We start from the raw sequence: 514,997 nt of genomic DNA, 5'->3' as shown, positions 1-514,997 counted from the left end.
AATTTAATCTAAACAGCCCATATGTGCAGTCAGAAAAAGAGCTTTTGTGAGGAAGAACGCTAAACAGAATTATTTGCAACCACATATGAAGACGAGAGGAATCTGATAGAAATAAGCCAGCTTTAATTGCAGTTTCTTTACTCTTCTTAACCTCCTTTGGCATTAACAATGGTCCTAATTTATGTTCTGCATTCAGTGATTTAAGGAATGTGCTCTGTAAAGGTCCTTGGCCAGAATATGTTAAATCCAGGCTTCCAGCTATTATTAGCGGTTCACAAAAAAAAAATAAAGCTATTTGAAAAGAAAGGAAGGGTTAAAGCCATTCATCACATAGCTGAGTTGGGTGATTCTCGCGAAATTAGACTTAAGAGGTGTCATGAAACATTTTGATGATGAAAGTAAATGCTATCAAAATAAGATGAATACAGTTATAAACATCTCTTCATGTACTATTTTGCACATGATTTCAAATGACATTAAAAATACCAATTTTGTTGTTTTTTCCACATTTAAGGGGGAAATTTTCATTACCGCAACAGTTTATCACACATGGTGCCGTTACATTTAAATGTTTCTCATGACCACATGGTGGTATGTTACACTGAAAAAGTTCTCATGAACACACTGATTGTATGTTATACTAAAATGATTAGATTTATACTAATGATTGTATATTTGTTAGTACTACAGTGTAGGCTACATGATTCTTTTGGAGCATAAGATTGTAACTTGTATACACAACACTGAAAATGAAACACTGTTTATGAAATAAATATTCTTTTAAAAATTATATGCGTTTTAAATATGTAAAATAGGGTTAGGCATCAAACCCCTTTGTCAACAGTGAATGTGTGAGCTAAATCTCATTTCCGAAACATTGATCCTCATTACCGAAATGGCATTTTCATTACCGCAACATGCATCTTTTTTACAAATTAAGTAATAAATAGATAATCATATTTTGTTTTAAAATGTATATACATATTGTACAACACTACTTATTTAAGGTCTGCTACATAAAAAATGCATATATTATCTTTTAGTGAAACAGTAAAATAAAATAAATTGTAAAATGTCACATATGTTTCGGTAATGAGAGAAAACAAAGAAATTACAAAAAATAATAAATATGAAAAAGTAATCTCTTCATAGTTTTACATAGCTTTGAGCATGAGTAAAAAGAGTCCACTTTAACATTAGCCAAAAATACAAATATTTAACCATATATTTAATGTAATGTCATGTTGCGGTAATGATCATTTTTTATGGACTGTATATAAAAATGTAAATAATTATATAGGAAATCGTTTTTAAAATATTCTAAAAATAATGGTTATAGTAAGTTCAGACCTTAATCTTATATGTACAAAAATAAAATTGGCTTCAAGGCAGTGTTGTAGTCAAGACCACCTCACTCGAGTCCGAGTCGAGACCGAGACCAGAGAGAGTCGAGTCCGAGTCAAGACCGAGTCCATAGAGAGTCGAGTCCGAGACCAGAGTTTAAAAAATATGATCAGTTTAGGGTAAAAAGGCCACATAGTAGATGGTGTTAAAAGTAATTTTATTACAATTTGTCATGCGCAGATGTGCACTAGAAAATCACCAATCACTGGGCATGTCAATCAATTTAAAGAAATATTTTATTAACGTACATTAATAATCATGAAAAATATTTTTAATTGAACTCGAGTGGACTCGGGAATAAGTCCGAGTCCTAAAAAAAAAAAATGTTCGAGTACGAGTCAATTCCGAGTCCAAATGCACACGAGTCCATGACAAGACCAAGACCATTAAAATATGGTCTCGAGACCGAGTCCGAGACGAGTCCGAGTCTCGAGTACTACAACACTGCTTCAAGGGCATTTTTTAAATTCTGATGCTGGACTCCTCCTAAATCTGGATTTCGTGAGAATCACCCTATACATAGAAGTTGTTCATGCTGCATGTTTTTCCCCATTCACATGTCACTACAGAGCCATAAAAACAGATAAATAAATTATATAAAATGGGTGGGAATGGTGATTTTCACAAATTAAGACATTAGTATGCATTTTGCATCATTTACATGCAATCTGCCTTCTTGTTCTATTGGTTGAACATTCACTGTTGGATGAAACATGGAACTCAGAATCAGATGCAGATGATATGAAAGGATGTCAAGACCCAATTATGTCTAGCAAATTAAAACTGTGTAAAAGATCAGAGTTGATTTATTTACATAGTGAATGAAGGCAACCATTATTGATGGTTTCAGGTAAAGCCATTAATATATCGGACCAAATGTTCTCCATGTCAACAGCCATTTCAATTTGGTCTGAGAGATATTGTATAAATGAAACCTATTCAGTGACTGCCAGGGTTATGGGTATAAACTCGTCTGACCTATTTTTTCTCACTTTGTTTGATGTAAGTACACAAATTGTTCACCATTCTGAATGGTGTTTTACATTATAATAATAACTTTTTAATGACATAAATAGGATGTATTTATGCTTGTTTGTTAAAATATGGTGGCTGTCATAAAAACATGACAGAATTATTTGCTTCAACATTAAATATAAAAGAACAAGATAAGTATAAATACAATGAATATGCACCATAGTGAAAACTGAGTTAATGGACACTGAACAGCTTTACTGAGGAAGCTAAATATTATGTTATGTGACATATAGGCCTATAGGCCATTTTCACATTTCCAGGTTTCTCAGAAGCGGAAGTCGTCATAGTTGGGTAAACTTTTATAGCGGTGAATGAGGGAATATACATTAAAAATTGTTGTTGCGTTCCCATTCGCTTAAAGGGATAGTTCACTTTGAAATTAATTTTTGATATGTTTTAGCTTACCTCAAGGGTATCCAAGATGTAGGTGTCTTTGTTTCCACAGCATTTTCAATTTTGATATTTTTCGGTCAAACCGTTGTTGTCTGTCAGTCATATAATGCAGGTTTAGGGGGTCCACCCTCGGTTCACCTTAAAGAGCATGCACAGAGAAGTACAAATTAAATATGATTTAATGACTCGTAAATGTAAGTACACATTGATGGCCTAAGACACGAAACGAGCGGTTTGTGTGAGAAAACGAACAGTATTTATATCGTTTTTACCTCGTGTAACCAGGTACAACTAATCTGAAGGCACGGGCGCTTCGGTCTGCACGTCGCTGTGTAGCTTACGAAAACTTCCGAAATTTCTGAGTAAACAATGAGTGACATGTCACAGTGTCTGGTGTTCCTGGGTAACCACTAGAGGTCCTCTTCCTGCATGGCCTCTACTGGTTGTGAGTACAGATTACCCTAATAAATATATAGTGCTCTTGGATCTATAGTTTCCTGTGTGTATCATGACAGTCACATAATGTAAATAGCGCTTTATGAATTATGTACCCCTATATTTTAATTATAATTAATTTCATTGTTTATTTTTACAGGGTAAAAATGCACAGTAAAAAAGTAATTGCACCAGAGTTAGCATATTTACATCTGCTGTCCCTGGGCAGGTAAACAATTAAAATAACATACAATATTACACACCACATAAAACATCACAATACATAGGCTATATCCAGGAATGTAAGATTTACAAAATCAGTATATAAAACAGATTTACAACACAGTCATTAATGGTTGCAGATTTGTTCTGATGGTCTCCAGTACTTAAGCTTGTTTTTTTTTTTTTTTTTTTTTTTTTTTAAATGAGAAGCTATCATTGCTTATGATGTTTATGGGTAAGAAATTCCATATCCCCACCACTCTAGCCGAAAAAGCTTTTTGACCAAAGGCTGTTTTTCTATACTGCGGTATCAAATCTCCCCTGACAGATGCTCTATTCCTACTGGCACTTCCGTTATGGGCCAGGAGGGGGAGCAAGATTATGAATGATTTTGTACATCAGGCACACATCAGTTTAAAATACAAAATTATTAAAATTTAAACAACTGAACTTTTTTAAAATAGTACAATGATGATAGTCCCTTGGAGGTTTTGTTTAGCGCTTTCATAATTTGTTTATGAAGGGAGTACACAGGCTTAAGTGTAATGTTACCTGCATGCCAGTGACCAATTTGTTATACAAAATGACAAGTGAGCGACAATCAGAGTGTGCACAAAACGAAGTGCAGCTGATTGAGAAAGCTGTTGCCTGATGTTTCTACAATTATTTAAATTAAATTCACTGAGTTCTGTTCTCTTACAGTGAAATACATGCAAACTGTTTTGCTTAAATTAATAGAAAACAAGACTTTCACTATTGCAGGCAGATGACAGTTTGCTTGTAGCTAGTTCTTTAGTTCTTGTATGAGTAAAAAGCACAGTATCATCTGCATACATTATAACATTAACACCTGGACATGCTTGAGGAAGATCATTAAAATAAATACTAAATAAAATAGGTCCTAAAGTTTACCCTTGAGGAACCCCTATTGGACACACACACACACACACACATTACAAAATATCCTCATTCACATGCAAGGTAATATTTTCCGATTGGCACCTTGCCACAATTCAGTTCAAACAGAATTATTTGCCTGGAATGGTTAGAAAAAAACTATAAAAAGTTTACATTTTGAAATGGGTGACCATGGCGTGCATGATTTTTTTTTTACTGCACAAGTGTCCAGCAGGGGGCGCTATTACGCCGAATGAAATTTTTCGCAGAGTTACAAGAACATTTTGCATGAAATTAGGTGCAAATGGATAGCTGTCTGTCTCTCAATGAATACTGAATTGTCTGGTCTGATTCCGCCTGTCACTTCATAGAATAGTTGAATAGAATGGTGTAGAATAGTTTTTGATCATTTGTTCTTTTATAATAAAATTATGTAGGCTACTTAGTTTAATCAGTTTATTGTCCTGAAAGAAATTCATATTAAAACAATACACAAACAAGCCTGTTCGAACCATGGCCACTTTTTTCAGGACATGCGCAGAAGAAAACTCTGTCCCTCTGAGGGAAGGAAAAGTTCTGGGCAAAAAGTGCGAAGGGGAACCTGATTTTATGATAGCCCTATATAAAAATGTTTTTGGAGTCACTGCTTATTTAAAGTTTCATTATTAATCATTATGATATGAGGCTGGGGCACGTGTCATACGTACCTGACCATTAGTTGGACGACTTTTCAATCTCTAAAATGTAATTAACCAGTAAATAGTTTTGAAACAAATAATTGGTTTGGTACCACTACCAAGTGGGCTTTAATCCCAAACGGAAAGGTATAAGAACAGTGGGTATAACGATTCAGGAATTTTAATGAATCTAATAATCTTTTTACCAGCTGTTGCTGATTAGTATAGGGTCTTTTTATAACCACTGACTGGCACCCAGATAAATGCAGCTTCTCCTAGTAATAATAATTACCCAACAAGTTGTTACTTGGGTAATTATTGGGTAATTGGCAACAACACTAACAATTCAGCAGCATTCAGATATTGCTACTCGCACATCTGTACAAATATGCGGATAACAGAACTCTGATGCCATCATGTGGGCATCTAGCAATGATACATCTCGAGTCTTATTCAGACTTTCTCATTTAACATCAAACCTGAATAGTTTAGTTTTAAAATAAAATCTATAGTCTCCCATCAAAATCGACAGTCAATAAATGAATTAACAATGTCACGCAAGTTCTTAATTTTTTTTAATTATTTTTCTTAGTTTAGAACATAAAACAGTATCGTGGATCTTACCACATACACTATGTATTCACATAATACACCATACAGCTACAAGGAGAGAGACCAAACAAAAGATAACACTTTTTACATACTGCATACTCAACATGAAAAATAGAACTAAGAACAATCTTTAACTCATAAAGGAATGTAGCTGCCAGTTTTTTTTTTTCTTTCTTTTTTTTTCCTTTTTAGACATTTTGTCCTTTTGATGTTTAAAACTGGGCATGATTTATACTCATAACATTGAGTGCTGATAAAGGGGGCAGGGTAGTGTGTGTGTGTATGTGAGAGTGTTGTGTTTGTGTGTATTCGTGTGACAATGTGGCCAAATGTGAGTAAAGAAAAAGTGAGAATATTCAATTTAATGACAAAATGTATAAAAATTTCAGAATGGGTGAAAACATTTCTGGGCAGTTTAGGTAGCACCAGAATATTAAATTAACAGTCTATTCACATCAAAAGCATGAGTACCTATTCCTCTACCTGCCATCATGCTCTTCAAGTACCATTTCAATTATTTAGGGTGATTGCTAAAAAGGGGAAATGGATCATTTGGAGTGCTTTTTTTATTTGTTTAGTTATAAAAAAAAAAAAAACTGTGACCATCAGAAGTGTTTCAGAAATAACTATGTAAAAATATTTTAAAATGATCAGCACCATATAGGTTTTCATCTCAAATACTCTCAAAACGAGTTCACATCAATTTAAGAGCCCAAGTACTTTAGCAACAGTGTTTGCCAAGAGTCATTTCCACAATAAACTCTAGAGGGTAGCACCATGGTTCAAAAGACATTTAGGGTGAATGAAATCGCACCGAGCTGTCTTGAAACTCAGCTTTTTCCTCAAATTCAGGGGCAAGTCTCACGTCTCAGAGGACAATGACAATCTAGAGAATATAATGTCAGTGCAGACTCAGAGTTCTGTAAAACCCCACACAATATTTAATTCAACACAATTCAGCATTACATGATCTACCTGGAGAGTTGAACTGAAAGCTGCGAGTTTAAACCTGATTATTTTCGGTTCTATGGGCAATTTTCATGTAAAAGAGATGCACTTCCGAGTCCTGAACCCTTGCGAAACTGTATTAGTCAACATGCTCACATTTGTTTCTTTGTTCTCCATTACTTTACGGTTTATAGAAGTGGATCAGATGCAGGGGAAGGAAGCCGGTGACAATGCTAGTACAGAGGTATTGGTGTAAGTACAGTACTCACGAAAGGAAGGACAGCAGTATCTTGAGTACACTGACAAAGCATCCCGCTTTGTGGTCTGTTGTTGACGGCTTGACACACAGACAACTGAAGACTAAAAATTCAGGAATCATTCATGATTAGGCCATCATCCCTCACCAGTTAAATAATCTTACCTAAATATTCAACTATTTACATTTCTATCTCTCCCAATAAAATTCCTTTAAAACAAAAACTAGGTTTCAAGTTGTCAATAATCCGTTCTTATTTTTTTTTCTCATTAAAATCAAGATTAAAAGTGCTTATATAAAATCCTCTCTTCAATATTTACAATTTCTCTAAAATGAACAAACCCAAAAAATAAAATGACAGCAATCACAATAACAATAATCATCATCATTATCATATAATAAATAATAATAATAAAAAAGTAGGTACGAATGTGGATGTAGGCAGCAAGCCTGCAGTCTGTAGCGCCCGTGTGTGTATAGCATGTTGTGACTGGGACCAGTGTCTGTACAACATGAGGTAAAGAGCATTAGGACCACTTAATGAGCACCAGGATTTCTCCTCTGTGAGTGTCAAGCATCTTAAAGCCCTGTGTAAACCAGCGGCAGCCCTGCATTGCTCCCTATATGAAGCTCACAGACAGGCATTCACACTGGCACACATACATTCTAACCAGCGTGCATGTTTAGGAATCCACACACACACACACACACACACGCACACACACACACACATCTGAGCTGAAACTATGCATTGACATTCAGCACCATGAATTCCAGGTGTAGGTGATCTCTCAGGTTAAATAGAGAGAAGAGGGCTGCTTACAACGAGAGGGGGCATCTTTACAGGAGCATAGTAGCACCAACTCCAAGAAATGTGCTCTGCCTATCACAAATGGGTAACTACAGATAAATCTGGACATGGAAGACACAGGGCCAGTTGTATTGGGAATCCCATGCATAAAACCAAATATTGGGAACCTGTTAGGCAAGTCCACCTTTAGCTTTAACCCTGTGTAGATCTTTTTTTGGACAGTCTGCTGACTGAACCAACCAGATCCACTATTGTTTAAAATCTACTTTGTTTTTTAAATACTCTGGGTTATCTGCAGCTCATAAGGGCGGTTTTTATGGAGGTGGATTTTTGCTAGCACTAACAGCACCTTAGAGAACTTAGTCTAAAAATGTCACATGGGTAGTGAAGGATGGCCAGTGAAACTGCAGGCAAATGAGTCAGCACCAATCAGATGACATGATTTAAGGTTGAACCAATTACCAGGACTGGGAGGTCCCCGTCACTGAACATGACTGACATCTGCCGCTAAAGAGCACCCAGGTCCAGCACCTGCCTCGATATTGTGAGGGCAAAATTAGAGACACTTACGAAGCACCATTTGAAGGGATGAGAGACTTCACAGATTTCATTAGACAGAAAGGCCCAAGCTGGTGTCTGGTCCTCTCTTTCTTGTGCAAGAGTTCAGTGACTAGCGCAATATAGAGCAGATCCTCTATAGTTGCCTTAATGCAGTCACATAAACATGACTTGCAATGATGTGAAGGCGCTTCATTAATATAGAGATCGGTGGGGTTGGGAGAGGTGAAAAGCGCGACAAAAAATGCTGAATGAAGAAAGGAAGTCCCTCTTAGTCTGGGGGAGGGGGGGAAATCATATGAATAGAAATTATGAAAAAAAAAAACATTAACATTAACATAAAAAATAGTCATCTTCATAATATAATAACAATACCTGTAATATCAACGTTGACAGTAACAATAGCAATTGTAATAATATTGATAATAGAGCAATAATAATTAGGATCAAATTCACTTAAGGAGGGGTAGCTATGGAAATCCCTCCCACGTTGGAGAGAGCAAGAGCACCATAGACAGCGTGTCCGTTTGGGGAGTTCCCAAACTGCTGCCAAAATTTGAGGTAAAAGAAAAAAAAAAAGTGAAAAAAGTGCCCCTTCTGAAAATCCCTCCCTTGTGGTGGCCTGAGAGGTGTTAGAGCTAGAAGAGGGGAAAGCAAATGGTAAAGGTGTAAGATTCATGATCCTTTTCATTTCTATTCCCATCTCTGGCTCTAGGGGGCAACAGTTTACAAGAGTTCACACGAATCGGCTGTAAGGACCAGTGAGGTGTGTGGACGGGTGAGGTGAAACTGTGACTACGGTGGTGGTATGCTGTGTGGGCGCCATTCGTGTCATCACACCCTCTCGTTTGTCCTTGGTTTGTCCAGGGGATGGGCTCGCCGATCCAGCCGACCACTTGCGCTTTTTCCCGTAGGCCTTAATTTCTTCCTGCGAGAGACCCAAAAGAGCTGCTTCTTGTTGCCGCTGGCGTGCTCGCTCGGCCAGGAGTTTCATCTTGGATTCCCACAAAGCCAGACCGTGGCAGGGCTGGTTCAGGTTCTTGTGCTGGTAGAATACCAGGGATATGCGGCTCGGGTGAGATCGGTCAGGCTTTTTGAGTGGCGTGGTGGCATGGAGCTCCCGACGGGCGCACTCAATCAAGATAGAGCCATGAGCGGGGGCAACTGCAACTCCTCCAATATTGGGATCCATGAAGTTGTGTTCACTGTCCGACCACACCTCATCTTCTTCAGGGTCGCGTTCACTCTGGGTCTCTGCCTCACTGTCCCAACACGCCTGACCATTCGACCTTTGCAGTGAGTCAGGAAACAAGCGTCCCTCGGGAGCTGGAGATGGTGTGCTGCTTGCTGCTGATCCCCCACCAGATTTCCAGGCTTTCTCCTGGAGTCCCAGAGGTGCAGAGCCACAATTCTCGCCTGCTTGGGAAAGTATTTTATCTGGGAAAGCACCAGCAGGGTTGCCTTGCCTGATCCCACCAGTGCCGTAGCCCATGGGACCGTAAGGACCCCATGCTTTAGGCTGTGGACTAGGGGCAGGGCTACCCCACTGTCTTGGGGTGGAAGGGTGTGGAGAGGGAGCAGGTGATGGGGATGGAGATTGGGCAGGGGATGACATTAGAGTGTTATGGCAGGGATTCCACTGTTGCTGCTGAGGATACTGAAGATGTTCATGTTTGTGTGGGTGTTGCTGGTGGAGCCTCTGCTTATCTGGAGTGAATGTTCTGATGTTTCCATCCCAGCCTTTAGAGACTATGCTGCCATTTGGTTTGTGCTCAGGCCAGCCTTCAGGTTTTGGCGTGGTACTGGGAGTGCTAGGGCAGCTCTGAGCTTTCCCATCTGATCTGCCATCATATAGTGGCACATCCATGGGCTCCTGCTTGATGATTGGTGTTGAGCGGTGGTTCTGATCAAGTGACGCCGATGGAGTACGACTAGGTGGAACAGGAGACTGCGAAATCTCAGAAGGGTGTGGGTAGCCTTGAATAGATGCGTCAGCCATTTGTTGCTGTGACTGCCCAGGACGGCTGTGATAGGCCTGTGCCAACGTGGCTTGGAGACACCGAACATCTGGCTTTTGGTCAAATGATGTGGCAGAGGGTTCTCCAGCTTTGGGCCAGGCTCCGTTATCATATCCCAAGAGCTCAGGAGGAAAAAGTGCACTAGGAGGGTAGTTGTAATATCGGTAGCGTATATCTTGGAGGTTAGGGTGAAAGCCATTGATGGGGCTCTGTGCAGGAGGCTGGCTGTTGGTAGGGATGTGACCTCTTGCATAGTTACCAGGGTAGGGAAATGAACTGCTTATGTTGTGGGGATCAGGGGTTGTCTTGCCGTTCCTTAGTGCTGGGTAGCCATGTATGGCTCCATTGAAGGGCTGGAAGCGGTCGACAGGCTCTTTTTTGATGGTTGGTTTCACCTCTTGTTTTGGAATAGCTAGATAACAGATGAACGAGAAAAAAAGTATATATTAAATGGATACTTTATAGTGATTGAGTGCCAAACCTTCAATTGAAATGGAAAATTTAATTCAAATAATAACATCTAAACTCCACATCTTTAAAATATTTCCACTTCAGCTAAATTAAGATTTTGCCAGCCAACATGCTAACACACATCATCCAGAATAACCGGAGCTAGGCAGAAAAACACTACAGGAGTGCAAAAACCAATCTCTGCAGTTTTACTTTTTATTTTTCATTATTCTACTTATATTGTACTTTTGTAACACAAGAGATGCATTTGAGGACCCCCTCGAAAACAAGATGTTAAGATAAGATAGTACTTTATTGTCCGTGTACACGGAAATTTGTCTTGCAATACAAGCTCCAACAATTAAAACACACACAAACTAAAAACAAAAACATACAGTCATCATTAAAAAGTATACAAAAGTACTTAAATAATATTATGGGTTAATATAATAGAGGGGGCTGTACTGTACCAACTAGGGGACTAAATGCCGCTAGGTGGAACAAACTGTAATTTGCACTGGTGTCTGTTCAAAATAAATGAAAAGATGCCTAGCTTTGGTGATCTGTTGTCTTTATCCTGTTGTACCGAACTCGTATCGAACCGTGACCCCAAAACCTACCATAACTTCTGTGTACCATTACATGCCTAATATAGAGTTAAACTGATCTTATCCACTGACCTTTATTGCCTTGCTGAGGGTTGGGTGACTCCATGTGGTGCATCTCCATCTTGACAGTCTTCTCTGGGGTTTCTGCAAGCTGCAATTTTCTGTTCTTCTTCTCTGATGCTGCCTTTTTTGCCTCCAACCGACGCTGCCGGCAGGATTTAGCAGGTTCCGGAAGTTTTCGAACCTCTCGACGAAAGTTAGAGAGCACCTGGATGGCTCCTGTTTGCATTTTGAGACGCTGGTTCTCCTCACTACCAAATTCATCAGTTGTAGACATCTTGTAGAGTGGAAGCACATGCAGCTGCTCATCTTCTGGAATGGTGCCCACTGTGCGATTGTCCTCTCTCGTAAGAGTGCACACCTGAAAGTAACAAAATTAGGAAGTGTAAAGCTAACTACTTCCACCATAGGGTGCATCTAACTACTAAAAATGTTCACACAAAACAACTCTAAACTCTACAAGTGAATCATTTTTATTCATGCATTGTGAAATATTCATGTACAAATAAATGAGCATGTATTGTAACAGTAGTATTCCATTAATAACGTACCACAGTGCAGCCATTGTGAAGGTTATGCTGGTCTTTGTGAGCATGGGCACAGAAATCCATGCATGCAGTGACTCCCGAAAATGGCCGACCTTCCTTCAAACCCAACCGACAGTCTGAAGCAATGTTCTCATTTACACACTGAGCAACACACACACACACAAAAAAAAAATCAATTTGTTTTCTATTTATTTCTTTAACATTTCCTGATTCCGTAATTTATCTATATAAATTTAAAGTTCTGAAACATTAAAATAAATTTTTCATCACATAAACCACACCAAACCAATTACAAGAAAACATGTCTGGTTTAATGTGCTTAAATAGTATGAATTGTGAACCATTCAGGTGTAGTGTGACTACACTGACTATTTTTAATTGTCAAACAAATTCAACAAACCTGGTTACTGTAGGCCTGGGGAGCCAGCCGCTGATATAGAGGGGCCACATGCGTGGCCAAGTTTTGGAAGTTATCCCTGAGATCATCCTCCTATACACAAAAATAGAAAATAAATTACTCTTGGCTATTTTTATCGGGCTTATAAAAATAACCACTCATTACATTAAAGAATTCTTCTCCCTTTCTTTATGAGCAACTAACCTCTTTGGGGTGGTCTCCCTGCAGTCTGAACTTGCGAGGGGTTTTGCTTCGAGCATACTTGCATCCATTGAAGTACATGCTCCAGGAGCAGCCAAAAGAGAAGGAAGCTCCACAGGTCTCCGAGTCCTTTCCTTGGCACGCACATGTTCGACTGCAAAAGGCACCCACCATGAATTCAATCAGGTGAAACTATAAACTCTTACAATAGGTGATATAATTAGTAGTCAATGTAAAATAGTCTAGAAAAATCTACCTAATATAATCAAAGGAATGATTCAGAAATTGTATTTAGGTCAACAAATTTTGACGGTAAATTATACAATATAACTTTGACTGATGCACTTTCAACTTTACTTTAACAAATTAGTCAATCCGAAATATAATTTTCTTGTGACCTCTTTGCTACATCTCTTGAAGACACAAAAGGCCAAAAATAAAAATAAAAACATCAGTTGTTTTCAAAACTCACTCATCATTGAGTCCACAACGGCGGCTGGTGGGGTTGCCGTATTTAATGATGGTTTCTGTGAGCTCTTTGTACAGTTTATCTCCTAGAGCACGGGGCACACCTTCCCAGGCCAAGATAACAACAACAATAACAGAATTGGCACAGTGGTGCCCAGGCCGTTGCTTCACAATGCATAACAATTTCTCCTTCTCGCTGCTGCGACGAATCACCTACGGAGAGAAAGACAGTCAGTAACGATGAAGGCATTTGGTAGATGCTAATCTGTAGGTGTGTTTACAGCAGTAAATTATTTTCCCACTTGGGCAGGATCACAATGTAAAGAAATGATTCGGAGGGACGTCTTTAAATTATGTCTTGTTACATTTGAAGTTTAAAATAGTCCCACAGTGCATACTGACAAGCTATTTTTGAGTGCCTAAGAAACATGCTTGTTTGGCTTATGTGAACTCCACACCATCCGAATTATACAGGATTTTCTTAAGCCCAATTAGTTGTCCGATCATTCAGGTAACCAAATGACAAATTGATTTAAGAAATATGTAGTTTTTCACACTTACCCACTTAGCGATAGGACATCCCTGAGAGCTCTTTCCTTCTCGTCCTGTGTAAATCACCCTCTCAAGACGAACGGCTTCACCTTTCTCCCCATACCTGGAATAATAGAGAGAGAGAAGGGGACATATGTAACTCAAATAACACAGTTTGATACTACAACATGAAAACAACTGCCCTCCTCAATCTTAATGAAGAATAAACCACGTTGTGTACTTAAATAAGATTTTTGGCAGTCAGAGCCAGTGTGGAGGGTTTGGTATAGCTTCAGCAATGCAATTATGATATTGTGATATGTTGAAATGTATTGAACAATGTATTGAAAAAGTGAAGTAGTTGATGATACTCAAGTCTTGATGTTTACACACATTTGTGACCCCGGACTTTAAAATATCTGAAAGCTGAATAAATAAGCTTTCCATTGATGTATGGTGTGTTAGGATAGGATAATATTTGGTCGAGATACAACTATTAGAAAACCTGGAATCTAAAGCGCAAAAAAAAAAATCGAAACATTGAGAAAATCGCCTTGAAAGTTGTCCATTTATGTTTGCGATTGTGCTGCATTCACTTACAAAAATAAATGTTTTATATATTTACAGTAAGAAAATTTACAAAATATCTTCATGGAACATCATCTTTACTTAATATCCTAATGATTTTTGGCAAAAAAGAAAATTCGATCATTTTGACCCATTCAATATATTGTTGGCTATTGCCTCAGTTCTACATTTGTGTGTGATGGCTCATGTTCGCAGTCAACAATTACTTGTCTCCTCAAATGAAACTCTCGGTGCATGAGCATGACAGCAGCATGAGGGAAGTATAAATACCGTTCGGTTAAAACTACACAGTCTGAGGGAGAAGCTTCCAAGATCCACGGGGGTGGGCTATAAGGTCAAAGGCCACAAAAGGGTCAGGCTTAGGCTTAAGATGGCTATAGTCACTGTCTGACAGACAAACAAAGGGGAGGTTCTTCTACCCACCACCTCCCCCTCTATCTCAGAGGAGATGGCTCAAGCTATAGAAATTACAGCCACTATGCCCTCAATCAGCACTCAAATAAAGCAATGAGAGTGGACAAGTGTACCAAAGGTCAGCAAAGGTGGAGATACTCTATCCAAATGGGTCAAGGAAGTCTTAGCTACTGTATGCTTACAGGAGAAAGGGGGCAACACCCTGTGGAGCTGTTCATTTGCCTCTTCACTTCTGAATGATCACAGGATCTTTAAGTATTAGTGAAAGTTTTCAGACATCAGGGAATCTATAAAGTAATCTCATATATAGCAAATTAACTTGATTTTCCGTGTAAATAGAGTGAACATTTTGCACATATGGGCACCACATGACAGCGCTGCTGAAAAGGAAATGTTATTTCCTTTTGCCATTTGTATCTGGACAAAACAACAAGAGGATACTCATTGCTTCAAGTTTTAATATATACCCCACCATTTTCATCAATTCTCCACCTCCTTTGATTTCCTCTAAATTCTTTCTCTCTTCCCCTGCTATTCATTGTCTGTCTTTCTCCCTGTCTCTCCCCTGTGTCGATCTGCTGATGCCAATATTTCCTGTTACTCCTGTTGGATTCTGGGTCAGGAATTCCCTGGGGACAAGATCATAGAGAAGGAAGGTGGGAGGAGGGGAAGGGGAGAGCGAACGGCAGAAAAGGGAGATGCTTATCCTCGGCTGGTTAAGAATCTGTTGCCGGGATCCAACTGCCAGAGCTTCCAAACAACTCTCACAGAACAATGAAAGGGTCACTAGGGAACTCTTAAAGCAAATGACGTAGGATCAGCAGTATTCCTCTGTGGTTTCAGAAGTTTAATAACTTCTGGTTGATAAAATATATTGTAATCTATAAATGGATTTGGTTTTTCTGAATGTTACTCATTGTATTTTTCCTCTATTTTGGTTAACATGTTACTAAAAAAAGGACAAGGCAGAAAGGCAAGTAAAAGCAAGCAGGCTGACCTTTAAATTCAACATTCAAACTAGTTTCTTCAGCTAATTCCATTGTTTTAATAGTAGCTCAAGAAAGTAAAAAAAAAACCTTGATTTTAAGGCGAGACACTACAGGTGAATAGGGTATTTTTTTTAACTAGCTGATATCACCATGAAACGTACACAGTTGATTACCTACATTAAGATGAGGGGGAAAAATGTATTACAAGTCTTCTGCAATTTAATGATTAAATATGCAAATTAGGCATAATCTAATTAAATATGAGCTAATTTGCATACATTTAAAAAAAATGAAATCTGAGTATTGGATAAAGCCAGGATCAAAATTCCTTCACGTTTGTCATTGTGTTTACATATTAGATGGGGAAAAAAATACAGAGAGATTTATGGCAATCTAGTTTTGTTATTCTGTAAATCAGAATATACTGTCAATAGCCTTAAAAGAAGATTTTCGCCATGTTTTTTGTAATAAAAACAAATTTTAAATTTGTTATATAAATCAGGCTAGGAATAATATATTTACAAATCCCTAAATGTCTTAATATAACTAGGTACTACAAGACAGGAAAGTTTTGTGTATATAGGTGCTACTGAAGTAGAGATTTCGGACTTGGAGTATGAGAGAAAAGTCATTTTGAGAAAACGGGCTTTAAAGATTTAGCATCAGGGCGAGTTAAATCCCCCCTTTTACTTTCACAATTGGTTGCTGATTAAAAAAATAAATGACCACATTTGGATCCGACAGCGTTGTACAGGAGAGAGAGCTTTCTAACGGTGTGTGTGATGACCGGGTGCAGACAGGGATTGCAGAGCAGCGGGACAATTTAGAACGCCAACTTTTAATGAATTAGAAATCTACAGAGGCAAACAGACAAAGTGTAATAAAATAAAGACCAACATGTGTATTCCTGACTTTTTTTCACCACGAGTCTGAAATACACGTTATTAAAGACAAATGTCCCAAAACCTCAAAACTGACCCGTGAAAAAAAAAACCCAATGTGTTTGCTTGCTGTGTCTCGCCTTAAAGTAAGATTCCACGTGGCCCTTACATGTCCTGCAGGTTGTGTTAGCAAACAAACATGCCCACAAATAAAATCTGTGGAGGAGACATTATGGTATGCAATAATGATTCAGAAATCTGTGCATCTCACCGATCTTCCATTAGTTTTCTGACTGAAGGCATGTCTGGCCCAGACCCCAAATGGTTGTAGTATGGGCCCTCGTCCTTTTCTAGGATTTGGTCTAAGGGACACCGAGAGAATGCAGGTTAAAGCATGGACACACTCTTATACAATGATAGTTACTGTAATTTAGATGTGTAATTGTAATGTGTAATTTCATTAGAACAATAGTATGAGTCAGTCATGTGTGTGGGTGAGCAAAAAAAGAGAAAGTCTTATGAAAAAAGTGTTTGTGAGAAAAGAGAAACATCTTGTGGATGCATACTATCTGCTTACTCAGCAGTGTAAAATACTGTACCAACTATACTTGTAAGAATAGCTAACAAAATAGGAAGAGTTTAGTGCTTTTGAGAAGTCAAAAATATAGTTGACTAAATATAAATTCTCCCATGTTAAAATCAGAACTGCTGAATGTACAACATATGCAACGTGTTTGGTGTGTTTGTACGCATCAAATAGCACTGGGTGTTCCCTGTGGTGTTGACAGAGTGCTATAAGGATTCACTATGGAAACCTCCCTTCTATTGTCCTTTGCTTTTTCTAACAGTCAAGCTCCAACAAGTGTTCAGGCACAGCTTACTACCCTTGAATGAATACTTTCTTCATTTGGAAAATCATTTTGACAATTACATATTACAGATATAATATGGTATATATAATGAGGACAGCTTTTTGGAATATCTTCAGTCGAAATTTGCAAATAATTCTTAGCTACTGTTGCAATGCAATCAAACATTGTAATAGGAAAAATTTCACACAGTTCACCAAAACCTCTGAAATGACAAAATAAGAGATACAAGGGCTGAGCTAAGAGGTTGCAGACCATCTCTTCTCACCCTGTCCTCCCTAGTCCCTCCCTTCTTTGATGTCTAGCCACAGTATATCATATGATATATGAGCAGACTCTCCCTTTGGAAAACTAGCTGAACTCACTGTACCAATAGCCTGAACATAGACAGAAGGCACTGCACTGCACTGGCCCAAAGAATTACAATGGGCTCCTTTCTTCAAAACTATTGTTCCTCTGCAAGAGGCAAACACAACAGATTGCAGAGCAATGCACGGCCCCTGATAGAGACATGGCCCAACACTACCCTGAGAAATGTGCTGATACAGAAATTATGTGATGAAAAGAAACATTTTGAGCTTCCTGAAGGGAATTTTGATGATCAAATTAGTCTGTTATAGTCTATTGGAATAACCTTAATCCCAACATATACTGGTAATAAAGCGAACTGCAATAAAGCAAAAAGATACTGTACGTTCACACCGCCGCCGACTTGAGCTTCCAAAGCGGCCGGAAGTCATTCATTTTCAATGGAAGCTGGCTTTTCTCATGCTGCAAGGAGCGTCAAATCCATCGGCGTCGTGTTTAGGGCGTTTTGAGCGTCAATAAGAAAGTTGAAAGAAGCTCAACTTTATGGTAATGAGCTGTGACGCGGTTCACCGGTAAGCAGCGGCAAAACGCCAGCAACCAATCGAAATATAGTCCTTCACGCTTGCTGATTCCGGAGAAACATTCAATGTAAACTTTCGTTCCTACCAAAACGTTAGTTCCGAGAAAATGGAAGAGAAGCTAATCATCGCCGTTGCTGTGTTTTCTACTGGTTTCGTATCATTTATGACATGATGTTGTTTTCTTATATGGACCGCATGAGCACAACTTTTATTTGAAATATTTACGAACGCTCGTTTTAAAGCAGGAATGCAATTAATTTGCACGCGGTGACACCGATTTGACCGCAATAATAATAATAATAATAATAATAATAATAGCTAACTATTTTTTCCCGACCAAATGTGACCAAAACGGTTATAAAAATGCTGTCATTAAAAAAAGTTTCTTCAATGTATTGCTTGTTTTTTTCTGTTTATTACATTTCATGTTGTAACACTTCTATTCTCCCTGCAACGTCAGAGCGTTCAAAGCCTCCAAAGCGTCAACAAGCTTCCCCATACTTTTTGACAAGCGTCCTTGACAGGGCTTCTTTGACGCTCAAGTCCGCGGCGGTGTTAACGTACAGTTAGGTGGGTTAGCTAAGCGAGTCTCAAAGCCGAGTCTCTGATGTGCTATGATGTCACAAAATCTCAATGTCTGTTTATCTGCCTTTTTTATTCTGTTTGAGAATATGAGTGTTCTTTCCCAGTTTGGTCAGATATTTTTTACTGGACCAGACTTTTTTGCTGAATTTTCTCACACTTACCTACGCAGTCACATGTGGGAAAATCAGGTTGGGAATTTTTCCCAGGTGTGTCCAGTAGGCTCTTGGTGGGAGTGTCCAGGTAGCGCAATGGTGACTCAAGAAAACCTTTAAGTGAAGGGGAGGAGGGAAAGCTATCCTTGGTGGGAGTATTCAAATCATCCCCCTCTCCGTCTGCAGCAGAGAAACATGCAGTTGTGGAAAGCACAGTCACGCCACCAGATGACTCAATCTTTATACGTTTAGTTGGAGGGGAGAAAGGTGTGATGAAGGGGTGCTGTCGATCCAGAAATGCATCCTGAGCTACAGACAGGAGCTGCCCAGAGGGTTTCACATCCACCTCACATTCCTCACTTTCCTGTTTGACAGTATAGAGCTCAGATGGCAATGATGTTTTTTCTTTCATGTCCTTTTGACCTTCATCCATGGGCTCAGACTCATTTGTGGGAACAGGAGGGCAATTAACAGGCTGCTTTGGGGATGGTGACTCGGGTCTGGTTTGTCCTGAGTTTGGTTGTGACTCTGTCACCACTGGCGGAGCAGGGCCATTCTCTGGGGTCTCTGCTGCAGAAGTTGAGGAAATGGTGTCCCCAAACTCCTCCTCAAACTGGCGAATAAGTTCCTCAAATTTTGGATCTAGGTTACTGAGGCCAGCCAGAGAAGAAATTGGCTGTGTTGTAGAGGTTTGAGGCGTGATACTGGTTGTTGAGATGCTGTCATTTGACCCAGCTGGGCCTGAGCAAGCTATCACCTTCTGGGTGGATGGTGCTAGAACTGACACAGGGGTAGAAGAAAAATGAGTGTTTTCAGAGATGTGTGCACTACTGCTATTCAAAATGGATTCCTGAGATTGAGCTGGAGCTGGGTGGCTCTCAGCCACCTGAGAGGGGGGAAGCCCAGCTTCCATGCCTGGTAGAGATGGAACAAGCTGAGAGAGGGATGGTGCATATCCTGGGGAGATGAAGGGAGGTTTCGATACTGTAATCTGTTTCTGTGGGAGAAAAGTTGGCTGGGAAGCTTTCTGTTTATGCTTCTTGATAACAATCTGTTTGGGTTTTGGAAGAGGTGTGCCTAGTGGACCAAATAGCCCACCCACTGACTGCTTTAGAAGAGGAGAACTTTGAGCACCCTTTTTCTTTTTGGGTTCTTTGTGCTCCTGTTTGATGGTTACAGGACTCTCTGGAATAGACTGTGGCCACCATTTACGAAGGTTCTGACAAGCCATGGGGGCTAATGAACTAAAGGCAGGAGAATTAGAGAAGAGGTTACGTTTATGATGAAGGTGCTGCTGTAGTGCTGCCTGAGTTGAGTGCCTAATGGTGGGTGAAAACTGCTGACCCTGGAACGGCTGCTGGCCATTTACCATCCCCTCCTGTCCCATGACTGCACATCCTGAGCCCAGGTACTCCTTTGTGTCTGCCTCCTGCTTGATGTGAGGCATCCCAGCATGGCTGCCCTTGCGACCATCCTGCAAGCTGGGGTGAAGGAGTGGGAACTTGAAGGCTGAGTTGGAGTACTTTCCACCGGTGTCTCCAAGGAGTTGCTTTAGCTCGGACACTGGGTCACTGCTGCCTTGGGATGTGTTTACAAAACGAAGCTGGGACTCTGTGTTCTCCATCATCCATGGGTTCCGAGGGGAGCTTCTCTCGCAGCTTCCAGCTGTGCCCTGGTTCCACTGCTGGGGCCGTGGATTGGGGGAGGATGGGTGTATGCTTGAAAATGGGGACTTTGAGGATGGGTATGGGGAAGCATAGTGAGATGGGTTAGGTGCAGGGGCCTCACCCTGAGACTGAGGTCTCTGCTGCTCCCAAGATGATACCTCCTGGGGGTAACGTCCTGAAGGGATGGACTGTGACATAGCAGCGGAGGAAAAAAAAGGACCAGATGATGAAGAGACCACTTGTGGCATACTCTGGGGGTAGGAGGTTGGCAGATGCTGATGGTGATTTGCAGGAGAAGATTCGCTTGGAGGAACAACAGTTTGTGGGACAGTGGCAGACAACTGGGTCAGAGCCTCAATTGCAATGGCTGTTTGCAAACTAACATTCCTTTCCTTGGCTATGGACAGAACACTAGGGGAGCAGGGAATGGGTGCTGGTGGGCCAAAGGGTCTAGGAGCAGAAGGCTGGTTAACAAGGGGCTGTGGATTTGTGTCTTGCATACACAAGAGGTTACCTCCACATTGTTGTGGTTGGGGTTGAGAATAGCGATGTGGTGCATGTGGCTGTGGAGGAGCACCAGTGATCTTACAGGAACCTTTATCCTGGGAGTTAGCCACCATTTTGATTTGCTTCTCCAGCCACTCCAGGTAGTCAGGGCAGTCTGGGCCATCACAATCACAGTTAGGTGGCTTGTGGCCATGACGTGCCTTGTTCAGTGCTGCCTGAAGAGTGTTTAGGTCTTCAGGGGGGCACAACTCACCATCCACAACTTTCTTTTTGGTCTCCTCACCTCCATTAGACATTTCCTGATGGAACCTTTCATACAACTGAGCTGTAGGAGTCTGAGAAGTTTGATGGTTGGTGTAAGGTGGCAGTGAGCCAACAGTAGCAGAAAAGGCCACCAGGGTTCGTGCATCCTCCATATCCACATCATTCACTGGAGTGCTGGCATTTTGGCCACTCCACGCACCCTGTTGACTTTCAGGACTTGAAGACTTTCCAGCTTGCTCAGGGACCCAGCCCGGTGCCTGGGGAATACATCCAGCCCCCTCATGGTAGTTGTGCTGGTGTTGCTCCTTGGCCATGCCTCTGACTTCTTCATCACAAATATTTGCTTCATTTCCTGCATGTTTGCTAAGCCCGTTAGGCAGTTCATGGTTTAACATGCCTTCTTCCAGGCGGTCATGGGACCCAATTTCCATCTGGCCTCTTCCTCTGGGGCCATCCACTGAACCCACCACAGAAACAGTCTGTGGAAGAGCAAAAAGCACAAGTTACTTGACAATTTAGCAAACCGACAGTTTACTTATATGTCTCGAGTGTGTGTATCCTTTTCAAAACTATTCTCAAACCTTTTGTATCAACATGTTATGCATTAATTACACACACACAAATGTAGGGCAAATACTATTTTCATTTATCAATTGCAGACTAATTCAAACATGCATCATAACATTTTGTCCTGGAATAGTGACATAATCATTGACTTCTATTAACTAGACAACATACTATGACCTGTTTCATCTTGGTATTCTCTGTAAAGTTGCTGCCTGATTTGAGATAAGACTACATAATACTTTGTAAAAGAAATAGTTGTCTTTTGTTGTTCTTTTGCTATCTCTCTGTCTTTTTTTCTCTTTCACAAGAAAACACATTACACAAAGAGTCTATAAAATTGGTTATCACTATATTGTCTAATTTAATTTGTAATTAGGCATATGCTACTAAAATAACCTGAGCTTACCTGTACATTTTTCAAGGTCACAATAAAGACTGCTTCAACTAGATGAGCCAACTGTCTCATGCAAATACAACCCCATTTACAATTACAATACAACTGGTAATGCCCAAGTCAACATACTGAGAAACTCTTCCTGGTTCCTTGTTTTCAAATATCCTCTTTGCTGGTCTCTATTGTGCTTTTTATCTTGAAAGTGTTGTGGAAACTCCTAACTGGCTCCAGATAAGTTAAAGTGCAATATCACCATGCAACCATTTTGTGGCACTTTTAAGTGGTAATGTCTCTCTAAAACACAACATATTATCATACATTTATGTGAATGATTTTTATAATCCTTTCAGTATTCTTCTATGTGAAAGAGTGGATAAAATTAAAACCTGTTTGCTGCACAGAAGACAAACACATAGAACGTTGTCCATGGTGAAGGCATATCTTAGAAAAGAGGACCTTGTGGTTTTATCATGTTAACTAAATAAATTAATAAAACACCCATGAAAAAAACTCTACTAACATACAAAACTCTGTCTTTTCGGATGTCATAAGCAGTAATTCTGTAGTAGCATCTACAATATTTGAGTATAAGATTTTCTTTTCCATTAAATTAAGTTGTTTAGACTACAAAGACAAGACTTTGAATTCACCTTAAAGGGGCACTTGGCAACTCTAATAATTTCTTCGTTGATTTTCACTTTTGTTGTCGTATGTTCTCATCGAGCTCCCCGTACAGCTGTGCGGCGTATATTTTCATAATAAAAACTCACTCGCGGCACCTTCCTCCCTCTTTCTATCGCTGCTCACGTGCATTTGTTATTATCCGAGCCAGACAACTTAATCGGGTGGAGCTATATCTTCTGAGTGGGTAATACATGATACACAGTATCATAGAATTATGTCGAATTGCTATAAAGCAGTTTGTATTTCTCGCTCGTTCTCTCTTCTCACGAGACTTCCTATTTCCAACTTACTGGGATGTTAGTTCCCATGTTGCAAGGACGGTTTTCCACCTAGGGACACTGTGGAAAGCGGGGAAAGTCACAACTCTCTCCAAAACAGGTTAGTGAACCATTCAAATGATTTCTAAATGGTTTTATTAAGTTGAAATAGTTGTCAAGAGCCCCTTTAACTGATGGTGCCTGTTTGGACCCCCATGGGCAGTGTGCCAGCCACTGAGCAGACAGTTTGTGCGTGTGTGTGTTTCAAAGGCATGTGTCAGACTAGTACCCCATTTACCAACAATGGTCACACTTTAACTCTTCAAAAAAAGCCGAACCACACAAGTGTCACAACAGGCTATTTTTCCTCTTTTTAGTGATGCAATAAACACCCATGTGCATACCATCACGCAGAAAACTTTCGCAGTATAGTCTTCATTAGAATAGACTTCACTACACGCAAGAAAAGCACGAAATAGTTTGCATTCTAAACAGAGAGTTGATTTATTACATGTGCCATGCAAGATGTGTACCAGATTCTTTGGATCAGTGACACATATATATGCCGTACACCTGCAAATACACACCTGTCTGACAGCAGAAAGCACGTGCTTAGGCAATTATCTAAGGTGTGCCAGAGCTTTGATCGCTGCCAAAACTATCTCCCTTTTCTTACAGACAGAGAGCTGCTACTACTACTACCAAAACATTAACACGCCCAACCAGAAGAGACTGTAAAACCGGTTTTACTCAGAAGTATGAGGTGCCCTATGGTGCATCTACTATGTCTCAGAAATGACAATTAACAGAGCTGTCTCAGAGGTTGACAGCACAATGCAAAAAACAAACAAAAACAAACAAAAAACAGAGAGAGTGTGGATGTTATTTAAAGCCTAGTAGTAGACAGCTGAGCACAGTAAGACACACAACACCCCCCTTCCCGTTCCCCGTCCTCCGGTGCCTTTCACAATCGAAATACAAAGCTCGAGCGTACAGAGAGAGAGAAATGAACAGATTGGCGTCTACTCACAGTGGTCTAGCTGTCCCAATAACGTTGCTGGAGAGACAAAGGTGGGAAATGTGGACAAGAAAGTGCATGGAATACAGCTTTCGAGACAGTGCCAAATAAAAAAAAAAAGAAGCAGCAGCAGCCAGCTGGTGGAAATCCACTATGGGTACTTTCTCTCTTTCTTTATTTCTTTCTCTCCCTCTCTTCTCAGTCAGCCAGGCAGTGCGGCACACGGACGCGCACACACACACGCACGCACGCACTCTTGTCATACACACCTCCCCCACGCACGCACACACACTCACTCCGTTTCTCTTCCTATCGCCACTGTCGTTTCTCTCTTTCTCCCTCTCTCATTATGTCTTTCTGCTCCTCCCTTCCCTTTTTCTATATTCTCCTTCTTCTTTCTGCTTTTTGCATTCACCGTCTGCTTTGCCTTACAGCCCCCACCTCTCTCTCTCTCTCTCTTTCATTTGCTCGTTCACTCCCTCCCCCTCCCTCGTTTTCTCCCTCCCTTCGTTTTTCTCCTCCCCCTCCTCTTTTCTGTGTGTGCAGAGTGAGAGAGGCCATTATCTGAGCCACACTGGGCACGTACGATGGAATGGTGGATAGTGCAGGAAATACAGCAGCTACAAAGCGTAGAGAGCAAGAGAAAGCACGAGTGGCTGGCTACTGTGCTAAATAAAGGAATATATGGACACAGATCTACGGCTAATGTGAAAGCAGAGATGCATGCACAACAAAAATGAGCAGCTATATTACTGTAGAGGTGTTTTGGTCTGCATAAGATGGAGGCTGCAGTGGTTAAATGTCATCACACCACAGCTGCCATTTAGTGTTTAAGAATTATACTATCAAAAAAAATAAATAAATAAATATAAGAAAGGGAAATTACTGGCTACGATATATTTATTCCTGTCATTACCGTCCTCAATAGTTCACAAAACATCATAAGACTGGCAGAAGCTGGCAGAAGATCCTTCCGGACAAAACATGTACAAGTGCTGCAGCTTAAACCAAATCACGTGAGACTGTCAAACAGTGAAAGGAATGGCAGTCGTCTACATCATATACGAAGCATATACATGGGTGCGCTTATATAGACCACAGATATAAGAGTCAAGCAGCAGCAACCAAGTCTTGAAGCCGAGGTACAGGATGTGAGGGGAAAAGCGCAGCGACTCAGAAGCAACCACAAGGTACAGGGAGGTTAACGGGAACTGCAGAGAAATAGGAAGCTCAAAGTTTTGAGGGAAAAGACAACGAACGACACATAACACACATGCGTTTGTGCACAATTTTGCTTCTATTTAACTATTTTGACTCGTCAATGGCGTTTATTCTGCTCGGAAGCGAGACAGGGTGACGAGGTGCAATTGCAGTGATACAGAAGGTGCAATGTTCGTGTGCCGGACTCAAGGCTAGGGAAGCGCAGAAGATAGACACCACGATGGTAAGTGAGCGTTCAGTGTAAAAGATGAATTTGGTCATAATCGTGTTCTGCTTTCCCTTTTCTGAGCCACTCTTGCTCTTTCTTTCCTGTCTAAACACTTTGTTTCATGCCAACCAATCTCCTCGAACTCCGAAGCTTCTCACACTCGCTCTTTTGCTGGCATCTTTTCTATCTTTACCTCTCCCTTTTCTCCATGAGCTTATTTTTGGACTCGTTCTGTTCAGAGAAAAATATGGCAATCGTCTTTGACAGCCGCTTTTGCATTATGAGGGAGCGATCGCACACCGCGTAACACGCAATTTTGTATAAACCAGCATAACCTCGTGCTATGTCCGCGACTCTCTTGTTTTGTCGTCCTTCCTTATGATCAGTGTCTTTCTCTCCCGCTCGCCCTGCCAGTTGGATCGCCACCATCAACACAGTGAAGGCAAGGCAACCCCATGGACAAACATACACAGACCCAAAGCCCGAGCGGAGAGGTAAAGTGCACTGTCACCAGCGGAGGAGAAATGCGTGAATGAGAGGGAGGGAAAATGGAGAGTGGGAAACGTTGTGACGTTGCAGTTGCATCACCACGTTTATTCAATGCTCCCAGTCGGCGATAGAGGGCTGGGCAGATGTGTCATAACACAAAATGTAGATGTGCCTCCCCTTACACACATACACATTAGCCCGTCTAAGTGTAATCCCTCACTCCTTTCAGCGTGACACAGCAGTTCTTGTGCCCTGCAGTTACCTCACGCTTACTATTACAAGTTACGGTGCATCTATGCTGAGAGGAGCGAAACCGGAGCACTAACAAAATATTCAGCAATGCGGAGCTGACATAACACTGATTACGTGGTAACATTCCTACAAGCATTATTTTGTTAACCCACAAGATGTCTTTGGACTTTATTATCGGGTGAATGATTTCCCGCCAATTTTTTGTTAATGCTGCTAACGAACAATGAACCTTTAACACACCATAAATAGACATAAATCAGGTGAACTGACACGATTTAAGCATGTAAACAAACATACACACATTTAAAGGGATAGTTCACCCAAAAATTTAAATTCTATCATCATTTACTCATCCTCATGTCGTAACAAACCAACAGCATTGGACCCCACCGAATTTCATTGTATGAACAAAAAAACTAAAACTGAAATTTGAAAATGCATACATGTTTGGTGAGTAAATAATGACCGAATGATCATTTTGGGTGAACTGTCACTTTAACAAACTGACGTGACAAGCTGGTTGCTAATATTGAAAGACAAAAATGATACATACCTGTCCTATATGATCGGCTCTACTAAACCAAACAAAAAAATCTTGATTCTTCACAAGTATGGACCTTTGCTTCTGCATTTCAGTAAATGCCCGAGATGCCTTGTGTCTTTTAAAATATGAGAAATCTAAACCAAGCAAGCCACAAACATCCAGATTGTCACAAGGCAGCTGATCATTGATCCAAACACAAGAGACACGGGGGAAGTGAAACTACACTACAGGTCTCAGAAAGACCATGGTAATACACGGAAAGATTTGGCATTTCAAAACCATAAAAAAGGTCACCACTAAATGCTCTTTCTTGCAAGTTACTACTCATCAGTTGAGTCTCACCTGAATCTTAAACCACCATTAGAATACAAGACGTTCAAGGTCAAACTTGAGATAGGAGAGTCGTTGACCTACTACCAATAGTAGACAGGAACTGAAATTCGCAGAAATAGCTTGCTGTGGCAGTTATCCATTAAAAACTATGAACAGACATTGTGTTTGATTTAACCAACCACAACATTGACAGAGTATGCCTTGGATTAGTGATGAATTACACTGATAGATTGGCCAGGCTGATTTTGAGAATACTGAATGTAAAAGTTCTGGGTTTCAACCACCAAGTCTTAGGAAAACAACACAAATAATTCAACAATTATTTACCAGCAACATTTAAAGAATACTCATGTTTGATTAGGAACTCCGTTTCATAATGTTCATTCTCAGATTGGCAAGTTCTCTGAAAAATGATGACTGACACCTTAGTTGTTACGGTATTTGATCATTTCAGTCTTTTTGTCTTTTGGTTCATCAGTGTAGAGTGACTCATCTGTTGCGCACAATCACCCACATTCACCAAAAAGGGAGAAAAAAAAATAATCAAACCCCCACCCACACAGAACCACCTACAGAAAAACTGACAGAAACACACACCCATAGGAAACAAGCAAACACAAACACACAAGAATTCAAACATTTCTGTGAAATAACTCATGAAGCATGTGAGGTTAAACATATTATTACTGTGTAAAGTGTTTTAGGATGGAATGTATAGATTCTAAATACTGCATTTTAAGTATTCTGTAAATATCTAAATGAAACAAACTGTTTAAAAAATTAATTGGATTAGAATAAAGAAAGATAACGGCTTGATCTTGTTTGGTCTGCTTAAAGGGTTAGTTCACCCAAAAATGAAAATTAAGTCATTAATTACTCACCCCCATGCTGTACCAACCCCGTAAGACCTTCGTTCATCTTCGGAACACAAATGAAGATATTTTTGATTAAATTTGAGAGCTAGATCACTGCCACATATGCACCCTAAGGGATTGAAACTTGACTGCCCAGAAAGTCAATGAAGAAAATGTTTAAATATTCCATGTGACTACAGTGGCTTAAGTATAAGTTTATCAAGCGACGAGAATACTTTTTGTTTGAAAAAAAACAACAAAAATAACGACTTTATCCAACTATTCCTTTTCTTCCTTGTAGGCCTGAGACGAGAGTTCAAGAGATTTCCACGACGCATGCGCAAGAACTGAACTAGAAGGAGTAGAAGAAGATGCATCGTGGAAATCTCTTGAAGTCTTGTCTCAGGCCTACAAGGAAGAAAAGGAATAGTTGAAAAAAGTCGTTATTTTAGTTGTTTTTTCCGCACAAAAAGTATTCTCGTCGCTTCTTCAATGACTTTCTGGGCCGTCAAGTTTCAATCCCTTAGGGTGCCTATGTAGCAGTGATCCAGCTCTCAAATTTAATCGAAAATATCTTCATTTGTGTTCCGAAGATGAACAAAGGTCTTACGGGGTTGGTACAATGGGGGTGAGTAATTAATGACTTATTTTCATTTTTGGGTGAACTAACCCTTTAAGCACAGTTTAGCCTAGTATCCCCAAAGAAAATTGGTAACAAAGCCAACTTTCCTTTAAAACACAACTTTCCATCTCTCTCAGAAACCCTCCCTCCCTTTCATTATCTATATTTGTTTCCTAAACCTCTCCCTCCCGTCCAGAGATGAAACACTTTCACATGAACAGATAAAACATGCCTGCGCAAAACTAGGGGCCCAACGAGAGGCTAATCCATGGAAGGGTTTTTAAACATGCTTTCTAAGAAATGTATATGACCGCGTGTGAGGGCACACGTGCACACTAAAACGAATGCAGAACACTTGTGTGCTTACATGCCGATGCAAATAAGCTTAGGGTCACTGAGTGCATGAGGTCTGGGGCAGATCATGAATGGTACAGACAGTCATTGCATCAAGGCATCTACTTGTTTCTCTTAACTTACCTTTCCATTTTTGTAATTCCCATTTCTTTATTTTTATTTTTCCCATATCTTTAGTTCTTCCTATTGTTTTCAATTTCCTCCCTCCCTCCCAACCTCGTCCTCTTTCTGTTTGCGTGCACCTTATTTTTGGCATCCCCTGAAGTGATGCCTCTTTTTTGAGGGCATGGCTGGTAGGTCTGTGAGGTGTAGGATGTTGAATGTAAATGTCTGTGTGTGCGTGTCATAATTCGTCCTGCCTGACACATGGCACATGCAAGTCAGCACGCACAACTCAGCTGAGAGCCCCCTCCTCATTTTAGCCCACAAATACTCACAAAGGGAAAGAGAGAGACAGACCAAGAGAAAGAGAGAGAAAGTGAGGGGGAAGCAAAGCAGAAAAGACAGGGAAAGAGGGGGAAGGGAAGGGAGGAGCGACCCTCATCACTCAGTAAGATGGTGGGAAAGGAGGAGGTATACGAGACGGAGGAATAACACAGCCTAAAGAGTGGTCTTTGTCCAAAAAGTTTTGGAGGAGAAGGAAAAAAAACCTGGTGAAATTTGATGAGGGGGATACAAGAGAGAGGAAAGCAGAAAATAGCAGACTGGTAAAGAGATGAAGGCTTGAAAGAGAAGAAGGACAGAGAGAATTGAAAGACCATCATGCTGAAGGAGATAGATAGATGACATCATGCAGATCTCTTTCAAAAGAAAAAAAAAAGAAACTAGATCCATAACCCAGTCTAGGTTGGCTATCTACGGCTGAGAATATAATACATCAAATAATTATTTAAAAAAAGCCTCAAAACTCAATCTATGTTGGGCAAAAACCCGCCATTATTAACCCAAAAACCTTATTCTGCTCAACTTCTATGGCAAAAGCAGCAATAAAAGAGAGAGAATACTATCTCTAGACTCCAGTTCTGCAGTGGCTTGTTGCCAGCCTTGTTTCTCTCAGGAGTAAGGCTAAGATTAGCTCCCCATATGTTCAAGTCAGGCGTAGCTGCTCTTAAAGGGCCAGGGTCTCTTTGAAAATGGTACAAATTACACTGCAGCAATGGGCTGTTTTCTCTCAGCCTCTCTTTCACATACAGTTGAGCACAAATGCACATCAGCCTATATATATATATATTTATATATGATATTTTATAAACATTTATTGACTGTTTTTTGATAATAATTGATGTTTTTTAACACCTAGTATTGATTAATATTAACCAGTATTAAAGTGATAACTAAAATAGCATATGACTCTAAGACTGGTGTTAGCTTTGACATCACAGGTCTAAATAACATTTTAGAATTATATTTAAAAAAAAATAAGATTATCTAACCAACATCAATGGTATTGTCTGTATTTGTGTGTCTTTGTGTATGTGAATGTATGCATGTAGAAATTACAAAATCACCAGGGGTCAAGGATAAGATGAAAAGAGAGATAACACACCAATACTGAACAGTTCTCATCTGATGTGCCAGAGTACATCCTGTCCATTCATGTTTCATTAACTGCAGTAGGGCAATCACCCATTCCACAGGAGAGTTTCAGCCACAAGCCAATGTGAAGGGCAAACATATTAATGCATGTGTGGTTGACTTTACCCAACATAAGTTTGAGAACACCTAGGTACAAATGTCCTAGATAGAGACAGTATTTTGGTTAAAAAATGTCTTGGGACACCAAACAATGGTTTCACACCATGTCCTCCTTCCGAACATAACAAACAACAAGCTAGAAAAGTGGGTACTTTCTCTGCCACTAGAGTCCATCTATCCTCAATCTACTTTTTACGTCACTGGCCATAAAAACAGATAGCCTTTCCCAAATTCAAGCCATTGGTTGTAATGAAATAAAAAACAAACCAAGTAATGTCTCTGCAGCATTTTAACATCAACATTCAAAATTGTAACCTTTATCTATACAACTTATTTTGGTTATTGTATTATCTTAAACGCATCTGCACACACACAAATGCAATATTTCAGGCCATGCATGATGGTTCAGCACACAAGCTGACAAGGATCTGCAAGCATTTATCAGTTTCCAGCCTCCTGATATTGATCAAGCCTGGATAGTTGAAGCTGACGGTCTGAAATCATTTTAGTATGTTTAGCCTGCTTTGAGAAGAATCCTGCATATGTTTAATGTTAACACCTTTCTCTTTCTATCTTATGCATGCACACACACTTTTAATAATAATGCTAAAAATTTAGTATGTTTAACATTTTGAACTACAAGGACACTGGCATTTCCTCATAATATAGGGGCTTGGCCAGGATCCTGAATACACACCACAATATAAGGACTTTGGGTCCTCATTATGTAGGTCAAACCAGTGTATACACACACACACACACACTTGACATTTAAAAATGCAAAACAGGAAGCATGGTTTGATGAGGTGTCATTTTTTGGAAGTTAAAAAAGTGTTTGTATTCCAGATTAATTTGTAGAGACAATTAGTAGTTCAGTCATGAAAGTTTATAGGGTGCAGGCTGATTTTACATGCAATCTGCAAGCAATCACATGACTGCATAGCACAAGCTGACTGGCCTCTATTGATCCTGCAGCCAATGAGATTGCTTGTTCAAAGTTTAAATGTCATTTGTGACCCGTGCTGGCAAAATTAATCACAGTGAGCAAATTTTCAAAAATGTTCTTGTTATATTTATTCTCATTAAAAAAAAAAAAAAAAACTTAAAAATGAATATGATTTGTTGGAATCAGACAAAAAAAAATAATGGAGCTACACCTGTCTGAATCACCAGTTTTCAAGAAATGAGCTGAAAAATGTATGCACTGTAAACACATATTTTGTTTCTAATTAAACTTATTCTTTTATGTTTAGTAAAAACATGCTATCATTACTAAGCAACATTAGTTGTTTGTACTATTTAGCTGAAAAAGATTCATTGCACTAATCAGGTTTAGCAAAGATTACTTGGTATGTTTAGTTTCATAAGGAAGGGTAGGGGGGCTAATTCACGTGAAAAGACCTGCGTTTAACGTGTGTCCTACACCTGGCGGGACGAGCACAGGCCTTGGCAGCAGACGGTATTGAGAGTTAACAGAGGTTTAGATGTGAGAGGGAGGAATTATTGAATTATTGTTTCATTTCTAGTCACCACAATGGTGATAAGTAGCTGCTTTAACTGTGTGTTTAAAAGGCACAATTGTTGTAGCAAAAAAAGCCAAGAGTAAAGTGATCCAGGAATGACTGCATATTGATGGTGTCATCAATAAAGATTATGGGCCCTAACGATTTGAAACATAAGTATCAAGCGCGTAGCGCAAGTAACTTTGTGGGCGGGTCTTGGGTGCTGTTGCCATTTTACCGGCGGGATAAATGACTCTTGCGCCCGACACAAGTTTAAAAGGGGTTGGTGTGAAATAGCTTGCGTAACGTGAAATAAACCAATCAGAGCGTCATATCAATCAGAGCGTCATATCACATTCCCTTTAAGAGCAGGTCCACATGTTGCATAACGAATGTTATTATTATGACAAATGTTTGCGTGCGAGAGAGAGAGAGAGAGGCCACCTCCTCCTCCTCCTCTCCTCTTTGCCAGGCGAAGCTCACGCCTACGTCTCTTCCAATAAGCGCAGAGCCCGGGTCTCTTTAAACCGGGCCCTAGTCCACGTGCGTCTGTGGAGGGAAAAGCCCGATTTGCCCAGGTGCAAAATAGGAATGATACATGATACATGCGTCAGTGTACAAAGTCATTTGCGCCAGGGGCAAGATAGGGCCCTATAAGTCATTAGCACTTAATTTCATCTAGAGTTGAATCTCTTATTGTCTGGGCCTTCCATATGATTGATAAGAAAGTCAGCAGGTTTTTACAGCAGGAAATCATACAGAATTGTTATAAGTTGAACAATTGCAAAAACATTATGCAGAATTTTATTTAAAAAGCCATGTTATTTTGTCACACAGACATCAACAATCAGCATATGAATCCCAACAATGGTGACACCCAAATGAAAAGCTTCATGTTGCTGGATGCTGGGTAAATATTCTTAGAAAGTGAATTAATGATTTTCAGTAAAAACTACTGATGTAAACTTGATTCATCTACTGCACCCACTTAAGATTATATGTTAATACAACTCAACATGTTTAGTTTCAGCTTGTGTAAAAACTAAAGTGGTAAATTGCAATGGGTTTCCACGCGATTTGCGAATAAAGTCAACTAATTCAAGTTAAGGGTCTGGGTGGTTTTCAGGAAAGATTTAGGAAGGTACACCTCTCAGAAAACAAACAAATAAAGATAATTGTTGCATGTCTATTTATGCAGCAGCAGCATATATTACAAGCTCACAGCAGCATGTCTGTTAATCTGTTACCAGTAGTAACAACTCGCTCTGCAGCAGCAGCAATAATCAACAGCAGAAGCGTGGCAGATCTGGGTGCAGATCTTGATGCATTTGGTCACCAAGACCAAGCACATTATCATGCCATATTCAATAACATGCTAAAATTATGCATAGTTACATAACATAGTTGTCAAGTTTAAACTATAAGAAACATGCTGCGCTTATTATGGATTATTGTAGACAAAATAAAAAAAATATATGAAGGAGTGCCTCGGTCATCAGAAATTTTTTTCTCTACTGTTTCCTTGATGTCCTACCTTGGACCGAAGAGCACCCAGGTTGAACTTTTTTAAAAGGAATTGAGCACGCCACTCATCTTGAATCTAAAAAAATATATATTTTATAATATAATAGACAATATATATATATATATATTTTTTTTTTTTTTAAGTTACAGAATTAATACATATATTATTATATATATTATATATAAGTATTTCATAGCAGGAATGACCCAGTTATAAACCAAAAATATCAAAAAAATTAAAAAGGTAAGAATTTAACTGTTTTTGGAAATTGTTTAATGCAACAAAAACATTTTGCACAGCTAAGAATAGATACAACAAAACAATTCAAAAGTAAAGATGAACAAAAGGTTGTTAAGAATCAATTTAGTGAAATGAAACATGCCTAGTCCTAGTGCGTGCTACTAAGATGGTGGTATATTTAGCTAGAAAAGCCTTTTTAGGTCACTTGCTGGACTTTGGAATGTTTGGTTGGGTGAATAGACAGGGAAAAAAAACAGACCTAATGATGTTACGTAAACTAAGCTCAAACTATAGCTTGTGCATGTGGGTTTTTTTCTTCAGGAAATGGTCATGTGGTGAGAGACACCAGTGCATTAGCTAATTAAAATTGTTTACAGCCATCATTTTTAACATCCTGTTTTCTCAAAAGTGAACTTCCGTTACCGTTAACTCATTGTGGTATCTGTAGAACACAACCAGTCTATACCAGGGTGAATTACAATGTGCCCGTAATTTCAGGAGTGCGATGAAATGAAAACAAGCGGCTTCCTGCCTTTCGCATTACCTTTAAACGCTCACACGCACAAACCATTTCCCCTCACAAGCACACATTCACATATACATACACACAAATACCACATCACGTGAGCAGCCTAATGGGTGGGTCTGAACTATAATTACAGCTGTGATGTCATCTGCCACTCACTGTTGCCGCAAAAAACTAGGTCACTGTTAACCCTTTCCCGTCACACCAGGGGATTCCACACACCTCGAAATGAACCATTACTACAGACTTTCCATGGGCTCTTTTATGCGGTACTGCCTCCCATGCAACTTTCAGAGCCTATTAAACCAATATAAACTGGGGTGATGGTGTACATTTACCCGACAGATCAAACGCTTACAGTAGAATGGCGTCAGCTTTTAAAGTCAATTTTAGAGCACTTTCATGTTATGGTTATCCTCACAACCTACATTACGTCAATCGGAAACCAAGCCAAAGGAAAGAAGAAGCACTACACAGAAATGACACCTCTTCAAGCAGTCTTGGAGTAATTATATAACAATACAACTCAACATCACCGCATGCTAAGTGTCGCATCATAGCAAAATTCCTAACAAAGCTTGACAATGCCAATCCAAAGTCATCCAAATTCAAATTATTTTGAGAGCAAATAAGCATGTGATGCGAGCCATCTTCTCACGGCAAACTGGCAATTTGTGGCCGAGCGACAACAATGCACGACAGATGAAGGGCATATTGGCCAACTGGTGTAAGTGGCAAAATTTGATACTAATTTTAGGCAAGCAAGATTTAGTTGTACTTTAACTGAACGTGTCTGTGTAAGGTTATGTAATTCTTTGTGAGAGTGTGAAGGTGTACAGGATTTAGCGGCGAAGCACAAAAATAGCCAGTTGGAAATGAACTGGCATGGATTATAAGAAAAGTGAATCCTGGCCGAAGCTGTAGCTAAACCTGCCATGGTGTATTCAGAGCGCCGCTGCATGTCGAGACTGTCTGCTTGATTTTGCAGCAGTTGCACCAATCACGATTACTCCTACGTGTAATTCAGCATATTTGTTGCGAGTAATTCGCCACTAAAGCTCTCAAGCTCGCCGGGTCTCTCTACCTCTGACGCGACATGTTACTCAAGTCCATAAACACTCCGCCACGTGCTCGCTCACATGGACACACAAATACCAGCACCGTCACCGCGCATGCGTGCACGCATGTGACCCACTAACTTCTACTCCCTTTACCTCAGATGACTGGAAACTTTGGCAGTCCCGCCTGCCACTCTTTTCTCTGTTCCCAGGCTTGACACAGAGCGCAGAGAAAAAGGAAGACAGACAGACTGACAGACTGAGCGAGAAAGAGAAAGTGTGAGAGAGAGAGAGAGAGAGAGAGAGAGGCCACCTCCTCCTCCTCTCCTCTTTGCCAGGCGAAGCTCACGCCTACGTCTCTTCCAATAAGCGCAGAGCCCGGGTCTCTTTAAACCGGGCCCTAGTCCACGAGATTGTCCGCTCGCCCCATTCTCGCTCGAAGAAGACACTACAGTACACTACTGCGAAATGGACCTCGCATAAGTACTAGGATCTGAAATGGAGGCCACAAACACTGAGTCACACCTGCAGCACACAGGTGGATGCCTGAACACAGCTGTCACTGTCACGCTGCATCTGGGCACGCATTGAGCCTGTTGAGTCACGCAAAACACACAAATCATCAACTGCATCTAAATATTGTTTTACCGTTTCTCATTCATAGCCACGCGCTGAAGAAAACCTCAGGGAACTAGAGGACTATCAAATATAGTTGACATGTGCTGTAACAAGATACATGCAGAGAGACAGCTGGCCAAAGGTTATTTAGCTCACCTCTTTCGCCAGGTTTGGGATTATGGACTGGGTTTTTACGTCTTCAATATATTCCACCTTACGGGACAATCATGTAAAAAGAAAGAGAGAAAAAAATAGATTGAGATCAATCAATAACCATCAATGACAATGAAAATACCATATCATAATCCAAACATTCATAACCCATGATAATTATTGAGAAAAGAAAGGTTTTGAGACAAAAAGGTTTTACTTATGACAAGGCTCATTTACATGCATAAAACAGAACATGTTAAATAAATGATCAAATTCTGCCCTTTATATTTATACAACCCTTCCAATTATGACATAAAAAGACATGTGAGCTAGTTGTTTCTGACCCCAGCTTTACTATAAACCATTGCTGTTCAGAAGCCCCCCCCCCCCCCCATCTGCCATTACTGTCCGTCATTTTTTCCCTGTGCTAATAAATATTTACCTACTCAGCCTCGCTGCCTTTGCGTGTTGCTCTTCGGTGTCGAGAGGTATCCCCCATCAGAAGACCCGGAGCATTCTCTCTGCGTCCCCCCACCTCTCTCTCGCTCTCTTTCTGTCTGTCTTTCTTTATCTTTCTTTTCTTCTCCCTCTCTCTTCTGGTCTCTGTCCATTCAGGAAGCCATCTTGTGTTCTTAATCCTGTTTTACATTAGCTCTCGTACGCTCTTTCGTTCTCGCCCTCCCTGCCTCTCTCTCTCTCTCTCTCTCTCTCACTTCCTCCAATTCATGGCTCGACCACATATACACAGAAGAGCATTTTTTTTAAAAGGCAGTGTGATCGCTATCACTGCTGCACTATAGCCTCCTCCCTCTCTTTCTTTTACTCTACCCCCCTTCCCCCCCCCTCCAAACGAAAAAGCTAACAGAATACGTGATGTGAATACTCCCCCCGCCTCCTTTCCGACCTACACACACACTCAACAAACGCACGCAAGGCGGCGTCACGCCACCGATAGCTCACAAAGAGCGGCCGTCGGCCAATCGGAGGCGAGCATGAGCACTGCTGCTAGGGTAAAACAGACAAGGGGAGAGAGAGAATGAGCGAGAGACATAGAGAGAGAGAGAGCGAGAGCGCGAGGGCGGGATGTGCTGGATAAAGAAGAGAAGAGGGCGCGTGCTGTGAACAATGCGTGTGCATGTGCGTCTGTGCGTTTCAGACTGGGGGGAAGGGTTTCTCTCTCTTGCGCTGTGGCTGTCAATTATCTAACCCGGCTTGCCTGCCTTAAACAATGGCTCTGGAATGTGGTATCACTGAAGACCATCTGTGTCTCGGCTGCCTGCAACAACTGGACTGGACTGCACACGTGCATGTGCACGCCGTGTCTTTGGTACCATGACGCAGACGAACAATGTCACTGACAGACGAAAACACACATATTCTGGATCCTCTTGATCCAGCCAGTGACACACGGAAACATACAAACTCGTTTTCTTCCGTTCCGCCAACCAAAAAATTAGCCCATATGAGAACGTAACACCATTTTACATTTGTCTGATCTTACATTGCATCGCAAATGCTAGTCAAATCGCAGCTGTTTTAAACGCGCAGGAATGACAGACTGTGCAAAGCACGTGTGCATGCTTAAAATAGCACTACAAATGCTCCGATTTCAATATTTCAAAGTATATAAACAATACAGACTGCAACCTCTGCTGGCCAGACCTACAAAAGCCTGCTAGATGGAAATGCGCGACTAAGGTTATTTCGAGTGCAACCAAACTGACGACGAAAGGTTAGTAGCGTACGTGCTTCCATTCATTAATCAGAAAACAGCAACTGCGAATAACAAAATCAGAAATGTGAAAATTAAAGAGATCACAATTTAATTTGCTTTAATTTGACTTCATAATCCTCAGGATTTGCCTGTATTTTCCTTCAGCAGAGACGTGGAGGACGGGAGTGGAGGGAAGCATGCGCTCGGGCTTTCGAAGAACCAGCGGACGTTTGGTGACGCAGCAGTTGTGATGAGAGTGGATTACGCAGCGTGGGAGTTCCAGTAACACCGTGTTCGTGCATGTGTGCATCTGCGTGAAGGCTTGCAGTAACCACAAGACTAGGGAGGGTTGCGCTGTGGCACCAAATTTCTGTTTAACTTTTTTTCTTAACGCTTCAAGCATCATAAGAAACGACGTGAATGTAATTTTGAGGTCTTGCCCAATGGAATCGTCAAAAGGATGTTCTACTGACGGAGAGAGTTGTGGTGCAAATGCATTCAGGATGCCTGCCGTCCTCCTGATGTTATCTCTTCTGTTTGCTTTGATACAGGCTGAATCACCTGGTTCGTCATGAGAGCCAAAGTGCCTAAGTGGTCATTAATCTCCTTCCTAGCACTCTCATAACAGGCCAGGTGATTCAAGCTGTATCAAAGCAAATCCCCTTTAGGCTGTCTGAAAATTCATAATCCTACCTGTGACCCCCCTCCCCGCCCCCCAACCCAATTATACGCACACGCGAACGTAAAGTTCTCGTGGGTAGACTGCAGAAACATCATTAGGGCTTCATTGTCAATGAATTGCAAAGGTGTGTGAGCCTGAGTGACTTTAAATGAGGGTTGAGACATCGTTGTAATAACAGAAGGATTAACAATCCTAATTAACTCCCTCCTCCCACTTTTGTCAAACAATGGCACCCCAAATTCAACTAATCCACATTGAGTTTCTAAGAACCTGCTCCAATACACACAGACAGTCTTCGGGCCTAGTACTGCACATAAATTGAAAATTTAAACTGCGTTATCAAATCTCATAAAATCTGCCAAACACTTGTCAAGATCATATTTCACCCCAAACTACAGAACATATATTGGGGAATATATATATATATATATATATATATATATATATATATATATATATGAAGAGTTCAGATGCAAAAGCCTCTAAATGCCATTTGAAATTTTCTTCTTTAATGATGATTTTTATCAAACTTGTATATTTAAGTTCAGTAATTTCACTTAAATAACAATTAATAGGTAATTGCCATTGCCATTTAAGTGAAATCACTGAACTTAAATATACAAGTTTGATAAAAATCATCATTAAAGAAGAAAATTTCAAATGGCACTTAGAGGCTTTTGCATCTGAACTCTTCATATATACACTGTAAAAAAAAAAATTCATGATTTGTAATCACAACATTTTTTCTTTTATCAAATCAACTTAGACAATTCATGTAGTTCAAATAACATAATATTCTGAGTTTCTAGTGATTAAATTAATCTCCTTCATTGTATTAACTCAATTTTACCATTTCACTGAACTTAAAATTTTAAGGCAACCAGGTTACTAATTTTTTTTAAGTTAAACCAACAAAGTTTTTTTAAAGAGTATATATATATATAAAAAAAAATTTCCAATCAACATTTTAACAATAATATCTAATATTTCATTGGAATATTGATGTATAATTTATTTTCATATTCATTTGTTTTTTCTCCCAATATATATATATATATATATATATATATATATATAGACCATTTCACAAGATGTAAACAACACTGGTCCAGAAGCACTTCCTGTTTCAGTTTTTTAACACTACATAAAAGCTGGGATAACATACAACCAACAGAACATTTAAAACTGAATAAAAAAGTTAAACAAACATCTTTAAGATGTTTTCTTTACATGTGAAATAAAGAAAACAGTTACAAACTGAAACAGGAAGTGCTTCTGGACCAGTGTTGTTTACATCTTGTGAAATGGTATATATATATATATATATATATATATATATATATATATGAATACATATGAATTCATGACATTTTATTTTTTAAAGTCCTAGTGGCATAGCATAACATGTGAATAAAATATTATTTAAAAAAAATATTTATAATTATGCTCTAAACAATGTGATGATATGAAGGGAAAAAAATACATTTGAAAACTTTTTTTTCTGGATCTCATTACAGTAATGAGAGGGCAATAACTATCATCACTGGGAATAATAAATGCATAACAAAACCAAAAATCTCCTGCAAGCCAAGAGTAGCGTTGCTGTTCTGGAAGAGACACGACCAAATGACAGAGAGAAAAAATAATCATGCAAAAAAGTGCACTACTTTTAATGCATGTGATGTAATAATGCATTCTTTTTAAGATTAATTGTCCACAAAGTATCTCAGTTTCTATTAGTCTTACATGACTGATGCAGCAGCCCTGTTGACAATCTCTATACGCTGTAGCACTGACTGATCCATACTGCAGTGAACGGATCAATAAATGGGCAGTGATAGTCATTTGAGAAGAGCCCTCTTTAGTCATTCATTTTTAAATGCACCTTTTCACATCTAAATCGAATATAATGTAGATTTAGTTCTAAACTGCTTAATGTTGCTTATCTTCCAAACACACAGAAAGCTACAGTAATTATTCTCGTTCAGTTAGTGATTGGGGTTTATTAGCATTATTGAGTGCTGCTACCTGTCATGCATGCTGGGTCCGCATTCATTCGGACTCTCTGATTGGTGGAACCGGGTTTAATGTGATTTGGTTGCCAGGCAATAGTTAAGTCAGCTGATGGTATAGTGCAGAGGTCAGCTCGATAAAATATGGCCAATTTGGACACTGTAGCACAGCAAGGTTTGCTGTTCTAGCTTCTTAAAATATAATATCTTTCCACTTTTAATATCAAATTCAACAAGGCATGTGCTCAGAATAGGTTTTGTGCACACATGGCAAGTGAAAATGTTTTGTGAATCTGGATTAGTTTGCCTTAATGCTACTGGGTTTCTCAGAAATTCAGTGATTTATTAATGAATGTTTTGCTGCACATGTGAGATTTCAACGGGCAGATTTTGGAGCCGGTCTCATTCAAGTGCTCAGTGAAGTGATGAGGAGGGAAAGAGGGTGGGAGAGGAGATGAAGGGGGGGATGGGTGACCCTGACGAACACACAGACAGACATTTAAATCTAATCCACCTCATCCTTTGTCTGATCTTAGCTAGTAAACAAAAACAGCAAACTGGTCTTTTAAAAATGTCTTTGACTGCTTAAAAACAACATCTTGTTATCAGAAGCATATCTATTACTATAGCTAACTATATACTACAACTTAGTTTGAGATAACAATAGGCTACAAGGTTCATTGATAAAATGCTTTGTGAGTGCAACAGTAATAGCAATAAGTATATACAAGTTAAACATTGCCATTTTGTAAGAAACTACTTGACTTTACTGCTTCCAGCATGACTTCATACAGTTGGAAACCAACAGCTTTGTGTCTAACATGTTACACTTACAATTAATAATTTGTTAGACTGTCTGAATGAACTCAGTCACTTTGAATTAAACTGAGTGGCATCAGAAAGATTTTTGAAAAAATAAATGAATGCTTTTTATTCAGCAGGATTAAATGTGAAGGAAAGACATTACAATGTTACAAATGTTACAAGATCCACATCAAATAAACGCTGTTCCTTAAATAGAATAGTTCCCACTAAAATATTAAGAAGCACAAAGGTTTTTGGCATTGATAATAATAATAAATGTGTCTTGAGCACCAAATCAGCATATTAGAATGATTTCAGAAGGATCATGTGACACGGAAGACTGGAGTAATGATGCTGAAAATTCAGCTTTGCCATTACAGGAATAAATTGCACTTTAATAAATATTGAAATATAAAAAAGTTGTTTTGAATTAATAATGTTTTACTGTATTTTAATCAAATAAATGCATCCATGCATGGTGAGCGTAAGAGACTTCTTTCAAAAACATTTACAAAATCTTACCGATCCCGTGTATGTGTACAACACGATGAAATTGAGGAATGCACTTTCAATTTAGAAGCTTGTAGAAAAACGTAGTGCTTTGTTGTGAACTGAAGCTAGTCAGTGCCTGCCCTGGAGTAGTCAGACATCCATCTCTACACATCTACCACCACTTTTTCTTGCTAAAATGTAACCAAAGCATTCCATGCCTTGAATTGTATAGTCAATAATTAAGGAAAACGGAGGGAGATTGGGAAGGAGTATTGTGGTTTCCTGTTACAGAATCAAAGATCTAATTCTGTCTATTTCCCACACAAACACATGGATACCTTTCCTTCAATTGTCCACTTTCTGTTTATCTGCATTTCTCCTTTACACAGTTTCTCTATTTCTTTTGCTTCCTGAACTTCTTTTTGTCTCTCACTCTATCCCTCCCCCGTTCTCCTTCCTCTTCTGTTTGGCCACAGGTCAGCCCCCACGACTAATGGTCAAAGGTCAAAGAGCACAGAGTATATAAAGTAAGGAATTCTCTGCACTGAGCCTCTAAACCTGCTCAAACACATATACACACACAACTGGAACCCATGTGAGTGTGTTTACCCTCAAAATAAAGAAAAAAGATCCTAAACTCTTTGAGCAGCAGTAGAAAAAGTTTGAAAACCAAAAGTAAATTAAGAAATATCACTTGTGGTAATGATTAATAGGAAACATCTCAATTACTATTGCTTCTCAGTTTGCAGAATGGCATCTAATTATTACATTTCTGTGCGTAACTCGCACAGTTTGTGCTTCGGACATGAATGATACCTCAAATTGTGTGGTTTAGCGAGGAGAGCTGTGCTATTACTATTCAAGTAATATTTACTGAATTACACATTTTTTGTCCTTGTAAACAATTGAAATGGACATTAAAAACATACTTAAGATTAACTTTATTAAGTATGATGATAATACTTAAAGGAATACTCCACTTTTTTTGGAAATAGGCTTATTTTACAACTCCCCAAGAGTTAAACAGTTGAGTTTTACCATTTTCGAAGGTATGGGCTATATGCACGCATAAGTTCCGCATTTGACGCAAGGATGCTCGTCAGTTTCCGGTTGGGGAGATTAAAGCGGAGGAAAACAGGGGAAAACGGGATTATGGCAGAGTCTTCAATATTTACTGTCCTTCCGTCTTTGAAACGAAACTTTCATACGTTTAGATGTAATTTTATATATAGTTATGTTTATTTAATATAATTTTTAAAAGAAGCATAAACACAACGGGGGGTGTCTGTTTTATCTGTTTATGTGACTAACGTTTCTTTAGTATAACCATGGAGTATAAAATTCAATATAAATTCTCTGTATTGCATTGGACTCTACGATCGGCGGAAGTTATCGAGCATCCTTAGACCTTCACCGGAAATACCGCTGTGCATAGAGCCCATTCAGCCGATTTTCTGATCAGTAACCAGACAGTTTCTGGTCTCATTGACTTCCATAGTAGGAAAAAAATATACTATGGAAGTCAAAATATACCATGGAAGTCAAAGAGACCAGAAACTGTCTGGTTACTGATATTCTTCTAAAAATCATAAAATCGGCTGAATACATTTGAAAACGGTAAAACTCAACTGTTTAACTCTGGGGGAGTGGTAAAATGAGCCTATTTCCAAAAAAAGTGGAATATCCCTTAACAATAAGGTTTCATTTGTTAACATTATTTAATGTATTAACTAACATGAACTAATAATGAACAATATACACTCACCGGCCACTTTATTAGGTACACCTGTCCAACTGCTCGTTAACACTTAATTTCTAAGCAGCCAATCACATGGCGGCAACTCAGTGCATTTAGGCATGTAGACATGGTCAAGACAATCTCCTGCAGTTCAAACCGAGCATCAGTATGGGGAAGAAAGGTGATTTGAGTGACTTTGAACGTGGCATGATTGTTGGTGCCAGAAGGGCTGGTCTGAGTATTTCAGAAACTGCTAATCTACTGGGATTTTCACGCACAACCATCTCTAGGGTTTACAGAGAATGGTCCGAAAAAGAAAAAACATCCAGTGAGCGGCAGTTCTGTGGGCGGAAATGCCTTGTTGATGCCAGAGGTCAGAGGAGAATGGCCAGACTGGTTCGAGCTGATAGAAGGGCAACAGTGACTCAAATAACCACCCGTTACAACCAAGGTGGGCAGAAGAGCATCTCTGAACGCACAGTACGTCGAACTTTGAGGCAGATGGGCTACAGCAGCAGAAGACCACACCGGGTGCCACTCCTTTCAGCTAAGAACAGGAAACTGAGGCTACAATTTGCACAAGCTCATCGAAATTGGACAATAGAAGATTGGAAAAACGTTGCCTGGTCTGATGAGTCTCGATTTCTGCTGCGACATTCGGATGGTAGGGTCAGAATTTGGCGTCTACAACATGAAAGCATGGATCCATCCTGCCTTGTATCAACGGTTCAGGCTGGTGGTGGTGGTGTCATGGTGTGGGGAATATTTTCTTGGCACTCTTTGGGCCCCTTGGTACCAATTGAGCATCGTTGCAACGCCACAGCCTACCTGAGTATTGTTGCTGACCATGTCCATCCCTTTATGACCACAATGTACCCAACTTCTGATGGCTACTTTCAGCAGGATAATGCGCCATGTCATAAAGCTGGAATCATCTCAGACTGGTTTCTTAAACATGACAATGAGTTCGCTGTACTCAAATGGCCTCCACAGTCACCAGATCTCAATCCAATAGAGCATCTTTGGGATGTGGTGGAACGGGAGATTCGCATCATGGATGTGCAGCCGACAAATCTGCGGCAACTGTGTGATGCCATCATGTCAATATGGACCAAACTCCCTGAGGAATGCTTCCAGCAGCTTGTTGAATCTATGCCACGAAGAATTGAGGCAGTTCTCAAGGCAAAAGGAGGTCCAACCCGTTACTAGCATGGGGTACCTAATAAAGTGGCCGGTGAGTGTATGTGTTACAGCATTTATTAATCTTTGTTAAAGGATTAGTTCACTTTTGAAAAAACTTTTGCTGATAATTTACTCACCCCCATGTCATCCAAGATGTCCATGTCTTTCTTTCCTCAGTCGAAAAGAAATTTAGGTTTTTGATGAAAACATTCCAGGATTTTTCTCCATATAATGGACTTCAATGGGTACTGGATGGTTCAAGGTCCAAAAGACAGTTAATAACTGTTTCAGATGCAGCTTCAAATGTCTTTAAACGATATCAGACGATGAATAAGGGTCTTATCATGCGAAACGATCAGTTATTTCAAAGCTTATTCCAAAAATTTAACTTTTCTAAGGACAAATGCTAGCCTTGCTCTATTCTGTGAGACGCGTTTGTAACGTCACGTAATACGTAATTACGTTCAAAAGGTCACGGGCGACGTAGCCGGAAGTACAGAATCAAAATCGTCCGACATCGTTGTTTTACCTTTTAATTCCTTTTTTGTAAACGGCGTTTGAGTTAGTTTTCACGTTCAACCTATGCGTTCAACTTGTAAACACTCTGACTCTGTACTTCTGGCTACGTCGCCCGTGACCTTTTGAACGTAATTACATATTACGTGACGTTGCAAACGCGCCTCACAGAATAGAGAAAGGCTAGCATTTGTCCTTAGAAAAGTTACATTTTTGGAATAAGTTTTGAAATAACCGATCGTTTCGCGTGATAAGACCCTTATTCATCGTCTGGTGTCGTTTAAAGACATTTGAAGCTGCATCTGAAACTGTTATTAACACTATCTTTTGGACCTGAACCATCCGGTTCCCATTGAAGTCCATTATATGGAGAAAAATCCTGGAATGTTTTCGTCAAAAACCTAAATTTCTTTTCGACTGAAGAAAGAAAGACATGGACATCTTGGATGACATGGGGGTGAGTAAATTATCAGCAAAAGTTTTTTCAAAAGTGAACTAATCCTTTAATGTTAAATCCAGCTATTCATTGTTTTTTAATGTTAGTTCAGAGTGCATAAAAATTGTTATCAAATACGACATTGATTTCCATAACGTATTAGCTAAAATTAACATTAACTAGAAATAATAAATGCTGTAGAAGTATTGTTCTTAGTAAATGTTAACTGGAAGTGAACAAGCTCAAAATGATCACTTGTGATCCGATCGACCAAATCGCATCTTAACACCATGTGAAAACAGTGTCATAATGACCAGGCCACTATTCTGGAAGAGGAATGGCTCAAAATCCCTCTAGCCCCTGTGAAGGACTTCTATCTGTCATCCCAAGATGAATTTGATGCAAAATTGGCCACAAAAAGAGGCCCACCATACTAATAAATTATTGTGGGCTAAGACCAGGTGTTTCAGAAAAATCAAAGTGCAAATCATTTTGAATGATTTGAATGAACAAATTTGAATTTGGTAAAGACTCTATAATGCCAAATACACTGAGGAAAAAGTGAATTCTTGTTTGTCAGAGTAACAGACTTTTAGACAGCTGCTCTTTGGAAAAATAAAAGGTATGATTAGCCACTTATATGTGATACTTCAGGAAAAAGGACACACTACAGCAGCTGCCACTTTTAAAAAACAAAAAAACAAACAAAGAGAGGCTCATTTTGTTAAGCTGTTGAGAGGGAGCTTTGCAGTGAGCAGCTGAGCAATTCTTCAATGCTTTTCAGTCTCTGTGGGCTGATTTCCATCCCTTAGCTAACCTCCCAAAGCGAAGTGCAAATACAAACAGCCAGTTACAATACTGGAGTCAAACCATCTTAATGTCACTGATGCGTAGTGTAACAAAGTACTAACTCCCGTTAATCATAATCATATAATACGTATGTTAGGTATACATTAAAATATCATAATAAATATCATAATTAAAATATCACTGAGTGTATTGTACTAAAAGGACTACATTGATGCTCAAAATCAAGAGTTTTACATATTATATAAAATTATTCTCATTTGAGACTTTAAGAAACTTGCCATATTGTCAGGAAGCCTAATTACAATCTAGGCGAGAATGAAGGGATGGAAGCAGACATGTCAAGACAGGACGGGTAAGAAATGACTCTAGGTGGACCAATAACAGTTAACAGACAGGAAGTAGTGCCTGTAGCCCTGCCTTTGAGTGTTAAATTCTCCAAACAACATTCGCATATTACATAGATAAATATGCAAAGGGGTGGTCGTTGTGATTTGGGGACCCTGACCCTAAGCAATTCCAGGTATGATGCCCCAACACACCATCTATGCACCCTTTCACCTTTGTAACCCTTATTTTGCTGTCTCTTTCTCTGTCTATCCCCCCCACTCCACTTTTTTTTTTACATTTGTAAACTATATATCAAATCTTAATGTAATGTAATCTGTAAATGTTGCATTTTCTCATTGTGAAATAACATAATTAATAATGAATTCACCAATAAATACTAATTAAGTGTGTTGTCTGTGATTGGCTACATTGTTCAAAGCTGCAAAACACATTGTAAAAAGAAACCTTTGATGTTCTCCAGAATGCAAAAATACAAATAACGTTTGCTATAATCTGTTTCAGGCATATGCTATACACTCCTAAAAAATGCTGGGTTATTTTAACCCAATTCTAGGTCAAATATGGACAAATCCAGCTGTTGGGTTAAATTTATTTAACAATTGAGTTTGTCCATATCTGACCCAAAATTGGGTTAAAACAACACAGCATTTTTTAGAGTGTATTATTAAGGTTTCTCAAGAGAATCTCTAGAATCTTGTATAATCGGGTCTGATCTTGTCACTGTTTTTCATATTAATGAAGTAGTTGCTATATGTGTGTGCAGATGTGTGTAGAAATTATCTGTGATTTGAACTGGGCATCTCCAAACAGGCTCACGACACTCTTTTTCTGACAAGTGCAAGAAAGCAAGGTTCACCTGTGTGCTGTAATACATCTGTTGTTCATACGCTACACTTAGAGCACCACATTTTCCTGGGTCAGGAGAGAGTGGCTCATAGCAGTGCCGTTTTTGTGCAAAAAAAAACAAACAAACAAACAAACAAAAAACACATTGGGGAGTTTGCCAACATTCCTTTTTGTCTCTTCTTTTTTCCTGCTTCGGGTAAACTGTGTTTTATTATTCATTTATTCCTGACAAATTTACTGTTTTACTCGCACTTGCTCTAGCCCTTCTGACTCTGCTTTAAGGAGTAGTTGACTTAAAAAAAAACTTTTGCTGATAATTTACTCACCCCCATGTCATCCAAGATGTCCATGTCTTTCTTTCTTCAGTCGAAAAGAAATTAAAGTTTTTGATGAAAACATTCCAGGATTTTTCTCCATATAATGGACTTCATTGGGAACCAAACGGTTCGAGGTCCAAATGAGAGTTTCAGTGCAAACTGCAAACTGTTCAAAGGGTTTTAAATGATTCCAGACGATGAATAAGGGTCTTATCTAGCAAAACGATTGGTCATTTCTAACATAAATAACAAATTTAAGTTTTTATAAGCTTTAAATGCTCACCTTGCTCTGTACTATGTGACTCTCCTGTTCGAACTCGTTCATCAGAATGAACAAATCTTTTTTCGAGTCATTTGGTTCATTCAACGAACAAAATGAACGAACTGACACGGAAAAGTCACAAACTTGCATCACAGAAAAGAGCCAGGCGAGCATTTGAGCTCATAAAACTTAAACTTTGTTATTTATGTTTGAAATGACCAATCGTTTCACTAGATAAAACTCTTATTCATCGTCTCGTTTAAAGCCCTTTGAACAGTTTGCATTTTGCACTGGACCTTGAACTGTTTGGTTCCCAATAGAGTCCATTATATGGAGAAAAATCCTGGAATGTTTTCATCAAAAACCTTAATTTCTTTTCGACTGAAGAAAGAAAGACATGGACATCTTGGATGACATGGGGGTGAGTAAATTATCAGCAACATTTTTTTAAAAGTGAACTACTCCTTTAACTTTCTCTAAATATCGAGTTGCTACTCACATGCAGAACTAATGAAACGATCCATGCACGATAGGGGGTCCCCGCATTCACAATATGCAATATTAACATGAATCATTTTTTGTATATGCAACATATCACCATTAAAGTTCTATATTATTTCTATATGCTTCTGGAGGCCCAAAGTGGCTGCTTGCCTCACTTATTGGTTATGTCCGCCCCTGTACAAAAACAGAAGTGTAATATGATCAAATCTTTTACCTCCCATGGGCTCTTCCTTCTCTTCAGCTCATCACACTTTCTCAGTTTGCAGATCTGGTGTCCGATTTTTCTGTTCAGGCAGTTGCTGCAGGAACCGCAGTTCTCCTTCTGCATACAAGGCCCACATACGCCACATCTCTTCCTTTTCTTTTTTTGGGGTACCAGAGGCTCCATCAGCTCCTGGCCCTCTATATGCGGCAAGGTGAACATGCCTGCTTGCTCATGCTCAGACCTGATGTAGTCAGCTGCAGGAGAAACCACCCTTGTGCTCCTGGCCCCGAGGAACACTTTAGGGTCTTCCTCGTCCATGGAGAATTCATATATGTCCTGGACGGGAGGGCCAGCGCCACCCTTCAGCTTGTGCATACTGAGGGTCCCACTCTCCTTCCTTAAGGATAAGAGAGTGGTAAAAGTGGCCGCTAACGGTTTCAAAGTACAAATATAAGGTTATTTACAATACAGCACAGACCAGTCCATAAAGTGTGTGTGCTGTGTTAGGACCACAAGGAAGAATGTTTGCAAAGGGGTTTAAAGGGTGGCGATGGGCACAAGAGGTAGTTCTGGGCATGACGTCATTCACCTGCAGGTGCAGGAATGTTAGGAATAAGGCCGCAGGTGATGGGGAGCATCTCTCTATTACACACACTTGATGTCATTTGGATGTAGACATAAAGGCAGTCTACTCAAGGCAGTCTGGGGACTGTTTGGAGAAAGAGAGAAAGAATACATTTCAGTTTTGGTTAAATTAACTATTGTCAATAATGACTGTAAATAATAAATATTGTCAATATTGTCAAAGTTTGGATTATATGTAAACAAATAAAATAAAAAAGATCAAAATAGTAAAGTAAATATTAGAATCTATCTGTATGTTAGGCTATAAGTTGGGATATGAATATATTATCAATGTAATATAAAGTTTTTAATAAGATTCATAATAAAGGTCATATTTACAGTATCAGCCTGAAATTTCATGATCATTGTGTTCAATTATCTCCAAAGGGGAAAACCCCAAACGAGACAAAGTGAATCACTATAGGTACTACGTGTGAAATGTGAGAAAATGCTCGGTTATAATGGCGAATCCCTATGAGACAGCACAGCTCTGCATTGCTACTACCCACAGCTCTTTGTTTGTCCTCTATGAGTCTCAATGCAGGTCTTTCGCTCGACGCTCTTTGTTCAGCGCTTGGGGACCGTCAATAAACTCAAATATTTTAACAGTAACCACGGGTCACGAATGTATTATTGAGCACTGTTGTTAAGGTTAAGGAATCGTGAACAGAACGATATGAATCGCAATGACGCGTTATTTATTTGATAAAGTATGTGTGGTGGAAGGTAATAGGGTTTTAATGAGGAAATGCCTCTGTGCCTGCATGGCTTAATGTTTCGATAAAACACATCGCAAAGAAATGACTAGCTATACCCTATATTACAACAACCGTAACAATTTCTAGTAAACTCTTTTTTTTTTAAATAGCCTACTAAGATATAAGTTGTACGAGTCTAGTCTACATAGACATTATTGTGAGCAAACTATAGTTCGATAGCTATTGCAATGCTTAGTCAGCAACATTTTTTAGAGTTTTTACGCGCTCTTAAACTTTGTAACAACATTTCCATTTTTATCTGATACACATTAAAAGATAATTAAGACATATAGCCTACAATGCACCAATAAAAACATATAGAAAACATAAGTAAAAAGCATCTTGAGTCCAGCACTGGAAAGTGCCAGATTAGAAACTAGATAGGCTATTATAGCCTATCTATCGAATTAAAGAAGAGAACCTGCTAATTCGGATGAATCCGTTATTTCCTTTAACGTTAATTAATTATTAGGCCTACTTGAAATACTTACTTGTGAAAATTGTTTTGTCTTCAAATCCTTCATATTTTTACACTTATAGGCTAGGCTGTCACCTCACGATGATGGTGGTAACAGTTTCACCCATGTAGGTAATTTATAAATGACTAAATAACGGCGTTACAACTCATGTTACACAATAGGTAAGGGTGCGATCTTTTAAATGAAACTAAAGTAACTGTTAATGACATTCAAACTGAGTAGCCTACAGAGCTAGAGCAAAATAAACCCGTATGAACCCTACTAGTATGGCGAAATGAAAAGTATAGGCTAGTCTATCCTGCAATCGACAACTAAGGAATCCTGCCTAATGGTTAAATGGCCCAAATATAAAAACCAGCCAGTCAAGTGTGTCGCACGCGCTCAATGAGACTTGAGCACGTGGCTCCTCTCACTCAGCCGGGCGCTTTAACTGGCGGCAAAAATGAAGAGTTCAAGAAACTGAGGTGTAAAAACCGGCGACGATCGCTTAAACTGTGAACACATACACGCCTGTATTAGCTTTCCCGATTAAAGTTGACAAACAAGTGACAGTTTTCCTCGCAAGGGTGAGAGAAACGACACATCAGCAAGGCCCCCCCTCTGCATAAAGAAAACAACACCCCGGGGTGCGTGTTGGAGCGTTGCCGTGCCGCGCGCGAGAGTTACAAATACCCTAAATAGAGCATTTCTGAATGAACAGAATGTTATAATTATAAAGCATTCAATACATTGTAACAAAGGCAGGTCCAACGTTTTCTGGTGTTCTCGTTAAATTGGTAGCTTTCTCTCATTTCACCCCATAGCCTAATATAATCGAAAAAGTTATCTGTTAATCGATGTGTATTGCGCTAATCACCTCATTAGGAATACAAAAAACGTACACATGAGAATACACATCTTTCACTTGTGCAAAGTTGACGTTTTCTAACTTTTTCCCCCATAGGGAAAAGGTTTCCAAAATAATGTAGAGAAATGATATGCAGGAAGGACTTACCAAGCGATGGAAACGTGCTCGTGCGTCTTGTCAAAACCCATTTAGATTAAAAAGATGCTTTACTTTGAAAAAAATATATAATAATTCATACATATTCAACTCCACATGACTAAAATGACTAAAACACAAGTCGTTTTTTTATCTTAAAAAAGCAGTGCAAATGAGGGAAATGATCATTTGCTGCCCGGGTTAAAAAACACTAAACAGTCAGGACATGACATGGCGAATTTCACGATAAGAAAAAGTGTTGCTATTTCATTATGGGGCAGACCCTTTAAACTTTCCTCTAAGTCTCGTCCATGTACTCTAGAGAAGTTTTAGAGTTAAAAAAACGATGAGGAGGAGGAAGGAAAGGCGTCGAGAGACTAAAGTAAGTTGCGGAATGGAGTTCAGAGGGGAACGTTGGGGTTAAAATTACGTCATCGCGGTGACAAGATGTCTAGATTTGAAGACAACTTTTAAGGGAAGACAAATGTTAAACAACTCATGTATGTCACGTTGCCAACATCTTTACCACATGGTGACATTTAAATCTCTAGATATTAACACAATACACATTTTAAAATGTGCCTGGTTTAAGAAATGCACACTTCCAAACATAGGGCGTTTTGTGTATGTTTTATTACATAGCACTGTAAACAGTTGGATTTATCTGAAAAACGATAAGGAAAGGAAAGAAAACAACACCAATAGTAGTATACTAAAAACAAAATCCACATCTTTCCTACTAAGTTTCAAACCATGAATAATCATCATCAACTGCACTTTAAATGACTGGACCGATGCAATGCTGTGCTGAGAGTCCATTTTATCAATGCATGTCGCATTCTGGGTAAGACAAATGATAAAATCAAGCATCACATATAGCATTATTATGAATTGTTATGGTCAGTTATGCTTTAAATAGGGTGGTTATGGCCCTATATGCAATAAATAATATGAGGAACAGTTTTCAAAAAACATTCAAACAAAATAGATTTAGCCTATATACTGTCAAAATAGTACAGTAAACAAATAAAGAAAAGCTTCAGTGTTCAACCATCAGAAATATGGTTTACTTCGCACACAATCATTGAGGACGGAAGCCAAAATCAGTCTCTAATGGTAATAATATAAGACTATTGTTCTGCAATGCAGAAATTAGTCACCTATTGCCTCACTTCTCGGAGGCACGGATCAATACATGACAGTGCAGTTCAATCTCATTAAGAAATGAGACTCTGAAATTTCAGGATGGAAATACAGTGTGGAGGACAGAGTTATAAAACTGACAATAGGAAATAAACCAAGAAAGAGAATGAACACAGGTTTGAGAGCAAGCTGTAAATAATTTTTAAATAAGAAAATGAGGCTCAGAAATGTAGTTACTGTCCCTTTAACCTGGGTGGTCCGGTAATAGCACATTTGATAGTGTTAATAACAACATTGCATCTTTGGGAGTCACACGCTTCCATTAATGGCTGACAGTCTTAAACATTTTCCTGAAAAAATCCTGAAATGCATTCCAAAGGACATGTAATTACTCAAACCTGTCCCCTCTCTCTTTTCTTCATCCCCATTTTGCCATAAACCCATTGTTTTAATTATGGTACGGAAGCAGAAAGAGGTCCACTAGGTTCGGACCTGGAATTTGCCAGCCTTGGTCATGTATTTGATGCCTTTGAAAGGTTTGTACTTTTCGCCGTACATGTCCAGCCTATTTACTTTCAGACCTGCCGGGTGAGAAAGCGGAAAGCAAACATGTCAGATGCGAAGCACGTATGCATGTGGCACGATAGAGTCCTTGGGGAAAGGTTGCGAATGCTAAAAGAACTGAATCAATGATCAGTCAATGCGCTTGAAACCCTGTCTTACAGTGCCATGTTACAGGTGCAGCTGTTCCAACCATCTGTTTGAGTATCAAAACAGCGCCACCTCCTGGCCAGATAATGCAACTGTCATAAAAAGTCTCACTTGCACATTCAAATGCAGAATTGCACTTTATTACATCCCCTGTGGGAGATCTTGACTGAAGGTCAACTCTGAAAATTTCTCTGTTCACGTTTATTTTACCAGAACAAAATCTCAATCTCGGAGGTATAACAAACTAATTTTATATTTTAATGGACTAATTATATATATTTCTAATGCAATACATTTATATCCCCAGTGCCAAATTTTACTGTGCATAGTAAAATAATACAATAAATATCCACAATTAAATGTGAACTAAAAGCCTTGTGCAATCCATAACTGTTTAAATTCAATTAGTGGGCTAAAATGGTTTTAAAAATGTGTAAAACACGTACAACTTTTTGTTACTTTTCTATGAACAATCTTGGTGTTGTGTCGAGTCAACACTTGATGTCCTATATAAATTATGAAGCAAAAATAGTTCACTTTGAAATTAATTTTTGGTATGTTTTAGCTTACCTCAAGGGCATCCAAGATGTAGGTGTCTTTGTTTCCACAGTATTTTCAATTTTGATATTTTTAGGTCAAACCGTTCTTGTCTGTCAGTCATATAATGGAGGTCTATGGTCACCACCTCAAAGAGCATGCACAGAGAAGTCCAAATTAAACACGATTTAATGACTCGTAAATTTCGATTTCGATACATCAACAGACAACTTTGATTTTTTTTTTCGCAACCGAGCGAGAGATCACGCAGACTGAAGCGCCCGTGCTTATAGATCCCTTGGATGTGGCTGTGGTTGCAAGAGGTAAAAACGATATAAATACTGTTCGTTTTCTCACACAAAGCGCTCAATTCGTGTCTTAGGCCATCAATGTGTACTTACATTTACGAGTCATTAAATCATGTGTAATTTGGATTTCTCTGTGCATGCTCTTTGAGGTGGTGACCATAGACCTCCATTATATGACTGACAGACAAGAACAGTTTGACCTAAAATATCAAAATTGAAAATACTGCGGAAACAAAGACACCTACATCTTGGATGCCCTTGAGGTAAGCTAAAACACACCAAAAATTAATTTCAAAGTGAACTATCCCTTTAAGAAATCAATGATATGATACCTGAAATGGCCAGCTGCTGAATCTTGAACTGGATGTTGATTGTTGGGTTTTCATCAGGTTTGAAGGCTCCAGCCTGGAGACTCACAGATCCTTTTAGACTGGGCAGTTTCTGGGGGTTTATCTTACCCACATCCCATGACAAAAGCTGCAAATAACAACAATTCATCACAAAATTAATATGCAGATTCTGCCAGTTAAAAATTCACATGAAACTAAATAAAAAGACTGTGATGCACATAATGACAGCATTATATTTAAATAATATTTATTATATTATGAGCCCATATCTGGTAATTCATGACCTGCTATTAAAATGTGTGTGTTTATTTGTTTACCACCATTAAACTAATTGATATCTGTTGATCAGGGAGCACTTTAGCCTTTGCACGTGAAAAATACAATGCACACTGACTGATTTTTACAATGAAAATAAAAAGTTTGCTCTCAGTTAACTCATCAGCGCCACCTAAAGAACAACAAACACAGAAAACAAATGCATGTTTACCTTGGTGACAGGGTCAAAAGTGTAAGTGCCCTGTGAGGCGTTGAGGTTGGCATTGAGGACGCCACGGGGCAGCTGACTGCCCACCAGGACCGATTCCACCGCCTTACCCATGGTCTGCTTTGGGCCGAGGGTCAGCTCAAAGCGACCTTGAGAACTGCCCTCTCTGAAGCTGATGTTATGCTTTACATACACTGGGATGGCCACCAGACTGAAGAATAAGGCAATGAAGTCTTCAAATCACAGATATAACTATATTAAACTGCAAAACTAACAGCTTTTAGCTTGGCTCAAAAATGTTACATAATGTGATATATAAAATGTATTATAATAGAAAACAGTTGTTTTAAATTGTAATAATATTTCACAATATTTTACAGTGTTTTTGAATGATCAAATGAATGCAGCCTTGGTGAACATAAGAAACTTTATCCCAAAACATCATGAAATGAAATGACTGATATTAGTAAGGGATTCTTGGGATTGTCCCACTGTTCTTCACAAAAGGGGCTTTCGCACCAGGAAGTCATAGGAACGAACCACCAGGTTGTGGGTTTCGTGATAGTGGAGATGGAATGAAGTCGTACAATTTATGTGATTGAAAAAGCAAAAAAGAGATCCTACAAGTTGCTGTGCTACATTTCATCAAGGCAAAGGCGACAGGTAAATGCTAGCCATCACTGTTTTCCACATTTATGGAGTTAAAGGGTTAGTTCACCCAAAAATGAAAATTCTGTCATCATTTACTCACCCTCATGTTGTTCCAACCCTCTATGTGTTTATTTGTTCTGCTGAAGACAAAGGAAGATATTTGGAAGAATGTTTTAATCAAACAGATCTCATTCCCCATTGACTACTATAGTAGGAAAAATACATACTATGGTAGTCAATGGGGAATGAGATCTGTTTGATTAAAACATTGGGTGACATGAGGGTGAGTAAATACTGACAGAATTTTCATTTTTGGGTGAACTAACCCTTTAAATCCTGTATATGTAACCTTTGCGTTTGAATGGCTTTTTTAAAAAAGGTGGCCCAATCAAAGTACACTTATGTCACTGATAGTTCCTGTTGTGCTGGGTTAGACCCTACTATGATGTAGGAGATTATTTAGTTCCCCCAAAAGAAGTTTCTATAACTAAAACCATTCACAGTTCCTGCAGAGCGAATACCTCAAAAAGCAGGTACTTCTACCAATAGTTCCTCTGGTGTGAAAGCCCCTAAAGTGAACATATAAAGGTTTTTTTTTTGGCCATTTCCCCTCTATGAGTTACTAATCCTGCCTTTAAAGCTAATCATATGTTGGGATGTTCTCACTTCTGAGAGCTGACGTGGTAAGAGAGGAGGCGGAAGTTTCCGTCTGGTGGGATGAAGGAAAGAATTCGCTCGGCTTCCCAACGCTTGAACCGCACGCAGGGGTGGAAGCTGACATCATCCAGGAGTCGAGGGTTCTACAGAATGAAAGATGCCGAATGCAAAAGAAAGAAAAGGAATGAGGAATATGGGTTAGAGATAGTAGTATATAGTAATATAAAACATATTGCAGACTTGAACTTCAGAAGTGCATTTGGTCATTTTGTAAAAGTGAAAAATGTTCTAGAATTGAGAGTCCATAATGGATGGATACGCTTCTTGGAGCATCAAAAACTTTAGCACTATTCAATGTCATTACAAAGCTGGGAAGAGCTAGGATATTATTTAATAACTCTGATTGTGTATAAGAAGAAAGTCATATACACTTAATATGACTTGAGGGTGAGTATATTATGGGAAAATTGTAATTTTTGGGTAAACTATTCCTTTTAAAAAACTCCAAAACACTGATGTATTGGTTGTTCGGGACGTCAAAAAGTTAAAAACGTATTTTTGAAAAGATCTACCATAAATGACAAGGTGAGATCAGGCATTCCTGTAAGTTTCACACAGGCGTCTACCACTCCCTGGATCTCTGCTGTGATAGTGGAACCTTTGAGGGAAAATATAACAATTCATAAATGATTTACTGATTCATAGGTTAGTGATCAGACAGCAACGTCATCTGCAAAAATCGAGATTCGGACAAATAATAAGATCTACCTGATTTGTCAATGATAGCATCGATTTCTTCCACCACGTCAAAGTAAGCTTCGTTGTTGGTATATTTGACTCCTGTGCGCCGCCATGGTACCACTGACAGCTGACCTGTAGGAAGCTGCTCGCCAACATTAGTACTTCCTGTGCACATATAACAAACATAAGAAATGATTATTATGGATTCACGAGCTGAGAGACATTTAACACACCACAAAATCACACAGAATACCTGTGATGGTGTTCACTACTGTGCGCAGGATGGTTGGAGGTTTAATAAGCTCTTTTAGGATGTTCGATTCGGTGGCCAGAGGGAAGCCATTGTCCAACATCTCCTCCAGCAGCTCATAGACCACAACAACATTGTCTTTAATAGCTGCCTCTGTGCACACTCCAAAATAGTCCTAAAGGGGAAAATATAACACGTTAATTGAATTTTATACTGATCTACCATGTTATCGACATCTGATGCCATCACTGTACCATGGTAGCGCTATAGTACTTTGACAGTACAGACCTTTATGATACAAAAATCTTTAAAAAAAAAAGTTCAGAACTTTCTATTCATCAAAATATCCTGAAAAAAAGCATTACGGTTTCAACAAAAATATCAAGCAGCTCAACTTTTTTTAACATTGATAATAATAATAAGAAGAAGAAATGTTTCTTGAGCAGGGTTACACTGTACATTTTAGTACTGAGTAATATCAAGTACATATAGGCTTACTATAGGTTAAGATTAGAGTTTGGATTAGAGTTTAATTTATAGTGATTACTATATTTATGAGTCATGAACAATGAGTTTAAACAAGTTTCAGCTGGTTTTGACTTTGTCAGGCGGTACAACCAAATAGTTGTATGTATACTGTAGTTTTACCACCTGCCATTGAAAAAAAAGTGTAGCAACTGAGCCATACTTGAAATGAGTTTTTACCACTATTTGAGAGACATCTACAAACCTTTTCACTCTGCCACAAGGATCAGTTGGGCTCCTATGGATGATGCATATCATGTTGACCATTACCTTGTCAATTCATAATAAAAGAGCCATGTTTGCACTGCAGTTGTGCCACCAGGGCCGGATTAACCTTTAGGGCAACTGGGCACTTGCCCGCCTTTTGCCGAACTCTCTCTTCTCCCTTTTCCAAACACATATGTAAAGATGTAAAATGTATAACCTAACATTAAGGTCTCCAGCGTTATATTTTGCCAACGAACTAAAATCAAAACCATGATATAGCTTTGTGCCTTTATAAAACAGCGTAAGACTTAAAGAATATGCATCCTGTTTGTGCTGGGTGAGTGTGCACTTTGCTCACGCGATCAGCATGGTTATCTGGTGTTTTCTACTTAATAAAAGCTCAAGGGTTTATTTCTTGCAAGTGAAGAAATGTGGACAAAAGTATTTTAATGTTCCTATATTAATAGTGTAATGTTGACTAAAATATACTTTTGAAATATTCGTTTTCATTTATATAGTACACATTTATAGGCTATATGGATTTTAACGTCATAGGAATAATTATATAATCATTATTACATTATTATAATAATTGTTTGGCATCCTAAAAAACCATTGATAACGTAATGTAGACTGAGACTCTCATAACTACAAAGATGTTTGAGCCCTCTTTATTGTCGTGATACAAATCAATGCTTTTTCTTTGTTCAACAAACAGTTCATGAGTTCAAAGAGCACGAGATTGATGCATTTAACCTTAAAATGTACAAACTTTTCTTGCGGGGGAGCATGCCCCTGAACCCCGAGGCACAGAGGTCCACCCAACATAGTTTTACAAATTCCTATGGGAAAGAACGACCATTTACACCAGCAGAGTACAAAAAAGTTCCTTTTAAGTCAGTAAAACTGTAAATGCCATATTAAAATGTCCTTAGACAAAATATACATTTGGTCTGCCTAAGAGGGGGGCCTACAAGACATTGTGCCCAGGGGCCTCTGAACTCTAAATCTGGCCCTGCGTGCCACCCTGACATTTAGGAAAAAATTATTTTATATAATTTATTGTATAATTAAGACACCATTTAAAATCGTTTTCTTGGTCTAATTTGTTCGGACAGTTGCACCACCTGACATTTTGGCGGTTCAAGACAACAATAACGCAAAAGCAGGACACATGAAAAACTTGCACGTAACGTTCTGACATTGACTCATATATCAAGGCAAAATGGTATTACAATCTAACTTAACATCATGGTAATTTTTAATATTAAAATCACACAGACAAACCTGAAATGTGTCCACCACACGATGGAGGAACTCGATGACAAACAGAGGAGGCACCTCGCTCTGTATGACGGCCACGAAGTAGATGCGATGTCGGAGCACGTTAATGAGGTAGTGGTGCGGGGTCGGGATCACCGGAGGCACGTTCTCCGGTTCCGTTGCCCGTTCCAGCGCCTCGAAAAAGTAATCGCAAACGGATCGGCTGACCACACTCTTCCAGTGCTTCTCCAGAAAGATATCCCCCGATGCGTTAACCAAGAAAAGGCTGTGGATCATGGTGGCAGCTGGAAAGACAAAACAACAAATGTGAAACGCAAAATTACAAAATACTTTTGCAGATCAAATGCAGATCTGAAGCCTACATGGTCTTTAGTCGTTCAGGCATCAACAGAAGAGTAAACCTGCCAGCATCTTCATGGGTAACTGATAGGCCTCTGAGCTCATTTGTTATTCTACATCCCTATCTGGTTACCGGATAGAAGAATAGATTGTTTTTAAAAGCTCGGAAGAAGAGACAGGAACGCGTTGGTTTAACGTTAGTTGTTAATATGATCACATCACCATGCCCGTATCTTTGCGTTAATATTTTCTCCTCCCCTCTCTCGCATCACAGGACTGTCTTGTGACAAGCTACGGATTAAAAAGGTTCATTCATTCCACATTTTCACCAGCCGTTTCTTTTTCTTTTGGTGTAAATATTTATATCGTATACGTGAAATAATACTCACAATTTTTTGGATTTTATTTCTGCCCCTTTCCGTGATTTTTTTTTAAATAAAGCAAAGCCAGAAATGTCGCTTCCTTCTCTGTTATTTTGAGACTAGAAAATGTATTATTGACTGTCATTCGCTCTGACCAATGGTGGGCTGCGTATGGCACGTGTGCCCGCCCACTCTAGTTTTAATTGGTATATATTGCGGAAGCTAGTTGACAATATTACTCAAAGGTTATTGGACAGGGGCAAATCAACGTCACCGCAGAGCGTTTTTTTTATTGGCTTAAGGTATCGTGCCCTCTGACAATGGGCATAAAGGCTTAAAAAAAAAAAAAATAGGGCCGCCAACACCTCCATACACTGTAAAAAAAAAATAAAAAATTTTTGGTTCAACTTAAAAAATTAAGAAACCTGGTTGCCTTAAAATTTTAAGTTCATTAAAATGGAAAGATTGATTTAATCACCAGAAACTCAAAATATTATGTTATCTGAACTACATAATTTATTTAAATTGATTTGACAAAAGTAAAAATGTTGTGATTACAAATCAGGAAAATATTTTTTTTACAGTGTAGGATAATAAACTCTCTCTCTCTAATGCATTTATAAAAGACATATTGCTTTCTTTGCATACAAACAAAAATCATTAAAAATATTTTTTCTCCACATAGAGATGGCTGTTAATCCTGTCACCATCTCATGTTTCTATGTAGACAGATCATGTTCATATACAATAATAAAACACATTTTAGTATAAACAGACCGTTTTATTCAAGCCTTTAATTTGTGTCTCCATGGTATGGGGCAACTCTAAATCCTAAATCCTGCTTACTAAATAAATCAGTTTCAATGTAGCCTACTTTTGTAAATCAAACATCACAAATAATCAGGGGGATATGACAGGGGGATAAATAAAACTTGTGTCCGAATTAAAATACCTAGGCATCATAACAGACTCCAAACTAACATTTAAATCACATATAAAAAAAAAGTCTGCGATTGAGTCAAATTTAATATTGCAAATTTCCGGTTCATAAGATCACACTTAACAGCTAAAATGCTCATGTCTCACATCACTCACTGTCTTACAACCTGGTCACAGGCAAATAAAACGACACCGAAATTACTTTATAAACAGACAATCGAAATTGTGGATAAAAACATTAAGATATCACCATTGTGCCATTTTACAAAAGCATAAGCTTTTAAGTTGGGAAAATGTCATCAAGTATCCAAACCTCTGTCTGTTATACAAAATCATCCATGGTCTGTCATCTCCTCCACTCAGTCAGTGTGTAAACATCAGGAACACCACAGAGAGTAACACGGCCCAGGACACTGCTGTTCCTCTGCGGAAAAGTGCATTTAATCAGTCAAATTCAGTCACAGCAGCACAGTTGGATTCCTGTCCCTCAAAACATCAGATAACTCACCACATACACTCAAAAAAAGCATAAAAAACCTGGTTCAAAACGCATCAGTCATGTCAGCATTAAGAATATGTATCTTCCCTCAACCGAACCTGCTGCCACCTGCACCATACATATATATAAAATTAGAAAAATCAGCAAAAAACCCTTCGAATACATCAGTGATGAGCACAATAATAAACAAACAGTTTTTAAATGCAAATAATTTCCTAATAATTTTTTTTTAGCGACAACGCAATTTTACAAAAAGTCTTGTCTGCCAGAATGTTTAAAGTTGAGTGTAAAACGAATAAAACGGAAAAGCTCAGAAACCTTATTCTGCTATTACGGTTTCAAAATAAGAATAATTTTCAAGACTCCACTGACTACATTAGGACACTGTAAAGACTAGCCAGTTTTCAAAACCTGAACAAACTCCATCTGACCGAAGCACACTTTGCTTTTGAAACGATTGAGTAGCATGACTTTTTATTCAAAGAAATGAATAATTTGCTCCTGAGATTTTTCAAGAAATACAATAACAAGTGAAATGGCTCAACATAATTTATTTTTGTTTCATGTTAAAATGTACAGAGTTCTTTGAAAGTACTTGCTAAGAAAAAAAGAAAAGAAAGAAACAAATAAATGGAAATACATACAAGGACAAAACAGAGAGGAGTGGAAGGTGGACGCTTCCCACCATCACAGAGCGCCCCAGCTCGGCCCTCTCTTTCTCCGGCTACCAGGCTCTCTCTTAGCTTACAACTCACCATGTACAATTACAAAGTATACGAAAAGGTAAGCAATATAAACAGACAGAAATATACTGAGCTCATTTTTACATGCCTCATAGATGTAAGGAAGTTGTCCTATACACGCACAATAACCAAGAAAATAAAGAAAATAACGCTAAGTGACCTTTAGATATCTGTTTTTTCCTTTTGTTTTAAAATAGCATTAATATACTACACAAAGATAGAAAACTCTAGAGATGAGATGGAATGGAAAGGTTAAAGGCATCTTAAATTCACTAAAAGTGAGTTGTAATTTTTTTTAGTTTTGAATTTCTTAATAATTTTACCCCAAGAGTCGAGCTAAAAAATATGCATTGTTTTTTCCTGAAACAGAAGTGAAAAAAATGACAGTACCAATATCCATGTCAGAATTTCTTTTTTTATATTTTAGAAAAAACTTTTTCTCTACAATAAGTCTTCTAAAGTCAAAAAGAGTCAGCTTGTGTCATAAAAGAAAGCTGCCCAGTCTGATAAAATTCAGAAAAACAAAAGCGCACAAATAATATATGAAACGTCAGGTCATTGAGAAAGATTCCTCATATTGACAATGAATACTGGAACATTAAGAAATTCTCTGCCTGTTGCCCTAAAACAGTAACATCTCAGGACATCATGCACTTTAACCTTTATCCCGGGTATGAGTATTCGTCTGTCCATGTGTGCATTGCAGACACGGATCTAATTATTTGTACAACTCCCTCTTGTGGCTAACAGACAACATTTCCACTGCATGATCAGCTGGAGTACGAAGAGCGCTACTTACTGGTGCCACAGTAAGGCCTACTTTAGGAGGCATCGTTAACATCATTGGATGAGCACAGTTCAACGCTAACTGCTCAGCAGATGTACTCCTGTGTGGTTAAACCCTTTTGACCCACCACATTAAGTAGTATGAAATTAAAGACCTTCTCACTATTGACATCTGTGGAGTGTTCGTGAAAAGCGTGTAATAGATTTCACGAGTGTGTGCTGTGAACCAGGTAGTACCAGAATATTTACATTATTCATTTCCATGGACTTCTGTTCAGTCCAGTCTATGGACACGTGGTGGTCATTACTATTTATGTCCGTTAGGGCTCTTACCACTATTAAGTTGTGATATACACCATTCCATTATGGGAAGACACAGATTTACAGACAACTCGGACACCGTGTGCATCCCGACTAGAAGTGCCTCCACGTAAGCTTTCAAGTGGCTATAGAGCTGTGTGTGTGAGCGAATGTATTCATGAGTGTGTATGAGTGAGCGAGCATGAATCACTTTGTCCAGAACAACCACACACATAAAGCATGAGAAGGTCAAACTGAAACACAAGCATTTCAACAGTCATTGAAAAAAAAATGAGAACATTTAAAAAAATAATGTAAATAATAATAATAATAGAATATCAAAAAAAAGTCCATCTACAATTATTTCGTCTCTTTTCAGGTAAGGCTTCCTATGTCAATTGAACGATTGTGAGCATGATTCAATGTATGTTCATTAGCAACGTAAATGTATTTGCTTCTCAGTTTGAAAAGTTAGGTCCACTTCCCCTTTAGCTGCTTATATGTTTTGCCCCTTCTGTCGCATGTATGGAGTGGCGGACACTTCGGCAGACCAACCCTGTTGGTACAACCGTGGCAGACTGGTTTGAAGGACTGAAGGAGCATGACACTTGCCACAATAAAGGTCCATTAGATCATCTCGCATGATCAGCCCATCATCATTTCCCCAGCTCCATCAGCTCAGGCAATTGGGAAATGAACCTAAAAGGAACAGAGCTTGACGACAAAATATTTATAAAGGAAAAGAAATCGTCGCAGTCTCTATGTCCTCTTCCTCCACCAAGCTCACTTATTGTGTTGCCATTTCGCCCAGATTTGGAGGGTGGAAACAAATGGATCAAGTACAGAGATGCAGAGTCTGGTGGGGAATGTCTCTCAGTTCTCTCTGCTAGTTCTCCGGTGCTCATCTGCTCATGTAAGGCGACTGTTTGGGGACGCCAGCGTAGCTGTGGTGTGAGGGGCCCGTGTACATCATGTTTCCATGATGATTGGGCTGCATAGGCTGCTGTGGGTAACCCTGCCCTCCCATCATGCCCATTTGCATTTGCATGGGATACTGGGCTGGCTGGTTCATATAGGGCGGGTTACTGTGGTACCCGCTGTTCATCATGGGCTGCGGCATGCGGTAGCCAGCTGACATGGCAGCATTTAGCTGATTCATGTTCATAGAGTTGTAGGCAGCAGGTGTGGGCATAAGGTTGGTCATCATGCCACGCTGCACCGCTAGAGTGCGTGGGGAGCCTTGCATGGTCACAGCGCCAGAGCTGCGACTGTACAATTGCTGCTGGTGAGGGGAGCCTGCAGGAATTTGAGAGGCTTTGGAACGAATTGAAATGTGGCCTTTGACGGTAGCCATTTGGCCTTGCAACCGCTGCGTATGGGGAGGGGGAGGTAGTCCGATGTTAGCGCCTGTCATGTTGCACTGAATCAAGGGAGAGCCCAGATTCATGGAGCCAGAACTCAAATTGGGAGGTGGGGTCATAGTGGGCTGGGCCTGGGGCAAGGGTGGGTGTGGGGAAGAAGCAAGCTGTGCTAAGCCTGGGTTGGATAGCGAAACACTTGTGGCGTATGAGGTGACAGCAGCTGAATGCGAGTAAGACATGGCATGTGGGTCCATGATGGTGTTGGTTAGCTGCTGGAGTTTGGCTAAACTGAAAGTAGCTGAGGGTTGACCGTACCCGCCGGCTCCAAAGTCCTGGCCCATGCGGTCATACAAACTCCTGCCTCCACCACCGCTGCCTGCACTTTCAGGAATCTCCATGATCATGGGTGTTGAAGCGAACCCATTTCCCATGCTGCACTGCGAGAGTGCTTGCTGTTGAGGTGGAGGGGGTGGTGGAGCAGAGGGTGGAGGCTGAGGGTTTTGCTGCTGTTGAGGTGGTTGCGAGACTTTCTTCTGTTGCTGCTGGTTAGCACTTGGAGGCCTTTCGATGACGCAGCCTTGTGGAGACTTTATACCACAGGTTGGAGTGCTGGCAGAAGGGGGAGGAGGTGGGGGTGGAGGTTGTGGGACGCCACTACCACTGTTGGCTCCAGGTCCATTAGTTGGTCCAGGACCTGCTTGCTGGATAAGGCTACAGCTCCCCATGGTGATCTGAGAGCCAACACCCGTGCTAGAGGATGTTAGCCCAGGAGTTGAGACGAAGGAGCAGCTGTTGCCTTGCGAAGATGATGACGATGGTGTGGTTGAACTTGAGGATGAGGATGACGAAGAGGAAGCAGCCACTGCTGCTGCAGCAGCTGCAGACATGCCACCTCCATTACTTCCATTTCCTCCTCCGTTACCTCCACCACCCATGGTTGAGTCATAGCTGCTCGGATTGTCATAGTTTTCGGTGGTGCTTTCAATGCTGCCAAGGTCACTGAAGCCACTGTCCACCACTTGCTGTGAATGATCAGAAACTGATGGCACATCCATCATGGGGGAGGTTTCCATGTTTTGCAGTGAGGGAGCAGATAGAGAGCTGGGATGTTCTGGTGTTATTTGGGTATACCCTCCGCCTGTTCCCCCTCCAGTTCCTGTGGGACCAGGCACCCCTGGTCCAGGGTCCATAGGACCAGGAGTCATTCCAGGGCTGTTGACTGAACGGACAGACTGGTTTGGTAACGTGGGCATTGGTGGGTTGGGCATGGGACTGTGCTGGGAGGCTCCACACTCCTCCACCAGGGCTAGTGTTTCCTCCTCTCCCTCACCGTGACTATAGCTCTGGAGGGTTCGACAGGCAGCTAGCGTCTCCTCACAGTCCTGGTAGGCTCCATGGGGCTCTGCATCCTCCTCCTGAGCCTCACCTTGCGTAAGTGACTGGACAGCTTGCACTGTTTCTAGATCCAGCTCACTGCTGTGGTGATGCGTGTGTTGCTGGTGGCTCAGGTCGTCTTTGAAGTCAGGATGCTGGTGTGAGTGCTCGGTCCCCATCATGAGCACGGACTTATCCTCGACGTGTAAAGGCTGCATGTCCAGAGGTTCAGGGGGGACTGCAATGGTGGTTACTGTCTCTACAGCTGCCGCGGCTGCTGCAGATTCCTCCTGCTCTCGTCGTCGGCGTTCATCTGTATCAGCAGAGCTAGTCTTCACCTCTTGTACCTCCTCTGCATCCTCCTCCTCGTCCTCGCCCTCCTCCCGTTTGCTGACATAATCCCGTGTCACGTTGACCTGCATGTCTAAAAAACCCTCACTACTCTGGGGTTCTTCTTTCACAGGGGGAGAGCGAGCAGGCGACGATGGTTCCTCCTCTTCATCATCCTCTGGCTCCTCTACATCATCCTCAGAGTCTTGGCCCTTCTTCCTTTTACTGCTACTGCTGCAGTCACTTTTCTCTTCAAGACGACCGTCCCCTTCGTCATCTGCATCATGATCATCACTACGTCGGCTTCCTGAACCTGGTGTAGTTGCTGTTCTCCGCTTAACCCCATTATCGCAATCTTCATCATCCTGCTCTTCATCCTCTGCAGCTGCGTTAGCTCTTGGCTGAGAGACCCTGGCGCTGGAAGACTGTGGCATGGTACGAGACGTTGGACAGCTGATCTTCTCCACTGCCCATGGTCTGTCATCCTCTTCATCATCATCTTCTGGCTCAGACAGAGGAGAAGGTTTAGGTACAGGGGGAGGGAGGTTGGAATTTTTTGGTGGCCGACCTCGCCTTTTGGGTTTAGATGGCTCTCTAAAGCTCTGAAGAAAATCATCCTCCTCTTCAGAATCTTTCTGCTCATCAGGATTGAGGTCAGATGTTATGGCTCTGGCTGTCCTCTTACAGGTCTTGTCCTCCAATGTTGAATTATCTAGCTGCTTCTGCTGAGCTAATCGGCTTTGCTCAAATTCCTGTCTCGCTGCTTCCTCCTGGGCCCGCTGAAGGTAATAGCTGCGAGGCTTTCTGCCAGGCTTCATTTTGATCTTTGGGGGTGGTGGGTCCTCTGAGGATGGAACTGCCAGACTAGTGTCAGCTGTCTGACCGGCTCCACTACCAGGTTTCCTGCCTGGGCGTTTCTTCCAGTGGAGTGGCTTGCGACTCTTGCCCTTAGGCCAGCCTTTCTTCTTTTTTACTGGGACCTCAGGCATCTCAGTTGTTGCCCCTGTTCTTTGTGTGGCCTCTGAAGTTTCAGGTCTTCTCAGGACATCAATTGGCTTCAGCACAGGAGTGGGATCTGAAAAACAAAAAAAGGTAACCATTTTTTAATATTTGTTTTTTTTAAATCACACACTGGCAATCACAAATATTACACAAAACTTTCAAGAATGCACAAATAATAACCCCAGCAGGAGTCCTTTGTTGTACTAACCATCTTCCTCCGATTCAGTCAGATTCCCTCTGTTGATACTTTTAAGGGATGGTCCCATGTGTTTGCGGGCTGCTGTGTAGCGTCGGAGAGGGTTGCCAAATGGAGTTTCCTCTTCTAGTCTGGGCATGGGCCTTTCAGAATCTGAATCCACAAATGGCTCATCCAGAACTTCAGTAGTTTCCGAGATGGTTTCTGTAACTACACTGCTGTGGGGATGGCTGCGCTGACGTGCACGTCGCTTTCGAAAGGACTTCTGAGACTACAGGAGCAAAAAAAAAGAAAAAGAAATTCTTTATTATCCACAGCATCTTATGTTCAAAATAATAAAACAAGTTTTATAGACTGACGTGCTTATTTTTAAGGTCTATGTTAAAGGGACACTCCACCCATTTGCATTAAGATTTCCATTGTTCGAAAAATAGTCATACTATTGAATGGTCGTGCAACACTATCTCATTTTCCCCTGAGACAAGAAATAAATGGAGGTTGGAGCAGGCTTCACTCAAAGTTTATATCTCAAATTGTTTTAAGAGTGCTGGCCTAATAATGACAATGCATGTATGGAAGAGAGAGGCCGCACTTTGCATATACAGTTTTATTATACACAAACGCGTTTGTGTATAATAAAACTGTATATGCAAAGTGCGGCCTCTCTCTTCCACCCCTGAGACAAGAGAAATCCGCTATTTACCTTTTTCACTTCCTCCTACAATGCCGCAAAAAACGTCATTTTACGTCATTGTAGAAGGAAGTGTAAGGGCGGGGGTTTCTGTAAAGACTACAAGCACTAGTTGCCACCCTTTCAAACTCGCCCATAGGGGGTTGGACCAAAAGCCCTAACAGACCAATCACAGATCAGTGCCAGTGCGTTTGATTTCACCGGCAGAAACTTTTTGAAAGTATGGACGAAGGTACTGAATATGTAGACAGATGCATTATGGATAGGGTTGGGTACCGAAACGCGGTGCCAATAGGGAACCGGTTCCTACAAAAACGAAGAAGAACGAAAATTCCGGTGCCTGAGTCTCTGTGTCATGAGGCGCACACACAAGCACTATGCGGTTTGGAGCAGTCTGATCTGTCTCGCATGTGCGCCCTTGCTCACTCGCTCTAGATTCCGGGAGATTTTAACTAATTTGCAGGCATCCACATGCCAATACCATTATCAATATGCGGGAAATCAATTATCTGATTGTTGTCTACAATCCACAAGCAGTAAAAAGTAATTTTCTGCCTATTATTGGCCAAGAAGGACCCAAATTAGAAATTTATGATACTTTTCTACTACATGACCCACTTTCAATACATATTCATGTCTCCACCGGTGGAATTAGCCTTTAAATAAACATGCCATGCAAAAGAAAATACATTCATGGACCTATACTGCACATACCTTGCATTTAAGCCCTAATGTGGGCTTAGTGAGGAGAGGTGGTGAACGAGCCCTTAACTCATCCTCATCCTCATCATCCTCATCATCTTCATCCTCATCATCGTCTTCATCCTCATCATCACTGCTCTCACTGATAAAGGCCGGACAGACTGGTGTGGGTTCACTCAGTCTTGTGGAATGGGGCAACAATGGCAGGTCATCTTCAGGCCCCTCACTGAGCCTGCGTTTTGGGCCACGCTTTTTCCGTGGAGGTCGCCCTCTGCTGCGTGGGGGTGGAACTGCAGGGTGCCTGGAAGCCTCCAAGGGACAGGCTGATGTAGAGTCAGGCTCATTTTCTAAGCCCAGGAGCATTGACGATGTTGTTGTCACTTTATTAATGGCAGTTCTTTCATCATCCTCATCTTCATCATCATCCTCATCATCATCATCCTCCTCCTCCTCATCATCATCATCATCCTCTGGGGGCCTTAGTTTACGGGGTCGACCAGGCCCTGGACGTGGTGCATCCTTCACCTTGCCCCATAACCAGTTTTTGGGAGGGCGCCCAGGTCCCCTGCGTTCCCCATTAGCCGTAAGAAAAAGGGAAGACCGTTCAGGACTGAGAACATTGTTGCAAACAGAAGAGGACTGTGGAGGGCTTTGGTTTTTGGGCAATGCTGTGAAGCACTTTTTATCATCCTCCTTGTCTTGTTCTCCTTTCATATGCCAGGTGAGTGGGGAACTCTTGTGGCTGGGTTTGATCTATACAAGAGATAAGGTGCACATAACATAAGTTCAGCTTCAGAATGTACTGGTACACATCACAAATATTGCATACTTCATTTAATGAACCTTAAATACAAGTTAGGATGCTTACCTCTTTAAATCCCTCTCCTTCTTCCTCCTCCTCCTCCTCCTCATCTCCTTCTCCTTCAGATGCTACTGTGTTGGTGACGATAACAGGTGTCCAGCGCAAGCAGTCTGGATCAACTTCCAGGAGTCGAGGTTTGGCCTTCAGTCGGGCCATGTGAGTGGCCACCAGCTTCTCTCGCCGCAGAATAATCACCCTATAATAGGAAAGGAAATCAAAATGAGGAGACTATAAAGAGAGCTAAAAATGTAACATACACCACTGCTCAATTTTTGGGCCAATAAGCGTTCAAGAAGAACATCAAAGGTGCATTTATTTAATTTAAAAAAATTAAATATTATGGTAAAATATTACCACTTAAATAACATTTTTTACTTTAATTATTTTAAAATGTAATTTATTCCTCCAAATGTTAAGCAATCATTACTCCAGTCTTTGGTATCAAATGACCTACCAGTAATCACTCTAAAATGCTGATTCTGGAAACATTAATTATTAATACTAAAAACAGCTGTGTAGCTTAATATTTTGATGGAAAACATGATGCTTTAAGGATTCTTTGAAACTCATTTACTTAAAATAAAAATATTCTGTAACAAATGTCTTTACCGTCACTTTTGACCAATTTAGTGCATTTTTGCTGAATTAAACTATTACTTTGTTTTCCTTGTTAGCACAAAATCACGTTAATCATGTATGCTGAAGACGAAGCACTGTGCACATTTTGGAATGCAAATGTTTTAGGCTGAAACATGAGAATTAATCTGCGACAGCTAAGAAACAGATCTTGCATTATAGTTCTCTGCTTCAGCTTGCAAAGAAAAGGTAAGACATTAAATCAGACATTATAGTGTGCGAACGTCTCTCTCACCGATCCCCTCTCTGTTCCAGCATATTAAGACTAAGCAGGGTGGCTGTGATATCCTGAGGACAAATGCCAGTGACTTTGCTGAGTTTGCGGATGTTGAGCTGTCGGTCTCTGATCTCGTGTAGGCACTCCAGCACCACACTACGCCAATATGCCATGTAGGATAGACGGCCAAGGTCTGACAACGGCTTCTCTGGTGATCCTGGCTGGCCTTCCCTCTTGGACAGAAGGTAACCTGCAGAGAGAGCCATAACGGTTTATCCTTTGCATCTAATGATACCATCTAAAGGAGTATAATTGTCAAATATTTTCTTTACTTAAATAACAAAAAAATACAACCACAGACTGAGGGAAGAGAAGAAAGATAATGCAGAGGACTTACTGAAGTCAATGAGGAATCGCCCATATCCCCTGCGCTGATATTGTGGAAGAATCATTATGCAGGAAACATTATATTTTTGTTGACAATGCTTCTCCTAGGGATAAAAAAAAAAGACATTTAAAATAAGTATAAAATGAAAGAAAATTTAACAAACATACCACACAAAATATTTGTTAGGCAAGATCTTACTAACGATTACACCTTGCATTATGAGCCATATACTGTTGTGTTTTAAAACCTGTATATTAAATAAACTCACTGTAAACATCTTTTCCAGGAGCATAACCCACAAGTAAACAGACTATTTTCTATAATAAAGCCAATAATGTGCAAAAAACATGCTGAATAATGAAGCCAAATTGCTCAACATCATTATCTGACTTTAGAGAATGTAAAAGTAACTGAATTAATGTGAGTGAAATGATTTGCTCACCTTTGAAAAGTATCCTACGAGATGGCAGCCTTTACTGTCATTCTGTGTGAGTACATAGAAGAGGAAGGGCTCCACGTCATAGTACAGCGTCTTATGGTCCAGGAAGAGTTTGGCCAGCAGGCACAGATTCTGACAGTATATTGTGCTGACATTTCCATCCACCTGGAGTGGAGAAAAGTTTTTCAGACTTTGGTCAACTTACTGTGTCCTAACTAAATATGATGCTATAAACTAACAATGTGCAGACACGGTTACACTAACAATTAGCGCCCAATCATAAGAGCATAATTCCAGTAAGATTCTCAATTTCTAAATACTAAATGAACATTTTGAAACAAGTCAGACTGGCACAAAACGTGTTCCAAATTAACAGAGGCTATGACAAATTGCACAGCTCCTGTTTTTCCTATCGGCTGAATAACAACCATTTTAGCTTTTTGCAGTGCTGCCACCACAGGTATGCAGCTGAGTCAGGACCAGACCAGGAGCAGCTCTGAAACCTGAGCCTCTAAAACCAACTGACCAAACAAGAAGGCAAGCAGTAACACACCCAACACCAAGTGTTGATTAATGTGGAACATACAGGCAGGGCAGACAGCAGCAGAATAAAGTTGCCAGTCCAGTTTAAGTGCACTAAACATGATTACATTCACACATACTTTAGTTATTAACAAAAAACAACTGCATTGTATAACCATATAACACACTCCTGAAATATTCAGGTTCCCACGTTTGCTGTGAATGGAATAGCAATAAAGGACTAGTTATGAAACATCATACAATATAGCAGCCACTCACTTTGGTTACAGGGGTAATTGACCGCTATCATTAGAATGATACGGATATCGGCAGAGTTTTTAAACTCTGTTCATGTTACAACGTAACCATGTAAGCGCTGTTAATTCTGGCCAGACAGCACTGCTTTAGACAACACCGATACAGATCTGTATGTCTTGTATACACCTAAATGTTCTTTTATAGAAACACAATGGCTGTGGTAAATCACCATAGTGATTCTGAAACAATGAGCGCTTACCACTCTTCATTTATTACCCTGCTGTGCGGCACCATTGCAACACCTCGTAAGGGCAGGAAGTGGGCGGATGTTGTTGCCTGCGCCAGTGTGGGAGTGTGCGTTTCTATCAGTGTAAATGAGATTTCCTTTGTTGGCTCAGCACGTTAAAAAAAAAAAAAAAAAAAAAAAAAACACGTGCAGGTGCATGACTAGTATTGAAAAGCATATGTCTGTGCTGCCCAGGTGTGCATAAACAAAGAGTTGTATGTGCGAGTGTCTGTGTGCATTTGTGGTTTATATCCGGAGTGGAGATTTCTTTTCCTCACCTCAAAAACGGAGACGTCGTCTTTCCTGTAGATCTCGTTGGCAGGCGGGTGGAACCAGCTGCACTTTCGCATGTGCTGGTAGAGAATGCTGCGGCTCTTCATGTAGCGTAGACAGAACTCACAGAGGTAAAGCTTAGGGAGCCTGTCAAATCGAAACAATCACACATCAGATACAGCCCTCGTGCAAGCATTTAAATAAAATCAAAACAGCAAGAGGTTAAGAAGTTTGACACTTTCGTGAGTCACTGTAATAGAGTCAAAATATACATATACGCACACATTAAACCACACTATTATACTATTTATTCATATAAATGTACTTTTTATATTTTCATTTTAGTTTAAGTAATTTTGTTATGTGACTTTTGTTTTATTAATTCTAGTACTTTATACTTTGTATTTCAGCTTTATTTTTTAATAGTTTTAGTTAACAATAACAACACAGCTAAATTGCCATGTTAAATTGACCAATATTAAAATAATATTGGAAATAAGAAAATGTGATCATCCAAGGTTGCTTGTCGGTTTGGATCATGACAAGAAAATACCAATCCATAAAAAGTATGTCAACCAGCAGAGTCTATTGGTGTTGATAGCGATAAATAGCCACATATATTTCAATAAATCAAAATAAATATAATTCTAAATATGCATTTTAAACAAAAAAAGATTAACATGTTGAAGCTGCATTAAACATCATAATGGGATAATTATTTTTTCATGATGATTATGGCACATGTTGTTGGTTACCTGCTGTACTCCTGTGGGTATGGAGAGGAGTACCACGTCTGTATTTCATACTTCCCAAACTCAATAACTGATGGGCATCGCATCTGGGGGTCCGGTGGACCAGTCACTCCGACTTTCTATAACAGTTCAAGAACAAGAAAGTTAAGAAAAAGATACCAGTGGGCACAAACAATTTAGAGACTACTAGGCCACTATGGCATTGGCACCCAGAGCGTCCTGCCACACACAGAAGAGAACAAAGTCACTCTTTTACACAAGAAATGCGTCAAGGCTCTGACTTTTATTCTAATAATCAAGAACAGTTTTTCACAAGCATACCGCTCCCAACTAAAGCCAACAAGGTTATTATTATTATTATCAGCTCTTATCCGCAGACCAACTGGAAATTGAGAGCATCTGCCACTCACCAACCTGCTGACACTCAGTAGTGATCACACACTTTTCTGCTCTGCATCTCAAGAACATATGCAATCCATTTATTCCATATACAAATAAGGGGTAAATCAGCTTGTTGAACCACCGTTCAGATCATGTCATGTTGGTTTTGAAAAAATGTGTATGAATTGTATCGTTTCCATGTTAAAGCAAGTTAGTACTTTAAAGAAACTAACAAAACACAAATGCAAACAATCAAAAGTAAATACAAATATGACCAGGTCTATACTTTATGTATAACAAGTTCTACTAGCAATCAAGTTGCACACGAATCAATGCAAATCTTCATGGTCACATTTAGATTCACTGAATAAAAGAGTTGACCCATGTATCCTTGTTTTGTAATAAATAAGGTTGTGACACCCAATATTTTATATTCCAGTGAAATTGAACAATTCCATTTTCGATACCACAGCTAAAACGCCAAACTAATATACATTTCAATGATTACTAAATACAGGTTAACAGTCATTAATTAAAAAAAGAAGAAATAATTAAACTACAAGCAATTGCACAAATAAATCAAGAACAGAACAAAGATGAAATAATCAGTGCTTTTAAAGTTTTTCAGGTAGGTCCATCATCAGTAGTTTTCAGGTCCAGAAATGTAATAAAGTTAGCAAAATGTTATATTCAAAAAATTATATTCAGTGAAGAGCAGGGAGTAATTTTCGTTTGATTAATTTCCTGTTGTTTGATTGACAGAAATATTAGGCTGCTGTCACTTTAAGATTAATGCAGAGATCTAATAATGACACACATGCGTTCATTCTCGACTGCTTAAGCCAAAATCAAACTCCTTTTACTTGGATACTCGCAAAGGAGGGCATTTTGAGATAAATTTGCGTGAACTTGTCCATTTAGGGTGCAAGCAGACGCGAAAGAATTCATTTCATTATTTGCACACTGTCTTGAGACGCGCAGCTGTGCGCTTCGGGTGAGTGCACACAATTCCAATTTATTTATAAAGCACATAATAACAAAGTTCACCGTAGTGCTACACAAACAAAATATGTATAATATATAAATAATATATTGTTATTAAAACATACATTATTATATATGTATAATATATAAAAATCAATATCAAATTGACCAAATTAAAAAAAAAAAACATTAATTGAAAATAAAAAATTGTGAAGACCACATAAAAAATAAATAAAAATGAAAAACACTATTAATTGCAAATTTTTTTTTCCATACCCAGCCCTAGTTTTTAATAGATAATAAATATTTGCATATGGTGCATATGGTCTAAATGTTATAAAGCAAACAAATTCAGTTTTATCGTCAAACTACAGCATGGTATTCTTTCTTTCTGTCTGCTCAACACAAGCGTGCTGGTTCTTTCTGATGCAGTGTGTGCAAATATGATTGTCTCTTTCTGGGTTAGTGTGTGTTTTCTTCGACTGATGGCCTCAGGCAATCAGAGTGGCTGCTTCTGCTGGGAGCTTCAAATCTCTCACACACACACAAATCAGCCAATCAGTCTACACATGTGCATTTGTGTTTGTGTGTGTATCATTGAAAGAGGCACCAGCTGTCAAGATAATGGAAACTCCAAATCCCCCACATTACATTCTGCAGAGATAAAGGCCTTGACAGCTTCCAAGTCTGCACTAATATAGCAAAAGAATATTCAGTGTCTGCAAACAAGCAGTGGGCACCCCAACCATCAAACATACGATTTGTAGACAAGATCCGGTTTGATTTTTATTGAGGGCTGTCAAAGTTTACACATATATGGATTTAATTAAAAGATGTTGTTGTTTTAAAACGTCATGAATGCATTTTTTTTTTTTTTTGCAACAGTTTCATTCTGTTCTGTGTGATTTCATAAAACTGAGCTGCAGAGCAAGCGTGTCTCTCTCTCTCTCACACACACAGTACCTAGAGGAGCACATTTCTCAGTAAACGGAGAAAGACATTCTTTACAAATTATTTATTAAATTCAGATGGGAGAGTAATTTGCATTTATAAGACTAAATTGTATGATTTTTCCCCCCTCCCTTTCGTACCTGTAGTGCCAGTTCCTGAATGTGCCTGAAGAGCTCCACGTCATTCTCAGTTAGATTTTCATGTCCTGGCAGCTTGTCTTCATCCTCCCGCCAGTTGTCTCCACACTCCTGATTGTCTGTGATCCAAACAGATACCAAGACAGTTGAGATTGAGTGTGCCAAACATTCAGTGTAAGAGTAAAAAAAAAATGACATAACATTATTTATAATAAGTAGGGCTGGGCAACGATTAATCGTGATTAATCGCATCCAAAATAAAAGTTTGTGTTTACATAATATATGTGTGTGTAGTGTGTATAATTATTTTGTATATATAAATACACACACACACATGCATGTATTTATTTAAGAAAAATGTGTTATTAATATATCAAATATTTATATTTATACACACTATTAATTTTGTATAAAAATATATATTAAATTTATACATGCATGTGTGTGTATTTATATATACAAAATAATTATACACACTTCACACACACGTCATATGTTATTATATCAAACTGAATTAATCTTTTTCCGAATCAATTCGTTCATTTCGTTCGTTGAAAGAACCAAATGACACGAAAAAAGATTCATTCATTTTGATAAACGAGTTCGAACAGGAGAGTCACGAACACGCATCACAGAACAGAGCAGCTAATAAAACTTAAACTTTTTTTCTTTTTTTTTAAATGAGCGATCATTTCGCTTGAAAAGACCCCTATTCATCATCTGAAATCATTTAAAGCCCTTTGAACAATTTGCACTGAAACTGTCTTTTGGACCTTGACCCATTTGGTTACCAGTAAAGTCCATTATATGGAGAAAAATCCTGGAATGTTTTCATCAAAAACCTTAATTTCTTTTCGACTGAAGAAAGAAAGACATGGATATCTTGGATTACATGGGGGTGAGTAAATTATCAGTAAAAGCTTTTTTAAAAGTGAACTACTCCTTTAAGTATAAAAAGTGCAAAACTTTGACAAGTGATTTCTTGAAGATTTGATATTTTATAAAAGTGACTATTGTGTGTAAATATAATTTCAAAAGCACAATGTGTGGAAAAAAAAATTGTATTGTAGCATTTCATGTAAAAGCGTCCCACTTTTGATTTTCATCTGCCGTTTGATGTTTCTCATATGCAACAAAAATGGCAGCTCTTATCAGTTGGACAACACCAGTGCAACCTCTAAAAAAACTTAGGGCCAATCCCAATTCTACCCCTTACCCCTTCACTTTCCCCTAGCCCTACCCCTTCGCCTTCCCCTTGACCCTTGAAACAGAGTGGCAATGTGTAGGGGTGAAAATATTCCCCTAAGAAATGGGACACCACTACGCCTCCGTTAAACGTCATTATAAGTCGTCGCTAGCGCCTACGTCACAGGAGATGCGCCGATGTTTATCACAACTTCCAAGATGCCGTCGACAGCTGCAGTTATCTCAGTCGCGTGGGTTACAGCTATTTTCTTGCATTTATCTTGTGAAGTTCGCAGGAAACAACCGAGACGACGAAAATATGTTGCGGGACTATCGTTAGCAAACTATAGTAATTTTAGCGATTTTTTTTTTTTTTAACAAACGTTTCTGTGAAGAAACTGACCGTAAATATGAACACAATATTGAATGTAACATAAAGCAAATCATTGTTTGTCGTTACAATACTTATTAAAGCCACAAATACTTAAATTTATGGGTCTCCTTTGTTGCTTGGGCAGCCAGCCTGGGTTAGCAGTGACACTTCTCATACCCCTTCGTTTGAAGTGTGCTCCCGAAAAATCTTCGTTTGAAGGGCTATCTGGCCCTTCTCCCTAGCCCTCCCCCTCCAACCAAAAGAGAATTGGGACAACCCTACCCCTTCACGTGGACGCGCAAAACGGAGGGGAAGGGGAAAGTGAAGGGGTAAGGGGTAGAATTGGGATTGGCCCTTAGTCACACAGGCAATACAAAATGTTGCAAAATGTGACCCTTTGGTTGCAGTCTAGAGCCCTGCATTGTGCAACTGTTTTCAACATTGATGATAATAATATGCACCAAATCAGCATATCAGAACGATTTCTGAAGAATCATGTGAAGGCTGGCGTGATGGCTACTGAAAATTCAGCTTTGCCATCACATTATGGATATTTAAAAAATAAAAAACTGACCTATCTCACCTGTCCTGTCATCATGCTCGCCCTTGCGATTACTCTTCTTGCGTATTCGATATTGCTGGGAATAGTCCACCACTTCAGCACGAGCTTTCCTCCCATCCGGGGATGGCGTGAAGAACTTGCTGAGAGCGTCAATCAGACCCTTTGTTTTCTTGTTAAAACGCAGGCCACCATGCCCAGAATCTTCTTCTCTGAGAGAGAACAGCATGCGATCGTCACCAGGGTAACCTTCGCATGAGGAGCTCGAGGAAGAGTGTGGGGAGGAGGAGCCTTGTGAACACCGATCAACCCCTCCGGTGCCCCGCCTTCTCCTGCCACGCCCACCACCTCGAAGCTTCTTAAAAGGTCGGCCCGGTCTAAGCACAAGAGAGCTTGTAGTAGTCTTATGAAAACTTCTGCAAATAATTTCAACATAGTTCTGCAATAATGGTCATAAAGAGAATCAAACAGTTTAATATACCTGCCCTTTGGTCGCCCCAGTGGTGCATTGTATCGCCGTTTGATTTGTGCTGCTTTTTCATGTAAGAGCTTTCTTCCCTTTTTTCTTGGCCGACAGATCTGACAGATCCACATGCCTGCGGAGCAGCAATCAAGAATCATTACTTGGAAGTATAATTAGAAAGAAAACTAATTTTTGTGTGAAGGAATTCATCAACACGATATGCCGTTAATAGAGGGATTGTTAAATTAAACATATGAGCCTTAGACACAAATCCACTGATTACACTGTAGTAGAAACAGCCTGCATTTGAGTGTGTGGGCACTCACCTTTTGGCATTCGCATCAGTGGGGGGTCACAACACTCCATGTGGAAACCTCGGTCACAGGAGTCACAGAACAACATGTTATCCTGTAGAATACAAATGCACACAGACAACGACCCCAATTATGAATTTTTGCCATTTTGAATGCTAGGAGTTTGTGACTTTGTGACTTTTCTTTTGAGATCTTCAGTTAAAGAGATGTGATAAGGAATGCAAAACCATGATTAAGTAATAAAAAAAGTAAATTTAAATTTAAACCAAGGCAAGCTTCATGTCAACATTACACAAGAAATTACACCAGAAATCTGTGGTATCAGGACACAATTTTGACAGTGTAGTGCGTCCCAATACTGACTCACTGTTGTACTACACTAGGAATGCACGGTATGACGATATGCATCTTAGTGTATAAAAGGGCTATAATTGAAGATTTTGCTATAATGTGTATTGACACTTTAGAGCGATTAAACGTATAAATGAGCCAAAGAGCAGGACTTTCTTGATGTTAAAAGTGCAATATACCGTGATAAAGAACTCAATGCAGCGCTTGCGCTGACTGACACACATTTAAGCATTGGAATGCAATTTCAGTTCTTTTTCAGGTCTTATTGCACTTGAAAGGTCGAATACACACACAATTGTCAAAATGCTCATCGTAAGGAGTGTTCATGTAAACACAATCAGTTATTTCTCAAATGAAAGGAAACAGTTGGATACAAGTTAAATATGTATCAGTATATAGATATGTGCGTTCTGTCTTAAAGTGACAGCAGCATAATATACCTGCTGCCCTCCGTCATTAATGTTAATCAAACACAGAGAAAATAACTTCCAGAAGTATAAATCAGCCTTTAAGATTTCAAAAGCTGTTCCATTTGAACATTCTATTCTGCTAAAGAATACTGAAAAAGCCCAGTTTCTATACAAATATTCAATATAATAATAAAAAAATTCAGCTCAAAATCATTATTAGATCAAATAAATGCGTTTAATCTTTTTAACCTTTTGAACAGAAGCGTAAATGAGGAGGATGCAGCCTAAACATGCTCTGGCAGCAACAATGAGAAAGACCCTAGAAAAAACCTACTGCATTTTTTCCTTGGTCCTGGCAGCTGCTGCAGGTCTTGCACTCAATACATTGCCACCACAGAGCTTTGACCCGCGCTGTGAGCTCCGGAGAGAACTTCAGACAGGATGGGTGCCCTGAGAAGATAGATTGAAACAACATTAAATAACCTGGAATTAGCCTCATCCCCATAAAAAGACAGACAGTGCCATTCATGCTTTCTACTCTTATCTTGAACCATAATTATTTTTACCTACTTTAAAGGGTTAGTTCACCCAAAAATGAAAATTCTGTCAGTATTTACTCACCCTCATGTTGTTTCAACCCCGTAAGACCTTCGTTCATCTTCGGAACACAAATTAAGATATTTAAGATATTAAGATCGCTCCTGCATACAGTCCATAGGCTTCTTGAGGGACTGGCTCTTGCTGTCCTCGAAAAGTCATTAAAGACATCGTTAAAATAGTCCAAGTGACTACAGGGGCTCAATCTTAAGTTTATCAAACGACGAGAACACTTTCGTGCGCAAAAAAACAACAAAAATAACGGCTTTATTTCAACTATTCACTTCCTTCTCCATGAGCCTGTAAGTCAGTTAACGTAGTGTGATTGCGTAGAGCTACGTCACACGTAGGCTCACTATTGGCCGACGCTGGTCATGTGTGTGTGATGCGTGTGACGTACAATAACAGAAGCTTACGCTATTAAACTAGTAACCTGACTCGCGCAGAGGGAGAAATAAACGAATAGTTGAAATAAAGTCGTTATTTTTGTTGTTTTTTTGCGCACAAAAGTGTTCTCGTCGTTTGATAAACTTAAGATTGTGTCCCTGTAGTCACTTGGACTATTTTAACGATGTCTTTAATGACTTTTCGAGGACAGCAAGAGCCAGTCCCTCAAGAAGCCTATGGACTGTATGCAGGAGCGATCTTAATATCTTAAATATCTTAATTTGTGTTCCGAAGATGAACGAAGGTCTTACGGGGTTGGAACAACATGAGGGTGAGTAAATACTGACAGAATTTTCATTTTTGGGTGAACTAACCCTTTAACATGTTTTATCCAATACATAGATATGTACTGAAATTGGTTAACATACTAGGGCTGTCGCGATAACCGCAATATTGCAGTACCGCGCTTCTGACAAGTAAACCGCAGAGGATTGCACGTAACCGCAGCAACCGCGATATTCATGTTTTTTATAAGGCTTGTTTTGAACTTCATGCATGTGTATTGAATGTTAAACAAGTTCATAATGATAACAACAAGACTGTTTATCTTGGTGATGTGTAGCCTACAGAGGCTTCACACAGACAGTGAATGAGAGAGATCTGCAGAGCGCGTGCGATTACCTGCGTCTGTCTTTGAAGTCGTGAAAAGGTTGCCGTGTCAAAGGAAAGCGAAATATTTGTCGTATCATCATTTTAAGCTTCACGTCACGGTATTTTCCACAAATGCGCGTCAGCAGCAGCGCTGGTCAGCATCCCACAGCGCGAGGAAGCCGCAGAAAATAATATCACAGAGTCACGCATTGAATCAATGCCATATTGGTCTCTAATAAGTGAAGCATCAGCTTCCGCGTTACTCATGCGACGCATTGCTGATCAGCTGAGCCTTGAAAAGTGGAACTCAAAGTTAAAAATAATTAACATCTTGTTTCATTACATCTCTTTTAACGAATCAGCTTCTTTGAACGTGTTCGTTAAATGAACGGTTCAAAGTCCGTTGTCATAACAATATGCGCGCTGAGTGAAAGCCTTTCAATCATGCTTTCAATGCGCATATAGACGCTGTTTAGTTTCGGTTATTGGTTAAATGACCTCCTTTTTGTCCACATCGTAAACTTTATTTATATAGCAACAAATACTTATAAATTAAATAAATAAATAAATTGCGGTAATACCGCGCTATTGAGCCACTCAACATTAACGCAAGGGAAATTCCATAACCGCGACAGCCCTATAACATACCAACATAATATTAGAGGTCAACCGATATAGGATTTTGTTTATACGACAATATTGTGTTTAAAGAAAGGCAAAAAACAGATCATTGTGCCAATACGAATTAATGTGATATGGAATGTGAAAACATACGTTTTGCCATACCCCAAATTTAAGACCTTTTTAAACTTAAAAAAAAAACTGAATACAAGAAGAATACTCTGTATTTTAAAATATAATACAATTATATATTTTTTCGTTTTTTAGTAGATGCCTTTGTCTACTTCCAGCACACTTGGTGTTTTTAATATTTCAAAATAAAATAATATAATATAATTGTTCTAGGGATGATTCTTTGCCAAAACTGAAAGAGGAAACCAAGGCTGAAAACACTAAATGACCGAAAGAAATTATGCCAATTATTAATACCATTGCATTTATGGCTATGATATGACTGTGTACTAACTTTACTAAAATCAAGGCAGTGCAATTGCATAAATTAATACTAAAGTTTCAAAGAACAAATGGCCTACGAAAGGTTTTAAAATTAAAAGTTCTCATAAAAACAACGTGCATTTAGGTCAAGTGCATTTAAAAATTTTCTCTGTAAGACTACTACAAAAAAAGTGCATTCAGAACAAGTGCACCTGCTTAAAGATATAATATTTTCTCTGTAGGCCTTCAACATAATAAGTGTATCAAAACAAAGACTGCCATAGCCAATGTGTTATCTGTAGAACATTAACAACAACAAATGCACCAAGAATTGCAGATGTGCAATAATAAATAATAAATATTTAAACATTAGACATGTCCATTCTACTTCTTGAGGTATTCTTGATGAAGAGAAGCTTCTCTGCTTTATTACTTGAATAAGAACATTCAACTTGGGCATCAGACGTGAATTTGCGTCAAACGCGTGAATGCACGCATAACGGGCCAGACGCTCAATTCGAGTCACATGCATGACCTCTAGACATGCGTAAACGCGTCTTTACATTGACTTAACATTCAAATATTCGTTGCATCCCTAAATTGCTCAAATGAACTTTCAGCCCTTCCTTACCGCTGTTCCCACAGTCTGCACAGGAGATTAGCTCTTCAGGCTTCTTGTCGCGGTTCTGTTCCTTGGTCCCCAAACAGAAACTACAGATGGGTATGGGCTCTGCCACAGGCTGAGAGAGAAAAACAGGAAATAATTTAATAAATAATATGAATATTTAATATTAATACATAAAAGGTAGCAAAAATTAAACCGTGAAACAAAGGTCTGAATATTGTGAAAAAGAGCCCAGCTCAGGACAGCATGGATGAATTGCCCTTTATGAACCATATTAGGGTCTGCTTCATTTAGCTCTGAGCACCTCTCTACAGAGACAGATTTATTATATAGATATAAATATTACAAATTGTGTCCAAACATTTTTTACAGTGTATTTGCCCATTGCAAAACTCATTGCCATGCAGAATAGAGACAAACTGACTTTCACGTAATCTGTCAAGTCCTCCTCTACCAATAAAGATGCAATTCTACATGAATTGAATAAAACAGCCATGAATGAGTATATGTTGGAAATAAAAGCACTGAATTTAATGCTCTCTCTGTTGTCTATGCTCATCATTAGTCTTGCGAAGTCCCGTTCACTCACCAGGTTGATGCTCCAGCTTTTAACACAAGCAACTCATTTTAAACTCCTTAAATTATATCAATATTAACTATATAACTTTTATTTTTCAAAAGAAAACATCAAAATAATTACAGCCCTGTGGAAATTAATTATGTTCTCTGCAAGTGAAGTTTGTAATACAAAAACAGCACTCTGTCAGCAGGTATTTCATAATCTATACGGACAGAAGCATATTAATAATTCTGAAAATATGCCAGAACAGATGATCTCAGTAATTGCATGCATTCACTGTTTTATTTTTCAGACAATGTTTGTTTATTCCAGTGAATATGCCAGCGTGTTCCATTCTCTTAACTCTTTAGCTTAACAAACATCAAACTATTAAAATTGTAGTTTATACTTATTTATGGGGAGTTGATAGACTCCCCTGTCATTTATTCATGTTCTCCATTTGAAAACAGACTTTGTAAATTAATTTTGTTGATATGCATTTTGTTAATATTAATGCTGTTATGCAATAAAGATGCAACTGGGATTATTAAGATACACTAAAGTAGTAATGTTTTTTATTCAGGCGGTTTAGAATCTTTTATGCTTTTTATTTGTTAGGAGTATGTGTACATGCTATATTTGTTACCTGTTTGTTTACCCGATTAATGATTCTATTTAAAAGAGACACTTAGTTACCGTGCACTTTTTTGCAGTCCTTCAGACTATTTATTGATGTAAAGTGTGTTTTGCTTTGCATGCAAGGGAGTGAAATTTCAGAAATTACAGCATTAAAAATGTGTTCAGTTCAGTGCTGCAATGACTGTCAAAAACAGAAATAAACCAACAAATAAATACAGGTTCTGTATATTGGTTATCGGGCACATACACATGAAAATAATTGGTATCTGTAATAAAAATAAAAATAAATCAATATCGGTTGATCTCGAACTCTATTGGGAGTAAGGTGGCATTTGGTGCAAAGTTACTTCAAGTTAGTAAAATGTCTGTAGTGGACCATCGAAATAAAGTGTTACCGAGAGTTTTGATAATCAAAGAGGCTGCAATGGGCATGATCACAGTGATTGTGTGGGCCTAGAGGTGGGATTATTGGCAAGGGGTGGGCACAAAAGCATGTGTTGATGCTTTATTCTAAGCCACACCATCTGACATTTGCTTCTGGAGCAACATTAATCTTTCAGTGTCCAAGAGAGACCCACCCACGATGCAGTATGCATCATACACCACACAAACAGTTGTGAGTGCAAGGAGAAGTTTAAGAAGAGCTGAACGTATATTTCTTTAAAGATATTGTACAACATTATCGCCAATGGAACAGTGCAAATATGAAGATTGATATTATGGTTTTGAATGTGACTCAATCTAATAGGCTATTACGGCAGTAGCTGTAAAGAAAGACACAATGGTATTAGACTGGAAGTGTGTTCATATAGCTTTCTTGACTGGCTAGTAAGAAATGGCAGATTTAGGCTGGGGGAAAAAAAAGGTCAGTGCGCATATGAGGGTGTATCTTTGGTGTGTGTGTGTGTGTGTAGGTCCAGGCAGGGAGGAGAGAGGACCGTGTGATTTATTGGGTTCATTTTCCTCTGACTCAGGTCCACACGCATCCATACTCAAAGGGTGGGACTCTAAGAAAGAAAACCAAACCCTTACATACAGCTATCTTGTTGTATATATGCACATTTGTTTATATCTTAGTAAACTATAGAAATTATTGTGCATGTCACATTGGGCGTTTGTGCGCCGCTCTGGCGCTCATGCCGGAGTTTAAGGTGGATGAACTAAAAGGGACCAAAACTCTAAATTCACCACATAGTGCAAGAATCTGATTGGCTGGTATAAAAAAATAAAGTAAAAAAAAAACCACACACACAAACAAAATCTTGTTTAAAACCCTGGGGTTTTGTAAGATTTTTGTTTGTTTGTTTTCGAAACAAGTCTCTTATGCTCACCAAGGTGGCATTTATTTGATAAATACAATAAAAGCATATTTAAGTGCTTTATGTTTCCATTTTAATATATTTTACAAAGTAATTTATTCTTGTGAGAGCAGACATGATTTTTAGCAGACTAAGATTTAGTAGATTATTAAACCAGTTTGAAGGGTCACATGGTGTTGAAAACAGCTATCTTACTAAATGTCTTTTTACAAATGATTTTTTTTTTCGATTTCTTTGATGGAAAGAAACAGCCTTTATTTGAAATAGAAATATTTGTCAACATTATAAAAGTGTTTACTGTCACTTTTGATCAATTTAATGCATACTTACTGAATCAATTAATTTCTTACAAAAAAAACAAAACATTTTACTGACCCCAAACTTTTGAACAGTAATACTATTATTACTACTACACACACAACTTAGGACAGTGCTAGATAATAGTTTTTGTTCAGAACAAGTCAGGACAAGTAGCAAACCTAGGCAGTTCGCAGACACACCTTGAGTTCACACAACAACTCTTTCATTCTTCAAAAAGAGACCAGTAAAACAACTTAGATGAGAAGAGCAAACACAGAGCAAAATTAAAGCACAGCTGCCATGCAGCAGAGCAGACCACCACAGGAAATCTAAAAATATTTCATGTAGGAGAGAAAAATTATTCTTACAGAAGCTCATCTGACAGGACAAAAGCCGCCCCCTCACACACACGCACCAGTCTGGCAGTTTTTCCCCATTCTAATGAAGCCTTCAATTTCCTCTTAATGTACACAAAGCTGAGTGCATGTTGTACGTGGGCAATCAGACACTGGAAACCTGAATGAGTAGATGGGGATACAACAGGAATGGCAGCGGGTAAGAACAAAACCTACTGTCCTTGTCTCTGGCTCGGTCAAGGTTCTCATTAACATGTGAAACTCATTTCTGCATTCGTGCAGCCCCCTACCCATCACCCACAAACCCCTGTGCAAGAACCTCACTGATCAATGTGCAGGGGGAGACAGCTGGAAACACTCGCACACACTAAAAAACACAACCAAACACAAACAAGTGAGAGAAAGGAACTGAAAGAAAACAACAAGAGGGCAGAGACGTGCAGATGCAACAATACTGTCAAACGACAAAGCAGACGCTCACGGTCTCCGCATACAACCAAAATAACACGTCTTTTGGATGGGAATATGGGGTGTTCTCAGCCTTGACCTTAAGTTTTTTAATTGTCATACATGGTAGTAGACAACATTTTTTGTCTTAGATACTCCCATACCCGCCCGCAACAGTAAGACAGAAGTACCCCTTCTTCATCAACATCAAATCTGAAATGTTGACATAATTTGTATTATTAGTAACTTAATAAAATGATTCGAACTTCAAAACTTCAAACAATTGTAACGATACTGTGAGCGAAAAATAGACACCATTCAACAGATAGATAGTAGAATCTAGTGTTGTCACGGTACCAAAATTTCAGTATTCGGTACCAATACCAGTAAAAATTCACGGTTCTCGGTACCAATTTCGGTACCAAAGCTTAGTTTAAATTTACATATATTTAAGTGTTTATCACGGTTACAAGTATGGAAACTGTACATATGTATTATAAACACTTTAGAAAAAAATTAGATAAAATGACCTAAAATAAACAATAGTATACACGAACACATTTTTAAAGTTGTTTGTAAAGTTCTAATCCGTTAACATTTATTTAATGCACAATGAATGAAGTGAACAAACATGAACAATCAAGTGTTTCTATTAAATAACATTTACAAACATTAATCAATGTTGTAAAAATATATTGTTCACTCAATGTGTTGATGTGAAGTAGCTAATGTTGATAAATGGTATCTTATTGTAGCATTACCAAACTATAGGCTACAGGAGAAAAAACATGTTTTATTTGATTTGACTGTACTTTTATTTAATCTAAAACTGCATTCATATTTAATTTTGAAAAGGCTTTTTAAAACTGCTGAGTTATAAAGGCAAGAATACGCCTAGAACTGGCACTGACATTAAATGACATAAATAGGGATGCATCGATACTAATACCAGTACTCTGGTGTCGGTTGGATACTACTGTGCTCATGTACTCGTAAAACTACCCCGAAAGCACTTTAGAGGCCGTTCACATATCGCACGTGTTTTTTTTTTATTATATTTTTGCGCGTGCTTATTCTTTCCAAAGCGCTTGCTCTCACGCGGCGTCTGTCGTTGCTATGCAACGAGTTTTTATTATGAGCGCGCTTGCCTCGCGCCTATATTTGAAATTGCGAATTTGCATGTAATCGGCCTCTTATGGCAACGTGACATTAGCCTAATCCAAAATATTTCCATATGTGGCTCTTTCCTCCTTTCGTGTAAACAAGTGGATTCAGAGAGAGAGAGCATATCAGCAATATGAAGAGGACGCAACTGTGCACCTTTCAGACAGCGCGTCTAGAACTGGATTAACCTGGTATTCGGTACCTAGAAAAGCTGGTACCGTAAAATTTTTTTTTTTTTAGTACCGACTTGGTTCCGAAGTACCGAGTTTTTTGACAACACTAGTAGAATCACGTTTTTTCGTTTATTCAAATAGAGATTACGATTCTCCCACGATTCTAAAGCCCGGAACACACCAAGCCGACGGTCGGCCGTTGGGCAGTTCTTGTGCGTCGGCCAACTAAGTTTCCTCGGTGTGTTCCGCACTGTTCCGTGCCGTCAGCTAAAAACAGTCAGGAATAAAGAAAGCGTTTAGCGGGATTGATATTCAAAACGGTAAGCACACGCTGCTTTGTTTACGGTGTGTATCTGCAGCCGGCAGCGTCGGTTTTCCTTTTTGAATGACGAATATAGACTAATATATCTCTAGTCGGCTGTAGTTCTCTCAGTGTGTTCAAGTGCAGCTTTTTACCCCAACGAGAGCGGACGAGAGGAGACAATACGGTCGCTTTTCATTAGCGCTAGTTCGTCGGCATCGCCTTGGTGTGTTCAGGGCTTTAAGAGACTGATAAACAAATAAACAAATGCCGCTTTTCCACTGCTGATACGGCTCGGTACTGCTCAGTACATTTCGGCTCGCTTCGCTTTTCCACTGTGTGGTATGACTCTGCACGGCTTGGTTCGCTTTAGCTCGGTTGCTTTTCCACTGCAGTTAGTACCGCTTTAAAGTGGGTGGGATTAGTTTAAAAGCAGTGATTACAATGGTGGCTGTTACTGGCTATTTAAATCTAGCGGGTTTGGTTTCTCGCATCGCAAATACAATGACGTTGGTAGAGACGATTCTGTCTGACCAATCAGTGATCTGCAGTCTTTCACGTCACATTTTAGTACAGGTACAGTTTTCTGTGTTTTCAGTTTTTCTTTTCCCAGTATTTCTGTGATGATTTGAATTATTTTAACAGCAATAATGACAATGTGTGGTTGAAAAGTTGTTTGTAAAGCCGTTTCATAGGCTACATGAAAACTGCTCTCTCTTGGTTAGCAGCAGTGCCAACAGAGATCTAAATGCTCGCTGTGATCACAGGCTACTTGTCAAAGGTTTAATTCAAATGGCTGAATCGTTGTCGTTTAGTATTAAGATGGTGTGGATGTTTGAAGCGATACTGCAATCTTTTAATGATTAATCATGCAGCTCTAATAGACAGACTTTCTTTAAACAGATTTCCTCTCTTTCTAAAAGACCTTTCACAGTAACACAAACAATAAAACACCTTTCAGATTGGGTGCAACTGCCAAAATGCCTCCTGCTGACTTGAGAAGCAATGAGAAATGAAGGCCATTGGTTGATATCAAGTCAGGGTGGCTTCACAAATAGAAGAGCCAAACAAGTCATCATATTATAAACCATCCCTGATAGACCATCTAAAATAAGGGATTCAGATTTGGAGGTCATGCTAGTGACACCAATGACATGCACTGTAGTTGCATACACATCTAACAGCAGGGAGCAATGAAGCAGTGCTAAATAATGGTCAACCTTGTAAAGCTCAGGTCCATCATGGGACATAATGACCATACGAGGGGTCATGAAAGAGTCAACGTGAGGAGATGCAGTCGCACACAAAGCAAGGTGGAAATTAAGGTTTAAGTAGGTTTAAATTAAGGCTTCTGCATAGTTGTGAAATATTTAGCTCCATATTACAAATACAAAACCATCCCAGCACAATCCACACTTTCTATTTTCTTAAACCGCCACAAGAATATTTTCCAGCATTGTTGTTTCTGTCCTCACTAAAAGCAGCAACACTGTACAAAGCAAAAAAAAACAAAAACAACAACAAACAACCGGAATAATAGTTTAATACACAACATGCCTAGATGTTAAACTATTGAGAGAGCATGTGTCAGCTGATAACTGTGCATTTTGGCTGATAAAAGAGATCATCCAAAATCTACCAACAGCCTTGTCAACAACAAATTTGATTTATTTTGAATAAAGAGCAAATATTGTGCATCAAATGTGTTCATTGAATTTACTTAATTCTTTATTGCTATCCGTACACCTCCTTACCAGATAATTAATTTCCAAATGCATCAGCATTAACTTAACAATACAAAAAAAAATAAAACCAATGAAAATTCATTACATACAGAGAAACTATTAAATCAAAGCGTGTTTAGGAAACACAGTCCATAACCACTCTGATGCTCTAATGCCTCAATAACCTTTATAGAGGATGATAGTATTTAATGGTTATCACACAAGTCCTATAAACCTCTTTACATTCCAGCAACGTTTATGGTCAACTCGTGCCATGCCAGAGCAGTCAGGACAAAGGGGCCAACACTGATTATCTTCCAATCCAGACACATAATCAATCTACAGGGCAATTTTCTATGCATGTCCCTTGTATTCTCTACAACTTCACTTTGAAACAAGAAAAAGGTGGAAAAAGTACACATTTATATGTGCTGATGGGTTTGAGGGGTGCAGGTCATTACAACAATGCTGTTCAGAGTATAAAATAGGAATATGAACTCAGAAATTAAAGTTATACATATCACCTCAAATTTGTGTGTTTATTAAATATTTTGGGATACTCGGATTATGCTTTCAGCTCCTATTTAACAACACTTAAATCAATTCTGCATATTTTCCAACAAAATCACTGAATGTATTATTCAGATCTGCAAATTGCATCGTATTGTGAAGTTTAGATATTTAATATAGCATTGATTATGGTAAACCCAGAAGGTCACACATTTGAGCTGCCATGTTTATTAATAAATTGAAAATAAAACATCAAACAAAATAAAAATGTCCATTTTATGCATGGGGAAGAATACCAAATCCAAGCCTATTCAAGTCCACTGATGGCTTTGTTTGTAGTATCATCATGATATCAGTATCGTGTGTTGAACCAAATCCTGACATGAATATATACTGTTACAAACCCTTTCCTACTTACTAGACATTTACTAGTAAGAAAAAAAGTCCAGGTTTTACCAATTAGCTGCTCCTGTTCACCATTTCAGTGGTCCTTACTCACATTATGCTGCTGACTATGAACATCATCAGACTGCACATTCACATACATTTGAGCATGATCAGAATTTTCACACGTCCTCTGAATGACCGCCTGAGGAACTTTCCTTCAACCCTGGAGCTTTCATCTGTGAAAGGGCAACACGAGACTCCCATCCCTCTTACTGCTGACTCTTATACAAAACCCTCTCATCAGGACCAGCCCACTTGACGTCCTAAATACACACGCTCTCATAATAACCCTCCAAAAGCTATGAAATTTCCCATCTATTCCCATTTCCCACCTCCATGCCCCTTGTTTGACTTCAGCCCCCCTCTCTCTCCCCTCATATGCCCTGGCAATGACCCCCTATTAGAGGAAGAACGTGTGAGCGAGTCTACGATCATGTTTAAATGGAGGAGTGTGTCATTCGTGTGTTGACTACACAAATCGCTCCTTCATATCGGGGTCACAGCCAGTGCTCACCCATTTCAAGCAGAACCCTCAATGATCCTACACAGGCTGCATGGGAATAGTCAGCAATATGCGGGTATAAATGGTCAAACACCATATCAGACAAACATAAACCTGTTAATGAAAAATCAAGTGCATTCTTCTAAAATCAAGGATTAAATCAAAGTTAAAAAGAGCTGTGTTAAAACTAATTCAATGACCTCAAACGATAATTGCTGCAATATTATAAAATCTTAACTTTGAGCAAAACAGGGTCAAAGTGTTTCGTTTGCACAAGATAAGTTGATTGGTGTTTTTAGGTTCATCTGCACACAGGTTTACAAAACAAAACGGTAGAGTCAAGAATCGATGAAAAAAAAAAAGCAGCGGCAATGTTGGGATTGTCCCGCCCTCCTACGTACTTCTGCTCAATTTTTAATTTTCCTTCAGTACTACATCTGTGATTTGTGCTGTATTCTTTGGTTTCCTCCAGTCAATTTTTTACCGGGCCAATCAGCAAACAGAGGGAACAGCTGAGAACAGTGACGTTGATGTCATGCACTAGTTTGAATCGTCATACGTTACGACCAAATGTTAGCGATTGGTTATGGCCATAGACGGTAAAAAAAAATGGACACAACGACCCCATAGATTTCAATGGATAAAATTGAAGCCCATTAAGCACTCACTTCCTGATGGCTGAGCGCACCGCACAGGCTCAAACTGAGCTTGAAGACATAGATGTGACGTGAGCAACTGTCCTGACCTTCTAGTAGCTGTGCCAGACAAATCTGAATCAAATCTGTTGTTGAAATATTATGTCCCGTTGCTTTTGTGGACTATCTATGGTATGGGCTTTAATTTTAGATCAGGTACGTTAAAACTAGGGATGTGCAGTCGACTAAAGCCTTGTTCACACTACATGATTTTAAAACGTCAGGCTGAATTGTGCGGTTCACACTACATAACTTGCTCTCAGTGAAATCAGGAGTGTTCAAGTTGTTTAGCTGTTCACACCACACAACACAACGTGATTGATCCACAACAGGAGGTAACTCACTACACGAGTTGACAGCGCACTACATAGAGATACAACCACGATCGGATGATAAGAGCAAATCATTTGTGACTCAATGAGAGCTGTTTCAGTACTATGTTACGGTCTAAATCCTGAAAATAATCAAATAAATAATGAGTTGACAACTCGGTCACCCAACGATTCTAACTCTGTCAAACCACGTTTTGTCACAAAAAAACGCAATAAATAAATAAATACATAAATATTGCGCCAATACCCAGCGAAGAAGAGAACACAACACGTGAATATAGACGTCAGACAGAGAAACTAGTGCTGCACACTGTTTGCACGACGATCTGCTCTGAGAAAAACTAAGATTTACCTGGTGTCCTCAATCCATGCGTTGCTATGATTGGCTGTACTCATGACATCACTGAGATTGAGTCGCGCGATGGCTCTGGATACTAACAGGCTAGATATTTTTCTGGGCTCGGTGACGCGTCTGCGAGCGTTTTCGCTGCATTGTTGACTCTTTCATACTAACAGATTGGCAAGCGTTCATCGTCCGCTAATCCCCCGCGATAACACCCTTGACCTGTGGACGAGCTCAATGATTTGCAAATCGGGCATAAATCAGGCTTAAAATCCTGTAGTGTGAACTTCGCTTAAACAGTACAGCCGCTACTAGTCCAAACTGAAAATAATAGTCAATTACACTGAAAAAAATAGTCAAGTTTTTATTGTTCAAATTACTGTAGTTATAATGTTACTGTAAAGAGCAGGGAGCGAGATAAAGATATCTTTAATACTTCTTGTGTAACAGGCATGCAAACGAGGCAAAAAACAAGTACTTTTTGCCATTTTTGAACTGTCACCATTGGTATACATTAGGGGTGCAACGGATCAAAAAACTCACGGATCGGATCGTTTCTCGGATCAGGGTCACGGATCGGATCATTTTTCGGATCAGCAAAAAAAAAAAAAAAAATTTCCCCCAAAATAACTGTAATAGCCTACTGACAAATTCTTTAATAATAAATAGACTTAACATTATGATATTCTGTTTTATTTTAACTTCACAGGGTTCCAGACTGAAAGTTGAGGGCAGCATCACCTCAAATGAGAACTCACAGCGAGTTCTACAAAAAAAAAAAAAAAATTCTGGTAGCACTGGGGCTGACAATAAATCACTAAGCTTAATTTAGGGTGTAGATGAAATTAACTTAGTTATTATCATTTATAATGTCTTAATATCAATTAATAAAAGTAGTGAAAATATCATCGTACTTTTTTCATTTTAGGACAATCTTTAAAGGATAAACAAAAAATGTGTTGGTAATCACATAAAAAATTCAAAAAAATAAAACATTTATTTATGATATTATTGAAGTGCTGGGAAAAGATGTGTAGTAGGCTACTTGTAAGCATTTGACTATTTCTTACACATTATCATATATAGGCTGATTTGTGGACTGAAAGCCTTCTATAAGTGTTTCTCCTGGTTTCCACGTCAGCTCTGTTTGATCTGATATGGTTTATAACAGAAACCTGCGCCGAATCGGAGTGTTTCTCACTGGATCTTCTCGTGGTGTTGATGTTATTAATTCTGAGGCGAATTCAATGGATTTCTTCACTGGATCTCCTAGTAACAGTGTTGCGTGAGCGAGATCGGCCCGCGACTGTCAAGTTCGGGGCTTTATTTTGTCAATGGATCGCTGCTGCTGCTCCGACCACGGTCCTAATCATAAATGAGTAGCGTATTTTCGTTCCACTTTCATTTTGTTTGCATTCGCTGCTAGGCAACGACTAACGAGTCGATAGATCGCTGATTGCTCAGACGCACATCAGGTTGTGATATTTGTCTCCGTCTCCCTCCCACAGATGTTTACGCGCGCTATTCTTGTCACGGATTCATTGACGCACCGCTTTACCATGCGTTTAACGTGTGGCAAATTTACTGGTCGCACATGTGCGACTGGATGTAAAATTCAGTCGCACACTCTCAAATTTTGGTCGCAGTCTGGTCTGGAGCCCTGAAATGACGCGGGGCGTTCAAGCTTCTCCGTTCCTCCGCTCGCTATGACGAAGCTGTGCGTTGACTGAACAACATGCGCACGTTTTTTTGTTTTTTTTCATAATCAATCCGCGGATCACGTGTGTGTCGAACCGAAGACATTGATCCGAACGGATCACGGATCAGTGATGATCCGTTGCACCACTAGTATACATTGCAACAAATATTGCTAAAGTCAACAGTTTTTTTCTAATAGACCTGCAAATCTCTGTGTTAAAATAAAAAAATGATGCTGCCATGCCATCTTTCTAACGTAATTTTTACACCCCTATAATTTGTCTCCAAATATCAGGGGAAAATTGCCATTCCCTCTACAAAATAGTGAATTCCTCAGTAAATAACATAGGCTACATCTCTCAGTGACATTTAATATTTTGGTTTTCATCACTATTTATGTTTGTCTTTCTAAAGAAAAAATATAAACCAAATCAAAAATTTGAGCCGGGACCTGATTATATTCTAAACCTATTCTTCAACTGCAAACGTGTGGTCATGTGACATCAGGCCACTTGTGGAAGGCTTTCCAGAGCCAGACACAACACACATGGAGAAACTTGGAAGCGTGTAACAACTTCATGCTCACACAAATCAAAACACAGACCTGAACAGCAACAAACTGAGCTCAGATTTAGCATGGCATCATTCTGACAGCCAACACCCTGCAGTAAACATCATGGATGTGACCCATATCAGATGTGATAGGAAGGGTGGGTGGGTGTGAATGCGTGCGTGTTTAGCCTCTGGGGAGCATAAGGCAGAGCTGCTATTTATCAGGTTACAAAAAAGTGGGTGTGTATTGTGCTGCTCTTGTCGCCTGTATGTCTGCAGTTCAGCCTCTATCTCTCTCTCTCTTCATCCCTCGCTCTCCTTCTCGTGCGGAATGGTATGGAGTTTATCGGTCTGAGCATATGTGGATCTCTTCTGCCAACGGCACACGTTGGACAAAACCTTCAATTTCATCTGTCCCAAACAACACAATAACCCTTGTTTTATAATACATTTCTAAACAAAAACACACACACACACGCATGCTCTCATTCATTCACATGTTGTCTTTCTCTTTCTCTCCACAACAACACAAGCCCATCTTGCAGCTGGTAGCCTAGGCAGGAAGAAAAACTCACGTGACCTCTCATTCTTGACCATCTCTGTAATGTTTTCTTTCAGATTATCTCGCTTAAACGGGGCATTTTAGACTGACAACTGCCGTATTTTGAGAAACTGAACCGAACATGCAACCAAAAACTCTTGAAATCCATTAGGATGTCATCTGAAAAAGTTAAAATCTGCAAAGGGGTATAATAATGGAAAAACAGTTTTAAAAAGTAACTTTTTACCATCTTTTACAACATGTGCATTTTCATGGGTTTAAATGAAATATTTTTGTTATAAGACACAATAAAACAACTTTGCTCATTAAAACCACTCTTTTCCTGGTAGAAAATGAACTGTATTTTCAGAAGTCAATGAATCGGCAACATCTGAATGTAAAATCGTGACAGGGCTCCAAGTCTGAAATAACTTTACTAGGAGCGCTACCTGCTAATTTTTAGGAGCAAAAGAAAATTTAGAGGCACACCTTAAATAAACCTCCAACGCAATTATTCACATTTCCCCCCATTTGGACTAGGCTATTACTAACAAACGACTTGGTAGGTAATAAATAGATTTAACATACAGAAATTACAATGTGCAGTTTTATTTTAAGTTCGCAGGGCTCCAGACTATCATTTGAGTGCAGCAGTAGAGTCACTAAGTTCTACAGAGAGCATTTGGTGGATAATAAAGCCCTGAGCTTAAGTTGAGGTAGGCTATAAATCAAATTAGCTTTAATTATTACTAATCATAACATTAATTAAAAATCAAAACGGTGGAAAAAAAAACATTAGGGTGTGTAAATAGCTAATAAGCCAATAAGTGCTTGATGGTTTCTTATGGTAATTTAATGGGGGGTTGTTTTTGTTTTTTTAAATAAGTGTTAGTTTTCCTACATCTTGAAACTTAGTTTTATAAATGGGGACGATTTTTGGACAAATAATGTTTTGGTCCTCACAATAAAAATAACCTTGAAGATAATATTAGTTTTGAAGATCTAGAAAAAGAGGCCTAGTATTCGTTGACTTGTATTTCTGTCACAATACCAGTTAGTGTTACTAGATTAAATCCATGGTGAATCAATGTTGCTGATTTGTGGACTTTCTATAGTTGTGGACTTTCTACTTTCTAGATCTTGTTTCTCCTGGCTTCCACGTTAAAGCTGTTTGATCTAAAATGTAGTATAACAGAATTCTGCTGCAAATTTAAACGCTTCTAATAAGTAGCGCAGGTCCGTTCCACTTTCATTTCGTTTTCCATTTGATGTTGGGCAACGTTGTGCCAGCCGTGACCTCTAACAAAACTGGGAGGAAAAATGGTCACATGGAGCCCTGTGTCAGTCTCCGAGTAACGTAATTTAAATATGCGTAATGAACTATGCAAAAAGAATGTCTCCATGACATTTCATAATTACCCAAAAATCAAAAATAGTTCACCAGTCAGGCATGTCATCACGTCCGTCAAAAAATTAGGCTAGCTATCGGTTGTAATATTAGACGGGAAAACAACAACAGCACACTCATGGGCATCAATCACTTCACTAACTGAATACTTGCTGGTAGGGGTGTAACGGTACACAAAAATCACGGTTCGGTACGTACCTCGGTTTTAAAGTCACGGTTCGGTACGTTTTCGATACAGCAAAAAGAAAGAAATGCCAGAGAAATTTCCTATTTGTTTAAAGAAAAAATATTTTTAAATAAGTGTGAGTTTTCCTAGATCTTGAAACTTTCAGGTTTATAAATGGGGGTCATCTTTGAAGGATGAACAAATAATGTTTTGGTCATCACATTAAAAATAACATTTAAATATATATTTATTTATATAATATCTGAATTTTGAAGTGCTGGAAAAAGATGTGTGAAGTACTTGAAAGCATTTCACCATTAGCCAAACTGGTTCCAGTTAGTGTTACTATATTAAATCCATGGTGAATGTCGCTGGTCTGTGGACGTAAAGTACTAGTTCATTCACGGCACAATGTTTCTCCTGGTTTCCATGACAGCGCTGTTTGATCTAATAGAGATCTACGGTTAATAACGGAGAAATGTGAATGCTTCTTACTAGATCTCGCAGCGATGTTATTACCTCAGTGGCGAATTCAAATGTTTTCTTTACCGGATCTCTTAGCGCGGTGTGGTAACAGTGTTGCTTGATCGAGATCGGCTCGCGCTGCACAGATGTTGCTGGTCCGAACTGATAAACGATCCATGAAGCACATAACGAGGAGCGCAGTTTCGTTCTGCTTTCATTACGCTTGCCATTTGATATTGTGCAACGTTGTGTTGGCCGCGTCAGCACGAATTTTGCCGGCAGGAAAAATGGTCCACGCAAATGTTCGGTTTGTATGCGTACCGAACCGGAAGCCTCGAACCGAAACGGTTCAATACGAATACATGTACCGTTACACCCCTACTTGCTGGCTAGTAGTGTTGGGCGATATGCTCCATTTTCATATCGTCCTATCGTCAGCCTGTGAGATCGGCGATACACGATATTATCGTGAGGGGGCGGGGCTAATTTGATTATTAACTTGATTATTTAGCCTACTCATTAATTTGCTTGTTTTATTAGCCTACTTCGTTTTATATACGAGAATCTTTTTCCTATTCTGCTAGCTAAGGTGGAGTGTTTATTAATAGGATCAGGTTATTTCCTGGTATAGTGAAGTAAAAAAAAAGAGATCCTAATCCTTTTGTTTGTCAACGGGAAAATTTACGGACACATTAGCCTATTCTCATGCCATTACATGCAGCATTTTTGTCTATTTCTGCACGAGATGAAAACACGTTTTAATAATTTCTTGGGTCAGAAAGAGTCGGAGTTTGCGATATGTGTCCCCCTACCAGTGCGCTCTCTGCGCACTTCACATGCGCACTTCAGTAAGCACGAAGTACGCGGGTTAATGTGTTTATGCCGATAGAAACAAGAGCAAGGGCCAAACGTCTAGCTGAGTCGATCGGTTTATACTTATACTTATGACTTGACTCTGATAAAGGAAACGTTTACATGACCACATGCATTGTCAAGTTTATTCAACATAATCAGGTTAAGAACGTCGTCGCATGTAAACGCGCTCTATCTCTGAAAGTGAAAGTAAAAACGGACTGCTTTCGGCATCTGCATTAACGCCGCGTTCCCTCAGAGACGACGATGATAACGGTAACTATAATACTATTTTAGTGATATTATTATTAATACTATTTAGTAATTGTATTGTTTTTAGTGTTAGTGTCATTAAACGTTTTGTTAATGTGTTACAGAAACAAATACTGACGAACAACGATGCCGTTTTCATCTTGGATCTGTAGGAAATAGAATTTTGCGTCTGTTAAGACGAGCACACTTGATAATTTGTGAATGGATCACCTTGCGATTGAATTTTGATGTGGGATGTTTTTTAGTCTGTTTTAAAAACATTCTCTTAGAGGAGTCCTCATTAGTGCGTGTGTTGTTGCAATTGTTATGAGGTGATGTCGTTGTAAATTTAGGCAAGGCAAATTAATTGTAGTTCCTAATATTCATCTAATAACAATACTAGCTTTATAATAATAATAATAATAATAATAGGCCTAATAAATTTAAAACATTATGGTAAAACGAGCCAATTATCATATTGATATCGTCAAAGGCATCTGCCATCGGCGATATGTCAGACTATCGTCGATACACGATACTATCGTCTATCGGCACAACCCTACTGGCTAGTAAATAAAATTATTACTTTTCGATACATCTGTTTTCAAATCACATCATTAGAATATCAAGACATCGATGTCTGTCAAAAAATAACGTGCACACACACTGAAAGTCTGTCATGATAGATTTGAATTTTTTTTTTTTTTTGCAATATCACCCACCCTTCACGCACTAAAATTGAAAGAATGATCAGGGAACTGAGTAAAATACTTCACACTGACTACAAGCTAAAGAGAATAAACAGCAAACTAATTGAAAAACTTTGCGTTTAAATTCGGTATTGGCCAATAAATCTAAATACACCTTTTTATATCATTTTTGAGAGCCAGATTAAAAAAACTAAAGTCTCAACATTAAAAGCCATGTCCCAAACACTTCCGATTTTCCCAATTTTTCACTCTATGGCCAACTTTCTTTAACAAAAAAAAACAACAACATTACATGCGTATAAAGCATGAAAATACACGACATAAACATAATATTACAACTTATATCAGCAAAAAATGACAAAAGTACAAGTGAACTTGAACTAAAATACGTGCTAGTCAGAATGTGTAACTCCTTCTGTTGTGAATGGCTATTTCCGTGACAACGCACTGAAACACGGCAATGTCCCAATCATAGTTTGTCATCCATTGCTGTTTGAGCTGCATGCGCTAAGGCTAAAGATGATCACCGGAGCACTTTACTACCACGTTATTTCTTAGTTTGAAGTTATTTCTTCAAACACATCCTATATGAGTTAAGTCAGATATATACACAAAATAAACAATAATACAACTTACATTGCACAAAACAAAAGGCTGCGAATGCACAAGCAAAGGTACAGTCATAAAGATGTAACTACGTTTTGGATACGCTCTTCCCGTAACACATGAAACTCACCGAGTGGTCTGGACGTTCACTGATATGCTCACACAAAATCGCTGCAAAAGATGCTTTCCAACAGGTTTTATCGTAGTTTTTGTACAACTCCATTGACTTGTATTGTATGTTCTGTGATGAACGGTATTACTACGCCACCGGAAACGGAAATGGGGTTGTTTGTATTCTTTCTGTAGTCTTATGCAGTCGCGGTATCGTAGGCTACACTATACAATTGCATACGCTTGCAATTGGCAAAGGTGCATTATCGCCACCAACTGGGCTGGAGTGTCTATTATTCAAGCTCTCAACGGAAGAATGTATGGGTGTGAGGTGTTCGGAAAAATAGGTCTACTGTTTTACACCGAATGATAAAACACCTGTTGGAAAGCACCTTTTGCAGCAATTTTTGTGTTACCGAGTGGTGAGTTTCACATCTTTGTAAACTAAAGTTTTATGCGTTTTATGAAGGATTGTTCCTGTGTACCTATTCTACCATTGTGAAGATGGGGGGTGCTACCACATAAACTGAAAATTCTCGGGACTGCAGCATCTGTCTAAAAAACCATCTTAACCATTCTATTTCATCAGAAACAATCTTAAAAAAGGGCTTAAATAATAAAATACCCAACTTGTCCTTTCAGGGCTCTCATTTTTTTGTGTGATTTGCTTGCTGTGACTCTCTGATTGGTGGAATTTTCTTATAGCTTCGCGATTAATGTAGCCTAGTTTTCATAACGAATACCGCTGTTAAACTCGATTATATAACAGACCGCTTCAACAAAAGCATATAACACTGATTAACAACCTTGTTACTCACAACTGTCTGTATTTAAAGAATTATAAGTTGTTAAAAATCAGTTTTAAAACCCGAATGTTGCACTCTATGGAAAATGTCAGAAATGTAACATTCACTTTATGAGGATGCCTTTAACATGCTCAATTATTTCTGGAAATTTTATAAATTGTAAGAAATCCATTTGCCAACTCATATCATGTCACAGCTGAGAGACGGTTTTTGAAACAGAAGTGAAATATGTAAATAAAGGTCATCAGAAAAGGAAACAAAGTTTGCTTTGCTCAACACACACAGAGAAAACTTCAAAACATTCAAAAAAAAACTTCAGCTCACCCGATCTTGTTCGTGGGGCAGCAGACGCACCGGAGGCAGAGAATCCAGAGACACACAGCCCGTCCCGTCATTATGAGAACTCCTGCTTACCAACCGGAAGAGCGGACCTTGTTTTACCACCCGCCCGTGAGCCGCGGCCCGCTTCAGAGCAAGGCGGAGCTGCTGGTGGAAAATGCCTGGCCCCATAGAGCCACTGCCAGACAGATAACCTGCAACATCTGCCTGGCACTTCAGAAAGCGTTCGATGCTCTTTAGGGATGATCCACCAGGTTCATGAAGCCCCTCCAGAGAGCGCTTGATGAGTTTGTTCCAGTCCAAGCCTGGTTTTTTGCTGGAGCTGGAGGTGCTGGAACTGCCTCCACCTCCTGCCACCCTGGGTTTCGGGAGCGATAAACGTCCAGGGTTATCGGGGTCCTTGTATGAGTTGAGCCCCTTGTTGGACACCTTGAGTATGGAGCCATCTTTAACACTGAGCTCAAGGTGCTCCAGAACCGTCTTGCGGTCAAGCCCATGGGACATTGACACAGCATTGCAGATGCGTTCTTCGGACGGTCGCTGTTTTTGCTTTTTCACCTTCTTGATGGCTTCCAAGATCCAGGTGGTGTATAACGGGTTTGCCAGCTTCACCATGGCTGCTGTAATACGGCTGGGCCAAAGCCCAACACACTCTCACAACCGCTAGGGAGCACCCAGCGGCCTCGGCCCTGGCGCTGCCTCAACGTCGTTGTCCTCCTCCTCCTCTCTCTTCTTCCAGGAGGCTATCCTTTGTCCCGGGGAGGTGTAGTAATTCTCTCTGTGCCTGAGCAGGAGCTGTTAGTGAGGGAGCCGATCACCATAGCATAGGCTCCCTAAATCCCCCCCCCCCAACCTCGAAAAGATTCCCCTAACCCAGTGACCCTTCCTCCTGAAGGGCTGCCACACCAAAGCAAAGAGGTGAGGTATGCAACAGCTACTCCAGGAGAAAAAGTTGCAAGAGCCTTGGGTGTCGTCTTATTTGCCCGTCTCAAAAGCAGTCCGTAAAGTAGAATCCTCGATTCTGACGGTTATTGTTATCCGTTTAGATGGAGCATCTTTGTTAAGAATTGTCACAGCACTTTCGGTGAGTTTCGGTTTCTTACGTTGGGGAAACGCAAGTGTGAAAATACTGTCCAGCAGTTCGTTCCTTCCTTCCTTGTTGATCCTCCTAGCGCTTTTGGAACAAGCGGTCCTGAACAGAGCTCTCACTCCAGGAAGCGACGTAGGCTGACCATCTTCCTACTGGGTATTCTTCAGAAACTCCTGTAACCTGCAGACACACACAAAAAACAAAACATGAAAAGGATTAGCATCTGAAAAGCACAAAAAACACATTGCAACCAGGAAAATTATTGAACACTCATCAATATTAATCATCCTGCACATAAAAATGGCCGAAAACAGAAACAGTTTTACAGAAACACACAGCCTCACTAAAGGGGAAAATATCTAAATGCATTACATGCACAACGACAGTAAATTAACTCCACACCACACTTCAGAAATGTTTGGGTCACGCTTTATATTATGAGTACCATGAACTTGTACAATGTACTTATTGTATTTGTGTGTTATTGCAAAACACTTTTGCTTCTATTGAGGTGGGATAATGTTAAGGCTACTGAAAGGTAGTAAGGTTAATTTAGTTCTAAGGGTGGGTCCACAGTGCAATTTTGTAATTGCAGGCACTCCTACAGGTCATTTTAAATACAAGTATAACATAAAAACATCTATGTACACAATAAGTGCATTGTATCATATGGTTAATTGAAATGTTATAGCACATAGTAGTTAAAAACACATGTTTAAACCAAGTTAAGCTTTGGTTTAAACAAGTTTTAGCCAATATTATCAAAAAACAATATAGCACTTTATTTTACATCCCTGCTACACACGTGTAAATCAGGCATAATTACAAGCAGCTAACCCCAACAAAATTGAAACTCTACTACTAGTACATCAAAATATTACTTACACTGTAACAATGACACCCTAATATAAAGCGTAACCCAATAATCTGAACACAAACAAAACAACTTACAATAGAGAACTGTTAAAAATACACTATTTTCAATGACAGCAGATCAGTGACAAGGGTTATATTAAAACATATGTCTTACAACCAGAGTCCCTGAAACATCCTTTACATGACTGAAAGAAAACCACTGTTCTTTTATGAACAAAATGTAAATCGTGAAATGCAATGCCTATTATTATAACTTCAAACTGACGTTGAGCAACTTCACAACATCTAGGACAGATGGTCAGTCAGAAATCATCTGTAATGAGGTGCTAATCACATGTCAAACTGCAGCAGAAATGAAAGCACGTAATAAATGTCAACACATGGCTAATAGTAAACAAAACAGAAACGGTTCTTGAACGCTGAAAAAATGTAAACAATATTACAAACTGCAGTTTGATAGTGGCTAAACACAAGTAAATATACTTTACTAAAGACTATTAAGGCATATTTTCCCATTCCAAACGATGTAAACTTTGAAGTAAGGAAGCCAGTGCACTGAGCGGATGTTGTTAGCTCCAAAACACAAGCAACGTGCAGCTTAGAATAAGGACAATGTTTCCTCCATTCCTCTCCGCGCCTGAGATTTCACACCATAACAATCTGAAAAATGACGTTTTTATAGACCTTTCCAACCTCATATTCCGTTCAGAAACATCGCGGCCTAGCTGAAAACACAATGCCCGTAACCAGTGGCTACCGCGGTTAGCGCGCCTCAGCCGTTACAAAAAAGGGACGCCAAGATTCCTTCCTTCCTTCCCTCGCGCCAACGTTTGACACGGCCGCGCGCGGCCTCAATCTCTGCCTCGGATAAGCGCATGACAAAAAAAAAATCCTCACGCGAGATGTTCGACTGCTCCTCCGCGCTTCCTCCACCATTTTATCCGCCACTTCCTTCCCCGCTTACTGTAACCTACCCTCCCTACCCAACCGGAGAGCCTGCGGTGGCGGTGGTAGCGGAGGAGACGAGGCCCGTGAGGGAAGTAGTTAGGCCTCGGCTAGCTCCCCCCACCCTCCCCCTTCATCTCCGCGTACCCCCCGTTCCCTCTACCTTCTCCCGCTCCTTCCCTGAAAGGCAGAACCACGAGTCCAGTTCGGGCTCAAGAGCCGAGAGCATTCTGAACGGTGCGTGTAATTGTGAGCTACTTACCAGAATTCCGGCTCGAATGGCCGAGGAGAAGGTGCCAGAAAGCGCTCGAAACACAGACAACAACAAGCCCGAAAAATGCAGCCAGAGAGCAGTGGCTCCAGAGCTGACGCCATCTTTGAGTGAAACAGGAGCTTTGCGGGTGGGGGAGGGGGGAAACAGTCGGCGCTAGGGAGCGTCTGCATCGTGCGAATCCGAGTGAGAGAGGGAGAGGCATGGGATAAGAAAGGGACTGCAGCGGGAGGAGAGAGGGGGGATACGGCTGCACACATCTGAAGGGCGAATGTCCGTTGATTCTGCGTGAAATGGAAGAAAGGGACAGATGGTAGAGCGGAAAAAAGAAAAGGCGATGTGGCACGCTTAGGGAACGTCTGAATGTTGCAGTCGCGCCTTGGCAGCGACAAAAGAAATCAAAGCGATGGAGTGTGGTTTTAATGTTAGAGGGTATTTAAAGATCAAAGACGGCCCCTCGACACCTCCCATCGGGGTTCTGCGTAGCCATTCTGCTGTTTTCGTCCCCTGTTTCCAAGAGAAATCATAATGCTGTAAAATAATAAATAAATAAATAAATAAAATATAGCTGCGAGCAGCGATGGCGGGCCCAAGCCGGAGGCACCGCAACCCCGGTTCCTTTAGTTACCTAAAGGCACCCGGGTGGCGGTGCCGAAGGCTTTGGCCCTTTCATGATTAAATGTTAAAACGGCTTGCCATACTCTGTCATTTCGACTAGTCACAATTATGTTACAGATATCTTAAATGATAATACAAACTATCCAAAGTGTAACGACTAGACAGAAAGACTTTGTTGATATCTACAATGTTAATTCCGGACAGGCAAACTTAGCTTTTAAATGTTAAAAGGGCTTGCCATACAGGGACGTAGGCTCAGAGAGAGGCTCACCATATTCAGACCAAAATATCTGACTTCCTCTTGGTCTGAGCTAATGACTATGTATTAGAAAGTTGTACGGCTTGAGGAGTACAATGTATATACCGATTTTTGTAACTGTAGATAAAACTAACAACCCCACTTTTAAGTATATATATGGTGCCTTTAGTGTTATTCTGCACGACGTGCAAAAACTTAACCCCCGCTTTTTTAAGTATATATATATATATATATATATATATATATATATATATAAAGAGGGTTATTCTGCACGACGTGCAAAAACTTAACCTCCGCATTGACTGTCGAAGAGAAGTGTGCAGAAGAGCTTGCATCAGTGAGGGCTTTGCAAAATATATATACATACAAACACACACACACACACACATATAAATGAGGTTAGTGTTTTACAATATTAAGGAAAGCAAATGTATTGAAATATAGCACATTAATTTTAAATTCATTCAGCTTCAATTACCAATTTGTAGTTTACCAATTTATCTTACTTTTATTTAAAGCAAACTATACATTTAAAAGATTAGGGTTATATGCATATTTTGTCATTTAAAAAAATACAAAATTGTTATGCAAAAAGATAAGGACTTGCAGAAAAAATCTACAGTCAGCCACACACACACACACATAAACGCAGACACCAGCAACCCCCCCCCCCCCCCTCCCTCTTCCCCATACAGACACTGATAGAGACAAGATACACATCCAAACTGCAATATCTGACTTTCTTTTGGTCTGAGCTTCTTACTGTTAATTAGAAAGTTGATCGGCTTGACAAGAACAATATACGTGGCATGTTTTGTAACTGTAGGTAAAACGAGCAAAGTTAACACATTTTATGTGTCCTTTTTTAGTCATAAAATTATTTTCCTCGCCACGGCCAAACCGTTCGAGATATCAAAAATCCGTCCGGAATTGAGCATCCTCAATGTCTTGACTTCATGCACACCGAGTATGGTGGTGATTGGTAAACACATGCGTTGTAATTTGATGTATTTCTCCTAGGAGATTTATTCAAACAACACATAATTCCCAACTTCCATTTGAACTGTCTTAAAACTTAGAGCAGAGATGGGCGCAGGTCACGCAAGTCTCAAGTAAGTCTCAAGTCTTAACCGTCAAGTCTCAAGTAAGTCCCAAGTATTTTTTTGGGGGGGGGGGCAAGTCAAGTCAAGTCACAGGCTATGTCAAGTCAAGTCAAGTCTTGTAGTAGGTTAAGTCAAGTGCAAGTCAAGTCACCTTATTATTTTAATTTTACATGCAGAATCTGATCTTAATAAAATGAAAAGACAAGATAAGTATTTGTCAGTAAATTACAATAATTTGCATTGTAAATACTCATGTTCAGTAAAATACACCATGGAATCAAACTAAATTGTAACTTCATAAAATTATTTATTTTTCACTTCTGCCAACAGTGTGTTTGAAATGTTTTAAATTTTCAACATTGAGTCCATAAAACAAATAACAGCTTAACATCCTACAGACTCTCTGAACACCTTCCTCTCTCTCAAACACAGTTTACAAACAATATTAAACTTTGTTACATTTCTCCTCTCTCTCTCTCTCTCTCTCTCTCTCTCTCTCTCTCTCACACACACACACACAGTGGCGGTTCTAGACCATTTCAACTGGGGGGGCCAAGCTGGGGCCAGTTGTACTGTTAGAGGGGCCAGTTACATTTAGACCTTATCATTTTCTGCACTGCACTGAATGCATAAATAAGCAAAATACCATGTTTATAATTATCCAACAATTTGCATTTGCATTATATTTTTACATTTGCATTACATATATCAGTCTGTATTTGAATTTCCATTTTATTTTTTTACATTGAATATACAGTATGTATATATATATATATATATATATATAATTTTTACAAATTAATCTACGATTTTTGTGGGTTTTTTTTTTTTTTTTTTGCAAAAAGATCAGCAAATTATCCTCTAAACTGGCCTTTTTAGGGGGCTTTCCTCTCAGGGTGAATGAGCTTTTTTATAATTGTTTTTTTCCTGACATCTTTGAAAGACAGAAGCAATAATTAATGCATCCTTGGCCAGGATATAATTATAAAATATGACATGATTTTAAAAGTGACCTATAATATCGACTATGCAATACACTTTAATTTATCTAGTGCTAATAAAATTATTAAGCCTATTTGGAGAGAGAGATGTTTATAATGTGACAATATGTCAGTCATCGTGATTCGTGTAATAAGATGACTAGGCCTAGACTACTTGTTCTGAGCAGGTGTTGTCAGTGAACAGGCTGTAAAACTGTTGTCTAAGTTACAGACTGATACTAATTAAATGGGAAACGAATCGATTACCTAACGTAACCTCGGTTCTCTCTAGATGAGGGAACGAGCATTGCGTAAGCTAGCTTACGCTACGGGAAAGATTCATCTTACATCAGTCAAGTTGTCATAGTTTTTGTCAAACAAGTTGTGAATTTGTTGTAACATTAAAACAGGAGATCATGACTTACTCCGTGCTCCAAGTGATGTTCGGAGCTCCAGTGATTAGTTTCATCTGTGGGACGGGTGAAGAAACTTTCGGAAGATGTTGTAACAGAATCATATGAACAATTCCAGGATATGCTTTTTTTCATTGGTTGTTGCGTTAAATTTTACCCAGATACAATAGTGCCCTTTTCTGATTGGCTATTAAGTAGCACTTCTCTTTTTTTGATTGGCTGATGCGTAGCAGGGTCGACTGCTGAACTCCAGGCGAGACGCGCTTGATTCTCACGTGAGAGCGGCGCGGCCAGAGAAATTGCGTATATTAAATATATTATTAAGTTTTTCCGCATGAGAAATACAATGTGTGACGGGAGTGTGAGACAAAAGACTGAAACGAGTGACTGTCATGCTCAATGCGTGACACACTATAAAAAAAATATTTCACACTGACTCCACATTTAGGGGGGCCACAAGGGGGTCCAAGCTTGTTGTCGCAGGGGCACTGGCCCCCCCAGGCCCCCGCCTAGAACCGCCACTGCTCACACACACACACTTTCTCTCTCTCTCAAGAAGCAAAAACATGACTGCTAAAGGTTGTATCAGCGATGGCGGGGTAACATCACTTAACATCACGAGTGATATTCCCTTAGGCCACGCCCCCTTGTCTCCCCAAAGTATTATAAGCAATCATGCGCATCCCGTGTGCAGAACGATGCACTTGAAGCAACACCAAGTCACAGCACGCAACGCTTCACATTGAAAAGAACATAGCGAAGGGATGGTATCTATAATCTATGCTTAGTAGGGCTGCACGATTTGGGAAAATGTCATATTGCCATTATTGAGCCAATATTGCAATTGCGATTTGCGACTCCGATATAATAAAATGGTTTCATGAGTCCAACTTGCTTGGTTCTAAAGTAAAATGCACACACAGATTAATGTTTATTTCTCAACTCAAACTAAAAACAACAACAACAATAAATGATTGATAACACCTATAATGATCAATAAACCATCAACCAAACCAACATTACAGTGATTCCATCAATTGAAAGCCATCAACTTTTTAAAAAATTATTAGGCTTAAAAAAAATATATAACAGCTTTTAAATTAAGTGAACTTCAAACAATCCCCACATAAACCCATAATAAAAAACATATTTACCTGTGCCCTTCCTGTCTTAACAGGTACAGAAATTGAATAAAGTTATCAAACAGTCTGCGCTGCCTGAATCATAAATTATATATATAATAATCCTTATTAAAGCTACAAAAGTTCTTTACTCAAGATCAGTGAGTAATTTTCTAATTTCCCTTTGTTCTTTTAACTTTACTGAAAGAACGCTTTATTCGCTGCTGGCCCTTTAAGAGCACCCGTTGCCGAGACGCGGATCTCACACGCGCCTCATAGCACAACTCACAACTCTCACATTTTGGCATAATTGTGTGTGCTATTGTTCGTTCAAGCTCGAAAGAGAACTGTTTATTCTGGGCTGGCACACGGTCAGTGCATGCGCATTATGCGAGTCTCATCTATTCTAATCTAGGGCACTCACAGGCAGCTTTTCACTTCTTGTCGTGCAAAATGCGAAAAGGCATTTGAACCAATAAGAGGGGGATCTTGTAACACTAGTCAAAGGATGACAAAAAAGAAGAGATGCTGCGCTAATAGCCCTACTTTGTTTATTTCATTTAAAATCGCGGCATTTTGCGTTATATAATTGCATAGGTTTGAGATCGCTATTACGACTGCGATATAATTAATCGTGCAGCACTAATGCTTAGTGTATTCTAAAGGGCAATAAACTCCACTCCAGCAAGATAGTCATTTTATGCAAATCATAGACCTTTATGCCTTATCTACAAAGAAAGTATAATATTGGGAACATTGATCTTGAAGAGAGTGTCGTCGTGTTACTGTCGCAACCGAACGCGACGCGCTAATGCTGATGCATGGAGAATGACTGAGGCGAGATGACTTTCCGTTAACTTTAACTTAGAGACTAAAATATTAATTTTACCACACATTAAGCTATTGAATGACTTTAGAAGTCTTGGAATATAGTGTGAAAACTTGATTGTGCTTTACAGTTTTTTATGCCTTTAGTGGGGCTTAACAAAATAACACAATATGCAGAATGTCGGACGTCACTTATAGGCTAAACTGTTTTTATAGATAAAACTATTTACATTCGGCAGTCATGAAAACAAATCTCAGATAACGGTTGACTAGGTAACAATGTGTAATTTTGCGCCGGAGTTCTCCTTTAACTTACATTAGCTAGCTAACTACGAACGAGCTAACCAGATAACATTAACAAATTGACAAGCACTTACTGGGCAGAATATGGCTCTTCAAATGACGGACGAAATTGGAGGTTGTCATCTGACTGTCGATCTTAACGTTGCATGTCTTGCAAAGCGCTGTTCTTTTGCCATCTTGTTGTAAGAAATTCTTGAATCCAAAAGCGACGACGACCCTCGTTATCCCTCCGGCTGACATGTTGATGTGATCTGATGTAAGTGGGCGTGGTGTGCGCGTAAGGTATGAGAGGGCATGACTGATGATCTCTGATCCAGTCATGACAGCGCTATTCTCAGCCTGCGCTCCAGCTGGATCAACTTTATTTTTTTTTACATAATTTATATATTTTATATTCAAACTGAAAACATGATGTGATTAACACTCAAGTCATATTATTACATGCAAGTGTGTTTGATTTATGGACCAAATTTTCAGATCAAGTTTATGGACCAAGTTAATTTAATTAATAAACTAATTATATAAAACTATTAATGCACTACAATTAAACTGGTTATATGCCTTTACTTATAAAAAAATAAAAAAACTTATTTAAAAAAATACCAGGCTTAAGGCATTTATTTTTTATGCAGGCCATACACTATTGGTGAAATGGTTAATACCCCTCCCCCTACAAACACACACACATACACAGACAGGCAAAGACAGCAGGCTCAGATTGAGCAAGACCAAGTTATAATATTTGTATAATTTAATTTAGAAACAAATGATGTATAATTACATTTTTAGAAGATATGAGGCTTTTAGTGTTTACTTTTTTTGACATTACTTTAATCTTTTGCCATAGTTGCACATGTCTATTGGCTAATAAATGTGATGTATCTGTTGAGTTTCAAGCAATTTCAAGCAAGCTAAGAGTCCCAAAAGCATCAAAAAATAATGTTAAAGTTTGTTTCGTTGCCACGGCATTTTGAAAGTGACACACTTCCTGCTGCCAGTTGGTGGCGCTATAACTTTGACTCACAATAGTCACATCCATGTGATCGGTCTCTTACAGCGAAAACACTGCTGAAGTTTCATCAAGATCAGTTAATGTATGCTGAAGTTATAACACACATCCTGTTCCATGTTTCTCGCCATAATTTCGTTTCCTCGCCACGGCCAAACCGTTCGAGATATCAAAAATCCCGTGGCACTTTTTCATCCTTAATGTCTTGACTTCACGCTGATCGAGTTTCGTCGAATTTGGTTCAGTGCTCTAGGAGCAATAATTTAAATTACATTGCATGTGTTTTAAACACAACCCTAAATAGCCAACTTCCTGTTGGGCTGGGGTAAAAAGTAAGAGTGTGAAGTATATATGAAACGATGAGATCTATATGTGTACCAAGTTTCATATTATTACATGCAAGTGTGTTTAATTTATGGACCAAATTTTCAGACCAAGTTTATTGACCAAGTTAATCTGATTAATAAACTAATTATATAAAACTATTGTCAATTCACTACAATTAAACTAGTTATATGCCTTTACTTATAAAAAATAAAAATAAAAACTTATTTAAAAAATACCAGGCTTGAGAAATGTATTTTCTTTATGCAGGTCATACACACAGCAGTGAAATGGTTAAGCCCCCTCCCCCTGCACACACACACACACACACAGACAGCCAGCCAGCCAGCCAAAGGCTCAGAGTGGCCATATTCAAACAAAAATATCTGAGTTTCTGTGGGTCCTAGCTAATAAGTGTCAATTAAAAAGTTGTCCGGCTCGAGGAGTACAATATACATACCAATTTTTGTAACTCTAGTTAAAACTAACCACCCCACTTTTGTCAAAAGGTGGCGCTACTGAGCCCTCACCACGCCCGTTTCTGCAACTTTGCACATGTCTACTGGCTAATAAATGTGATGTGTCTGTCGAGTTTCATGCAATTTGAAGCATGCTAAGGGTCTCAAAAGCATCCTAAAAGCATCCTAAAAGAAGGGTAAAGTTTGATGCGTCGCCACGGCAACAGTTTCAAAGATATCAAGAATCCATTCACAGGTCTACATCTGCCGTATGTTTACATTATACATATGAAGTTTGAAGCAAATCGGGTAAAAATAAAAGGGTGATATCAAAGCATTTTGAAAGTGACACACTTCCTGCTGCCAGTTGGTGGCGCTATAACTTTGACTCACAATAGTCACATCCATGTGATCGTCCTCTTACAGCGAACACACTGCTGAAGTTTCATCAAGATCAGTTCATGTATGCTGAAGTTATAACACACTTCCTGTTTCACGTTTCTCGCCATGATTTCGTTTCCTCGCCACGGACAAACCGTTCGAGATATAAAAAATCCCCTCGCAAACTTTCATCCTCAATGTCTTGACTTCACGCTGACCGAGTTTCGTCGAATGTGGATCAAAGCTCTAGGAGGAGTATTTGACATTCCATTGCGAGCGTTTTACAAACAAACCTCAATAGCCAAATTCCTGTTGGGCTGGGGTAAAAAGTAAGAGCGCGAGGTATAGATGAAACGATGAGATCAACGTGTGTACCGAGTTTCATATTATTACATACAAGCGTGTTTGAGTTATGGACCAAGTGTTCGGACCCCGTTCCAGGGGGCGCTGACGAGCTGCCCTGCCACGCCCGGGTACCATCTTCAGCCCGGCTCTGATGGCCGCGGGTTCTGACCCGTGTGCAAAGTTTCAAGAGTTTTCGAGCACGTTAAGGGCCCCAAAAGTGCCCAAAAGGTAGTAAAATAATAATTATTATAATAATAATAATAATAGTAAAGAAAAATAATCCCAAGGAAAACAATAGGGCCTTCGCCCTTTCAGGGCTTGGGCCCTAATAAACGCAAACGACAGCGCTTTTCACAAAGCATATGTTTTGATTTTGGGGACGGGGACGCACTATATAAACAATGCCTGTGAGAGTCACTACTAGATATGATTATGTAAATTTCCCGCAGTGCTGTATAAGCCAGTGATGACAGGTGACCTACACACACCTTTCCCTTCGGTGCTCCACGCGAGAGATGTTTCAATTTAACACCCACTCGGGAAATGTGAATCTGTTGCTTTAGTGCCATCCCTAGTCATTAATAGAATATTTATGATGTGATGTAGTTGCGTTGTAATTGCAGTAATGTTTGAGCTGCGTGGATAGATTAATATTAGCCTACATAATTATTTAGAGCATGCTCTAGATCATTTTTAAAATTCAAAAGAGGAAAGTTAGGAAACATTATAGTTAAGACTATCATAATTGTTTCAGAATAATTATGTAATACATGGGACCAGGTCTTTCTTATATAAGAAAGAATATAAAACTGATATCTCTGCTTATTTCAATTTTCTTAATGTGTAGCCTAAGTACAATTAGATGACTGTTGACATACTTTGATACATCATAGTAGATCACCTGTTGTGTGAATATGGCCTTTTATATGGCTAACTATAGAAACTGCTATATGGTTAATCAAAGTATAAGCCTATAAGCTAATATGGATCAAATATATTATAAATCAATGCACATATTCGCACAATATGTATTTTTGCATGGATTGTTTCCTGAACAGCACCCAATAGTGACTCACTGCTGTCAAGGACTCCAAACAACCCATTTTAAATGTATAGGCCTATACTTTATACACTGCAAAAAAAAAAAAAAAAAAAAATATATATATATATATATATATATATTCAAGATTTGTAATCACAACATTATTTCTTTTGTCAAAACAACTTAAAGATCACATAATATTTTAAATTTCTGATGATTAAATCAATCACCTTCATTGAATTAACTCAATTATTCAATTTCAATGAACTTAAATTTTTAAGGCAGCCAGGTTACTTCATTTTTTAAGTTAAACCAACAATATTTACAGCAGAATGTCGAAGTCGTTCTTGTCTTTTCGACAGCTGATACCGAGCTAGCTGGCAGGTGTTTTAAAAACAGGAACTACTATATAAGGGAAATGAATTCAGAATTTTCAAACATGGATTTAATCAGGCTTTGTGTACAAAATACAAATCAATCTTTTTTTTGTTTAGTAATGGATCGCCTGTTGGACTAAGCTTGATTTAAAAAAAATGTGGTTACATTTAAACCATTTGTGGTCATTTTCTAAAGCTGCGGTCTTTCGAAAGAATTAAACTCAGGCATCTAATTGCCAACTGTTCATATTAAAGAGTTGCCTTGCACCTTAAAAGTAAAGTAAAAAATCAGATATTCCTTTTGCATAATGAATGTCAAATTAAATGAATCCTCTGTTTGTGAAGTCCTCCTAATAATTGAATTTATGCTGCTGAAAGTGTGAAAACAGCATCATGTCAACCTCTCAATGCATGAGGGGGTTCTCCTGTTTTTGAGTGCTACCGGCACTGTCACTATAGAAACACACACATATAAAAATAAATAAAGCCGTACTATGAGTAGGTAGCGATGGCATCTGATAGACTTTCATAACACTATGTGGGCGAGCTGTAGTTCCCCTCAAGCACAGACTTCATCAAATAAAGATCATCTCAGTTTAATTAAAACATTCAGTTTAACCGTTGGGTCATTCCCTCTTTGGTAAACACAAAGTGTTAACAAGGATCAAAGCAGGTTTAATTAGTAAAGAAGAACAATACAATTTGTAGTGAAATAAAAGAACTAACCTTGTATGCGAGTGATACAGTAGCAATTCCTATATACTTTTAGAGAAGATCTTCATTTTGTGGTCATCTGATTCTTAGGCTCCAGACCATTCACAGACCAGCAAGCATAATTCAGGTCAGAAAAGCTTCCTCTGACCTATGCCAGTGTTTACTTGAGCTTTTAAAAGGCCCATACTCTTTTGTCAAACATTGGTTTCTCTAATGTGTCGCTGATGTGGATAAAGATCAGGACTGGTGAATGTATGTTGTAAAGGCAATCTTTGTACTATCATCATTGTGCTTTTGAGCAAGACTACAGGGGGAATATCCCTGTAACTTAAAGGAGTAGTTCATTTAAAAAAAAAAGGTTACACTGTATTTCGATAGTCCACTTTAGACATTAACTATAAGTAACTTTTCAACTACGTCAACTACTGTCATTAGTGTATTAGTAGACTGTCAGCTTAATATCTGCTAACACTTTTTGTTTTGTTGGTCCCCCAAAAGACATTCAACTGACTGAGTAACTTGGCGACTACAAGTAAACTTATTCTCCTAACCCAAACCCTAACCCATAACCTAACAGTCTACTGACTGTCTACTATAATATACTAATACTCTAATGAGAGTTAGTTGACACGTAGTTGAAAAGTTACTTATAATTGTATAATTGTAGAACGTCTAAAGTGACTATCGAAATAAAGTGTAACCAAAAAACTTTTGCTGATAATTTACTCACCCCCATGTCATCCAAGATGTCCATGTCTTTCTTTCTTCATTCGAAAAGAAATTAAGGTGTTTGATGAAAACATTCCAGGATTTTTTCAATGAAGTGAACAAATGAACAAATATATTCTCGAGTCATTTTGTTCATGATCAAAATGACTCGGAAAAAAGATTTGTTCATTTTGATGAACGAGTTTGAACAGGAGAGTCACGAACGCGCATCACAGAACAGAGCAAGGCGAGCATTTGTGCTTATAAAATTAAAAAATGTGTATTTATTTTTTAAATGACCAATCGTTTCGCTAGATAAGACCCTTATTCATCGTCTGGTGTCGTTTAAAGCCCTTTAAAGCTGCACTGAAACTCTCATTTGGAACTTGAACCGTTTGGTTCCCATTGAAGTCCATTATATGGAGAAAAATCCTGGAATGTTTTCAACAGAAACTTTAATTTCTTATCGACTGAAGAAAGAAAGACGTGGACATCTTGGATGACATGGGGGTGAGTAAATTATCAGCATTTTTGTTTTTAAAGTGAACTACTCCTTTAAGATGAGATGCAGAGCACATGTGCCATTGTAAGTTGTGGAAAAAAATTCCCCCAGAAACTATTCTATTCTATTCTATTCTATTCTATTCTATTGGTATTAGTTTACCAAAAAAATGAGAATTCTGCCATAATTTACTCACCCACATGTTATTCCAAACCAATGACTTTCTTTCATACGAAACACAAAATGACATATTTTGGAGAATGTTGGGGTCCGAATAACATTTATATTCCATTGACTTTCATTATATGGACAACAACACTGAAACTTTTTAAGTATAAGAACACAGTGATCCTACAAATGCATCCCCAAAGAACATTTCAGTGAAAAGTTATTCAAATAACTAATGGTTTCTTGGTGTGAAGAACATGTTAAGGATCTAAAAGTTCAATGGAAAGGTTCCATTGATGCTAAAGTTTCTTCATGGAACCAAAACCAAGAACATTTACATATTTAGACACTTGCAAAACGTATTTAGACACTTACATTTAATGCAATGCAGAAAGTAACAAAAAACACATTAAGTGCTGTGAACTTGAACTAGAACCTCAGAATCAACTTCATCATTCACCTTTTTTTGCAATTACTTTTAACTTTTTTGTATGAAGTCAGAGTAAGAGGTGTAGTTCATCACATTAACTATGAACATGTTCCACCAACATTTGACATAGCTACTGTTGTATAATTTAAAACTCTGCCAACCTCTTTTTTCCTTGAGAAATATCCTTTTTGCCTTTTTCAAAAAACAAACAAAAAAAAAACAACAAAATTACTTTCTTTGATGATTTAATAACATTTAGTTTCCATACTTCATAAAGCCACCAGAACTAACAATTCTGGGTATTTCGAGTGTTTTCTCACAAGTCACAAACTTAAGTCACGTATACAGTGGGCCAGATATTGACTTTGAAGAAAAAGAGACACTTTTGAAGGGGGTTGGGATGGATGATGACAGTCATGTCCACCGCAGACATCCTTGGAACTAGTCATTACTGCTTTTGTCCGTGTGAACCAGCAGGCTTCCTGCTGAGGCTGGCTCATGGCCAACTCTCAAAACCCAACTTCAGTCCCAAACCACTGCTCTTTATTTCTCCATAACACACGCAAACCCCTCCCATCCTGGAGCAGATTGAGGCCTACACAACGGAAATTTCCAGGCATATGTAACTGAGAGACCAGTTCCCCACCCACTTTAATCTATCTGTTGGTTCTCACTTTAAAGTCAAGAGGAATTCAAAACTGACCACATTTTCTTCCTTTATATGCTGGGGTATGATTCATGATTCATCATGTATTTGATTCCAATGTAATCTTTTGGCTGACATCACTGACAAAATTATTTTACCTAACAGCCAAATAGCTTCCAAATCTTCCATGGTTAAACATAATTTTAACATGATTTAAATGACATTATTACAACAATAATGATAAATAATGTATTTACCACTGAATGTTGAGATGCTGAAGTTGAACTTGCATCCATGTCTCAGACATCAATGTCTTGGCTCCCAAAAAGGCAGAAGCTAACATAAATATGACCTGATGACTGAGACAGAAAATTGAAAACCAAAAAAAAAAATAATGTCAGAATTTGAAAATATCAAGTTGCTCACTGTTTATTTTTTTTATTCAATATTCCATTTCAGCAAAAAAAATAAAAAATATGTTACATTACGAAGGTTAAATGTGGACATTTACCTCCAATCTGTCCATTTAAACCTATAGTGCTCTTGAAACTGAAGTCAGGCCTGTTTAAGAGACCCAATCCTCCTCCATCTCACTTTCAACTCAATTGAAACACCTCATCCAATCCACTATAGATGTTTTTTATCCCAAAGCCTCTAAGCAGAGAGCAACTTCAGCAAGATCTCTCTGACACTATACTTTAGTTCTGTTTTTCCTTCTCGATCCCTCAAGTGCACAGAAGTGCCCTCCTCATTCAAGTATGAGTGTACTTCTGCCGGTCTGTAGGACCGGGGTTTGTGTCTGCTTGAAAATCTGAATGTGAAATAGTGATTTTTTAATAGATAGTTCACCCAAAAATCATTTACTCACCCTCAAGTTGTTCCAAACTTGTAGTTTCTTTCATATGTTGAACACAAAAGAAGATATTTTAAAGAATGATGATTATCCAAGACACTTATTTTGGAACTCCAAAATGGTTCTATATAGACCATTTCACAAGATGTAAACAACACTGGTCCAGAAGCACTTCCTGTTTCAGTTTTTTAACACTACATAAAAGCTGGGATAAAACACAACCAACAGAACATTTAAAACTGAATCAAAAAGTTAAACAAACATCTTTAAGATGTTTTCTTTACATGTGTAATAAAGAAAACAGTTACAAACTGAAACAGGAAGTGCTTCTGGACCAGTGTTGTTTACATCTTGTGAAATGGTCTATAGAACCATTTTTTTTGGTAAAAGGTTCTATTGGCCAAGTATGGTTCTATATAGAACCCAGAGGAACCCTTTTTTAAAGAGAGTATAGAACCTTTAGGGGTAGCGCTGATAGAACCTTTTAAGGTTCTATATAGAACCTTTTCTTCTAAGAGTGAACAGCTGAGGGTAATTGGCTTAGGAGGAAAAATAATACTATGGAAGTTAAGGGCTACCTACCATCAACTGTTTTGTTACCATCATTCTTTAAAATATCTTATTTTGTATTCAACAGAAGAAAGAAACTTCTACAAGGAACAACTTGAGTGTGAGTAAAAGATGATGAAACTTGTAATTTTTTGGGGAACTATCCCTTTCTAAAAAATGTTGGGTTGTTTTAACCCAATTTTGGGTAAAATATGGACAAACCCAGCCATTGGGTTACATTTTTAAATTACATTTTTAACCCAATGGCTGGGTTTGTCCATATTTTACCCAAAATTGAGTTAAAATAACCCAGCATTTTTTAGAGTGTAATATGCTACAGTGTTGTGTTTTAAATTCAACATGAAATTGTGTTCACAGCTTTTATATTTTGCTTTTGTAATGTCACATATTTCAAAGTAAGTCTTTAATGAAAAAAATTATGATGGTGATTTTTTTTCCATATAGGGAATTAAGACTTGAATGCCTCCCCTTCTGAAACACTGCCAGGATATGTTATCACTTAAGCATTCGGGCGATATTGGTGATTTCAACTGAAAATGAAAGTTATGGCTAACTGTGTCATATTTGATAAGAAAATTTCCAAGGCCTCTAAATTGCCAGCATGATAAACATATATATAAAAACATTGCTGAAAAACCAAAACCACAATCTTCAGACCTTCTGTCATTTGTTTGATAGTTTATGCTTTTTTAAGAAAAAGGCATTAGGCCTTCTAACAATGTCCATCTTTAGCTTGTATGAAGGAGTAGTTACTTTAAAAAAAAACTTTTGCTGATAATTTACTCACCCCCATGTAACCCAAGATATCCATGTCTTTCTTTCTTCAGTCGAAACGAAGTGAAGGTTTTTGATGAAAACATTCCAGGATTTTCTCCATATAATGGACTTCAATGGGAACCAAATGGTTCAAGGTCCAAAAGACAGTTTCAGTTCAAAGTGCAAACTGTTCAAAGGGCTTTAAACGATTCCAGAGGATGAATAAGGGTCTTATCAAGTGAAACGATCGCTCATTTAAAAAATACATAACAAAGTTTAAGTTTTATAAGCTCAAATGCTCGCCTTGCTCTGTTCTGTGATGCGAGTGACTTTCGTGACTCTCCTGTTCGAACTCGTTCATCAAAATGAACAAATCTTTTTTCGAGTCATTTGGTTCATTCAAGGAACGAAATAAACAAATTGACTCGGAAAAAGATTTGTTCATTTTGATGAACGAGTTCGAACAGGAGAGTCACCAGAATCTGTCTGTCTGTCTGTCCGTCCGTCTATGTATCCATCTTTGTATATATGTATCTATGTATCTATCTATCTATCCGTCCGTCCGTCTATGTATGCATCTTTGTATATATGTATCTATGTGTCTATCTATCTATGTATCTATCTATCTACCTACCTGTCCGTCCGTCCATCTATCTATCTACCTACCTTTCCGTCCGCCCGCCCATCCATCCATCCATCCATCTATCCATCTTCTTTCCTACATTCAGTTTCACATTGCAGTTATTCTTCATCCTGTTTTCAACTGGATTTCAAATTTAGGAACTGGGATCTCAAAAGCATTCCCAATTCAACCCAGAAATCATAGGCGAAATCATAAAAACGAGTTTATCATAAAAGCGAGTCTTTTTTTCTTTCCAGTCATTGTGGAGTAGCCTATTCGCAAAGGGGCAATATCTCAATATCAAGGAAACAAAGTCACGGAGCGTTTGGTCCCCTGGCAGCGCAGTGTCTGAAAAGAAAAGTTCTTTACTCAAGGTCTGTTAGTTTGCATTATAATTACAATAGGAGGATGGAAACAGAGACATAAACGACATGCTCTTCACATGGTCATGTGACACAGGCCATAGCTGGAGCGTCGTGTGTATTTACAGGGCAGGATACAATGCAGACAACAATGCAACCTAAGACCTTCCTGAATTCCTGCAGGGGCTGTTGGAGGGTGTTTCTTCTTTTGAGCCTAGCAGACAATCTATGCCTCTCTCATTCTCACTCTTCCTCCTCCCTCGCTCCTGTTTTGGCAGTGAGTGGAGGACGCCCTCTCCTACTCTCAGCCCAGCAGCGCACACCCCTTAATGCCTCCAAATTTGGAGCTCTTACTATACGTTTCCCTTAAGAGCTCATCAGCGCGCATCTCTCTTTTGTTTTACAGTAAAAATTGACTTCTGAGGTCACGAAATGCCAGACTATATCCTCAAAACTTTATTGATTTAGTGTGTAATTTCAAAGCCATGTATGTCGACTCGAGATTTGATCGAGATCAACTAACCTTTCATGCTATTTTGTTGAAAGTCAAAATTAAAAACAGAATAGATATTAATTTCTTTAACAGAAGCGTGAATGATTCAACAGCGCAAAGACGTTATAAATTACAAAAAAGAAGGAAAATTTCACACTTTATTTTTAAACCCCCTCTTATTTTTTTTTAATCAAATGTCACCCGAATTGAAAATATAAATAGGCTAATATAATATTAAAATACTATATGTTTAAATATATTTTATAAATTGCACTTTACAACACAGTTCCAATTGTTAGTCAACATTAATTAATAAATATAGCAAGCATTCAACTAGCCACACCCAAGAACACCCAACAGCATAGCAACACCCTGGAAACCATCCACAAACTAATATCATGTCTGTGACTTTTACAAGGGTACGCATTAATCACATTTATTTATTTAAAACCCTGATTTTATGATTTGTGTTTTGGATCTATTTTGATTTTATGTAGTTTAAGTGTAGCAGTCAGATTCATGTTACTCCCAATACTGCATTGTACTTCTCATTATATCAGCTCTGGCACTCTGATATAAGAGCCTGTCAGTCTAATGAGACTAATCGTTATGAAATTGAAGTTAAGAGTCAGTGAAAAGTGTCTTTAATTCAATAGTACAAATCCAAATATGATTAGATCCTGACAGAAATAGCTGAAATGCATTACTACGGCTGGCTGATTGTAGTTATTTATCATTCATGCTCTGTGAGTAAACAAAAAAGCTGTAAAATACAAGGGCAATGTCTCAAATGAAATAAAATCAGCTTCGACAGTACATGGAAAATGAATTACTGTTATTGGATTATGTCCGGTTTCCAGGACACACAGAGACAGCTTTCCTGCTCTCTGAACTGTCTTTATAAATTGTCATTTAACGTTGCATTTTTTTTATTCATACACAGATATTTAATTTACACAACAATGTCTCCCTCTAATAATGCCGTCATTCTTGTCACAATGGAATATTTTCATTGTCATAATTGACGTGGAGTCTGTGGGCGGCTGCTCTGGCTTTTGTTTTGATATCTTCAGATCTCATCACAGGACAGACCCTCTGGCCTGGGACAGCGTGACCCCTGACCTCTGACAATCACTAATCCAATACATCAGTCTACCTCTGCCCATCGCAAGCTGGTCAACAACTCATGACATCACTGCTTAACCCTGGATAATTTACTCAGTGTGTGCTCAACTAATTCTTCTGTAATCAGATACACTTTTAAAGTTCTGTCGAAACCAAAAAAAAACAAAAAAAAACACAAATACTTTTAAATGACCTCATTCCAACCAGGCTTCAAAATATAATCTTTCCTAAATCAATAAACTAGATACATAAGGTTTCTTAAAAGGAATCTATTCTAAGTTAATCTAAATTAACAACATTTGCGTTGATTTCCACAAAAATAATTCTGACTCATCCCTTGTTTGTTTTCTTAACAAAAAACGGTAAAAGAAAGTAGCAAAAATCAAGGTTACAGGGAGGAACTTACGTAAACCGGGATATTTTTGGAAGATTTAAAAACAATTACTAATGTATACAATTAATAACTAATGTATATTTTGTCCCATTTTGTCTTGTCCTTTGGTCATCACGCTCAATCATCGAAATTTCCGATTCAATCACACATTTAAATACGGTTGTCAATACAGAAACTTTGTAAAACACCAGGTGAACAGGGCAACTGACAAGCACCTTTGATTGGCTGTAAATAGAAACCTTTAACGCACAGTAACCAGCATCTATCAGCTGCTACCGGTACTGCAGAAATGCTACAGTCAACTTGTTTTTGTATACCAACTAGTATGCTTGACAACCCTAGTGGCCATAGTAAGAACGTTAAAAAAAAAAAAAAAAATTTACTAATTGGCACTCAATGTAAATCAGGTTTTTATTTTTTATTTTTAAAGAATGGACAGGTGGAACTCTATTTTTGAGGTAATCAATATTATACCAGAGCCCGTCTAACGGAGAGCCTTGGCACTTCCTATTAGCCCCGTTGTGTATCATCCTGGTTGCAGTTCCATTAGAATACCACTGGAGGTGATCGCGGGCGAGAGCAGAATGAATGGGAGTCTATGGGGCTAAACGGCTAAAAGTGTTTGTCGTTAAATTAACATAGATTTTATTGTTGATTCCGCAAGTTCAATATAGATTATAGGCCAAAAGTCGAATGAACGAGTACTTATGTCCTTTTGATTTCTTACAGGTTAGGCCGTTGTTGGCCGGAACACGCTAGCATTCTGCTATTGTGTGACGTCATCACATTTTTGAACGAATTTTTAGAACAGATAAGTGAACTTAAAAATGCAATTTTCAGCTGAGTGTATTATCTTAGCCCTCCCTTTTGAATGCAACTTTCAAATTACTTGACAAAAAAATTACATCCTGAGAAAAGTGGATTTATGGGGGTGAAACCCCATTGACTCCCATTCATTCAGCACTCGACCGCGAGCGCCCCCGCATGGACAGAGCCGTGTTACTGCAGCCAGTCCAGAACCCGGAAGTAACCAGCCAATGCCAATTCTCTTTAATTAGACATTCTCTGATTATACCATGCTATCAGTTGAACTTAAAGGAGCCGTATGCAAGATTGTGGCCAAACACTACTGACTCCCGTGATTGTTAGATCGGTGGAGGGTGGCGCATCAGAACAAAACACAACATGACAAAATCAACATCAGTTAGGGCTGCAACTTCACTTTTTAAATGACAATATCCTGGCCGGACTACTGTTGTAAGTATTTGAAATGAACATGATTTCTAAATGTCTAGTGACATATCAGGGAAAATTTATGATTGATTGAAATAAATGTCTTGCATACAGCTCCTTTAAAAGGATGATTCAACCAAAAATGAAAATGTAACTTTTTAAAAGAACGGAATCTGCTCATGGAATGCAAACCCGCAATGCAAAATCAACTACAACATTTCCACATCTCTCCCTAGCAATTTCTTGTCTGCTGTCTACCATGTCAAATTCCCTCCCAAAAACCATGAAGTATAGGCAACAGGCACTGGCACTGTATCAGCAAACAAAACTACTCATACGGAGACATCGTTTGCAGCAGCTGTAGAGCTCGCACAGTTCTTACATTGTCATCTTTCCGCAGCAGACAGAGTGCGCTGAGGACTCAACAGTTCATTAATAATGGAGTAGGCATGGGTTCCACATCGCTCTACTGAAGTCCGTCCCAATGGAGAAGCGCCGAGCACATCCTCCTCGTGTCTCAGGTTCTCGCTCACAGGCCAAGGAATATGACTTGACGTAAAGAGAACACATTTCAAAGAGATAGACTGGCAGCCCTGCTGTTTGGAAACTAATGATCCGTGATCTGGGCTGCAAACACTAACTTTGTATAGGTTCCTTTCCAAAGTAGGGGTGGTCTATCACCTAGTTGCTCAGATGTTTGTCTCATGTACAACCACTGTGGCTTCTAGGATGACATTTGACCCCAACTGAGGAGTTTCGGTACCAGAGCTCTATATGTACTAGAGCAAAAACTTGAAATTTAACAAAATGTATCCCGTTTTGTCTTGTCCGTTGGTTATCACTGTCAATCATCGCAACATCTGATGTTTAAACTTGTAAACGTGAATGTGTTTATCTTGTTGTGACCCTAACTCTGATAGGTTATTCCGTTCACATGCTCAACAGATATAATAGGCTTTATGCACAACTTACTTCCGCATTCTCTGTAAAACAGGTCGCATTTCTTCCGGTCCAGGTCTTTTGTATGTGCTTCATGATTTTTTTTGCGGTTTTACTCAAGATAACTTAAAAGGAGCGAGCAAAGATTAGCATAAACAATATCCCTCACATGTGCAGATTAATATTTAAACGTTTTATATTTTTTTATTCTTCACAGTAACGTTTAGATATTTAAATGGAATAAAACGCCAATAACAAAGTGAACTAGTTAGGTTAGCTGATTACCTTAAATTTCCATAGATATCGTTGTCAGTTCTTACGGCCGTTAACACTTTCTCTGACAAGCGGATGCGATGAGACCCGTTTTCCGGTTTGGTCACGTGACGCACGGCATAAAAGCCTATTGTGAAAAAAGAAAAAGAAAGCGGAGAGGAGTGGACCTGAAAACAGTACAAAGGTTAAAAAAAACGGATCAAAGGCAAGAAATACTCTTTACTAGTACACAAACATTAATATTTAGCTAATGCATCACAAGTGGTACATATTTAATAAGCATGTATTCTTGCTTTACTGTGGCAATAGACTCAAATGACAGTCTGTGCACTAACCGTTATCAAAAAACAATATATCAAAAGAGATGCATATTTCTATAAGTAAGAGCACACAGGTGTTTTCTTATCAGTCCATCTCCAAACAAAGGGTAAGAGTTAATAATACAGGGAGAACTTTGAGAATTGAGGTAATATATGAAGAGTTCAGATGCAAAAGCCTCTAAATGCCATTTTAAATTTTCTTCTAAAATGACCATTTTTATCAAGCTTGTATATTTAAGTTCAGTAATTTCACTTAAATGACAATTAATAGGTAATCTTCATTGCCATTTAAGTGAAATTACTGAACTTAAACATACAAGCTTGATAAAAATGATCATTTTAGAAGAAAATTTCAAATGGCACTTAGAGGCTTTTGCATCTGAACTCTTCATATATTTGAGTTTGGCAGGTTAGAGACATAAAATCTAAAAAATATTTTACTTCAGCCAACTAATTCGTTAATCAGAGTTTCTTGTTCGTTAACAATGTCAGCATAGTGCGCTACTCATTGTTACTGTGTTGATAAAGTGTTAAAGCTGCTCAACCACGACAGCAGCAGAACTGAAAGAGAAAATGTTAAAATCCCTGAAGTGTGACAGCACTGAGAAATATGAACGCTGAATGGAAAGCATAGATGGAGAGTGACAGTTATGTGCAACGGAACAGACTTTACAGATTGTGAATAATTCAGTGACGCAGCAGACGACACTTGGAAAACGTAAACACTCAGCCCACCAGCTCAAACGTTTGACCTCAGACCACTTTAATCTAATCGTGGTATGAGACACTCATAATCAATTTTGCATGAGTCTTTCTGTTAAGGATCTAGTTAAAGTATCACTCGGGATGGAATAGATGATAGGCGATAAGGGATCTGAAATATATGCATTATTAACAAATAAAGGAAGACAGGCGCTCGACGCTTAGCGCGGGCGTAGGCGAGAAAATAATGGGGCAGAGCAAAGTGGAGAGTCCTGAAGCTCAACGAGATGAACTCTCTCTAGTCTCTCTCTCCAGCTGTCGGCTAATACGTTGTCTCGGGGGGTTGCCACGGTGACAAGAGGCCACATGTCTTAAAGGGCCTCAATTTGGTCAAAGGACCCCATTGTTCTGGTCCTAAGCTGCCTTCCCTGGGCCTGCATGATGGGGGAGAGGGGTTTCCCCTCCTTCACACGCCACGAAAAAAAAACACTTAGCACAATAATTTTAACCCCAACACTGGCACACACACACGCAAACAAACACACCACCACCACTACCGCGAGTCCTTACCGTCAGACGTTCAACTTAAGGGAACATGTTAACACTGAAGTTCAAAAAGAGCACATAATAAATACAATAACCCTAGTGTCCTAATTAAACTAAGGCCTAATCCCGGTTTAATTTAAGCCCTGTCTGTGAAACCAGGCCGAAATGTCCAATCACTGTCAATTAGCTGATTTGTTGTCGCAACGCAGGTCACGGAGAAAAATAATGAATCAAACTCATGGAGATTGTAAACCAATGTAAAGTGAATATAGTTACTTTAAAATTGCAGAAATGTAACACTAAAAAAAAAAGTTTTTATCCTGTTGTAGACAAATTTGTGTTGGCCTGTGCGAATTTTGTGATAGCCTTACTTATTGCCTCCACTAGATGGCAGTGTTCTATTACTACAACAAAACTGCCTGGCCAGACCCAATATCAATTGCCATTTTAAGACCTTCACTAAATAATAAAACAATTCTTAAGCTGCATTGGAAGCAAGATTTGTGATAAGATATTGATCACGTACAGCAAAGGTGTAAGTCCATGTTAAAATAATGCCTCTGGACCACTGAAACTGGAGACTGACTACAGGACATAAATATTTAAACGCTGTTGCAGTGTTATTTCGACTACAGAAGCACTGCTGAGGATTGATTCCCATAAAACATAATGAGAGTCTAAACAAACACCGCTGAATCAAGGCTATGAATCAATGGCTAGAATAATTATTTCCAAGTTGTACTCGGTTTTAACAGAAAAAAACCCCCCGTAAATAACTGTTGTAAATAAATAATTATATTAAAGCCCTATTTTAAATGGTCCTTTCGAATTTCCCATTAGATTTTAATATTGGTACTGGAATTGATTATTGCTACTGGAAAATAAAACACAAAGCCATTTTTTTTAAAATATATAGGTATGCCAATTAAATATAAACTACAATATACACACAAAGTTATGCATTTGACAATTGTTTTTAAATTTTTTTTTTTTTTTAAATGATTGTATAACTACTGTATATTAGCAATTAGAATAAGGAAATGCATTACGGTAATGATAAATGTGCTGAACACTGTTATAAAAAAATAAAATAAAAAATCTCTTGATTTTGGATTGAAATATAATCCAGACATGTTTTCATAACATTCATCCATGTAAAATTTAAAGCAGGCCCCATAACTTGTTTCAAAAGTGATGCTAATTACAAATAGTGCCAATGGATTGTACATATTGTATTGGTTTGTACAACTGAATTGTGAAGCAGGCAAATATACAGTAAAAGAAAACAAAAAATGTTGTCCTGGGAAAGCCATTTATGTGAAACAAAATGATTGCCATGGGAAAATCCCGTTCAAACAGGATCCTTCATCTAAATGAAGATTTAATGAGCAGAAGTAATCTAACAATTATACAATATTCTTAAGAAGAGGTGGTTTTCATCCATAAAAACATGTCATTTAATATGAGAAAAGACTAAACTTTTCATTAAAAGTTTATTCGACAGTAACTGACACGAACGGTTGAGGTCAGTTATTCTCCCAAGTTTGGTGTTGGGTCCTCGCAGGCCTGAATGAAGAGTGGTTCAGACACTCCGCTGAGTCTTCCACGCGTCCTTCTCCGAGCCACTTGACTCAGCTCCGGGGACGTGTGGTCCACCCAGGCCAGGCCCACAGCCTGCAGGTCCACGCTCCTCCGGTTCCTCAGGCTGCGTCGCACTGAACCTCGACTCTTCGCCACAGGTTTCAAGATGTCGTCGATATTGAAGTCATCCTGCTGCCAGGGGGCCAAACTAGGCTTTTTAGGTTCAGCGTTGCTTTCTGACATGCCAACAGTAATTCGCTCCGACTGACCACTCTCATCGACCTTTACACAAGGACTTTCCAGCACCGTTTGGACACGTCCACGTCTTGGTGTCTTTTGCTCTAAACTCTCAGTGGTTATGGAGTTTTCATTTGGTGCCGCATAGCCGTTCAAAGCCTCAATTTCCTTGTTCTTAGAGCACTCGGCTTCAAAACTGTCTTGGTGCATTGGGCTCAAACCTGCAGATTGATTTGGCTTCTGGCTCTCAGCATCTCGTTCCCCAAATTCATAATCTGCTTCAGTAGTGGAGTTAATAGCTGTATTGCTGAGCTTCTTTCTCTTGGCTGCGCCTGAGCTCCGACGTTGGCGCTTAGGTCTCCCCGAGTCGCGTTTGGTCTTGGATGTCTTAGACCTTGAGTTTACTCTTCCTGTGGGACTCTGAGCGCCGACTGAGGGTTCAAAATAAGCCACGTTCAAATCTGGTTGGTTGTCAGTGGTGTCTGTCACAGAGGAGCTCAACGTTTGCTCTTTCTCATTGGTCTGTGAACAGTGAGTACCCAGAATAACCATGGGGCAAACTGTCTTGCTATGGGGAAGGTTGGGTGTCTGAATGCAGTTTTGCTCTCCATCTGTGTGTGAAGAGTGTAATACTTTAACATTAGTTGTGTTAACAAAGCTGCGGTGTCTTAAAGGAGAACTCCGGCGAACAATGAACCTTTGGTCTAATAAAACATCGGTACACAGTCGACCGTTCTCTGAGATTTGTTTTCATGATAATCGAATGTAAAGAGTTTTATCTCTAAAAACTGTTTAGCGTATAATGCTAGCCATGGGGACATTGACTTAGTAAAGAGAAATAGCTAGTTTAACAAAGTCTAACAAAGCTCAAAATAGCCCCACACTAACACAGTAACATAATGAGGGTCCATACATGCAAAACGAAGCATTGAGAACTTTGTAAGTGTACAGGCCGTTTAATAAGAAGATACTTTATGAAGACAGTTCACTTCGCGTATACAGACAGGAGCCATCTTTAAAAATAGTCTCGATAAGTCAAACCACGAACGCCGTGCTGATTGATCTGAACTGTATGAAGTTCAGCGAACTTCTGAACTGTATGAGCGGCGTTCGGGGATCGACTTATCGAGACTATTTTTAAAGATGGCTCCTGTCTGTATACGCGAAGTGAACTGTCTTCATAAAGTATCTTCTTATTAAACGGTCTGTACACTTACAAAGTTCTCAATGCTTTGTTTTGCATGTATGGAGCCTCATATTATGTTACTGCGTTAGTGTGGGGCTATTTTGAGCCTTGTTAGTGGTATAAACTAGCGGTTTCTTTTTACTTAGTCAATGCCCCCATTACTAGCATTATACGCTAAACAGTTTTTAGAGATAAAACTCTTTACATTCGATTATCATGAAAACAAAGCTCAGAGAACGATTGACTAGGTACCGTTGTTTTATTAGACCAAAGGTTCATTGTTCGCCGGAGTTCTCCTTTAAAGTTAATTCCGAATATCTGTTTGAGAGGGCTAGCACCATTATGGTTTTCTGAACATTCCCTTTCGTTTATGAACGTAAACATTCGACAAAGTTGTAAAGTTGGTGCACCCAAAACAAAGAATCGCAATTAAACGCATCCTTGCTGAATAAAAGTACCATTCTATATAAGAATAGGTGAAGATGAATAGAGCAGAACATATTTTTGTGCAATGAACGCATCAGTCTTACTCTGCAGAAGATTCATCTAATAATCAGTCCATTCAGACTAAGCATGGGTGACAAAATGGCTGAATCAGAAATGAACAACTTGGACACGAGTACCTGTTAGCTTTCCTGATTGGGTCTGTGTTGGTGTGTTGCTGAGACTGGTAGACATCGTCTCAATTATGGGGCTGAGCAGAGGGTTTTTTGAAGCATAGTCTCTTTTCCCGTATAGAGAACGATCCACCTTATTGCCAAATCGTTTATTTACTCCTGACGTCTTCTGAAAAAAAGCAGTGAGGAACATGGACAGAGTTCACACAAATGTGCTCAAAGGCTCTAGACGTATGAAATCACACATCATGCTATTTATATACCAAATGCTAAGTCCAAGTCACATTAGTGTTATTATTTCAGGCTCAATGTCAGTTTGATGCCAGTGTTAATAATCAGAGCTTAAAAAGCCCCCGTTCACCAAGACTCATCACATGTCAGATTATAAATCCACTTTTTAAGCTTCATACCTTCATCTTTCCTGAAGCAGACGCTGCTGCTGAACGCAAGCTTCTCCTTGTCTCAGGCTCAGGCTCCCCTGATTGCTGAAACAAAGGAACACAACAGAGCTGGATGATCGAAATTATTTTTCTTTCAGCCTCCTGAGGTTCTTCAATATACTGTAAAGCCTGAAAGCACATTGAAAATCTTGGATTTTATAACTTGGAAATAAAGTTTTGGGATGATTTTTAAAATGAAAAAAATTAAAAATAATCAAATATTGTGGTGATAATACCATTTGGGAAGAATTTTTTTAGTGTTGAAAAAATGCAACATTGAAATGGCAACAGTGGCTGTTTCAAATTGTGATTTCAGTTTGAAAGAAGTGATTTGCAGATACGAGTCCTCACCTTTCTTTTTCTATTGCGAGAGCGAGTTGGTTCAGTGCTGGAGTTGAATGAATGTGTCTTTTCAGAGATTGCAGAAGACTCTGACTCCCTGTCAACCTCTACTGCTGACAGGAAACATGAGTGTCAAATATTATAAACTAAATACATATTGATGCACATTTCTGTTCTTAAATACATTTAATAAGTACATACGAGTCTAACAGCTGAAGTTAAGAAGTATTTAAACAATGCATTTCTGCTCTTAAAGGAGTAGTTCACTTAAAAAAAATAAATAAAAAAAAACATTTGCTGATAATTTACTCACCCCCCATGTCATCCAAGATGTCCATGTCTTTCTTTCTTCAGTCAAAAAGATGAAAACATTCTGATGAAAACATTCCAGGTTTTTCTCCATATAATGGACATCAATGGAAACCAAACGGTTCAAGGGCCAAATTAGTTTCAGTGCAGCTTCAAAGGGCTTTAAACGACACCAGACAATGAATAAGGGTCTTATCTAGGACCCTTCGAGTCATGACTTGAAAAAAGATTTGTTCATTTTGATGAACGAGTTTGAACAGGAGAGTTACGAATGCACATCACAGAAAAGAGCAAGGCGAGCATTTGTGCTTTTAAAACTTAAACTTTTTTATTTTTTAAATGACGATCGTTTCGCTTGATAAGACCCTTATTCATCGTCTGGTGTCGTATAAAGGCCTTTGAAGCTGCACTGAAACTGTCTTTTGGACCTTAAACTGTTTGGTTCCCATTGAAGTCCATTATATGGAGAAAAATCCTGGAATGTTTTCATAAAAAAACCTTAATTTCTTTTCGACTGAAGAAAGAAAGACATGGACATCTTGGATGACATGTGGGTGAGTAAATTATCAGCAAAAGTTTTTTTTAAAAGTGAAGTTAAGTTTACATTCTCCTTGCAGAATCTGTAAGAAATTTATAATGACTGAAAATTAAAACTAACACAAAAACGGGAGGAAAAATAGACAAACAGATAAAAACAGATGTGTTGTGAATGTTTTAGAAGAACAGCAGACTTATAATTCTGCACTGAGTTCTCATAATCTTTATCCTATTTTGCTAAAAAAAAAAAAAATAGCAAAGAGTAATAAAAAATGGTATGAATTTATTAAGGGCAAGAAAGAGAGCATGCTAAAAAAAATGGAAGAAAGTTTAACTCACTGGAGATGGAGAGAGCCAGTGGCTGGTCACTAGTGGGACCTGGCAGTTTTTCCTCTGTCTGTGAATTTGATGGTTCATCATCTTCCTCTTGAAAAGCAGCGTTCATAACTTCAGAGTCTTCCGCCTGAGGCTGCCGTGGGTCCTCAGCAGAGAGTACATCTACAGTTTTACATACACAATTAGAACAGGCCGCAGAGAAACTTTCCTTCTGTTCAAAACCATTTCATAACTCACCCTTGCAGTTCTTTGAAGGCTTGTATGAGGGAGACTCGTCCTCCATACTGGGAAAACTTATCTGTGGAGATTAATTGGAGAAAGTCACAAAAACTCACCATCAATACATAACTTTATAGAGGAAGGAGCCTGTGGGCAATGACAGAATAAACTCATAAGCCACTCAATCTACAATCAGGTAAGTTAGTTTGGAGAAGCTGGAAAGTGTCAAACCTTTTCGATCTCTTCAAATACTTCATCACTGTACAACAGTCCAGCACTGCGTCTGTTAATAACAAGGTCAGGAGAGGCTCCATTGAACTGAGGACTGTTGAAGTCAGGTTGGGGAAGAGGGGCATCACATCGTTGAGGGGTCTTCAGTAGAGAGCGTTTAGGTTCCGTAGATGATGGAGGACACATTGGGGTGCCTCCTTTTTGCAGTGGGGTACTGGGAGGGAGGGTTTTGTCAAAGAACTCTGGAGAGAGCGGTGCCCCAAAACGAACCTGCTTCTTCTTGCGCATAGAGGAGCCCATGTTATCATCTATAAAGAAAAAAAGGCTCTAGTATTGAAAAAAAAATTAACCTGAACCATAAATAAAGAAATGGATTAAAGGGTCATATAATGGATTTTTATCATCAAACATTCATTGACCTTTTAAATAAAGAGATCGATGGAATATGAAAACATGACATTCTCGTGTTGACGTTCTTAACCCTCTGGGCTTCTTCGGTCAAAAATGACCGAAAACTGTTACGTTTTAAAATGTTTCATTTTTTTGCTTGATCGCATCGGGCTGAAACTTGGTGACTTTTGTTGTATTACCTATATGAACACACAAAAAAATCAAGGAGATGATTCTGATTTGTTAAAGGGTCGTAAAAAAAAAAGTCACACTTAGCTTCCTCCCGGTCAAAAATGACCGACATAGGAAATGAATGGGAAATACGAAAAAATAGGAAAACTCAGAGAAACTTTTGGTGGTACAAGCTACAGATCAGCAACTGTGCAGAAAAAAAGTGTACAGCAATGAAGGGGTGACACTCTCTAGAACATCAAGAGTGCAAATAAGACCACCCCCCCCCACACACACACACAAACACATACACAGATAAACTGGCAAGACTGCACCAGCAAATTTGTAGAATATGAAAAATAAAATCAATAAATGAGAAAAAAATCTTGCTCAAATGCACACTCACACACACACGCACACAGACATGAGAAATCATGTCTAAACCAACAAAAAGAATCAAAAAGCCTTTCTATGTATTTGAATAGGAAGCTATAGGCAGCCTACAGGCTGTACAGGACATTGCACACATGTAACTATTTTTTAAAGCCACTAGGTGGCGCTCTTCTACTTGAATTATTATTTTTTTATTAGCTGACACTCTATTTTGATGTGAAATGTTGTATTTATTGAAAAAAAAACAAAAAACAATATAAAATAAAAATATGTATATTAATTCTAATGGAAAAAATAGCTCATAAAAATTATATAATTAATGCAAAGTATCATAAAAAATTCTAAAAATTCTAAATAATAATCATAAAATATTATAGAACAAAAATATATTTGAATGGTTATCCTGGGAAGAAGTAAAGTAAAATTTTAAGGCTTCGCCCGTTTTTGACCGGGAGGAAGCTAAGTGTAACCCATTTACGAAGAAGCCCAGAGGGTTAAATATGATAAATCACTCTAGATCCTCAGTTCAAGCAGCAGTCATCTCTTCCACTTTTAGTTACAGCACGTAAAAACATGTATGAACATCAGAAAGTATGATGAAAGTAAGATGTTCATGAGCTGAACTAAAAGATCCAAGGCTTTTTCTATATACACAAAAAACTATTTCTTTCCAATATTGTTCACATATCTATCTAAATCTGTTAGTGAGCCTCACAGGTATGGCATATCAAAATTCAGCTTTGCATCACAGGATTGCATTACATTTAAAAATATATGAAAATAGATGAAATTGTATTTATTTTTCACAAGATTACAGTTTTTCCTGTATTTCTGATCAAATAAACACTGCCATGGTGAAGTTCCCTTACCTGCTGGTTTAACATCTGGTTTTGACAGCATGGGTAAAGACAAAAGCTCATTCTTTGCATCTGAATCCACATCAGATAGAGACCTCTGGTTTTGAGACTCGGAGCATTTCACCTACAATCATAGAAAAACAGAAGACCACAACGCTGACTACAGGAACACCACCAGACTAATAATAGTGACCGCAAACTCTGTTCGAGTTAGAGCAGCATCCATTGGTTGCATTGTAAGCACTTTACCTCTGCCACTTTATCCGCTAATGGCAATTTAACAGATGATAAACTGTATATCGAATATCAAACATGGTGCCGTTAAATGCTGATATGTTTACCCCTTGCTCCTGTTGTATTATGAAAGTGGGGTAGGGGAGTGGCGTCTCAGTAATCTTGTCCTCACACTCCACTGGTGGGGCCCAGCAGCGTTTCTTAGAGGGGGGCGGCGTCATCGAAGCGAACTGACTTTGCTTAGTCAGCGGGTTCTCCTTTCCTACAGGACAGACAGTAGCAGAAAGAGACGTCCTCATCGAGATAATGGCCCAAGATTACATTTAGGAAAAACAGGTCATGCTACATAAGAACATAATTAATCTGTGCTGGTTTTAAAACTACAGTGAATCAGCAATTGCTAATCTCAATAGTAACTGACCAAAAATGTATGAGAGCCACACAGAGAACTAAGAACTGATTCTTATGATTTGAATCCTATTACTGATTCCAGTTAATGCAAATGTAAATTAAAAGAAAAACAGCTGCTTATGAACTTTAATATAAACATATGTTCATATTTTAGAGTGGTTTTAGTGTTATTATAACATTAAATAGCATTCAACTTTCCAGGTTGATAGAATTTTAAAAATGAGAGTATTGAAAGGAAAGCACTGATATTCCTCAAATGTCTTGTTTATGTTTGAATAAAACTTACAATTTCATAGTGTCAAAACATGAAATGATCACAGATTATTCAAACTGGAAGACTACTGTAGATATGCTTTTACAATTCTTTTCAATCTGAAAGCCCTCTGAAATGTAAACAGATTTATTTTAAGGATTATAAGCTTCAGTTGATTTATACTGCACATCATCCTTCTGCGCTCTAACTGGGATCAATGGAGGAAATCAAATTGTGCTAAATTTATTATGTTGCCTGCTTTTTCTGAATAAGTTCTATTAGCTGGAAATAGCAAACAATGACATTCTCTTAATAACTTCACAACAGTTTGAGGAGAGACTGACCGTTCATAGAATATTCAGCCAAAGTATTTTTCGCACTCCCATTCTCCTCATTTTTCTTCTGTTCGTCCTCTTCGTCGTCGTCCTCCTCCATCAGACACTGGAAAGCAGCCATCTTCTTCTTCAGAGAGTCGCAGCGTAAAAGAAACGGACTCCCCTGCAAAAGCTTCATGAGGAGAGGGCACAAAGTTACAGCAGATAAAGAAAAATCCCAACAACCTTCATCATCATCATCATGACGTTAAACAATGTGGCTCACTCTATGAAACACATTCATGTTGTATTACACCAGATGATCTTAACGGGTGGGTCATGTCTTATAAATGGATCGCAAGTCTGTCCAGATAAGTTTGTAGACATTGCAAATAATCATATAATTCTGCATTTTGAATAGAAAATTGAAAAAGAGTTTGTCTCTAATCAAACTGTATGGTATTCTGTCATACATTTATGTCACTAATAATTTGTCTTACTATAATTGTACAGTTCTTGCTCAGTGTTTATTCAATGTGTTAGGGTGGAAATCACTTTTGCATTTACAAAATTCAATGAAATCAAAATGGTCAAATCTTATTTTTATGGAATATTGCAGTATTTATTATAAAGGACTTATTTATGTACATCTTTTTGTTTTATTCAGGTGCCCTCGTAATCTTTAATCAAAATAACTTCCCCTCCATCTAGCAATAACATTAATGATGGACACAATCATGTCCCTACATTTTTTGGTTTTGTTTAAGAAGCCATTTTACTTGGAATAGGGAAGAATATACATATACATAATATATAATATACATAAACACTTTGCTATTGTGTTAGGTCACCACTTGATGATTAATGTAAAATCTGGTTCCTAAAGCAAAAATAGCTGTGTTAGACCATGCATCTACCTGTGGTGTTCGAGGAGGTGTTTTTGCAGCTTGTCTGGCTCTGTAGCAGATAAGAGAGTTCGTTTCTGGAGATCCCCGGACCCCAATCGTGGATCTCCTCCTAGACTTCAGTTGAGCCACTCTGGACTTATCTGAGGAGATTACGCAGTATGAAAAGTGTGATTTCAGTTACATTTAAAATTAATTTAGTGTGCTTCAGTGACAAAACAGAATTGCGTAGGGTAAAATTGTGCAAAATAAAATAATATTGTACTGAAAATTATCATAAATAATAAAAATGTAACAATAAAAAGGCATTAACTAAACAAAAAGTGCATAAGGCACATAAACAAGGCAGGGATAATTCACCCAAGAATGAAAATTCTGTCATTATTACTCACACTCATGCCATTCCAAACCGCTAAGACTTTCGCTCATCTTCAGAACACAAAGATCTTTTTATAAAATTATGTCTGTTCATCATAAAGTGATCAAGTCTCTACAGTTACTTTTATGAACTATCAATCTCTTAAAGCGATCTCTATGAACTTTTCAAAGCATGAAATGGTAGTTGCGTATCTGTCAATGGAGGAACAGAAAGCTCTCAGATTTCATTAAAACGATCTTCATTTGTGTTAAGAAGATGAACAGGCTTGGAACAACATGGGGGAGAGTAATTACTGACAGAATTGGCATTTTTTGGGTGAACTAACCCATTTAAATCCAGTTTATTTTTGCTAACCTTTAATCTTGGATGACGGTAAGAAGCTGTCTGTTGATATGCCAAACTGTGAAGGAGTAAGTTTGGAGAAATCCACATCTCCAGCACCTTCAGTGTTCTGCCGAGAAGGAGACAGGGCTGCCAGTGGTGTTCTGCTGTCCATGGCTTCAGTATCCTCCATGCTTGAGTCCAGTACATAAGAAATTAGATCTGAGTAAATAAATGAACTGAAGATAAGAGACTGTCATACTAAAACTTCAGAGAGTAAGATGACAAGATCGCCCACTCTTCATAACTTTTTAGAGTCTGTTACATAAAAGGTAGATTGTTCTAATTTGAATCTGAAAAGACTGATTAGCCCCCGCTAATTGCTAACTGTTAGTGGGTCAGACTAACGATAGATCTTAACGTTACACAACAGATGTTAATATACAATACTTCAAACTCACAGCATCTAAGTTCAATTATCCTAACCACACGCGATTATATGGTTAGTTGAATATTATTGTTTACATTTAGCTGCTAGGCTAGTATGTTTATGGAACTGGTCTCTGGACAGTAGAAGTTTTAACGTATCATGCATGTCTGTTAACATCTCAAAACATCAGGCACTTTTATAAACATTAACGTTATTGTATTACCCTACTGTGTAACATAACCACAACCAGTTTAAATATAGAAATGTGGCATCTAATATGTAAAAACAAACATTTGTTTCTATTGTAAGGTTACTGAAATGTTCAAACTTCGCTCCTTACCGCACGTTAAAACGACGCAAATATTCTTCCGCTGTGAAGGAACCTGAAATCACCTGAATGGACCTTAAAATAAACGTCTTTTTACAGTCAATAATCTACGACTACGATACATCTGAATATAACTATTACTGAATTTTAAATGTGTATTTGTATGTGCACTTTCTGGACATGAGAGACTGCTAGTTCTAACGCATCTGGCTGTCCTTGTTCCATCTGGCAACAACGTCCTGTTCATATGAATTAGCCAATCAGGTTTAAGAAAATGCGTCATGTGCTTCAAAACGGCCAATCACATTCAGGCGTACCCAACGTGCCTGTTGCACATTTTCACGTTATGTGTAGTTCTAATAAAAATTACTTCTGTCATCGTTTACTCACCCCTAAGTTATTTCAAACCTGTATGAATTTCTCATACAGTGTGTTTCTCGTGTGTGTGTGTGTGTGTGTGTGTGTGTGTGTGTGTGTGTGTGTGTGTGTGTGTATTTATATATACATACTTGCCCTTAAGTTGTTCCAAACATGTGTAAATTTATCTTCTCTTGTATACAAAGGAAGATATTTGACTCTATATTGAAGAATATGAAGAATTGTGCCCCACAACAGTTTGGTTACTGACATTCTTCAAAATATCTTCCTTTGTGTTCAGGAGAAGATTGAAATTCACACAAGTTTGGAACAACTTAAGGGCAAGTACTTGGATGAACTATCTTTTTAAGCTGGAATGCCATAGTCTTACATCATTATGCAGGCAAAAAGCCTGCTTTTTTTTCTCTATAGCTCGACATTCAAAAGCAGCCGAATGTTCTGAAAATATTACATTTATTACTAGCAACATTATTAATAAAAAATAAAAATAAATTCAATTTAAAAAATGCATAGAGATCAAGTAAGAACACCACTATTCATATATTTTGGGGTCAGTAGGCCTATGATTTTTTTTTTTTGGAAGGCTACTTTTATTAAGCAAGGGTTAAGCTTCCTCCGTTGAAATCTATAGGGTCGCTGTGTCCATTTCTTTTACTGTCTATGGGTTAAACTGATCAAAAGTAAAGCCAAAGACATTTATTATAAATTCTACTCTTTTAAATTGTCTATTCATCAATGAATCCTGCAAAATCAGATCATGCGACACTGAAGACTATAGAGTAATGGCTCTGCTGCTGAAAATTCAGATTTGCATCACGGGAATAAATTTACATTGTAATATATCACAACATTGCTGTTTTATGTATGCAGCAGCATATATGAGACTAATAAAAAAATGACTGAGCACTAACTTTTGACCTGTAGATGATAAGACCAGAAGTTTGTTGATGAATACAACATTAATAGCGACGATGCCACTGTCTTTGAGTGATGTGATCTGCATATTTAAGCAGTTGCCCGAGGGTCTATTCAGATGTGCAGTATTTAGTGATCAGGGGGTAGAGAACCCTGAGGTCTGACAGGAGTCTCACAGATATGAGGTTTGACAGGTAGACATTTGTGCGTCACAAAGACTTTGTTTTGTTTACCGTAAAGCCTGATCTGCATGTTTGTCTCGAGTGTGTTGGTGAGGAGATGCTCTGGTCTGATTATGTTGAATGGAGAGCTAAAATCCACGAACAGGATCTAGACGGATGTGGCAGGGGAGCCCAGGTGTTTCACAGACACAGATGAGGCTGCTTCAGGCTCTGGTACTCATACTGATGGGTTTTTGTATGGTAATACCATTAATGATGAATATAATGTCTTATTTGTTTGACCTTGACTTAAACAGCAGCATTCCCCAACATCATTCATTATAACCAAAGCTATAATTTAAGGCTAAAAATAAGTGGCGTAAACAAATCAAAGGTCAATTGAGACATAAAAGTAGAGCACAGATTAAACGTTCATAGACAAAATCAAGAGCACTATTTTATTACCTAATATTCATTTATACTTTTTGGATGTGGTACTGTCGTAATACCATGTTTTACATTGAGTAATACCATATATATCATGCGAAACGCCTTTCTTGTCAGGGTACAGGTTCATCAGAGGTAAAACTTGGCTTTGTGATTTTCATTTTTGAATTAATAAATAAATTACATTTTGAGTGGCGCTCCTAGTCTTCCAGAACTGGAATAAAATAAATTTCATTTATTTATAGTTATTGATTCAGAAATGAAAATTGTCATAAAATTCCTTTTAAAATAGACACATAATCAGATATTCAAAATAATATTTCATTAAATTGCATTAAGAATGAAAATATAAGTATTTCTTTTCAAATACACTCTAAAAATGCTGGGTTGTTTTAACCCATCTTTGGGTCAAATATGGACAAACTCAGTCAATGAGTTAAATGTTTATATTTTACATATATTACATACTAACCCAACATTTGGGTTTGTCCATATTTGACCCAAATTTGGGTTAAAAGAACCCAGCATTTTTTTTGACCATTTTTTATTTAATTCAATTGCATTTTAAAAATAATATATAAATACATTTTTTAATACAAATAATCCGATTTACAAAATAATATTTACTTTAATTAAAAACTGAAAATATGTGTAAATGATATTTTAACAAATATGTATATATTTTTATTTATTTAATTATTTAATTAAATTTCATTTAAAATAAATAAATATATAGCTTACTTTTTAAATAGACAAATGAATAGCCATGTAAATAATTTCACTTTAATAAATTGCATTTTAAACATAGGGTCAGTTTGTAAATTAATTTGAAAAAAAAATGTAATTAATACAATGATATTTGACAGCTTTATTTCATTGTCTGTTGGTATTTGTTGCACTCTAATATGACAACCGAGTTGATAAAATAATGACAGCTTATAATTTTAAAACAAAGTACCAATAGAACATGTGTCTATAAGATAGTGATGTGAAAGTGAGCAGGAGAACTTGACACAAGTTAGAGAATTGGTTTAGCATTGACTTTCACCATAAGCACAGCTAATATCCACAAATTTGGATCCAGTGACAGTTATGGCTGAGTCATTGTCTCTTTGACGCGCTCTTGCAGCGCACCCCAATTCTGTCAGATATTGTTGAGTACTTGAAGTGTTTTTTTTTTTTTTTAATTCTTTGATGCCTGTGGTAGGATTGAGCTGGGCTGCAGAACACCACTTTGATTTCTTATTAGCAGTTTGCCTCTAACTTTAGCACACACACACACACACACACACACACACACACACACACACACACACACACACACACACACACACACACACAGCTATATTTCGTCTGGTTAGGGTTTTAAAGCTTAGCTGATAATCACATTACATCCCCCTTCTGTTTGTAATTATAGTTTTCTATGTTGGTCTAAAAACCTACCAAACATTAAATTTGCATGCGTATCTGTTTAAGTGGAAGAGAATGACACAGTTTATAGGTTGCAGAGTGAAAGATCAAAAGCTTCTTTAAACGAAACTGATCAGTCATAATTTATTCCTTAAGATATTCAGTCAGGCACTGCAAACAGCCGCCATCTCGAAGGAAATAACCCGTGTGATCATGAAATATCTCGCTCTGTTTGACTGGAGGTGCCTCTTTGTGAGAGATTGAGCTAAGCGTGGATGTCAGAAGAATCTGTCTGCTGTCTTCTTTGAACACACGTTTGCTGCCTATATACTGCAACCGTTCCTTGCTTTGAGAAATTTGAATACGGTAATTGACTGTACAGTACTTTTTGCAGGTATAGGCTGGCAGGCTCAGAGGTTTAAACATTGCAAAGAGACTCCAGCTCAGTTAACAATATCAAGGTCACAATTTCATACTGATTAATAAGTATAGCTCTAATGCACTGCAAGTAGCTTGGGACAAAAGCATAAATGCACAGGAAAGTTTCATGATGGTAGGGCTTCTACTGCCGATGAGAAATCATGGAAGGTGCATAATGAATATTAAAAACTGCTGGATGTGTTATACACAACAACGTTTTTTCCCCCTGCCACATGATAGCAGGAAATGTGCTAAAATAGACAGAAAGGACTCCTTCATGAGTCATTGCCCCAACAGATTCAAAACAGTGACACCTTTGGAAAACACATCACTGTAAAAAAAAGTGTTCACTCAACTTACATTTTTTAGTTATCTTTTTTCTTTGACTCAGTTAAGTTTTATTTACTCAAGTATTTTCAACTTTCAAAGTTGACATAGTTAAAATAGTTGACCCAACAACTTATTTCAAGTAACATAGACTTGAAAAGTTTAGTTAAAAAAGACAATAACTTACATTTTCAAGCTATCTGTACTAAAATGTATGTTCATTAAACTTAACTTGGTATTCTCTCTCACGTGATATGATCTCGCGATAAATAATGAGACTAATGTTACTGGTTCAGCATATGATTTTAAGTTGAGGCGACACATATTCCAGTTAAGTCAACTTATATACTAGTTGAGATAGTTAAAACTTAACATGGTAAGTTGAATGAACAAATTTAGAAACCATAAGTTGTATCAATTTATTTGAAATAACTAAAATGCAGAATAATTTTTTACAGTGCAACCATTAAAGTCACCACTGTAAAAAAAATATTTTCATGATTTGTAATCACACAATTTTTTCTTTTGTCAAATCAATTAAAAAATATGTAGTTCAGATAACATAATATTTTGAGTTTCTGATGGTTAAATCAATCTCCTTCAATGTATTTACTCATTTTTTCCAGTTCAATGAACTAAATTTTAATGCAACCAGGTTACTTAATTTTTTAAGTTAAACCAACAATATTGTTTTACAGTGCATGTAATAGAAGTTTCTTTCATGGAATAGAGCAGTGTTTATTAGAAATAATTATCCATGCACTTTTGCCTTTGTAATCTTTAATCAAATTAACTTGTGATATCTCTTCTCAGACATCTCTTCTTACTGACATGAGGGCGGGGCAACCTATCACTCAAATGAGATCGACCAATAGCAAACCACAGCCATCAAAACATCAAAACATTATTTTTCTTGTTCAAGAAGCGGTTTCATTCTGATAAACGTCACAATAGGGAAGACAAGACGATCACGGCGTCCGTTTCATGCTGACTTTAAACTCTTTGACTTCTGTGGTTGCATGCTTTAAGTAATTTTTGTGAAATTTGCACAAAAATGTACAGTTTAAAGAAAACAAGGACGCATAAAGGTCCGCCTCTAACCCCACCTCCGTCAGGGCGGCATAAGCACATCACACAAAACGTACTAACCATACAAATTCATGTTTTGAATTTCCCAAAACATAAAATAGTTACAATTTTCCATGAGACTGCGTTTTTGCTCTCATTTTGCCTTGGGATTTGGAAACACGAGGGACAGCATTTTCATTTTCGGATGAATTATTTTTCTATAATTAATGCCAGTTCTTGAGAAGCCTTTTCTGGTTAAATAAATGAACAGAGTATTCTTTCATTTAACAGAAAATGATTCAGTAAATATTCTTGATGCCAGCAGAAGGACACTCAGAAATAAAGTCTTGACACCCAGGGGGCCTTGAAGTAGAAAAACAAAGAGTGGAAATGTGAGTGTTTTGTAATCATTCCAAGTCATTTAAAAATGAGGTTTTCATATGCACATTAAAATGTTTGAAATGTTCCCATACTGTGATTGATCCTTCGACTGGATGCATGAAAGAAAGAAATCCATTGTTTTTGCAGGCTAATGCAATTCATTTTAGCCCAGAGACAGTAAGCGCTGTTTATTTTTAAAATGCCATGCATTTCATCCAAGTGACAGTCCTTGAAAACAGGGAAGTGGCTGGATTCTGACTCTGCTGCTTTGTTTCAAGCACTAATAAAAGTAGTTCAGGTGAATCTGAAACATAATAGTTTTTTTCTCTTCAGAATTCTTTGATGAATAGAAAATTCAAAAGCATTTACTTAAAAATCATTTGTAACATTATAATTGTCTTTACTGGACATCAAACGGCATTTAAGGTGTCCTTGCCGAATAAAAGTATTAAAGGGTTAGTTCACCCAAAAATGAAAATTCTGTCAGTATTTACTCACCCTCATGTTGTTCCAACCCCGTAAGACCTTCGTTCATCTTCGGAACACAAATTAAGATATTTAAGATATTAAGATCGCTCCTGTATACTAGTCCATAGGCTTCTTGAGGGAATGACACTTGCTGGCATCTAAAAGTCATTAAAGACATCGTTAAAATAGTCCAAGTGACTACAGGGGCTCAATCTTAACTTTATCAAACGACGAGAATACTTTTTGTGCGCAAAAACAAACAAAAATAATGACTTTATTTCAACTATTCACTTCCTTCTCTATGGGCCTGTAGTCAGTTAACGTAGTGTGATTGCGTAGAGCTACGTCACACGCTCACTATTGGCCGACGCTGGTCATGTGTGTTATGCGTGTGACGTACAATAACAGAAGCTTACGCTATTAAACTGGTAACCTGACTCGAGGCAGAGAGAGAAATAAACTAATAGTTGAAATAAAGTCGTTATTTTTGTTTGTTTTTTGCGCACAAAAAGTGTTCTCGTCGTTTGATAAAGTTAAGATTGAGCCCCTGTAGTCACTTGGACTATTTTAACGATGTCTTTAATGACTTTTCGATGCCAGCAAGAGTCATTCCCTCAAGGACTAGTATGCAGGAGCGATCTTAATATCTTAAATATCTTAATTTGTGTTCCGAAGATGAACGAAGGTCTTACGGGGTTGGAACAACATGAGGGTGAGTAAATACTAACAGAATTTTCATTTTTGGGTGAACTAACCCTTTAATTTATTTTTAAAAACGTTTGAACGAAAATGTATTTCTCTTACAAGGCTATAGTGGTGGAAAAGTATAGTGTCAACCAGATACTCCAGATAAGATTATACACATATATGAATGTACTATTTCTATTTTACAGAGCAATGGGCATCTGATCTTGGCAAACAGCCTTGGCTTGAGATCAGTCTGCTGGAGCCAGAAGTGCTTCACTGAACTTTCTGCAGACACACCTTGGGAATCTATCAATGACTGAAGGTAATAGGGCCAGCAGACCATTCCTGCAGAGGTTGTCTGAGGATTTTACACCCAACGCAGTTTTTGTCTTGATGAGCTTTATACATTTATGGCTGAATTTGCCATGAAACTTTCAAAGTGGGGTAATCGAGAAGTCAGTGATGGTTAAATAATATGCTGTCTCTGGGTTTCTCTCTTCCTCTCCTCGTTTTACAGTCAGCTGTGACTGTCACCGTGACTGTCTTGACATATGTTTAGCAGAAGCAATATGAAAACCACTATAGCCATTTTGCATTACCAACAACTGTTGCACATGACATTTCAATGGCATTTCAAAGAGGACCTACTATGCCCTTTTATTTTTGTTTTTGGGGTCTATTGGTTTTCCTGCTTGAATGTTAAAAAAAACACATTATTTTTCACATATTTTACATTATTGCGGCACCTCTGTTACAGGTCTGTCAGTAACGCTCTGTTTAGCTCCAGTCTCTATGAAGCCCCGCCTTCCGAAAAGCGCAATGTGCTCTGATTGGTCAGCTGGACCATGGTGTTGCAATTGGTCAACCACTTCCAAGGTGCTTCGGAAATGTCAAGCCGAGTTTAAACACACTTCTGACGCAACTAAAACAGGCCTCGCTCATTTATTTTGCATATGCATTTAGTAGGAATTATTTAAATGAAGAATATTGAGACAAGAAAACTCAAGACTACAATTGAGGCATTGGAGAGTTCAGAAAAAACAGTTCTTACTGATATAGAGATTAACTCCCTTTGGAGTGACTTTTCTAGACATTTTTCATACTCAAACAGCAACATTACACAGTAAAGTGTAAAAAATCTTTAAAACAAAACCATAATAGGTCCTCTTTTAAAGGAGTAGTTCACTTTTGAAAAAAACTTTTGCTGATAATTTACTCACCCCCATGTCATCCAAGATGTCCACGTCATTGTTTCTTCAGTTGAAAAGAAATTAAGGTTTTTGATGAAAACATTCCAGGATTTTTCTCTATAATGGACTTCAATGGGAACCAAACGGTTGAAGGTCCAAAAGACGCTTTCAGTGCAAACTGTTCAAAGGGCTTTAAACGATTCCAGACGATGAATAAGGGTATCATCTAGCGAAACGATCTACATAAACAATTAAACACATTTACTCATATAAGCATAAACGACCTACTCACTGTGAACTGATCTCTACTTTTATTTTCTGAAGATATATACATATATAAAAAATAAGGGCATATGTACAATGGTAATAAATATCAACTTTTTGTACAAGCAAAATAAGTTACTTAACATAATTACCTAAAAAAAAAAAAATAACAGCAACATTTTTAAAGATATCTTGAAATGCAAGAAAAGAGACATTTTGTAATACAAAAACTCACAAAGAAACAGCAGATTTAAAGCCATGGGAGATGAACTGAATGAACTGAGATGACCGCCTTTTTTCTGTCTTTCTTTTTTTATCAAGCAGGGAATACTGTTCAGTACAAAAAAAAAAAAAAGCCATGCATGATGCAAACTAGCATATGCAACACTTCGGGTCGCCCAGTGAAATTATGTCAGACTGAAGTCAGGCTTGTCAAAGCAATTAGTGAAGTTTCACAATTTCAAGAGAGCCCTGAGAAGGCCTGGCAGAAAGTATTCGGTCCTTGTTAATCTGACATTTCTCAGCGTACTTTTTAGTACAAAGATCTCATCTAACAAGTGTAGACTAGAAAAGAGCAAATGACAGGATGGAAAGCCGCTTGCAAAATCGTAAAGCTCTCATGCCACAAAGAATAGCATTCCACCAAAACAAGAGTAGTAGTAACAAAGATTTCAGACAATACTTGAGATCTGTGCAATGGACCAATTCCAGAACATAAAGCAGAGAATTGAACAAAAAAAAGAAAGGAGAAGAGTAAACGGAGAAGAAAAACATGTCTGCAGTCTGCTTTGGCTTCACCCATGGTGAAGAGGCACAGGTACGAAAAGTCTTTTTCATTTTTTTTCTAAAACATATCAGTTTTATTGTTGAAACTTATGTAATATATTTTGCAGAACATCATGCAACAAAGTATGGACCAGTGATGAGCATCATAGTGCCTCTCCACCCACAGGGTCACGGATAATCGAAATCTCCTTCATTTGTCTTCACAATCAAAGTCAATGGAATGAAATGTCCTCTGCTTTCAGTTTTCAACCTGTTTTTATATTTAGTCTCTGTTTAAGAGTTGCAAAGCCCACACTGAAAGAGATAAGAAAGATAGAGTCAGTTAGTTTTTATACGTTACGACAAAATCAAGTTAAAATATGGTAATCTTTTATAGAATTATTGGTAACACTTTACAATAAGGTTCATTAGTTAACATTAGTTAATGTATTAACTAACATGAACTAATAATGAGTAATACATTTGTTACTATATTTGTTCATCTTTGTTAACGTTAGTTCATAAAAATACAGCTGTTCATTGTTTGTTCCTGTTAGTTCACAGTGCATTAACTAATGTTAACAAGATTTAAATAAAATACTAGTAAATGTTGAAATGATCTTTAACAAAGATCAATAAATGCTGTATATGTGCAGTTCATATTAACTAATGTAGTTAACTAACGAACCTTATTGTAAAGTTACCAAATTCTTTAATACATGAAAAAACTAAATAAACATTCATATATTATATAAATGCTTATTACACACAGGATATATTTTTATTGTCATAATCTTTTCGCCCGTCTCATATATCAACCTTTTAAGAATCTTATACATTACAGTTTTTATTTTTATGAATACTTAAAGTGAGTATTTTTATGAATATATTTCTACAAACATATTAAGCAGTACAACTGTTTTCAAAATTTGTTAAGACGAAATATTTATTGAGTGTCAAATCAGCAAATTAGAATGATTTCTAATAAAAGCTATTTTAACTTTGCACAGACCGAAGCGTCCGCGGCCCTCAGATCACTTGGACGTGGCCGTGGTTACACGAGGTAAAAACGATATAAATACTGTTCGTTTTCTCACACAAACCACCCGTTTCATGTCTTAGGCCATCAATGTGTACTTACATTTACGAGTCATTAAATCATGTTTAATTTGGACTTCTCTGTGCATGCTCTTTAAGGGTGGTGACCATAGACCTCCATTATATGACTGACAGACAAGAACGGTTTGACCTAAAAATATCAAAATTGAAACTACTGCGGAAACAAAGACACCTACATCTTGGATGCCCTTGAGGTAAGCTAAAACATACCACAAATTTATTTCAAAGTGAACTATCCCTTTAATATTTCATAAAATTACAACTTTTTGATCAAATAAATGCAGCATTGGTGAGCATTAGAGAAGTCTTAGACTCCAAACTTTTGAATGATAATGAATAGGTCTCAAATCCTCATGTTAGCAGCCCAAATAAAATGTGTGTGATTTGCTGTAGTCTTACCTGTGTTCTGATCAGCCGTAGCCTCTACTTCGCATCCTGGACCTTTATCAAGGATCCCTTTCATGTAGAACAATCCGGCTTCAGAACGTGGGCGGAGTCTTCTATCCCATGCCAGAAGTAAAGTTTCATTCCATCATGTAGGCAAACACTGGGGTTGTACTTCATTTGGCAGTTCAAGCCAAATATATACAATAATGCACTTGTTGTCACATCCAACACAGTCTTAGTACACATTCTGTTCACACTTTCCTCATGCTACCACCACTGCTAATCCTTTCACATTTCAGATGAAACTATCAATCGTAACAAAAAGAAAAGAAAAGAAGAAAACCTTCTTCAACAGTTGACATGAAAAAACCCTCACAATATATTAGTGCTGCAAGTCTCAAATACACATTCTCAGAAAAAGACAAAATTTGAAAAAAAGTTCTTGAGCCGTAGAGAAAGAAAGGCAAAGCATTTGTTCATGATTCAAGTCCTGCTTTCGTTTTTTCCCCCCTAGACAATTTCTCCTCTGCTTCACTCTTGAGAGAAGAGCGTGATTGTCATCTTGCGATTTAAGTTTATGCATGTCCTTTTCGCCTCCTCTCTCATGTGTTCAACCCATAAAAAGGGGCAAGCAACCTCTGGACGTCAAAAATAAGCTCTGTATCCTCCGTCATGCCAAATGATTGGGTTGCCAGACATCTGTCCGACGCAGATCAGACTGACGGCTACATTTGGCTGGTCGGGTTCCTCTCAGAGATGTACCTGTGTTCGCCTGTTAGCCCCGTCGGTCTGGTCCGTTAAATATAGACATTTACAAAAAGCTTTGCGAGATGTGTTCGGTCTCGGTTGAGTGTACTTATGAGAACCACAATAATCCAAGGGAATGTCGGTGGCCTTATGGCACGGGAGATTGACAGAGAAGAAGTAGGTTGCGAGTAAGATGAAGAGAGTTCCCCAAGCAGGAGGGAGGTAGATGAGGTTTTCTGTGGTTCCTGTGAGGTCTACACAGAAGACTCCTCGGGATTGGCATCGGGAAGCACGCTCCTCTGCTGCAGAGTTCTCCGGAGCTCCTCTTTGAAAGGACTGGTGTAGTCGTTCTCCCGGCTGCCCAGTCCGAGTCCGCTTCCCATGCCCATTCCCGGTCCCGCGCTCGCTCTCTCCTCTCCGGCCGTGCTCAGATTCAGGCGGATGTATCCATTGGTGCCCGAGTTTCGGATGTTGGTGAGGCTCAACCTGCTCGGCGAGTGAATGGGCTGACCGGGAATAGCGCTCGGAGACGCCGTGCCGCCGGCGGAGCACATCGCATGCCCTGGGACGATTTTAAGGGAGCCGTCCGAGTAGTAGTAATTAGCTCCCGTTTCCCAGAAGCGATCCTCGTCGTTCGCCATCTTGCTCGGCACGAACGACGGCCGGCTGGGAGGCTCTTTGGGTAAAGTAATGGGGTACACCAAAGTGCTCTCCAGCGGCTTCATTTCCGCCCCTTTTCCCAGCGCCAACTTTAGTCTTCGACGGAGGTACAAAGACGCGATTAGCAGCAACAGACAGGCGGCGCCCAATGTGATCACCAGCACCCAGAATAAACCCATGCTGCCGTCAGGAGCGCGGGCCTCCATGAAGACGGGCGCGCTGGCTACCACCGCGACCTGGTATCTCTCCGTCTGGAACTTCACGCCTTGCTCCTCCGAGTAGCAGATGTAGCGGCCCGCTTGGAGGGAACCGGCTTGGGGGATGACGAGGGAGCGGAGGGCTCGGTCGAATCGCGGCCCGATGGCCTCACCTTCCACGAGGGCCAGCTCGCGTTCGTTGAGCTCCCAGAAGGGCTGGGCCAAGTTGGAAACCAGATTACAGGGCAATACCAGGTCCGACCCAACGACCACAGTTACATTTCTCAATCTAGAATGATCTGGGAAAGGAAGAAAAGATTTATTTCACTATTTTTTTACATTGACTGTTCCCTGACATTGTTGAATGTGAACGGATTATTTGAAACGAATCATATTCTGTCTAGATTTCTCTTCTTTAGAAAACATGGTTAGTACATTTACATTATTATTTATTATGTTATGTCAAGTAATTTTCTAATTTATACATTGACCAGATATACACTCCTTTTAGGGGTTAGTTCACCCAAAAATTAAAAATTCTTTCATCATTTACTCACTCTCTCGTCATTCCAACCCCCTCAGACTTCTATTCATCTTGGGAACACAAATTAAGATCTTTTTGATTAAATCTGAGAGCTTTCTGTTCTGCCCCTCCATTGACAGATACGGAACTGAAACTTTGATGTTTCAAAAGTTCATAAAGAGATTGTAAAATCAATCCATATGAATTGAGCTGTTTAGTTTTTTTCTGAAACGAGTCATTTGCTTTATATGATGGAAAGTTTGAATTTAGGCTTTTATTCGCATTTAAACATTGCAGCTCAACTGAACATGCTCGAGATCGAGAACAAACCTTATTGTTTCTTGAGGAAGCTCATACAGTACGTGCTGCTTGAACCTGATTGGAGCGAACGTGCTTGAGCTTCCGTTTATGACAACTGATGTGTGAGTTGATGAATGTTTATATGTGAATAAATACCTATATTCAATCTGTTCATCATATAAAGTGATTGTGCCTCTTCAGAAAATTTTGAACTAAACCGTTTAATTCATATAAATCACTTTTACAATCTCTTAGTGAACTTTTTGAAGCATCAAAGTGTCAATGGAGGGACAGAAAGCCCTCAAATTTCATCAAAAAGATCTTCATTTGTGTTCCGAAGACCTTACAAGTGGGTGTGTTTTCGTTTTTGGAATAAAGGGATAGTTCACGGATAGTATGTTTTAGCTTGCCTCAAGGGCATCCAAGATGTAGGTGTCTTTGTTTCCACAGTATTTTCAATTTTGATAATTTTAGGTCAAACCGTTCTTGTCTGTCAGTCATATAATGGAGATCTATGGTCACCACCTCAAAGAGCATGAACAGAGAAGTCCAAATTAAACATGATTTAATGACTCGTAACTTTGATTTTTTTTTCGCAACCGAGCGAGAGATCACGCAGACTGAAGCGCCCGTGCCTATAGATCACTTAGACGTGGCTGTGGTTGCAAGAGGTAAAAACGATATAAATACTGTTCGTTTTCTAACACAAACCTCTCATTTCGTGTCTTAGGCCATTAATGTGTTCTTACATTTACGAGTCATTAAATCATGTTTAATTTGGACTTCTCTGTGCATGCTCTTTGAGGTGGTGACCATAGACCTCCATTATATGACTGATAGACAAGAACGGTTGACCTAAAATCTCAAAATTGAAAATACTGTGCCCTTGAGGTAAGCTAAAACACATCAAAAATTCATTTCAAAGTGAACTATCCCTTTAACTTTTCCTTTATAAGTGTGCGTGTCCCCTAATGGAAACCGCTCACTGTAGGGGGCAGCGTAAATCTGACGTACCAGGGCTGGGGATGGAGAAAGGCTTATCAAACTTGGCTTTTCCTCGGTTGAACCTCTCCAGCATGAGGTCTTGCGAGAGTGTGGATGTGGAGCTGTGGGGGGCAGAACAAATATTGACGATATGTCAGAAGGCTGTTCGACACACTGCTATGGGGATGCAGCTTAAAAACATAAAAAGGGACCCGTGGAGGAGAACAGAGGGCCTGGGAAAGCAAGTGGCGGAGGAGAGCAAGAGGAGAATCACAGAGAAAAAAATCAAGAGGAGAGCGCAAAAGACAGAAATGGAGCAGATGGAGGATGGTGCAAGGATGCTAGCAGTAGAACCAAAAGATTGATGAATTTACCCGCGGTGGAGGTCGATGCGGACACAAGCGCGTCCCTCGCTGTCCCAGGCACAGTACGGGTCTCTGGACAGCAGGCAGTCTGGCTGTGAATGGTACCGGCTGCAGTTTGCCAAGGGCAGCTGAAGAACCTCAGAGCGTGAGCCAATGTACAAATACTTCTGTCGAGATAGAATGGGAGGATTTGCTATTAACTGAAGGAAAACAATAGCAAATAAATGATTTTCGGTTATCGGTGCATTCTGTTTTCCTACTCAGTTTGAACAAAACCCATTAATGCTAGTCCGGCGGGAGGGCTGGCATCAAAGAGATTGGCTCAGCAAGAAAACAGATCAGAAATTACTTTGCTGTGCGAGATGGTGAGGCTGTCCACCGGTTGCTGCCGATCAAACAGCTGGATCTCTTCTATCACATGGGCCTCTGAACCCAAAATCACGACACGCTGGAGCCATCCGTGCGCTGAACCACAAACAATGGGGACAGAGAGGGGGAAAGGAGAGACAAATAGTCCATTAATGCATCATCAACATGTGGCATATTTTTCCGTCATTGGATTTTAGGAACAAGGTTACGCGGATTAACGGGAGGAAAATTGAATACACCCCAGCTGGTGCCGTGACCTATCATAACTCCGTGTGTGTACTTTATCCCGTCCTCTCACACAGTGCTTGTCACAGATAATGTGCTGCTGACCTCTCACTCAGTCTGGGAGGAAAAGGGAACGTGCGGAAAAGGGATAATGGAGGAGAGTTGAAGAGCTACAGGGTGTGCTTTACAAATCCACCCTGGTACTCTTGCTCATGTCAGAGTGTCTATGTTGACTTTTAATCCTCAATCCAAGATTCACACACTCACACACTGCCTCAGATGCTGACTGCACTCAAAAAGGGTTACACTATACCCTGAACGTATATTTTAGGCTATTTTACCTTTTGCCTTGATTAATCATTTTAAATAGTCCTGCGGTGTGAGATGTTTAAGTTAAAAAATATACATATTTTATTGTAAAAATGTATTTTAGAATAATAGTTTCACAAATAATGTCCTGTGGTATGACAAATACATTTTAAAAGTATATTGCATAATAATATTCATGTCGTTTTCCAAATAATATGTCATTAATTTTAAATAGTCCTGAGGTATGAAAAATGCATTTTTTTAAAATAAACCTGTATTTTATAATAATATTCATTTGTTTATCAATGAATCTTATGCCATAAAAACATTTTTTTGTGCACTAGTCATTTTAAATAGTCCTGTGGTATGATAAATACTTTTTTAAAAGGATAAAAATACATTTAGGAATATATATTGTATTATAAAATATATTTAAAAATAATACTAACGTAGTCTCTTTTTGCCTTCACAGGTAATTTTTTTAAAGCATATATTTTATTATAAATATATTCCATTCTTTCCAAGTCTTTCAATTAATATGATATAATTATAAAATAATAATTATAAAAGAAAATTGTTGGAAATGCCACTACAGGATGTCACGTTTCTGAAAATATTTAACGCCAACTAGTTAGGTTTTTCTAGATGTATTTGTCTTTTGTGAGGGATTGGTGAAATACTGAACTCATTGTGAGTGAGTTTATATGAGAGTGCCAAGGCCAAATACATCTTTTCAATTTATATTTCAAGGACTAACCTTCCTGCATGACAGGAATTCATTGGCAGAGGTGACATGTCCACTTAGATACAACATTATGGTTAATAAAATGGTTTCTTTGGCTGCTCTATTTATATTTACACAGAAAAGGACAAAAGAACAAGAAGGACAATGCAGGAGACTTTAAAAAAAAACCCTCTTGACAAAGAAACACTTCTCTTATTAGCTGTGTAATGTTCCGTACCATGATCCATGCCTGCGTTTGACCCTCTATAACACACCTGTGCCTATGAAGAGCATGTTGTAGGATCTCTGGTCCAGTGAGCTCACTCTGTCCACAGCTATTCGGGTGAAGTTGATCCCTTTAGTAAGCAGCAGGGGGCGAGCTTCCGCCCTGAGCTCCATTAGCGGATGCTTCTTGGCAAAGTTTAGCGTAGCGTCAGGCAGCTGAAGAGAACTGTTGTAGCCGTTTTCCCGGTCAAAGTTTGTGATGCACTGTAGAAATAAACAAAAGTCATTGGGCATTTTTACTTAATAATACCTTTATACTAGGACATGTCATAATGTGTATTTTTTTAAACAACATCATACAAATTTAAAATACAACCAGTATAGTATTTTCGGTTTGTTTAATGCTTTTACAAAACTTCAAACTCGTGTTACATCCGAAATCACGTACTTCCCTGCTACAGTAGGCGGAAAACAGTATTTGACAAAAGAAGTCCGAATTCATCAATTGACCCATTACTTCTATCAAAAATCTGAAGTGTGCAAACACTGAACACTTTACTATCCCATAAGGCCACGGGAGAGGATTTGTGAACGGCAGTGTGGCGCAACTGACTCTGGTAGGTCACGTGATAATGATAGCATGGCGAATGTAGTCCAGATTACATTCATACTACACAGTCATACAATATAGAAGTAATTACTTGCAAAGTAATTACTTATTCAAAATAAGTACCTACTCAAGAGAGTATGCGATTTCAGACGCAGAATCAAACTAGCCACACCTCACAGGAACTTGCATTGGAATAACAGGAAAAAGAATGAGCTGTAATTCGAAGAATTATGGGAAATGAAGTATTCTTATATCCTGGTTCACAAAAGTGAATTAATAAATGTGATGAGATATATCAAAATATTTTAATTTCTTTCTTTCAGTTTGAATTCATTTTAAATCTGCTACCGCGTATGTCATTTTATGTTTATGTTTGTGGTCGGTAAGATTTTTTTTATGTTCTTGAATGTCACCATGCTCACCATGGGTGCATTTAATAATTATTAATAATTATTATAATAATTATTAATTATTATTATTATTTATTTGATCAAGAATACAGTAAAAACAGTAATATTTAATACGCAAGCTGAATTTTCAGCATCATTGTCTTGGTCATTCATAAATCATTCCAATATGCTGATTTCCTGCTCAAGGAACATTTCTTATTAGTATCAATGATCAAAACTGTACATTTTTGTAGGAGCCGTGATACTTTTTTTCAGGATTTTGATGAACAAAGTTCAAAAGAATATTTGAAATAGAAAATATTTTTATAACAACACAACTTTTCAATTTAATGCGTCCTTGTTGAATAAAAGTATTAATTTCATTAAGCATTTGAACGGTCCTGTAAATGGTATTTTTCAATTTACTTCTGAATGGCCCACAGTCAAGGTCACTGTATACTTTTGCATTACTTGAAATTACATAATAAAAGTTTTCCAAACAATGTTTTTTCTGACATAATTGGACTCAAAATCTTTGTTAAGATGTTTATAAAATCTTATAATCAAACAGGAATAATATTAAGTTCTTATTTTGGGATGAAAAATGGGAGCTCTCAGCTCACCGCTCCAGGTCGAGGACTGGGCACAGTGCCGGTGTATCGGACCCATCGCTGAGACGACTCCCTGTACTCTTTATACGGCCCGTCGAACACATTTTTCACCTCTCCGATCTGGTACTGACACACAGCAGACACATCCACATCCCCCCTGAGAGAGAACAAAGGATAAAGAACGAGAAGAAGAGAAAGAGAGAGAGAGAAAAAAGTAGTCAGTCAGTCTGAAGTAAATGACTGCGCTACATTGGCTGGATTATTACAGTAATAGTCTTACTGTCAACATAATGACAGTGCAGCATTTTCTACGTTAGAGGATCACGGCTGGGTGTTTGGCACGGTGACACTTTTATATAAGGAGAGGACAGAGTGACTTTCACAACTCCGTCAGGAAGAGGAAGAGAGAGAAATATTTATGAGTGTGACACGGACTGGCATGGCAGGAGGGTTCGCTCACCACTGCGCATGGAAGATGCCATAGAAACTAGTGCTCCTCCAGTCCGCCCCAGGCAGGGTGAAGACGGCCCGCAGGTTATTAAAGGTGATGTGGCGCTCGGGGAAAGAACACATCAGCCGGGCCTTCTGGAAGGTGGTCCACTTCTTCTGCAGGGTCCGTGTGCCACCCAGGTCTCCCTGAAAAGTGAAGCAAGTGGCCATTTAACAGACGTTTTGGTTCAAAATGATTTTATTTTTACAGGTACAATTGCCCTAGGGCAGCCCTGCTGAAAAATACAGCATGACTATGCTAGACCACCAGCTAGACCTCAGGGAGGGGTTCCTTAACTTTTTTTTTACCCATTAGACTTTTAAAAACACATTAGTATGTTTTCAGTAAGTCTATTATTTCAATTGCTTTTATTAAATATATATAAAGCTTGAAGACTGCCTGCGCCCTCAGTATATATCCATACAATATAGTACAGTACATATACCGTATAGCCAATATATATATATACACAGTATATACATACACACACACACACATTTGTATAAAAATTTGAATATCGTGAAAAAATTCTTTCTGTAATTCAACTTAAAAGGTGAAACTAATATATTATATAGACCCATAACATGCAAAGTGAGATATTTAAAGCCTTAATTTTTTTTTTATATAATTTTGATGATTATGGCTTACAGCTTATGAAAACATTTGCACAATATCCAAATTTTGACTTTGGGGTTTTCATAAGCCACAATAAGCAACAAAATTATAACAAATAAAGGCTTGACATATCTCACTTTGCATGTAATGAGTCTATATAAGATATTAGTTTCAACCTTTCAAGTTGAATTACAGAAATAAATGAACTTTTGCGCGATATTCAAATTTTTCGAGTTTCACCTCTACATACATGTATATACAGCTCTGGAAAACCATCTTTTAACTTGGGAAAAGTTCAGAAATCAATATTTGGTGGAATAACCCTGATTTTCAATCACAGCTTTCATGCGTCTTTTATATATATAAAAATTTTAATATCGTGAAAAAAATTATTTCTGTAATTCAACTTAAAAGGTGAAACTAATATATTATATAGACCCATAACATGCAAAGTGAGATATTTAAAGCCTTAATTTTTTTTTAATATAATTTTGATGATTATGGCTTACAGCTTATGAAAACTATTATTTGTTATTATACTGTTATTTGCACAATATCCAAATTTGGACTTCGGGGTTTTCATAAGCCACAATAAGCAACAAAATTATAACAAATAAAGGCTTGACATATCTCACTTTGCATGTAATGAGTCTATATAAGATATTAGTTTCAACCTTTCAAGTTGAATTAAAGAAATAAATAAACTTTTGCGCGATATTCAAATTTTTCTAGTTTCACCTCTACATACATGTATATACAGCTCTGGAAAACCATCTTTTAACTTGGGAAAAGTTCAGAAATCAATATTTGGTGGAATATCCCTGATTTTCAATCACAGCTTTCATGCGTCTTTTATATATATATATATAAATTTGAATATCGTGAAAAAAATTATTTCTGTAATTCAACTTAAAAGGTGAAACTAATATATTATATAGACCCATAACATGCAAAGTGAGATATTTAAAGCCTTAATTTTTTTTTAAATATAATTTTGATGATTATGGCTTACAGCTTATGAAAACCTTTGCACAATATCCAAATTTTGACTTTGGGGTTTTCATAGCTGTAAGCCATAATCATCAAAATTATAACAAATAAAGGCTTGAAATATCTTACTTTGCATGTAATGAGTCTTTATAAGATATTAGTTTCACCGTTCAAGTTGAATTACAGAAATAAATGAACTTTTGCGCGATATTCAATTTTTTCGAGTTTCACCTGTACATACATGTATATACAGCTCTGGAAAACCATGTTTTAACATGGGAAGAGTTCAGAAATCAATCTTTGGTGGAATAACTCTGATTTTCAATCACAGCTTTCATGTGTCTTGGCATGCTCTCCACCATGTCATCCTACGGTTGTTGAGTGACATTCGAATGAGTTGGCGGTAATCCCGGTCAGTGGAGAGTGGTTTTCGCCCTCTGCCGGTTTGCAGCTTTGTTGTCTTCAACGTCTGCTGCTTGACCTTGTTCTTATGAACCACTGTCTTTGAAATTTTAAAGATGGAAGCAACCCGACACTCACTGCATCCCTCTGCCAGTAAAGCCAGAATTGAACCCGTCTTTTCCTTTTCAACTCCTTTGGCATGGTCAATAGTGATTCCAATTAATTTGAGGTACTACTAGTGCTGTTTTTGCCATCCAGCTGGTCCTATTGCAAGAGGACAGTGGTGACCACAGCAGTGGTTTTTCTACTTTTCCTCATTAAATAAGATTTGGTTCTGGCGATGAACTAACCAGTTCCTCATTCAGTAGAATGACATTTGCAGTGGTCTCTTATTTTTTTCCAGAGCTGTATATATATATATATATATAAAATAGGCTGCTTGACCTGCAGTGATATTTAATTTCATATGAAAATGTCTCATGACAAGACGCACATTCTGCACACATAATTGTTCAAAATTATGCGAGTGTGAATGTAAATAAAGTTAACCTAGTGCACATTACATTCCTAACTAAAAAAGTAAAACCATTAAAAAGTTGTTACTTAAGATAAAACCCTGAAATAGATTATATATATATATATATATTTGAGCAACCTGACAAAGAAATGGCATTTTTATTTCAGCTTGATGTACAAAACTAACTAAAACTGAAATAGAATTAAACTATACAGACATATATAACAAAATAAAAAAAATGAAATAAAAAAATAAATAAACTAAAAACCAAAATTAAAATTAAGACAAAAATTAAATAAAAAATATATGAATGAAAACTAATTCAAACTATTAATACAAACTATAATATACCTCAAGGATTCTAAATTAGAAATGCACATTAAACGTTAGCAGAGAAGCAGAATATTTACTGTGAACCGAGCTGATAACACTGCATTTTACCACAGTGCCACTCTACACGCAACGCAACCTTATTTACGTTTTATTCAGATTAACTGTGCTGCTCAATTTGTTTGATTGATCTGATTTAAGTCATTATTTATCGACTGCAGTTCCCTCATGAACCCCCGTTTGAGAAACCCTGCCCTAGAGCAAGCGAGCCGAAACCTTCTGGTCGAAAACTTCTGGTGTGTGTGAGTCCTGAGTTTACATTCTCACCTTACACACACGTGCCACCCGTGCCACGGTCAGATCGCTGTCGCAGTCCAGCTCCAACGCTCTCTCGCTGAAGAAGAAGTAGATCTTATCGTCGTCTCCATCTTTACTGTTACGGCACTCCCGGACCAGCGCCGAACCCACAAAGTTTGGCTCTGTACCAGACCAAAGGGGAAGATATGCAAGAACGTGTAGTAGACACAGCACTTAATAGATAAGGGGCTGGTGGTTACTTGATGAAACAGATAAAAGATCTTAAATATCCACCGTGGGACATTGTTCATTGAGCTGATTTCGGATTAACCCTGCTGGAAAGATCAGGGCCCTGTTCCCTGTAGTACATCGCTTAATACTGAGATAATATATCAATTGCTATAAGACCAGATCTTTTAATTTGTGATAATCCCTTTTCTGGCTGATTAAGTTTATCAAGCACATGGTTGGATTTGATTAGCATGAGTGGAATGAGTTTTTGAGATCATAAACTTTATTTATTTGTAAAAGTCATAACAGTCACTTCTATTCATGCCGGATAGAAGCATTCATTTCTTTCTGAATTGTTATATTATATTATATTATATTATATTATATTATATTATATTATATTATATTATATTATATTATATTATATTATAAGCATCTTTCTTGGGACTTTTTCACATGCAAGCCAAACAAAAAGTAAGTCTACCAGGAATTTCTAGACCTTAAAAGAGCAACGAAACACTGCCAAGGAAACTACAAGCAGAAAGAACTGAGTGAAAGCTGGGGAAGAATTAAACGTGTAAATATTTAACCATCGCATTATATTTCCATTTCCACTTCCCTTGCATTTCTACAGGTTTCATGTGTCAGATGTTAATGTATTCAGATGAACTTAACATTTAATTTAACAGGTCCTGCTATGCCACTGCATCAGGGCATAAAAGCTCTCTGTAAAAGCCTGCTTTCTTACAGTATGTGACTGGGAGACAACAAAAATCTGAAATGTTTTCTTATTACATAGGAGGGCCAGGTCCTCTTCTCTAATGGCACGACAGACAGCATCTCCTGAGCTGTAGAAAACACAATGTCTGCATTGCAGTTAAAGCACAGACCAGACAAACTGTGCATCTAATGTGAGGTAAATTATCCCCGCACACCTAAAGCAGTCCATCACAACGTCTGTGCCTATTATCATCCACACAATGATTATTTTCTTTTAAATTAGGCTATTGTTAAAATAATTATAATAATACTAAATTCTTACTTCCCCTGGGTGCGTTGAGAATGGTGCAGAGTCTGGGACAGACTTTAACATCCGAAATCTAATCCTGTTTACGTTAAACAAAAAAGATTTGAGCTTACGGACCTGTTGCTATGACAACGACGCAGAGATGAGCTTTGGAGAATGAAACAATACAGGATTGTGTCAAGTCGGCTACAATTGAATCCAGATAACTCCGTAATCCATGTCCAAAGAAGCAACATGGTTTATTCTCCACTAATAAATGTTGTAAAAAATTTTAATTGTTAAATTATATCTGTTTACCTCCAACCACTGGCAGTTTTCATTTCATTTCAAATATTATCCATATTTCCATATTAATAAAAAAAAAACAAGTAGTTCACCCAAAAAGGAAAATTCGGTCATCATTTAGTCACCCTCATGGCTGTTGAAGACTAAAAGTTTATATTATATGTAATAAATTCAATGTTGAATCAAATATTTTTTTTCTAAAGCTTCTTTTTTTATAATGTCTATTTGATGCTATTCTCATTTTACATAATAATGACATATTTGCCAAATTTGATGTGCAATTAATTAGATGAATTAATTGCCACATCATATTATAAATTCAATTAAAAATTGTATTCGCTTACATTTATATATATATATATATATATATATTATATTTCCATTTATATATATATATATATATATATATAAATATAATATATATTTATATAAATATTTATATAAATATAATATATATTTATTTATATAAATATATATTATATATATATATAAATATAATATAATATTATATATTATATATATATATATATATTAGTGCAGTCAAACGATTAAAATACATAATCGCGATTAATCGCATTAATGTCACAGTTAACTCGCGATTAATCGGACATTTTTGTCTATTCTAAATGTCTCTTGATTTCTTTTTGTCACATTATTTTTTCCCATTTAAATGCTCTTATCTACATGGAAAAGTGGATCAGCTTGCTTTGTGCAAAAGTTTTTTATTGAAAACAACATTGTCATATACCGTGTTCAATTTCACACTAACGTTCTCACTTGGAGCAAATAATCTTTCACACAATGTAACACTGCCCATCAATAAAAGGGTGAAAGAAATACTGACGAGGTCCTGATATTGACGAGGGGGCGGAGAATTCGCATCAGCTGTGTGTGTGTGTGTATGTGTGCTTGGCCATCATCAAGTGGTGTTTCAGACTGGACGTGCTCCAATGATGATCGCTCAGTTCACAACGGCAAAACACACAGATCACTTTGGTCTCATCAATGGAACTATTTGGCAACTGTTTTAAAGTAAACTTTCAATTCAGAATCTTTTTGGTGTCCATTTCAGCTTCTCGCGATCGTCATCCACTCAAAACGTAACGTTAACCAACTACGTATTTGGTGTGCGGCGTCGTGCCTGTTGTTTTGTTTCCGGTCTAGATCCGCTTGCGCTTTGTTCGACAAAGCAACAAAATGTCATCACGCGACACAAACCATTGAAATGAATGGGCAGCACCACGTCCTGTTGCAAAAGCATGTGAAAAAAATGACAAAGTTTGCAAGACCAAAAAGACCGTTAATCGCGCGATAAAAAAATAACGCCGTAAAAATGGTTCAGCGTTAAAGGGTTAGTTCACCCAAAAATGAAAATTAAGTCATTAATTACTCACCCCCATGCTGTACCAACCCCGTAAGACCTTCGTTCATCTTCGGAACACAAATAAAGATATTTTTGATTGAATCTGAGAGCTGGATCAGTCCTATATAGACTGCCTAAGGGACTGGCTCTTGACGGCCCATAAAGTCATTAAAGAAAAGGTTTAAATATTCCATGTGCCTACAGCAGCTCAATTATAAGTTTATCAAGCGACGAGAATACTTTTTGTGCGAAAAAAACATAAATAACGACTTTATTCCACTATTCCATTACTTCCTTATGGGCGCATGCGCGAGAACTGAGACGAGGATGTTCTCATTCGTCTACTTCTTGTTACCGGCTGCTCACCGCTTAGGAGTTTTACCGCCACCTACCGTATAAGATGATGTGCTGATATAGCTGGAAGTGCAAAACTTTCTGTTTACAAGCAGAGGAAGATGCGCGCTGTACATACGCTTTTCAATTTGCGTATTTTCCGCACTATAAGGTGCACTTAAAAGCCTTTAATCTTCTCAAAAAACGACAGTGTTCCTTATAATCCGGAGCGCCTTATATATGGATCATCAATTTATACGGTAGGTGGCGGTAAAACTCCTAAGCGGTGAGCAGCCGGTAACAAGAAGTAGACGAATGAGAACGTCCTCGTCTCAGTTCTCGCGCATGCGCCCATAAGGAAGTAATAGAATAGTGGAATAAAGTCGTTATTTATGTTTTTTTTCGCACAAAAAGTAGTCCCGTCGCTTGATAAACTTATAATTGAGCTGCTGTAGGCACATGGAATATTTAAACCTTTTCTTTAATGACTTTATGGGCCAGTCCCTTAGGCAGTCTATATAGGACTGATCCAGCTCTCAGATTCAATCAAAAATATCTTTATTTGTGTTCCGAAGATGAACGAAGGTCTTACGGGGTTGGAACAGCATGGGGGTGAGTAATTAATGACTTAATTTTTATTTTTGGGTGAACTAACCCTTTAACGCTGTTAATAATGCATTTAACTGACAGCCCTAATATATATATATATATATATATATAATTTTTATTTATAATTCTAAATACCTAAATACAACTGGACATGTACAACACATAAAAGCCTAGAAGCATTAAATCTACATAACTATGTGCTATGTGTAATATCTATGTTTAATATAATAATTGCAGGATTGTTTCAAGTTGCCAAGTGCCAACAACTGAATCCAGAACTCAGTAATCCATGTCTGAAGGAGCAGCCTGGTTAACTCTCTGTCCTGGTGCTGGTACAGCTGGTCAACCATCGGCACCAGCAAAACATAAGATAGTGTTTTCAGCAGGAGAATGAAATATATGTTGTGTTTGTTTTCAGATTTACCGTTGAGCCAAGCCGGCAGGTATTCACTCTTCATGCTGTAATGTTGTTGTCCCAGGTTCCTCAGGATTACGGGCTCTGTGCCCAGGAAGTTATTGAGGGTGGCGGAGTACAACTCTTTGTCTAGAAAAGGAGAAGAACGCTTAGAGCGGGAACAAGCACACATGCACACACTCCTGTCTACAGCCTCATGGTTATGAGATATTAAAGAGGGACTCCGATCTCTCCCAAGTGTGGGAAGAGAGGAGGCATAAAGGCATCCACAGGCGGCGCCGAGCACAAATGGACACCCACACACAAGGCACAAGAATAATAATGCAGGTTTTTACATGTCAGAAACGTGTGCATACAGCTGACTCACCCACAATGAGGCCTGTATGACCCTTGGCGGGGTCGTAGGGGCACTTTCCCTTACCGTCCTCCGGGGCGGCGCTATCCAGAGTGAAATGATCTGCATTCTATTGGAGAAAGACAGAAACGGTTCCATATGGATCAAGCAAACACACACACATGAATTGACACACACACACTGAGCCACCGGCTGTTTGCCAACTGAAGTTTAAGCAGCAGCTGAGCCCTCTTGCATCGTCCTCCTGCCCACACACAAATAAGAGCACACACACACATACACACACACATCATGCCCTCTTATCACATTTTATACAAAAATATTAAGCAGCAAAAACGGTTTTCAATATTGCTAATAATAAGAGCCATTATTTATAATTGAGCACCAAATCAGCATATTAGAATGATTTCTGAAGGATCATGTGACACTGAAAATTCAGGTTTGCATCACAGGAACAAATAACATTTCAAAATATATTATAATAATAATAATATTTAATAGAAAGAAATTATATATTAAAATAGAAAAAAACGTTACTTTAAATTATAATAATATATCAAAAATGTTCATTTTTTTTCTGTATTTTGATCAAATAAATGCAGCCTTGGTGAGCAGAAGAGGCTTCATAAAAACATTGGTTTAATTAAAGCCTTTATGTGTAATACATTATAAAGGTATTCATTTCTGACATTGATATCTTTTAATAAATAACTGTAACCAAAATTAAAATGCATAATAATATTTGCAGATTTGTGAAATTGCATTATATTTTAATGCATTATACTTTCTAAAGATGTGTATGAATAGATTAAAGTATGAATAGATTATATTAAAATTAATAGATTATAATAATATAATGTATTATAACTGAGGTTACAATTATTCAGGAAATCATACAATGCATTAGGTATAATTAATACATTAAAATATTTCTATAATGCAGTATATATAAAGGCTGCTTTTAAATGCTGTAAAAATGTAAATAGTTAAAAAATACATAACCCTCTCTCTCTATATATATATATATATTATTAATAAATTAATAATGAATCAATTAATGCACACACAACAAGCCACGTCATGCCCGTCTTATCCCATCGTCCTCACAGCATGAGAACACAACCTCATTTACATTTAATATATTTCACTTTGACACACTAGAAGCCACTCGCTGACACACACACACACACACACACACACACACAGTTTCTCCATCATATTGCAGCCCGCTCCACTTGATCATGTGGGTCGGACAGATTTCTCAAAGATAAAAGCGCACACTTACAATGTACGTGCATTTGGGCTGGAAGGCGTATGTCCCGCATGTGTACAGGTGTGTGTGATTGTAGCTCTGCAGAAAACGAATGTAGTTGAAGCACTCAGTCTGAAACGACAGGAGGAAAGAGAGAAAGAGACACAAAGAGAAAAGCGTGAGAGAGACGGAGAGTAAATGTATTTCAGCGGGGCCAGACAAAGTAAAGCTGTTCAAACATAAAGGATGCAACATTAGGCAGTACCTGGTTATTCTTCCCCTTCGCTGCACACTCTCTTTTCTTTTCCACAGGAGCCGACCACTCAATCTAAGAGAGAAAGAGACATGACTTTTACAAGCAAATAGCACTCTGCATTTAAAATGTGCGCTCACTATTGACAGCCGCAACTGGCAATTTACTACAAATGGCTGTGGCATTGAAAGAGTGAGTCATTTTTAAATGCTGATATTTTTGAATGATAAAATGCTAATGCCCTTTTTGCTTGATGACTTGTGGATTCGTATTTATTGGGTGCATTTGGAGTTTTTTGAATGAAATAAATCGAAAAAAAAAAAAGCCTTTTCTCTGCAGAACGTACCTGTGGTCGGAGTTGTCTGCTGATGTCATTGGGATCCAGGGCGAAGATGTGCTCTCTGGCGCCCACGTATAAAACCCTCTCATGTTCTGCCAGGGTCAACATGGTGTAGTTCCACACCCCAACAGCGCGAAACCTCGCCATACTGTCCTGCACATCTGAAAAGAGAGGAAAAAAGGTTTTTAGGGGTATTAGATGTGATCCAAATGTCACTGATCCAATATGACTCTTGGGCTTTAAAAAAATCTCTCACATTTATCATTTTCACCAACGTCCCAGTCCAGCTGAAAATGCCAACTTAGGCAAGCATGAATTTCCATGGATACTCATAACCTTTGCTTAAACTGGTTGGCAATGTGTTAAAAAGATTCATTTGGGCTAAATGGAATTTGTATGATCCATGCTGGTTTATGCTGGTTGATGTTGGTCTTAACATTTCAAGGTGTAGAAATTAGCATAAAGATGAATAAAACAAATGAAACGATCATATATAAATTGATCAATCAATTATAATTTACATGCAATCTGCAAGAAATCGCATCATTACCGCATCATTACTTCTGCTGATCCTGCAGCCAATGAGATTGCTTGCTCCACATTTAAATATTTTGGTTCGTTGCTTGCTGTAACCTCTGATATCCTCCACCTCCCCCAGCTCCACCTGCCTAGATCTGCTATGATCAACACTCCCGTTTTTCGCGGGTTTCTCCCGTTTTTTTAGCCCTATCTCCCGGACCCCTCCCGGTTTGATATTTCTCCCGGGAAACTCCCGTAATTTGCATGGCATAAACTCCTTTATAAATAATCGGACCAATATATTTGTCTAATGTTGACCAGTTGCCAGATCTTGTATTAAATGAATTATATTCACACAATCAACACACCACATACAATTTCAACCCGTTTGTCATCTCAGCCTGTCTATTTATGAAGCAGCAACATATCTTACATGCTTATAGCAGATCTCTGTCAAGACCAAATACATTAAAATTTCTAATTTCAATAATATGCTAAAATTAGTCTGAGAGTTGTAATAATTGATATATATATATATATATATATATATATTCTAACTAAATATATAACAGACAGACAGACAGACAGATAGATAGATAGATAGATAGATAGATAGATAGATAGATAGATAGATAGATAGATAGATAGATAGATAGATAGACAGTCAGACAGACAGACAGGCAGATAGATAGATAAACAAACAGAAAGATAGACAGACAGATGGATAGATCGATAGACAGACAGACAGGCAGATAGACAGACAGACAGACAGACAGACAGACGGACAGACGGACGGACAGACAGACAGACAGACAGACAGACAGACAGACAGACAGACAGACAAACAGAAAGATAGACAGACAGATGGATAGATCGATAGACAGACAGGCAGGTAGATAGATAGACAGACAGATAGATAGATAGATAGATAGATAGATAGATAGATAGACAGACAGACAGACAGACAAATAGATAGACAGACAGATAGACAGACAGATAGACAGACAGATAGACAGACAGACAGATAGATAGATAGATAGATAGATAGATAGATAGATAGATAGATAGATAGATAGATATCATCTTCAATTTCCTGACACTACCAGTCACTACTATCTGTGGCTATTTTTCGCAGAATTAAAACAGAAGGTGATATCATCCATCTTGGCTTAAGCCAGTGAAGAAGCCACAAGAGGACACTAGTATTCCATGCACCCTTGAACACACAAGAACATTGTGCCTCATCAGATTTACCATTACCGTGGCAGATGGGTGCAGAGTGGAGAGAGGGTTATGATGAGCAAGTACTCCAGGAGGGGAGAAAAGACACCACGAGTGGTGATGAAGATTCTGCCAGGATGGAAGTCAGGAGTGTGTGTGGTTATTAGTTGGAGAGCGGCAGCTTGTTAACATATAAGAGGGCTGGATGATCCAAGAGAAGAGGAGAAACAGACTTCCCCCAGGGAGGACAGAGAACATCTGCTAGGATGCAAACTGGGAGATGTGACAGAGCGCACACACACACACACTTCTAAATACCTGCATAATTACTCAAATGCCTCTTAGCCAGTCACAGAGCAAGTTTTTTGAGCTTTGTGCTGAGCCGAGCAGAGAGTGTCATTTCTAATCATCATTCACAGAACATGGCAATTATACAGGATGCACTTACAGATCCCCGCCAGAAAGTGGCAACGTTGAGCAAACTGTCCACTGAGGGGGTTCTTTGTCTGATTTCTAGAAGGTGTTCTGGCTGGTGGTATCACAAACAAAACATCCTACATAGTGTTAAAACCATTCACTAGTAAGTATCCTGAGTTGTGATGTGAACGACAGCCGAGAGGGAAAATTAAGGGCGTGTCAATGTTAAAATTCGAGATGATACGCAGATAATCACATTTTATGACTGAAAATGATAAAAAAATCTCTACTATTTAGCCAAAATATTAATTAAAAATAAAACGAAATATAAAATCAATCATTTTGTATGTTACATTTGAATTTAGGCATTACAACATTGTAATGTACACTCTAAATATTACATCATATAATTATTAAAATATTAAATATTACATAAGACGACGTACTAAAATTAGTTAAAAAATGAAGTTAAATAAATATTTAAACAAATTTATACAAAACTCATGTCTTATATTCATAATAAGCATACAATAAATATTGTGCACCCCATGGAAAAGGCATCATAACATTATAATGTACATTTATGATATTACAAAAATGCATTAAATTATTTTTAAGATTTCATGTAATAAATATTGTGCATACCATGGAAAATATGACAAACAAATTGCATTACATATTTTGCTTTGATTTGTGTGTGTCTGTGTATCTATCTATCTATTACAGGAAGGTCTCTGTGTGTGTGTGCGTGTGTTTGTGTGTGTGTGTGTGTCTGTCTGTTAATCGCATATCTTGAACCGTTAGTCCGATGGGTCTCAAACTTGACAAGTGTCTTGCTACGGGCACGAGTAAGTGCAGTGCCGAGTTTGACGTTGTTTGGATTAGAAATGCAAAAGATATCGCTAAATACGGGCATTTTGCACTGGTATACTGTATATAAAAAGTGGATGTATATTTTTGAATGGCAGTCAAAGAAGAAAGATGCCATATGGTGTAGTTACAGCATCCACCAGTAGGGGCTGATTGCTGATGCTAAACTTGGTTTTGTATGGTTAGCAGTGTTTAATTAAAAAAGTCAAACCAATCAAACTGACCAAGCTGAGGTAAACATGGAAAACACAAAGAACAAGTTGACCAACAGCACCATATCTAATGGGAAGAGAGTGAGTCTCTATCTTCAAGTGAACAGACTAAAAAAGGAACAAACTAAAAATAGAAATCACTTTGAATGGAATCCAGATGTGAGCAACATAAAGGGGACAGAGGTGAACTCTGCGTGTGTGTGTGTGTGTGTGTGTCTTTGTCCTTCGTAAGTTCTGAGCTGGGCCGAATGAGAGAGCAGTGAGCTCTGGTTGAGGGACCAGAGCCGCAGAAGTTGAAGGCTGCAGTTTTCTTCTGATGTTCCTCCACGGCTCCTTACAAAGCAGCTTTGCTATAAATACAGTCCTGCCCTGCTTATAGCTCATAACCGCAGCACTCCAAACACACACTCTGCTATTAAAGACCTATTTTAAGCCCTTTGAAGCTTTGACATGGATACAAAAAAATGACTTGGAAACACAGAAAATGGACACACACACACACTAATTAGGAAGAGAAAAGAGCGTACACTCATATAAAGGCTATAAAAACACACCCACGTTCTCTAAGACAAAGACGAGAGGAGCCACTGTCTGATGCTGACACGTAACAGTACAATTAAAAAGAGAAGAAAGGGAAGAGAGACACATTAAGAAAGACACAGGTGGCGTGTTTACGCTGACACGCAAACACAAACGGTGAGCTTGCGAGCGTGAGAGAGTGGGCGTTTGGGGGGACGAGGGGAAGTGCTGTAATTGCAGTAGATTAGATGAAGGAGTGGTGGGGCTGTCGCTGCTTTGGGAAGGGAAGAAAGGGAGAGCACGACTCGGCAACAGGAAATGGTCAGAACGGATTACCACAACAATAGCCTGAAAAACTCACAAACGCCACTAAAGAGCAGAGAGCGAGCGAGGGAACGTCGGCAGAAAACGACACAAACAGTATATGGGAATATATATATATGCCTAATTCTGTCTCCATAGGGAAGAAAAAACATCTTTAGAATAGCTGGTTTTCCTGCTAGTGGTTAGCAATGAAATGCTTAGCATACAGAGATTTGTTGCTGTTTGAGCGTTAAAGCTACACTGTGTAACTCTTAGCTAAAAACACGTAGTTCTTTCAAAAATACATGTGCTCATTAATGTATATTTACTTCGTTCAAGTAATAAAGTATTCTCGTGAGTGTATAATATGCCATTGAAAATACATACGGGTAAGGGGTTCTAGTGTCGGTCGCCATGTTGCCCCTCCATCTTGAAAGTACATTAGCCAAAGACTGAGGGACAGACCCGTTAATTCAAGCTTCGCCTTTCGCGTTTACGTTTGAGTTAACACTCGTGGACGATTTCGAACTGGAAGCCATGTTAATCTTGGACTACATTGGCCACCGTAGGAGTTAAAACGAAATCGGAATTGAGAGGAACAGAAAGTAATATTCACTGGATGGTCATATACCTTTTCACCGGGTGAAAATGGGGGTAAAAATCACACAGTGTAGCTTTAAAAAAAGTCTTAAAAGTCTTTCTGAACTCCCTGAAACACCTCAATTGTAGTCTGAGGCCCCGTCCACACTACTACGTTTTCATTTAAAAACGGAGACCTTTTGCTACGTTTGCACCTCTCGTCCAGACTAAAACGGGAAAAACGAAGACCTAAAACGGAGAAGTTTAGAAACGCTGCAGCTCCGTTTTTCGTTTTGAATCTCCGGAGGGTGTTTTAGTGAAGACGAGACAAAACGGTCGAGTTTAGAAACGCTGACGCAGAGGCTGACGCTCGGCTCTATGATTGGGTGTTATCAGTCATGACGTATCCTTCCCTGATTCGCCAACCACTGTTTACACCGGCACGCGCATGCCCAGTGTTGGTGAATGGTCACGTGATCCGCGTTTTCAGTCGTTTTAATGTGGACGGAGATCATTTCTAATACGCAGATAAAACGCTGGTGTGGACGGAGATCGTATTCGTTTTAATTTTCCGTTTTTAAACGAAAACACAGTAGTGTGGACGGGGCCTTAAGGTAACGTACACGTCACAATAGACCTCATTTAAATAATTCCCACCCAGGCATACTCAAAAAATAAGGAATAGACCTGATTGTGTTGGGTTAGTAGTGCTTTGAAACCATAGACCGTAAAAAAAGATGGATGACGCCCCTTCGCTCTTTTTCATCATAGAGAACTGAAGCCGCCAACGTCCTGATATGGCGCTGACATCTTGGAACTTGAGTCTACGCACTTGCGTTTTCAGGACAAGTGAGCAGGAAGTAAAGCTGCGAAATCAAGGCCCCGCCCTCACTCTCGCTGAATCAAACGCAAGCACACGCACTTTCATTAAGTGGCCTCTGTCTGCTCCGTTCTTCTCCAATGATGTCTGCTGATTGCAGTACCTCGTTAAAATAAGGTAAATACAACTACTAACCACATAGTCAACATTATAAGTCTGTTGGTGCTTCAGTGACCACTTCGCACAGAGAACCTGTCAATCACAGCTGTCAATCATGATGTCACAGCACCGTTTTTATAGCATCACATAACTAACTAAAAACAAACTAATTTTAAAAACAAATCAACGTGATAGAAACTACCATAAATGACAGAAACTATCTTTGCATAAAGGATATGTGAAGTGTAATTTAATTGTTTAGTTGGTCTCACGTCCCGTTGAATAACATGGGGAGGCGGGGTTTATGACCTATACTAGGACCGGTCACTGGGGGGCGATAGAGACGTTTTGGCTTCACTTTTGAGGGCTTGTGTGGCACGCTTGATTGAAACTCGCAGTTTTGGTAAGGGGCGTGACATTTCCGAAACACGCTTGAAGCAGTTGACCAATCACAACAAACTGGTCCAGTCGACCAATCAGAGCACATTATGCTTTTCCTAAGGAGGGGCTTCATAGAGACCGGAACTAAACAGAGTGTTACTGACAGACTAGGAAGAGAAGCGTAGCAATAATTTAAAATATATGAAAAATAATGTGTTTTTACAGTCCATCATCAGTGAAGAGAGAGGGGAAGTGGTTTTGATTTAAGAATATAAGGGCACATGAATTTAAAAATATGATGTACACAGATAAATCATTTATAATACTGCAGTATTAAAAAAAAAAAAAGGTATCATGATGACTGACATCCCAACTTCCTGACAGATGTTACTAGAATATGTGTCTCGATGACTGACAGCGCTATAGTGTAAACAGCAAAAAAGAGACAGGGGAGCGGCCCACGCCTGAAGACTAGTTAGTCTATCAGAAACGCTCTCTACATGTGAACCATTTTGCATGTTCATGATTGCTGACATCTGCTTTGCTAACATGTTTTAGATGGGATTTGAAAGGAGGACATGTGGTTGAATTTAACAAAATGGTGGGAGTAAGCAAAATAGCAAGCTGAAAGCACTTTTGAGTCAATTATGTTTTTCATCTGAAAAAAAAAAAAAAAACCTTAGTATTCTCTGTAAAATCTTTTGTTTTGGAAAGTTGTTAGTCAACAGCTGGTCATTAGCTGGTTTAACCTTACTTTAAGTTGGAAAGATCAACGTGTAGCTGTTTAAAGTTTGACAGTGTTGTTAAAATAAAACTGAAATAAAATATAACAACACTGTAAAAAAATATTGTTGGTTTAACTTAAAAAAGGAAGTAACCTGGTTGCCTTAAAATTTTAAGTTCATTTAACTGGAAAAATTGAGTTAATACAATGAAGGAGATTGATTTAATCATCAGAAACTCAAAATATTATGTTATCTGAACTACAAAAATTATTTAAGTTGATTTGACAAAAGAAAAAATGTTGTGATTACAAATCATGAAAATGTTTTTTTTTACAGTGAATTTGATGCAAGACTTTTACGTTGATGTACTAAAACTGAGTTATAAAAATAATAAAAAATGACAAAAGCACAAAAAAAAATGACTAAAACAAACAAAACATAAATAAAAAGCTAATTCACTACTGAATAAATACTATTAGAGTGTATAAATAATGCTAAACGAACACTTGCACCAGCTAACGGCCATCTTGGACTAACTAATGACTATCTGAGATGACTATTCCAAAACAACAGGAACGTTTCATTAGAGATCTCAACAATATCACAAGTTACCAAAGTCCGCAATAAATTCCATATGGAAACAACAACAAAAAGTAGCACAGGACTTATAATAAGATATTGGATGGTAAATTAAAAAGCAGTCATTTTATAGACAGAGCAACACTGTAAAAAATATTGTTGGTTTAACTTAAAAAAGTAAGTAACCTGGTTGCCTTAAAATTTTAAGTTCATTGAACTGGAAAAAGTGAGTTAATACAATGAAGGGGAATGATTTAATCATCAGAAACTCAAAATGATATGTTATCTGAACTAAATAAATTATTTAAGTTGATTTGACAAAAGAAAAAATGTTGTGATTACTAAACTGTAAAAAAATATTGTTGGTTTAACTTAAAAAAGTAAGTAACCTGGGTTGCCTTAAAATTTTAAGTTGATTGAACTGGAAAAAGTGAGTTAATACAATCATGGAGATTAATTTAATCATCAGAAACTCAAAATAATAAGTTATCTCAACTAAATAAATTATTATAAAGTTGATTTGACAAAAGAAAATATGTTGTGATAACAAATCTTGAAAATATTTTTTGGGCAAAACTGCCAAAACATGCACAATAAGTCCAGGAAAGTGTATTAGGATCGTCAATAAGGCCAGTTCTAATTTCATGGTGACTTTAAGTCTCCCGAGTTATGAAAAAGCAACATCAGAGCAATGAAACTGTCCTCAGGGCCAAACACGCAGGAACGGCAGAGAGAGCAAAAAAAGGTGTGGGCGCTGAAAAATTACAGCATGGGAGTAAAAGAGCAAAGTAGAAATCGAGGTGGGGGGGAATGAAGGGGCAAGACTGAAAGAAAATGAAAGAGTGAGTGGAAGAGACTATATGACGGTAAAAGAGAGAGATGTGTGAAAGGTTGTTGAAAATAGGCCGTCGTTTGACAGACCGGGGGGGGGGGGGGATTGCAGTCGAGAATTGAGCTCACAGCTTGTACCGAGTTTGACCTTTTCGTGAAAGTGGCAAGCGCACACAAAAAAATAGAAAGACTTTCTTTTTTTCTGTCCCCTTTAACAAACACACTCTGAAGCGAACAGTCCTACAAAGGTTACGGGAGACAGATTTATTGAATGAAAAACGAAACACTTTTACAGACAATGAGAAGTAGAAGCAGAAGAGAGGATAAATCACAGACGTCTGTGTATATCTGTGTGTGGGGAGGAGTTCGGCACGGATAGACGGAAACACGCACACATACACTCGCAGTGGGCCTGTCCGTTTCAGCCCAGGCCGTCATTATAGTAATTGGAGGGTAGAGAGATGTGCTAAGCAGGCAGTGCCTTTCTCTCTCTCTCTCTCTGTAGCTTTGCCATCCTCAGCATGTTGGACGTTCATATACTATTCCTCTATAAGTCAGCGGGAGTTTCCTTTGGCTTCCGTTGAAATTCGTCTTTAATTTTCTGTTTGACCTGCTCTCGGTCTCTGTTGTACCAGTTGTGGAGCTCTGCTGTGGAAAGTTATGGGTGGGGAGTGGAAGTCTGACGGGGCGGGGCATCTGACTTCCCTTTGAACTCTCAGAGCTGTTTTTCAGCATGAAGACAGTTTAACGGCTGCCCCTATGAAATTAGCTTTATTTTTTATCAAATTGTGTTTTTTTGCTTGTTCTCGAATTACTTTTTCTTTTTCAGTTTAAAATTTTCTGGATTCCACTGGATCCACAGTGGGCAAGTGCTCCGATGTATGTTGTGTTTACATTTCCGGGCGACCCGAGTTCGAGTCCTGGCTTGAGGTTTTTTCCCCAGTCCAATTTCACTCCTCTCCTGTGATTTCATGTCTGTCCTCTTACTATCTAAAAATGTGTCATTATTTTAAATAATACTTATACAAAATGTATTAAATTTGAACAGAAAAAATTTAGGCCCCATTGAAATTTATTTTTCCATTTTAATACTGTATTTCTCGGCATCCATTAAGTGGACATTACATTTAGTGGTCATTACATTTGAATAATCAAAATGCATGTGTAAAATCTTGTCGTGAAGACTTGATGACTGGTGATGTGAACTCTCAAAGTGCGTTCACGCCAGGTTTAAATTACCGTAATTACGAGTTACTTTTAAAAAGCGCTCACGCCCAAATACAGCATGTAATTACAGCTTGTAAGGATTACTTGTACCATGTGACTGATACAGATTAATTTAGGTGTTGATAATGGTGCCACAGAAACGCATTATTCTCAGTCCAAGGATGTGAACAGCTCTGAATAGAACGTCACGTGTTTTAATTTTGGGCCCTATCATAAACCTGGCGCAATGCAGTGTCTTTTGCTAGTTTCAGCCCGACGCACTTATCATTTTCACGTCCTACACCACCTTGTGTAAATAGCATATGCACCCATCTGTTCGCCCATGGGCGTGCTGGTCTGAAAAGGAGGGTGTTCAGGCGCACTGTTGGCGTGTTGCTATTTTGAGGCAAATGAAATAGACTGCGCCATTGACCAACAAAAACCTGGTCTAAAGTCAAGTCAATGGCGCAGTATTTTTTATTTATTTAAAGGCTGCATTAGTAATATGCGCCTATAATAGGCGGGTCCACAACGCACGTACACTCTGTTTATACACACAAACATGCCAAATATGAAAAAAAAAAGGATTACAATGTAAAAGATTGTTATTGTGTACATAAAGATATGATGGAATCCAGTTTGTCCCATAGATGGTGTGCTTGACCACTTTAACTACCACTTTCTACCGCTGCTCATGTGCATTTGTTATTATCGGAGCCGGACAATTTTATCGCGTGGAGCTATGTCTACCGAGTGGGTAATACGTCATACACAGTATCATAAAATTATGTCGAATTGCCATAAAGAAACACAGTGTGTTTCTCGCTCGTTCTCGCTTCTCACGAGACTTCAATTTCCAACTTACCGGGACGTCATTCCCCATGTTGCAAAGTTGGTTTTCCGCCTGGGGATGCTGGGGGGAGCGGGGAAAGTCACAATTCTTTCCAGAACAGGTCATTGAACCGTTCGAAACTGTTTTATTGAAATAGTTGAAATAGTTTAGCCTGGCTGCGCCCGCCTACGCACTTCCGCTCAATTTCATTTTCCTTCAGTACTGCGTCTGGGACCGCTCCATATCCTTAGGTTTCCAGAAATCAATTTTTTGTAGGACCAATCAGCGAATAGAGGGAGTGGCTGAGAACGATGACGTTGCTGTAGTGCGTCAGTTTGAGTGCAGTAATGGCAGCGGAGAAAGACGTGAGAAAAGCTATTCGGCCCGTTGTTGGAAAAGAAACTGCCGAATATACAGAATTTAAAGCCGGATTGTTATCGTCTCACCTCTTGTTGCACAACGGAGGACCAAGTGAAGGAGGCAGAAAGTTTGGAAGTTTGTGCTGGGCAGCTCGTGCACGATGACCGTGACATTTTGGACTTTAGCCTGGTGTTCGCGGTGTTCGGAAGCCCCGAGTCCTGGCTTCTAAACTATTGTTGAAGATCCGCTCAGGAGTCGTGTCAGTCGCTCAGATTCCCAACAGTAAATTTACTGATTCTTGTGATGAATAGAACATTTTGAGCCCCTTTGTGCACTCGTGCAGGAGGTTGGTGTGTCAGTTTTACATGTTGTAAATCATACAAATTGGTTGTGATTTAAAAAAAAAAATTGTCATAAATAAAAATTTGAAAACCCATACTTTGGAGACTATATTTGATTTTCAGTTTTAGATGTCAATGGTTAATTTGTTTAAAAAAAAACAACAACTAAATGCCATATAAAAATGTACAAACACATACTTTGAAGACCATAATTAAGGTAATTAAGAAACAAAAATACGTAATATGAAAAATTGTTGTTTATTACACATCTGCAGACAGACTGATCATTCACTGTAACTTACAGCATTGACTGAATAATCACTGTCCTTCATGTCAAATATACATTTCGAATTAATAATTGTTCCTAGATTAACAAAACCTGCAGCTCTCGTTGACTGAAATCCTATTGTAAATTTAATCCTCTGATCATTCGGAGTTCGGACTTGTTGTTTCTTTTACTGTCTATGGTTGTTTCCAGCCGTTTCGGCGCACGACATACGTCACTCACGACCACACATTAGCGATTGGCTATGGCAGATCGTGAGTGACTCTGGGCAGATCCAATAGATTTGAACTTTAATAGTGAACCCGCCTACAAGGAAGGAAACGTTTCTCAATTGAGGGAGGCCAGACTCTCTGTACAAATGAAATGTATGTACGAGAGTCTGGTAGAACCAGGCTAGAAATAGTTGTCCCTTTAAGAGAATATGGACCCTATTCGCTTTTAGACCATGCCTGGGCGTACCAACCATTTCTCCCGCTGTTAAACTAGCATAAGTGGATTCGAACAAGCCCTAAGTCCACTTGTGTTTTAGACTATGTGCTTAGATTGTTAAAGGCATACTCCACTTTTTTTTTTGGAAATAGGCTCATTTTACAACTCCCTCAGAGTTAAACAATTGGGTTTTACCGTTTTCGAATCCATTCAACCGATTTTCTGATATTTAGAAGAATATCAGTAACCAGACAGTTTCTGGTGTCATTGACTTCCATTGTAGGAAAAAATATACACTATGGTAGTCAATGAGACTAGAAACTGCCTGGTTACTGATATTCCTCTAAATATCAGAAAATCGGCTGAATGGATTCGAAAACGGTAAAACTCGACAGTTTAACTCTGGGGAGTTGTAAAATGAGCCTATTTCCAAAAAAAGTGGAGTATCCCTTTAAAATAGGGTCCTACGAGACTACAGTAATTAGGGCATAGTGTGAACGCAGCTCTGGAGACAAAGTTCATGTGTTCACGTCCTCATAAAGTGAGACGGCAGATCCTGGAAACACCACGAGCCTCACAGATGCTTCATTATGTGTGGTTGATGAAACCTCATCACACATTCACACAGAGACATGTACAGTGCTTTGATGATCAACAAAGGGGAAAAATGGGAATGAAAAGACGTTTAGTTGCAGACAAGTGTTTGCAATGCTTGCGAATCCTCTGTGTTTTTAAGATGGGGATAATTGTGGAGGAGGGGTCTTTAGGGTGTGTGGAAAGTACTGGGTAAATATTATCTCTGCAGCGATCCAGCTCTCCACCTCCAACCACACACACACACACACACACACACACACACGCTACTGCAGCTCTAAATCCCTCAGACTGCCAGTCTAAGCACTCTGCGCGCTCACACACACAAACATTAAAGTGCACTCCGATGCTTTGCCTGGCTTTTATCCTCCCCGAAAAGCGCATGTGTGCTGCGCAGGCCTACTGTTTATGTGGTTTAGGGCCCAAATGAAGTCACACATGACCTGAAACAGTAGTTAAACACACACTGTAGACACACTGTGTACTTTTCTGCTCTTTCTGGACTTTCGTTGACGTCCCACTCACTTTCTGTAGCTCAGCTAAATCCATTTCCTGTCCATTTAAGGCTGTGTTCCCGGCCGCCACGATCTCTACCGAGGGCTTAAAAGGAGATGCTATCAATTTATGGGTGTACATAAAACCATGAGTACTGCTTAATGTTTATTGTAGCTGTTTTAGATTAAAACAAGAAAAGATTGAGGGGCAAATTAACTAAACGCTGTGCCACTTTTGCACACAGCATTTCAGCAATCTAGTTGAAAGTCGCTTAGCTAAGATTGCGGTGCCAAGAATATTTGATTTAAGCCCAATCATTCATGTCACACACGCCTCCTTCTATACTCCTTCTACACTACGCTATTTTTTTTTTGCTCAAAAGTAACAGTAAAACATTTGTAATGTTTAGATTTGAATTTCAAATAAATGCTGTTCTTTTCAACTTTCTATTCTTTAAATAATCCTGATTAATCCTTGTCATCCCAGGAATAAATAGCATTTTGAATACATTTAAATAAAAAACATTCCCCTGTTGTTCCCTGACAGCATTTTTGCCAGCCAGCAGCAGCATTTTTGATAATTTTTTTTACAAAACTTTCATGGCCACCAGAATATTTTGTTGTATGAACATCTGAACATGCAATATACTGTATCAAAAGAAGGACCCTCTGCTTTTGAACAAAAGTGTACAAAAAACGTTTTATTTTAGCTTCATGCATTCTTTTTTGAACAAATGCCTCCTTCAGATTCCCAGAACCCGATTGAAAAACAGGGGAAATAGAGCGTTCGAAGTAGCGGGCCCCACATTGTGGAACAAACTCCCAACTCAAATTAAAACGGCTTCTTCCTTATCTGAGTTTAAATCTGCTCTGAAAACTCATCTATTTGATGCAGCTTTTAATGTAATTGACTTGTACTCACTGATCCTAAGTGATCACTGTTCGTTTTACTGTGTTTTATTGTAATATTTGTACAGCACTTTGGTCGGTTGCCAGCCGGTAGTAAATGTGCTCTATAAATAAACGGAACTTGAACTTTTTTATCAACACTTGAATTTGGGTTTCATAAAAAAAGGCAACATTTTGAGCAAAAAGAGGACAAAGTCCATCAACGCTTCACAGTCCTACATATACCTCGTCCTGGCTCTGCATTTCATTCGGTAACAATAGGCAGTTTCAATTTATATGCTGTTTAACATTGACGATTGCATTATTTTACATATGCTATTGCTTGTTTCTGCTTTTTTTGCCGGTGTTTTGATCAGGATATTCTGTACTCTTACAAAAAAAAAAAAAATAGCGCCCCCTACCATATAACAGCGAAAACACGGTAAGACGGAAAATTCCGTCAATGGCGGGGAAAGAGTTAAAAAAAAAATCTTTCTTTTTTCCTGTATTTCTTTACTCAAATAAATATAGCATTGATAAGCATTAGACACTTCCTTCAAAATATTTGTTTGAAAATTGTCCGACGAAAATAAAGAGCTACCTGGCACAACTGACTGTGATGCAATGTTAAATTGTCATGTTTTATTTTTGAGTACATTTTATATTGATATTTATAGAAGTAATTAATCAAATGATGGAGAAGAGGCGAGCATTATGACAGGGCATCCATCCAGACACGCGGTGTAGACTAGTGCACCTTCTGCATTTTAAACAGCCGATTCAGGTGCCTGGACTACAGTAATGAAGGGAAGTTTTACAGTCTCAGCATAGTATGCCACATCACGCGAGTCTGTTGCGTCCTCCACCACCTTTTAATCAGGACTGGCATGCAAAAAGCATACAAATTGAAATTTTTATACCATGGTTTTTATACCATATTGCTGTAAAAAGATCTACAAATGACTAAAACAGGACAGATTTACTTGAGAAAATTGTGAAAATAAGCTTCCAGAGCATTTTCAGTCTGACAGCCAAAATTATTTTTTATCACCACACTGGCAAATAGATTTTCTCCAACTTTAAGCATAGACTTCATTAAATGTTGTCAGATGTATGCTTATTTTTTTATATTTTGCCAAAGAGATAAGAAAAATACCCATAATTCAAATAATATTATCTGAGAACAAATCTTGAAAACAAAATATGCAATTTTGCTTTAGAAGTAAATGCATTTTTAAGAATGCTTACAAGTTTTTCCAGGAATAGACAAAAATACTGCTAAAGAAAAAAACGTTTTTTTTCTAATAAGCGCTCTCACCAGGCACAATTCATTCTCATTGAATTCCCTCCAGAGAAAGCATAAGAGAAAAAGAGAAGTAGAGAGCAGCGAAATAGAAAATAGGGTGAGAAAGGGAGAACAGGCACAAATGAAGCTAGTGCAAATGAATAGGGATGTAAGCCCTTTACAATAAAAAGCCTATAAAACCGGGCAGTAATGTGATATCTCGGTAATTTCAAAGCAGAGATCACTCCGCTTATCTCAAATCTGCATAGAGAATGAAGGGAGGGGTCGACTGAAGAAAAGAAGAAAGAGACGGGCAAATAAAGAAAGTGCCATAAAAACACTGTGAGAAAAAAAAAAAACACTCATTTACTGGGCAGTCACCAGTTTTGTTTGGTCATTAGATACTCACCATTATATTTAACTGTCTTGCGTGGGACGGGGTTCCAGTTGACGCAAATCCCCTTTTCAAACCCGATCACGAACATCACGAAAAGAACTTTCGCACACCCCATTTCTCCGCTCCCACTCCTTTTATTCCGCTCCACGGAGTGCAGGTTCAGATTCCGAAGCGAGGGTTCTGATTGGACGACGAGGTGTGGAGGCTCCAGATGCGCACAATGGCTCCTGTCAGGGGAGATAAAAAAAAACAAACCAAAAAAAAAAAACATTAACAAAAGTGATTACGAGACGAACGCCAACATCCCTAGAGCCTTCTTGTCGCTATCCCAATAGAGCTGGAACTGTTTATGGAGTGCGAAAACACAGTCAGGACAATTTTAATGACAGATTTTACACTCTTTCAGAAGGTACAACGATAAATGCATCTTGGCAGACCACCAGCCAAATCGAGGATGCTTGTCAGAGCAAGGCTGCATCAACACAACTCACAATCGTGTCCCGAAGAACGTGTCGCACATTTAAGAAGGCCTGTTTTTGACAGCCACGGACAAACGAGACGTGCGCTTTTAATTATAATTTGAGTCAGCGTTCTCCTGAATGCATTATGATGATGCCCGAAGCAAGGTTTCAAAAAAAAAAAAAAAGGCCTGAGCGGTCCAGTCTGTTCAGCAATAGCCGTTTTCACACGTTTGCTCTAATCATCAACTCACACCTGTTTCTCTCCATTAAAAAGGGAAATTAGGGCCTTGATAATATTTGCTGATTTGAGAGCAAACCCATTGACTTTTAAATGTGCGTCAAATGTCAAATACTGTTTAGCGGTGAAGATAACAACGTAAAGCCCTCCCTCTCTCTCTCTCTCTCTGCCTGTACCGTGTTTTATCATTCAGTCTGAAAAGGTTGTGTGAATTTAAATCGCGCAACGATAAGACAGTGTGGATGGGTGGCCTCTTGCCATCATTGGATTGAGATGTGGACCTATGCGGTAGCAATCTCACGGCCATTGATTTCTGTTTTTCTTTTTTCATTAGCATGAAAGAGAGAGAGAGCCAGATAAGAGAAGTCAGAGATGCTGGCGATTCACTCCAAATGAGTTGTCCGTTAAAGAGGGGTTGCAATATAGCAATTCGATGACTCACATCTCCACTTGCACGCCATTTTTTTATTGGATCGATGCGCAATTGCTTATATCTGTGTTGTATATCTGGAATGCGTCAGACTGTTGTGACAGGTGGTGTCTAGTTCTACTTGACTTTTAAAAACAGGTGATTGTGTTCTCTCTGCACTTTTTTCTTGCACGGCAGTTCCAAATTAAATATGCTATGTTGCTTTTTCCCTGCATATATAATAAATAATAATAAAAACAATTATTTAAGACTTATAAAATCTGTATGTTTTTAAAATGACTACTCATTTAAAAAAAAATAATATATATATATATATATATATATATATATAAACTGTAAAAATGAGTATGCTTTATCTAATCAAAAAAATTGTGGCAACAGATTAAAAGCAATATTATTAATTAAATTTAACAAATTAGAATTGAGTAATAATTAATCAAATTAATTAATTAACAGTTAACCATTTAAAATGAGCAAAACTTACAACAACTAAAAAAACTAGGGCTGTGCAAAAATTAATTGCGATTAATCGCATCCAAAAGAAAAGTCTGTGTGTACATAATATATTTGTGTGTGCTGTATATAATTATTTTGTATATATAAATATATATATATACAAAAATGTGTTATTCATATATAAAATATTTATATTTATATAATATAGATTATGCATTTATATATATATACAGAATTTAAGCGCAAATAATTCTTAACTATATACATGCATGCATAGGTATTTATATATACAAAATAATTACATACAGCACACACAAATATATTATGTACACACAGACTTTTATTTTGGATGCGATTAATCGCAATTAATTTTTGCACAGCCCTAAAAAAAACAAATTGAAGTCATCGTTATGGTGATCGGTGTTTGATTTAGGTTTGTTTTAAAATTACGGTTTTCTCCTTCAGTAATTCTGCTTGTAAACATCATTCAATGTTGGCAATATAAAATAAAGAGTTAGTCTGTTAGTGAGATATTTTTGATATGATGATTTTTTTGATGCAAACTTTACTCATTTGAAATGGTTAACTGTTAATGAATTAATTTGATTAATTATTACTCAATTCTAATTTGATCAATTTAATTAATAATATTGCTTGTAATCTGTTGCCACAATTCTATTGATAAGATAAAGCATATTCATTTTTACAGTGTAGCTGTTTATTATTTTATATACATAAATATGAATATCTCTCTATATATTATTTAGTACAATATACACTTATAAATTATTTAAACTATAAATTCTACACTTTATATCTTTGAAAAATATAACTGCATTATCTAAAAGAGATCATAAAACGATTAAATTAGACCTTTAAAATTAAATAAAGCTTGTGCTAAATCTCTGGGATATATGTCAAGAACAAGGAATTTCAAAACAATTACAGTTTACAGTTACGCAAATTCCAAAAGAATAAAGTATTAATTCAATATTATAAAACATGTCATGCAATAAGCATTGTCTTTCTGTTAAAGGATGTCATCTGTGTGAAGATGGACGTATATTCAAAGAGCGTGTTTTGAAGCGAACTCCTCCCTAAAGAAAACAAACGTCTGCCGTTTTTTCGTACACGTCCGGAAAAAGGTCAAAGGTTGAGTGGTGACCAGCTTTGTGGGTCTAAAGCGTTTCCCATCTCCTTCCAATCTGCTCTTGTCTTCCTGTCAATAATAAGCTCTTCTCTGGAACCAACAGCCAATCCCCATGTTCATCATCTAAACTAAAATAAGACCCTTTGAACTATGACCTACTGACCCCTAAGAGACAGCAGATGTCAAGGCAACAGCATGTTGGTGGACTGTGACCATACGGATGCACGAGAGGAAACAACTCCACCCCTCAAAATAAACACATCTTTCCAGTGTCTCACTCAAGAGCTTTCCTCCTTCCTTCCATCCCTCGTTCGCCAATCATCCCTCCTGTAATGAAACTTAAACAAAAGCCCTTCGCATGTCAGAGGCCGGTAATTTCCCCAACATCCTGCCACTATCTCTACACCATGTCAACGATTGCAGAAACGGACCACTCAACACCAGCTGCTCAACAAATCCTCAAAAAAAGCACCTACGTCAAACGCAAACTCTCTTGAAATGTACACCGCATAAACAGAATGATCAGAATAAAAGAAATCTCCCTTCAGCATATGATCTATTTATTTCGGTTTAAGATCAGATGGCACTAGTCAAAACAGGCGGCATGCTTTCATCCCCTAGAGTAACAGGCTGGGTTCTTTTATAGCCACAGATGCAGGGCAGTAGGTGGGTAGAGGAGCCACCAACCCTCTCAAGGTCTCCGTACTGGCCCTTGAGTCTTGTTTACGCTTGACGCACTCAGTCTGGCGTGAACCACCGCAGACACGTACATCTCAATGGCACTGAGAGCTGTTTACTCTATATATTTTCCATTGGATTATTTTCCAAAACGACAGGCAACCATGAAGTGGAAATATCAGGTAAAGCAGCAGTAAGTGTCAGAAAGCAGAAGTAGTTTACAGTATATTTATCCTACTCAAGTAAAGGTAGTTGGTCACAAGTAGCAGACAAAACAAAACAACAACACAACTAAGTTTAGATTTTAGTCTTAAGATGTCGCCTTCTAGATTTAAAATCATTTTATGAAATCAATTTACTTTTAAAGGCATGTTACTGCATTGAGAAAAATGGGGTAGGATTTAATTTGAAACAATTTTCACTCAAAAAATAAAAAAACATCCATCCAAAAAACATCCATCATCCATCCATCAATGCATCAATCCATTCATCCATCCATCCATCAATGCATCAATCCATCCATCCATCCATCAATGCATTAATCCATCCATCCATCCATCCATCAATGCATTAATCCATCCATCCATCCATCCATCCATCAATGCATTAATCCATCAATCCATCCATCCATCCATCAATGCATTAATCCATCAATCCATCCATCCATCCATCAATGCATCAATCCATTCATCATCCATCCATCCATCCATCCATCAATGCATTAATCCATCAATCCATCATCCATCCGTCATCCATCCATCCATACATCCATCCAAGCATCAATCCATTCATCATCCATCCATCCATCCATCCATCAATGCATTAATCCATCAATCCATCAATGCATCAATCCATCCATCCATCCATCAATGCATCAATCCATCCATCCATCCATCAATGCATTAATCCATCAATCAATCCATCCATCCATCCATCAATCAATGCATCAATCCATTCATCATCCATCCATCCATCAATCCATCATCCATCCATCATCCATCCATCCATGCATCAATCCATTCATCATCCATACATCAATCCACCCATCCATCAATCCATCATCCTTCCATCCATGCATCAATCCATCCATCCATCCATCCATCAATGCATTAATCCATCAATCCATCCATCTAACCATCCATCCATCCATCCATCCATCCATCCATCAATCAATCCATCAATCCATCCATCCGTCAATGCATTAATCCATCCATCCATACATCCATCAATCCATCCATCATCCATCCATCCATCCATCAATGCATCAATCCAATCATCATTCATCATCCATCCATCCATCCTTCAATCAATCAATCCATACATCCTCCATCCATCCATCAATGCATCAATCAATCCATCAATCAAACCACCCATCCATCCACCCATCTATCCAACCATCCATCCATCCATCCATGTTTTTAAACCATTAAGGCTTTTTTTCTTTGCTTTTTAGTTGAAATTATGAACACAAATTTATTCACAATTTTCTTCCTTACATTCAGAATTTAAATTTAAATGTATTCTCCATTCAATTCTGAATGGCACACAACTCTGAAACAAAAACACCTCTATAAAATGAACTTCCATTTACTGCCTGCTTTCCGCAGGTGATAATAGCACAATGTTAATTGCGCCAAGCAGAAAGAGATTTAGGAATTAGGCACAATCTATAATAAGCTTGATTTACATAGAAAGGAGGTGTGTTTAGCACTGAAAAGAACGACAATGATTTAATTTGAATAACACGGCACAGCAGCTGCATTCTGCCTGGTTAAACTGTTTCGCGTTTGTGAAATAAATTAGGCATTTTGCAGCGAAATAATGCCGACAAAAGTAGCGTGAGGGTTTAGTGAACTCAGCCCTCAGAGTTTCAGAAAGAGTCTCAGGACTTCAGAGTGACTCTGTCTTGTGCTGATGAAAGAGTTGAGCTGAAGGTTTAATGCTGTTTGCTCTTTGTTTATGCCTTTGTGACAGCGCCTGCAGCTGGCATGCATGTATTATGTATTTTTTTGGTAGAAGAAAGTGTGAATGTTGTTGTGGTCGGACTGCATGTGTGCTGTAAGTGTGAATGATGATGTTAGAAGTGGGAGTGCGTGAAAGAGTGGGAGGCTGACAGCTTGTGTGTGTGTTGAATGATTGTGTGTGTGTCTGTTCTATGACATCAACAGGCAGTGTGATGTTTCATTAGGGGATGAGAATAGATGAAAGTCTTAATAATCAAATGGAGTTTGATCAGCTGCAGGCGCGTCCCACTTCCTATTCCACAGGAAAACCTTCCTGTCACCGGGATCCCCCCGCCCAGTGGCCCTCGGCCCTTTAGAGCAACGATCACTTTCAATCTGGAAAAAACAGCTAAACTACAGTTTAATAGTTCAAAACTACAGTTTAAGAGTTCAAAGGAAAAACAGAAAGAAAGAGTGGATCATCTGTTCCCTCTTTTTTTTCTCACTTTGTGTCTACTGTTATGTAGATCTAAACATTTGTTTTCATTTATGGGTGTTACTTTATGTCCCAAGGGTTAATTTTCTTTTGTTAGATAAAAGTCCTAAAGAAATCTCAGCTATGTATAACATAGTACAGTTCAGGCTAACACTTGTCTCAGACCCAGGCTTTCAAATTATTTATGTCATTTTTTTTTTCTCACATGTTATGACAGTAAGATCACAGTTATAATAATGAAGTGAAATCTAATTTCCATAACCACTATTTCCAGCACAAGCTAATAAACACAATAGATGTAATCTGTGGTGGAAATGAGAATGAAACGATGATAAAAATGGCATAATTCTTATGTATATGTATACTTCCTAGGACATTGTTAGTATATAAAATAATTCAAGTATAAAAGAGAGAGAGTGTCTATTCAAAAGTGCCTATAGTTGAAGAAACACTAATTTCCTACCAAGCCAGATGTAAGTTATTTTCAAAAGATAGAGAATACCTTTTTTTAGTGCCACTCACTGGATCTTTCACTTCGAAAGTCTTGTGAAATGTGTGGTGCAAGATGCAATGTAATGTCATTTTGCAGAAAAGCCGCCACAGGCAATTTTTTCCAATGAGCCTGGGTTGGTAAAACCACATCTCTTCCCCGCTCTCCCTCTTTCATCGTCTCTCTATAAAGCTTTCTCTCTGAATGCAGTCCATCTCTCTCTGACCTTGCTCTGTCAGTTACTCTACTGATGAGTTTTAAGCACAAACTGATGAGTGAGTGTGTGTTTGGTTGGTCATGTGGTTGGTCACACCATGCCTCCCCTGCTATGCCCCATGCCCTCAGGAGCAGGGGATGCTGGGATACCCTCTGTGACCTGTCATTACTGCTGCATGTGTTGCCAATTCAATCAGCTTCATTAACGACAACTGCGACAACCTCATTACCCAGCTGCTTTCACACGTGTGGCACATCCATAGGTTGATCCCCCACCCCACATGAATGCTGAGTTAGTGCAGGCTAGCAGATCAACAGAACAACAGCAATTAGCAGACAATGCAACGGTAACCACATAGTGTGCATTCGGTCCCACGGGGGCCTTTAGAAGAGAGACATATAGGCTGCTGTGTTTCTGTTAAAGATACCAGCGATCAGCGAAAGGAAATAGCTGTGCGATAGGATCGGCTTTAACATTATGCAATAACGATTACGGTTATGTTCTACTTTTATGATTTCAGCAATGACTGCTGGAGCGCATAATCATTTCAGCAGAGAACTGTAGCATGTTTGGAGAGCTGGCTAGGAGCCTGGGAGCAAAATTCAGTGTTTTGTGTACAATATCTTCCAGGGACACGGTTGCATTAGTTCCTGTTATTGTGCAGGGGTATAATATTACACATATTGAAATACGCACAAATATTTACTATTCTAATTTATTTTATGGTATAGGTACATAAGCAAGCGGACGGATGGACAGACGGACGGACGGACAGACAGACAGGCAGATAGATGAACAGACAGACAGATAGATAGATAGATTAGATAGATAGATAGATAAACAGATATAGATAGATAAACAGATATAGATAGATAGACAGGCAGACATGGATGGATGCATGGATGGATGGATGGATGGATGGATGGATGGATGGATGGATGGATCGATAGATCGATAGAAAGATAGATAGATTCCCTTTGTCATGATTTAAGACATCTTTACATAAACTAAGCATTAGATGGATGGATGGATGGACGGATAGACAGACAGATAGACAGACATATAGACAGACAGACAGGCAGACATAGATAGATAGATAGATAGATAGATAGATAGATAGACATACAAAAGGTAAGACGGATGGATAGACAGACAGACAGATGAACACACAGACAGATAGATAGATAGATAGATAGATAGATAGATAGATAGATAGATAGATAGATAGATAGATAGATAGATAAACAGATATAGATAGATAGACAGACAGGCAGACATAGATAGATAGATAGATAGATAGATAGATAGATAGATAGATAAACAGATATAGATAGATAGATAGATAGACAGATAAATAGAGAGATATAGACAGAAAGACAAACAGATATACGTAGATAGATAGATAGATAGATAGATAGATAGATAGATAGATAGATAGACAGGCAGACATACAGACATAGATAGATAGATAGATAGATAGATAGATAGATAGATAGATAGATAGATAGATAGATAGATAGATAGATAGACAAAAGGTAAGACATATATATATATATATGTATATTAGATAGATAGATAGATAGATAGATAGATAGACAGGCAGACATAGATAGATAGATAGATAGATAGATAGATAGATAGATAGATAGATAGATAGATAGATAGACAAAAGGTAAGACATATATATATATATATATATGTATATTAGATAGATAGATAGATAGATAGATAGACCATACTCTCAATTCAATTCAATTCAATTCAAATTGCTTTATTGGCATGACTGTACAAATTACAATATTGCCAAAGCTTGTAACACATAGCATAGTGAAGACATCAATAAAAACAAAGTATTATAACAACTTAAATTGAAATGTACAAATTAAATTAATTGCAAAAAAATAACAGTGTAACAGATTATAAATTCTATGAACGTTTGATACCACAGTGTTTTAACATATATATACAAACATACACACATTACTGAGGGTCACTGTGGTGGACATTAGGGAGACACACTGAGGTCACACATTCACATACTCTCTCTCTCTCTCTCTCTCTGTGTGTGTGTAAAACCCCCCTCAGGCCATCTGTATGGCGGTGTCTTACTCAGGTTGAGTACTTTAGTATGTTAATAGGCTGGAAGTGCAGGAAGCCCACTGTGCTCCCTCGGGGGTTAATTGTCCTGTAGGCCGTACATTTTTCCTCACTGTTCTCCCTCCGCCCTGCAGTTCCTGACAGCCAGAGGTACTGGGGCCAGAGGTGGAGAGGCTATTTGTGTCCTCTCTCATTGACATCTATGTCTTCCCACTGAAATAAGTGAAAGTAGAGCGAGAAGGGGTGCAGGGAAGGCCATGATGCACCTCTGCATCTCTCCAGTGTTTCCTGTTAGCGGAGTTAATGTGGAGTCACGCGGCGGGCGCTGCTCTAGCGATGCTGTGCGATACGAAACTGACACCTCATTCCACACGACTCACATCCCACTGTTCAATACGGAGAGAGAGAGAGCAAGAGCATTTAAGCAGACGATAAGATGAGAGATCAATGATGAAATCTGCTGGGATGTAAACAGGAAGGATCTCAGTGACGGAAGGAGGACAGATCGAGTTTAATCAACATCCAGTGCACATCTGTAGGAACACTGGCTTGTATTTATGCTGATTCTCAAGTATCTCGCATGACATGTTGGGACAAATTTGGCTTTTCGTATCACTGGTGTTGTTTTTCTTTTCTTTTGCTGAGAAGGCAGAGCGGCGTCTATTCCGAAACACGAATCCATCGGTCTCATCTGCACTCATCTCCGGATAGTGTTTGTGTGTTCGAAATGCACGTCTTTACTGTCATGATATGTAGTTTTGCTTCTTTTCAAATCCCTCCCAGCTCACTTCACCTCAGACTTCCCTCTTTATCTTCCCGTTTCCTTTCTTCTCTCCTCCCCGCACCCTGCTTTTATCATCTTCCTTCCCCCGGCCTCCTCCTTCCCAGCATGCGAGAGGGGGATTTAGGCGGCGTAAAGCTATTTACGATCATCAACCAATGGCCAATCCAGATTCAATCCAATCGCTTCCTCTACGCAAATGAGAGATAAAGGAAGATAAGCAGAAACAGAGAGATTGAAAGAAGGGTTATTTTTACTCTTTCTCTTGATTGAGTGAGAGTCCCTCTCTTTTGTGTGCAAGTTCGGCGACGGCGGGAATACAAACGACTTGCCTTGTTTTCGCCACACTGTTATCTCAGGCAATTTGCAAAAGTCTGAGGTCTTCAATTTAACTGAATGCTGCTTATTCTATCGCAACAATTGCCTCACACAACAATAATTTGTCTCTGATTTCTCCCGCACGCCCCACTACCCCAATCTCACCCAAACTATCCCTCCATCTCTCATTCGCCATCTCCATCTCTCTGTTTTGTTCCTTGCCCTACGGACCTATTTGTTTCACCGCCGTGCTGCGGTCAGGGGAGAAAGATCTATCTGTGGAATAAATCACTTCTTCTCTTTGACTAGTTTCTCAAATACCTGTAATTTTCATCTCATTTCATCTCCCTCTCTGTTTTGCTCAGATGCTTTGCTTTTTTTTTAAGACTACATTTGTAGGTAGAATAAAATTTAGAATAAATTCTTATTTCAAGGCAAGGCAAGGCAGGTCTTTCTTTCTTCAGTCGAAAAGAAATTAAGGTTTTTGATGAAAACATTCCAGGATTTTCTCCATATAATGGACTTCAATGGGAACCAAACGGTTCAAGGTCCAAGTGCAGCCTCAAAGGTCTTTAAACGACACCAGACGATGAATAAGGGTCTTATCAAGCGAAAAAAAAATCAATCATTTAAAAAATAAATAAAAAAGTTTAAGTTTTATAAGCACAAATGCTCGCCTTGTTCTGTTCTGTGATGAGCGTTCGTGACTCTCCTGTTCGAACTCGTTCATTAAAATGAACAAATCTTTTTTGAGTCATGACTCGAAGGGTCCTATAAGACCCTTATTCATCGTCTGGAATCGTTTAAAGCCCTTTGAAGCTGCACTGAAACTCTCATTTGGACCTTGGACCGTTTGGTTCCCATTGAAGTCCATTATATGGAGACAATCCTGGAATGTTTTCATCAAAAGCCTTAATTTCTTTTCGACTGAAGAAAGAATGACATGGACATCTTGGATAACATGGGGGTGAGTAAATTATCAGCAAAAGTTTTTTTTTAAAGTGAACTACACTTTTAATAATGTCCACTGCATATTACAGTGGGCATTTTAAAAACATAAAAACTAAACAAAAAAAAAACTATTCATGCTGATTTGATTTACAAGAACATGGAGGGAAGATTGCTTAAATTGTATTCTTAATGAGCTGCTTTGAATCCTCAAAAGTGACTGATTTGGAACGCTCTTCATAGACAGCAGCTCAACAGACTTGAGAAATGCACAAGAGACTTACGATTTCAATGGATTGTGATGTAAGCAGTTTGCTAAGCTAACGAGACGCTACCCTCTAAACAATTTGGTCCAAATATTGGACAAACTTAACCGTTGGTTTAATTTTTTAGAGTGTACTCTAATATGTAAAAAATGCACAGCACACATTGATATTAAAGGGGTAGTTCAATCAAAAATGACATTTCTAGCCTAACTGCCCTACTCTGAGGTTACTCTAAACCTGTATGACTTTCTAGCGCGGAACACAAAAGACGATATCGTGAAGAGTGTTGGTATTTTAATGCACTAAGTTGCATCTGCATCATAAACACTTTCTACACTGGATGTGAGTGATTAGGCTAGCATTTCTGTAGCTCAAACAGTAGAGCTTGATGCTAGCAACAGCAAAATCCTGAGTGCGATGCATGAGCTGATGGAAAATATATACCTTAAATGCAATGCCACACACTTAAGATAAAAGCATCTGCCAAATCCATAAAAGACTAGACGCATCAAACGCATCAAATCCAAACCACTCCCTTCATAATCAACAAAGCTGTTTGAAGCGCCCGTTCGTGAAACTACTGGCTTCAATGTATAGCCATCTTCTCTCTTGGTCTTCCTTATCTTGAGTCTTTCTTCTAAAAGTACCAGAGGACCATTTTTTCACTCAAGTTCCTGTGGGAGTGTAAGATACACACACAGACAAGTGACTGAAGGTCACGCTAGCTCGGGGGGTGAGGGGTGGGCGCTTTCAATCAGGTTAATGTCCTTCTCTAGAGAGTGATCTCTCTCTCTGAGATAGAAACGCATCCGCATGAAAGGGGACGGATAGATGAAGCCAGGGTGTCTGAAATACTCCCTCATATAACAGATTGTCAGCTGTCACACACGTTCATATAATAGATGAAAGAATCCATTGTGTATCAAGAATATAGCGCAAAAAAAGAGAAACGAGTAACGAATAAGACAGGAGGGGACGTTTAAACAGATTACGTTTCTGAAGAGTTCATCCTTTCGCCCTGTGATCGATTAGAAGATATTGTTACACATGCTATAATAAAGCACAGTCACATTTAATCACTAAGAAAAAAGGGACGCTGTCCCTTTGATTATGTTAAAGTTGCACACCCACGCACATCAAATTAAGTTCTGCGAATATCTCATATCAGATTACTTTAATCAAATGACCTGCAAACTCAATTTGGGCCATAATAAGAAGCACAACCCATCTGGGAGAACTATTGTGTGTGTGTTTCTGCTGTTAAAACGTTTAACCCCTAATAGAGAGTCCCTCTGCTTGGAGTTGGACCTTCCAAACTACAAAAAAAAAAAAAAAAAAGAAGAAAAATACCCCATGGCTTTACGATTTGTTCGGCAAAATCTAGGATGCTTTGGAAATGAATGCACACTACTTAAAGGCAAGTAAATGTTAAACTAATGGTAACTAATGGAAAATACAAAGACACACACACAACATGTCTGCCGGCACGTTTTGCCACAGAGCTCAGTGTTGATTTTCCAAAATATAGGCCATCAGAAAACCTAATTTCCACACACACACACACCAAACTGATCCAGTGGGGGGGCTGGATGTTTTTTCTGGTGGAGAATGTGGGATCTGAAAAACACCTGCACATACAAAGTTGAACTCCTGAGTTTTAAGCATTTCAGAACACAGATAATCTTCGGCATCCCGTGGCTATCTAAATGCTAGCTTTTCAAAGTTAATTACTATAACTACTACTAAAACTAACCTTACTGAATTTAATTAGCTATTGCACTAAAAGTTGATCTTTTGAGTATTTAGCTTCTCAAGACACACAAATATTTACATACTGTAGCTATCTTAATGCTAGCTTGATACAAAAGTTATATTACCAACTAGGAAATTAACCTTTATTTATTTATTCTAATCTTAGGGTACATCTTAATCAGCCCGCTAGTTGAATAGTCAGGGCCATTTTAAAAGGGATACTCCACTTATTTTGGAAATAGGCTCATTTTACCACTCCCCCAGAGTTAAACAGTCGAGTTTTACAGTTTTTGAATGTATTCAGACGATTTTTTGATATTTAGAAGAATATCAGTAACCAGACAGTTTCTGGTCTCATTGACTTCCATAGTATATTTTTTTCCTACTATGGAAGTCAATGAGACCAGAAACTGTCTGGTTATTGATATTCTTCTAAATATCAAAAAATCAGCTGAATGGATTTGAAAACGGTAAAACCCAACTGTTTAACTCTGGGAAGTTGTAAAATGAGGCTATTTCCCAAAAAAAAAGTGGAGTATCCCTTTAAGGACTGTCATAATCGCAAAATCACTGTGCGCAGAAACGTTGCCATGAAAACCAGGGATCGTCATTGCTGACAATGTTGCCTTGACATAAATTCTGAAGCATGAAATATAAATTGTGTGATCACGATCAATGCACATCAAGACTGTTAATCATATTTGAGCATAAACATAATCTAGATAACATTTATAATTTACCTACAACTGAAAATGTGGCAGATTTAATTATTTATCATAAACATTAAAAACTATTGCACTAAAAGTTTAATTGAATTTTAAGCTTTAAAAACACTGTTTATTTATGAACCAGTTTATCTCTTAAAAAAAAGAAAAAAAACCTCTCTGTTGGTCAAATTCAAACAAGTTTCAGCAAACTGTCTCTGTCTCACTCAGAAACCCTTTCAACGGCCTCATGAATTAGACATGTCTAGCCCATGCATGCTGTTTAAAACCTCTCGTTTAATAGCAAATCGACCATGGGCAACTGTAATGAGTTTCGGAAACAGTACTGTTGTAAAAGCATCGGCCATGAATAAATTCAAACCAATCTGACCACCTTTTCACCTATAGAGAAGAGCACAGAGAAGTCAGAGCTAAATTAAAACATCCCTTTATTAAACCCTGAAATCAAGCGTGACAGCGGCATAATACGGATGATTCATTAGCTGACATTGCTAACGCTAATCACAGCCGTGCAGAGCGTTTGGGAGACACTGCTGAGTCATATGCTCTCTGATGCTTATCTGAGGCCTGCTCTGGCTTGAGTACGGCGAAGACGCTGGTGCCAGCAGTGATAATTACGAGAGCATTGGCTTAGCGCTTACTGCGTGATTTTCATATCGGACGTCATTCGCTCAACTGCGGTTTTGGCTTCGACTTTGTTGGAACTTTTCAAAGTGTAAAAAGTCTTGCTCTGTATCCCAATTTGCATACTACCCATCCTAATTAGCATATTCCAAATCCTAGCATGTTGAAAATAGAGTGCCTGAAGGGTGTAATTTTTGATTTGTGCATGGTTTGATAAAATTACCCAAAATCCTTTGCAGAATAAAAAAGGGAGGTCGCACAAACGCTCAGCAAAGTGTGCACTGCATATCAACTACCAAGGGGGCGCCGTTTAGAATGATAAAATGACAACTGAAACACTCTAGAGTCAAAACTGAGAATGATGCAATGCTAAAAAAATTTTAGTAATGAATTTGGTACTGCGAGTAGTGCATACTTGATGGTAGGCGAAATGAAGTGAAACCACGTAAAAGCATACGTGGAAATTAGCATGCTTGTAAGCACTAGTATTGATCAAAGTGTCCTTTATTTTCTACCAGTGGCCATTTGCAAGGTCATCCGTGAGGCCATAAAAGTCTGTCCACACATAAAAGGGGCAGTGTGGGTCAGTGAAGCAGAAGTGTGTGCCCTCTTTGTTGAGTTACTTCACTTTTGCATTGAGCAAATTATTCATAGGGTCATGATGGCCGACCTTGGCTTTAAATTAGCCGTTGTCACGCTGACCCTCACCCTCCACTAAAAATAGAAAGAAATAAGAGAGAAGGAAGGAAGCAATGATTGTGGTGGTGACAAATATGAATATTTAGCACAGTCACACAGCTAGAGCCGCATTCATTAGAGTGGGCTTTGGCTGTGGTGTGTTCGAGCCGATAAAAGCATGTCTGAGAAAATGCCGTGGGTTGCTTTTGTTATTTCTTTAACTATGTGTGGGGAAAGAACCATGTAATGCCCTCCACCTGCTGCTGGGCCTGGCAAGAAATTAGCAACCCGCCAACAAGGCCAGCATGGAGACGCTCACACACATGCAAACACACACACTCTATGACTAGACAGTGTGTGGGAGGACGGCCTTTCGGAGACGGTTGAGAAACAGTCTAGAGAATCTTTGGTGCTGAAATAGATTCACTCACACGGCACCTTTTAAGAGGTCCGTGACCTTGAAAGAACTTGTGCAACTTTTCTGTTCAGAAATCGTGATACGTTTAATAAGTTCACTGCAGCACATAGTGTTTGATTCAAATGTGTTTTATTTGAGCTTTAAAGGCCATTGCACACCGAGTCCGAAATTCACATCCGAAATTTTCGCACGTTAAAAAAAAAATTCTACCTCACGTTATGTCAGTCACGCTTGCACACCGCCTCCGAAACTTTCGTCCGTCATAAAATTAATCGGATCGGGTTCGATTTTCTGCGTTTTTCGCATCCAGAGCCAGCATTTTGAGAGGTCTTTTGACAATTCAGGGCCGGGGGGAGCTCGTCCTCATTGCACAAATGCGCCGTGCTTTCAGTTTCGGTTTTCAATTCGATCAAGTGTTTATGTTCTCTTCTCTATATTGGATTATGAAATTAATAAACCTCCCCTTTCAATCAGATTGAAATTTAGGATCGAATAAGGTGTGATTGAGCAGCCTATTCGATAACTAATGTATTATTTGGGCACAATATACATAACAGCCTAGCTGTTCTGTCTGCCCAGCGCTTTCAACGGGCCGCGCGCGGGTGTGTGTTTGTCCGTGTGTGTGTCCATACCTGGTCCATACCAGACACACTGCCAGTCTCCGTTCAGAATCGATTGGTTCACGGAAATTGGTGGTCTTGTTTTTAATATGTGGCTCCAGAATCGCTAGCAAAGCATCAAACTGTCCCGCTGACATTCTGAGGGATATTTTGAATCGCTCAGGATAAATTCGCAACTCTTTGATAAGGAACTCTCCTCTCGGCGCAATTTCAGGATTGGATGGACGTAATAATTTCTCTTTCTTCTCTTTTCAATAAGAGAGAGGGCAAAAATCATCCTCACTGCTTGACGAATCCATTTGTTATTTTTGCGTTTTTTCCCGCAAAGGTTTAAGAAATACGCAACGGACTCGGTGTGCAAGGTTTCTATGCGTGACGAATTTTTAGGCTGACGAACACGAAAATACGCATACGAATATTTCGTGCTCAGTGTGCAATGGCCAACTGTGTGTTTCCCATTTGGCTTTTTTTTTTGTGGCCAAAATATAGTTCAAGTGCTAAAAATGTTTATATACAGTATGTTACAAGGCTTGACATCCGGGTGAATTTTGTAATCTTTTTTTTACATTTTTCAATTGTAGTCTTTTAAAAAGAAATCTGAAATAGTAAACTAAGTGCAATGTAGTGTTGTCAAAAATATTGATTTTCTGATACACTGAAACACTTCCAAAACTCATTTTCTGCAGAATAGATTCGTGATACCAGCCATGCTTTCTCGTACTCTCACCTTTTCGACAGAGAGTTGACACACAAACCAACCTCCCCTCACTTATTCATTTCATCAGGATGAATATGTTGGTGTTAATGGGCTTGAGATTTGGCATGGGATTGCGAGTATTGTACATCTTTTTACTCAGATCTTTTTACAAAGCCGCCTCTCAGTACTAAAATACGCTGTTTATTGCACTTTATTGGCCAGATTCACATATAGCGCCTAAAGAGGCGTAGAAAACGCTGCGCGCGCCTCATTCTCCTTTTTCCAAAGCGCTCAGGTTGGTTCTTGTCACATGACCTACTGTGCGCTTATGGTGCGCTTGCGGCATTGTGAAAAGTTGAGGTGTTTTTATCTCGGTGCGGCGCGGACGCACGTGGAAAAAACGAGCTTAAGCCGCTTATGAGCACGCATACTGTGCGCCGACATTTGAAATAACAAACTTGAGTGCGCAAAAGACACGATATGTGAGCAGGCCCTTATATAGCTTAAAGCTTGGCGAGTGTTTACATAAACACAGTTATGTTTTAAGTGAATGTAGACAGTTGAGAAAGAAAACGCATGTTTAATAGTATAATGAATCTGTGTGTCAGGTCTTAAAGTGACAGCAGCCTAATATACCTGCTACTAAATTACGAATTAAAATAAAAATATATATATGGCAGGTTTTTCCCATGGTATCATTTTCACAATTGTGGCCAGTGAAAATGCTGAGTGGACCACCACTAGCCACAGTGGCTGGTGAGCAATATCAGAGACTATTTATATAGAGACATGCCACTTCCTAAATCTTCAATACAACTACCATATAAGGAAAACCTGTAACACCAAAGATGGCGGTAGTATGCATATGTCCCGCTCCCGCTGGAAAGCCAATCGTCTGCTTTTTAACAGTCAAGCCGGGAAACATTTAAGCCTACAGTATCGTCTGGTCCCACTGACTGTTTGCAACAGCGGAAAATACGTTACTGTTTGAAAAGGCAGCAGATTTGATATGCAGTGTATGTGTGAGTTGTGTAAATATCAGACATCCCAACTCTCCCGGAAGTTCTGTGAGTCTCCCACAGATTGATAGCGGCTCCCTGATCCCGAAAATGCAAGAACATGCACATACTGTGCTTCAAAACGTGTAGCGCGTGCATGTCAGAGAGCGAGAGAACCCTTGCGCATGCGTAGTAAAAGTATAACCTGTGGGAAAGCCTTATTTTGGGACAAAGTCATCAAACTTTTTCAGCGATTTTTATCATATTTTATAACTGTTTGTATACAAGCAGTTTTTATGTCCCGGTGACCAGTGAAAGTGCAATTCTGACTCTCTGCCCATTCATTTAGATAGGAGCCTGGTCTTGTTAGTCCAAAATAGCCATAAAGGCTAGATATCTCGTCCGCGCTGCTGGCCAATGGAGGTCGACGTCAGCACCTGGCGGCCATCTTGTCACAGGCAGCTCGCTCACTGGTAACATTGTTTTAATGGTGCATGTACTTTTTAAATCACCGTAACTTGCTCAATTTTCTACCGATTTTCAAACGGTCTGGTTTGTTATAAATGGCAGAGATGTAGTTATGATACTGCATACTTATGAATAATAAGTGTATAAATAACCCAGATAGCAAACTGACATTGAATCAACGTGGAATCGACGTCTCTCATGACATTGAAACAACGTTGATTTTGCTAATCGAATTAACGTTGAACCAACGTCAGACGCGGCATTCTTCAAAGCTAAATGAAAATCGAAAATTGGTTTGCTTTCATAACGTTGAAACAACGCGTTGATTTTCCGTTAGTTTTGAAAGAATGACGCGTCTGACGTTGGTTCAACGTTAATTCGATGAGCAAAACAATGTCAGATCAACGTTGTTTCGATGTCATATTTCCACGTTGATTCAATGTCAGTTTGCTATCTGGGAAATAATCATCCAGAATTATAGCCACGTTAATAACGTTTGTAAGAAACCAAACCGTTTGTAAATCCGTCAAGATTTCAACGAGATAAGAGTATTTCTTACATCAGATACCACAGAGCCCGCCAGAAAGCCTGTCTGTGACAAGATGGCCGCCGGTGATGACGATAAATACTCCGCCGTGAGACATCTAGCCTTTATATAGATATCTATGGAAATAGCTGCTCGGAGGCGTTGCCAAGATGGTGGCCGAGTGGCATGACTTGCCTAAAAGGACTACTGTATATAAATATATGTATTTAAAATATCATTGTGTAAAATGTTAGCAATATATTGTTTGACATATATTAAAAAATATATCTGAAAATGTGTTTTTGCCATATTGGGTGTGTGTTTTATACACACAGATGAGTATTTTTGTAAGTCATGCTTAAGTTCATTATACAGTATGTGAGAGGATCTGTATGCTATATGAGAGGGGGTAGAGAGATTTTGGGTGCCTTCGCTTAGTGTGTGAGTGTTTTGTGTTTATATAAGTGGGAGGATAACAAAGTAATGCTCTGGCTTCATTTCAAGCCTTTTCACAACAAACCCCAGGGCTGTGTCAGATTTATCTGAAAATTTTCTCATAAAAAAAGTACAAACCAAACAAATCCCCTGTTAGGAGACGCCCACTGATATATAAACAGCCGATCTGAAGCACTGGATTCAAACCTGCCCCCACCAAAGAAACTTTCCTTCTCTTACGGGCACATAATGAAGTTTTCCTGTTTATATTGTCCTGCTGTCTGTGAGGGCGCTAATCATGCATTATTACAATTCAAAACTAGTTGTCTTGTTAGATGACATTTCATATGGGTAAACTTTATGACCCAGAATTACCACCTTATTCTCAAAGACGTTTCTCACAATGGCCGTAATTATATTTTGCTGTATACTGCAAAGAGATTGAGCGAAAGCGACAGATGGTGACTTTGTATGGTGCATGAAAAACAACATTAAGTAATTTGGTTTACTTCAATTGTTTAAAAATCAGTTTGTCTTGCTTTCCGCATTCGTTCAGCTCCGCTATAAAACAATCTGCTCTTTCATTTATCTGTTTTTGACAGTTGAATACCTAATATATTCCTAATGCCGTTTCCGTTTTCAACAGTAAGTGTTTGTGAGCCCTATAGAGGTCTACACACATACACACACGTCGACGAAGGGTGAGAAAGGAGAGCTTGTGGGTCAGTTTTCCAAAGGTGACTGATATCTCAGCTGTGTTCGATGAGACTGGAGAAAACGGAATATTTTAGGAGAGTTTTATTCATTAGGGTATAAATAATAGAAAAATGCACATCTCCATTTCAAATAAGTGCATACTGACATGCTTTATTGCCCGTTAAAAATGTGATGGCTCACCTTTGCGCACATAGACACACAGAGGTGAGGTAAGGCTGAGGTGAGCTCATATGTTTACCTCAGACTCAACCCCAAAGGAAATAGCAGAGCTGCACGCTTTAATGAGGAAATACTATGGTATCCAGATGATTACCGCAGTCTCTGATGCATCCTAATATATCATTTCACCCTGTATAAAACATCGCATCATAAAAGAAACATCATTGTCCCTAATTACGACGTGATGACATCAGGCCTTTGGGATAAGCCTCAGATGCTGGTTCTAATTGCAATAATTCACACATATGGCCGGTGCTATAAAATGAATCAATGTTTCTGTTTGAACATCAGGTAAGAAGTCTGATGGCAGTCTGTCACTGTAAATTAGCTAATGCGTTCAGAGATTGTTAAATTAAAGTAAACCAGCTGCCAGTTGTTTATCGTTAAAAAATAATTGAGCTACATGCTATCTTAAGGTTAATTGTGATGCATCTTGAACTGAAACATTCATGCAGATATGCAGCTGGAATTCTCAAAAAACAAAAAAACAAAAAACAAAAAAAAAAAAAACAGAGTGAATCATTCAAGTGCATTAAAAGATTACAAACAAAATCAATAATAAACTATATGTCCATAAAGATTTTTTTCATTGTTTTGCAATGTGATACTACTTGCACACAAAGTGTGCAGAAAGATTATAAAAATATTTTTATCAGGTACAATCTTAAATTTAACATTGCTAAAAATGTTTTAACATAAATATATACACATTTAAACACTGTAAAAAAATATTTTCAAGATTTGTTATCACAACATATTTTCTTTTGTCAAATCAACTTTATAATAATTTATTTAGTTGAGATAACTTATTATTTTGAGTTTTTGATGATTAAATTAATATCCTTCATTGTATTAACTCACTTTTTCCAGTTCAATCAACTTCTTTTTCCAGTTCAAGCAACCCAGGTTACTTACTTTTTTAAGTTAAACCAACAATATTTTTTTACAGTGTAGTTATCACAACATTTTTTCTTTTGTCAAATCAGCTTAAATAATTTATTTAGTTCAGATAATATATAATTTTGAGTTTCTGATGATTAAATCATTCTCCATTGTATTAACTCACTTTTTCCAGTTCAATGAACTTAAAATTTTAAGGCAACCAGGTTACTTACTTTTTTAAGTTAAACCATCAATATTTTTTTACAGTGAATCAATGCATTAAATAATGCATTTAACCCAGTTCAACCGTCATACCAAATGAAATAATTAGAATAACATATAGCTAATTTCTATTGCTAAAATATATTAAATATTTTTTAAATATTACAGAAATAAATATATGGAATAATGAAAATAATGAAAACATAGTGAGGAAGGGTTCTGAATTGTCATTAAAATTACCTTATAAAAGTTTAAACATGTATTTAAATATATATTTTAGGGTGAAACATACTTTTTGTTGGCATCATCCTGGTAAATACACGTGTTCTCTCTCTTTCTCTCTCTCTCTCTCTCTCTCTCTCTCTCTCTCTCTCTCTCTCTCTCTCTCTCTCACACACACACACACACACACAGAATATGAGAGTACAGCTGAGCATGTGAGAGCCAGAGAGTGACAAGGACCAGACATGAAGGGCAGAAACAGACTACTAGAAAGGGCAGAGACAGACTACTATAGTAAATAGAAACAGAGGGCGGGCAGATGGGTGATACTGGAAAAAAAAAAAAAAACAGAACAAGAACAGAGAAAAGGTGAGAGACAGAGGGCAAGAAATATTGGAGACGCAGAGAAATGTATTGCATTGAGAGAGACCAAGAGACAGAGAACAGTGCAAAGAAAGAAGAGAAAAGCTAATGAAGTACATACAGGGAGAGCTGGGAAGGGAGAGGAAGTTCTCTGAGGACACCGATGAGGTCATATTTATTAATAACACCTCTACAAATGCAACCAGGCACAGAATGAGCACAGACAAGGATCATTTTAATGGGACAATATGTACATGTATGCCTGTAAAAGTTTGTTTAGTAGTACATGTTGCCCCTGATATATCCCAGATGAGCAGATCTGTCAGAGAACACTGCATAGAGAAGAGAAAGAAGGAAAGACCAAGAAAGATAGAGGTTACACAGGGCCATGGTGGTGGTTGGGAGCTTGGACGGATTAGAAGCACATCTGTCAAAAGCGAACAGAAACAGAGAGAGAGAGAGAGAGAGAGAGAGAGAGAGAGAGAGTAACTCATATACTGCTGACTTACTGCCAACTGCACATTTTACTGCTACATAGGAATGTCAAAAGTAACGTAACTTCTGTACCACGTCGACACAAAAATAAAACAGGACACTAGTCTTTCTACTGTACCACATAATGACTTCAAACAGTCACTTGCATATATACATAAAAAATCGAGATTCATCAGGCAACATGTCTTCTATTCTCCAATTTTGGTGAGCCTGTGCAAATTACAGCCTCAGTTTTCTGTCCTTAGCAGTGTGTTTCAAGGTTCGATGTGTTGTGGGTTTAGAGATGCTCTTCTGCAAGCCTTGGGTATTTGAGTTATGTTCCCTTTCTATCAGCTCGAACCAGTCTGACCATTCTCCTCTGACCTCTGGCATTAACAAGGCATTTTCGGCCACAGAACTGCCGCTCAGTGGACATTTTCTCGTTTTGGGACCATTCTCTGTAAACCCAAGAGATCCCAATAGTTCAGGAGTTTCTGAAATACTTAGACCAGTCTATCTGGCATCAACCCACAAACCTTGCCAAAGTCTCTCAAATCACCTTTCTTTCCCATTCTGATGTCCAGTTTAAAGTTCGGCAGAGCGTCGGTCTTTACCTTGTCTACATGCATAAATGCATTGAATTGTTGCCCTGTGATCGGCTGATTAGATATTTGCATTAACGAGCAGTTAATTGAATATTTATTAGTACTAACATGGCTTAAGGAAATATACACTCTAAAAATGCTGGGTTGTTTTAACCCAATTTTGGGTAAAATACGGACAAACCCAAACGTCGGGTTAAAAATGTGATTAAAAAATTAAACCCAATGGCTGGGTTTATCCATTATTTACCCAAAATTGGGTTAAAACAACCCAGCATTTTTTAGAGTGTACTTTTTCAAACTGATGATGTTTCTGTTCAAACCTGAAATAGCAAAATGTACTAAAAATAATTTAAAAAATGTACACATATAAATATACAAATGAAACACAAATATTTCATTATATTACAACAGATGTTTTGCCAGTTCCAAATTGTTTTATTATCAATTAATTTCTAAATGGACTTAGGATTATATCTTTTACATTATAGCTTGAGAACGCAATACATTGATGCCACCAGTGGTACACAGACACAACAGTCCATGCAACGTGTTGCTCCCACGGACCCCGTTCACATCCCAAAGCGCCATATAGGACGCTTTTGCAAAAGCGTAAATATCCAACGCACATGGCACCCTTTAACGTGAAATGAGACGCAGATATATTTGGGCAGAAGGCGCCCCCTAGTGGTCTAACCCTTACCCAACACCATACCTAAACTTAACCATTAACCGAAGCGTCTCATTAGACGTTAAAGGGTGCCATGTGCGTTGGATATTTACGCTTTTGCAAAAGCGTCCTATATGGCGCTTTGGGATGAGAACGCGTTGTCCCACGATACTGATTTCTGAAATTTTGGTATCATGACAACCAAAAAGTACATCAGATTTCCAGCAAGTTCATATGAAGTCTAGCTACTCAAAGCCATCTGAATGACCACTAAATCAATCTAACCTACTTCTAAAGGCTGTGTATCACTCTCTCACTCTTTTTATTTTGAAGAGACTCTCAGTAGACATGGATTGAAATTCTATCTCTCTGCTCTATAGGGTTGCTAGTCCTGATTTCTTTCTGGTAATGGATCTGTAATAGGTAAAAAGCTAAGAAAGAGGAAGCGAGTGCCCCTTTTCTGTCCTACTCAGCGGAACCCATGCAGACGCTCTCAAACCCTCTCTGGCCTCGGCCTAAATTCATTTCGAACCACTTTCGGTCAACGTCTAGCTAATAAACTGCTGGTAAATGTTGCTAAGTTTAAAAGCTGCTATTAAAATCCGCAACGGACCCAGAGGCAATCAACAACTGTGAAATCTTTCAGTGCAGCTAGCTCACATCGCGCTTCACACGCATCTTTAAATTGATACGTTCAGGGTGGAAAGTGATTTGGTTACAGGCGATTCGGCACTTAAAAATGAGAATATATTTTCCGTTGAAAATAACATTTCAGAGAGGAAGTCACACAAAGAGAGATGAGAGAGAAGGGAAAGATGGGGGGAGGTACGCCACCGGGCTGGCCTGGGGTCAGTGGCATGAAGTGAAAAACAAAAGAAAGTGAAACACCAGCAGAGAAGAGGAGAGCACTTCAGGTCTCCTCCAGAGAGGATGCAGGCCACCTGAGCAGCATCCTTGATTACACTTGAAAAAAAAGTCAAGCCACACACACACAACACACACACCACCTTAATACTAACACTTTATCATCTATTCTATATATATTATCTTAAAAAAGGAACTTATACTGCATTAGATTAAACTGCGAGGGGGGTCATAGCACTTGCATATTGTTGTCCTATTGTTAGTTTAATGGCTTCTGTTCTCATTTGTAAGTCGCTTTGGATAAAAGCATCTGCTTAATGAATAAATGTATTTATGTACATTATAACACTTATTATTCTGGAATCACGAAATTAACCCTGTAGACAGCATGACACAGGACAAAACTCATAAGGATGCAATGTAATAAACAATTTTGAAACAAATGAATGCTTTCATTCAGCAAGGATGCAATAAAATCTAAATATTTCTATTTGAAACAAATGCTGCTCTTTTGAGTTTTCCATTAAACAAATAATTTCCACTAAAACGAAAAATATTGAGCAGCACAATTAAACACCGATATGAAAAATAACGTTTCTTGAGCCCTAAATTAGCATATTTAGAATGATTTCTGAAGGATCATGTGACACCGAAGAATGGAGTTATTATGCCGAAAATTCAGCTTTGCATATTCATTTAATTTTAATATACTATTGATATTATATACTATAATATACTATTATTTTGGATACTTTCAAAAACAAAGCTATATCTATATTTTCTATCTATATTTTCTAACATAGATAGATAGATAGATAGATAGATAGACAGACAGATAGATAGATAGATAGATAGATAGATAGATAGATAGATAGATAGATAGACAGATAGATAGATTACACAGACCGACAGACAGATAGATAGATAGATAGATAGATAGATAGATAGATAGATAGATAGATTACACAGACCGACAGACAGACAGATCTATCTATCAACATCAATAGGTTAACCATTTTATTGCATTCCTAAAAATAGCAGCATCCCTACGAAAACACCGGCACTTCCCTTCCATCAATAGTCCAGGACACATGATGCGTTCAGTCAATGCACATCACATCTGTGATATACAATCCAGCACTAATATGTAAGTCATACCTGCATCTCCAGGTACATACTACTGGAGTGAAGAGCTTCAGATTACCCATGACAGCCCTGAGCACAGCTTAACCCACGACAATAACCACACACACAATACTGCTTTGTTAACGCCGGGTGGGGAACCCCACCACCACAACAATACAAGTGCACACACAGCGTCACACGGTGATCACAAGCACAACAGCCATGAGACTCGCTCTGTCAGACACACACCTACACACACAGCGAGTGTTTTAATGGTAGGCTTGCGTTATTAATTAAATAAAAGCTCCCCGAGGGAGAGGAGGGGGTGTGTGGATTGTGTGAATTTAATCAACACACATTCAATAACAGCATCAGACGTCTGGATGGGCAGAGAGAGAGAGAGAGAGAGAGAGAGTCACGCTGTGTTGCCGTAGCACTCTCTTTCAGTTTGTGGCACGATGCGATGCAACAGAACTTGATCACATTAGTCAAATCATTATGAGTGCTTTAAATAATCAACAATGCAGTCTATCCTGCAAGCTAGCAGTGCAATCCAACCAAACTAGACAACACCTTTTATAATCAACAAAGTAGACTATATAGCAAGCAAGGGTTGGTGAAATTAAAACTAAAATCAATCCATTTAAAAGCCACAAGTTTCGACAACACAACATTTTAATGTTAGATGACAGAAAAAGTATCGAATTGTAAAAATAGAGAAAACTAGCATGCATACTTAAAGGCGGGTTAGGGGATTTGAACCAGATTTTTTTGGGTGTTATGTTGGGTGAAAGTATCTTTCCATCCTGATAGCAATCCCTGCATGTATTTATATTTATACAGTACAGTATATAGACGAATCCGGCGAAACTACCGGAAGTAAGCGGGGCGCCATTACTGAGCTGTTGCTGGGTAGCGTTGCGCCATTGCCTCCTATTGTTTTAGTTGCAACTTGCGTCCACTGGAATAAACAGCCCGCGATTTACGACTGTCAGTAACGTTACAACGTTATCCCTTGTATAATGTCGAGTGGGTAAACAGTTTCCGTTATAAATTGTTTCAATGGTGGCAGTAAAATTTCAATTTTGAAGAGAAAACAATGTGAATACCCCAGGTCGAGTGCCCCTGTCTGGTGCCGTACGGTTTACAGATTTCCTGGGCGAGTACAAGACGTGGACATTCGCGTATAATAACAATTATTTAATGACATAAGTAAAAAAAATATAATAAATATGTGATATAGTGATCAGCAAAATCTCCTCTCTTGCTATTTTTTCTATTAAATTAACATGCTATGGTCATTAAATGGCTTTCCTGAGCTAAATGTAACGTTATGTGACATAATTGTTCTCCCGCTGTTATATTGACCTCTTTCCATGGTTTAAAAACACTAATTGGTCGATATTATGTATACTTTCTAGCTGTAACGTTACCTTACCCTTGCCTGTTGCAATGTAAAAATTAGATAAATAATGGACACAAATGAAATGAAAAACATGAATTTGTTTATTTGATTTCATTCATTTATTTATTTATTGTTGCCAAATGGACAGATCTTTTTATAGTTTCCTCGTTAGCAAACGTTAGCCTAGCTAGCTTGCCAAGCTATTTTCATAAATAACGTTAATCTGTAAGATCGTTTGTACCTTCATCTGTGAATGGAGGCCACTGCAGTCACAGATCAAACCAACAAGTCATTCTGCCTGGCTGTAGCTGTCATCGAGGGTGAGTTCGCGTTATCACCGAGGTTTGTTTACATACCGGTGCATATGTCTATATGCCTGTGTAACAGCTCAGTAATGGCGTCGCCACAAGATGGCAGCCTACACAGAACGCTCGTCGGATTCGTCTATACAGTCTGTGGAAGGCATAGATTCAGATACAGTCTTAAAGGGATACTCCACTTTTTTTTGGATATAGGCTCATTTTACCACTCCCCTAGAGTCAAACAGTTGGGTTTTTCGAATGTATTCAGTCGATATTTATTTATTTATTTTTTTTTTATTCAGACGCAAAGAAATGCACATTTACATATTAGAGAACCATCCTGTGTTCAATTCGAAACCAAATCTGTTAGCATCATACAGTATACACATCCTGCCGGTATATGCCAAGTTTACGACTTGGGGGGTTACAACGGCCATTGAGAAGAATAGGAATGCTATCTCCAGAAATTAAAAATGTTCTTGACATTGCTTGTAGTGATCTGACAGGACAACTATATTGGTCCCATTCCAATTGACAAGACAGCCTATGCCACAAACCAAAAAAAAATATGGCAGTGATACAATTGTGTTGCTCTATCACAGCGTGGACGGTGTATTTGTGGGATGAAGGGGAAAGAGAAAGGGCAGAAAGGTATCCAGGGGACCCGGTCTGTTTCTCCCACCCGTCTCTCTCCATTATCCGTCAACCTCTTTTTAAGAGATGCTTTATTGATTTTCTCATGCGTGGTAGAGCCATGGCTTACCAGGGGGGGTTTCTCTCTCTCTCTTTCTCTCTCTCTACTATACAATCACAATAAAAAGAGTTTTTCTCTCCATGGCTGCCTTTTTTGTGCGAGTCTGAGAAGGAACTTTGCTTAATAGGCGCAAAAAAATAAGCTCCTAGATAAACTGTTCCATGTGTGCTGGAGAGGTGAGAGAGAGCGAGAGAGCGAGAGAGGCAAAGGAAAAGAGAGAAGGAGCAGGCAGCACGTGGAAAGGGTCTATTACAAACACACAGGAGCACTCAGCATGAGGATCCAAGGGAAAAAAGACTCACTGGAGGGAAAAGAGATGGAGAGAGGAGCAGAAAGAGAAGGAGTGACTGAGGAGATTGATGCTGTATTTGCTGTCTGCTGCATGGTTTGCCGTTATCTCTGTTTCTCAGGTCCAGAGTTTATAGGCGCTCTCATGCTTTGCTCCATCTTCCTCTCTCTTTCGCCTCGTCTGGAAAGAAATTCTCTCTCTTTCTCAGTTTACATTCCAAGTGCAAAAATAAAATGAAATTGAACTATAATTTAAATAAAATCGAAAAAAAAAGCTGTCATTATTTACTCACCCTAATGTCATTCCAAACACAACACATGACTTTATGAGGAATATCCACTCTTTTCCATATAAGTCTGACTGGGGCTGTGAAACTTCAAAATGACAAAAAGCACCATAAAAGTATCCCGTTCCATGGAAGAAATAAAGTCATACAGGTTTGGAACAACATGAGGGTGAATAAATAATGACAGATTTTGTTCATTTCTGGCTGAACTATTGCTTTAAGAATACAACATTAAATATGATGATCGCAGTGGTTTCAAATATGAATATTGCAGATGCATATCTATCCTCCCCCAGTAGTTTTTGCCTTTGATCTCTCTCTCTTTCTTGCTATTTTACATCAGCATGCAGTCTATATCTGCATTAGTCTCTCTCTCTGAGTGACAGAGCTAGTGCGACTGCGTGTGAGAGGCGCAGCAGGAGGTGTGCAGCATGTAGCGAACCAGGGTTAAAGGTCGTCCTGCAGAAGACGGGGGGAGGGTGAGGGGCTAAGCGCTCGCACACACTGCCTCACCGGGGTCTAATGGTCCAACAGCCTCACTATTGTTACTCCATCCTGTGGGTCTTGCACATCTGGGGGGAGATCTGCTTTGGGAATCAAGCTGTAGAAACCCGCCTTACACCAGGAGGCAGAGGTGTTGGGGTGGTCCGGGCCTGTGCGGGGAGATTTTTGTGGACGTACTTCCCGAGGGAAGGGGGCCGAGCCCAGCTGTGGAGCTGTTTCTGCCCCAATGGCAACACAGAGCCACTTTTATTGTGTGTGAATGCTAGTGTGCTTGACTGTTTGTTCCTCTGGTGCTTCCTGCTGCTAACAGTTCAATTTTCAAGTCACACGGGAAAGAATTATGTTAAAGGGCAATGCCAAAATGAGTTAAATTGCAACATTTTCTGAAGAACACGGCCAAAACGTTTTGTCACACTGTTGTGCATGGTTGAAAGGGCATTGCTATGCAATTGCAAAGATTGCTAGGGTGTTGCTAAGTGGTTTCTAACTGAAAAAACAAAACAAAACAAATGTAGAATCTAACTACTTAAAGGACAACTCCGGCGCAAAATGAACCTTTGGTCTAATTACACATTGTTACCTAGTCAACCGTTATCTGGGATTTTTTTTTCATGATTGCCGAATGTAAATAGTTTTATCTATAAAAACAGTTTAGCCTATAATGCTAGTATAACGCTAGTCTATAGGGCATAGAGTAATGACAAATAAAAATCGCTTTTTATTACCACTAACAAGGCTCAAAATAGCCCCACAGAAACACGGTAGCACAATAAGGATCCATACATTCAAACCGAAGCATTGAGAACTTTGTCAGCGTCCATACAGTTTAATAAGAAGATATTTTATACACACAGTCAACTTTGCGAATACAGGAAGAAGCCATCTTTGAAAAATAGTCTCTACCAGTCGATCTACGAACGCCGATCCAAGTGCGCTAGTGAGATGTGAATAAAGTGATTATGTGAGCGCGAACAGTAGGCAACACGTACATATTAAAGAGAAGAAAATGGTTCGTGTTTGTGTTTCTTCCGGAAACAATGGACCATATGAGATTCTGCACAGTTCAGCGCACTTGGATCAGCGTTCGTAGATCGACTGGTAGAGACTATATTTTAAAGATGGCTTCTTCCTGTATTCGCGAAATTTACTGTGTGTATAAAATATCTTCTTATTAAACTGTATGGACACTGACAAAGTTCTCAATGCTTCGTTTTGCATGTAGGGATCCATATTGTGCTACCGTGTTTCTGTGGGGCTATTTTGAGCCTTGTTAGTGGTAATAAAAAGCGATTTTTATTTGTCATTACTCTATGCCCTATAGACTAGCGTTATACTAGCATTATAGGCTAAACTGTTTTAATAGATAAAACTATTTAGATTCGGCAATCATGAAAAAAAATCTCAGATAACGGTTGAATAGGTAACAATGTGCAATTAGACCAAAGGTTCATTTTGCGCCGGAGTTGTCCTTTAAACGAAACAACTTTGTATCCCACTTACTTTATAGACAAAAAGCACTGATATCTAACTGAATGACACAAGGTTGAGTAAATGACGATTTACTTATAATTTTTGTACCTTTAAAAAGTAATGCACATCTCAACAACATGTCTGTTACGGCTGCACGATTCAGAGAAAAAAAAACAAACTTGTGAGAAAAAATTGTGATTGCGATTGTAGGGCTGCACAATACGTCAATCATTTTAAAATGTATTTAAAATGTATTACAATAATTACAATTTATATATCAATATGGCTATAATATAATACTAATACTAACGTTAGCATTATTATTACCCATATCATTAATACTAAATAAAAACAAAATACCATAGTAATATTTAACTGTAAATTATCTTATAATATCGTCTTATAATCAGGGTTGTCTTATATTCCGGTATATACAGTACTTTCTTTCAGACGAATACATTCGAAGTTAAAAAAAATATCATTGCTCTTCCAAGCTTTATAATGGTAGTGAATGTCCACAAAAGTGTATCCATCCATCATAAAGGTAAGACTCCAGAGTCCAAATAGACTCCAGGGGGTTAATAAAGTCCTTCTGAAGCAAAGTAATGGGTTTTTGTAAGAAAAATATCCATATTTAAAGGGGTCATGAACTGGCTTTTTAAATTTTATTATATTGTTGTCTGAGGTCAACTTATGAAGTTCGCTTGGTTTTTGCATTCACAAACATCAACATGAATAAGTAATAGGCTATTTTCTACCCTAGTTTTCAGCCTAGCTCAAAAACGCTCTGTTTTTATGGGCGTCTCGCTCTAAAGACTTGGAAGTAAACGCCCACTGCTGTGAGTGGAGAACAGTTTTGCATATTATAATGAGTTTCAACTCACTCGTCGATGCATGTGGGGGAAATTGTTTTGAAAACGTCCAATGTTGTAAAATGGCAACCGGAATGATTCGCCAATACACGTTCGACCCAGAGTCCGTGTGTTGCACCATTCCTGTCAGATCCAATATAGACGCCACAGCGCCGTTCTTTACTCTTAATCGGTCTGCAAATCCAGTCTTGTTTACAAAACAATCCTCAGTGAAATGAAGCGAACAGACGGACAATGTTTTACCTCATCAGCTGGAACGTCATTAAAAATAAAGTTTATCCATGCAGTCCTATTGGAGTCCAGAGGAAGCGTATGCAGTGACTGTCTCCTCTAGGCGTTGATCTTCTTCTGCGTGGGTGGTGTTTTATCCTCTTTGTCGTCATAGTTCCCCACTTCCCCAAACTAGTCGTTTATAAAAGCTTTTATTGGACTAACAAGGACATTTTCAGTTCTGAAACTTCCAGGATATTCTTATAATATGATGACCTCTTAGATGTCAAAAGCTCAAGGAAAATTTGATTTCTCAGTTTCATCACCCCTTTAAAACTTCTTTAACTAAAAGCTAGAGCTTCTAGTCCAGCAGCATTTACTGTGAACTGATCCGCTCTGAGACGCTGCAAACACCGGCGGATTATAAGCTTCACTCTGAAACACGCAGTGCATTTATTATGTAATTAAATCACAGTCTTTGCAATTTGATAAACGTCTCAAACATACCGCAATTTCTGATTTATCATCATTAATCGTGCATCCCTAAACACAAACGGTGTGGGACGCGTTGTGCACTTCATATTAAGGATTGTCTGAATTCTAGCACCACTAATACTGTGAATTGTAAAGGCTGAACAGCCCCCAACTGCTTATTTGTTCAGATGTGTTTAAAACACTGCAATTTTCACATTACAACCTGAACTGTACTGAGTACCAACAACTAACTGAGACCAGAGATTTCCCCGCTCCAACTCCATTGTGTGCAAAAACCCACTTAAGTAAATACATTTGGCTTTTGGGGAGAAAAAAAACAACCATTAATTCCAGGCAAAGGGGGATATGGAGCACCCAAACCAGATGTAAGCTCAGTAAACAACCTGAGCCCGAGATGCATTAGGGCAAACATCTGTTAGGAACGCACGAGTAGAAGAGAGGGAGAGACAGAAACGAGCGGCGAGGGAGGAGAAAAGCTGCACTTGCTCAAAGCGAAAGCACAGACATGTGATTGCGCCTCTAAATAACATTTCTGTAAACACAATTTCCAAAAGGACGTTTGGAACTGGCTCACACTAAAGGAAACCATTGACCGGTTGTTTAATGCAGTTCAGCTCCTACCTGTGGCTGCCAGGCTTTGAATGGCGAAAAACAAAAACACGACTATAATTTTAGGATGGATTGAAAGAAAAGCCCAGCAAACACAAAACGCATACAGTCCCTCTCATACACATACAACAAATGCACAGCTTGAAAAAATCACTAGAAGAGCCTGTGGGGAAGGACACTAAAATAGCAGATGGTCGATACTGGTCATTTGCAAGCAAACGAGAGGGCCTACGCTCTCCACCTTTCCCCTCTGCGCGGCCTCCATATGCAGCTCATAAAAGACACGCAAAACTGGCCTGATGGATCCATCTCAACACCAGGAAAACGAGCCCCTGGGCGGAACAAGGAAAAACGAGGCGAAGGAACGCTACCGAAAACGAATAATACTGTAAAAAAAGATTTGTTATCACAACATTTTTTCTTTTGTCAAATCAACGTAAGTAATTTATTCAGTTCAGATAACTTATTATTTTGAGTTTCTGATGATTAAATCAATCTCCTTCATTGTATTAAAGGGTTAGTTCACCCAAAAATGAAAATTATGTCATTAATTACTCACCCCCATGTTGTTCCAACCCCGTAAGATCTTCGTTCATCTTCGGAACACAAATAAAGATATTTTTGATTGAATCTGAGAGCTAGATCAGTCCTATATAGACTGCCTAAGGGACTGGCTCTTGACGGCCCATAAAGTCATTAAAGAAAAGGTTTAAATATTCCATGTGCCTACAGCGGCTCAATTATAAGTTTATCAAGCGACGAGACTACTTTTTGTGCGAAAAAAACATAAATAACGACTTTATTCCACTATTCCATTACTTCCTTATGGGCGCATGCGCGAGAACTGAGACGAGGACGTTCTCATTCGTCTACTTCTTGTTACCGGCTGCTCACCGCTTAGGAGTTTTACCGCCACCTACCGTATAAAATGATGATCCATATATAAGGCGCTCCGTATTATAAGGAACACTGTCGTTTTTTGAGAAGATTAAAGGCTTTTAAGTGCACAGCGCGCATCTTCCTCTGCTTGTAAACAGAAAGTTTTGCGCTTCCAGCTATATCAGCACATCATCTTATACGATAGGTGGCGGTAAAACTCCTAAGCGGTGAGCAGCCGGTAACAAGAAGTAGACGAATGAGAACGTCCTCGTCTCAGTTCTCGCGCATGCGCCCATAAGGAAGTAATGGAATAGTGGAATAAAGTCGTTATTTATGTTTTTTTCGCACAAAAAGTAGTCTCGTCGCTTGATAAACTTATAATTGAGCCGCTGTAGGCACATGGAATATTTAAACCTTTTCTTTAATGACTTTATGGGCAGTCAAGAGGCAGTCCCTTAGGCAGTCTATCTAGGACTGATCCAGCTCTCAGATTCAATCAAAAATATCTTTATTTGTGTTCCGAAGATGAACGAAGGTCTTACGGGGTTGGTACAGCATGGGGGTGAGTAATTAATGACTTAATTTTCATTTTTGGGTGAACTAACCCTTTAACTCACTTTTTCCAGTTCAATCAACTTAAAATTTTAAGGCAACCAGGTTACTTAATTTTTTAAGTTAAACCAACAATATTTTTTTTACAGTGCGGCTTGCAGAAGAAAGAAAGTTTCAGCGGTTTAGAATGACACAATGATGACAAATGTTTGTCTATCGAAACTTGTCTTTTCTAAAATAGTCAATCCTGTATCACGTATCGGCGCAGCTCAGTGCGGATGTGTTTCTCCACCTCTGGCCCACAGCTGCGCACACACACACACACACACACACACACACACACACCATTTCAATATGTGTAAACACACTGGGGGATGGTGGAAAAAAGCACCACCTTTAACACAAATGGACACAAGCGGCCCTTCCAAACACACGCAATTTCTTCTATATTTGCAGTGCTGCTCTTAAAACACTCTTCCCCATCCTCTTATCTAAACATCACCGATGTCCATCCCCAGCCCCTGCTGTTTTCACTCCCCCGTCTCACCATCCGCCTGCGTCCACTCAGGATCACGGACTTGCCTTGGCTGCATGACCTCGCTCCACTTTTCCACATCACTCCTGAGACTCCCATTGCAGGTGAAGGCCAGAAAACAGAGAGACTAACTAGAGGCAGAGAGGAAATGGCATATAGGAGCGCGCACTGATAGAGAATAACGTCGAAGGGGTCGCCGTCAATAGGCACGGCCACCACACATGACCCTTCTACGGGCTTCACATTAAGCCAGAGGACTGAAGGCGTCACGGTTGCCAATTGATTTCTATTCATTCGGCGTAGAGGTGGTTTACGGACACAGTCACGTTGGTTATGACGGTGCGCTAATTGAACGACAGTGTCCGCAAAACCACGCTATTGTAACAAGACCCAAGGCCAGAACATTTGCTGCATGATGCCACTGATGTAATCCAATAATTCATTCATGTGATACGAGTTCCTGCAGGGGCAGATAGCAAGCGCTCGAGACGACTTAGAAAAGAGGCTTTTGAATTCCATTCAGGTACTCGTGATGGCTCTGTGCAATCCGAATGTTGTTGACATTATAATGCGATTTTGATGCACTTCAACTGAGAGTTGTGACCGTGTTCGTGATGATCCAATTAATGTGGATGGTTTATTCCTGGCATTTTTACCATGAATGCATCTTTACAGTTGCATAAAAGGTCAAATTGTGGTTTAAAGAGAGTCAAGCAGCTTTTTTAGCTCAAGGATAGCACTTATTTTTTGAAAGAAAACGCCGTGTAAATGTGAACATGTAGCTAAAAAGGAAAAAAAAAAAAGACTAGAGATTTTTACCTGATCTGAGGCTTTAAAATTCTTACATGGGAGAACCCGCTATTATTCAGTCATTAGAAATAGTTTCTTTGAACTGGATCAAACCGGCTAATTTAGATGTTATTACATGAAGAACTTTTTTTACATTAACTGACCTGTCTTTAAATAGTCGGAGATCAAAGTGTGAATTGTAGAGATTCTAGACTGGATGATCCGAATACTAATAGCTTTTGCTGTCCTTGTGAATCCCTCATGTCAATGTGTGTGTGTGTGATTCAGTTTTAGGTACTATTGACTAAGGAAGGATGCGAGGCTATTGTGACACAACAATGAGAAGATCTTCCCTCCAGGAGCCCAATTTGACTCTCAATGGGTTTGAGGAACATCTGGGCTGATAGTGTATGGGCCCCCAGCAAGCTATTCCCTGCCAGTTGCATTTAATGCGGGAACACTGTCCAGGACAGGCTGGGAACAAACATGAATGGAGCACATTTATACAGTTACTGCTCTCCTCTCCTCTCCTTCCACTGTTCATTAACAGACAATGACGAGAGCGTATGACAGCCCTACGTCTCAATAATAAAGAGCTTTGTTCGAGGCTTCCAGTATCCTCTACGCTTACAGGCTTTGTATGAAGAACCATTGTAATAAACGATCAATTGTTCTAGGATGTGATGATACACACTGACCTCATTATTTCACAATTTATAAAATCCCATTGACATCCATTGCTCTCAACCTATACACTTATTGTCATTTAAATTTTTGGGAGGGTCCACCCAAAAAAATTCAAATTCGATAATTTACTCACCCTCATAACAAACTCGTATGACGTTTTGGTCAAAACTGTTTGGTTACCAACATTCTTCAAAATATCTTTTGTTTGTGTTTTGCAGGTAAAAATGTCATACAAGTTTGGTTTGGAACAACATGAGGGTGACTATCCCTTTAAAGGGTTAGTTCACCCAAAAATGAAAATTCTGTCAGTATTTACTCACCCTCATGTTGTTCCAAACCTCTGTGTGTTTATTTGTTCTGCTGTACACAAAGGAAGATATTTGGAAGAACGTTTTAATCAAACAGATCTCATTCCCCATTGACTACCATAGTAGGAATATCTTCCTTTGTGTTCAGCAGAACAAATAAACACACAGAGGTTTGGAACAACATGAGGGTGAGTAAATACTGACAGAATTTTCATTTTTGGGTGAACTAACCCTTTAAGACACGATCATTTGAACCTCATAAGATGTGCACACACACAAATACACTTCTCTCTGACAAATAAATGAAAAGGTATTGTTCACCCAACAACAATAAGAATATTCAGTAATCATTCACTCACCATCAATCCAAACCCCCATGACTGATTGATATTTTCCATGCAGAAGAAATAAATGATAAATAAGGGTAACAACAAAAGTATCATAAAAGTCATCAAAACAATAGGTTTGTGAGACAAACAGACAAAAAATGAAGTCCTCACATTCATCCTCACGCTTATTGATGAATTCAGTACACAAGGGAACGAACTGCCTACACTGTAAAAAACATTGTTGGTTTAACTTAAATTAAGTAACCTGGTTGCCTTCAAATTTTAAGTTGATTGAACTGAGTTAATACAATGAATGAGATTTATTTAATCATCAGAAACTTAAAATTATAAGTTATCGAACTAAATAAATTATTTAAGTTGATTTGACAAAAGAAAAAATGTTGTGATAACAAATCTTGAAAATATTTTTTTACAGTGCCGATTCATGAATAAATAACTGATTGCAGTCAGATCTTGTGAAAAATGTTCAATTCTATTCACAAATTTGATCTAAATGATTTGTTTACAAATCAGACTGATCTGATTCTGGAATTCAATTGATCAACTTGCTGTTAACAGCTCAATAGACTTAAATTTCTGTAAATCTTCTGAAGATTTGGGATGTGTACAACTTTTGTTGGCGGTTTTAGACTTGAAATCTTCAGTCACGTTTTATTGTCAATGCATGGAAAAACAGTGTTTCTCCAAAACGTCTCTTTTTGTGTTCCACAGTGGAAAGAAAGTCATAAGTTCTTGGAGCTACATAAAGGTGAGTAAATAATGACAGTATATCTTATTTTTAGTTGAACTGTCTCTTTGACCATTTCTTGCATGAATGAGCACACAGCCATATGAAAACACCAGTGTCCACTTCATGCTCTAATTACTGTAATCTCCAGTATGCAGTGCGCACTTATTTCATTACAGTCGACCAGTCTATATGAAACGAAGGAAAACGCACTCTGTAAGATGTGTCACAGCTGCTGGTGGTCAATATCCAACATCACTTTTAGGCTATATATAATTTCCAGAAAATACCATAATCGCTTAAACATGACACTAAATAATGATCAACCTCAGAAAGAAGCGTTTTATTGCGCTGTGAACGTGGCAGGGACGTTGTAAGTAATTGCATTAAGAAAAAAGTGCTGATGTTGGGCTTTAAATATACAATCCCATCACATATGCAATAAACAATCAGCGTTTGTTCACTCACTTAAATCTGGCACATAAAGATGTTCGTATCTTATTTGTTTTACGTTGAAATGCGTATCCAAACAAAACCGCACTGCGTTTTCGCAAAAGTGACACAAACTGACAACAAAATTTAATACAGTCATCTTTACGTGGGGTTTAAAACTTATCAAAACAATATGGCAACAGTTGGAGCTCCGCCGACTGAACGACTGGGCTGACTTAATGACGGTATCAAGTATCCTTTCCACCCCCATCGCTTTTAACAATAAACGACATTTACAGAAAGCACTTATTACGTGACGTTGTGACGTCAAATTATAACAGAACGGAACGCTGCAATAACAGAACGCTGCAACAATCCAGTTGTATTTGTATTGGAGGCGTCAAACTTACCTCTGGCGAGTCAGTGCGTAACGCTCACGGACTGTCAGCGCGTCCAAAAACGCACGAAAACGCACACAGCGCTTGGTCTCAGAGAAGCAGCAGTTCAAAACGAGCCCAACAAAATCCACATTTCCCAAAGAAAGACTCAGCTCCTTGTGTTTTCCCGCATGCTTGCTTTTTTGACGTCTAGGGGAGCGAGCGAGCGAGCGGCGCGATGGTCGGTGTCGGTTTACGCAGCGCAACTCTCTCCGTTCACTCCCTTTGTAGTAGTTCTAGAGAGGGAGGGTGTATTAAACCCGTCCAGATCCACTTCTTCAAAGCGGTTCTCCTCCGTCTCTGCAACTTCAACCCCGCGCGCCCTGCTAAAGTGAAGCTCTGTGAGAGAGACAAAGGTAGCGGACGGAAAGCGCAGCTCCAGTACGCCACACACACACTCACTCACACACACACACTGCACTGGAGGATATACTGCCTCCTGATGGGTATCGGGAAAGCGATGAGGCAGACCGGTGGCTCACAAAAGCAGTACAAACAGGTCTCCGCCCCAATCGCCCTGTCCTGTACGGGAACGGGCCCGGAATATCATCATAATCAGGCGAAGTGAAGTATTTGTCATTCTCTAATGGGCTTCTGTGCTGTAGCCTACTACATTATTTTAATGATTTTTTCTAACATTTACAGTTACCTTTCATATAAGCTAGCCTACTGTATATAGTAAATGTAAAAAAAAATACAAATTAAGCAGACTTATGCATAAGTACTTATTTATGAGCACTGCTACACATTTTTACAGGAACAAAAAAATAATGTAAAAATAATCGGTAATGCTTCCTTTTACAGTACAGTACTTATGTGTACTTACAGTGTCCTTACCTGGAAAGTACCGGCTAACTGTAAAAAATAAGACATAATTATTTTGGTAAAAAAAAAACGGCAGCTGTGGTTGCCAGAACTACCGTTAAAAATACGGTAGGAATGTTTTACTATTGTTTTGCAGACTTAACTTTATTTATTGATTTACCAACCTTTTGAAAATCTGTTTTGTACCATTGTAATACACTGACAACCAACAATCGTCACAGCAGCGATAAGTTACAAAAGCAATCAGCTCATCAAAAGTAGACTTCCATTACAAAGTTAAAACTTATATAAAAAAGCGGCACAGTGTCATTCACACAAACATTAAACAACATCATGCTAACACAAATGAAATAAAAAAAAATGCAATAAACATTAATTTAACAACATTAAATGTAATACAAAACGTTTTTTTTTCACTGTAAATTATACATTGAGTTGTTCAAAAACTGTAAATTTAACTGTATTTTACAGTAAAATTATATCACAGTTATTTACCGTATATAGTACGGAAACTTTCGGTTAACCAATTTTAACCAACCAGTCTCTTACCGTTAAAATCATGATTATTTTTTTACATGCGTTATGGGGTAGGTTCTGGGTTAGTACCTAGTTTTTACCCAGTAATTGTAATTACTATAATAATATTACATAGTATGTACATGGGTAACAGGACTGTAAAAGGAAATGTTACCGCAAAATCTTGACTTAAGTTACCTTATTAATATATATTATTATATATTACCTTAATATATATTTGATTTAACATGATAAAACATGTAATCTTACAATACAATTTTTAAAGTTTTGGACTAATTTACATTTTAAATATATATATATATATATATATGAAGAGTTCAGATGCAAAAGCCTCTAAATGCCATTTGAAATTTTCTTCTTTAATGATGATTTTTTATCAAACTTGTATATTTAAGTTCAGTAATTTCACTTAAATAACAATTAATAAGTAATTATCATTGCCATTTAAGTGAAATCACTGAACTTAAATATACAAGCTTGATAAAAATGATCATTCTAGAAGAAAATTTCAAATGGCACTTAGAGGCTTTTGCATCTGAACTCTTCATATATATAGTGTATTACATAATTTGTGCTTCACATCTGATAATATTCTATAATAATAATAATATTAAATTTGCCAATCCTTTTTATATCTGTTTAAATTGTATGGTTCAATATATGTGAAATATACGGTTTGCTGTAAATGCAGTTCAGAATTAAAATATACGGACGGACGCGATAGATATGCATGTCTGGGGTTATGTTTAAAACATTAGAGATGCAGCAACAGGAAGCAAAACAACAGCCCTGCATGGGATAATCCAGTATATTCTCATTTTAGTAGATTCAATGGATTATGGCCAGTCTCTGCATTTTAACACTTGAATAAATCAGTCTGTCTGCATCCTCAGCTTAACAATCTCCCACGTAATTTCCACTATACTTAGAGATAAGCATCTTGCCTTTGCCAAAGCAAATATCTCCAAAGGATTAACCTAAATTATGTGAATTTAAACATCGCAATGAAAGAAAAGCGTATCCAAATGTCTCTTAACACTGTCTTAAGACTCTCTTTTCTATATTTTTTTAGAAAAGCACATAACCAATTACACTTCATCTTCAACTAGTGGACACTGCACGTATAGTCAAGGGACTGCAGCAGATCTGAATGAGGAGCGGTCTTTCTAGAACATTTGGACTGGCTTCACTGGAGTAGACGAACTAAACGTGTACGACTGCAGTTGAGACACTCAATTATGGGCCGTGCTTCCTCTAGTGTAATCATAATGGAAATCTTCATTATATTTCTGAGTGACACAGGCTACTTAAATAAAAGCGTCCTGCCCCAGAGGCCCTTCAGATTCACGAATAAAAGCCTTGAGTGCAGGTTCTGGGAACGGAGGAGGCATAGATATCATTTAAAATCTGTTTGGATGAGGATTTACTCTGGGAGGCGAATCTAATGGATAATGGACAGCGGTCCACAGCGGGACCCAGGAGACCAAACAGAAAACCCTTCATATTATAACAACAACAATCTACATCAATGCAAAGTCACACGGTGAAATGTACAATGGCCACAGTACGTGGAGAACCTATAAAAGGTTAATTTGATATGAGAAAAAAAGGTTTTGATTTGTTTTTCTGCATTGTGAGACGTTTCAATAGATCATCTACTGGGAATATGGATACCAGTAACAAACACTCATGCTATGACCATAAAGTTGTTCCTCTGGACCACAATTAATGGCATTGCAAATATCCTGAATGCAAAATGCAGATGTTTGATTGCAAGTACCCTTTGCCTTAGTGCTCCAATATGCTTCTTATGGAATATCATTAAGCAATACATAGTGTAACAACCCTGTCGCTTGCATCATTGCAAAGGATTTACGTGCAAAGCTTCTACCTGGCTTTATTTTTGTGAAGGTTCTGCCCTTGATGGCAGTATTATGAGGGGTTATTCTCAATTCAGATCAAGATATAGACAAGGATGAGTCTTACTCATACACGCTGAACCTTGAGGAGATGCTGCCTTTTGAGTAAAAAATAAAAACAAACCCTTTCAGCACTCCGAAAGCGCAGAATCACTTTTTGAGTGAGAGCCGACTTTGTATCTATTCACAGTTCCTGCTTCAGCAAGGTTGTATTAGTCATGTGGAACAAGCACAGCTTGGAATATAGCACAGGAAGCAGACAAATGTGGAAACTAGGCCAGGACAAAGAGGTAAGGTGTACACTCATTAGGATGGGGTCCAGAGGTCCCATCCCCAAAGCTACAGCTAAAGATATATTACTACTGCTCATTTGTTCTAATTTAAGCCCAAACCACTGTTGTGAAAGCATGCACAGTCATGATAGTGAAAATACAGTATATGACCACACAACTTCACTAACAAGGTTAGATTTACTCATTCTATAGGTGAATGCAGTGCAAATTACCCAAAACTCCTTAATATGTTCTTTCAGAGCAGTTTCATTGTCAACCAACAGTGAGTTGAAACAGTCAGTAAAAGCACATATATATATATATATATATATATATATATATATATATATATATATATATATATATATATATAAGTTCTACAGTGAGGAGCAGTAAATGATTCTCTCTTTTTCCTTTGTTGTTTTATTAACATTAAATATAATTAAAACAGACAGCAGCAGGTTTATTAGGCTGTTGTCACTTTAAGACACAAAGGCACAGATCTACTATACTGATAAGCATTCGATTACAGAGCCACAACTAGAGAAACTGGTAACCAGGCAACAGACAAGTAACAGAGTTGTGACGTCACTACACGCATTCTGGGCCGAGGATGGCCTCCACTTGAACCTGAAACCAGGTTCAAGTGGAAACATGACTGGAATCGTTCCTTACGGTTATTAGGAACCGTTTGGCCCAACGGTGGAAAAGCAGCTTTTGCTCTAATATCGATAAATAAAAAAGAATTCTAGATACATTTAAAAGCATTTCTGTACACATTTCTTACTTTTTAGGTCAAATCAGATTAAACTCATGCACAAATTGTATCTAGCTATCATGTTGTGGGTAACTGTACCAACAATAAAAATAAATAAAAAACTGCATTTTTTACAATTAAACTTAAATTACATTATAATGAACATTATTCAATGTTCATAATCAAGGGTTTAATACATCAGCTGATCAATATAATTTAGTAAAAATATGTTTTCCCATTTCAAATAATGCCATCCCACTTCAAATTATTATTACTGACAACTAAAACAATTACACTTTTAAAAATATTTATTTTTATTTATATAGCACATTTAATGCAAGCTGTTGCCCAAAATCCACCACCCCCCCCCCAAAAAAAAATAAATAAATAAATAAGAGAAGTACAGAGAAAGAATTAAAATGCACAAATCATGCACACCAATCATGAAGATGCCCAGGTAGTTCTTTAAAATGTGATATTAAATGTCAGCATAGAAAGATAAGAAGGGGCAAAATTGTGTACACTTGTCAAAGTTCTACACCAGATTCTTGACAAAGGCTTATATATACTGTGTATATATATATATATATATATATATATATATATATATATATATATATATAAATAAATATATTTCAATTTATATTATGACACTTATATATATATATATATATATATATATATTTTTTTTTTTTTTTTTTTTTTTTCACAACCATATTGCGTATATAGACTCAACTCAATTAATTATCATCTTTTGGCATTATCCCATTTGGCTTCATTCACCATACAGTAAATGCATGCTTTTTATCAAATGCATGGGCGCACATGATCTTAAAGGGATACTGTACCTTTTTTTCACTATGTTATTCCCATCTCTCATCAGTGCGTGCACTCAATCACTCTGACGTGCAAGACACTTTGATAGCATTTAACTAGCCCAGTTCATTGATTAGGATCCAAGCAGAGAAGCGACCAAACACCTCCACGTTTTCCCTTTAAATACAGTTACACGAGTAGTGGAACTTGACCAAGAATGGTGACACAAAATAAAACGTTGCATGTAAAGTAGATAACCATAATGTATGGCAGACTACCACAGCAAGTGCTTGGAAGCACTTGGACTACATATCTATGGACTCGGCGCAGTAATATCATCACTCCGGAGAGGGTAAGGACTTTTCACAAGTGAGGATATTACTATGCCGAGTCGAAATGCTCCAAAGCACTTGCTGTGGTATTCCGCCAATGAACTGGGCTAAGCTAAGTGCTATCAAAGTGTCTCGCGCATCAAAGCAATTAAGTGCACACATTGAGACGAGAATGTATGAACTCGTCTTAGTTAAGGGAATAACATAGTTTAAAATGGAAAAACGGTGGAGTATCCCTTTAAAAGCACATATTTAACTTCAAGAGGTAACTTTGTCCCAACAGCTAAATAAATCTAGAGCGACAACAGCATTTCCATTGCAGCCTGACTCCCGGGAGTGATGTGGATAGGCTAGCCGTTCCTGTCGTCTGACTCTATTTACCTGCAGCCGAAAGAGAAACGCTGCCAGGTTCAGCTACAGTTCAGGGAGAGAGCCAACACGCTCAGTTCTGGATGACAGGCCTGGAATTGACTTCCACTAGAGCACAGCAGGAAGATGATAGCAGAGCTATTGCAATAAGCTAATCTAGAGCAATTAAACGAAAACAAGGAAGCTTGAATATATGCTTTTGGGGTGGGGGGATGCTCAGCACCGCACAATTAGACCCAAATTGGGAAGAAAACAAGAAGATCATGGACTGCGTACCACTGCAGGATATAAGGAAGCTAAATCCTATCGAGGCTTTAATATGTCGAATGGGTTTCTGCAGATTTTTGGCATCATACTGATGCAGAGACACACTTTCAAAGGGAATGAATGCTGATGAGAACTTGTTTTAGTCCTCGGGTTTAGGTAAACAGCGAGTATCTGGCACAGCGTGTACAGGCCTAATTAAGCCTTCCTTATTCACACAACTCTTTGGCCAATGCTGAAATCACCAAGCCACTCATTTCACATGCAAGGAAGAGAGTTTCGCTATCACTGATGCATCATCCGAAAGCTGGGAGGTTTCACAGGATACGGATACTTTGGACAGCTGTGGTAATTCCTTCTGTCTGGCACTGCGCTTGCTGCCAAAGCGGTGATGAATTCATTGAATGCTTGAATAAGTTCGGATATGAAAGAACCGCCTGAGATGTTCTGGCAACTTTTCATCCTGCACCAAAAACTAGCTCAGATCTTTCAGATCACACATATGGAGCCCTGCCCAACTTTTTGAAGATTCATGCACAAAGTTGCACCGGCACCACGTCGTCCATGATCTCGGAACGGAGAGTGCCGTGAGGGCTTTCCAAGAAAGTCAAATCCCATCTAAAGATACGGCCAACAAGAAGGGTCATTTAAAATTAAGCATGATAGCATCTTTGCTAAAGGCGTTGTGGTAGCGTTCACAGAACAGAGAGTTCAAATGACCTCAAACATTGACAACAGAAGGGAGAGGATGGATCCTCTTTCACAACAACAGCTTGTTCTCATTTGAGTTAACACTTTATAAACACCTGAAAAGAAACAGATGCCCTTTTCAGTGAAAGCTGAAACTAAGGACCAGTGTCCCACAATGCCGTGTCAAAACATCCGACGTGCGCTTTTCTTTGCCTCTCTTCCTCTCTTTATCTTTCCCTGTGAGTTGGTATTTGTGCACTGTGATGGTAGAAGTGCAGAAAAATAACATGATGGATTGCAAAGCATCTACAGTTGCGAGACGCCGGCCAACGGCATCTAATCATGTCAGAGCAATGAAACTCTTTAATGAGGTCCTTGGATCAAGTAAGGGCGAACTACTCAATCTTAGCTCTTAAAGGTGAAATGACTCATTTTTGGCATATGCATCAGCAAAGTGGACTGCAGAAATAGTGACTATTTTCTCACAGGTTTCCTGGGCATTTTAACATCCAAAAGCACACATCAACTTTAAGTCCGTCAGACAGCAATATGTATTTGGGACTTGCTTGAACTTACAAATTTTGAGGGTCCGTCTGAGCCATATTCTTGAGCAAAATGATGTACTGTAACAGCACTCCATCTCATGGTTCCGTCCTCATCCCATTTCCATCTCTCCTCTTCAATATTTTCATGTCTTTTCTCGAACAGTCCAATCTAAATAAAAAGAAAACCACCAAAACATGCTTTACCATTCAAAATTGGGTTTTGTTTCAGAAAAAGAGTCTCTTATACTCACCAAGGCTGATCACATTATTGCAATTTTGAATCACTTTTTGTTTTGTATTTTAATTTATTTTCAAAAAATAATTGAATAACTGAATTTTCAGCATCATTACTCCAGTCACATGATCCTTCAGAAATCATTCTAATATGCTGATTTTTTGCTCAAGAAAAAAAAAACTTATTATAATCAATGCTAAAAACCATTTATGCTGCTTAATTATTTTATGAAAAACATGATACATTTTTAAGAATTCTTTGATGAATAGAAAGTTCAAAAGAACAGCATTTATTTAAAATAGAAACAATATAAATGTATTTAAAAGAGTAGTTCACTTTAAAAAAAAATTCAGCTGATAATTTACTCACCCCCATGTCATCAATGATGTCCACGTCATTCTTTCTTCAGTTGAAAAGAAATTAAGGTTTTTGATGAAACATTCCAGGATTTTTCTCTATATAATGGACTTCAATGGGAACCAAACGGTTCAAGGTCCTCAAGACAGTTTCAGTGCAAACTGCAAACTGTTCAAAGGGCTTTAAATGATTCCAGACGATGAATAAGGGTCTAATCAAGCGAAACAATCGCTCATTTAAAAAAAAAAGCTCAAATGGTCGCGTTGCTCTGTTTTGTGATGCACGTTCGTGACTCTCCTGTTCGAACTCTTTCATCAAAATGAACAAATCTTTTTTTGAGTCATTTGGTTCATTCAACGAATGAAATGAACGAATTGACTCGGAAAAAGATTTGTTCATTCATTCAGTTTGCACTGAAACCGTCTTTTGGACCTTGAACCGTTTGGTTCCCATTGGAGTCCATTTTACGGAGAAAAATCCTGGAATGTTTTCATCAAAAACCTTTGAAGAAAGAATGACATGGACATCTTGGATGACATGGGGGTGAGTAAATTATCAGCAAAAGTTTTTTTTTTAAAGTGAACTACTCCTTTAATGTCTCTTTTGATCAATTTAATGCATCCTTGATGAATAAAAGTATTAAAAAATTATCCCAAACTTTGTAACGACATTGTACAAAATACATAATTTCAAAACAAAATGCAGTTTATAATTTCAATTTATTTCATAAAAAGAAAGCCAGTAGCATTATGTTAACAAAACTGTAAGGTCAGCACTTCATTTTTACCAAATACAAATTCATTGGAGAGATCATAGTGCTGACTTTACATTTCCATTGACATATCCAATTGGCTTTTGTTTTTCTGTGTACAAACTGCAATAAAACAGCATTCTGTCATTAATCACAACAAATCATGTCAGTCCACAAAATTAGTCAGGTTATCCCAAAAGGTTTTAGGGTCTTAGGGAAATATTGAACCCAAACCGGCTTTGTGATTGTTTCGTGTAGCAGATCTAACAGACCGAAACTCTCTCCTGTCATCTTGACATACAGCACCTGTGAATAGGTCATCTGCCACACGAGGCGAATCTTTGAAGAGATGTAACAAGGAGATAAATAAACGGTTTATTTATTTATTTTCCTTCCTTCCTGCCCTCTCTCATTAACCCCGCGAGACATCTTGATGAATGGCTCTGTTGCGTTTCACAGGTGCCCAATTTACTCTCTGTTTTTGCAGCAGCATTTTGAAGTGTCATTTTGGATTAGTTCATCACTCATTCATGCACCGAAACACCAGACTCGCACTCCATCAGCGCTCGCAATTAATAAAACACAGGAGAAATGTTCCATCTACGGTAAGTTTCGACTATACAATTAACAGTTATAGCGTCGCCGATGAACCGTATGAGAAGTTATGAGCAGTGAAATGGAATTGTGAAGTTTGAAGCTGTGTACAGATACATCTCCCCGCTCGTCTGCGAGTTTTTATCGCTACGTTGGCTGTCTGACAGAAACCCAGGTCTCCTAAAATGACGAGCTGTCACTTGGCATTACATAACCGGTTGAAGTGTGTAGTGATTTTTTTCACGCGGCTACGCAGGAAGGGGCCTGATGTATTTGAGATGTGGGTGGTATTTTTCAATATTGGCAGAAAGTACCGAAACTCATTAACATCTGAGAAAGGCATTAAAAGACGTCGGAAGGAGATGAGTTACACACTTTGTGGCTCCGGCAGGAAATTACATGCCCATGCTACACAATTTCTCCTGAGTGGCACATCCATTTTTTTTAAACGCACATTTCACTTTAAAGCCATTTTCGCAGCAGAAATCTTAAATAAACGTACAAACACGCAGCTGGGTGTCCGCTCCGGGATGATTCTGCGAGGTAAGCCTAGAATTATGAGGCTCAAAGGGGAAGATTGTGTTTAGAATTCATTTGCACAATTACAAATTGATGAGAGAATGTTAATTCCATCTGATAATGTTTAATTAGATTTGAATATGCAGAGATGCTGTTAAATATTGTACTAGGGTGCAGTCAGTCGCTCAGAGATAAAAACATAAATCCGCACCGTGCGCCATTTCTCATTCTTCGGAGCAGCTCGGGTGGAGTCGCCTGGGATGGATTATTCGCTCATCACAGAAGATGATGAGACGTATCACAGATTCGCAAGTGAGAATTCGTGTTTTCGACTACAACCAAGGCCAATGCTAATCTGAAGTCACGTTACCGCGTTGCGCTATGCAAATGTCTTGTGGGACGCAACTAGAAAAGTTCCGAGCACATTTGGACTGTGTTCGAGACTAACTGGGTTGAATCCCCTTTGGCTGCTCCATTGTGCAGCACAGTGAAAAGTGCTGAGGGAGGCATGTTGGGTGGACTTTACCAGCTCTCTGTTCCACCCTAGCCAGCCTGTCTCTGGCTGTCTGCTCACTTTAATGAGCGCACACACACACACACACACACACACACACACACACACACACACACTCGAACAGTTGCTTCACATCACAGAGCACTCTGATGATAACACAATCCATTAGAATTCAGCTAAGCCCACAAGTTCTATTAGAACTCCAATGGTAGTTCAAAGAGAAAATGTTCTAATTCCAAAACTCTCCGTGTTCTGAGATAGAGGGGACCATTGATGTCAGGCCAGATGAAATTTCACCTGCGAACCTGGGTGGTAATGTGAAAGGAAATGAAAATGCTAATTCACTTGTCATTCACTTTTTACCCTGGAACATAAAAGGACATTTTTCTGAACAATATCACAGTCAGTTATTTCAATACAAATGCACATAAATGAGGACTGGGGCTGTCGAGTTCCAAAAAACTGTATTACACTCACCTAAAGGATTATTAGGAACACCATACTAATACTGTGTTTGACCCCCTTTCTCCTTCAGAACTGCTTTAATTCTACGTGGCATTGATTCAACAAGGTGCTGAAAGCATTCTTTAGAAATGTTGGCCCACATTGATAGGATAGCATCTTGCAGTTGATGGAGATTTGTGGGATGCACATCCAGGGCACGAAGCTCCCGTTCCACCACATCCCAAAGATCTGGTGACTGTGGGGGCCATTTTAGTACAGTGAACTCAATTGTCATGTTCAAGAAACCAATTTGAAATGATTCGAGCTTTGTGACATGGTGCATTATCCTGCTGGAAGCAGCCATCAGAGGATGGGGACATGGTGGCTATAAAAGGATGGACATGGTCAGAAACAATGCTCAGGTAGGCTGTGGCATTTAAACGATGCCCAGTTGTCACTAAGAGGCCTAAAGTGTGCCAAGAAAACATCCCCCACACCATTACACAACCACCACCAGCCTGCACAGTGGTAACAAAGCATGATGGATCCATGTTCTCATTCTGTTTACGCCAAATTCTGACTCTACCATCTGAATGTCTCAACAGAAATTGAGACTCATCAGACCAGGCAACATTTTTCCAGTCTTCAACTGTCCAATTTTGGTGGGGTCTTCTGCTGTTGTAGCCCATCCGCCTCAAGGTTGTGCGTGTTGTGGCTTCACAAATGCTTTGCTGCATACCTCGGTTGTAACGAGTGGTTATTTCAGTCAAAGTTGCTCTTCTATCAGCTTGAATCAATCGGCCCATTCTCCTTTGACCACTAGCATCAACAAGGTATTTTCGCCCACAGGACTGCCGCATACTGAATATTTTTCCCTTTTCACACCATTGTAAACCCTAGAAATGGTTGTGAGTGAAAATCCCAGTAATATGGCCAATATCAGCCGTTAGAGTGCGCAATGCGCATCGATCTGCACTTCAGATTTCGACCGAAAATAGTAGACCATCCGGGTCTCTTTGGAACACTCATTTCAACATACTACGATTTGGGATGTAGAATTTACTGTACGTACAGTACATTTGATACTACATGTTAAATAACTCCCCTTAGAGTATTAGTAGACTGTCTGCTTAATATCTGCTATGCTCCTCCAACAGTCAATCTATTTACTATAATAACTAAAAAATACGTCAACTTATTCTAACCCTAAAACCAACCAATCGGTTACTCTACTAAAACTTTAATGAACGTTAACTTATTAGACATAGGTGCAATGTTACTTACAGTGAACAAGGATCATCAGAATAAAGTGAAACTGAACAAATTGTTCTTTGGAGTCAGATCTTTGCAGTGAATCAAACTGGTCTGAATGATTCATTCATGAATCAAAATTAACTCACTAATGATCCGGAAGCTCAATGGACAATAGCATGTTACATTTCAGGTTGTTTGTAGTACAAAGCTATTTTATATGTTCAGACTTGGAATATAACAAGTCATTTGGACCAATGTTATGATACTTTTTTTTTTTACTCCAGGCACCATTCAATTCCAGGGAAATGAACGACTATTGAACATTTCTGCATTTGAGCTCAATTCAGAAGGAAAGTCCCACATGTTTTGAATATAACATTTTTTGGGTAAACTGAGCTTAAACAGTCCGTGATTTTTTTTTTTTTTTTTTACTCAAACGCTGGCCTGGTCAGACATCCAAATGATTCTGAAGTTGACATTTTGCCTCTGGTCCCCACTGTGAAATGTACAGAGGTCTGGCTTCATTGCACATTGCTTAGTAACCAGGCTGATATGAACCAATTACTCGCATCTCTAAAGTTAGATCTGAGAAATACATATATTGTGTAGGTGCAAAAATCTCAAGAATCTGACATTTTTACAGAACATTTTTAGAGATGATAAAATAAACACTCTTGATCTGCAGAAACAGAGGTGCAAATTTAGAAATGGCCTTTATATATCCAAGCATTTCATTAGTTAAAGTACATTTGAGGATTATATATTTCACTAGTCGTCGGAGATCTTGTTTTCGCACAATTGCCCTGTGACAGCTGTTATCACCTTGCAACAAGCACCATAATAAACTCCAACCCCACCCAGTGTTCAGATTCAGCTAATCTGATGTTCATTCTCATAATGCATCTGCTTTAATGTGATTTAATCAATTACCCGCCTCATATCTGTTGCCCCAGACACACTTGTGGCTTTTAAGGCAACTGATATCATGTGATATCATATGCAAGCAAATGTGCTTGCAGGATGCCAGCAGATGCCAGGCGTTCATATGGCACCAGTTGTTCAAAAACAGACATGCCACTTCCTGAAAGAGCATTTTTTTGTCCACGATTGTCAATGCCCATCACTGCACTTTCATATTAATACCACACTGTTCTGCTGTACATTCAGGCTCACTGGAATCCATAGGCATGCACATAGTCCTAAAGGACAAATTATTCATTTCTGTAAAGTTCAGCCAGAATTCATCTTTGTTTGCTAAATAGCCATTGACCTGAGAGTCATTTCCAGTCTCCAAACGTCACTCAGAGAGGTAATGGTTTCGCAGCGGCCTTTTCATTTCATCTGAGAAAGGAGGCAAACATTTATTTTAATTTCATCATGTGGTGTTCTTCTTTAAGATTCATTTTCATTTTATTAATCCTCCCCCGTGTGCGTTTTAACTTCAGATTTGTGCGGTCTTTAAATGTCCACCTCGGCAGGTCAAAGGAATCTCTGTTGATCTGTTGGAATTAAAAGCGTTATTGATATTCATATGGCGGAATGGACCTCCATCTTCAAAATCAGCCAGGCTATTTGCAATAAACCTCACTGGTTAACTAGATGGATTAGAAGCTGGCTTCTCTTTGAGCATTTTGAGTGCTTGAATGATGTGATTTATGATCCTGGCTCAAAATTTTGTTCAGTTCTTCTGGAACAACATTCCTAGCAAACCAATACTAATAGCTATTAATTATTGTCAGAGGCGTAGCCATGATTTCAGAAGTGGGGGCGACAGGCGACATTTTTTCTTCTCTTGCTTTTCCCCCCCTATATTGTCATAATGTCAATTTTAGGATTAGGTTTATGTACTGCAAACAGGTGTGCATCATGGATTTTATATATATAAAAAAAGATTTTTTTTAAATCACAGAACATATTTTTAATAGCTTGTTTACTGTAATTAAGGCAATTAGAATTGCATTATTCATTTACTTTATTGTTATAAAAATACCCAGAGATGGCTTGAAAAAAAAATATTATATTGTAGAAATTCATTGTCTTCAAGTTTCATCAGTCAAAAGTTTTCTGCTTTTTATTCATCTACAACTATAGCTGGATGCCTTTGTCCATATAAGAGATTTCTTGGATTTTCCCTTTGGCTTTGAGTATGAATGAAACATACATTAGATTTATTCACTAGATTTATTCACATTAGGCCATGAAAACCTGAGGTTGAAACAATAGGTTGATACAAATGTTGCTCAAGCACTTCAATCCTTAATGCTAAAATCTAAAATCCATAAAAATGGATAATAATATAAATATTTTTATCTTGGGATCAACGACAATAAATTAACAGGTCAAACTGATGGCTCCAAAAAGGAGCAAATATGTAATATTTAAAAATAACATATAAATCAATATAAAATAAAATTATTATATTAGAATTATAAAATTATTATTGTAAATTATAAATATTATATTTAGCACAAAACACAAATATTAAATAAAGTATTGTTAGTACAAAATAAAATAACCAATAACCATGCTTAATAATAATACATTCATACAACTATTAAATGTGCTGCCTGATTGGTTTACCCCCAAAAATTTAAATATCTCATTATTGTATTATGATCAAGTACAATGAATTAAGGGGCTAAAATAAAATTATTATATTAAACGTATTATATCAATATATTAAAATTATATAAAATACAAAACAAAGAAAACAAAACATTTATTCAATAAAATATCAATTGCATAAAAGAAAATCACAATTATCTACCATTAAATTTGATTGTCCAAGTACCAACCTAATCCTAAAAGCTGATTGGTTGAGTTCATGAACTACTTGGCTAAACCACATTACGTTTTTTTTTTTTTTTTTTTATATATATATATATATATATATATATATATATATATATATTACTGTAGAAAAATCCGGACAGAAACTCCAGATCAACTGTGAATAAGTCAAACACCAGCAGGTCATAAAAGACCCCCCACTCATATATTCACATATACCGTTCTGCTGACTGAAAACACACACACTCATACGCACCCTCTCATATGCCTTGTACTGTGTACATTACACAACCACAACCACTTTTCCAGCAGCATGTGTGTCTGGCAGGCAGAAACAGACAGTACGGTATCAGCGAGTACAGTTCAGCTTTTGTGTGAACATGAATTGTGCATTTATGACTACAGAGCACCCGCCCCTCGCTACTCCCACCAATAAAAGCAGGATTATAACAAAAATCATCATGTACGACGGCAGCGCCCGTTGACTTTACAGGCTCCCCCTTGAAATACTCACATAATACAGTTTCTCGTATAGGCCTACCTCAGAGGAGCAATTTCCTAAAGCGTCAATGAGAGTCTTTCTACAGGGAGGAAAAATAAAAGAAGCCCATAGAAATATTTCCTGTTTTCAACAGTTTTTTTTTAAAGACTTTTCCAATGCCTCCGAGTCCGACTTCATATTTCATGTGCCTCGGCCGGTGTAACGGCCTCACGCAGGTTATGCCTACTGATCAAAAATTCATCACAAGCGTGAGAGAGTTGCAGTCAGATCGTTTGATCTGTGGCAAATTTAGTCTGTTACGAAGGGTAAAAAAGGAAATGCTAATGCTAATTCTCCTGATTAAGAGAGTTAGAGCAAACAGTCGGTTCTGTAACCGAACTGTAACGAGGTATATTGGGCGTTTTGTGGCGGTCCTGAGGGAAAGAGGGGGATGGGGGGTTATGTGGCACCGCTGCATCAGCATGTGTGCAGTAATGTGATAGCAGGACTCCGCCACACAAAGAAAACATGACTGCCCAAACACTCCCAAATCTGGTCCCCGGGGGGGCTGGACGAAGCTCTAGTAATTACCGCACTAAACCTGACCTAACCCCGGTCCAGACTACAGAGGTGAGGGGAGAGTGCTGGCAAAGCCCCCTTGCTGTATTCACTAAAAAGATTCAGCTTCACTCCAGATGTGTTTGAACTGGCAGCGTCCCTCATGTTTTCAGGGAACTGGGCCTCTGCTGTATACAACACTGGAGACACTTTCATACTGGGCAGGTGAAAGCTTTACCGTTTTTTTTACCGTTATAAAAACGGTACCGTTATAAAAAGTTGCAAAAAGTCAGTAAATTTGTTGTTTTATTTCCATACCATTGAATATAAGCCTACAGTCACATTAAAGGAGTAGTTCACTTTTTTAAAAAAAACTTTTGCTGATAATTTACTCACCCCCATGTCATCCTAGATGTCCACGTCTTTCTTTATTCAGTTGAAAAGAAATTAAGGTTTTTGATGAAAACAATCCAGGATTTTCTCCATATAATGGACTTCAATGGGAACCAAATGGTTCAAGGTCCAAATGAGTGTTTCAGTGCAGCTTCAAAGGGCTTTAAATGACACCAGACGATGAATAAGGGTCTAATCTAGTACCCTTCAAGTCATGACTCGAAAAAAGATCGAACAGGAGAGTCACGAACGCGCATCACAGAACAGAGCAAGGCGAGCATTTGTGTTTATAAAACTTAAACTTTGTTATTTATTTTTTAAATGACAGATTGTTTCGCTAGATAAGACCCTTAGTCATCGTCTGGTGTCGTTTAAAGCCCTTTGAAGCTGCACTGAAATTCTCATTTGGAGCTTGAACCGTTTGGTTCCCATTGAAGTCCATTATATGGAGAAAAATCCTGGAATGTTTTCATCAAAAACCTTAATTTCTTTTCGACTGAAGAAAGAAAGACATGGACATCTTGAATGATATGGGGGTGAGTAAATTATCAGCAACATTTTTTTTTTTTAAAGTGAACTACTCCATTAATGAAACAAGTAAGGATAAACTGTAGATATGTTAACAATGAACATGGCAGATGAGATGTAGTTCCGAGCTCAGGCTCCAGTAAAGGCCAAATGTCACAAACACACAACAAAACAAACTGTTTTCATCCGTCTCTGTGGAAAGAGGGGGAAAGAGGGAGGTCTATTATCTAATCTATTCCATATGGGACCGAATCAGTGTTCATGTGACACATTTTCTTTTCCTCGATGCAATATGAGAGCAAACGAGGTCCAATCAGAACAGAGGCACCCCACTTCATCGCCTTAAACCAGTTCTGTTCCTTTCCTTCAAATAGTCATGCTCTGTTTTTCACAGGGAAACAGTCTGAAGATAAATGTGTGAACAGTGTCTTTGTGTGAAGGAGTGCTCCTGTGTCAGATCTGGAGCTTTATCATAACGTTCCTCTGAGCCAGCTGTAATTAACTCTTGAAGTAAAGACAACACTGAATGATAATTCCCTAATAGTTATAACTATGGGCTTTCTAACCTTAAAGACACAGTGCACCCAAAAATGAAAAATCTGTCAGTACTACACTGTAAAAAAATATTGCTGGTTTAACTTAAAAAATTAAGTAACCTGGTTGCCTTAAAATTTTAAGTTGATTGAAATGGATAAAGTGAGTTAACACAAAGAAACTCAAAATAATAAGTTATCTGAACTAAATAAATTATTTAAGTTGATTTGACAAAAGAGAAAATGTTGTGATAACCAATCTTGAAAATATTTTTTTACAGTGTACAGGGCCCTATTAAAATCAGTTGGTTTTTTTTTTTAGGGTTTTTTTTTTTTTTTTTTTACAAAATGCCATTTAAATTTTTCTGGATTCCATTGTTTTTTCTGTAAATATTTCTGAATTCCATTTTAATAATTAAATAAAATTTGGTCATCAAAAAAAAAAACTAAAAAAAAAAAACCCAAAACATGCTAATCAATTAAATAATTAAAAAAAAAAAAAACGTTAGCAATTTAATGCTTTTTTGACATTCGTAATAATAAATGTTTAAAATATATATATATATTTTTTCAAACATTCTGTTTTATGTTTAATTTTTTCTGGATTTAAGATTTATTACACATTTTTATTGTTGATTTTTAAACATTTTAAATAAAAATAAATGTAATAAAATATTAACAAATGAATGTAATCAAATAAAACAAAATTAAACAACACAGGTTTATTGTAAAAATTCAAACATTTAATACAATATTTCAATAGCAGTATTTTTTTGGTTTAGTATTCACAAGACACGATCACACGCAATCCGATTCATTGTTCATTCATCGATTCATTCAAATTTTGTAACATACCGGATTATATTGTAGATTGTTATGACTGGTTTCTACAATTCTGTCATCATTTTACGCGAATCACGGGGCCCTAATTTATTCAGCTCATTGACTTTTAAAACAGCAAAATAAAAATAAAAATCAACCCCCAACCACCACCATGTTTTTACTTTTCACACTATTTTGTAAAACGAAGTGACAGCGATGCCCTGGAGGAAGAGCACGTTCAAAAGTGTGTTTAGAGAGATGTGTAAAAAGGTGGTTTCAGGGTACGGAGGAAAGAGTGGTGAGGAAAAGAGAGAGAGAGACTGCTGTGCTGGCTGCTGGTCTGCAGGCACTGCGGAGGCAAAAACACTGGGCTAATTGTTGCAGTCTTGCAGCAGCAGACCTGTGACTGAGGCTTAACTGTGTTTTCATTTCGACTGAGCACATCTGGGCCTGGCAACCCTCTGAAACATCACAGCACTAAAAACAAATCCAAGTGAGAAACACAGAGATAGCTTAGATGACTTCAGGGTGATTTGGGTTTTCTGCATGTACTCTGCTTTCATTTTCCCTCACATGCCCCTCTTTCTTAATAAGGTTGTTGTTGTTCGGAAGATCATGTGAAAACTCGTATGACCGATCGCTGGACGCCTGTGACGAGAGCCCGGAAAATGCGTATGTGCGTGTTTGTCTGTGTGTGAGAGAGATTTGCATCTTTTAAAATGTTTGGACTTATTTTTTAAGTGATACTGAATTACAGGAGGAAGAATTTTCAAAACCAAAAAGATCAAAATAACTTTCTATGTTGCAATTAGCAAACATCCAGTTCTATTTTAATTATGTATTAAAATGTGTATTTTAAGTATATGCGTTATGCTGTGTGCAGTATATGAATTTGCTGTATTCCAAGCTGTATGTATCACAGATAAAAGGTTTATTTATTTATTTATTTATTTATTACTAAGGCTAATTAAGGCTAATAGCTTTTATGAAAATTTAATATTACAGGGATAGCTCATCAACATTTTTAATTATTTCATCATTTACTCACACTCATGTTGTTCCAAACCCGAATGACTTTCTTTCTCCTGTGCATCATAAATGAAGATAATTTAAAGAACGTTTGACAACATTGACTTCTATTGTATGGGAAATATGTGGATGGATATATATGTATATGGACATGTATATCCATATACATATATATGTATATGGAATAATTGGATGGATGGATAAATGGGTAAACGAATGAACAGATAGTTAGATAGACAGAGAGACAGACAAATTGATGGATGAATAGATTTTAATTTATTTAAAGGATAGTAACCTTGAGATGTAACATAAGGGGGTTCTAGAATAGATAGAGAGGGGCGGATGATAGATAGATAGATAGATGGATGGATGAATAGATAGATAGATAGATAGATAGATAGATAGATAGATAGATAGATAGATAGATAGATAGATAGATAGATAGATAGATAGATAGATAGATGGATGGATGGATGGATGGATGATAGATTCCCTTTGTCATGATTTAAGACTAGAGGCTGACATTTTTTCGGGAATCCCACGGGTCCCGGGATTCCCGTGGGATTCCCGCAGGATGGGAGTCATCTTTGCAATTAATCACGGGATTTGGACGGTACAGGATAAATGGTTAACGGGAGCAGACGGGAGCGGGAATCAACGACCAAAAAAAAAAGAAAAAAGTAAATGCACCATTTTTTAGTTTCCTTTTAAAACACCTACAATGTAACGTACAGTAATTAAAAAATAACTACACGACCCAGCCGTTCCAGAAGCCATCAGTGCTTTTTGTCACGGCTTACCGCCAGAATTCAAAGAGCAGTGATGGAGGGAGTTAACAGCCGCGGAGAAGTCGATGTGGCAAAAAAAAAAAAATGATTTAAAGCGCAAAGTCAGAAGTAATGACATGTCTATTAAGTTCACAGAACTGGTCGGAAAGTCTGAAATATTAATTAAGTTTATGAGAGAATGTGACGGTGATCGCACGATGTACGTCTTGTGTAAATGGAATCGTTTTGATAAATCAGATAGCTATCCGATCTGAGAAAACGCGCATGAAGTGGCCAGGTGTAAACAGCCCCTTAGTCAAGTAAGCAAGCGATTCAGGGACGAGCGGTCTGAAGAGGCACACTTGCAAGGCAAATTTAGGAAAGAATTACGTTGCAGCCTACACAGCAACATATAACTAACATGGACTCATTATACAAGAGCATAATTGATGAAAATCGTTAACATGTAATTAAAAAAACTATAAATGTAAACTATAAATGTATTGTTTACTCAACAATAAATTAGTAAAATGCAGCTTTATGTGCTGTTTGGGTTTATTAAACTATTGTAGACATGTGAACTATAGACTACTGTTTTTCTTTTATTTGCTGTCTTCCATTTTCTGGAAAATCTAGAAACAGGAGCTCAGCAGCTGGTCTAAAACAGGATGGCTTGGAGGGGATGCAGATTAAATCAAATTCTATGTATTAACTAAACACTAATTGAAGAAAAAAATATATGGGAGCGGTACAAGAGCGGGAGTCAGTTTAAACAGGAGCGGGATGGGAGTGGGAGTCAATTTACCAGGAGTGGGATGGGATGGGAATATTTTTTAAACTTGGTCTGGGAGTGGGACGGGACAAGATTTCTTTCTATGGGAGTGGGACGGGACAGGAGTGAAAATCCACTCCCGTGTCATCCTCTATTTAAGACATCTTTACAGAAACTAAGTATTAACAATAGATGGATGGACGGGACAGACAGACAGACAGACAGACAGACAGATAGACAGATAGACAGATAGATAGATAGATAGATAGATAGATAGATAGATAGATAGATAGATAGATAGATAGATAGATAGATCTAAGAAGAAGTGCCTTTGATGCTAACAACAAAAGATATTGGATGCTTTAAAAAGCTAATAACCCTACGGTTAGTTGCACTTTATTATTTGCATTTAGCATTTTAGAATTAGCACTTTCTCCCTGCTGTCCACAACACTCAATACAGACTTGCAGACATTTTTTTTTTTATTATTATTATTTAACAATCAGACATACATACAAACAGGCCAACATAGAGCAGTAGTGGGCAATCTTGTAAATCCATAATTCCAGTAGTGACAAGAGTGATTTAAGTGTTTGATCTAAGTGTGTATGTGAGTGTGGGTATGTGTATGTGTAAACAAAGTTGCACACAATTTTGCAGAAAAATTGCAGACAATTTTTGGGTCGTGACCCGCCAGATGAGAAGCATTACACCAGTATTCCATTCCGAACACAGCCAAGCTCACGTTGTTTGCAATTTGGAGGATGTGCGCTAACCGCTAGTCCGTGACTTTGGCGTAATTAGCATCTGTAGGCACTTAAAACAATTCCTGATACACAATAGTAGTAAAAAGCCAACTAAAAGCTAACTTCTGATGAGAAAAAGAAGAGATCTGAGAGGCTGACATGAAATAGGAGCCAGGGGAAGAGGTGCTGAGATAACTTTAACAACTATTACTGTCTCCGTGCCAAGTCTGATAGGACAGCTGAACACAGATTAATTCTCAAGAGGTGTGTGTGCAAGCTTAAGTTTCTCTTAAGATGGCCAGAGGCTCACATCCTCTCCATCTCATCTCGCCTGCTCTCAGCTCCGTCTGATAGGACCTCAGCCAGCGTTCAGATTGTGATATGCCTCGCGGTTTAACAGATAAAATGCTCCACTCAGTAGGGCAGCCTGCCCAGGTTTTCTTTTCTTTTTTTTTTTAAAATAATACACCCTAACACAGGGAAAGAAAGGAAAACGGCTCAAACAATGGAACGAGAGAAAGCCAGACGACAAAGCCGACACAAAGGGATGAGGGATGTAAATATTTAATGGGCTTATTGCTGCATCAGTGTCCTACATACAGTAAAATGGGGGTAAAAGCTCTGCAGTTACTATTAAGGTTGGGTAAGCATTTTTCCTCAGATGCAAACACACACACACACATATATATATATATATATATATATATATATATATATGTGTGTGTGTGTGTGTGTTTGCATCTGAGGAAAAATGATATATATATATATACATATATATATTTGTACTGGAAAAGCAAAAAAATTATTATTGTTCATAGCAGTAATATACTTATTGGAGTTCTCTGTTATATTGAAGTATAAACTTTGTCCTCAGAAGAAATAAAAACAGGCACAAATGAGACAACTGTTGACATATCATAAGAGTATTGAGCTCATAGGCTTTGGTATTGGACACACACACACAAACAGTGTTAAGAATATTAAAATAAGTCAAATGTATTAATATATTTGTGTTTAATTATTGACTTAGCACATTGAGTTGCTATAGAAAGCAAGCGGAATAATTATGAGGCAGAACAGAACAGTGCTCTTTTTCACTTAGCTTACACTCCTCCACAACAACACCACTTTCAATTTTCACCCAATTAAGTCTAAATTATAAATTGAATAACAGATTCTACAATTTCTCAAACTAGTGCACTTAAAATTTTGAGGAAAAAATATATACTTTTATTCAGCAAGGAGACATTATCAAAACATTACAGAAATGTATACTGTTCCAAAATATTTCTGCTTCAAATAAACGCTGCTCTTTTGAACTTTGTTTATCAAGAGTAGGGATGGGCAGCGATAAAATTGCATCCAAAATAAAAGTTTGTGTTTACGTAATGTATGTGTGTGTGTGGTGTGTCTAATTATTTTGCATATATAAACACACACACATGCATGTATATATTTAAGAAATATTTGCATGTATATACTTTATATATATTTATACATAATTAATATTATGTATAAATATAAATACTTGATATATTAATAACACATTTTTCTTAAATATATACATCCATGTGGGTATTTATATATGAAGAGTTCAGATGCAAAAGCCTCTAAATGCCATTTGAAATTTTCTTCTTTAATGATGATTTTTATCAAACTTGTATATTTAAGTTTAGTAATTTCACTAAAATGGCAATGATAATTACCTATTAATTGTTATTTAAGTGAAATTACTGAACTTAAATATACAAGTTTGATAAAAATCATCATTAAAGAAGAAAATTTCAAATGGCATTTAGAGGCTTTTGCATCTGAACTCTTCATATAGAAAATAATTATACACACACATATATCATGTAAACACAAACTTTTATTTTGGATGCGATTAATCACGATTAATCGTTGCCCATCCCTAGTAAAATTTCCACAAAAAATATAAAGCAGCACAACTGTTTTCAACAGTGATAATAATAAGAATTTTTTCTTAAGCAGCAGATCATGATATTAGAATGATTTCTGAAGGGTCATGTGACACTGAAGACTGGAGTGATGTTCAGCTTTGATCACAGGAATAAATTACAATTTTGAGTCTTCAATAATGCAAGGGTATACAAAATATGACAAAAAAGTTTGAAACAGAAAAATGGCAGCCTTTTTATTAGGAGAAACATATTTGCTCTCCATTAATCTCAATGCTGTCTAAACATATTGAATAGTGCATTTTTGATATTTCTTTCCTATGGGAAAGAAGTATGAAGGGACGAGGAAAACTTTGGGATTAGATGCATGTCATGTGTAGTGAAGGAACTGAGATCTTGTTACCACCAGTTGCAGCATCATCCATCCCGTCAATCCATGTTTAAGCCATGAGCAGACCCTGGCACAATCCATCTCTCTCTCTTTTCTTTTCCCCAACCCTTGCCTGTCTTTCTCTCTCCATGTCTGTCGTTCACTGTCCAGACAAAGTCTGGTGTGGACAGACAAGGGCCAGCTGTCCACTGCACCCCCCCCCCCAACAAACCAATGAACCCCTCCACCCCGACCCCCCAGTAACATCTGCTGCGTCCACTCACAATATCACACAAATGAATGGACGGACAATTATGGAGAGAGAAGCCAACCTGATGTGGATGCAAATCTAACATGACTTCCTGTGCCCCTGCGGCCTCAGCGGTGGGACGGCGGGTGAATGAGTCTCTGTTCTGTGAAAGCTGTTGTCCAGTTCCCCCCTCCCGCTCTCTCTACCTCTGTTTCTCCCACGCCTGATGCCCACTGCTGTTCTCCAACATGCCAGTACACACACACACAGTTTAAAGGCCACTCACACCAAGCCTGCATTTCCAGCACTCATTTTTTGCTGCAACAAGCCTTTAAAATCGAAACAATGCATCACTACGAACCCCTTCATACTTCCTGTGACGAAGCGACATTTATTTTGCTGTGTATGTTGAACTTTCTGTTCACTCAGCAAAAGACGTCACTGGCCTATTTTGGGTCATTTGTCTGGAAATGGGATTCAAGATTCCTACTTCTCAGAAAAAGAAGCAAAACATTTATTTCTTAGACCTTAAAACTCATTTAAAGTTAAATGATGAAACTCTAAACCCTAAAAAAATTCAAAAACATGAACATTCAAACACGAAAACCAACCAGACAACAAAAGGCGGATAGATTATGTTATGTGTTATAGGGTCAGTGTGAATGATCCACAAAAACAAAGATTGGAGAGATAGTTACATTTGAAAGCACCATTCTGAAGGCTCATTTAACCATTTTTCACTAATTGTCCCCATTACACTGTGCATGAATGAACTTTACAAGTGTGTTTTCTGCTATGTATTCTGCTATGTGCATGTGAGCATTCTAACACGACAAAAACGACACTAATTGGCAACAATATTTGCATCAAAACTACTCACACCGAGAAAAACACTAATTCTGTCTGAGACTAACACACACATGTTTACTTACTGTAGCTATCTAAATGGGGTCAATCCATAGGCGTAATGGTTTTTATACCGTACAACCTGTATATTCTATCCCCTTACATTAACCCCTTACCCCTCACACACAACTTTCAGCATTTTTACATTATTAAAAAACTTTCATTTAAAACTTTAATTTCATTTTACTTAATTTTCAAACCTGTTTTACAAATGAGGATGCCCCTAAAGGGACTGGGAGTTTATTTGGGGTACAAATTTGTCCCCAAACTATAGATAAGTAGGCACACACACACCTATACACACCTCTAGGAGAATCAATCTAAGGCTATGTCTACACATTTGAACACGCATCATGTTTTGGCCTTCCGTCCACATTGAGACTGCGTTTTTGTCTTGCGAAAACTGACCTTTTTGCAGATTCGAAAATGAAAGTGCCGTTTTCGCATTGTAGAGTGAACAGTGAAACCGATGACGCTTGTGGAAAATGCTAGCATGGATGGAAAGCATTTTGAAACAAAAACACCCTTTTAAAATGTATCCAGACAAATGGATGTAGCCAAAGACATGCAAGAATGCAGACAATTCAAACACAATCCCACACTCTGACGTCTAGATTTTCAGCTACCTTTGCACTGGAACCTCAGCGGCTCACGCGCGCCATTCAAACACACTGCTCTGATTCACAGCTACTTGAGTTCTGTAGGAAGAGCATAACTCGTGCATCAGCATTCAAGTCCCAGCATTGTTGCCAACCCACCTCTTCTCCTTGCCCTTCCTTCATTTTCCTTCTGTGTGTGTGTGTTTAGCTTGAGTGTCATCAAGCTCAAAGTGGAACTACTTGAGGCGCTGGTGTTGTGCCATTGGGAGATCAAGCAGGGCAGTGCTTCAGTCACAAGTCCCCTGTTTTAAACACCTCACCTCTCCAGGGAGCGCCCGGTCACTCTCAGCAGCCACTCGTGCAGAGCAGAGGTACGGCCCACTGTCTAGAGCGGACCCACACACACACACACACGGGTTCGCCATCTTTGTGGGGACTCTCCATAGACGTAACTCCCCTACACAAACCCTACCCATCACACAAAACTTTCTGCATTTTAACATTTTCAAAATGTTACGTCATTGGGGACGTCATTGTAGGTCCCCATATTGATACGAGTCCACATGAGTCTGTGTGCGTTCTGGTTTAAGTCCCCACTGGGATAGAAAAACATGTACACGCACACCACAGTTGCTAATTTTCCATTCTCACTTTTATCAAAACAGTATTCCTCTGTGCAGACACTCATGCACACAATTTGCTCTCATGTCTGGCAGTCCCAGATCCAAAGACACCAGGGAAAGGCTGATGTGTGAGTGTATAAACTGCCTAAGGTGACCAACACATAGCAGTGAAGGAGAAACTAAAGAGGTCAGAATGTCAACCGGCCCACACTACAAACAGTACACAAAGCTACAAATGTCATGCAATGCAGAACTTTTTGTTGCATGTAGTTTGAGATGATCTATCCATCCACCCACCCATCCACCCACCCATCCATCCACCCATCCATCCATCCATCCATCCATCCATCTGGTATCTATCTATCTATCTATCTATCTATCTATCTATCTATCTATCTATCTATCTATCTATCTATCTATCTATCTATCTATCTATCTATCTATCTATCTATCTATCTATCTATCTATCTATCTATCTATCTATCTATCCATCCATCCCAGAAGCCCCTTATGTTACATCTCAAGGGGCTATCCTTTAAATAAATTAAAATCTATTCATCCATCAATCTCTGTCTCTCTGTCTATCTAACTATCTGTTCATTCGTTTACCCATTTATCCATGCATCCAATTATTCTTTCAAAACTTTTCCATAGAACATCAAAAGTCAATCTTAAAGGGATAGTTCACCCACAAATTTAAATTGGCCCATGACTGTAGTCACCCTCAAGTCATCCTAGGTGTATAAGACATTCTTTCAGACAAATACAATCGGAGTTATATTCAAAAATGTCCTGGCTCTTCCAAGCTTTATAATGAAAGTGAAGTGCATCCACCCATGATAAAAGTGCTCCACAAAGCTCTGGAGGTTAAAAAAGCCTTTTGAAATTAAGCGATGAGTTTGTGTGAGAAAAATATCCATATTTAAAACTTTATCTCAAATAACCAGCTTCTGGCAGATGTATGTACGCATCGATTTACAGTGGAAGAGTAACACTTGAACACTTGACCTAGAGCAAAACACCAGTCATGAATTAGGAGTCTAAAACGACAACTTTTAAAGAGAAATGTAGGAGGAGCTTGAGTTTGTTGCCCAGCCCTGTTTGTTTGAACCGAGAGAGTTGTCAAAGCTTACGCTATACTCCTATATCCCTAGTCAAACATCGTCAAGTGTTACTCTTTTGGTGTAAGTCGACTTGCGTAGAGCGTCAACCATTGACTGCCATCATAAAGCTTGGAAGAGCCAAGAAATGTTTTAATGTAACTCTGATTGTATTCGATGTCAAATCCACCTAGGATGACTTGAGGGTGAGTAAATCATGGGCTAATCTTCATTTTTGGGTGAACTATCCCTTTAAAAAAACTTTGTCACATGAATTTATTCCACTTCCATATATTAATTCAATGCAATTCTGCATTTCGTTTGCCATCTCAATTCAAATTGATAAATTGTACTGGACTTCAATTCTAAATGGCACACAAGCCATGATTTTCTCACATCCATTTTTTTAAAAATGTCCTGTGTTCTGTAAGAGTGTGTGTAATGCATACACTATCCTACATGTACTGTAAGTGTTTTTGTTGTGTGTTGAGCTTGTTTGGAACTGAGAGCTTACAGAAATTAGAAGGAAAAAGGAGGATCTCTCACATATATTAAAATTCACGAGAACGACTGACAAAACTGCTTGTGTGTCTTGTCAAACTGCAGGCGGTCACTGCAGCAGGAGAGTGAGGTGTGTTTGCGCAGAAGAAAGAAAAGACTGAAAGGTTTGAGGGAGGATCAGCATGTGTTTGCATAATTCTGTGAGGAATCCACTCTCTCGTTCCCTGTCTCACAGCACTGGAAAGCAGAGGAGATCAACAAAGAGAGAAGTTCAAGGTAAATGAGACGAGAAGAAGTAAGAAGAGAAAATCAACATATTGCACTTTTCCACTACATGGTACGGTACAGTACAGTCTGGTACGGCATGGCACGGCACGCTTTGGCGCATTTCCACTGCATGGTATGGTATATTTTGAAATATTATCACTATTTAAAATAATTTTTTTCTATTCTAATATATTTAAAAATGCCTTTTTTGTGATGGGAAAGCTACATTTTCAGCATCCATTAATTGCTTGCTGACCCCAAACTTTTGAATGGTAGTTTTGTTGTATTTGGTATAAATTTACCTGTTCAATTTTGATACTGTTACCATAATTCAGATTTATTCAAAAACTTCATTGTTTTGCAACCTCACGCAACTACAACTTTCACCTTTCAAACAGTTCAGGGAGATTGTAAACTAATCCATATGAATTGAGCGGTTTAGTCCCAATTTTCTTAAGAGACACAATCACTTTATATGATTAATAGATAGAATTTAGTATTTTATTTACATATAAACATTCATCAACACTCAATTCATATGTATAGTTTTATGATCTCTTTATGGGTGAACTAACCCTTTAAGTAACTTAATATTGGAATGGTGGATTGTAGCGTAGCTAACTGCCTTTTCAAAGCATTAGCTTAACTGTAGTTTAACTACTTCAAATTATGATTAGATTGTAGTTTAACGAGGAGGACTTTCAAAGTAGCTTCCCCAACACAAGGGAAAGATGAAGAGATCCAGCCCGTTCTCATCCCAAGACGTCATCTATCTGACGCTTTTGACCATACGTCAACATCCAACGTTTTAGGGTACCCTTTAACGTCAGTTAGATGACACTATCTAATCCTAACCCTACCCCAGACCTAGCCTGGGAAAACCCAGACAATTTCCGGCACATTTAGATTTGCTCTGAAAGTTAGTCTGGCAAAGAGCTCATTCAATCCCATTTCCAGTCCGCAGAAATTGCGGCACCAATCAGAAACGTTGGAGCGGGCTTTACACGATGACTACGGCGCTGGACGCCGCCAAAGATGGATGCTGCCGTCGAACATCACTCGCTCGAATCAGCTATTGCGTCTGTTTTAGGCGATTTGAATGTTTCCTTTTTGTTAAAAACCGAGAAGAACAACACTCGGAGATGTTTCTCCGCCGGCCGCCGCTCTGCAAACGTCCTTTCCTTCATCGTTCTGATTGGTTTTAGGTCTACCCGCGACATCCGCTGGTGACGCCCCTCTGGAAATGATTTGTCTATGACGCTTATATCTCAGATACAACTGAGAATGGTCTGGTTTTAACCAGGCTACCCCAAACCTAAACCTACCTAAGGTAGGATTAGGACCTGAAACTGACACTAAGGCCGTGTGTCCACCAAAGCGTTGTTTCACGCGCCTGGCATATGTTTTCAATTGTTTTCAATGGGAGCGCCGCGTTTTTTAAACGCCTTGAGCGTACGGAGGCGCTGAACGTTTTTTTTACGCTGAAGCGCCGAGCGCCCGGCGTTTTTACTGGTCGCTGGGAGTTGAAAAATGTTCAACTTTTGATAAAACGCAGCGCTCATCACTGTCACTTTTTACCCAGCCGTCCAATCACAGTGGAGGAGGGGCAGGACTAATACCACACCGACCAACTGTCACAACATTCAAACTGCTGCGGATATTCTGTATCATAGCAACGAAACGTCTCAACGGAAAAAACACTGCGTTCTCAAGCGCCCAAAGCACGGCGTCTTCAGCAGAGCTAAAAACGCTTTGGTGGACACACGGCCTAAAGGTAAAGCGTCAGTTGATGACGCCCTAGGATCGTCATCTAACTGACGTTAAAGGGTACCCTAAGATGTCGGATGTTGACGTATGGTCAAAAGCGTCAATTAGATGACGTCTTGGGATGAGAATGTGTTGAGAGATCAACATAGACATGAATGAAAGAAAGTCAACATATGAAGAGTTCAGATGCAAAAGCCTCTAAATGCCATTTGAAATTTTCTTCTTTAATGATGATTTTTATCAAACTTGTATATTTAAGTTCAGTAATTTCACTTAAATGGCAATGATAATTACCTATTAATTGTTATTTAAGTGAAATTACTGAACTTAAATATGCAAGTTTGACAAAAATCATCATTAAAGAAGAAAATTTCAAATGGCATTTAGAGGCTTTTGCATCTGAACTCTTCATATATAGGAGGAGATCTGGTGAGAAGAGATGTAAAGACATGATGTAAAGAGATTAAAGGGGAGGAAATCACAGCCAGCGTGATCTAGGAGATTTCCAATGAAAACATTCACTTTGATTAGCAAAATTTTTGACTAAAAAACAATTCATGAAGGTCCACCCCATCCCCATCCTAAACCTAACCCTCAATAGAGCGAAAGCAGATTGTACAAAAACACATTAATGAAAAACGGTTATAAATTGCCAAGAGAATTGCTGTTTTGGGAAATTAACAGCGGAGCAAAGAAGAGTTTAAGGCAGATAAAAAAAAGGATATCAAGATGAATAGAAAGGAGAGGAGTGGAAAGGAGAGGTGATCAAGGGAAATGAGAGGAGAGCAACACAAAGGAGATCAACATTCTGTATGAAATCAAGGGAGAGAAGTAGAGATCAACATAGAGGAGAGGAGATCAAGAGAGGATATCTGAGGAGATCAGTGGGAGGAGAGTAGAGGACCGAGAGGCCTTAAAGTGTCCTACTCATGTATCCAGTGAAGAGAGGGATTACAACACAGCAAAGTAGGTTGAAGGAAAAGGGCTGAATTAGAACAGGACCCTTGAGAAGCAGATCAAGAAGAGGATGGGGGGAGAGCGAGGGAGTGGTTTGGAGATAGAATGATAGAAAAGAAAGGGAGACAGGAAACATGTTAAGGGAAAACAGAAGAAGAAAGAGAGAGAGAGGCACAACAGTAGCCAGAAGCCAGAGAAGGAGAGCAGTGTGCCTCTATTTGCCTACACGTATCTGTGTGTGTGTACAGGCGTGCGCATGCATACAAAAGCACTTCGCTTCCCCACTTGATGGCCTAATCTTTACCAAACCATTTTTCTACATCATGTATGCCGCCCTTCGCTCCATTATCTCAGAGGTAATGACAAGGTCAGATTTCAATGCATTGCAACAAGTATGAAGAAGCACATCAACGTGTACATCAGCCAATTTGTGTGTCTTAGCGTGTGTATTCGAGTGGGATTCTCATCATGAGAGGCTACAGCCTAAATGTGCTCCAGGAATATCATTGTCGATTGACCTAGAATGAAGATTCGCACGTTTCTCATTCTCAAGATCAACTCAATGATTTGGCCCTCAAGCCATTCAAAAGATACTACAAACTCTGCATAGTAAAACTCCTAGTAAAAGTCACGGCAGATTCGATGTATTTCCCAGATACATGATTGATAGCCGAAGGCTCTTCTGAGTTCAAAAACATCTCTGCTATTTTCATGTTAATAAGATATGTGGGATTTCATCTGGAGATCTTTTTCTTTTTATGTTAATATCTCAACGTTACCAAGAAATCCGGAAATGTCTTTCATGACGATCCAGACCCTCCATTCCTGTCATCGCATGTGTGTCGTGATGACAGCTGGGAAGCGAGGCAATCTCACGGTGAAATTGAACGGATTGGCCTCTGATTGGTTCCTTTGAAGTGTCAGGATAACGTTCGGGAAAGGCAGCACTTTCGCTCTATTCATGGATTGAAGTTTTTTTTGCTTGTGCAGTCATTTGGTGCAGTCAAATGACAGAGTTGCTTTTCAAATAATCTCTCGTCTCGCTAGGAAGGGTGAGCTTGTGTTTTCAGCTTTTAAAGTGGAAATTGTGAATTAGAGCATCAGTGTGCTTTTGTGTACCTCTGTCAGTTTTACATAATGCAGACTTCTGAGAAGTACTCAAGCTCAGACGACACGCCCATGAACCATGCATACGATCTCTTCCACGCAAAAATGGAAAAAGATTTCTCTAAACAGCAAGCTCCGACCAGATTGGCTGACTTGACACAAGTTCGGGAGTCATAGTGGAAATTATTTTAACAGTAAGGGAAAATAATGTTCTGTTTACACAAGGGAATACGCAGATATTTCCCTGAGGTTTGGCCTCTCATTTCCACGAAAAACGCTGTTTTTATCATAGAAAACGTTTTCTAAACTCGTTACTCTGGCCAAAGTGGAGATTTCTGATAATGGCGGTTATATGTTTCCGCGTCAACTGGGAGAAACAGGGTTTTAGGTTCTCAAACGTCACATTATGCTCCAGAAAATGCTTAAAGGAACACTCCGACTTTTTGGGACTTTAGCCTATTCACCTTACCCCCCAGAGTTAGATAAGTCCATACATACCTTTTTCATCTCCGTGCGTGCTATAAGTCTGTTTGACGCACCCACCGCTAGCCTAGCTTAGCACAAAGACTCGATGTGACTGGTTGCAGCTTTCATACTAATCCAAATGAGTGGCAAAATAACGCAAACGTTTTCCTATTTACATGTTGTGATTTGTATAGTCACATAATGTACAAATAACAAAGTCAAATGAGACACAGACATCTTTTAACCGTATAAAACCTGGGAACTATTCTCTGAAGGCGAAGCACTGCTACTTTGACGGAGTAATAACCGCATCACCGGAGACACGCCGTGGTGAGGAGCGGAGAGTTCGCTCGGTGTTTGGGTAATAGAGTCAGCAATTTATAAATAGTAAAAGCGTAGTTTAGAGTCATGGGTTTTCGCTCTATTGTAAATAGCTGCGACTGTAAACAGGGGAGGTAATACCATGTTTCACAGAATTCCAACTAAAAACGCTGACTGGATGAAGAAATGGCTAACTTACTCTGGATATTTATCCAAACACACCTAAGATTATCAAGGGACATTATGTTTGCTCGGTACATTTCAATGAGGACGACTATTTTGAAAAAATGGAATTTGCCACACGGACCATAATGTGCTGAAGGATACGGCCATCCCATCGATAGCACAGACAGGACAAGTGGATCACCTGCGGCTGAGGTGAGTGTTCCGTTATGTTTTTAGATGACCTACTGTAACAGTGCCTTTAGCCAGATCTAATGTAACGTTAGTGACACTATTATATGATTAGGGTATGAATATGTTTTTATCTTGATGCGGTGCGGACGCGCTTGGGAAAAAAAAACGAGCGCGTTTACCGCGTTGAACTTGCACCCTGCGCGCGGCGCGCCTAGTAGCCTAAATTTGAAATAACCATGGAAATAACGAACTTGAGCGTGCAAAAGGGTACGATAGGCTGTGAGTTCATTGTGCAAAAACAATTTGTGCTATTACTTTCCCCCTATTCTATCCTATAGTAATGCAATACTGTATATTATATAGGCTACTGTTGAATACATTTGGTTCATTTGGTTAAATTGCATTTAAAATATATTGATTCCTGTAATAATAATTATTTATTCATGTGATATTTATAAATCTGGGTGCGTTTTTGGTTGGAAATCAATGAAAAATGGTACTGTATTACCTGGTCTCCCCTGTTTATTGTCACAGCTCATACAATAAAGCAAACACCCATGATAAACTATGCTTTTCTATCTAACGTTAGTAATTGCTGACTCTTTATTCCAACGCTGAGCGAAGCGAACTCTCTGCTCCTCGTCACGGTGCGTCTCAGGTGATTGTTATCACTCTGCCCAAGTAGCAGTGCTTCGCCTTCAGAAAATATAGTATTTATACGGTCAAAAGATGTCTGTGTCTCATATGGCCTTGATATTTGCACACTCTGTGACTATACAAACCACAACATGTAAATAGGAAAACGTTTGCGTTATTTTGTCACTCATTTGGATTAGTATGAAAGCTGCAACCATTCACATCCAGTCTTTGTGCTAAGCTAGGCTAGCGGTGGGTGCGTCAAACAGACTTATAGCACGCACGGAGATGAAAAAGGTATGTATGGACTTATCTAACTCTGGGGGGTAAGGTGAATAGGCTAAAGTCCCAAAAAGTCGGAGTGTTCCTTTAACGTCATGTGAGCGCCTGCTCGATGGCGTATTTATGCAGGTTGATGTACAGTAAATGACAACTTTTTTGTATACAATGTTGTGTGCGAGATTGTTATTATTGAAATATTCGTTTCTCTAAATACCCAGATATGTGTAAATGTAGCCAGGTCATCTCAGTTCCCAGAAGTAAGTCATTGGACTTCCCAGGTTTTTAATTTAAATTATTTATTAATTTATTATGTATATACAGTGACATTTGAAACTTTGGTCATGCCCGAGGTTTTGGACATTTTAGCATAAATCTGTATCAACAAAGAAAATGCATTAAAATAACTTTTTAATTATCATTAACCAGCAATAATTATTTCTTGAATTAATTTTGGCCCTAGTAATTTTTGTTTTAAGATTATTGAGCACATACTTATTTATTTTTCAATAAACTTTACTGATTGATAGTCTAATGGATACACTAACATTTAGGGTCAGATTTATTTTGTTAAAGAAATGACTTATTATAAATGCAAACTTGGAAATACATTGTACTTATAAGATTAACATTCCAATTAAATTCTGTTCTTTTGAACTTCAAATACTTGAGTGATGACGTAAACATAAGAGACTATGGGCGTTTTCATACCTGAAAGTCCGCACCAAGGTCCGAACCAAAGTTCACGTTTTGCTACATTTTATACTTTCAGAAAGTTTTGGTTTGGTTTCACACGGCAATGATGCGAGCGCTCTATAGAACTTTACGTGACATACTTTCCTGTCGTCATCATCTATGTGGGCTGCATCTTGACACTGATTGGTTCAGTAAATGGAAGCGCGCCTGACGTCAACGTGTTGTCAATTCGGCGGGTAACTTTGACAACATGAATAAACAGATGCATATCTTTGCAACTATATTGTTATTTTTATGGCATAATTACCTGCAGCACCAACTATACACAAGGCTAGTTCAAATTCGCCAAATGAACGTTCTCGTCGTGCGAACATTTTATCGTCGCCGGCAGGAAAGGAGGAAAAGACTGCAAATTGACTTCTCATTATGTCATCAGACCATGCTTCAAATAAAAACCTCGTCTCCTCATCTCCCCATGTGCTACACGGCTCATTTCTCCTGCCATCTTCTGTTTTTTCCCCCGGCTTTTTGGGAACCACCAGAACTTCCTGTAAAAGTAGTAGTAGACTAGAAACAAACCTTTTTTCAGTTTGATCCAGACCGAGACTACCTCTTTTCGTCGGACCAAATTTCATCTGTTTGGTCCGGACCGTTTCACACCTATAATTTTGATTCGAAGGATGTCCTGCATCCTCAATAAACAAGCTACAGTTAGTACAAAATGCAGCTGCTAGAGTTCTTACTAGGTCAAGAAAATACGATCATATAACACCGATTCTATCATCTCTACACTGGTTACCTATTAAGTTCCGTATCAACTACTACTACTGACCTATAAAGCCCTAAATGGTTTAGCTCCTATGTACTTAACGGACCTTCTTTCGCCCTACAATCCACCGCGTTCCTTAAGATCACTAAATTCGCGGCTTCTGGTCATTCCTAGGATATCGAAGTCCAGTAAAGGAGGGAGGGCGTTCTCGCATTTAGCTCCAAAACTCTGGAATGGCCTTCCCGATACGGTCCGAGCCTCTGACTCGCTCACACAGTTTAAAACTAGATTAAAGACGCTTCTCTTTAGTCAAGCATTCACATAATGCTTACCTTCTAGTCCTCTGTTATGCCATACGGAACCGTTTGCCACTGAAACTACTTAACGCACCAGTGGGGCTACAAACGGGTCGGCGCGTATGGTTGGGTTGCGGAGAGTTCAGGTTACGGAGAGTTTGTGAGTTATAATGGAAATCATTATGAACATCAGCTATGCTAATTATTTCCCATCTGCCTTTCTGCTGTTATCTCGGGACGCTTGTCCCGAGAAAAATGGCGTTCGTCAGGTCCAGTTTTGTGTCCAGCCTCTCACGGGGATTTCGGATGCCCTAACGCCTGTGATGAGACGACTCAACGCCTGTGAAGAGACGACTCAACGCCTGCGATATGTTATGGCGCCGTTTTATTCATAAACAATATTTATATTTAATATTTATATTTAAACAATATGAATGTAAGCCAGAGGAGAACTGGCCCCCGACTGAGCCTGGGTTCTCCCAAGGTTTTTTCTCCATCCAATCTGATGGAGTTTGGTTCCTTGCCACTGTCGCCTTGCTTTTGGCTTGCTTTGAGCTTGCTCTGTTGGGGTTATTTAGGTTTTAGCAATTTTATTGATCTGTGTTGTGCTACTTTCATGTTATCAGTGTGAAGCTGCTTTGATACAATATGTATTGTGAAAAGCGCTATATAAATAAATGTGACTTGACTTGACTTGACTCGAACCAAACTGAAAAGTCAGAAAGTCTGGACCAAACAAGGTACAGATGTGAAAGGGCCCTCAGATGACTTAGTATCATCTTACTTTTGAGCGGTACGGTAGTCTATCTACAGAGGGTTATATACCATAATGCTTGATTCTGACTGACCAATCGCACCTTTCTTTGGTCAAATCAAGTTTTCATACATTTTCAGGTAATATTTTTACTATTTCTTGCCCATTTATTTATTCAGTCTTAAGAAGGATAATCTAATATCAGACAGTCATTATCCTTTCTACCATATTTACCCGCCCCTAAACGTCACATAAAAAACTGACATGCAAACTGCAGTTTACATGTCAGTCAGACAGCTTTTTCCTGTGTAATAGGGGGTGGTTGTTGTCCAAATTAAGAAACAACATGGACAAGACGTTACGCTGACAGTCAAAAGTCTGCCTCCGTCAGAATATAGTGGGTGTTTAATGAGTGGGTGCAGATATCCAGTCCTGGATTAGCTCAATGCCAAATGGCTGTGTGCGCACATATACGCACATGAGCGTGCTGAAATTAGTGTTCATCAAGCACTGAATTAGTGTGATTTGTAAATGATTCAGTGAGACGCAGACTGCCAGTTCGAGTGGATACTCTTCATAAGGCATGGCTTCTCACGCCCACTCCCCGTTTGAGAGCAGGACCTGGTGGGCGTACGCCGCAGAGAATCGGCCTGCGTTTAAGGAAGACAAAAGGTTTATGTTCGGCGGGGGGTATTTAGCGAACCCGGGATCAGTCTGGCCGGGGAGAGACTGTGACAGCAGGAGCGTCAGGGGATGATTACACACCTCTAAGCCAATTGAGGAGCAGGACCGAGGCCAGACAGTGAGAGAGAGAGACAGAGACAGATGGGAAGAGAGATGAGATACTAATACACAAATACAGAGGGGGAGGGAACGACAGGACAGAGAAATAATCTCTCATTGTATTTCATGTTGAAAAATGTCTACAAGTATCCTCACAAAGCAGCAGTGATTACACACAATCGCACAGAAGACAGGTACTTAGCTACAGGCCGGTGGAGAGAGTGAACGCTGAAATAACTCAACCAGCGGAGCTTCAGATATGTTCTTGTTTGTTTCTCCACGGTGTGTGCGAGAACTTTATTCCTCAGCCTTTTCATTACAAGCACATACAATGTATTACAAGATACATAATCGGGTTACTTTTTCAGGTACACTCTAAAAATGCTGGGTTGTTTTAACCCAACTTTGGGTCAAATATAGACAAACCCAAATGTTGGGTCAAATTTTTAATTTACAGTTGAAAGTTGAAGTTGGGTTAAATTTTTAACCCAACATTTGAGTTTGTCCATATTTGACCCAAATTTGGGTTAAAAACAACCCCTTGTTTAGAATGTAAGACAATAATCTCATAATATTGGCAGATATAGTGAATAGTGATTTAACCCAACTTTAGGTCAAATATGGACAAACCTAAACGCTGGCTTAAAAATGTAGTAAAAACAATTTAACCCAATGGCTGGGTTTGTCCATATCTGACTCAAAGTTGGGTTAAAACAACCGAGCAATTTTTAGAGTGTAGGAAAGGAGGAATACAGATTCAGTATTCCTCAAAATAAATATAAAAACAGGAAAATGCAAACTCAGAATATTAGCCTACACTCTAAAAAATGCTGGGTTGTTTTAACCCAGTTTCCGGTAAAATATGGACTAACCCAACTATTGGGTTAAAATTGTCTATAAAAATGTAACCCAATGCCTGGGTTTGTCCATATTTGACCCAAATTTGGGTTAAAAACAACCCCTTGTTTAGAATGTAAGACAATAATCTCATAATATTGGCAGATATAGTGAATACTGATTTAGCCCAACTTTAGGTCAAATATGGACAAACCTAATCGCTGGGTTGAAAATGTAGTAAAAACAATTTAACCCAATGGCTGGGTTTGTCCATATCTGACTCAAAGTTGGGTTAAAACAACTGAGCAATTTTTAGAGTGTAGGAAAGGAGGAATACAGATTCAGTATTCCTCAAAATAAATATAAAAACAGGAAAATGCAAACTCAGAATATTAGCCTACACTCTAAAAAATGCTGGGTTGTTTTAACCCAGTTTCCCGTAAAATATGGACTAACCCAACTATTGGGTTAAAATTGTCTATAAAAATGTAACCCAATGCCTGGGTTTGTCCATATTTGACCCAAATTTGGGTTAAAAACAACCCCTTGTTTAGAATGTAAGACAATAATCTCATAATATTGGCAGATATAGTGAATACTGATTTAGCCCAACTTTAGGTCAAATATGGACAAACCTAATCGCTGGGTTGAAAATGTAGTAAAAACAATTTAACCCAATGGCTGGGTTTGTCCATATCTGACTCAAAGTTGGGTTAAAACAACTGAGCAATTTTTAGAGTGTAGGAAAGGAGGAATACAGATTCAGTATTCCTCAAAATAAATATAAAAACAGGAAAATGCAAACTCAGAATATTAGCCTACACTCTAAAAAATGCTGGGTTGTTTTAACCCAGTTTCCCGTAAAATATGGACTAACCCAACTATTGGGTTAAAATTGTCTATAAAAATGTAACCCAATGCCTGGGTTTGTCCATATTTGACCCAAATTTGGGTTAAAAACAACCCCTTGTTTAGAATGTAAGACAATAATCTCATAATATTGGCAGATATAGTGAATACTGATTTAGCCCAACTTTAGGTCAAATATGGACAAACCTAATCGCTGGGTTGAAAATGTAGTAAAAACAATTTAACCCAATGGCTGGGTTTGTCCATATCTGACTCAAAGTTGGGTTAAAACAACTGAGCAATTTTTAGAGTGTAGGAAAGGAGGAATACAGATTCAGTATTCCTCAAAATAAATATAAAAACAGGAAAATGCAAACTCAGAATATTACACTCTAAAAAATGCTGGGTTGTTTTAACCCAGTTTCCGGTAAAATATGGACTAACCCAACTATTGGGTTAAAATTGTCTATAAAATGTAACCCAATGCCTGGGTTTGTCCATATTTGACCCAAAATTGGGCATTTTTTGGAGTGTATGCAAATCTGCAATAATTAAATATGTTAAATATAAATCACTTTATAAACCAGCAACCTTCACTGCTGACCTTCGATGATTCAATTCAACCATACTATTAAAAGAAAAATGACTTTAAATAAACCACATTTGTGTTTGGTTAGTTTGAGCTGCACAGACGTGCATTTAGCATTTCCTTCAGCCTGAGGCTTATTCATTTCACCTTTGGTCTGAAAGGGATTTTACGTTTGCCAAAAAATGTATTGTTAAAAACGTGTTAAACTCATTAATTTGCATAAAAAGTGCAAGTGCTAGTCCTCCTGTGAGCAATGGACAATTTAATTTCAAGACTAGAAAGGGAGCCAAATCATCAAATCTGAATTTTGCAAAACCCTGGTTCTAAGATTTCACTGGCACATTTCACTGTTTGTATCACTCTAGTTGTATATGTTCCAGACAGGCTGTCAGTCTAGCGATGCTCTACAACACAATAGTGGATTCTGCTTTTGGAACTATTTTCTTTGCCAGAGGAAAAATAACTGCCCACACTGTTTCTAAAATGCAAGTTACTCGATTTTAACTTGCTTATTGAACTGCTGGATAAAAAGCCTGCAGCCTCATAGAGACAAATCTGATCAGTACTGATCTTCAACACAACAGATCATGTGGTATTATTTAAATACTAAAAATGACTCAAATACTTCAGGGAAATAAATAAGATGTATGGAATGTTTCATTAAGCAATTCTTCACAATTTTTCCTGACAAATCTTTTATTTCTGCTCTGTTTATAAGAAAATAAGCTGGCATCACATTCACATCAGAGTGTCCTCGAACCATGACATCCCTTAACACAGCCAGCGTGCTTTAGATACATTGTTATGTATGATTTATGTTGACTAGAGAACGTAATGTCAGCCTTTTCTATAAGAAAGAATTGTTTCTCCTCAACTGCAATGAGATTAAATAGACTCAGGTTTTCTAGATCCTCTGATGACTCAAACTAGGCTGAGATTTGTCTGCCAGAACAAGATTTCAATATGAACTCATCAAATTTAATTAATATACACTTTTGAAAATAAAGGTTCTTTATTGGAGAACCTTAACATCCATGGAAACTTGCCAAGGTTCTTTATTGGAAAAAGGTTATTTGGATTGTTGAAATATTCTTCACATTAAGAAAACTGCTCACAGAAAGGTTCTTTGGGGAACCAAAATGGGGAACTTATTCTGTTCTATTTTTTTTTCCCCAGTAAAGGATTTTAGGAAAAACATCTAAGACCAAATTGAAACTTAAATAATTCAGAACTGAGAAAACACTTTGAAGTTTCCTGAACTATGAGGAGCAATCGTTGAACAATAATTTTCTTCTTCTATTCCCCACTCAACTCTTTCAAAGGGAGAAAGAAATCCAGATTTCTAACCTATTTTCCTTCCTCTGCCTATGGCTGACAGTAACAGCTGAAGCACTTAATCAACCATTTTTAAATGCTTTAACTAAAGCTCCAGTAGGTTGCAGTCAATTGAGCTCGCAGTGAAATAGAACGCGAGTGTTGACCGAAACAAAGGCGTAAAAAGCGAGCAAGCTGGCACCGGGCGGGCGGGGGGGCTGCTTGCCAGCGACAGACAGACTGTGCCATTTCAAAAGGTTACGGCAGTCTGCGAGGCACTTACGTAGGGAGACAGACAGAAAATTGCGAAGCAACAAACACAAATGTGCATGTGCACACACACGCATTACATGTGGGAAAAGTGCAACTGGTCCCGTGTCTTTGGGGGACGGCCTACTCTGACCCTTTAGAGTCTTTTTTTTCCACGTTTTTCTCTCTCCGGCTTGGCAAGGAGGGAGGGCCCTGCGTGGTCCCTAATGGACTGATGATTGTGCTGACCTTCAGTTCAGTTTAGAGATAGACAGAGCGGCCGCATCAGGAAAGGGTGGGGGGCCTGAGAGTGATGGAACGCAATGTTGAGAAAGTCAAGCTGGGAGAGTGAGATATCAGAAGGACGACATTTAAAAACGCAGAGGGAGAGTGAGAGAGATCAAATGAGAAAAATCACAAAAGGAACATTTTAAAGTGATAGTTCAACCCAAAATTAAAATAGTCACCACAACCAAACCCATACAACTTTCTTTTTTTACGGTTTGCTTGTCACATAAAGTCACACTCTTTCAAAAGGTGTTTTCACATACTACTTTAATGTATTAAGACCTCAAATCTTGGTGAATATGCTAGTCAGATCAGATTTTGTGTGTGATGATGACAAAAAACATACATAAAAGGTTGTTTTCCATATCGGAAATGCACATCATGTTAGGATTCAAAAATGTGTTCTTTCACATAAAGAACATACCACATTAAAGGATTAGTTCACTTCGGAAGTAAATTTTATTTTACTCACCCCCACATCTTCCAAGATGTTCATGTCTTTCTTTATTCAGTTGAAAAGAAATCAAGGTTTTTGAGAAATAGTGGACTTTAATGGGGCACGAACAGTTTTGAAGTCCAAATTGCAGTTTCCAAGCAGCTTTCTTCAACTAAAGAGAGGAAGACATGAACATGGATGATGTGGGGGTGAGTAAATTCTCAGGAAATCTTTATTCTGAGGTGAACTAATCATTTAAATCAGTGGTCTCACTCAAGTAGGGTCCCCCTACTTGACATTAAAGTTTAATGTTAGTGCGGCCTGGTCGTTGCGTGGGCCGTGTTTTTTTTTTAATATCCCTTATTGGCTATATCCTACACTGTAAAATAAATATTGTTGGTTTAACTTAAAAAATTAAGTAACCTGGTTGCCTTAAAATTTTAAGTTGATTGAACTGGAAAAAGTGAGTTAATACAATGAAGGAGATTAATTTAATCATCAGAAACTCAAAATAATAAGTTATCAGAAATAAATAAATTATTTAAGTTGATTTGACAAAAGAAAAAATGTTGTGATAACAAATCTTGAAAATATTTTTTTTTACAGTTTTTACAGTCCTTATGGCTACCATAGATAGTCTCTTGACAGCTTACGGTGGGTTTGTTGTCAATAGATGTTAGACAACCGCGAAGTACAAACATACAGCGCCTGGAAAAAATTAGCGTGTCGCTTCAATTATGAGCGCACTTGCCAAGCGCCTATTTGAAAAAACAAACTTGAGTACGCAAAATATGTGAGCGCGATGTATGGACAGGCCCCAAATCCGGCCACGTGCAACTGGTAGCTTGCGACCAACGCGTCGGAGACCCCTGCTGTGAGAAAAATCATTTTGAGCTTGTAATTTGTGTCCAACAGGTTGATAAGATGGTTTGCTTTGATTCGTGCAAAGTCAGTAATTTTTTTGAGACACTATACACGTGTAGAAATAATTCAATAAGACGGGCAGATGCGGCCCAGCCTGACCCAGACTCAGAGTTTGAGACCCCTGATTTAAATCTTGTATAACATGCTTGAGAAAGAACGTGATTCATCTACTCCAATGTCCGTGTCTATTGTTATTCGTTGGCAAAACATTGAGACATTTGAGGATTAGAGTGAGTGAATCAGCCACTCACACTCACGACATTACCTCTCTGATTGCTAGACACTTCATTATTATGATCACAGTATCGAACAACTTACAGTAAGTGTATAGGCATTGAGAAAGTAATGAATTCCTGCTGTGGTGGAGAGACTGATAAAAAAAAGAGGCGTTCTGGGTGTTTCATTTACGGAGTATGCTTTCTTTGGGTTTAAATGAAGATTTTGATCTTTCAAAGTGATTTTTTGGTAATTTTTCTTTTTCTTGTTATGAATGCTTGCCTGATGTGTTATTGTTCCCTTGATTATTTTCATTTATTGTTGTTCCAGACAGAGTTAAACTGGAGTCTTGGACTGATCGCTTGATTGTGATTACCTGAAGATTGGTAGCATGCTTTTTAAATAACTATTGAGAATAGTTACACTGAAGGCAAACAGCCAAAACATTTGTACTTTTTTTTTTTATCTGCTGCTTGTGTAATGATGTGGTCGAATCATAGGAGGAAGCAGGATCCAAGTGCAGCACACTTTAATTAAATAAACTCAAAACTTCTCAAATTCAGATATAGGCTCAAGAACAAGACTCTGAAACATTCCTAATATTGGAAAAAAAGGTTTCTTCACACTAATAATAAAAAAAGTTATTTTAAAGGGATACTCCACTTTTTTTGGAAATAGGCTAATTTTACAAATCCCCCAGAAACAGTCAGTAATATCAGTAACCAGACCGTTTCTGGTCTCATTGACTTCCATAGCAGGAAAAAAATATACTATGGAAGTCAATGAGACCAGAAACGGTCTGGTTACTGATATTCTTCTAAATATCAGAAAATCGGCTGAATGGATTCGAAAACGGTAAAACTCAACAGTTTAACTCTGGGGGATTTGTAAAATGAGCCTATTTCCAAAAAAGTGGAGTATCCCTTTAAGAAATGATGACTGAAAGGTTGTTTGGCAACCCAAAATGTTTCTTCTATGGCATCACTGTGAAAACCCCATTTTGGAAGCTTTATTGGAAGGTTCTTTATGGAGCCATACAGTAGATGCAATAAATAACCATTTCAGTAGATGCCAGTAAATACCTTGCCTACTGTTTTTAAGAGTGTATGGTATGGCTTCTGAAGACTTGCAATATAGGCATGCTTTTATGATATTTTTATTAGGCTGTTTTGTCCTTTTTTGAACTTGACAGCTCCATTTCTCACTCACTATCACTATATAGAAAAGAACAGCCAAGATATTCTTTTGTGTCTGCGTTTGGAAGAACATAAAGCTGAGTAAATAACACAAATGGCATTTTTGGTTAAACTATTCCTTTAATATGCTGAAATGAGAACATATCGTGTTCCAGAGGGAAAGAAGAGCACGCCGGATGGACGGCAGAGACGCACAGTACTGCTGACATTCACTCGGCAAAGATAACGCACCAAAAATGAGACGATGTGGTACGAAAAACAATAATATCAAGCAGCCTGTAAATATAGAAGCAATCACCTGAGGCTGGAGCAGACAGAAGAGAAAACAGACGGAGAGAGAAGGAGAAAAACGCACAACTTTATTTAATGAAACATTTCACAGCAGGGAGCTTATCACAATATCTGTGGAGCATTTCACATATAACACACACACACACACACACACAAACATAAAGTGAGAGAGTAAGAGACTAAGAGATAATGATAGAGAGGGAGAAAGAGAGAACGTAAAAGCAATCAGTGTTGGAGAACCTCATCATGGAGACTGAGAGGAGAAATCAGCAGAGGAGATGCAGTCCTGAGTGGAATCGGAGCAGACATTTACCTAATGTAATTGAATTCAATTTGCAAGCATGCCTCAGGTGATCATTCATTCCAGAAGAAACTGTTTTGATCATTGCAAGCAACAAAAGAAACAGAGAAACAGATTTCATTCTTCAAACTGAAACTACAAATTGGCAAACCTCACTAATAGAAAAGTTATGGGTGAATTAAATTTAATGGGAGCTAATAAATCATTGCGTTTTGACATCCGGAATTGAATTCATTTTCAACAACTTCATGAGGTGCATGGAGGCACAACCCCTTACTAAACCAGTCCAATTTTTCTATTACATTTTTTTTTTTTTTTTGCCAGCGTCCATAAAACTATAGTAATATTTAAAAAACATTTTTTACTTGACTGATAGTCTGCATCTAATTACATTTTTTAAATAATAATACATAAATTAAACATTTACTAAAATACATAAGTAATCATTATATAAATGAATTATTCCTGATTAATACATTTGATGATTTAATATTTAATTAAATATTAACAACTGTATGATAAATCATATTAATAATTAAACAAATAAATGAATGATCGGGTCCAACCTATCCATCTTAAAAAAAGTAATAATTTTCAAAAAGGTCTCTTTTGTTAGCTTTATTGAATGCATTAACTAACATAAACTAACAATGATCAATATATATTTATGTTTTTTATTAACCTTTGTTAATGTTAGTTAATAATAATGTTCATGTATTTAACTAATGTTAACAGATACAACTTTGGATTTTATGAATGTATTATCAAACTTTGATTGACAATAATTAAATTAGTCAAATTCATTAGTAATTAGCTAGTTAACACATGCTAACAAATGAAACCTTATTGTAAAGTGTTCCCAAAATTGCATGATCAATCTTTATTTGCAAGTTCATTTCAAGCATTTAAGCACGATCGTTTAGATCAAAATCTCTATAAAATAATGAGAAACATGGTCAAGTGTGTCCAAGCCTGACTGACAGTGCATGAACCTTTTAACAATACAATCGAACATGAGTGTGTCATCACTGAAGTTCCATCATCTAGTCTCAAGTTAATAAAAGTGAAGTACTGTGGAGGGAAAAGAAAAAAGAGCAGTGAGGGGAATGGAGAGAAGCGAGACAGATAAAGCATGCTCTTTCTTGCTGAACGGAGAAGGATCACAGGCAGAGATCAGGGGGAGGTGAGGGTAAGACAGAGAGGAAAAAAAACAAGGAGAGAGGAAGAGGGGGGGGGGGGAGGAGATGTAGAAGGGAGGTCTCAGAGAGTAAAATGACTAATGGTCGACACAGCGCTTGGTTCTGCCTGTCTCCAGTCCCATCATGGAGGCTTGGATTAGAGTAAAATTGTGAAGGAAACATAGAGAGAGAAGAGGAGAGAAAGAGAACAGAAGGGTTGTTATACATTTTTCATTAAGTATCCAGGCCCAAAACCACATCAAAGAGTTTAGGAGAGAGAGAGAGAGAGAGAGAGAGAGAGAGAGAGAGAGAGAGAGAGGAAGGGGTTGAGAGCGATAGAGAATGATGGCAGAAAGTGGGTACAATATGTTCTTCTTAACCTCAAGAGTCATATGCTACCCTTGTGGATGTGTGCATGTGTTTGTCCACCATGTGTTTGCCTTGCCTACTGTCTGTACGGTCAAATCATCACCCACAACTCACTGGAGTTGAACTTTACTGCAGATCCTACTGAAACCATAGCCAAAAACAATTTTTTTACCACACCAGCCAATGGCCGGTGACTTAAGGAAATTTACCAGCTATAAATATTTTGTACAAAAATTTTGATACCAGTGAAAATTCCAAATTATCTATTCTGATTTTAACTACTAGCCTAATAACATACATTTAAACATTATTAAAGACAAATAGTCAGTAATAGCACAAACAAATACAACAGAACAAAGATAAAAATGAAATGAACTGATTTTTAGGCACAGTTCACAGGTTGATATATAATAGTACTTTTCAGGTACTGAAATTTAATAAAGTAATCAAAAGTAAAAGAACGACAGACAGCATCAGGAATATTAGGCTACTGTCACTTTAAGGCCATGTCCACACTAATACGTTTTCGTTTGAAAACATATATTTTCCTCACCGGTTTGGCCTTCCGTCCACACTGAGACTGCGTTTTAAGTCAATGAAAACGTAGCTTTTGGAAAACGCTCTCCAAAGCGGATAAATTTGAAAACGCCGTTTTCGTTTTGTGGACTGTGAAGCTGGAGGTATTTGAAAATGATGACATAAGTTTAGTCATGTCATCCATGTTATTCATGTACCAATACCTATTCAAGCCCGTTCTCATCCTTTGGCGTCGTATAGGTGACGCCATATGACATTTCGTAGAAATACTACGCATATGGCACCTTTTAGCGTCAATATGTATGTCAATATGTGTTATATTGACGCTAAAGGACGCCATGTGCGTAGTATTTCGACTAAAAGTCATATGGCATTACCTATATGACGCCAAAGGATGAGAATGTGTTGGATATTCATATACCGGTATTGTGTCTGTTAAGTGCTATTCACTTTAACGCTGTTTTTTTAAACGAAAACGCCATTTTCAAATGTATCCGGATTAATTACCCTGGTTCAACCAGACTCTAGTACATTTCATTTGTACATAGAGTCTGGCCTCTCTCCATTGAGAAACGTTTACTTCCTTGTAATTATTGCCATCACGTCGTCGTTACAGAACTCCAAAAGCTATTTAAGCAATATATAAACAATCTTTCGTACCAAGTTTTATTAAAGTCTATTTAAAGTCTATTTTTATTAAAGTTTTATTAAAGTCTTTTAAATAAAAGGAAGGAATTGTGATTGTGATTATTTTAAGCATATATGTTTATGTATTGTGTGTTGTTAATTGTTTTTTGTGATTGTAATTGCGAGACCAAAGACCAATTTTCAGCCAAGGCTGAACAATAAAGGCTTACTTACTTACTTACTTGTAGGCGGGTTCACTGTTAAAGTTAATCTAGGAACAATTATTAATACGAAATGTATATTTGACACGGAGGACAGTGATGTATTTATTCAACGGTCGAAGCTGTGTATAATCATTACAAATACGCGGACCCGCTGCCGCGCCGAAATGGCTGGAAACAACAAGTCCGAATGATCAGAGGATTATGTTTACAATAGGATTTCAGTCAACGAGCACCGCAGGTTTTGTTAATCTAGGAACAATTATTAATTCGAAATGTATATTTGACACGAAGGACAGTGATATATACATTCAACGATGGAAGCTGTCTAATCATTACAAATAGCTGCCGCAAATGCTGTAGCAGCTACAGTGAATGATCAGTCTGTCTCTATCTGCAGATGTGTAATAAACAACAATTTTTCATATTACGTCTTATTGTTTCTTAATTACCTTAATTATGGTCTTCAAAGTATGTGTTTGTACATTTTTATGTGGAATTTATTTTTTTAGTAAAACAAATCAACCATTGTCATCTAAAACTGAAAATCAAATATCTTCAAAGTATGGTTTTTCACATTTTTATTTATGACAATTATTTTTTTTTAAATCACAACCAATTTGTATGATTTACAACATGCACAACTGACACACCAACCTCCTGCACGAGTGCACAAAGGGGCTCAAAATGTTCTATTCACCACAAGAATCAGTAAATTTACTGTTGGGAATATGAGCGACTGACATGTACGGAAGCCCTGAACCGCAACCTAAAAAAAAAAAAAGTCAGTAAAAAAAAAAAAAATCTTAAAAAAAAAAAAAATCTGTAAAAAAAAAAAATCTGTAAAAAAAAAAAAAAAAAAATTGCATTTCGAGATTAAAGTCGAAATGTTTCGAGATTAAAGTCGAAATGTTTCGAGATTAAAGTCGGAATGTTTCGAGATTAAAGTCGGAATGTTTCGAGATTAAAGTCGAAATGTTTCGAGATTAAAGTCGAAATGTTTCGAGATTAAAGTCGAAACATTGTGCATTCATAACAGTGCGCGTCCACTGGCTCAGAGCGCGCGCGTGTGTGTGTGTGAAGTTGAACTGCCATGGATAAACCCAAAATAGTAGCTTTTCGGTCTCCTTTGATGAAACAAAACACACACACACACACACACACACACACACACACACACACACACACACACAGTGTGTGAAACTCGCTATTGGCCATTATGAATGCCTGTGTGTGCGGCAATGTGAGACAATGGAAAGCACACACGCGCAGCTTCTACGCGATAGCGAGTTTCACACTGTGTATGTGTGTGTGTTTTGTTTCATCAAAGGAAATTCAACAGGTGCCAATCTACCAGCATTAGGCTACCATTATAGGACGTTATAAAATATACTGCGCCGGAATAGACTTTAGCCTATAGGAAAACCAACACGGAAAACACTTTTCAGACTGGATGGAGAAATCCAGCTTTATGAATGAATGAATGAATGAATGAATGAATGAATGAATGAATGAATGAATGAATGAATGAATAGGGCATTTATAGCGCTTTCATATATGCCTACACTCAAAGTGCTTTACAATCATATCAGAGAATCTCTCCTCAACCATAAGTGGTTATTAAATCTTAGGAAATCACAGGATCCGGCCAAATGATTGGATACAGAATGATGCACTTAAAATGTATCCAGAGCGTATTTACGGGGAAGAGGAGACCGAACAGTTACTGTTGTGTTCTCGACCCAGATAGTGTTGACTAGACGAGCACGAAAACACCTCAGTAGCACGTGTGACGTGTTTAGAATTTTGTTGAAAGCCCAGATAAAAGTAAAAAGCTACTATTTTGTGTTTATCCATGGCAGTTCGACTTCACACACACACGCGCGCGCGCTCTGAGCCAGTGGACGCGCACTGCACAATGTTTCGACTTTAATCTCGAAACATTTCGACTTTAATCTCGAAACATTTCGACTTTAATCTCGAAACATTTCGACTTTAATCTCGAAACATTTCGACTTTAATCTCGAAACATTTCGACTTTAATCTCGAAACATTCCGACTTTAATCTCGAAACATTCCGACTTTAATCTCGAAACATTTCGACTTTAATCTCGAAATGCTAGATTTTTTTTTTTTACAGATTTTTTTTTTTACAGATTTTTTTTTTTTTTTTTACAGATTTTTTTTTTTTTTTTAAGATTTTTTTTTTTTTACTGACTTTTTTTTTTTTTTTAGGTTGCGGTTCAGGGCTTCCGTAGACATGACTCCTGAGCGGATCTTCAACAATAGTTTAGCAGCCAGGACTCGGGGCTTCCGAACACCGCTAACACCAGGCTAAACCGTCCGTCCAAAATGTCACGGTCATCGTGCACTCCTTCACTTGGTCCTCAGTTGTGCAACAAAAGGTGAGACGATAACAATCCGGCTTTAAATTCTGTATATTCGGCAGTTTCTTTTCCAACAACGGACCGAATAGCTTTTCTCACGTCTTTCTCCGCTGCCATTACTGAACTCAAACTGACGCGCTTACATCAACGTCATCTTTCTCAGCCACTCCCTCTATTCGCTGATTGGTCCTACAAAAAATTGGATATGGAGCGATATCCCAGACGTAGTACAGAAGTAAAATGAAATTGAGCGGAAGTGCGTAGGAGGGCGCAGCCAGGGTAGGAAAAAATAGGGAGAGGGAGGGAGAAAGATGCTGCAAAACCTCCCGGAGACAAAGTGGAGCAAGATGCTGAAAGAAAACTTTAAACAACCAGTTATTGCTCTCCCTCTCAATCTTTCTTTCCCTCTCCATGTGAGTCAACAGGAAGTGGCATTCCCTCCTCACAGTAGTGGCATAGCCGTTGGACCGAGTCATACTATCATCCTCTAACCCACTCAAATGACTTACTGTTGATCTTACACAGACTGTCTGTGTGTGTGAAACATGTCGAGCCACTGAGTCAGTGCCGTTTTTAATCTGTGTCCAGTGACCGACCCTCTGTATCGGTTAACATCCTGACATCCAAAATCTTCTCTCCACAAAGAAAACAAGCCTCAATTTATGTTCACACATTTAATTTCTGCTCGGTTTATATAATCAGTAAGCATAATGTGTGTTGACGGAGCAATGAATCATTTGGTAAGCGGTCTTGGCTCGGAGTCCGTGCTCGAGAGAGCATTAGCGAGAGCTCGTCCAAGCTCAACGAGACACCCCTCTGAATCCGGCAGAGAGAGACCAGAAGATGAAGAAATTGTGAAAAAGTGAAATATTTAGGGTAGAGGGAGGTCTCTTGAAAGAGCTGTGTACCGAGATGACCCGAAAAAGTAACTTTGTTGAGGAGTCTAACAGCGTGATATGTGAGGTTCTTCCTGGCAACTGCATTAAACGTAAAGCTCAAACTGTGAGAGTGCAGTGCTAAAGGATCAGTGGATCTCTTAAGGGCCTTTCACACAGGACGCGGTATGCGCTGCGCGGCGCGATGAAACCCATTCATTTCAATGGCTTGCGCCGCGCGAAGGCGTTTTGTTTCTGCGTCGACCTGAGCGCAAGCGCAGCGGTGCGCACCATTGACGTCCTCGTGCGCATGCCGCGGTCAAAGTTCAAAATAGTTTAACTTTTGCCGCTGCGCTCTGTGACGATTACCAGCGCGGCCAATAGAAACGGGACATTCAAACAAACACGGAAATCAAAATGGACGAACGGCTAGTACTGTGTGTCGGAATTTCCCGACCTTTATGATAGAAGTTTGAGATCGTATAGGGACATCATCAGAAAAGCTGTCATGGAGACATATCTCCATTCAAGTTGGCAAGTTTAAAATATATTTATATATATATAATTTGTTCCTTTGTGTCAGCTTTAGTGTTTGAATTAAATGTTTTATTCTAAAAAGAACTGAGCTCATGATTTGTGTGTTGATTTCGATGTTTATATATATATAAAATTCATATCAAGTCAGATCAAGTCACGCGCAAATCACGTTGTATCTGAAGGGCAACGCTGAACAGAGCGGCAAGCGCAGCGCATTCCGCGTCCTGTGTGAAAGGCCCTTTAGGGGTTTGCCCCAAAACGTTGAAGAGATGCATTTAACCTCAACCCTGCAGTTGGTCTAGAGGTCATTGCTTTGGATAAAAGTATTGCTTAAATGCAATATAAGCCTTCATGACCATGTAAGTCAGGGTATGTGATTACATACTGTAATCTCATGATATCCTTTTACATGTCTACATATGGAAATACTGCATAAAACATGATGCTGAGATTATCTCGTCACAACATTTTTAACAGGTGCCGTAACAAATTTGTAAAGTGCAAATGTTCAAAATGTATTAATTTTTAATTGAGGTTCATTCGCCGAGTGTGCGCAAACACAACAAAAATGTGGTGTGATTTCCAGGACCTCTGGCTACATACACACACACATACACATAAATGCATATATAACATAGGAGGTTAGAAAAAAACATTTAAATAAGATTAAGAAATATTAATAACAATTAAAAAAAATAAAGTAATATATTTCTACACCAGAAGGCTTATATATGTACAGATGTGAGTATTATGTACTGTATATACAAATGTATAAATAAAAAGATGTACTTATTATGTTTATTGCCCAACAAAGGTGTTATGAACGGCATAAGAGTATTGAGTTATGAATTATATCGGACGGACATAGAAAGACAGATATATAGATAGTATTATCTTTTTTTCCTGTATAAATACTTATATTCATATTTATTAATAATTACTAATAAATGGTCAATAAAAGCATGTTGGTGAGCACTCTTACCTGTGATCTGAGCCAGAAGTAACACAGCGATATCCTGAAAGCGCCACAGTTGACACTCTTCAAGAAGTCAACCAACAGATGTCTTTCTTAGCTGTCTCGGCACATTAAACTGGGTTTGGAGACATTTATTTTTTTTGACATTTAAAAAAAATACACATCAGCTTTAAAAGAATATCTATGTACAACAGTAAGTAGAAGATTGTTTTCTAAAGCGGTTAGAAAACCTTAAAAGAGTGTCACTGTTGACGAAGCAGAACACAACAGCGCACGAATCATTAAGCAGTGCTCAATTCTTAAAGGCACATGGGTTACACATGGGAAACTCGATGCGAAATGCTCAAATAAGTATTTCACACAGGAAACATTTCAATAAACACACGCTCAAGATCTCGTGTATTCTGGAAACGTTGTAGAGTTTAAATGTCACAGGCATGAGGTGGCATTCTGTGAGGCGAGCCAAAGGAAGATTCAAGCCGGGCTGGGGAATCAAAATCCACGGCGTGGTCTAAATAAAAAACCAACAACGATGCAAGGGACACATCATTTGGTCAATAAGATGTCAGGTCGCTGAGCTCAGGATGAGAAAAACAGTAGCGAACGTTCGGCTCGACTGCACTAGAGAGATCTCACAGAGACTACTTGGGCATCGGCCAGGACTTTAATTAAGTTACGCTTCCCCGGTGATTATGTGCAGCCCTTATTGTTAATGAGCCAATTCATAAGACTTCAGTTAAAAACGGCAGATCCAGCATCATGTGGTCACTGGTTTAACTTACACAAGTCTAGGTCATGAGCAGCTATACCATCTTTGGCTACTCATATGACATGCAGCAAGTTATTGCATCATCACATATAATGCACTCTAAGAAACACTGGGTTAAAAACAACCCAACTTGGGTCGTTTACAACAACAAGGGCTGGGGAAATATCCAACACATGTTGGATTCATTTTACCCAGCATATTGGCTTTTTTAAAAAATTTAACCCACAGACTGATCTCATAGAATGGCGTATTTCCATTTTTGGCGTGTTATCAACACGCATAATCGCTTTTCAGCGTGTTTTGTCAACGCCGTTGACTTAACGTTACTTTACTGTATATATAAATATATGACCTACCCCAACCCCGTCCCTAAACCTACCCGTCACTGGGGTTAATAGCATTTATGAGTCTTCCACTAAAATCCTAGAAAAAACAAAAAAAACAAACATCGCTCCCCAGATGTTGATCTACATTTTGCTGCGTTTCGCTCAGACATTTAACGGCGTGTACATACACACGGAATCACTCGGACATTTACTGTAACAGCGTAGACATACACACATACCCGCGGATAGCTCAAAATGCGTATAGATAACACGCCACATGACTTACGCAATTACAAAAAAGTCATGATGTCATGCGTAATGGGTCGATTTAACCCATCATACTGGGTTGATTCGTTTTTACTATAGTGCTAGCTTTTTATTTTTATCTTACTTCATACATGAATTACTGTTCACGGATGAACTTAAAAAAAAAATACTCCACACTGTAGGGGTGTCACGATTTCGATATTAAATCGAAATCGATCGAAATTAATTCAATGGTATCGAAATCGAAATAAAAAATGGTATCGTCGATACTGCCACGCCCCATGTCGCGTCCGTGATGGAAAGTTCAGATCGTTTTACTGACTCTATTGTTCAATCTCGTTCATCAAAATTAACTAAACTTTTTTTCTAGTCATTTCAGGGGCTTTAAATGTTATACTATTAAGTTATGTTACTTGTTTTTGTTATATTTTAAATTTGGCAATGGTGTAGTGTACATTGTGAACAAATTTATATTGCGTAATGCATAAATGTGTAGTCTAAAAATTGCATAGCAATCTGCGCTTTACATTTTTTACATTTTTTTTTTAAATCGAGAATCGAATTGAATCGTGACCTTAGAATCGATAACTTATTCGTGACACCCCTACCACACTGGTTCACATGAAAATTCCTTTATTTTTGAGCATATTTTACAGTATAGCATATTTTATATCGTTTTGAATACATATCGCATACATTTAGGTTTGTTTAACTAACACAGTCTCATCCCAAGAAGTCATATAACTGACGTCTTGGGACGTCTTTTGACCATACGTCAACATCTGCCTTTTTAGGGTACCCTTAAACGTCGGTTAGATGACGATCCTGGGCCGCCATACAACTCACGCTTTATCTTTAACGTCAGTTAGGTGACGGGGTAGGTTTAGGGGTACTGTAGGTTTAGGATCCGATAACGTCATCTAACCGACGTTTAAGGGTACCCTAAAAAGGCGGATGTTGACGTATGGTCAAAAGACGTCCGAAGACGTCAGTTATATGATGTCTTGGGATGAGACTGCGCTGGTTTAACAAATGTTAGAAGTAAAAATTAGAAATGTAATCGACCAGTCTCTGCTGACCCGTTTCCACTGTAACGGCGCTGGATCTCGTGCCGGCACTTATCACGTTTAAGACCGACGCGACACTCATTTAGGTGACTCACATTGCGCCCCTGTTTGTTGCTTTGCATAAAACTAAACGATATACAGAACAATAACGAATTTATAGATACAAAAAAATGTCCACACACACTCTATATTTACCAAAGACACGCACATTTTGACAGAGCTGACTGCTGTTTTGTCTGACCCAGGATCTGGGTAACACAAAAACTACCCAAACACTGGGTTGTTACGTCTGACCCAGGATCTAGGTTACACAAAAACTACCCAAACACTGAAAATATAATAAACAAAATTGACACGCGCACACGCACGCACGCACTCACACACCTACACAATACCTCTCCAAACCATGCCTAGTTATTAACTGTTCATCTTCCTCCATGCATGCTGTTTGCTTTCATGCTGGCTTCAATGCAAATGTACACAGAGAAGAAGAAGTGTCAACATCCATCAAAGGACAGGGACTTCACTCACTCTAATCTTGGATTTCTATTTCTGCTTGAGGACCTGCTCTCATTAGGCGCCGTGCTGCACGCTGAGGGAAGCGTGTTTTGAGTGAAAGTAGTCTGTTCTTAAAAAACTATCTTGCCTGGAAAGTAGCACAGGAGATAAAGAATCACACACTTTATATGCCAACACACACATGCACATTAAAATGTGCATATAATCAGGAGCGTATAGGAATGAGCTGAAAAGTGCTTATAAATATTTAATTCGATTGTCCAGTTGCTAAAAAGTAATTAAGTTGCCACTAGCCATACGAGGATGATCATTTGTATGTCCGGCTGGTCTACTGCACATTCAGCTGGTGGGTGGGCAAAGGCATCTGCTTAGGTATAGTCATCGTTTTATACATCTGGCTATAATCCCAATCCTATACTCTTAAAATAGGATTATTTTTCATTTCAATTCAATAATAATTTACATTAAATTAAATATAAACAATGGATATAAATGTAAAAAATATATCAAAAATTAGTAGGCTGCATAACCTACAAGGTTAGCTCAAATTAACACATAAATAGCTACATTACCGGTAATAGGTAATGGTTGCTAGGAACCAGCACATTGTACACTCTTTTTTTTTTTAATTTAAGCTCTTTTTTTATGGTAGACAAATGGTGGTAGGGAATCTTTCTGGCATACAGAATTAATTCTCTTTCTTTTTTTTCCCCAAAATAAAGACGCTATTATGCTAATGATTTCGTCTAAAATGTAATTTCACTCTTTAATGTTGACTATCCTCATTTCCCCCGTAGGTCTTTTCTATCTCTTGCGCACAAGCACTCACTCTCTTACTCACACAGACACACAACAAATGTAAAAGCCACACACTTTAAATGAATGTGATGACTCACTCTTGCGGCATTGAGTGTTAAAACTGATTTGAAACAACAAGGAATTAAAAACATTTTTTTTTTTTCAATGAGAGAGTGTAAAGACCAAGGACAGCAGTATCTACCATGTTTTCAAACCTCCCTCGACCACAACACAAAGATGTTCATAGTGGTTTTATGTTATAAGATATTTTCCACCAAAGATGTTTAGTTCTGAATCATGACAACATGACATAGCATTCGTAACCATTTTCCAGTGAAAAATGAGTGAATAAATGGAAAAACTTATGTGGTTGGAATGAAGCCAGTCCTGAATGTGAGTTTTCAGTGAACTGTGGAGGACTTCTCTAATTGAGAAACACTGAATTAAAACTAAGAGGAAGCTTTCACCCTCAAGAGTATCTCAATATAGATTGTACATGTTCTATTTCAAATCTATCATTATTTGCTATTAATGCAGCAACCTTTTAAAGTTCAGACAAAAAATACTCATTTTGTAACTTCCAACCCTATCTGACATTCTTCCGTCTATGGAACACAAAAGAAGACGTTTAGAACAAGGTCAGGGTTCAAACAGCATTGATTTTCATTGTATGGACTAAAAGACACTGATATCTTCCCAGTTCCACAGAAGAAAGGAAGTCAAACAGGGTTGGAATGATATAAGCATGAATAAATGATGATAGAGATTTCCTTTTTGGGTGAACTATCTTTGACCATCTGCCATTAACAGGCTCGGTATGCTAAATACATGGAAATGACCACTGTGTACAGTATTTGCAGTGAGATACAAAGCACGCAGATATACTAATATGCTTGATAAGTGTGTATTAGAAACATCCCTTTTCCCGAGCCCCAGTGTTTGGCTAATGGAGGGACAAATTATCAGAGTGAAAATCGACTGCGCTAGTTTATTGAAAGCGGCGGTCAATTACAAATGGTACTGAGGGTGGAATCTAGAGAGCGTGCTTTTCTAACTGCACAAAATCAATGTGATACAACGCTAATTTAACTTTTCTGTCAACACAAGCTGTTGTTGAATCGGTTTTGTACAGACTAATGTGATATTCAGTTTTCAGAATGTGGTTTATTTTGTTATTTTTTGGAAACAGAACTGTAATTCCACGAAATCACTCCCAACAGAGTTTCAGTGAAAATGTCACAATTTCTAATGCAGCAGAAAAATGAATATGCTATTGAACACCCTCCTCAGATTTTATGAAAATGAAAGAATGAAACCCAGCATAAGCATTTCCCAGTTAAATAAATATTATATACTGCATGTTCTCCAAGTAATTATTCAAATACACAATCAGTGATGATGAACAATTAAACAAATTAAGTCCAGTAAGAGAACTGTTTTTTTTTTCTGTTTTTCATGCCAATATTGTCGTTTAATTAATATTCATCATATCATAGAAAACAGCAGGCCTATCTGGCAGCATTTACAAAACATTGCCCACAGATCTACAACAAACCATCTGTGTTTAACCAGCCAAGATGCAACCTTGACTATAAAGCATGCATCCACTCTAAAAAATGCTGGGTTGTTTTAACTAGGGCTGTGCAAAAGTTAATTGCGATTAATCGCATCCAAAATAAAAGTCTGTGTTTACATAATATATTTGTGTGTGCTGTATATAATTATGTTGTATATATGAATACACACACATGCATGTATATATTTAAGAATTATTTGCGGTTAAATTCTGTATATATTTATAAATACATAATCTATATTATATAAATATAAATATTTTATATATGAATAACATATTTTCTTAAATATATACATGCATGTGTGTGTATTTATATATACAAAATAATTATATACAGCACACACAAATATATTATGTAAACAGAGACTTTTATTTTGGATGCGATTAATCGTAATTAACTTTTGCACAGCCCTAGTTTTAACCCAACTTTGGTTCAAATATGGACAATCCCAAACATTGGGTTAAAAATGTTATGTAAAAAATTAACCCAATGGCTGGGTTTATCCATAATTGACCCAAAGTTGGGTTAAAACAATCAAGCTTTTTTTAGAGTGTGCACTAGTTTTTTTATGCATTAAACTGATCAAAAGTGACCGTAAAGACATTTATAATGCTACAAATGATTTATCTTTCAAATAAATGCTGTTCTTTTTTCACTTTATATTCACCAAATAACCTTTACAAAAAGTTTCCACAAAAATATTAAGTAGCATTATCTGAAGGATCATGCCCTCTCAGAAAAAAGGTACAAAAGCCGTCACTGGGGCTGTACCTTTTCAAAGGGGAAATCTTTTGTCCATTTTAGGAACTAATATGTACATTAGGTGCTAATATGGACATTTTAGGTGCTAATATGGACATTTAAGTGCTATTATGTACATTTTAGGTGCTAATGTATACCATTAAGGTACCAATATGCACCCTTTAGGTACTTTTGAAAAGGTACGGCCCCAGTGACAGCTTTTGTACCTTTTTTTTTCTGAGAGTGTGTGATACTGATAACTGGAGTAATGATGAAAATTCAGCTTTGCTGAAAAGTTGTTTTAAATTGTAATAATATTTCACAATATTCATAAAAACAATATATTTTTTACTGTATTTTTGCAGCCTTGATGAGAATAAAACATTAAGGAAATTGGTAACACTATTTTGCAGTGTCCTTATTACATGTTACATGTACTTACCATAACAGAAACTTAAACTTTACCATTACATGCAACTAACCCTCAGCCAAATCCAACCTCCTGTCAAGCCTTCTTTAAACTTTCTTAACGTGAATACTTCAGTATTAACTTTTGACATACTGCCCACAATGATATTTGTGATTATATTCGACATTCAAAACCTTGATGCTGCACTCATGCTGGTTTAAGAAAATAATCACTTTAAGTGAGCTAAAATAAAAATCAATTTACACACTCAGGCGCGAAAATAAGTATGGAAAATGTTTCTCTCTCTCAATGTGCACTGGGACTATAACCTTCGTTCCTGTTATTCACTCTTAGCCAATGGCTTGATCCTGTGTAGGACGTCTCTATGTTGCATTTCTCTTTGTTCCTACTGCTGCGAATCCTTCGCTGTCATTTCACTTTCCTTCATTTAATATGGAGCTCTTTCTTGCCTTAGCTTGGCTCTTCTACCTTTCCCATTCTCTCTACATCCCTCATCCCTCGCTCTCCCCCCTGCCACCGTCATCAAATATCTGAAGTGGAGAAAAAGCTGTCTTACTTCAAACACAATTCTTTTTTCTTCTTCTCCCTGTCTCTGCTGCGAGGTACGCTAGGTCCATACTTTTCTTGAGGAGAGCTTTCTCTCTCTCTTTCTTTCTTTCTCCCTCCTTTCACTTGAGTCAGGGAGCATTTGATGTGATCATAGGCTGTTCTGCCTGTGACTGCACATAATCTTATTACAGAATGAAAGTGAGAACCTCTGTCTATTATGCATGACCATTTTGCTTGAACCATTTAGCTTGCAGGTACAGTGTGTCCTACGGATCTCTCAAACAAGACTAAATTACGACCGTGTCCAGCATGTAAAGAACTTGCAATCATTTCTTCTTTTTCCTTGTTTGGGAGACTTTGGTAAAATAGCAAGCTGAGTGAAATAAGCAGCTTACAGTCTTGTGCATCAGGAAATAATATCTACCAATAATGACATTTTAAAAACCTTTTCTGGAAGCCGCAGCGGAGCAAGAAAGTTAGTTCACCCAAAAATGAAAATTCTGTCATCTTTAATCACCCTCATAACGTTCTAAACCCATAAGACTTTAGTTCATTTTTTGGAACACTAACTACGATTTTTTTAATGAAACTTGAGCGCCTTCTGGCCCTCCATTGACAGCTAGGACATTGAAGCCTCAGAAAGGTAGTAAAGACATCATAAAAGTAAAAATTAAGAAAAAATCATAAAAATGAAGGTTAAAATACTGGAGTCATAATTAATGACAGAATTTTTGGGTGAACTAATCCTTTGAAAGGAAAAGTTCATCCATCGTTTATTTAACCTCATATTTTTCTAAACCCCTATGTTTTTTGTTGTATAAATTGGTCACTCTTTCATAGAATTTTTATAATGAATGGGATCTGAAGTGTTTTTCCTCACTAAAAAGTATTATATGACTACAGAAGACTTGGAATATGATGCACAATTCATTTAAGTTATTGTATGAATCTCGAACATTTGAAAAATGAGACCACTTTATGATACTTTCATGGTCATTTTAAAGCTTGAAAGCCACAGTTCTCATCCATTGTAGTTGAATGGAAAAGATTAACCAGCACACTCTTAAAAATAAAGGTTCTTTATAGGCATCGATGGTTCCGTGAAGGACATTTAAAGGGGTCATATGACGCTTTTTAATGTCAACCTTTTCCTTTAGAGTGTGATGCATTTGTTTGTGCATGTATAAGATCTGTAAAGTTACAAAGCTTTTAGTCTCCAAGATCTGCTTCAGACCTGCCTAAAACACCTCATCCAGATATTACTTCCTCAAACGCCATATTAGCATAATGTCCAAGCAAATAAAGAAGACGAGGCTTCAGTGAATTGTAGTGTTGTCGGGCATGTTGTGATGATGTGAGATGCTAAATAAATTAAATTAGAAATATGACTTCAGTGTGATATTTTTTAAAAACTGCATGCTTACTGTCACTTCAAGATAACAGATAAGATGGCAAAGATTGTTCAGATTTTTAAGAGCATGACTTGACTAAAAGGTTCTTTGGGGAACCAAAATGCTTGTCCTAAGGCATCACTGCAATATTTCCCTTCTGGAACTTTTATTTTAAGAGTACACTCAAAAAATGCTGGGTTGTTTTAACCCAATTTTGGGTAAAATATGGACAAACCCAGCCATTGGGTTAAAAATGTAATTTAAAAATGTAACCCAATGGCTGGGTTTGTCCATATTTTACCCAAAATTGGGTTAAAACAACCCAGCATTTTTTAGAGTGTAGGTTTGAAGCACACCAGTGAGGAAAACCACCCCACAGGAAGGAGACCAGGTGCTCACACTGGATCCAGGAGATGTCCACCAGATGCTGAAGAACATTGACCCATTGATATGATACCGGGCTGCTTGCTTACACTCTAAAAAAGCTGGGTTGTTTCAACCCAAATTTGGGTAAAATATGGAAAAACCCAAATGTTGGGTTAAAAATGCAATTAAAAAATTTACAGTTGAAAGTGAAAGTTGAAGTTTGAAATTACATTTTTAACCCAACATTTGAGTTTGTTTCTCTTTTACCCAAATTCGGGTTAAAACAATCCAACAGTGTAGGGAGTGTGCAGTCTGTCACTGTCTCATGTCCTCAGGACATATTCAACATCTCCCTGAGTCAAGCTGTTTTTCCTTCATGCAACAAAACCTCAGCCATCATCCCTGTTCCAAAAGAACACCCCATAAATAGTCTGAATGACTACCGGCCTGTAGCACTCACTTCCATAATAATGAAGTGCTCTGACTAGTAAAGGACCACATCTCATCTGCCTTCCCACCTTCACTAGACCCATTTCAGTTTGCCTACCGCCCAAACCGCTCTACTGGGGATGTCATACCCACCACATGGGTACCCATGGGTCTAGTAAAGGACCACATCTCATCTGCCTCCCCACCTTCACTAGACCCATTTCAGTTTGCCTACCGCCCAAACCGCTCTACTGGGGATGTCATACCCATCACACTGCACTTTAGCCTGGAACACCTGGAGAACAAGAACTCTCTTGTGTGGATGCTGTTGTTTGGTTTCAGCTCGGCATTCAACACCATATAATCCCCCAGCATCTGGTCGACAAGCTGGGCTCAAACGCACTGGGCATAAGTTCTCCTCTGTGTAACTGGATACTGGATTTTCTCACAGACAGCCTCAGTTTGTGCGGGTAGGCAACACCATCATCTCACTGAGCACTGGCTCCCCGTAGGGATGTGTTCTCTGCCCTCTTCTCTTCACACTGATGACTGATGGCTGTTGTGCAAAGTCCAGCACCAATCACTAGGGGTGTGCACTGGCACTGCCCTCACAATTCGATTCGATTACGATTCACCAGGTAATGATTCGATTCAATTCGATTCTCCAATGCATTGCGATGCATCAAAATTCTACTGCACGCAAAGACAAATTTTCATCAGCTGGGATGTGTCGACTTTTTGTGTTGTTGTTGAAGCCAACTCAGGATGCGAACGATCAACATGGTTCGTGACGTTAGTTGTATTGCCAACGTGTTTGATTTTAGTGTGGCAGGTTTTACACACCGCGTAAGTCTTATCTAGTTTCCCATGAAATGTGTCTTTCAAATCTTTATTTTTGTTGTTTTGCTCCCGGAAGTAATTTAAACTTCAAAACTTTATTGTCCAAGGCCAGAAAATAAACAGTGACATAATCGATTATGGCACTTTGCCGCATCGATGCTGAATCGTGCATTTCCCGCATTGCGATGCATTGCAGAATCGATTATTGTTGACACCACTACCAATCACATCATAAAGTAAGTGGACGACACCACAGTGGTGGGTCTTATCCAGGACGGAGATGAGAGAGCATATAGGGAGGAGGTGAGACTTTTTGCAGACTGGTGCAGGACAAACAACTTAGTCCTTAACGTCAATAAAACCAAGGAGATGGTGATTGACTGCACGCCCCGATCTACATCAATGGGACTGCTGTCGAGATTGGGGGTTCATGTGGCTGACGACGTTTCCTGGGACCTGCACACCTCCTCCGTTATCAAAAAGGCACACCAGCACTTCATGGGGCGGTTGAAGAGGGCCCACCTCAGTCCATCCATCCTGACCACTTTCTACAGGGGCACCATTGAATGTGTTCTGACCAGCAACATTTCTCTCTGGTTTGAGAACTGTAAAATGCTGAGCAGAGTGGTGAGGATAGCTGAGCAGACCATTGGGACTACTCTGTCGACCATTTAGGAGCTTGCCCAGAAAAGATGGCTATCAAGAGCAATGGGCATCATCAAGGACCCCAATCACCCTGGCCACAAACTGTTTTATAACCTCCCCTCTGGCATGAGGTACCGCAGTCTAAGAACAAGGACTGTAAGGTTCAAAAACAGCTTCTTCCCCACTGTTGTCAGACCATTGAACACAAAAACCCACTAAAAATACCAATCAATGTTAATACTACATGTACATAACTATCTGTTTCTGGTTCTCAACTGCCATCCATTTAAAATATGGATATTTATCCTCCCAACTGTATATATCTAGATACTTATATTTTACCAGTTTCTTGACGTTGTATATTTACAGTGGTGGAGGAAGTACTGAATCTCAGTACTTAAGTAAAACTACAAATACCCAGATAAATATTTACTTTAGTAAAAGTAGAAGTAACACAATGACAACCATACTTAAGTAAAAAGTAAAAAGTACTTTATTTTAAATGTACTTTAAGTATTAAAAGTAAAAGTACTTGCATAACAATTCATTATCTTAATGTCTATTTTCTAATGATTAATAAAACATTTAATTCTAACTCATTCAACCTAATAGCCTACTCCTATAATGATGTTCAATAATGATGGGAAAAAAAATGTCACCATTTCTGAAACAAGCTTGCAATTAGGCAATATCATGCTTATCCTTACTATATGTTAATAACTATGTTTGGCAGTAAACGCGATTCATTTATGGTGTAATTCTGAACCTCTTGGCTTGCCATAATCCTAACCAAACCAAACATATATTACACACGGTGTGTTTCCTATGCACGTAAAAACAAATTTTCGCGTATGAGTTGCATGATAAACACACTGCATGTGAGACGCATTTAGTGTGACCGGATTGATATACTGTATCTATGGCAACCAAACGTCACTGGTGAGACAAAGGTGCAACGGACGGACGGCCAGATTACGTTTTGGCAGGGGAAAAACTGATCAGAAAATGTAACGAAAATGTAACAGAAGTTGTAGAAATGTAGTGGAGTAGAAAGTAGAATAATTGCTGCAAAATGTAACGAAGTAAAAGTAAAAAGTAGGCACTATTTATTGTACTTAAGTAAAGTAAAGATACGTGAAAAATGTACTTAAGTAAAGTAACGAAGTATTTGTACTTCGTTACATTCCACCACTGTATATTTATCACTTTGCATACGCCCGTATAAGAATTTATTTCATTTTTTTATTCATGTACCTAACATCTTGTTCTTTTATGGTGTTTTTATATTGTTTCTGTGCTATATTTATAAGCTGTGAACTTTGCAACGTACTACGGTGTGCTGTGAAATGACAATAAAGAAATCTTAAATCTTGAAGAGTGCAGAGTATTCAGAAGAAAGTTTGATGTTGTTGATCTGGAGCCCAGTGAACTTAAAATAAAACAGCATATCATAATGTTAAGTCTATTTATTATTAAAGATTTTTTTTAAGTATTACAGTTATTTTGGGGGAAATTTGAATAATTGCATTGCAAGCTGATTTAAGGTGTGTCCCTAAATTTTCTGCTTGCGCTCCTAAAATTTTCAGTCAGGGGCAACAGCGCTCCTAGTTAAAAAAGTTAGTCTGGAGCACTGAAATAATATTCATTATATGATGGAAATCGAAGATCTATATTAATATTCGTTGCATAGGAATAGCAGATCTATCAGGCAGCATATATAATGTAATGCCAATGTCTTCAACTAGCCAAGACGCCATTTTGAACATAAAGTGCATACAATACAATTCAAACGCTTTTTCCTAAATGATTTTTTTCAGCAAGGATACATTAAATTGATCACATTTTATGATGCTTTTGTGAAAAAATATACCAGCAGATTCTTCAGTAGAAAGAATTTGTTACAGAATTAAAACAACATGAGGCAACAAAGCGGAGGCATGAGTGACAACGACCGTTGGTGATGCAACGAATTTGAAAAGAATGCTACCTAATGCACACAATTATACCCTAGCTACTGATATAGTTGGATACTTTAGTAGTGGGAATGCCTTTTGGCAAATCAATGTCGGCTTGAACAGAACTTTAGATCAAGATAGAAAGCTGTTCCACTTCACAGAGTTTTGGACTGATGCAACCTCACAAACTTTAGTGACATAGAGATGCGGTCACCTCAGAAGACCTAGAGAACGAGGCTCTGAGATCTGAGCGTCTGATGGGGTGTGAAAAAACTTTTGTGCAGAGGCCGCAAGATTATTTTAAAAAGCTGTTTGGTCCACCTCTTCAGCTGGAGGGAGAATCAGGTGGTTATGAAAGCAGCGTAAACCCTGTAATGCGAATCACCACCATGACCACGGCTACACTTCAAAAAGAGAGAGGGTGAGAGCAGCTTCCCTATCCTTGATACCAAGAAGGAATGGGCAAGGGGAAGAGTAGCCTGCAGCTTGTTTTGTGCTAGAACAGAGAGAAAGAGTGAGAGGTTTATCGCCAGAGTTGCCAGGTTTGTGTAACAAAGCTATCCCCAAAGACAGACTGTCAGACGAGGCGAGGGAGACTGAGCCTGTTCAAAAACGAGAGTGATACAATTAACTGCTACTTTAATCAATATATCATTTTGTGCAAAACTCAGATGGATTTAAAGTTAAATTATTTATATATTTTCCCTGAAGCAGTGGTACCCTAAGTGAGTATTAATTATTGCCAAAGCTGCTTGAGAGGATAAGGGCCCCTCTTATTAAACAGGCAGTCATTTTTTTTAGCTTTGTTTTTGAAAGCTATTTAAAAATTTCAGTAAAAACTGTAATATTGTGGAACATTATCTATTTTCTATTTTGACATCTGGAGTAATCTTTGCTCTCACATGATCCTTCAGAAATCTAATATGAAACCCTTTTCCTGGTTAAATAAAGGCTAATAAATAAATAAATAAAAATTCTAATAATAATGCGGATTTGCTGCTCAAGAAACATTACCTATTATCAATGGTGAAGTTTAACAAGCTTATGGAGATAGTGATATATATATATATATATATATATATATATTAGAGATGCCACAATTATTAATATAATATTGAACCATTTGGTACGCCATCCGGTTCAATACGCGCTTGTCAATTTCAGTTTTTCGGTTTTACGTTTAAATAATTTTTGTGCGTTTTATTTCTCTCCGAATTGACTGTTTGTATGTGCCTAAGTCTACGAGCTGAGATTAGTGATTGTACCGAGTAGTGGACTACCGAGTTGTCTAAGAGTGATTCGTTGGTTTTGTGTTAACCGCGCATGCGCATTGCGCAAAATATGGGTTCTGAATCTGTACTGGAAACAGAAATGATTAGCTCATCTCTGAGTCTCCGGATTCGGGGTGGGTCCAAGTCTTTCGTTCTTCCTGCCAGACCCATATGCTGTCAGTACCGGATAGAGAAATGATTATTTCATCACAACTCTCTCTCTCTCTCTCTTTCTCTCTCTCTCTCTCTCTCTCTCTCTCTCTCTCTCTCTCTCTCTCTCTCTCTCTCTCTCTCTCTCTCTAAATGCCATTTGAAATTTTCTTCTTTAATGATGATTTTTATCAAACTTGTATATTTAAGTTCAGTAATTTCACTTAAATGGCAATGACAATTACCTATTAATTGTTGTATAAGTTCAGTAATTTCACTTAAATAAGTTTGATAAAAATCATCATTAAAGAAGAAAATTTCAAATGGCATTTAGAGGCTTTTGCATCTGAACTCTTCATATATATATATATATATATATATATATATATATATATATTAGGGCTGTGCAAAAGTTAATTGCGATTAATCGCATCCAAAATAAAAGTCTGTGTTTACGTAATATATTTGTGTGTGCTGTATATAATTATTTTTTATATATACAGTAAATACCTATGCATGCTTGTATATATTTAAGAATTATTTGCTCTTAAATTCTGTATATATTTATAAATACATAATCTATATTATATAAATATAAATATTTTATATATGAATAACACATTTTCTTAAATATATACATGCATGTGTGTGTATTTATATATACAACATAATTATATACAGCACACACAAATATATTATGTAAACACAGACTTTTATTTTGGATGCGATTAATCGCAATTAATTTTTGCACAGCCCTAAAATATATATATATATATATATATATATATATATATATATAAATAATGCAAGATCCATTTATAAATTCTGCAAATATAAAATAATCTGAAAAAATTCTGCATGTATATTCCATTATCATGTGGATCCATGAACAAATAAGAGACTTGCAGTGATGTTTAAGTCTTTGGAGAATTGCAGCATCTTCAGACCTGTCTTGTTTTCAGCATATGTTCACTCACTGTGACTGTGCTCACCGTATGTGTATTCAGTATACAGGTGTTCAATGTCACAGCGTCTAGCTTTAAAGTGTTTGTGTGGGTGTCTGTGCCCAGCTGTACTTATGCATTCTAACTTTGGCTTGCTTTGAATTAGAATGATAGCGATAAACAGGGTGGACAATTCTGCAATTTTACTTCAATTTTGTTACATTTAAACTGTTACCATGGCTTGATATTGATTTTTTTCAATACAGGTCAACTGTAGCTATGATTGTAATTTACTGTCTAAGGAGACAGTCAAGGTATCATGGACACTCCTGATGCTTTTTCAAAACAGGCTTTATCATTACCTTCTTCTCATTCAATTCTAAGGCAGCATCACATGTATTCCTAAGAAGAGGGCAATCTAGGCTTTTAAAATGTGTTGATGAGAAAATATAGACCTATGTAGGTGTTATTGTGAACAATTAATCAGTGTATTTATTTTTTAAGATAAGATACAATATTTATGCAATCATAATTTAATTGTGGTTCCTTACAAACAATGCTCCTTTTCCACTGACCTGTGTTGTTACTGTAACTAAAACAAACGCCTGTTAATTAAAATAAAGCTGAAATAATATTAAATATAAATATTAGATAAACAATGTAAATTTTTTTAAAAGTTTATTAAATTGAGGGATTATTGGAAATGATTGTCTCTGTTACTTGAATTTACTACCGTTACAGCACACCATCCAAAACAATCCTCTAAGTGGTTTAACAGTGTTTGTGAATTGGTCCCCACATGTACACACACACACACACATGCTTATCTGAGTGTGTCAGTGATGGTATAGTGTGTTGTGTTTCTTAAAGCCCAAAGCTCCAGATCCATACAGCTCTTTTCAGCTAGTTGTCTGTAACCAACAGAATTATCCAGCACATTTAGACCCTTGCGCTCACTGTGGAAAATCTTATCACAAAAGCTTGTCTGCTGCCAAAACACATCTTCAGCTTTCAGAAACACACAGAGAGAGAGAGAGAGAGAGAGCACAACACTTTTGTAAATAAATTCAAATTTTTGTAAACTAAATCATGAGCAGTGATGTCATCTCTTTTTTCAGGGACAGAGAGACGTTAGAAATCTCCATTTCCATTTCTACTCGAAAAAAGCAGTGTTTACGCATGACTCCTGAGGCTACTCAGAGGTTTTTCCATGTAAATTACAAAGCATATCCATTTTTCTGTTCGCAGTGTCACGGCACAATTCTTAATGACAGCATATGGCACTGTTGCTGTCTAACGCTGTAATTTACAGGTTTGTGAAGCAAATATTTTGTCAGCGTGCAGCAAAATAAGTGAGGAGAGAGGAAAGGTTTATGAGTCAACTGCACGAGGAGAGATTCATTTGCTTTGTGTAAGGGCTTATGTGCAGAGAGCAGCTCATCTGTGCATGTACTCCAGTTATTTACACATTAGAGCATTAGAACAGGTGACCTGCTCAAGCTCAGCAAGCTACTTTGAATCTGCGGCCTGTCTAGCGACAAGATACTTGTGATAAACAGTAGTTTAAATATGGTCAAGATGCACTTGTGAAAGAGCTTCTAACAAAAAGCAGCTGACTTCATTGCAGGTAATGAGCCTCTTTAAATTGCCCCAATTGTGCTCATCTACAATGGGTTTACATGCATCCAAGGTCAAAAACACTTTCATCTTCTCATTCATATACATTGCAGCATCCACTTTTTTCGCAGTGTCTAAAATTACACGATCAAGGATCCAATCTTTATAAAACCCTAGTTTCTGACAGCCTACTCTTCTCTGATTGGTCGGATGCCCTAGTCTGGCTAACGGAAACCTCATGTTCATTTTCTCGCATTTGAGGCGTGGTTTACGAATGCCCAGAGCCATATTATTGGGTGCTACGAATGTCTATCAAATGCACCTGTACGTACTGTAACTCATAGCCAATCGGTTCAATGATACCAGGTGGCGTATGTAAAGCGACAGAAAATTAGACAAGCTAGAGGACGATGGGTCAGAGATTTAGGAGATTTATGTATACACATAGGCTGTATCAAAAGGTAACTTCGCGCACTTGTAAATAACTTCCGATTTGCGATCTAAAGTGGATTTTGATTATATAATAGGCAGACATGCATTATTTGTAGTGTTTTATAATGGACTGAACGCTACACCTGCTTAGCATTTCTCTTGTAAACATCCATTATTGTAATAAAAATACCTTGAGCCTCATGAAAAACCAGTGTTGGGTGTTACTAAGTAATTAGTTACTGTAATTTAATTACTTTTCCCTTGAAAAGGTAAAGTAAGGGATTACTCTTCATTTATCTGTAATTTAATTACAGTTCTGATGTAATTGAGGTAAATACTGTGTATAGATCAATTCGATCTCACAGCGATTCGTGCATTTAATGAGGTGTCTAAATTGTACGATCGCACTCGTACAAATTCATATGAATTATTTTAAAATATGTATGAAAAAAGTGTAAAATGTCATGAGATCAGACATAAAACAATAGTGGGTTTAACATCAAAATGTATTGTCTGATGTTAAAAAGTAGCCTATGTTTTCATAATGTAACCTTCTCCACCTTGATCAGTTTAAGGATAATTCATGCAATTTTATAGTATTTATTTGAAAGAATTAAAACAGATTCATGTCTATCCTTGTATTATTCAGCTGTTTGAGATTGATATGGGATTTTGAAAGTAAATAGTAATTAAAAGTAATTAAATACTTTTTAGAGAGAGTAAATAATACAGTAATCTAATTACACTGTTGAAGAGGTAATTAGTAACTAGTAATTAATTACTTTTTTAGAGTAACTTACCCAACACTGTGAAAAACACATACAGAACATATATCGACGTAATCCTATATCTATGTTTCAGCTGTAGAAATGTTTCTCTTCATGTACGGAACTCAGAATAAGTAGTACGTCATCCGGAAGTTCACATCGTGTATCGTATTTTGAATGGTTGTTTCGATTCAAAAGCATCATTGTGTCGTAGTAAACAAATGCCTGTAGAGAAGCGCTTCCTGGACTCAAGTAAATAAACTTGAGGTGGTCTTTGGATAGGAAAAAACATGTAGAAATCAACGGGAATATCAAAGGCACTCTCGTTAGAAAATTTAAAAAGCCTTTATATCTTAAAAGCCTTTATTTTATTTATTTGTATGCTGAAACGCGTCGGAGTGTTTTAATAGTGTTGATTATGACCAAGCCATAGAAATAAAGGCTTTTTAACTTTTCTAAAGAGATTGCCTTGGATGTTCCTGTTGATTTCTATCGTGTCGTAGTAGTTGCTTAATCCTGCTCAGTGTGAAAGGCACTTAACGGTCTATTGATCTACAACAAAATGGAATGAGGTTTGATGATTATCAAGCAACTATTTACGGTAATGCTTCCTTTTACAGTCCAGTACTTACAGTGTACTTACCTAGAAAGTACTGGCTAATATAAGGTAAGTACATGGAACAGGGGTAGGTTTAGGGTTAGTACTAGTTATTACCCAGTAATTGTAGTTACTAAAATAAGTACATAGTATTTACATGGGTAACTGGACTGTAAAGGAAGCGTTACCCTATTTACATACCACAATACTAATTTGTATGTGTTCTAATACTACTGTATCTATAGGGGTGGGCGATATGACCAAAATTGTGTTTCACGATATGACTAATTTTATTTCACGGTAACGATATATTTCACGATATAGTTATTTATATAGTTATCCTTAAAAAAAAAAAAGACAAAAAGGGCTTTGTATAATAAATAAACCCAAATACTTTAGAAATGAAAAGTATGTCACCACCTTGTTTTATTTTTATTTTATTTGGTAACTTATTTATTTGGTAAACTATTTTTATATAAAAATATAGTAAACAAAAAACACTCATAAACTTTTAGATGAACTTCCCACAACAGATTGATATTAAATACAACTCATAGGTGCATTTCAACTTTAAATCATTTTTCAATCTCATGCATTGCTTTAGCCTACTTCATCAATCAGTTTATAATATAATTATAATATATATAATATAATTATAATATTTTTTTTACCACATGTGCTTATTATACTGTGTTTTTAACGGAGAAGGGTATTCCTGCACAAACGGAGACTGCACACACTGTTGTTTTAACGGGCTTGTTTTGCTCTTTTTGTTATATCTGGCAACCCGTCAGTTCGGAAGTGACAAGAAGAAGATCAGCAATATGAAAACCAAACCGCAGCTACTGTTAGTGTTGACTAAGTAGTTTAAATTATACACACCTTATAACAGTGCGTCGAACACCGCGCGCTCCCTCTCAGTGCATGTGCACGCGCGCGTCTTTTACATCAACAAAATGCGATCGATTAATTTGAGAGTGAAGTTGTAATCACGGATCGAATCAAAGGAAGATTTTATCAACTGGTTCAGTAGGCAATTGTTTGGAGTTAAAAAATATATATATAACTCGCGCTGCATATTTAGTAATTTTGCCTCAGAAACAGGATTATACATTCGTTTTAACAAGCAAGATGTTCATTCATGCTGAATGCTATTTTCATGTTTAAAAAGTAACTATACATAAGAGAAGGAAAGATGCGGATAACTATACATTATTTAAGGTTATTTCTCGTAATGATATTGATATAGCCTATGAAATGTTGTTATCAAGTAACTTCATGCTTTCCCCGTTGCTAACGTGCACTCCTCTAAACTGTAGCCTGGGTGCTGCTGCTCTGCTCAAGTTGACGACTGCTTTCCCCCCCGAACATATCACGTTAACAACAATCCTTTAGAAAATGTAATTCCTTTGTGGATCCTCTTGATCTGCTTTCTCCATGTTTCTTTGACAAATCTCAGCATCAGTCTCACGCGCGCTGCACGGGAGTTAACCACGCCCCCTTATTTGCATTTCGCGGTATACACAGAATAAAAAAATCTGTTACGCCTGACGTTTTCTATCGCGGTAACGATATATATCGTCATATCGCCCAGCCCTATGTATCTATATAACTTTTCAGAGGCCAATTTTCTCATTGTTCCAAAGTTTAGATTGTCATTAGTGAGAGGTACTGTAGATCCAAATAGTCACTGCTCCAAATTGATTTGGACTAATCTTCCTGATAAAATATAATCTATCCAGATTTGCTCTGCTCTGACATTTTTGATTTTTTCTGTTACTTGTGACATTTTCATGGCTAAAGTATTATTACATTGTATTCAGCACAAACTCTGCTACAATAATATGTCAGCAGCATGTATGTCAAATTTTGTAGTTTTGAGAAAATTACATTTATGCGTGGTTTGTGAAAAAAAATGTGAGCTGGTATCGCCGGCGATACCATGGACCCCAGCGGGTTAAAATCTCAATTATTTAGACTGTTTTTAAAAAATAAAAATATAGTTTCCTACTCCAATTTGTATCCATTTTGTTTTTATCTCTGTACTGTTTATTGTGCTTTGATTACTGTATGAAACTGTAAAGCAAATTTGAGTGTGTGTGTTTGTGGCTGGACTGGCAGCCACAACTTTCGGGCACTATTTCTTTCCTTCAGCCTATCATAAGCAGTGAAGGATATATTTATGCAGCCTATGCAAAACAATCAGACGAAGGCATCTCAGTAGACTGGAAGTGACATGATCATTGGATTCGGATGTGCCTTGCAAGTCTCCCTACCTCCATAGCCAGCATTTTTCAGCATTTGGACGCAGCCACTGTCCTGCAGAATTTAGCTCCAATCATGATCTTCAGGATTACAAGAAAATACTAGCAGGTGAGCTTGATCAGGTTTGGAGCAAAACTCTGCAGGACCGCTGACCTCCAGGGCCAGATCTGAAGAAACCTGCTTATGAACAGTGATGCGAAAACGAAGACTACAAGGGTGCATGTCCATTTCAAGTCGAATTTGGGATAAACACAACATTGACAGTCCAAGCTTTTTCTAATCTCTCTAAAGAGATGATGAAATAGAAGGCAAAGAAACTGCAAGTGATCAGTTACTTCAAGTTGAGTATGACTAACACTACATCTAAGAGCACTAATGTTTCTAGAATGTTCTTTTACATTACTAGTGAACAACACACAAATGAATCAACCGATATATTAGGTGTATCAGTAAGGAATAATGTATATCACCCCAAAGGGTTTATTTTGGGATAATGAGCATCTGACGGTCTTATCCCACTTATAACACAGCTACGTACACAATAATTAACTGGACATGAAATATTGACTCGAGGTGAAATTATTTTGTAAGGACAAAGAGTGCGGAGACCTCTCATGGAAAATTGCAATGTAAATCAGTGGTTGCCAGTGACAACGGTCATTGTACAACATTTGACCACTTCATGTTCCAAAAAGAGTCTATTCCAGACTCACATGCATACGTTTCACTCACCAGACAAAAGGAAGTTTGAAGAAACAGCAAGTGATCAGTTTCCTTAAATTAACTGACTATTCTATACGCAAGAACATTAAAGGCACAGTGTGTATTTTTTAGCGACATCTAGCGGTTCGGTTGCGAGTTGCCCACTGCTCACCCCTCGCTTTCGAAGAAGCTACGGTGGCTAAAACGGGACAAACATATCGTCGTCTGAGAGAGCAGAGAATAGCCAGAGTTTCCAAGTTTCTGAATAGCCAAATAGCCAAGTTTCTGTACCACAGTCCATTATAAACCACATCTTGGATGAAGTTTACAAAGCCATAGTCAGGTGAGGATCAAGGGTCTTAATATATAATATAAAAGTAGTAATCAGCTGATTGTCTCACAAACGTAACCAGCACATTTCTCCCCACATAGCAAACCTATAATAAAGTGAGGGACAAGAACCACATGAAATTATGCAACTATACATTTTTTCTAACAGGGTAGTAAAAGTTTAGCAGGCTAAATATGATCTGTGACTGTGGCTAAGCTGGTTAAACCTTAAAGCCTTGTTTATACTCTATGCGTTTTGAGCGCGGCAAAAATGACATGATTGTAACAGCGCGCGCCTTCGTATCCCCTAGACACCATTTACTACACTACAAACAATAGGCTTTTTTTTTTTGATTTTGAAAACTCTTCGTGATCAACTTAAAATGCTGCCAAGATCGATTTGTCCACCGCGATCGACGGGTTGGTGATTTCCGTAACGTTACTATTTCACTGTCAATAACAAGAGTATCAGCTGTCTCACAAACGTTACCAGCACATTTATCCCCACATAGCAAATCCATAACACAGTGAGGGAGAAGTAACTAAGTTACATGAAACAGTCCAACTACTGTATTTTCCGGACTATAAGTCGCACTTTTTTTCATACCTTGGCTGGTCCTGCGACTTATAGTCAGGTGCGACTTATATATCAAAATTACCAAGATTTACTCGTCACAGGATCGCTGACGGCCCCAGATTATTATTTGCGAGTTTTTGATGTATTTGTGGTATGACGTGAATGCATCATTTGCCGAAATTGGGGGTGACATTACCGTCTACAGCCACGAGAGAGCGCTCTATGCGCTCTAGACTACAGCTACGGTAGTTTTACCGCTGAAAAAATTAACTGAAAACAACTGATATTAACTGAAATATTAGACTGAACGCAACCGAAACCGGGATGGTCGGGATTCAGAAAGGTTGGAATAACCGGAACTGATATGCCGAGTCTGACGACAGCCCCGCAGAAGAGGAGACGGCGCTTCATCTTCCTCCAGAAATAGCGGAGTTGTTCAGAAGCGACACGGAGGATGAAGAATTCAACGGGTTCAGTGATGTGGAATAAGATCGCGGGAGCTTGGTGACATTGCTTTACCGATAACTGTTGGACTCGCTGTCTTGTTATGTTATTTTATTTTATTTTATCCTATTCAGCCTCTCAGGTATGTTCTTTATGCTATTGTGTAGCTAACTGTTGATGTGTTACGTTAACAACATACCGGACACATATTCAGCCTGTTGTTCTTTGTGCTATTGTGTGTAACGTTAGCTGAATAACTTAAATGCCTTCTGTTTTAATGAATTAAAGTCTGTTTAAATAACTTTTTCTTGGTCTTGGATTTTGTTAAATAAATTTCTAAATAAATGCGACTTATAGTCCAGTGCGACTTATATATGTTTTTTTCCTCGTCATGACGCATTTTTGGGCTGATGCGACTTATACTCCGGAGCGACTTATAGTCCGGAAAATACGGTACATATTTTACACCACTGACAAGGGAAAAGTCACTACTCACGGAGTTTATGGCTAGCTTCTAGATTTCTGCGGCTTCTCTTTCAAGGTAGTGACGAAACGCGTTCTGTAGCGCTGTTTGTTCGCGTTCGGCTACGGTAGAAACATGACGTCACAATATGTCGACCTTCATAGAAGGGGGTGCCCGCGGTTATGTAGATATAAATGTCTCATTCTAAGGTAATAAAAACATTACGGTTTAAGTTCTTTATACAGCACTGAAAACATAGTTATGGATGTCATATTGCATTTCTGTTAATACTCAAAAATTTTACACATTGCACCTTTAATTCTAAGATTAAAGAAGATACGAGTGCTCTTTTTTTCAGTCAGATTTATTACTACTGAATGAACGCACAAATGATTTAACCAATAGGTGACTGACACAGACATCTGTCTGTTTTCTTGTATCTGCTCTGGATGTTAGGTGTCCTCATTCGCTTTCTGACCAAAGGCTCATTGAGGCGTGCAGCGATTTCTCTCAAACGAGCGTGTTGATCTGACAGTTCCACCAGCATTTTCCATTCCGAAGCATCCATAGTGTTCCTCTCCTTCATGTTGCAGACAGACGGCCCTCGTCTCATCTATTCCACCCTCCGCCCCCGCACGCTTTCAAGTCTAAAACTGGAGGATGTGATTGGTCCCAACAAGTAAACAGGGAACACTTGTTTACTTCCTCAACACAAGTTAATATTTTACGCATTCCTGGCTCCGTGTCAGAACTTTCTGTGTGTGCATTGCAGAGATCGTGTCAAAGCGATGTGGGTAAACAGCCTGTAAGTTGGTTGGGGAGGGGGGGGGGGGGGGATCAAAAGCAGTCATCTGTAAGCCCTTATAGAGCCTCAATAATACAGCCAGGAGCAACAAACGAACAAGTGTTAACGGCCTCTGGACTCGACCTGACTGTGTCTGTGTGCTTGTGTAGGTGTCTGCGTGCATTTGCATGTATGCAATAATGACAGCTATGCCCTGCCATGCATCTGCTTTTTAATTGGAAGCTGCACGATTGCTTTGCCGGAGGAATCTGCGTTATTTGATTCATGACACAGTACAAAATGTTCCTCTTTCTCCACTGTGCGGATACAGCACTGAAACAAATATTCATTTCTAATATGCCAAGAGCAAGTGTGTGTTGATACTGTATGTGCTTCGAATGCATTTTAATCTCTGCTGTGGTATAAACTGGGCAATCGTCTAAACTGAGATGTGTGCTAGCAAAAAATCCTACAATTTTAGAGAGTAATCTATTTATCATGCATGGCCTGATAGTGTTTTCTAAAGCTAATTTCATTATTTCTGTTGCACATTTATTATAAAATGTCTGTTTTATATAGACAAACACCTAGGGCTAGGGCCGTTCCGATCTAGTATCGGTATCGGGACCGATACCAGCGTAATTGACGTATCGTATGTATGTCAATATATATATTGACATACATACGTACATATCATCCTTGCCTGTAGAGAGGAGTTTATTTCAGCATCATATAAAATCAACAATAATGATAAATAATATTAAAGCAAACACAGCTCTGGTATCGGAAAAGTATCGGTATCGGCCGATATCCAAAGTCAGGTATCGGGATCGGATCGGAAGTGAAAAAATGTGGATCGCTGCATCCCTATACGTAACCCCTAAATAACATCCTTCACACTTGTACAACAGACATGAAGATGTGGCTTGTTTCCTAAAGGTTGGAATACACAAGAAAACTTTCGTCCAGATTTTTGTCCCACTTTGCAGTCTGGAGGAGTCAAAGCTAGTCAGAGTCATTCTCTAGATTTTGAGCAGTCAGTATAAACCAATTTCACAAAAAAACTGTGTATGATGAGCACAGACTTAGAATTTTTAGCTTCAGATTATGAATCCATTCGGTTGGAGAATATCAAATGTGTTGCACATTGTTTTCATTTGTCATGCATTTCCTGTGTATTTCCTCTGCAAGTTTGATCTTCAATCATTAATGGTGCATTTAGTTTTTCCTGTGTAATCATTTACAAAGTGTATGATGCCTAGTGTTTGAAAATCTGTTCAGATTTTAAAAGTGGTTAGTGTATTCCAGTGCCTGACAGATAATAAAATGGGCAAAAAACAAACCATAGGATTCGACTTGGAAACCAGCCAGAACCCCTTCCCAACCTGACATTTTCAGGAAACCAGCTACTGACTATCTCAAGACCTCGAGAGGCGCTCTAGCAACTGACAATAGAGACTGTGGTTTTTAGCCTCCTTGTTAGATCGCCTAGATATTTCGGATCCCGCTCGGAGCGTGTCAGGAAGAACCGAATAGACTACCAAACCTTCAGAAAAGTAAAGCTGAAAGCTATTGTTTAGAAAAAACAAGTTAATTACACAGTACATGGGAAAATACACTTTCTGCATTTAAACTACTTCGACTGTAACCGTCAGACAGCAGTTTAATGAAATACTAAATATTCAAAAAAAGGTAATAATTTCCAAGGCTACTTAATTTCCAGGGTACAATAATGTATTACGATACATACAGAAAATCACAAACTATTCAGCAAGAATACACTAAACTGATCAAAAGTGACAGTAAAGACATTAAGTAATATTACATTTCTATTTCAAATAAATGCTGTCTTTTCACCTTTCTATTCAATCAAAGAGAATCTTGAAAAAAGTAATCTTTTTAAACCTTTTTAATCTTTAAAAAACCTCAGGTAAGGGTAAGGTGCGCACTCACTGCTTTCCTGGTGCTCGTGTTCTAGTTCTAGATGTCGCTGCACAGGTTCCCGAGATCCTGTACGGTGATGAGCGCGTCGGAGCTGCTGTGCTGGACACGGGAGTGAACGACATCAGGCTGCGGCAGACGGAGGTTCTGAAGGACTACAGGAGCCTGATCGAGACCAGACATGGGCAGTATTTCAATTAAATGTATTTGAAATACGTATTTAATCATAGCTGTCAACATTGAACATTGAAAATAAGGGAGTTTTCCCGGAATCCATCCCCAAAATAAGGGATTTTTTTTTTGCACGATTCTCACCCACAAACTTTAAAAATAAAGCACAATCCTTAAAAGTCTAAGGTGTTCATAACTAGCCTATGTGTGAGAGAGAAAGAGACAGTGTCATTTAAAGGGAAAAAAATCTACATTTGGATTAGCCCTGTGTTGCTCTAGCATTTGGACAACAATTTCAACATTTAGCCTATCACACATCTTCCAAAATCCGCAAAATAGGGAAGTGGGCTGTCTGTTTATTTTAATTACATTTACACATTTTGTGTAGCTTTAAAGAGCCTATTTAGCCTGATGGTGGACCATCACTCAGAAGACACATCTTTATATCCTCCTATAGGCCCAGAACGTTTTTTTTTTTCAAGTTTTTTTCTTCTTCTTCATGTAATCACATTGTTAAGAGCTTAAGAAACAAATGGAAAAAAAGAAAATATATTTTATTCATATATTTCAAAATCTATTTATAATAATTATTATTTGTTTAAATTACATTGATATCTGATTCTGAATTTATGTAAAAACCTAGACTTTCAAACATCAAAATGTAATGTATTAATATGTATTCGAGTACAAAATTACATTCAGCTAGCCTAAACATCGTTTCCTATTTTTTATTTATTGTTTTGCCTGGAAACGCAAAGAAAGTCCAGGCAAAGAAACACGCTTGCCTGTCGCGTGAAAAATAGGCGTCAGTTCTATTTCTAGCATGCACGCGTTTTCTGGAGACACGCGTGTCACGCAGGCAGCGTGCAATAAAAACGGACACGCCACGCAGCCAGCGTGTCTCCGGCCAGCGCGCGCGGCACCGCATCCGAGGATAAACGACTTCAAGCCGAATCTGTCCGAGCCCGTACGTCTCACACAATCAGAGAGTAAAAATACGGTATATTTTACGGGAAAATACTCAAACGGGAAGACAGCGGGAAAAGAGCTAAAATACGTGAGAAACCCGGAAAAAACGGGAGGGTTGACAGCTATGATTTAATTACTTAAGTGTATTTAGTAATTTGTATTTTGCAGGTGTGGAAAAAATAAAATGTAGTAACAAAATATTTTGAGTGTATTTGAGTATTTCAAATACTTAAATACTTAAGAAAAATCACAAAAACAATGGGTTCACCAACCACTAAAACCTAAATAAACAGTGTTCCAAGTTACCAATCACCGACGCGGTGGGTGTTGTGAGGTTTTGTGCTCGTGCACGGTTGCACGCAAAGTCGTCCCTAACCTTATAGGCCCTACCTATTATGAAACGGCGCGCGTCTGTCACAACTTTACGGAAATCTCCATGATGAGCAAGCGTTCACACAATATAAATGTATTACATATAAGAAATATCGATTTTGTATAAAACTACCACACCATTGATGTGAACTTAGCTAACTTTTTTATTTTGCTACTTTGCCATTTTGAATTTACACATTTATAATATTTGTGTTATTGACCTTAGGGTAATAAAAAAAGACTATTGTGATTATTATTTATTTATTATTATTAATAAGATTATTGTGGGAGTATTTTTGCATTTTCAAAATACTAATTACTTGTATTTTATTTAAATACATTTTTCACATCAGTATTTTGTATTTTATTTAAATACATTTCATGAGCCAGTATTTGTATTTTGCAACAAAATAGTTTTTGATGTATTTGTGCCCACCTCTGATCGAGACGGTACGCAGCACAGCGCCTGAAGCAACGATCATCGTGTCTGGACCGCTTCGGGAAAGGTTCAGTAGATTATTTGCACTAAATGAATGGTTAATGAACCTACTTGATTGCTGAGATATTGTCAGGGAGTAATGACGTACATTTTGTCCGCTCTGCCCAAGAACTTAACAAATAAAATCTCTTTACTACTGAAAAGTTCATATTTAAAAACTAGCAATGTTACCCACCTCGCTACTGAAAAATGGTTAAACTAAAACTAATTGCAGCAATTGCATTGTCCAACACCACTACTAACACCCTAACGCTACATTTGTCTAATTTTACAATGCGCATCAGGAAATGCAAAAATCTAGCTTCCTGACGAGCAATGATTTGGCAAAATCACAATGTCTGAAATGGTTTTAGGAACAGGTCAAATGTCCTGCCAAAAACACCAATGCGGCAAACAATCAAAATGTTCCTCGGATCAGCTTCGAAAGGCCAACACTGTTTGAGGGCGTTTAGAAGGAAAAATCCCATTCCGGCTCTCGCGGGGCTCATTGAGACACGAGGTTGAGCTTTGCTCAAATCATTCCGGCTAACAAAATAAATGGATAACAACACTGAAAATTCAGTAATGGGTTCTGAGATCACATCAGGCTGGTCATTTATCTAGCTCAGTGATGTCGATGTTTGTGCGTGTGAAGAGTCTGGGATTTGTTGTCTCTGTTTGTGTCCTCAGAGGAAAAAGTTCATTGTGCTAGAATGAGAATGCTGTCTGGCCATAACAGAGACACATCAGTGTGTGCTACGATGAGAGCAGCGCAGAGAGGCACTAATAAATAATATACATATTTGCAATTGGCTTCAGAATTAGGCACAACAATAAATCACGTATAATGACTTTTGGGATTCGTTACGAGGATTTTAATATGGACTTTACATAACCAGGTAGTAATAAACTAAAGGAGGTTGATTGATTAGCATTCTTAATAATCTGCCTCTTTTCCGACATTATGGCATTACACAGGCCTAATTTAACACGAACAGAGAAAGTGATGAAAAATTGAAAAAGATTTAAATCGAACTCATGGCTCCTGAGGGGGCGAGCGCTCGGTGTAGCAGCCGAGCGATGATTTTTTACAGCCCTTCAGTGTGAGAAATGATGTCCATACTTCAAAGGAACTTCAATCAAGTTGCATTTCTATGCTTGTTAAATAATTGAGGAATACTCGAAATGGCCTTGAGTTACAGTATACCATTCATGAATGTGTCTGACAGATGGAGAGGAGAGAGTGAAAGAGAGAGTGTGTGTGTGTGAGAGAGATGTACATCATTGTTTCAGAGACATCTTTGTCTTTGATGGTTTTTGCGCAAATAAAACAGATTCAGCCTTTGGAATAAAACGATGCCGTCCCACATGCACGGAGTCAAAGGTGGCGTTTGGACTGGTGACTCTAACTGCACACAGGTGTACTTTGGGGAACAGATCTGAGCCCACCTGCGGAGACGGCACAGCCGGTGAATAGAAGGATACTCTCAGAGACCGCTCACTTTGATCCAGGCTCCAGAATGAACTTTAACACACCTGCCAATGAAAAAAAGAAATACTATAAATAAATGACAGGAGGTGCCCCCTCATAAGAACAATGTGGATTTATTTTTAAACTGTAACATATTTAGATATAAGTTTAGCATGTGCTGGGTGATGATGATACATTGGGCAATATCTTATTACAGAATTATTTGCTAATTTAGTTGTAACAGCACAAAATGTCAAATATTAAAAGAGGGGTTATCTTATGACACTTACAGAGTGTAGGGATGGGCAACGATTAATCGCGATTAATCACATCCAAAATAAAAGTTCGTGTTTACATAATACATGTGTGTGTAGTGTGTATAATTAATTTGTTTATATAAATACACACACATGAATGTATATATTTAAGACATATTTGCATGTATATACTTCATATATATTTATACGTAATTAATATTATATATAAATATAAATATTTGATATATTAATAAAAAAAAATTCTTAAATATATACATGCATGTGTGGGTATTTATATACAAATTAATTATACACACTACACACACATATATTATGTAAACACATACTTTTATTTTGGATGCGATTAATCGCGATTAATCGTTGCCCATCCCTAACAGAGTGTATAAATTACTTTGGACATAATTCCTATTAATATTTATATACATTTTTGAAACGTCAATCTAAAACAATCAACTATTCTATCTAAAATGTTATTTTGTCAATTTATTTGAAATAATAATTGAATAAAATAGATTCATCTGAAAGGTAAAATTATTCTATGCCTTAGGCCGGAGACACTGGCTGCGTGGAGTGTCTGTTTTTATTTTGACTCCCAAGTTAACAGATTAGGCTGCTTTTACACTGCAGGTCTTGATGCGCAAATCCAATTTTCTGACTATATCCGATTTTTTTGACGACCTGCTTACATCATCTTTTAAAAGTGACCCGTATTGAGAACTTTGTATAGACCGTTTAATAAGAAGATACTTTATGAAGACAGTTCACTTTGCGTATACAGACAGGAGCCATCTTAGGAAATAGTCTCGATAAGTCGATCCCCGAACGCCGTTCATACAGTTCAGAAGTTCGTTGAACTTCATACAGTTCAGCTCACTCACTTGACTTATCGAGACTATTTCCTAAGATGGCTCCTGTCTGTATACGCGAAGTGAACTGTCTTCATAAAGTATCTTCTTATGAAACGTTCTGTACACTTACAAAATTCTCAATGCTTCGTTTTGCATGTATGGACCCTCATTATGTTACTGTGTTAGTGTGGGGCTATTTTGAGCCTTGTTAGTGGTATAAACTAACTTAATCAATGCCCCCATTACTAGCATTATACGCTAAACAGTTTTTAGAGATAAAACTCTTTACATTCGATTATCATGAAAACAAATCTCAGAGAACGATTGACTAGGTACCGATGTTTTATTAGACCAAAGGTTCATTGTTCGCCGGAGTTCTCCTTGGAAGTGGATGGGGGGTGTCATCTTCCCCCCAATGTTACCCCGTTTCTAATCGGAATTGAGACAGACTGTATTTTGAATAATTGAAATATTTTGTAGTTATTTAACATTTTGTCCTGTATATTAATGACAAACAGCAAAGGTTGTGTCTTTCGCAGCACAATCTATCAGTCTTAGTAAAATTACACCCGACACAAACTGAAAGAAACACATTGTGATCACGTTTCCTACCGTTCACCATATGTTTCGCCACATGGAGAAAAAAAAACATTATCAGCTTCTAAAACAAGAAATGATAAGACAGATGTTTTCTTCAGTAGATGTTTGAGGTATTTGATTTGAATAACTCGCTTAACTTACATCAACCACATCAGATTGACATTCTTACAACAGATTAAACTATTAATATAACTGCAGTTCCTTTTGAAGATTCTGGACACTTTTATTTGTCAAAGTCAATTCAAACTCAAATTTGGCACTTGGCAAGTGTTAATTATAGACCCTGCTGTCACCAATTCTTGGCTATGTGAAACAGTTTGTGTTCCAATGCTTGAGCTGACACACGGTGTACTGTCTAGATAGGCAGTTATCTTCTTAAGCAGAATACCAAACAAAGTGCAACAAGCTCTACATAGATGTCTTGTACTCTGATACACGTATTCATGTTTTATGGGGACTTTCCCTTAGAAAATGTTAGTTTACTATATAGTAATGTGAAAAATTCTTAGTATTTTGACAAGCCAGTTATGTATGTATTTTGCTGTAGTGCGTCAGTGGGAAATATCAGTTTACATTTCCAAACATTCTTTTTGCCATTCATCTGAATAATCCCGTAATCTGACGACAGCCGGTATGATCCACAAGGAGATCTCTCACCATCACAGAGTCCATCTGAGATTACATTAAGAAACAGAATATAAACAAGACTAAACTATATCCAGAAGAAGAACTGTAGCATTGAGATGCTTGAAGAAATCTTGCATGGAAATGTATATATATCACAGTGACTTGTGGCTGGGCTCTTTTGGCTTTTGAGCTACACACATCAACCTAGAGTAGAAACCACTCAGACCACCATAGCAACATCATGGCAATGCACTAGCAACCACTCAAAACACTTTACTCACCAAAAACCCATTCACTGAAATTAATCAAACTTCAAAAGAGTTTGTCATTTAGCCAATGTTGATAAGCTAAAGATGCACAAAAACTACATACCACACCAAAGTATCAATATTTAATTAGATTTTTAATTAGGAATTGCCCAGTACAGAATGAAATCAGCTTCTGCCATCTCAGATCCATTTTCCCTCCACTGAGGATACATTCAAAGCTGCCTTAAAATTGAGAGTATTTTTACTGAAGGACTAACTGAGAACTCACATATTGCAAGATGTCTTAAAATGGTCCTTAGGTAGGCAGCTTTTTTTTTTTTTTTTTTGGAAAGGCATGCATATTTCAACATTTTGAGAAATAGAATAAGCGTGTCAAGCAGCAGCACAGGGTTATGAATGGTTAATCTTTTTAAAAGATTAACCATCTTTGTAAAACAGTGCATTGATGAAAGAATTTCTAAATTAATAAATATATCGTATCTTAGATTAAATTGATAACATTCCTTACAGAGTGGAGGTCAGTTTTTATTAACATTTCTTAATAACGTTCAAAATTCAAAGGAAACATTTCAACCATTGAGAGAGAGAACATTTTCACTCTGAAGAGCAATAACTGAATCCCCATCTTAAAGCATATTTCACAAGACGAAGCAACAAAAGTCTCTCTTAAAAAGATGTAATACCAGGGCTTAATTTGAGCCGGAACATGTTCCGGCACCCTTCAACGTTGGATCCGGAACCTTTTTTATTGGATCCGACACCTCCTGTGTCACTATTGAAAATTAACAATTACTGTTTGTGTAGTGTTCAATGTTGTTCTCTATCTTGTTAGTCTTCATTCCCCATTGAAGTTCCACAGAAATCTTGTGTTTGCAGTTTCGATGCGTTTTTGAGGTGAATTTTCAAGGTAAAGTGGGCCGAACACTGGACGAGAAGCGCAGCTCCACGTCTTTAAAATTCGAACACATTATTCTATATGTACACACCCCGGCAGCGCCATTCGCCGTTGTTAATGTAAATACGGTCTGACTTCACCCTGTGCTGCATGCAATATACATTTAGTTTTACATTCATTTACAGAAATCAGTTGCTTGAATGAAAATTGCTGATGTTATCGGATTTTCAGGTGAGATTCTCAATTCACCTTTGGCTAAGCCCCGCCCCCCTTAGTTACTGTTGCTACATCCGTCAAACTTCATCTGCGCTCTGCACAGCTTATGCTGTGACAGCTCTTCCTGCTGAAATGTTATCAAACTTTTATGAAGCAGCAAATAAAGTGTCCGATAGAAGTGGGCAAAAGGGGCTGCGATATGCGTTCGGAGGCTATATTCAAGACATACAGGTGAAACGCAAGAAACAACAAGGCATCCAAATAGGCTAGAGGCAAAAGCATAACGTTACCGGTCACAGTCAAAAAATTAACCACCGCAGATCCTAATGGAGACGGAGGCTGGGACTAACAATATCAGGGAGCAACACTGTTCATGCAAAGCTGGGTAAGTCTCTATTCACTTCTATAATCGTTATTACAAAGCAAACGTACTACATGATTATAACGTTGTATTTATTAGCAGCGTGTGCTAGCGTATCAACAACCAGTATGAGAACCGAAATCATAACCTAAAACATTATAAAACGGTCTAACTTGTATAACTTCACAGTAAGGTTAGAAGCAAAAAAGATGTGCTTGTTGATGCTTGTTGTGCTTTGCAGGGTTTAGCTGACTGAGGACGTCCATACTGTTTAATCCAAAGACACTTGTCAGGATTTGACTTCGGTTTTGGGAAGGGAAAAAAGGACACCCCCCTCCAACCTCTCTGGGAAACGTGTATCTGTGTTACAAATGCCCGAGGCACAACGTTTAACCATATTTTGGATAAAACTACGACGGTAATAGCCTGCCGAGATCCAAAGTATGAGACGCCTGTGTTGAAAGTCAATGGAGCGCTGTGAAAAAGTGTCCAACCTATGTGGGAGCTCGTTCTTGGCTGCGCTGTGATTGGCCAATCTATATTATAGGGCGTGGCTTAGCCAAAGGCGAATTCATTCAGTTAACGGACGTTCTGAGGTGAAGTGTTCAGAGTCTGCAGACTACCAACGATGTGAAATCATAACATAATACAGACATCATCTTAATTCCATAATGTCCTTAAACATAACAGTAGCCATGTTTCCATCGACACGTTTTTATCCGAATTAAGTGATATCGAATGAAAAAAGCCTTGTGGAAACAGTAAAATTCGATGAAATTTCATGAAAATCGACTCAAATGAAATGCGTTCGGTCTCATCGAATTTTCTCTTGATCGATATACGGCTAATGCGATAAAAGCTGATGGAAACGTTATTTGCCGAATAAATAATGAATTGCGATTAAGTTTTATGCCCTTTTATGGTTGCAACACGTCAGAAGACGAGTTCATTTCCGGCCAGTCTTTTTGCGCACACATGGCGGATGTCAACAAAGACAGATGTAAGTGGACAAAGCAAAAAGATGCTTCAACCAAAGGGTTTCCGTGAACCACGATCTCCCAGAACTGATGGAGCGCTGTCGTTCCCACACCACAGTCACCTCCGCTGTCGTCGGGCATACGTGCATCGGCATCATCATAGCAATGTTTATAGCGTCGCTGTTTTCTTAGGTTAGTTTTGCTTGTTTTTACGTGGCTTGGTTGAATTGTAATGTAGAATGTGGTCTGTTATTTCTAGTTAACAGACTGCGGCGCTGCTAGTATAACACACCGTTGCCATGGACGCAGTTCAGAGACGGGACAGACTATTTTCTTTAGCAGAAGCAATACTCGTTTTAAAATCAATAAACTCGTTTTTAAGTCAATATTTTGTGTCAAATTATTTATTTATTTATTTATTTGGTTGATTTATATGTAATAAGCAGGATGATATATAGCGAGGCGGTTGTTATAGTGAATACAACAACCGCCTCGCATACATTATCCCATTCATGTCGCTATCAGCGGGCACATAAGCATTATTAGCCTTCAACTTGTGAAATATTGATAATTTTTTGGTAGATGGCGCGATCCGTTTTGTCCAACAAAACTTTGTTCGCAAAAGTTTGCTTGAATGTTGTTTGATTCAGTGCGAAAATAAATGGAAACACCTTAAAGGGTTAGTTCACCCAAAAATGAAAATTCTGTCAGTATTTACTCACCCTCATGTTGTTCCAACCCCGTAAGACCTTCGTTCATCTTCGGAACACAAATTAAAATATTTAAGATATTAAGATCGCTCCTGCATACAGTCCATAGGCTTCTTGAGGTACTGGCTCTTGCTGTCCTCGAAAAGTCATTAAAGACATCGTTAAAATAGTCCAAGTGACTACAGGGGCTCAATCTTAAGTTTATCAAACGACGAGAACACTTTTGTGCGCAAAAAAACAACAAAAATAACGACTTTATTTCAACTATTCGTTTATTTCTCCCTCTGCGCGAGTCAGGTTACTAGTTTAATAGCGTAAGCTTCTGTTATTGTACGTCACACGCATCACACACACATGACCAGCGTCGGCCAATAGTGAGCCTACGTGTGACGTAGCTCTACGCAATCACACTACGTTAACTGACTTACAGGCTCATGGAGAAGGAAATGAATAGTTGAAATAAAGTCGTTATTTTTGTTGTTTTTTTGCGCACAAAAGTGTTCTCGTCGTTTGATAAACTTAAGATTGAGCCCCTGTAGTCACTTGGACTATTTTAACGATGTCTTTAATGACTTTTCGGGGACAGCAAGAGCCAGTACCTCAAGAAGCCTATGGACTGTATGCAGGAGCGATCTTAATATCTTAAATATCTTAATTTGTGTTCTGAAGATGAACGAAGGTCTTACGGGGTTGAAACAACATGAGGGTGAGTAAATACTGACAGAATTTTCATTTTTGGGTGAACTAACCCTTTAAAATGTCTCAAATCAATTCGATATACCAATTTGATCGCAAAACAGCATGTGACGTCATTACGTAAAGGTTTTTATTCGCTTTAAAGCCGTTGGATGGAAACACACTTTCACCAGCTTTATCCGCATGAGTTTTTTAACCGAATTTCAGATAATTCGATTGACAAGTGGATAGAAACATGGCTAGTATTGCTGGCCATAAACTGAGAAAGTGTGTGTCCCATGTGTGATACCTCGAGTTGTCCTACACTCTAAAAAAAAAGGTTCTTCAGTGGTTCTCTGGGGTGGTTAACATGCTCTATGGCACCTCTTATGGTTCTATATGACAAAGATGGCACTTAAAGTGGTTCCCCTATGATTACTAGTCAATGAACCACTTTTAGTGCTTTTTTAGAGTGTAGACGCGACGCAACGCTTCTCATCCGGTGTGCGACCCCCTTGCTGTTGTGAAAACGTTTTTGTTTTGTTTTGTTTTTTTTTTACATTTTTTACCCGTGTAGTGCATGTTCTGAAATTAAAATAAATATTGCCCTAATACACACACAGCATTGTTTAAGTTTTTTTAGTCAGAGAAGATACGCAGCTTTTTTTTTTCGTTCCATTACCTCCAACCCCCATTTTGAGTCGACTCGCCAGATCCACCCCACGGATCCACTAAATCAGAAATAGATCGATCTACAATTATGTGTCAAAAGACCCAAAGAACATTGGATACAACTGACTTTGATTGCATGTATATATTTCTGTCATGACAACTGTTTTGAGATTTTGATATATGAAAATGTTGATATGTTTGGTTTTGGTGTAATATAATGCTGCTGTTGCATACAAAGTATGGGATTTTCTACTGCCAAAGCATACACGACACGCTGCTGTTAAAAGTAACTTTCCCCAGCACTGTTTATATAACACATCGGGTATCTAAAGGCATCAAAACAGATTTTTCATAAGATCCATTGAGGAACACCTGTCAGAAACATAAATGCAAGTATATGTAAATGCAATATGTAAAAATGTGCATTTTCAAGGCCCAGTGAAAAAGATCCAACAACAAACATTGCATTAGAATCATCATTAGCCACGGAGGGTTTGCATCTATGCCTGGTATAAATGTTATGCAGAAGAATTTGAGTCCCACTTAAAAATACATTTGTGTGTTTATGCTTCTAAACTGCTAAAACTCATTTCTTATATTCATAAGCTCTCATCTAATTGTATCTCTCAGTCACTGATTGGCTCTGATGTTGCACGAATCCTTCATCTTTCCCCGCACTTTTAACCAGAGCTTTTACCAGACAGAACTGAATGAATAAATAATCTGGGTAAATCTTCAGGGTAACTTGACAGAAAGGCATGCTTTGCATCATTCAGTTTCATCAGCCAGGCTGTGAGAACACAGTGTTTCTTCAGCACTGTTTTTGCACAAATTCAAAACACAATCTTTAAAGTGACAGTTCATCCAAAAATGAAAATTCAGTCATTAATTACTCACCTTCATGTAGTTCCAAATCAAGATTTCTGTCCCTCCGTTGACAGCTACGCAACTCAAACTTTACGATCTCTTTATGAACTTTTTGAAGCGTCAAAGTGTGTAGCTTTCAACGGAGGGTCAGAAAGGTCTCAGATTTCATCGAAAAGATCTTCATTTGTGTTCCGAAGATGAGCGAAAGTCTTACGGGCTTGGAATGACATGAGGTTGAGTAATGAATGACAGAATTTTCATTTTTGGCCAAACTAACCCTTTTTAGTCCAACCCCCAAAACAACCTTTGAATGAGAAGCCTGACCAAAAGTGTTTGTGTGTACTTATGCTAAACCGAAGGAGTGCTAAGTAACACCTCTGATGCTATAGGGTCATATTAAAGGTGAGCCAGCTGTTGCGGACGTCAAGCACACCTGATGGAAAACAGTTCTGCAAAATCACCCAAGTGCCGTTTGTCAGCCTTGATGTTTCACAGCAAAGAGAAAAGCTGCCAAATGGATGTGCTGGAATCCATCTGTCTGAGCTCGCTGCATGAATGCCAATTTATCTAAGGTCGAGTACAATCTCTCACAGGGGCATAATGCAGTAATTTTGTTTAAAGTCCCCCGTTGTCAATAACTTCATCCCTTAAAACTCATCTTTGATCACCAAAATGACATTTACGTTAAAAATATGCCCTTGAAACAAAAAATCCCTTAAAAGAATGTAACTCTCCACCCTTGGCCCATTTAGTATACGCAGTTCTATGAATATGCAAATTAGCCCCGTCTCCCCTCATGCCCAATTTATACTTCTGCGTCGAACTCACGGTGTAGCTGTGACGTTTTATAAAAATATCCGAGACGGCTTGAAGAACTCAAATATACCATTGCAGCGTTTATTGTCTTTATGTTTATTTAATCAGTATATTGTGGTTTTCCCACCAAATATTGATTTCTGAACTCTTATTAGCATCATGTTATTTAAAAAAGAATAAAAACTGAAAGGTCCGAAAAACATGGCACTTTTGTTATTTTGACCAGTTGTCATTTTCTGCAAATAAATGCTCTGAAAATGACATTTTTTTTACTTTAAAATGGGAAGAAAAGTTCTCAGTAGTTTATAGAATAAAACACAAATGTTCATTTTACTCAAACACATACACACAAATAGTAAATCCATAGAAACTGCTAATTGTGTAGTGGTCTCTTAATTTTTCCACTGTAACATAATTATTTCATTTTATTTCCGGTTTTTATTAAAATTATTTATTTTGGAAGTTGCATTTACAATCTAAACAGGAACTTCTAAACTTTCATACATGTCTTGTTTTCACGTTTTACAGAACACCAGGAAATAAAGTACAGGGAATATCTGAAGAAAAATGAAAGCAAACTCCTTATAAACACAGTGGGTGGCAGGTTGAGGAAACACGTTTTATATTTTTATTAGAAATACAGTGAGTACAAGGTGTGTGTGTGTGTGTATGAATAGGTCTAGTGTGTGACTTTACACAGTCAGCAGTTCTCATTGCTGGGCCGGCTGCCCAGTCTCAGAGCGAAAAGAGGAAAGAGGAATTGCTGTGCTCACACCATGACCTTCGACCCAGGATATCCTTCCTTAGGGCACTCCCTCTTGTCCTCAACATGGGCCAGAAAGGATATCATTTATGTCCTTAACAACATCTAATCATTAATTATACGGCTTTAAATTAATGTTTCGTGACACCATGACCATTAAAGTCCTTTAATGACAAAAATCCACGGTGCAGAGTTTCAGGATAATTACTGTAGACAAACCACTAAAACTATATTGTCGCTGTCAGGCGGAAACCTTGTAAATCCATATTTCTTCATTTTTATGAAACAAATTCCCATAAATCGTTACTATTGGTCACCCTTTACATCTTCACCCTGTGGGTTTTACCAATATTTGACCAATGAAAGGTATTAAAAGTGCTAGTGATTAACTTGGATCCTCTAACTGTCGCTAAAACCTCCGCCTAAAATTCCACTTTTGAGGAGCAGAGAAGATTGTCTTAGTCTAGCATTTGCCATTGAGTCACAGCCAATACTGTTAAATAGCACTTCATTTGTTATAAAATCAGATTTTGTCCAAATGAAAGAAAAACTGATGCATGTGATACACGCTGAAAGTCGCTGCAGAAAAAAGGTTGTGTTGATGCAAAGTGCCGGACTAAAGAAAATGACAATATAACGAAGACATGTTTTGAAACCGTGGAGACGACAGCGCAGAATAAAGCCGATCATACCAGCCTCCTATGTTTATGCCTCGTAAGTCGCAGTAGTAAAGCGCGGTTGCTACACATTGTCATGTTGTAAATAAGACAATAAATCCATGCTGAAGTTGTTGTCGTTTTAGGCATATACCCACCAATGCCACATCACTGCCACAGAAACCAATGCAGATATTCTGGAAAACGAAAGAGCGACATGGGACACACAAATTGGATCTGAACAGTTGCGATACACAATGTGCACAGTCAATAATTTTAGATCAGATTCGATGTACACTGGTCGGTTCTAAAATTGATTAGGAAACACAAAATCTTTGCTGTCGGATTTCTTTAACGACTTTAAAATGGCTTTTTTGGTCACTTATAGATCTGAATATTTATAGAAAACGACACAGACATCAAAACCATATAAACTGGCTTTTTAAATTTTATTATATTGTTGTCTGAGGTCAACTTATGACGTTCGCTTGGTTTTTGCATTCAAAATGTGTAAGTAATAGGCTATTTTCTAGTCTTTATGGGCGTTTCGCACTGAAGACTTGGAAGTAAACCCCCACTGCTAATATCCAACTGCAGTTTCGCATATTATAATGAGTTTCAACTCACTCGTCGATGCATGTGGGGGAAATTGTTTTGAAAATGTCCAATGTTGTAAAATGGCAACCGGAATGATTCGCCAATACACGTTCGACTCAGAGTCCGTGTGTTGCACCATTCCTGTCGGATCCAATATAGACGCCACAGCGCCGTTCTTTACTTTTAATCGGTCTGCAAATCCAGTCTTGTTTACAAAACAATCCTCAGTGAAATGAAGCGAACAGACAGACAATGTTTTACCTCATCAGCTGGAACGTCATTAAAAATAAAGTTTATCCATGCAGTCCTATTGGAATCCACAGGAAGCTTTTGCAGCGACTGTCTTCTTTCAAAACCAGGCATGGCACAATATTCTGGATTGTTCGGTAGCTCGATCCAGTTTGTCATCACGAGGTAGGCCTATGTTATTTAGTTATGAATCGGTGGGCGGGGCTAAACCGGCCGTGTTGAAGTAGGCGTTGATCTTCTTCTGTGGGGGTGGTGTTTTATCCTCTTTGACGTCATAGTTCCCCACTTTTATTGGACTAAGCTTTTATTGGACTAACAAGGACGTTTTCAGTTCTGAAACTTACAGGATATTCTTATAATTAATCTCAAGTTAAGATATTCTCAAGGAAAATTTGATTCAAATTCATTTAATTTCCTTTTCAATTGATTTAATTCATCACCCCTTTAACGGTAGTTTAGTACAGTTGTTTGCGATCAAATATTCAATACCTCTACTCTCCTTAGTTCCATCAGAAGTACACTGTAAAAAATTTGGAGTAGGAATTACTTGAAAAAACCTTGCTAAACGATCTCACTCAGAAAATGCTAGTAAATTTACAAAAAATTGCCAAGTAAAAACCTAAACATATTGATCAGTAGCTTTAATTAGAAATCTTTAAGTTAAATTTACTTGGAATGTGGAATTAAGTAAACTTTACAAAAAATAAGTAATTTTAACTCGGCTTGTAAAAGGTTGATTAATACCGATTTCCTTTGCCTTTGTATTACACTTCACTAAAACAATTATCTTGAATTTTATTAGTCATTTATAGTATGTTCTTTACTTAGATCATCTGAGTAATTTATATGTCAGACTTTAAGCCTTATGTGAACACCTCAATACTTGGTAGACAATACACAATGGTGGTAACATTTGATGGATCGTTTTTGTGTTTGAATGTGTCGTTTTAAGCAAAAAATGTACTCGAAATGTCACAAAATGGCAATTTACTAATACTGAAAACAAAAATCAATGATAAAACAGTGTAAATACAGCTGGAAACCAGTGAAAAATGAACCTCATTAATTATTCAAGGTCCAGTGCATGATGGGAACCCCAGTATCAGAAAAGTTGAGTAATTTTTACTTAATTTTATTGAGTTGATATTACACTTTCATTTATACTCGCTTGAAATAAGTACTGATATGGAATTTACTTCGTTTTTTAAATTCTTGCCTGAACTAACTTTTTCAAGTAAATTACATTGGGTTTTTTCACTAGTATTTCCTTAACCAAAAAATAATTTTTTACAGTGTAGTAACAAATATCACATAATTTAGATCTGGTCAATGATTGGTTGATATGCCTCCTCTGCCATGTTACTTTGCTCAACACTCCTATAAACGCTGAAAGTGAAATACTTGATGGTGATTGGCAAAAAAAAAAAAAAAATTCCAACGAAGGTACAAGTCTCTGGCTATGGATTCAATTATTTACATTATAAATGTTTCATATTTTCAAGCTAGTTATCAAAAGCACAAGCACACCTGCATAAGCTAAAATATTTAACCAAGAGACTCTCACTATAATGAGGAGTGCACAGCCATTACTTTTAAAAATATAGTATAGTCATAATAGACTTCGGCCAATCATCAACTGAAACACAGGCTCTACTCTTCAGCACAACGGTGACCTAAAAAAATCAGACATACCAAAAAAAAAAATAAATAAATAAATAAATAAATAAATAAATAAATTCCCAAATAATACAATATTAAACACTAACAGATCTCCCCCTATATTAATATTGAGTAAAACACATTAAACAACACTTGATTTTAACATTTGCTCTCTTTTCAGAAGTCAGTCAGAAGCAAATCATGCTGGGAACTAGGCATCTGTTCTATTCCCTGTACTAGAAAACTCATTTCATGAATGTGTGTGTGTGAGAACATACATTTGCATTTATATGGAAACATGTATGTGCAATGTACACAATAAAGGATAAAACTTTATGAATATTACATGTAATGCTATTTTTGTCTTTATTTATATATATTTTAAATTCATTAATTTATAGCCATACATGCTCAATGCATATAATGCAGTATATTGAAAAATATAAGCACTAGTTACCCATATTTGGAAATTAACTATGTAATATATTGCATTATATTTTGCAGTATATTCCCATATATGTGTGATCTGTAAGGGCGGGCCTTTTAGTATAGCAAGAAATAACCCAACACTACTAGTAATAGGCTAGTACACTTAAAACTCGTTGGCCTCCGGGGGTGTGTCTGCTGAACTGCTAATGCCATAAAACTTGTATTACGTTATTAATAATCATTATATGTCTTCCGAACCTTTCTAAAACTGTAATTATACGGGAACAATGAAGCAATTATAAAGGGTCCAAAGTAAAAGTACAAGAAATATGAGCTGAATTGAGCTACATTCAATGTAATTTGCCACAATGGTTTTTCATTTGGACGAGTTGAAAAGGCCATTATTACTTATTTTAATATTAGGAACGGGAACATGGTTGTATGTCAATTGCCAGAGTACTTTCTAACCTTTTCACAACTAACAATATATTCGGCTAGCCACATTTCACTGATGTAGAATGAATTTCTTTGACCTCATTCTGCAAAGAGCAGCGGTTCAAACTTGAAAGCTTCACCTCGTTTATTAGGTTCATCTCAGGTTGCATGGTTATTTGTGAGCAATCCGAAAGCCTCCAATAACCCAATCAGGATTAGTTGGCCTTTTGTAAATTTACACTCCGAAAACAAGCCAGCATTCATATCCCGAGGCTCATTTCTGCTGCTGCTGGAAATGAGGGATATTGTGTCAGGGGGCATATCAAGGCATTTTATCAAAACGAGTCCCATACGCAAAGTAGTGCTAACATCTGGAAACCACTCCAAGAAAAGGAACATCTCTACAACATGTTTTTAGTCTCAAGACTGAAAGTGTTTAGGAAAAGCATTTGAACTCATCAAATTGGGGCTTTTAAATTTTCAGACTGTGATGCTAAAGATTCCGCATATAAAAATGGATTTGCACTTTGTTGGAAAAAAAACTCGTTATCTCGTTGAAATCTCGACGGATTTACGAACGGTTTGGTTTCTTACAAACGTTATTAACGTGGCTATAATTCTGAATGATTATTTATTTATACACTTATTATTCACAAGTATGCAGTATCATAACTACATCTCTGCCGTTTATAACAAACCAGACCGTTTGAAAATCGGTAGAAAATTGAGCAAGTTACGGTAATTTAAAAAGTACATGCATCATTAAAACAATGTTACCAGTGAGCGAGCTGCCTGTGACAAGATGGCCGCCAGGTGCTTACGTCGACCTCCATTGGCCAGCAGCGTGGACGAGATATCTAGCCTTTATATAGATATCTATGGTGTAGACGGCGACGCTACTTGGCATAGACCTTCTTCTCCGTTACGGATGTGTGCTCGGCAAGACCGTTTTGTGTTTGAGCGCCCCCAAGTTGTTTTACTGTAACTTCAGAAGCTCCAAACATGTGAGCAAAAGCGCCAATCTCATTGGTCGGATAATTTTGACGCGGCGCGTCAGACTAAAAAAAACAAACCTGAGGCGTTTTTTTTTTTTAGAAGCTCCAAACATGTGAGCAAAAGCGCCAATCTCATTGGTCGGATAGTTTTGACGCGGCGCGTCAAACTAAAAAAACAAACCTGAGGCGTTTTTTTTTTTTTAAATGACGCTTTTACGCATTTCGTTTTACGTATCGGTGTGTACACTCACATTGGCGCCCTTTGTTTAGTCGCAAGGCGCCAAACGTCGGCGAATATCGCGTGCGAAATTCGTCCCGGTGTGAACAGGCCTCTATACAAACTATTAAAAAGGAGCCATGGAGTAATGAGTACTAGATCTGCGCCTTCTGTCATATCCCATTCTCCCTTCACTGTCCTTTTTAAATACTGTCAAAAGGCTGCAAAGAAATAAATTAAGAGTTTAATTGAGAGTTTACAGTTTTATTAAATATAGAGACAAGAGTTTAATAACTGGCAAGAGTTTAATTGATCGACAGCTCTAAAGAAAATGCTTCAAAATAATTCAGAGGCCATAATCAGGTTATATTTAAACCTGTTTTGGTCTGCTGATTAAAATGCTTGTAACTAATTATACAATTATGCACAATAGATGATGGAACAAAACATTCAGACGATTAAACTGGAGGAAGCATCAGGATGCTGGACAGTTTGAGATGAGTGGATGTGGATGCGTGTTTAAATAAACATAAAAAGCTTTCCCTCTGGCCCGCAGAGAGCCGAGAGGGCATCTGAGGTGTTATCGGATCAGGAAGACCGTGCTTCCTCCCAGAGAATTCCTGGAAGAGAGCAAAAGCTCACACAAAGACCGGAAGAAGGAGTTTGATGGAGAGAGAGGGGAGGTGAAGGAGGGGAGGATGTCTCAGAAGCACTTTGCACTATATGGAACAGGTCAGTAAGAGCCACGGAGATGGCGTTCTCTGTTTGACTGGCATTAACACACACTCATACGCACACAGGTCAGATCTTGCTCTGGCCATGCCTATGTTCCTGTCGTTTTGCTTTTGTAGTGAGTGTTCAAAGAGCACTTGAAAGAGAGCCAGCTCACCTCTGCAGACTGCACCGTCAACTCAACATACAGATTTCCAATGCAGAACACATGACTAGTTGTGTGCTTATATAATTTACAACCGATCTGGAAAAAGTTTAAATCTTAAAATTTGATCGCAGGAGTATCGGTATCAGTTCAATATGATATCAAAATACCCAGACTGATCTCATGAAATTGATCCCAGTTCGTATTTCCACTTTTGGCGTGTTATCAACACGCATAATCGCTTTTCAGCGTGTTTATGAACGTCGTTGACTTAACGTTACAATACGGTATATATAAATATATGACCTACCCCAACCCCGTCCCTAAACCTACCCGTCACTGGGGTTAATACCAGTCTTCCCCTACCATCTTAGAAAATAAAATATCGCTCCCCAGATGTAGAGCTACATTTTGCTTCGTTTCGCTTGGACATTTAACGGTGTGTACAAACACGCGAAATCACTCGGACATTTAACGGCGTAGACATACACGCGGATAGCTCAAAATGTGTATAGATACTATAGACTTGACTTGGAAGTGGCGTGTATGTTTACGCAAAAGTCAAGATCACCACCATATTTTTTTTATTAGAGTCACTTTGTTGTAAACACAATTTACAAACAATTAGGGGTGTAACGGTACATGTATTCGTATTGAACCGTTTCGGTTCGAGGCTTCCGGTTCGGTACGCATACAAACCGAACGATTGCTTGGACCATTTTTCTTGCCGGCAAAATTCGTGCTGACGCGGCCAACACAACGTTGCGCAACATCCAAATGGCAAGGGTAATGAAAGCAGAACGAAACTGCGCTCCTCGTTATGTGCTTCACGGATCGTTTATCAGTTCGGACCAGCAACATCTGTGCAGCGCGAGCCGATCTCGATCAAGCAACACTGTTACCACACCGCGCTAAGCGATCCGGTAAAGAAAACATTTGAATTCGCCACTGAGGTAATAACATCGCTGCGAAAATCTAGTGAGAAGCATTCACATTTCTCCGTTATTAACTGTAGATCTCTATTAGATCAAACAGCGCTGTCATGGAAACCAGGAGAAACATTGTGCCGTGAATGAACTAATACTTTACGTCCACAGACCAGCAACATTCACCATGGATTTAATATAGTAACACTAACTGGAACCAGTTTGGCTGGAATGGTGAAATGCTTTCAAGTACTTCACACATCTTTTTCCAGCACTTCAAAATTCAAATATTATATAAATAAATATATATTTAAATGTTATTTTTAATGTGATGACCAAAACATTATTTGTTCATCCTTCAAAGATGACCCCTATTTATAAACCTGAAAGTTTCAAGATCTAGGAAAACTCACACTTATTTAAAAATATTTTTTCTTTAAACAAATAGGAAATTTCTCTGGCATTTCTTTCTTTTTGCTGTATCGAAAACGTACCGAACCGTGACTTTAAAACCGAGGTACGTAACGAACCATGATTTTTGTGTACCGTTACACCCCTACAAACAATTATACACAAAAGAAATACACACTTATTGCTCCCGTTTGACTAGCACACAACACAAACATTACTTTCCATTAGAGCGCTGTTCAAATGGTTCTGCTCAACGTGGAATCGCTTTGCCGTCAGACCAGAAATCTTGCAGTTTCATGAAATATTGATAGTAGATCAATATAATACATCTGTACGAGTTAGGAATGACAGCGGGAAGTCAGGCGGAAAGTCCCATTTTTCGCTCTGGCAAGAGTTCATGAGGAAATAACCGAGTTTACTGAATGAGACAATTGTTATAGGACAAAAAAAAAAAGAAAAGCATGACCAAGTGTCAAGATGGATGACACTTGTTAGATTTAAAAACATGGGCATACTTTGTTTTCTGTCCCTCAACCAGCAAGACAACAAACACGGGAAGTTGTTATTCCCACACAGGGTAGAATTAGCTCAGTGTCATACACCGTCATCCAGAAAAAGAGCTTATCGTAGCACGCCACAATGCTAATGTGTAACAGCTCGGATCAAGAGAGAGCACAAGAAGTCTTGTGATTGACTGTGTGTGTCTCTCTATGTCACGAGAGCATGTTATGATGGGAAATGACAAAAAGAGAGCGGGAGATAGATATATCCCACTATGTGGGATCATATGGTCGACTTGTTTTAAGCCTGTGCTATGCCAAAATGCCCATGTCTGAGATCACATTGACTATGACTGGACACCACAGCCTCATCAGCTCTCAGAGATTAGAACTGATGGAGATCAATCTATCCATCCAGAAAGAGAGAGCGAGGGCATATGTTTGCTACAGAAGTGTTTAGCTCCTCCCTGCTTCAACAGACTAGCCTAGAAGTTTCCAGTAATTATGAAGACCTTTTCCACATCTACATACTATCCGAAACAAGTCTACTTCCCTCATTTAGCTAAAAACAATACATCAATGGCATTACTGTACACACATAGGACAAAATTCGAAAAATACCCGGATGATGTACTACCAGGCAATTCCTATTAGCCCCAATTCCTATTTTCATCTTGGTTGCAGTTCCATTAGAATTCCACTGGAGGTGGAATGAATGGGAGTCTATGGAGCTAAACGGCTAAATGTGTCTCTTTCTCCTGCTTGTCGTTGAATCAACATAGATTTTATTCAAGTTCAATATAGATTATAGGCCAAAAGTCGAATGAACGAGTACTTATGTCCTTTCGATTTCTTACAGGTTAGGCCGTTGTTGGCCGGAACACGCTAGCATTCTGCTATTGTGTGACGTCATCACATTTTTGAACGGATTTTTAGAACAGATAAGTGAACTTAAAAATGCAATTTTAGCTGAGTGTATTATCTTAGCCCTCCCTTTTGAATGCAACTTTCAAATTACTTGACAAAAAATTACATCCTGAGAAAAGCGGATTTCTGGGGGTGAAACCCCATAGACTCCCATTCATTCTGCAATCGACCGTGAGCGCCCCCGCATGGACAGAGCCGTGTTACTGCAGCCAGTCCAGAACCCGGAAGTAACCAGCCAATGCCAATTCTCTTCAATTAGACATTCCCAATCCCTAGTACTACTACCATAGAGATTCAGAAATATGTATCCGACGGGCACTTTCCTATCCCATGAGGCCATTGAGAAGAGTCGTTGCGGCTGTTGTTGTAGGTCACACGACAGCAAATTAAACAAGTGAAAATACCTAACAAAAAAAGTGTATCTAAGTAGAAATAGAAGTATTTCTCTTTGCACCCCACTGTGTATTACATTCATAACTACAATTGCTAGAAATATTGGTAGGGATTATTCAGCAGTCTCTTAACTTCCAAATCGGCACCTATGAGGGAGAGTGAGAGAGAAAGAGAGACAGATAAATATTTAGAGGGAAAACGGAGAGGGGCTGGTTAGCAGGTATTGCCGAAGAAAAGGAAAAAACCTTTTAAAATGTATTCATCTAATCTACATCTGAATCAATTGCCCTTGCCCCTGAATAAAGGCACTTTCATCCTTCATAGCCCTCCCAAACACACACACTGAAACAAACATCTCTCTCTCTCTCCTTTTTCTTCAAATACCAAGAGCAGTCAGAGAGTGTGAGGTGAATAAAAGATATAAAACAGACTGGAACCGTTCTCTCTCTCTCTCCATCCATTTGTAGGATGGATTGTTTCCGCAGTCGTTTCCTGCTTCGTCTTATTTTAAGTTCTCGTCAGGGTCGAGGAGAGGAAATGGTGCCAGCTGTCCACTTTGTCAACTTCCCCCCTTCCACAGACCCACAATATACACACACACACACACCATATATACACTCACATATACACACAAATGTATGTAGACGTGTGCGAAGGACCACACTAGGGGCGAAGGGTGGAGGTTGCTGGATTTAATGATGGACAGTTTTCACACAGTGGAAAAAGCAGCACATCGCCTGAGGAAAAAGTCCAACTGCAAATGTTTTGCTTTCCTATTACTGGGCTGGAACAACCCTACGAGTCCACACGACAACCAGACCAACAGTTCCATCAGAGAGAAGAGAGAATATCCAGAAGTTTCTATGCGGTAAAATGTTCTCTAACTCAACACAACTACTAACTACAGATCACAACATCACTATGTGATTCACACAAAACGCACACGCACAGAGCGAGTGAGCGAGCGAGCGCAAGCTGACACAGGCATAACGGCTCTAAACAGCAAATTAGCTGACACACAGCACACAAGATCAAAGCCGAGAAGAAAGGAGCAAACAAGACTGCCTAAGCTCATTAAAAAAGCCTCTTTATTAGCGGCAAATTAAGAACTTTTTGCCTTTGCTGGGGATAAAGGGAATAAAATAGAGAAGGAGAAAGAGGGACGAGGGGAAAGAGTAAAGGAGGATCGCTAGCTGCTAATCACATTATTAAAATGACTTTGAGTCCCGAGTTTGACACAGCAATCGTTTTGTGACGAAGGGAGAAAATTAACGGGATAAAAGGAGAGCTAACGGCTCACGCGGTGTGACTGATCCTGCGAGTTTAAGCTATCAGGGATTAAACAGAGACACAGAGGTGACTGGATAAGTTAGGGTGTGATGGAGAGATAAGAAGAAAATCAGAGACAGACAAGACAAAAAAAAATTTAATAAAAAGAGGGAGAAGAGAGCATGACCTGGAAAAAGGATAGTGCTCTATCTCTTAACTTCCAGAGGATTTTTTTGAAGCCATTTCATAGTTAATTCTGTCATTAATTACTCGTGCTTGTTGTAAAAAATGTAAAGCCCGATTGCTGGTGTTTTTCAAGCAGATTTTTCAAAAAAAAATTAAATTATTATTTCTATAAAATAGGTAATAGTAACCACATCGGTCACTAAAAAAAGTAAGAGTAAATCATCATAAAAAGTATATATGCAGAATATTTACTGTATTCAGGCTTTGTTGATGAATAGACTGAAACTTAGCTATTCACTAAATGTTCACCACTAAAGAGTTAGGACACCGTTGAACTTTTATTTGCCACAATCAGATCCAAAAATGCTTTTCTCAAACCAGATTTCTCACACAAGTGCGGAAAAATTTGCAAAATTAGTACATTATTACAAATTACAAAGCTGTTTTCCGCACTTCCCACATGTACACCTTAAAGGGATACTCCAGTTTTTTTTGGAAATAGGCTCATTTTACCACTCCCCCAGAGTTAAACAGTTGAGTTTTACCGTTTTCGAATCCATTCAGCTGATTTTTTGATATTTAGAAGAATATCAGTAACCAGACAGTTTCTGGTCTCATTGACTTCCATAGTATATTTTTTTCCTACTATTGAAGTCAATGAGACCAGAAACTGTCTGGTTACTGATATTCTTCTTAATATCAAAAAATCGTCTGAATGCATCTGAAAACGGTAAAACTCAACTGTTTAACTCTGGGGGAGTGGTAAAATGAGCCTATTTCCAAAAAAACTGGAGTATCCCTTTAACACTGAGTAAACTAAGTTTTGTGAATAGATAAACGGTTGTTCATTATATCGATAAAACAATATCTTTAAAAGCGGTATTACTCTGTCATTTATTCAGTATTAAATGTTTAATCAGGAGAAAGGTGTATCTCAAAAGCTAACAAGCAGCACTAGAATTTTCAAGTAACAGCATATCAAAATTCTTATATAATAATAGTAGAATAAAAAAGAATAGAATAATAATAATTTTTAAAAAAATTACCATTCAGAAACGTTTTGTAAGAGCCATGTTTGGTGAGGTTCTGCTTGACTCTCTTCATCGCCACTTTCTGGGTCTGATTCTGGCTCAAACTCATACGGCAATATCGAAACCATTATTTACATTTGACCGGAGCACATACACTTTCGCCTGTAAAGGTAATGGGTGTGAAGTTTCCGGACAACGTGCACAACTCCGTTTAGCCAATTACAACACACCGGCCCAACTAACCAATGTGATCCCATTGCCTGTTTCTTAGGGAGTGGTTTCATATCAGGAATTCAACCGGTCGTTCAAATGACAGTGGAGAAAGTGGCTTACAATAAAGGTGAAATAATGAAAAATAAAGCTTAAACATGAAGACATGTTATATTGCACCCCATAAACACAATCACACAGAGAAAAAAAGCAGTAAACCACCCCTTTAAAAGATTGCATTGCTTCCCAACTTTGACAGGTATATAAAGAAATGTTCAAACTCCAAAAATCTGACATCAAACTGCAAACTTTATCTTGGCAAATTAGAGTTTATAATACTGCTATAGAATCTTTTTCTGGCTTGCTCACAGGGGGGTTGAAACAAAGGCATTATTTTCTTTTCCCTTTTATCTTCTTTATTTCTCAATTTCCCGTAAAGCTGCTTTGGAACAACGTTTTCTTACAATAAAATATTTAATTTAGACATTATTATAGTCTTGTTCACAGGAGAGGAAGCTGAGAATCAGAGGACTTCATATGACTCAACACACCTCTCAACAGAAGAATCATGCTTTACTTTGAACTCCACGAGAAACAGAGAACATCACAGCGGTCGCTAAAGTAGCAAGAAAGCGAGAGAGCAGGGAAAGGTATTTATTGCCTTCTGGCAGGCATCATTATTTTTTGGAATGTTATGATAATAATTATAATTGTTATTCATTGCATTCATAAAAAGCTTTTCTCTGCACTCAAAGTGCTTTACATGGAAGGGAGAATCTCCTCAACCACCACCAATGTGCATCATCCGCCTGGATGATGCGACGGCAGCCATATTGCGCCAGAACGCCTACCACACACCAGCTTATTGGTGGAGGAGAGACAGAGTGATGAACCCAATTAGTATATATATATATATATATATATATATATATATATATATAAGGCGTGTAAATCGGACAATTAATCACGATACAATACAATATTGATTTTCTCAGCCAGCGATATATTTGCCGATACCGCAAAAAAAAAAAAAATCTACGATATGATTACGATTCTATTCGATTCAGGGCTATATCGATCGATTAATCAATATTTAGATACTATGTGCCAACTGTACACAACCAGTTACATTTATTAACTCACAATACATCCAAAAATATATTACATGAAAGTTCACTAGCAATGCGCACAACATGGCAGCTAGGGTTAGAAGTGAGATTCGTAGTTTTTATTTTATTTTTAATAAATTATGTTGAGACACTAGAGCACAAAGTCAGCCAGGCATGCCACTGGAGCCTCCTCCTTAATAAAATTCCTATGTTTGCCCTTTTTTATATATTTCATTGTTTTCCTGTCTAGTCTTCTCCATCATGGTTGTAAAAGAATGATTGAGCGAAGATTTCTCACAGAGAGGACAGAGAAACAATGGGGGAAAACACAGTCAGAAATCCCCAGGTGACTCACAACCTGCCCACCTGCCCGAAGAGAAGAAAACCAAAAAAGAGGCACAAAGGAGGAGGTATTTGACAATGCTGCGCATGAGTGTGTATGTGTGTGTGTGTGTGTGTGTGTGTGTGTGTGTCAGATGAAAGACAGCTCAGTGAAACTGAAGCCACTGGTGTATGGGACACCATGCGAAATCCTGCTCACTGCATTATGGGCCAATTATATTACGGTTTACATTTCCCAATATTACACACTGTAGAAGACCCATCAGAATGAGAACGCAGTGTGTTTACACACACCTATAAATTAAAAAAATTAAATAAAATCATAACTTCAGGATAAAAAAAAAATACTAAATTAAATTTCTGCAGGCTATGGAGGCAATAAGCAGTCACAAGGCCATAAAATTAAGGCTTACAAAAACAATACGCAACAAACTTCAGTGTACTGTAAAACTTCCAGGTTCCGGTTCAGGTCGACTCTTTTTTATGTGCTTCATTAAATAGAGATCAGTTTTACTGATGAAGATGACCTCAAAGTGAGCAAATTTAAGCATAATATGTGTCCATCACATATGCAGATCGATATCTAAAAGTTTATATTTGTATTTATTTTTTTTACTTTTCTTAAACTTTTTGATATTTGTAACTAATAGAACGTCAACAATAAAAATAACTAACAGCTGATTACCTTAAATGTTCATAGATATCGTCGTCAGTTCGTAGGCTACTGCTGTTAACACTTTCTCCAACAAGAGGATGACCAAAACAAAAATCCTGACCAAAACAAAAATACTGTGTAACATTAATTGCCACTTATGAACTGAAAAACAAACAAACACACAAAAAAAACAGATGAAAATCATCTATTAGCCAATTGTAAAAAACTTTACATTGTACACTGAATCCGAAATTTTCGCACATTAAAAAAAAAAAAATTATATCGGGTTCGATTTTCTGTGTTTGTTACATCCGTAGCAAACATTTTAAATGGTGTTTCGAAGACTCAGAGCCACCGAATCACGAATACAAAAAAAATTTTAGACTCAGTGTGCAAGGTTGAAGGTTGAATTATTGGGAAACTACAGTATGTGCGAGTTGTAATATGGTTGAACTATTGGGAAACTATGTGCAACTGTACTCAACAAACAGGTACAAAAACATATTTATATAGCACAAATCAGGATCATCAGTGCATTAATTTGGAGCTAATTTAATTTATCCTAAATTATGAATAAAACATCATATAGCTTATATACCTAAAATATACTTTTTATTTTAACATATATTTGTACTAAGCAATTCTATAATGTGTCTTTGTAAAAAAAAAAAAAAAAATGTTTCATGTTTCATTTCAGTACAACACTGACCTATGCCATCACAGTGAGATCAGACAAGACATCCGGAAGGGTTGGAACTTGGACTCCATTAAAAGCCCACTAAATGAGGAAAGAGATGATTACTGCATCAAACAAATTTAAGGAGGCGTGCCACTCTGTGCATCTCTAAGAACTCGCACACACAGATATACACAGATAAAGTTACTCCATTCTCCACATGTTCTTGCTTTCCACACACACACACTTTGTGAGGAAATTAAAAATTGACAAAATACAATCTCTAACCCAACCCATCCCTCGGAAGCTCTTACCCTAAACCTAATTAACCATATCCTTTAAAAGTATTGACCCTAAAACTGGCCTTTAAAGGGGACTAAGAAAGTGAGGACCAGCCAAAATGTCCTCGGTGTCGATGGTCTAAAACTGAAACTGGTCCCCCTCACAAAGATGTGTACAAGTACACACACACATGCGTTTAGACAGAGCTCATGGAGTCACTTGAAAGCATATGCTGTGTTTACAGCTTGTCAGATTTCTTTATCATTCCTAATTTCAGAGGTTCAGGCAAAAATTGCTAACTCTATATCTATAACTGAAGAGTTCAGATGCAAAAGCCTCTAAATGCCATTTGAAATTTTCTTCTTTAATGATGATTTTTATCAAACTTGTATATTTAAGTTCAGTAATTTCACTTAAATAACAATTAATAGGTAATTATCATTGCCATTTAAGTGAAATTACTGAACTTAAATATACAAGCTTGATAAAAAAATCATCATTAAAGAAGAAAATTTCAAATGGCATTTAGAGGCTTTTGCATCTGAACTCTTCAACTATAATTACAAAACACTATGGTTTGGTTTCCTATTCTTTATTGAATATGATTGCATACATCTTTCTTTCACTGTCAATTTTCAGAAGCCTACATTTCATACTATATGGCATACTATACTTTTGTAGTATTGATAGTTTGGAACATTTCATGAACAAGATCCACGTGTAAACTATTTGTATTTTTCATACAATTTATGATTTTGATTTAGGTCTTCAGGTCTAGGTTTTTGATATTCATTAGCCCCAAAATATATTTTGTGCATTTTAAATATATGAATTTCATTGCATTAGATTAAAGAAAATCAATCATTTTCAGCAAACAAATTATGCTAGGCAGATGTCTTTTTGAGAGGTATTCCAAATATGCTATATTCCAAATAAAAAATGGTCATATATGGTGACTTTAAGGGACTTATCTGACTTAACACAGCACAGTTCATTACAGTGTTAGTCTTGAGGGATGCTTCTTCAGAGAACAAAAACTCCTCTCACTGTTCTGAGCTGGATATGAGAATATCTGCTAAAGCAGTTTATAATGAACAACAGAGTCCGCGTTTTTAAAGAAACCTCACCAGAGATAATCATTCACAACAGATGCGATATGTGAACCCGAAGCAAATACAAACAGAGACAAGGATATTTCGGAAAGCAAACAGACACAAACAGAACTGCAAGTGTTCAACAAAGTCAAGGAAGTCATGCCACACTATCAGAAACACATGACCCGCAGAGAAAATTAGGTCAGATGTTGCAGGAACTGTGATATAGGATTCAAATGGCATCTACAGTATAGCAAAGATTATTACTAGCGAGGTCCTTAGATCAATGTAGATGGACTTTATTGATCTTTACTGTAGGTCAATGTATGTGATGATTGGCTAAGGAAAAATGCACATGGATCAATAAAAATACACGGTTGAATAACCAAGTATAGCCAATTTTTTCTTTCCTCACTAAAAGTGGAAAGGCTGCACCGCTGGACACAGTCATAACCATTCAGAACATGTTTGATCTCAGTGAACATCAAATATGTAGGGGAGACTGGAGATGGTTGCAACATGGGCTGAGTTGTAACACTGTTAGTTTAACCACTTTGAAATTAGATACAGAGATGAAATGTCTATAATGCAGTCATCATTTTCTGAAGTTAAATAGAAGTTTTGTCTGCAGATAGAAAACCTCAAGTGTTTTTCATTATAAATTAATCTGGGCTCAGGTTAATGAATATTAAATGGCAAAACTGGCATTATCGGCTGATACTCTTTATTAAATCTCACATCTGCTACCGTTCAAAACAAAATCATATTAGAACAGAACAGTAATGTATATTATTTCCCTATTTATTTCTGGACCCAATAAATCACATAAATGCAGTGTATAAGCCATTTGACTGTGAACATGACTAATATGTGTTATGTATTTCAACTTCCCCACTTCAACTTGTATGCTTACTGAGAAATGTGTTATATTCTTGAAAAGAAAATGGGATGGAGATCCGAGTTTGATGGAGGTTTATTTAAAAATAATTTTGAAAAGTCAATTTTATCAACAAAATAAATGCGCAAACAAAATTGGAACACATTTTGTCTACTAGTGTTGCAATCTCATCAGCTCTTTTGTACTTGACACTAACTTAGTTAATGGTTGTAGACTGTAGATAACTCTGACGGATTGTTGAGTTAAGGTTTATATATGTCAAAACAACTTTAATTTGTAGAAAATGTTGGGATTAACAGTATGGGATTGTTGGGATGTACAAAAAACATGACTTCTTGTCCTCTTTTTAAGGGGTGGTTGATTGCAATTTCACTTTTTCATTTTAAATAGTGTGTAATGTTGCTGTTGGTGCATGAATAGTATCTGCAAAGTTGCAGCGCTGAAAGTTCAATGTAAGCAGAGATATCGTCTTTTAAACTTCAGGAAGTTTAATGCCTAAGGACTACAATGGGTTTTATACGTAACTAACCCATATATTTACATCAACCCACCCTCTGGAATATGCAAAAAAGGGCATGGCCATATTTCTGCGACTCATCCAAAGTGTGTTATGTTCACCCAGCTGTCAGGTCTACTGTGTTCGGGCTTCCCACGGACGTTGTAGTTCGTCAACAATCGATACAATTTATTTTTGATTATGGTTCTGCAAATGACAATCGTAATTTAAACGTAATTTAGCTCTCTGTGCTGCGCATTTTACGAAAGACAGCTTCCAGAATCTCCACCAATTCAATGCCGGATTCAACAAGAAACTGTTACTAAAACATGAAGCAGTTCCGACTTTAAAACCAGAGGCAGCAGCTGTTGGGACACGGCTAAGACTTAATCATTTTAAATGTATTTCAGACGTAATGTTTTAGTTATATCAAATGCCAGCGCTGGCTTTATAGCCACTAGTTATGCTATTCCATGTCTACGACAAACGCGTACAAACATTATGGACCTGAATTTGTATATGTACTAATGTTGTAAACGTATTTTGTGATGTAATTTTTCGATTTAAGAACCTAAACCAATGCCAACGCTGTTTGTGTATACAAGTAGCCAGTTAGTTCAATGCTATTGGATTAGAATGTAAACCAGTCGTTCAAATGACAGAGGAGAAAGCTGCTTACAATAAAGGTGAAATTTATGAAAAATAAGACTTTTAAAAAAAGAAAAACCATGATTATATGTTATATTGCACCCCATAAACACAATCATGCATAGAAAAAAAAAGCAGTAAACCACCCCTTTAATTTAAAGTTGCCCAAAAATAAAGTTAGTTTAAAAACAAAACAACACAGTTTTAAACACTTTCACATCCATTCGGAATATATTTTAGAGCTATTCTGTAATTTACCACAGAGGGGAGTATCGAAAATAATGAACATTTCCATTCATGTTATTCTTAGGCTGTACTCTAGGGCTGAACTAAAACAGTGCAGGCTGGCTTCCTCCGGATGGACTTCATATGAGCACACACACACACACACAAAATACCGGTTCAAAGCCTCTGAGTCACTGCTCTTTGCTGCCAAGCTTACACTACAGCTATTGTGAAGAGTAAACTCTTGGGGGCAAGATCCTTCTCTCTCTCTCTCTCACACACACACACACACACACACATAGACATGATTATCTCATTCTGCATCACATCATCATTATCCCTATAATGCATACAGTATGAGCTTTTCAACAGCCCAAGCCACCGTGAAAGCCAGAAGTTTCGGGAGCACCTGCTGACAAACACACACTCATGCAGAGACGCTGAGAGGGGGAGGGGAACTCTGGGATACTGGAAGAAAGGAAGTAAAGCACCCTGAGATTTAGTTACGAGCAACCTGAGAACTGTGGGGGATGTATGTGTGTGAGAGAGATTAAAGGAGAAAAAGGAGCGTCTGACAAATGGAGTGAATAAAGGAGGATAGGTAGGTGAGTAATAGAAAATGAAAAGAGAGCATGGAGGAAGTAATTATGTTAAAGTGGACAACGGAAATACATTTGTAAAAAAGACAGGAAGTTGTAGTGAGAAGTTCAATGTTAAAATAATAGATATTTTAATGGCTCTTTGAAGCACCTCGTCAAGGCAAGAGTCTGTTTTCTGCCATTGGCTTTTTTTTGGAAGTTCATAATTGTACAATCTCAATCTGTAAACAGAGAAAAGACGAAGCCCAGAGTTTCAGTACATACTGTGTGTGTTTTCTTTCTGTTTTCAAAACCAGATTTAAGCATGTGCCAATGAGTTGAGTTAATCAATTCAGTTAAAACGTGACTCTAATAAGTAAATGCCAACAGATCACATTAAAAAAATAGTTATTGATAACAAAGGTTAGGCAACAGTGCATGGCAAGGAACCCAAACTAGATCGGGAGAGGGAAAAAAGGGCCAGTTCTCCTATACACTGTAAAAAAATATATATTTTCAAGATTTGTTATCACAACATATTTTATTTTGTCAAATCAACTTTATAATAATTTATTTAGTTGAGATAACTTATTATTTTGAGTTTCTAATGATTAAATTAATCTCCTTTTTCCAGTTCAATCAACTTAAAATTTTAAGGCAACCCAGGTTACTTACTTTTTTAAGTTAAACCAACAATATCTTTTTACAGTGTAGTAATCACAAGATTTTTTCTTTTGTCAAATCAACTTAAATAATTGATTTAGTTCAGATAACATATCATTTTGAGTTTCTGATGATTAAATCAATCTCCTTCACTGTATTAACTCACTTTTTCCAGTTCAATCAACTAAAAATTTTAAGGCAACCAGGTTACTGACTTTTTTAAGTTAAACCAACAATATTTTTTAGATTTGAGTGCATATTCACTTCCCTGGCCATTGTTCACATGTTAACTAGTATTCAGTACACCACTCGCACTGTAGGTCTGTTGCTGGCATAGCTCTGGGATTGATAGAGGAAGTGTGCCAGCACTGGTGTGGTCACTGCGGTTACAATCCCGCTCAGCCAACCAGTCTCAGGTCCTCGAGTATACTGTATGTGTGTGTGTGTTCATAAAGCTTAGATAAAGACATGCAAAAAATAAATTACAATTGGCTTGTTCCCAAACTACTTCTTTCCTCTCCTCTTTTCCCACACATACTGTTAAAGTGATCGGTGCCAGTGAGGATTTGGAATTAGATGACTCAAATTTTCCTTTCTGAAGATCCTCTTGGGTTGATTATCTCAGCGTGTGTGCATGTGTGTAAGCCACTATAGGGCAGCAAACATGCCGATGTAATACTGTACCTCCAAACCCTGTGGTATAACTAACTTCTCTTTCACACTCACAATGTTGGGTTTCAATGTTTTATGGGGGCATTCCATAGACATACTGTAATGGTTTTATACTGTACAAACTGTACAAAATACAAACTTATTAATTAATTATATCTACGTATATCCCCTTACACAAACCCTAACCTACCCAGAACCATTTCTGCATTTTTACATTTTTAAAATGTAAAATGTACGTCACTTGGTATGATTTATAAGCTGGTTTCCTCATGGGTACCAAAAATGCCCCCACATAGACAAGGATTTCAGATATTGCTATCTTTGTGGGGACATTTTGTCGGGTTTACCAGGACACACACATATACACAAACACACACACACTTCAGAAAACACAATAGTTCTCAAAGCACCTAAATGATTCAATTTTCCTAAGGTCAGCTCTGGAGAAACTGCACTGGGCTGGTGTGAATATTCTGCTGTAAACTGGGTTGTGTTATACTTGTAATGTCTCATTTCAACAAAATCCCTGGTGACAGTAAAGGAAAAACACAATTACATGAGCTGCAAGGGATGCGAGTCGCACACAGAAAACAACAAAACTAAAAGGTCTGATTTAAAGCCAGAAAAAGAAAGATGTGTTGTTAGAAAAATGATGTGTTCTGTTTTTTTAAACCTTATCCCTTTTATTCTCCCTGTTCATTTCCTTCATTTTATTAAAATTGCTTTCTATATTTTATGTGCGTTGCCGTAATGACTCTTCTTCTTTTCGCCCTATTTTCTCTATCCGGGCTCATTAAAAATCTCAATAGAAGATGCACACATGGCAAACCAGAACCATTTGAAATAAAACACCTGGTTAAATATGCCATTAGAAATCTGTTGTTGTTGGTTAGAAAAATATAAGTACATACTCCTATAGAAGACCAACAAATTAGAGTCATTCTTCTCGAAATTGTCTGGCATCTATTTCAAAATTTCCTTTTTTTCCAATAACCAACAGCACATATTTCAGCACGCTTTACAATTCATGCCAAATCAGGAGGATTGAATGAGTGTGCTAGCGGCTTTAAAAGTGCATTATCCTCCAAAGAGAGTGTTTGATCTTCCATTTTATTGAAAACAAAGCTGGAGAACTGCACAGCGATCTGGTGGTCTGTTGATGCCAACCCTCCTCAAAGTGTGTGTATCGTGTATTCAGGTTTTCAAAATCGAAATGTGGGGAGCTTTTTAGGGATGAGAATTATGACGAATCGAGAGATTCAGTTTTTGATTCTTTTTAACTGGTTCTTTAAAGGAGTAGTTCACTTTAAAAAAAAAAACTTTTGCTGATCATTTACTTACCACCATGTCATCCAAGTAGGGCTGGGCGATATGGCCAAAAAATCATATCTCGATATTTTTTGGTCAAATGGCGATATACGATATATATCTCGGTACTTTCTACGTTTTCTATTTAGATAAAGAAAATCTTTATATTTAAAATATATATATATATATATATTCACATTCGGCCCAATGATATCCTACAAACAATGTTGATATTGAAGGATATGGAAACAATATAAATATAATATAATATAGTATATAATATAAATATAATATAGGCTATGCAATATATTATGTGCAAAAAGCTTTTGTTTTTATATTGACCAAAAGCTAAACTAAAAATGAAAATAAAAACAAAAACAAACGCACAAACTAATTATATTAGCCTGCATTTGATTACCCCATTATAATCACTTTCACTTTCATTAAAAAAATATACTTGTAGGTTTAAAATTCCACATATGGCACATTTATTTTCTCCAACAACAAATATTTTAGCAATATGTTTATTTTAGTCAGAATTATTGCGTACTACGTAGTACTATTCACGCGCATGCGCGCGCCGGCGCTCGTTCAAGGAAACATGAATTTTAGCGGAGATTCACTTGCAGAAGCTCGTCCTCTTCTGACATGGACATATTTGTTGTGAAATGGACATATTTGCTTTACTTTCTAACATTTACAGTTGGAGAATATACCTGTGAAATGTAAGTTGAGCACTGAGGAAAGCACCACATCTCAAACGCATTAAACAGCGCAAGTATATCTGTCAGTCAGCAACAGTGTCTGTCAGAGCATTTGACAGGGCGGCAAGCTGCCTTAAACTTGTTAAATATCAAAGTGATTTTGACGCAATTAATATAAGCTTGTGTCATGTTTAGGACAAATTGTACTACGTAGCCTAGCTACTTTCACTGCAGCAGCTCACACTGCAACCTCCGGTATTTTTCAGATGTGCTCATATCAAACTACTGTATCGATATAAACGGTATTGCCTCATTCCATATCGTTTCAAAAAATATAACGATACATCGTACATACTCGATATATCGCCCAGCCATACATCCAAGATGTTCATATCTTTCTTTCTTCAGTCGAAAAGAAATTAAGGTTTTTGATTCCAGGATTTTTCTCCATATACTGTAATGGACTTCACTGGGCACCAAACGGTTCAAGCTCCAAATGAGAGTTTCAGTGCAGCTTCAACGGGCTTTAAACGATACCAGACGATGAATAAGGTTCTTATCTAGCGAAACGATCGTCATTTCAAAAATAAATAAAAAACTTAAGTTTTATAAGCACAAATGCTCTCCTGTTCGAAACAGACAGTTTCTGGTCTCATTGACTTCCATTGTATATTCTTTCCTACTATGGAAGTCAATGAGACCAGAAACTGTCTGGTTACTGATATTCTTCTAAATATCAGAAAATCGGCTGAATGGATTGGAAAAAGGTAAAACTCAACTGTTTAACTCTGGGGGAGTTGTAAAATGAGCCTATTTCCAAAAAAAAAAAAAGAAAAAAAGTGGAGTATCCCTTTAAGTGTCACATGATCCTACAGAAATTACTGATTTGCTCAAGGATCACTGTTAAAAACAGCGTTGCTGCTTAATATTCTTATGGATTTCCCCTCAGGACCAGGAAAGAAATAAAGAAAGCTTGTTTTCAAGTAGGTTAGTTTTCACCTGACTGTATCAGTTTTTTGTTACATTTACTGAGAACTGAGAGTAAGTAGCAGTAGTAGACGTGGGATTATAAGGGTACACACTGGATTTATATCAAATGTCCAAAAAAAAAAACAGGTTTTTCAAGAGGTGACAATGGGGTGATGGGAGAGAATGAATGAGTGAGTGAGTGAGTGAGCAAGAGAGAGCGAGCGAGTGAGTCAGTGTGGGAGGTGTGATGGCAGTGAAGTGAAAAACACAGAAAGAGAAAGGTAAGCGCTACAGTCCAATCTCAGGAGATGACTTTGCTGGCCAACCTTCAAAGCACTTCAAAATTGAAAACGTGAATTGAGCGTGATGAGAGAAAGAGAGAGGGAGAAAAAGAAAGGAGAGTGTGAGGAGGATGATGGAGGGAGGGTAAAGTCGGCTGTGGACGAGCTCCTGCATTTGAATTTGAAATTGGACACACAGTGGGTCAGAGATGCCGTGACATACTGATATCTCGTCCACCTCTGCTCTGCTCTCGTCTCCTCTTGCCTTTACTTTTCTAATTCCCCTCACATCATCTAATCTCCTCCACGTTAACCTTATCTCATCTTCTCTAACCTCTTCTTCCTCATCTCATCTCCAGTTCCCTCATCTTTTCTCTTCTCCTCAGCAAGGTTTAGCATGCCAGATGGTTTACTGATATTAAGAATCCAGAGATTCAGCATGTGAGAGACTTCTGCTCGTCTGACATGTTCACACACAGACATGAGGAGAAATCCAGACAGGATTTGAAACGCACACACGCACACTGACCACATAGAGACTGCAAATGTGCTTAAACATTAGTCATTGAGGTTATGGTTCGAAGGGACTATATCTGCACTTCAGTAGCATTTGCTTTAAAAAAAGCTTTTTGGAGAAGTCTCTTATGCTTACCAAGGCTGCATTTATTTGAGCAAATATAAGGTATAAAGAATAATATTTTGAAATATTATTTACAATAACAGTTTTCTGTTTAAATATATTTTAAAACGTAGTTCATACCTGATGTCAAAAACAACATTTTCTGCATCATTACTACCAGTCTTCAGTGTCACATGATCCTTCAGAAATTATTACACTATTTGATGCTCAATAAACTTTTTTTTTATTATAATCAGTGTTGAAAACATATTTTTTTGGATTTTTATGTTTATGTTCCTTGAGGTTCAAATATAATGTTAATAAAGTAAATATATATATATTAAGAGTTCAGATGCAAAAGCCTCTAAATGCCATTTGAAATTTTCTTCTTTAATAATGATTTTTATCAAACTTGTATATTTAAGTTCAGTAATTTCACTTAAATAACAATTAATAGGTAATTATCATTGCCATTTAAGTGAAATCACTGAACTTAAATATACAAGCTTGATAAAAATGATCATTCTAGAAGAAAATTTCAAATGGCACTTAGAGGCTTTTGCATCTGAACTCTTCATATATATATGTGTGTATATATACATACATACATGTAATCAGATATCCTTTAAAGTGTAAGTTGCAGGTTAATTTTTTTCACTAAGATAATGCAATGTGCTTACAAAACATAGATAAGAACCGCCCACAATTGTTTTGTTTTTTTTACACCAAAATGCTGCATATAATACGAAAAGGTACGTTTTACAGTGGTTTTTAGCATGTTAATGCACTCAAGATGATGACATCATAACCGTGATATTTTCTAATTCACCCACTTTTGCACCTTATTGTTTGTTTCCATGAACTGGTCTTGGTGGAATAGGGACAGAGCTTTTTTTATTCTAAAAGAGCAAGCAAAATCCTGAAAATATGTTCCCCCGAAGAGATTTCCTCTACTTTTTTTAACATTCAAATGATGATGTCATGGAGTTTAAACATCTAAAAATATGCATCTTCCAGAATCCCAGAAGGGTTAAACAGTATGAACCCCGACACTTCAACACACACACACCTCAGCGTCACGTCACGTGTCCCCCACCACCAACCTGTAATTATGTGGCCGGCATGTCATGGACTTTCTGCTTATGGTGGAGCCGAATGTGTAAGAACCATTAACAGACGGATGGAAAGTGCCTCTCCATGCAGAATACTAATATGCTAATTTGACTTTGGCAAAACTGAATGTTTTTCTTTAGCAGCCTGCTGCCACACACACACACATGCAAAACAATTGACTCTCACTGACTAAAGAGTGGCAAGGGCGAGTGCAAACGAGAATAGAAGACAATGATTGACAATTGGATGCGTCTGGCATCCAGTAACAGAAAGAGAGAGAGAGGTCAGGAGGAAGTGATGCGCTGGTATCGGCAGAGCTCCATTGATTGGCTGATGGAGCAGAAGTCCTGCCACGTAGACCTGCAGTGCTTTATAAGTGTTTAAACAATACGTCATATAATTGTTACAAATGGGTTTATGAATGCAAACTGCCTGATATTAACAAAAAATAGTTGACAATTATGAAGCAAAAAAAGAGCTTTGTACACTAGTTAATTTTCCTCAGGTAAGGCAAGCCAGTCCTCCTGTCCCATTTAAACCCCTAAGAGATGGTGTCATATAGGTGTCATAAAGATATTAATGTCCCCGCTTAAACCTCTCAATTAAAGAGCAATACGACAAAATACTGCAATGTTCAATACAAAATTAATGAATAATTGAAATTTGGAAAAGGTTCAGGGATTTTTGTTTTATTCTGTCATCATTTAGTCACCCCCATTCCTTTACAATCTTGTATGACTTTCTGTCCTCTGTGGAATAAAAATATGATTTTTTTGAAGAATCATGAAGGTGAATGATAAAACTATCATATAAAAGTGGTACCATTCAAAATTCTGGGGTCAGTAAGTAAAAAAAAAAAAAAGAAAAAAGAAAAGAAATTAATACTTTAGTCAGCAAGGATGCGTTAAATTGATTGAAAGTAATGGTAAAACATTCTTTTTGAAAAAAAAAAAAGAATTTTTCTTTTCGTTTCCAAAAAATTATTACATAAGCAGCACAACAGTTCTCAACATTGATAATAATAATAAATGTTTCTTGAGCAGCAAATCAAAACATTAGAAGGATTCCTGAAGGATTGTGTGATACTAAAAACTGGAGCAATGACGCTAAAAATTCAGCTTAGCCATCACAAGACTATATTTTCATCAAATAAATGCAAAATAATGGTGCATATACTCAGCTATAATCCAAGTTTAATGAAGATATTGTGTGAGAAACAGGCTGACATTTGTAAAAGTATATTAATAAATATGAATAATAATCCATAATAAAAAAAAATTCTAAATCAAAATATCTGAAAAAAAAAAAAAAAAAAAAAAAAATCGAGAGACTTGATTACAGAAGCTGTGATGTTGGATTGATTAACAAAAATCAGTTGATCTTTTTCACAAAGCCAGTCTCACAACAGACCACAGGAGGAGAAGGGAAAACAAGTATATAAAAAAATGCAATAACATTAGTGTCCGAAATTTGTCCTTCTATAGCAAGTTGTGAGAATTCAAATGGAACGGTTTCCTAAGCACGAGGCACATATACATGCACAAATGCCAACTCCGAGCCGAATCATAAGATCTAGCAGCGTGAACTTTCTTGATCTGATCTCCTCCACCCCATTAACACGGATCACAGCTTGTCTCGCCGAGCTGAAGTACGGCACTCTAATCCAATCCGCGGCAATTAAATCCTAACAGCTGGATTATACAGATCACCCTGTTCAGTTTGACCTACAGGACCTGAGAGAAACCACCTAGCACACTATACACGCTCGACGAAGTGCTGACGGAGTTGCTCTCTCCATCAGAGGACTCACTGGAGAGTGGGCTAATTAACGTCATAATAAAAGTGCCTAGACCGGCACTTTGTGAGCCCTTCCAGGATGCCAAACAGAACAAATAGCGCGACTATGTGTGTGCGAACGGTATTCACATTGATTTTACAATGTCAGATTAAATAAGAGCTCAATATATGAACAGCAGGCTTATGCATCAAAGGTGCACTGTGACCCTCCTCTCATCCATGTCTTCATCAGAACAAACAGGAGACATGGGCATTAGTGCATCGGTCTGGGAACAGTTTGTCTCCCGCTCTGACTGGAAAGGCCCAAATAGGCCTGTTAAACTATTGAAGTGTACGCGACACACATGAGAGAAGCAGGGAGGACAGTCACACACCAACACACACCCGATGGCTGAGGAACATCCTGTGCCACCTGCAACATAAAGCTTTAGAGGTAGTTGACTGGAACAGGAAGTGACATTTAGCCAGGTATTTTTCTGCATCTCATTCAGTGTTTTTTTTTTTAACTCAAGTGCAATTCAGCAAAGGATGTAAATGGATCAAAAGTGAGAGTAAAAACAAATAATGTTACAAAAGATTTCTATTTCAAATAAAGGCTATCACAACAGCACAGCTGTTTTCAACATTCATTTTAATAAGAAATGTGGCTTATTCTCTCTCTCTCAATATATATATATATATATATATATATATATATATATATATACAGTATATATATATGGGGCTGTCAAACGATTAATTGCGATTAATCGCATCCAAAATAAAAGTTTGTGTTTACATACTATATGTGGGTGCACTGTGGATAATTATTTTATTTATATATATATATATATATATATATATATATATATATATATATATATATATATATATTAATACACATACATGCTTGTATATATTTAAGAAATATTTTCATGTATATATTGTATATAGATTTATATATATAATTTATATTAAATATAAATATTTTATATATAAATAATATTTTTTTCTTAAATATACATGCATGTGTATATATATATATATATATATATATTATATTTGTATTTATATATATATATATATATATGCAAAATAATTATACACAGTGCACCCAAATATATTATATAAACACAAACTTTTCTTTTGGATGCGATTAATCGCGATTAATTGTTTGACAGTCCTATATATATATACACGTCCATCTATCATCTATCTGTCTGTCTCTTCATCCATCCATCCATCCATCCGAAAGTTACATTTAACCAGGAAGTAGATTTTTTGGCTTCTCATTCAGTGTTTTTTTTTCCTTTTTAACTCAAGTGTGACAGAAGTTAAACTTCATGCTTTTAAGAGAATAAAGCCAGCGAGTGCGCTCTTAGAGGAACGCTCATGCTGTAATTAGGTGGAAGTTGAATTAGACGCGGCGTGCTGAGAAGCTGCCACTATCGCTACATTAACTAAGCGTCATGTGTTCAGACGCAGGGAGAAAGGGAGCGAGAAAGGGCGAGAGGCGGAGAATGAGAGGGAATATTCATGCCATGAAACAGAAAACTTGATCAATGGCTCCCCGAGTCACCTCGTTAATGAAGAGAGAAGCTTTTATTAGACATGAGTGAAATATTTATAAGATGAATATTTTACAGGACCACTCTTAGCCAAGGAGAGAAAGAAGGGAGACAGACAGAGAGAGAGCGAGAGAAAGAACGACTTCACAAAAGTACGGGTTAAAGAAACCAAACGCTTTCATTTCTTCTCACTTCTTTAACCGACTTTCAGTCTTCGGTGACATCAGCCAAAATCTTTCACACCTTCAAAAATCCTCTACGCCCTTTCTCTTCGCTGTAAAACACCAGCTAACCCTCATCTGCCAGGATCACTCTGAATAAATTAAATTAAAGCTACTATACGGCTAGAATACATTACATTAACAGTACAGGAGTGAGACGGAGTGCTTTTGCTTGGAGGGAAAGTGCTCCGCAAGCCATTTGATCAATCGGTTCAGAGTGGAGACTGTATTAGTATTGTTCTCGAACGATATAGCTAAAGCAGTGAGAAGTATAGATTAAGGCCAGAAGTATATATAAATGCATGGCCAACCTATCTATCTGAAAGGCTTAAACTTTTTAAAGATTTAAAGACTTACATATATATATATATATAGATATGAAGAGTTCAGATGCAAAAGCCTCTAAGTGCCATTTGAAATTTTCTTCTAGAATGACCATTTTTATCAAGCTTGTATATTTAAGTTCAGTAATTTCACTTAAATTGCAATTTAATTTCACTTAAATTGCAATTTAACAGCCGCCTCCGCCTCACAATTCCTCCTAAACTCAATCAAGAAGCTCATGCTGCTTTCACGCCATAATACTGTAATCTGAAAGAGATGGAAACCTGTGACGTGATTCTTTGTTCACGAGTTTACACTTACAAATAAGTTAGGTAGAGTAAATGGTATGGGTATTTTGCGTGCTATCCAAGGAGAGGGCTCCAGGCTGTGTATTTGGTCCAAACCCAGAGTAGTCCCCCCATATGCCTGGCTGTGATAGGAACCAGCCAAGAGTGAGGAGTTGGGGAAGTGGAGGAATGCTGGAAACTGTCGAGGAACATACAGTAGGCTACAAGTTGACTGTGTATATATGTATATACATGCTGATAGGATAGATGTAATAATTGCTGATGACATGTTGATTGGATAGATCATTTGAACATGCTGTGTTAAAGGGGTCATGAACTGGCTTTTTAAATTTGATTATATTGTTGTCTGAGGTCAACTTATGACTTTCGCTTGGTTTTTGCATTCAAAAACATTAAAATGAATAAGTAATAGGCTATTTTGTACCCTAGTTTTAAGCCTAGCTGAAAAACGCTCGGTTTTTATGGGGGTCTCGCTCTGAAGACTTGGACGTAAATGCCCACTGCTGTGAGTGGAGAACAGTTTTGCATATTATAATGAGTTTCAACTTACTCGTCGATGCATGTGGGGGAAATTGTTTTGAAAATGTCCAATGTTGTAAAATGGCAACCGGAATGATTCGCCCACACATGTTCGACTCAGAGTCCGTGTGTTGCACCATTCCTGTCAGATCCAATATAAACGGCACAGCGCCGTTCTTTACTCTTAATCGGTCTGCAAAACCAGTCTTGTTTACAAAACAATCCTCAGTGAAATGAAGCGAACAGACGGACAATGTTTTACCTCATCAGCTGGAAGTGGAACATCATTAAAAATAAAGTTTATCCATGCAGTCCTATTGGAATCCAAAGGAAGCATATTCTGTATGCAATTGAGCAATATTTTGTATTGCTCGGTAGCTCGATCCGGTTTGTCATCACAAGGTAGGCATCGATGTTATTTACCTAATAAAACCGGCTAAACCGGACATGTTGACGTAGACGTTGATCTTTGACTGCAGGGGTGGTGTTTTATCCTCTTTGACGTCATAGTTCCTCACTTTTAAAAACGAGTCGTTTGCTGAGGCTGGTGTCAATAAAAGCTTTCATTGGACTAACAAGGACATTTTCAGTTCTGAAACGTACAGGATATTCTTATAATACGATGACCTCTTAGATGTCAAAAGCTCAAAGAAAATGATTTCTCAGTTCATCACCCCTATAATGAAACAATTTCATGACTCGTACAAAGCTAGTTCGCTATTGCTAGCCTCTCCCGAAAATTGCCTACCCTACCTTTAAATGGTCAAATTCATATAACAATTTTGCAATTCCAATTTTGTTTGCGACAGTACCTCTTTTCAAATTCAAGTAAAATTCAGCAAACAAAAGCATCTACTCCAGCTTTTCCAGAACCACACATTACCTCAAATTGTGGTGCCACATATTGGGTGTGGAATATTCAACCACTTATATATGCACTTTGGACAATCACATAAATGCTCAAAATCTGTGCTTAGTTTAAGCATCAAGGGAAACAATTAGAGCAGTAAATGTGTGAAGATAGATTATGCTTCAGAAGACTTGCATGTTGTACTTAACCAATCAATGTTATTAACATCGTAAATATCTAAAGATACATTAACCAAGGGTTTACAAATGTACAGTGTACAAATCTCAAAACCTGATTAGCAGAGTATAGTATGAATAGCTTGAAACATGGGAACCAGATAATCCAGGAAAATGATTATGGTTATTTAAACCCACGAAGACACTTTTGAAAAGAAAAAAACAGGAAAAGACATGAAAATTGTTCTTTTTGGTATCTCCCTCTCTCTCACCTCACATCAATATTCAAGTCCTCTCTCACACTGGACTTTCTAACATCTCTTGGACTGCAGCTTCTGACCTGGTGTCATCACTTAAGCTGTTGAACTAACCTTATAAACCACACTCCAACACCAGCGCACACACATAGATGCAAAAAACATTTGCAGATTTACATGCACAATCCCACAGACAGCCCATCGTGACACACGCATAGATCCACAAATCACTCATGCCCACATTAAAATGCACAGAAACGCATACTTTGACACAAAAAGCCCACCGCCATACACACAAAGATGCAAAATTCACTCACACACACACATTTACAGTCACAACCCAAGAAATGGTGTGACGACATCTGTAGATACTGTGACACACTGTCTCATGTCACATTCTCCCGAGAGCATTGCTGACATTTTGCCTCTACCTGTGTGTGTGAGTGTGTGTGTGTGTGTCTCTGGGCACTGTTGCTAAAACTTTGGCAGTCTAGTGCCAGTCTTGGACGTGATGTGTGTTTGTCTGTCTGCTCTGTCAAGGTCTCACACTTTGTCATCACGGACACAGGCACAAGAATTCTGATGCTTGCCGCATGACTGTTACCGAGTTGTTTTTATTACCTTAATCTATTCCTGTGCCACAACCAGAGGCTTGTGAGAGATATAGTGCCATAATAATGAGAAACCTAAAATACACGTTTGAGATGTTGTTTTTGAGAACGTTCAGGCCGAAAGCACAGAAGATGCCTCGCTAGCAGTTTTATTCTGGAGCGTTCCACTTCACAGAATCTACAAAGACAACAAAAACGAAAGGAGAGCTAGTTAATCTGAGCTGTTACATGGCTGGATTTGACAGGCCGTTTGCTGAACGGGGCCACATAATCCCTGTAGAGGTGTTCGTCTCAGCTATGTTCAGAAAGTGTGTCATCAGGTGCTCACATAGACAACCGAACACAAACAAACACTGTGCCGTTATGCCTGGCCACGTTTTCAGACGAATATTCTTCGCAAGAGCTCATTGATTCTTTGATTCAGGAAAACAGATGAAGCAATCATCCTATATAACAGAGGTCTCAAACTCGCGGCCCACGGGATGATATTTTGTGGCCCCCTACTTGATATTAAAGTTTAATGTTAGTGCGGCCCGCCGTTGCGTTTGCCGCGTTTTTTTAAATTAATATTATTTTTATCCCTTATGGGCTACCATATATAGTCTCGTGACAGCTTACCGTGGGTTTGTTGTCAATAGTTGTCATAGACAACCACGAACTACAAATATACTGCGCCTGGAAAAAATGAGCGCATCGCTTCAATTATGAGCGCGCTCGGCGCTTGATGCGCGCCTACATTTAAAAAAGTACTTGAGCGTGCAAAATATGTGAGCGCGATATGTGAACAGGCGAGCTACCACCACCAAATCAAGCCACAGCTACTGATAGCTCGCGAGCGATGTGTTGGATACCCCTGCTCTAAAACAATGTGAGAATAATCATTTTGAGCTTGTAATATGTGTTGTGTCTGAACGCGTTCAATGAACGATAGTTAATGAACTCGTTCATATTTTGGGCGAACGTGAACTGAACGTAGCCTACTGTAGCTGCCTGATGAACGTTACAGTGAACTCGTTCATTCAAGTGGTTGTGAACCGAGGAGCCGTTGTAAGATCATTTAAAAGGCTTTTATGAGGTCGGTGAGGATGGGAAAATCTTACATGTCTGTGCAAACTTTGCCCGTCGATAAAATGATTGTTATCTGTGGTTGTATATGGGTTGTGGCAATAATAATAGCCTAATAATTAAAAAAGAAGCTCGCAGCAACATATGGGAAAAAAGAACTAGTTCATTTTAAAATTTGTGAATTGAACCTTGAACTAGTTCATGTAATGGTTGATAAGAAGGTTTGCTTTGATATGTGCAAAGTCAGTAATTTGCCTGAGACACTATACATGTGTAGAAAGAATTATTTGTTTTTCAAAAGCAGTAATTGTTTTTCTAAGTATAATAAAAGGAAATGTGCCTTTTGGAAAAGAAAAAAAATCAATATAATAGTGTTGTATAAAGAAAATAAAAATCAAATATGACTATCATCACAACAAAGATGTTGTGTATAAGAAAAAGACAAAGAAAGTTTGTAAAACTGTCAACTGTCAGAAGGACAGCTCATGAAGAACCAATCAAGTACAGAAAGGAATGTTCAAATTCAGAGGAACAGTTCAGAAGAAACGTTAATAATAAAGATTGAGAAGATTGGATCAGTTGTGCTCCATTTTTGGAATACTTAAATACATTGTTTTTATTTTTTGGAATACCTGATGCGGCCCGGCCTGACCCAGACTCTATCTCCAGCGGCCCCCAGTTAATTTGAGTTTGAGACCCCTGCTATATAAGGAAACAATTCCATATGGAGCAACATCTTAACCCATTAACAGATAATATAAGAGGAATTTGGCAGAAAATAAATTGTTTCCTGCATAGTGGCACTGAAGAAGGAGATACAATAGTCATGGGTTACAAAATTAGCAAATAAGTGCTGGGTCTGATTTTGGTCACACTTAAGATTAGGGTCCAATTCTCACTAATAACTAACTTTTGCCTCAATAAACTCCTAATTACTGCTTATTAATAGTCAGTGAGGTAATTAAGTTAAGATGAAGAATATTGTCATGCAGACTAAGGTATTAATATGTGCTTTATAAGTACTAATAAACAGTCTATATCCTAGTAATATGCATGCTAAAGCAACTAGTTAAAGGGTAACTAAACCCCTGGTCAGAGCCTGACTCCACCCATTGGCAATATTTGAAAATGCTGAAAAAGTGGGCTGACCCCAGCGGAGATAGAGGGGACGAAATAGATGCTAAAACACTCTATCCTGATCGTTTTCAATACCAACCCGATCTCACGACCAAGTCGTACGAATTCGACGAATGATTAAAAAGTGGCTAATTCGTAACAATTCATACGACCTCACTCGTACGAATTAATACGATTTTGCTAAATCGTACATATTTTACGAATTGGCCAATTCGTATGAATTCGTACGAATGACCTACCCCTGACCCCGCCCCTAAACCTAACCATCACGTGGGTTTAGACAAATCGTACGAATTAGTACGAATTAGACACTTTTTAATCATGCGTCGAATTCGTACGAATTGGTCGTGAGATAGTGTTGTCAATACTCACAATTCCAATTCCTGACTCCCTACAGTGGTTTTGACAAAACAAAGATGGTTTTTATACTGCCAAGGGCTTAGCTCGCGTGGTGAGCTGAAACCTGCGTACGTCACGAAGTGCGGAACATCCAATAGGAAAATTCAACTGCAGTAGCCACCGTTCAACCTGAAGAGGGCAGCACTAAGACGTTTTTACACCATATTGTAGAAATAAAACACTTTATAGACAAATGTCAAAAACGTTACTCGAATCAATGACTGGTATTAATAAAGATCCATTTTTACAGATCATTAACTAAAAAAAGTTGGTTAAGTGTTTAGTTACTCTTTAATAGTGAGAATTGGACCCTAAACTAAATTGTTCCAGTCACGTTTAATTTGCTTCCACAGCCTGAACACATTAGGACTTATATTTGTATGTAAACTTACACAAGCATTTTTGTATGCTTGGAAATATGTTGACATAAGGACATTTTGACAGTGTTTATATATAAACAGCTTTAGAAACAAACAAATCACTATATTAAGTAAATCACAAGTAAATATGACATTTTAAGTAAATTAAAGTAAACATTTTAAACTGTAGGCTTAGATGAAGTGATGTACTCTAATTCTTCAAAACGAGTTGAATATGGCACTAGAAATCAAACAAAACAGACTTGAACTTGTCAAATTAGTTAAATAAATGTGATAGCATTAAACATTTTTAATTATTCTTATTGATTAAATACAATAAAACCAACCTAGTAATTCAATGAATATTCTATAAATGTATTAAATATGATCAAATAAATAAATAATATATACAAAGTATATATATGAAGCAGTTCTTTCAAAAGGCCTCCAAAAAAAGGTTGTACAAATAGATTAGAATAGCATTTTATATTCCCCCACAACCTAAAGACTATAATGAACAAACAAGGGCCTGTTACTTCAAGCAAGCACAAGAAATTCAATACAGCGTTCAACCTTTAGCATCCACAGAAGCTAATTACGTTGAACAAAATTGGAGACGTTTTACACTCGCAGGCATCGTTTGCAAAAAAAAAAAACCTGTGCTACAAACAGCAAATTGTACTGTAAACTTACAAAACGACTGCAGAGGTGCTTTAATTGATTTTCTTTGCAATCGTAATGGAGGGAATTAAAGGGAAATGATAACCGCCAGCGTGTGCTATTGAGCGGAGCGATTCCAGTAGTGCTTGGGCGATGCTTTATTACAGCTCATAAGCTCAAGGTCAGATGAAGAAGATGAACTGCTCTTGCCTACCATCCAACAGCAGACTAATTCATCACGCTCATTCCCTACTCTGAACCTGCTCCCTTTGGGATGGGCTTGCAACACTCGCTCGCTCGCTCTCGCATGAGCACACACTCACATGATCACAAAGCCCTGTAACTGCATGGAACAGGTCATGGGAGGACTAGTCTACTGGGAGAAAGAGAGAGTAGTCATTGGACAGAGTTTGATTGTGTTTTGTTTGTGTGTGTGTGTGTCTGTGTATTGGAGGTGTGGAGAGGTGCTCAATCTGTGTGAAATGTAAAACCGAAGAGGCAGGGACAGTGGGACAAATGCCGGCGTTTTGAACAGAGGGAAAGTAAGGTTCACTCTCGTCGGCTTCAGTAATCACGGTGAATACTGAAGAGGTTATTATTGTCTCTTAAACTACACAGCGTAATGACTCATTTCTCATGCTCTCTACTCAGTAGTAATTAAGCAAACTAACCTCGGCATTACTGATGCGCTTTGATGTTCTCATTTCCTCTCATCACTGCTGTCTGCCACAACTGGGACTAGACCAACCAGCAATCAGTGTTGGAAGTTTGTTGCTCTCGCCAATCTACAAAAACTAGCTTACCCTTACAAAAACTAAGTATACCTTAAGGTAGGGATGTAAACGGTTAATCGATTTTGTCGACAAGAATTTACTCTATTAAATTAATTGTCGGCAAACTGAACATTGCGAACGTGACACGCTATTCTCACGGGCGGCGAGAGACCCGACACAAACTTGAGGCGACAAAAAAAAACCAAAAAAAAAAAAAAAAAACCATTAGGCTCAAAATGGAGTGGAGTGTATCGATATTGACTACCAGGTATATACAGTTGGCACTCAACTAGAATAATACTTTTACCGGCGTGGCGATAAAAATTGGGGTGTATTTGCTGCCTTTTACCATTAAGAGGCTCATTCAGAGCGATTGAAAGCTGGTAGCAGATGAATTCAAGTGAAACGTAGTTAAAATAATTCATAATAACAATACTGAAATTGAATTGAAAAAACTTATTAGGCTACATCAATGAGGCTTTGTAAGAGCATGACGTGCAAGACGTTATCTTAAAGGGATACTTGACTTTTTTTGGAAATAGGCTCATTTTACCACTCCCCCAGAGCTAAACAGTTGAGTTTTACCGTTTTCGAATGTATTCAACCGATTTTCTGATATTTAGAAGAATATCAGTAACCAGACAGTTTCTGGTCTCATTGACTTCCATAGTATATTTTTTTCCTACTATTGAAGTCAATGAGACCAGAAACTGTCTGGTTACTGATATTCTTCTAAATATCAGAAAATCGGTTGAATGGATTTGAAAACAGTAAAACCCAACTGTTTAACTCTGGGGGAGTGGTAAAATGAGCCTATTTCCAAAAAAAGTGGAGTATCCCTTTAACAGCGTACGTACTGTAGCTCTGTGGTCAACACAACAACATGTGCCTCACGGAGCTTCAAGCGAATTGAATCTCATTGTACTGTAGCATACATGCTTTTAACCGATGTTGGCCGACAGAATTAATATTTTACTGTTCTTGATTCTTAAATAGGTAGGCCTAACTCTTTATTAGCGAGTTTATTAACTGTTTATTTATTTAAAGTCGAGCATTTTGTTTAATTATCAATGGCAAATTAAAACATAAATTTGCTACAGAGCCACTGCACAAACGACAAAACTGATGACGGAAGATTGTCAGACGATTGCGTCAGAAAATGAAAATGAAGAAGTTTTTTATGTGACGAAGTTTTTAATAACTAAATTATTGTGTAACGTAAAAAAAAAAAAAAACACTAAAATTCCTTCATTTTGAAACCCAATCAAACAATTCAAAGTTTAGGCTAAATGACAGATTACGGATTACGAGGGCACAAATGAAAAAAAAAAAAGTATATAATGATGTGCATGAATAAGTCGTTTATAAAAAACAAACTACAATATTCTATAAAAAATAATAATTGTCAATTTAGCTTTAAATTAGCACAAGCCAGCATATTCTCCTTTCCCTTCCTCTTCTCTCCCTCCTCCTTTGTCCACCCCAGGCGACTCCTCCTGCAGGATGTCCTGAGCTGCCATGGGAATCATTACCCCCTCCTTTCTGGTCCATGTGAGCTCATACAGATGAATCGTTTCTAGGGCAAGCAACAGTCTCATCAGTTTCTCTAAATTAGAATTCATACTTACGGCTCTACCAGCCAACAATGCTCAAAAAGGCCCACCTATATATAGCTGGAGAAGAATGTCTAATTAATCCTCTATTTCTTCCTGAGCCAGATCACAATCCTCTCTTTCATGTTTCTCAATTACTGTGCGTGTGCCCTTTTATGTTGCCCGCGTGTGTGTTGGGATTTCAGAGTCAGAGCGCGCGTGTGTGAGGAGAATCTCAAAAACACTGTTGTGCAGATGAGCAGAGGACGCACCAGCTCAGTGCATGTTTTGTGTACAGCCTGTGTATGTGCCTTTGCTTTGTGATTCTAAATTAAGGCAAGTATAATTATTTTTTGCAGTTTTCAGTGTTTTGCAGATATATACGTGTACCACAGTTGTGCAAAATTCTAAATACAAGAGCAATCAATCAACCAACCAACCAACCAATCAACCATGTTGTATACATGGTTGATTGGTTGGTTTGTTGACTGATTGGTTGGTTGGTTGGAAAAATGATTCTGCATTTTAGTTATTTCAATGTAATTTTCTAAGTTGATAACTTGTTGTTTCAAAATTTGTTCATTCAACTTACCATGTTAAGTTTTCACTATCTCAACTAGTATAAGTTGACTTAACTGGAGTATGTGTCGCCTCAAATTAAAAACATATGCTGAACCAGTAACGTTAGTCTCATAATTTATCGCGAGATCATATCACGTGAGAGAAAATACCAAGTTAAGTTTAACAAACATACATTTTAGTACAGATGACTTGAAAATGTAAGTTATCGTCTTTCAACTAAACTTTTCAAGTGTTACTCGAAATAAGTTGTTGGGTCAACTATTTTAACTATGTCAACTTAACTTTAAGTTGAACATACTTATAAGATTGAGTAAATTAAACTTAGCTGAGTCAAAGCAAAAAGTTGAGTGAACTTTTTTTACAGTATATTTCACACGCAGCACACACATGACTAGTGTCGGCCAATAGTGAGCCTACGTGTGACGAACGTCACAGAAGCGCTGCATAGTTACACTACGTGAACTCACTCGGTTGTGCAAAAAAAATATTTTTGTCGCTTGATAAACTTAAGATTGAGCCACTGTAGTCACTTGGACTTGTCTATTTTAACAATGTCTTTAATAACTTTCTGAGCCGGCAAGTTTCAATCCCTTAGAAGCCTATGGACTAGTATGGAGGAGTGATCCAGCTCTCAGATTTAATGAAAAATATCTTAATTTGTGTTCTGAAGATGAACGAAAGTCTTACGGGGTTTGGACAACACAAGGGTGAGTAATTACTGACAGAATTTTAATTTTTGGCTGAACAATACCTTTAAAGATTTCTTTGAATGTAATTCCACATTCAAACTCAAATTTCAGTTCTACATCCCATTCAAATTTAATTGAATTGGAATTTCAAAAGGCATTTTAAATTTACTTCTGGCACACAAACCAACCATACGTTGAATCAGTGGCTGGTGCTGATGTTGCCCAAAAAAACCTTGCTTCTCAAACTACGGCTAAAAAAACTGACCGAGCTCAAAACTATATTTTTACAATATTTACAAAACCTTTGTCAAAAGAAAATCTAGAAGCATCATGCATCATCATGCTCCTACAAATATCATATAGAATCATATATAATATATATATATATACACACACACACTCTGAAACATGCTTTGTTGTTTCAAACCATTTTTAGCGTGTAGAAGACAAGCATCCAGGTGGTACAATATATATATACAAATGAGATTCCCGCTGTCCAATAAACAATCAAAAAATATTTTTCCAAAACAAATAGCAATATCCTGTAGCAATAGCCTGAGGCAGTAATGCATGCTAATTTATGTACACTACATATATAGGTTTTTCCTCACAGCCCTATGTGTGTACATGTGCACAATAAAATTCCCCTCACTAAAAAAAACATCTCTTACAAACACAAATAAGACAGGCAAATAAAGATCACATTCCCTTAGCTTTTTATCACAGTTGGTTCGAGGTAAATTAATGTTGTCCCGTGTCTTGTGGTACCAAATATTAGCCTGTTAGCAATATTCTTTCTTGGCAAATGCAGTCGCTTTTGTGGCTCCAAACAAAGACGACTAACATGATTTCATTTAAACTGAGACATAGAACAAAAGTACTGTGAGGAGTTCAAGAGCAAGAAAGGAAATTGTAATTGGCCTCCAAAACTTCTCATTGTGAAGTGTTTACTGTGTAGGTGTCTTGGAAGAAAGTCATATGTTCACACCCAAGATCACTTACTCTTTCCCATAACAATGCATGACATGGAGCAGAATGCACTAGATATTTTCTTGTATAAAAGATGCATCCATTCATGTGTAAACATTTTTACATATGAAATACATGATTGAATTTGACATACTGAATGCTCTATCCATTGCCCTTTCTACACCGCCACAACCCACGGTAGGCAACTATTGGATCATTTCCTTTGGACAAAGGTCATGTGACAAAGGGACAGAGAAATTATGTCATGGCTATTGAACAATGAGACGACAGTTTCACAAAAAGTGCTTAAAATATCCATATCCTGTTTCCCTTCCTTCTTATGTACCATGATCTGCATCTGTGCAGTACATATAAATCTATATGCATTTATAAAACAGGCTGCACGTAAACACATGGTGGTGATATTATGAATTTCAATTACGATTGTACTATTATGATTACTTTGTAGTATGTTCTATTCTATGAATGTGAAAAATGTTTAAAGGGAACTCAATTGAGACAGGGCCTAAAAGTTATCCTGAAATAAAATGACTCTATTGTGAAATAAAGATTTGAATGATACTGCCCAACCCTAAACAACAGGTTAATGAATGTGATTGATAACATAATTAGTCTTGATGTTCATGCCCTCAAATAGACATCAAACGAGTCTAATTTATTTTGTGACAAGCAAACTTTTTTCACCATCTGTGTCTGTTGAGTGCAGTAATAACCATTTAATTTGGCTTCATCCTTTTATCAATGTTGCAAACATCTCCATCTCATTATGTTTAAATGAATAAATGAAACAAAAATGTTCTGTCATCTATTATAAAATTACTTTTCCTATTATTTTAGGTTTTTGCCGTGGTATAGGTTCAGCATTGGCATTGAGATATTTTAGCCAGATATCATATCATCATAATTTAGGTACACTCATAAAAATAGGTTCTGTGAGTGCAGCAAGCTGACTCACAAGCTTAGGACTTAAAAAACGTGATTAAATAAAAGTCTTGAATCCAACATTCTTCATTTAACTGTTTAATTATGAATTTCAAAACATAAAATATAAAGACTTAAGATCTTTACTTTTCTTACAAATGAACTGTGAAGTTCCATGTAGGTCAAAAGACTGTGTTGCCCCAATGTCCAGTGTTGCTCCAATTTCATATTGCATACGAAATCTAACACCCAATCAAACTACATTATACTAGATCACTGGTCAACTGTTTAAATTCCAATGTCTATGTTCCATTTGCAACAAGGTTTTACTAAATAAACTCAAAATATTATTACTTCCACCCACAAAAATGGGGGGGGGGGAAATAGTTGTTCACAGTGATGACCTAAGCCACATTTCCACCACAATTCCCCGCAATTATTTGTTCCAGGAACTTTTTTCACAGGAACTTTTTTTCTCCCCAGACCGCTTGCTTACTGCGTTTCCACCGCATACTAAAGTACCGGTCCAGGGCGGGAAGATGACGTTGAACTGCATGCGACTGCTCTTCCTAGCCTGCGCGTTTGTTTTGAGTTTTGTATGGAGGAGATTCAAGCTTTGCTGCTTTTTTGTGTACGATTGGTTTACTAACGAGGTAATTAACAAAACGGCAGAAAAGAGACGAGCACCCAAAGCGTATTCAGAAAGCTCGTAATACTAGATATAAAAGTTGACGTTTGTTATCAGCGGACATTGACCGTGAGATGAATGGGACAAACGCGCGCCATCGGGCAGAAAGAATAGCGTGGTAAGAACCAATCAGAATGTTCAGTGCACAAGTCCCACCCCGAAAGTTCCTGAACTCTGAAAAAGTACTACCTCGCCAACAGGGACTTTCTGGGGGGGGAGGAATTTTTACCCAGAACTTCATTTAGACCCTGGTTCCTGCGGTGTAAACACACCAAGTACCACCCCAAAGTTCCTAGTTCCTGGGGAAAGTTCCTGCGGTGGAAACGTGGCTCTAGAAGTACCATGTTGGGTCCCACAAAGAACCTGTCAGTGAACAGTTATAAAAAGAACCAATATTTTCTTAGTGTGAAGAACATTTTAATAATCCAAAGAATATTTTTTTCCACTATAAAGAACATTTAGGGCAACGGAAAGATTCCATGGATGGTAAAGTTTCTTCATGGAACATCAATGCCAATAAAGAACACCACTCCACAAAAATAATGATTACTGTTTAATGCCAATTAAATCTGATCACAACCATGGTAATTCCAATCAGTATAATCATGCTACTGCAGTAGGCTACTTAAAAAAAACATATAGTGCACTACAAATTGACTCTAGACAAATCAACTAACACAACTAATAGTTATAAACAACAGCAGAGTTGTTGAAATTGGCTAGTGCAGGTACAAATGTGACAAAAAAACCCCAAAGATTTAGCATAGAACATGACCACACATATAAAACACATTCCTTCTGTCACCACGGGAGCTTTTAACATTTCTTCTCACGAGGGTGTATTGTAAACAGTGCGTGATAAAGAAATAATGAATTTGAGGGGTCTTTGGGGGCTAATGACTTTCCTGAGGAGCTGAACGGAGTCCTGCCACTGTGGTGCGATAAGAAAAGTCCTTCTCTTTCTCTCTTTCTAAGCTCGCCCGCCCTATATCCTCTTAGCTAATTTATGCAGCATCTTGCAGTATTCCCTAAGTGAGAATCACGGACATGAACGGAATCAGAATTTCGAGTTGGAACCCCCCCACCCCCCACCTAACCGCGTGAAATCGTGTCACCGTGCTCTGCTCGCTCAGATGTGGACTTTGTGCTCGAGTGGAGCTACAGTAAATACTGCGGGAGATTGAATCCCGGTGGCGCTGACACTCGTCTTCACCTCGTCGAGCGGTAATTCCTCCGGAGAACGTGGCATCTCGCAATGTCGCTCTGCTCCACTTCTTCCTCCTCAACCCCATCACCTCCTGCCAAACACCTCACGGCATCAATCTTATTTTGTTCGGTACACAACAGACAACACACATGCATGCACATATTGCCCATTTCGACGCCTATATGAACTCTTGACGCGTTTCCTTTCTTGCTTATTCAGTCTTTCTTTCTTTAGGTCTCTCTCTCTCCAAATATGAGCAAAGACGCTGGCTTAAGGGCTACAGCTGAAGTTGCCTTGATTTGCTACTTGCTGTCAAGACACAAGGAGAAGAGAGGGAGATGAGAGGGAAGGTAAAGAGAGATGGAGAGCAAGAGGGTAAAGGGGCTGAACAAAATGGCATGTTTCCAGGAACGTCAGCTCTGAGATGCACTAATTAAAGGAGCCATAATTAGAGATGCATCTGACAAACAGAGAGCAGCTTTCATCTCTATCTGGCCAGAAACCACACACACACACACGCATCTCTCCTCATCTTATTGCTCCCCAACTCTCATCCATATTCCTTCAGCGCTCTTACGTCTCACTTACACTTAGAGATGAGATGAGATACTCGTGGAAACATGCCAAACATGAATCATGGATAGACTGGGAACAGTTACCCCATTTACTCTCTTGCTCCTCCTTGTGTCTTGACCTCTTCTATTGCTTGTGTACATGTTTTTTCAGCCCATTTAATCCATAGACAGTAAAAGAAATGGACAGAGCGATCTCATTGGAACTCCATTGAGACGATCGAAGCCCGTTTTTTAGCACTTCCGTCCCTGACGCGCAGACTCAAACAGAGCTTGACTATGTAATGTGACGAGAGCAACCCGCATGTCTTCTAGTGCTGTGGCATGAGAAATCTGAATCATTCCCTTCCGAAACATACAGAGGAGGAGAGAGAATAGGAGCTGTCCATGAGCTAGGAGAGGGAGACAATTCTGCTAGGTATTCTGATTAATTATTTTGTCATTTTGCCTCCACGTTTCCCCGATTGCGCGCGAGCTTCTTCTCCTGTCCATACGGTAATCCCGCGTGGGTATGACGCAATCGTTAGCCTACTTTCACTAAAACTGCTTCTACGGGGCCATAACATAACCTACAAGGTAATGGAGCATTTTATACATTGTCGTGTTTCTTTAGAAATAAATAAAGGACAAATGGGGTCTTCAAACACCTCAGATGTAAAGTTATTCGCTGTCAAAGTGACGCCAAAATGAATGGGAGTCAATGGGAATGCTAACGCAAGTGAAGTTCTGCTACAAGATGGCAGCTCCCGCGAGGCTTCAACTTCCGGTCGATGGATCACCCCCTTGATTTAATCTGACTTATGCCTGGTTCAGATTACACGATTTTTTTTGTCTGTTACGATAGTCACGGTCAGATTACGTGATTTTGGCTCCTAAAATCTTGTCGTGTCGTGGACAAGGCACATGTCAGACTACACGTTACTTCCTGACCAGTCATTGCATTAACGGCACGCGTGATGTCATCGAGAAGGCGAAACTCGTAGCGAGTGAGTTCTTGGATTGCTCGGCATTGCCTTTTCAGCGTGAGAAATACACGGAGTGTGTGAACTGGTTGAATTGCGTGTCTCACGGCCATTGCGTGAGACTTGAGAACCTGACTGTCAATCCTCCAAAGAGAACTTGAGGTAAAAATATTGTTTTCTTATGTATTTTTACTTCTAGTTTTAGCGTTAGCACCATCGACTCTCTTTCGTTTTGTCTTTTTTGAAAGTTGTATATGGAAAAGCTTGTGCTCCTATTGGTCAACCTCACACATGTGACGGAACCATCGTGGAAAACCGTTAAAAAAATGAAACTTGCTAGTCTTTTTATCGTGATGTCGTAAAGCATCGCAGACGCGACGTAGGTTGTCGCCCACTATGACACTACACGAGATGATACGATCGAATCTTGCGTCCCGACGCCCGTTGTCGTTTACGAATCCCCACGACACCCTACGTCAAACAGATCGTGCCAAAATCGGGCTAAAATCATGTAATATGGACCAGGCATTACATAATATATGTTGTTTCATGTCATAATTTCTCACTTTTGTTTCAACACGACCTCTGTTCATCTCATCTCATCACATTCTCAACTCTACCGTCTAAAGTTTGAGGTCAGTAAGGGTCAGTTTTTAAAAAATAAAAAACCTCCATTCATTCATTATATTCAAAAGATATCCATTTCAAATGCTATCCTTTTGACTGTTAAACTTTCTATTCATCAAAGCACCGTTTCACAGTTTTGTTTTTTTTTAAATATTAAAGGGATTAATTCTCCCAAAAATGAAAATTCTGTCATTAAGTCATTTCTCACCCTCAAGTCATTTCAAACCTGTCAGACTTTTGATCATCTTCGGGACACGAATTAAGACATTTTTAATAAAATCGGAGATCTTTTAATCCCTCCTCCATTGAAGGCCTATGCAATTTTCAAGACCCAGAAAGGTAGTAAAAGTACAGGGACAGAAAGCTCTCAGATTTCGTTAAAAAAAGATCTTCATTTGTGTTTTGAAGATTAATGAAAGTCTTACAGGTTTGGAAGGACATTAGGGTGAGTAATTAATAACCGAATTTTCATTTATGGGTGAACTAACCCTTTTAAGCAGCACAACTGTCTATACTGATAATAATAAGAAATGTTTCTGATGTGGTCTCGTCTCATAGTATCAACATGTCACTTGCTCTTTCTATTTCACGTCATCTCTTCTCCTAACCACATTCTGTCCACCCTCTAATTTCTTATTTACACGTATTCAGTCTCATGTGATTTGTCTCAACTCTTCTCCACATTCACTCAGCCCTCTTACTGTATCTCATGTCATCTTGTCTCATTTGATCTCATCACCACAATATATCTTACTTATTCTCACATCATTCCAACTCATCTCATCTTGTTTCGTCTCATCTTCACATTCTATCTATTTCACACACACAAAATTTTATAGCACCTTTGTGCATACTGTAAGTCTATTGCAAAGTTTATTTAACGCCTACACTTATGCCAAACTTCTTATGTCTTCACTAAATTGAGCTGCTGTTGTAATTAAGTTAGCTTCAGCTTCTGTGTTTGCTTTATAAAAATAGTTCAATAAACAGCATGCTGTTTTCTCACTTCAGACTCAAAAGCTCACAATAAACTCATTTGTTGCCTAATTTTTGCAAGTGAAACTGTCAGAAAGTAATTTCTTCTCTATTAGAGTATCAAAAAACACAGCATAAAGAGGGAGACGTGCGCTGGAGTTTTGTTTTCATGGTCATTATTTTAGTCACCTTTATATTTTGCTTCACATCATTCATCAAAATAACCTGCACTGTCTCGAGGCTGTGCCTCAACGGTGAAGTCTAATAAGTGTAATCCTAAGGTCTCCGAGCAGCCAAACATATCCTGGAGCCAGACTGCTTTTATTACATTTCACAGTGAAATTGGATTTTGTTTCAAAAGTCAGGCTTGTGCTCGGATTGACTGGATATGTTTATGTGACGCCGTGAAGCAATGTTGCATTGCATAAAGCCGTCCTGTGTGTGCGCGTGCTTATATGTGTAACACGTCATGTGACACATTCAGAAGAACGACATGTGACATGGATCTGGAGACTGAATCAATTCAACTTAGATGAGTGAGATAGCTGAATCTATCTAAGATGCATGTGCTGGGAGTAACAAGTTACAAATAACACACTTTACATGATCAGATTTATTTAAAGGGGTGATGAAACTGAGAAATCAATTTTTCCTTGAGCTTTTAACATCTAAGAGGTCATCATATTATAAGAATATCCTGTAAGTTTCAGAACTGAAAATGTCCTTGTTAGTCCAATAAAAGCTTTTATTGACACCAGCCCCAGCAAACGACTCATTTTTCAAAGTGGGGAACTCTGGGTCGAACGTGTGGGTGAATCATACCGGTTGCCTTTTTACAACATTGGAAGTTTTCAAAACAATTTCCCCCATGTGCATCGACTGGTGAGTTGAAACTCATTATAATATGCAAAACTGTTCTCCACTCACAGCAGTGGGCGTTTACTTCCAAGTCTTCAGTGCGAGACGCCCATAAAAACAGAGTGTTTTTAAGCTAGGCTCAAAACTAGGGTACAAAATAGCCTATTACTTATTCATTTTGATGTTTTTGAATGTAAAAACAAAGCGAACGTCATAAGTTGACCTCAGACAACAATATAATAAAATTTTAAAAGCCAGTCCATGACCCCTTTAATCAAATTACATGATCAGTCCACTCTACATGTTTTAGAAACTTCAAAATACCACAAATACATAAATAAATAAATCCACATATAATATAATAATCAAAAATGTTTCATGTTTGTAAGTCTCATATGCTCAATGAATTTATTTGATCAAATAGATATATAATTTCCATGTACAACATATCAACTAATTGCAGATATTTAACATAATATGAATACTATAATGGATAATATTTCTAACGGTGGCGTTTTGACAAGGCTAAATGAATTTCGATTCAATTTAATTGTACTTCCTTACATTGAAATTATACAATTTTTCAGTTTTCTACCTCAATTCAGGTTCAATGTACTAGTAGACTATGGTAACAGACAGCTTTCCCCCAATATTAGGATGTGCACCTTTACAAAGATCCTATCTTCTTCCTAAGCAACAAGAAAACGCCAGACACACCGGTGATTCACAGACTGATGGTAATGGAAAAAGTGCTCTTTTCTTCTTTTCAAGTGAATGATGCTCGATTCTTGTTTGTGCATATGTTTTTCCATGATAACAACAGAAGCCACTTTGTTCTTATCTATTCTGCCATTTTCAGCCCCAAGCTTGTAAAGCAACAGGGAGGAGAGAGAGAGAGACATCGAAAGAACAAAGAAAAGGAGAGGAAGAAACTCCTGCTGTGCCCCAAGTCCTCCTGCACCGGGTCTCGGTTGTGATTCAGTGCCCGCGTGAGGCTTGTGGGCGCCTGCCAATGTGACTCTGCGTACGTGTGCGATTTTCTGCGTCACAACATGGAGCATCCCCGTCAGATGGACGACAATGACAAAAACACAAACCCGGGTCTTGCAAACTGCTCTGTTTGTTTATTCACAGAATTAATGTGAGTGTTTACTGTAGGTTTGAAGACAGCATAGACCGATAAGCAACTGGAGGGAACGTTTACGCTCTGACTTCCTGCTACAGATACGAGTAAATTACCCAGAGAGCTCGGGACGAACAGATCAACGCTCGTCCTTTTGTGCTCATCTGGGTCCACATCCAAGCCTTAATCACCAGCAAAACCGACTTGGCAAGGCAGCAAAGGCCAGCTCACTTTCCCCAGGTGTGGAGCCATTTGGAATGATACGAGTAATCAAAATGAAACACTGCCACCATGTGGTCAGGATGGGAATTGCACGCTCTTGTGTGCCAGCTCTATTTACATTCAAACCCTAGTGACAAACTCTGATACCGCTGGGCAACAAGCGCACACAGTAATCCAATACGCCCACAAACCACATCCATTAAAAAAAGCCCCTCCGTGGCATGATAAATAAAAGCTGAATGCATGCCTGGTCGCAAGCATTTTCGTTTTCCTTTAATCAAAGTCTACATTTGTAGGCTCAACTCACCGTGGATCACATCCAACAGCAATCACTCCCTATATATCCAAGCCGTTCAGTCAGACGAGACACCAGCATTGCAGTATTAATGCAGTGGAAATAAATTAACTACTATGGATGCAAAAGCAGCAGCTTTTAATGAAACTCATTGCAGGGGAATTATTTTAAAAAAGCACAAATGATAGACATTTCCCCGTCTCAAATCTGGGCATTTTAATAAAACTCATAAATTATTCATGCACTGCCCTTGTCATACACAAACACAACTCAAGCATGCTCACGTCGAACTGTTTGCTAAACACTAATGCTGGAAGGCATGAAAAATGTGCACTTAAATTATTTTAAAAGCACGTCAGGATCAATTTTCTTTGCGTGTTGTGCTATATTGCCTACGGTTCTCAAATTCTACTTCAACAACTAACAGCATGATTCTGTGCTGCAATAAAGCACAAGCATTATAGCAAATCATAAGATGTTAGTGTTTGGGTTCCACATTGTGACAATGATTAATCCCTGTGTTTTTATTTTATACAGGCAAACACACACTGTTTCTGTCATTGCTCCAGGCCTCTTTTCAAATCATTTCAAATCAGAAAAAACATTTGATACTTTTTGAATTTCATCTAAATGTCACTCTAAGGGGCTGTTTACACCTGGCCACTTCATGCGTTTTCTCAGATCGGATTTATCAAAACGATTGCATTTACACCTGGTCACATAAATGTGGTTTTGCAAAACGGATATAAATCCGATCTTGCTTCACGTCTCGGAAAGCAACAGATATCAATTTGAAATAGCAATTTAAAAATCAAAGACAGCAATAAGAGAGAGCGGCAACTGCCCTGCTACGATCATTTAGTTTCTTTACTTTTGATGATTGTGTATTATAGCGTCTGCGCCTTACTTTCACTTTGATTTGCGATAGTTTGCACGTTATTTGATGAATAGTGTTGCAGTAGCGTCGTCGTATCTGACTATAACGTGATAGCCTATAACACGCTCTCAAACGTTTATTTTTTAGCATTCTTGGGAGGAGTAAAATTTGCATGTGGTTTCTCATCAACCAGATGCATTTACACTTGTCCAGTTTCGTCTGGAACGCGGCCCAGACCACCTCCTGAAGTGGTTTGAGCGATCGGATTCAAATCCATCTCGAATGCGTTTTGGAGGGCATTTACACCTGGTCTTTTCACGATCGGATAGCTATCCGATCACAGAAAACGCATGAAGTGACCAGGTGTAAACAGCCCCTAAGCAGGATGGACGACGTCTGGGTGTTTGGAAAGTAGGCTCTAATGCCACAAAAATGACTTACTTTTGCTTCTAACCAAAGAACGAATCTTCGCTGTGAGTATATAGGGCCATAGAATTACGTTCAGTCTCTTGTACGTTAGACCCGTGTATGCACTTTCAGGTTCACATTTCTACATACTGTATAGCCCCTTTAAAATACACTGTAAAAAATATTGTTGGTTTAACTTAAAAAATGAAGTAACCTGGTTGCCTTAAAAATTTAAGTTCATTGAAATGGAAAAATTGAGTTAATACAGTGAAAGAGGTTAATTTAACCATCAGAAACTCAAAATATTATGTTATCTGAACTACATAAACTATTTAAGTTGATTTGACAAATGAAAAAATGTGATTACAAATCATGACAATATTTTTTTTACAGTGTATGTGCTGCGCGCTTTCCTCTCAAAAACAAAATAAACACACTACAAAAATGACAGAAAAGAGCATAGCAGTTAAGAAATCATCGGATCATAGCGATTTTTGCGAGGTCATTAAAATTACACTACGGTAGTTTGATTATAAAGTAGTGTGTATTTGAGACTATATGTGAGACTAAAGGTTGATTTTCTTTGCATCACACATTGACATTACCGCAGTTTTAGTTTAGTTTTTAATTTTTTTAGTTTTTTTTTGCTGAACATTGTATAAGCATTTATTTCATGCGTCATAGAACGGAAGATAGGCTCTCGGCAACGCAAGTAAATACGTGATTGGCAAAAACGTCCTGCATCCTTTGCTTAAAAATCCGTCTACAGGGTTTCATAGACAACATAGGAAGTCAGGGAAGGTCTCGGTTTTAAAGTTTGTTAGTCAAGTCAAGTCACCTTTATTTATAAAGCACTATACTGTACAGCAGATCTAGAAGAAAATAGTCATAGTCCAGCTTAAGTAAGTTCAGTGGTGCTTCATTTTTGTTGTAAAATTTTTTTTTTATTAATTTATTTTGTTACAAGCTGTTTACACTAAACAAATAAATAAATAAAAAAAGTGGTTAATACATGCGAATTCTAACAAATAGACCTTTTAAATATGAGGGAAGAACAAAACACTAAACTAGGCATTTAGTTGACAAAATTATTTGGCAAAAAGGGGGCAAACAAAAACTACATGGTTTATTTTACTATGCAAAAAATGCGTAGAAAAACAAAAAAGCTCACAGAAAAAAATAATATAATAACTACATCTACAATTAATATTTCGTCGGCTCTCTTGTTGTTGCATGTGTTCATAATTTCTTTGTACGACAGCCTTGGAAAAAATTATGTCGGCAAAAGTTGCGGTTTCACTGTCGAACAAAACAAAAACTGACTTATGAACTGAAATATGCTTACAAAATCTTTAATCATTTTTTTATATATATATATATATATATATATATATATATATTTAGATGAAAATTTTTCCTAATCCAGACATAACTTGATGCATTTCTATTGTATTTGCAGTCCTTGGAAAACCAAATGTGTTTATATATTAACACCAATAACTTAGTATTGAGCCCACTCCTCCACGACGTCTTTGTCAAAACATCATAAACGTCACCTTGCAGGAAAAAAATTGATGGGCTTTATTTGTTCAGTGCACCAATTATAAGCCCACGCCAGATGGGTGTCTGTTGTGCCCAAATAGACATAATTTCTTTTCCCCCATTACATCCACCCTGTTACCATGGCAACAAATCCACGGCAACAGCTCCAGCTGTACGCTCACTGGAAGAATCTATCTCACTCCAGCCCACTTTTAAGTCATTTCTCCTCATTATGTTTGCAACTACAAAGACAAGATTCCCCCAAAGATGATGTTTACTCAGTTATCTCGCCTCTTATGTCATATTCTTTTATTAACCTGTTGGACAGAGCTGCAAACCTGAGCCCAGATGCATGATTGAGTGAGACGCATCTCACGTTAAACCGATTTTCAATTTCACGTCAAAACATGGCACGGCCTAGTTGGAGGAAAGATACCAATTGCAGTCGGAATGGACAGCGGGTCGAGGCATGTCCCATAAATCACTGGACTCTGGCTCTAGGAGAAACACTCCGATTTAACATTCTAGACAACGATGCAGTGATTTATGGGTATTCAGAAGATAGTTATTCTACCCAGTGAGCAGATCTCATTCATTGAGGATGAGTGAGCCGACGACAGTGAGCGGGATCTTTTCGGGTTAAACAATTCCAGGTGTGAGATATCGGTTCTCTGGATCTGTTGAGTTATAGAATAAGAGTGAGAGAATAGCATATGTTTTGCAATTCAAAATATTCCTATAAAACAAATACTGCCAGGCAAAAAAAAAAAAGTTTATCAGATTTATATGTTTGGAAACATTTTTTCTAACCCTAATTGACGGAGTTTATAGCTTTTCATTTCTTTATCAACCATGTAGAAAGACGCATCATGGACATTTGCATAATGTTGCCCTATTGTTGATTTGACTGCTTCTATTGCTCTCTTCATAAGTCGCTTTGGACAACAGCATCTGCTAAATGATAATTTATCAAAGAATCTTGAATATTCACAAGACTATTAAGCAGCACAACTGTTTTCGACAGATAAATGTTTCTTGAGCACCAAATAAGCATATTAGATTGATTTCTGAAGGATCATGTGAAGGATCCATCCATCCATCTAATATTTCCTCAAAAATTACAAGAAATTGACAGGAGTAACAGTCAGGTAGCATGAAAATAGCATGTAATTAGATTCGGTTACACTTTATAATAAGGTTCATTATAGTTAACATTAGTTAATGTATAAACTAACATGAACTATTAGGGGCTGTTTACATCATGCGTTTTCTGTGATCGGTTAACTATCCGATCGTGAAAAGACCAGGAGTAAATGCCCTCCGAAACACATTCGAGACGGATTTGAATCCGATCGCTCAAACCACTTCGAGAGGTGGTCTGGGCCGCATTCCAGACGAAACTGGACAAGTGTAAATGCATCTGGTTGATGAAACCACATATGAAAATTTATTTTAGTCAGATATGACGATGCTATTGCGACACGCATCACCTCAGATGAGCAGCTGAGCGCCTACTCATCAATCTAACGCGCCGCAATCTATCGCAAATCAAAGTGAAAGTAAGTCGCAGACGCTTAACAGTACCATCTTCATTAAAAGTAAAGAAACGAAATGATCTTAACAGGGCTGTTAACACTCTCTCTTATTGCCGTCTTTGATTTTGAAATTAGCTGGTGATCAATAAAATGCAGCAAATTCTGTTGCTTTCGTTGACGTGCACTCCATTAAATCTGTAAATAGCGCGGGAATTGAAGATCGGATTTATATCTAGCAAAAACGCATTTATGTGACCAGGTGTAAATTAAATCGTTTTGATAAATCAGATAGCTCTCCGATCTGAGAAAACGCATGAACTGGCCATGAAAACAGCCCATGAATGAGCAATATATTTGTTAGCGTATGTTTTAATATTTGTTAATTTTAGTTAATAAAAATACAGCTGTTTGTTCATGTTAGTTCAGAGTGCATTAACTGTATCAGTAAATGTTGAAATTAATATTAACAAAGATTAATAAATGCTGAAGAACTATTGTTCATTCTTAGTTCCTGTTATCTAAGACATTAAAGGGTTAGTTCACCCAAAAATGAAAATTCTGTCAGTATTTACTCACCCTCATGTTGTTCCAACCCCGTAAGACCTTCGTTCATCTTCGGAACAAAAATTAAGATATTTAAGATATTAAGATCGCTCCTGCATACAGTCACGGCCGCATTAACCATAGGGCTAGGCGGGGCTTAAGCCCCGGGGCCCAAGCAAGGAGGGGGCCCGTGATTGGCTGTGGAGCAGATACTGCAAGCCATCTGATTACCAAAGCCTTACCACGCAACGTCCCCCACAAATTATCCCTGTTATTTAGTTGCACTTTGCCTTATATTCCATGCATTATCATGGAATCATTATCATTAATAGAGACGTTCGCAAAGACCCGCCTTTTTTAGGTACTATGTGACGGACGGGCCACGAGCCAGGCGGCTCTCGCGAGTCACGCACATCATGTTCTCATGCACTCACGCAGTGAAAAATACTTCGCGGGGCAAAGACTAACGTTACACCGAGTGATTACGAGAGAGAGTTCAGAGCAGCTTACTGTTGATATGAAACAAAGTCTCAACTTTCAAATATTGTCATTTAAGTAATTTAAACATTACCGTTTTCAAGTTCATGTCCACCGACTGACAGCTTTGTTGTCGGACAAAGTTGCGTATTCGGCGTTATGATTGGCCAGGCCACCTGTCAATCAAACCCCCTAGGCATGCAGGGCCAACGGCTCTGAGCAGGGCATGGTAAATTGAAACGTCAGGTTTTAATTTGATATGACAAATATATTTATTCTATATTTAACTTGTGAACACCGACCTGCTGCTGCACGTAGGCCTATAGATGATTGCTGCCTGCGCCTTATTAGAATAGGTTATATATCAACCAATAAATCGCCTTTACTCTTCTCTTCATTCTAGTCTATTCTTAAAACACAGCGTCATCATCGACCCCACAAACTTTCGGTAAGTTTGAATATTAACTTGATGGATGTATAATTTTGCTTTTTGTGTTTAATTAAACTCTATATTCGCCTAAAGGACTGGCGATAATATATCCGGTAGAAATATTTAAATTTTGCTGCGCCATCATGATGTAAGTTTATCATTTAAACGCGTTTTTAAACGTTGTGGTTTGGATACAAAATATTTCAAACTGCTCAGGCACAGTGAGCAGCGGGAGAATTTATTTTGTAAATGCTGGTTTTGAGACCAAGGTGAACCATAGACTGTGGTGAACTTGAGACGGTTTTGCACAGCGCACTTGAATCCGACTCTGAGGTCTCAAAGTGACAGACGCCGCTAATAAAGCTGCTGTCGCCATGTGTGTCAATAATGTTAATCAAACATCAGAAAGAAAGTAATTTACTGCATTTGACTGAATTACTTTTGCAAAATTAACAAGAATGAATGTTGAATTTGTAGTGAAAACCATGTATTGTATATGTGATTACTTTATATAATATTATTCAGTGCTTTAAGTTTTTCATAGGTCGATTTATTGTGCCTTTGTTCTATTTTAATTTGTGACTCTTGTCATCAGTAAGCTTGAGATTATTTTCTTAAGCTACTATTATTTTTTGGTGATATTGAAATTGGTCACAATAATTATGAAATTTTAGTCAATACATTTTGATATGATAAAAAAATCATGTTAAAAGTAACATAACTTAACTGTGAAGTATATCATGGATAAAATGACTCGTAGGCTATAATAATATAACATTTAGCTCATGTAGTTGGTGACCTAAAGTGGTGGGGGGGCCCTGCAGTAACTCATAGCCCCGGGGCCCAGTGAGCTCTTAATACGGCCCTGCATACAGTCCATAGGCTTCTTGAGGGACTGGCTCTTGCTGTCCTCGAAAAGTCATTAAAGACATCATTAAAATAGTCCAAGTGACTACAGGGGCTCAATCTTAAGTTTATCAAACGACGAGAATACTTTTTGTGCGCAAAAAAACAACAAAAATAACGACTTTATTTCAACTATTCGTTTATTTCTCCCTCTGCCGCGAGTCAGGTCACTAGTTTAATAGCGTAAGCTTCTGTTATTGTACGTCACACGCATCACACACACATGACCAGCGTCGGCCAATAGTGAGCCTACGTGTGACGTAGCTCTACGCAATCACACTACGTTAACTGACTTACAGGCTCATGGAGAAATAAATGAATAGTTGAAATAAAGTCATTATTTTTGTTGTTTTTTTGTGCACAAAAGTGTTCTCGTCGTTTGATAAAGTTAAGATTGAGCCCCTGTAGTCACTTGGACTATTTTAACGATGTCTTTAATGACTTTTCGGGGACAGCAAGAGCCAGTCCCTCAAGAAGCCTATGGACTGTATGCAGGAGCGATCTTAATATCTTAAATATCTTAATTTGTGTTCCGAAGATGAACGAAGGTCTTACGGGGTTGGAACAACATGAGGGTGAGTAAATACTGACAGAATTTTCATTTTTGGGTGAACTAACCCTTTAACGAACCTTATTGTGTTACCAAAAATTCTATTCAAGTTATTAATCTTAATGAATAGCTCCAAATATAGAGGAGGCCCTTGTGAAATCACTAGGGTCTTTATCTCAGGAGATCTGAAAGGTCAAAGGTCTTCCTTGCTCAGAGAGATATCATTTGTGTATTTTCTTTAAAAATAAGCCATAAAAATGAATCGTATCATCGAATCTGAAACCGAACTGATCTCAAAGGAAATTCTGTATAATTATAAGACAGAGGCATTGCTTTGGGAATGAGACTACATTCAGCGGTCTTCTATTCACGCAGCCCCTCATCATGTCAATCGACAGGTGGATCCTGTTAACCAAAGGGGAAGGTGCTGGTGGGCTTCCCACAGCAGGTGCCCTTGTTCCAGCCTCTGATGAGTGCCAGCTGCTGACAGAGGGCCGTCCACCAGCGGAAGATGCTCCTTTCCTCCCTATTCCTCCACTCTATTCACCAGCAACTTGACCACAAGATCTGTCAATCAACCTCAGTGTGTGCGTGTGTAAATATATAGTAACGTGGCTGCTCATTGGCTAGTGTTGCAGCAGATAAAAGACTTTGGCTTATTAAAACTGTCAATGGCATTGTCCTGAAGAATGCTTTGAGAAGACTGATATTCATTTGAGGTATTCCACTATGCTTGAGTGATGGCTGATGAACTGTTAAGGAGGGCTTCTCATTTCGACTGGAGTCTGGTTGTGTTTTGACATGTAAGAGAAAAACTATACTTTTATATATTTTGGCCAGTTTCATTTCATGGTTTCTAGAGGACAGGAAATTATTGGAGGGAAAGGTGAAGGGCTTCACTGTCAGTTTAGTTCTCATTCGATTTTTATTTGGTTGTGCGCGTGTGTGTGTGTGTGTATTTATATGTGCATATAATTATGTTTGTCCTTTTATTTTCATATTACTTATACTGTACTACATGCTATTGTTACTCTCTGTCAGACCCAAGATGAAGCAAAGAAAAAAAAGAAAAAAAAGTAAAATATTTAAAAACTGTGTCAAACAGTAAATGCATGAACAGTCATTATACGGCTCATTAAAGTGCTTAAAGCATAGAAATTAAAATGATCCTGAATGTAAACATTATATTAATAATGATTTCCAAGTCTTATTACAAGTGGATGCTGAATTGGAATAACAGGAAGATAAATTTACTGAATTGCAAATGCACAAATCTGTAATATACAGTATAGATGTGTACAGTTATATAGGTGGCTTAGAATTAAATATTTGATTATTAGTTTAAATGAATTAATATATATATATATATAGCAATTTTAATTCTTGAATTTAAAATTCAAATAACATTTCTGTATCCAGCTTGCTAAATTAAATTCTATTCAATTTAAGGAACTGAACAGAATAAGAGTTTAAGTTTAATAGGTTTTTTTTTTTTTAGGTTTTTTAAATCAATAATGGGTTTGTAAAAATATATTTTTAAAGTATATAAAATTGATAAACTTTAAATTCTTTAAATATGTTTGCCTGACCTAATCTGAAAGATATTATTGAAGTTTTACAAAGAAGTAACTGAATAATTTCCCTCGCAATTATAAGTATACTTCAAGTTAATTTTATTAAGTATACTTAAGTACAGTTCAAGTATATTTTTAAGTACATTTTATGTAGTATACTGATATCAATTTATTAGAATTATACTGTAAGTGTACTATTTATTCAATGCTTGGGACTAAATTTGCCCACTTAAAAGTATACTTTTAAGTATATTTAAGTGTAGTAAATTCTGAGTACACAACTACACTCTCAGAAAAAAAAGGTAAAAAAGGGGGCTGTACCTTTTCAAAAGGTAAACTTTTGTCCATTCAGGTGCTAATATGTACATTTTAAGTGTTAATATGTACATTTTAGGTGCTAATATGTCAATTTCATGAGCTAATATGTCCATTTTAGGTAGTAATATGTCAATTTTAGGTGTTAATATGTACATTTTAGGTGATAATATGTACAATTTAGGTGCTAATATGTACATTTCAGTTGCTAATATGTACATTTCAGGTGCTAATATGTACATTTCAGTTGCTAATATGTACATTTTAGGTGCTAATATGTACATTTCAGGTGCTAATATGTACATTTCAGGTGCTAATATGTACATTTTAGGTACCACTAAGGTACCAATATGTAGACTTTGGATACAAAAGTGTACCTTTTGAAAAGGTACAGCCCCAATGACAGCTTTTGTACTTTTTTTTCTGAGAGTGTAGTTTACAACTATTTTCTTTTGTACTGCAACTATACTACAAGTGAAAATATGTGGATAGTTTTGAGCTCTTCCAAAGGTTAAACATCATTCCCAATTCAATTCTAAACGGTGCACAACACCGGTCAACGTTGAGCCTTGCAAACCCTGAACATGCCAGCAGATGGAAATCTTTACTTCCCACGTGCCTAATCTCTCATTCAGACGTCTGGAGATCGCTCCTCCTTCTGTCCAGACTGGAGACGCACTCCCGGCTTGTCATGCACAGTGTTTGTTTTTTTAAGAGCCAGAGCCAGCATGTGTTCATCTGCTTGTTTACAAGGACAAACAAGCAAGAATGCAATTGAGCATGCTAGAAGCTGCGCTGGGAAAGCAAACCAAATGCTTTTGTCAGCAACGTCTAGACACCGGAGACATAAGGGTTCGGCGATGCAATCTGATCTCTTATTTTTCAAATAACCCACTGCCTTTAACGAAAGATCAATGCGCATTGATTTGCGCTTGCATTATTTGTTGGAAAGGTGCGTGCACTGATTGCATTGAAGACAAATAACAGCAATGTGGAAAAGCTGAATCAGCACCAAACTGTAAACCTCTTACCCTGCAGCAACAAACCCATTCATTCATATCTGTCTCTCTTGCTCTCACACGCACTCTCTCTCCGTTTCTTGGCATGAGATAGCCATCTCTGGGCTATGACGAAACGCAGACATGTCTTGTGTATTTATACATTCTCAGCAGAGCAAGAGGTGATGTAGCAGCTTGCTCTACCTGGCCTGGTCCGAACACACAGATCCATCCAAACAGGCCTACTATCTCGGTTTGCTCTGGTGGCCCAGCAGCCTGGCTCTGACTTTGATAAATGGACCTCAGGATCCAAAACACCCAGATTGGAGGGAGGTGATGTCTACTCCACAGGGCAGGCCGAGAAAGAGAACACAGGCCCTCTGTCTCGGCCCAATGCAAGATTCAGGCCTTGATTAATTGGGCCGGGGCGCTCTGTTCTCCCTGACCTCATATTATCTCTGCTGAAGAAGAGGAAAATCGTAAGACAAAGAGTCTCAAGAGCTGATACAGTGTTATGCTTTAAAGGGATAGTTCATCCCCCCCAAAAAATATATTCAGTCATCATTTACTCAGCCTCATGGCTTCCAAAACTTTATAACTTTCTTTTTTTATTATTATTTTAGAACATCCTACACTGTAAAAAAAAATATTGCTGGTTTAACTTAAAAAAGTAAGTAACCTGGTTGCCTTAAAATTAAGTTGATTGAACTGGAAAAAGTGAGTTAATAGAATCAGAAACTCAAAATAATAAGTTATCAACTAAATAAATGATTTAAGTTGATTTGACAAAAGAAAAAATGTTGTGATAACAAATCTTGAAAAAATCTTTTACAGTGTAGCAACTATTTTCAACATTACTAAAGTAAATGAGGCTGTCAAATTTCAGAAGTTACACAAAGCACTACAAAAAATATTATAAAAGTCATCTATGCACTGCATTGAAAATCGTAAGTCATAAAGCAATGTATAAATAATATTCTATAGTAAATAACAGCAAGAAGCAAGGTTTTCAATGCATAACTGTTCATCATGTGGCTACAGAAGACTAGTCGTATGGACAACTTTTTTTGCATATCATGAATCAACAATGGACATTTGTAATTTGTAAAAGAAATTATTAGTCTTGGCTAATGTTAATTTATGCATCTGGTTATACATTTGTAAAGTGTATAAATGCTTAAGTTCATGTTTTACAAGCAAGCATACGCCACTGTTAAAAAAAAGTGGGATGTGTAAGATTTTTTGTTTGTTTGTTTGAATGAAAGAAATTTTAACCCTAAAACCGTATTCTGGACAAATGTGGGCAAAATAGTTTTGATTTATTTTTAAAAAAAATACTTCCGTTGATCTGAGCAGTACAAGACTTGGCTACTTTTGCAAAGTTTGCCTCCTGAACACACACAATTTTTTTTTTTTTGACTCAATTCTACAATGTTAAGTGGGTGAAAAAATCTTAATCTTGTATTTGGGTCAAAAATGGGCACCCATAGAAATGAATGGGAAAAACTGTAATTTAGAGCATTCTAAAATAAGCCAAAATAAGACACAGGTGACAGCAAAGTCACTTCATCTTTAGGTTTTAGCTCTAAGAACTTATTGGAATGATATTTTAATATAGTTTAAAAAATAAATAAATAAACATAAAAATAAGCATAATTTACATAGAAAATATGGTACTTTTTGAAGTAAATAAATTCAAAAATACCCACAAAATAAAAAAAAACATCATAAATGGATAGACAAAACTTTATCGGAGACAGTGATATAACATTTATAATAAATAAAAATTAGGATCACACCTGAGTCCTCTGTACCCACATTTGTCCACAATTACAGGATTAAGGGCTATAAAGTGAATGCGGTTTGAGGGCTACAGCAAGGATGCATTTAATTGATCAAAAGTCAGACTAAAGACATTTATAATATTATCAAAATATTTTAAATATATTAATATTAATATAATATATAATATAATAATATATAATATAATATTAATATATATTTCAAATAAATGCTGTTCTTTTGAACTTTTTATTCGTCAAAAAATCCTGAAAAAAAATTAATTTGTTAATAAATTGAACTTTATTCTAAGCTAAAGTAATGCTAAAGAAACGCTAAAGCATATGAAAGGAGTCCATCATCTTACTGTAGCAATTGCTATTTTTAAGTTGATTCATTGTAAACTTGCGCTTCATTCTTTGCCTACATTGGCAGCTTCACATTTATATTGCAAAACCCAAGAAAACCTCCGTGTTGGATGTTCGCCTTGTTTCCAACAGCAGAGACAGTCCAACCGGGCTATGAGCCAGGGAGTGGGCAACTCTCTTACCCAATCCACCGACAAACTGACAGCTAGCTTGATCCAATCAGAAAGCTTGACAGCAATGATATTTATGCTGCACTTTTAGCAGTGTGAGGCTTTCGAAAATCCTCCAAGAAAGCATTACACAATTACAGAAGGAAGTGATGTCATTTCTAGAATAGAGAAAATTGAAAGAGTAATTATTTGATATGATTTTAGGCAATGAATTAAGTTTATTTTGCCCCCTGCAGCTTTTAAAAGCAATTTCCATCAAATTTAATTACCTCAATTGAGCTCATTTAGAGCAGTAACTACTTCTGCACAGCAATCTTCAAGAACCCCGCTCTGCCTGTGAATGAAGATGAGGCTTTTGACTTCCTAATAGATATTTTAATAGCTTTTTAAATGGTTCTCATGAGCTTGGCATAAACGTATCAAACTCTGCCTTTATCCTCAAACTCATCACATGCCTCTGGACCCAGGCGGGGGGTGGCGTGGTTTAAAAGGGCAGGGATTTTAAAGTAGAATCGATGTGTTTTGGAAAAGGACACAACAGCAGTCTACTTCAGGCTCGTTCAGGCCTATCAGCAGATGATGGTGTTGTCATCATGGCCCGCCGCCAGCTAATCAAACCAGAAAAGTGCTATCCTCCTGGACTGACATTAGCTTTTGTCCCCCCGCCGTGATGGATGGGATCCCGGCCCTCGTTGGAGCATTGTCCACTCAACCTGAGTGTCCTGACCACTGACCCCATGATCTTTATCAGGCCATCTAGTCAATCACAAAAGCACTGACTACTGCCAAAGAAAAAACTGCTATCTGATACAGCTACAGCATAGAAGAGTGGATGATGCATGTTTGGTGTATGACCATTCACACAATCATATTATCATATCAAGTAGCAAAGAAACATCTTAATTTACACCATAGCCTTTATTTAAATAGCTCATATGCTATATTTTCCATTTATTATCTTTACTGACAGCCTTCAGAAACATCTCCCTTCCCACTCCTTGTTGACACACCATCCTGACACTGCCAGGGAGAAACACACAGGAAGCAGAGCTGTAGATAGACAGCCATCAGTGGAGTCTCTGAACATAGCATAGAATATAGTTGGTCCATTACAGTAACACATATACACTATACATGGGCACCCAATCCTGTTCTTGGAGATCTACATACCAACTCTGATCCAACACACCTATCCATAATTATTAAGTGCTCCTGAAGACCTTAAAATCACCCCCTGTACCATATATCATCCTTCACTATTCGCGACAATAGTCCATTCATTTGGACCCTGAGTGTGCCAGAAGGGCTGCAGCTTTTGCATAGTTTGAGCTTGCTGTTTAATAATCATTTAAAACTTAGCAAACTGGCAGCTCTAGTAGTAATGAAAAGATTTATCTTGAACTCTCTCATGGAAACCATCATGTATAAACCTTATTAAACAATTTACTAACCAATTAAAAAGTAATTTATACCCGTATGATATTACACTGTAGCCACATTGGACCAGCAGTTCGGAAAACAGATAGATGGATGATTCAGATGCGGGAATCGTCTGGCGAGACGCATGAATTTAGTTGGCATGACCCTCACAGTGCATCATGGGTATTTTCTAGCCGTTGAGCGTACATCAATTGTACACTCGTTATTGCGGTGCATATAGTTTCTGACACTACAACAAATGGCTGTCCCCTCAAATAGTGCACTGTTTAAAGGAGCTGTATTAGAGCCCGTCTAACGGAGAGCCTTGGCACTTCCTATTAGCCCCATTGTGCATCACCTTGGTTGCAGTTCCATTAGAATGCCACTGGAGGTGATCGCGGACGAGAGCAGAATGAATGGGAGTCTATGGGGCTAAACGGCTAAATGTGTCTCTTTCACCTGCTTGTCGTTAAATCAAAATAGATTTTATTGTTGATTCCGCAAGTTCAATATAGATTATAGGCCAAAAGTCGAATGAACGAGTACTTATGTCCTTTTGATTTCTTACAGGTTAGGCTGTTGTTGGCCAGAACATGCTAGCATTCTGCTAATGTGTGACGTCATCACATTTTTGAACGGATTTTTAGAACAGATAAGTGAACTTAAAAATGCAATTTTAGCTGAGTGTATTATCTTAGCCCTCCCTTTTGAATACAACTTTCAAATTACTTGACAAAAAATTACATCATGAGAAAAGTGGATTTCTGGGGGTGAAACCCCATAGACTCCCATTCATTCTGTACTCGACCGCGAGCGCCCCTGCATGGTCAGAGACGTGTTACTGCAGCCAGGAAGTAACCAGCCAGTGCCAATTCTCTTCAATTAGACATTCTCTGGCTGTATGTAAGATTGTGGCCAAAACTGGTACTGCAATCAGTTTCAAATTACTGTAGAGCGGTGTATCCCCTCCCCCTCCACTCTGACTCGGGGTTGCCAGATAGGCTACAGGATCCAACATTTTTTTGTCCCACACATTTATAGCTGCAGCTGTGGTAACTAGAGCAGAGCTGGCAACCCAAATGCTGCAACACTACTGACTTTGTGATTGGTAGATCAGTGGAGGGTGGAGCATCAGACCAAAACACAACATGACAGTTGAGGGCTGCAACTTCACTTTTTAAATGACAATATCCTGGCCAGACTACCAAGTATTTGAAATGAACATGATTTCTTAATGTCTAGTGACATATCAGGGCCATTTTATGATTATTTGAAATCAATTTCTTACATACAGCTCCTTTAAAGCTATAGGGGGCGATTTCAGACACAGCCTTTAAAGGAATAGTTAGTTCACTTAAAAAATTAAAACTCTGTCATTATTTACTCACCCTCAAGTTGTTTCAAATCTGAACGCTGAACACAAAAGATGATATTCTGAAGAATGTCGGTAACCAAACAGTTGATGGAGCACGTTGACATCAATAGTGGGAAAAATAAATACAATGGAAGTCAATCAGGCCCATCAAATGTTTGGTTACCAACACTCTTCAGAATATCGTCTTTTGTGTGGTCAGTAGAAGAAAGAAATTCATACAGGTTTGAAACAACAAATTGACAAAATGTTCATTTTTAAGAGAACTATTACTTTAATTAGCTGGATGTGTTTGATCAGGGTTGGAGCTGAACTTGCATGAAGGTGGTAGATCTCAGGATTGGGGATCCCTACACTTTACCGTTACAACCATTAAAATATATATAAATTAAGCAAGAATGCATTAAGAGACATTGAAGACTACTTTTTTGATACAAAAATGTATATTTCAAATAAATGCTCTTCCTTTGAACTTTCTATTAAATCAAAGAAAAAGTGTATAATGATTTCCACAAAATATTAATAATATAAACAATAATAAAAAGAAGAAGAAGACATTTTTCTTGAGCAGAACTAATCAGCATATTAAAATGATTTCTTAAGGATCATGTGACACTGGCGACTGGAGTAATGATGCATCACAAGAATAAATTACATTTTTAAATATATTAAAATAGAAAACCTCACAACATTTCTTAATGTTTTTTTTTTTCATTTTTTTGAAAATACTGTGACAACGGAACTGCAACCAAAACGCATTGTTGTAGAAACATTGCAACGTCTAAATCCTAGCTATCAGCGTCCATCTTGTCCAGCTGTTATCCGTCATTGTCCGGTCATTTGTGTCCGAGTCCGTCTGACGACGTGAAGACAGAAGACGTGTAGGTCCAGAGGCCTTTGAGTAATGGATTCAATTATCTTCATGCTCTAGAAATCTCCATTCACAAACTGCCACTCGCTTCCTACGCACTGTGTGCACAGAGGGTTGATTGGGACATGAACACACTGCATGGACAAGAGCCTGTGAAATGCAGAGCGCTTCATCAAGCTGCTCACACATCCGGGCTCATTCGATCACTAGATGTGTCTGAGGGGAGAATGAATGAGCCGTAATGAATCCACGCTCCACTCGGCCGTGATCGATAAATGGCAGGAGGTGAATTAGCTTCTCCTCTTTATTCACTCTAATGATTCCCATCCTCTCCTCCGTGACACCAGGAGAGCTCGGGTCTCGGAAAAGAGGAAGGAAGAAAAAGCCAACTCATCTTCTGCATGGAGAAAACATCAGCTGTGAAGGGGAACAACGTCTTTGCTATAAATTTCCCAAAAGCAACGCTTGAGAGCAAGTCCCTGACAACCGGCATCTCGCTGGTTATTCCACACCGAATGTAGAGAGATAAATCAAACGGTGTCCCTCTCAATCTCCGAACGACGCTCGGCCCACAAATCCGTTCAGCCTTAAATCTACACCGAGTCTGGGGAGTTCAAGAGTCCCACCGTAGCAGAAACAAAACACCTCCGAATGGACATTTAGCCCTGTTATTATCGCGCTACAGTCGGTTCACGCTGTCGTAATTGCTGTTGGAGATACACAGGGGAGCACTTTCTTCCCCGGTTTACAGCAATAAAGGCCACAATCGCAACTGTCCGCAGGTTTCCACCGACAAAACTCTGACTGCTGGCTGCAGTCTTCCCCTCAGGCCAAACCAATCTGACCCTCAAGGGGGAAAAAGAAACATCACACATGAATTTACAGCTTCCGGGTCAACTAGGTCTCCTACTTAGACAAACAGGCCATCCCAGAGTTGCTGTAAATAACGCTCTCGAGCCGGACAGGGAACCGTCGTCATGCTGAAATAAGAACCATGCTCACTACAGGCCGCCAGCTCGGAAGAGCCGCAGACGCTTTCATATAGAAAACGCTGCTAAGAGAGGTTGAATGGATTCCCCATCTGTTTTAATATCTGTCCCTTCATTACATGATATATAGCATGGTCACGAGATGAGGTGTATTAAAACAAAAAGGCTGGCCAATGGAATATGGCTAGGGAGAATCGAGTCAAAGTCTGTACGGTGTGCATTACGCTCTAATGATGGCGGGTGGGGTTCCACAGTAAAATAGCTCTAATTACAAAAAGGCAACATATAAAAAAACGCAATGGAAATGTATATACTGAGAATAAATTACTCTTTGAATTCAATTAATATTAATATTTTGAACAATGGAAAATTGTCCAAAAACTAGTTTTTCAAAAAAACAAAAAAACAAAAAAACAAACATAAAAAAAAAACCAATCAATTTATCTTTGAATAGGAGAAATGTTTCATGTTAAACAAAAAATAGTTTCATGTTAATTTTTTTTTTTTTTTTTTAAAAACTACTTTTTGGACAATTTTCCATTGTTCAAAATATTAATATTGAATAAAGGTTTACTATTTTATTACAAAATAATACATCTTTATTCAATATTAATATTGATATTTTGGACAATGGAAAATTGTCCAAAAACTAGTTTTTCAAAAACAAAAACAAAAAACAATCAATTTATCTTTGAATAGGAGAAATGTTTCATGTTAAACAAAAAATAGTTTTATGACCAAAATCAATATTGAGAAACATAAAAATTGTATTTAATTAAATTATAAAATATATTTTTTTATAATTACATAATAAAAGTGCATGATAATTTACGAATAAATAAATAAAATATGCACACAAACTAAAACTAAGTGACTCATAATCTGTTCTTACATATTCATTAATTTCTAATTAATAAATACACAAATAAAATATCAAAATAAATATGAATAAATTAAATATTTACTTGTGTATGTATACTAATAATATTAAGTGAATCATTATGTCTTCATCAATACTGTTCCTAATATATACAGGTCTCTCTCTCTCTGTGTGTGTGTGTGTGTGTGTGTGTGTGTGTGTGTTAGTGCTTTTTAAAAGACTAGTTGAATGAACCAAATGACACGAAAAAAGATTTGTTCATTTTGATGAACGAGTTTGAACAGGAGAGTCACGAACGAGCATCATAGATCAAGGCGACCAGAACAGAGCAAGGCCACCATCTGAGCTTATAAAACTTAAACTTTGTTTTTTTGTTTTTTTTAAATGAGCAATCATTTCGCTTGATAAGACCCTTATTCATCGTCAGGAATCATTTAAAGCCCTTTGAACAGTTTGCAGTTTGCACTGAAACTGTCTTTTGGACCTTGAACCGTTTTGTTCCCATTGAAGTCCATTAAATGGAGAAAAATCCTGGAATGTTTTCATCAAAAACCTTAATTTCTTTTCGACCGAAGAAAGAAAGACATAAACATCTTGGATGACATGGGGGTGAGTAAATCATCAGCAAAAGTTGTTTTAAAAGTGAACTACTCCTTTAATATAATTATATCATGATAATTATTTTCAAACAATAGCTATATAGCTAGACCCACTATGAGAAAATGAATTAGTGGAATTCCATATTGCAAAACAGCACTTTTGTTCCCATTGTGATAGCGCTTCGTCATGAATAAGACCAAAATAATTGTAATATTTCTATAATATAAAAAGGAATTTAGCCCTGGTCACTAACCCCGACATGACCTCTCTCTCGGTCAGGTGGGTCTGCTCTATGTCACTGACCTCTTCACCTGTATGACTGGTGTCAGCTTGACCAGTGAAGCGTGGGACAGTCAGAACTGCCACTGACTCCATTCATTGGGACGCGTCCATAAATCCTGGAGGAGAAAAGGCAACCAGCAGCCTCTGTTTATCTCGAAGACCTTCTCCCTATTCTGACTTGATTCATGGCCGAAGGACCCAAGGTTAATTGTAGTCCTACTAGAAAGAAAGAAAGAGCACCTGTGTGTGTGTGCGTGTGTGGAATAAGCCAAATGACCAGCAAATGTAGCCAAGCGTAAATAACAGCAAACAATAAATCCTCTGTCTCTTTTAACACTCATAACCAAACAATAATTCTTGATATATGAAGCCATGCATTTCAATTTCTCATACTGTAGCAAAAGTAGAACCATTCATCTTCACCGAAGACTTTAATTTGCCAGCAAACGCTTGAACTCACTAAAAACTCGTAAGCTTGCGCATTCATCTCATAAATCTGCCTCTGTGTGTGGGAACTTTGTAAAGGTCAAAGGTTAACTTGAGGAAAGGCTTGTTGCCCCGCTAACACAGTACATTAAGGCGTCCTCAGCTTTCCCCGTTGCGGGTGAAATTTAGTCATGTGTGCTGCGGTCCTTCGACTGTCACTGTCATCGCCCTCTCTCGTGTCCATCTCTGACTGGACCAAACGAGCGCAGCTTTCAGCACGCCATCGGCCCCCATGGCGGCTTTCAACGCGCATACGCACGAAAACACCCACACACCTGTGTTTCCCACAACAGCACACACCATTTCCTTCTGTTTGTGCACACACCTCGGCAAACAAACTGGAGCAGGCACAATGCTGAGGGTGCTAACAGACGGGGGGGCGTAATGTTCCGATCAGGGCGAGGTGAAGGCTGAAGTGATGCTCTATCTGTGCGTGTGGACATGAAAGTGTTACAAACACTGTAAAACACACGCTACTAACAAGATAACAGAAATGTGTCAAAGTCCGCAACATGAAACATACACAGATGAGACGATAGGGGAAATGTTCACTCACTCAATCTGTCGATTTCACTCTATTTTGGCGGGGGGCGTTCATTTTAAAAGGAAAGCATGAAATTGATGTGCAACCCCAAAAAGAGTTTAACCGATTTATTTTTTGTGTAAAAATAAATAAATAAATAGGAAAATAAAATTAAATCTTAAACAGCCTATAAATAGAAATATATGTGAATATACTGAAAGGTTTTAATTAATTTATTTTAATTTATTAGTTTTTTCATTAATTAAAATTTATGTAAAACCTGCTAATCATTTTAACTAGCATGATTTAAAAATATTTCAAAGAGCGCCTTCTGTTCTTCGTTGTAAGAAATTAAACGTGACCGTATGTCGAGTGTTGAGAAGAAATTTGTTTCTTTGACTTAGAAATAGGTTTAAAACTTTTATTTCACAACTTTTCATATTTTTAATTTTCAAAAGCTATTTAGAGAACATTATTTTCATATAAAAGAACTGCTGCTGTCTCTGACAGTAATAAGTACATAAATACAAAAGTGTAGCTTCCAAAAAAAGTATCTCATTATGAAACACTTTCTCCTCAATAATAATTGCCATCATGTGGCTCATTAAAGGAAAAACAATTACTAGTAGAATAATTTAGCCTCATTCTGTCTAGCTCCTCTTTCTTTCTTTCTTTTTTTCCCTTTCGCTCTTTTCTTGACTTTTCCTCCATCCAGGATCCTTACATATATATCATTATGTCTCCAGAACCACTGAGGCAATAAACAACTCCGCAGGACAGATTTGGGTGGAAACGCACACATACGCAGCACGTATACACAATTAATGGTGAAAAAATTGAGCAGGAAAGTTAAATGAATTACACCTTTCCCGAGGGATGTCATTTTTCGGAGAATTTCCTTTTTGTTTAAATTGGTTACAAACGAGAGTTGTCTGAATATCAGATTACCGAAAAGGGATCGGGTCTGAAGATAGATGTTAAAGCATCGCTTAAGTATCACGAGACAAACGAAAGAAAAAGAGAGAGAGAGACTGAAAGAGAGGAAACTGAGAATAAATAAAGAGGACCTTGGCAGCGCTGGAATAATTATGTGCCACTCTATCCAATCTACATAAATAAACGTCGCACTGAGGGGAAGCTTACAGTTTTGGTTAAAATCATTTTTCAGGTCTGACTCCCCCTGTGTTTCAAAACACAGCCTGTTTATGGCAGCAAGCATGTTTTACATTTTACATGAAATATTTAGTTTAGCTTGGCCTGCCTGGGCTGCAAGGCTCCGAGGAGATTGATTCCAAGTGTGTATCCCAGCGCGACACTTCCAATCCATCACGACTTTGCCGTTAACAGGAAATCAAAAGGCTTCCTTATCAAATTACTCTTCCAAAACCAAAAAGCTCTTGTAAAATCAGATTCACGGTAATCAGTGAAGACCTTGTTCTCTCTGCGCTATCTTTCGGCCCAATCACATCGCAAACACAAATACCTGTTTTCACCTTTTCTGTTCCTTCTGACGGCCTGTCCGCCCCTAACTGGCCCCTGGCCCTAAAGCACCCAGCAATCAGATAGTGACCATGCCTAGTTTCCCCCTCCCGGCCCTGGGTCCCCCTCGTCCGCTCACCGTGAAACACACACACACACATATCGATCGGTGCACTTTCATAAAACTCTAAATGGCTCATTAGGTAATGCAGAAATGTGATGAGGATGAACTCTCACACACAGCCAGTTAAACAATTAAAAATCTCTTATAAAGTCTCTCATTCAATATAAGTTGAAAAAGTCACCTTTAAAATGACCTCCAGAATCCACCCAGGTCCTTTAGACATTTAATCTCTCTAACACACAAAAAGAATCATCATAAGTAGTTAAGTTTATGGATCCAAATCTGTATTAAATGTCATAAAAACTATCTGAGGCCCTGTGACATTCACTGAAATCAAATCTGCACTTGCATTAAAAAGTTTGGGTTCAGTACAATAAAAATAAAATTTAAAAATTCTGTTCTTTTGAACTTTCTATTTATCGAAGGATCCTGAAAAAAATATGATGGTAAAATATTAAGCAGCACAACTGTTTTCAACATTGATAACAATAAGAAATGTAGCTTGAGCAGCAAATCAGCATATTAGACTGATTTCTAAAGGATTATGTGACACTGAAGACTAATGATGCTGAAAATTCAGCTTTGCCATCACAAGAATAATTTACTTCTTAAAATATATTCAAATATAGAAAACTTTTTTGAATTACTGCACACATGATCGAAGGATGGCACAGCAAAAAGATGGCATAACAACGCTGACTACAAACTTATTAATACTGAAAACAATTACAAACAATACAAATTAATTTCAAATGGCAATCCTCCATGAACATTTTTCCTAAATACATAAATCACTGATTTTTCACTTTATTTCGATGGTCCACTTGAGACACCCCAACTATTAGTAACTTTGCAACTACATGTCAACTAACTCTCAGAGTATTAGTAGACTGTTAGTAGACTTAGTTTGGGGTTCAAGTTGACATATAGTTGTAAAGTTACTTAGAGTCAGCAGAATGTCTGTAGGAGGAGCATCACAATAAAATGTTAGCAGATATTACGCAGACAGTCTACTATTACTCTAATGAGAGTTATTTGACATTTGTTGCAAAGTTACTTATAGTTAGTATGTCTAAGGTGGACTATAAAAGTGTGTATTTTAAAGTAATGCACAAATGTATCATTGTATGCAATTACTCGGTGGAATTAATTCATGTTAGTCCAATAGCAGAATGAAAAGTAACGTTTCTGAAGTCAAATAAACTAAGATAATTCTACATCTCTGCAAGTGCCTTGGCATGCTGGCTGCTGGCCAACATCTTAAAACACTACTCGCTGCATCCAAAAGGGGGTGCTAGAGCACTTGCTCAATGCTTCCATTCTCTGTCTCCAGTTTCTTAATGATCCAATTCATTTTCCTCTTGCACCACATCAAATGACTCCTGACATTTGATGAGTGCAGTATCCTAACAGTGAGTATCTATATTAAGAAGAGAGACTGGCCTAATAGCAGGTAAATGTTTGGCCTGGAGATGAACCTGGGTTTGAGTGACACAGGCAGCTACACTCATTGGGATTCCACGGCTGCCCAGTGTGTTTAAATGCCCCTTATTACTGGGGCAAACAGACAGATATTTGTTAATGAATCCACATGCTTGAGTAACTCAAGACCCAGGAGTCTCTCCTTCTGCCCTGGGGACCAGCCACTCGCTGACTGCAGGTCAGAGGTCAAGGTAAAAGGTCACAGTGCTTTCAGGTCCCTCTCTACTCTAACGGGTGGTTATCGGGCCCTAATGGGTTTGTAAAAAAGCAGGATAGAATAACGCAGAGTTAAACTGTTGCTGGTTTAGACCATGCACAACACAGGGCATTTTTTTAAATAGATTCAAAGAAAGAGGGATGTGAATTTTAAATATTGACATTCTATGTACTGTATTAGCCTAAATGATGTATTTTCAGACATTTTTTTTTTTTACCACTACACCAGGTGAGACGTCATGAAAGGGTTCATGTAAAGCAGTGTTTCTCAACGGGTGGGTCACGACCCAAAAAAGTGTTACTATGATGACATCATCCTGGGGTGAATATAAGAAAAAAATGGAAATATTTTACCAGAAAAAAAACAGGCAAAAACAGGCGAAAACACTTAAAAGGAGGCAAAATAAGCAACCGAACCAGACACAGGTGAACATAATTCCTTAACCAATGAGTACCCATATGGCGTTTTTCCACTGCATAGTACGGTACGGCTCTTTAAATGGTACCACCTATGTTGGGGTTCCAAGCCTACCGAACCGATACAAAAATGTGGCGTGAAAACACTGTAGATCACTGATTGGTCAGAGTCAGACAGACACGTCACTACCAGCGTCATTGTATTTGCGAGACATCAAACCCGCTAGATTTAAATAGCCAGTAACAGCCGCTGTAGCAGCTTTTTTAAAACTACTTGCTTGACTAGCTTGAAGAAAAAAGAAATGAAGAAAACTTCGAAAAATAAATAGCTGAATCGTGGTCAGTGGACGAAGTACAGACGTTCCTCTCGTTGGTTGCCGAGGAGCGGATAAACTATAACGGTCAGACTATAATCCCACCCACTTTGAAGCGGTACTATGCAGTGGAAAAGCAAACCGAGCTAAAGCAAGCCGTGCCATGCCGAGCCGAGTCGTACCGCGCAGTGGAAAAGCGAAGCGAGCCGAACCGTACCGAGCCGTACCACTAGTGGAAAAAGGCCAATAGTAACAAAGGGCCTAATCAGAAAAAAAGGAAACCAAGCAAACAGGAACTAAATGCAGGAACAAAACATGTAACCATTACAACTACAACTTTAATTTGATTTTAATTTTCTATCTACTAGGGGTGTGCAAAACAGCCGGTATTTGTGTCTGTATTTGTATTTGTTGAGGGGGGAGTATTTGTATTTGTATTCAAGTAAGGCCACGTCCCATTGTCGGGTTCTGACGTGTAATGACGTAGGGCTAGCTCATTGGTTGTTCAAGTATTTGTAAAAACACGTTATTTGTGCCTTTCCGAATACTGTATTCGGGTTCGTTTCCACCCCTACTATCTACCCATGGTCATGGTCATGTTAACAGTATTCTGATCACAGGTCTCACACAGTAGAACTTTATATATATATATATATATATATATATTAGGGCTGTCAGTTTAACGCGTTATTAACGGCATTAACGCAAACCCATTTTAACGGCGTTAATTTTTTTATCCCGCGATTAACGGTCTTTTTGTCTTAGCAAACTTTGTAGTTTTTTCACATGCTTTTGCAACAGGACGCGGCATGCGTCCTGATCCATTTCGGCGTCTAGCGCTAGTCATTCACTCAAAGCCGGCTCACAAGCCCAAACGTGTGTGTATGTTAGTGTGAAATTGAACACTATTCCAATGTTATTTTCAATAATAATTTTTCCACTTTTCCACTTTTCCATATTGATAAGAGCATTAAAATGAGAAAAAAATTATGTAACAAAAAGAAATCAATCAATCAGACATTTAGAATAGATAAAAATATGCGATTAATCGCGAGTTAACTGACATTAATGCGATTAATCGCAATTAAATATTTTAATCGTTTGACAGCACTAAATTATATATATATATATATATATATATATATATATATATATATATATATATATATGCTAAAATGAGATTAATCGTATAGGCTGCGTCCGAAATTCATACTCTTTTGAGTAAATCATTATTTTGAATATGTAATTACTTTACAGCCGATAAAAAAGAACATTCTGTATAGTATGAGGGTGTGTGGTATGAATGTAATCTGGACTTACTACATTTGCCATGTTGTCATTACCACGTGACCTACACTACCAGAGTCAGTTGCGTCATGTCACTGCCATTTACAAATCTTCTCCTTTGGCCTCATGGGATAGTAAACCGTCCATCATCTGGACACTTCAGAATCTCTCTAGAAGTAGTTGGTCATCCGAATACTTTAATACTTCCCTACACTTTTATGAATACTAGGAATTTAGATATACTTCTTTTGTCACATACTGTTTTTCAGCCCAGTCTCATCCTAAGACGTCATATAACTGACGTCTTGGGACGTCTTGTGACCATACGTCAACATCCGCCTTTTTAGGGTACCCTTAAACGTCGGTTAGATGACGTGATCGGATCCTAACCCTACCCCAGACCTAAACCTACCCCAAAACTTACCGATGTTAAAGGTAAAGCGTCAGTTGTATGACGGCCCGGGATCGTCATGTAACCGACGTTTAAGGGTACCCTAAAAAGCAACGCATTCTCACCCCAAGGCGTCACCTTTGACCATGCTTCAATATTTGACGTTTTAGGCGCCCTTTAGCGTCACTTACATGACGCGATCCTACGGCGTCATCTAACTGACGCTAAAGGAAAGCGTCAGTTAGAGGACGCGGTTAGGTTTAGGTGTGGGGTGGGGGTAGGGTACACGCGATCCTAGGGCGTCATCTAACTGACGCTAAAGGGCGCCTAAAGCGTCAGATATTGAAGCATGTCCAAATGCTTCCCAAGGCGTCAGTTAAGTGACGCCTTGGGGGTGAGAATGGGCTGTAAAAAGGCAGATGTTGACGTATGGTCAAAAGACGTCCCAAGACGTCAGTTATATGACTTCTTGGGATGAGACTGTGTTATGTTTTTCGCCTCTACTATATAGTAGGGTAGTAAGCGATTTCGGATGCAGCCCATATCATAGGCAAAAAAATATATATAATAATGGTAAAAAGAGATAATAATATTCAGATTCCAATCAATACTTTGCTGTATTTTGACAAAAATTAATCTGTTGTTTGGTAGAAGTTAGTCAAATTAGACAGATGTGGACAGACAGGTTGCATGGAAAAACTATGAACAAAAATCTCTGAAGTAAAAGAAAATATATCCTAAACTACAGTTTGAGGAGTGAATTACTGGCTGCCAAGAATATGCAATCATTAAAAGAGACATTTGGGCACCTAACATGTTTATAATACTGCAAATTTATTGGATGCGTCGAAGGGATAGTTCCCTTTGGAACCAGGAAATAGGAAAATCATTAAAAAGTCATAATTTACTCATCCGCATGCATTTTTTTTCAGACCTGTAATTTTCTTCTGCAGAACACAAAAAGTTGTTTTTTATTACTATTTCAGTTGTTCTTTCCATAATGAAAGTTAATTGGGTTCAACATTTCATACAAGAGAGTAAATTGTATATATTCTGAACTACATGAGAATGAGTCAATTATGGTAGAATTGTAATTTTTGGGGAAATTGTGCCTTTACTTTTGTATGATGTATAATTTTAATACTGTGTTGGGTCTCCACTTGACGTGCAATGTAAAATCTAGGTTCTGAAGCAAAACTAGTTAAACTAAGGTAATCATAATTAGTGCATATGGATGTTTGTATGCTGAAAAACAGTACCCGCACTCTTATTATGTACACATCTCTTTAAGGAGGTCAACAGATGTAGTGTGTCGCTGGATGTAATAAAAGAGTTGACCTTAATACAATACTGTAGGAAGTATCACAAAAGATGTTGGATAACTTGCTGAAAACACACACATCCATATGGGCTTTATATATAATTTCTCAAAACAATCATGAGCATATTTCCAGCATAAGTTTTCCGGTAAAAAAACATCATCCATATCTCTTGATCTTCCAGAGCTGAGTTTCTGTGATTACACGTGCTTTCATGTGTAATTAATCCACTTCAATCAACTGGAAAAGCAGGATGAGGGGACAACATTTGTGAAAAAACAGGTCCAGGTCAGCATTCAGACCTGACCGCAGGAAAGAACCCGTGATTGAGAATAAACCTCTCTGCAAAAGTGGCATGTGAAAACCCCCCAAAATATTGAATCACTACTGACACTGATCTGAATGAATATCAAACAGATTTTTCCTTTCCCCCCCAATGTCCTGTGGTTTCCATGCGCATTTCCTCACTACATTTCAGGCATTGACACGGGAACCAAAACATTCAGCTGCATCGGCACTTTAATCTCCTTGAGCAACAAGCCAAATAAATACACATTAGTAGTAAGACACGTATAGGATATGAAACACTGTAAAGCCCCGGGGGGGCAAGTGTAAGCTCATATCTCACACCGCCACGCATGTGGAATAATGATTTGGATCCTGCTCTCACGTTCACATCATTAACATATGACCATCCAGAACTGTACATTTGAAATGGCTAGAGAGGTTTTAAAAATACTAAACCTATACCTATAAAACATACTGTGCAACCAATAATGCATGTGTTAATAACATTTTAAACAACCTAACAATGAAATTTGGATTGAAAACAAACGTTTAAAGTTTTATTTTTAAGTCCAATTTGTTCAATTAAATTAAATTGAACAGAAAAAACCTCCAAAACGTATTAATAGATGGTTTAAAACTAGATTAAATTAGTTAAAATTAATTGAAACTTTGCGAATGCAATTTATAAGACCGTTTTCAACTAAAAACGTAAAAGTTTTTATGCGTTTTGGTGTTAAACGACAAATGGTGTTTTGGGAGCCTGAAAACCCAAACTTTTGAAAATGGGTTTCAAAGTGCAAGTTTTTGAAAACGCTTCCTTTATCTTCAAAAACGTGAATTTGTTAAAACGATAACGTCATGCGTTGTGTTCGGTCTATATAGGCGCATACTGTTTCTTTACAAAGTGACATCGCCAACTACTAGCCCGGCATCATGATACAGTGATTTTAAATATTTTCGGCAATCTGTGTGAACGGGGATCGTTTTGACAACCTTGTTGTCTGTATGTGGAAAAACTATTACGTTTTTAGTCGTGTGAACGTACCCCCAGACTGAATTAGATTTCAAGTAGTTGTTTTTGTCATTTAAATGCAATGCATATAACATGCATAATGAAATTTGGATTGAAAACAAACGTTTAAAGTTTTATTTTTAAGGTCAAATTTGTTCAATTAAATTAAATTGAACAGAAAAAAACTCCAAAACATATTAATAGATTGTTTAAAACTAGATTAAATAAGTTAAAATTAATTGAAACTTTGCGAATGCAATTTATATGACCGTTTTCAACTAAAAACAGAAAACTTTTTATGCGTTTTGGCTGTTAAACGACAAATGGTGTTTTGGGAGCCTGAAAACCCAAACTTTTGAAAATGGGTTTCAAAGTGCAAGTTTTTGAAAACGCTTCTTTTATCTTCAAAAACGTGAATTTGTTAAAACGATAACGTCATGCGTTATGTTCGGTCTATATAGGCGCATACTGTTTCTTTACAAAGTGACATCGCCAACTACTAGCCCGGCATCATGATACAGTGATTTTAAATATTTTCGCCAATCTGTGTGAACGGGGATCGTTTTGACAACCTTGTTGTCTGTATGTGGAAAAACTATTCAGTTTTTAGTCGTGTGAACGTACCCCCAGACTGAATTAGATTTCGAATAGTTTTTTTTTTTGTCATTTAAATGCAATGCATATAACATGCATAATGAAATTTGGATTGAAAACAAACGTTTAAAGTTTTATTTTTAAGTCCAATTTGTTCAATTAAATTAAATTGAACAGAAAAAAACCTCCAAAACATATTAATAGATGGTTTAAAACTAGATTAAATTAGTTAAAATTAATTGAAACTTTGCGAATGCAATTTATAAGACAGTTTTCAACTAAAAACGGAAAAAATTTTAGGCGTTTTGGCTGTTTATTTAAACGACAAATGGTGTTTTGGGGGCCTGAAAACCCAAACTTTTGAAAATGGGTTTCAAAGTGCAAGTTTTTGAAAACGCTTCCTTTATCTTCAAAAACGTGAATTTGTTAAAACAACGTTCAGTCTAAATAGGCGCATACTGATTCTTTACAAAGTGACATCGCCGACTACTAGCCCGGCAGCATAATACAGTGATTTTAATCATTTTCGCCAATCTGTGTGAACGGGGATCGTTTTTGTCTGTACGTGGAAAATGCAAAAGGAAAAACTATTCCGTTTTTAGTCGTGTAAAAGTACCCCCAGACTGAACTAGATATCAAGTTTTTTGTCATTTAAATACAATGCATATAACATGCATAATATCATCTGTAGCTGTGTCTTAATCAACTTTTGTATTGCTCACTCTTTCCAACAAATAATCGGATCACAAATGATATGTATTGCAAGCTGATGTAAGTTTGAATGCCGCTTTAGTCCTGTTGTTGATGATGATAACGACGACGAAGTTCGCATGTAGCTCTCCGGATTATACACAATTTTTGTTCTGATTCCGTGTATCTCAGGTAGTATCTGGGTGGACAGCAAAAATATCTGATCCGTATTCAACAGAACAAGCAGGCGGACTGACGATCGCTTCATTTGTCCAGGTGCCTAAAGACCAGCAGATAAACATCTCACCCAAAGCAAGAATAACACAGCGTCCCATTGAGGCTGAGTAATTACCTGCCCACCCTTAAAGTGTCACTGATGAATCACCTGGGACAGACATCTTGAACCACCAACCAGACACTGAGCCCTAACACTGCTAGCCACAAGAAATAGGAAACTTATGTATTTACATTAAATAAATAGGTATCAGAGAGCGATTATAAAACGATATTGCCATTAGCAAAAAAGAAAAATATTATTTCTGTGGAGATAGCTTTCAAGCATGTATACACCTGGTGAAAGATGCTGTCATTTGCCTTTGTCACTTTGTTATTTGTTGTGCTAAGACACACAATCAGAACTTTACGGTCATGTTGAGTAAAGTGAGTATCTTGTTGCTACAAAAGCCCTAATGGTTAGATGTGGCTCAAGGCTAACATTGGTGCTAACCTCATGCTCACCTCACCTAACTATTTGAAGCAGAGGATACAAGATAGCTGTTGCTTGTGTGAAGGTGATATGTATGAAAACTCAATTTATCACCTGCAAATTCTGTCAGAGTGATACATTCGTGCCCTGTGGGGATGGCCTAATCTGATACGCTGACCAGAGACTAGTTTAAACAGACAGAGCTAATGCTCAACATGTAGAACACTGTGATTTCCCCAACAAAGCATAAATCTCTACCGGTGTGCTATGTAAGGAACAAATGAGTCACTTCCTGAGATCTGGCACAGGTAGTAAAAACATTGCAAGTTGTGTTTCTTTGGAAGATTTTGCCAGGCTAATAACTAGCAATTTTGAAATATATTTGTGCTACTATTTAATTGTACAGTTCCAGGCAAATAATTGTCTTGAATGCAAACATACACTTGCATAGACTTGATTCACCATCTAATTTGATATAGCATGTAAGATTTTTAGAGTCTTAAAACCATTTATTTGAATTATATTAACTGTATTAGCCAGACAAGCTAATATAAACACCAGCAAATATAACATATTAGGAGGCCGTTGATCCTTTAAAACTGGCCTCATTAATCTGAACAGAATGTGACAGCAGCCATTGTACAATAATAAATGGTCTAGAGCTCCACCTGATACTGTAAAGTGTCATTGAACATATAGAATGTTTCACAGAAGAAAAAGGAAAGAGAATGAAGAGGTGGCTTTCCTCTTTTCTCCTACGGCTCTCTTACAGCCTTCTCTCTTGGTCCTTTATGTCCAAGCATGCTCTGTACAAAAGAGAGATGTTGGTGACTTCTTGCCCCGAACACGATCTGAGAGAGTAGAGTTTCAGGACATGAAATGAGGGTTAGAACATGGATGGATTTAATCTTGAGGGTTTGATTTGAAAAATCATAACTGATGAATCTGTGTGCATTAGGGTTGCACGTTTAAATTTAAACTGGATGCAGAAAAACTAATGAAGGAAGCTGAATTAAAGTGAATTGAAATTCAAAGAAAGTCACATAATTAATGTATTTTTAACTAGAAAAGCAACGTTTGACAAAGCCTTGCTTGAATGTTTGTTTTGTTTTTTTATGGGTTAAAAAGGATTGGAGATTTATAGGCCTTACAGACAGATAGAACAATGTGGATGGATGGATGGGTGGATGGATGGATGGATGGATGGATACTGTAGGTAAAGATTGTTTTGATTGATTGATTAATTGATTGATTGATTGATTGATTTTTACTTTTAAAGTTTATGAAAGAAAGAATATAACTGAATATTCAAACAAACAAGAAACTGGATGTAGGGCTGTGCGATATAGATATAAAAAAGTATCACTATATTCATTACAGTGAGGTGGTCTTTCTGCTTGACCTTAGGCCTGTCGCACCTCCAACGGCGCCTGTGGTGGACTGTGCATGGCAGGGGCGTCCTCTTCCCTGAGCCGGGCCTAGACCTGACTGCATACCGCAAGGTTTTGCTGCAGGGTCTTCAGCTGGGGACCACCGCTCATTGACGTTTCGCCCCTTAGCCCAGAACATCTCCTGGTGGCGGGGCAGTGAACAAGGACGTCTCCCTGTCACCCCCTGCAGCAAAACCTAATTAGATGTTACTCCCCAAGCCTTATCTCGTCGTTTCAGCCAGAGCCAGTGGCTTGCTTTCTCAGCTTCTTCAGAGAGCTCTTTGGTGGATCTACTCAGTGTGGCTCCCCGTAGTCCCAGGTCCTTGAGCAGATGTGACGTTGATCTGCCCACAAAGCCTCTGGCTCCCACCTCGACCGGGTACAGCCTCGCACCCCATCCACTTTCTCTGCACTCCGCGACCAGATCTGCGTACTTCGCCTTCTTTCTCTCGTAGGCTGCTTCCAGTCCCTCCTCCCATGGCACTGTCAGCTCGATCAGTATCACAGACTTCACAGCTGCAGCCCACAGCACCACATCTGGTCTTAAGGTGGTGCTGCATATCTCCTGTGGGAACTGGAGCTGCCTTTCCAGGTCTACTTCCATCTTCCACTCTGCCCCTGGTGTTAACAGCCTGGAAGGTGGTCTCTTACTGATATGCGTTGCGGGTTCCCCCTGCCTGAGGAAGCGGATCCTGCATCGACTCTCTGATGGACTCTTGTTGTTTGCCTCCTGCCGACTTTTCTCCAGCACTTCGACCAGCTTTCTGAGCACTTGGTCATGCCGCCATCTAAATCGACCCTGTGTCAGTGCTGTTTTGCAGCCTGACAGAACATGCTGGAGTGAGGCATTGATGGTCCCGCAGAGGTCACAAGATTGCTCTATTCCAAGCCATTGGTGGAGGTTTTTAGGGCTTGGGAGTGTGTCGTATGTTGCCCTAATGAGGAAACTGAGCCGAGTCTGTGGCAGTTTCCAGAACTCTGCCCAGCTGATTGCTCGGCTTGCTACACCCTCCCAAGTTGTCCACCGCCCCTGCTGCCCCTGTGCCACAGACCTCACTCTGAGCTCCTCCTGCTCAATTCTAGTGACCTCTGCAACAACAAGCTCCTTCCTCTCCTTCCTGCTTGCCTTGGACCATAGGATAGGTGGCTCGCTCCATCCGAGGCCTGCCCGCCCTGTCTGAACCATGCCCACGACTTCTCGATGTTGCAGTCTTCCCATGACCTTCTGTACCTCCTCCTTAGCCCTCCATTTCCTTCCAGTTTCAACTCTGACATTTGCATCAGCCACTGCCCTGTCGGAGGAGTCCATTAATTCCATCACCAGCCTTGCCTTCTCCTGCCTGTAGCCCAGGGTGATGGATTTCAGGGGTAACTGGAGTGAGTTCCATCCATACAGACCAGCAGCTGAGAAGCACCGTGGTAGACCGAGCCATTTGCGGATGAAGGTGTTGGCTTTTGCTTCCATCTGGCTTACGGCGGATGAGGTGACTTCGCACAGCTTCAGGGGCCACATCACCCTTGGGTACAGGGTGAAGTGATAACACCACACCTTGTACTTTCCAGGTAGCTGGCTTGCATCGATCTTAGACAGGCCTTCTGACAGCTGCCGAAGGATGATTTTCCCCATATCCTTGTCTGAGAGACCAGATGTATAAAGTCTTCCCAGGCTTCGGATGGGCTGATCCACGATGCGGGGGATGTCTTCCCCGCTGATGGTGAAGGTGACCCTGTCATTTCTCTCCCCCTTACGCAATGAGAGGCTCCTTGACTTCTGCGGCTTGAACTTCATCCTGGCCCAAGTGATTAACTCATCCAGCCTCTTAAGCAGCCTGGATGTGCATGGGGCGGTTCGTAGCAGGCAGGTGATGTCGTCCATATAGCTCCTTAGAGGCGGGAGCCTCTGGCCTGCAGGCAGCCGGACCCCACCCACCACCTGCCTTGCCCCGATCAGGATGACCTCAAACGCTGCCACGAAGAGGATTGGGGAAATGGAGCATCCCATTGCGATCCCTACTTCCAGTTGTTGCCAGCCAGATGTGACTTTTTTCAGTGCAAAGCACATGTGCATGTCCTGGAAGTAGTTTGTTATCATGCTTCTTATGTTGTCTGGGATGTAAAAGAATTCCAATGCATAGGCTATTAGCAGGTGTGGCACTGACCCATAAGCATTGGCTAGGTCTAGCCATATGACGTGTAGATCTCTCTTCTCCCTCCTAGCGGTCTGGATCTGTTCCCAAATCATGGAAGCATGCTCTACACAGCCAGGGAACCCTGGAATCCCAGCTTTCTGGCAGCTGGTATTGATATAGTTGTTCTCCGTGAGGTAGGTGGTCATTCTTCTAGCCAGCACGGAAAAGAAGATTTTCCCCTCCACATTCAGTAGAGCTATGCTCCTGAACTGCTCAATGGTCTTAGCGTTTTGTTGTTTGGGAATAGAGACTGCCACTGCCCTCTGCCACTCAGATGGTATGGTCTGCTTTATCCAGGTGATTCTCATTAGGGTCCATAGCAGCTTCAGCACTCCTTGGCAGTTCTTATACAGCTTGTACGAAATTCCGTTCGGGCCTGGTGCTGAAGCAGATCTTGCCCGCTGAATCACCTGCCTGACCTCGCTGAGCTTTAGTGGTGATGCGTCAAACAGGGCGGATGGTTCTGAGGGTCTAGGCACATATCCTGGCGAACCTAGGGGGTCGTTTCTTGCTGGGTCGCTGTACTGAGTGCGGATATACTCCTGCAGTTCTTCTTTGGAGATATCCAGGGTTCCACTTGTCTTCTCCTCAAGGAGCCCGCGTGCATGCCGGAATGGATTCCTGAAAAAACTTGATCTTTCCTTCTCCTTCCTTTTTCTCCGTCTTCTGATCCGTTCTGCCCTCCGGAGGTTAGCAAGGCGTCTTCTGATCTCATCCCAGAGAGCTTTCAGGCCCACCTTCTCAGACTCTTCTGCCTTCCTCCAACGCTTGCGGAGCTGCCATCTGCTTGTCACCAAGTCATCAATCTCTTTCTCCCTCCTGCCCTTTGGTCTTGTTGAGGCTTCTCTGATGGTCACCTCGCCATACCTGTTACTACATTCTTCATACAGGATTTCCCCGAACAGATTTAGCTTGGCTACAACTGACCCGCACAGTGCTTTTTTCAGCAGCCCGCTCAGATGTTCGTCCAATTTTCTCCACTCCGCAAGCTCGTTGGCCTTTGGCCACTTTATCTTGTTCCTTCGGAGTGGGTTCTTCAGGTTCCTGGCCCTTTGACTCGACTCTGTTCTTGGGTTGCTTGGGGGTGCTCCTGGGTTCGCTTCTTGGGGTTCATCACCATCCCTTTCCTCCTGCCCTACCTCTGCAACATTGGGCCCGTTGGCACTGTGGTTGTCAACCCGGCCTTGGATCCCATTTGTCTGACCTGCCCTTACCGGGGCAGTGCAAGGTTGCATAAGGCTACCACCAGCACACTTCTTCTTTCCCATGTGAATGTGAAGTCCCCTCAAAGTTGTTGTTTTTTCCCAGCCACACCCACACTTTCTTAGAATCTTCTCTTTTGCCGATGTCCTTGCGTTCGTTACCGTGTGGTCCGTCCTTGTTGGCCCTTCTTTCATCCCGCCTCTCGGAGGGCCATCGGGTTGTTTTCTCTGTTTCTTTTTCGTAGTAAACTTTGGGTGTCTTCCTCTTGGAAAACTAGAGGGTAGGGTTACTAGCCCGCCTCTCCCGATGCAGACTATCCTGCTGCCACCAGTCTCTCCTGGTTGTCCTCCAGTCTTCCCTGGACTCCAACTGCTCTATTCACAGTAGTCACTGTCTCCAGAAATGCAATATTCATTACAGTGAGGTGGTCTTTCTGCTTGACCTTAGGCCTGTCGCACCTCCAACGGCGCCTGTGGTGGACTGTGCATGGCAGGGGCGTCCTCTTCCCTGAGCCGGGCCTAGACCTGACTGCATACCGCAAGGTTTTGCTGCAGGGTCTTCAGCTGGGGACCACCGCTCATTGACGTTTCGCCCCTTAGCCCAGAACATCTCCTGGTGGCGGGGCAGTGAACAAGGACGTCTCCCTGTCACCCCCTGCAGCAAAACCTAATTAGATGTTACTCCCCAAGCCTTATCTCGTCGTTTCAGCCAGAGCCAGTGGCTTGCTTTCTCAGCTTCTTCAGAGAGCTCTTTGGTGGATCTACTCAGTGTGGCTCCCCGTAGTCCCAGGTCCTTGAGCAGATGTGACGTTGATCTGCCCACAAAGCCTCTGGCTCCCACCTCGACCGAGGTACAGCCTCGCACCCCATCCACTTTCTCTGCACTCCGCGACCAGATCTGCGTACTTCGCCTTCTTTCTCTCGTAGGCTGCTTCCAGTCCCTCCTCCCATGGCACTGTCAGCTCGATCAGTATCACAGACTTCACAGCTGCAGCCCACAGCACCATCTCTGGTCGATATAATGTTTCATATTGTTCGTTATCGGTAAAATTTTTATAACCTTTTTTTTTCCGTAGAAAAGTTTAAATTTAAACCACTGTTTCTGGTTTATTTATCCACATTATTAATGTTTAAAAAATTGTGTTTTAGTAGTCAAAAACAAAATAAAATCTAAACAAAAATATCTTCTTTATGTATTATATTAAGATTAAGAAACTAAGAAAACTCAAGAAACTAAGAAACTTAAGAAAATTAAGAAGTATTAAAGAAACTCTTGAATTTAAAATGTTTAAAATGTGTGCAATGTAAAAATGTAAGCGTAGAACAATCAAACTTTGAGGTAGATCAACATCTGTAATAAGTAGGAGTGTAATGGTTCACAGGATTCATGCTTCGGATCGACACCACAGTGGTGTCACGGTTCGGTACGTTTTCGATACAGCAAAAATAAAGAAATGCCAGAGATATGTCCTTGATTTAAAAATATATATACGTATATATTTGTTGAAAGAAAAATTATTTTTAAATAAGTGAGAGTTTTCCTACTTCTTGAAACTTTTACTTTTAGAAATGGGAGTAATCTTTGAAGGATGAACAAATAATGTTTTGGTCATCACATTAAAAATATCATTACGTTTGCCATTTGATTTTGGGTAATGTTGTGGTGGTCACGTCCGTCGCGCCATCTTTAACTTTGCAGTCCACTACATGTACGAATCCCGCTCGAATGGAACGCACCTTCAGTCAACATGATGTGGAGAGTACAGATCATGGTTGCATAGCAACAACATGCGCAACGGGAGCGCAAACACTTTGGAAAGGTTTTTAGAAGCGATATGTGAACGGCCCCAATGCACGCGCATTTTAATGAAAATTTAAATGGTTACCGACAATGGTGTACCGTCGATAAATACGATACCGTTTTACCATCCAACCCTAACTTGATGCAAAACATATTCTTGAACATAATTATGAAGCACTCTATTGAACTAAATTGCAGAATTCCTACCACTCCCTCAGCACTTCCTAGTTTCTGCTTGTTTTAAGTTTGTACTATCTGGCTGCATATTCTAGTCAGGCCCAGTCTGCTGTGTGTTTATGTGGACTCCACATGAATAGAGACGTTAGACCCCCTGTAACGTCAGCTGCCAACTCTGACCAACGGACAGAGAGAGCAGACAGGAGAAAATAAGCAATGAGAGCAAATCTGAGAAGCCCATACCATACCGCTTCCTGGTCTCTGTGCCTTAAGCACACACACACTGGGAGAAAGGCTTCCCACCATCAAAATGCAGGATCCAACCTCAAGGGAAATACCGCACTGGATGTACACAAAACTTTATGGCGTCCGACTCCATGGACTGAGAAGTCACAGGAGGCCTTTGATTTTCTATGTAAACCATTGGGGTTTGTTTTTTGGGCTTTATATTCATGTCTTCTGGGTAAAATGATTGAATCACAGCCTGCAAACTTGCATAGCTCTACTCATGAATCACAGCACACAAGCTTACAACACTTTTAATAGACAATCTTAGTAGATTATGTGGAGAAACAATGATTTCTATACCTTTCTCAAAGCATTTTGTACCACTCTTTTTGTTTTTGCATTTGCCGCTCAATGCTTGCTAGCCAACACAATGGTGAAAACCAAGCTGCAAGTTCAATACATAGCATAGTTTGCAGTGGAACTATTTACCACCATCCTTTTATAGTCTAGGCACATTATAGACTAAAATGTTGTTTAAAAAAAAAAAATCACATACATTTTTTTCTTTACATCTATACATTTTCTGTACATTTTTTCTATACATTCTATACACTTTATCACTTTAATACTGGACTCAACACTGACACTTTTTTGTTGATATTCTGATATTTATTAGTATTAGTATTATTATTACTACTATTGTTGTTTTTGTTTTTTGTACTGTCTATTTTATTTACTATTCTCCTTCCTTCTTGCTAAAACTGCTGCTGGAATTTTCAATTTCCTGGGGGATTGATAAATAGAAGTCTAAGTCTAAGTCTATACATGAAATGAATGTTTAAAGGGATAGTTCACCCAAAAATGAATTTCATCATTTACTCACCTTCATATTGTTCTAAACCTGTATGACTTCTGTGGATAAAGGAGATGTTCAGGGAGAGACCGATAGTCCCGTTCACTTCTCCATACCATATTGCATCTCTTACATACAGTACAATGAAAGTGATGTCCATTATGATAGACCTGAACAGTGTTGAAAAAGTTCACTTTCTACACAAACAAGTTCAAAGTTCAGTTCACAAATTTTAAAATGAACTAGTTCAGTTCATAGTTCATACTTCAAAAAAATTAACTAGTTCATTCATAGTTCTTTTTTTCCATATGTTGCGAGCTTCTTTTTTTATTTTTATTGCCACGGCCACAGCCCATATACAACCACAGACAACAATTATTTTATCGACGGGCAAAGTTTGCACAAAAATGTAAGATTTTTCACATCCTCACCGACCTTGTCATAAAACCCGTTTAAATGCTCATACGACGCCTCCTCGCTCGCTGCTTTGTCGACGGCGGCCGCGGTGCGACACTGCTGGTGGGTGTTGCCAGATTGGGTGTTTTTTCGCTACATATACGTCCTGTTTACGTGTGTTTTAGCCGGCTTTTTGCCTGGAAGGCTCTATAGAAATCTGGCACCCTATTATACGAAATTAAACTGAGAGAGCGTGCGTTCACAGACACCAGAATGAATGCGTTCACAGTAGCGTTCATCAGGCAGTAATACAGTACTTTCAATTCACGTTCGCCCATGCAAAACACTGGACCTGAAGTATATATATATTAGGGGTGTAACGGTACATGTATTCGTATTGAACCGTTTCGGTTCGAGGCTTCCGGTTCGGTACGCATACAAACCGAACGATTGCTTAATTGGACCATTTTTCTTGCCGGCAAAATTCGTGCTGACGCGGCCAACACAACGTTGCGCAACATCCAAATGGCAAGCGTAATGAAAGCAGAACGAAACTGCGCTCCTCGTTATGTGCTTCACGGATCGTTTATCAGTTCGGACCAGCAACATCTGTGCAGCGCGAGCCGATCTCGATCAAGCAACACTGTTACCACACCGCGCTAAGAGATCCGGTAAAGAAAACATTTGAATTCGCCACTGAGGTAATAACATCGCTGCGAGATCTAGTGAGATGCATTCACATTTCTACGTTATTAACCGTAGATCTCTATTAGATCAAACAACGCTGTCATGGAAACCAGGAGAAACACTGTGCCGTGAATGAACTAGTACTTTACGTCCACAGACCAGCAACATTCACCATGGATTTAATATAGTAACACTAACTGGAACCAGTTTGGCTGGAATGGTGAAATGCTTTCAAGTACTTCACACATCTTTTTCCAGCACTTCAAAATTCAAATATTATATAAATAAATATTTAAATGTTATTTTTAATGTGATGATGACCAAAACATTATTTGTTCATCCTTCAAAGATGACCCCTATTTATAAACCTGAAAGTTTCAAGATCTAGGAAAACTCACACTTATTTAAAAATATTTTTTCTTTAAACAATAGGAAATTTCTCTGGCATTTCTTTTTGCTGTATCGAAAACGTACCGAACCGTGACTTTAAAACCGAGGTACGTACCGAACCGTGATTTTTGTGTACCGTTACACCCCTAATATATATATTTTTTCTGTTTTATGCATGTAATATGGATTTGGAACAAAATGGAGATGAATAAAGGACAACATAAATGTCAGTTTTGTGAGGACCATCCATTTTACACTACTATTCAAACAGTTGGGGTCGGTGAGATTAAAGTTTTCTCTCTTTTTATGAAGTCTCTTAAGCTCTTAAAACCTGTTGCCTAAAATACCTTGCAATTCACAAATTTCTGAGCATGAATATAAATAATTCCTCTTTTCTGGATCTCATCCTCTCTAACATGTTTCTCACAGCATGAAATACTGTCCAGGCACCGCCATGTTGCACTGATCCTTGACACCTGGCCAGACCCAAGAGAGAACATTGTACAGTCTAGTCAGTGGACAACCCAGATTTTACAGTGCTGCCCTAGCTCCTGTAGGTCGCTCAGCCCGTCAGTCACACAGCTGGTGCTAATTTCCCTTCAATGCCACGTTGAGCGCCATGACGGAGAAACGACAGCCAAGAAAGCTTCCTTACGCCGTATCACGTGACCTTATAGAGAAACCTGCAGTTCATCCAACTTTTCAAAGACTTTTTAGTGACATCATGCACCTTGCTTTAAGCATTGCCAACTTCCTTAAGCGCTTTCTTTGAACTGCCACTCATCTCACTGACAGGGCGGTTTGACAAACTTGTTTTGCAGCTGATGAGATGCCAGTGTGGGAACGTGGCCTGGGCAAGAGAAAGAGAGGGATCTCGGACCACCTGCTGTCCACTCAAAAGCCTCTCCACTTTCATAACACAGGGCCAGGGAAAGGCCAGGCCAACTATACGCCATTTGGCAGCAACTAACTAAAGTGCAAAGGCAGCTGAAGTATAATTGGATCTAATGAAGGCTAACTGAGGAAAAGCCATGCTGGATTTCATGACCTTGGAATTAACGCCACCCAAGAAATGTATGGGACGGACCACATATCCATCCCTCATTAAATCTATAATAAACACGGAAGAACTGAAACATGCTATCAGTATGCACTAGACGACTATTCGGCGGGATTTTGATGTTCAAGATTACAGGAGATGAATTTAGTGCATCTCTATAGCTATTTGCAGTGAAACTGGATACACAGGAGGCCTCGTCCATCAAGAGTTCACAGTTGGCTCTGGGGGAAAAACGTGAAGATGACCTTTAATTGTCACCCCATCAGTCATGACAATAAGAATACTTGACGCAGCGGTGTTGGTGGTCTTTGGTTGCTATTGCTAATATGACAACTGGAACATCATTCTGAACATTATTGTTGATGCTGTTCCATTATTCTGTTGATAACAATATAGAACGACTGGTTTATCTTAAATAGGGATTACATTACACAACTTTTAAAATCTTTCCATTAAAATATCTAAAAAGTCTTTAAAACAAGATGCATTTACCCAAGATGCAAGCAAATTTACACATGTACAGGCATAAATTATCTAGCTAGATGTTAGATTTGGATTTGAGATTCAATGTTTACATGAGCCCCCATCATGCTATGAATAATTACTTAATTTGCTCATTTTTTAATTATTCAATTAAGTAACACTGTTCCATCATTAATGACGAACTGCACAGGAACAAATGAGTAATGCAATATTAACGCACAAATGAGTTGATTTTTTTCATACCTCTCAGAGAAATACTATATACAGGTTCACAATTAATGAGAGTAATGAAATGCACAATGTATAATTCATTCTAAAGTAAATATCTTGGCAGTGGCATTGGCGTAGCGACTGAGTATGCAACGTATTTTTTGGATGTTGCCCAGGGATGACTTTGTTACACCACTGGGTCATGGTAACCTTCTAGTAATGACTTAACCAAATCCTTAAAAAAGGAATTAATAAACATTTGTATAATTGTAATATTTGGATAATGATTCAAGTGTTACTACATCCTATGAATTACTAATTATTTGCATCAGTATTCTAAAGTGAAGATCATGTTATCATGCTTTACACTTTAGAATACTGATCCAAATAATTAGTGATTCCTTCTGAAGAATTTGGGTATACTTGAGTTACTACTGACTGATTTTCGCTTTCGCATTATTCACATTAAATATAAGCCTGTATATCATAGTTCTTTGTAGTCTTCTGGGAGGTATGAAAACGATAGTAGTTATTGATTAGCTAGTGAACTACCTAATTCAACTGAGCGCTATTCTTATTAATTCATTATTCATTCTACATTCTTCATTGATCAGTCCTCATCCTAAGCAAAAGCTCCACTTTAACCCATAATGGTAACACATCAAACCAAAAAAAGGCCCCCTTTTTCTTAACTTGCTAACATTTAGTGTCAATATTTACAACGTTTCCCCATTCAGCACCAAGCAAAGCATGCTGGGAACTACAAATACCCTTCCAGTTTCAGTCGATGCCAACAAAAGGATTCAAGTAGTCCTGACACAAAAGGGTTTTAAGTGAACTGAACACAATGAAATAAAGTTGCAACAAAAAGATCACAAAACTATTCAACCAAAAATTAAAACTATCCCATGATTTTCTCACCCTCAAGTCATGACATTCTTCTTTCAGACAAATACAATCGGAGTTATATTAAAAAAATGTTCTTTCTCTTCCAAGCTTCATAATGGTAGTCAATGGTTGCTTCTGTTTTGAAATCCAAAAAAGCGCATTTGCAGTATCGATGATATAAGTGCTTCACACGGCTCTGGTGGTTTAATAAAGGCCTTCTGAAGTGAAGCAATGCGTTTGTGTAAGAAAAATATTAATATTTAACACGTTACAAAGTCAAATTCTAGCTTCCGGCAAAACGTACTCCACATACGCAGTCTACTTGTGCCTATAATGCAACTTACACAACTTATGATGTAACTTAACCCTTGTGCATTGTTCAAATTCACTACCCTTTCGTTATGTTCGTGGCTGAAAAAAGCCACTACTTTAAACTGCTGTAAAAATGTATCAGATAAATATTTTTTTCAAATTTTTTTGAATAAATCTATTAACCGACCTCAGTCCTGATCAAAACTAGTAAATTTTTAAAAAAAATTCAGGATTTTAACTCTTTAATTGCCAAATTCATAAATGATGTCACTGATTTGGGGGGAAAAAAAACACAAAATGACTTATTTTCAATATAAAATATGATTGTGGACTGGATTTTTTTTTACCTTTTATCACAGTCTTGGACATGTCAAAGATTAGAAACAACATTGGTTTTGATGCATTGTTAGTTTTTGTGTAGCATCAGATTTTAACTTTTTCTCCCTCATTTACTGTTCGTGGCTGTTTTTGCCCCATTGACTTCCATTATAACCACATTTTTTGATTGCAAAGCCATGACACCATAAAATCATGCATTTTTGATTGTTGATGGTTTTCCCTGTTGGGAAGAGGTAAAATTTGTAATTTTTACTGTTGATAACCAGGTGGAACCATTTAACCCTTTAGACAGGCCTGTGCAAAAAAAAGCTTAGTTTCTGGCTTTTACATGCAGTTATATGGAGTATAATAGCATATTACAGTGTGTATATGTGTGTGTGGGTGTGCGTGAGTGTGTGAGAGAGTGTGAGAACTCACCTTGATGCGTCTGAGAAAATAAAAATATACACTTCAGCTCTCAAAACTACATGGAGTAAACAAAAACAAAGTAAGTGTATTTATGCATCTGCTGCCTTTTGATGGTGAGAAATGCAGACTAAACAAAAACAAAGCAAGTGGATATAAACGCTTGTCATTTGATGGTGAGAAGAGCAGCAAGCAACATGAGAGAGGGCTTGACTTGTAGTGAAGTTTTAGAGATGATTATGCAGTCTGACCCCTCCAGCGAGCTGCAGGAGGTATTGTCTTCTCACTCTGACCGCAGACTCAGGACAGTCAGATCCTGGTTTGGATGTGGCACCCTCATCATCATCTCAAGCTTCCACTGATGGCGAGGAGGATTCAGATGATCCTGGATCTGGATGGACTGGGAGAATCTTCAGAGGGACATGGTGGCTCTGAAAATCGCATGACCACTGCGATCATCCCACAGGCAACGTGTGGACTCCCCTCTGGATCTGTAGACGCTGGCCAAAATCAGTAGCCCCATGCAGAGAGATCTGTGGAGTCCACAGATCCAGGATCCTCTGAATCCTCCTCGCCTTCAGTGGAGCTCTAGCTTCCATTGAAAGCAGGAGGATTCTGTGGATCCTGGATCTGGGGGGATTGGGAGAAATGGTGAAGTATGGTTTTCCACCAATGCGGAGACAATTCCCTTTCTTCAGCCTGCAAGAGGCGTGAGTCGAGGGCCGACACGCAATGCTATCGCAATGGTTCAGAACATGGATTCTGTGTTCAATCTGTTTTTTACGGAGGAGACGACTGACCTCATTGTCAGCATGACCAACCTCCATGGACACCGCACAATGAGAAACTGGACTGGGGTGGACTCCACAGATCTCTGTGCCTACATGGGGCTACTGATTTTGGCCAGCGTCTACAGATCCAGAGGGGAGTCCACACGTTGCCTGTGGGATGATCGCAGTGGTCATGCGATTTTCAGAGCCACCATGTCCCTCTGAAGATTCTCCCAGTCCATCCAGATCCAGGATCATCTGAATCCTCCTCGCCTTCAGTGGAAGCTTGAGATGATGATGAGGGTGCCACATCCAAACCAGGATCTGACTGTCCTGAGTCTGCGGTCAGAGTGAGAAGACAATACCTCCTGCAGCTCGCAGGTTTTTTTATTTTCTCAGACACATCAAGGTGAGTTCTCACACTCTCTCACACACTCACGCACACCCACACACACATATACACACTGTAATATGCTATTATACTCCATATAACTGCATGTAAAAGCCAGAAACTAAGCTTTTTTTTTGCACAGGCCTGTCTAAAGGGTTAAATGGTTCCACCTGGTTATCAACAGTAAAAATTACAAATTTTACCTCTTCCCAACAGGGAAAACCATCAACAATCAAAAATGCATGATTTTATGGTGTCATGGCTTTGCAATCAAAAAATGTGGTTATAATGGAAGTCAATGGGGCAAAAACAGCCACGAACAGTAAATGAGGGAGAAAAAGTTAAAATCTGATGCTACACAAAAACTAACAATGCATCAAAACCAATGTTGTTTCTAATCTTTGACATGTCCAAGACTGTGATAAAAGGTGAAAAAAAATCCAGTCCACAATCATATTTTATATTGAAAATAAGTCATTTTCTGTGTTTTTTTTCCCAAATCAGTGACATCATTTATGAATTTGGCAATTAAAGAGTTAAAATCCTGAATTTGTTTTAAACATTTAGTAGTTTTGATCAGGACTGAGGTCGGTTAATAGATTTATGCAAAAAAATTTGAAAAAAATATTTATCTGATACATTTTTACAGCAGTTTAAAGTAGTGGCTTTTTTCAGCCACGAACATAACGAAAGGGTAGTGAATTTGCCCAGAGTGTACTGTTGAGTTTTTGAAAAATTTCAAAGCATTTTCCCAAAATATGTGTCAAAATAAGATTTGTCACCAAAAATCATTCCATTTGCTGAAACAAAGAAAAAGTTACGGCCAAATTAAGACTAAAAAATACCCCTTAGTGGCTGAAAAAAGCCACAACAGCACATAAGGGTTAAGCAACGTATTACGCAACACATTATGCCAAAGTTATTTCACTTTAAAAAGTTTTAAATATGAAATTTTTTCTCACACAAACTCATCACTTTGCTTCAGTTCAGAAGGCCTTTATTAACCACCCGGAGCCGTGTGGAGCACTCTTATGATGGATAGATGCACTTTTATGGACTTCAAGACAAAAACAACCATTGACTGCCATTATAAAGCTTGGAAGACCGTGGATTTTTTTTAATATAACTCCGATTGTATTTGTCTGAATGAAGAATAATGTCATATACCATATGGGATGACTTGAGGATGAGTAAATCATGGGCTGTTTTTCATTTCTGGGTGAACTATCTCTTCAAGTTAATTGAACAAGCAAAAAAAATCTATCAGTGTGAACAAAGAGAAAGAGTTTAGTTTAGGTGGCCAACAGCATGATGCCTGCTGGTTCCCATCATGGGATATTGGAATTCGGGTGCCCCACCTGGCTTCCTTTGTCAAGCTTTAAGGTAAGGTTTGCTGCTGAACAGAAGCTACGACGATCCATCAGCCAAACCAACGCTAACCAGCATAACCCAACCAGTGTTTCATAATAGTCTACGGTGATCTTTTTAACAGGGTGACAGCCAATCTTTCAGCGAATAAATCTACATTTGACACTACAGACGTTTGCTTGTTTATAATGAGACCGGTTGGACACTAGAGGAGGTGGCCTATGGCATTTCTTTAGCTTATTTTTGGACAAGTTGAAACTGCATGAGTTTCTGAGTCTCCTGGGGGACCTCTGGAGAAGATGGAGGGTGGAGGGTTAAGGGAAAAGGCCACCCATATGGAGAGCAGCTGATTTTCCTAGCGTTGTATCCAATGTACACATACACCCCATTCACATATATACATGCACACACACCCTCATAAATACACTTAGACATACATATATACTCTTCTAAATAGGTCATATATATATATATATATATATGTGTGTGTGTGTGTGTGTGTGTGTGTGTGTGTGTGTGTGTGTGTGCTAGTAAAAACAAATCAACTATACGAATTTTTTCTCTCAAAAAAAAAATTATAAAACCAGATTTATGTATAACACCGAATGACATAAAGAGTTAATTTCATAGATTTTATCTTGCGTATAACTATTTTTCACATTTTTAACTTGTTTATTTGAAAAAAACTGAAACAAATACTGCAAAAAAGTCCCACTTAAAACATGTTTTATTATCTTATGCAGTATTTTTTAAGTGAATTCATCTTGTTCAAGGATTTGTAGATAGCAAAAAGACTAATTAAAAACTTCATTTTTGCAGGGCTTGAATCCAGCATATTGATGTAGTCGACATGGAGATGCTTTTTATTGAACGGCCAAAACAAGCAATTCACAGGCCATAACTCTTTGTCTCCACGGTTCTTGTCTAACCATAAATCATTGGGATAAAGTGCCCAAGGGATCTCATTTATTTAGTTACGAATATCGCCAAGGCACCATGTACGCTTGTGCGTGTATTTGTAATTGAGAACGGCAAGCAAGTATTGTATCCATGTATCACAGAAACGGCATGCGTTGCGTTGTATATGTGTGTGTGACGAGCAGTGCTGGTGGGTTCACTGGTTGTGGAGTATAAACATATTGTGTCATGCTTCAGCTGAGCGCTGGGAACTATTAGCATCAGTCCTGATGTCAATCACACCTCCGTGCTCTGTTAAAGAGGGCTGGAAGGAACACTCTTGCTTAAACTCTAGAGAAGATGTTTTAATAATTATTCCTAACTGCAAAGGAACTTCACATGACCTGCATCCATGTTATTTCCAGGCAAAAGGCAGACGGCTACAGGCACCGCTCTGAGAGTGATTCCATCTGTCTAATGTCATCGACTTAAAGTGTGTTTGATTGGCAGAGCCACTGTTTGGTCTCTTAGAGTTTTTTTACAGAAAGCATTTGGTTTGATGCCCTGTCCCCGTCATCAAAGGACTTTTTAAAATTGACTCAATCACTTTGATTGTGGAATTCAGGATCAGGATTGAACATTTCCCCCACCAATCCCCCTAAGCAAAGACACATATTGCCAAGACAATACACACATATAGTATAGACACACTCAAAGGGCTGCGTTTCACCTTTAAGGCCTAGCTAGTCACATACCAAGTCCAAAAGTCGAGAGTCAAATATTGATCCAACAAATACATTTTTGTCAAATGTTAACATCTACTTCTAATTAAAGGTGTTTTGCAGTTAAAATGATTTTATTGTCATAAATATATATATATATTAGGGCTGGGTAATAAATATCGATTTCTCGATATTAATCGATTCTCATTTTTACGAACCGATATCGATTCTTCAATCTCAAGAATCAATTAGTCATCCTGTTTCATTTGAATGAATGGGATATTGTATCGCGGCTGCGCGCATCAAAAAAAATCGCAATAATCTTTGTCCTTTGTTACTATTGATATGAAGCAAAGTCTCAATTTTCAAATTACGTCCATTTTCTTTCGAAATTCAAAAACATAAATAGAGTTTTGGCACTGTGGCGTGAGATCGCTCTGGCGCAGCTGATGAGAAGCAGCAACGCTGATCTCTCTTCCGGCTTAATAATACCAGTTACAGTGCGAAATAAACATGAATGAGCATCTGAAAGTGTGTTAAAAGGTACAACTTATCGAAATTCGTATCATGTCACATTGATTCGCTCAATCAGCGTTTCAACCGTGGAAAGACGTCAGTTAAACAGCTTGTAATCAATGTATCAATCATATTTACCTCAGAAAACCCACATCAACTCGTTAGTCAGCTAGGAAAAAATAACTACAGAGAGGAGCATTTTGCTAAATATATAGCCACCATTTAAATGTTTATATTTCATATAATCTTCTTATTATAAAAATAAATAAAAGTGTGATTTAAGTGATTCATTCATTATTACCTTCATATTAGGCTAATGAAGCCTAGTAGGCTACAACTAGACTCCCATAGTTTACAGCATTAGTTAAGAGATTTGATTCCCTTGAGAAAAAATGCCATTTATTGTAACTGATATCCAAAATAATCGATATTGAATCGAATCGAAATCGAAATCGAATCGAATTGCAAGCTTGTGAATCGAAATCGAATCGAATTGTGAAATTTGTCTCAATACCCAGGCCTAATATATTTATATATATATATATATATATACACATACACGCACTACCTTAACTATTATTAAGTAGTAATTACAAGTTTGAGGCAAAAGTCATGATGAATAGCGAGAATTGGACCCTAATTTAATGTGTGACTAATATCGCAACATATTCAAACTCACGATGAGAAAATGCATTAGTGCAATTCCACATGGCAAAACAGCACTTCTTTTTATTAAAATGAAATATATTCTAATATATATATGCTGCAACGCAACCACATGTACAATTACTCACATTTTGAAGCATATTGAAGTATTAAAGCATACATTATTTACGTATTGACAACTTTTAGAAGTACAAATGTGTAATTTGTAACAACGATGTGGAATACAGGTACATCACAGAAAACCAAACGTTTAATTTTGCGTTTAAGTCATTAAAAAACATATATATAAGCTCAATGAACATAACATAATTTGTGTCAATGCAGCATTATTACCCACTGTATTATTATTTTTTGTTACTTTCTGTTTCTTTGTACACATTTAGGAAATTTACTATACATTCTGGATGAAAATTGTTTGGTATAGGAAATCCTACACTATATTTCTACACTAACACCAGAAATGGGTTTCTATGAGCATCCAAAGGTTTTCAGAGGACACAAATTCCTCATAAGATGCCATAAGAAAAAAAGCTTCAATTATTTTTTACTTTTGTTTCATTTAGCCATATTGAACATAGTGTGAACAGACTGTCTGACTCTGCAATTCTGTTATTCCTCAAAACCAAAAAGAAAGCCCCCCAAAAAGCCCAAATAACTATTGAGAAAACCTCTGAGATACTTGGCATTTCGGTTTAGAGTGCATGAGCTACTAATGTGATCTTTCATTTCTACTATCCTACCATCTACTATATAATCACAACACAAAAACATCTTGGAAAGAGGATGCCAAGGGCCCGGGTGATAATCTTTCCATAGTTAGCACTTCTGCAGGAGTCCACATAGAAACCTCTCAGTTGACTCCCCAAAGGAAGTGCCATATACAATCAGTTAAGCAGGCTGCTTCAGGCGAGTCTCAGAGGCATCGTATATGTTTCTCTTTGGTTGTGTAACACCACCCAGAGTGTTCAGCTCGTAACAAAAGATGCCTCAGGTTTAATGTTTCGGAAATCTTTATGGACACGACCCTTATGCTCAGGCCGCTGGTAATTAATATTGTTGACAAAGGAGCTCATAATTTTTTCCCTCGTCGAGATGCAATGTTCTTTACAGTCTAATGGCTGCAGAACCCTATTGGCTCCTGGAACCCTGTGTGGACACAAGAAGAGGGGCTGACAGGGAGTCTCGGCTGAGCAGGGTGCTGCGTGATTGGTCCCCGCGGGGTTTATGATTAATGAGCCTGGGAAAAGAAGCAGGGGCCGCTGGGAAATCCTCTATTCTGTTTCACTCTACAGAGAGCGTGCTGAACTTTATGTCAACAGTGGACGGAGAACAGCTCTCCCGGTCTGTACTTGCTTAAAGGCCAAAAACTCAATGAATTTGCTGCATTTGCAGCACAAAAGACTTCAATCAGCAATATTAAACTTGCACAAGATGAATGGTAACAACAGTATGTACTGCTGAAAAGGGAGCCACTAAGTAATACAGCTGACTTTTGGATGTCTAAAACTGAAAGTCTAAATGAAAGAACGTTCTCTTTGTCTTTAAATGAAACAAAACAGCACTCGACAAGTGTTAAAGGCGTTCTGGTTTGTGAGCAGGGTCTTTGGCCCGGTCCGAGGGGTTCCGTTGGCTTCGGGCCCCGGGTCTTGCTATGGGAGGCAGGCATCTGTCTGCCCTCGAAGCCATTCACAACATCATGCTCCACTAGAAGCTTAACAAAAATATTGCTTGTTCTTTTTAAAGGCCAGACAGCCTCAAAATACACCCCACATTACAGAACGACGGTTTGGATTGCAGAATGTTTCCCTGTCTGACCCTCACGCCATCTGAAAACTGTTTTAAGGTTGAAATATGGGTTGGAATAAATGTTTTGTCAATTTAAATGTGACTATGAATGGTGTATGTCTCTACATATAGAGCAGATGTTACAACAAGTGACTTTAAATGCTCCCGTTCCTATTTCTAGAATGTATTAAGTATAATCATGCACTGTGGCATTTAAAGCATGAAAATATGCACTTAAAAGTACATATTTTATTATATTTATATTTCTTATATATATTTTTTTTTTCCATCATTACTGCTTTTTTTTTCTACAAACATGAAACGGTTGCGCATTTTTATATTTGGTAACACTTTATTTTGTTAACACTTTATTTTAAGGTGACATAGATACATGTAACTACGTTTACTTATTATATTAATAACAGTAAATTATGCATAATTACATGCAACTAAGCCAAAACCTAAAACCAAACCCTAACCATATGTACATGTAGTTAATTAATATTAATCAGTAGGCTACTTATGCGAGTAAGTACAATGTAACCGTCACCTTAACCTTCAAATGGTCTTTGTTTCTTTTTTACATTTCTGGGCTTCGGGGTCTATACGACCCCAAAAATTGATTGAGTAATTGTACAAAAAATATACATTTTTAATCATACAAAATAATTTTCTTTTTTTTGTTTACTTCTCATCTATTCATTAATGCTGTGTTTTTGGAGATATAAAGTACTTTTGTATCCATACCACACAATTCCTCAACTACACCATTAGCTTGCATATGAAATATTATTTTTTTTATGATGCATTGCATTAATGCTCTAGTACTAGGCCTTCATTTCTGTGTCAAAATTTTCAGATTTATGCCGGATTTAAAAAAAAAAAAAAATTTGACACATGAAGAAAATACATTTAGTTTTTTTTCACATTTCCCATTCATTTCATTGTCATATTGACCCCGAAGACCAGAGGTGTAAACAGAAGCCAGTTTTTTGTGTGTGTATAGATAGATAATGTATGAAAAGTCACAAAATCTTATTCCACTGAGATGAAGGGAACCTTTTTTTTTTATTAAGTAAAAGTCGATTGGGGTCGTATAGACCCCATGACCCAATGAACGTCTTGGCTACGATAAAATGTAACTCTATATGTATTGTATGTTTGAAGAATTAAGATGCTTTTTCTCCAGTGCCAGGAGTGAAAAAAATGCTTAAAAAATTGAACACAACAGGGTGAGTAATTGGCGAATAATTTTCTTTGTTTGGTCTCTTGGTGCACTTAGTCATGTTTCCCCCCATTATTATTGTTTTACACATGGAACAAAATGAATAGTATTGCTTTTTAAAAGAAATCTTATACTGAGCTTTAAACAAAATTTAACTAAGATAATGCATTGTGACCACCATATTAACATTTCAAAGCATGGAAATGCGCACTAAAAATGGTTCAATTGACGGAATCTTGTGGTCTAACGTTTTTATCCTACCACCGCTTAGTAAAATTTCAGGCAGCAAAACTACAAAAGCCTTAATTCCACCCATTATTGTCTGGAGTCAGATTGCGTATGGCTGAATGGGTAGTGATGACACATTTAAAGCAGGATATTGTCTCACCCATTACCCTCTATTCATATTCACAGATGCAATGCAGGGCAATATTTATATCATCGACAGCATTAAAAGCAGCAACAATGGCTCAATGGCTTCAACGTACGTCAAAAACACAGAGGTCAAAACAAGACGAAATCCCTTGTCAGTTTGCCTCCACCGAATCAGTAACGGGTCACACGGAGGGAAGAAAGAACAAGCGATTGTGTTTTGTTTTTCATCTCAGCTTCACAAACAGAGCTACTAACAAAGTGACCCATCTGAGCTACTTCCTTCCATTCTGATTGGCCTAATTGGGACCTGTTGACAGAGAGTCCCATCCGAGCAGGAACAGGCCAATCAGCTGCCGGCATCTGTCATCCCCACCACGCCGGACTTCCACCGAGAATAAATGCGCTTTCTGTCTCTTCGACCTTAATGACCTTCTCATATTTATGAACGTTTTAATTGTCTCCAAAATCCCTTATATTGGGAGCTCAATGTAAGAGTGTTTGGGCCCGAGATATTATATTTCAGATAGCCTAAAAAGTCATTTATTTATTTATTGAAAAATAAAAATAAAACAAATAGGGCATATGTGATTGAGTAAAAAAAAACTCTATATATTAGGTTATCAGCTGTATCTTTCTGAAACAATTACACATTTCCATATTTCAAAAAGTAAGATGTTTCATAGACTTTAAATGTAACAGGTTTTGTTAATGTGCACTTTAGTAAGGATTCAGTCATTAATAAACTTTTAAACAAAATATGTTTAAAAAGATGTGCACTCAAACGTTGAAGGATCATGATCTCAATTCAAACACCCAAGCAACCTTATTCCTAAATGACATTGATTTGAACTTCCTTTCTATTATTTTTAATGATCACAGTGAACCTTCAAATCTGCGTTGGGGCTTTACCTGACCCAGAGAGTGCAGTTGTCATGTACTGGTATGAAACTGGTTTACAAACAGTCTTTTCAGCCACACAGTAGGCTATCACTGATTCTGTATTACAAGTTTATATAGTTAATAAAAGTTATAAAAGGGATAAAAGTTTATAGTTTGGATACAAGCACTACGGTAGTGATCACCTTTTAAAAACAGCTTGACGATTAAAAAAAGACTATCAATTAAATGGTTACACCAGGTGGTGACAAGTGACTTAAAACTTTTTTTTTTTCATTGAATCATTCATTTAAGAGATTTGTCCAAAAACGCTGATTCATAATGAAACGGAAAGTGGTGTCATTATGAGTGAGTCGTTGAATTATTCATTCAAACCTATTTTTTAAATAATTAATTCATGATTTCCATTACACGAGAGTACAGTAGATGTTAAAAACTTCATGCTGATTTGTACAAACACAAACTAAGACGTAGCTGTACAGTACTAACGTGTGGTCTCCCAAGTGGACCAGCACGACAATCGTCTGGATTGAGCCGAGTGGGGGACATCTCTAGGGTCATCAAGTGGGCATCTTCTGTCCTCAGTGTTTCGTAAACTAGCCCACGACACCTCATGAGGGCTCGACAGTGACTCTGGTGTCCCAAAGTCACCCCCTCCGCCCCCCACTCAACTGAATATTTTTTAGATAGACTGCAGCAATTAACATTTTTTGTCAAAAAGTAAATTACGTGTTTTATGTGTGGTCTATTCAGAATTGTAATTGAGTCCTGATGTCTGTTTTAAACAAAAACTCATGATTCTCAATCAATTTATCCAGAATCGTGCAACTCGAACCCATTGGATGAAGAATTCAGTCTTCCTTTCTAATATTTTTTCTTTTCTATTCAATAAACAAATCACTTCTTAGGCTTCTTAGTATGGAGCATGACCAGCCGAATATGATATATTGACAATGATTACAAAAACAAGACAACAGCAATTGAATACAATTGAAAAATTATTTAAAAAATGAAAAATATGACAAAACTATTATGAGGGAAAGGGTAATAACAAAATATTAACAATGCACAAACTGTTTTTCATTTTAAAAAAACACTGAGAATATGAATGCTGAGAATATGAGAATCAGCTTGAACTGAAACAGACTAAAATGGATTCAAATGAATGAATATGACATCACAAAATATTAACGAAACTTAACCTTCAAATGGTCTTCGTTTCCTGTTTATACTTCTGGGCTTCGGGGTCTATATATCTTTTTTTTTTTTTTTTGTTTACTTCTCATCTATTCATTAATGCTGTGTTTTTGGAGATATAAAGTACTTTTGTACCCATATACCAGACAATTCCTCAACTACACCATTAGCTTGCATATGAAATATTATTTTTTTATGATACATTGCATTAGTACTAGGCCTTTGTTACTGTGTAAAAATGTTTAGATTTATGACAAATTTTTTTTTTTTTTTTTTTGACACAAACACATATTTAGTTTTTTTTTCACATTTCCCATTAATTTCAATGTGGGGTCATATTGACCCCAAAGACCAGAAGTGTAAACATTTTTTTTTTTACATCCCTTCAGAACAACCGAATCAAGCCCAGTTTTTTTTTTTTTTTTTTGTGTGTGTGTGTGTATATGTATAGATAGATAATGTATGAAAAGTCACAAAATCTTATTCCACTGAGATGAAGGGAACCTTTTTTTTATTAAGTAAAAGTCGATTGGGGTCGTATAGACCCCATGACCCGATTGAGGGTTAAATGACATTTATCAAAAAATAAAAGCTATGGCGAAATCAAAAAGCTGTGTAACAGATCATTACAGACCAGTGCATTTCCATTCACCGATCTAAATTCTGAGCACATTCTGGTTTTGATTTAGTTCATTATCGTCAGGTTAAAGGCCGCTATCTGTTCTCTTTGATTCCCACTGACCCAGGCAGACCAGCACTGTTGGGCAGCTGCGGGCAGCCCGTTTGCCTCTTTGTGTGTGTTACTGAGCCCTCCTGTCTTCAGTGTCCACGTCCACACAAAAGACCCTTAACAGAAGCTGTCAGCAGCCAACACCACAGCGAGGATGCTAAGCACGGTCTCTCCTACAGATCCCTTCAGCTTGTGTTTGTACAGACCCGAGAGCTTGATACAGTTGAAATTACTTTTGTTTAGTCTTTTCTTTTAAGACAACCACAGCTTTCACAGACTGTTTGCCCACTTTTGAATTACCGATGCTACAGCGGTGTTCTCCCGGGCAAAAAACGAAAGACAAAAAAAAGTGGCAAGGTGTCCAGCGGGCTGCCACACTTTGCACCTGAGGTTTGGATCAATACAGTCAAGCGATGACATGTCAATTTGCGAGGAGAAAAGACGCGCCGTCCATTCAAAGGCAGTGGTGAGAGACGCGGGCAGGTGAATTGTTCACGAGCGGATACAGTGTATCAACACCTTCCTTTTAACTGTTGCCTGCCTTATTTTCTCTTTATGTCGTGGGCATGATCTGTTTTTTTGCACGTACCTGATGTTTGACCACTGCTTATGAAAAGTGATACTCTTTTTTGTCCCTTTGGCCTTTAGTTTATTGTTTTTAAAAGAATGCAATGTTTATGAGCTATTGCATGGCACACAATGCCAAAGGCCAGCTGCTGCTCTGCTATTATTTGATGTTTGATACATTCAATCATGTTACTAAGAAACAGAAACACAGCGTCTGCAGGGACAAAAGCATCTGCCTGGCAAATTGATTCACTTGTGAAGTCGTGCTAGACAGGTGTTGGTTTGGTTATGAGTGAACAATGTAACATCTGAACCTCAATGGCTCTGTGACTCAATACGAACTACCCATATGTGCATTTTATATGACTTGCATGTGCATTTAACATGCATATGTCTCCGGTTTTAAAGTGAACAGTATGGTTCATTATTATTATAAATGAAACACATTTTGAATCCCCTGAGGGCAATGCTAGAAAGCGCTTTGTACACACACACACACACACACACACACAGATAAACAGACACACAGACTGACTGCAGCTCTACTGGCCAATAGATGGCACTAATAACTAAAGAGGTGCACTGTCTTTAAAAGGTGTCATGCATGTGGGTTGGAATTGTTTTTGGGATGCAAAAGAAGAATTTCTGGATGTGTATATTCTCACTGACTCAGCATCTTATAGTAACTAAATAGGGTCAGCATATCTTGATTTCGATATACAACATGGCTCCACTAAATGCTGTAAATAAAAAGGCAAAAGGTCTAGGTCATAAAATCATTTTTACAACCATATATACTGTATAATAGGGCTGTCAAACGATTAATCGCAATTAATTGCATCCAAAATAAAAGTTTGTGTTGTGTATATATATATATATATATATATATATATATATATATATATATAAATTGTATATATATATATATATATATATATATATATATATATGTGTGTGTGTGTATATATTAAAAATATTATATTATATAATTATTTAAAAAATATTATATTATATAATATATATTATTATATATTTATATATTATTAAAATATTACATATTATTATATATTAAAATATTATATATATATGAAGAGTTCAGATGCAAAAGCCTCTAAATGCCATTTGAAATTTTCTTCTAAAATGACCATTTTTATCAAGCTTGTATATTTAAGTTCAGTAATTTCACTTAAATGACAATTAATAGGTAATCTTCATTGCCATTTAAGTGAAATTACTGAACTTAAATATACAAACTTGATAAAAATTATCATTTTAGAAGAAAATTTCAAATGGCACTTAGAGGCTTTTGCATCTGAACTTTTCATATATTATCATATTATAAAAATATTATATTATATAATATATATTATATAAAATATATATTATATATTATATATATAAAAAAATATTATTTATATACAAGATATTTATATTTATATATAATATAAATTATATATAAATCCATATACAGTATATACATAAAAATATTTCTTAAATATACTGTACATGAATGTGTGTGTATTTATATATATACAAAATAATTATACACAGTGCACCCACATATATTATGTAAACACAAACTTTTATTTAGGATGTCTAAATATTTTATTTAGGATGTCTTTAATCGTTTGACAGCCCTAATATATGTATATTAGGGATGGGGCCGATCCGATCCAGTATCGGTATCGGGACCGATACCAGCATAATTCACGTATCGGATTTTTCCGATCCAACCTGCGGAGAAATCCGATATTTATGATCCATGTCTGCGCTTTAACGTTGTCTGCTGAAATGACTCCAAAAGTGATTCCCGCCGGGCCTGCTAGTCTGCTAGCTGGCTGCAAACTGTGGAATGGATATCCTGAACGGAGGTGCAGCTCAATCATAGACTGTAAAACATAGGGCTCAATGAGACACACCCCCGCTCAGGAAATCCATTCCGCAGTTTGCAGCCAGCTAGCAGGATAGCACTGAGTTATAACATGTTCGCTGTGTGGAAATCATATGGTGGAACTGGAAACACCGCTGCAGTGCAGAGCAAGACAGCAAAGTGCAATGTTTGCAAAGCCGTATTAATTAAACTATTTGATGCATGTTTGCAATTCGCAGTCCAGAAGAGAAAGAGAGAGATCTCACGCGGTGCAACAGCAAGCACAACATGACAGCCCGGTGTAATGAGTGACGACAGAGTAAACGTAGCCTGGTTACACTTTAGATCTGTGATATTAGTCTGATTTCCAAATATCAAAGAATAAATTGAGGTAAAAAAAAACATTAAAAACAATAGCCGCATTCTGTCTAGCCAACTTCCTTCCCATCGCGGCGGTGCGCTGTCATTTCTCCCTAAAACTCAAACTTTAAGACAGAATCAGCACGATCGATGATTGTAGTAAAATGCAGTCTCTGCTGTTACTAAATTGCGTCACGCTTTTAATAATAAAAAGAGCTATTAAAAGCACAAAATTTGCGCAAGAGATGTTGTTCCCAGTGCGGCGCGCTCCGAAACAGACCGCAACAAGACAAGCAAATTATAATCTGGGCTTCATATGCGCGTCTAAACGATCAAATGTAGCCTGCACAAAAATGTCAAACCGACCGACTTGGAGATTAACACTTAAACAATTTATTATGTCTAAAATGAACGTAGTTATGGAAATATTTGGGAGAAAATATGGTGCATCAGTAGACTATGAAATCTGAACTCGTTCTTAAAGGGGCAGCAGTATAAATGTGACGATTGCGATTACTGAGAATCAAACAACCAAAGGCAAAGAGAAAATCACTCACAGCTCTTGAATGAATTACTTCAGCTCTAATAAGCATAAATCTATCTATGATAAACTTTGCAGTGCTATTTTACTTTTGATTACTTTATTATAATTCTTTTTAAGACCATACCTGAACAATGTTTGTAGACCTTCCTGAAATTAAAGCACTGTGTAGGCCTGTATAATGTGTATCTTTGTTTAATTGTCTATCTTTTGTTTAATATATATATATATATATATATTGACATACATACATATGTACATAGCATCCTTGCCTGTAGGAATTTATTTCAGCATCATATAAAATCAACAATAATGATAAATACTATTAAAGCAAACACAGCTCTGGTATCGGAAAAGTATCGGTATCGGCCGATATCCAAAGTCAGGTATCGGGATCGGATCGGAAGTGAAAAAATGTGGATCGGTGCATCCCTAATGTATATGTATGTATATATATATATATATATATATACACACACACACACACATTACACCTTTAAGAATGAAAAAAACTTGAAGGTACAGGTTTCCTCTTGAAAGACATCAGAATTCCTGTTTTGTCACATTCAGCAGGGTGACGGACCATGTTAAAACCTGGATGAGTGTGCTTTCAGATATTTATCTGTCTGCCATTACTAAGAGAGAAAGAGAGAGGAAAGACAGTTAAGCCACTACTATTCAATTAGTCTGACTCATTTTGAAGGGTTTCTCAAGTTTACTTTCCCTCCTTCACACTTTGACAGTGTAGACAAAGACCTGCCTCAAACTACTAAACCCTTTGCTCTTTCCACCCACATTTGGAGACCTCATAAGATCATCTTGTCAGACAGCGATTTTATAAAGATTTGCCCAAACCCAATAGGGTTTATCGAAAAATTAGCATTCAGTTAGCACAGGCTTGGGGGAAAGCTTCCAGGACTTGCTTAATTCTCTTCCCCCAAACGCCCACACCAACACAGTAACAGTTTCAAGAAAACTGACAGAAGATCGACAGGCCTAAGGGATGTCAGACTGGTCTTGATCTCTGTCTCAAGTTCTTTGAGACATGCCAGAAACAATCCTTTCACAGAAGAACGCAGACAGGGCCACTCTGTCCTAGCCTGGCTTGAATGAGGCTGCTGAACCCAAACCTGGACAAGTTTAAGAGAGGTATTAGGCCATGTCAAAACAAATTACCCCAGCTACTGTGCTTTAAATGGCTTTTGGTTTTCATGGAGTCATTCAAAGTGACAGGCAAAGAGCCAATGTGCTCTAATGCTCCAGACCTAAGAGAGTAGGGCTAGTCTTTCGGTACTGAGGTCAACTGTGACATTAAAATCTCCAAAAAACATATCTTAGATTTGTATTTTCATTACACATACTGCAATATTTTCATATTATTTTACTATTATATACCCCACAAAATATTATTATATTGCATATTTAAAAAAAAGAGTATCTGTACAACATTTAAATGAACACACTGCAGTTCAAAAATAACTATTTTCTATTTTAATATATTTTAAAATGGAATTAAGTTTTGTGATGCGAATTTTCAGGAGCCATTACTCGTCTCACATGATCCATCAAAAATCATTCTAATATGCTGATTTAGTGCTCAAGAAATATTAAGTCGTGCTGCTTGATATGTTTTTTTGGAAACCATGACATTTTAGAATATTATATGATAAATTGAAAGCATTTATTTTAAATAAAAATATTTTGTAACATTACAAAAAATTTTATTGTTATTTTTGATCAATTGTATCTTTAGCTTTGCAGAATAAAATTATTAATTTCTTTAAAAAATAACTGTTACTGACCTCTATCTTTTGAATGATAGTGTATATATTCATTTAAATATGTTATAGATAACTTACAGAGTAATATGTGCCATATTTTCTGTATTTGTCAAAGCATCCTGTACAGACTGTAAAAAGTGATCTGTTGACTTAAAGTCGCAAAGAATAATTGCCTTACAATTATTAAGTAAATAAACTTGAACTTGACAATTTCACATAACTGTTTTTTGCCAATTACGCAGGAAGTTCATTTACTTAATTTTAAGACAATGGGTTTCCTCACTTTTTTAAGTTAAGCCAATTGATCACTTTTTACAGTGACGTAATGTAACAGTGACACACTTTTTATATAGCTGGAAGCAAACAGCTCTGATCCGGTATATCATAAAACTGCAATATCTTTAAACAGCAACACAAAATGGCCTTTGGAAACGTTGCAATCAGACACGCTCTTCCTCTTGTAAACATTTCTCTCACTTTCTTCAACTCAAAGTGTAAGGTAGCCAGTATATGTAATCATCATAATTCACTCCAGATCAAAGTAACTTCTGTTCTAAACTTTTTAAGGCCAATTTGGTTATTGCAAAAAAGTACTATGTATATGTTTATAAGCTCCTCCATATGTTAGACCTCCATCCACATGTTCAAGTATGCTGTCCTCACACCTGGTCAGCTATGCATACCATATTCAAGCATGCAGTTTGGGTCTGCAAAACCCTTTATTTAGCCCTTCTTCAAAGGTAATCATTTCAAACTCACTAAAACAACATCCCAACATCCCTATATAACACATTACACCCTGCCCTAACCAGATGGCTTCTGGATTACATGAATATACAGCCAAGGGACAGAAAATCTACAGCACGGGAACCATGAACAACAGGCTGTCGGCAAACAATTAAACAGCCATTTTGTCTTTTGTTTTCTAATTGTGGTGTGAAAAGAAAAGAGGTGAGAGAGGAGATATTAAGTAGAGCGGCGGGGATCGAGGGCATAGCTGTCATTGCCGAAGGCTTCACTATGCGCCACCGAGACAATGTCAAACAAATTGCGGTAAATCAGCATGCTGACAGATAAAAATGAGTGACACCAATCTGGCTATGACATGAAAGTGTAAAACCAGAAGTGTTCACTCTTCCCTCATATAAACCAAAGAGTCAACCCTTAAAACCGCTACATTTATAGTGCTAGAGTATGGAAATACAATTATGTGGGTCATGTCTGTTCAGCAGTATACCTCTGAACTCAGTAATGTTTAACAAAGAGAATATGTGTACTGTAATTTTGGGAAGTATTTTTATGAATGGGCATTCCATGCTATGTTCACACAAAACGTTTAAACTTAAAACACTTAAACTTTGTTATTTATGTAATAATAGGACAGTTAAAAGGACGGAAGTAAAGAGCTAGCTAAAATGATTAATTGCTCAGTGAGGGATTGACAGTTAGCTTTCTTAAAGGGCATATGTTAATTCACTTTTAGATAGCGTAAGATATTTTATGTTATTTGAACACAAACGTGAGTTGGCACCCTATAATGATAAAGAGCTCGTAAGGCTTTTTCTGAGCCCCAAAAAGTGAAAATTTAAACATGCTGTAAAAAATGATCTGTTAGGTATTTTGAGCTAAAACTTCACATACAAACTTATTTTGCATCATAATGCCCTTTAAAGCTCAACTTTAAGTGAAGTTAAATATCAATTTCAGCTAAATATCATCTTTTGTAATGTTGATCATTTTTGTATAGTTGTTTTTTGTATGATATTTTTAGTATTTTGTATCATGTTGGTATTTTGCACACTGATGTTTGTGCAGTTGTTTCCTACCAAATGATGTCACTTCCTGGAGGATGAGGTATATATATTAGGGCTGGGCAACGATTAATTGCGATTAATCGCATCCAAAATAAAAGTTTGTGTTTATATAATATATGTGTGTGTACTGTGTATAATTATTTTGTATATAAATTCACATACATGCAAGTATATATTTAAGAAAAATGTGTTATTAATACATCAAATTTTAACATGTATATTTAGTATAAATGATGTATAAATATATATATATATATACACATACAGTATATACACACAAATATTTCTTAAATATATACATGTATGTGTGTAAGTTTATATATACAAATATATTATACACACTACACACACATATATTATGTAAAGACAAAATTTTATTTTGGATACGATTAATCATGATTAATCGTTGCTCAGCCCTAGTGAATATATATATATATATATATATACAATACATACATATACATATCCTATATTACATGGGTGTGTTTTATAATTAATATGTTCTCTTTTTCCCCTAATGACATCATCCTCCAGCAAGTGACATCATTTTGTAGAACACAACAGCACAACATTGTTTATCTTTTACCTTATATATGATTGAGACAGGAAAATATACTGCTTAGTAAGAATGACCCAAGTGCAATCAGACAGGTACTAACATACAAAAATATTTTAGCTCATGGTAAATATATATTATATTGTACAACAGCAAAATATTTAATATAGATAAATTGATTTAACAGTTTAACTATGCAAGACTCTTCAGTTCTCATTACTAAATGGCATTACCGCACAGGTGGACATGAACTCGTCTATCATCAGTTTATTTGTTTAGGTAAATAAAGACACAGCGAGACGGATGAGACCCAGACTCAGTGGGTCTCCTCCGGGAAACATGGACAACAGGCTGCATCGCTCCTCACTGTGACAGGTGCCTTTCATATGTGTTGTTAATGGCACAAGTCAGCCAGTTCAGTCTTTCTAGAGTATTCACATTACGGTCTAATTACATGGAACCACTTTCTGAGCCATATTACCCATCAACTCAAGCTATTGGCTTTAGAGAGGGCTTAAAAATGTGCCGTTCCTGTCCATTAGCAGAGGTGGGGGTTTAGATCAGAGTGGGCCGTGGATTCAAGATCGATAATAACAAGAAATGTTTTTTTTAAATACAAAATCAGCATATTAGAATGCTTTCTAAGACAATTGAGAATGCATTTCACAATATTCGAAAAATAGCTTATCAACCCCCAACATTTGAACGCTAGTGTACACACACACACACACTTCCCACAGACGTAATGATTTTTATACTGTACAAACTGTATCCACCTACATTAAGCCTACCCATCACAGAAAACTTTCTTGATTTTTAAAAATAACGGGCTACTGGTATTACTATTATTGTGGGGATATTTGGTCCCCATGAGGAAGTGAATACCAGGTACACACACACAAACCTACTGTACACACAAGTTTTATATTGTATGTAATTTTAAGAAATGAATCTGATTCAGTCAGATGAATCTGGGAACATGACTAACCTCTTGATTGCATTCAGTGTACAGTTATCAGTGGTTTAATGTGCCTGTAAACGTTTAATTCCGTTGTCCTCTGTCTGTGTTAACACAAGAACACATCCTGTGTGAATGCAAATGTGTAAATCTGTCATGTTTTAGCATATCTGATGTATTTTCCAGATCAGGTCTCTTCATTAAATGTGTCACCCAGAATCAACTGTAGCATGTAGTGCAGAAACCATATAAGCTCTCGCTGTGTGAGAGGAGGCACACAAAGTCCTTGTGGGATTCCAGAATCTCAGTCTTGTTTCCCATGATGAACATTTGACATTTTAGGACAGATGTGTCCAGTCCTTCCTCTCATTCTGTTTTCCTTTGAGACCCTGAAACCAAATCTATGAGTGCAGTCATGTGCCACTGTCCTGTGTAACTCTGTTCTACCACTGTTAGCTGTGCTGTTGCCCGGAGACCAAATGTTTTGTAGCCATGTTTTTATTTTCAGCCTGGGTCAGTCCGGACCTGCATCAGTGAAAAGTATTCAGATTCATCTGCCATACCACACTGGGAGGCCCTGCTTTTACCCACAGTACTTAAAACATGATACCAATCTGTGTGCTAGAGTCTCAATAGGCCTGTGTTTATTCTTTCTGAAAAGACTCTCCTGCAACAAACTCTTTATTCTGCATACTGGAAATCAAACTAAAACAAGCTTGCAGACTAGCTAGTGTACTTCCTTCCAGGGATAATAGACCAATTGGTCAATGTTGTACAGATTATCTACAATGCTTTGATCCTATGAAATAAAACGCGAAAATATATTTTTAATGGAATAATTATTGTGTTGAGTTTTTTTTTTAGTAGTATCATATTTGATATATCAGGACTGTATGGCTCATATATAGTAGCCTATGATATGAAAATATCATGCTCACACTAAAAGATGGAAAACAAATATTCAAAGGCCCAAACTGAGCAAAAATATGTCATTTGGAGCAGTTGCTGATATTTACATGGCCAAAAAGCAAGATGAAACTCTACAGGCTAATAATGTAAACGGTTTAGCAATGCATATAAATATCAGTTGTCACTCTATAGCTCCCAATAGTATGTCTTATGATGATATTTGAATGCTTTGTTTTGTAGTTTTCATTGTAGGGGCAAAACATAAAATACTCTGCAACTGTTTATAAGATAAACATTCCTCTAAAGCCTGATGTATCATACTTTATTCTCACATTTTAACATGATTTTTCTAAAAAAAAAAAAAAAAAAAAAAATGATGTATATGGATAAACAAGTAAATCTATGTTGCTTCAGTCCAGTAAGTGTTCATGTTTACATATTATAAAAAATACCAAATTTACTCTTAGTTTATAAAAATCAGTAAAGATTTTAAAGCAAAAAGACATGTGCCATGACCTGAAGACCTTAAAAAAAAAAAAAATATATATATATATATATATATATATATATATATACAGTGGGCTTTATAAAGTTTATTCTACTGACCATCTTAAGCTAATGTCTTGTCTACATTCCTGTACGATATCCCTATACCCACAATGATAATCCTAACCCAACCTATAAGTTATCCCTAAAATCAGAGGGAAGTGATATGTGAATATCACTGATGTAGAAGCACCTAACCCTGGTGGTCTCTCAAACCTGATTGGTTGATTGGAATGTTGTTCCAGGGTCAACGAAGATGTTTCAACCATTGTTGTTGTTGTTGTTGTTGTTTTTATCAAAAGGCTTTTCTTTCATTCTCGGTTTTGTTTTTTTCTTTCTCCACCTAATGTTTTACCCCTTTCTCCTCCCCTCACAATTTCTCTTCAGTCTTTCTTCTCATCAATAAAATATCCGTTTGTGTCAGGCTTTTTTCCCCAGACAAAAGCAACAGGGCCGCCCGCGTTCTGCGGCTAACCAGAGAAATGACTGATCGCAGCTGCAGAGCAACTGACCATGTTAACCGCTGGGGTGTGTGATGGCAGGGCGATCGCTCTCACTGACGTTAGCAATGAGCTTACTGAAAGGCTCACTGCAGCCCTGCTGTGCCCAAAAATAGCTACAGCAGCGCTTCAAAAGGCCCATGCTGACAAATTATAATGACGAATCATAGGGGGTTAACCGAAGCAGTATTGATTCTATTCATCTATTCGACGAGGAAGGTCTATGTGAGCTGCTGCCGAAGAGGAAACCGGCAATTCGGCCTTTTCAAACTGTAGCAAAACCATGGGAAGCACTATGTGAATGTCATACTATATTCGCCATGAGTCTTTGTAGCTATATATACTGGATTTTGTAGATATTTATACATGTTTTAGTGTACATTCTGTGAGTCCTGTGTTTACAATACTGTTCAAAAGTTTGGGGTTGGTAATATTTTTTGGAAAAAGTATCTTATGCTAATAACTAAAGCTGCATTGATTTGATAAAAAAAAAATACAGTAAAAAAACAGTGAAATATTACATTTTAATTTTGTATTTTTATACATTTTAAAATGTAATTTATTCATGTGATGCAAATCTGAATATTCAACATCATCACTCCAGTCTTCAGTGTCACATGAACAGAAATCATTCTAATATGCTGATTTGCTGCTCAAGAAACATTTATTATTATTATGTATGTTGAAAATAGTTGTACTGCCTAATATTTTTGTTGAAACCATGATATATTGCGTATTTTCAGGATACTTTGACGAGCAGAAGGTTCAAAAGAAAAGCATTTTTTACTGTTTTTTTAATGCATCCTTACTGAATAAAAGTATTAATTCCTTTAAAATAAAACAAAATCGTATTTATTTTTAAACGTGTCTATTATTTTGAAAACCTTTTTTTTTGTATACGCGTGTTGATAAAAATGTCAAACAATAAAGTCACAAATATAATCCTGTTATATTGTATTTGTAACATTTCAGCTGTTCAGCTATTAAAGCAACTTCAGTTCACTCCACATGCTCTCACACATTGTTTCGGAGCTCATGGGTCAGGCGAGTCTCTGACTCAAGAATCGTTCAGAGGCTGGGTTTCCCAAAAGCATAGCGAGCCAAGTTGATCGTAGAAAACATTAGTGGCAATGGCCTTCCAGATCAACTTTTGGGAAAAGCAGCCCAGATCAATTCAGTTTGTTTCATGAATAGAAGTCTGAGCAATCTTAACAATCAATCTGGTTTTATTAAAAACGATTTGTTCATAAACAATACATTGCTGATAAACACTTTTTTTATCATTTAAAAAAAATATGATTGACCCAAAACTTCTAATGCATCTGAAATATCACTATTGCCACAACAGGCTGTCGGATTTGACCGATCGACCACAGAACACAGGGACGATGCACATTCAGTAGCTATTTTAACAGAGTGAGAAGAAAGAGAAAAGAGAATGAAAAACACTCCGTTGGGGTGCCCCGCATGATAAAAGGAAGCTCTTGAGCCGAGAGGATGACTGCAGAGCTGATGAGGTCAGAATGAAATGAATCCCTCCATTAGGAGAGATATGAGAGAGAGCAGCTGCTATAGCCGTGACCCACCGTGTGCGTGGGTTTTAGGCCTCTCAGTTAGCATGAGCTCATAGCCACTGCTATGGACACAGAGCTCTCTTTGACCCAGGACTCCAACCTGACTGCCCTCCTGCCAAACCATCAGTGCCTAAGAAGAAAGAGCCTTTATTCCCCCCTTAGAGAAAACTGGGGGGGGAAACAGAGTCAATTTTTTTTTTAGATATAACTCTAGCTTTTCCCGAGCATATACAGGGAGAGCTGGATGAAGAGAAGGCATTTGAGGCGGGTGGTTTGGCTGACCAAGCAGTGACCCGCTAATGAGTGGCAATGGATGCCAGCCGCTATGCCAAACTCCCACTCATTCCTGCACAACGATGCAAAATCAGACATTCTCATGGGTAATTATGGCTCAGATCCCTTTCATAAAGTAAAATGCTGTTATATTTTAGCCTGGGTGTCCACACAGATGAAAAGCATAACATGGTTAGGTGACAATTTGTCTTGTGCGTGTTTACCGTCAGGGTTCGAAGCGAGGACTACAAAGAAGCGTGTCTGACACCTAACAGAGGGGTTTAATGCAGACAGTGCCCCCGGATCATGTTCCTGCGGGGAATCGGTGCCAGAGATTCTTTGTGAACGTACGGTTTCTATTGCTTCCTAGACAAAACATGTAGCTTGGCTGCGTTAATGCTACAGCATCCAATAGCCTTCCAGGAAAACAATTAAGAGTTTGTTTTCTTTACATACAGGTACAAGATCAAGATAATGATCACATGCTAGGATAGACACCATGAATCCGACTCATTCGCCCTCGAGCATGCATTTTTCACTGATCACTTTCCACCTCATTTAATCAATTTAGTTTGCACATATAACTGAATGCAATAACATGCACAATGAATGACATACGGAAATCATTGTTAGGGAAAATTGCCAAGGTACAAGCATCTTACATAAATCTATTCAATATAAATGTTATGCTTCGCTTTGGGAAAAAGTAGCTAGTTAGACTATAGGCAAAATACAATAAAGGGGGCAATATTTTGTTTCTCAGGAACACAAAGTTTCTCAGGAACACAAAAGCATTGACAAATATTGTTTTCCGTCAAATAATTTTTTTTTCTTTCACTGTCCCTTTATCAAGGAAAACTATAAATTAGGCTGATAAAACTTTACAATAAATAGAACTAAAAAAACTAGAACTTATTCATCTCAAAACATAGCAATGAAAAGCAGCATTTCCCTAAATATTGTGATGTAAATGATTAAAAAAATTAAATAAAAAATAAAACAAGCAGGGACACATTTTGTATCCGTTCTGTTACATGTTCCGTTAAAAAGACAGTGTATTTATTCGCTAGTTAAAGGGTTCGTTCACCCAAAAATGAAAATTCTGTCAGTATTTACTCACCCTCATGTTGTTCCAACCCCGTAAGACCTTCGTTCATCTTCAGAACACAAATTAAGATATTTAAGATATTAAGATCGCTCCTGTATACTAGTCCATAGGCTTCTTGTGGGAATGACTCTTGCTGGCATCTAAAAGTCATCAAAGACATCGTTAAAATAGTCCAAGTGACTACAGTGGCTCAATTTTAAATTTATCAAACGACGAGAATACTTTTTGTTTGCAAAAAAAAACAAAAATAACGACTTTATTTCAACTATTCACTTCCTTCTCTATGGGCCTGTAGTCAGTTAACGTAGTGTGATTGCGTAAAGCTACGTCACACGTAGGCTCACTATTGGCCGACGCTGGTCATGTGTGTGATGCGTGTGACGTACAATAACAGAAGCTTACGCTATTAAACTAGTAACCTGGCTCGCGCAGAGGGAGAAATAAACGAATAGTTGAAATAAAGTCGTTATTTTTGTTGTTTTTGCGCACAAAAAGTGTTCTCGTCGTTTGATAAACTTAAGATTGAGCCCCTGTAGTCACTTGGACTATTTTAACAATGTCCTTTAATGACTTTTCGAGGCCAGCGAGTGTCATTCGCTCAAGAAGCCTATGGACTAGTATACAGGAGCGATCTTAATATCTTACATATCTTAATTTGTGTTCCGAAGATGAACGAAGGTCTTACGGGGTTGGAACAACATGAGGGTGAGTAAATACTGACAGAATTTTCATTTTGAGGTGAACTAACCCTTTAACTTAGTTATTCTAACTTTACTTAGTTGTTCCAAACATTAATGACAATACAGACTTGATAATCAAGTTTGCAAGCAAGCCAGTGACTGACTTCAGTCACAAAAACATGCTCAATCTGCTACAGTGAAAACCCAAAAAGTAAAGAAGGCCAAAACCAAACAAAGCTGTGTTAAAATCAATAGTGCAGTTGAACTTGAATCCTATGTGGTATGTCAAATCCAGCTATGCGGGCTTCATAGAATCTGACGGAGCTCTTCCCTTTTTTCTACACATCAAACATGACCGTGCTGGCAGACTGTCAGTCATTTTAACTCAGGCATTTTATTTTGCTCTCTATTTTTCTTTCTAGAACATGCGAGGAGAAAGGAAGAAAACAGTAAGACAGTGAAAAAGTATAGTATCTAAAATAAGACCGCTTTTAATTTCAGATTCTAATTTTAAAGCTCCTGCATCACATTTTCAACAGAGTTAAAGAATCCCACACGCATGCACTGTATGATGTCATATCCTAACGCAAGCAATATCTAAACAAGAGTGAAACACCATAATTGCTTTTCCCCTTCACAATACAAGCCACTATTAAGGCTAATTTGAGTCCTTTTACAGCAAAACGGAGAGCATGCTCCGCCATGTAACAGCATGACACCTGCGAGAATGAGCTGTCGTATTCTTTACAACTTTTTAGTGTCTTGAGTTGAGGTGTTGAAACACAGGAGCGTTTGATATTATTACTAACCTGACAATCACAGGAAGGAACAACTGAGCCGAAATGAAGGGCTCCACCTTATGTTTTTACAAGTCCTGGAATCTCTCACAGACGATGACAACTAGCTTAGTCAGTCAAGTGGCCCGCGTTATGGGACGTGCTCCATTTTATCTATTAGACCTAAGGGAACAGATACTATAAGGGTAACAGTAATGCTTAGTTGGGAGATTTTAAATGCAAGGTTTTAACGGTAAACTTAAATCTAAGGACAACAATATTGTGATGGCAAGGGGCTTTGGTGGCTTTTGAAACTTTTTTTTTTCAAATAAATCCTGTTCTTTTTAACTTTCTATTATTGTATCCTGAAGAAGAAGAAGGAGAAGAAAAAACATATCAAGGTTTCCACGAAAATATTAAGCGGAAAAGCTGTTTTCAACATCAATAATAATAAGAAATATTTATTGAGCAGCAAATCTGTTAGGATTTTATTTTTATTTTTTTTTGCTTAGTTTGTGCTTTGGTTTGGTTTCTGTTCCCTACATTGGTATGTTGGCCTAGTTTCCTTGTGTGTGTCAGCTATTCGCTAATTAACCTCACCTGTTACCCATTCAATTTCATTGTTTCCCCCTGTGTTTTTAAGTCCTGGGTTTCCTTGTTCAATTGTTTGTTCTATGTCATTTAATACCGGTTGTTCTGTTTCCTTGATTTCTGAGTGTTTTCAGTTTTCGTTTAATAAATGGTGATTTTACTGCGATTCGATCCTATTCCTCGTCTTTGCTGCAACCTGTGTCACAAAATCAGTATATTAGAATGTTTTCTGTAATTATGCTAAAAATTAAGCATTGCATCACAGAAATAAATTATTTTACATTGTAAAAACATTTCTGTATTTTTTATTTAATAAATGCAGCCTTGGTGAGCCCAGTAAGATACTTTGTTTTCTTCCTTTTTTTATTACAGTACATCATATTTTCACTTATCACGTGAAGACATTTAGGAGAAATGACTGACAGGTGTTTTCGGCTACGAGGCACAAATCTTGTACATAATATTCTATGCTTGCTACAGTAGGAGCAACAACAAATACAAAGAGCAGAAGAATTGTAAATATCACGTTACATTTTTATAGTCTGCTATCAGTGCTAAATGGGAAACTTCTGATATATTGTGTTACAGTATCAGTGAGACAGGTGACGACAAGTTTTATGACTTGACAAAAAGCTTTTCATGTTTGGGATGTTTCTCTATGACAGATTGACAGGGCATATCTGAACTTTCCATTTGTGACTCCTTCACTTCAGTAATGTAAGTGAGCCCTACCCACCCCCATCTCTCTAAGCAGTGATTTTCAAGCCACAGCTCTAATCCGGCTCTCCTCTGAGCTGTGTGTGTGTTGAGGTGACAGGTGTCATGAGACCTGACAGCTGTAAAGCCGTTTCCAAACAGCAGCCCAGCGCAGCTTTCAGACGGCCGTGCAGCGATACTCTGATGGAGTGGTTCAGGCCTGATTCCAACAGATACCCTTTCCAGAGATGACAGAACATGAGGCATTATGAGGCCTTAATTGTCCTTTCCCATTGAACAAAATGACACACCCACAACCAATCAGAACAAATCTGAAATAAATGTACACTACAGTTTATGGTATAACATTTTTAAATAATGTTATTTCAGCAGAAATATAACACACAACCAATAGACCCCTTTTGCGCCGACGTCACAGTTACGTCACGGCGCTAGCTGGAGGCAAAACAAAGTGAAAAGAAAACACCGCAGATTCGGCTACATAATAAGGAGCTGAAATTACTTTTATTATTATTAAATGTCATCTTATTGTGTTGTTTGGTGCAAGTATGAATGAATAATGAATATGCTGTATCTGGATTATTTATGTCTAGAAAATATTCACATAATTAACATCGCACCGTAATGACACTCTTTACATTGTCGTCTTCTCTGCCCTGGCTTGGCAGAACTGCGGATCACACACACAAGTCTTGTACAGGACCATCCAGCACATAGTTATAGCCATCTAAAGATTTATATTCCATTAGTTTCTTTTTACGATCGGTTTCTCTATAAGGTAGGTGTAGAAGTCAGGCCACTCACCCGAGGTAACGTAACGTTATAATCCTGTCAGATCGTCCATGCATTGAGTGAGCGTGTAGGCGGCCACGTGTCGGCCAATCTGGTTCTGTCCGTTAAAAATAACTTTTGGAAATAACAATCGCGGTCCTGGACACTGAGTGATCTTACACATTAAGATAATATCAGATTTTCTCCAGTCATTGTTAAAAAAAACAAGCTAACAATCCTTGCTAACTAGCGTTAGTGAAGCGCCCAGACGGATCGTTCTGCCTCCAGCTAAGCTCTGCCCACAAAAAAAAACGTCACCATGTTTACCAACTGTAAAAGGGTCTATAAAATCTGGTGCTTGTCCACATTTTTAAAAAATTTTGAAAAGGTTTGATTCCTGAATTGTATTTAAATTTAAAGAAATTGAATTAAAATTAACTGGAGCTTTGAATGTTGGCTTAATAAAGCCTTGTAAAAGTTTTGATGGATCAAACCTGGATAGATAGAATTATAGATAGATTTAATGTCACATTGAGCGATACATAAAACTAGGGCTGGGCGATAAAACGATAACGATAATTATCGCGATATAATTTTCCTCGATAAAACGATATCAAGAGGTCGATAAATGTTCGATAATGTTTATGCGTCAAAAGCGGAACGAAACTCATTTAAACCGCGCGCGCCAAACGGAGCATTTATCCGCTCGGGTCAAAGTCCAAATGGCAGTGCATTGAGCGGAGCTCGAGCTCACGCAGACACGCCTCTGATCATTTTGCTCACGAGATCCAGTGAAAAGCACTTGAGTTCAGCGAAGAAAACAAATGTCAAGTTTAAACCAGTTTAAAGGCAGATGAAACACCGCTGACAAAAAGGAGAAACTATACAATCTGAATTGATACTGAATCCATTTAGCCTACCATGGATTTACTGTAAGGTTAGCCTGGTAATCTGCACCATGAAATGTGGGATATACATATTGAATTGGATAATATTATTAATGTAGACAATGTATTATGACTAATGGAATATAAGTACGGTATTTAATAATGTATTTAACTGTTAGGCTATTGTTTTTCATACAAAAAATACAGAAACCATAAAGTTATGCCATGATAGTGAGGAGCTAAGTTATCTGGTTTTATCTGTGGTTATCATGATCTAAATGCATGATACTGGATGACCAATGGTTAATTTGAATACAACTCAAACAGTCAGAATATTACTTTTTACCAAATAAAAATGTGGATGTTGCATAGGAAAAAAACAAACAAAAAACAGATGTTACTGTTTTTGTTAATGAACATAAATTTAAAGAGTAGTTTAAAACACAATTAACACTCGGTTTTATACAACTTTCACTTAGTTGCAAAAATCTGCCTTTAAACTAAAAAAAATGATAATTATCGATATCGACTGATATAAAAAAAATTATCGTGATAATTTTTTGGGGCCATATCGCCCAGCCCTACATAAAACAATTGATAGAACAAGAAATTGATAGATCCATAGAAAAATATAGACAGATGAAAGTTTGAACAATTGAATGATAGATAGAACGAATGATAGAAGACAGACAGAGATAGACAGATAGATTGGCCTTTTTATTAGATACACCTGTTCAATGAAAATATCTAATCAGCCAATCACATGGCAGCAATGGCTGGTTAGTTGGTTGGTTGGTTGGATCTGGCACACATTTATCCAAAGCTTACACTTCCCTGAGAATCAAACCCATGACCTTGGCATAGCTAGAGCCACAATCTACTGTACCAGTTGAGCTACATGAACTTAAGTCACTGTCCTGAAATCTATAATAAAGGTCCACATCAAACATTTGGAAATGTCACCACAATCTTTGCAGCTTAGCTGGAAAAGACATTAATAGAGGTTGGATTCGGTGGTGAAAATCTAATCTTTGATGGTGGTGAAAGAAAATGTCCGGGATTAATCAATCAGAAAGAGATTCGTTTAAATATTCATCTGTCTCTGCTGCACTGAGCTCACAGTGACACGTCTGATTTGGCAAAAACACAATCAAATCTTTCAGCTTATCTAAGCATAGCAGACAAACGAACCTAATCACACACACGCACACAACTCCCAAACGCTTTAAACACATGTGAAAACTAGAACATGCACTTTCACCCTCCATATTCAAAACAGAATCTCGCTGACAAGTATATTGTTACATTTACATATTAACAATTTTAAAAAGGCTTCTGATCAGTTCTTCATAATACGTTTGTGCCTCCCTCTATACATTTTATGACTCATATAGGATACAGATTGAAGTTACCTGCAATCACTCAAATGTGTGGTTCACACAGAGAGAGAACAGGCTAATTATTAACATCTCAGCTCCTCTCCACCTCACACACCTTTTTTACTAAATCACTGGAGTTGCTTTTTGTATCTGGCACCCTTCCATCTGGTTTAGCGGTATATGATTACAATGTGAACAGTAGAAGTTTCCTTAAAAAAAAACGGAGAGAGCTCGAAGCTTTACAAGGCGGCATTGGGGAATCAGTGTGAATGAAGAACACATTGAGCACAATCTTGTCTGAAGGCTGACCATGTCTTGATATTCACCCTGCTGAAAACAGGCTTTTCAATCGTTTAATTTGCTGTTTGATGCAAAGCCTGTTGTGGCATGAAATTGAAGTGTGTTGACTTTTTGTGAACGCAACACTGATTGTGTGTTACATAAACAAATGAAATGGATCGCTCGGAGAACTAAAGTTTCTTTCAATTCATTCTCAGACATAAAAGGAGACCTGCCTGAAATAGCTCTAGCTTTTAACATTTGTTCGACTATGAAAGGGCTGGGTTTTCTCTATACTTGCCCAGCCTGCGAGCTTTACGACCATTTTAGCACTGTGAAACTCAGCGTAGCTTAAAAAGAGGAGATTATACATAATCTCTTATTATTTAAGGATGGGTAGGAAGGCAGTCATGAAGCTGTCTTAAAAAATCAAATTCAGCTGTCAGACTGGCTTAAGAAATAGCTTGTACGTCGATTCATGCTTGAAGGCTAACATGTCTGTGTCTGTTTTAGAGAGCACTGCAAAAGCTTTCAAACTGAAGTCCTTTAAATCAACAATAGAAGAAATCAGAAAAAAAGATCATAAATGAAAAAAATAAATAAATAATTTATATTATGCATTAAACTCAAACAATAAGGTATTCTGTGTTCAAATAAATAAATAAATGTTATTCATGAAAGACTTACCACTAAATTGTGGATTTAAATAAAAATTAAAATCAACGCAAAACAGGAGCAATGAATGAATGATAGAACATCTAGCCTACAGAAGCTGCAAGTAGCCTATAATTATGCTATGAGAATCTTATTAAGGAGACCTAGATGGCATAGTGCAAGTGAAATGTTTGTCAGTGTACGAGTAATCACTTTTAAAGCACTGATACGTAATTTTAAGTATAGATTTATCTGCCGACTTAATGACTCTAAAAATGAAATTATTGTCAGTTTAATAAATTTAAGGGTTAGTACTACACGGTATCAGTCAAAGCTGTGGAGACATTGGTACTGGTGTATGTTTTAACTCTATGTTCACAAATTGTGTGGTTGTAATGGATTGTATATGTTGTTTATTGTCTTTTTTGATTTACTTATACATATATATATATATATATATATATATTAGGGGTGGCACGGTACATGAAAAAACACCCGAACCGTTCGGTTCGCTTGTCTCGGTTCGGAGCGCGTGTGCGTCTCACGGTTCGACGCATGCGCAATGTAACCTCGTGCCCGTATGTGACGTGTGTTTTCTTTTCGCGCGACATAAACTTGTTCGACTTGGACCGGCGCTGCACAGAGCGATCGGTGAATAACATCAATCTAGCGCGAGTCGGCTCCGTATGCATTCATCACTTTCGCGGTATTTGATGTCATTACGGATTGCTCTGTGCAACGCCGGTTCAAGTTAATAAACAAGCCAGTAAAAGTGGAGTATGGAGCGCTGCAGGTCACGGCACGCGGAGAAATGGCAAGTGGGAGAGATGAGGGAGTTGGAGGATGCGCCAGCGTCGTATAAGTCTATATAAGTCCGGTGTGTGGGAACATTTTGGATTTCATGTCATGATATTTTAATATAACGCTACAGTGGCACTTTATGTATAGATAAGAGCTTCAGTAATACGTTTCCAAACCCTGCACTTTAATTTTAAGTGGAAAAAAGTACCCTCACATTTTGGGAATAGAAGCATTGTTGATACTGTTTTTGTGTTGAGGTTGAACTTAAATTTCACTTTATGTTTATGGCCTTTGCTATTGCTATAGCTTAATTATCTATAGGCAATGAGGTTTCATGTATATTGACATTTAAAAGACAGTGTTTTAAGAGTTCCTCTATTTTTCTTTTAAAAGATAGAATTTTGGTAAGAGCTACAAAAGTTAGTAGTTGATACATGAAAGTTAATTTCTTTGTGTAAATAAGATTTATGTGATAAAAATGCACAAGTTCTTGTAGAGATAGTGATACACATTGTCCTTTTTTTTGCCAAATAAACAAAAAGCATGTCAATTTCTTCTCTCTTGCTGTATCTAAATCTCACCTAGCTTTCCTCTGAGATAGTCCCAAAATGTGCTTAAAGTCAAAGAGTCAAATTCAGTTTGTGCATGATTGCATGAATATAATATATATTTTTTAATACTGTATCCTAAAGTGTGGATAATTAAGCTATATATCACATGCTGAAGTACATTTCTGGAGTGTTAAAGATTAAAAGAAAAAATAACAAGAACCGTACAGAACCGAAAACCGTGACCCTAAAACCGTGATACAAACCGAACCGTGGGTTTTGTGAACCGTGCCACCCCTAATATATATATATAGTTTTTTTCTTATTCTTTTTTTAAATTGGACTTTGAGTCTGTAATAAAGATTGATTGATTGATTGATTGATTGATTGAATGAATGAATGAATGGTGTATGACAGTGTTATTTTAGATTCTTTAATGTAGTTTTTGTTCTCTGCCACAATATTTTTTATTTACTAATTATTGTTTTCAACTAAAAACAGTGAACTTTTTATTGAGTTTTGGCAGTTCATTTACATGACAACTGTGTTTTGGGGGTCTGAAAACAAAAGCTTTTTAAAACGGATTTCAAAGTGCAAGTTTTTGAAAATGATACCGTTATAGTCTCCATGTAAACTACAAAAACATGAATTTGTGAAAACGATGATGTCCTGCGCATGCGTATTATGTGCAGTAGGAGTGTAGTGTTTCTTTACAAAGTGACATCGCAACTATTGCCCTGGCAGCAAAATACAGCGTTTTTAATCGTTTTTGCAGAGCTATGCGAGCAGGGATGGTTTTTCAAATTTGATGCTTTTTTCAAAGTTGTTTCTTTGCTTTTTTCATCTGCATGCTTTCCTGTTTTCCTGATGTCTAGTTCCTTGTTTGTTTCTAAGGTTGCTAATTGAGTCACACACCAGTTCCATGTTATGTGTTTATAATTTATTTAGTTTTTTTTTTTAATTGTGTACAACGAGGCTGTTTGAAATCTCCCCCCATACCCACATTGGTTGGTTTACAGGTCATTGTTAACATGTTCTGAATGGTTGCTAAGGTGGTTTCTAGGGCACTGTGAGGTGGTAAGTGAAAAGTGATTTTTTTTAGGTACTTATTTACTGGTCCAAAAAGCCCACCCAAAAAATTTGGGTATGGTTAACTTATAACTTCAATGTAAGTATATTTGATTTTATTGACCACAAGGGGAAAATAAATCTGTCCGATTAAGAAGTAACAGCACACCTCTCCTAAGCAAGCCACACGATTCAAGGTATCATTCATGTCAGTGAAACTGTGCAGGACGAGTTACAAGCTGAAGGCTTAGAGTTTGTTTAAATGCTTGAGCAATAGTATGCAGCAGTAAATATAATAAAACACTTAGTTGAGGAAGCAATATGTCTTAGTTTCTATATGAGCATCCCAGCTGTGTTCTGATCTTTGAGTATTATTAAGAAAGATTTGAGGTCCGCCCCTGGGCTTTGACAGGCTGTCTGTGAGACAGAAAACAGAAAGCCCTGATAATGTTGATGGGTTATAGTTTAAAGAGAGGCGCTGAACTCTGAGGGAATCAAACCATCATTAATAAACTCTGATAAAGTCCTCTTGAGGCTCCGCAGATGCACAGGACTCCCTCACACATACACGGAGTTTAAATGGATACTATCGGCGGGTTAATTCAGAGGTCAAGACTCTTGGCATTGTGCAGGCTGATTCAAAAAACCAAATAATCGGCCCTTAAGATAAAGTTGGCTTTTAAGTGACTTATGGTAGCCAAAAACAATAAATTCATATGATGGAGAGAATGAGTCTGAAAAGCAGGACAATTAGATTAATGAGTCATTTGGCTGTAGGTGAAATAGCCAGTGAGGATACAATCACTTTAACAGGCCTCTGCTGTGGCCAAGTTCTCATCTGCAATGAATATATATTTCACTAATTAATTTGGAAACCATAGGAAGAAGGTTAAATGTCACCTTAAATCTTGGTCATATATTTACAAATACAGTATCTCACAAAAGTGAGTACACCCCTCAGATTTTAGCAAACATTTTAGTATATCTTCTCAAGGAACAATTCTATAGAAATGAAACTTGGATATATTTTAGAGTAGTCAATGTGCTGCTTGTATAACAGTATATATTAACTGTTCTGGATGTTCAACATGGCAACTCATGGCAAAGAACTCTCTAAGGATTTGAGAATTGTTGTTCTCCACAAAGTGGACCTAGGCTATAAGAAGATTGGTAACACCCTGAAACTGAGCTACAGTACAGGCTAGGGATGGGTACCGAAACCCGGTATTAAACGGGCCCCGGTACTGAATTTTGAAAGACCGCTGTATCGATAAGCTCGGACGTTACCGGTTCTGCTGTCGGTACTGAAGAAATTAAGTAAATACACGCAAGTTGGGCTACTATTTATTATTCCTATAAAGACGTTATCTCGAACATGTTTATATCACCAGCCATTTCTAGATATAAACTATATTTTAATTAAACCATATGTCTGTGATGCAAATTTGCAATTCGCAGTTCAGCAGAGAGAGAGAAGAGAGAAGAGAGAGAGCGATCTCTCACGCAAAGCCAAAGCACGCGCAACATGACAGCCCTGCTTAATGAGTGACAATGAGGACAGAACTAAACATCCAACGTGGTTACACTTTAGATCTGGGGTATTATTCTAATATATTTTGTATTTCGGCTTCCAAAGATTATAAAAAGAAGATATTTGAGATAAAACCGTTAAAAAACGAAACGATCTGTCCAGCTTAACTTCCTTTACTTCACAGCACTGCGGAGCGCTGTCAGTTCTTCCTAAAACCCAAACGTAACCGTCAGAATCAGCACGATCGGCGATTGTTGCAAAGTGCTGTCTTCTACTGTTGCAAGATCAAGAAAATAGCTATTAAAAACACAAAAACCTGCGCAAGAGACGCTGTTCACAAGGCGGTGCACGCTCCGAAACGGACGAGACAAGAAAAGTAACCTATATACTTGGGCTTTGTGCGTCCTTAACTATCAAATATACATACAAATGTCAAAATGACCAGCTCTGAGATTCACTTAAACACAGTTTATTCACTTAAACACAATTATGTCTTAAACGGACGTAAATAATAGGGAGAAAATGATGGTGCATCAGTCCCCATTATCTGCACTCGGTCTTAAATGGGCAGCAGTCTAATAGCCTAAACCTGCTGACGATTCAGCCATTAATGCAAATCAAACAACAAAAGGCAGAGAGAATCACTCACAGCTTTTGAATGAGTAACTTTAGATTTAATAAGCATTATTCTATCTATGATAAACTACAGTGCTATTTTATATTTGATTAATAGGTTTCTTTTCATACAGAAACAATTACCTGACAAGATATGTTAGTAGACCTTCCTGAAATTAAAGCACTTTGTATATAATTTGTACCTTTGATTAATTGTATTCTTGTGTTTGTACTTGTTTTTTTTTCTTATGTGTCCTTTTTGTATAAACAAAAAAAGCCTGCACATTGCTGCATAACAAAAATATATTTTTCTTCGTTTTGCTTTTTATATTTTAAATTTCAAAATATAAAGTTTAATTATGTTCTTAATTCTTAAAAAAAAAAAAAAAAAAAAAAAAAAAAAAACACCAAAAAGAACCGATAAGAATACCGTTAAAGTACCGGATCGATAAGCGGTATCGGTAAGAGTAGTAATACCGATAAAACCTTAACGATACCCATCCCTAGTACAGGCCAAGTTCATACATAAGGTTGGGTATCGAGAATCGAGTATCGATTGGAACCGGGACTAACTTTTCATTTTTCCTGGAATCGTTCAAAAGTTCAAATTTCGAGTTTCGATATTCACAGTCCGCCGAGCTGAAGAAGAAACCGCTCAACAACACCAACAAAGAAGCGTCTACCGGAAGTGTTGGCATAACCGCGCGAGTCGAACATGAGTAGCTTACGTCAGCGGTCCAAAGTGTGGCTTCACTTTTCTAAAAATAACGAAATCGCGGCAAAATGCTAAATTTGTGACAAAAGGAATATTTGTGACAAAAGGAGTATTTCCTTCAGAAAGGATTATTTCCTTCAGAAAGACCATTGGTTAGCATGGTTAGCTAAACTTTTTTGACCCTGCCTCTTAAAAGAATCGGAATCGAGAATCGTTAGGAACCGGAATTGAAACAAGGAATCGGAATCGTTCAAATTCAAACGATACCCAACCCTAGTCATACAGAGGTTTTCCAAGACGGGTTCCAATTGGAACAGGTCTTGCCAGTGTCAATCAAAGAAGTTGAGTCCTCGTTCTGTGTGTCAGGTGCAGAAGCTGGCTTCAAAAAACAGACACATGAGTGATGCCAACATTGCTTTAGAGGTTGCAGAAGCGGAAGGTCAGACCATACACCGCAACAAGTTGGTGTGCATGCCCGTCATGCCAGAAGGACTCTTCTGAAGCTGGCTCACAAAATGGCCCGCAAACCGTTTGCTGAAAGCAACCTGTCCAAGAGCATGAATTATTGGAACCATGTCCTGTGGTCTGATGAGACTAAGATAAACTTGTTTGGCTCAGATGGTGTCTGAAGAATGGCGTAATAGCTGCTGAAAATTCAGCTTTGATGTCAATAAGTGTGTCATGATTAATTGTGAATTAATTCACAATTTCGAACTTCGAATTAAAAAATGGAATCGTCAATGCTGCCACAGGAAAAAAAAAACGCGTGTTGAAGTGCTACGAGTCAACCTCCTCTAACTTAGCTACAGCCATTGAAAAGATAGCATGGCAACTGCAGATGCAGGAGACCCATCAACAGAACTTGAACCCCCTCCTCTTTCATTGAATTTGCAGGTGTGGAAGTTTTTTGGATCTCCAGTGAGTCCTGTTGACAACGTTCACGCTTCAATAAAGCCACAGTTTCCAAACATCCCAAGTCTCGCGGAAGCGCCGGGAGTGTCCCGCATATTGATAGCGGCTCCCTGATGCACGCAAATTAGTTAAAATCTCCCTGAATTTAGAACGAGCGAGCAAGAGCGAGCGTGCATGCCAAGACAGAAAAAACTGTGCTCCAAACCGTATTGCGCGCACGGCCGAGAGGGAGAGAGCGAGAGACCTTGCGTGTGTGCCTCATGAAGCGCATGTAAGACAGAGAGCATCCTGATTGGCCGATTGATAAAAATCGAGAATCGAATCGAACCGTGACCTTAGAATCGAAAATGTAATCGAATCGAGGATTTGGAGAATCATGACACCCCTAGATGTCACATTCATTTTAAATTACATGTAAAAAAATATTAAATGTCATTTTTAATTCTAATAATTTCACATTAGTATATTCTGTAATATTACATTAGTAGTTATTGTGTTACAATTAAAATGTATTCTGTCTCCAAGGAAAATAGATAGACCAAAACTATTGATGACTCATCCTGCACTACACAAATTTTTATCCAATCAGATGCTTTCTAGTATGAGACTGTTGAATATTTTGATATGCCCTGTTCAAAATGTGTTTCAATAGGCAACACTTTAACAAAAGACTCTTACATGAAATCCAAACACTGTACTAACAACATACACAAGTTACAGAAATACCGACATGGATGTTAACATCTTAACATACTATTACAGACCCAATCCAGTGCACAGAAATATTAACAACCAGAAAACTAAAAAAACAACAGAAAACATGAATGAAGCTAAAAATGAGGTTGGCGATGCTCCTGCTATAATAGTCAGCTCACGCAGTGACGCCTATCGCATAAGCTCACTGATTATGTCATTCTTGAAAAACGTCTCACCGATGTTTAAAATGAAACCTATACAATGGTTATGAATAGACTGAAAGTTGTTTATCAATATCATCATCATCATCTTTACACTCAAGTTTCTGTGGTTCTGACTCTACCTTCTTGTTTTGAGTAGAAATAAATAGCCCCCAAACATTCAGTGTTGCAACAGTAACCAATGCTGCCTCAGTATTTTGATATTTATGACGTACTCATAAATACTGAGAATGCAGGTCTCAATACATTAGATAAAGTTGAAAAATAAATAAATCTCCCCTATTTAATCAACTGTTATTTTTTGTTTTTGCCAATTTCATTATGACCTTAAACACACAAGGAAATTTTCTTCCGGACCCATCCGAAACTTTCTGCTAACTATCCCACAAGTCGACAACCTGAAGAAAAACAGAATGTTTGAGCTTTAGGTTCAGCGGGGAGAACAGCAAACCTTTCTCAAAAATAAAATCCACCAAAAATAACAGCTTTCGTGGCGTTTAACTGTAATCCCCTTTACTCTCTGCCACAAACATTAATTTTAACAACTTGTGGCCCTCATGGGACCATCTTTCTCCCTGTGCTGAGAATATTTCTATGGTCCATTTAGCCTAAACTTCTCTGGTGCTGCATTTGTAAATATTTATGTAAAGCATAAAACAATGGGTAATTTTGGCTCTCTGGGCTCTGGTATTTTGAATGCAAACACCAAATGTAGTCTGAGAGGGAGAATGTTCAGTCCGATGTGCTTTAATTGGCGGGGTAGAATCTGGGAAGGTCATATTGCTCCTGTGCCACTGTTCTCTCCATTAAATCTTTACAGAAGACTGGGATACAAACAGTTTTTTAGACAATACTGGGTGAAAAAAAATCGGCAATATGTGAGTGTTACAATGAAAGAAGCAAATAAGGAAATAATGACCTCAAGATTTCAGTCCAGCTATCCTTAATTTTAACAATAAAAAGTTTATTTTCAACCTCTTTGTCCTAATCGATCTGTTCCACATTTTCATCCTAACCAGACATATTAAAAACAAGAGAACAACAATTTTTCCCAATTTTTTTTACCAAATGAAATATATATATATATATATATATATATATATATAAAATTTCATTTTAAAAAAAAAAACTTTTTTAGAGGAACTTTTTTAGAACTTTTTTAAACAAGAGAACAACAATTTTTTGTATTTGTCTCTTTTTTATTTTTGTCTCTTTTGTATTTGTATTTTTTATATAGATTTTTATATTCTATTTATTTCATTTAAAAAAAAAAACTTTTTTAGAGGAACTTTTTTAAACTTTTTTTCCTCTAATATATATTAGAGGAAAAAAAGTTTAAAAAAGTTCTAAAAAAGTTCCTCTAAAAAAGTTTTTTTTTTTAAATGAAATAAATAGAATATAAAAATCTATATAAAAAATACAAATACAAAAAAAAAATGAAATGAGAGTAAATAAAAATGAGATGAAATAATCTGGTCACAAAATTGTTGGACAGTTCGATGTGGCCTAACCTAAACCAGCTGTCAAGAATGCCTCTAAGTTGTCAGCAGTCATAAAAATACCATATTCACAATGCCTTCAAAGACCCATGAGCTTTGTGAATGACTAATTGTCGGTGTTGAGCAGGTCTCAGTGAGAAATGAGTTCATTGTGACATTGTCCACAGCAGAGGAGTCTGTCTGCCGTGAGATATGATGCAATATGATGGATAAGAACGGACTATGCTTTTCAAAGGCCTACATTACCACATTCCCCACGTGAAAGGAAAATTTATCTTCTCTCACTTTCTTTCTGCCGAGGATTGAGTGGGTGGTTGTCTTACCTGTCTGGAGTCAGGTTTACACTGAGTGGGAGGAGGGACATTTTACAGTTTCTGGGGGAGCCAGAACCAATATGAAAAGACACAGTCAAAGGAAACATATGTGCTAAATTTAAATAAATGTTTAGGATCTTCAGAAAATAAATCAAGAAAATACAAACAACATTACATTTCGCAGAAGCAAAGGCACATCAGAAACACCTCTGATAAGGGGTGATGTGGATCAGAGCTTAAATTTGTAGCTTAAATTTGGACAAAATACCATGAATCATGGTACACTAAATCAGCATCTACAGTAAATCAGTATTTGTGTCATGTTTCCTGTTAAAACATCCTAAAAAAACAAAAACAACTATAAAATGTATTTGTAATTTGTATTAATTGAATTCACAATGAAATATTTTACAATTTTAATAATGTATAAATTATATAAATAATACATAAATATAATGTTATATATAATAAATAAACAAAATATAAAAATATAATAAAAAATTATATATTATATAAACATGTATGTATTGTAATTTTTTGTATAGTTAATAATTTAAATATTTTATATATAAATAAGATACATTTTAATTGTACATTTTTACTGGAAAACTAGACAAAGATACTGATTAACAAAATTCCTTGCATTGTATAGACACGGAAAAGGCAGAAAATAATAAAACATTACTTAAGATCACACTGTGTAACAGAAGACCTGTTGTGTCCTCTACCCTCTTCTTGCCTCAAAATGACTTGGATGATGTAAAGCAGAGCGCATTTGAAGAACTGACTGCGTTTAACGTGACCGACACCACTGGATTCTGTACATATCATCAGAGTTTGCGCTCTCAGACAGGAAACCTGCCTTTTCCTGCATACATCTCAGGTTGACAGGTAGGCTTTGGGTTTGGGAAGGGGAATGTGCTAGAGAAAAAGACCACCTGGGTCACAGTGTGGTTTAGCAGCAGGCACTGTAATGTAGTCAAAAGGATCTAAAAGGAATTAAAGTGAAAGTTCTCACTATGAAACAGTTCCAAGGTATCAATGCTGCCGTTCAAAACACACATTCACAGCATACCTCTGGTTGCATCGTCTCTTTTTTGAAGTCTGACTGCAAACAAACATGCCATGTTGTGTCTACCTGCCCTGCCAACCTCAACAGAAATCATGGCAGCACACTGTTCTTTTCCCGTATCAGGGTAGAAAAAAAAAGAAAAACAAACGTGCAAATTCACTACGCCTCCTTGGGCACAAACTGATCTGTGATCAGCTTATGGTGTCAAGAATTTCATAAGAGGAATATTTCTTTTGATGTCATAAGAATACAATAAACCTGAATGTGTTGACCAATATGGAACACTCTTCATAGGCAGCAACTGAACGTCATACAAATAGTGCTGTGCATTACTGTATATATAACAGGGTTTTAATGTTAGCACGTTCTACAGTAATGACAGGACTTGATAATCGCTTTCATGTTGAAAGTGCACATATAATGCTTTCTTTGAGCAATGTGAGTCAACACTGAAGCAACAGCACTGAACTCAATTCAGACTAAAATAGCACAACTTGCTGAAACACTTCCCATGTGTTTTGTATTATTGTTTAGAAGTCATGCATACATTTTGTAACATGTTTTACTGCCATTCAGAAATGACCTGGCATCCAAGAAAGTGAAAAATCAACATTCCACTGGTGTTCTGCAAGCCGTGGGTAAACTTGCAGTGAAAAGAATGGCATAAAAGCAGACCCAAAAAAAAAGGAAAAGAAAAAACATGTACACATGTAAGGCATTGATTTGTCTTTCTTATCTAGTGCTAAGGTACCCCTTAAAGGCAGTCTAGTCTTTGGCTGATTAGAAATAGAAAATGAGTATACAGGCTCCAGACTGCGAGCAAATGGTCGCATTTTGTGACCAAAATTAGAGAGTGTGCGACTGAATTTTACATTTATTTTTTTTACACGTTAAATCTGGAAGGGGCTTATCAATGAATCCGGAATGTGGCAGGCCAATGAGTATGAGAAGAAATATATATATATGAAGAGTTCAGATGCAAAAGCCTCAAAGCCTCAAAAAAGCCTCAAAAAGTGCCATTTGAAATTTTCTTCTAGAATGATCATTTTTATCAAGCTTGTATATTTAAGTTCAGTGATTTCACTTAAATTGCAATGAGGATTACCTATTAATTGTCATTTAAGTGAAATTACTGAACTTGAATATATAAGCTTGATAAAAATGATCATTTTAGAAGAAAATTTCAAATGGCATTTAGAGGCTTTTGCATCTGAACTCTTCATATATAGAGGGAATGCATTTGACACGTGACTTTCCCGCGTGACAAACCCCCCTCAGCCTGACCGAGTGGCAAAAGATCTGCTGCGTGACTGGATTTAATAGGGGAAAACTGCGGAAATGCGACTAAATCGAACAATTTTATCAATTTAAACTAAATGTTGGACTCAATATAGTGTTTCTTACAACTTACTAAAGATCCAGCGATCCATGGATATTGACATGCAGCCGGGAATCGTGTTGCCTGACATTTATGTTTGCCTGATTTCGACACCGGGGAAATAAACCAAAACCTAAACGTAAAGCAAATTTGCCTGTGAACGCTTTATAGAAATATAATATAGGTAGGTCTAAATCCGGGTGATCACTTATATCAGTGTTATATATAGCCTATATACTATATCATCATATCGTCCAGCCCTAAAACTTTTTCTAATAAAAAAAAAAAACTTTTTTTATTAAAAAACATCCAATAAAGCAGAATATGCAATGATAAATATTTAATTGATGAGCTGATAATGTATATAACAATACAAAATATATGGGTATGGTTTTCCAGCTAAATTCAGCATATTGACTCAAAATGAAAACTGCAAATCCACCTTTGGCTGACTGGAGTCCAGTTGTTTCTGTGAATTGCAGCGATCCATTTGCTCCTCTTTCCATAGCAGTCTGTACAAATATACCTCCGATGTTTTGTCAAATCTAGTTGTAGGCCTACAGTCAATCGCAAAGCTCTTTCCCACTTGATTTGTGTGTGTTGTGTTTGTTTTTCGCGGCATTCACGCTGAACACATACAGCCGCTCAGTCTTTTTGCCACTCACTGTGAGGAACTGCAGGCACTCCGGCCGACGATGACGTCACGCGCATTCCCTCTATATACGTATATCAGAAAACAGATATTTTGAATTTTAAAAATATTTCACAATATTGCTGAGTTTTACTGTATTTTTGATCAAATAAATGCAGCCTCAAAAACATTAAAATAATCTTACCGACCACAAACGGTATTGTATCCAATGAACCTTTAGTTTTCCATGTTTTGCAGATTACTTTAAAGTGCTTTTTAAAGACATTAAATGCAAGATATTAACAATGTTTTCATCATGGGTTCTTGTCATCAAAGCATATATCAATCATTATTGAATCTAATATCACTAATCCATGTTATCAGTCCATTATCAGTGTTACTATCTACTATGTCTACTATCCAAACGAAAATACATGTATCAGAGATTAGGTTTAGCCTTGTACTTCTTATACGATATTATCTTCTTATACAATATGATACGTATATGATGCATATTATCTTATTCTAATAATAGATTTAAGAGAACAGTGGAAAATAAGAGACTGGGCAGGACTGGGAGGACCTAGAATATATCGTTGGCACTTCAGAGATCAGAAGCACAAGACACTATGACGTGATGACAGGAAATGGGTTTCTTGCAAGGATTTCTTTTATCAACAGGTGTGAGGAGGATGAGAATGAAGATATGAGAACAGATAACCCGCCTTCCGTGAACTAGCAGAAGGTGAGAGAGAGAGACTATGTGTGACAGCTTTTATCACCACTCCAGATGAACCATCTCTCTCTCTCTCTTTATCTCTTCATCTCACATGAGCGGATGCGATGAAAGGTAAACAGCGTGTGTCCTATCTTAATTAGCAGAGTATATACTCTTCCACCCTGCTGAATAGTTAACACAGCCATTAACACAACAAACATACACACTTCCAGAACAAACATCGAGCTGCCTCCGGCCCAGCAGAGACTCTATTCAGGAAATCTGCATGACAATGCAACCTATTTTTGAAAAGCAAACTCAATTCCTTCAATGCTGGTCTCCAAACATAGCCAGTTAGGGATCAGCACCTCACTTTGCAATTGGACATTAGATTTTTTGACTAACAGACACCAGGCTGTTAAGCTTGATAACCACTCTCACCATGCATACTGGTTTGCCACATGGCTGTGTGTTGTTTATACTCTCGCTTAACTCATGATTGTGTCACTCTATATGATTCAAATACTATTATCAAACTTGCAGATGATACCACGGTGGTTGGCCTGCTCAGAGATTCATACAGTGCATGTATCTAACTGTACTTACTATTTTATGTTATGCATCTTTTTAATGTGTGTGTGTGTGTGTGTGTGTGTGTGTGAATGTGAATGTATATGGTTATGTATGCATATACATGGTTATATTCAGTCACTTTTTTTGCACTACTTGGAATGATTGCTATTTTATCCTACATCTTGGCTGAATGTTAATTGTATTTCAGTTGGCTTTGTATTCGCAGTTTACTCAATGAAAAAAAAATTACTTGAATTGAATATGGATTTACACTACCATTCAAAGGTTTGGGTTATTTATTTATTTTTTTCAAATAAAAACAAGGATGCATTAAATTGACCAAAACTGACAATAAATATATTTATAATGCAACAAAAGATTTCTATTTTAAATAAATGCCGTTCTTCTGATCTTTCGATACGTACAATAATCAAGAAAAAATGTATCCACGAAAATATTAAGCAGTACAACTGTTTTCAACATTGATAGTAATAATAAATATCTCTAAACCAGCAAATCAGCATATTAGAATGAATTCTGAAGGATCATGTGACAATGAAGACTGGTGTAATGATGCTGGGGGTTGTAAAATAATACTGGACGAAATGAAAAAAAAAAAGCGAATGTGAATTGTAAGGAATGCAGGGTTTGAATGGGTTAAAGCACAATGCTATGGTCGTACACATTTTGAGCATGTTGCATTTCTAATCTGCCACAAAGGGGGAGCTTGTGAGCACCCATCCGCAACCTAAACTTCAATAACAGACTTCACAGACATAGACACACACAACTAACTGACATCCTTTAAATGCTACTATAGAACAAAATGTGCCTTTCAGTCTGAATGCTTTTACGTGTGGAGGTGAACAATGAGCCTGTATTATGATTTTATGGCTGTATTATGGTGCACGCTGATTATGTTTTGTTCCCTGGTAATCCAGAAACCATAGAGTGCCAGTTAATTGTGACAAGAGACAAAACACCATGAATTATTAATAAATAAACAGCAGTTTCCAGGAATATATCAGGCTGAAAACATCTCTATTGTAACATCTGCAATGGTGCTGATCTTAATCCAGTCCCTCCAGGATTTCACGATTTTTTTGTGTGATTTTTGCTATCAAAATGGCTGATTTTGTGGTGGTAATTTCCAAAAATGTGTGGAAAAAACTTGCGATTTATATATAACATTTACCATAATAGTATTCAGTCCTTCCAGAAAAACGCAGAGTTTTTTTGTGATTGTTGCGGGCAAAAATTGATTGATTACGCGGCCCGTTTTCTTTAAAAATGCGATGGAATATATATTTATATTTATGCAATTTTATGCGATGAAATTGCAGGAATTTGCAAAAATTGAGGGAACTTGCAAAAATTGCGGTTTGATGAAAAAGAGAAAAAAAAGTGATTCCCCCAACATCCTGTTCTCACTAGGCTAATGTAAGAGTCATTTCTTATTACTTCCTTTGATAAGCAAGCATACTACATCATAGAAAGTGCTGGGAATATTTAATTTCTCATCTTGTTTTATTTCAGACTGTAACGAGTGTAAATAAGGTGTGGCCCCTTTAAGAGCTGCGCGCTCCCTGTTGAACTCTCTGCAGTGTTATATGTGCGCCTCGAACACCCCATGTGTGCGGGTAATTTCTGTTTGATGCTACTTCTTTTATATTATGTTGTTTATTAAGTAACGACGTGACGGTAGAATGTGTGACAGACAGTTATACGAGTTCGATTTGTGAGATGTCAATCGCCTCCGTGAGTCTGTCTGGCGTGCGTAATTGCGTCACTTCATAACGTTCCCATGGAAACAGGGGGAAATGGCTGCTCTTGTGTGAAGCAAACGCAACATTTTTCAACTTTCTGCTAAGATACATGTGACTTTTTTTGCAACGAAAATGCGAGGATTATGAAATTATGCAAACCCTGCATATTTTGCACGGAAATCAGCAATTTATGCGGCAAAAGTGCAGCGTATTTGAAAAAATGCGGCCCCCGCATAAATATGCGGACTTTGGCTGATTTTGCATTGAATTCAGAGATCGCATAATCGCGTTTTTCTGGAGGGACTGTTAATCAGAGTACTCTGACGGCACTCACCTTGTGTGACCGGATGGATTCAGTCTTTCTCATCAGCAGCTGTGAATAAAAGCCACCCGTCGACACCCTGCAGCTCGCAACTCCTTGACACGACACATCTGGTTGGACCTTTAGAGGAAAGAGTCAGAAAATTGTCATATTTCTTGAAAAGTTGTGAATATGTGATGAAAATGTTTTCGCAGATGAAGAAAACATATATTTAAGTGGGAGACTCTAAATTGTGAATTCACTACACAATATCGGGTTAGCGCATAAGAGCTTGCAGGTGATGGGAAAGGAAGCCTGTGATCTCGAGGGTCACAAGTAGTTATATTGTTGATTGATAAATCCCGAATGGCTTCTTCTCTTTCCCAAATTAGAGTACAACAGCTGGTCAGAAAGGAGAGGATGGCACTCTCTTTCATAAACTCGTTCGGCCTAAACTCTGAGTAGGTCTCAACTAATGTCTCTGTCAAGACATTGAGGGATGGCAGGAAAGGGACGGGTAGGGGAGGATGGAGGGAGACAAATGGAAGGTGAGTGGTCTTGAATGATGTCCATTGTCTCGAATACGGAAGTTTACAAATGGGTGAGCGTCCGGTGTAGAAGTTCTGCAAATTAATAATGGATCACAACTGGGATACTCTCATACTGCTCCATATACAGAGACTGTACGTGTTATAAAAATTAAGTTATGACTAAAATCAGGTCTTTTATGATCCGTCCTATTTCAGTGTTTTAGGTCGACTGAATTGTATATCAAAATTCAGATCAGGCTCCCTGTCAGCACTATTTGCAGTGAAGTGATTTATGATTATTGTTCCTTCTCTGATGTTTTTCCCCTTTTCCTTTTGGTGTTGAGGGAAATTTAAAAAAAAAAGGTTTCATCACAGGAACCCCAGATGTAGAGTCCGACAATACACACACATTCATTTATTCCTTCATTTCAGATGATGAATCATAAAATAAAGGAGACTTTACAGTCAATCCGTAGCCGTATTAATCTTTTTTTAAAGACAAAGGAAAAGATGAAAAGATGCAAGACAATTAAAATCTTTTTTCAAAGGCTGTTCATGTCATAATAAACCACAAATAATAAAGGCTTAAAAATCACACTATTCCTTCCCAGTGCCCTCTTTTTTGTGTTATGCATGTATGTATGTATGTATGTATGTATGGATGGATGGATGGATGTATGTATGGATGGATGTATGGATGTATGTATGTATGGATGGATGGATGGGACGTACGTACGGATGGACGGATGGATGGATTGATGGATGGATGGATGGACGGACGGACGGAGGGACGGATGGACGGATGGACGGATGTTGGTCTGGATGGATTGATGGATGAATGGATGGATGGATGTATGGATGGATGGATGGATGGAGCAGAATTTTCAGCATCAATACTCCAGTCTTCAGTGTCACATGATCATTCATAAATCAGTACAAACTCAAAGCTCAAAAGTACAGTAAATTTCCTGGAACTTTTCCATGAGCACCTCCTTGTGTGTCTCAGGACCCAGTTTGAAAACCTCTGGTCAGATATAATTACCTCTGAATGTTTTTAGGAGGCATGAGTGAGAAGAGCTGGATTCTGAAAAAAGCCTAGGAGAAAAAATTGAGATGCAACTGAGAATTCAATATGAAAGCCATATTAGACAATTTAGCATGAACAGAACCAGGGTCTGATTCATTCTATCTATGCGTGAGAAACCCTGTTTTGACCCTGTTTGCTTTGTTCCTGAACATAACTTGAGAGGTGAAGTCCACAGTCATCCGAGCCAGTGTGTGTATAGAGTGAGAAAAAGTTTTAAAGATAATGTATATGAGTATCACGTATGTTTCCATGTCATATGCCTTGAAGTCAGTTATGGGCATGCTGGCAGATTATTTAAAAAAGCAAGAAAAGCTTTACATTACAAAGATGCTTGTATGAAGAAAAAAAAAAATCACACAACAACAGTTGCTAATATTACATTCTTAAATAGTAGTGTTTCATCTCTCAATAAACATACAAAGACAAAGACGAAAGCGAATAGTGTTAAACTACAAAACCCAAATGAGGCAGCTGCAATCGTAGACCACATTAAACAGAGCAGGCTGGGTAAAGGGGCTCAGGGGGGCTCTTCGAGCCCGATATGGCCATTCAACGACTTGCATCCACCATCCAAACAAAAAGACCACCCAAAGCAAGCTGTGGCACAAGACAAATGAACCTCTCTAGTACCTCCGCATCACAGAAAAATAGATCCAATTACAGATATACACTAAATAATTCAATCATCTGTTCTCAGGAGAATTCAAACTTTTTTTCTCCCACTGGTGGCCTCATTGGGTCGTGCACCGCCTATTTCCAGGTATTCAAGGAATCTAAACTGGGGGAAATATATATGGTGTAGAACAGAAACAGCAGGAGTTTATAAATTCAGTTAGAATCAGACCGGCTCTACTTAAAAGAAAAGGTCGAACAGAGGTGTTATGGGAAGTGTTGTGGGAGGTTTATATCTATCTGTGTTGCCAGTCTACGTGGGAGGTGGTGGTAAATGCAATAAAGAATTTATTAAAGAAGTAATTTATATTTTTCATATTAGGAAACATGCATGCTTCCCAAAACAAGGAGAGGCTGGAAACATTCCTTTCGACATTCTGATGCATTTATAAAATTACAAAGAATCATACACAGACAATGTATTTAAGCCAAAGTTGTTGGTTTTTTTTTCTCACAAATATATAAGAGAGATGCTGCTTTAAGATGCAAAGGGTGTTTCAATGGAAATCTGCTAGGGATGCACCGAAATGAAAATTCTTGGCCGAAACCGAAAAAGAGGAAACCAAGGCCGAAAACCGAAACACCGAAAGAAATTATGCCAATTATTAGCATTGCATTTGGCTATGACTGTGTACAAACATTACTAAAATCAAGGCACTGCAATTGCATAAATTAATATAAAATTTTACTAAAATCAAGGCATTGCAATTCCATAAATTAATATAAAATTTTCAAAGAATAAATCAATTACAAATTACAAATATTTATTTAACACAATGCATAGTATAAAATAAAATTCAAACTAAAATGTTTTTGACCCCACTCATGTGTACATTGATAATAATCTTCTGGCCTGCACAGAAAGTTTGCATGTCTAAATTAGTTGCTTACATTTTAAAAATGTAACATACAATAGCATAAAAAGCCTTTTTAAATGAACAAAGATCCATGTTTAATACACATGAAACTTAATGAAACATGTTTAGTGAATGTAGAAAATATTTAAGAGAGCATTAATTTAGTTCTATACATACATGTTCCCATATATATGTTTTTGTAATGTCACAGGTAATAATCTCAGGGTTTACTGGGCTTTACATGATTATTTTTGTATTGGTGGTGGAATACTAAAAAATAAACATTGTCATGTGTTTATCATTCTTCTTCTCACCGGTTCCTAATGGTTAGAGGACAGTTACTTGAGTCGTCCCCTGTCGTTTCAAGGAATAGTACAACGGGGAGCGGGTCAAGTATAAACGCCTCGACCGTTTGCCTCCGCAGCGCGAATCTCCACAGACAGTTTAATACTTGACCCGCTCGCATCCGGAGTCGTTATGGAAGTCGTCGTCATGGCAGCGCGCATTGTTTAGAGCAGATATAGGTGGATAAAAAAGGCTTCCGTCTCCTCGCGGGTTCAGATTCATTAAAATACTTCCACACCGCAGGTCATGTTGCTTCAGACAAGCACGTGCAGGTCGCGGTTTCTGCTTGCGTCATCACACCATTTCGGCCGTATTGTTTCGGGTTATAAAAGTCTTTCGGCCGAAAACCGAAAATGCACTTTTGGGCCATTTTCGGCCGAAAATTTTCGGTGGCCGAATATTCGGTGCATCCCTAAAATCTGCCAATTATACACCATATTGGGAGGTGTTATTGCTCCAAGTGAACTGTCCCCGAGTCATTTGTTATGGATAAAAGTGTTCACAAAAAATAGGTTTCGCTTTATTTTGTCACTTTTGAACATCCTTTTGACTATAAGTAACATTAAACCTACATGTCTACTAACTCTCATAAAAGTATTAATAGAGTATTAGAGTACTGGTTAGGGTTACAATAAGTTGACATGTTCTTTCAAAGTTACTTATATACGGTAGTAGAATGACTGTTGGGGGACCATTACAATAAAGAGTTAGCAGATATTAAGCAGACAGTCTACTTATACTCTAAAGAAAGTGATTTGACATTCAGTTGCAAAGTTACTTATAGTCAAAATCAAGTATTATGAAAAAATATTCTACTTAATGCACACAATTAAATGGTGATCTTCTGTCCCTTTCATTTGTTTCTTTTCGCTATAACCTGATACACTTGCAGACATGGCTCGTCACTGTATAATGCATATAATGGAAGAAAGGCTTTCGTCTGAGTAAATCCTGATCTCCTCTAACATCATGCTGAAAACATGACCCAGCTGCCCGCCGTCACAATCCCTGGTTTCTCTTCTCTGAAAACCACTAAAAAACGCCCACAAAGACACAACATTCCATTCGTGCTGCTCCAGGATAGTCTATCTTATACATGTTTTTTAGTTCACACTGCAGAAAATCGCGTATTTGGCACTATTATTTTAGAAATCAGGTTGAAAATCAAAACAGTTCTTCTTCAGAACCAGGTTTTTGTTTCCACAAGTGTTTGCACATACAGTAGAGGCCAAAAGTGATGTGTGGCCTAGAAAAAAAATGATTTTTTCACACTTTATTCAAATATGTAAAAGATTGTTAAAGATTTTGTAATCATAATGCATAGTTGTGTTGGAGTTAGTTGTTTTATTTGTGATAATGCAATAAAACATGCCAAATTGTGCGGACATAATTTTTGGCCAGGCTGTCATACAAAGTTATGAACAAATGCAAAAACAAGAGAAAATCAAAGAAAAAAATGGATTATGTTGTAGTCAATGTGCTTTTTCCTTTTTTACTTTGAGCTTTTTGTTTTTCTCTGCCCTTTTTTTGGCATGGTAAAATAAAGCCTGTAAATGTAGTTTACCTTTTTTTTTCTGGAAAAACGTTTTGTCAGATATATACCTTAACCAAGTTTAGTGTTTTGTTCTTCCATCATATTTAAAATAAATACAATATTTTTCTCATATTTTAATTTGTTCATTAAAAACATATTTCCTCTAAACAACACTTGACTGCTACTGTACACATCTCTGGTTACACATAAGAAAATATAAAAGCTTTCATTGTGACAAAATTCACTCAAAATTGGTTTTAAAATCATTAATGAAATCGTTAAAGGTGCCATATGTAATAATTGAGGTAAAAATATCCAAAAAATGAGCTACACACGTCAAAAGAATGAGAAGAAATAAGTGCAATGATGTCATTAAAAAACTGACAAGTTATAGTGCTGCCGAGATATAAACCTAAATTAGCATGCTAAATTACTAGCCCCAGTCCGGCAGGTGTCGTAATACCAGTTTCGGCCATGGGAGGCGGCATGCCGGCGGGCAACATTACCACCAGCCAAACTGATGTACACGAGTAAGTCGCGCCGGCTTGTGTGTGTACTCGAACCTGATGTCAGTCGTTTGGAAATACAGCCCACTACTACATTTCAGTTCAGGGAAGAGTTCAAAAAATGATTGGTCGACATTATGCATGAGGAATACATTTTGGTAAGTTGTAGCATACTGTATCTTTCAACAGTGTTCATGTTCTTTTTTCCATTAGCTAGTAGAGATGATCGGTTCACGTGCGCTAGGGATCTGTGGTGTAACATGTACAAGCGCCAAAACGGTATTTATTCTTTGAATTGCGTAATAAAATTGACAGAATCTGAGAGCTTAACTAACCTGCTTGCTAAGTGTCAATTGCGTGTGTCTCACGGTGAATTCGTTAAGAGTTGGCAGCTCTGAATGGCGCTAGCTTGATCAACATCAGCGAATGCTGTCTGTCAAATTAATTCAAACTAACAATTAGTGTTGTCAAAAAACTCGGTACTTCGGTACCAAGTCGGTACTAAAAAAAAAAAATGTTACGGTACCAGCTTTTCTAGGTACCGAATACCAGGTTCGTCCAGTTCTGTTCTAGACGCGATGTCTGAAACGTGCACAGTTGCGTCCTCTTCATAACGCTGATATGGCTCTCTCTCTCTGAATCCACTTGTTGAAACGAAAGGAGGAAAGAGCCACATATGGAAATATTTTGGATTAGGCTAATAATGTCACGTTGCCATAAGAGGCCGATTACATGCAAATTCGCAATTTCAAATATAGGCGTGATTCAAGCGCGCTCCTAATAAAAACTCGTTGGCGTTGCATAGCAATGACAGACGCCGCGTGAGAGCAAGCGCTTTGGAAAGAATAAGCACGCGCAAAAATATAATTAAAAAACACGCGCGACATGTGAACGTCCTCTAAAGTGCTTTCGGGGTAGTTTTACGAGTACATGAGCACAGTAGTATCTACCCGACACCAGAGTACTATGGTATTAGTATTGTCATTTAATGTCAGTGCCAGTTCTAGGCGTATTCTTGCCTTTATAACTCAGCAGGTTTAAAAAGCCTTTTTAAAATTAAATGTGAATTCAGTTTTAGATTAATAAAAGGACAGTCAAGTCAAATAAAACATGTTTTATGGTAATGCTACAAAGATACCATTCATAAACATTACTTGGTTATCAACGCATTGAGTGAACAATATATTTTTACAACATTAATTAATGTTTGAAAATGTTATTTATTACAAACACCTGATTGTTAATGTTTGTTCACTTAATTCATTGTGCATTAAATAAATAATGGATTAAAACTTTACAAACAACTTGTGTGTTAGTGTATAATATTGTTTATTTTAGGTCATTTTATCTAATCTTTTTCTAAAGTGTTTATAATACAAATGTACAGTTTCCATACTTGTAACCGTGATAAACACTTAAATATATGTAAATTTAAACTAAGCTTTGGTACCGAAATTGGTACCGAGAACCGTGAATTTTAACTGGTATCGGTACCGAATACTGAAATTTTGGTACCGTGACAACACTACTAACAATAAAAGTGTAATATGAACAAAACGAATACCATAAACTTAAAATAATAGCCCAGGCTTTTATTTTCCCATATCGTCGAAATGCACCAGCTTGTCTTCATCATTTAGTGTTGAGATGTTGTTCTTTGATTCTCTGATCTCTAAAAATCTCCAAATGCTCCACGTGAAACTGCGGTCTTCCAACCTTTTACTATCGTGTCAAATGATTTGAATAATATGCGCGAGAAAGAGAGAGCAAAACAGCATCGCTTGTGTTGTTTGAAGACGTGAGAGTGCGCGTGGCACAACTCACTTTCTGGAGGATATACTGCCCCCATCTGTTATGGAATATGGAATATGATTTGATTTTATTTTATGTGCCAGATGGCACCTTTAAGGAACCAGATTTGTAAAAAATGGAATTGCAATCAGAATTGAAAAAAATTTGAATTTGGGCTGTCAGTAGCCATGTTTCCATCCACTTGTCAATCGAATTATCTGAAATTCGGTTAAAAAACTCATGCGGATAAAGCTGGTGAAAATGTGTTTCCATCCAACGGCTTTAAAGCGAATAAAAACCTGTACGTAATGACGTCACATGCTGTTTTGCGATCAAATTGGTATATCGAATTGATTTGAGACATTTTAAGGTGTTTCCATTTATTTTCGCACTGAATCGAACAACATTCAAGCAAACTTTTGCGAACAAAGTTTTGTTAGACAAAACGGATCGCACCATCTACCAAAAATGATCAATATTTCACAAGTTGAAGGCTAATAATGCTTATGTGCCAGCTGATAGCGACATATGAATGGGATAATGCGAGGTGGTCGTTGGTTGTATTCGCTATAACAACCGCCTCGCTATATATTATCCTGCTTATTAGCCTACATATAAATCAACCAAATAAATAAATAAATCAATAATTTGACACAAAATATTGACTTAAAAACGAGTTTATTGATTTAAAAACGAGTATTGCTTCTGCTAAAGAAAATAGTCTGTCCCGTATCTGAACTGCGTCCATGGCAACGGTGTGTTATACTAGAAGCGCCGCAGTCTGTTAACTAGAAATAACAGACCTATAAACATTGCTATGATGATGACGATGCACGTATGCCCGACGACAGCGGAGGTGACTGTGGTTTGGGAACGAGCGCTCCATCAGTTCTGGGAGATCGTGGTTCACGGAAACCCTTTGGTTGAAGCATCTTTTTGCTTTGTCCACTTACATCTGTCTTTGTTGACATCCGCCATGTGTGCGCAAAAAGACTGGCCGGAAATGAACTCGTCTTCTGACGTGTTGCAACCATAAAAGGGCGTAAAACTTAATCGCAATTCATTATTTATTCAGCAAATAACGTTTCCATCAGCTTTTATCGCATTAGCCGTATGTCGATCAAGAGAAAATCCAATGAGACCGAACGTATTTCATTTGAGTCGATTTTCATGAAATTTCATCGAATTTTACTGTTTCCATAAGGCATTTTTCATTCGATATCACTTAATTCGGATAAAAACGTGTCGATGGAAACATGGCTAGTGTAAACAAAGCAATAGATATAAAAACGAACAGTCAATATTTTAACCATTATAGACAGAGTTTGGAACTGGATGCAGTTAATTGTTCGGACTTAATGGGAAAATTAAAATACATGAGGTCCATGACTCCAAAAAAAAACGCTATATGTCTTTTTTTATTTCTAAGTGAGAAGTTATTGTTGGCAGTGTGCATAGACCATATGTGATGTATATCAGGTCCAGACAGAAAGATAACATGGATGTGCCGTTAGAAGGAAAGACTGATAAGCCGGAAAGAGAATGAGAGTCTGAATGAGAGCATGTATGTCTGTTTTTCTGCGCTGTATCTCCATGATCCAGACATTGTACACACACACTGTGTTACTTGTGAATAAACATTCATTCCTTTGTTGTTCTCTCAGTTCCTCTCACACACACACACTTTTGGTACCAGCATGAAGGTAGTGTGAAAAGCGGGCAGAGCTAATATGCTGAGTGAAGTGTAATCATACAGCGCCGCTATGTCAGGGCCTCACTCTTAGCAAGCCAGCACCTCAAAACACACCAACTGAACCTCCATCTGATGTCATTCACACACGGACAAGGCAGGGTGTGGCTACTGTATAGCAAATACACATAAGTTAAGAGTTTGTGATGGTTGGACGATCTAACTGGATGAGTTCACAGAGCCACACCCTTGCCTTGATATAAACTTATAGATGATGACTAATTTGCTTGTAATTTGGAGATTGTAAGGATTGTAATTTGTAACTATCACAAGAATGTGAGTTTGCATGCTTGATGAATCAAACAACCTTTCAATGACTCTTTCTGTAGGTTACATTACACATCAGTAGTCTTTATGAGGGAGACTATTATTCAGTCAATCCAAGAACAATGATCCAACAATTCAGTAACAATCCTGGAGCATTTTTATAAGTGAGTCAGTCAGTTTGAATACAATGATTCATTCAGTAACTAAAATTGTGAGTCATTCAGTAAATTGATTCTTTCGAAGAAAGAAAACTGATTCATTCATTCAGTAATGCCAGCACAACACAGAAATGCACAACGGTTTGTTGTGACTTTATATTGGTAAAACTGATAGTTTACTAGGGGTGTAACGATTTTCGAACCGAAAAACCGCGATACTGAACTCACGATTCGAATCGCGATACTCTCATTGCGTACCGAACACAGCATAGCTTGTCAATAGCATTATATTTACCTCAACAGGCAAGTGATTCAGTGTCCACAACTTCCTATAAATGCACTCTTGCACTAAAAAAAATGCTAGCCTGTATATTATGTTTTACTTAACCTATTAATGATATCTTCATTATTTAGGAGGGAGGGCGTTCTCGCATTTAGCTCCAAAACTCTGGAATGGCCTTCCCGATACGGTCCGAGCCTCTGACTCGCTGACACAGTTTAAAACTAGATTAAAGACGCATCTCTTTAGTCAAGCATTCACACAATGCTTACCTTCTAGTCCTCTGTTATGCCATACAGAACCGTTTGCCACTGAAACTGCTTAACGCACCAGTGGGGCTCGACAGCCTCTTAGACAAACGGGTCGGCGCGTATGGTTGGGTTGCGGAGAGTTCGGGTTACGGAGAGTTTGTGAGTTATAACGGAAATTATTATGAGCATCAGCTATGCTAATTATTTCCCATCTGCCTTTCTGCTGTTATCTCGGGACGCTTGTCCCGAGAAAAATGGCGTTCGTCAGGTCCAGTTTTGTGTCCAGCCTCTCACGGGGATTTCGGATGCCCCAACGCCTGTGATGAGACGACTCAACGCCTGTGATGAGACGACTCAACGCCTGCGATATGTTATGGCGCCGTTTGATTCATAAACAATATTTATATTTAATATTTATATTTAAACAATATGAATGTAAGCCAGAGGAGAACTGGCCCCCGACTGAGCCTGGGTTCTCCCAAGGTTTTTTCTCCATCCAATCTGATGGAGTTTGGTTCCTTGCCACTGTCGCCTTGCTTTTGGCTTGCTTTGAGCTTGCTCAGTTGGGGTTATTTATTTAGTGTTTAGCAATGTTGTTGATCTGTGTTGTGCTACTTACATGTTATCACTGTGAAGCTGCTTTGATACAATCTGTATTGTGAAAAGCGCTATATAAATAAATGTGACTTGACTTGACTTGACTATTTAATGTATGTTTAAAATGTCTTTCATGAAAATGACAACTGTGTAAATTATATTTAATAGCAAATTAGAGTAAAAACTCAAGTTAATGCAAAAACTGCCTTATGTTCAGTTTACGTGTTTTCATACAATGTGTTGTGTGTTTATTATTATTATTATATCTAAAAAATAAATAGCATCTTAATTTAGGTTAAAAGTCTAGGCTACAACCTTTAATGTTATAGTAATGTCTGGCTCCCTATATATTTTACAGCAATAGCAGATTTTTTTTTAATGCTTGTGAAATGTTTAATTGTAATTGAATTAATTTAAAGACAAAGAACTTTTTAGAAAAAAAGCCATTTTAGCTTTCTAAACCCAACCGAATCGAACCGAGACGTCAAAACCGTGGGAAAACCGAACCGTCAGTATTGTGTATCGTTACACCCCTATAGTTTACCTAAAAATGTATATTCCTATGTACCTAATGTATATTCCTTCCAAACCTACATATTCCTTTTTCTGTTTATTTCTGTTCCTTTTTATTTATTTTTATTCTCATACAATGAAAGTCAATGAGGTCAATTTTTTAACATTCTTCAAAATCGTTTGTGTTCACGAGGGTGAGTGTGATGACAGAATTTTCAATTTTAGGTGAACTACCTCTTTAAATAGAATTAAAAATTAACATTTGAACATTTTATTTAATTTACAACCAGATAAACAAAACACACCCACAGAGGACAAACACACTTGTTTCCTTATGGGATGGATCTAGTCCAGGGCACAGGGCAGAAAGAATACTGATCCATCACAGTAAGAGGCTGTCTGAACACACACACACACACACACACACACACAGCTGCTGCAAAGAGCGAAATGATGAAGTCCAGGTGGACTCCAAAAGTCCATTAAAGATAAAGACTTGGTGAATTGTGTGTGTGTGTTGCTCAGTTTCTCATTATTGTAATATTCCTGGAGTTTTATTGGAGCAGTTCGACAGGGAAACATCCCAGTTGGATCATTAAAGTCACACTGGAACACCTTTGACACAATCTCACGTCTTTATAGAATTTAAAGCTTTCACACCTTGTTGCACCTCCTGTCCTGTAGGGAAAATAAACAGAGATATCAAGTCAAATGATCTCAAATATCCATAAACAAAAAGTAAGCTCTACACAAATCAGAACGGATGTCAACACAGCACACACTTACATCGAGTCATGAGTGAGTGTGTGAATACGAGAGCTGAATACCTCAAATGTTTATGAAGGATAAAATCCCCAAATCACTGTAGAAAAGTGTGTGAACGTGTGCGCGTGTATGTGCGTCTGCTCAATAAACTTTTGTGTCTCTGCTCCTTGACTTTGGATGCCTTCGTTAAATCCGGAAATGTGTGACATGTTTGATTTAGAGCTGTTTTGACTGAAACTGCAGAAGCTCCTATTTAACAATCAATCAAATTAAAGTGAAAGCTGTTATTTTTCTAACCTGCCATGAATGGCAGAGGTATGAAGCAAACCTATAAATTCAACCAATCATGCAATGAGCACACACACAGACACACATGCAAAACAGCACCTTCCTCCTGCTAGAGCCAACAAAACTGAATCACTATAATCAGGCTTCAGTGATTTGATGTATGATAAACTGATATTTCAAGTTTAGATGCCAAAATCAACTAGTGTTAACTTAAAATGAGGTAATTTAACAGTACACGAAATGCACTGACCCATCATAACCAAGCGGTCATAACGCAGTCGGTGTGTAATGGTGCACATGCAGCCAACCTAACAAGGCATTTACATGACATTTTAAAAAGAACAAGTAATGCTTTAATCCCACTCAAATCAAACTTTTAAAGTGCACTTACGGTTACAAAAGGGATTGAAAGCACTCCAAAAAAATGAAAAAGTCAAGTCTACATTTCACAGCCTTCATTACCACAAAGCAAAATGCCTGTAACTGGATTACAACAGGTGACTGAGTAGAAATATCAATAAAATGTCCACCCTTCTGAGTTATAAATTAAAGATAAGTCGATACCCTCTTAAAAAGAAACGTTCCAAAATGGATTGCCATAGAGAACCACCATTTTTTGTTCTCCAATTAAAGTAGATCACTTTAAAAAAAACTTTTGCTAAAACAAATTAAGTTTTTGATGAAAACATTCCCGGATTTTCTCCATATAATGGACTTCAATGGGAACCAAACGGTTCAAGGTCCAAATGAGAGTTTCAGTGCAGCTTCAAAGGGCTTTAAACGACACCAGATGATGAATAAGGGTCTTATCTAACAAAATGATAGGTCATTTAAAACATAAATAAAAAAGTCTAAGTTTTATAAGCACAAATGCTCACCTTGCTCTGTTCTGTGATGAGCGTTCGTGACTCTCCTGTTCGAACTCGTTCATCAAAATGAACGAATCTTTTTTCGAGTCATGACTCGAAGGTTCCTAGATAAGACCCTTATTCATCCTTAGTCTGGTATCGTTTAAAGCTGCACTGAAAACTGTCATTTGGACCTTGAACCGTTTGGTTCCCAATGAAGTCCATTATATGGAGAAAATGTTTTCATCAAAAACCTTAATTTCTTTTCGACTGAAGAAAGAAAGACATGGACATCTTGGATGACATGGGGGTGAGTAAATAATCAGCAAAAGTTTTTTTTGTTTTTTTTTTTAAGTGAACTACTCATTTAACCTTTCAGTGAACAGTTCTTAAAATAACTGTATGTGTGTGTGAAGAAAAGAACATAAAAAACAATTCTAAAGAACCTTTTTCCACTATAAAGAATCTTTAGTGCGATAAAAAGAAACATTTAACATTTATAGCGTGTATTAGTGAAAAACAAACTAAAGTAGACCTGGTCCATATGGCAACTAGCTTGGTCAAGTGCAGTTTTCTGGGAGCGCCTCAGCCGTAAAACAGATTAAAGGCTGTCAGAGTCATTCTTGCTGAGAGCAGACTGCTGCAAGAGGAATGCATCAGAGGAGAGCAGTGATAAGACAGTAGGAGGATGTGTGCAGTAATGCCGGAGATTGTGACTGCGTGCCGACTTGTTAACTGCACATCCTGGATATCTTATCATTGAGTGTCTGAAAGGGTCAGAGTGTATCATCTCTTGCATATACTTTGAGATTAGAGATTTAAACAAACCCCTAAGCCTATTAAACTGTTGTGCAAAAAACCAAATTGACGAATGGCTTGCTGTAGAGCACTGCTGACTAGCCTGAATAAAATATACAGGTTATTGTCTATACTGGTTTGTCCAGACTTTATTGACCTCCAATGGTTGAACATGATGATTTGCCGAATATAAAGGTGTAACGTTAACTGTTTTTGCAGTTTGTCTATTCATTTTTTCTACTCTCTAAGGTTTAATGTTTATTCTAGGAAAAACTAAAGGCCCACTCACATTTTCAGTCACCCAAAATACAATTTCTGCCTACGCCACTGATGTCAAGGCATTCTACAAACAGTGCTCAGGTTAAAAAAAAGTTTAAAAAGTAAGTCTTGAGACCTTGCTTTTTTTTTTTTTCCACTGCCCTTGCATCTTTCGATTTTTAAACATAAAAAACAATATGTGTGAATGCTCCTTAGGAGCATTATAAGTTGATTTACCTTAGACTATGTGGTGTTTTAAAAAAACACTGACTCTTCTTGAAAACGCTCTGCATAGTGGATATATTTGAAAACGCAATTTTCGCGTTGTAGTGTGTTGACTATCAAAACAGTCAAGGTATTTCAAAACAATAACGTAAGTTTAGTCATGTGACGCATTTTGTACAAATAGATATTCATGTTTATATTGGTATTGTGCCTGTTGCTATTCACTTTTACACTTTAGCTAAAATATGTTAAGCCTACTTTGCTTACTCTTTATATCACAGTCCTGCAAAGATGACATAATTTACTCACATTTGCTGTCCCGCGACAATACATGAGAGCAGTTGCGTTTTAGATCAAACATATGGTGACAGTGCGATCAGTGGATGCTGAGATATTTTGCTAAATAAAATTATCCTGTCAGAAGAATTGGCCAATAACTTTATTATTTACGCATAATTCCGTCAACATCTCAGTGAGCATTTATGAGGTTTTATGGGCAGTAAGGTGAATTTAGCGTTTCAGGTGTTTTCCAAAAGTTTCTCATCCACACAGAAACGTTGGAAAACGCTAGTGTGGACTGAGAGCGTTTTTAAACAAAAACCCACGTTTTCAAATGTATGACGTAGCCTAATATTAGCGTAGATCCAGTTGACCTAATTTATGCAGCCTAACTGCATTTAACTGATTTAAATAATAGTAATTGATTAGTCAAAAAATAGATAGTAATTTTAGTCTAGATTGGTCCCACAATAAAGTGTTGGCAGAGTAGAGAAAAGGTTCTCCTACAGAAATATAAAACCCTTATTGGTTCAAATTAAAAGCTTTCATTTTAAGAATGTGAAATTATGTACAGAAATTAAAACTTGAGAATTTCCAAATGAAAACAGGAATCTTAGCTGTTTATTTCTTCAGAAGTATATAAACTTGACTTTTAAAAAAACACACACACACACACAAACACTCACAGAAAAAGCAGTGAATCCAATGGCACAGAGCCAGTAACACAGGAATGCGCTTGCTCACTTGCTCGCTCGCTCTCTCGCTCTCTCTCTCTCTCATATATATATATATATATATATATATATATATATATATAGACATAGACACAGACACACACACACACACACACACACACACACACACATCAGGAGCATGCTTTCTTTTTGAGGATGCCCGTCTTCCTGAAACTCCACCAGGTGTTGACTGACAGGTTGTAGGTGTGATTGAGATCATTTGTTCGTGTTGTTTTTCTGAATGACAGAGGAGTTGGCCGACGGGACAGCATAGCACTTAACTCCAGTCTGTTGGCAGTTGCAGGAAGCAAGCATACCCAAACACACACACCCAAGACATGAAACTCACCTGAGGCATACCATGAAATATTTTCAGGCCTTATGCATGGTTGTCTCGGATAATATGCAAATGCAAAAATCTGTGAATGCATAAACGCTCTGCATGTGTGTGTGTCAGTGCCTGTTAAGGTTGTTGAGGGGATAGTTTCAATGGCAATTTGCCAAAAGCGAACTGACTGGCAAGTCTTCAGTAAAAAAAAAAAAATCATGCAACTTTTATGATGTTTATAACCAACAAGAAAAAGTTATAGTGAGTTGCATTGAGAGATGCGATTATTGGCAAAGAATATTCAACTAGGGGTATTCTATAGTAAACACACAGTGTTTACCTGCAAAGAAGCACAATGAATTATTTAATCAACTGAACCGATACACTGCCACATCATAATCTTTAAATAAAGAAGTTTCAGATCTTAAAACGTGTTCCAACTTAGTCCAAAACGAGTATTTGTTCAAACTGAAAAAGGGGGTTGTTCCACATTTCCACAATCTTATGATGTTATTCAGATACATCACATTCACATAATGTTCATAAATCTGACCTGCATGCCCACTAACAATGAGGTCATGGGGACCAAGACGATACTAGTACGAAAACTTTGACTTGACAGCTAGAATCTTTTTCAAGACAGGAATCACATATTTAAACAAAAGGAAAAAGAGCCGAAAGAAGTAATATAACCATTTCATAGAGTCATATAACCATAACCAACTCTGAAGCTGTTAAATTAAGCTACAATAACTGCATAGTGTCCCTTTAACGGCGTAGACATACACGCAAAAGATGACTGTTCGTTTCGGCGTGGACATACACACGGATAGCTCAAAATGCGTATAGATAACACACCACTTGACTTGAAAGTGGCTTGTATGTTTACGCAAAGTCATGATGCCATGTTGTTTTATAAGACATCCTGTGGGTAACATTTACGATCCTGTCTAGCTGCACTGTTTTGGATAAAGTTCCTCATTTCAGTGATTACCAAGAATAGATACTGCATAAGAAAATTCTTCCATCACCAATTATACTGTTACCTCATTTGACTTTTTTGAGGGCGTGGCAAGATTGTCCTAGTCTAGCCACAAAACTGCAATTGAATAAAGCCAAGAGCAACAGGTAGTTGTACTACTCATGGTGGAAATTTGGCATCAAGATTTGTTTTTGAGCCTAATTTTACTACTGCACAGCGACTTATTTGATATAGTGATTGTAGACACGCTATGATGAAACACAGCTCACGTCTTTTGAAGTTCTGCGGTCTGTAAAACTGCTCTGTGGAAAACAGCAACATAAAAAAATAAACCAACTGCAAATCATTCAAGGGAGATATCTCGGACAATTGGTCTGTGTTTAAGAAGAGAGGAGCGTACAAGGACATGTGTGCCAGTCGGCCTTGTTCTTTTTGGGACGTTTCCACATGGATGTAATGTAAAACCTATGGGACAGGCCGAAAGACCAGGGCTGCCCCGAACTGTAGAAACATCCCACTGCACATGTTGTCAAAGCATGAGGAATTTGTTACAAATGTTGTTCAGCTGCAGCTCGTTGGTTTTTCCAGAACAATGTGGAAATTGAAAAGGAGAAAAAGAGAAGAGAAAATAGAACAGAGGAATCATCAGTTATCTCCAGCAGACTCTTTGATCGGCTTTATAATTTCAGACAACCTCAGCTCCCGCTCGCAAGTTCCCACAGCAAACTCAACCACCCTTACCTACATTTATCAAATTTGTGGTTTTGGCATCTAGTCAAACTGTTCTAGCAAATCTACTTCAATTTTAAAGGCACACTATGCAGGAATTCCGTTTTTGTCAAACAGCGACCCCTAGAGTAACTGTGGAGTACTTGTATTAAAGGGATACTCCACCGTTTTGTTTTTTCATATTAAACCATGTTATTCCCTTAACGAAGACGAGTTGATGCATACCTCACTCGTCTCAGTGCGTACACTCGATCGCTCTGGCGCGCGAGACACTTTGATAGCACTTAGCTTAGCCCAGTTCATTCATTAGGATCCAAGCAGAGAAGCGACCAAACACCTCCACGTTTTCCCTATTTAAATACAGTTACACGAGTAGTGTAACTTGACCAAGAATGGTGACACAAAATAAAATGTTACACTTTTCTAAGTGTGTAAAGTGGATAACTATTAGAGATGCACCGATTGACCGGCGCGTGATAGATCTAGCGCTAAAATGTGTTTTTGAACTCAAGCTGAGCGCTCATGTCCACTGCTATCAGTGTCATGGATACATAGTGTCTCGTTGCTCAGTCTTCACTCGGATGCGCTCTTCAATCTATCGCAGTTGTGGAGACTCTGATCGCGAGATGCTGGCGGGGATCCAGACGTGGCCTTTGTCAAAAACGTGATTCTCAGCTTTTTGCTTAAAATGTTGCTTTTTTTAAGAAACTTACCCACATTAAAATGTTGATCAAACAGAATGCATTTTATTTTAGAGTCTGTTTTTTTCTTTTGATGTATTCCATGTTCAGATATTCATACAAAAAAAAATATTATGAGGGCCATGACATTTTTGTGAAAATGGTCAAAAATGTCAGCTGAAAAAAAATGCTTAATATACGAATATTGTTTCAATTAATTTACAGATACTGAATCAAATAATAAACTTGATTTTTACCAGCAAAACTCACTGCCATGGCGTGGGTGGTTACCAAGGTTTTGTCATCTGGTTAAAATATACTTTTGTAAGATGTAAGAAGTACTTTTAGCCAGTTGCTATGGTGTTCTCAGGGCGTCACTTTTAATATGGTTGCATACTGGCCTTAGTCAAAAGAATCTACCCCAATGTATAGTCTAGATATTGAAACCAAAAAAAAGTCTTGATTGCTTTAAAGAGAAACAACATGCCTTTCCTCAACAGGTTACACAGTACCTAATTTGAGGTATCATTCATATCCAAAGCAATAAATGTTGCAGGGTGAGTAAGTGCTGAATAACAAGATGACATTTACGAGGAGAGTTCAGAAATTTGTGATTGGCTGTGGGTCAGTAGAGGAGATCAGAACTGATCATTATCAGATTTGCCTCACCATTTGAAACATATCAGTTACTTCTCACTGATTAAGGTTTCACTAATTCCAACAGCAGAAAGATATGAAGCCTGACAAAGCCTGCTGGGCAAAGCGGCTTGCACCATCCATCAGCTGTGTCAGCTCTCCCACAGCGGCAGAGCAGAGGCTAAGAGGATGGAATAAATCACACTTTTACCCACAAGCACTGCCACTCAGAGGGACAGTGTCAGTGATTTATTCTTGAAATGTATCTGAGGAATGAGAAACAACTTTTGTAAGTTTTACAAAATGTCAATTTAATTCTTAAATACTATTTGAATTTTAAATTATTAACTCGACCGGGACCACTTGGTGGTGATCAATCCATGCACAATATAACAGTGACGATCATGCCGCTTAGGACTGGTGATAGAACCAACCAAATACACACAAAGACCCATAAACAGAAACCAAATCATAAAACGAAAAAATATAGAACTCAATCAAACCAATCACCTGAACAGATGGATCACAGCAGCAGTTGGAAAGTTATAATTCCCCAAAGCAGCGGACGTAGCTTGAAGAGCAAGGGTTGCTGACAGCAAGTTGTTAAGGTGGCTGCTCAACCTTGTTTTAACACGAGTAAAGGATTAGAATTGGCACACATGTAATCATATATGACACACAGAAGTCATACGATGGATCCTTTATCAATCAACAGCTGGTACGCCAACACGGCTATTAGGAGGTGCCACCCCAATGAAAGCCCCGAAGGCGCGCCACACTAAAACATATTACAGATCACTCAAACAAACAAACTTCCCAAAAGGTTGCAACAGTATCACATTAAAACTTACCTGAATATATAGGTCACCCCAAAAACACGCACTAGTGTTGATGTAGTAGTCTTGATGGCCTAGTGTCACACTAAACAAATAAAGAAATAATGAAACATCACTTAAAACTAAAATCAAAACAACCAGCGGTACACGGAAACGCATACTTCTGCGGTCTCTTGAATGAATAAAAGCGGTGGGCTTTTGACAATGACGCATCCCAGGAAGCATAAATAACGAGTCTATATACGCTAAGGGCGGTACCCCATTGGCCATATACGTAAATAAGGATGACATGGCAACGAGTCACTCCTCCATGGCAACTTCACCACACTTACATAACGTTTATAGCAGATATAGGACCACAAAGCGAATCCAGAAGTGCCTTTCACTCTGTTACGACCACTGAAACGATTTTGGAAACATTATTTTAAGGTAAAAAAAAAAAATCATACTTAGGCCATGTGTCCACCAAAGCGTTTTTTTCACACGCCTGGAGTCTGTTTTCAATGGGAGCGCCGCGTTTTTTAAACGCCATGAGCGTGACGAGGCACTGAGCGTTTTTTACTGGTTGCCGAGAGTTGAAAAATGTTCAACTTTGGATAAAACGCAGCGCTCATCACTATCACTTTTTACCCAGCCGTTAGGGGTGGCACGGTACATGAAAAAACACCCGAACCGTTCGGTTCGCTTGTCTCGGTTCGGAGCGTGTGTGCGTCTCACGGTTCGACGCATGCGCAATGTAACCTCGTGCCCGTATGTGACGTGGGGTTTTTCTTTTCGCGCGACATAAACTTGTTCGACTTGGACCGGCGCTGCACAGAGCGATCGGTGAATAACATCAATCTAGCGCGAGTCGGCTCCGTATGCATTCATCACTTTCGCGGTATTTGATGTCATTACCGATCGCCCTGTGCAGCGCCGGTTCAAGTTAATAAACAAGCCAGTAAAAGTGGAGTATGGAGCGCTGCAGGTCACGGCACGCGGAGAAATGGCAAGTGGGAGAGATGAGGGAGTTGGAGGATGCGCCAGCGTCGTATAAGTCTATTGTATGAGTCCGGTGTGTGGGAACATTTTGGATTTCATGTTATGATATTTTAATTTAACTACAGTGGCACTTTATGTATAGATAAGAGCTTCAGTCATACGTTTCCAAACCCTGCACTTTAATTTTAAGTGGAAAAAAGTACCCTCACATTTTGGGAATAGAAGCATTGATGATAGTACTGTTTTTGTGTTGAGGTTGAACTTAAATTTCACTTTATGTTTATGGCCTTTGCTAAATTGCTATTGCTATAGCTTTATCTATAGGCAATGAGGTTTCATGTATATTGACATTTAAAAGACATTGTTTTAAGAGTTCCTCTCTTTTTCTTTTAAAAGATAGAATTTTGGTAAGAGCTACAAAAGTTAGCAGTTGATACATGAAAGTTAATTTCTTTGTGTAAATAAGATTTATGTGATAAAAATGCACAAGTTCTTGTAGAGATAGTGATACACATTCTCCTTTTTTTTGCCAAATAAACAAAAAGCATGTCAATTTCTTCTCTCTTGCTGTATCTAAATCTCAGCTTTCCTCTGAGATAGTCCCAAAATGTGCTTAAAGTCAAAGAGTCAAATTCAGTTTGTGCATGATTGCATGAATATAATATATATATATATATATATATATATATATATATATATATATATATATATATATATATATATATACATAATACTGTATCCTAAAGTGTGGATAATTAAGCTATATATCACATGCTGAAGTACATTTCTGGAGTGTTAAAGATTAAAAGAAAAAATAACAAGAACCGTACAGAACCGAAAACCGTGACCCTAAAACCGTGATACAAACCGAACCGTGGGTTTTGTGAACCGTGCCACCCCTACCAGCCGTCCAATCACAGTGGAGGAGGGCGGGACTAAACCACACTGACCAACTGTCACAACAGTCAAACTGTGCAGCGGATATTCTGTATCATAGCAACGAAACGTCTCAACGGAAAAAACGCTGCGCTGCCAAAGCGCTCAAGCGCCCAAAGCACGGCGTCTTCAGCAGAGCGTCTAGCGTTTTCAGCTGGCTAAAAATGCTTTGGTGGACACACGGCCTGTTGTTGCAAGTGTTGCACATATGGTTTTATAGCACCCAGATCCAGATAAGGGGCCCAAGGGCACTGCCGGGTCCACGACTGTTTTCCCTTCATTGAAGGCCATCCAGGCTTTATTATCCTCAAGACAGTCCAACTATGTTGCTAGGGAGTTAGCATCTTTCCTTTCTTTTCAAAGGCAGGTAGAGTTGTGTATCTTCTACATAACAATGAAACAAGATGCCATACTTCCTAAAAATTGACCCTAAGGGAAGCATGTATAAGACGTGCAGGATAGGCCCAAGAATGGAGCCCTGAGGGATTCCACATGAGAGAGATTCCGAGGAGAACACAAACTCTCCAAGGCCGGACAGAAAAAAATCTGTCTGACTGATAAGATCAGAACCATTCAGTACCTTTAATGCCAACACAATGCTCCAAACGAGAAATTAAGATATTGCGGTCTACAATGTCAAATGCAGCCGTAAGATCTAGGAGCATGAGAATAGCATAATCATCTAAGTCAGTGGCTAGTAACAGGTCATTAAAAACTACGTCACAAATCACAAACTAAAATGATCAAGAATTATATATTCATAAATCGTATTGTTTATTGACTATCTAATGAAATATTATTATTATTGGAAAAAATTATGTGCAATTCAAAAGTGAGTGAAAGTACTCAATTTGACTTCAGGAATATGAACATTTATAATTGTAAAAACATGGTTCATGTATTTAAAACAAAGACATTTAAATGATAAAGCAAGACTATTTTCTTTGAAAACATTAACTTAATTTTAATACTTTTAAAGAGGCAGTAATTACATTTAAATTAATATAGTTTAAGCCATTTATTTAAATTCTTATAATATTGTATTATAAATTCTAATAAATTCAAGGGGCATTAATCAATGCAAAACTCATATAAAGGAAGTGCTAAAGTATTATGCACCAACAAAATACTGTGTGAACTTTGGATTACCAAGTAGCCCAAAATGTAAAGACAAAACAACAGCAACAAATCAAATCAAAACCTCAATTTTTAAAAATGCGCATTGTCAAAATACAAATACGTACTGTCTGGAAATCTGCAACAATAAAGCGTGCATGACTTATATTTAAAACTAAACCAGCGTCCAGCATGTCAACCCAAACTGATACACATCAGTCGATCCCTGTGACCTGTACTGTGTGTTGGAGTGACGGTGCATTACATATCAAATGTTCAGCAAACATGGACTGAACTGAAGAAAAAAAAAAACTCTGCTGACTTCACTCTTAACTCATAGATTATATTCCCCCGACTGCACGCTGGAGAGCCAGTCTCCTTGCGGAAGAGCTGCGATGTGTAATGTGTTTTAATTGGCATGCAGGGGAAATTCTGATGGGGCTTCTTGAACTGCAGCTATTGGATAACCTACATACTGTTCAACAATTTCACAAACGTGCTTCAGCAGTGATAAGGATCAGCTTACTTTAGCAAAAGGTGTCACAAGAAAAAGGTAGAGCTCCTTTCTGTCAGGGTACAGGCCCTTTTTAAAGCAATGAGCAGACAATAGACTGACAGCAGACAAAAATATCACTCAACATTTACAGTCTGTTGATGTGTGTATGTACTTGTGTGAGTGCTGTAATATGATCCAGTATATTCAAGACTAGGGTTGGGTATCGTTTGAATTTAAACGATTCTGATTCCGATTCCTCATTTCGATTCCGGTTCCTAACGATTCTCGATTCCGATTCTTTTAAGAGGCAGGGTCAAAAAAGTTTAGCTAACCTTGCTAACCAACAGCCTTTCTGAAGGAAATAATCCTTTCTGAAGGAAATAGTCCTTCTGTAAAAATACTCCTTTTGTCACAAATTTTGCATTTTGCCGAGATTTCGTTATTTTTAGAAAAGTGAAGCCACACTTTGGATCGCCAACGTAAGGTACTCATGTTCGACTCGCGTGGTTATGCCAACACTTCCGGTAGACGCTTCTTCGTTGGTGATGTTCAGCTGTTTCTTCTTCCGCTCGGCAGACTGTGAATATCGAAACTAGGAATCGAAATTTTAACTTTTGAACGATTCCGGGAAAAACGAAAAGTTAGTCTCGGTTCCAATCGATACTCGATTCTCGATACCCAACCCTATTCAAGACCTACCCCTACCTAAACTAAATAAGATTTATTTTATTTTTCCTGAAAAAAAAGGAGTGTGTTTGTCCATGCTATCACTATTCTAGTATATTATGGTGGTTGGCAGTTTTTGCTATGCATTTGCTATTTTGGTTGTTTTCATATTAGTAAACCTCAAGTGATATTGTAGACCCCAAATATAGTCGTCCAATGCAAACCTCCCCATTTTATCACCCGCTGGGCAAAAAATTCTAACCCCAAAAGCTTAAAAAAGTAAAAGCACATCTCTTTTCAACAAGTCAGACATTTTAAATGCACAAACAATGCAAGACAAGTTGTTCCAAAGTTTAATACTTAGGGTAAAGTGTTTGTTCGCATCCTTAGCAATAATAAAAAGTCCAGAAACATAACAAATCTGTAGCCTGATTTCTTCAATGCAATGTACGTAGCTCCGCCTCTATGCCGTGCAATAGTAGCCCCTCTAAAATAACCAGATTTCTGTCCAAACACACTCTGTCACTAATGTTTCCTGGCCCACAAATTAATGGCTATGTAAGTGTTTCACTGAGATGACTGCCTGAGGCTGAAATGAAACCTCACTTTGATATTCTGTGTCTCTGTTGACCAATGTTACTGTTGGGGCCTCCAGAGGAGGTGTGTAAGACCACCTCCGTGTTATCGAAAAGAGCTTGGTTTTAACTTGCCCGCCTCCTGCGAACGCTTTCCCTGTGTACCTCGTGCCAAGATTCTAGATCGTATGAACACTCTGAAGCAGTCTTTCCAGATCTTTATCACAAAGAAAATGACCTTCCATGCCCACAATCTTCCTGTTCGGCAAAATAAAAGCCTTATTAACAGCAACAACACAGAACGAAGGATTATCTTGACTTATCTTGACTGTTGTGAGACCAAATTCACACAGGCACTAAAAAAGTTGGTTTGCAGGGATAATATTACATACATTTTCCTGCTTGAATCTGTGGCAGAACGGTAACGTAAAGCTCTTTCCAGCTCAGCTAACGTGGTATTAACAGCTCATTTAGCTTCTGATGGGCTCCATGTGCAAAAACGCTTCGCCACAAGAGCGAGAGTCAGATCACATGGATTTTTCAAGCCTTTCCTCATCGCTCCAACCAGAACAAACGCAGAGAGCCAGCAGGAAAACAAATAGCTTGTCCTGGTATGAGAGAGTGTTTGTGTGTATTGCTCTCTTTGGAATCAAAAGAGTAAGCGGAGAGATGGAAGGCCCATGTCAGGCTGCTATGGGGTTTTTGCTGTATTTATTTGCTCTTATTGGGGCATTACATCTTCTCCAACAGGAAGTCACTGGTCTGCACTATGGTGGTGCTTTGAAACGGAGATGACTGGGGGTTGGAAAATTTCACCACAAATTTGTGAAAGAGTTATGCAACATTCTCTATCGTTATATGAAAGCATTATTTGAGAATGTTTTTGGTGCTTTTTAAGGGTGTGTGTGTATAGATTATACAATTCTAAATGATTAGAATGATTTCTAAAGGATCATGAAAACTGAAGTAAATAAATAATAATTTTATATAGGTTATATATATATATATATTTATGTATGTAGGTATGTATGCATGTATGTATGTACACTGTAAAAAATGATTTTTGGTGAAGTAAATACTAGTGAAAAAAACAATGTAATTTACTTGGAAAAGTTAGTTCAGGCAAGAATTTAAAAAACTAAGTAAATTCCATATCCGTACTTAATTCAAGCGAGTAGAAATGAAAGTAAATATTAACTCAATAAAATTAAGTAAAAATTACTCAGCTTTTCTAATACTGGGGTTCCCATCATGCACTGGACCTTGATTAATTAATGAGGCTCATTTTTCACTGGTTTCCAGCTGTATTTACACTGTTTTATCATTGATATTTGTTGTCAGTATTAGTAACTTGCCATTTTGTGACATTTCGAAAAAATTCTTTGCTCAAAATGACACATTCAAACACGAAAACGACATCAAATGTTGTGTATTGTCTACCAAGTATTCAAGTACTGAGGTGTTTGCATTCATATGAGGCTTAACATCTGACATGATGTAATGTAAATTACTTAAGCCCTATTCGCACGGGATTAGTATTACCTGGGGACCACGTGTGAATTTGAAATTACCCAACCACATCTGAATTTCATGTGGCGCATTCGCACGGGATAAGCGAAGCCTGTGATTTTACTCGAATTTACTGACTTATCTCCTGGATATGATATCATTAGGCTATAGCTTTGAAATGCCTTGTCGTTATTATGTCTAGCTGTATAATAAACAGAAGAAATGTCCTTACCGTATGCTGCTAAATCTCCATCTAATCGTTCTTTTTGTTTTTGCTCTTGATGGTATAGCTTTCTCTTTCTGCAAATTGTATAGTTGTACTAGCGATATGACCCCGCACCCAAAATACTATCAAAACACTCCAACTCAGCCTCTATTCTCCGCGAAAGATGAATAAAAAGGCGCAGATGAAACAAAAACCTTGAAAAACTGATATACGATCCGGCCAAATCACAGAGATGTCGCTTCGCACGGAACTAATATTATCACAGGACCTCGGTGTTCGGCGAAATATAGTAGGTCATTTGCGGGGGAATTTTTACTTTACAAATTACAGACATGGCCGATTTGCACGGGATTCGCAAGATCTCAGACAAACTCCGTAATTATTACAAATGACTACAGGTCACCAGATAATACTAATCCCGTGCGAATAGGGCTTTAGATGATCTAAGTAAAGCACATACTATAAATGACTAAGAAAATTCGAGATTATTGTTTTAGTGAATACAAAGGCAAAGGAAATCGATATTAATCCACCTTTTACTAGCCGAGATAAAAATACTTATTTTTTGTAAAGTTTACTTAATTCCATATTCCAAGTAAATTTAACTTAAAGATTTCTAATTAAAGCTACTGATGAATATGTTTAGGTTTTTACTTGGCAAATCTTTGTAAATTTACAAGCATTTTCTGAGTGAGGTAATTTAGCAAGCTTTTTTCAAGTAAATCCTACTCCAAATTTTTTACAGTATATGTATATGTATGTGTGTGTGTGTGTATATATATATATATATACACATATACACACACACACATATATATATATGAAGAGTTCAGATGCAAAAGCCTCTAAATGCCATTTGAAATTTTCTTCTAGAATGATCATTTTTATTAAGCTTGTATATTTAAGTTCAGTGATTTCACTTAAATGGCAATGATAATTACCTATTAATTGTTATTTAAGTGAAATGACTGAACTTAAATATACAAGTTTGATAAAAATCATCATTAAAGAAGAAAATTTCAAATGGCATTTAGAGGCTTTTGCATCTGAACTCTTCATATATACTTAACAAACATATATATACTTATATATACAGTGTGTATATATATATATATATATATGAACCTTGTGTTACCAATTACATAATATGCAAAAGTATATAGTAGACCTATCTATATCTATATAGACATATATATATATATATATATATATATATATGAAGAGTTCAGATGCAAAAGCCTCTAAGTGCCATTTGAAATTTTCTTCTAGAATGATCATTTTTAGTTCAGTGATTTCACTTAAATGACAATGAAGATTACCTATGAATTGCCATTTAAGTGAAATTACTGAACTTAAATATACAAGCTTGATAAAAATGATCATTCTAGAAGAAAATTTCAAATGGCACTTAGAGGCTTTTGCATCTGAACTCTTCATATATAGATATCCCATACCCATAGACTAAAGGACCTTAGTGTAAAGTGTTACAATGTAATTTCATAAATCAATTAATCTGTCGGTTAAAAGATAACAGACTGTAGGTTATACAGCTGCCATACATTCTTAAAAACAATATTTATTTATTTTTAAACAGGACAAACTAGATTTAGCAAGAGGCCTTGACTCTTGCTAAATGGGGAGGAGTTTTGTCAAGTGTCATACACCTGAACTAATCTATACACAAACACACAGACACGCTCCCTCGCCTACATGGAAAGAGAGATGTCAGCATGCCTTTCACATCAGAGCGACATGTATAATGGTGCTCTGTGGAAATCGGAATGACAGCAGAAAGAGTGGGGGAGTCGTTTATGGGAAGCCCCCCACTGTCCCTGCTTTCATCATGGAGTGCAGTTGTTGGTTTTTCTGTCTTGGCTCAGCATGATCTGGCAGAGAGGGAAGTTCATGGAGAAAGAGACTGCAGGGTAGAAGAGAGTGTTTCATTGCCTGAGAGAGCCACAGGTCTGCCAGCAGCAATCCGAAAGGCATACTTGCTTATGAGGGCCAGATATATACAGATCTTTATTATGTTTTACGGCTTTAGCCTGTGCGCTGACTCTGGCAGAATGACTGATTGCATCATCTAAAAGAAACCCTCCAATCACATGCTTTCTTCATCCATTTGTTCCAGTAAAACACATCTGCGTCCACTAAATATCTACAGAAATATTAGATGATTCACAGACACAAAACATAAACTTAATACATGCATTTTTTCTTTACTTCAGTTGGAAATGTAAACCAGGTTAAAGGTCTTGCCCCTGGCTAGTGACTAAAATGAAGCAACTTGCACTGAGATATCTTGAAATATGTCAGTGCCATTTTTTGTCTCATAGTACAATGCACACCAGTAATGTTTTTTTGTTTTTTTTTTCTAAGGCATGTTTTAAAAGCTACTTACATGTCCTAATTTAACTAAGGATTAATCCTGGCTTAATCTAAACCCTGTCTGTGAAACTATGTTTAAATTATGTCTAAAAATCCATCCCAAAATCTTTTTTTAAAAGTATATTTAAAAGGTACATTATGTTTTCCCTAAATATATATAAAAAAAAGTTCACTAAAATAGATTTGTAAGATTTTTTGAAAGAAATTAACACTTTTATTCAGCAGGAATGCATCTAAAGTGACAGTGAAGACTTCTATTTATTTTTTCTAATTACATTTTTTTTATTCTATTTCAAATAAATGCTGTTTTAAACTTTCTTTTATAAAAAAAGAACCTTAAAAAAATGCTCAGTTTCCACAAAAATATTAAGCTTTAACTTGTTCATGTCCAATTTCCAACTTGGAAACTCGTATTTACGATAATTCGCCGCATAAAAAAACAACATTCCTTCTGATGTTCATTCATGTTTATTTGATGCTATAAATAACTAGAAGAAAGAGATGATCGGTTCATGAGCAGCTTTAGGTGCTACAGCGATCTGTCAGACACATTAAAGAGCCACAAAATGGTATTTATTGTTTAAATTTCTTTAAAAAAATGTCCTCTCTGCTCTGCGATGTATTTTTCACTGCTTGAGAACATGTGGCGTGAGAGCGACATGGCTTATCGAACATAGCAACACTAAAGGGGGCGGGTCTTTTCCGAACGGTCAATTATAATCTACTGAACAAACAGAAGATGCAGGCCTATAGATTGACTTCACAGAAAAAAAGTGATGAATTTAGAAAGAAATGTACAATTTTTTAGACCCTTTACACTGTGGAAGTTAGCCTACCTCTCTAATATGTACAAAATTTCTATAGTTTCAGTTTAGTTTCACAATGTGTACTTCACAGTTGTAACTGCCAAAACCAGATTCAGCCTCAAACAATGGGCAAGCATTCTTCCCAGTGCTAATCTACACAAGCTAATGTTAAATATCTTACAAAAATGACAAGAATTGCATACATCAATGTTTGTCAATGTGGGCTGTCAAGATTGCAACAATCTAGATGCATATACCATCAGCACTATCTTGCAGATAAACTCCGAAGACCAAACTAAATGCATAGGTGTGGTTAGTGTCTGCTAAAAAAATAAAATAAAAATCTACTGACACGCCTGATTTGCAAAAATCAACTCATTCATCAGTGCATGAGCTATTATAATCTTATATTTAATGTCAGATTTCAGTTGTACATTCTCAGGGTGTGTGGTAGGCGAGAGTGGGGGCTGACAGACCGGACATGTAAAAGTGAGTGTCACGCTACACAATGTGCGTGTATGTGTGTGTTTGTGTTTTTTCAGATGGAGTAGTCAGACGAATTCAGAGTAAGACCCAACCGCAGACTTTGGCAGCGTGCCCTATCTGAGCCTAGTAAACGCCAAAAGAAGATACCTGCAATTTGTCATCCATATAAAATAACAGTGCCGAGCAGTGGAGTCATTCTAGAAGGCGCGCCTGCGTTACTCTGGGGATAATATTCAGCTTGGCATCCGTGCCTTTTCTGCTCTCTTTTTACGATTACAATCTCTTTTTTTCCCCTCTTGCTTTATATTTTTACAACAGTTGGCAAGCCACTGTAACATGTTTAAGATTGAAGAATCTGTTCTGACGGCAGTGCTTTTGTATTCCGCTTCCAGAGGAGGAGAGAGGGGCCAGAGGGCAATGCATTAATTTTTTCTCTGACAAGATTTTCGGAAAAATGCCAAGGTTAGGTTTCTTACATGATGTGTAAGGCTTGTGCCCATCCACATTTGGGCCAGGCAAATTACATGCTAGCTGTTAGAGATTTCACCCTGTCATTTACCATCAAAAGCTTCAAGCCAATCTGGCACGAGCAGGAATTGAATCTCCCACTTTATGACCCACAATATAGTGTTTGCAACGAACGTTGTAATAAAATGCACACTCTTAAATTCTTCTGTTGTACGAGGCCTCTGGGGGGGACTGAATGACAGTATCAAGGATTTTAATTTACTCATAATGTTTTGCATATATGTATGTATAATCAAAAATATTTTAAAATTTATATCTACAACCCTAAATCCAGAAAAGTTACATGTGAATAAAGAATATGTGATTTGTTAATTCACCATTTTAACAGACAAAAGTACACAGAAAGGTTTTCACTGACCAACTTAAGTTTATTTTATAAATATAATAATTTTTGATTTTGATGGCTGCAACACTCTCCAAAAAAGATGGGACGGGACATGTTTACCACTGTGTCACATCCACTTTCCTTTTAATTACACTTCTTAAATGTTTGGCAATTGAGGATATTAACTGTTGAAGTTTTGCAAGAGGAATATTATTACCATATATATATTTACATAACAACTAATTTGTCCAGTGAAAACATTGGACATTTTTCTGTGTACTTTTGTCAGTAAAAAAAAATAAATTAATCATTAATAAATCACATTTTACAAAATGTCCCAACATTTTTGGATTTGGGGTTGTAAAATATTTTATTTATTTTTTAACATTACATTATTACATTTTATATATACATACATATATATATATATATATATATATATATATATATACATATATACATACATATATATATATATATATATATATATATATATATATATATATATATATATATATATATATATACACATTTTATAAAAATATGTGTGATATGCACAGTATGGGATGGTTGTGCTGTGCATGCGTGTTAGCTCTAGTTAGTTAACTTTGCGGAATTAACTAGCGCTCTCCGTTCCTTTCATTAATGTCATTAGAGTCTGGATTGTTCAAACCCGTTTATGAGAATGAGAGTTGTTTTGCTTTACATTCATATTGCTCAGAATAGACGGGCACAGTTAATCTTGTATTTTGCGTACAAGTGTGCTCAGGTGTAGCACCTTTGAAAGTAAATTCCAGCTGGATTTCAAGCGTCTGCTGGGCCAAAGGTGACAAATCTTGGTACAGTGTACTCAGCTAATCTTTAGATCTAGAGTCATCGATCTTTTTCACACATGACAAATACGACAGAATGCGAGCACATTCCTGTCTAAGCAAGGCCTTAGATCCCATAACAAATTATAGCAAGCATTTAAGAGACTGATCAAACAAATATGGTACTGTCATGTTTGTATATCTATTGTAAAGACACAAACATAAGTGGATGAGTAATCCCCACTACAAAGATGAGCGCACACCAGTATATTGTCAGTAAACAGAATATGGAGTCATTTATCATTTATCTCTCTTTTATCCAGCACAACTACTGGAATTAAAGGATGAAGCCGTTTACAGTGTAGCTGGAGTTTTCACACTTGTGTCCTCTTTGAAAGAACCAAACTCAAATGCCTTTTAAATAAACCAAAAAGAGAACCAATTTGACATTATGTTCACAACATGCCTTAAAATTGAATATTGATATTTAAATTGATCAGCAAACATAAACAGAAGCTCAACCGTACTTGTATGACGCATGAGAACAAACCTCATTGGTTCTTGCGGGAGCTCAAACGTGCTGAGCAACATGAGAAGAATGAACCTCATTGGTTCTCACACATCATAGACAGACAAAATTACTGTGTATTCTAAACCTGACATTACTTTGGTTTACCTAATAGGGATCTGAGTTTGGAGTGTTCACATTAATTCATGTATGACTGTGAGCTCATTGGTCGGTTGCAGGTTTGCACTCGTTTCACTCTAGGATTAACAAACAGATCACATCTCCCACGCTGCCACCATTCCATTAAATAATCTGCTGGGGTGGGGACGCCAACATTGTCTAATCTTTTTCTTTACATTTAGGCTGAATATTACACTTTTCAAGAGTCACAACCTGAAGAATTCAAAAGAATCCATTTGTCAAACACAAAGATGAGACACAAACTATGAGACACGCAAAAAATCAAGATGAACAGGAAGATACAGTTGATATAGTGCAGACAGGATGCGTGTTCAAAAGTAGCTGGTCGTGAAATCTGGTTGTGTAGTGTGTTATTAGCGGCAGTACAGAAAGCAGGGTGATTGGCAGGGCCCTCTGTGAGTCAGGAGCACAGCTGTAGACAGACACAGAGGGGTCGTAGCGTCAGATATGGAGGAGAGAGGGGGTAAACGCTGTAGAGCCGTGGGCCAGCGATTCGCTTTGCTGGGCCTCTGTGGGCTTTAATAAACACATCTACTGCCTGCAGAGCAAGAGCAAAGACAGAGAGAGAGAGAAAGAGCGAAGGAAAGGACAAGGAATTCCTGACTCTGCTAACACAGGATGACCCAAATTCCCAAAAGGAATTATTGACAAATAAATGAAATTGTGTCATTTTTTACCCACCCTCCTGTGGTTCAAAAACTGTAAGACTTTCTTTCTCATCTAAAACACAAAAATTCTGTGTTTTTCGATTCATCTGATTTGTGAACAAGTCATTCATGTGGAATGTTTTCAAACTTGTGTCAACTTTAAAAGTGAACCAAAAAAGTAAAAAAGGTTTCATTAAAATTAGGGGTGTGCAAAAAAAATCGATTCACATTTGAATCGCGATTCAATCTTTACCGATTCAGAATCGATTCATAGATTTCCAAAAATCGATTCATAGGCTATATTTTTTAATGGCGTGCAGGGGCGGAGTGGCAATCGGGTAAGTCGGGACTTTTACTGGTGGTCCGGTAGTGTTTCTATGGTTTCGAGGCTGCGAGGGCCGGTCTGATATAGTTATTGCAAGTTCTTGCCGCCCGCTGGTCAAACTGTGCAGCCACTCTGCTCAACGAGTAAATAAATGCATCGATCCGCAGATCTTATGTTTGAGTTCTGTAGATCTTTTGCCAAGCGTGTCAGAGGTGACGGGTTCTAAACCGCACTCGTATAGTTTTTTCTCTCTCTCATCAAAACCGAATATGTTCATCACGTTTGTGTGCATTTTATTTTGTGATTTCACCGGAGTCTCCACAACGGCGATAGATTGAAGCGCGCGTCCGAGAGAAGACTGCGCGAGCCACAGAGAACACTGTATCCATGACACTGATCGCAGCGGATACGAGCGCTCAGCTTGATTTCAAAAACAACAGGTCTCTTATTTAATAGCGAACTAAATGAATGCTCTGCTAGTTAACTGGAGATACCCGCAAATTACGCGCCTATGAACGACTTCACTGGATCTAAACAAATCAATCTAACCATAGATGTTACCAGTAGCGGTGGCTTTTTTAAATCTATTGAAAATATTTTCGCAAGGGTTCTATGAAATTAGTATATATTTTTAGGAAGTTCAATGTGCCCAGTCGAGTTCACAGTTCAACAGTCAACCTGGTAGCTGAAGTAGGCCTACTCCTTAAACCACATTTAGCATAATTGTTTGTTTGATCTGACTATAGCACTTTAAAGCTAAATGTAAAAGCTTTTTATTTAAGTTTTATTTTAAACTTGAATTAAATGTATTTAAAAGCTGGCCAAAGCTTGGCACTTCGCACTTTTTAGTTGCAAAAGTTTTTATTTTTGTATGAAGACATATAAAGTAATATCAAACTTTTATTTTAAATTATGTCTACTGCAATCAATCACATAGGAAAAAGTAAACTACATTTATGTAGACCTGCGAATCGTTTTTTGAATCGAGAATCGATTTTGAATCGAATCTCGAGACAAAAAAAATCGGTATCGAATCGAATCGTGACATTTTCTGAATCGTGCACCCCTAATTAAAATGTAATACATTTGTTATTTGTAATAATAATATGTAATATAATACGATCATAAAATCACTACTTGTCTTTTCAGAGACCAATGACTTAAATTTCAGTCTCTTTATCATCAGAAAACTTGAAATACATCACAGGAGTCAAATTAACTACTTTTATGATTCTTGAAAGTTTTAGTCCTCATTCATTCATTGTTATTGCATGGAAAACCATTACACTCCAACCAATTTCTTTATCAAACAAAGAAAGTCATACAAATTTAGTGGTTGTGAACAATGGCAATTTTCATTTCTGTGACCGTAATTTTAACTCTTAAGAACCGGCAAGTTGGTTAAAAAAGTAAGTTCCCTTATAAACATATTTGAGTAATAATAGCATTATTTCAGTTACTAAGTTTTAGTACTGAATCAATCTGTTAAACTTAAAAAAAAAATACGCTAAAGTTCTGGTAACTACAGCTGCCATTTTTCCGCCTGTAAATTTGACAGAATCTTGGTGTATCCCTAAGGGTTGTGTGCATTCCTTTTGTAATCAACATATTCAGACTCTTCATCATGGCTGTTCCCATCTAGCCAGACACTGGTATGAAAAGCTTTGAGACAAACATAATAAGGTTAATCTCTCATATTCTGACTTCCTCCAAACTACTACCATGTGGACACAAGCACTCAAACACATCATAGTTCAAATTCGATTTGCAACCTTTTAATTACAGGGGTTTGCTTTCGTCTTAATCTTACACTGATCCTCGTATCATCTCCTCCCCGCACCCGTCGGCCCATCGTGACACGCACAATGCACGAGGCAGTGCTTAATGCTCACATTAGAGGAATAGAAAGACGACCCAATAAAGCAGGCTTAGGTGAACGGGCCCGACCGATATTAGATCTGACTCAGACACTGCATCGCACATGTGCACCCGCCACCCTCAAAGGCCCATAATCCTCCTTGCTTCTCAGGTGTTGTCTGTTTAGACAGCTTTGAAAGCACAAAGACACGTAAAACCCCCGGGCAGAAAAAAAGATTCGACCATGCATCGCATCTGAAATGAACAATCTTGATAATGGAAACCACTTAAGAGGAGAGAGTGGAAAAGAGAGAGAGGGAATGTGTGATACTATAGAGAGGTGCCCAGCTGGATGAGTCTCTGCCAGGGCGTGTGGTTTTGCGGTGAGGTGTGTGTGCCATGAGATTTAGCTGTACCGTTTCTTCAAAGACGGATGGGGGTGTTGGCTTGTTTTACACTTCCATCCATGGGGCGAACAGCCAACTGGTTTTTGAGGATAAGCCGTGTCTTTGTCCACAAACGACCTTTAACATGTCCAAACAGTGCGGGACAGACAGTCTAAAGCCAGTATTTTTGTATCATAAAAGAAGTATAGTCATGTTTGTGTTTTACCAGGAGACCAAGCAGTGTGTCGCTCTGGAAAACAGTGAATCATCTCATTTTTGTAATACACCTACTTGAACTAAAATGGAACTGTAAAATATTCCATTGATACTCTTCTATGTCCATCTTCATCTCACCATTTCTCTCTCTCAGATTCATATGCAAGTAGCTATACTGTCATAGTTAAAAAAAAAAAGACGAGAAGAGAGAAGCTTTACACCGCAATAATGTAATGTTATACAATTAGTGCTGGGCAACTATTAATCACGATTAATCACATCAAAAATAAAAGTTTGAGTTTACATTATATATGCGTGTGTGTGCTGTGTAATTATTTTGTATATATAAATACACACATATGCATGTATTTATTTAAGAAACAATTGCATGTAAACACTGTATATATATATATTATATATAAATATTTTACACATAAATAACACACATATATATATATATATATATATATACACACACACACACACACACACACACACACACATTTATTGCATATGTGTATATATAAATATATATATATATATATATATATATATATACACACACACACACAATAATTATACACACTACACACACACATATATTATTTTAACACAAACTTTTATTTTGGATGTGTGATTAATTGTTGCCCAGCACTAAATATAAAAATAAAATATTTTAGAATAAAAAATATATAGTTATTTTTTTATTTATATATATATATATATATATACTGTATATATATATATATATATGATGTTTTATTAACAAAGTTCAGTTAATAAACACAAGTGGAGTGCACTCAGCAATTAATGATAAGAGGTTCAGCAATCTCTAGGGCTGTAACGATACACCAAACCCACGATTCAGTTCGTATCACGATTTTTGACCAGCGATTCGATTCGTATCGTGATTCCATCACGGGGGCAAGCTTGGGGTGAAAAAATTTATTTTGAGAGGAAAAAATATACCAGTATTTTTATTAAATAACATTTGGAAAAACCTGTATAATCTGAACACTAAAAAACAATAATAAATATGCAAATTATTAAACTAAACTAGGCAGTGTAGGCTGCTGCTTTTGGGTTGTTTTCTGTGCTCCAACTAAATTGATTTCGGGATGGTGACCCTTTTAAAGGGGGTCTGCAATTGGCATGCTAACTGCAGGAATGTCCACCAGAGCAGTTGCCTGTGAATTGAATGTTCATTTCTCTATCATAAGCCGTAGCCATAGGCATTTCCGAGAATTTGGCAGGACATCCAACTGGCCTCACGACCACAGACCAACATGCAACCACCACACCAGCCCAGAAACTCCACATCCAGTACAGTATCTTCACCTCCAAGATCGTCTGAGACCAGCCACCCGGACAGCTGCTGTAACAATCGGTTTCATAACCCAAGAATTTCTGTCAGAAACCGATGTAGCCAACTTCTTGACTCTTTTGGTCAGTATACAAAAACTTCTCGAAACCTTAAAGGGATACTCCACTTTTTTTGGAAATAGGCTCATTTTACCACTCCCCCAGAGTTACAGAAGGAAACTATGGATGTCAATAGGACCAGAAACTGTCTGGTTACTGATATTCTTCTAAATATCCAAAAATCGGCTGAATACATTCGAAAACGGTAAAACCCAACTGTTTAACTCTGGGGGAGTTGTAAAATGAGCCTATTTCCAAAAAAAGTGGAGTATACCGTTAACATAATGTTGTCTTCAATTAGGCCTAAGTGTCAAACCTCTATGAAATCACACTATTTCATATTTATTGATTATGAATAAATGGAGGTTGGAGCAGGCTTCACTCAAAGTTTATATCTCAAATTGTTTTAAGAGTGCTGGCCTAATAATGACAATGCATGTATGGAAGAGAGAGGCCGCACTTTGCATATACAGTTTTATTACACATAATAAATATGTGTAATAAAACTGTATATGCAAAGTGCGGCCTCTCTCTTCCATACATGCATATTTATTGATTATAACATATTTAATAAACCAAACTCCAGTGTTACTCAACTTACAAATTATTAACGAAGAACGTATTTTGACCCCCGCACAAGAAAAAGTGGAAAGAGATAACAAGTGAAAATCAATGGCACAATAAAAATATCCAATTAAATGCCTCACCTTTTTATTTTTAGTTATAGGGTTACAAATACATAATTGTATTGGCCTGTAATCGAACTAAGGACTAATGCAGTTCTGGCCAGCATACTCACCGGACATGTCACCCATTGAGCATGTTTGGGGTGTTTCCAGGTCCTGCCAATATCCAGCAACTTCACACAGCCATTAAAGAGAAATGGACCAGTCACACATATTATATAACCACAAACTTTCATTAATCGATTTGACAGCCCTAATTTTTATGTTTACTGTATATTTTTACATTGCTAAGGTGATCTGAGTCGTTTCTTAGAACATATGTGATCACTGGGGTGTTCTGGGTTAGGTTGGTGGTTCAAGTTCAACAAAAAGTCGGTTCAGCAGCAAATGGTGCCGGACAAGTTGCATGCCAAAAGAAAATCCCCAGTGTTAATGGATGAAAGAGATAGAGAGGCACTCACATATAATGATAATCTCTTTCTATTTATGTTTCTTTCATTCCCTCGTTCATTCTGTCTCTCTGTCTGTCTGTGAGAAATGCTAGGGTTTTACATCAGCAAATTGTAATGGCCTTTGAAAGAATGTGCTGGTAATGTGATACTGCAATTAGAGAGTATTGTCTTTGCATAAATTTCAGAACAGGAGGGAGGGGAAGCTCCCCCAGGATAAGTGAGAAAAAGGCTGTCTTTGAGAGGCAGCCAGACCAGCCTCCATCCCTGGGGAAGAGTTTCGGAGAGACACACTGTAACCTACACACATTTGCTCAGAATTTAACCCTGCCTCTAAAGGGTACCACAAGTGCCGGCCCGGAACTGATAAACATATAGAAACATACACACACACACACACATACTATATGTGGCCCACCGCAAAAATGGGACCACCTACCAGAGAGGAGCTGCCAATATCAGTTTACAATGAACTTCATGTAGACAGAACTCTCATACATGTTACACACACGCACACATTCCAGGGTGTGTGGAGGAAACGCACATGCACTCACACCGCAAGTAAACACCTGAGGAGCTCACAGCATATCTGTGGGCTGTCTCCAGGAAACAAGATTTTAATTGTCTCAGTCTTTTATTGGGTTGTGCAGGTCCGAACAGGAACTTTCTTTCCCATTCATAAGAAAAGGATGAAATTTTCTTCCGTAACTTTTTCATTCTATATCGAAGGGACAGAACACATGCTTTGAGAAAACAAGAAATGTCTGTATCATACGTATGTGAAGTGTGTACATTTTTTAATGTAAACAAAAGTCATTTGTATGTTGTTTTAGCCAAAAATGAGTACAGAGTACAAAAATTAAGTACTGTTGCTCTAAGGGGCTTTCAAAACATTATTTTATTTGTTTACACACAGCAAAATTATGCACTGTTTAAGAAAAAAAAATCGAAATCTGAGAAAACTTGTGGCAGCCAGATCAACTTATGGAACAAATGTTATTTCAACTTAAAATAAAGTTGGTCTGTACTTTCATTAAACATAATAAGCTCAAAAATAATGACTTTTTGTTTGTGTATACAATCAATCTATATTGTATAAAGTGCTATATACAAGGCGACTTGACTGTTAAAAATATTTTTTATAGTTTTAAATGCACCAAGATCATTAGATTACATTTTACAAGAAAATATTATTTCAGTCTTTCTACTAGAATTTCGTGTTTAATTCAATGCGTTACTTGCCATTTCTAGATTTGTCAGTGAAAAAAGTGCAAAATATTATTTTAGTCTGTGTATCAGTTTGTCGAGCAAACTAAAAAAGGTTATATAGAGTTATTTCTATCGTATACATCAAAAACTTCACTGAAGTGAACACTAATCACTGTAATGGTGACATGAAACATTCTTGAAACTTTTACAAAAATACTTAAATCTAATAATTTTGAATAACAAATATTTTTTCCTTCAAAAGTCTCCAAAATGCTTTGACCAAAAACAAAATATTCAATTTCATTATCATTATCATGTTCAAACTGAGCAGGCTCAGCATCCTTTTAGTTGGACTCTCACCAAAGTGATTCTCTATTGTAAAATCTTGCCGTTTAATATTTATTTGGCTAAAAATAGACATTATTTGATTTAATGTAAACTTTTTCTACAACAAATAGCCCAATCAACCTTTCAAACAGAATTTCACAAAACTTTTAAATAGGTTTCACTTTGCTGTGCCATATGCCGCCTACACACTTCACTTTTGTCTTGTCTTCGCATTCAAGAGGGAAATGAAGCGTTTGATTTAGAGTCAATCGTTTTGCTGTAAAAACATGGAAGATTCATAGGGTATTAACTAGCCGTTCGCTAAACGGTAAAATTAATTTCTATGGCCCCGTCGTAAATCAATTGTTTGCTCTCCATTTTCCCTCTTTCTCTCTCCACACACACACACACACACACACACACAAAAACACAAACACAAATGCATATACACATCATAACAAAAAGCCACATGCACACGCTGTCCAATGCGCACACGCAAGTTTTTGCTTTGTTGTTTTAAATGATCAATAATTTATGGCATTGTGTAGTGTGAGCTGACAAGGGCAAGCCATACACTAAACACTGCAGTCAGAGAGAATCCCAGCCTCATAAATCACAGCTGCTGGAGCCCTCTGAATTTCACACACACACACACACACACACACACACACATATATACATACATTAACTTATAGCTTGTACCATATCACTTACCATCTATGTAGTAGTTGGTCTCACTAAACACCAACTAAACAATTTTTCTTTTTTTTCTTGTTCTATACCTATAGCATATGTAAAACTAATTTTACGACAGCACAAATCTCAAACGGTCTGATCCAGTCCACTTTAAACAAACAAAATGTAGGCTAATTATTAAACCACCAAACGGTTTTGAGGAGAGGTGTATTTTTTTTCTAAGTGGTCTGGCATATGGTTTTCACCTTTTTTTATTTTTTTTTAAATACCTGTATTCAGCAAGCATGTGTTAAAATGTTAGCACAAAAATATTAAGCAGCAAAACTGGTATTTTCGTAATATTCTCATTTTCTGCTAAGCACTAGTGAATGTACAGTGACGTGACATAACTGCCCGATTCAAATTGCATGCTCTTGCGCGCGCCATGGCACTGAGCCAAAGACGGTTGCGCTCAGCGCTTTTCATAGGCTATATCACAACTGTTCAGTGTTTTTAACCACATAAAGTTAATTTTAGGTTTTAACCCTTGTGCATCCTTAAGGACATTTTTGTCCTTTTCAGTTTTGTTTTTTTGATCACTTTGCCTGTGTTAAAGCTAACGTCAAAAAAAATTCACCGTCATTTTCTTAAAAAAATATATTTTGCATTAGGTACCAGTGTTTCCCCTGGGGGGGGATAAAAGTACACTACACTACCTGCTACTGTAGGGGAGCGGGCATGTAATTTTTTTATTATTAGACATCAAAAAGAATGTATAATAATTCAAATCATGTATTATTAATTTTTTTTAAATATATAGATATATGAAAAAAATTCACACTAATTCTGTGTTTTTGCTGGTAATAAAATTAAGCCATAAAACACAAATTTTATCATAAACTTTGTCAAATAATGTGCTGCACAATGAGCTTTACTGTTAAAATTAAAACATGGATTATTCCTTAAAGCGTCACAGGTGTGTCTTCAGTGTATGTGTGGTAAATAATGCTGCGCGTCGGCTGCACCAGAGCCGTTGAAAAACATATTCATATTTAACGGCTCTGGGCTGCACTATTAATTCACACGGAACATACGATTCATACGAACAGGATTCGTATTTAAATAGTATGTGTGGTTTAATATTCACACACATTAGTCTATATCACGATTTTTATTTCAAGTGTACTGAACCGCTTTCTATTTATTCCTCGAAAATATACAGTATGTAAAATCCTTTTTTATGACTGGATTTCGTCAGCATTTTAGGGGGGGCGGGGGGTCGTTTTGGGGGGGCGGGCCGCCCCCCTAAAACAATGGTAGGGGAAACACTGGGTACAAAAAAATACTCCCTCTCAACACCTTTTGGACAAAAATGTCCCCATTGAAACCCATTAAAACAGTTAACTATAAAATTATGCAATCTTTGTTAAGAGGCTTTCATTCTGATGGCAAGGCTTCAAAATTGTATTTTTTACTATTATTTTATCAGATGGTGCCATTTTTTTAAAGTTTGGCCTATAAAACAAATATCGCTTTATTCCTGTTTTCTGCTTCGGCATACTACAGAGCCAACTGGATAAATTATGCAACAATATTTTGTTGGTGTTGGTATGGATGTCAGAGTGTGGTTAGTATGTGTGTTATAAAAAAAAATATGTCTGTGTGCTTGTAATACTGAGAGAGAAAACTGCAAATAACAAATCCAATCACTGTGAGCTCCAGTGAGGTTTAGCTCTACCAATCTTGATTGTCTTTTTTCATGAATAAACAAACACTGTGATGTTGCCTTGACTGATACTGTGAAGCAGCTTTGATACAATCTGTATTGTGAAAAGCGCTATATAAATATATTTGACTAGACTTGACTTGACTTGGTTAAAGTTCATCGGCCACTTACGTTCATGTATTTCGGGAGAAACTGATGCAATACAGGGGGGGGGGGTGTGCATCACAATGTTTAGCTGATACCGTCTAAACATTGTGATGTCTGCCACTGCCAGCCATCTCAATGGATGGATAATGATATAGTCGGCCCAACCCTACTAGTAACTACCAAGAACACTCTGTACCTAGAACATGCTGACATGCAACGTCCTAGATCATTACAACATTTTAAGAATTACACATAGCGCAATCATGCCAACCGGTCATAACACTGACATGCCATTTCTTCAGAAAACGTGCAGATCTAATCTTCAGTCTAATAATCAGCAACCAGCTCTATATTATAATTTTGTAATTGTTTTTTGTAATTCCCATTCCACGAATGTCCTAATGATGTCCCCAGAACAGAGGGATCGTGGGATATAGGCCCAACAGACTGAAGGCGAGTTTGATGCCAAATGCTTCATCAGTGACTAATGAAACAGTCACAGTCGGACTAATGATCACTCAGGGAAAGTAAATAGATGGATCCACATCTCTAACTCCTAATTACGGCGTTTTCCTGTGGAGCCCTCAACGGACAAAAGCATCATCAATCCACAAAGCTTCATCCAGGAAACCTCAGTATAAACTGTCATTAGGCAAGCAGTCATTTCATAATGTTGAATATAATTCATTAAAGTAAAAGTTCATCCAATAATGACTTTTCTGTCATTATTTACTCACACTCAGGTTGTTCTGTAATTTTATTTTATTTTGTAATTTTGAAGAATATCAAATTGCCCTAATTCAAATAAAGCTGAAATAGAATAATAATTTAAATACCTGTATTCAGCAAGCATGTGTTAAAATGTTAGGTTAGCACAAAATATTAAGCAGCAAAACTGGTATTTTCGTAATATTCTCATTTTCTGCTAAGCACTAGCGAATGTACAGTGACGTGACATAACTGCCCGATTCAAATTGCATGCTCTCGCGCGCGCCATGGCACTGAGCCAAAGACGGTTGCGCTCAGCGCTTTTCATAGGCTATATTACAACTGTTCAGTGTTTTTAACCACATAAAGTTTATTTTAGGTTATTTCAAATAAAGCTGAAATAGAATAATCAAATTTATAAACACTGTATGAAACACTTAAATCAAACACGTAAATGAAAGTTTAAAAATGTTGCCTTGATAATTAACTGAAATAAAATTAGTTAAAATGCTGTAATTACTAAAACTCTTTTACTGAAATAAAAAATAAAGCTGAACAGAATTATATAAAACTAATCAAAAATGACAGAATCACATTACATAACTACTAAAAATGTATTGAAAATATAAATAAAACTATAACAGTATATGAATAATATAAAAATAAGACTGCTTGGCACATTCAGTTCTTCTGAGTCACTAATTTTAGACATTGCATTGCATGGCAACTAGCTCATTCATTTGCAACTACTCATTAGAGTATTAGTAGACTGTTAGGGTTAGAGGTTAGGGTTAGTAGATTTAGGGCCAATCCCAATTCTACCCCTTCCCCCTTCACTTTCCCCTTCCCCTCCGTTTTGCGCGTCCACGTGAAGGGGTAGGGCTGTCCCAATTCTCTTTTGGTTGGAGGGGGAGGGCTAGGGAGAAGGGCCAGATAGCCCTTCAAACGAAGATTTTTCGGGAGCACACTTCAAACGAAGGGGTATGAGAAGTGTCACTGCTAACCCAGGCTGGCTGCCCAAGCAACAAAGGAGACCCATAAATTTAAGTATTTGTGGCTTTAATAAGTATTATAACGACAAATAATGATTTGCTTTATGTTACATTCAATATTGTGTTCATATTTACGGTCAGTTTCTTCACAGAAACGTTTGTAAAAAAAATCGCTAAAATTACTATAGTTTGCTAACGATAGTCCCGCAACATATTTTCGTCGTCTCCGTTTTTTCCTGCGAACTTCACAAGATGCCAGAAAATAGCTGTAACCCACGCGACTGAGATAACTGCAGCTGTCGACGGGATCTTGGAAGTTGTGATAAACATCGGCGCATATCCTGTGACGTAGGCGCTAGCGACGACTTATAATGACGTTTAACGGAGGCGTAGTGGTGTCCCATTTCTTAGGGGAATATTTTCACCCCTACGCATTGCCACTCTGTTTCAAGGGTCAAGGGGAAGGCGAAGGGGTAGGGCTAGGGGAAAGGGAAGGGGTAAGGGGTAGAATTGGGATTGGCCCTAAGTTGCCATGTCCTTGAAAAGTTACTTACAGTATAGTCCAGTCTGTTGAGGGACCATCAAAATAAAGTGTTAGCAGATATTAAGCACGCTGTGTACTAATACTAGGCTAATGACCGACGAGGTGTCCATTGTAAGGTATTAATGGATGACGGCGAGACGTGAACCGTGCAACACGCAGTGGAGTCCATTAATACCTAGACAATGGACACCTCGAAGGGCATTAGCCCACTTATAAAAAGGTCACTTGCCAAATAACAAGTGACATTAGTTTATATTTTAGTTACTTTTACAATAGAATACAATAGTCCGCTCAGCTCGTAGATGGATAAACGGATACTTTGGCTCTAGTTGTGAGTAACCATAGCAACAGGTAGTCAGACCGATATATCGGCAGGCCGATATTGGGCATTTTCCAAACTATCGGTATCGGCAGTTAGAATGGCCGATAAATGAATGTCAAAAATAAAATAAAAACAGACGAAACATGCTTGAACCATGTCATGAGTGTTGGAGTTATATAGTTTGTCCACCAGAGGGCGCTCTACACCGTTCCTGTTGGCAACACTCGTTGAGTTGGTCACGAGACATACATTGCTTGAATATCAATTAAAAGAACATCCCCATCAGTTCTCTTAACTCAAATTAGCATGACAAAATTTGTGAATATCATGTCCAGTTTTGCTGCTGTTAAATAAGCCGAGAGTGAAGCGGAATTAGCTAGTAATAGTTACGTTACGTTGTTACGGTGTAGTTGACTGACTGTCCTTTTAACTTTTAACAATGTGACTGAAGTATTTCTTTAATAGCGTATCATCGTATCATCTCTCCTTGGCCTGTTATATTGAAAATGTATGTTTTACAATTAGCAGTATGATGCAATCCATTGCTAAATTATGGCTCATCATAGACTAGCTAACCACAAAGCTAGCTAATGCCACTATCAACAGTCTGTTCTGTTGTGAAAATAAAAGAAACAAGATTATTTTTAATGCATTATCATATTATTTTAGTTAAAACTCATACATAACTACAAATAACTAATGTTAGGGAAATCTGTTAATGTTTAATTGCGCGTTTCTGAAAAAAAAAATATATATATATATATATATATATATATATATATATATATATATATATATATATCGGCCGATATATCGGAATATCGGATTTTAAAACCAACAAATATTTGTATCGTATCGGCCATCAAAATCCTTTATCGGTCGGCCTCTACTCACAACTGATGTAGGCAGTGCATTTATTTATTAATTTCGAATGGTAAACAGTCAGTTTCACCAGACTTTACTAGGTGTCCTCTATCACTTTTTAATGGACACCCTGCAGCCAATCAGAATTGAGTATTGACCCAGACCATGGTATAATGAGAGGTAGTTGACATGTAGTTGCAACGTTACTTGTAGTTAGTAGAATTCTGAAGTGGACTATTGAAATAAAGTGTTATCCTTTTAAGACAATCTGCTAAAACCCAGTTTGAACGATTCATTCATGAGTCAGACTAATCTCCATTGTTCACAGGAGGGGACCATTAACAGTGAATGACAACTGCAGCTTCAGAAGTATGAACCACTTTTATGATGTGTTTGCAACCTTTTTGAATCTTGACAACTCCAGTCCCCATTCACTGTAAATTGTCATAGAGAAAAAAAAAATCAATAGATTCTTTAACATTTTTCATGTTGTGTTGTGTCCATTCAAGGATGAATAAGTCATACAGCTTTGGAAAGACATGAGTGTTTAAAATTCGAAATAACTAAGATTATAACATTAACATACTTTTATGTGTTTCAGCAAATGTGTACATGTAGGGCGAGTGAAAGTGAGCCTCTGTAATCCCTGCTGCTGTGCATGTGAAGGCTGGAGAATGTGTTTATGGATGTGATGGAGTTGCACTGCGCCGTCATTGGTGGTAGAGCACAAACACACACATGCACACACATAAACACAGGATCTGCTTTCATAAAAGCCCTGTAATCCCACTTCTACGAACGCCTGAGAAAGTCAGGCAGCTGCCACCAATAAGTAAACGTCTAAAAGAAAATGTATTAGTGAATGAGTATGTGCATGTGCATGTGCGTGTTTGTGTGCAGACAGCTGTCTGGAAAGACGCTGCACACCTGCAGTTTGTGTGGTTCCTCATTCCCCATGTCTTTCTCAAACTGAGTGATTTTACCAAATCCTTCATTCACCCCCCCTCTCAAACAAGGGCCTTGTCTACCTGCACAGGTCTGCGTGTATTGTTAGCTTGTCTCAGACTACTACACGGCACTTTGATGCACTTCAAGCAGCTGGAGGAACATGTCTGGACCGACACCTGTACACTCAACCAACCTGGATCTACTGTGTTTGCAGTGAGTGTGACTAGTCCTCACCCAGTAACCTACAAAGAGCCTATAATTGTTGTCTATTGCTTTTTAAGGGGGTCTTATAGCAATTTATAACTTACACGCACAGAAAACTATTTACTTTAAAGGTGCTCTAAGCGATGTCATCCGTTTTTTAGGCCAAAACATTTTTTGTCACATACAGCAAACATCTCCTCACTATCCGCTAGCTGCCTGTCCCTTGAAAACACAGTCTCTGCAGACACCCCAAGCTCCACAAACGGCAACAAAAACAAACTGGGCCAACCCGCACCACGAAACATAACAAACTGTTCCAGCCAATAACTGACAAGAAGGATTTGGGGGTGGGGTTTGGGGGGGGGGGGGGTTAGTACACGGATGAGGAGGAGGGAGGGTCTAGCTAGCCTCCGTTTTGTTTGACAATACTTAAACGTCAACAAGAATTGACGTCACCCGACATCGCTTAGAGCACCTTAAGGAAGAACTGTTAACAAAGGGGGCTTGAAACATACTCTAAATAAGAACGTTTCTAGACTTCTAGAAGTTTGACTTCATGCAGTCCCCAAATGCAATTCATTATGCAAATGCAAAATAAATTGTCTAATATTTTTCTTAAAATTAAAGACATACACAGAGACACAAAGAAACATATATTAACAGGGTTTGACATTAACGCTATTGCTCACCAGCCACTGTGGCTAGTGTGGTTTTCCAAAATTAGCCACTCAGCATTTTCACTGGCCACAATTCTGACAATACTTCACGGAAACCCTTTGGTTGAAGCATTTTTTTTTTTACTTTGTCCACTTACATCTGTCTTTGTTGATTGCGCAAACAGAGCGGGACTGGCCGGAAATGAACTCGTCTTCTTGCGTGTTGCAACCATAAAAGGGCCTAAAACTTAATCGCAATTCATTATTTATTCGGCAAATAACGTTTCCATCAGCTTTTATCGCATTAGCCGTATATCGATCATGATAAAATCCGATGAAACCGAACATATTTCATTTTAGTCGATATTCATGAAATTTAATCAAATTTTACACTTTCCATAAGGTATTTTTCATTCGATATCACTTAATTCGGATAAAAACGTGTCGATGGAAACATTAATCTTTTTAATAGGCTATTGTCTCATAATTTAGCAGCAGGTATATTAGGCTACACACAGATCAATTATAAAGTTACACATGCATTTTCTTTCTAAATTTTTACATTCACTTAAAACATAACTGACTGTGTTTACATGAATACTCGCCAAGGATATTGACATTATTTTATGCGTATTTAAATGTTTAAGCACAATAAACAGCAAAAAAGAACTCAATTTAGTACTGATAGGTGGCTTTATGTTAGCATACTTTGGGTGTGAGCATAAAATCTGTGGGAATGAGTAAAATTATGCACAATCCAACGCCAAAATTGAAGTCCTGTAACACCAACAATATTCATCCGGAGCAAAAGAAACGAGCAAGTAAGTGGGGTAGGCGGGTTTGAGTATGAAATAGCTGTCGGAGTACTTTTAAAAGACTTACTATCAAAAAATATAAAGGCTATGTCATATCTAAAATTCATATCACGAGATATCATAGGATATGAATATTATATGAGTGAATCTATTACACCCCACTGCTGAAATCCACACACATTTGGCAGGTTGGTGGGTGTAAATGCAGTGATTTTTTACTTTCTATTCATTACAGAATCTGAGAAAAAAAAATTGTAATCACAATTTACAGAAAAATATTAAGCAGCATATCTGTTATCAACATTAATAATAATAATAATAATATAGCAGCAAATCAGCATATTAGAATGATTTCGCAAAGATCATGTGACACTGAAGACTGGAGTAATGATGCTGAAAATTCAGTTTTGCATCAAAGGAATAAATTACATTTTTAAAATATATTTAAATCGAAATTTTATTTTAAATTGAAATACGTTTCCATAACATACTTACTTGCATAAAAAAATCCTTTTTAAAAACCCTTAATGGTTGTATATAATGGTGGGAGGGGGAGGGGGTTAAGTTACAAGCAGCTCAAAATAAGATTGCACTCATCACGAATCTACATTGAAAGCCCTTAGAATTTAAGACTCTTGAGTTAAAGTGACTGTGCTCATTAGCTATTTTTGGTTTTGAAATGACTTGTGAAGTAGTTTAACAGAGGCAGAATCTGGTAACAGAAACCAAAGGCGTTAGCACGTTGAATTTAAATTCTTGAAAGCTAATTACCACTGGTGTGCATCCAAAACAGCATGAGTCAGTTGTTTATGAGTCTCAATTTTCGCTTCGTCTCTCTGTTTGTCTCTTTCATTTTGAGACGGCCTGTACTGTTCTTTGAAAATAACCACACTGCTTATTAGTCACCCATAAATCAACTCCTTCCGTACTGACACTGCACGTTAGACTTAACCTTAACCACACAAGAAGCGGATATAGCCAAAGGTGTTTTACCACAAAATTACTACAATAATGGTGTAGACTACACCTCCCTGAGAGTTACAGGTAAACCTCAAAATCCAAGTTACCGCCATTTGGCCTTAGCATTTAACGATACTCATCATCAACTTAGGACAAACAGCTAAAGCTCTACATTAGCGATTTTCAGGTGGGTCACCTGAACATCTAAGCTGAAAAATTACCTAGTGAAGGCTCAAAAAACAGTGCATGAAGCAAGCAGTCAGATCAGATCAAGTCAAGACTTTAAAAGGTGTTAGGGACTCACTCACACATTTTTATTTCGTCATTAATTACTCACCCTCATGTCATTCCAAACCTGTAAGAATTTGGTTCATCTTCTGTACACAAATAAAGATATTTTTGATGAAATCTGAGAGCTTTCTGTAGCATTGTTGACACATAAGCAACTACCACTTTCACGCTCCAAAAAGAGATCGTAAAACGAATTCTAATTTTCCGAAGAGACACAATCACTTTATATATGATTTATTTTAGTCATTTATATTCATCAACTCGCACATGATTTGTGGTAGGGCTGAACGATTTTGGAAAATAATCTAATTGCGATTTTTTTAACCAATATTGCGATTGCGATTTAATATGCGATTTAAAAAAAAAGTTATTTACCTTCTGTATTAGTCGACAAAGACAAGCAATAAATCATTGTACAGTAGGGATGGGAATCTTTAGATGGCTCATGATCCGATCTACTTTTTTTCTTATTAATTAATCTTAATAACTCTTAAAATATGTATTTAATTACATGTGTAAAAACACATACTTTAAAAAATAGATATGAAAAAAACATTTAATTAAACCAATTACATGTTAAGAATTTTAAATAGGCTATATAAATAGCTTCAAAATATAAAAGCTAGTAAATAAAGAGAAACAAAAAAAAACATTACAAGCAATAAACAAAGAGTGCTCTCAGTATTTAAAAGTAGGCTGTCTGAATGTTTTTCATTCAAGAGCTGGAGTGATTTCCCCTCAGTTTAGATATGATAAGCTGCATTCACACTAATGCATATATCTCTTTTGAAATTGTAAATGTGGTTTGTCCTGTTGGTTTAAGATATAACGGACCGTGTTTACATTAATTTCGCGTCATAAAAGCATTTTGACATGCAAGTACATTTACCAATGAGTCGCTCACGGCCGCATGCACGAGCGCTCTTCACAAAGCACGCGTTAGTATTTTAAAATGAAAGCAGCCTTCTCAGTGATTTTCATGGTTTTAATATATAAGCCAACTGCATTCCAAAAGACATAAATCATGCCTCTGTGAAGCATTTGTAAAGAAAATTCCCGCGGGAGAGAGCACTGCAAGTGTAACGTTATAACATCAAGCAAAGCAGCAAAACCTGTTCAATGAAGCCCGCGAATGTCCTTGTAATTCGGTTCAATCCCGAACTTTATGAAATAACGTTACTATGTTTTGGAAGGTTCTAACGGTGTCGTGTGTGTGAGTGAGAAAGAGGAAGAGAGAGAGCGAGAAAATAGAAGCAAGCAGATTCAGAACACGGTTCGTTTCTAAAGCACGCGCAGCGTCATCACGCATCTGTGTTTAAAAACTAAGCTCAGACTCGATTCTGAAATTCTCTGAATCGATCCAGGATTGTTGAGGAGAGGAGAGAATAAATAACACAATATCACATACATTAAAAATAAACTGTTCTTTTCTCCAGACCACGTAGCGTGGCAAGTTGATGCTTTATCTTGCAGACTGCTTTTCTCTCGCGTGTCACGTGACCAGTGTAATCGCAGCTCTTGCGATTACAAAATCGCGTTTCATCATATCGCGATTTTATCGCAAATGCAATTAATCGTTCAGCCCTAATTTGTGGTAAATGGAATTTCAAGCAATGAGGTTTGTTCTCATGTTACGCAGCACCTCTGAGCTTCTGCAAGAACCAATGAGGTTCATTCTCATGTTACGCAGCACATTTGAGTTTCATCAAGAACCAATGAGGTTTGTTCTTGTGTGTCAAACAGGTTCGGTTGAGCTTCTGTTTATGTTCTCTGATCATAGTTTAAATGTGAATAAATTCTGTTTAATCTGTTCATCATATAAAGCAATCAAGTCTCTTCAGACAAATTGGACTAAAACGCTCAATTCATTTCATAAGGATTGGTTTACCACCACTTTATGAACTTTTTGAAGTGTCAAAGTGGTAGTTAAGTAGCTGTCAATGGAGGGACAGAAAGCTCATAGATTTCATCAAAAAGATCTTCATTTGTGTACCAAAGATGAACTTGGTCTTGTGGGTTTGGAACGACATGCGAGTGCGAGTAGTCTAAATTATGACAAAATTAAAAAAAATTGGGGTGAAATATCCCTTTAACTTAAAAAACAAAAAACAGAACATTTCTGAGAAGGTTTAACCATGCAAACTAACTGTCTAAACACACGCTCTCTATACATACTGTATAGGTGTAGATTTGCCCCACTAATTGGCCATTGTGACACATTCCAACGCTTTTTAAGTGTTTATGCTTATAGTTTGCTTAACGAGAAAAACATGGGAAAAGAACATGGCTGTAATTTCCTGTATCAGTTCATCTGAGGCCAGAAACCAGACTGGTTGAATGGCCTTCTTTGTTGATACTAAGATACAAAATCGGTCATTTGCATGCAATGATAAATGTTGTTTACTTTCGACTTACACATGACTGAGACGACAGGTAAGCAGAATGAAAATGATATATGTATGTGCTCCGCTGATTACAAGCCACACGCATTCAAATACACACACATAGACGAGAGGAATTGTAGTTACATAATGCATTCTGAAGTTTGATGATGATGATTCTGCTGTTAAATATTGAGTTACTGGTTTACATTTTACATTTGTAGGCCATATAGACCGGGTAATATCCATCAACTTACGGCTCATCAGTAGCGGTTAATTTGGGCCATTTCAACTAGAGGCAGGGACAAAAAGTCCACCAACATATTAGCTACAGCCATAGCCTAGGGAAGAAGAAGAGCGGCTCATTTTAAACTCAACCACCCCATTTAAAAGTATCTCACCCATTTTTCTCTTTAAGTAGACCTGGAAAGGCAGTTATGGGATTTGGGTCACTGAAATCACACAGTACCTCAGTCAGCACACTCCCCGGGAAGCACGGCACCCTCTTTACTCCCTCCTCTCGCTCTAAGTTTGGGGTACGAGGGTTCAATGGCCTCCTCATTTCACACAGTGTGTTGGATGGCAGGGTCTGTATATTTGTGTCTCTATTAATGCAGCAGAAAACGGCTATGTTTGAACAGAATACTTGCATACTGCTTAATACGTGTTGCACATCATATATTGTATACTAGCTATTTAATAAACAGTACATGACACACCTTGCAAATATTCATTTGTATGCACAAATGTCTTAATGTTTAGCAGTCCAATCAAATAAGCAAAATAATTGGCTGAATAATTACATTTAAAAACTGACTGCATTGTGAGATAGCATTTGCATGCAGTGTTTTGCTTTGCACATTTTGTAGTTTCCTTATGCAATGCATAATATTCACTTTGCATACTTTTCACAGTAAACAAACAGCATGCTACTTTTATTAGAAAAAAACAGTAGACTAGTACGCCCAATTTCTGCTAAAGAGCCAGTAATGCGTACACTAAATCACCCTTACTTTAAGGCTGTCTTGAAGTCTACCCTTTACTTTTTTTCTCTCACTTTAGCGCATCTCTGAGAGTGAGCAGGAATAATATTGAGATTTCCTGTTTCCCACAGTGCAGCTGTGGCTACAGAAACCCAACCGAGTTGTGGAAGCCTTCGTAAATTTAACATCAGCCCATCACACATTATTCGCAAACACTTGACCTGACAAAGCCCTTCATCTCTTCACATGAGAGGGATTCATCCCAGCTCAGATTTGTACCTGACATGTCAGTGCCTTCAGACCACACTACAACAGCAGTAGGATTTGTGAGGTAAAAATCCATTAAGTGCTGCATTTACGTTGTGTCAGAATCACAGTAATTATGTAATTATGAGATGTCAACAGAAAAGTTCACATCCTTGGAGTTTCAACTGCAATGCTTACAACCCCAAATTAATCTGTGTATTTTTGTCAACAGCAACATACTATCTTAATTCAGCTCTATTTTCTCTTGAAGAACAAATAAACACAAAAGGAAACAGTAGGCTACAAACATGGGGGAATTTTTTTTTTTTGTGCAATTTTCAATTAGCCTGAAGTTGTTAGTAGACTATGTTTCTGTAGTCAATGTTATTTATTAAGCCAAATTTCTCAGATTAAAAAAAAAAAGTTTAAAAGGGGTTATAAGATTTGTGTTGTATAAAAAATATGAATCACATTTTTATTGCCAATGTGTGAACAGCTTAACAAAACTGTCTATGAAAAGCCTATGAAAACATGTACACTTTTTGCCAGGGAAATCAAAATCATGTGACATTTACGCGCGCTCCCGAGAGTCCGTCTCAAGTTATATGACACATGAATATCCGCAATATTCAGGATAATGCCGAAAGAACTATCTGTACTGTAATGCCAAAGTGTCATGCAAAAAAAAATCATTATTTCAGCCTCCTTTATAATCAAAATATAATAACAGCGTTTAATTACCTGATCTGTCGACATCAGATGATCAGATGTTTTCTTGACTGCTGGTTTCTCACCGCCGCCATTTTTGTTGTGTGGAAATCGGCATTTTTGTTGACAGTACACATTAAGCTACACTAAACGTTGCTCTCATCCGCGTGGGTGCCGTCGGGGTGTTCGTTAAAACTTTTTATTAATGAGCAAACAGAACGAAAAATAACTTCTTCTTCTTCTTCTTCTTTAATGGCGGATTGCAAACAACTTTTAGGTGCATACCGCCACCTATTGTACTGGAGTGTGTGTCATCATGTCATTTAATAATTAGTTAAATTATATTCCACAACCTTGTGTCTTTTAAAAAATTAAATAGTGCCTTCCTGGTAATTCTTATATCCTCTCCCTCTCCTTCTGATCCCAGTATCCCTATCAGATTCCACTCCCGCCCTGTCTGCTTATCTTTGAACACCCGTCTTTTCCACCTCATCGATTCAATGTACAGTGTACAATATTATGTGTTCAGCATCTTCTTTAACACCAAAGTTCTCACATTTCTCACTATTCCTTTTGAAAAATAACTTCGTTCGCCATGAGTGGCCGTGATGAACACACAGTGAATACGTTCGTGACGTGGGCACGGGAGTGCGACCACGAGCAATTACGTTGCTTGCTTGCAGTTCACTTAACGGCCACCAGTGTCGCTAATAAATAATCTTTTTTCTATTTTTTTTATTAATGCCATTAACCAGATCAATACGAGACACATAATCATTCAAAGTAAAAAATAAATAAATAGAAAATAAAGTAAAATAAAATAAAAACCGTGCCAGAGGACAAGAAAAAATGTATAACAAACAACTATTTTATACAACATCACACCTGCTTACAATGCTAAAAGCTCTAATAGCCTTTTTACTTGTGCAATTACACAAGAAAACAGAACAATAAAGCTTGAAATCCTTTTTAAAGTAAGAAAAGTTAGGTTTGGAGTCAGACCATTTAATTTTATGATTGTGAAACTTTCCCATTAACATTAACTTTGAAGTAGCCTTATTTTCTCAATCCCATGATCATTGAGGTGTATCATCATGTCAAATCACTCAGCTGCAAATCAATGTTTTTTTCTTAATTAAACACTACACATCAATCCAAAATATTTTTGTATGAATGCAATGGAAATATTGGCTAAGTTAAAAAAAAAATGGTTCCTTTTCACATTTACTGAAATTACAAGAGTAAATAATATTTAAAAAGTTCCAGCATGTTTTTCTGCATATATTCTGCATATAGACATGTGTGTTGTTTTCTGAAACAAAATATTTTAATTCAATAATAAAGATGAATTAATCAAGGCCACTGAAAGTAGTTGGGTTAATCTGCCTGCCTAAGATAAAGACACCTGAAGGGGGGGCGGAGTCACAGAAGTAACATGAAATAGAGACAGGATGAAATGTGGATGTAAGGAAGAAGAACGTTTTAGAAAAAAGTGGACAGCATTCGTCTGTTTCTTTCTCATGAATGTATAGGTTTAGTGGCCTCCAGTGAATCCAGACCCTGGGTGGGCTGTCTTACCCTCTCCCTGAGGTCCTATTCTCGGGGAACAGCCTCGGAGAGAGACAGACAGAGAGAGAGAGAGAGAGAGAGAGAGAGATGGCAGATTCTTTAAGCAGAACACAGTGGCCAGACGCTGGTTCTCCATCTCACCTCCTGGCATTCCTCTCAGCTGTCCCGCTTATTATTGGAGAAAATTTATGGGGTCATTCATTTAACTGGATTTAAATGACATCGGTTCTGGTTGAGGAAGCTTCATGCAAACTCCAGGATCATGTGGGCTAGAGAAAACAGTCGACCAAATAAATCAGCATGAGGGGGGGAGAGAGAGGGAAAAAAACTGAGAGCGAGAAAGAGAGAGTGAGGAAGAAAAGAAAGAAAAATAAGGACAGTACCCAGCTATTTCATCCCAGGTTTCATTATCACTTTTGAAATGAGGATGTGGGCAGAGACATCAAATGAGAGTCAAATGAGAGTCAAATTGGCTTTCACAAGTTGGATGTGAAAAATATTATTAGGGCCAGTTTTCCAGTTAACATCTAATCATCCTTAAACTATAGATAAGTCTTATTTTCAAATATATTTTGATTAAGATTTATTTGTCCTACCCCACTGGCAAATTCATTATAAATCGAATTAAATAGCAGAAGGATAAAAAAAGAGAGAAGATTCCAGTAAACGTTTTTTGAAAGAAATCTTTTCACTAACTGCATTTATTTGATCAAAAATACAGAAAAAATAAACTATTATATAATATGATTACAATTTAAAATGTAATTTATTCCTGTAAAGACAAAGCTGCATTTTCAGCATCATTACTCTTCTGTGTCACATGATCCTTCAGATATCATAATATTCTGATTTCTTATTATCAAAAAAAAAAAAAAAAAACAATAATATATATAAACAAGGTGTTTAAATACCATGTATTAAGATTTAAATTAACTAAGTAACTAGTAAAAAAAGTTTGATGAGACAAACTTTAAGTTGGCTTGAGAAAGCCGGACCAGAGAGTTTAACCACTTAACTGTCACCGTCCCACAGGTGGGACGTTTGCCACTATATTTTTAAAACAATAATATCTTAGTAAATACCTTAAATAATATTGACAAACTATATATCATTTGAAAGCTTACAATCTCTAGTTTCTATATTTGGTGACTGATTTTCAAAATATATTACAGAGGAGCCATAATTTATCAATATAAAACAAGAATATTTTCATACTCATAAGGCGTGTTCAGACCTTTATTTTAAAATAGCAGTAAACATGAAAAATCATGAAAAAATGGTAGAAACCTCAGTTTGTTTTCATGGCAAAAGTTCAAAAGATAGAATCCATTCAATTATTTTGGAAAAAAAAGGTCTAAAAAGTTTGAAATATCAAGAAAAAAATAATAAATTCACCATTTGTAACGTGGCAGCTAGCTATGACTTACATGTGTGTTCTTTGTATGTGTTTCTTAGAGGTTCAATTCATATCAAAAAAATCTGCCAAACTTCCCATGCCACTTCTGAATAGGATCTCTACTTCAGAAATTGTATGAAAATTGTGAAAATAATGGTTCATATCACTCAAAACACGAATGGAAATGCAGGCGCCCTTATATGGGCAATAATGGAGTCTGATTGTGCCCTAGTGAAAAAGTTGGGTACTGCGCTCAAACAAAATCTTACTGAAAGCTCATTTTTTGAGATATCAACCTAAAATTTGAAACACAACTTGTTCAGATTTTTGGCTTTGATCTTTCTGCCATTTTAGAGTAGCCCAGGTTTTGAAAATATATATTTTATGTAAAATATGAATAATTAATATTTTTACATTGTACATTTCCATAAACTCAAACTTCTATAACTTTTTTTCTGTTTCACTTTCTTAATTTATTTCACTTCTACAAAAATCTGCCAAATGTCTTCTTTAAAACAAGACCAATCATATGTCTATATTCCAAAGCATTCTTGAATTACAACCATTTAAGTTCGAAATGTGCATTTTCATGTCTATTCAAAAAAAGGGGGGTGACAGTTAACAGGTTAAAGTTTGATAGATGGATTAGTTAGAAAGAAAGAAAGAAAGAAAGAAAGAAAGAAAGAAAGAAAGAAAGAAAGAAAGAAAGAAAGAAAGAAAGAAAGAAAGAAAGAAAGAAAGAAAGAAAGAAAGAAAGAAAGAAAGAAAGAAAGAAAGAAAGAAAGAAAGAAAGAAAGAAAGAAAGAAAGAAAGAAAGAAAGAAAAAAAGAAAATGATAAGTTAGAATGAAAAGAAAGATTAGTTAGATAGAAAGAAAGATTGGTTTCAATAAAAGAAATATTAGTTAGAAACAAAGATTAGTTAGAAAGAATGAAAGAAAGGATTAAAGAAAGAAAGATTAGTTAGTAAGAAAGAAAGAAAGATTAGTTAGAAAGAAAGAACGATAGATTAGATAGAAAGAAAGAAAAATTAGTTTGAAAGAAAGAAAGATTAGGTTGAAAGAAAGAAAGAGAGATTAGTTAGAACAAACGAAAGGTGGAGTAGTTAAAAAGAAAGATTAGTTAGAATACAAGAACGATTAAGTAAGTAAGTAAAAAGTTTATTTATATAGCACCTTTCACAGGTATAGGATCACAAAGTGCTTCACAACAAAAACAATTAATATAATGAAATGTGTAATTGAAAGCCTGAACAAATAAATGTGTCTTTAGTCTGCATTTGAATTAAATAGAAAGAAATTAAATAGAAAGAATTAAATAGAAAGAAAGAAAGAAAAAATAAATAGAAAGAAAGAAAAAATAGTTAGAAAGAAGAAATCCCACCTCAATATTCGCAATACAACATGAACACAACAAACTGAACTTATTTATTGAAGAAACTAACTAAAGACCATTAATATAAAGAGTGACCAAAATTCATAATATAAAATGTATTTCCACTGTCACAGGGTTTCAAAAAACATTGTTACATATTAAAGATGAGTAAAGAGAAGTACATGAGACAACAGGCAAATCACTTCTGGCATTTTATACGCCACAACCTATTATGCGAACTTCTGAAGAAATATAACTCACAACAAAGATCAGTACAGCTGCAATGCTGGGAAATAGACAGAGAGAGCGAGAGAGAAAGAAAGAGAGAGCAAGAGCGAGAGAGAGCAAGAGTGAGAGAGAGAGAGAGGGTGTGGGAGCAAAGACAAACCACCTGATCTGAGGAATTTTAAAACGTCTCAAACCGCACAGGTGTCAGTAGATGATAATCACAGAGTTTCGCCATTCCAGTTCCAGACACACTCTATGAGCTGTGTGTGTGTGTGTGTGTGTGTTTGTTTAATGGCTGTGTTGGCAAAGAGGCTAGCATTTGCTTCATGTTTGTTGCATTAAAGTACCAGGAGGAAAGAGAGAGAGAGAGAGAGAGAGAGAGAGAGAGAAAATGGACCACCCACTGACTCATTGACTGTTGGAGGAGTGATGAGACCCTGAGGAGATCCGAGAGCTCCATCTACAAACAGCCACCAAGAGGGAGAGAGCTGCCGTATCCCTCACACACTCTCGCGTGCACGTTACACACCTACACGCCATTGAAAAATGCCAGCAAGTTTCCATGTATTTTGAAACGGCAGATGCATTACCTCACATCATTGTTTGTTTTTCCAACAGTAAGTTTGACTTAACTTGAAATGCAATTAAAGGCTAATAGCTCCATGCAGTTTCCAGGTTAAAACATATTAGGCGTGGCAGTACACAGTCACACCTTCACCTGTTCCTCAGTTCCTTACGAGAAAATAGGAAAGAAATTAGAAAAATTGTTGACATACTGTCGGGATTTGGTATTCTAAAAATGTCTAGTAATTTGCACAATTAAATTAAAATAAAAATTTAGAAAAAATTAGAAATAGTATTTTCTTGTTTAATATATTTCTTTTGATTGATTGGCTGACAATATCACTGGAAAAAAGGTACAAAAGCTGTCACTAGGCCGGTACCCTTTCAAAAGGTACATTTGTGCCAAAAGAGTGCATAAATGCCACATATTAGAGAGTGTACATTACTTTTTGGACATGTTTAATCATTAATATTCCCATTAATATAAGTTAAACATTAATATAAGAAAATGACATAAAAAAAAAACATAAAGCTCCACACACTTACATAATAAAAGCATAACATAAATACTTGTTACAGAAGGAAGTGTTTTCTCTCAGGAGAAAGACACTACAGGAGAAACATCTTAGATCTCCTTCATGACATTTCTCCTCCCGCTTTCATGGACTCGTTTGGCATCTATTACAAGCTCGTACCTCTCCAACTCCTCTTCCCCACAGAACGCTCCTCTTCTCTGGGCAGGGGTTGACCCCTGCCGCTCGGGGTCGTGCAGTCAGCCTCTGTGGTCTGGCTTCCTCTCTCCGTGGAGAAAGCAACACACGGCCGCTAAAAGAAAAACACCCGCTGCTGGTTTAAGCCATAGGAGCTCATCTGCATCAGCAATAATGAGCTTGCTGTGCAGAGCCAGGATAAACACACTTAAAACCACCGCAGAAAATCCAGCCCTGATTCAGCGAGGCTTCTGAAGCGATCACAGACCCATTCATCACTGGAAGTTTATTTATAGGGGCTAAATTTGGGTGTTTTACAAGCCATAAACATTCTTTACATACAGGAGGATTGACTTGGGACACCGATTCCACCATTGAATTACACTGAAGCGGACGGTTTTATGCCGTTCGTGAACAGGTCTTCATATTTATTATAAAATAGGGTGCCAATCATGCCATCCGTTTTGTGAATTGCGACAGTTCATCTCTCTGGGGTCAAGTCAGGTCATGTATTAGTAACTGTATCAACCACTGAGAACTCCAACTAACGTTGTGTACATTACAAACACATATTCATAAATTCATAAACCTAACCCTAACAGAGAACTGCATTTAAATAAATAAATACCAAACACCTATTAGCATTTCTTTGTACAATAACAAATAATACAGTATAGACTTGACACATTTAAAATGGTAAAATGTTCATTTAATTTGTTTTATCATTTAAACTGTTTTCAATTGAATTATTTTATAATTAGAATGATTTTAATTATTATGTAGCCTATTTATATTGAATTGATTACAAACATTGATTAGAATGCATCAACTCTCGTTTTTCTGAAAAAAAGAAAGAAAGACAGGAAGAAAAAAAGACACAGCACCTAAGTATGGAAATTTGTTGTTTTTTTCTCTCAGTATTTTTGCCTTGTTTTCCAGTAAAAATATCTGAATTTAAATATAATAAACATTTAAATATATATTATTAAATACATATAGCTTGCTTAAAGACAGAGGCTTTTCTGATTATCAAAATTAAGTGAATTTATGTTTAAAACAAGAACATATCTTTTTTAGGGCTTTCAAACGATTAATCGCGATTAATCGCATCCAAAATAAAAGTTTGTGTATACATAATATATTTGGGTGCACTGTGTATAATTATTTTATATATATAAACACACACACATGCTTGTATATATTTAAGAAACATAGATTTATATATAATTTATAGTATATATAAATATCAATATTTTATATATAAATAATATTTTTTTCTTAAATATACATGCATGTGTGTGTGTATATATATATATATATATATAAATATACAAAATAATTATACACAGTGCACCCACATATATTATGTAAACACAAACTTTTATTTTGGATGCGATTAATCGCGATTAATCGTTTGACTGCCCTAATCTTTTTACTTTTTAAATTTACTTTAATTTAAAGGGGATAAAAACTGAAACTGGCTGAAACTTAAACATAACTCATGTAATTTAGCATCTGAAGTGAATGTATCTTGATTTAAAGATGTTTAGATATCTTCAGCCAAACAAGACAAAAATACTGAACATTTTATTTTTAGGGTGTCACTTTCCCTTATATTATGTCTTCGAAACTTTGGAACGTTCTAAGATTCTAAATTCAGATTCAAATATAATCTGGTGGGAGTAAAGCGGTTATTTAAAGTTAAACAATAGATGATAAAAAAAGAAAATGATAGGTGTGGATGTTTCTTTCAGTAGTGAGAAGAGCTGTAGAAAAGGCAGGAAGCAGCAGAGGCCACTGCCTCGCTCCACATTCCATTAACACACACTGAAAACACAGGCTCTGCCTCTGAAGCCTAATTTGCATCAGTAAACATTCATGCAGCTCCTTCAAAGCACAGCGGGCAATGAGCCATGATGCTGGAATGTGTGTGTGTGTTCATTTATTGATTCTTGCTCCAATGTAAATCACCATTGAACTTCATGTTAACAATTCTGCATAAGTTTCCAGTATGTATTTTTGCATAAGGGTGTGTACTCGTCCAATATGCACGATCAAAAGAAAGCATGCGTAATCGTGTGCTCTAAGTGTGTTTGCACATATGCTCCTTCATTGCCACCCAGGTTGCATCGACAGGTGTGTGAAAGGTGAAGTGGTCCATCAAGAGAGAGAGAGAGAGAGAGTGAGCCATCTCAGGCCCGCGACCCGAAAACATGTGTGTGTCCAAACACGCTTAATATAGCTGCGTCACCTGATACAACATTAGAGAAGCAGGACTCCTCTGATGAACGCCGCACCACAAACACAAACTTGAACTAAAGTGCCACGGGCAAACAACTGAAAGTGTATCGGTTGTGTGTGTGTGTGTGTGAGTGGTCTCGATGAGCATGGCAGATTTAGCGGTAAATGTTGCATAGGATGGATCCCATCAGAAATTCTTCATCCATCTGCAAATTTAAATATGCATAAACAAGAAACATCAGGAAGCAATTCAATGATCTATATTGTAAAAAAATATCCCATCACATGTGAAAAGCAACAAGAATATAACAATTTAGAATTTCGGTGTGCTTAAAAGCATTCTTTCGAGTGGAAAAATTACATAAAATGACAAAAGCAATTATTTTGATCTTTGATGGACAATCGTTCCTGGCTCTACATAGGCTGACACAAAACAGGGTTTCCGTTCGCTTTCCATCTGTCCACGTCCATCGCATTGCAGAGCACTGCTGGACCACAAAGGGGAGCTGCAGCTTTTTGGGAAAACTGCAGACCCACATGTGTTTTATGGGATTTTTTTTGGACTGAAAAAACTCTATATTCAATACCCTAACCCAGCACAGAAAGCTGTCTGCATTTGCACATTTAAAAAAAAAAAAAAGAAAGGAAGCATAATTTAGTATGATTTGAAGGCTGTTTTCCTTATGGGGACCAAAAAACATCCCACAATGTAAGGGATACCTCAACTGACAATTCAACAAACTAACTCTAAATAAGACCTCAAGAATAAATCGCAAAAGTCTTTAGCACAACACCACTGCGAAGCGGTCCAAGGGCGTAAACACGCTTCAGTAAATATCATCACACATGGGCTGTGCCAAATATCCCACACAAACCCAGGGCTGTGAAGATGAATAGAGGGAGAAATTGGACCCAAACACACACACACACACACACACTGTCTTTTTTTCCTCTCCTCATTACTGTGTTTTCGCTCCTCTCGTTTTAACCACATGGGAGGTTACTACAACACGCTACAGCAAGAGGCTTCACCCTGTTGTCTGTTTTTCTTTTCTCCGCTCGCCCAAGATTCGCTCCGTATTTCAATCTGGGTGAGGGTGTAAAAAAAGAGGTCTGTGTTGTGAATTTTTGTGTGGCTGAGAGTAGAAAAGGAGACCAAAAAAACAAATACTATACGCTCACACAAATCACAATTCTTTTGACTAGTAAAAATAGAAGAAAATCCTGAGAAAATCCCAACGTTTTGTGTTGACGTACTGGATACGGGAAGAGGGATTTTAGGGATGCGTTTAAAGGGAAGGGATTTAGGGTGGTGTGTGATTGCATTTGTAAGGTGCTGAGATGCAGGTGATTTAGAAACTGTCAAATATGCAGCAGGAGACAAAAATAATAATAATTTGTATACATGTTTGAAAGGTTTTTTTTTTGTTTTGTTTGTGTTTGTTAAAACACAACACGGACCTTAAATTAAACATTTACAAAATCTTAAGGTTAATTACATGCAAAATCCTCAAGAATGCATTAGGCTATTTGTTTAAGAATGAATGTGCAAATTATTAGATTTTTTTTATTTGTTCATTTAGAAAGATCATTTAGAATCTGTTTTTGCTATCTAAATCTAAAATAATCTTAAAATGAATGTAAAATAGGCCTACACACAACATTTAGTACACTGCAAAAAAATCATGATTTGTTATCATAACATTTTTTCTTGTCAAATCAACTTAGATAATTTATGTGGTTCAGATAACATAATATTTTGAGTTTCTGATGATTAAATCAATCTCCTTTATTGTATTAACTCAATTTTTCAATTTCAGTGAACATTTTTTAAGTTAAACCTACAATATTTTTTAACAGTGTAGAAAAACATAAAATATGATGAATATTGTACTTAATTAAAATATATTAGTATATTCTGAGAAAGATTTTGCATTGAATTCAGCTCTACTATAAGCAACATTAGATCAAAGTTTGTAAATTAGAAAAAAAAAATCTTATTTAACTTTAATAAAGTTAATGGTTATTAAGCTATTCACTTCGGTGTAAAAAAATATTTCATGATTTGTAATCACAACATTTTTTCTGTCATCAAATCAACTTAAATAATTTATGTAGTTCAGATAACATAATATTTTGAGTTTCTGATGATTAAATCAATCTCCTTCATTGTATTAACTCAATTTTTCCATTTCAATGAACATCAAATTTTAAGGCAACCAGGTTACTTTTTTTTAAGTTAAACCAACAATATATTTTACAGTGTTATTATATAAGAACTGAATAACTTAATAACTTTATCACAAAATGCACTAAGCACTAAATAAGTTAAGTCATTCACTTATTATATAAGATATTCACTTGTTTTATTTATAGGCACTGACAATTTTGAAGAGGTAAAAAAAATATCAAAACAAAGAAGGATACCTACTATATATTTGTCTTTATTTCTTTGCCTTAGAAGCAAATATGTTTTGACGAAGATCTTAGGAATTCATTAAATGGAAATGCCAGAACAGAATGAACCCTTACATTATAAACAACGTAATCTGCTGTACTATTTTTCTCAGTCTCAAATGTTCATGCCACCTACTAAACACGCCTTAATGGTTCCAAATGGAGGAAGTGCGTGACAAACACAACACATGGCTTGTACGTGCTTTGCGAGACACTGCGGTCGATCTCCACCTCTCCCATGACACTCGGGCCACCACAGCACTGGTTCTCGTCCAGTGCCAGGGGTTTCCAGAACTAGTGAGGGGGTGTTGGTCCCAGTGAGCAAACGTCAACATGCTGTGGTCTTCACACACAACTGCACGCATACACACATTCTCAGACACATGCACCTGCATATATTGCAGTTCTGTCAATAACACCAACAGAACAAACATGCATTTTCACATTCCACAGACATTTAGTACACAGCACCGTCCGGAGCTACCCAACCGGGCCACATGCCACCTCATCTCTCAGTGTTAGAACACACTTCACAAAAAGATCAAAACAAACGTGTGGAGACAGCCAGCGTCAAGATGATGAATCGCTCTAATCGTAATCGTCTGACCCGTCCTGACATCTGATTGGCTGAGAGGTTGTTTTCTTTCTCATGAGGCTGTGCCACGTAATAAACATCCACTGAAAAACACCAAAATGGATTTGGTCACAACTTTGAAAACTTAAATTTGCCATGGTTATGCGTACGGCATTGATTTAGAGTTTATTAATTGAGATTAGACTCTCATGTTCCTGTAGAAGGTCATGGGTTTGATTCTCAGAGAATGCACGACAAAATGTATC

The 514,997-nt window shown here is 37.9% G+C and overlaps 5 protein-coding genes and 1 long non-coding RNA gene across 21 annotated transcripts; 1 reads left to right on the top strand and 5 right to left on the bottom strand.

The window, feature by feature from the left end:
* Window positions 1-5,621: 5,621 nt before the first annotated feature.
* tet3 (tet methylcytosine dioxygenase 3) lies at window positions 5,622-52,476 on the bottom strand. 5 transcript variants are annotated; one of them, XM_089130548.1, is made up of 12 exons: window positions 52,173-52,476; window positions 49,327-50,026; window positions 36,453-36,509; window positions 18,907-21,814; window positions 16,673-16,763; window positions 13,560-13,653; window positions 13,003-13,211; window positions 12,534-12,684; window positions 12,333-12,422; window positions 11,936-12,073; window positions 11,397-11,745; window positions 5,622-10,678 (listed from the first exon to the last, which is right to left on the bottom strand). In XM_089130548.1, the coding sequence occupies exons 2-12, from the start codon at window positions 49,690-49,692 to the stop codon at window positions 8,985-8,987; spliced, it is 6,147 nt and encodes a 2,048-aa protein (XP_088986674.1). In that variant the 5' UTR covers window positions 49,693-50,026; window positions 52,173-52,476; the 3' UTR covers window positions 5,622-8,984. The 5 variants fall into 5 exon arrangements, with proteins under 5 accessions (XP_088986674.1, XP_088986675.1, XP_039515954.2 ...); XM_089130549.1 differs by lacking the exon at window positions 52,173-52,476 and adding an exon at window positions 51,191-51,480; XM_039660020.2 differs by lacking the exons at window positions 49,327-50,026; window positions 52,173-52,476 and adding an exon at window positions 36,892-37,279.
* Window positions 24,796-39,290, top strand: LOC120470440 (uncharacterized). The gene is made up of 3 exons (XR_005620517.2): window positions 24,796-25,699; window positions 26,099-26,178; window positions 38,329-39,290. It is a non-coding gene; the product is annotated as an uncharacterized LOC120470440 (long non-coding RNA).
* A 1,041-nt stretch (window positions 52,477-53,517) lies between the features above and the next one.
* Window positions 53,518-60,846, bottom strand: ap3m2 (adaptor related protein complex 3 subunit mu 2). 2 transcript variants are annotated; one of them, XM_039659826.2, is made up of 9 exons: window positions 60,737-60,846; window positions 60,012-60,292; window positions 57,996-58,167; window positions 57,770-57,907; window positions 57,574-57,659; window positions 57,011-57,144; window positions 55,697-55,904; window positions 55,192-55,336; window positions 53,518-53,884 (listed from the first exon to the last, which is right to left on the bottom strand). In XM_039659826.2, the coding sequence occupies exons 2-9, from the start codon at window positions 60,282-60,284 to the stop codon at window positions 53,784-53,786; spliced, it is 1,257 nt and encodes a 418-aa protein (XP_039515760.1). In that variant the 5' UTR covers window positions 60,285-60,292; window positions 60,737-60,846; the 3' UTR covers window positions 53,518-53,783. The 2 variants fall into 2 exon arrangements, with proteins under 2 accessions (XP_039515760.1, XP_039515761.1); XM_039659827.2 differs by lacking the exon at window positions 60,737-60,846 and adding an exon at window positions 60,371-60,512.
* A 1,832-nt stretch (window positions 60,847-62,678) lies between these two features.
* Window positions 62,679-105,338, bottom strand: kat6a (K(lysine) acetyltransferase 6A). Of its 3 annotated transcripts, none has more exons than XM_089130545.1 (17): window positions 105,180-105,338; window positions 101,992-103,276; window positions 83,696-83,804; window positions 80,708-80,823; window positions 79,625-79,706; window positions 79,317-79,431; window positions 78,851-79,212; window positions 76,722-76,837; window positions 74,269-74,384; window positions 73,519-73,660; window positions 72,178-72,339; window positions 71,745-71,838; window positions 71,366-71,597; window positions 70,501-70,690; window positions 69,645-70,385; window positions 68,252-68,510; window positions 62,679-68,116 (listed from the first exon to the last, which is right to left on the bottom strand). In XM_089130545.1, exons 2-17 carry the CDS (start codon window positions 102,619-102,621, stop codon window positions 64,878-64,880), a joined length of 6,705 nt encoding a protein of 2,234 aa, XP_088986671.1. In that variant the 5' UTR covers window positions 102,622-103,276; window positions 105,180-105,338; the 3' UTR covers window positions 62,679-64,877. The 3 variants fall into 3 exon arrangements, with proteins under 3 accessions (XP_088986671.1, XP_088986673.1, XP_088986672.1); XM_089130547.1 differs by having other exon boundaries at window positions 78,860-79,212; XM_089130546.1 differs by lacking the exon at window positions 105,180-105,338 and adding an exon at window positions 104,870-105,007.
* Window positions 105,339-128,410: 23,072 nt separating this feature from the next.
* On the bottom strand, window positions 128,411-138,763 carry cdca2 (cell division cycle associated 2). 7 transcript variants are annotated; one of them, XM_089130541.1, is made up of 13 exons: window positions 138,539-138,763; window positions 137,802-137,990; window positions 137,081-137,211; window positions 136,194-136,356; window positions 135,293-135,447; window positions 134,964-135,075; window positions 133,141-133,448; window positions 132,928-132,988; window positions 132,694-132,852; window positions 131,518-131,621; window positions 131,137-131,295; window positions 130,733-130,895; window positions 128,411-129,534 (listed from the first exon to the last, which is right to left on the bottom strand). In XM_089130541.1, exons 2-13 carry the CDS (start codon window positions 137,959-137,961, stop codon window positions 128,636-128,638), a joined length of 2,574 nt encoding a protein of 857 aa, XP_088986667.1. In that variant the 5' UTR covers window positions 137,962-137,990; window positions 138,539-138,763; the 3' UTR covers window positions 128,411-128,635. The 7 variants fall into 7 exon arrangements, with proteins under 7 accessions (XP_088986667.1, XP_088986670.1, XP_039515720.2 ...); XM_089130544.1 differs by having other exon boundaries at window positions 130,733-130,892; XM_039659786.2 differs by having other exon boundaries at window positions 131,137-131,211.
* Window positions 138,764-146,674: 7,911 nt separating this feature from the next.
* Window positions 146,675-503,863, bottom strand: sema4c (sema domain, immunoglobulin domain (Ig), transmembrane domain (TM) and short cytoplasmic domain, (semaphorin) 4C). 3 transcript variants are annotated; one of them, XM_089130540.1, is made up of 21 exons: window positions 503,653-503,863; window positions 502,152-502,287; window positions 449,876-449,983; window positions 301,390-301,476; window positions 297,963-298,115; window positions 227,022-227,159; window positions 181,515-181,729; window positions 166,262-166,416; window positions 165,928-165,990; window positions 165,696-165,794; window positions 164,423-164,519; window positions 164,065-164,184; window positions 159,823-159,974; window positions 156,612-156,787; window positions 156,164-156,308; window positions 154,592-154,805; window positions 153,039-153,154; window positions 152,699-152,856; window positions 152,355-152,446; window positions 148,926-150,816; window positions 146,675-147,722 (listed from the first exon to the last, which is right to left on the bottom strand). In XM_089130540.1, the coding sequence occupies exons 6-20, from the start codon at window positions 227,045-227,047 to the stop codon at window positions 149,915-149,917; spliced, it is 2,730 nt and encodes a 909-aa protein (XP_088986666.1). In that variant the 5' UTR covers window positions 227,048-227,159; window positions 297,963-298,115; window positions 301,390-301,476; window positions 449,876-449,983; window positions 502,152-502,287; window positions 503,653-503,863; the 3' UTR covers window positions 146,675-147,722; window positions 148,926-149,914. The 3 variants fall into 3 exon arrangements, with proteins under 3 accessions (XP_088986666.1, XP_088986665.1, XP_039515383.2); XM_089130539.1 differs by lacking the exon at window positions 502,152-502,287; XM_039659449.2 differs by lacking the exons at window positions 227,022-227,159; window positions 297,963-298,115; window positions 301,390-301,476; ... (1 more) ...; window positions 502,152-502,287; window positions 503,653-503,863 and adding an exon at window positions 219,638-220,121.
* Window positions 503,864-514,997: the final 11,134 nt, after the last annotated feature.

Source organism: Pimephales promelas, chromosome 4 (genome assembly GCF_988280905.1).
Source record: "Pimephales promelas chromosome 4, fPimPro1.hap1.1, whole genome shotgun sequence".
In the NCBI taxonomy this organism is placed as follows: domain Eukaryota; kingdom Metazoa; phylum Chordata; class Actinopteri; order Cypriniformes; family Leuciscidae; genus Pimephales; species Pimephales promelas.
Note: the sequence above shows the minus strand (reverse complement) of the source record. Positions and strands in the feature narration are given on the sequence as shown.

Bases quoted from the DNA above. Each gene is read 5' to 3' on its own strand.
- tet3 (XM_089130548.1), bottom strand. From the start codon at position 49,692: ATGCACAAGCTGAAGGGTGGCGCTGGCCCTCCCGTCCAGGACATATAT. The intron at 36,510-49,326 runs GTAAAAGATTTG...TTGTCCCGTAAG, and splicing joins GAAGGAAGAGCCCATGGGAG to GTGGAATATATTGAAGACGT. The intron at 11,746-11,935 runs GTACGTTATTAA...TGTTACTTTCAG, and splicing joins TTCACAATGGCTGCACTGTG to GTGTGCACTCTTACGAGAGA.
- ap3m2 (XM_039659826.2), bottom strand. From the start codon at position 60,284: ATGATCCACAGCCTTTTCTTGGTTAACGCATCGGGGGATATCTTTCTG. The intron at 57,145-57,573 runs GTAGATCTTTTC...TTCATTCTGTAG, and splicing joins ATCTCACCTTGTCATTTATG to AACCCTCGACTCCTGGATGA. The intron at 53,885-55,191 runs GTATCATATCAT...CTCACCCGGCAG, and splicing joins TCAGCAGCTGGCCATTTCAG to GTCTGAAAGTAAATAGGCTG.
- kat6a (XM_089130545.1), bottom strand. From the start codon at position 102,621: ATGGTGAAGCTGGCAAACCCGTTATACACCACCTGGATCTTGGAAGCC. The intron at 79,707-80,707 runs GTAGGTTTTTTC...TGTATTCTACAG, and splicing joins AGGACCAAGGAAAAAATGCA to GATAACATGTTGTTCTGTGA. The intron at 71,598-71,744 runs GTAAGTCCTCTG...CTCTCTCTGCAG, and splicing joins GCGATTCCTCATTGACTTCA to GTTACCTTCTGTCCAAGAGG.
- cdca2 (XM_089130541.1), bottom strand. From the start codon at position 137,961: ATGGAGGATACTGAAGCCATGGACAGCAGAACACCACTGGCAGCCCTG. The intron at 137,212-137,801 runs GTTAGCAAAAAT...TAATCTCCTCAG, and splicing joins ACCGTCATCCAAGATTAAAG to ATAAGTCCAGAGTGGCTCAA. The intron at 136,357-137,080 runs GTAGATGCATGG...CTCCTCATGAAG, and splicing joins CACCTCCTCGAACACCACAG to CTTTTGCAGGGGAGTCCGTT.
- sema4c (XM_089130540.1), bottom strand. From the start codon at position 227,047: ATGGCTCAGACGGACCCTCAAAATTT. The intron at 164,520-165,695 runs GTAAGTGTGCGC...TTTCTCCAATAG, and splicing joins AGCCCAAATGCACGTACATT to AATGCAGATCATTTCACTCT. The intron at 152,857-153,038 runs GTAATTTCTGAT...CTATCTCGACAG, and splicing joins TCACCATCTCGCACAGCAAA to AAGTATTTGTACATTGGCTC.